Here is a 576,716-nt window from a genome sequence, read left to right on the forward strand (position 1 = left end):
ACTTTCCAGATATGTGTATTAGTGAATGTTGTATGAGTGTAAATGAGGTCGAATATTTGTGATTTAGTATGCATGAGTTTTTGTTTCACTTTTGCATTCAGGGTTCACTGATCTAAGAATATTTTGTATTTGAATTTTATGTAATAATTTTGTCTAATTGTTTGTACAAGTTTACAATAATGCTTCTACATAAAAAAGGGAAAAAAAAGAAAACATACTTTGATAGACAACAAAGAAGCTAAAAAAACAATGTTGCTGCCCTGATACAGTTGGTTAGCCCATGCTGAATTTATTTCCAGGTCTATGAAAGAAATATTGGTCATGAGGGAGTTACTTTATATTGCATACTTGTTTTCTCCTCTCCTCCCTGACCTCAAAGTTTCCTGTATAGAGAGGGTCCCCAATCTTTGCTTTAGCATAAGTACATTACTTCCTTGATGACTTCGCTGTGGTTCCCTTCACTATTCATGAGTGTGGTATGCTTTGCAGCTTTATGACACAATTTGTGTATCCAGCAGGCAATAGTAGAATAGTAGCACTTGCAGGGTGATGAGGAGAGCTTGCCTCCATCCCAGTACCAGATTGATGGTGATGTCAGCACTTGCTTGCCCCAAATCCATATCTTCAAGGGCAGACACTTTATGCATGCTTCTTCTCACATTTATCTTTTCTGGATCTAGAATCTGCAGATATTTGTTACAGTGGTCATGGTCACAGTAATCTGGACACATTGATGACTCCACACACTATACAAGATAACAGGTGCTACTGAATGCTTGACCTCTCCTTTAGTATCCATTACATCTGGTACACTAGCCCAGCCTGTCTCCTCTGGAATGCATATAACAGGCCTATCAAACAAGGGTAGTCAGATAATTGAATCTTTTATAGGGCTTCAATCATCCAAATTCATGCTAACATTAGCTATTGTGGCAATCCAACCATTATTATTAGCAAATAAATATTTTTCTGTGAGTCACTTACCAGTTATTCTGTTTTCCTACTGCGCAGTCTATTATCTTTCCAAGATGTTATCATCCGGTTGAGATCAATGATCTAATCAGCGTATACACTGAAAAGCTCATTTCCTATTCTTATGAGACACATTATTACCAACACATCATGCTTGAAGCTGGATACTTTTTAAATAAATGCAATATTCTTTATGCCCCTTCTACCCTGTGACCCAACTCAATTCATCAATGAAACTCCTTAATTCAAAGTGCTTCCGATACACACATAGCACTTCCTTGAGTTAGATCTCAGGGCATCTGTGAGGCATATATGATGCGCATTTAAAGAGTAATTTTGTTTAACTAATTTATCAATCTTATGTCTATTTCCTATGTTTCATCTATTGATGGTTCATTCAAATTGGTGGCCGCATCTGTTTTGGCATCTTCTTTAAAGATAAATATTTGGAGGCATCTTCCTGAAGAATCTTTAGTTTAGCTTCATGTTAGAGGGAAGCATTCACATGTGTTATTTATATTGCAATCCTGTATAATTACCAATGTTTTTAATGAGTTTTTTAGGGCAGGTCGAATTTAGATTTGAGCTCTCTGTACCTTAAATGACTTACATAACTAGGAGAGAATAAGGTCACAGTTGAGCAGTTTAAAGTAGAAATCTGGATTCTTGTGCTTTTTCCAATGATGGTTCTCGTTCTGGCAGCTTAGCTTATCTCCCTCTAAATCCTCAGGATATTGTTTACAAGATTCGGTTTATGGTTGCCCAGGAGTACTCATTCCTCAACAGTTTTACAGCAAAAGACTTGAAATGTGTATCATACTGATATTCAGGAATCCAGAGTATCCAAAAATGGTTTCTCTCCCTTCCAAAAAGTGTATTTGTGTTCATGACCTACTTATTGATTTGCCAGCCACAACTTTTCACACACAATATATTGCAGGTGGTTAAAGTTACTGTTCCTAACTCAGCAAAAGTCCAGATAATATTCGTCCCTATATATTTAATTTTATCTTTGTACCCACTTGTACTAGCACCCTAACATTTGTTAACCAGGTTATCTATAACGCCCCTTTGCTCTGGGTGCCAATTTTAAGGGTAATGTTGGTGCTTTTTTTAAGGCAAGGTATGGCTGATAAGGCCTTCAGGTGTTATCACCAACTTAAATTTAAAGTCCTTCAAATGTCCTTTTTATTAGGGCATGGGGCGAATCAATGGCAAAATAATAATGTCCCTGATGCACCAATAAACCTGCGTTTCATGATGCTAAGTCCTAAGGTCCTGAGCAGTACAACTCTGTCTTTCTCTCTTTGTAGCAGACTAATTTGGGAAAAAGGATGAGGGGAACATTAACACTGTTCTATCTCTGCAAGTAGTTCCAGGGTGTAGGACTTTTTAATTATGAGCTACTGTTGGAAGTGTCAACATGTGCCGCATCTGGGACCCTATCTGTACTCCATGAATACTTTTTGCAGCGCACAACATTGAAATTGTGAGATCCGCTCTGAACTGAATGGCTCGCCAGTCCTCGCTACTGCCTTGGTGATGGGCGCCTGGCTGTCAATCAATCAATCCATTTTTTTTACAGCAACTGTAGGACTTGGCCTTTTTGGCTAAAGTTCCCTAAACTTTTTGCTTCCCCCCTAGACCATTTTCCTGACATAGAGTTGCCAATTTAGAAGCTTTGGGTACTTTGCTACTGCTGATCAGTGTCAAAGTATAAGTGTTTCCTATGTAAAGTTTAATGGTAATTGGTTGGCCATGATTGGTATGTTTGCCTTACTAGAAAAGGCCCCAGTGATGTGCACTGTGTGTGCCAAGGCTAGTTATTCAAAGGCGCATGGAGAAGGGAAATCAGGCAGGCAGTGTAGGGCCTGCGCACAGTTAACTAAATTAGCAAGTTGTCCTGACAAGTGAAACCACTTGTCAGGCCTTACATTCCCTTTTGCATACTGTTAGAAATGGGATTTCTGGTTGGCTGAGGCTTGCGCCAAAGCCAGGCAGAAACCACCACTCTAGTCTGGGCAAGGGAGTTACACGGCAAGAATAACCCCTGCTCCCCCCTTTGGCAACGTGACACGAGCAGTAAGGCTTATCCCGGAGGCAATGTGTAAGGCATTTGCTCAAGCACCCACCAGCAACAACATCCCAGGCCCCCCACAAAAGGAACTCCACACAAGGTTATATCAAAAATAGCCTTTGTATTCTCAAAACACATCAGATAGTAATCACACAATATACATTGTGCCAACTGGCACGGGCAATATTGACAAGGGATTATTTACACATGACAGGGCCACGCGGGACACTGTCAGGATTAGCACTTGGTAAAGAAATAGTATCAGAATATAAATGAACTTAGAACGCAGCCAGTAATCAATGGCAGACACTATACTCAGCGTTAACTTGTAATATAACTCATAGCAGGCACAATATCCCACAAGTCTAAATACATTAGACCCTCACCCCCTAAGTAAAAATTACACTAGGGGCGGATTTCACACAGCGAAATATATTCTCCCTACCACAAACCTAAACAGGTAAAACAACCTCCAAAGTGTGCAAAACATACTACACACAATACATTTCCTAGCACCCAAAAACATTAGTACATAAAGCACATTAGGGCCTGGCGCCCTAGAAAAGTAACCATCCCCCTGGCCAACTGGCCATCTAAAAAGGGAGCTAGAATGCCCTATGTTGAGAGAGTCAGGGCTGCTGCATAGGCAGAAAAAGTCAAAGTTCGCCACTGTGCCAAAACCTAAACATTGCAGCTCCCTACTACTTGCTGGGCAGCTGAGAACAACAACATGGGGCCTAAATGCTGCAGCTGGCACTAAGTGCTGCGCAGCTGTGAAAGGCCAAGGTAGGGGCGAAGGAAGGCGCCCCACTCCTGAGTCCAAAAGCACATGTCCCCTGAAATAAAGAAGAACCTAAACTGTGCAGCTGTCCACTACTTGTTTGGCAGCTGTAAAAGTAAAGCTGTGGCATGGCTAAGCGTGGGCGCAAAATTCGTTCCGTTCGCGGAATTTGCGTATTTTTGGGAATTTTGCGGTCAGCGAATCACGCGAATTTGCCCAAAAATCCGCAAATTCGCAAGCTGGTGAAAAATACAATATCTCGCACGCGGCGTTGACTTACCGTGATTCTGTGTTCACCGAGTTGTTTTTCTCCCGGTTTCCGTGTGCTGCACCATTTTGGATCTTGCTGCGTGATCGCGCGAGAGTTTTTGGACCACGATTACTTCATTGCGGCCCGCCATCTTGCACAGCGAGAGTTTGACAACGCGAGTACGTCATAAGGGCCCGCGATCACGCATCGCAGGAGTAAACAATTGCTAACACGTAGATGCGCCGCGCAGCTGACTTCCGGCGGGAGATTTGAACAGCTCGCTTTCCTGAACTTGCAAAAATTGCAATTCTGCACAAGAAATCCACCGCAGGCATCATAAACCTTCTGAAAATGATGATGTTGATCAGAATAACTCCTCAGATTGACGTTTGGCTGCACTTTTTTGTGCAAGGAGGCCATTTTTATGGGGGGGAGGAAGTGCCCGAGAGTCTCCAACTTCCTGTTCCTGTCCAGCAGGCTCCTCCCAGTGCTTTGTCCATGTCCTGGTCACTTTTGATTTGGATCTGGAGCTGGAAGGATTACTTTTTGTGGCTGCTGCTGGATATTCGTATTTGAGGACTTTTTGGACTTTGGAGTTTGGATCACTTTTGGATTTTAGATTTTACAAGTAAGTTGGTGTTGTTTGTTTGGGGCATTGCAGTTGCTGCAACTAAAATTTTAAAACTTTTTCACAACTTTAAAAAATATATATTGTGGGTAGCCACAGTATCCAGTAGGCCCAGGGTTAGTCATGGGTGCATGATACAACTGTTTCTGTGAGTTTGTTTTTAACCTAAATCTCATTTAGGTCATGGAATTTTAGCTCACTGTTATATGTGTATTTTTTTTTTAATTTTGGGGTGCCTTTGAAGCCTCACTAGCCAGTAGGCCCAGGGGTATTGAGTGGTGCATGGACCAAGTATTTCTGGGGGGTGTCTTTAATTTAAACATCATTGAGGGCATGAAGGACATTGGATTGTGATGATTTGTGTGTGTTTTTTGACTTTTTGGGGTGTTCTTGGGGCCTGGCCATGTGGGTGTGGGCCATTTTGAGGCCTTGTCCAGGCAGGGCCTGGCCATGTGGCTGGGGGACAAGGGGCCATTTTGAAGCCAGGCAGTGTGCTCTGAGTCATAGGCCTGCACCCACCCTGCCCTGCTTTTACCCATTATGCCCAGGGGTAGTGAGTGGTGCATGGACCAAGGCTTTGTGTGGGGCCTCTTGAATTTAAACATCATTGAGGGCATGGATGGCATTGGATTGTGGTGATGATTTTTGTGTGTTTTTTTACTATTTGGGGTGTTCTTGGGGCGTGGCCATGTGGGTGGGGGCCATTTTGAGGCCATGTCCAGGCAGGGCCAGGCCATGTGGCTGGGGGACAAGGAGCCATTTTGAAGCCAGGCAGTGTGCTTTGAGCCATAGGCCTGCACCCAGCCTGCCCTGCTTTTACCCATTATGCCCAGGGGTAGTGAGTGGTGCATGGACCAAGGCTTTGTGTGGGGCCTCTTGAATTTAAACATCATTGAGGGCATGGATGGCATTGGATTGTGGTGTTTTTTTGTGTTTTTTGACTTTTTGGGGTGTTTAACTAATGTTCCTCTGGCTTCCTTTGCTTTTAGGTGCACATGAGAACCACCAGTGCCAGGAAGAAGTCCTGCAGTGGTGTGTGCAGCACAACATCACATGACGTCACGTGTGGCCACAGACAACTCTGCAACTCGTGCAACTGCAGCCTGCTGTTCTGACATCTGAAGAAGATGGACCAAAGAAAGGTGGCCGTAGCTCCTCTACAAATAAAGTTGCCAGTGCCACTGCCAGTAAAAAGGAGCAGAAGAAGCAAGTGGTGCCACTTACCAATGAGACTGGTATGCCCACAGACACATTTTTCAGGAAAAAAAAACAACGCCTGCAGCAGCAGGGTCGGCCGGGGACCAAGCTGGGAGCAGCACCTCTGCTTCATTAGGCTCAGTGCCTCCGCACAAGGTTAGGTCTAAGCCCATGAGTGCTGCAGAGGCAGCCACTGTCATTGCTCAATAACCATCGACCAGTGATGTTGGCTTATCGCAAGAAAGTAGCACCCAATCAACGCAGGGTGTAACTCAGCTGACAAGCGTTCAATTACCACAGCTACAATGACAACCACAGGTGCAACTAGTACAAGCACAAGTACATGGGCAAGGAGAGGCGCAAGTACATGTGCAAGGAGAGGCTCAAGTACATGCGCAAGGAGAGGCGCAAGTACTTGCGCAAGGAGAGGCGCAAGTATAGGTGCAAGTAGAGGCGCAAGAAGAGGCGCAAGGATAGGCACAGGGAGAGGCGCAAGGAGAGGCGCATGGAGAGGCGCATGGAGAGGCGCAACTAAAGGCGCATTGAGTGGCACAACTGCCCACAATGCTTGTTCCTCCAGAAGTAGGGGCACATCAGGCAATCGAGATTCAAGCGGAGGTATCATCCGAGGAAGCCACTCCTCCTGAGGATGATCCATTGTCTTCCAGATCACCAGCAAGAAAAAGGTCAAGGAGGGCTACTACAAGTTCTTCTTCAAGCCCCCTTCCTCCTGATGATCTTGATCTTGATTGGAACCCACAAATGCAGTCTGAGAGGGAGGCACGCCATGAGCCGACAAAGGTAGCTAAGCCTAAAAGGAAGGTTCCCGCAAGGCTTTCAGTTATGGGTGATGACGACGAACAAGAAGTGGTGTATGCTGCTGCTGATGAACAGTCTGACGATGACCCAGTCATCACAGTCATCACTCCAGCGGGCATGCAGCAGATAGACATTTTGACCCTATCCCGAATGGCTGCTGAGCGGGATGTTGGCGGCGTGGCACTGGTACCACCACCAACGCAGTTAACTACAACACCAACACGACCTACAGCTTCCATATTTTCTCATCAGAAGGGCCGGCAGGGACCTCCATCCAGCTCGACCTCCATTACCTCAAGTAGTGGTGCTGTAAGTGAACAACATAGTCGAATTCAGCCACGCCCATCCTCCACTTCATCTGGCATTGAAACTGAAAGTAGCACCTCCACCACCAGCAGACATCTCCAGTCCCCGGTTTGGGACTTTTTTAGTGTTAGCCAAAAGGTGGAAAACATGGTCGTTTGTTCCATTTGTAAAATATCAGTTAGTCGGGGTAAGCTTGGTACCAACTATGGTACCGGAGGCCAGAGAGGTCATCTCAAAAAACACCACACTATCCAGTGGGAGGCGCACCTAAGTAAAATCCAGGAAGCCAAAAGAAAAACAAACCCAAATGTATCCATTCATATTGCATCTGATGATAACGAGGGGCTGATAGTGCAGGGTGAAGTGAAGAAGCGACAGACATTTTTTCTGGTAAACCCAGTACACCTGGCAGCAGCACTGCAGTGGTAGCGCCCACACCCTCTACCCCTGCAACATGTATGAGGCACACTAAGAGTCTGGGAGCGATACCAATGGAAAAAAGTACATTAATGAGACTAACTAGTTTGAAGAAGTCTGCATCATCATCATCACGTAAAACGGTCCAGACCACCATTAGCAGAATGTTTTGGTCGGATGCGCCATTTGAACGCAACCACCCAACGGCACGTCTGTATAACGCAAAGCTGGCTAAAATGCTAGCGCTGTACCTTCTCCCTATTTCTTTTGTGGAAGGGGTAGTTTTTCTAGAATTTGTGGCAACATTCTGCCCTAAATGGAAGGTTCCTAGCCGGTCCTATTTTGCCAGAGTTGCTGTTTCAGCACTACATCAAGATGTGCTGGAGGTGATTGGCGCTGCTATTCAGAAGAGTGCTGTTCACACTATCCACCTGACAACAGACATGTGGACCAGTTGCCAAGCCCTTGATTACATGTGCATCACTACACACTGGGTCTCTTTGCAGGGGTTAAAGACAACTTAAAAGCAGGTGTTGACACAGACACAGTTTTTCAAGCTACTCGGAAACATGCAACAGTAGCCATGTTTGCCATGGAGAAAACTCATACGGCACCTTAACTTTTGGAGGAGTTTGATAGGAAGGCCTATAAATGGCTGCATCCAAGAAATCGCATGATTGGTTAAGTTTCCACGGATAATGGCAGTAATATAGTTAAGGCTATGCAGCAAGGTGGTTATTTCAGAGTGCTGTGTTTGGCGCACAGTATTAATATTGTTGTGCAAGATTTCTTGAAAAAAGAAACCACAGTCAGCAGGTTACTGACCACCTGCCGAAGAATCTGCACACATTTCAGCCATTCTTTTAAGGCCTGGAAGAAGCTGAGGAGCATGCAACATGAACGTAGACTGCCAGTCAAAGGACTCATCCAGGAGGTGGCAACACATTGGAACTCAACCTTTTACATGCTTGAACGCCTGTCTGAGCAGTGCGGGGTAATCAATGGGTATGTCTATAAACTGTTTTCTACTATGAAAGACATGAGGCTAGAGTTGGAGGAATGGAAGCTAGTTGCAAGCGTGACAGATATGCTTCGTCCTTTTGAGGTCTTCCCGCATGAAGTCAGCAGGGAGGACTGTTCTTTGGGCAAAGCTATCCCATTGCTGCGCATGCTAGAACACCAACTGAAGGCGGTGTCTTCAACGTTCCGAGCAGACGCATATCAGTTAGCTGAGAGGTTATTAAGCCGCCTAGTTGACAATGAAAGGCTTAAAAAAATACATGCAGGACATTACATTTGTGCCACTATTCTGGATCCACGGTACAAAAAGGCCGTGGCCAGCAAAGCATTCACTCCTTTTAATGAAGCAGATGTTTCAAAGTACAGACATTGGCTAGCTGTGTTAGCCACTCGGTTCGAAAAAGAGCGGCAGAAAATTGAAGGAGCCGGCAGAAGTCCAACTGAATCAGCAGGCCATCCGGCGTCAAGTTCCACTTCTGAATCTGTGGCCGAAGGGAGTCACTTTCCCTCACAGCCGTTAACGACACCAGCAACCATATCATCATCCTCACCTGCACCAGGCCCAGCCATAATATTGTCAGAAGCGTATTGGCTAACTCATCAAGGGTTTGCTCGTTCCAGTGATGCAAAGGCCACAGATGGTATGCAAAGTGGAGAAACCCTGGATAACCATGAGTCGATGGTGCAGGCCTATCTGGATGACCCAACAGAGGTCTTTGTTCACCAGAACCCATTGCATTGCTGTATTGGTATGGAAAAAGAACTCTATGGTGACTGATCACCAACCTGGCTCTAAATTATTTGTCTTGCCCACTGCTGATGCTATTGTAACTTCAAAAAGGACCCGCCTCTCGCCCAAAAATGTGGAGAGGTTAACACTGATCAAGATGAATCAGCACTTCATACCACCAGATTACAAAATACACGAATGCACCCAGGAAGAAGAGGACACCGACTTAGGTGACGGAAGTTCTTCTCTGTTAGCTGACCTACTCCCGTCTAAATTCATAGAGTTTGAGGACGAGCTCTACTTCCCTGACACCGAGGCCTGAAAATGACTTCCTTTTTTTTCGTCCTTATTCACTTTTATTCCGGTGTGTCTTTCTTTGCTTTGCAACTTTTACCACAACAAAACTCTAATCACCTAACCAAAACAAGTCCATTAGCAGCACTGTCTTCATCTTATTTCCTTATTGATTAGAAGGTGCCGCAGTCTGCATTCCTGAGGTTCACAAGTTCACAACTCAATCATGCTCCTCAAACCTCCTCCTCCAGTCTCCCCATATCCATTTCCCTTAAGGCAGATGGCTGGAGTACGCAGAATAAAGAAACTTTGTCTTCGTAGACGAGTCCCCTCAAGTGGGACTGTAATTACTGATTACATGCTTGCTGATTGCTGACAGTTACTTCTAAAATTGACAGGAGATGCTGCCCTGTGGGCCCTCACTTTCAGAAGAAGATGCGGAAAAAAAGTGGAACAGGTAATGAATAATGAGAAGAAGATGGCATGCAGTGGACAGCAACGGTTTTCTGGCTCTGATGAAAGCAATTGCTGTTTGTTTGTTGTGCATGAAATGAATCATATGTCTTCTGTTATTATTTAATCTTTTACACACTAAATGTAACTCAAGTCTACTCTGCTTTTTTTACCTTGTTTAATTCAAATTGTACTTCAACTTGCATTTTCCAATATGCAAAATGTCCTTGGACTTACTGTTTGCCAATATACCATGATGATTGATTAAATATTATATCTTTTTTCTTTACAGTCACTCACTGGGATGGATGGATCATCAGCGTCGTTTTACGGAAGAACTATGGCCGATTTGTGAGTGGCAAACGGATAAACCAGTCTACAACTACTACAGCAGAACTACATGTCTGTCAAGTCGTGGTATGGAGTGGTCGATGGCAGTGTAGTGTTATGCCAGGCAGAGTCCAGACAGCAGTTTATGTAAAATTGGGGCTATGTGGCTTGCTGCATACAATTAGATATGCTTTGTCAGTCTGTGACAAAGAGCCTAGGTATGCTACATCAGGTTGCTTCACTCAGTGGTGCCTGCCTTGACTGTCTGCATGGCCCTGCCGCAAGCATGGGCCAAAAATCCATTCCGCTTGCGAAAATTGCTGTTTTTCGGCTGCAAATTTGCAATCCGCGAATCTCGCGAAATTGCCGAACATTCGCAAATTCTTGAGCGTAACGGATTTTTGGCCCATGCTTGCGGCAGGGCCATGCAGATGGTCAAGGCAGGCACCACTGAGTGAAGAAGCCGTTCGGAACTGGAGACTTTGAGTGCGGAATTTCCTTTGCTTGCCTGCCATACCGGGACAATCTTCTTATCTGCCTTACTGGACCTTAAGCTGATTTGGGGCTAGCGTTGGAGTGCGGGACAGCGAGGACCAGTGGTCTTTGTGGCGAGTGACCTGCCGCACCTGGACCCTCTTACCGCCCCTTCTCCCAGCACTTTAAAACTATCTGCGGCTCCCGCCACTCGGGTGCCATTCGGAACTGGAGACTTTGAGTGCGGAATTTTCTTTGCCTGCCTGCCATACCGGAACAATCTCCTTATCTGCCTAGCTGGACCTTACGCCAATTTGGGGCTAGTGTCGGAGTGCGGGACTGCGCAGACCAGTGGTCTTTGCGGCGAGTGACCTGCTGCACCTGGGCCCTCTTCCCGCCCCTTCTCCCTGCACTTTAAAACTACCTGCGGCTCCCGCCTAGCGGGTGCTGTTTGGAACTGGAGACTTTGAGTGCGGAATTTCCTTTGCCTGCCTGCCATACTGGGACAATCTTCTTATCTGCCTTGCTGGACCTTACGCCGATTTGGGGCTAGCGTCGGAGTGCGGGACTGCGAGGACCAGTAGTCTTTGCGGCGAGTGACCTGTCGCACCTGGGCCCTCTTCCCGCCCCTCCTCCCTGCACTTTAAAACTACCTGCGGCTCCCGCTTCCCGGGTGCCGTTCGGAACTGGAGACTTTGAGTGCGGAATTTCCTTTGCCTGCCTGCCATACAGGGACAATCTTCTTATCTGCCTTGCTGGACCATACGCCGATTTGGGGCTGGCGTCGGAGTGTGGGACTGCGAGGACGAGTGGTCTTTGCGGCGAGTGACCTGCCGCACCTGGGCCCTCTTCCCGCCCTTCCTCCTTCTATTTAGGAACGCCCATATCCGCGCTCGCGGGATGCACTCGGGCGCACGCCGGGCAAAGACCAGGCCAAGGGCGAGCCCGTTTAAGCCTGTTCAAGGCCATTCCAGACTGGACCGGGCCCCCCCCCCTCTTTCTTTTGGTTGAGCGGAACTGTATGTACACTGTTATAATTGTTTAGTTTTTACTTTTTGATTTTTGGGTTTTTAATTTCCGTTTGCCAATATGTCCACACGAGAAAGTAGGAGCAAGGCTGCTGCGGGAGGGACACAGCTAACGGGTACTCTAGATCATTTTATAATAAGGGCCAACTCAGTAATAGACCAAGGCATTAGTCTAAAGGAACGTAGAGTTTCCCTGGATCTAGCTTTAGCAAAAAGATCATCTATGGGCCATTTCGCGACCGCTCGGACGCCCGAGCATATAAATAGAGTAAATACCTTAGAGATCCAAGCGGTTGTGCACAGTATACTTAGTGCGTTAGACCAGTCACACATGCCGCTTTTAGCTGACTCCCAAGCCTCCCCGGTATTAGAGAATACCCCAGAAATCATTGTGGTTGGTTCCCTGGAAGATACAAACACAAGGCAACTGTGGGAGCGACGTGAGGGGGCTGTACCGAAAAGAAAACGTTTGTACACAACCGTCTCAGGAGGAAGAAAATCTGAGGTAGCTAAAGCCCGAGGTACCAGTGATATATTGAGTAAACTAGGGGAGGAGCACGAGCAAGGAATACAGACTGGGACCGAACAATTGCAGCTAGATGTACTTAATGAGGGAACAGACCCTGGTAGTGCAGAAGACCCCGTAGGTATGAACACAGAGATTAATGAGGGTGCCGATAGTCAACTATTAAACAAAATGGGGAAGTTGATTAAAACTATTCTTTCACCCCTGGAAATTAGATTATCGCGAATTGAAAAGCAGCTCCTTGAACTGGATAAGTTTACTAGGAACCTGACCAACCCGAGGATAAATTAGCTACCATGTAATAAATCTATAAGCACTGGTTTGGATGGCCAAGTAAACAATAAGCCTCCGCCATCAGCCCAAAAACCAAATCCAAACCCAATATTAACATCAGGGAAGAAACTCCCAGAATGACCTCCTGGCCCTAACCAGCCCCCCAGGCGGGAACTCATTTCCCCTACTGCTTCAACCATGAACCCTAGCAAGAAACGGTCGGGGGTTTTATCTAGGGGTAGTTTTGCTCTTAACCTGCCACCAGAAGCCAGCCCGTTCGTAGTTGTATTAACCGGGATCCCGGAACTGGACGACCCTAGTGAGGAACAAGTTTGGTCCTTGAAGAATAAAGTATCTTATTGGCTCAACATCAATCGACCATTAACACCGCACTTGACGAGTAAAATCTTAATGGTTCGCAGGGCGTCTTGGGCAGTTCACAACAGAAAAACCTTACATGGGGACTGTGTGGTGGTTAATTTTGAGGACCGTCGCATGGTCGACTATATTTGTTCTTGGAGAACTCAAAGTAATAGGGAAGTTATTGAAACTAGACCAGTTTCAAATTTTTACCGCCCAGAGATCAGTTTGATTGTGGAGGGAACTGGTTTAAGGCTAGACACCAGGTGTGGGGAGAGATTGTAAATAGCTGTGAACATGTTGACAGCTGGAGAGGTGCTCCCACTGCCAACAAGTCCAGCTGCCTAGAAATGGTAGATTGACTGCACTATCGACCCATGATAATAACATCGGCTTTAACCCCTTGCATGCTGATGACGAACCCCAGCCGTCATGCACTACGGTGCTCGTGTGCTGATGACGGCTGTGGTTCGTCATGGCCCGCCCCTGTTTGTTTGTTTACCGCACGGGGCGGAAACGGGCCAGCAGTGAAGGGGTTAATGAGGAACAATGTAAACTATACCCCACTGACACACATGCCCCACAAAAAGGAAGTGAAGAAATGGGCAACTACGTTGCTGCTTATTCTATCATGTGTTGTCCATTATGCAAGGGAGGAGAAACTACCGTTGCTTCATCAGAGAGTAAGGATGGGGCAGCCCGTGCACAAGGAGGCACAGCAATTGAGATAGGCCAAGTCCAGGCCACTTGCGTAGATTCAGGGGAGTTTGATGATTGTTTAGTCCCTGCTCCTTGCGTTAATGACCTGGGCAAGGGAGGAGATACAATCTTTTTAACAGAGAGCAAAGATGTGGCCAACCGTGCGCAGGAAGGCACAGTAGTCGAGGTAGATCAAGCTCGGTCCACTTGTAATGTTTTAGGGGATTTTGTTGAGTGTCTAGTCCCTGTTCCTTGCGTAAGTGGCCCTGTTGCCCCTTCGCGGGAGAACGACAAGGAGAAAGGGCAGAACCTAGGGGAAAAGTTACCCTGCCATCCTGGAATATAGCGAGACTGTTGAATTAAATTAAGGACCCGGTATCCTTGACTTTTATAGACAAATTTTCTATAGTTTGTCTTCAGGAATGCTGGGAGCAGTTTGAGATCCATATTAATGGCTACCGCACCTTTTTCATACCAGCCAAGCAGTCAAGTAGGGGCAGAAACTCAGGAGGTCTTTGTACCTTTATATCCAATACCCTTAACATAACGGTTAAGACACTTAACACGGGGTGGAATTACTATCAGCTACTTTCATTAAAATTAGGAGGAAATCAACACGCTACTCTGATCAATTTTTATATTAACATCCCAAAGGCCGAATTAAACAAAGTCTTTGAGGAATTATTAAATACTATGCATAATACACCTGAAACTGGCCAGGTGGATAATTGTGTCTTATTAACGGGCGATTTAAATTGTCATTAATGTCCTCACAGCGATTCAGACATATGCGGGTTGGTTAACCTCAAGGGAGACTCTTGCACCCATTTCGAACACACAACGAGTGGGAGTCTATTTAATAACCTATTATTCCGGTGGGATTTGGGATTTGCAAATGAGCTTTGCAGCCCACAGGCTGTTTTAAAGCCCACTTTCAACGGCCGGGGACATCAGTCAGTGATTGATTTTACATTGGTCTCTAATAGCCGCCAATGCAACGTTCTCGGTTTTAGTACTGAGGACATTGCAATGAGTGACCATTTTCTGATTTCTACAACTTTCAACCTGGGCTGGAGCAGTAGCCAAAGTAGCAATGTAGTTGATAACTTATATCGCCACAGGATAGCCTTGGCTAGTGCGAATGGCTAATCCATTAAATGGAATAGGGTTGAGCCCAAAGATTTCTTAGACAGTTCAATAAAAGGTCAGTTCACAGACTTTATGATTTTGATTGCAAGTTGTTTGAAGAAAATCCATGGTGGAAAAGGAGGGTTTGGGCCTAGTTGCAGAGAGCGTTTTGGCATGATTTAAACTTTGGCCTAGTAGTATTGCATGTTTTTGGGGGGCTGCTTGGGGGTGTTCTAGATTTTTGGGGGTGGGTTGAGGGGTCTGACAGCACTGCTGGGAAGGTCTAATTTTGATTGCAAGTTGTTTGAGGAACATCCATGGTGGAAAAGGGGGGTTTGGGCCTAGTCGCAGAGAGCGTTTTGGCACGATTTAAACTTAGGCCTAATAGTATTTCATGTTTTTGGGGGGGCTGTTTGGGAATGTTCTAGATTGTTGGGGGTGGGTTGAGGAGTCTGAAAGCACTGCTGGGAAGGTCTAATTTTCATTGCAAGTGGTTTGAAGAAAATCCATGGTGGAAAAGGGGGGTTTTGGGCCTAATTTCAGGGTGCGTTTTGGCACGATTTTAAGTTGGAGCTCATGCCAGGTAGCAGTATTGCATGTTTTTGGGAGGGTACTGTGGGGTGTTCTCGATTTTTGGGAGTGGGTTGAGGGGTCTGGGACCACTGCTGGGAAGGTCTAATTTTGTTCTAAAATCGTAGTTTGCACCTAGCTTGAGGGGAAAGATCCACAAAATTCGCCCATACTTATTAATTACTATCCTTGAAAAGGAGACTTAGAGTACGCACTTTCGAAATGGTGCTTGTATGTAATACTGTCGACTCTGAAACTGAAAGTGTTATTTTTGCACTACACAGCGTACCTTATATCTTTTTCTCTGTGGTGTTTTAATATCACTTCCTGTTTTTCCATCAACTATTACAGGCCAGCTTTTATCCTGTGCAATGGGAAAAACAATGAACTCAGGCTTACCATTAGCGATCCGCAATCCCGCATCAGCCAGGCAGGTAGTGGACAAGGTATCTTCTGGTCACCAACATTGATCGAAGGAGCGTCGGATGGAATGGAGGAGTACCGCGATTAAGAGGAATGGCTGAATGCATGCAACTTCCCAAATTCAACCGGACAACTACTACATACAGTTACAGTATCCATCTTCATTTCTACTCATCTTTTAAGTAATGTTATTGCTGTGAACTTCTATGAGTGTGACTCTGTGCATTTGTTTGCTCTCTGCTTCAATTCATCCCTCCAGCCATTGTATACGTTTTTCTTTGCTATTTTTTAAACAGATTTATTGTACTAAGTGGTTCTTCTCTCTGAGGGCAGATAGGCAAGTGAAATTGCGTAATTACAGCAGCCCTGTACTGTCACATTGTTGCTTCATAGTTAGTACGTTGTAGAAAGTACTACTTACTTTTCAGTAACCTATCCTTTTAGCAAACAACTTCATGCATGCAGTAGTGCATACACTTCCTTTATGTCCCTTAAAAGATTTATGGATAGTTTTGTATCCAAAGATTTGTTTATCTTCATTTGTTGTTTGTCCATGCTGTGTTTTTTTTTCTCTCTCCACAAAATTTTCACCATAAACCCCAGTCCCATCCAATTTTCAAACCCTAACCCTCTTCCCCCGGGCTGTGTGGTTTTCATTGAGGTGTGACTAAATGACAACAATAATTCCACACACTTGCTGGGGAGGATAAGGTGCAAGCAACCTCCTCAAATCAATTTTAAGGCAGCTAGATGAATCCTAAGATATTGTAATTCTGCTTAAAATAACAACAATGAGTATTTTAAAATAAATTCTGAATTTCATGTCCACCATCGATTGGATCCCTCGTCAACATCATCCTCCTACATGTCAAGAAGACTTGTTACGCTGCTGTGTCACTGTTCTTGTTGTAGCCATAATCATCCATGCAATTTTTTTCCCCATACTTGTCTTCAGCATTGCTTAGGCTAAAAATTTACTGTGTCTTCTAATACTCCTCTCAGGCCACTCAATGTCTCATTTTTTATGTTGTTTTTTATATGGTGCTACTGCTAGTGTGGTACCACTCCTACTAACACCACAACAATGGAATTTCAGTCCTGGATGGATTTTATAGGCAACCGTAATCGCCATTTGCCATGCAGCCAGCGCTGTGTCTAGCTCTATTCTCAAACACAAATCACAGGTAAGATGGTAAGATAAGCATTTTGGGGAGGTAGAATAATGGGTTAGGACTTGGAGGAGAGACTGACAGTAGTACTAGTAAAGTACTAGTAGGCCAATTGAATTCACTAACTCTGTTGAACATTTTTGGACGTTTTACATAATTCATGCTGGTAAGTTTGAGGAAACCTAACGTGCAGTAACCCACGCCAAACACCCAAAAAAATAATATGAACATGTGAACTATGTTGAAGTATGTAAAATAAATATTTATATATTACCCTAACAAAAATAAACTAGTCCCAAAGACCCAAACCACCCCCGTCCCTAACCCATACAATTGTCCATTTAAAATGTCCTGAGAAAAGTCCCAAAGAATCCCCAACTCCCGATTCCCACCCCCCAACAATCTTTAAAAAAGGGGCAAGGGACAGTCACTTCCGGCGGTGTGTGGACAGGCGGTCCCCCTGCTCTTTTTTACGGAGGCCCCGGAGCTGTTGCTGCTGCTGCTCCACCTTGTGCTCCAGGTAGTCCACTCGGAGGCGTAGGCGGCGCAGGCGTGCCATCCAGGCTCGGGGGGGGGGCAGCTGCTGGTGATGTTGCAGCTGAGCAGTGGTGGCGGGAGGCTGTCTGACCACGGTGCCGTGCTGGAAGCTGCTGGCTGTTGGACCCGGGGGCACTGGAGGGCGGAAGCAGCTGTTGCTGCCTCCTCCTCCTGTTCCTGAGCCCACAGCCGGCAATATTCAACACAAATGGCCTCCAGCTTCCGGGCCCTGGCCCGGACAGCCATCTCCTGTCGGGTGGGCTTTTTTGGAGCATCTATATGAAGAAAGAAAGAAAAATACTGTAACCAATACTCTTTAACAATAACACACAATAATTCAACAGAAAGTTGTCTCACAGTAACAGTAGGAACTTGCAAGCACAGTATAACATTTTGGCATGTATCTTTCCGCCGTCTTTGTAGGCCTGTAACATTAGTCGGAGTTTCAGGAATTCTACTACCAGGCAGCACTATGGACTCAATACATAGTCAGAGAGTCAGAGTCTCTAGTTTTGCAAAAGAAATTCCTTGTACATGAACTTGTGGTAGCCGGCATAATGCCAGCTCAGTCAGCTTGCACCCAAGAAAAACAGACACAAGCCATGATGATGCAGACTCGCAATACTTGAAGCAGTACATGCAGGTGGGGATAGGGAAGCTCTTACTTTTCTATAGGGGTGGCACTGGTCATACTCAGTTACATCAAGCGCTACTGCTTAATGTAATTTATATTTCGCACTGCCCCCCCGGGCCTTCAGTACTACAAAAGGAAAATGAAGATTATTCATTTCTGATCTTGTATCCAGCCGATCACATAATCTCTTTGCTTATATGATGGATGACTTTAGGTGCTTTATTGTGATAGATTGAGTGAACAACAGCGATAGTCCACCCATGATTGACACAGCAGAAAGAAAATTATAAATATAGGGAGTGAGTGTGGTAACCACAATTGCTGGAGGAATGGACTTGACTTGATATATTTGTCAACTATACAATACATACACAATATATACTGTGCTTGCAAAGTAAACTACTGTACTGCTACTTTAGGCAAGGGAGAGTTTCTGAACAATCGCAACTTTTAGTATTTGGATTTCCTCTGGTTTGCTACTCTGGAACGGACATGCTGTTCAAACAAAGTAACACTCTTCATGAACTGAGCGTCTGATCTACATACACCTCTGCTATCTATGAGGAAGAAGATACCATCCAGGCTTCCAAAGTAAATTTCTATCATTCTTCTTAATGTCTCAGCTGTACCAACTTTACTTTTTCTCAGCAACCAAATAACACCCTTTTCATTTTATTTGGTAAACCACCGTCTTGACTTGCATTTGAGTTTCACCCAAATGATATATTGCAATGCACACCACACATGAATTTTCTGATTCACCCACACAGGTAGTCATCTTTTCTTTCTCCTCCAACCATCCTTGCTCAAGCAGCCATGCTTCTGATTCCTTCCTATCAGCCACCTCTGCCTGCATTCAAAAACACGTATCATTCTTTACAGTCATAAATGTTACGACTCACTCTTCCTTCCATTCACCCCCCTCAAGTTCATCTGATATGACTTGGCTTCACAATAAGTTTCCCAGCTGAGTTGAAGTCAAATAGAGGGGGCCATTGCTTACTCGAGAACTACCGCCGCTAATGCTATTGCTAATTCAAGGGTGACTGTCTTCTCCTTGATTGACAAAAGTGTAGTTCTAAATTAGTAACTGTTCTTAACAGTACAGTGTACTTGTAGATAAGTACTGTCTACGGTACAGTACATCATACACTCCTTTGTGAGCCTACTCTAAAATGTCAATAAGTAAGGAGTATAATACCTTACCACCGTCCACCACTGCTGAGCCATCGCCCTCAGCTCCTCCTGGTGGAACTTGTGGCGCCGCCGCATCTGCCCCTGGAGTGAAACCCTCCGCGCTGCTGGCACCGGCACTGGTGGTGGGAAGTGCTGCATCTGATGTTGTGACGTCTAGAAAAAAACATGTCATATTTTTGGATGCCAGACATCACCCCCTATTTCGTCTCGTAATGGAAGAGAAAATGTTAATACATATACCATTTTTAATTATTGGGACTGAAGAAAAGTCACGGTTTTGGGGGGGTGTTAACTTATATGCTTAGCCATAACATGCAACACTTTTTGGCACAACTGATGAATGCTTGCTTTTTAACATGCAAAAAACACAGTTGATGGACAGAATGTAGAACAATGTCATACATGTCCATCAACTGTGTTTTTTGTAATTTTCACCCCGAGTGTGCTGGGTATACTCAGAAGTGAGTCCCAGGCTCTCCACACCACTGGAGTCGAACTATCCAGGCTGATGAAGGCTGATAGCCAGAATCCGGTCCTTGGATGCTTGATTCCGGTCTGGGGAAGACATGGCTTAGTAGTTCAGACTGGACTGTTCCCATGAGGCACAGGGTCAGAGCTGATTTGCATATAGCCAGTGTTTAACCCAGGGTTGGTTTGGAGTGCAAAAAAACGATGGATTTAGGCCCAGATCCTTGTACTGGGGTGAATGTATGACATTGTTCTACATTCTGTCCATCAACTGTGTTTTTTGCTTTTTAACATGCAACATTTTTCTAATTACAGACAGAACCAACTGCTCCTCATCACCACCAGGAGGACTTGAAGTTCCAACAAGGTGAGGGCTCCCGAGTCCCGCACAGTTACTTCTGACTGAGGTATGTGTAAAGTCGAACTGCACCTATCCTCAACAATGTCCTATTTCTCTTGTCAATACTTCTGTATGTGCAGAATAGTCCCTGAAACACTAGCGGTATGATATGTGCTACTATCAAATAAAAAATCCAACTACAAGCTTATTCTTGGTGGACATTGACATTTTGTTGTTGGAAATTGTCAAAGCACTAACATTAAGAAGACTGGAATACACAGCAAGGGCAACCCAGAGGACTGCACTCAGTGCCTCTAGAGCTATTGCTGGATCAGAGTTTTGTTTAACACAGTTTGCCGACTGGGCAAGCTTAGGTACCTACACAGACCAACTAATAGTAAATAGTAGTAGCACAGAGAGTGATGGTAGAGAGGCAGGATATGAATGTAGAAACAGTCTACAAGAAGATCAAAGACTATTTTGTAAAAAATAGAATTAGGAAACAGTTTGGAATGAATAAAATGTCAATAAGTAAGGAGTATAATACCTCACCACCGTCCACCACGGCTGAGCCATCCCCCTCAGCTCCTCCTGGTGGAACCTGTGGCGCCGCCGCATCCGCCCCTGGAGTGAACCCCTCTGCGCCGCTGGCTCCGGCACTGGTGGTGGGAAGTGCTGCATCTGATGTTGTGACGTCTAGAAAAAACATGTCATATTTTTAGATGCCAGACATCACCCCCTATTTTGTCTCGTAATGGAAGAGAAAATGTTAATACATATACAATTTTTAATTATTGGGACTGAAGAAAAGTTACGGTTTTGGGGGGGTGTTAACTTATATGCTTACCCATAACATGCAACACTTTTTGGCACAACTGATGAATGCTTGCTTTTTAACATGCAACATTTTTCTAATTACAGACAGAACCAACTGCTCCTCATCACCAGGAGGACTTGAAGTTCCAACAAAGTGAGGGCTCCCGAGTTCCGCACAGTTACTTCTGACTGGGGTATGTGTAAAGTCGAACTGCACCTATCCTCAACAATGTCCTATTTCTCTTGTCCATACTTCTGTATGTGCAGAATAGTCCCAGTTAGGGAAGTATAATTATGTTAACAACAGAACAACTTACTGGGGCCAGCAGAAGAGCCTGCAGAGGACTGTTCCTGCCCACTTTCTTCTGCCGGAGTCCGGGGTGTCTTCTTGCCCCTGGGAGGTGCTGAATGTGAACATGAAATAAACACAAATATGGATGATTGTTTTTTTGAAATATTTGATTTCTTTGACCACAATCTAAAATTATCTTGGGAAACAAATTACCAACAATTGCACTACATGTATTGACCTATCTAATCTGGTCAACTAGAAGGAAACTAGTACAGTATTGCTGGATTCGCAGACTGTCTACTTGGAAAGTTATGTAAATCATTAACTAAACCAACAACAAAAAGGTTCTACTACCACTGCCAGCACTCAGCAGCAGGCGACGTGACAGACACAGTCCGTCATCATGACTGCAGAGCACTAAAAAATTTCCTACTACTAATAATAAGTCATAATATACTCAACCTATCAATCCACCACTATCTCTTCTTCTTAGTGTCAGCAGGAGTACAAAGGAAGGACTAGACTTGAGTCTCTAATCTCTCTAGCATTACGCAGTTCTGTAAATACTTCACTCATACATATTCAGGCCAAATAAGCACAAAGTTACAAACAAGTAAGCATAGTAGCAACGCCACTGAGGAGGTGAGCACCTGCAATCACAGAAGCTATTTAAACATTATTTTACCTGCAATGTAATAGAATCAGCAGGATTCTTGCTCTTCGTGAAAAACATATATTAGCAGTATAACATAATAGAACACAGAGCAGAAGAAAAAAGAGTAGTTATTAAATAGCTACTCACCAAGGCCAGGGATCTCCAAGCCTAGCAGGTGGACCAGGTCCTGCTCTCGGTCAAGAACGTATGCCCACTTGTGCGTCGCTTGGTCATAGGTGCACCGGACCCCCGACTTCATACGGCTGGGCCGGCACACCTTATCCCACAGCTGGCGACGCTCCAGTAGGCCATACCCTTGACCGGGCCTGTCCCCTGCTGCCACGGTCTTCGGGACGTGGCGCTGACCATAAAATATAAGTGCGGCCACCTCCACCATGCTCAAAATCTCCCTGGCCACTACATCCTCCCCCCTCAATCGCCTGCATGGGAGCCAGGTATGGAGTGCGGGACCCTTCCCCTTGCTCTTCCCGGCTCCCTTTGCCATGGTCCTGGACAGCTGAAAAAAAATAGGAACAAATAGGGAAAAAGTAAAGAAAAAAAGAGTTAAAAAAGTAGCTTTAAAGTAACCAAAAGTAGAAAAAAACACAAAATATAGATGTAGAAAAAGAGAGGGATAGATAATGAGTAAAAAAGATTCATAAAAAGTTCAAAGAAAAAAAGGATTGCAAAGATCAGGGTAGGATTGAAATAGCATGCCCAGAACCATAGCAATGACTGAAAAACAAGATGGCCGCGCCCATTGATGACCGCGTGGGTAAGTTTGCCCGATATCTCCTCCGCTAGCATGCAAAAATGCACGCAACCACGTAATCGTGCCCCGCGCACAACGCGAGTATGCAACTTGCGCCCGGAAACAGAAATATGCTACGCGAACAAGATGGCCGCGCCCATGTATGACCGCATGGGTAACTTCGCAGTTGATGCGCTGCAAGCGTCCCGCAAACATGCAAAAAGCCCCGTGAACACGTAAAAAAAATTCCGCAAAAACGCAGGAATTTGCGGATTTTGCGGATCGTGAATTTGCGCATTTGCCCATACTTACTCTCGCTGGCCCTCAGAACAGATTGCGCCAAAAGGTGGAAGCCCTCTAGGCTCTGGAACAAATCAGGTGCGCATTAGAGCCCTCTAGGCTCTGAAAACAACCATGTCCCCTGTCATGGGGCAGCCCTCTCACAAGCGGGGCTGCCCAGACGCTGACAATGCGCCTCGATATTGCCCTAGGCGTGGGGATCAGCAAGGGCCCCTCTGGGGCTCGGTAATTAAACTCTGCCCCCAGGCTGGAGCCACGCACAGGCTCTAGGAATAATGGGCTAAGTTTTGAAGCTGCCCGCTGCCATCCGGGGCCGTTCTGAAAAAGGGCACCTTTATGGTGCCTGGGAAGTAGGAGGGGGTATGGGCCCCTCGAGGCCCTTCAATGAGAACAGGTTCCCCCTCTGCGGCATCTGCCCTTAACTGCGGCGCAGATGGGTAGTACAGCACATGGTAGGGAGAAGAGGAACATCACGAGTGCTCCCAGTGCAGCCCCACTGACCGGTTTCTTCTCGAAGGCGTCCCGGCGGCGTCCTTCTCCTCCACTCGGGCGGTGGCTCGCGCCATTGCTGATTCACCCGGGCCCCCTCCTGGGACCCAGGGGTTTTCCCCATCAGGCGCCACCGCAGGGCTCTCCCCTTTGCATGGGAACCCCGCATCAGCGCTTCCCGGAGTAACATCTGCTTCCGTCAGGCGGCCCGCCCATAACCAGGCGGGCCGCGGACGGCTGGCGACCTCGGTTCTCGACCGCCATGTGGGGTAGGCTCCCTCGAGCAAGAGCAGAATAAAGGTGAAATGCGGGGTAGGCACCCGCTAGGATTCTAATAAGCGGGGTGGGCACCTGCAGCAACTATGAAACAAAACCAAAGATGTAGGGTGGCACCTGCGCATCAAATACCCACAGGCAAACACAATGCAGGGAGGGCACCTGCAAGAGACCATCAGGCGGGGGCAATCCCTCAAGGCATGAAAGGAGGGGGGAATCCCTATGAGGGGGATTCCCTCAGTTTGGGTTGCAGCTTAGCGCTGCTCAGCCCCCAGGCTCTCCCTCGCTGGGCCAAGGAATACATCAGAAATAAAGGGAGCAAGGTCCAGGAAATCCTGGGCATCAGGAGGGGCAATGTAGGGCCCAGGGGCCAGCACACAGGGCATTCCAGCAAGGAGACAGCCTCCATGGCGGTCCCTCCCGGGCCCCACCAGCAGCAATCCCCCTCCTGTTAGGATCCAAAAGTAGAAGGGCCCCTACGAAGTCCTCCAGGCATCCAGGGGCAGGGCAGGGCCCAGGGAGGCATTCCCCTGGGCCCCAGCAGCAGCAATCCCCTGGTAGATTCGAGTACAGGATAAGAACATTTTACATGGGATCACAGCCCTTTTTTATACACAGAAATCCTTTGTCTACAAAGGTGCAGGCAAGGGGGGAACCAGATGCGACTGGTTCTGGAACACTTTGTTTTGCTCAGCCTCTCTTCCTATTCACAAGACAGGCCAGGGACATCACACACACCACAGGGGGTGGAGCCAGCATTGTGGAGGGAAGGCCCAGCCCTATTCAGGTCCCAGGTGCAACTCCTCCCTGCAATCAACATGCAGATCTCCCCATTCATGACCAGGCAAACCCATCCTGACTCCTGGAGCTAGGCACACCAGCCAGCTCCAGCCAATCACAAGCCAGACAGTCAATTAATATTCACTGCACAGACATGCCAACTTCTAAAAGTGGCACTTCTCCACTAGAGACAATAAATCTGTGCACACTGTCGCACAGCATTTAATCTCACAATTTCGCACATACCCACACATCAGGAACTACCATGGACACACATATTCCCCATGCATTCCTATGGGTGGGCAGGCCAATCTCACCACACGCACTCAGAGAGCGCACACACTTTACACTGGGCCACAGTGCTAAAGTGCGCAGAAGCCAGAAATCACTGTCATTAAGTAATATTAAAAGGCAAAAAGTTCAGGGGTGAACCTGCCAAAAGGGCCAAGTCCAACACATACAAATTGGGCACCCCTGTGATAGGTCCCGGGTAATCCCTGGGCAGGGTGTAGTGTATGTAAAAGGCAGGACAGTGTGTGTTATGTCCTGACAGAGAAAAACACTCCATTTTGTTTTTCACTGCTGAAAGGCCATCTGCCCATATGACAGAACGGGGGAGGCTGGGTGTTGTGTGTGTTAGCTTAGTGACCTGAAAGGTTAAAATGGAGAGGTGAAGTTTAGTATGTATGAACTCAAGGTGACATAACACATCTTTCTGTGAAAGTGGTTTTGTCACTGTGTGTTCAGAAACCACTCTTTTACAAAGTGGCTGAGATTTGCTCTTTAAGCATTTCTGTCTGTCTGCTGAAATATGGATTGATTGTCTGGATCTGAAAGGTGAGAGGAGCTGGGAGAGGTCGTGACCCAGGGATTGGTTAAGAGGGCACCAGGCTGCCCAGCATGTGGGGAGTAGGGGGAGGGGAAGCCCAGGAGGTGAAAAGACCTGGGCTTGTGCTATAAACCAATTGACTCATCTCCTGCCGAGTGATTAAGAATCCAGAAACTCAGTATGAAAGGGAGAAAGATGACACTGGGAGGGAGACACCCAGAACTGATTTACGGAGAGGTCAGGGACCCCTGAGAACAGAGAAATTTCAAAGACATTAAGGGATATAAGTATGAGAGCTGAAACCCCTGAACATTGAATGAAACAGAGATGGATTGAGACTGAAAAGGCTTGGACCCATTCTTTGGTCAAGAGGAACCTCTGCTATAGAAGGAGCAACTGAAGAGATGCTGTGGAAAGACCAATCCTTGCTTCGTAATCTGGAGCTGGTCTGCAATTTGCTGTTCTGACCAAGGCAGAGTCAGTTGGGACTGTGCTTGGAGGCTCTGGGTGACCGTGCTTGAAGAAGACTGTGCTTTGTGCTGTGTCTTGTAACCCCAAGGGTCCGAGGTGAGCTGGCTCCCTGTTTGGAAACACAGGAACATAAAAGTTTCTGGAGAAGTCCCAAGCAACGCAATGTGCACATGCATTTGCAGCTTGAGACCATTAGATGTTATGCCTTGTGATCGTGGGCAGGCAGGAGTAAGCTGATTCTCGGACGTGCAGGGTGCGTGTCGTGGTGCAGGCCTTGGCATTGGTGAGGAGCAATGATTGACAAAAAAGGGGACTCAGTTGTTCCTGCGGGAAGAGTCAAAAGTAAAGGTAAGAAGGTCAAGGATGGAAGAAGATGGGTAGTGCTCAGTGGAGTGCTACCCTGGGCATCCCATTAGTTGGAATGAATGGCCTCACACACTCTTGCAAGTGTCATGCTTCATCATTGGCCGTTGCTCCTCGTTGGACAGGCGGTGCAATGTCCAACGGGCTCACCTCTAGGAGGGGCTCTTTATCGGAGATCTTTTTTCCAACAGCCTATGGGTGAAGTGCAAGTGAGGGGCCAAGTAAGGAGTGAATAGTGTAGGTGGGTGAGTTAAAATATAGCAAGGGATACCGGAGAGCAATTTATTCTGGTGGTTCCCGTACTATAGATAAAATCAGTGGGTGGCCTATGATCGTCAGAGGTTAGGTTCTGTATCACGATCTAGGACTACACAACGTTCAGTGAGGAGCGCCTGGTCGCTGTGTGCACGTGGAGACGAGGTGAGACTCGGACGTGCAGAGTGAGTGTTGTGGTGCAGGCCAAGGCGTTGGTGAAGAGCGCTTGGTTGTTGTGTGCATGGGGAGACGAGGTAAGATTTGGACGGGCAGAGTGCGTGTCGTGGTGCAGCCAGGGCGTTGGTTAGGAGTGCCTGGTCATCGTTTGCACCGGGAGAAGAGGTGAGACTCAGACGCGCAGGGTGCGTGTCGAGGTGCAAGCAGAGGCATTGGTGAAGAGCACCGAGTCATCGTGAGTACCAGTGAAGAGGTGAGTCTCGGATGCCCAGAGTGCATGACGAGGTGCAACCAGAGACGCTGGTGAGGAGTACCTGGGTAGTGTGTGCATCAAATTTGAAGTAAGTCTCCACAGTGCTGAGGGTGGGTCTCTATGTTCACTGAGACCACCGGAAGGAGGACCTGGTCATTGGGCCCTCGGAGTGAAACAGCAGCGGCACGGATGGCAGCCCCGGAGGAGGTGAGCCCCCAGCCTGAGCTTGCTGTACCCAATGATTGAGTTCTGGATCAAAGCCCAAGTTGCTGAAGGAGGAGAGGAGAGTGGGGTCACACCCCCCCAGGTAATGTGGATCACCCCCTGGGGTGGGGCGCAGGCCCAGAGGGACACTCTCTCAGCCTCTCGCTTCTGTCAGCTGTGTGAGCCTGTTGCTTCAGCTTGGATCTCGGCCCATGCTTGCCCAAGGAGGGGCACTACTGGGGCCAGAGAGAGAAGCAGTACTTTTGTGTCATCATTGATCCATATTGGGGCCACTGTTAACGGAGCACCTAAACTGTAATGTTACACTTTGCATTATTGCTGCTAACAAACTATCGAACTGTAGTATGACGCCAGACCTTATTTGTGCCTGACGAACTACATGCTTGGTGCACTACGCACTACATTATTTTTCCCTTGCAAAGTACATAATTGTAACGTGGCTCATTGTATTATTTCTTCATTGCACAGTATCTGATTATCACATGGCGAAGTGCATTATTTCTTTGTTGCACAGTACATGATTGTAGCGTGACGCATTGCTTTGTTTCTTCCTGGTACAGGGCATGATGGTAGTGATACGTATTGCATTATTCCTTATATTGAAAAGTATGTGACTGTGGCGCTACGTATGGCATTGTTCCTCTGTTGCACAGTACAACAGAATATTGTTACACATTGCAGTATTTCTTTTCTTTTGCAACATGTTTGATTCTAGCAATACAACTTGCCTAAACTTTTGGAAACGGTTAGAAGTGAGCTTACCTGTTGGTTAGACGTGGTGATTGGGATTAGAACCTACCAACCCACCTGAAGGAATACTACCCATTCTTATATGTTGGTTTTGTATCATGTTCATGTGGTCATATCGTATAACTTATTATATAAAGATTATACTCATTTTATAAAAACACATGTGGAGCCTATTTGTAGTGACATAATTGGGTTGCTGTGAGTGTGGTTGCACATATTTTACACTCGTGCCTTGGAGATTAGCCTGGCTGCTCGTGCCAAGCTACTAAGGGAGTGAGCAGGGCTATCTCAGATGGTGTACTTACTTAGCCTGACGTAGAAACGAGGGGTCAGGGCCTCCCACCTCCAGCATTTGGTGGGGGCGGTGAGGGTTAAGGACCCCCACTCCCAACAGCGACTACTCACCCATTTGGGTTTCAAGGTGCTGAGTGGAAGGTGGGGGGTGGGTCTGTGGTTCAATTGAAGAGCAAGGTCTTGAGGTCCTTCCTGATTTGCACCAGCTATTGTGATTGCCTGAGGTGCAGAGGCAAGGAATTCCAGGTCTTCGCAACGAGGTAGGAGAAGGATCTTCGTTCAGCCGTGGGATGGTGGCCAGGGCCAGTTTGGCAGAGGGTAAATGTCTGGTGGGAGTGTAGTAGGAGAGGCGTGATTGAGGTACACTTCTCTGGTGTTGTGGAGGGCTTTGTATGCTTGCGTGAGCAGCTTGAAGTTAATTCTGTTGTTTACAGAAATCCAGTGAAGTTTCTCAGGTGCCTGGTGATGTGGATGCAGCATGGTGTGTTCAGGATGAGTCTGGCAGAGACTGAATGTTCTGCAGTTTCTTTAGAAGTTTCTGGATGGTGCCGGCAGAGTGTGTTGCGATAGTCGAGTCTTGCGCTGATGAGTGAATGGTTGACCATTTTCCTGTCCCATCGATACGTGTACACTACACACTGGTTGCCCATTAGGCAAAGGTTGTCACAGCCTTGGTGATGGGCACCACCACGTCTCACTAATATTTGTAGGCTGCACAGAGGCATTGCTGGTGGGTCCTTTTGAGATGATCGCATCGAATATTTCTTTGAGAGTAAATACCAAACGTTAGTGCAGCACCTCCCAGTTAAATATGTCATGTTAATTTAGCATAGTATAAGGCGACTGTGGTTTGTTTATCCTATTAAATTATAACCAGGAATAAAAGCATATATTCTGTGTACGTGGTCTGCAAGTAAAAAATGCGTATTGCAAATAATATCTATTTATAGTCTCTTCCTGCTTTCACATTTAATTATAGGCATCATTAAATTAATAAACACATTTCATTGCAATGAGTGTGCCGGCGGGGTTATTTTTCTTGCTAAATTCATTTGTATCCAATTATAATGAACAAACACGCGTTCACCTCTTGGTTTTTCATTCAGCGTCATGCCTCAGGAACCCCATCCGATTGATAGTGCCATTCCAAAGCAAAGGTGAAACAATAGTGATCCAGCTGTGAATAGAATGAGGAGAACGTCGATGGAGTGATTTACTCCCCCGCCGTAGATGCCAGGAAGCAATAAAGACAGTCACTTGTGTTGCTTTGGTGATTTGTGGGCCTTGCTGACCTTAAACGCTTCCTGCTTTCCCGCCAGTTTGAATCTATGTCTGTGTTGTCTTTACTAGCTGTGTAGTTATTCTGACACTAACAGATTATATTATTGTATGTTGTAATTAAAGAAATTCAAAGGCTCTTTATAAGGATAGATTTTAAAACATGCACGACTGTTCGATAAAAAGCTTTCGTGCTGGAACATTCCACGATGCCAGCTAAATGTCAGGGAGAAGCCTCTACAAAAGAAGGGAAATGTTTGCAGCAGTTACAGGCCGCAAAAACGCAAACTACATACGCAAAACAAATGTAGATGACGCAGGGTCGTTTCAGAGGGTACTCTTCGGACATTTTGAAGACAAAAAGGGGCATATTATCAAGGAACGGCGTTAAAATTATCGCAGTTTTAGCGGCAGGAAACTACCGCTGAAACGGCTATATTGGGCTTGATAATATGACGTAGAGAATTCCAATAGAAGCCCATGTTAACACCACAACATGGGCTTCTATTGGAATTCTCAAGGGCATATTATCAAGCCCATTATCACCGCTTTAGCTGCACTTTCCTGCCGCTAAAGCGGCGATAATTTTAACGCTATTCCTTGATAATATGGCCAAATGTTTTACTGATAGTAGTCAACATACAAGTGCACCCAAAGCCTCCTAAAGTATTGGTGATATAAGTACAGTTTCGGAGCTTTATTGATTTTGAAACTCTCTTAACACATCACTACAATTCTTCCTTCTGAGCTCAGGACTTAATTAATGCATATATTATGGGGCATATTATCAAGAATGGGCGTTACATTTTCGCCGCTTTTATCGGCAGGAAACTGCCGATAAAGCGGCGATAAAGGGCTTGATAATATGCTCTATGAATTCCAATCGAAGCTCATGTTAGATGTGAAGACATTTAACATGGGCTTCGATTGGAGTTCAATAGAGCATATTATCAAGCCCATTATCGCCGCTTTATCGGCAGTTTCCTGCCGATAAAAGCGGCGATAATGTAACGCCCATTCTTGATAATATGCCCCCTATGTTCCCACAGTTTGAATTTCCTTTGGTGCTGCTATGAATCTATGAGTCTGACTGTGCCGGGTCACATCGCTGAACGTAGCTTGGCCTCTAGTAAATAGCACACCTACAGACCTGCCAACCTGTGAACCTGTTTTTCAGGTGTGTGGACAGGGTGGTACTTGCAGGGGCCGAGATTTGGGGCATATTATCAAGAACGGCGTTATAATTATCGCCGCTTTAGCGGCAAGAAAAATCAGCCAAAGCATCGATGATGAGCTTGATAATATGCCCTTGTGAATTCCCATAGAAGCCCAGGTTCACACCAGAACCTGGGCTTCTATGGGAATTCACAAGGGCGTATTATCAAGCCCATTATCGCTGCTTTAGCTGCAGTTTCCTGCTGCTAAAGCGGCGATAATGTTATCGCCGGCCTTGATAATATGGCTCTTTGTGTCCAGTAGAGCCTGAGTCAATTTGCCTGAGTGCCTGTCCTCTCCCAGACTCCCACACGAAAAGAAACAGAGCTTCTGAGGCTGCGTCGATTTCCTGAGGTTTTTCACCCCATAATGGACAGCAGCTGGACAGAGCATTCAAACAAATAGATTCCAACCTGCTCTCTGTCGGGGTATCCAGGTGATTGCACACAGTGAGAAATCAGCTCCTTACTGGGAGACCATACGAGCGGGCCTACATATTGTGTGACACATGGTGGCACCTTGTGAGTTGGAAGGTATGCACCTTTGCTCCATACTAGTCACGGAATTTGTCCTAAAGAATTGGCACGAGTCTATAAAGGTGAATAAATAGCTTGTGGGTTCCATGGCCTGACTCACAAACAAATGATGACCCTGAAAAAAGGGAACAACATTACTCTTCAAATCTGATTTTAAAAATCCCGCATTTAGCTTGCCTCCTCACTGCATTGAGGTGTGTGCATTTTCCTTGTTACATGGCGTTGTATAAACCGTTTCTTACTAAATAGCAATCACTATAGGCAAGTGTCTGATACTCGCCTCATAGCCTGCATTCTGACTAAGAGTGAGCATAAAATAAACATGTATCTTGGGTACTTAACAGTTGTTGGGTTAACCTCCAGTTATTACTGTCTCTCGCTCGGTGATCTATTTCTTTCGAATGTACAGAGAGTAAGATATAGAATGACTGGGTGAAGCCCGAATGCTATAAGGGAGGACAACATATAGCATGCATGAGTGATACAACAGTTGTTGCCACTTGAGCCTCCATAATATTGAGTTACAAATCAAGAGTAAAATGATTGTAAAGGCACACGATAAATTCACTCAGATATCGGTTCATAGTAACTTGGATTGGTTTCTCAGCTTGGAGAGAAAAACCCTTTGTTAAAAAGACCAAATGTACATTCCTGTGAATTCCAATGCACCAGTACATGATAATAATCTAACTAATGGTTCTTTTGAATTCAAGAACCTGGCAATAAATTTGTCTTGCACACCATACACACAGTCACCATGGTCTTAATGCTAGAGGTGTGCAAAGATTGTATTATGCTCTTGGCAAAGGGAAGATAAGTTAGAAAACTTCGGGAGATACTTACCACTATTTCACGAAACGTGGTGCAGCAAGGGGGCTTGCTGTGTTGTGTGATTTGGAGCAGAAATGCTTCACATTAATCTTCTTGCTCTTTTCTTGCGCTGGTACACTGTGTGTTGCCTAGAGCCAATGCGGGAACCCTTGCACCACAGAACAAGGGTGGCTGAGTTATGGGCAGGATTGTTTTTATGCAGGAAGGGACAATTCCTAGCCAGATGCAGGAAAGTTGCCTGATCTGAGTGGCATCTCCAGCATACCGCATTTGGCCTGAAACCCATACGGAAAAATTGCACCAGTGTTCTGTAGTATTGGTTTAGGTATTTGAAGTGGATTAACCTAAGTTTATAGTTTGGTGACAAAAGCTCAAGCTGTGTACAGCAGAACTTCCATTCACCCTCTGTTATGGACAGATGGAGTTCAGTATTCCATTGCTACCTATGGTACGGTGTTATTACTGGACAATGTGTTTGCATAGAGGAGTAGAGTCTGGTGATGAGCTTTTGTGCTGATGGAGGAGTGAGGACATTCTCTAAGGCCTGCAGAGTGGGTGGGGCATTTGGAAATGTGCTATGTAACTGTTGGCAGACTGCCAGTATGCCATGATAGAGCCATGATAGAGCAATATATCTGAAAAGGAGGGGGGTAGTGTGTCCATAGGAGCTGGCAGTGCAAGGAATCTCTTCTCTTGGTACAAGTTTGCATAGCTCCAAATGCCTAACCTCCGAGCCCTCGCTATGGCACCTTGATCTTCCAATGGGGGCATTTGTGGGTTTTTAACCAAAATTATCAAGGGGCAAATAGAATGTGTGCGTTATCTCCCCTGCGTAGATTGTCCCAGGCCCTTCGCAGTGTTTCTGTGGTGTCAATGGTATGAAATCAATGGTATGAAATATGCATTTATAAGGTCGGTACAGCGCCACCTCTAAAGGAGTAGGCACTGCTAAGTCACATTCAACCACCACGTGTGGTAGGAAGGGAATTAGGTGTATCCAAAAGTCTAAAAATTGCGCCTGAGTGCAAAATGCATATAGAGAAAAATCTCGTGTCCCCAATCCTCCCTGACTCTGCGGAAGTGTCAATATTTCCCAGGCGACTCTAGCCTGCCCCCCACCCACACCAAAGAAATCAACAATGAGCTCAATTTAGTAAAAAAGGCTTTATTGAGTATAAGAGGAACATTGAAAAATATATGAAGACATTTAGGAAGGACGACCATTTTAGCAATTGCCATTGTTCCCGCAAGGGATAGTGACAATGTGGACAAAAGCTTAATTTTCCCCTCCAGGCAGGCAATGGTGCGACCCATGTTCATATTCCATAATTCATGGGTATCGCTACTTAACCAGATTACTTAATACTTTACAGGGCCTTCTTCCCAACAAAGCGGGTAGTCAAGCACAAAGGGGGTAGTGTAGATTTCTTCCAGTTCATTTGCATGCCTGACAGGCCCCCAAAGTGTGTAATCTCGCAAAGTGCCCACTGTAAATTATTTTGGGGATTATTGATATACAAAGTAATGCCATCAGCATATTGTGATATTATTATCCCTCTGGATGAGAAGCCCAGTTCTTTTTGTGTGTGGTATTGCTGCAGGTGTGCTGCAAGCGGTTCCATCGCTTTCACGAAAAGCAGAGGTGAAAGGGGACATCCCTGTATCGTACCGCGAGTTATATGGAAAGCATCTGTAATTTGACCGTTAGCAAAGAGGCGCACAGTGGGGTTGGTATATAACAGACATATTTGCTTTATAAAGAGCAGACTAAATCCCAATCACTGAAGAACAGCAAACAAAATACCCCCCACTTGGAACCAAAGCTTTGTTGAAACCAAGGAAGCTAGTTGGTGAACATGCCACTCTCCAGAAGAGTTTCCTTGTTTCTTCATCCAAGCAATTAATTCAACCTTCCATTGTTCTAGTATTCACCCTTTGATACCTGCCATTTAAGCTTTACATTCTCTCATCCACGTTTTCACCATTCCAATTCATCAATGTATCCATATATCCATTGTTCCATGTAAGCCATCCCTCCAAGCATCTATCTATCCATTCAATTATTATAGTATATCCTTTCTTCTATCATTTCACCCATCCATCCAGGTGCCCACCCATGCATTCTATCACCCACCTCGGTATTCTTACAACCACCCACACATTCTTTCAATCAGCTACTATTTCACCACATTATCTTTTAAGTTTGCATTCTTCTTTCCCTTTTCCATCAACCCATCATTTGCAGGGTTCATTATGAGTTTTTTCTGCTGAGTTGTAGATAGCAGAGGTCATTGATAAGAACACAACCCTGCTATAGCCGCTAAAGCGGGGGGTTCATGACATCTGTGCAGTGAGTATGCTAGTAATTGTCAATAAGCAAGCAACGTTGCTTACCTCTGCCTGTCCCGGCCACCACTGAGAGTCCCCTGCCTTCAACCGCCACCACGTCTGCTGCACTACTGGCACTGCCGCTGGCCCTGGCACTGGTGGTCTGTGTGGCTAGAAAAACAATACAAATTTCAGATGCCATATACACTTCCCTTACCATTCCCTGCAGGTTGGTTAGTAGCATTCTCTATCGAAAATAATATTTTGAGCATTTTGTTGGTTAACAATGTTAGAAAAGCCATGCAGTCAAGCCAACCAAACACTTTTCATAATGAAGGGGGGGGGGGGAGCTATGGTGACTCTGAGTCATTGAATTGCAATAAAGGAGTGTAATAAATTGGTAAATGGAGGGCATATGATCTTTACTTAGCAAATGCAAAACTGCTGGTATACTGTATAAATGAATGAGAATACACACTACAAGACAACATTGGGGCGCCCACTATGATCATGGTCTCGCTTTCATTTTACTGTTTGAGCAAGAGAAAAAAATAGAAAGCCCTCTCAAAAACATGCGTAGAATAGCTTAATTGGGCCTGCAATCTTCACAGTAAATGACCTAAAATCTGTTATCTTAGTCTTACAGAAGCAGTCCATTGATGTATATGGGGGAGGGAAAGCTTACTAACAAAGCAGAAGAGAGCTACAGAAAAGTACAAGCAGGAGGAAGTAAGCTATAGAAACATGATACATAGAAAAAAGCAAAATGAAGGAACAACAAGAATTTTAAAAACTTCATATAGAATTTAGAGGAGTTGAAAAAAAGGAGACAGTCACAGTATAAAGAAAAACAAGGAAAATTGCTCTAAATGGGGAGAGGTAAAAGTTCAGGGAATAATCTATACTACTATTATAAAGAGAGAACTGTGTCCTTTGAGCCAGGTAAACTCGAAAAGTACACCATCAATCCAAACACCCAAGACATCTTTGAAAACCTCAGGGCAAGCAGAAGGACATAGGCTATATAAAAATAAAAAATATACGTTCTTTAAAAAATTTAGGAATAAAAAAAAAGTAGTCCCTTGCAAGTAGCGCCGGCCGTGATGTGCGTGATCACATCGGGAGCGCGGGGAGGAGCAGCGTTCAGGAGCAAGAGGAAGAGCGGCGGACATGAGCGAGGGGAGGAGCTGGGGACAGGCGGGGAGGAGCGGCGAGCGGCGGACAAGCGGTGAGGAGAGGTGAGATGCAGAGGAGCAGTGGAGCGGTAAACTCAGCAGCGCGGGGAGGAGCGGCAGCTGAGGTAAGTGAAGCAGCCGCGGGTGCGCACCGAGGGACGGACGGAGGGACGGGCGGGGGCCATGAGTGTTCGCAAGCTTTTTACTCAATGTCGGGACGTCGGGGGAAACAGCGGACAAGAGCCGCGGGTGCGCACCGAGGGACGGGCAGAGGGACGGGCGGGGGCCATAAGTGCTTGGAAGCATTTTCCTCAAAATCGGGACGTCGGGGGAAACAGCGGAAACGAGCGTGGGCAGAAGTGGCCAGGAGCAACAAAACCGGAGCAAGGAAACACTGTAAGTACGCTCTGCTGCTCCCGGCCGCTGTGCTGCGCCTCTCCTGCTGCGATGCTGCCCCCAGCCCCCTTCTGCCCCGGGCAACGCCGGGGCGGGCTGCTAGTGATATATTACAGGAGCCAGCTGATCTGCCAGCTGTGGTACTGGTGGTGGTGGTACAGTTAATCTCTAAAAAAAAAAATTGACAGGATAAAGGCAAACACAGTAACATTGTACTTTTCTACCTGTATCGAGTTGGCCTATTCCTAATTTCCTAAACCTAAGACCTACTATACATTTCCAAATCCTAAACTACATATGGAACTACTAATGCATTCGATTGAATATTCTTTGCTTTTCTTCTCATTCTCAACAACCTATGATTGACCAACTTAGTCTCCTTTTTTTTCAATGCATACTAGTACATACATACTACACATCACTTGGAGATTGCTTGTGACTGTACAATCTACTTAAAAAAAGGCACAGAGAATGCTAACTCACTGATATTACTTACAACTAGCCCTATCTTACTGGCAGGACAGAGGAGTCTGCATGGCTTCTTAAATATTCAGCCAAAGCGAGCACCAACAAGTACAATTAGGTAGTTCTGAGCACCCGGCTAGCTCAAACTGGATCAAATATTATTTGTAATCTTAACCTTACTTAACTTCCTCGGAGTCTCCACTAAGTCTGTGCACCGGTGTGCCACCTGCTGTTGGGTGTGCTGGACCCAGTGTGCCTGCACACACACCGCTGCACCCCGCCCCCCACCACCCCCTGCAGCCGATGCTCTCTTAGGGCATCCCCTTTCCCAGGCTCCTAGCCATGCCTTGCTCTGGCTTGGTGCTGGGTGGGGAAAAAAGAAGAAATAGGTGAAATGAAGAAATTTAGAAGAAGAAAGAAAGAACTATGGAAGTCACAGAAAAAGATAAAAAAAGGTATACACTTAAAATACACAAACACAAAGACACATACTAATAACATAAAGGTAAATGAGTGGTAGATGAATGCGATTGGGAAAGGATTGCAAAGATTTAGATTAGATGGACGATTCAATTTCGGACATGCACAGAACAGGAAATCAAGTATAAACAAAATGGCCCTGCCCATGCAATCCCCGAGGTTCAGTTGACACTGGTTTTGCAGTGTGGAAGCACGTATCATGCTCCCGGCATGTAAAAAAACAACATAAATAAGTGGACGTGCACTTACGCCCGCTCACGGAGTTCCACAGAATGCCACAGAGTTTTTTAGACACTCTGTGGAGTTTCGCGGAGCAGAACTCTGCGAGTTCCGCGTACTGCTATTTTTAAAGCAGCCAATAAATTCCAAAATTACAGCACTACTTAGCCAATACTATTTTGTTTCTCATTTTGTTGAAATAAAGTTCCTGTCTCACCCTCCCTCTCTTTAATCCAGCTAGTATATGCATTCTTCTAGCCATCACATAGAAACTGTGTTTAAATAACAAGGACAACACTTTTGGTCCATTTGGACTAGGATAGGAATGCATTAATATAACAATTGTCTTTTGGAGCTCATTCAAAAGTGATACCTTCTTATGTGTCTTAGAAGGAACCCAGAGCTACTCAGACTTACTCATCGGAGCAAAGTTAACTTGAAAGAAGACAATACTAATATAGTATGCATCTTGCACTAGTTGGACGCTAAATGGGTATAAAAACCAACAAAGTAAGTGATCATAGTGCAGCTGATGTAGTGCTTCAAGTGTGATTATATTTACAAAGAACATAGATAAAAGATACTACAATTCCCAATGGGTGAATGCATTGATTGATAAAATTCATAACAAGGTTTGCATATTAAGTATAGGAATCCCTTGATGTAAAAATAACATGTAATAATCACGAAGGATGGGTTGTTCCTCGTGTAACTGTTAGGATTGTATAGCAATCCTCTTCTTATCAAAAGCAGTGAATCTGGTCCTATACAGATCAAACCAGTACCAATATTGAGGCAAAATTGCCCTAATTGTGATTTAAATGTATTCTTCAACAAGAGTGTAGTTGACCTAATTGTTGTAAAAATAATGGTGTCAGAAGGTAGGATCTTTTTGTAACCATCTCCTCTTATACCATCAATTCTCTCTCTGATAAGATAGAATCTTTATAACATTCTATGTGGAACAACCCTTTCATAATACTATGATATCAAGGGCAGGTAAGGACAGTACCAAATAGGAATGAAGGGAATATATAGATATATAATTAACATATAAAGTAAGAAGAATTAAATTACAACACGTCTTCTCCAAATAAATTAAGACTAGAAAAGAGGCTGAGGAAAAGTAATTTTGTCATACTGTATTCTTTATATCAAACAGTTATTATTCTTAATTTGTTGTACAACTTGGCTGTTAGACCCAGAGCCTTCTTGTTAAAGTTCAAATCCTTAGTATCTTTTATTGTTCTGGTTGTTGGACTATTTTTGTAGCTCTTGTGGCTACATTGCATTTTACCTTGACAATACATGTAGGACCAGAGGATTTGGAGTCATGATCATTCCTACCCCATGGTTTTTTGACCTTTACCCGAATTTCACACCTTCCAATGTTGACATTTCTCTGCATATTTCAAATGGTAATAGTCTTGGTATTTGGTTTGTTGCAAAATTTTCTTTTTCATCCTTCTAGTTATATATTTCCCAACATCTTCTCCCCCACCCAACCAATTAGGAAATTACTTAGTACTTGTTTTTCTTCTTTTGAGAGAAGAGAATGGCGATATTCCTGTAATTAATTTGTGAGTTGTATGATAGGTCTATAACATGTCTTGTAGTGGTCTCTCGATTGGAAGATTGTTGATACAAGCCAATTGTATACACTCTTTTATCATTCTATTGGACATTTCAAATAGAGCATTGACATGGGCACAATACAATGCGGTTTTAAGTTGAGTACCGGATAGATAAATAAGGAATTCTTTCATGGAAAATGAAGTGATTTGTGTCCCATTGTCTGTAATGGGTGTAGCTGGAATGCCTATCGCCGAAAAGTATACGACAAAAAATCAATGGGTCTGTGTTAATTTGATTGACCATCTAGTGACCACCCATATGTATGTGAATCTATTAGGTCAAATTTGAAACGCTTCAATTCACCTTTATGTTGAAAGGGCACAATGATATTGAGTGCACATTTTTCACAAGGCTTGTCTGGAAAGGACACAGAATCTAGAGGAGTGTTACGAATTGTTTTTGATAGTCCACTGTTGGCACAAATAGTACTGACTTTAACTTTTAGTTTGAGCATTGAGTCCATGTTGCGGAACCAATTCACTGCTCTGATTCTAGATTTAATTAAGGTTCTTCCTAAGTGGTGCTCACGTGCCAAACCAATGATGTTGTTACTTATTTCCATGGGAGGTATGATTTTATCATTTCTTAGGATTAAATTGCGATTTATGTTGATTTCATGTCTGACTTTCCAATACCCCTTAATGATTTTATCTATTTCTTTGCACGTTTTTGGCCAACCTTATAGCATGCATGATCTGGTCTAAAACCTTACCTTTTTCAATACACTCATTCCAGTCTTCCAAAGAAATGGCAGAGGGCATATTTTCTAACATGAGATATCCAGGAGTCTCATACACTTTCTCTTTGTCTAATGGGGCTCTTGACAAGAAATCAGCAGCTTTCCTTAAAATATCTGGTACATATTCCACTCTGTAGCAAAAACCCTCCTAACCCAACATCCATTTTGTTTTGCATGGGATGCTGTAAGTGGCGCCTGTGGGATGTCCACATGTATATGAAAAAAATTTCATTGTAGCATTTCTAGAGCACATTAAATCAGAAGATATTCAAGTGCTAAACCAGAGGAAACTGTATGAAATTTGATGACCCATAGCATGGAAAACTTTAACTATCTGATGACTCTGAGGGCGAAATAGTTTGAAAATAACCACATTTTTACTTACTTACAAAAAATCAGGTATGAATTCAAACTACGGATGTGTTCTGGGAGGGAGATCTACAGCCTAGCAGTGCCACAGTAAGCGCCTGTTTCTCCCAGCTGGCCTTTCGACACCTTAGAACTACCACCCTGATCACATCACCAGCAGCATAACGAGATGGAATGCTCTCCCTCGCACCATGGCGGGACGCATCTCTCTCATTAAAATGGCTCTCCTTCCCAAGCTATCATATTTGTTATTAAATATCCTTTATGATCCGGGCAAGCATTTTCTTCCTGCACTCCTCTCAGAGTTGATCCGGTTAACATGGGGTGTCAAACAACCTCGCCTGCAATCGGAAACACTTACTCGACCATATTCCCAGGGTGGATTCGATGTTCCTAATTTCGAATTATATTATCTTTGTGCTCAAGCACACTATGCCCACTATTAGTTTCACCCCCTTAGATACATACCTCATGTGGTGACGGAACACTGGCTGGCAAATTCCGTTCCGTTGGAAGGGGCCATACTGACCATAATCACGCCTCGGGCGGTCAACCCGACATCAGTTGTCTGCACGTTGAAAGCATGGTACCATATTGCCAGGCGAGTACAAGCTCCCATGCGATACTCGCCCCTAATCTCCTTTGTTTATCACCTGAAGATGCCAGTTCTAAAGGAGAAACAAAAGGGGATGAAGGACGGGGCATTTGAGCAAATCAAACACTCAACCCCAGTCAACTGATCTGGGTTTAATCCATTACCATTCTTTAGCTCACTCAGCCACCCCTGTTCGGACATGGGAATATGCAAATCAGTCTGATCCTGTGCCTCATGGGAACAGTCCAGCCCGAACTGCCAAGCCATGTCTTCCCTGGACTGGAAACAAGCATCCTGGGACCGGTTTCGGATTCATAATCCTCATCAGCCAGGATATCTTGAATCCAGTGGCCAAGTGAGCAAGGGACTCACGTCTGAGCATACCCTGCCAACTTAGGCCGAACAAAGCGAAACAAAAGGGGATGATGGACGGAGCGTTTGAGCAAATCTAACGCTCACCCCCAGTCAACTGATCTGGGTTTAATCCATCACCATTCTTTAGCTCACTCAGCCACCCCAGTTCAAGACATGGCCATATGCAAATCAGTCTGACCCTGTGCCTCATGGGAACAGTCCAGCCCGAACTGCCAAGCCATGTCTTCCCTGGACCGGAAACAAGTATCCTGGGACCGGTTTCGGATTTATAATCCTCATCAACCAGGCTATCTTGAATCCAGTGGCCAAGTGAGCAAGGGACTCACGTCTGAGCATACCCTGCCAACTTAGGGCGAACAAAGCGAAACAAAAGGGGATGATGGACGGAACGTTTGAGCAAATCAAACTCTCACCCCCAGTCAACTGATCTGGGTTAAATCCATCACCATTCTTTAGCTCACTCAGCCACCCCAGTTCAGACATGGCCATATGCAAATCAGTCTGACCCTGTGCCTCATGGGAACAGTCCAGCCCGAACTGCCAAGCCATGTCTTCCCTGGACCGGAAAAAAGCATCCTGGGGCCGGTTTCGGATTCATAATCCTCATCAGCCAGGCTATCTTGAATTCAGTGGCCAAGTGAGCAAGGGACTCATGTCTGAGCATACCTTGCCAACTTAGGGCGAATAAAGCGAAACAAAAGGGGATGATGGACGGAGCGTTTGAGCAAATCAAACACTCACCCCCAGTCAACTGATCTGGGTTTAATCCATCACCATTCTTTAGCTCACTCAGCCGCCCCAGTTCAGACATGGCCATATGCAAATCAGTCTGACCCTGTGCCTCATGGGAACAGTCCAGCCCGAACTGCCAAGCCATGTCTTCCCTGGACCGGAAACAAGCACCCTGGAACCGGTTTCGGATTCATATTCCTCATCAGCCAGGCTATCTTGAATCCAGTGGCCAAGTGAGCAAGGGACTCACGTCTGAGCATACCCTGCCAACTTAGGGTGAACAAAGCGAAACAAAAGGGGATGATGGACGGAGCGCTTTCAAAAAGACTAAAGCTAAATACAACATCACTTGCTGGGGTGATCTTGATTTAAACTGTAAGTTTTGTACACTTCAGCAATTATTTTCACAGCCTACGCCTGTCAGACCAGTACCAGCTCAAAATCCTCCACAGAAACCTAATGGCTGAAGATCTCGCTGAGTATTTCCCAACTCCCCAATGCCTCTAAACCAGATTCTGTCTGATATTGGAAACAGGGGGGAAAGAGGAAGTGAAGAGAAAGAGAGACTTCCACACTGGCGTATTCACTGGATGTTCTCAAGCAAGAGATCAATATGCACCTTTAACAATAAGCACAACATTACTACAACTCTATACTCCCTAATGAACCCTCAATATATATTGATCAAAGTCATGGTTATTACTTTAACATGTGTGGAAATGTGCCTCTCTCTTATAATGTAATATCTAAATAATATATTGATAGGATTTTAACTAAAATGTCCTTGGCTTCAGGAGTTGAGTATTAATATTGGTATTTTCCTTCTTTTCTACTTTCTCTAGATATGATGCTCCAGTTGGAACTGATAAGATGTTGGTAAGTATGATATATATATATATATATATATATATATATATATATATATATATATATATATATATATATATATATATATATATATATATATATTCACAGAAAAAACCATAGGTTATAGTGGATATATAGTTAGGAATTTGCATTTACAAAACCTTGAAAATTCAATGAAAAAACCATAGGTTATAGGCCATATATAGTTAGGAATTAGCATTTAAAAAACCTTATTTTACTCGCATAAAACCATTGAAATTCCATATATAGTTAGAAGCGCTAACTATATATCGCGCACCCGCAATCCACTGCTGATGATGTCACATATTACATCATTCATGACATGGTCAGTGACATCACTGATGACATCACTGATGACATCTCAAATGACATCACTGATGACATCACTGATCACAACATCCAGTGATTGTATGTGTCTGTAAAGTTTAAATATGTTTCACATATTGAAGAATGAGTGGATGTATAAGTGTCTGGATGAAGAATTTAGTAGGTGCATGACTGACTGTATGAGTGAGTGATTAAATGTGTCTCACTGAGTGCATGGGTTAGTGACTAAACTGTCTTAATTTGTGCATCAGTATGTTTGTTGTTGTGTAAGCTGCTGCATGTGTTGATCAGTAGCTATAAGAGTGGCCATATGGGTTATTGATTGGTTGCCCAAGTATTTGAATGGGAGGCTGAGTGTGTGTGTGGGTGGCTGGGAGGTGCGTGACTCTTTGCATAGATGTGTAAGCAGTTGATTCACTAGGAGTATGAGTTCAAGAGTGCATGTGGAAACAGCTATATGGGCGGTTGACTGTGCATGGGTGTGTTGGTGAGTGAATGGATTTCTCATTGCTACATGTGCAAGTAAGTACGTATGTAAAACACAATACATGTGAGAGTTGAGATATATAAATAACTGAACATAAGAGCCAGTGAATGTGTGAGTGGCTGTATCGATCACTGTGAGCTTGTATCAGGGATTATATAAGAGAATAAATATGTGTTATTATATGTTTGAATAAGTAAGATGTGTATAACTTTATAGTTGAGGAAATGGAGGTGTGATTGATTCTTTGCATGACTGACTAGGTGTGTGAGTAACTCCATGGATGAGTGACAGTCTGTGAGTGTCTGTTTATACTGAGTGTATGTAAGGTTATATTAGAGTCTGAAGAGGTTCATTGTATTATCACATGAGTGATGTGATCAGTGATGACAAATGAGATGTCATCAGTGATGTCATTTGAGTTGTCATCAGTGATGTCATCAGTGATGTCATTTGAGATGTCATCATTGATATCATTTGAGTTGTCATCAGTGATGTCATTTGAGATGTCATCAGTGATGTCATCAGTGATGTCACTGACCATGTCATGAATGATGTAATATGTGACATCATCAGCAGTGGATTGCGGGTGCGCGATATATAGTTAGCGCTTCTAACTATATATGGAATTTCAATGGTTTTATGCGAGTAAAATAAGGTTTTGTAAATGCTAATTCCTAACTATATATGGCCTATAACCTATGGTTTTTTCATTGAATTTTCAAGGTTTTGTAAATGCAAATTCCTAACTATATATCCACTATAACCTATGGTTTTTTCTGTGAATTTCATTGGTTTTTTAATAGCAAATATGAAAAGCTTTAAAATGTCAAGTACGTGATAGATAAAAACATTTTCGTATTTATGCACGCTGATGTGCTTTGAACGCTGCACCCCCCCCCCCTCCCCTCTTTTGCCTTAGTAGTACTCTCTCTTTGCAGATACTGAAGGGTAGTTAACGCAGGCCTTTACCCCCGTTGTAATCCGTCGTGCCTCCTTGTCTCTCCATTTGATTGATTGTTGTCCAAGCATTTACTGTTTTAGAATTGGTTCTCTTTGGATCATTCTCTATTTACAAACAAGCACAAAGTCGCAATACTTTGCAGATAGTGAAAAATCGTGTAAAAAAATAAAAGTAATCGAGCAAAATCAGTAGGCCACTAATTGGATCTCTTTTTGACCTCGCTAAAATAGAAATATTAGGAACAACCCTTCTTGAGAAATACGAAAATAGTGAGATGAACTGAGCTCCACACCATGAGGGCTGCAAGACAGCTCGGCTCCATCACCCATCCCGCACAAAATAACGACAAACCCTATGCAAATATTAAAAATATAGACAACACACCAGCAAAGAAACAGGGTAAAACATTTTATTAAAAAACTATTTACATAACGTTGGTTTATAAGATGATGTCAGTAGTGGACCGATGTGTGAATAGATCGAAAACAGCACAAGGCTCCAAGATCCGGATAGCAAGCTCCTGGATGTTGGGTGCCATAGTTTAGAGTTCTGAATTTCAGCCTTTTTCAATGCCTGTGCTTTGTTGAATCAAAATGGCGGCTTGACACAAAGCTGACTCAAGCGTTGTTACTGATGCTATGCAAGAAGACGCTTGGCTCCGACACCCTCCCCAAGTCTTATAGCACTGGTGTAGCCTGAGATCGCCCCCGACATAGGCGGCCGGCTCCCGGGGTCCGGCGGAACTTTTTGCCTTTTGATGACTCTTCAATTCTGGACCTTGTCCCACAATCCGTTTGACCTGAAGACAAGCTGTAGTGGGGCGCCCCTTTATCGTTTTAGTTGCCATTCCGCCCGCTTTTGCTACACTGTGCCTCTTCCGCCATTCAGCTGTTTACCGCCCGCTCTTGCGACTACAGCGTCTCGCTCACCATGTAGTTCAGATGCGCCCGCTCTTGCGGTGCAGCGATAGGCGGCTGCCACAGGACTCTCAAAATGGCGGCCGGCTCTTCGGTTTTGGGCCTGGTCCACTAAAATGGCCCTGGGACACCTTGGAACTCGGACGCTTGTCTGCTAGGGCTTGGGTCCCATTCTCGAAAAGCGTCCCCTCAGCCGTGAAGATTCTACAAAAGTCTTGGGGGCCTCCGACTCCCGCAGGCTTCTGGTGGGGAGCGGCTGCCATGATTGCTCGTGGAATGGCCACGACGGAGCTACGAGATGGTAGTGGTCTCATGCTGACGCCAGCTTTAGTCTGAAACATCCAGAAACACTGTAGACTACCAATTCGATCAGTTCCGGTAGCGCCCCAACATGACCCGGAAGAGAAGAACTTGCCCTCCCCTCTTTGACTGATGGTTCTTGTTGCCTGTCCCCTCTGTTGTCATTTAACAGAACTTTTTGGACTGCTGAAAGGGGTTGTGTTCTGAACGCTGGTTGGTGGAGACATTTAGACTATATTCTTGACCTACGTTGTCGCGTAATGCGTTTTATGACACGCCGCGTTAGCGCACCCGGAAGTGATCCGAGGCGCGGCGCGCAGCGCGTAACGTAAGCATAACAGGTCATGTGACTTGTTAATAAAACTTTTCATTGGTTCATTTTACTTTTGTTAATTTAATGATGAAAAGCTTGGTCATATGACCTAAAAATTACGCTTTTTATTATTTTCGAACAATATTTTTTTTTCAAACATATGTTATAATATTCCAGGCTAATGTACTTTCCCGGAAAATTTACAACTGTCTTGCAAGTAAAATATATTCCTTTTTCGAGAAAAAGGGCGTTTCTTCCTTCCATGACGGAGCCGTTGAGTAAAAGAGATTCGGCCTGCTGTCTTAGTCGCCGATACGCCTGATTATCAGATTCTTATCGATCACTTTATGTTGCAGACATGAAAAACACAACTGCCCTTGACCATTTATCTTTACTGCGTTCCTACATATTATACCTTTTATCCGTCATGTAATTGGACTGCTTTATTTCACTTGCCTTTTACTGATTCGAAAACAGTCACTAAAAGTAAAAACTTTACAAATGAAAATACTACTACCGTGTTTTGTTTTAAAAACCTTTATTGTGAAAATGTCAGTATACAAATACGGGCCTATAACCACGTGGGCCGGCCACGGAGCAAACTGAAATCGTATATGATGAGGAGACATTTACACTGTAGAAGAACGTAACGAGCGGGCCATTAGGTGACAAGAACAAAGGTGTCTAACAGTTGCGGAATCGGTGGACGTACATTTTGTAATTAAAATACGACAGGGCCACTTACAATAACATTTTCTAGATATACATTTGCGGGCAAAGAGTTACGAGTCCCATTTATACCGGCGCCATTTTGGGCGAGGCCGGGCAGGTCCAAGATATAGTCAAAATGTCTCCACCAACCATCGGCCAGACCAGAACCCCTTTCGGCCCTTTATGCTACAAGATGGTGTCTTCCATTCAGAAAATATTGGTGGCAGCATTTTGAAAGGAAACAGAAACAGCCATTCTCCTAGTGAGTTTCACATTGTTACATTTAGGAAGAATGTTGAAGAGTAGTATGTGGAAAATCTGAAGCCATTTTTCTACAAACTCTCAATCAGACTTGGATGGAAAAAAAAACCTGAAGAATGTACAAACTGAAAACCAATTTTTGTCTGTATAGCACCAACAGTAACGCTTGAGTCAGCTTTGTGTCAAGCCGCCATTTTCATTCAATCAATAGCGTCCCCCTGCACACATTCAGGGACCTGGTCGTGTCTTCAGATGAAACGCATTGTAGGAAAAGAAGCAGAAAGGAAAAGGAAAAAAGTTCCGCCGGACCTAGTGAAGCTGCAGCAGGTGCAAATAAGCTTCAGACAGTCTTACAAGCACTGCTCAGAACTCTCAACTGAGGCACTCAACATCCAGGACTTGCCATTCGGATCTTGGCGCCTTGTATTTTTGTTTTGTTTTTGATGGAGGGGAAACAACAAAAAACAGGCATTGAAAAAGGCTCAACAGTGCAGGGCGCCTTGTGCTGGTTCCGACCTATTCACACATCGGTCCACTACTGACATCACCTCATAAACCAACGGGGCACCCCACGCCGACTTTCGGCGCAGCATTGTAGGATGGCCACACCAGTGCGGCAATTTGCTGGACACCACCTCGGTGCCATCCAGATCTCGGCGCGTTCATTCAATCAATAGCGTCCCCCTGCACACATTCAGGGACCTGGTCGTGTCTTCAGATGAAACGCATTGTAGGAAAAGAAGCAGAAAGGAAAAGGCAAAAAGTTCCGCCGGACCTAGTGAAGCTGCAGCAGGTGCAAATAAGCTTCAGACAGTCCTACAAGCACTGCTCAGAAATCTCAACTGAGGCACTCAACATCCAGGACTTGCCATTCGGATCTTGGCGCCTTGTGCTGGTTCCGACCTATTCACACATCAGTCCACTACTGACATCACCTCATAAGCCAACGGGGCACCCCACGCCGACTTTCGGCGCAGCATTGTAGGATGGCCACACCAGTGCAGCCACTTGCTGGACACCACCTCGGTGCCATCCGGATCTCAGCGCGTTCGAGTCACTGTGCCGGAAGAGTGACCGGAACTCAGCTGAACACGCCGTCTTTCGGCGCAGCATTGTAGGATGGCCACACCAGTACGGCAATTTGCTGGACACCACCTCGGCGCCATCCGGATCTCGGCGCGTTCGAGTCACTGTACCGCAACAGTGACCGCAATTCAGCTGGACACGCCGTCTTTCGGCGCAGCATTGTAGGATGGCCACACCAGTGCGGCAATTTGCTGGACACCACCTCGGTGCCATCCGGATCTCGGCGCGTTCGAGTCACTGTACCGCAACAGTGACCGCAATTCAGCTGGACACGCCGTCTTTCGGCGCAGCATTGTAGGATGGCCACACCAGTGCGGCAATTTGCTGGACACCACCTCGGTGCCATCCGGATCTCGGCGCGTTGTGCTGCCTTCGGCCTATTCGCACATCGGTCCGCTACTGACGCCGCCTCACGTGCCAACGGATTTTCTACGCTTTTTGTAGCCCTATGTCGCATAACAGGTCATGTGACTTGTTTATAAAACTTTTCATTGGTTCATTTTACTTTTGGTTTCCTAAAGATGGAAGGCTTGGTCATATGACCTAAAAATAACACTTTTCATTGGTTTAGAACATTTTTTTTTCCCAAACGATGAAAGCCCCACCTTGTTTCTGGATCATTCAGACTGAAGCTGGCGTCAGCATGAGAGCACCACCATCTCGTGGCTCCGTCGTGGTCATTCCGCGAGCAATCATGGCAGCCGCTCCCCACCGGAAGCCTGCGGGAGTCGGGGGCCCCCAAGACTTTTATACAATCTTCACGGCTGAGCGGACGCTTTTCGAGAATGGAGCCCAAGCCCTAGCAGGCAAGCGTCCGAGTTCCAAAGTGTCCCAGGGCCATTTCAGTGGACCAGGCCTAAAACCGAGGAGCTGTCCGCCATTTTAAGAGCCATGTGGCAGCCGCCTATCGCTGCACTGCAAGAGTGGGAGCAACTCAACAACATGGTGAGCGAGACGCTGTGGCCGCAAGAGCGAGCGCAACTCAGCTAGATGGCCGCCACCTGGGGAGGCCCGTTCACGCCGGCTCCCCCACGCCCCCCCCCCGAGCCGCCGCACGCCAATTTTCGGAGCAGCATTGTAGGATACCAAAACCAGTGCGGCAGTTTACTGGACATCACCTGGGTGCCTGTCGTACATGTTGTGTCAGCCATGTGACACTGGACACAGACCGCTACTGACGAGGCCTCCCCCCGCACCACCCGGGACGCCCCACGCTGTTTTTCTGTGCTGCATTGTAGGATCCCTAAACCAGTGCGGCACCCAGGCGACATCACCTGGGTGCCGTCCAGAACTCTGCACGTTGTGCTGCCTTGGGACTATTCGCACAAAAGACAGCTTCTAACCATTGTTGCTTTTTGTGTTGAGAAATGTTTAAATGTTTTTAGTTTTTGTTCCGTTTGTTAAAGTTAGTAGTTAATAAAGTTTTATAACCTTACTTTGTTGGAGTGTTATCTATTTTTTTTAAAACGGGTGAATGGGGCCTTGAATCGGGTTATTGTCATGTGTAGGCTTTGGAAGTGTGCTGCTGCAGGATCGGACATTTCAAACTCAAATGCACGTTCTTTTTCTTACCTTTCCGAAGCATGGAGCGCAATAGCAGGCAGAGAAAGGGTGATGCACGTGTTGAACACTACCTGACCTGGCAAGTTGCTGGCAGTGCCCCCCCGCCCGCTCCTGAAAGAGGGCACACACACACCGCCGCCCCGAGTACTTCACAAATCTTTAAAAGACCATGCGCTTGTTCATGAGGCTTAAATGGTTTATCACCTCTTCTAGAACCCCTGCATCGACCCTCTGACGTTTCATGGAAAAATTACCATGTAACACAATACCAAGCCCTGTCAGCTGAAACCCCCAAGGAATCGTGGGGCATATTATCAAGGGGGTTTATCTCCGCTTTTTTGGCTTTAAAAACCATGAAAGCGGAGATAAAATTATTTCCCTATTATCAAGCTGTCGCTAACACCAGTTAGTGACAGCTAAAAGGAGATAGCGACCATCTTGGGCCCCGCTTTGCATGTCAGTGATACTTATCACTAATGACATGCAAAGTGGCGTGCCAAGATGTTAGCGACTGGAAACAGTCCCTAACATCGCTACCTTCTATTACCAACTTTTGGAGATATTCGCGCTAAGCGCGAATATCTCCAAAATCTAACACCTGCCCTGAGCAGTTCTTAGCCATGTTATCCAATGGGAGGTGGATAACATGGCTAAGAGCATTAGGTCGATAATACATGAATATCGCTGACTTTTCTGCGATAATAGCAAGGTTTATCTGCGATAAAAATCGCCGATGTGCGGCGATAATTTTTGTCTCTAAACAAGTTAGAGACAAAAATTATCGCTAGTTGTTCGTAATATGCCCCCGGGTTTTTGCTTGCAGAAATCGGGAGGCGGGAGACTAGCACTGAAATCAGTACTCACACGCCTGAATCAGGAGGATTGGCATGTCTGAATTCTCTACAGCTGGGGCCATAAACTACATCCGCAGGGTTAGGTGATAGCCTGGAACCAGCCTGGCATCTAAAATGGCTGCCGTGCACGACAAAATTGTGGCATTCGAAAAAAGGCAAGATGGCGCAGCCGCTGGAAGAGATGTATCAACATATATCAGCCTCCTCAGCCACCCTCAGGAAACATAGGGGATTAGGATATGTCTCCCGCACCCCCTTATACCTAGTACTTTAATTAACGAAGCACAAAATGGGGAATTCCCGTTTCGCTACCAGTTTGCGGCCCAGTTCGCGGCCCGTGAAGCGCTTCTACCGTGAAAAATCATTTTATTTTTATTTTCCCCACGGGACCCTTTAATAACCCCAACAACATTCCTAGGGGGTCAAGAGGGGGATACCTTGCCCCCTTTCATTAAATTCCCCCTTAGTTTTTCACCTTTTCTTCTCTCTCGATCCTACCGAGAGACAAGATGGCGGCCGCTCCGGACTGTCACGCAGCAAAAAAAAAAAAAAAGCTCACGCACAGCCGCTGGAAGAGATGTATCAACATATATCAGCCTCCTCACCCACCCTCAGGAAACATAGGGGATTAGGATACGTCTCCCGCACCCACTTATAACTAGTAATTTAATTTACGAAGCACAAAATGGCGAATTCCCGTTTCGCTACCAGTTCGCGGCCGCGCTTCTACCGTGAAAAATCATTTTTTTTTTTATTTTCCCCACGGGACCCTTTAACCCCTTTACTGCTAAGGCTATTTTCCTTCTTTTATGTAATTTCCATTGAAATCAATGGAAAGTCCATGACGAGTTACCCTTGTCATTAGCGGCGAAGAGGTTAATAACCCCAACAACATTCCTAGGGGGTCAAGAGGGGGATACCTTGCCCCCTTTCATTAAATTCCCCCTTCGTTTTCCACCTCTTCTTCTCTCTCGATCCTACCGAGAGACAAGATGGCGTCCGCTCCGGACTGTTTAGAATGTTGACAGACACCGGAGAGCCAATCAGCTTTCTGCGCGCAAAGTTCCGATAAGCGAAAAGTAAGCGGACCGGATCGCTGCCCAGAGCGCTGTTACAGATATATATCTTGGTTTGAACGTTAATTTCTCAAAAACTACTGGAGCACATATATTGAGACCTAGCAAAGGCACATCGGGCTAACAGTCCCTACAATTTTGCCAAGTTTCGTGCAAATCCATTCAGCCGTTCGAGCTAAAAGTGAGTCCAACCGCCCTATGGAAAAATGAATGGGAAAAACGCGTTTTGGGACCCCCCTTTTTTCTCAGCCCCCCCTTGACGAAACCCCACCAAATTTTCAGGGGCTGCTCAGAAACAAAATGTGCCATTTTCCTGAAAATTTCAGCCGATTCCGTCCACAAACGCCAAAGTTATTAGACATAGAATTTTCAAAAGTCCCATAGGGAAAAAATTCTAACTATATATACCTACTGGCGATAGCCAGTAGGTAATATATATATATATATATATATATATATATATATATATATATATATATATATATATATATATATATATATATATAACCTACTGGCGGTCGCCAGTAGGTAGTTATAGTTAGGACCTAGTTTCCATAGGAAATCCTCAACATTCTATTTGAAATAACTTTGGCCCTGGTGGATGAGTCTTTGCGAATTTCTCAAAGAAGATGGCTCGGTCGGCTGCGCTCCTTCCCTGAAAGTTTGGGGGGGATTGGTCAAGTGGGGGCTGAGATATAAGGGGGGTCCCAAAACGTGTTTTCTCCATGTTATTTTCCATAGGACCTTTAGACTCGGCTACAGGTCGAACGGCTGAATGGATTTATAAGAAATTTGCCAAAACTGTAGAGTCTTGTTCGCAGATTACGCTTTTTTTTTTTTCCCCATGTCATAAAACCTTAGGATGTTCAATAACTGAAACAGATAATTAAGACACACAAGGAAATCCCTAACGCATCTGCATTCTCGGAAGAGGTTGACAAAGATGACATCTTAAGGAACAAAGAAAGACAAATTAAGGATGAGGAAGTTCTCACTTTAGATTTTTCATCAGCTAGCGACAGCAACAAACACATTGTAATGGAGATTAGAGAGGCTACGGATGGGTGAATAAATTATCAAAAGAAATAGCGACTCCCCCCTTTAGCAGATTAGCTAAATCTTTGCGTAATTTGGGCATAAAAGTTATATTATTGGAAGTAGATGGTTATAGTTCTGGTTAATTTCCATTCAGAGTGTCCTACACAGCACCACTCTAGGTAAACACTACTTTATGTAAAACATGGGACATAGCACTCATTGGAATGTTTGTGATCTTTCCTGTTAAGTTGCATCATAAGTTATTTTAACCATTCCATATGAAGTCATACATAAAAATGAATACACAGACACAAATAACATGTGTATCCAAAAACAAAATACAGATTTCGGCCTTATTTATTGCCTCTAGTTTTCAAAGGCAAATTTCTGTGGAAAACATGCACATTAAGGGTTGCCTTTTCTTAAACCTTTGTTTTTTAAAAAAATTTTGGACGAAACAAAAAGTCTTCCCTTCCATAAATAACCCAAGACTTTTATTTTGTTATGGCAAGGGAACGAAATAGAGAATAAACTATAGTTGGTCACCATGGGGTTTAAAGAAGGGATGGTTCTTCACCAGATTAGATATTTACCCAGACCCTCATTCTCCAATGTGATGAACTAGGCTAAAATTCTTCTGGTGCCTGCACCCTGTCCCAGAATATCACCCCAAAACATGGAAGCGCCCAAACACAAGATTGAGTTGAACCCCACAGTAAGCCTTATTTCTTCAGGGCCTCAGAATTTCTTTTGCTTTGCTCATGGAAATTATGGGATATAGGAAAGATAAGGTGTCACCATTAAAAAAAGGGTAGTATTTAAATTTGCATATCAATTATGTTTAACCTTTTAGACATATGATATGCTAGCTTGAACTTATGCTTTACATTTGAAGCCGAATTCAACAGCTTAAGTAAGTAGGTTTTCGTAGTTGTAACTTTAAAGGGTGATCTAGCAAGCTGTAAATATTTTCTAAAACATTGGAGCGTATTTAGTTTTTTAATGTACATGTTTATGAAACGATTACACGAATGAAACATTTGTGAGTTTTAAATTTCCGCAGAAGTATAATTCACCAATATTTTTCTCTGTAGATGTTTTTCCATTAACAATCCCAGTTCCATCACCTGCCCAGGATATCACTACTGTTCCCCATGTCATAAAACCTTAGGATGTTCAATAACTGAAACAGATAATTAAGAAACACAAGGAAATCCCTAATGCATCTGCATTCTCGGAAGAGGTTGACACAGATGACATCTTAAGGAACAAAGAAAGACAAATTAAGGATGAGGAAGTTGTCACTTTAGTTTTTTCATCAGCTAGCGACAGCAACAAACACATTGTAATGGAGATTAGAGAGGCTACGGATGGGTGAATAAATTATCAAAAGAAATAGCGACTCCCCCCTTTAGCAGATTAGCTAAATCTTTGAGTAATTTGGGCATAAAAGTTATATTATTGGAAGTAGATGGTTATAGTTCTGGTTCTGGTCCGCTACTGACGCCCCCTCATGGGCCAACGGATTTTCTTCGCTTTTTATAGCCCAAAGCCGCATAACAGGTCATGTGACTTGTTTATAAAACTTTTCATTGGTTCATTTTACTTTTGGTTTCCTAATGATGGAAGGCTTGATCATATGACCGAAAAATAACACTTTTCATTGGATTTAAACATTTTTTTTTCCCAATCGATGAAAGACCCCCCTTTTTTTTGCTCACTCGGCAATCAAAAAAGGTTCCGTTAGATGACAACAGAGGGGACAGGCAACAAGAACCATCACTCAAAAAAGGGGAGGGCAAGTTCTTCCCTACCGGGTCACGTTGGGGCTCCACTGGAACTCATCGAATTGATAGTCTACAGTGTTTCTGGATGTTTCAGACTGAAGCTGGCGTCAGCATGAGAGCACCACCATCTCGTAGCTCCGTCGTGGCCATTCCTCGAGCAATCATGGCAGCCGCTCCCCACCGGAAGCCTGCGGGAGTCGGGGGCCCCCAAGACTTTTGTAGAATCTTCAAGGCTGAGGGGACGCTTTCGAGAAGGGGGCCCAAGCCCTAGCAGACAATCGTCCGAGTTCCAAGGTGTCCCAGGGCCATTTTAGTGGACCACGCCCAAATCCAAATAGCCGGCCGCCATTTTAAGATTCCTGTGGCAGCCGCCTATCGCTGCACCGCAAGAGTGGGAGCAATTCAACTACATGGTGAGCGAGACGCTGTAGCCGCAAGAGCGGGCGGTAAACAGTTGAATGGCGGAAGAAGCACAGTGTAGCAAAAGCGGGCGGAATGGCAACTGAAACGGTAAAGGGGCGCCCCACTACAGCAGACGAGCCTCCACCTGGGGAGGCCCATTCACGCCGCCTCCCCCCCCCCCCCCCGGGGCGCCCCACACCGTTTTTTGGAGCAGCATTGTAGGATACCAAAACCAGTGTGGCAACTTACTGGACATCATCTGGGTGCCGTCCAGATCTCAGCGCGTTCTGCTGCCTTGGGACTACTCGCACAACAGACCGCTACTGACGAGGCACAGTGCAGCAAAAGCGGGCGGAAAACCGCTGAATGGCAAGTGAAACGCTAGAATAACGCTAAAATAACCTCTGGAATAATTGTCGCTCAGAAGAACAACACACACAACTCTGTAGTGTCTGAGGAAAGTAAAACAGAAGGGCACTGTAGTTTCAGACACACTTAACACTAATGACTTAACAAAGATATCGTCTGTCTATGAAGCAGCTGTCATGTTCACAGAATTGACAAAGAAGTGCGCAGACACCAATGCTATTAAGAAACACAAAGAAATCCCTAACGCATCTGCATTCTCGGAAGAGGTTGACACAGATGGCATCTTAAGGAACAAAGGAAGACAAATTAAGGATGAGGAAGTTGTCACTTTAGTTTTTTCATCAGCTAGCGACAGCAACAAACACATTGTAATGGAGATTAGAGAGGCTACGGATGGGTGAATAAATTATCAAAAGAAATGGCGACTCCCCCCTTTAGCAGATTAGCTAAATCATTGCGTAATTTGGGCATAAAAGTTATATTATTGGAAGTAGATGGTTATAGTTCTGCTTAATTTCCATTCAGAGTGTCCTACACAGCACCACTCTAGGTAAACACTACTTTATGTAAAACCTGGGACATAGCACTCATTGGAATGTTTGTGATCTTTCCTGTTAAGTTGCATCATAAGTTACTTTAACCATTCCATATAAAGTCATGCATAAAAATGAATACACAGACACAAGTAACACGTGTATCCAAAAACAAAATACAGATTTCGGCCTTATTTATTGCCTCTAGTTTTCAAAGGCAAATTTCTGTGGAAAACATGCACATTAAGGGTTGCCTTTCCTTAAACCTTTGTTTTTTAAAAAAAATTGGACAAAACAAAAAGTCTTCCCTTCCATAAATAACCCAAGACTTTTATTTTGTTATGGCAAGGGAACGAAATAGAGAATAAACTATAGTTGGTCACCATGGGGTTTAAAGAAGGGATGGTTCTTCACCAGATTAGATATTTACCCAGACCCTCATTTTCCAATGTGATGAACTAGGCTAAAATTCTTCTGGTGCCTGCACCCTGTCACAGAATATCACCCCAAAACATGGAAGCGCCCAAACACAAGATTGAGTTGAACCCCACAGTAAGCCTTATTTCTTCAGGGCCTCAGAATTTCTTTTGCTTTGCTCATGGAAATTATGGGATATAGGAAAGATAAGGTGTCACCATTAAGAAAGGGTAGTATTTAATTTTGCATATCAATTATGTTTAACCTTTTAGACATATGATATGCTAGCTTGAACTTATGCTTTACATTTGAAGCCGAATTCAACAGCTTAAGTAAGTAGGTTTTCGTAGTTGTAATTTTAAAGGGTGATCTAGCAAGCTGTAAAGATTTTCTAAAACAGTGGAGCGTATTTAGTTTTTTAATGTACATGTTTATGAAACGATTACACAAATGAAACATTTGTGAGTTTTAAATTTCCGGAGAAGTATAATTCACCAATAGTTTTCTCTGTAGATGTTTTTCCATTAACAATCCCAGTTCCATCACCCGCCCAGAATATCACTACTGTTCCCCATGTCATAAAACCTTAGGATGTTCAATAACTGAAACAGATAATTAAGACACACAAGGAAATCCCTAACGCCTCTGCATTCTCGGAAGAGGTTGACAAAGATGACATCTTAAGGAACAAAGAAAGACAAATTAAGGATGAGGAAGTTGTCACTTTAGATTTTTCATCAGCTAGCGACAGCAACAAACACATTGTAATGGAGATTAGAGAGGCTACGGATAGGTGAATACATTATCAAAAGAAATAGCGACTCCCCCCTTTAGCAGATTAGCTAAATCTTTGCGTAATTTGGGCATAAAAGTTATATTATTGGAAGTAGATGGTTATAGTTCTGGTTAATTTCCATTCAGAGTGTCCTACACAGCACCACTCTAGGTAAACACTACTTTATGTAAAACATGGGACATAGCACTCATTGGAATGTTTGTGATCTTTCCTGTTAAGTTGCATCATAAGTTATTTTAACCATTCCATATGAAGTCATACATAAAAATGAATACACAGACACAAATAACATGTGTATCCAAAAACAAAATACAGATTTCGGCCTTATTTATTGCCTCTAGTTTTCAAAGGCAAATTTCTGTGGAAAACATGCACATTAAGGGTTGCCTTTTCTTAAACCTTTGTTTTTAAAAAAAAAATTGGACGAAACAAAAAGTCTTCCCTTCCATAAATAACCCAAGACTTTTATTTTGTTATGGCAAGGGAACGAAATAGAGAATAAACTATAGTTGGTCACCATGGGGTTTAAAGAAGGGATGGTTCTTCACCAGATTAGATATTTACCCAGACCCTCATTCTCCAATGTGATGAACTAGGCTAAAATTCTTCTGGTGCCTGCACCCTGTCCCAGAATATCACCCCAAAACATGGAAGCGCCCAAACACAAGATTGAGTTGAACCCCACAGTAAGCCTTATTTCTTCAGGGCCTCAGAATTTCTTTTGCTTTGCTCATGGAAATTATGGGATATAGGAAAGATAAGGTGTCACCATTAAAAAAAGGGTAGTATTTAAATTTGCATATCAATTATGTTTAACCTTTTAGACATATGATGTGCTAGCTTGAACTTATGCTTTACATTTGAAGCCGAATTCAACAGCTTAAGTAAGTAGGTTTTCGTAGTTGTAACTTTAAAGGGTGATCTAGCAAGCTGTAAAGATTTTCTAAAACATTGGAGCGTATTTAGTTTTTTAATGTACATGTTTATGAAACGATTACACGAATTAAACATTTGTGAGTTTTACATTTCCGCAGAAGTATAATTCACCAATAGTTTTCTCTGTAGATGTTTTTCCATTAACAATCCCAGTTCCATCACCCGCCAAGGATATCACTACTGTTCCCCATGTCATAAAACCTTAGGATGTTCAATAACTGAAACAGATAATTAAGAAACACAAGGAAATCCCTAACGCATCTGCATTCTCGGAAGAGGTTGACACAGATGACATCTTAAGGAACAAAGAAAGACAAATTAAGGATGAGGAAGTTGTCACTTTAGTTTTTTCATCAGCTAGCGACAGCAACAAACACATTGTAATGGAGATTAGAGAGGCTACGGATGGGTGAATAAATTATCAAAAGAAATAGCGACTCCCCCCTTTAGCAGATTAGCTAAATCTTTGAGTAATTTGGGCATAAAAGTTATATTATTGGAAGTAGATGGTTATAGTTCTGGTTCTGGTCCGCTACTGACGCCCCCTCATGGGCCAACGGATTTTCTTCGCTTTTTATAGCCCAAAGCCGCATAACAGGTCATGTGACTTGTTTATAAAACTTTTCATTGGTTCATTTTACTTTTGGTTTCCTAATGATGGAAGGCTTGATCATATGACCGAAAAATAACACTTTTCATTGGATTTAAACATTTTTTGTTTCCCAATCGATGAAAGACCCACCTTTTTTTTTCTCACTCGGCAATCAAAAAAGGTTCCGTTAGATGACAACAGAGGGGACAGGCAACAAGAACCATCACTCAAAAACGGGGAGGGCAAGTTCTTCCCTACCGGGTCACGTTGGGGCTCCACTGGAACTCATCGAATTGATAGTCTACAGTGTTTCTGGATGTTTCAGACTGAAGCTGGCGTCAGCATTAGAGCACCACCTTTTCGTAGCTCCGTCGTGGCCATTCCTCAAGCAATCATGGCAGCCGCTCCCCACCGGAAGCCTGCGGGAGTCGGGAGCCCCCAAGACTTTTGTAGAATCTTCAAGGCTGAGGGGACGCTTTCGAGAATGGGGCCCAAGCCCTAGCAGACAAGCGTCCGAGTTCCAAGGTGTCCCAGGGCCATTTTAGTGGACCACGCCCAAATCCGAATAGCCGGCCGCCATTTTAAGATTCCTGTGGCAGCCGCCTATCGCTGCACCGCAAGAGTGGGAGCAATTCAACTACATGGGGAGCGAGACGCTGTAGCCGCAAGAGCGGGCGGTAAACAGTTGAATGGCGGAAGAAGCACAGTGTAGCAAAAGCGGGCGGAATGGCAACTGAAACGGTAAAGGGGCGACGAGCCTCCACCTGGGGAGGCCCATTCACGCCGCCTCTCCCCCCCCCCCCGGGGCGCCCCACACCGTTTTTCGGAGCAGCATTGTAGGATACCAAAACCAGTGCGGCAACTTACTGGACATCATCTGGGTGCCGTCCAGATCTCAGCGCGTTCTGCTGCCTTGGGACTATTCGCACAACAGACCGCTACTGACGAGGCACAGTGCAGCAAAAGCGGGCGGAAAACCGCTGAATGGCAAGTGAAACGCTAGAATAACGCTAAAATAACCTCTGGAATAATTGTCGCTCAGAAGAACAACACACACAACTCTGTAGTGTCTGAGGAAAGTAAAACAGAAGGGCACTGTAGTTTCAGACACACTTAACACTAATGACTTAACAAAGATATCGTCTGTTTATGAAGCAGTTATCATGTTCACAGAATTGACAAAGAAGTGTGCAGACACCAATGCTATTAAGAAACACAAAGAAATCCCTAACGCATCTGCATTCTCGGAAGAGGTTGACACAGATGGCATCTTAAGGAACAAAGAAAGACAAATTAAGGATGAGGAAGTTGTCACTTTAGTTTTTTCATCAGCTAGCGACAGCAACAAACACATTGTAATGGAGATTAGAGAGGCTACAGATGGGTGAATAAATTATCAAAAGAAATGGCGACTCCCCCCTTTAGCAGATTAGCTAAATCATTGCGTAATTTGGGAATAAAAGTTATATTATTGGAAGTAGATGGTTATAGTTCTGGTTAATTTCCATTCAGAGTGTCCTACACAGCACCAATCTAGGTAAACACTACTTTATGTAAAACCTGGGACATAGCACTCATTGGAATGTTTGTGATCTTTCCTGTTAAGTTGCATCATAAGTTATTTTAACCATTCCATATAAAGTCATGCATAAAAATGAATACACAGACACAAATAACATGTGTATCCAAAAAAAAAATACAGATTTCGGCCTTATTTATTGCATCTAGTTTTCAAAGGCAAATTTCTGTGGAAAACATGCACATTAAGGGTTGCCTTTCCTTAAACCTTTGTTTTTAAAAAAAATTGGAAGAAACAAAAAGTCTTCCCTTCCATAAATAACCCAAGACTTTTATTTTGTTATGGCAAGGGAACGAAATAGAGAATAAACTATAGTTGGTCACCATGGGGTTTAAAGAAGGGATGGTTCTTCACCAGATTAGATATTTACCCAGACCCTCATTCTCCAATGTGATGAACTAGGCTAAAATTCTTCTGGTTCCTGCACCCTGTCACAGAATATCACCCCAAAACATGGAAGCGTCCAAACACCAGATTGAGTTGAACCCCACAGTAAGCCTTATTTCTTCAGGGCCTCAGAATTTCTTTCGCTTTGCTCATGGAAATTGTGGGATATAGGAGAGATAAAGTGTCACCATTAAGAAAGGGTAGTATTTAAATTTGCATATCAATTATGTTTAACCTTTTAAACATATGATATGCTAGCTTGAACTTATGCTTTACATTTGAAGCCGAATTCAACAGCTTAAGTAAGTAGGTTTTCGTAGTTGTAACTTTAAAGGGTGATCTAGCAAGCTGTAAAGAATTTCTAAAACAGTGGAGCGTATTTAGTTTTTTAATGTACATGTTTATGAAACGATTACACAAATGAAACATTTGTGAGTTTTAAATTTCCGGAGAAGTATAATTCACCAACAGTTTTATCTGTAGATGTTTTTCCATTAACAATCCCAGTTCCATCACCCGCCCAGGATATTAAGGTGTTTACTGTTTTTGTTGCGATGTATATATTTATAAGTTATTAAAGTGTTATAATCCTACTACTTTTTGGAGTGCTATATATTTTTAATGTGACACATAATTGTGAAGACTTTGATGTACAAAAAGGCATCCCTGGAGTCTTCCGCTTCAGGCTCGGTCCCACACACCCTCACAGTGAGAATCCCCTCCCCAATCACAATACAGAAGGGTTATCAGATAGTAGGAACGCGTGTGGTGTGACGGATCTCATCGGGTGGGGGCCTTGATCTACTGTAACTCCTTTGAAGAGGGGTGATTCTTTACAGTTGAGGCCATAAACTACATCCGCAGGGCTACGTGGTAGCCTGGGACCGGCCTGGACAATCAGACACAAAGGAAGAGGAATGTCAGAGGGTGCGGTAGTGAATAGGGTGAAAGGGTGGTGTCGGGCGGGCACAGGGTGTGATTCTCAGGGAAGAGCAGCGCAGATGGGGGGAGGTTTATGGCCCATGCATAAGACAGAGAGCGGGGGTGACCAGTCCGTGGCGGAGATGCTTGCGAGGGTGGGGAGCCATGCTGGGGATCGGCAGCGTGCAGAGAGTGGGTCTGGTCAAGGCATCTAAAATGGCTGCCGTGCACGACAAAAGTGTGACATTGGAAAAAAAGCAAGATGGCGCAGACAATGTTTAGCAATACAAATTAATTTATAACAATTATTTTTAACAATATATTTACTCGCAGTGACAAAATGGCGGTCAACACTTCCTGATTTCCTTCGAATGGAACGTTAACAGACATCACAATCGGCGGCGTGCAGAGAGTGGGTCTGGTCAAGGCATCTAAAATGGCTGCCGTGCACGACAAAAGTGTGGCATTGGAAAAAAAGCAAGATGGCACAGACAATGTTTATCAATATGGATTAATTTATAACAATTATTTTTAACAATATATTTACTCGCAGTGTCAAAATGGCGGTCAACACTTCCTGATTTCCTTCGAATCGAACGTTAACAGACGTCACGCAGCAAAAAAAAAAAACGCTCACACGCAGCCGCTGGAAGACAAGTATCAACATATATGAGCCTCCTCAGCCACCCTCAAAAACATAGGGGGTCAGGATACGTCTCCCGTACCCCCTTATACCCATTTCACACATAGTTTTTCCTCCATCTTGTAATTTAATTAAAACGAAACACAGGGAAGAGCAGCGCAGATGGGGGGAGGTTTATGGCCCATGCATAAGACAGAGAGCGGGGGTGACCAGTGCGTGGGAGAGATGCTTGCGAGGGTGGGGAGCCATGCTGAGGATCGGCAGCGTGCAGAGAGTGGGTCTGGTCAAGGCATCTAAAGTGGCTGCCGTGCACGACAAAAGTGTGACATTGAAAAAAAAGCAAGATGGCGCAGACAATGTTTATCAATACGAATTAATTTATAACAATTATTTTTATCAATATATTTACTCGCAGTGACAAAATGGCGGTCAACACTTCCTGATTTCCTTCGAATCGAACCTTAACAGACATCACGATCGGCGGCGTGCAGAGAGTGGGTCTGGTCAAGGCATCTAAAATGGCTGCCGTGCACGACAAAAGTGTGGCATTGGAAAGAAAGCAAGATGGCGCAGACAATGTTTATCAATACGGATTAATTTTTAACAATTATTTTTAACAATATATTTACTCGCAGTGTCAAAATGACGGTCAACACTTCCTGATTTCCTTCGACTCGAACGTTAACAGACGTCACGCAGCAAAAAAAAAAAAAAACGCTCACACGCAGCCGCTGGAAGACAAGTATCAACATATATGAGCCTCCTCAGCCACCCTCAAAAACATAGGGGGTCAGGATACGTCTCCCGTACCACCTTATACCCATTTCACACATAGTTTTTCCTCCATCTTGTAATTTAATTAAAACGAAACACAAAATGGCTAATTCCCGTTTCGCGACCCGGTTCGCGAACCGGAAAGCGCTTCTACCGCAAAAAAATCAATATTTTTTTATTTGCCCCACGGGACCCTTAATAACCCCAACATCATTCCTAGGGGGTCAAGAAGGGTCTACCTTGCCCCCTTTCATTAAATTCCCCCTTCGTTTTTCTCCTCCTCTTGTCTCTCGATCCTACCGAGAGACAAGATGGCGGCCGCTCCGGACTGTTTAGAATGTTGACAGACACCAGAGAGCCAATCAGCTTTGCTACGCAAAGTTCCGTAACGCGAAAAGTACGCGAACCGGATCCCTACCCGGGACGCTGTCACAGATATATAAATTTTTTAAAACGTTAATTTCTCAAAAACCACTGGAGCACATATATTGAGACCCAGCAACGGCACATCAGACTAACAGTCCCTACAATTTTGCCAAGTTTTGTGCAAATCCATTCAGCCGTTCGAGCTAAAAGTGAGGCCAAACGCCCTATGGAAAACTCAATGTTAAAAACGCGTTTTCGGACCCCCCTTTTTTCTTGGCCCCCCTTTGACGAAACAACCCCAAATTTTCAGGGGCTGCTCAGAAACAAAATGTGCCATTCCCCTGAAAATTTCAGCCGATTCCGTCCACAAACGCCAAAGTTATTAGACATAGAATTTTCAAAAGTTACATAGAGAAAAAATCCTAACTATATATACCTACTGGCGATATATATATTCACTGAAAAAACCATAGGTTTAACACCAGTTATAGTTAGGAATTAGCATTTAAAAAACCTCTTCAATTCACTGAAAAAAACATAGGTTTCACACCAGTTATAGTTAGCTGGAAATTTTACTGACATAAAACCATAGACACTCCAACGTTATAGTTAATTGGACTCACTATAACATGCGCGCCTGCAATGCACTGCTGATGGCGTCACATATTACAACACTCATGACATCGTCAGTGACATCACTCATGACATCACTTATGACACCATCCTTGTGACAGAGTGACAGACCTCCTTTTAGTGTAATGTAACCCTTGAAATAGATATTAAAAAATAGAAACTAACATTTTCAATTTTTTCATTCTTTTTTCCCCATTGTACGCTCCCCGGTACGCTCCGCGGTGCGCGTACCGGCCGCTCCCTCTGCACAAATAAAAAAAAAACATTTTTTTTTTGTCCCGTGGGGCCCATTTATAGCCCCCACAACAAACCTAGGGAGTCAAGGGGCGTCTACTCTGCCCCCTTATGGTCATTTCCCCCTTTATTTTTGCCACCTCTTGAGTCTCGATCCTACCGAGACACAAGATGGCGGCCGCTCCGGACTGTTTGGAATATTGACAGACACCCGAGAGCCAATCAGCTTTTCGCGCGCGTACCGGGGACCGCTTATAGATATATATATTTTTTTTAACCTAAATTACTCAAAATCCACTGGAGCACATATCTTGAGACATAGCAAAGGCACATCGGGCTACCAGTCCCTACAACTTTCCCAAGTTTGGTGGAAATCCATTAAGCCGTTCGGGCTAAAAGTGAGGTTGACCGCCCTATGGAAATTAACATGGGGAAAACACGTTTTGGGACCCCCCTTTTATCTCGGCCCCCACTTGACAAATCCCCCTCAAACTTTCCGGGGCGCTGTGAGGCAAATTTGAGGTAATTTTCAGGCAGATTCCTCAATCGGCGCCAAAGTTATTCACAATAGAATGTTGAGATTTTGTATTGAAAATAATCCTAACTATAACTACCTACTGACGACCGCCAGTAGGTAATATATATATATATATATAGATAACCTACTGGGGTCACCAGTAGGTATATATAGTTAGGATTTTTTTCCTATGGGATTTCTGAAAATTCTATGTTGAATAACTTTGGCGTTTGTTTACAGAATTGGCTGAAATTTTCAGGAAAATGGCACATTTTGTTTCTGAGAAGCCCCTCAAAATGTGGGGGGGTTTCATCAAGGGGGGGCTGAGAAAATAGGGGGGTCCCAAAACATGTTTTTCATATTCATTTTTCCATAGGGCGGTTGGAATCACTTTTAGCTCGAACGGCTGAATGGATTTACACGAAACTTGGCAGAATTGTAGATATGGTTTGCCCAACGTGCCTTTGCTATGTCTCAATATATGTGCTCCAGTGGATTTTGAGAAATTAACATTTTAAAAAACAGATATATCTGTGACAGCGCTCCGGTTAGCGCTTCGGTTCGCGTACCTGACGCGTAACGGAACTTCGCGAAGCGAAGCTGATTGGCTCTCCGTTGTCTGTCAACATTCTAAACAGTCCGGGCCGGCCGCCATCTTGTCTCTCGGTAGGATCGAGAGACAAGATGTGGTGAAAAACAAAGGGGGGAAAGAAGGAAAGGGGGGCAAGATAGACCCCTCCTGACCCCTTAGGATTGATGAGGGGGATATTAAAGTGCCCCGTGGGGCAAAAAATAAAAAAAAAAAATGTTTGCGATTTTTCATAGTAGAGGCGCGTCCCGGTACTTGAACAGGGTAGCTTACCGGTAGCGTAACGGGAGTTCGCCATTTTGTGTTTTGGACAAATTTTATCACAAGATGGAGAAATAACAATGTGGGAAATGGGTATAAGGGGGCATGGGAGAAGTATCTTGACCCCCTATGTTTTCTGAGGGTAGCTGAGGAGGCTCATATATGTCGTAAGAAAAAAAAATAAGATTTTTTCGTGCGGTTAGCTGCCGGTACGTGAACCGGGTAGCGAACCGGGACGCGAACATAAGTGAAAATTAGTGAAAAAAGGTACATTCAAAATTTTAAAAGAGTCATTATAGTTAAGGCAGCTCTGAAAAGAGCTTTTGGTTTCTGTGTAAGTTCTAAGTAGGTATCAATACACAGTCTTAAATTTTGTATGAAAACTCTGTTTCCCTCATCTGAGAAGTGCACACCATCTCCTCTGTAGATATCTTGCATGTAGTAACGCAAGTTATTGTTGTAGATGGAGCCCATTCCATGGTTTGTTATGTAAGCTGAAATAGACTTATTTACATGCTTCCTCGCTTTCTCAATTTGTGGATAAAATTGATTGGACCACTTCCATTTCTGTCTTTGGCATATTTTGGAATATACCAAGGCAGTTTGAGGAAAAAGTGCCATCAATTGCTCAAAGGTGTCCTTTAAAAAGCATTTCCAGACCTACCCCAGAGAAGGAAAAAATGGTGTCTGCTTCTTTAAACAAATATTTCACTTGCCCAATGATTCAGGGAGAATAATTTGCTTACTTGATGTGTATAAAAACGTTTCTTGAAGTCATTTAGGTTTCTAGATATGTACTGCTACAGTTTTATAGCCAGCATGGAGCATATTTACAAGGCCTTTGAGCCACTTTCAAGTTATTTTTCCCATGTTAAAAGTGATGCAAAAGTGGTGCAAGGGCCTTGTAAATACGCCCTCATGTGCGTTAGGGCATTTTAAGTAAATTCCCCATGAATGGGGGAGAATAATTTGCTTACTTGATGTGTTTAAAAACGTTTATTGAAGTCATTTAGTTTTCTTGATATATACTGCTAGAGATTCATAGTCAGCATGGGGCATATTTACAAAGCCTTTGAGCCATTTTAAGTCAAAAAACACATTTTTAAAACACATCAAGTAAGTAAATTATTCTCCTAGATTCATGGGAAAGTAGAAACAGATCCTTTGAGCACTCCCTGAGCACATAGTAATATAAAAATGTTGTACTCTTTACCATTAGTCTGACTTTTTTTTATAATTACTCTACTATTATATCTTACATTTTGAAAAAAATGAATAATGTCTTAAACAATTTTTAATTTATAAATAAAATTTTATTGATATTAATTTTAAAAATCTATGGAAATTTCAAGTAGTACTTCATCTGAAATTTCATGATCTTTATTTTCATAAATTGTCTCTTGTTTATCAAAATTGTCCATAAATTCCAACAGTTGTTCGTCTACTGTCACATTCAAAAAATCGTCATTATTGTCCTGTATTTCAGGTTGTACTTTGGGTTCCTGTGCTTCTTTATCCATAATTGCTGTTAAGGTAGAATAAACATGTACATCATAGTTCTGAGTTTTTGAGAGTGAATTTATGTTTGGGCAGTGTATTCTACAAGGCAGGAAGTAGAAATATAAAGTACTGCATGCGATCAAGTCTAACTCAATCTATGACTACAACAGAGAAGCCTTACTCAATTTATAACTATAACTGAGGGACAGTAAATATCTAACAGGAAACGTTTTTATAAAAATAACTTTAGGTGCACAACATATTTCTCCTTCAAAACTATTAACTTACCTTTGGAAAAGTGTCTTAGGTTTCTCAGGAAATGCTCTGTAAATGTGCCTCAGGGAGTTACAGTCAAAATGGCTGTCTTTCCCTCTTATTTTTCATATCTATTCATGTAGCAAACCAATCAAATGTCAGCACATAAAAATACAACTTGAAAGTAATGTTATCGTTGGTTGAAAATGTCAACGCTTTCTAATGTGTTTTTGCCATGTAATTTACCTCAGGTTATTTAGACAGGGCTTCAACTTGAATGGCTCTATGGAATTCCATCAAATTTTGGAAATTGGTAGGGACTGGTATGTAGTAGGGACTATTCCAAATTTGGTGAAAGTGTCTGTAGTAGTTTTTCTGTAAATTAATTTCCCACCTTTTTTTATCGAGCGCTTACCGGTGCGCTCCCCGGTACGCGAACCGGCAGCGTTACGGGAGTCCTCCATTTTGTGTATCGGTAGAATTGATACATAAGATGGAGGACAAACAATGTACGGAATGGGTAGAAGGGGGCACGGTAGACAGTTTATGACCCTCTAGGTTTTCTGAGGGGGGATTAGGACGCTGATATATGGAAAAATACAAAAATAAAAATTTTGAAAATTTCGTGGGGGAGCGCCCGGTACGCGCAACGGTAAGCGAACCGGGGAGCGTACTTTGGTGAAGAAAAAAAAATTAGAAAAATATAAACGTTTTGAATGATCAGAGGTAGGGTAGCTCTGAAAAGAGCTATTGTGTTCTGTGGCTAATTTAGGTACCTACAAGTAGGTTCCAATGCACACTTTTAAATAAAGGACGAATATTCTATTCCCTTCATCAGAGAAGTGCACACCATCTCTTCTGTAGATGTGTTGAATGTTGGAACGCAAGTTATTGTTGTATATTAAACCCATTCCATAGTCTCTCATGTAAGCAGAAACAGATTTATTCACATGTTTCTGTGCTTCCTCAAATTGTGGAAAAAATTTATTGGACCACTTACATTTTTGCCTCTGACATATATTGGAATATACCAAGGCAGTTTGGGGGAAAAGTGTCATTTAAAAGAAGAATACATTTTACAGCTTTTGATATTTGCTATTAAAAAACCATTGAAATTCACTGAAAAAACCATAGGTTATAGACCATTTATAGTTAGGAATTAGCATTTACAAAACCTTGTAAATCCAGTGAAAAAACCATAGGTTATAGACCATATATAGTTAGGGATTAGCATTTACAAAACCTTATTTTACTCGCACAAAACCATTGAAATTCCCATATATAGTTAGTTGCACTAACTATATATCGCGCACCCGCAATCCACTGCTGATGATGTCACATATTACATCATTCATGACATGGTCAGTGACATCACTGATGACATCTCAAATGACATCACTGATGACATCTCATTTGACATCACTGATTACATCACTGATGACATCACTCATGTGATAATACGTTGAACCTCTTCAGACTCTAATATAACCTTACATACACTCAGTGTAAACAGACACTCAAAGACTGTCACTCATCCATGGAGTTACTCACACACCTAGTCAGTCATGCAAAGAATCAATCACACCTCCATTTCCTCAACTATACAGTTATACACACCTTACTTATTCAAACATATTCTAACACATATTTACTCTCTTATACAATCCCTGATACAAGCTCACAATGATCCATACAGCCACTCACACATTCACTGGCTCTTATCCACAGTTATTTATATATGTCAACTTTCACATGTACTGTGTTTACATATGTACTTACTTGCACATGTAGCACTGAGATATCCATTCACTCACCAACACACCCATTCACAGTCAACCGCCCATATAGCTGTTTCCACACGCACTCTTGAACTCATACACCTAGTGAATCAACTGCTTACACATCTATGCACAGAGACACACACCTCCCAGCCACCCACACACACACTCAGCCTCCCATTCAAATACTTGGGCAACCAATCAATAACCCATATAGCCACTCATATAGCTACTGATCAACACATGCAGCAGCTTACACAACAACAGACATACTGATGCACACATTCAGACAGTTTAGTCACTAACCCATGAATTTAGCAAGACACATTTAATAACTCACTCATACAGTCAGTCACGCACCTACTAAATCCTTCATCCAGACACTTATACATCCACTCATTCTTCAATATGTAAAACATATTTAAACTTTACAGAAACACAGTCACTGGATGATGTCATCAGTGATGTCATCAGTGATGTCAAATGAGATGTCATCAGTGATGTCATCAGTGATGTCATTTGAGATGTCATCAGTGATGTCATCAGTGATGTCACTGACCATGTCATGAATGATGTAATATGTGGCATCATCAGCAGTGGATTGCGGGTGTGCGATATATAGTTAGTGCAACTAACTATATATGGGAATTTCAATGGTTTTGTGCAAGTAAAATAAGGTTTTGTAAATGCTAATCCCTAACTATATATGGTCTATAACCTATGGTTTTATCAGTGAATATATATATATATACATATATATATATATATATATATATATATATATATATATATATATATATATATATATATATATATATATATATATATATATATATATAACATACTTACCAACATCTTATCAGTTCAGTATTGCCAACTGGAGCATCATATCTACAGAAAGTAGAAGAGAAGGAAAATACCAATATTAATACTCAACTCCTGAATATATATATAATGCATAATTACTGATGGTATTTACTGGTGCCTGCAGCTTGCCGTCAGGTTGCATGTGCTGCCACTGAAGAGGGTGTTGGCCGTAAACGCGTCTGGCAGGAAAGGGACTCTGTTCGCAGCTTGCACCCTTGCGTTGGCATCAATTCCTACCTGTAAGTGCATCCCCACCTAGCGACAACTTTTTCTTTCCACTACCGCTTACAACTGCGGGTCCACAGCTGCCTTACTTGGGCAGCTCCCTGTGGTACCGGAGGTGCTTTTACTTGCGGGGTGCTTGCGGGGACATTGGCAATCCCTTTAATACTTTTTTTTTTATGCGAATGGCGGTGGAGACCCACTTGGGTTTTACCGAACCACCAGTCCCAGAGCGCATTGCTTCGGGTTTTACACCTGTGCATAATTACTGAGGGTATTTACTGGTGCCTGCAGCTTGCCGTCAGGTCACATGTGCTGCCACTGAAGAGGGCGTTGGCCCGAAACGCGTCTGGCAGGAAAGAGACTCTGTTCGCAGCTCGCGCCCTTGTGCTGGCATCAAGTCCTACCTGTAAGTGCATCCCCACTTAATGGCAACTCTTTCTTTACATTTTTTGCGGCCTGCCCGGTCGCGGGGTTGCACTACCGCTTACAACTGCGGGTCCACAGCTGCCTTACTTTGGCGGCTTTGTGTGGTACAGGAGGTGCCTTTACTTGCGGGGTGCTTGCGGGGACATTGGCATTCCCCTTAATACTTTTTTTGCACTCAAATGGCGGCGGCGACCCACTTGGGTTTTACGGAACCACCAGTCCCAGAGAGCATTGCTTCAGGTTTTACACCTGTGCATAATTACTGAGGGTATTTACTGGTGCCTGCAGATTGCCGTCATGTCACATGTGCTGCCACTGAAGAGGGCGTTGGCCCGAAACGCGTCTGGCAGGAAAGGGACTCTGTTCGCAGCTCGCGCCCTTGCGCTGGCATCAATTCCTACCTGTAAGTGCATCCCCACCTAGTGGCAACTCTTTCTTTCCATATATATATATATATATATATATATATATATATATATATATATATATATATATATATATATATATATATATATATATATATTACCTACTGGCGGTCGCCAGTCGGTATATATAGTTAAGACCTAGTTTCCATAGGAAATCCGCAACATTCTATTGGGAATAACTTTGACGCCGATTAATGAATGTCAACGATTTCCTCAAAGAAGATGGCCTGCTATGCTCCGCTCCTTCCCTGAAAGTTTCGGGCGGATTCGTGTAGCGGGGGCCGAGAAAGAAGCGTTTTCCCCATGCAATTTTCCATAGGACATCTAGACTAGGCTACAGCCCGAACCGATGAACGGAATTACACCAAACTTGGCAAAATCGTAGGGCTTTGTATGCAGTACGCCCTTTTGGTGAAATGGTGTAAATCCCTCCAGTAGTTGTTGAGAGAATCGGATTTTAAAAATATATACATCTATAGGCATTATACCGTGCGTGCACTGTAAGCTTACTGTACTCTGTACCTTCCTGAGTATGAGCTGCATGCTGATTGGCTGCCACTGTCTGTCAACACTTCAAAATAGAAATTGTTGGTAGCCATCTTGTGCCTTGGTAGACTGATGCACAGGAAAGCAGAAAAACAAACGTGTAGAACTCAAAAAGGGGGCAGGGTAGAAGTACCTTGACCTTCTAGGCCTGCTCATGGGGTCCCACAAGGAACCCCCAGGCCCCAAAAAAATGTATTATTTTTTTAAAAATCGTGGAGGTGCACGCACGGTATGCGTACAGTGCGCGGACCCCGCAATTTAAAAAAAAAAACGTCAAATAATTTTTGGCCTGGAGGGTCCTAGTGGGACCCCCTGAGCAGGCCTAGGGGTCAGGGTACTTCTACCCTGCCCCCTTTGCGTGGTTTGCACCTTTGTTTCACTGCTTTTTTGTGCATTGGTTCGACCAAGTTTAAAAAAAAAAGGAGTGATTACCTACAAGGGATTTTGTTTATCAGAATATTTGATATTGTTTGAGAAACTATTTGAAATCACACCCTCTGAAGTGGCGGACAGCAGAGTCAATCAATAAAATAATTAAATGCAATCACAATTATCAATAAAAAATTAACAGTGAATCATACACGGGGCAACAAAATATCTTTCAAATTTAATTTATATTTAATATATATGTATTTTAAAATTTATCACGGAAAAAGCAACAAAACATAGTATGTAAGGTGACGTCAAATAACCTATACAATGTACTATGTTGACATCTTCTCTATGTCATTTAAAACAATCAATTTTATCCAGAGAAAGATGCTCTAGTCAAAATCCCTGGTAGGTAAAACCTCCTTTTTTTTAAAAACTTCATTGCCCAAACCTGCAAGGGTATATTGGGTTCCCACTCTTTTGAATATTGGTTCTACAAAGGCACAAGATGGCTGCCAACACTTCCTGGTATGGAGTTTTGACAGACACTGGCAGCCAATCAGCATGCCTTTCACAGGAAAGCAGCATGCTCATTGGCGGTCAACACTTCTAACCAGGAAGTGTTGACATTCATCTTGTGCTAGGTAGACTGAGGCACAAGAAAGCAGAAAAACAAACATGTAGAAAAAAATGGGGCAGGTTAGAAGCACCCTGACCCCCTAGGCCTGCTCAGGGGGTCCCACAAGGAACCCCAAGGCCAAAAATGTTTTTTTTTAAAAATCCAGTTATGTTTATTTAAAAATCGTGGGGGCATAGTGAATAAGAAGTATGGGGGGTGCCCAATACCCCCACAAAGCCCCGGGGACCGCCGCCCTCCGGGGCAAAGCAAAGCAGCCTCCTGGTGCATACTGGAGGCTCCTGGTGGGTTAGTTGCCCCCCAGGGACCCTCAGTATGCAAGGGGAATTAGTTCCCCCTCTGCAATCATGCCCGGGGGCTGTGTTGCTGAGAGGTGTAAAAAAGGGTGTGGCCTCATTACACCTCTCTGCAATGCAGCCCACTGGCTTTTACCGGAGGCTCCTGGTGGGCTGGTTGCCCCCCAGGGACCCCCAGTATGCAAGGGGAATTAGTTCCTCCTCTGCAAATGTGCCAGGGGTTGTGCTGCAGAATGTTGTGAAAAGGGGGCGTGCCCTCTGAACACCTGCCTGCAAAAATGTAGTAAATCAATATAAAATAAATAACAATTAATACATTTAAAAATTGTCATTTAAAAAACAATCGAAATTAAATGAAAAAACCATATTTTTTAGGCCTGATATAATTAGGAATTAGCATTTTAAAAACCATTGAAATTCATTAAAAAATCATAGGTTTCAGGCCTTATATAGTTAGGAATTAGCATTAAAAAAACCTTTGAAATTCACTGAAAAAACCATAGGTTTCAGGCCTTATATAGTTATAAATTAGCATTTAAAAAACCTTACAAATTCACTTTAAAAACCATAGGTTTCAGGCCTTATATTGTTAGGAATTAGCATTTAAAAAACCTTGCAAATTCAATGAAAAAAAACATAGGTTTCAGGCCTTATATAGTTAGGAATTAGCATTTGATAAAACCTTGCAAATTCACCTATGGTTTTTTCAGTGAATTTGCAAGGTTTCTAAAATGGTAATTCCTAACTATATAAGGCGACCTTTACATATACATATACATATACATATACATATATAAAACATAATTATTTTTCAGAAAGACACACATTCACTGGATGGTGTCATCAGTGATGTCATGAGTGATGTCACTGACCATGTCATGAGTGATGTAATATGTGACGTCATCAGCAGTGCATTGCAGGCGCGCAAGTTATAGTGAGTCCAACTAACTATAACGTGGGAATTTCAATGGTTTTATGTCAGTAAAATTTCCAGCTAACTATAACTGGTGTCAAACCTATGGTTTTTTCAGTGAATTTAATAGGTTTTTTAAATGCTAATTCCTAACTATAACTGGTGTGAAACCTATGTTTTTTTTCAGTGAATTTCAAAGGTTTTTTAATAGCAAATTTGTATAGCTATGAAATATAATATTTTTTATAATGAATCCTATATTGTATATTTATGTAATACTTTTTTTTATGTATATTGTTCATGTTTTTATTTTTGTTTTGTTTTTTTTGCCCTGGAGCGCTTCCGGTGCGCATACCGGTGTGCGCACCGGAAAGCGCAGTCTTGCGGCGCGCCCCAGTGCGCGTACCGGTGAGCGTCCCGTTAGCGCACCCAAAAAAAATACAATAAAATAATGAAGGAGTGAGCATGAGGGAAGGGGACAGAGAGAGTGATGTTAAGAGAAAGAGAGCTAGAGGGATGAACACAGAGGGACTGTGTAATAGATAGTAAGACAGAGAAAAGGTGTAAGAGGGTGTAACTGAGAAAAGGAAAATGAATAAGGGTGCGAAAGAAGAGAAGAGAGAGGAAGAAGAATAAAGCAGATGGACTGGGAGAATGTGAGTGGGTGTTGAAAGTACAGGGAAGGAGAGTAAAGGATGGGGAATGAGGGGTAGTGACGGAACCGGAGTAAAGGAACAGCGGTGAGGGAGGGTAAGAAAAGAGCAGTGAGTGTAAGTAAAGAGGGGTGAAAGAGGATGGATAAAAGTGAATAAGGGAAAGACATGGGGAGTGACAGAGAGAAAAGACAGAGAGAGTAAAGGACGGAGTGACAGAAAGGGACTGAGTGAAGCAGAAAAGAAAGGTAAGTGAGGGAGTGTGGGTGAGTTTTTGGGAGTGAGCATGACGAAAGAGTAGTGACAGAGTGAGAGGACAGAGACAGTGAGGGTAAGAGAGACTGAGTGAGGGAACGGGAGTGAGGAACTGTGAGGACAGAGGGACTGAGAGAAGAAGTGAGAGGAGTGGAGAAAGTGAGTAAGGGAAAGGGAATGAGTAAGGGAGTGAACGAAGGGAACAGAGGGTAAGGGAAGTAAAGCAGGGGGACTGAAAGAAGATGAATGTGGTAGGAAAGTAAGGTAAAGAGAAGTAAACATGGAGGATAAGAATAAGTGAGGGAAGCAGAGTAAGGCAACAGGGGTGAGGTAGGGTGAGAGAATAGTAGTGAGGTTAAAGCAAAGGTTGATGACAAAGTACATTTTTTTAGTCACACTTACCATATAATTAATGGAAACTTAATTACATGTTTTTACTGCACTTTATATCTGTGAAAGAGCGAAGAAAAAATAAGTTATAATTAGTAAAATATATATTTTAAAATAGAAGAGACAGGTCAAGAGGTTAAAAATCATAAAAGTGTACTAAGAAATAAAGTAAGAGTGAAGGACACAGAAAGGGAAATAAAGTAATGTAGAAGGACACAAAGAGGGATAAAGAAATAGAAGGAGAGCAATTTACTAAAAGTAAGGCAGATACATTCAGTGACAGAGAGGAAGAGAAGAAGAGAGAAATGAACCGAAGGTAAGTAAGATACTAAAAGAATGTGAGTTAGCAAAACTAGATCAGGAAAGAGGAGTAAATAAAAGGGGAATGAGTGAGAGAGAAAGGAGTCTGATTGAGGATGCATTTACAAGAATGAGGAATGGAAGATGACTGAGAGTGAGTGAAGGGGAGTCACAGAGCGAAGGGATGAAGGGAGTGAGGATAATATAGAAGGATGGAGGGAAAAGGAGTGAACTATAGAATAAATTGTACAACATGTTAGATAGTTTATTTTTGCTGTTCTCAGAATATATTGAATTTCACTAAAAACAGTGAGTTCAAACTATTCATCATATGACAGCGGGAAAAAAACCCACAATCTAAAAGATTGTGTTTAAAAAAAACATATAAACTTAAAAATCACATATGTACACTAATTTTTGATTCACTTACTTTTCCTTTAAGCCAAAGAGTACATCATGAAGGTCCTTTTCGTTGGAAAATACTCTGCTGTTCTCTAAAACTTCCATTTCATCGACTTTCTATAAAAAAAGCTCCAAGAACATCTGAAATATGTTTCAATGTTTTCATTTCCTCCTTGTGTTCAGTAATGACTCTTTGCTCATTCCTTCACCTTTCCTTAAGTCCAAATAATATCAGATGTATCAGTATGTTTTCATATTACTCAAAACAAACTCTGAAATTACCGTTTTCCCGACGTTCTGAAAGAAAAGCTCATACAACATTTTCACGTTTAAATATTCATATTTCCATCTCTGGTTCACTCATGTTCAACATTTCCTATAATACTGATATCACTTACTATGAGATCCACTTGCATTACCTATATGAGAACTAGAATTTTTATATTATCTTGATCAATTTTACTCACAATATAATTTTAAACAGCAGACTAACTTTTATTAACTGCTCCCGTCTTCATAGGCCAATTACCTTTACTTAAATTTTGGTTCTAAAAACACTAGGTAAGAATTTAAGTAAAAAGGCAAACATTGTTTGAAAGTCAAATGAGTATCATTACAGTAAGTCCAGCCTTTTCGACATTTTAAATAAGCTGTATAATTCCCTGATGTTGTCGAAAGACCGTCATGATAAACAATAGCTACAGTTGCCAAGGTTCTTCTTGAAATTGATAACTGAGAAGCCACAACATTTTTAATAGATGTTGTCAATTTAGTTCCATCAGGTCTACATCGTTGGAACCTTAAAATGACATACTGACCATAAGTTTGTATAAATAATGTGGCCAGCATTGGACACTTACATTGGGAACACACCATATTATGATCAGCTGCTTTAACTAGATTATAAAAAGACACTGATTTGCAGTCTGGTAAAGTCAAATATATAAATCTTTCAGTGTCTATTCTAGTACTACTCGATAAACTACAATTGTCGCAGTCATGCTGCCATTGATTAGAAAGGCTAAAAAGATTTTCTACATCTACACCATCATCTTCCAATACACCAAACATATACATTAAAAATTCCTGACAATCCTGCTGAATATTCTGTGAAACTTTTTTTTGACCAGAACATATGTCTAAAAGATTTCGAATTTCTGAAACACTTTCTATTTTTGCTCTATCACTGCTACATTTCTCAAACACAGAATTCAATAAACAGCAGAATATTTGATCCCGATTTTCAACAATCTGTTCTTGTAAAGTTTGAAGAAAAAAAACGCATTGACCACTACATTAGCATAGCAGTTGACACCAGAACTGTTTTCAAACTGAAATCCAACAACATCTTCAACAGAAAAGAATCCTTTTTCTTTATGCTTACAATTACAGTTTTATCTACTTTTTGTCTTTTTGCTACTACCTCACTGCAATTATTCTCATTTCTTCTTTTTCGGCCTACCACACGTTTTTCAAACAGAGGATATTGAGGCAAATGTGGAGCATACTCTCTTCTTAACCTATTGTATTCTTTAACACAATCTAGATCTGCACAAATCTTTGCCTCATCACACTTAATCAAGTACAATCCTGATAAAGTTCTGACTCGTGATAATTCCACATATGCCATACCCTCTTTAAACACAGAACTTCCAATGTTCACCAAAGCACTATTTACACTTGAACCTTGAGATTTATGAATTGTCACCGCATATGCCAAACAAACGGGAAACTGTTTACGGCGAACATATAAGTCTTTTACAAGCAAAAATCTAGCAGAACAACGACTGATTTGTTGTACTTGCTCAATGCCATCAAATTTAATTTTTAAAAATTCAATTCAATCTTTATTTCTATAATTCACAAAATTAACAACATGACCCATTGCTCCATTTACCAGACCTCTTTCAACATTTAAATTCCTTCTCAAAATGATATGACAATTTAAACACACATTCAGGCCTCACCTCATCAGCACAATCTACTTCCTAATGTGACGAAACACAGGTGACATGATTGTGAAATGTTCAAATATATTTATTTAATCTTGCAGACACTATTTATTCCTTCTCAAAAATCTAAAAGCCATTCATTTGCCCCAAAATCGTTTTTTAAATAACATTTAAGAAACAGTGCGCAGGTCCTATGTACAAAATTTCAATTTCACTACTGAAACCTCACTGTTTCACAAAATACAATTCCTCTCTCTTGCACACATTGATACCAAGCATTATCAAAAAACATGACACAAACCAACAAGAAAGAAGCTCAATCTGCTTCCTAATCTGAGGTAACGCAGGTGACATCGTTGTGAAAGGTTCAAATATATTTATTTAATCATGCAGACACTATTTATTCCTTCTCAAAAATGTAAAATCCATTCATTTACCCCAAAATCGATTTTTAAATAACATTTTAGAAACAGAGTGCAGGTCCAATGTACAAGCATTCAATTTCACTACTGAAACCTCACTATTTCACAAAATACAATTCCTCTATCTTGAATATGTTGATATCAAGCATTATCAAAAAACATGACACAAACCAACAAGAAAGAAGCTCAATCTGCTTCCTAATCTGAGGTAACGCAGGTGACATCATTGTGAAAGGTTCAAATATATTTATATAATCATGCAGACACTATTTAGTCCTTCTCAAAAATATAAAAGCCATTCATTTACCCAAAATCGTTTTTTAAATAACATTTTAGAAACAGAGCGCAGGTCCTATGGACAAGCATTTAATTTCACTACTGAAACCTCACTATTTCACAAAATACAATTCATCTATCTTGCATATGTTGATATCAAGCATTATCAAAAAACATGACACAAACCAACAAGAAAGAAGCTCAATATGCTTCCTAATCTGAGGTAACACAGGTGACATCATTGTGAAAGGTTCAAATATATTTATTTAATCATACAGACACTATTTATTCCTTCTCAAAAATGTAAAGGCCATTCATTTACCCCAAAATCGTTTTTTAAATAACATTTTAGAAACAGAGCGCAGGTCCTATGTACAAGCATTCAATTTCACTACTGAAACCTCACTATTTCACAAAATACAATTTCTCTATCTTACTAATGTTGATATCAAGCATTATAAAAAAACATGACACAAACCAACAAGAAAGAGGCTCAATCTGCTTCCTAATCTAAGGTAACACAGGTGACATCATTGTGAAAGATTAAAATATATTTCTTTAATCATGCAGACACTATTTATTCCTTCTCAAAAATGTAAAAGCCATTCATTTTCCCCAAAATCGTTTTTCACATCACATTTAAGAAACACAGCACAGGTCCTATGTACAAGCATTCCATGTCACTACTGAAACTTCTCAATTTTACAAAATACAATTCCTCTATGCAGCAAAATCTTTTTACCAAGTATTATCAAAAAACATGACACAAAGCAACATTAAAAAAACACAATCTGCTTCCAAATCTTCTCCATGGAGCATACAAGTCTCTATCTATATTAAATGAATCATTACTTACCTTAACACATGCTTTGGGAGATTGAGAACAGTGTCAGACACACAACCAATTTTTCTTTAGCAGAGCAGAAGGTATGCACTCCAGACACTGCAACCATGACTGGCACAGAAAACCTCTAATTCTACACACATATGCCTCATGTCAACCAATTAAAACTCTTCCCTCACTATTTTCAAACCAACACTCTTCCCCCCTCAGCCCTTTCAACCTGTTACCATAGCAACTCCCTCCTCACTGAACTCTCAGGTTTAAAAGTTTATTCTACAATGTTGTAAATGAACTCAGCAAGGATGTTTGACCTCTCAATACACCAGCTTATCCAGTGCAATGTTTCTTTAAATGACTTTTTCCTAACCATTCAAATTACTTCTTTCACAGAACAGAACCATGCATCCTAACTTTCAGTTTTCAACTATCTGAATCCACCAATCATTGCTTGTGATTCAAGAGCAGTGAAACTCCACAGTTATTTTTTTGTAAACTCCTAATGTTCCAACTGCCATTTCATTCCCACACTTCATCTGACTGCACCAGAACCTCCTCTCACCATGTATTCTGTCTGGATTATTGGACATAGCTACATCAACTGGGCTCGAAGGTACACAGCTATCAGAAATTTTCACAACCTTGATTTACCAAATGTGGATATCAAGTGGATTGGCCAGAGAGGATTGAGATGTCACCAGTTGATACCATTGGTGAAAACCTTTTTGCATCTGCCACACCCTGACCTCATAATTGTGCACTGTGGTGGAAATGACTTGGGCACTTTGACTGGGGTAGGTCTGGAAATGCTTTTAAAGGACACCTTTGGGCAATTGATGGCACTTTTTCCACAAACTGCCTTGGTATATTCCAATATATGTAAAAGACAGAAATGGAAGTGGTCCAACCAATTTTGCCCACAATTTGAGAAAGCACGGAAACATGTGAATACATCTGTTTCTGCTTACATGAGAGACTATGGAATGGGTTCAATATACAACAATAACTTGCGTTACAACATGCAAGATATCTACAGAGGAGATGGTGTGCACTTCTCAGATGAGGGGAATAGAATATTCCTCCTGAATTTAAAACTGTGCATTGGAACCTACTTGTAGGTACCTAGATCAGCCACAGAACCCAAAAGCTCTTTTCAGGGCTACCCTACCTCTGATCACTGAAAATGATTATCTTACTCTAACTTTTTTCACTATTTTTCACCAAAGTACGCTCCCCGGTGCGCGTACCAGGCGCTCCCCCCGCGAATTAAAAAAAAAATGATAATAATTTTTGGGCCTATATGGGCCTCCTAAACCCCCCTCAGAAAACCTAGAGGGTCAGGGGGTGTCTAACGTGCACCCTTTTACCCATTCCCAATGTTGTTTGTCCTCCATCTTGTGTCTCAATTCTACCGAAACACAAAATGGCGGACTCCCGTAGCGCTACCGGTGCGCGTACCGGAGCGCGCACAGGAAAGCGCTTCCCAAAAATGTTGGAAGTTAATTTACATAAAAACCACTGGGGACACTTTCACCAAATATAGAATAGGCCCTACTACATACCAGTCCCTACCATTTTCCCAAATTTGGTGGAATTCCATTGAGCCATTTGGGCTGTAGCCCTGTCTAAATATCCTGAGGTAAATTACATGACAAAAACACATATGAAAGTGTTAGAATTTACAACTAATTAAAATGTTACTTTCGTTTTGTAATTTTATGTGCTGACATTTGATTGGTTATGTACATGAATATATATGAAAAATGAGAGGGAAACACAGCCATTTTGACTAGTACTACCTGAGTTATATTTGTAAAGGATTTTCACTCAAAACTTCAACTGCTTTCAGAAAGGTAAGTTGTTAATTTGTAAGGGGAACTATGTTGTGCACTTTAAGTTAATTTGGAAAAACGTTTTCTGATAGTTATTTACTGTCCCACTGTTATAGTTATAGATTGAGTTAGGCTTCTCTCTTATAGTTATGGATTGAGTTAGGCTCCTCTGGTATAATTATGAATGTACTTCATCACATGCACTTTTTAATATTTCCACTTCCTGCCTGAAACCATACACTGCCCAAAGATAACTTCACTGTTAAAAACTCAGAAGTACCTGTCTGAACTTAAACCCAACAGTACCCTAACTCTACTGATATAGTTATTTGTTATGCAAGTTACAGCAAGAAAATGGAAGGGAAAGAAGAGTCCAATAATATTTCATTTGAAATTATGGTTGAGAACAATCCTTTTTTTTTTTTTTTTTTTAATTTATTGTTGGCAAATTCAAATCATAGAACAAAAATATACAAGATAAGTAATATGAAATGATGTAGTATACATGGGTTACAAGGTACATTTATAAATAAATATAATCAAAGCACTATTACAAAGAAAGATAAAACCATGAAGAAATAGAATACTAGAAAGAGAGAGAGAATGGGATCAAAATCACTTAGAGGCCCTATATCTAATTTCTCCTTTCTTGATTATACCACCTAGTAATAGGTTCCCAAATCTGTGTTCCTATTGCTCTCATTTTTCTACCTCTTGTGGCATATATTGAATTTTCTTGTTTATATATTGCTATAAAGCGACTAAGCCACATATTAAAGGTAGGGGGCTCTGTATCTTTCCACCTAGCTGCTAGGATTATCCGTAACACGGCATATCCCAGAAATAGTACAGCTTGTTCTTCTCTATTGTGTTTCAAAGAGTCATCATGACCCAATAAGAGCAATGATATAGAATCATGTATTCGATGGCCAAAAATTTGGGTCCAAAATTCCAACATCATAGTTTTAATTGTGACCAGCGTGGGGCACTCAGCAAACATGTGTAGGAGATTTGCTGATGGTTGTTTGCATCTAGGACAGTTATCGTCATTCCTAAGCCCCCATGCGAACAATTTAGCTGGCGTATAATACAAATTATAAATGATTTTATAATATTGAGCCTTTAAGTTGGAGGCTATAAAAAATCTTGTTGAGAGAGCTAAAGAAAAATCTATGTCCACATTAGGATTAGCTCATTTTAAGGCCCAAGATTGTTCCGTGCGCTCCAGATCATCCGGGGTATTTGCCAAGAGTAGCTGATATAGGGCCCCAATTCTGGTAGATTTTTTCCCTAAAATGTCAAATAATGGGATATTATCTGGGGGAATTTTTGGTTTGGTATTGTGGATAATAGCTGATATTTGATAGAATTTTAAAAAGTCGTTTGCGGGGACATTATATCTCGTTTGAAAAAGCTCAAAAGAAAGTGGGAGATTATTTCCGAAAAAGTCTCCAATTGTTTTAATGCCTAGGAGCTCCCACCTATGAGATCCACTATCATTAAGGATATTAGAAAAAATTTTACATTGCCATAGCGGTGTATATTTTGTATATGTAGAAAGGCCTAGATGTTTACCAATGGCTTTCCAAACTGAAAGAGCGTCTAAAACAGTCTTAAATTTAATTTTTTTGTAATAAGATGTTTCAACCTGCCTTAAAAAAAGTCCCTTATGTTTTCTACCTAAGCTGAGCTCATATATTGATGGTATGTAAGGAATTGTAGAGGTTGGGCCTCCTGATTTTGCAGTCAAAAGAGGATCCATATATTGCAATAGTGATGACCAAAAATATAATCTTAAATTAGGTAAAGCTAAGCCGCCTCTACATTGGGGATGTGATAGAAGGGGAAGGGCCCGCCTTATTTTTCCATAACTCCACATAAACTTTACTATAAGGGAGTCTATAATCTTTATAGAGTGTGCTGTAGGTAATAGAGGGATTGCTCTAAACAAGTATAGAACGCGCGGGAATACGTTCATTTTAATGTAGTTGGCCCTACCTATGATGGAGAGGTGTAGACTGTCTACCCTTCTTAGATCGCTTTTGATTTTATCAATAAGGGGAGAATAATTAATATCACAAATATTACTAATCTCTGTTGAAAGTATTACACCTAAATAAGTGGCCTGATTAACCCTAAGAGTACTTTCATACTGAGTGTTACTAGTAGCCAATACCATAGTCTTATCTCTATTCAAAGAGTACCCTGAATACTTCCCAAAAGCTTGGGTAATTGCCTCAATTTCATAGATTGCTTCAGACGGTTTAGTGGTTATTACGGCAATGTCATCCGCATATGCCATAACTTTGGTAGAAAAAGACCCTGTAAGTAATGGATGTATGGATTTTGAGGTTAGTAATTTATGAATAAGAGGATCTATATAGAGTGCAAAAAGAACCGGAGAGCATGGGCAGCCCTGCCTTGTACCCCTCTGAATCGTAATAGCCTCCGACTCATTTCCTGCTATACAAATTTTTGCGGTGGGGTTGGCATAGATAGCTTTAATGGCACTGATAAAAGCATTTCCGAAATTTTTACTTTCCAGGATGTTCCAGAGAAATTGCCAAGATACTCGGTCGAATGCCTTTTCGGCGTCGAGGAAGATCATCGACATCTCGCCCCCCGTAGCACCCATGATGTCAAGTAGGGTTATGGCTCTACGAGTGTGGTCTGTAGTGCCTTTACCGGGTATAAAGCCGTGTTGCCACGGGGATACAAGCCGTTCGATGACTCCGCTCAGACGATTAGCAAGTATTTTGGCGTAAAGCTTTGAGTCGGAGTTGATCAGAGATATAGGCCTATATGAGGAAGGCAGATGGAGTGGTTTACCCTTCTTATGGAAAATTATTATATTTGTTTGTTTCCAAGAATCGGGAGGAATTGCGTGATATTGAACTCCTAGAAACAAATCAAGCAGAAAGGGAGTTATCTGGTTACCAAGGATTTTATATAAATCAAGTGGGATTTTATCTGGTCCAGCCGCCTTACCGTTGGCCATCTCAGCTAATGCAATCTCCAGCTCAATGATCGTAATCTCTCTGTCCAAATGAGTCTTATTTTCTTCATCGATATTTTGATTATTAATATGGTCTGGGAGCCAATTATTTAGGAATGTAATAATCTCACTATCAGGATGTGAGATATCACTGCTATAGAGTTTTTGATAGTATTTATGAAATGCTTTAACAATATCTTTGGGGGTAGTATACTCATTTCCCTCGAATTCAATCTTTTTAATATTACTCAATGATTGCTTTTGTCGTGTGCGTAATGCTAACTGCTTCCCCACGTTCTCCCCTGATTCATATAGTCTATCCTTATTGGCTTGATAGGTTTCCGCGGCTTTTTGAATTAACTTACTATTAATCTCATTTTTCAAAATCATTATTTTTTTTAAGATTTTCCCAGGATCAGCGGTAGGATCGACTTGGCCCCCGCGAGACAAATTTAACAGGGAAGCATGATGGGCCTCAAGATTGGACAACTCCTGCATCATTTCCAAATTGGACTGTTTTTCTAGCTTTCGCTTATTAGCAACAAATGAAATGGTCTCTCCTCTCAATGGCTTTAAAACAGTCCCATACTATAATACGGGGAGCACTGAACTGATTATAATCAAAGAAAGACTGGGTCCATAGTTTAATATACGCTATGTATTCTGGATTAACCAATAGCCTCCTATCAAAGGTCCATTGTGTTATTGGTTTAACTAAATTAGATGTATCAAAAATAAAGGTCAATGCATTGTGATCAGATAAAGTTTTCGGTGATTTAACTACTTCTATTATATCCTTACGGTTAATGTTTGACATGATATAGTCGATTCTAACATATTTGTTATGGGGGAAAGAGAAATATGTATAGCCAGCCAAATCTGGCCCCCGGAGTAGGCCCCAGACGTCAACCAGGTTGTGACTTTTCATCATCTGATCCAATGCTGTATATACCTTTGGCTTGCGCCCTTTATAGTTTCGAGATAGAGAGTTCCCAGAGGATAACCCTATGTCGATGTTAAAATCTCCACAAAAAATCAGGGAACCAGACCAAGAGGCCAGCTCAATTTCGAGCTCTCGAAAAACGGCAGGGTCATCCAGATTTGGGCCATAGATTGCACAGATGGTGATATCCAGCTGAAGCTGAATTATAACCCATCTGCCGTATTTATCTGCTGATATACGAGTTGGGGGGCCTATTATAGGTTTAGCGAAGATAGCTACCCCTCTAGTTTTGGATGTTTGAGATGTAGCTGCCATTAGGTTATAACCAGGTAATTTAAGTAGGTTCCTATCAGAATGTGCAATATGTGTTTCTTGGAGACATAATATATCAACAGGATTTTGTTGTATTGATTGAAATAACTGAGCCCTTTTATCTTTATGATTGAGGCCTGCCACATTCCATGTACAAAGACTTATTCTCCCCATAAATTGATTTGAAAGGCTAACCCGACAAGCTTTAAACACCCATTCTCCTTAGAATATATAATACGGTTTTGGTTTTCTTTAACATTTCTGTAGTTTTTACTCTTAATACAACAACGTCTATGACCGAATTTGCCAATTTTTCTTTTTTGGTTCCCCCCCTTCCCTCCCCCCTCCTCAACCCCCTCCCCAAGGTCTTCCCCGAGACCTTACCCCCCCACCTCCCCACGAACTCCACCCTATGAGGCATAACAGACTCTCACTAGAGTCTATAGTGATGGAGAGACACCCTGTGACCCTGCCTTATCATTAATTCTGAATATTTCAAATAACACATGTGTAGGCTAGTGAGAAGGGTATGTAAGAGAAAAAAAAAGGAAAGCGAAAAACATGCAAAGCTATGAAAATATAAACATCCTAGAGCCATGCAGTTCCCAACAAGCCATGCGATGGAACCCTTGAATACTAGGAGAAAGATACATTATGCCAAAATAGATAATACAGCATATTGTAGTCCTACTCTAAGCGAATTATCCGAAAAGCATTAAAGTTGGTGTTAATTTAGGAACTTGGGAACTGTAAAACAAGGCACACCATCCGGTGTCGTAACTAAAGTCAAGATGACCGATGCATTTTAGGGCTCCTAAGGAAGAAACTAGGTCAGGCTATCTAAAAAAGCCTTTGCTTTGATCTCGGAGGAAAAGAATTTTACCTGACCATTATACAACACCTTGAGTATGGCGGGATTATTCAAATAGACCTTAGCTTTTTTGTCCAAAAAAGGTTTGATTAGCTGACGGAGGCGCCATCTCCGCTCCACAGTTGTGTGGCAGAAGTCCGGTCTGACAAAGTATGAGATGTCGCCTCGGATCCGATGAGCCTCAGGTCTCGCTTTCTCTGCAATGATTTGGCGTAGCAAAAAGTTACCGAAGTAGACGAGGATCGCCCTAGGGTATTTGCTTTGCGAGTTGGTAGGCCGTAATGTAGAAGGGGTTCTGTGGACCCGTTGAACTTCCAGATCCCAGTTCCATGAAGATAACTCAGGAAAAGTGTCTTTAAAGAGTTGAATCATAAAGGTGCGTGTATCATCCCCTTCACTTTTTTCCGGTATTCCCAGTACTCGAAGATTATTACGGCGCATCCGGTTTTCCATCTGTTCAAGCTTCCACCTTACGTCAGTCATCTCGGCGTCGTGAGCATCAACCTGCTCTTTCACCACAGCTGCTTCCGCCTCAATACCCACAATTCGATCTTCCATGTCCGACATTCTTGTATTGGATGCTGCAACTGTTTTTGAAAGTTTGCGTACCACTCCTTGTACCTTTTGTAGAGCTTGCTGTGCTTTCCGTCCATCCTTAGATGTTTGCTCTCTGTGTGACGCGATTGCCTGCAACACAGTGTCCATTACCGCAGTTAAGGTTGTGTTTTGTTCCTTTGAAGAAGAAGAGGCCCCATAAGAGCTGGAAGCTAGTGCGGGGGTGCCTTCCCGGTGAGGACCTGCTGGGATATGGTGGCTTCTTTTTTTTTTGATCACTGTGTGCTTTCCGGCTGAGGCTTCTCCCAAAAGCTCATCCACATCGCTATCTTGAGTGCTGGAGCTGGAGCCGGTATGCAGGTCAGATAGAGAGTCTAATTCAGAGTCTAAGTCATGGTGCCACCCTGGGTCCTCACGGCCTTCAGATATAGTGTAAAATTCAAGAGGTTCCACATCTGTATCAGACGCGATTCCTGCCCCACCTTCGTGGTTGGGCCCAGGCAGTGTTAGGTCATCAACGTTTCCTTCCCCAGCTGACGCAGAGACGCCTTGGGTCTCAGCAAATGTCTGCGTTGATGAGGGTGATATTAACTTGTCTTCCTCATTATTTAACAAAGTCAATTGAATTTCAGGCTGAGGAGTAGTGGATGTATTTGTTGCGCCGCTTACATCACTTATAGCAGTAACAGATGCTGCTGTGTTAGAGGTAGAGGTAGTTGCTGTGGGCACAGAGCGTATTGTTTCTGGCGCTTCAGGTGCTTGAGGTTGTGTTTGCTCAATTGTGGTTTTTTCCGTTGTGGCTACCTCTATCATGGCACCCGCTGGCGTTTCTGCTGTAACAAATGAGCACTGCTGTGAAAGTGACGGTGCAGGCGGTGAAAACGGGTCAGCTATAGCTACGGGAGTAGCTAATTGTGTAGAGCTTGCTAGAGAATCCAAATCCGCTGGTAATTCAGAGGCTGCTACCTCAGACACTATTGCCGCCGTTGGCGAATCCGAGCCGAGGAGCACTGTTGGAGTTACTGGCGGAGCTGCAATCAGCGCTCCGCTTGTTGCGTGTTGTTTGGAAGGGGAGGGAGCAGCCCCGGCCGGCGTTTTGCGGAACAAGTCTACAACTGAAGGACCTGGCCCTGGAGTGTTGATATTCTTAGCAGATCTCTGCTGTTTTGGGTGAAGTTGAAGCTGGGCCTGCCCTCCATCTGATCCGGCAGCTTCATCTGTTTGTGACCCGGCACGTCTGGCAGCAAGTTTCTGGTCTCGTAGCGCTTGTTTGGCTGCACGGGTCTTCGAGGCAGCAGAGGCCGCCGCCGCTGCATTTTTTGGAGCCATCAGCGTTTTTGTATGGAAATGATCGGTGCCAGAAGTGCAGCAGGACTGTCGGTGGAGCCGAAAATAAAGTCTGAGCACCGTGAGGCCGATTGCAGACGCGATGAAATGAATTTGAGAGCGCGGCTGCTGAGGTAAGCGCAAAGGGTGCTCGGGTGGTTTAAAACAGGCGCCGCTCATTATTCATCTTGCAGGGTGAGAAAATATTGCAGGTTTTGTCCTCTTCTGCTCCAGTTATTCACAGCAGTTCTTCACAGTTGTACACAGTTGTACATCGCATTTTCACTCGGTAAATTCATAGGTATCGCATGGGTATCACGGGGTTCTACCCCTCCACAAGCCCATTCACTGACTCAGGCACGGGAGAGTGTCTCACAGCGGACTAGTGAGCCGCCGCCATCTTGCCTCGACCCACCCCAGAAGTACCTGTCTGAACTTAAACCCAACAGTACCCTAACTCTACTGATATAGTTATTTGTTATGCAAGTTACAGCAAGAAAATGGAAGGGAAAGAAGAGTCCAATAATATTTCAATACTGAAGAAAATATAGTTGACTTGGATTTCATGGATGAGTCTCTTGACCAAGAATTAATTGACTGTTTGGAAACAATAGAATCATGCAATCAAAATTATGAGGAGATTCCAGACAATCTGATGTTGGAAGTTCTATTAATTTTTGAAAATTCTGAAGAATAAATTTATATTTAATAATTAAAAATTGTTTGAGACATTATTCATTTTTATATGTAATTCATTAAGTAGTACCAAATGATTATAATATAAAGTGAGACTTATAGTATACTGTGCACTTTTTTGTGTTACATAGTAAGTTTGCTCATAGTTACTTCCTTTCTCCTACTATATTATCTCCAATGTGTATTTGACATCTCTTTTTCATCACCTGCCTCCTTTCTCTCACTGTCTGTCTCTAATGCACCATATCACCGCCAATTTTGTGTAGATTCAGAAGAGAGTAAAATGTAATACTTGAAAACATCATAAGGGAGCAGAGTAGACTACCCTAGGCCTTCTCAGGGAGTGCTTAAAGGATCTGTTTCTGCTTTCCTGACAGACTATGGTATGGATTCCATATACCACAATAACTTCTGTAACAACATGCAAGATATCTACAGAGGAGACGGTGTACATTGAATTTAAGACTCTGCATTGGTACCTACATGTTGGTACTTAAATCACCCACACAACACAACAACTACATGCAGTCTATCACCGTCCAGATTTATATTCAAGCAACTTGACATCGTCATACATGGGTGAGAGAGACCTGCATATAGGTGGTATTTTGGACATAGGTCAGTGATGTAGCAGTAGGCCTAATCCAGGAAAACAGTGAGCGATAACCAGTAATTTCGCTGAACCTGTAGCAGTAAGATACCAGGCGTTAGAAAAGGATACATAGTAAAAGGCAGTGAAGGCAACAGTCAATCATCAATGGCAGACGTCTGAGTGGGCGATCGTCGGTTCCTACGCTGCAGCTTGACGTGGTCAATGGCCAGCTTCGGGTTCGAAAAGATCTTAGCTTTATGATCGTACCTATGTGGAGCCGGGCAGGATATAACATGGCATATGGGATCTGCTCTTTCATGAGGAGTTTTTGGACACCTTGAAATTCCTTCTGTGCTGCCTGTACCGTGGCTGTGAAATCCGGGAAAAAGGATAGGACGTTGCCCTGATGATTGATGGTGCCCTTCTGTCGAGTGATACGTCGTATAGTGTCATGGTCCCTAAAATTTAAGAGTCAGACAGTAAAGGGCCAAGGTGGAGCACCGGGCTTTGGGCGCCGTGCCAGGGATCTGTGGGCGCTTTCGATGGCGAACATGGTGGACAGACTCTAGACCCCGCTGATCTCCCTGATCAGAAACTCTATGTAGCCTTCCAGTCACCCCACGTTTGTGGACTCCGGTAAACCTAAAATACGCACATTATTGTGCCTCAACCACGCTTCAATGTCGTCGTTTTTTTTCGGATTACCGCAAGGAGTTGCATGATGTCATTATTTTTGGCGGCGACTTGTTGTAGTCGGTCTTGGGCATCTGAAATGCGTTGTTCAGCTTCGCCAATACATACCGCTTGTTTGTCTACTTTTGATGACGTGATCCATTCTACCATTAAGAGCTTCTATTTTTCCATCTATGGATTGCAAGCTGGCCTGGATGGCGAAAAGTGTTTTTACAATGGCGGACGGGGCTTGCGCGGCAGAATCCAGTTCAGAGTCAGATGCTTAATTTTGTGATGTTTTGCCCCCTTTGCCCAGCTCAAAGGTGAGCCTTGGTTGATTTTTCTCTGGTTTGCCCATTGCCCTGGGAGTGCTTGTGCAGATTTGCCACCAGAGTCAATAGTCAGAAACTTCCAGAGCGGCAAAGTTCGTGAATTGACACTATTGTCCAGCTAGGGGTCTGTCTTCGAGGGCAGATTATGTGCTGCCTCGCAAGTGTATAGGGTCAGCAGGCGGTAAGAATGCGCCCAGTTCCCCTGATATATTCAGGGTCGTGGACAGCACGCTCTAGTCAACTCGCCAAGTCAGCTGTGCCACTGTAAAATGGTGTTGTGTTCAGAGAATGTTCATGAGCCGGTGTATGGCCGCAGCTTGAGTGGGCTTGAAAAACCTCCAATTTGTAGTAGGGCACATCAGGTATGGTCAGTCTCTAGTTTCCGATGCAAAGCTTTTATGCAGAGCCAGTCCCTGAGCAAGGTGGGAGCAGGCGTAAGTGGACCTTTGAAAGAGCTAGGTCGCCCTGATATGGAAAAATGGGCCCAGCCTGTTTTCCTCCACCCTATTTTATGTTGTTAGGGTCCAGAACCAACAGGCAATTTTAGTATATAATCAAGGCTTCAGTTGCGATCACCCTCTGCCGTTCAGTTAATCTCCGTGTCCGGGCTGTGCAGGGAGACTCGTGCAGCGGCCTGCAGAGGCCTACAATTCCAGCTCAGGCCCGCGGCTCACGCAGTTGCAGCGCACTGCTACTTCCGTGTCCGCTGCGGGCACTCACCTCCGGGGACTGTCGGCTTCCACACTGAAAAAAACGGGAGCCTCAGCGCCGGCACAGTACGCCGCTCGGCTCCCTCTCGGCGTTATTCTTCAGTCCGTGTTCCATCCGCAAGTGCAGTGCACCATGGGCCACCCGGACTGCAAGCATCTAGCCACTAGTAACTGTCCGGGAGAAAGTTCCTACACACGATGCAGGACCCAGGAATCTCCTTTCTCAGCACCGATGACAGATTTCGATAGCGCGTCGCAGTGGCAGCAATATTCTCTCTGCGGACATCAACAGTGGGCGTTCATGGAACAGGATGATGAAGGATGTTAAAGGCGGCCGGCCCAGCAACACTAAAGTGTGGCCATCTTGCCATGCTCCAGACCACGCCCCACACACATTCTATAGTTACCTATATATGCTTGTTAAACATGAAAATGATGTTTTATTTTTCATTTTGACTGCAACATGATTTCTTTTTAGTTAGTGCTTTATTATTTGTCATGTAGCCTATTGTCTTTTACGTGGCTATAGGTAATTCCAAAATGTCTAAACCTCGAATGAGTGGCCCTCTACATTGCATCTTAGGATCCCATACATTCAGCCACTGGACTGCTGACACTTTTCAGCATGGCCAGCATCTTGCCACCAGGCTGCTACTTCATCGTGTCACTCCAAGATAGAAAGCACAAGGTTTGGATTTCGTGAGACTGCGTAAGGTTATCTAGATTTCAGCAAATCAGCAGACCCTTTATGCTGCTGTACTGCTGGTATGTTTTCACATGCCTGGAAGCTTATTGTCATCTCGCCACTAAGCAGGTGCTGCAGCTATTCAGCTCCCCGTCCCACCCCAAGGCCCCAACTCCCCTCCTGTTGGAGGCTGCTGATCCTGCCTCTGGGTACACTGAGAAAAAAAAAACATTTGTAAAGCCATTGGGGCTGCCTTTTAACTCAAAGTTCAAACCAGACCTATTAGCGTTGGCAATTCTTGTGATTATTCCAGAAGGTTGGGGGTCTTACTTGTTAAAGCTCTTTCTATTAGTCGAGATATTCAAGAATTGCCAAGGAGCACTATTGTTAGGATTAGGTCTGAAAACTGTGGATATCGCTAACTAGAAAGTGTTGTCTGTTTGGTAAGACATATTATTTTTTATTTATTTATTTATTTATTTTATATGCTTATAAAGCGCCAGACTATAACTGCAGATGGAAGTAAGAGTAAAAGTGTGTCCAGGGGTAAAATGACATTAATAGCTGGGAAACAGGTAGGTTTTTAGATTTTTTCTAAACATCATATGGTTGGTGATGGACCTCAGTTCAAGCGGCAGTGAGTTCCATAGTGTGGGTTCGGTGTGAGCCAGTGCACGGCCACCTTGTCTGGTTTTCTTAATTCTGGGTATTTTAAGTAGTTGCTGATTACTGGAACGCAAGGAGCGTCCTGGGATGTAGGGCTGAAAGATGTCAATGAAATACTTAGGGCCCATCCCCGTTAGGCTCTTGTGTATGGTACACAGGGTCTTGAACTGAACTCGCTTCTTCACAGGAAGCCAGTGAAGCTGAGTCAGTAGGGGGCAGGATGGTGTCCTGGGTGGGACATTCATGACAATCCTTGCGGCAGTGTTTTGAATAACCTGCAATTTCTTGAGTTGCTCCTCGTTGGCTCCATGGAGCAATCCATTGCAGTAGTCAACCCTACTGATAACAAGAGCCTGCACCAGAGTTTTTCTGTGGTGATCCGGAAGATAGGGGAAGACACGTCTTAGCATCCCTATAGCCCGGAAACAGGTGCCGGCTACTTGCTTGACGTGGTACTTGAAAGTGAGTTGTTGGTCAAATAATACTCCCAAGTTTCTGACCTTACTTTTGGGGGTGGGGACAGGACCCAGTTCTTGAGGCCACCAGTCCGATGACCAGTGTGTCATCGCTTGACCGAACAACATAACTTCGGTTTTCCCGACATTACACTGCAGACAGTTAGATGACATCCAGTCTGCAATGGCTCTCATGCCATCTGCAAAAGATCTTTTAATTGCAGGTGTAAGATTTTTAAAGGAGTTGAGTGTCGTCAGCTTACGACACGGGGGTGAACCCGAAAGATCTTGCTAGGTTGGCAAGGGGGGCCACATATATGTTGAAGAGTGTGGGGCTCAGACAGGAGCCCTGTGGCACTCCCTTATTGAGCTCCCTGTGGGTGGATATATGGGAGCCCAGCCTAACCTCTTGGGAACGCCCGGACAGGAAACTCTCCAACCATGCCAAAGCCTCTCCCTCTATCCCCACCTCCTTTAGGCGATGGAGAAGCACCTTGTGAGACACCGTATCAAAAGCGGCGGAGAGATCCAGCAGCACCAGAATCATAGAGCAACCATCATCCAGTGCCATTTTGATGTTATTGGTCACTGTTTGAAGTGCTGATTCTGTGCTGTGGTTCGGCCTGAACCCAGATTGAGAATGGTCCAGGCCTTCCGTCGCTTCAAGATGTTGGGAGAGGTAGGTGTTCATGTGCTTCTCCGTGATCTTGCCCAAGTAAGGTAGGAGAGAGATGGGACGTAGGTTGGATAGGTCTGTCCAGGGAGAAGATGCCTTCTTTCTTATCGGGTTCACCACTGCCTTTTTCCAATCTGCCGGGACCTGGCCTGTCCTAAGGGAGATGTTGACCATTTCAAGTATACGGGGACCTAATAAAGGGATCAAAGGACCAACCATTTTAGCTGGAACGAGATCATTGGGGGATCCTGTTTTTATATGGTTGCAGAGAGTAAGAAGCTCTGTGTGAGTAATGAAAGGGAAAGACGTCAAAGAGGGTTTATTGTCTATGGTAGGAATTGTGGTGGGGCAGATTTTAGTTTTATTTTTGCTGATATTGTTGGTTGCTACTGTTTTTTCATAGATGATGTTGATTTTATCCTCAAAAAACAACGAGACTTTGTCGCACAAATCCTGTGCGAAGTCATCAGAGCTTTCACACGCCGTAGGCTTTATGAAGTTTTGCAGAATATTAAAGAGTTCCTTAGGGCTATTGCCTGCTTCTGCTATTTGTTGTGTTAATTGTTGTTTTCTCGCCAACTTTATATTTTTGTAGTATTCTGATTGAGCCTTTAGAAAAATTATTCGTCTATTTTCGGATTCAGTTTTCCTCCAGGCTTTCTCAGCACGTCTGCATTTTTGTTTTTCTGCTCTCAATTCCTTTGTATACCATTTTTCTTGTTTTGACACTGGATGTTGTTTATGTCTTTTTAGGGGAGCTATAATGTCGATGGCTTTTTTAATAGATTCATTCAGCTTGGCTAAAGCTATGTCTGCTGTATCAGATTCCAAAAAGTTGGGATCTGTCCATGCTTCTTGAGCTGTGTTGGCATTAACTTTGTGCCATTGACGTCTCCAGGAGGGGGGGGAGGGGGCATTCTTTGTGGGTCTCGCAGAGGTTGGTAGCGTGAATTCCAACAAAGAGTGATCTGTCCACGATATACTTGTAGCCAGGGAACAATTTATTTTGGTGGAATTGGAGAAAATTAGATCAAGCGTATGTCCTCCTATATGAGTAGGTCCATGATTTTTTAATTCCAAACCCAGATTCGATAGATCTGTGATTAGAGCCGTGGATTCGGTCAACATTGGCTGATCTACGTGTATATTAAAATCACCTAGAAGCAAAAAATCTTCTTTAGATTTTATATGTGGGGCTAAAATTTCTTGAAGAGTGAGTGCAAAATTAGGATTAGCTCCCGGGGGTCGATAAACCAAGGCACCTTTCCAGGTGAAATGATTAGTTAAGTGAATTTTAAAAAGCAGAGTTTCTAGTTGTGAGTTTGAGTGTTGTTCAATGATAGTACATTGTATATGGTCCCTATATATAATTGCCAAACCGCCTCCGGTTTTAATATCTATGTCTAGGTGTTTAATCTTATATCCAGAGGGAATCCCCATTGCAATGGCTGTAATTGTATGGGGTTTTAGCCAGGTTTCCACAAGGAAACATATGTCTGATTGGATGGAGTGTATTAAGTCCCAGACCTGATGTTGGTGTTTAGGTAAGGAACGTACATTTAAGAGAAAGCTTTTCAAACCCTTAATAGAAGTATTGGGATCTGGGGGGGGCGCATTGATGTAGGATAGGCGTCGACACTGAAGACAGGAGTAGGCACCCTCAATGCGGTGCCAGGGTATGACTGTACTACAGCATGTAGATGGTCTAAGACTACGTAAAGTGAGGGCAGAGTAGGAGAGGGATTGGTTGCCCTTACCAGTGAAAGTTTGTGGAGAGTGACCAGGGTCCATCGCCCCTCGCCCCGTCCTGTCGCGGACAGGCGCAGACGGGCTTTTCTTCGGCGCTTCTTAGGCGCGCTCGAAGGCGCCCCCTGCACGCAACCGCTGCGCGCTTGTAGGAAGGGCGTGGCTAAATAGCCCAGAGTGAGGTAGCCACTAGAGCGCTAACCTCAGCTCCGGCTAAACCGGAAGTGCAGCCTGGCTCTTGCCTGTCCACCCTCCGCACAACGGCACTGCTTGCCGAGTCGGACCGGGGCGGGCAGGCTGCAATATCGAGGCCAGGCGAGCGAGTTGAATGGGAGAGAATGCTAGATTTAAGGACACGTTAAGCTGTCAAGGTAAATTAAAACGAGCGACTATTAAAATCTGTCCGCTATGGTTAAAATGCTTCTCGCAGCCCAAACAATGTCGCTAGAAACACTCTAGTGCTGGTAATACTCACAAGTGCAGCAGCGGGTCCGGGAGACACTGCCACCGTCTCCCTACCGCGTGTACCTGAGAGTCAGGGCGGCCTAAATAGCCCGGAGTGAGGTAGCCACTAGAGCGCTAACCTCAGCTCCGGCTAAACCGGAAGTGCAGCCTGGCTCTTGCCTGTCCGCCCTCCGCACAACGGCACTGCTTGCCGAGTCGGACCGGGGTGGGCAGGCTGCAATATCGAGCCCAGGCGAGCGAGTTGAATGGGAGAGAATGCTAGATTTAAGGACACGTTAAGCTGTCAAGGTAAATTAAAACGAGCGACTATTAAAATCTGTCCGCTATGGTTAAAATGCTTCTCGCAGCCCAAACAATGTCGCTAGAAACACTCTAGTGCTGGTAATACCCACAAGTGCAGCAGCGGGTCCGGGAGACACTGCCACCGTCTCCCTACCGCGTGTACCTGAGAGTCAGGGCGGCCTAAATAGCCCGGAGTGAGGTAGCCACTAGAGCGCTAACCTCAGCTCCGGCTAAACCGGAAGTGCAGCCTGGCTCTTGCCTGTCCGCCCTCCGCACAACGGCACTGCTTGCCGAGTCGGACCGGGGCGGGCAGGCTGCAATATCGAGCCCAGGCGAGCGAGTTGAATGGGAGAGAATGCTAGATTTAAGGACACGTTAAGCTGTCAAGGTAAATTAAAACGAGCGACTATTAAAATCTGTCCGCTATGGTTAAAATGCTTCTCGCAGCCCAAACAATGTCGCTAGAAACACTCTAGTGCTGGTAATACTCACAAGTGCAGCAGTGGGTCCGGGAGACACTGCCACCGTCTCCCTACCGCGTGTACCTGAGAGTCAGGGCGGCCTAAATAGCCCGGAGTGAGGTAGCCACTAGAGCGCTAACCTCAGCTCCGGCTAAACCGGAAGTGCAGCCTGGCTCTTGCCTGTCCGCCCTCCGCACAACGGCACTGCTTGCCGAGTCGGACCGGGGCGGGCAAGCTGCAATATCGAGCCCAGGCGAGCGAGTTGAATGGGAGAGAATGCTAGATTTAAGGACACGTTAAGCTGTCAAGGTAAATTAAAACGAGCGACTATTAAAATCTGTCCGCTATGGTTAAAATGCTTCTCGCAGCCCAAACAATGTCGCTAGATACACTCTAGTGCTGGTAATACTCACAAGTGCAGCAGTGGGTCCGGGAGACACTGCCACCGTCTCCCTACTAGCCTTTTGGACACACACTCACATTGAAAGACCTAACTTCCTTGTTAAATATTCTTTCTCTTCGACTGAATCACCTGCATAAATTTCCTCTGTGTCCTGTAAATGAAGTAACATTTTCTTTCACATGATAGCTTTTTGTGTTGACAAATTTGCTGCAACAATGAAAGCTCTTCATGCCCTTTTCTATGTGTCCTTCTACCTCAAGAGCACTTTTGTACTTCTGTATTCTGCCTTACCAAGTTCAATTCTAACCTGTTCTCTCGAATGGTGCTGTGAGTTAGGAAATGTGAAGGCAATTAGTTATATGAGAAATACATATCATTAGAAGAGCTGCTAAGAATGGTAACTTTCGGTTTAATATGAAATTAATGACGGTGATTGCTCTTTACCTCACCATATATGCACTCAGCTGTAAACTCATACGCCTTTTTCGTCAAACTAATGTATTAGGTATACACATTTTTCAAATAAAATAATAAATACATCTTTATTCGGACGTAGTCACAGCCATAAAAGATTAAAAACGTACTATAGAAAGAACATCATTACAGTTATAATTCATTACAAATATTATGCAAAGTCGCAAGGCCCAAACGGCTGCCTGTTGCATCTGGAGCTTCTTGATCTAAAAGCAGCCCTGAAGAAATTTTTGACAACAAAAAGGGTATGGTCGTTGGGCAAAAAATGCAAATAGTGTTTTTTAGTTTCGAAATGTTAATCTGCTCGTCCTCAATGACAAGTGGATCCTCCAACATAGTTAAGCATGAGTTTACAGCATTTGGACCCTGGTACTAGAATAGATACATTTGGTTTAACACATTTATCATACAGTAAAAACACCTGAAAAAGAGCGTTCAGCATCCGTCTATCACTTTTGCATCGTTTTTATTCTATACTTAAATTCTCTTTTATTTGTTTTCTCCTGATCTTCATCCTCCATGAGCTCAAATGAACGCCGATTTGTCTGTTCCTTCTATAATACCCAGTATATGTTTCCGAATATCGTGTGAGGATTTAGGAGAACATGAGCCTGGTTCAGATGTGGGCTCACCTGTGTGTGGAGTATGACGGTAATCACAATGGCAAGGTCACTGCAGTCTGTGCCTCCAAAAAGACCATTAGCAGTCATGGCGCCAGTTGTACGGTTAGATTGGCCACATAATTCTTTCAGGGCAATTTATTCATCATCTTTTCTGACTCTACCAACGTTTAGCAAAATCTCAAGAATAATGGAACTCTTGTCCAGAAATGCCTTTAAATGCCACTATGGACATGACATTCTTGACATGTCCCCCATCTACTGACCTACCAACTGAATCCACCTCAATCTAGGGAATTGCAAATATACTAAGCTGTACTCTGCCAGCAGATACTTTGGTTGAGTACCAACTCAACATATCCATATAATTTAGTAATGGGGAAGACCCCATAACTTTCAGAAGAAGTGCCAGTTTGTTGGTGTAACCATCAGCTGTACTTCCGCCACATGCATGGGTAGCACATTACTATGGTTGATTCTGCTCCTAATGTTTTATCATTCTAAGCAATTGTTACCATTCCAAGCAATTGTAAATGATCATTAATTACCTTTTCTCTTCTCTCAGTTGGGCACCGTTGAATTACACAGTATGCAGCTATTGCATGGATCACTTGGTGGTTGCCCAAAGCTGTCTTTTGAACTCATGAGCGTGTAAGTCTATTCATGCGCCAGTTTACAATCATGCAACTTCTAACGATGATCCAATACACTCAAGTGAAATCTAGCCTGAATAGAACGCCAGGAAAGAGACAGAGAAAGCAAAGACATTCTATGCTACTGGACTTTCTTAAAAAGATTAATTGAAGGGTTTCTCCAGATTAAAAACTCTAAAGACAAACCTCGTTAACGACAGTTTGCAGACCCAAGTCTGTTAGACTAGGACCCATACGTTTGAGGGTGCTCAACAGGCAGCACTTATTCGAACGCCTCATTGGACAATCAGATTATTTTAGAGTGGCAAATATAATCCACTACAGAAATTAATTCAGATTTCCAGATAACGCCATACCAAAGGGACCAAAGGAATTAATTGTTCCCTCTTATATTGTAGTTTAATATACATACAAAACATACATTCCAGAGTTCATACAGAAAAAATTCACGTCTAAAAGAACAGGTGTGCAAAAAAATTGATTGCGTTCTACACCATAAAGCTTAACCACATAAACAACTTCAATTAACAATCCTGTAAAATCATGATCTGCAATTCAACCTGTAGTACCCCTCCACATACCTCAGCATTCTTGGGCAAAACGAAGTCACTTACAAAATGTATCAAGCTACTCCTCAAATTAAACTCTTACGCACACACTACATCATATTAGAGGTTCCCCTCAACCCTGAGTATTGCCTAACACCTCACTGTAGATGATCCTGGGCAAGAGGGCCATAATTTGGTCAAGTGGTACATGCCCCATCTCGCCACAACTTGCAGGGCCTAGATGAAATATTTTCTGTTGGGCCTGTGTAAACACTCCCCAGTTCCATGGTACTGAGACCCCTGCAAACCCCACACCACTAATACTCGGTAGTTCTTACATGTTGACCATCCCAGGAGACCTATATTTTACATGTTCCTGAAGGTGCACAAAAGCATGGAGACTCCTCTCTTCTGAACAACAGTATCAGGATGTGATTCCATCTTCACACCGGCAGGACAATAAGTTGATCACTTTTTACAGAAATCTGTACAACAGTGGACAATTTACATTGAAGACACTATAGATATTTTACCATCACTACGTACGGTGGGTGAAAACTGTGTATTTTCCTGGCTTCTGTGTACCATAGATGTTACTGCGCTGTATACTTCAATTCCCTTGGAGGAGGGAATGGACGTGTGTGAATGGGCCTTGTTGCAGCTGCCAGAATTAAGTGCCAACAAAATCTTCATCATGGAATTGCTGATTTTTGTTTACAACACAGCTACCTACAATGGAAGGATGAGTTTTATCTTCAGATAAGCTGTACCTCTATGGGTTTTTCTGGTGCGCCGGCATACACCATCACGTTTATAGTGAAATTTGAACAGGACAATATTAACAATCCTGTAAAATCATGATCTGCAATTCAACCTGTAGTACCCCTCCACATACCTCAGCATTCTTGGGCAAAACGAAGTCACTTACAAAATGTATCAAGCTACTCCTCAAATTAAACTCTTACGCACACACTACATCATATTAGAGGTTCCCCTCAACCCTGAGTATTGCCTAACACCTCACTGTAGATGATCCTGGGCAAGAGGGCCATAATTTGGTCAAGTGGTACATGCCCCATCTCGCCACAACTTGCAGGGCCTAGATGAAATATTTTCTGTTGGGCCTGTGTAAACACTCCCCAGTTCCATGGTACTGAGACCCCTGCAAACCCCACACCACTAATACTCGGTAGTTCTTACATGTTGACCATCCCAGGAGACCTATATTTTACATGTTCCTGAAGGTGCACAAAAGCATGGAGACTCCTCTCTTCTGAACAACAGTATCAGGATGTGATTCCATCTTCACACCGGCAGGACAATAAGTTGATCACTTTTTACAGAAATCTGTACAACAGTGGACAATTTACATTGAAGACACTATAGATATTTTACCATCACTACGTACGGTGGGTGAAAACTGTGTATTTTCCTGGCTTCTGTGTACCATAGATGTTACTGCGCTGTATACTTCAATTCCCTTGGAGGAGGGAATGGACGTGTGTGAATGGGCCTTGTTGCAGCTGCCAGAATTAAGTGCCAACAAAATCTTCATCATGGAATTGCTGATTTTTGTTTACAACACAGCTACCTACAATGGAAGGATGAGTTTTATCTTCAGATAAGCTGTACCTCTATGGGTTTTTCTGGTGCGCCGGCATACACCATCACGTTTATAGTGAAATTTGAACAGGACAATATCTTCACAGATGCTCTTTGGAGTTCGAACTTGGTTATCTACGTCAGGTTCATCTACGACATTTTTTTAATTTGGAACAATTCAGTATCTCTATTAGAACTCCGAATTCAAGAATGAAACCTAAACAATTCTCAGATCAAATTCACTCACAACATCAGTGGGAAAAGTTTGTCTTTCTTAGATGTATTGATCACGAAGGAGAACAATCAATTGCACACATCAATATACAAAAAGCCTACAGATACAAATATTTTGTTATTGTTCTCCAGATTCCATCCACCATCCTTGTTGCAAAACTTGCCATACTCTCACATGCTGAGGATCAAGAGAATCATGTCAAATGAGGAAGCATTGGGAGCAACTCTCAGGGAACAGTGTGAGGACTTTAAATAACTAGGTTATCCCAACTCTACATTCACCCAAGTGGTAGCAAAAATAGAACCAATGAAACGTGAGAACCTACTTAAATCAAAACCCAGGATAACCGAACAATGTTTAGTTTTTGTTTCTAAATATTCAAAGAAAACCTGTACCATTAGGAAGATTATCAAATTGAGATGGGATTTACTTAAATGTTAATCAGATTTCAATCAATTATTTGCTCGAGAACCTTTGTTTGCCTATACGAGAAGTAGGAACCTCTAAGAATTGTTGACCCATTGAACCGAATCCACAAAATCGACATACACTGGTATACGCAAATGCTACAACTGGGTGTTAATTGTAATAAGGCAATCATGGGAGACACAATCTACCATCCACTCTCGGGTAAAACAATTAAGTTGAGATTCAATGGAGACTCCAACTCCGCAAGTGTTATTTATTGTATCAAGTGTCCTTGTGGCCTTCTATACATTGGCAAAACCACACGCAAAATCAAGGTGCACTTTTCAGAACGTAAGTGTACAATCCGAACACGTAACGTCAAATCACATTTGGTGTCTCCCTGATTAGAACACAAACACTTGATTGCGCAATTAAGACTCACAATTCTAGAATTGTTACCTAGTAAAGTAGGTTGTGATAATGCTCTTTTTCTATCTCAACTGGAAGTGTGGTGGATGAGGACAATGCAGACAATGATACCAGGTGGTTTCAATGATAAACTGGAAATGCTGTGTTTTCATTAAGACACCATGTTAAGGTGTGTAATATGTTCTTCAGACATTGGTAATCTTTATAACCACTATCCATATTCAGATTGTGATATATGACTTACACATGGCAACTTGAATTGAAATCTAATTCCCTTCAATTTACTTCACAAGTTTAATATTATTATCAACACAGGTGTTTTCCTTTGTTGTTGTGAGTATTATTCAGAGGCAATTCACCTTGATTATTGTTTTTTTCTTTTGCATGTAGCTGCTTTAGCAATCCATCTCTGATCGCTCTTACGTATCATCACCTATTGACAGGAGAACCGCATTAGCATTGTTTTAAGCTACTGTTTAGCACTTAGACCCATTCACACTTTCACTCGTTTGGGACATCGGTATGAAATCCCAGCAGTACTGTGTTGTGTTAATGATTTGTATTAAATGCTTTTAAAGGCCACTATTTGATTACTAGTGGCAGTCCTGTTTCCACATCAGTGAGTCATTGTGAGTGAGGGGCAGGTGTTCATTTATTATAGCTGTCACCAGAAGAATTCACATCAGTCATAGATGGTGCTTTCCACCCCTGGGCAACATTAATTGTGATTATATTGTATTCCTTAATTTTTCATTTCTTTGTTTCATAGTGTGCACTCCGTGATCATTGAATCAACACAGTTATAGTTTTGAGGCTTGTACATGTTGCACTGAGTGAAAACTTGTCAGATGTCATAGGTTCGATCAGCAGTGAGCTCATAAGCAGCATTCTGACTAGTCAAAGATGGTGCTCATCAATATGGACCTCTGTTTGTTTCTAAACACGTTCTGCACGTCGGTGATGATCGCGCGAGTTTAAATAGTTACTGCTACAGGGCTAAGTTTGGAACGTTTTGACTCAGGCTCGGAACCTGTTACAGAGGATTACGCGGTGTGGAGAATTGAAGTTCGACATTTGGCAAGTGGTTAGTTGCGCAGTTTATAACGTGTTGTTTAACCACTGACAGTGTACTAGACATGCAGTATCGTTTGGGTGGAAGGGTAGTGACATTGTTTTTAAGGGAGTAGTGTATGGTTCTGGGGTAACCTTGTAACGTGGAGTCTTTAGATGACATTTTTTAGACAGAGCGAGCTGGAAGAAGGGAGTGTACAAGAGCAGATCGGATCGTAGTTTCTGCACTTCCATTACATTGCCAGGCATTTAGGGTAATACAGGAACTTTTTTTTAACTGATAAGGGATTTTTTAGGATTGAAAGGACTATGAACATAACGGTGTATATTGCCTTGTAACACTCTTGTCACTTGTTGGCGACAGTTGGTGGTTCCTGTGACAAATTTGTCATTCTCCTTTATTGGGTTGAATTTACTTCAGTTGGAGGTAACCAAGATTATATTTAGGTGTCTACACCACAGTGAAGAGTTCTTATTACTAAGCACTACGTATGTCAATTTTCCTACAGATCCGGAGTTCAAGTCGCTGTAGTACAGCAGCATATTGTGGTTGTCGGCTGTTTCAGTAACCAGAAAGTGGTTGTTTTTGGACATGGGGCTTTATGCACCATTATGGTTCTTTTGTTGCACGCAGACTCATCTTATTTAAAATCACAGGGTTGTCTTAAGGTATAACTTGAGTATACTTTCATCATTTTGGTTGTTTCCCTTTACTAATCCACAAGCACTGGATGGTCTGTTCTTTTGATTTCATCACGCGTTGCATGACTATGTCTTCACAATCTTTGCAGTGCATTCTAGTTCCTTGCCATGTGCAAATTTATACAGGTTATTCAGGTCTTTTTGGGCCTTTTCTGAACGCGTTCTTGTCTGTAAATATTCTGTTAGTGCTATAATAGTATTGTAATGTGAGTATTTGTTTATCATTTTTTACAGGGGCCCCTGAAGAAGGGATGCAACATAACCCGAAATGCATTGGGCTGCGCCGGTTATTTTCGCCCAAATTGTATTAGATTATTGCGTATTAGCAATACAACCCTAATTACATGTTTATTTTTCATGATTGACTTTCAGTTGTTTTATACTAGATCATTCATATTGAACATGAAAATTGATACTGTTATTGAATGATTAAACAGTGATCGGTAAAAATAATACTTATACATGTTTAAAACAATTGAGTATAAGTATGCTTTTTGTATGCAAATTGGTGTAGCTTGATTCTTGATCCATGCCTGTGCACCCAGTATACTGGTGAACATTCATCAGCAGAGTCATATGTTCTAGAGGTTGGCTGTCTCTCACTGGGTAGCACGCAACTTTGATTCAAATAGATTAAGTTATTTTTTTGATACAATAGGAGTGCACTGACAATCTATTCATATTTACATGCCCCATCTCGTCATAACCCGCAGGGCACAGATGGAATATTTTCTGTTGGGCCTGTGTAAACACTCCTCAGTTCCATGGTACTGAGACCCCTGCAAACCCCACACCTGGGGTGAGAAAACCAACCATGAAATATGGTGTATTTCTGAGGTATATGAATAGTGTTCATCCATATGTATGCAAATTTTGAACCCAAACTACCTATCTATACTACCATATAATGGAGACTTGACCAATGAATGCCATAAAACTTAACAGAAATCCATGTAAATGGATAATAAACCATGTTTGTACAGCACAAACATATCACCACCTAAGTTGTCAAGGTGCTGGTGGCCATCGTGGAGATCAAGTGAGCTATTGCCTGGAGTCACATAATGCCGAGCTAAGCTGCTGCTGGTGATCGATCAGCCATCCACGTGCTCCAGAATCAGCCACTCTGGCTGCTGTGCCGCACCTGTGACGGTTGCAGGGTTAGTGTGCAACAGAAAGCAGGAACAGCCAGAGCCAAGGAAAGTTGCAAGAGCAGATACAAATAGGTCACATGAACTAGGCATTAGACCTTTTAGCCCCCTGTACCTCAGAACCACCCCCAGTGTAATAAACTTGGTCATTGATTTAGAGATGTGGAAGCCCAACTCAGGCAACAATCACAATCTTTGTCAGGATAAACCACAATAGTCAATAAATTAACTTATGCTTAACCCTCTGGGAACTTGACACAAAAGCCAGCCTTAATTTAGAAGCAATGTTTAAAGTAATAATTCAGTATAACAAAAAACAACAGGAGTAAACCCATAGACCAGGTTGAGATCTTGGTATGGGAGTGTAGAGAAACAACAATGTCTCAACCGGTATTATTGAGAGAGCTAATTAACAAGTATGTACAAGACATTACTGTGAAAGAGAAATAGGGAGACTCGTAGTTTGTTACGAAAGTGCACAAGACATCATATATTTTGAAAAAGAAATCACGCAAGTGCTTGTAACACTCAAAAGTGAACGACGCAGGTGACAAGTGAAAAAACAGTGAGGGCACAATGTGACAAAGGTGACTGATATGTACAAAGATTTTATGGTTCACGAAAGGTTATTTACAAAGATGAATCATATTCTTTAGACATTTTTAATGAACCATAGATGAAAAAGGCACCGCAAATCGCGCTGGTATGTCGACGGAGTTTCGATCCTAGTCAGTTGGGGTCATCATCAGGACCAGGTTGTTATTTTAAAGTGCTGAGGAGATGGCTTAGGCCCTCACTGTTTTTTTCACTTGTCACCTGAGCCCTTCACCTTTGAGTGTCACAAGCACTTGTGTGCATAAAGTCTTCAGGTTGCCCCTGCAATTATTTCTTACAGTGCTGATACAACTGTTCCCAATTGTTTCTGCAACTACTGTTTTCTTTTTCAAAATATATGATGCCTTGGGCACTTTCGAATAAACTATGAGTCTCCCTATTTCTCTTTCTCTGTAATGTACTTAAAAAGCGCACAGCTGCCCATTACCGGGGCGTCCCGGCGCTGTATAACGCTGTGGAACCCTTCCTGGCTCTCCCTGTGAGATGCCCCTCTTGGGCACCCCCAAGGTGAAGCCAGGCATCCCAGCGTTGTAGGGGCCATTGTGGAGATTAAGCAAGCTACGTACAAACTTGTTAATTAGATCTCTCAATATTACCGGTTGAGACATTGTTGTTTCTCTAAAGTGATAATTCAGCACACAAATAGTAATAAAATAAAAACACAACACATGAAAAACTCCAATTCAATTTAGAGGATTTGAGTAAAGTTTATTAAAGGATACCAGAACAACAAAATTCAATCAGTAGAATTTGAGCTTTTCATTGTAATTCTTTTTGTTTGAAAATAGCATTTATTAGGTCAAAGACCTCCTCACAGTAATGTGTGTGTCCTAGATTGGGGGAAAGTCACAAATGTAGGCCATCTGTGATGGATCTTCGGTTGGATACAGGGACCAGGTTAGTCCTTCAGAAAAGTTACCTGCTCAAGTCCAGTGCAAAGACTTCCATCCGCCTTGGAGTTAGACGTTAGTAGGAGGCTTCTGGAGCAAAAAGCACATTGACCTTCACTTTGGCACTTCTTTGCAGGTTCTTACTGCTGTAGCGAGAAGTGCAGGTTTCGTGATGTCGGCTTTGAGGGGGTAGTTGTCGGTGCGAAGACGAAGTCTCATTGTAGGTTTTGCATTGGCGGTTCTCACATGGTGACAGATTTGCAATGTAAACCGGCCCATTGCCAGTCACGAGGAATCCAAACTTCAGAATTTTCACCTTTTTCTTCTTGAAAGGAGCTTCCACTGATTTCAGCTAAGGGTCCAAAACCCAAGGGCACCTCTTAGGGATCAGCACTCTCTCCACCAGTGTCCCTGTTGATCACACAGAGTCTAGCCTACGAGCTCTTAGAGTCACTCCTGTGGTCATCATGCCAAAGAAGTCGGTCCAGTTCTACTTTCACAGGCCGCAGGGCAGCAAGGCAGTCCTTCCAGAAGCTGGACATTTCGTTTGGCTGCAGAGGAGCAAGACAATCACTCTTCTGAATCTTCCACAGATCCATGGTGTACTGAAGAGTTACTCTGGAAGTCCAATATTTATACCTGGTATAAGACGTGTTTGGAGACTCCCTCTTTTACCCCCAATACTAGTTCTGGAAAGTATTTTACCTTCCCCAGGACAAAGCTCTAAGCCGTTTGCGGTGACTAACAGCAGTGAGGGCAGGTCTGTTGTCAGATTCCTGTGTGTGTGTGTGTGTGTGTGTGTGTGTGTGTGTGTGTGTGTGTGTTAACAAAGCCCTCTGCAGTGTAAGTGAGCCTGAGCACAGTTCCTCTCCAGTCATCCTGTTAGCCCATCTTATCAACACCTAAAGCCCTTTTGTATTACTGCCTGGAAATAATGTACAAAACACAATAGGGTAGTGATTCACAGTTATGTGACCCAAGACACTGGCTAAAAGGCATAGTTGGTTAAATACCAACATTCTAAAAGTGGCATTTTCCGAATTGGTACTTAATATCTTATCTATTGCTCCCAATCTAAACAAGGGTGTGTATCCTGTCCTACTCTTCAAATACAATGCTAGGTAAAAATGGCAGTTTAAAACTGCACTACAAGGTAAAGTGCAGGCCTGAGACATGCTACTAATGTACTACTTTAGTTTGATGGCGCAATGGGTGCTGCAGGCCCACTAGTAGCATTTAATTTACAGGCTCTGGGTATAGGTAGTACAATTTACTATCGTCTTACAAAAAACAAAATGTGCCAATTAGGTGTAGGCCAATTTTACCATATTTGAAGGAGGGAGTACACACTTTAGCACTGGTTAGCAGTAGTAAAGTGCACAGAGTTCTAAAGCAAGCAAAAATAAATTCAGCAAACAAGATGGGAGAAGACAAAAAAATTGGGGGAATACTATACCAAAGAATATCAGGTCTAACACCCGCCCTGCAGACCCAACATCCATCCCACAGTTCTTATTCTGCAGGAAGACGTTGCCCCCGTCATAAATGTGCTTTATTTGACAGCTGTTGCCTTACCACTTGCAGGTCCACCTGAATCCACGCCTACTGTCACCGCCGCCCCACCTCCCCATACAGGCAACAGTTCTTAATAATCTCACGGCAGGGAAAGCTATTAAACAAAGTAATTTCATAACGCAGCAAGTCTAGGTGAACGCCATCTGTTGAATCTCAGTCTGAATAAAAAAATGGCCTCATTGTCCCCCCTAATAACACGCGGTGGTCAATAATAAACATCAAATAATTGCATGAACTATATATATTATTATTTTTTACGGAGTTTTATATAGCGCAAACTTGACCTGGTATCAGAGCGCTTCACATAACACCAGTTGCGTTACATAAGCTCACATTCATTTTTGTTAGGAATGGGGAGATGAAGTGATTTACCCAGAATCACAAGATGTTCAGTGTCATTGCCGAGACTACAACCTGGTTCCCCAGATTCGAGATCGACTGCCCTAGCCGTTAGGTCAACTCCTCTCCCCAGTACAAGTTTATATTGCCTTTCTCGCGCAACATAGACGTCGTGTTACCTAAGCTGCATTGCCAAAGAATTATGCCAGATAGCTGCAGAGGTCGTGCTGATGGCAGCAGAGTTCAATCATTTTCTGAAGGAATAGCCGTGCATCATTAACAGACGTGAAGTTCTCATCAGGGATTTGGAAACTGCGGATCACTCTCATTAAAGTGTGCATTAAAGTGACTTCACGTCAGAGTGTGCAAGCGCAACGTTTCGAAGATTATGAGTTTTATGGGTCACAGTTTCCTGAAATCAGAAATGTAGGATGGTTAGAACTAGTCCATATTTCTGCAGTTCCTTGGGAAGCATGCTTTTCTTCTTTAGGAGAGCCGTACATAAAATAAAATAATAGCCGCGCTTAACAGAAAATGAAGGGTTTGTGTTTGGAGACTGACTTTGTGGGTTAGTACAGCAGTAATTTAAGGAGTTGGCTGAAAAGCTGGGATCTAGCCATAAACCTTCACTCAAACCCTATAACTAGTGGGCGGATGGTCTATTAATGCCAACGTTTATGTACAGCCTTTTTTTCTAAAGTGACCGTGACATTCAATTTTTTCACAAGATAAGTCAATTTTATAATGTAGATTGCAGCTGTTTATAAAAGTATAAACATCAATCAAACTGAATCCATCAATTGAACTGGAGTTCACAAAAAACACCAAACTTTAAAATTATGAAATACTCTTTTATTAAAGTAAGGCAAGATGAAAACCTGAACGTGGCATTAAATCCAAGTTTATTGGAGTGTATTAAATCATTGACTTCTGCATCTTTTTATTGAATAGCAGACATTCTTTCACAGTACAGGCAGCAATTGTGGTTTAAAATATTTATGCTTCTTTTGCAAAAAATAGAACTTTAGTGTGCTTCATTTGAATCATGAGAGATTAACAATCTTCAAAAGGAAAAATAATACCAGAATAATAACAATAAATAAATATTCCAAATCCCAAATAATTTCACCAAACCTAATAAGTGTTATATTTTAAAAAAATTTAAAAGTGTCATAATTGTATCTTTTGTACTTTGCAAAGGTTTCCTTTTAAATCATGCAATACATTACTTATTAACTATCTTTGTAATATGAGAAGTCAATTAAACATTACAAAACAGTGTGCACATCATCAGTGTATTTCAATGATGTGAGTTTTTTGGCAGTCTCCCTTGCACTCTGTTTCTTTTCTGACAATTGCCAGTCAGAGACGCAGCATACACCACACGAGAGCAATTTATATTCTGATTACATCTTCCCGTTAAAAAGCGTGCACCTAACGCGACGAGATGCAAACATTTTAACCTCTATCAAAAAGAATGCATTAAAGGTAACTATTTTATCACCTATTTCAGGCTGTAGGCCGAATGCACAAAAATACTGTTTGCCAAACGTGGTTACTAGTTGCACAGCAGCGTTTTGGGATCAATCTTTAATTCTATGATGCGACATTTGTACTAATAGGCCCAAAAACAAAATGTCCAATAGCAGAGTATCTGCAGAATGGCCTAATTAATATTTGATATTTATTACCTGCTGTCGTTGGCCCCAAACAAAGGGATTGTGTTTCACGAGGTGCATTCCCAAGCAGTATTTTTTAAAGCAGTTTGTGTTCCTTAAAAAAACCATTGCTGATTAAAAATCACCCTTGTGAACACATCGGCTGAGCAGGCAGGCAGGTGTCCTCTGGGCCCCGAGGCACTGCCCTGCCCCCAATAGGTTTCCAGAAGTAGAAAAGCGCCAGTTACCACTTTTTAGAAGTAACTGTTCAATGGTTTGTGATTGCAGTTGCACACCATTGACACATACCATTCCAAATTGCAATTAGGAGGGACTGCCTCTTGCCCACCCATACCTTGCAATTCGGAAATACTTTTTGATTTAGAAACTTTTACGGAGCTTTCTCTACAGGGAACCCTCACTGCTCTTCACCAGGCCGGTTTCGGAGAGGGTTCACCAGGTTGGGTTTCCGCCTACTCCCGGTCACACTGTAAAAGTCAGACCTCTGGAGCTTTTCAACAGGACGAAACTGGACGGCAGGCTGGCTCGCGGTTGAGGGTCGCTGGTTTGACTGGCGAGGTCAAGTCGGTCCACCTATGGAGGTTTTTTTTTCAAAGTTGCTCCAAACATCTCCAGACTTCTGGTACTTCTTCCTGAAGTTCTCCAAAGGGTCCCAAAGTGTCAAAAACGTATTCCAAGGGCCAGGAAGCCCCAAGATGGTCCATAAAAGTTTGGGACATCAGTTCCCACAATCCACTTGGACAAAACCCTTACAAATCCACTGGTAGTACTCCAGGCTGGGAATGTTTGGTGGTGATGTTCCAGGTGAACTCTGTTAACCTGTAGCTTGCTGGGAGTCCACCCTTTAGTCCTTTTAAATAAAAGTAGTCCACAGGACTGTAGGTCTAGATGATGCAGAAGGCACAATCTTCAGAGTGCAGGGCCTGGTTGATGCATATCAAACTCCTCCAGTATGGACCCTTTTGCTCTTTTAGGTTTCAAGCAGCAGATCCAAGAGTCTCTGTCCTTCTCAGATATGTATTTCAAGTTCTCTGGGTCAAGCAGTAGCTCACCTCTGTCCAATGAGGTGTAGGGCAACATCTCAGGGTATGACCACATCTTTTAAAGTATGACATGATTTTCTCTGAGAGAGCTCCATTTCTCCAATGGCTGATTTTTCAGCAGAGGGAACCGAACGAACTCCTGTAATTTCTGAGCATTTCTTCCTAATCCCCCCATCTGGCTGTGGGGAGAGGTGTAAATGAAACTTGTTTCTCCAGATTCTCTCCTCCTTCTCTTGAAGATCATTGTTTACTACCCCTCCCCCTGGATATGCCCCGTAATCTCTCCTCCCAGAAACGCTTCCTAACCCCAGGGGTTATTTATCACCTCTTCATAGCAGCCCGACTAATCCACCTGTCTCTGACCAATCAAGGCAGAGCACTAGAGGGCTGAATTTAGGTTTACAGACACGAAAGTCTCATAACTTCTTGTCTATACATTTGAAAATAAATTCATCAATGCCATGTGGTTGGATTTATCACTATACTAAATTCTTTAATCCTAGTTTTATGGCTTTCCTTTCTCTGATTTTTTATTAATAATTTTGTGCAATGTTAACCTATGGTCTCGGGATCTGCAAAGGAAAAATGAACTGGGCAATTTGTCCAGTACCATGCCTATAAAACATGTTTTATGAGGATCCTTCGTATACCTACAGGACACCACGACCCTGAAACACCTAGGAAAGACTTTAGGGGTTCTGAATATATACAAATATTGCAGCTCCTCACTTCACAGTGCTCCCAGCACAAAAGTCGATTTTGGGAAGCACTTTACTACAATGTGGGGAGTGATATGTGAAACCTTAACCCCAGGCCCAAGGGCATATGAAAACCTTTGTATAAGGACTCTCTTTATATGTACCTGATAAACAAACCCTGGAACAGCTAGGGGAGACCCTGGGGGTACCTAAAAAACCCAAACATTGTAGTTTATCAATTTCTAAATGCCCTAAACACAAAAGTCGAGTTTGGGCACATTTTGTATTTTAAAAGCAGTCCTGCAACACAGGGATGCTTTTAAACTGACCTCATGCTTCGACAGTTCACACAGGCAAGTGCAGAATGGCTGCTGGCCATTAAACTGCCATGGCCAATTATATACTAGGGACTTAAAGGTAGTTCCAATCCCCCTTCCCTATTATGTACTAGGGTTGTATAGGGGAGGCCATGCCAATCATTGGGGTACCCTGACCCATAGTGTACCCTAGAGTATGTAGGTTTTTCACTGTATTGTAAATGTCTCTTTCAGCAATACACTGGCCACGGGCCTGGTTAGGGAGAGCCCAAGGTCAGTCAGAGTCAGTTACCACCAGTGTCAGTCAGCAAAAAAAGCAGGCGTGGGGGTAGTTCATAGAGTTTTGCTAAGTGAATCTCTGCGAGGTTACAAAAAACTCAGTAAAGTTCAGCGGGTGGCGGAATGCAGTGCGAACTGCAGTTTGTGCTGGTATGCCTGCTGCTCGGGTGGAAATTCTACCTGAGCGGCAACTCATGCTCGCGAATTTACCGTTCGGGATCGCAAACTTACCGTTTGCGATCATGAGCAGGGTAAAAACTCCACTGCACATCACAAAGAGGAGTTTTCTGCACTCCATGAAGTCTGAGGAGTGCGAAGAGCAGAAAACTCCACAAACTGCACGGACAGAGCAAAGTTTACCTTTCAGGTCTAAAAAAAAGTTGGGGGTGCCCAGGGCACAGGATGACTTTGCAACCATCTTCCACCAAATAACCAATCAAAAGACAGCATTCTCAGGCAGCAAGTAGGCTCCCTAATTTCCCAGCTCCAAACAAAAAATTGGATGACCTGGGATGTTACATTAGTTTGGTTTGTATGGTACACCTACCGTCTCAGTCTCCATTCGCAAAGCCAAATTTTATTAAAAAGAACAGTCTTCCCTGGTCTAACAAACAAAATAATAAGTCTATTTTAACTTAACAAGGACATTGATAAAACACCTGCAGAGGGAAGAAAACAAGAAACTTGCACAACGTTTTATAAAACAGCGTGTGCAGTAAGGCCTGTGTACCTGTCAGGCCAATATTAGATTCAAACAGATTCTCAATGAGTACATTCAAAATAAACAATTATATCAAATGAAATGTACAAAAAAAGCATACATTTTGCACTCAAGCACACATGAACACCTTCAATGCTACGGTGATTCATCTTGGATGTTTCACTCCCTTGAATCCTGAGCACACGAGCAGTGTACTGCATGACGAGCTGAGCTCGTCATGAGCATGGAAGGTGTTAAGAGCATTATTACTAGTACAGTACTAGCAGTGGCGGTCTAATCACTGCCACACTGTGGGTTCGCCTGCCGTAATTCTAGTGTGGCAGTCAGACCACCGCGTACCATGGGATCCATGATCTCATGGTGGTGGCACAGAGGAAAGGGTCAGGAATATGCTGATGGTGCCACTGTGGCACCGCCGAGCATATTTTGCTTTGCATTTCCACCGCCCATTTAATGGTGGTGAGCCCGCCATGCAAAGGGTGACAGAGATGCAACTAAAGGGATGCTAGCAGGGAAGCCTGCTGCTTCTGAGCCTAGGGGTGCATGCAGGGAGCAATTACACCCCCATTCATGCACTATGTGGCATGCACAACATAGTGCATTCTACACCGTGCACAAATGTGCTGCAGGTCCTGACAGAGCAGCGGTTTGCTGTTAGGGCTCAGCTATGAGCCTAAAACAGCAGCAGCAGTAAAACTGCAGCAGCACCCTCCACAGCACACAATTCAACACAGGCTTGGGAGTCCTCTTGCCAGCACAGCGATGGCGGTGCTGCAGGAGGAATGCCAATCTCATAATAAGGCCCTAAGTATTGCATGTTGCATACAAAGGGGTAGGAGCTGCATTAAGGTGTTCCAATTCCCCCATGATGGCTAGAACAGGCATCAGACAAATCAAATGAACCTTCTCAGACCACTGAAAAATCTTGTTGTCTTCAACATCTTACACCTTACCTTCCCCAACTCCTTCCTCTTGTCAAAGGAGTTACACTGTTTCTCTTTCAACTCCACTTCATCTCAATTCCTTTTAACTCTCTTTACCTCAATCACCATTTTCTTTGAACTCATGTATTTAAATCCCTTGAACATAACAAATAAACTAATCAAGCAAATGGCAGTAATCAAAATAGGCCTCAGTATAGCACCTAAAGGTCCACTACAAAGGTTGCCAAGCCAACTATCTACAGCTGAAATCTCTTTCTAATGGATTCCCAGGTGCCATTTGCTTCTAATTCCTATTTGATATTCTTCACAAATCTTCTTATCTCCTTACTCCTATCATGGATAAAGGTGCCGCATTTTTTAACTTTCAGCATCTTACAGAACCCTGAGCCATTCACCAGCAAAATGTTTCATGTAAGCCTGTTCTGCAGAACCATAGACCTATTAGCCACTAACTCTGTATCTGACGCTAGTAGTGCACCAGTTGTACTTTTACCCTCATGGAAGAAGGTAGCTGAGAACAAAGTATTACATGGGCCTGGAGTCAGGAGCTATCTTTACCCTACAGAGCAACAAGTATATGCAGACAAAAAATAGCTCACATTTTGTATTTAAAACAAGGCCATTCAAAAGGCCTTAACATGATTAAACAAATGGATATAACACAGCAGCAGTGAGAATATATAAAATATATTAAAAATACATCCAAGGTGTCTGCAGGGCATACAAAGCCCCAAACAGCAAGAAAAGTCACAGTAAACTAATTAAAGAGCCAGTAACAAACTTCACAAAAAAACACAGGGAAACCGAGAAAAAATATTTATGACCCCAGGCCTCCACCATCCCTAAGCTGTGCAAACATTTTCTTTCAAAACAACTTAATCCACCAAAGGCTCCTACTCCTAACTTTGAGCTATGCAACTACAAACAAGCTAAGAAAAAATAAATAAAAGGAGTAGAAATAGTTAAGCATACCCTCCTTCAAGGAACAAACAATTTGCAAAGTAGTGCATCGGGTGTGGATGCAGCAGAGACAAAGAGAGAGAGAGATGTTTTACATCCAAAATACGAATCCAAAATGATCAAAGGCTAAACAAAGATGATGGTGGATTCTTCGGTATGATTAGAGTAAGTTACTACTATATGTTTATTAGACTTCCAATCTTTATGGCACTTTCTTCCGGTTAAATTTCAGGTTGGTTTCAGATCACTCACATTGAAAGAACTGCCACTCACATTCAGAATTGTTGTACAGTACTCAAATATTATGTGAATATTCTTCTCAGTTGAAAAATCAACTTGAAAGGATTGTTTGACTGCTCTAAAGGGATTATGTGCTGATGGCTTTGTTTACGTGCATCTCATGTTATGATTTTTCCATGAATGAAATTTTTGTTACACGATGTGGTGTAATCGCATATTTTTGGTAATAATGCATACATTTTGTTTTGCAAAATTACCCAAATAATGGCAATGACATAGGCGTAAATAAACATTCGCCTAGGCTTACATGTAGCCACAAGGTATGTTCCCTGGGGGGAACATCCTTTACAATGCGGATGTTACCCCGCAGTGCAGTTACGACGCGTCTTTTACAACGCAAGTCGTAACCACGACTTGTGCTGGAGGGCGCTCTAAGCTAAGGAATAGTAGATTTACTATTCCAACACCTTCCCTACTGTTAGTAGGCTGGTGTTGGAATAGTAAATTTAACTATTCCGAAGTCCAGCACCCCTACAGCGCAAGTCATGGTAACGACTTGCATTGTAAAAGACGCGTTGTAAAGTACCGCGATGTAATACATCGCGTGGTAACAACGTACATCCGTTCCCTGGTACATAAAAGTGGAGCATGTACAAAATTATAGCAGGCATGTTCCTCCAGTGACTAACCCTCAAAATCAATTTTAACTGGCAGGGCTGTAGCCGAATCCTAAAAAGTGTCAAAGCACTGATTCTGAACTTTAATCTGTAACTTTTGACAGGAACCAGCTACAAATGTAATTCAAATATGTTTTTCAATTTGTTTGTGAAGCTAGGCTTTTAGTGACCAGTTAGGAAGAGTCATATTTATATATCTACATTTTCCATACATGAAACTCCTGAAGGCTAATTTGCATTAGTTCTGCTGTGGCTGCTCAAATAGAACCTGGCCAAATTGAGGTATGAAAACTACCTCAGGAACAGGAACAATGGCCTAGATGTGGGGGGAGGTTGTTTCTTCCCCTTGTAGGGTTTCAAGTATGGTGGATCCAGAAACTTCATTAACTTGTAAAGGGACCTACCTATTCATAGGTAAATATGAGAAGAGGACTGGTGAAGGCAATCCTTTGCCCCCTTGCCAGACTGACACTAAACCCAGTCGGAGGGGAGATACTCCCAGAACTTGTTTGCATTGGGAATAGGAGAAGGGACCACTCATTTTCCCTGGCAACGCTTCTGGGTGGACAGAAGGGCTCTTACAAAGTATTTTCCCCATTTTGGATTTCATGGCTGAGGGGATACTGTGGATTGTTTGCAGTAAGGGAGAAAAAACTGCTGAAGGTGTTGCCTAAGGGATCATTTCTCACATTCCTTAAGGAGTGTTCAGGAGTCACTTTGACTCATTGGCGAGTGCCAACAAAATATGTCAGACAAGGAAACCGTCCTCAGAACCTCCTGTTTAGCTACAAGAGCAAAAAAAAGTTGCAAGAGGCTTTTTCCCTGAAGTGACCAGTTTACCAGTGGACCTGAACTGGGCCTTGCTTGTGGCCTCTGCTTGAGAGAGGCCACTAAGTGCAGTCTCTGAAGTCCTTGAAACCTAAGAAGTGGCCATGGGGAGCTGCTCCAAAAATCCTGAAAAGTTGGGGACTTGGAAACCTTTGGGACTTTCAAGACATCTGGAGCTGCCATTGTGATCTTACGGCAAAGGCATCTGATTTTGATGCACCTTCTCAGAAAAAAGCTCCAGGCTTGCTCTACTGAAGGATTTTGAACTCCATAAAAAAGGCTAAGTCAGAAGGTAAACTTGTTGACCAGGATGAATGTTCTTGTTGTATCCAACTCATGCTCTGTCGCAGTCAGACTAAAATCGCACATAGCTCTTAACCAATGCATCATTGGACTATAAGTGGTGCATAGTGATCTTTGGTGCTATTATTACTTAAAACCTAAACAAATCATATCTCCAATTCCCCTTATTTGATCTTCTCATTTTGGTGTCATGTGGTGATTAATGTTTACTTGATTGTACGAACTAAGGTTGGGATTGTTATTGTTTTTTTGGCTTTATTACTAATTTGATCCCACATAAACACTTTGCATATTGACCTAGGTTATACCTATCTGCTCTGTGCCATAGCTACCAGAGAGTTGAGCTCAGGGTAATTGAGGGGCATATTATCAAGGGGGTTTGTCTCCGCTTTTTTGGCTTTAAAAGCCAAGAAAGCGGAGATAAAATTATCTCCCTATTACCTAGCTGTCGCTAACACCAGTTAGCGACAGCTAGTAGGAGATAGCGACCATCTTGGGCCCCACTTTGCATGTCAGTGATATTTATCACTAATGACATGCAAAGTGGGCGTGCCAAGATGTTAGCGACTGAAAACTGTCGCTAACATCGCTATCTCCTATTACTAACTTTTGGAGATATTCGCGCAAAGCGCGAATATCTCTAAAAGCTAACACCTGCCCTGAGCAATTCTTAGCCATGTTATCCAATGGGAGGTGGATAACATGGCTAAGAGCATTAGCTCGGCAATGCATGAATATTGCTGACTTTTCAGCGATATTCATGCTTTGCGGCGATTTTTATCGCATTTGCGTTAAACCTTGGTAATACCAAGGTTTATTTGCGGTAAAAATCGCAGCAGCTCGGCGGTAAATTTTAGTCTCTAACCAAGCAATAGCGATAATTATCGCTATTGCTTGGTAATATGCCCCTTAATGATTTTAGGGTTCACTCTGACAGGTTAGTATTATTACTATTCCTTGAGGTGGGTGACCACCCAATCCAAATAGTAATCATTTTTCCTACACTGACATAGGCCACTGATACATCTTTTGCATCCTGAAACTAATTTGTGATAAAATATGTCTTACTTTCAGAAAGGCTAATGAGATACATTAAGAAATGTTGAAAATACTGTTGTGGTGAAGCAGGATGGAGTTAGCGTGAACTCACGCCACTCAGACGCTCACACCAGGCATATCGATCCTCGGCTATGCTCCCTGCGATGCTAATGCTGATGCTGACTCAGACTCAGAAAGCGAGTGGATTGCTGGTGACCGGTCTATACCTTCAGCCGACAACAGTTGAACTATATACCGAGGATGCCGAAAACATCAAAGACGCATACGTGGTGCCGATAACTGCAAGAGTGTTCTGGGGGCTACGGACACTGTTTTTCTGCTGGCTGGTGCTAAATAGTGTCACTTGTATCCGCTTCAGCCTCCCTCAACCTGGTGATACGGCTGCGCAAAAGAACTTAGCGGTGCCGGCGCCGGATTCGGATCATGACGACCAGGGGTGCTCAAATAGGCAAAAACAACAATATAGGTACAGCCCAAGCCAGCTGCGACCCTGGAGATGTTGGACCGGCGTAGAACCTGTCCAAAAGCAAAGGGGAGGTTAGTGCCAACAAGAAGTTGACAGGGAGGTTTAGGGGGGTGGAGCACAAAAGGAAGCAGTGGGATCTCAGTCCTCTGTAGCCATGTTATTTTTCTGGTATTAAGGCACCACTATCTGCAACAGATTCCACGGTCAACCCCACACCCCTCATATTTCCCCCTGAAAGTGAGCCCAAAGGCTCGTCGCTGGTGGAACTAATTGACCCGGCTTCCCAGCAAGGAATAACTGCATTTAAGTGAACTCATGCAGGGATGCAATTAGCAGAGATGAGGACTTTAAGTGGACAACATGAAGCCATGGTTGATCTGGTAGTGCCTTCTTGCCCACACAAAGAAGGAGATACCGGGGGCCCAGCCGTACAGGAAAACTCGGCATCTTCGGCTCTCGTGTTCCAAACCCGAACATGATCCTGACCCCACATCTGGTTTCCCGGAAGAAGCTCTCAAACCCCCTGCAGCTAGCATCGATAATTAAATCCAGGGCCTGGAAGCCACCTATGGCCCTCAAGTCTCATGGACACCAGAGCTACGGGTTGAAAAGTTTTACTCGGTGTCGGATGGTTCTGCGACCCCACAGAGGAGGGTGGGTCTAACACAAACAAAGATAACAGTGAGGAATCACCTACAGACACAGGAACAGTGCAACGCCCCAGGAAGTCAATAAGGAATGCTAAAAGACGTAGCCAGCTTAAATGGGACTCTTCAGACTCATAGATGTCCTACCCCCTCGATGAGGAGGATTCTCATGTGCCACTTTGGGAAAGCCCAAAAAATGCTCCAGAAGACACTGCTGAACCCTTTTTAGCTACATCTTAGCCTCTATATAAGAATTCCAAGAGGAGGTTCGTGCGGACAACCATTCAGCTAAAGGGGCTGCAAAAAACTAAAAGGGGCATGAGAAAATTGAAGAAAATCTGCATTGACATAAGCGACCGTGTCACCATGGTCGAAGGTTGTACTGAGAGTTTGGAAACAGAGATCTCCTCTGTAACAAACCAAAGATCCTCTAATGCTGCTTGCCTGTTCGATCTAATGATAAAAATGTAGGAACAGGAAAATTGGCAACTCAGGAATAACCTCAGTTTACTTGGAATTCCAGACGGGACGGAGGGAGAAGACCCAAGATGCTACAATGTGAAGCTCCTACAAGAATCCTTTCCTGATCAATCAAGCTGGAACTGCGATCGCGAAGAGCAGAGGGCACATCGTTTCCCTTTTAATTTAAAGCAACAACATGATGGCAGCAGTTTTTCCAGAGGAAAACCAAGGGTGTTCCTTGTGTACTTTGGAAATTTTCTCCTCAGGCAGTTGGTTTCTAATCAAGCCCGTCCTAACTCTCAGAAGGGGTCCAACTGTGTGACTTTTTTTGCAAAACCTGACTTTTTACCATCAGACAGTAGAGCGAAGATGGCACCTGCGTCAGTTAATCCCCCCTTTCCAACAGATTGGAGCTCAAATATACTTAATGATTCCTGCCAGACTGAAAATTATCTTTAATGGGGCTTACCTGGGAGAAATAAAGTCAAAAAAGGGTTTGAGATAAACTGAAGGTGATTTCCCCCCTGTCTTTCGGGGAGTGCATGGAAAAGAGAAAAAAAATCTAAAATCTCAGCTCATTCACCTTGTTCTTTCTTTTTTTCTTTTCTTTTCTAAATATTCGTTCTCTCAAGAACCCATTGCGCAGCTATTGTCTGGTCCACTGGGCACTTTTTCAGTAGGCTTGGGTAGAAAGGTATCTGAAGAGTATGTTCTTGGATTTATATTTCTCTTTTTTTCCTGTATATGTTTCTTTTTTTTTCTTTTCTTCTTTAAATTTATTTTTTGCATGGTATGAACAGATATAGCCGAAACTCCACACACCGTTCTAAGGCGTGGTTTAGTGGCGGAGACTCACTTCTGACTACCATCACTCAGGGTTTTCCTGATTGCTTTACAATAGGGGTGGAGTGTTGGGGAGGGGAGGGAGGGAAACTGCTTTGAGATTGATGAACTGAGGACACCTTTTTTGTGTAGTCACTTGCTAAAGCACTTGGTAAAGTAAATATTCACAAAAGTTGAGCGCCTTGAAAGGATTAAAAAACGTCGAAAAAAGGAAAAAAATGCACAAAAAAAGTTTACTAGTTTGAGGATAATTTCAAAGTTTTTTTCTTTTTTTTTTGTAAAACTGTTATGTGGACAATACAACCAGGGTCCTTGTCTACAATGGTCCAAATGCCTAAAAATGCCCATATGACTAAGATAAACACCTTCAGAATTATTTCAGTCAACATATGTGGACTGAATGAAGCTACAACCAGACAAAAAGTAGCACAGGGCTTGCGCTCTCTGGGGGCTGATATTGTTAGCCTCCGAGAAACGCATATAGAAGGCTCACAAAAACACTTATTGAACTCACTGGGATATAAAATCATAGGGGGGACTACACAGGGTGCTAAACTAAAAGGCGGAGGGGTCTTGGCTGAAAACACACATCTACCCGTGTGAAATCTGACTCTCAGGGCAGATGGGTAATAGCAGAGTGCTACTTGCTTCCAAAATTTCTTTTACCTTATGCTCCATTTATGGGAGCAACACAGATGACCCTGGGATTATAAACTGGATTACAGGAGAACTTGCCAACAGGCCCTCCCCAATTGTTATCTGTGGCGACCTCAATATCAACCTACCTTGCAACTGTAAAGCGGACGATAAATGGACTTATGTTGGTAGGAAGCCCAGAGTATACCAAGGATTATTAAACCTAAATCAAACCCATGGACTCAGTGATGCTTGGGTTAGCCTAAATTCTACTCTGCCAGGCTATCCGTATTTCTCTGCTCCACAACGTTCATTAGTTAGGCTGGATAATTTTTTGATTTCATCCTCTATACTCCACGACTGTGCCATGGATATTACCCCGTGTTTTATGTCCAACCACAACCCGCTTATTTTAAGCATTGGGGGACTCAGACATTGGAGGGAGGTCCCGAAATGTAGCTTTGAGAAAGCTTTATTACAAGATGTAGGGTATAGAACATACATGCATGCATCGGTCCAAGAATTTCTTGACTTAAACGTGGGGTCAGCCTCAAATATGACAGAATGGGGACACATTAAAGGCGGGCATCCGGGCAGAGACCCTCAGGTTTTAAATTAGGAAAAACAAGAAAGAAAAAGCATTGATCTCTGAACTCCAGGAAAAGCTAAAAACGGCAGAGGAAAAACTAATTTAAACAGTTCAAACAGGGGTGGAAACAGAACATGCCCAAATTGAAGTGAAAATCATTAAAGCTGAAATTGGGTCTGTGTTCACAGAGAAGGTTGCAGCTAAGTGGGCCTCCACACGAGAAAAAAAACTATGAGTGTAGTGAACTCATCGGCCATATTTTGGCTCTTATAACCAGACAACAGGCCACAGCTAGTGAAATACTGTCGATCCAACTTGTAACTGGAGAGGAGACTCATGGTTCGAGCAAAATCCAAAAGAGATTCCGAGAGTTTTACTCAAATCTTTACTCAGAGGCGAACAGTAGTCCAGCAGACGTAAGAGAGGAAGAGATTACTAAATACCTAGAAGAAGTTACTTTATCTCAACTTAGCCCGGAAAATCGTGAACAGCTTGAGGATCCCCCAACCTGGGAGGATATCGCCGAAGCCTTAGCCAGCCTATCGGATAGAAAGGCCGCAGGAGTTGATTGTATCCCTGTCGAGTTTAATAAAATATTTGCCCCTCTAAAAAAGACTATTTTTACCTCTTTGGTAAGATCCATCTTCGACTGGGCTTCCCTGCCTGCTTCCTGGTCCAATGCTAGAATCTCTATATTCCCCCAAAAAGATAAATCACCATTAGAAATCGGATTGTACTGGCCAATTACTCTCATTAATTGAGACTCGAAGATATTTTCTAAAATCTTCCTAATTAGACTATCCTTAGCAATTGAACCTCTGGTGTCAGAATGGCAACACGGGTTCATCCCCAAGTAAGGCACCACCAAACATATTCGGCAGACCATTACCTTATTTGATGCAGCCCATTTAACAGGAGACCAGATGACGCTAATTTTACTAGATGCTGAAAAAGCATTCGACTGGGTCTCCTGGCAGTTTCTCTGGGGCGTTAAGAGAAGAATGGGATTCGGACCGAAGATAACTCAAGCTATTCAAGCCCTTTACCTCAGTCAGTGAATCAATAAATGGGAGGCTAACTGAACAATTCGAAATTTCACTTGGGGGCATATGTAGGTAATTTCCATTCTGCGATTCCCAAATAGCGATTTTTAAGGAATCACTATTTGAGAATAGCAAAATGGAATGTAGGTAAAAATTTGCAATTGTTTTGCGAATCTCTAACATTTCTGAATTGCGATTAGCAAATTGCGAATAGCAATTAAGGAATGAGTGTCCAATTCATTCCTATGGGCTAAGTGGCCTATAGGAATGAATGGGGATACATCCTCAAATTGCGATTTTCTATTAGAAAATCGCAATTTGAGAATCACAATTCCAAGGGTGCCAGGGTGTCCAAAGGAAACCTGTTGCAACCCTGGAATGTGCCTGTATGTACATGTGGCGCACAGACATGCCCTAAGGGCATGTCTGTGCGCCACATGGCACTTTGAATTTGTAAAAAAATTAATTTTTCAAGGAATTCGCAAAATACCATCTACTTGAAGTAGGTGGTATTTTGCGATTCCTTATGCAAAAATCACAATTTTTAAAGCACCCCTACATAGCATTTAAGGAATCGCAAAATTACGATTCCTTAAATGCTATAAACAAAATAAGGAATCGCAATTTTTGCAATTCCTTATTTTGCTAAGTGGCACCTACATATCAAACGCTTGGCGCTTTAAGATCTCTGCCTTTGCCAGTGCCATAGCTACATAATTGTGCCTTTCGCAACCAACGCTTCTGGGGTATTGTTGACACGGCGCTTTATCTCTCACCCTGACATCAATAGCGCGATCAAGTAGGAAGCATCGGCGATTGCTTGTGCCCCAGCCTACCTCCAGTTTCGTTTTTCATATGCTGCCGCCATTTTCATTTGTTGTTGTTGGTGCCTCTGAGCCCGACCCCCACAGCCCGCCCCGCCTCCCAGCTGACCCTCCCTCTCACGGACTGCATAGCCTGCTCTGACCCCCGCTAGCTCTTTGACCGTCCTGACGAGTTCAGAAGCGGTCGCTCCCTTCGCCCTGCTCCAGTTTGGTATCGTAACCTGCATTATTGTCCTTGATCTGCCTAACTGCTGCTTCATACTTAGCTTAGCGCTGCAGCGCGAGTACCTTTGCTATACAGTTGTGCCTTATTTTTCAACACTTCTGGGGTATAGTTGGCGCTTTAAGATCTCTGCCTTTGCTAGTGCCATAGCTACATAATTGTGCCTTTCGCAACCAACGCTTCTGGGGTATTATTGACACTGCGCTTTATCTCTCACCCTGACATCAATAGCGCGATCAAGTAGGAAGCATCGGCGATTGCCTGTGCCCCAGCCTACCTCCAGTTTCGTTTTTCATACGCTGCCGCCATTTTCATTGGTTGTTGTTGGTGCCTCTGAGCCCGACCCCCAGAGCCCGCCCGCTTCCCAGCTGACCCACCCTCGCCCCTCCCCCTCCTCTATCCATATATGACAAATGCAACCTCACGCAGCGTTCACGCGCAGCGTTTGCGCCCCATGCGCGCTGAAGGTGCGCCAAAGGTAAGCCCGTCTACGCTCGTCCGCCCATGGACCGTGCCCAGCGCCAGACCCCCTGGTCTCCTCCGTCCCCGGCCCACTAGAATCACATATGATGCCGCAACTCTTCTCGCGCTCAACCCCGGACGCACTCCACAATGCTGCGAAGCCAGCCCAGGACGTACCCACGGCCCGTTCGCCTGCCTCTCTTGCAAGTTCAACTGTTCCAGGACCCTCACCAAACCCACTTCCTCCATACACAGCCCCGATTCTAACCACCCGAAGTGCATCCTGCTCAATACCCGATCGGTACACAGACACGCAACTGAACTCTGGGACCTACTCGACACTGCGTCACCGGACATCGCCTTCCTTACAGAAACATGGATGAACACATCATCAGCACCCGACATCGCCATAGCCATACCAGACGCTTACAAGATTACCCGCAAAGACCGCTCCAACCAAACAGGAGGAGGCATCGCCATCATCCATAAGAACACCATCAAAATCACGATCAGCTCTGTTGATAATCTTGCAACCGCCGAACATCTCCACTTTCAGATCCACACCGACCCTAGGACCACACTTAGAGGCACCCTCATCTACAGGCCTCCAGGCACCCGCACTCAATTTAGCGAAGACATCACAGACTTCGTCAGCCCACATGCCCTCGCCTTCGAGAACTACATTCTTCTAGGAGACTTCAATTACCACCTAGAAAACAAACACGACAGCAACACCACCACCCTTCTGGACAACCTGACCAATCTCGGACTCAAACAACTTGTTGACACCCCCACCATTGTAGCCGGACACACGCTCGACCCTATCTTCACCTCCAGCAAGCACATCTCCTTCGATCGCACCACAGCCCTCCACTGGACGGACCACAGCTGTGTTCACTTCAACTACAAAACCACCATGACCCACAACCGTCCACAACATATTCCTCGAAGAAACTGGAACAAAATCACTTCCGACCAACTCCTCACATCACTCAACCAAAACCCTCCCACCCTCTCTTTGGACCCAAACCAAGCGGCCACCAATCTCAAGCAATGGATCACCCACAGTGCTGACGAATTAGCACCCCTGAAAAAGCACCAGATCAAATCAGCCAGCAAAAAAGCTCCCTGGTTCAACGATGACCTTAAAAAATCCAAGAAGTTATGCCGCACCCTGGAGAAAATATGGAGAAAAAACCCGACCGCAGACAACATGTCCACCCTCAAGGCGGCCACCCACAAACACCACCAACTGATTCGTTCCGCCAAGAAATCAGCACTCAAGGATTGTCTCGACAACAACACTCACAACAGCAAGGAACTTTTCAACATCGTCAGAGAATTCACAAACCCCACCGCAGCATCCAACGACATCACTCCCTCCCAAGACCTCTGCGATGCGCTATCCTCCTACTTCTACAACAAAATTGCCGACATCCACAAAAGCTTCGAGAACACTCCCAACGCTCAACCCTCCCCACCCCCCTCAGATCCTACTCCGCCAACTAACATCCTTAGCGCCTGGAACCCAATCACCACTGAAGACACCATCCGCCTAATGAACTCAATCCACTCTGGCTCCCCAACCGACCCCTGCCCCCACCACATCTTCAACAAAGCGGACTCTATCATCGCACCAGATCTCCGCGATACCATCAACTGCTCGTTCAACTCTGCCATCTTTCCAGAAAGCTGGAAACACGCGGAACTCAGCGCTCTTTTGAAGAAACCCACAGCAGACCCCTCTGAACTGAAAAATTACCGACCCATATCCCTCCTCCCATTTCCGGCCAAAGTCATAGAGAAAGCCGTCAACAACCAGCTCGCCGCCTTCCTTGAATCCAACAACTCACTCGATCCATCTCAATCCAGATTTCGAGCCAAACACAGCCCCAAAACTGCCCTCATTGCAGCTACTGACGACATCCGAACACTATTAGACAACGGTGAAATAGTGGCCCTCATTCTACTCGACCTCTCCGCCGCTTTCGACACAGTCTGCCACAGTACCCTTATACAACGCCTCAGCAACATCGGCATACAAGGAAAAGCCTTGGACTGGATCTCCTCATTCCTCGCTGGGAGAACTCAAAGAGTCCGTCTTCCCCCATTCAACTCTGAGGCCACTGAAGTCATCTGTGGCGTACCACAGATGCTTCTAAGCCTGGATGTGGAGAGTCTCTACACGAGTCTCCCACATGATGAGACCCTACAAATTACTGAGGAAGTACTCCATTCCACCAACTGGATATACCACACCCCTCGCAATGTAGTGATGGAGTGTATCTCACTAGCGCTCACAAAAAACTTTTTCGAGTACGAGGGCACACTTTTCTGGCAAAGCCATGGGACCAGCATGGGCAGCACTTTTGCCCCGAGCCTGGCGGGACTCTATGTCCATCACCTGGAGTCTTCCAAAATCCTACACCCAAGCAATCCCTATAGGGGTAGGATCCATACATGGCGAAGATATATCGACAACATTTTGGTGATATGGGAAGGCGATGAGAACTCGATTTCTGAGTTCATGCTCTGGCTTAACGACCAAAACGCATTCCTCAAATTCATTCACCAAATGTCGAACAATACCATGATTTTCTTGGACCTGAACATTTACCACGAGGCTGGTTTTTTGAAGACAGAGACTCATTTTAAACCGACGGCCAGGAACTGTCTCCTCAGGTTTGACAGTTTTCATCCACGTCACCTGAGGGAGAACCTACCGTATGGGCAGTTCCTTCGCCTACGTCGGAACTGCAGTGATATTGCGAAATACAAAAGTCAAGCTATGGATCTCAGCCAAAAACTGAGACAGAGAAAATACCCTGATCGGGTGATCCAGAATGCCATGAAGAGAGCAAGGAACAACAACCGTGAGGCTCTTTTGGAAGACAATCCTGATAAAGACAACCAAGCTGAAAGAACAGTTTGTGTAACTACATACAGCCCTGTAACCAACCAAGTTACCAAACTAGTCAATAGACATTGGCGTATACTTACAAGTGGCACCTTAGCACTGGAAAAACCCCTGTTTGCGCACAGACGAGGTAGGAACTTGAAAGACATGCTTGTCCATACAAGACCACCTCCAGCAAGAGAAAAACAGCCAAGACTACAAGGGGTTCAGGGTCATCACCCTTGTGGTAATTGTAACAGTTGTCACCTTACAAGAAAAAGCAATACTCTCACTTTTTCAAATGCCACTAACTGGGAATACCGTGCATTCACAAATTGCAACAGCAAAAATGTTGTATATTTGATCACATGTCCATGTGCAAAAGAATATGTGGGCATGACAACAAGACCAGTAAAAGTAAGAATCAATGAGCACAAAAGCAACATCAGGTGCAAGAAGTCAACAACAAAGATGTCAACCCACTTTCTTGAACATCAACACTGTGTCAATGAGCTACATTGGACGGTGATCGAACAGTTACCTTCGGAGGTAGGACTCTTAGAAAAAGAGCAACGGTGGGTGTTCCGCCTCGGGACTGACACCAGCGGCCTCAATGATTCTATTCCATGGAACCTTTTAAGATTAATAGACATCATACCACCTTTCATTTTCTCTGACTGTTTTCGAGAACAGCGTCTGAGATCAGCGCTATAGCTTCACACATGCGCGTTCACATCTTGTGACACGCATGCGCAAAAACTACTGTTACTGTTGCCACTAAAACATGTGCGGCTAACACTGAGCTGGTCGCGCAACTCCGGATCTCGAGGCCAAAAAACTCCTTATTTGTGCAGGTTTCCTCATTCCATTAGTCATCTCCCTCACTAATTAGCAATCAGCAAAGTATAAATAAGACAACGCCACCCACAACCGCTCAGTTCATCGGAGCAGCGTTGAGGGGAAGGCAGGCAAATAGCTATGCAGTAACCGTGAGTAAAAGCTGGAACTGCTAGTAGTATCTAAGTGCTTTGCATTGGCTGATGTTCATATAAACAACTGAATCTTACTTTTGAACACCTTCTAGGTTGCTTTACTGAGCATTATGGAAGGACCCCCCCAATACTACGCATAGGCTCATGAGGTTATCGGACTGAGACCAATAAGTAAGCCCTGAACTTGTCATCCTCTCCCTCGGTTCTCTTTCCATTGAATCAGGGAGAGTTTCGACATTGTGACTGTATGTTTGTGTATATCTGTGTATGTCCTTTTTATACTTTCGCAGTTGGAATATTTTTTCTTACAGGTTTTTTGAACCTCATTTTTGGGTTCTATTATACAACTGTTTGTACTAGTTTTTGAACTATTGTGTTTCTTATGTTTTCTCCACAGGTTCTCATCAACGCCTATTGGGCGCAACTGAACTGACCTATAACATTGTTAGGTACATTACACATTTTGTAATTCTTTTTAAACACTTTAACATTTCTCATGTGAGTAAGGTGAGGATACGTGCTTATCCTTGTCCTGAAGAAGGAGCCCTTGCGCTCCGAAACATGTTGACACTTTGAAGTGGTTGTAATACCTTAATTCGTATACCTACAATCCCACTTTGCATATTTTTAACAATACCAGCCGAGGACGTAATAAATTATTTTTTCCTACGTGCCAGGTATTTTTTAATTTTCTCACTTTTTCACCTCATTTCACTCACTTAGAAAACACACCCCCTCACATAGTTCACTACTCCTACGTAGCCGTGAGTCGTAGCACGCCGCAACCCGCAGAGGGGTGCGAAGGCCCCGATGATGAAGCATGACACCAAGGGGCCTGTTGGTGGTGAGGGGCATTTAAACAACACTGTATGTTCCCCATCACTTTTGGGACCACCACCACTCCTTGAGTGGATTCCATTTTGTTTGTTCGCATTACCAAGGGAGACCGAATCCACTGACTCTCTCTCTCCCCCCTCTGGTTATATCTTAGTACCACAAGGATCTTCACTCAGTCCCACCCTCTTCAACGTCTACATGAGTCCACTTGCCTCCATCGCACGTCAACACAACGTCAACATCATATCTTACGCCGACGACACACAGTTAATCCTTTCCCTCACCAAAGACCCTAACACCGCCAAAACCAATCTTCACAACGGCATGAAAGAAGTAGCCAAATGGATGAAACACAGCCGCCTAAAACAAAACTCAGACAAAACGGAAGTGCTCATCCTAGGATCTTCCCCCTCTGCCTGGGACGACTCTTGGTGGCCTTCCGCTCTAGGCACAGCACCCACACCCACAGACCATGCTCGTAACCTTGGCTTCATCCTAGACTCCTCCCTCTCAATGTCCAGACAAGTCAACGCAGTCTCTTCCTCTTGCTTCAACGTACTTCGCATTCTCAAAAAGATCTTCCGTTGGATCTCCCTCGAGACAAGAAAGACTGTCACCCACGCACTGGTCACGAGTCGACTGGATTATGGTAACACACTATACGCCGGAATCACAGCAAAATTACAGAAAAAACTCCAACGCATCCAGAATGCATCAGCGAGACTCATACTAGACCTCCCTCGCCAAGATCACATCACCGAACACCTAAGAGACCTCCACTGGCTTCCCGTCAACAAAAGAATTACATTCCGTCTTCTCACCCACGCACACAAGGCCCTCTACAATCTAGGACCCGAATGCCTCAACATTCGCCTGTCCTTCTACAAACCCACCCGCCAACTAAGATCATCCATTCAAGCCCTTGCCGCTGTCCCGCGCATACGAAAATCCACCATGGATGGCAGATCCTTCTCCTTCCTTGCCGCCAAGACCTGGAACTCACTCCCCTCTCACCTCCGCCTTACTCAAAACCACATCTCCTTCAGAAAAGATCTCAAAACTTGGCTATTCGACAAATTATGAACCCCTTCCCCAAGCGCCTTGAGACCCTCTGGGTGAGCAGTGCGCTATACAAATACCTAAACTTGAACTTGAACTTGAAACGCCGTTTGCGATTCGCAAATGCCGAAATTCGCCAAATTTCAGCGTTTGAGAATCGTAAACGGCTACCTACACATGCCCATTGGTACCAGGCAGGAGTGCCCTTGCTCCCTCTTGCTTTTTCGCCCTATATGTAAACCCACTGATTAAAAAAATGGAGAACAATACAGATATCCAGGCAGTAAGTATATTTGGGTGCCAAAATCATGGCTTATGCCGATGACCAGGCTGTAGGCACCCCAGAGCCCAAGAGAAATAAAACACAGATTATTCTTAACAAAGAAATTAACTGGATAGACAGATGAGTTGTTACGAAGAGCAAATACTTGGGGGTGACCATGACTGCAAACACGGATGAAATTGTGGCAGAAAACCTAATTCCATTGGCTGCTGATACCAAGAGAGCGCTCAATCGTATTAATAATCTGCATCTGACTATAGTGGGTAGATGCAACGTCAATAAGAGGACTTACTTTCCTAAGCTACTTTACTTCTTCCAGTGTATCCCACCAGAGTTCAATAAAACCATGCTACAGAAATTTCAGCAACTCTTCACACAATTTGTATGGGCATACGCCAAGCCCAGACGGGTGCTCAAACCACTTTCTCTTCCCAGGGAGAGTGGGGGGTTGGGCTTTTCCTAACATAACACTTTATTATCGGGCTTCAGTCCTACAGTATAGCACGGAATTACTGGGGGAACATTACTTTACTCCAACCATTGTGCTCCCTTTGCCCTTCCAACTATTATTAGGAGAGGAGTCTCGTGGCTGTCTCTTGAGACAAATGTCCTTTGGGTACTACAAGCGCATCAGATTTGAGACTCTGATTAGCATTTTTAAAGTTTTTTCCAACGTGCGTAGGACTTATGGGATAGGAATACTGAACTACTACTCCCTTATTACAAGAATTCTAATTTGCCTGCTATTTTTGGGAGGTCTTATCTCCAAGACTGGTATAAAATGCTGGTATACTGTAACTAGGTGATTTAATCACCATTGAAGAAACTAAGCCATTGGCCAATCTTAAAAACAAATATAGACTGCGAGACCAAGATCCTTTTAAACATATCACCATCAGCGATTTTTTGTCTTGAAAGGCTGGTGGTTCTGCAGTGTTTGGAAACTAGATCTTATTGATAAATTAAGGGCCCCAGCTCCACCTCTGATTGGTCCTATCTATTCTGCATTGAATAACCAAACTCCCGATGACCTGCCCAGAATAGCAGACAAATGGCAAATCAAAGTTGGAGCTCCCACACAGGACGTTCTATAATGCTTTTAAATCTGCCCAGAACGATCTGCTGTCGGATAAATTACAGGCGCAATTTTTCTAAAACTGTTTTCTTGTTATATATAACTCCCAGCAGAATCGCCAAATGGGGAACAGGCAAGGGGACGTTGTGTCCTAGATGTTCGGAGTTTCGTGTAGACTCAGTACACATGTTTGCCAACTGTCCGAAACTCTCTCCACTCCTTGTCAAAATGCAGGATTTTCTTGGCAGGGTTATCTCTCAGGTAATTGATTTGACCCCCCACAACTGTCCCGTTAGGGACCCAAGACGAGGTTAGCAGAAAGAAGGATGGGGCACTTATTTTTGTAGCAATGACGGTTTGGAGGATCTGTATAGCCTCGGCATGGGTAGATGCAAATCCTCCTGTGTATTCCCGATGGCTGGCTCGATTAGTCGGGAATCGATTAGTCGCGTCTTGTCACCTTGAGAAGGCTATTTACTCCAAAAAAGGTCACAAGGGGCAAAGGAAGGGCCTAGCTATTTGGGAACCTTTAATTGTTTGGCTTGATCAGACAGGGCCCCAGGGTTAATTCAAGTTAGGTTTCTTATCCTCTTCTCCTCTTTCTACAAATCTTCTTTTTCTGGTCCAAATACACATGAATGTTTTTAGCATCAGAGGCAGGATCCACAAGCCGTTGTCCAACTCAAGGGTCCTTTTTTTTCTTTTCTTCTAGATTACGCTTATTCCATCAAGGTTGCTAAAGAATTTGTTATCTTGATTGAGTTTTTTGTTTTATGTTATCTTTTTTCTTTATTCTCTCTGTTGAACAGGGGGGTGGGGAGGGAGGAGGGTCCATGGTGGTTTGATATTGCCTTACCTCTGTATTATTTTACCTCTCGGGTGTGTAAAAAAATAAAAATCTGAAAATATTGAACCAAAGCACTGTTGTATAAGCTTATGGATTCTGCATTGGAATCCACTTGAGTCCAGTTTCCAGCTTCATAGCAGGCAACCCTGTTTACCTCTTAAACATGTTTGAAGGACATTTCCTCTCAAAAGCATAAAGAAATCCCAGGAAACTGGTCATTGGTATTTCTGAATTTCCAAGAGTGTTGGCTGCAATGGCTTAATAAATCCCCAAACCCAAAGCTGAGGCAGCCACTGGGACTGATTGCCTGGTAGACTGGTTCTCACCAAATTGTTAATCACTTGTTTATGGGTCTCTTCTATTCCAGGCCTCATTTAAAAGCCATTGATCTACTGATGCATCGCTTTTTTTGACGCACCAGTGGTGCAGTGTGCCTGTCCTTATTTACAAGGCCATGTAAAGTCAACCTGCGTGGCTTTTCAGAGGCTTGTAAACATGGGACCCTTTTACGCATTACTCTACAGGAAAGGGGCTTTCTATGGGTGTTGCTGTGGGTGTTCCAATGCAACATCCATGGAACCTTACACATTCCCAGATTTACACAGTTTTGTAAAGGTGGGAATGCATCAGAATCCTACGGCTCCCCAGGGGAGGCGCAGGAGTAGCGCAACGAGGAAAAATACTTTTATTTCTCCTCATTTTTTCCTCTTTCTATGCGTGCTGTATTCTGCAGCATCCATAGAAAGAGGAAAATGACATCAACGCAGGCACCCTTCCAACAGGATGCGAGGTTGACTGCACTGGCGCATGGCAGCCAATTGTGCTGGGTCCAAACTGGGAAATGCATGGTGAGTAAAGAATGATGGATTAAACCCAGATCTTTGTGACTGCTACCTTTTGCTTTTGTTGCCCTAAGTGGGAAGGGCCTTCCCAGACATGGGTCCCGTACTCACTGAACGACTGGTTTCAAGCAAGCCTGGCTGATGAAAGATGATGCCCCAAAACCGTTCCAAGGATGCCTGTTTCCAGTCCAGGGAGGACCTGGCTTGGCAGTTCGGGTGGACTGTTCTCATGAGGCATAGGGTCTAGACTGATTTGCATATGGCTGAGTCCAAACTAGGGTGGTGTGGTGAGCAAACATTTCTAAAGTGCACTACTCACCTGTGAGGGTCTCAGGGTGTTGGGGGGTATGGGGTAGGGTGCTGCTACTGCTCGAACATCCAGGTCTTGAGTAACCTCCTGAAGGTAAGTAGATCCTGGGTCTGCCGCCGGTGGATGGGTAGGGTGTTCCAGGTCTTTGCTGTGAGGTAGGAGAATAATATACTGCCGGTGGTCCCTCTTTGGATGCGGGGGACGGTGGCGAGTGCAAGGACTGCTGAGCGGAGTTGACATTTCGGGGTGTAGGAGGTGAGTTGTCTGTTGAGGTATGCCGGTCTATTGTTGTGGAGTGCCTTGTGTGGGTGGGTGGGTGAGGTGCTTGAAGGTAATCCTTTTGTTGATGGGGAGCCAGTATAGGTTTCGTAGGTGGGGTGAGATGTGGCTGTGGCGAGGGATGTCGAGGATCAGGAGTGCAAAGGCGTTCTGTATGCGTTGTAGTCGTTTCAGGAGTTTGGCTGAGGTTCCTGCATAGAGCGCATTTCCGTAGTCCAGTCTGCTGCTGATGAGGGCTTTGGTAACCATTCTTCTTGTTTTAGTGGGGATCCCTCTGTAGATTTTGCGGAGCATGCGGAGGGTGTTGCAACTTGCTTGGTCATGGAGAGAGTGGAGTTGAGGGTGAGCCCCAGTTTGCACGCGTGGTCAGTGGGTGTCAGTGCTGCTCCCAGAGAGGTCGGCCACCAGGAGTCGTCGCAGGCTGAGGAGGTGGATCCAAAGGATGAGGACCTCCGTCTTGTCAGACTTCAGCTTCAAACAGCTGTTCTTCATCCATTCGGTGACGGCCTTCATTCCTTCGTGGAGGTTGATTCTGGTGGTAACAGGGTCCTTGGTGAGGGAGTGGATGAGCTGGGTATCGTCGGCATCGAAGATGATGTTGAGATTGTGCAGTCGGGCTTCGTGGGCCAGAGGTGCCATGTAGATGTTAAATAGAGTCCAGCTGAGTGAAGATCCTTGGGGTACGCCACAGATGATCTCTGAGGCTTTGGATCGGAAAGGCAGAAGGTGGGAACACACTGGGTTCTGTCTCAGTGGAAAGAGGTGGTCCACTCCAGGACCTTGTTTCGGATCCCTACATTGTGGAGGCATGTGCGTAGGGTGCAGTGGCAAACTGTCAGAGGTGGCTGAGAGGTCCAGGAGGATGAGGGCTGCGGTTTCACCATTGTCCAACAGGGCCCTGATGTCATCGGTGGCGGCGATGAGGGCAGTTTCAGTACTGTGGTTGCTGCGTAATCCGGACTGGGATGGGTCCAGGATGTTGTTCTCCTCGAGGTTGCGGGTCAGTTGTCCGTTGACGATCTTCTTGATGACCTTCGCCGGGAATGGGAGCTGGGCGATAGGCCGGAAGTTTTTGAGGTCTCTTGGATACGCTTTGGGTTTTCCTGAGTAGGGCGTTGATCTCGGCGTGCTTCCAGCTCCCTGGAAAGGTTGCAGTCTCAAAGGAGGTGTTGATGACCTTGCGGCAATGGGGTGCGATGGAGGCGCTGGCTTTGTTGAAGATGTGGTGCGGTCAAGGATCTGGCGGGGAGCCGGGGGGTGGACTGTGCTCATGATTCTGATGGTGGCATCGTTGTTCACGTTGGTCAGGGTGAGCTGGGCATTGATGTGGGTGGTGGCTGGAGGGTCTGAGGTGTCAGTGGCTGTCAGGGCCGTTTCGTTGTTGAAGCTGTTGTGGATGTCTGGGATCTTGCAGTGAAAGAAGGTGGCTAGGGAGTAGCACAGGTCTTGCGATGGTGGGATGTTGTTGCTGTTGGAGCTAGGGTTGGAGAGCTCTTTCACGATGTTGAAGAGCTCTTTGCTGTTGTGTGCATTGTTGTTGAGGCGGTCTTTGAAGGAGGCTCTTTTGGCGGATCGGATGAGGTGATAATTTCTGCGGATGGCGTTCTTGTGGGTTGCATGGCTCTCCGGTGTTTGTTTGTGGTGTCATTCCTTCTCAAGTTTTTAGCAGTTTCGCTTGGAGGCCTGGAGGTCAGAGGTGAACCAGCTGGCTTTTATGCCTGTGCGTCTGTTGGAGGGTTTCTTGATCGCGGCGAAGGTATTGGCACAGTCGTCGATCCATTGGGTGAGGTTGCGGGAGGCTGTTTTGGAGTCGGTGTGGTCGGCAGGTAGCCTTTGGGCGAGGGTGATTGTGAGCTGGTCTTTAGGGACTTTGATCCAGCTGCAGTGGGGGATCTGTTGAGTGTGGTGGTGAGTGATAGGTTTACGGAAGGTGAAGTGGATGCAGCAATGTTTGGTCCAGTGGAGTTTGGTGGTGTGGCTGAAGGTGACGTGGGAGCTTGCAGAGAAGATCGGATCGAGCGTGTGGCCGGCAGAGTAGGTGGGTGTAGTGACAAGCTGTCTGAGTCTGAGGTTGGCTAGCTTGACGATAAGGGCGATGGAGTTGCTGTTGTTGTTGTTCTCGAGGTGTAAATTCAGGTCTCCGAGGAGAATGTGGTCTGTGGAGGGGATTACGGGCGTGCTGATGAAGTTGGCGAAGGAGTCACTGTACTGTGGCTGGGGTCCGGGGGGTCTGTAGACGAGCGTCCTTCTGTTGTGGTGTTGGGGTCAGTGTGGATCTGGAAGTGCAGGTGTTTGGCGGTGCTGAGGGTGTCATTGGCGCTGGTCGAAACCCTGAGGGTGTTCCTGTGGATGAGGGCGATTCCTCTTCCCACTCTATTGACGCGGTCCCTGCGGGTGATCTTGTAGCCGTCCGGGGTGGCTATGGTGATGTCTGGTCACGAGGAGGCGATCATCCAGGTCTCTGTCAGGAAGGCAACGTCCAGGGAGAATGAGTCGAGCAGGTCCCAGAGTTTGACGCCTTGTTTGCTTGCGGAGCGGGTGTTGAGTAGTAGGCATCTGAGGTGGTTGCGTCCTGTCTCAGTGGGCAGTTTGGAGGCTGCTGAATCTGCAGCTCCGGCAGGAGTAGGGTCCCTGGGTGCGCTTTGGAGTGGCCTTGAAGCAGGTGTGGGACTGTACGATGTTGAGAGCGTAGAGGGTGGTGGCGTCGTAGTGGTGTTGGTTGTCGTTGTGGCGATCGCGGGGACAAGGGTGTCTTGGGATGAGCGCGGTCCATGCGCGAACAGGCGCAGACGCGCTTGTCTTAGGTGCGCCTATGGCACACCAGCGGCGTGGCCGTGCAGTGGCCACCGTGGGAACGAGGAGCAGCTGGTAGGTGGGAGTGGGCAACAAATGGGCATGCAGGGTGCGGGGCTGCAGGTGGCGCAGCAGCAGGAAAATGGGCGATGGCAAGGGCACCGGGGTCCTAGAGGCTAAAACAAGACGCACAGAGTGATACAGAGAAAAAAAACAAAGGAGAGAAAAATTACATAACAAGCAGCAATACAAATAAAATGGAGCAGTACTGGACTACCAAGGCAGAGGGGCCTCGAAGCTGCAGCTGGGGCGATGTCGGGCAGCAGAGGCACACAGTCTCACTGGTGAAGCTGTGCAGCGTGGCGGAGTGAGCTGCCTGAAACAATGGATTCAACCCAGATCTTGGTGAGTGGGGTTGAATGTTTGCATTGCTCAGCATTCCGTCCATAATTTTTTTTTTTTTTTGCTTTTTTTTGCCCTAAGCGGAAAGGGTATGCCCAGACATGGGTCCTGTGCTCACTGCACCACTGGATTCAAGCTAGCCTGTCTGATAAAGAGTGGTGCCCCGAAATCAGCCCCAGGATGCTTGTTTCCAGTCCAGGGAGGAAACGGCTTGGCAGTTTAGGCTGGACTGTTTCCATGAGGCACAGTGTCAAGATTATTTCTCATATGACCGGGTCCAAACTTGGGTGGTGTGGTAAGTAAAAGAACAATGGTTTAAACCCAGACATTTGTGACTGGGGTGAATGTTTGCATTGCTCAGCATTAGGTCCATCATGTGTTCCTTTAGAACAGGGTAAAGCACAAAGATGTGTCATAGTGTTGTTAACATGATGTATCCCAGTGCTTTTAAAATGACATTTTTATAAATGAGGACCAAAGTTCTCACCAATTATACCGTTGGGAAATACTGGACAGAGGGATGTGGGAGGTTGGCTGATATGAACAGCAAAAGAAACAAACCATAAGAAAAGATTTCATAGTGAAAATAAGGCGAAAAACTGAAGAAAAAAAGAACTTGTGAGCATGACATAAATGTAAAAAATAAAAAATAAGGGTGAGAGACAAAGGACTGGTAGAGAAGCAGAGGAAAGAAAGAGCAGGATGAGAATGGAGGGTGAAAGGAAGGAAGGAATTGTGAAATGGAAAAAGGAAGAAAAGGAGAAAGGTAGAATGAAGGGTGAAGGAAGGACGAAAGAATGATAGAATGGAAGGGTGAAAGGATGGAGAGGCAGACCAATGAAAAGTTGGGTGGAAGAGGGAAAGCATAGATAGATGAAAGGTGAATGGATGGCAGACTGAAGAATAGACAGATGGGGTAGAGTCAAAGAATGTTTTTTTTTTATTTATAAAGTTTTATATAGCGCAAACATGATCCCGAGGGATATCAGAGTACTTCACAATTGGAGGGAATGGAAGGTAACTATTACAGTACCTGCATCAAATAATAATACCAAACAAAACAGTTACAAACAAAAGGGGACAACAGAGAATGAGACAATAACTGATACATAGCGAACTAGGAGTGGAGAAAATGATTAGTAAAAATGTAGAAGCACCAAGCTCAGAGCTTAAAGGTGTAAGTCCAATACATTAGAGCCGACGATCCAAGCCCTTTTAAGGTAAGACCTTGTTCTTAAGGAATCATATTTGAAAGCAACCTTGGAGGAGATTCTACGTACTTCTGGTGGGAGATCTTCAGGACTGCTCGGTGACACGTTCTCTTTTTGCGAAAGATCTGTGGTTTCAGGATGAGAAAGTTAGCACTTCTTGAAGGTCTACTCCCTTGATGGTCTAACTTTTGCACTTTGTAACTAAGGGTTTCGAAATGGAGGGCTTTGTGAGACAGGCAGGCAATCTTTAGCTGTATTCTTGCTTCATATGGCAACCAATTTAGGGATTTTAGGACAGGGGAAATGTGCACATTTCTTTTGGTACCAGTAACCAATCTGGCAGCAGCATTCAATAAAGCCCTTAGTGGGGCCAAGGTATAATTGGGGAGGCCACAGAGCCTAGCACTGCCATAGTCTAGCCTCGGCAAAACAAGCGCTTGGACCATCTGCTTGAAGTCAGCTTGTGGAAGGATTGGTTTGAGTTTCCTGAGTATCCTCATCAGGGAATTAGCTCCCGTGCACATATTGCTAATATGATTCTTCATGTTCAGATGCTTGTCCAGGGTGATTCCGAGAGATTTGGCTGAGTCAATAATGAGTGGTGATCAGGTGAAGGCAGTGAGGTGGTTCATCCAAAGGTCTAACTTGGAGGTGTGATTCTGAGGAGAAATGAGAAGGAACTCTGTTTTGGAGGTGTTGAGCAGGAGGTGGATCTCAGATAACCAGTTTTGAGTATTTGTTAGGGTAGTGTTGATTTATGTGAAGTTTTCCGGGGAGGAGATTTTCAGATAAAGATGTGTGTCATCCGCATACATATGGAAGACAATGTTCGTGTAATTTAGTGCATTAGCTATTGGTTCCAAGAACAAGTTGAAGTGTATGGGAGATAGGGCGGACCCTTGGGGGACCCCATGGCTACTGGTGAGGGCTGGGAGAGAGAGTGGTTCGCCTTGACTTTTTGGGATCTGTGGTGGAGGTGTTGGTCCAGGAGATGAACATTCTCGATGTGCCCACAGTGTTATGTTTGGATGCATTTTTCTAGGAGTTTGCCTAGAGTTGGGATGTTGGAGATAGGGTGGAAGTTGTTAAGGTCAGCACTATATGCGTTATTTTTTTTAATATAGGTGATACCTGAGCTGCTTTAGGCAATCCAGGATTGTGCCTTTTGACAGTGACGCGTTGGCAATCTTTGTCCAGATGGGGGAAACAACATCCTTGATTTCTTTGAAAATGGAAGGTGGTAAAGGGTCGCTGAAGTGATTAGATGGGTTGATACTCTGAAGAATCTCGTTGATGTTTCTTTCACTGAAGGGAATAAAGGTGCCCCATGAGCCATTGTTCTTGGTGCTCAGGCTAATTGGATCAATCTTCTCTAAGAGGGCCAGGGGCCATAGGATGGCATGGAGCCTTCTTGGAAAAAAGTTCAATATTGATGAGACTTGATTTCTCAGTAAAGAAAGCATCAAGTTTGTCACATGAGGGTGGGCTGACTTCAGAGTCAGAGCAGATTGGTTCTTCCACCGATTGCTGTTTAACTAGTTCAAAAAGTTTTATGGTTTGATTAGTGGCTTGATTAAGTTGGGATCTGAAGTAGTCGGCCTTAACGCTTTTTTTGGTATAGTAGCTCCTTGCCGATCTAAGGATTTTTAGCTGATCCGAGGATTGTTTGGATTTCCAAGATCGTTCAATTGCCCTAAGGTTGCGGCGTTCTGAGTTTAAGTTGAACCACAGTTTGGATATCTTTGTTGAGGATTTTTTTTGTTGGAGTGCTGCAATGGAATCCATGATGCTAGAGATAGCAGAGTTATAAAAGTCAGTGAGTGCATGAACATCAGATATGTCAAATTGGGAGGAGAGAGCATATTTACAGTAGGTTGCTAGTTCAGCTGTATTGATTTATGTCTGAGGTTGATTTTGTTGGGTGAGCCTTCCTCAGAGACACCTCCCTTTCAAAATAAAAGAAGTTGCTGTGTTGGTTGGACCAATTGCAAGGGATAATGGTATCCGGTGTGATGGTGTGTCCCTTGGTGATGATGAGGGCCAGAATTTCTCCTTTATTATAAGTTGGCCATTCACAATGTTGAATCAACTCATGATCACTTAAGAATGATTTAAGGCATGTTACAGCTTGGTCATTGGGGTTAGACCAGTGAAGGTTGAAATCACCAAGGAAGATTTGGGTCATTACAGAATCAACATTGCCAGAGATGATTTCCATGAATTGTTTGATGAATGGGAAATTGTCCCCCCCGGGGTACTAAAATGTGTATAGTTTGCATACCGAAAGGTTGTTACTTGAGTTGTTGAGACAAAGGTATTCACAGGAGGATGGCGTAGAGGACTCCTAGAGGGAAACCAAGAGTGTGCGCCGATGTATAAAAGGTAGGCCACAACCTAGCTTCATAGCTCTGTCAAGGCAAATTATGTCATGGGTAGGAGGCACTAAGAGGTCTAGGATATGAGTGGAAGAGGGATTGAGCCAAGTTTCCGTGAGGATGATGATGTCTATCTCATTGTGTTCTATGAGGTCGAAGATATCAGAGGCGTGTATACTGGCTGACCTGTAGTTGAGAAGTACGCTTTTAAGTCATACCAGTGTATGGGGGGAGGAGTTTGGATGATGTACACTCTCATGAGGTTGTCATTATTTATGACTCTAAGGTTGTGTGGGGGTACTCTGTTCGGGTTAGAGTGAATGGCTTCAATTTGCACCAGAGGAATCTTGTTGGTGTCTAAGATAAGTGAGTAAGAGTTGAATAGGTCATCAATATAATTAGACCCAAGATAGGCATTCGTTCTTCTGGGGTGGGAGGGTGCTTTAGGTAGGTGTACTGTTTTAGTAATAGAGAGGGGGGAAGCTAGACAAGGCAAACTATATCGCTAGCGGGGGCACTGGGCAAAGTCGCAAACGAGCGAAGGGAGCTGATCAAGGGGAGATGTTCAATTGAAAGGGCTTTCAAATCATGAAGTTTGACTATGAGAAGGTGCAACTGGAGAGATATATCGTCCATGCGTGCCATCAGGTCTGAGTGCTGGGTGAGGAGTAGAGGTTGTGTGGCGAGATCTGGCTGCGAGGAGGGGCCTCGATGTGCCCCGGAGAGTTCTAAGGCGGTATTGTGAAGTCCCTGAGTGGGGGGGGGCTGGTCATAGGGGACTTGCGGTGTTCCAGGATGCTTGGATAGGGAGGTTGGTAAAAATTAGAGGGTGGCAGGACCCTTGACCTGTGAGTCAGGGGTGGATAAGTAAGGGTTGAGTGGGTTTGGCTGGTCATGGTTTGTGAAGGGCAAGTGCCAGGTCTCCTGACTAGCCTGTGGTATAGAAGGAGGGAAGCAGGATCGGGGATCTTTTGGTTAGAGTATTGACGGTCGGACAAGAGGGAAATTCTGGGCTTAAGAATCAGCCTGTATCAGACTAGAGAATGGCAAGGAGAGCAAGCTTGTAGGCCCGCCCGCCTTCTGAGTCAAAGGTCTAGTGGATTGGGCCAGTCTGAAAGGGGACTTTGAGGCACTGAGATCATCTAAGGAGGGAGAATGGTTTAAACAGAGTGAGGACCTTCTATCTGTGGTGAAGGGAGGACTGGTTATGTCCAGAGTAGTGGTAGGGTGAGGGTAGGGGTAATTATATATTGACCATCTTAGCTAGATTGACATTAGAGGCCTGGATTAGGATGATACCAATGTTGTAGAGGGTGACAGTGGCATTAGGGTTGAAGGTGAACGAGGGCAACATCATTAATTTTAAACCATGAGATGTTTTCCTAGTGCCTGATATTGTAATGATCCAGACGTCATTTCCACAGGAGTGCCAGGAACTGCCGACAAGCCCAACCCTTCCCCCCTGCAACTATTGCATCTATCAAGCACTAGAACGCAATGGTGGTATGGAGGGAAAGGAGGGAACAAAACAAGGAAAGGCTGGTATCCCTCAATGTGTAGACTGACGCTAAAAGGAATTGGTTAGGTTAATGCAATGTGACAATAATCAGATAACAAAACATGAACCTCTATGCTGTGTCTTACCTATAAAATAGTGATCCTTTTATATTTCAGTAAATTGTATACGTCGCAAAACTGATTCAGCTGGTGGGAATGTGATGTAATCTACAACAATACATTACTGTTACCTCTTGATAGCTATAGGCAGTTTATATTGACAATAAACAGTATTCTCTTACCAAGCTGTACTACTAGTAGGGACCAAGGCTGTCCAGATGTAGGGCAATGTGAATGATATATGTCTCATCTAAAATATAACAATTCTCATATAAGACCTCAATATCTAAATATAGGGTAAGAATAAAAGGGTGCTAATAGCGCTTTACCCGTTCTTCTTGCCCATGCTCTGTGACGGTTGCCAGTCTTCGATAATCACCCGTGAGTCCAAAAGAAATAAATAACAAAAATGGAAAAGGATAACAGTCCTGATGGACCACAACTCACACAATGGCTCAGGACGGTCCCAGGCCAGTGCTCCGCAAGTCCGGGCGGCCGGCAGAACAAAGAAATGTCCGGCCGACGGGCGGAACCGCAAATACTCAAGCCCAGGACCCCCCTGGTTATGGTAAGAAGTTACCCGACTCAGGAGGGAGGAAGTCTTTGAACCTGGTTTCGTCCGCAATGCAGGGGATAAACAGACGAGCCACTAGGACTCAAAACAGCGTAGGGATTCAGAGGCTGTGAAGGGTGTGAAGAAGATGGGCTACTGAATATGCACCCGAGGAACCTGTAAACGGCGGCCGGCTAATATATCAGGATCAGGAACGGGCTTCCTCAAACTAAAAGAGTCTGAACGGGAACGGCTCCGAAACAACCGGAAACAGCTTCAAAGGACGTGACTTGACTGCACGGAAACACAGAAACGCTAGAACGCGAAGCAAAGCACTGGAAGGAGATCAGGCTTTTGACTCTAGCCCGTTGCCCTCGTGCATGCGTGTCTAAATGGACAGCGCAATCCGATCGGAGGACTGGCAGGCATGACAGATATTCGTATCATGGAGTAGAGAACATTCCGCCAGCATGCTCGTTTTCTGGTATAGAAGATGACGTCATTAACTATACTGCCGTTGTTTGCACAGAAGTAGACATCTGAGAATAAGGTTTTGGGACTGGTTGTGAGTATGCGATGTTTGTGTTTTTTGGCTGCATTTTTGGTGAGGTTAGACGGGTAATTGATAATGTAGGCAATAGGTCCAGTGGGGTCGGGACTTATCTCCATCCTGATAGTGTGTCCTAGGGAGGAAGGGGCCTGAATTCGGAGTTTATGTAAGTGAAGAACATTTTATTTATAGAATAAAGCATAAATAGGCAGATAGTTGACCTAGTGGGCAGGCAGAATTAGTTGGGAACGGAGAGTTAAGGTGCCATCATTTTACCTTTCTGAATAGATTAATTGGCGGAGGGAGACTACAGATTGGTTTGATGGATGCCCGGGCGCGAGTCTTGCTCAGCGCCCTGTGGTTGCGTGAGGACAAGATGAGATGAGATGGAGATTCTCCGGTCAAAGCAGGTCACTCATAAGACTGTGAAGCTCCCAGAGCTGAGGAGGCGTTTCAGACCTAGCTGGGACTCCCTGCGGTGCTGAGGGTAGGTGGACAGCACCTCAGCCCGATAGGGAGGCAGTTACAGAAAAAAGGAGATCACCCATCTTGAGGCCAGCAAGTCGAGGTACTGGCTTCACGTAGGAGCTGTTGTAAGTTAATTGACAAAGTTTAGGCACTTTTCAGCCTTTCACCAATCTGTATAGCAATATTAGGAGTGAGAGGGGTTAGATTTGATGCAATGTGCTGGGTAATGCAGGGATTTGAGCAGATCGCAATCCCAAACCCAGGGAGCCTCCGGATATCACCCCTACTCCGTCGGCCATCTTGCAGCTATATGATGGATGGATGGATGGGTGAAAAGATGGATTCATGAGCACATGGAGATAGTGATGGGTGGATCCATGAATTGATGGATGTATATACTGAATAGAGAAAGGAGGGGTGGGTGAAGGGACAGACAGATGAGTAGATGGAGGAGTAAAATTATTGATAGGTAGATGGATGTAAACAGGATGACAGGGTGGAGGGTCAGATTTGCTTTCTTCACATACTCACTGCGATTACCATAATGATTCATGTGGGATTTATTTTAATATGCTGGCTACACTCTTGGCTGACTGTATTGCAAATTGTGAGCTTTATTTATGAAGGGCTATGGACTGCACTATTAGTGAAAAACTGAATGCCCAGCATTTTTCAAGAGAGTGTGGCAGAAATGAGGAATTGTCATAATCTGATACAATCATGTACAACGAGTACAATCTAGTTAGTAAAGAGCAGAAAGACATACTTGTACACATCATGCCTTTTACCTCTAACCTTCTCATGGGTTTGTTATTTCAAAGATTGTTTTCAGTTATTTTTATCTTAGCTTTTTAAGCCTTCACTATTTGCATGCAGAGCAATAATATGTTTCTGTTGTACATAGACAATGTCTGGTTAGTCTGCAAAAGATAGGGTTCAATACAAGGGAGGAACAAGCAGCAGGATTAATTCACTCTGGTCCAGAAACAAGTTTGTGTGGCTTAACGTTTGTAACTGTCAACTGCAGTCCTTCCAGTAATAGAAGCTAAAGTGTCCCAGGTTGTTCTTGGCAATTTGGAAGTTTATCGGAGAATGAACAAGCATTTGCAATGCAATAGGACTCGCATTTGCGAGAGTTTGAGCTATTGGTATTGTAAATTACAACACCTTTTATTTATGTTTTATAAAGCAACATGTAAATAAAAGGCATTGCCATTTACAATGCCAATAGCTCAAACTCTCACAACTGCGAGACCTATTGCATTGCAAATGTTTGTAATTTTTGTGGCATAAAATAAAATAAAAAATATATAAAGAAAACTGACATGCATGCCAAAGCCAGCCCTATTAGCTTTGCCAAATCTTACTTTGCATAGTTTCCAAGACCATGTTTCAGTAAGGTTAGCTCAGTTCTCAATGCTTATTAAACCACTCCCATGGTAAGTTTTGCAAGTATTGGACCTTTGAGGCTACGTGGACGTGTAACACAAAAAGTTGGAAAGGTGGAATCACGTTCTCTTCCCAGATGGCCAGGCAAGCCCTGTCAAGAACGCAGGGAGGTCTGGGACATTTACCTGGAAGGCAGAATATGCCCCTCCTCTCCCATCGATAAATGAGAACTAACTGTGACCGCCAGTCATACCGTGACCTCCGACCCATGAGCAAACATCTCCGTCAGTGGATCGAAGCGCGAGGAAGGGGTGTCGGAGTCTGACCCGAATCTTGGCACTTGTGGGGCAGCCTTGGGCTCTGAACTCAAGTCTGAACATTCACGTTTAAGGACAACAAACGCACCTCTTCAAAGAACTGAAAACAGCAGAGTCGGGCCCTCAGTATTTAATCTCTCATTTAACAAGCTTTCTCGGTGGAGCCGATCGGGGGAGGTGGGAGGGAGTGAAAGTGCGCAATGCACGCTTGCAAATCTCCTGTCCTGCGTACGCACAGACAGGGAGGGAGGGGGAAAGAGGAATCGAGCTGAGCCCTATGCACGTGAACGTGAAGTTGATTTCTCCAATCTATATTTTCACATTTTCCGGCTAGGCCCGCTATGTTCCAGGACATAATATTCAGCTTTCCTCCTTGCTCCTCCCCTTCTTTTGTGCCCCGCTCACTTAGCTTAGATTTAGCTCTCTTCTCTACCCTCCCTCTCTCTTGTTCTTTATCTTGGTTGGCTGGATATTCTACAGGTTCCTTCCTTCGTTCACTCCCTTGGACTAGTGGCTGACTCTGAGCCATTTTCCCCCTACTGTCCATCTCCTCTCTTTCTTTCCCTTCCTCCAGTAGTCATTCGTTCTCATCCAGGGTCTGTAAGGTGCTAAATCTATTTGTCTACTGTAATCCACCTTGGTATGATAGAGACTGAACACCATACTCATTAGGCCTTACCCAGTGACTGTCTATGACTCTGCCCCTTCTAACCTGTTGGAAGTTTTGCGGATATGTGACGGGTTTCCTGGGATAAAAGCAGCCTAGTGGCATAGTCCTTATTGTACTGGTTGTATTTCTATTGTAATTGTCCAATATGTACTCCACTAGGTTCGGGTTCCTGAAATTAGCAACGATGCAGTTCCCTTCTATATCTTTCCTTCTACTGCCAACCGAATTTGCCCTCCTTACGTGTAAGATTCCCCCCCCCCGTTTCCCCCCCTGCAATGGCCTGTGAATATTTAACCAATTGATGATCTTGTTTTTAAGTTGCATGTGTGATTCTCTCTGCCCCCGTCTGAGCTCAGGTACCCCAGCAAAGATGACAACAAAGGGACTCGCATCTGGGGGTAGATTTACACATGGCAGGGGACCATGAGATCTATCATTTTGTTCTGTGCTTAGTAGGGAGGTGTCTGTTTGTTTCGGGATAGCGGTTGTCTCTGGCTGCATTTGTCTTGCATGTCCCTGTCCTTTGTCAGAAGGTACCTGAAGATTCTGAATCCGCTGGAGTATCAGACCGAAGAAGAAGCTAGCTCCCAATTCCCCTTCACCACTGTGCCGGATTTCTCTTGCAACAGTGATAACAGGGAAAGGGGAAGTGGATAGACAGACTGAGAGACTGCTCACACATTCATCTACTCCCGCTCAAGGAATGGTGAAGAGTTATTCTGTAAAACATAAGGACAACATTACTAAGTTCCGACCTCCCAAAATCACTAGTCTCCTTAAACTATCACTCTGGAACCTAACCCCAATTACCTGTGTGAGTGTGAGCCTTAGCTGCTCTCTAGTAGGTCTAATATACAGCTGCGTAGAAGATGGTAGCTGAGCTGACGTAATGAGCAGGAGATATTGGTGGTACACAAGAATATATATATATATATTTTTATCTACATGAGGTCACAGTCTTTTTGAGTAGAAATGCAGTTCCAGAAATTAACAACAAGTTCCAACTGGTAAGTTCCAATGAGGTCTTGCTAATAGTCTATTGCTGCCAAGCGAATAACCAGAGTTCCAATAGTCTCAACGCAAACTGAGGAGGAGCAATACCCAGTTCAGAAATGATGAGAAATCGGTTCGAGCTCACCGGCTAAATGCTGCTTGCCGCCGAGGGAACCTCTCCGTGATTCAAGTCTCAAGTGCCTTCGCTGCGCACGAGATACAGCTGCCTGAATGACGAGGAAGCCGCTGCTGCCGACCCAGGCTGAAGAATAGGAAGACTTGACAGAGGGTGAAGGGGAATTTGCTGGAAGCGTGTCAAGGGGTCAGACGGGAGCCAAACTAATGTCTGTGAGGCAAATGGGCAGCAACGGGAAGATAGACGCAGCTGGAAAGCCGCCGACTCCGGGGAATTAAAATGGCAAGTGACAAGAAAGGAGGGTAAACCTGACCAGACTGAACTAACCAAACTATGACAGGAATTATACTCTGAGAGAGAGCGCGAATGAAAAAACGTTCGCCTCTCGGGGAATTTCAGTTGAAGTGCGACGTTTACCGAACGCTCGCGCTCCAAGTACCAGAGCCAGCGTTCCAAGCAAACACTAGAACGCTAACTGGCCCCACTACACTGGCAACAGGGAAATGACTGATCCAAGGCGAAACGATACTTCGCCACAAGCTGAGTCCAATTGAAAGAAGGGGGTGAGGGTTTAGTGATGGAGGAAACCTGCAATGTATTGTCTGCAATTGGTCCAATCCTGACAGTACCCCCCACCAAAACCCCCTTCCTAGGCTTGTGTGGATAAGTCTTGTGAAACTCTCTCACTAATCTGGCTGCGTGAACATTAGAGCTGGGTTCCCAGGATTGTTCTTCAGGCCCAAACCCCTTCCAATCCACTAAATAGAAAAGTTGTCCCTTCCTGATCTTAGAGTCTAGTATTCTCTTAACTTCATATTCCTCCACTGAGTCTACCTGTACTGAAACGGGTGGGAGAACCTTACGAAGATTAGGTGGGCTTTTCCGAATCAACGATACATGGAATGTTGGATGAATTTTCAATGTTTTGGGCAATTGGAGTCTCACACAAACTGGATTTATCATTCTGTCCACAGAGTAGGGCCCCACAAACCTAGGTTGAAACTTTCGATTTCCCCGCAAACGCATATGGCGCGTGGAAACCCAAACCTGAACCCCAGGAAGATAAACTGGATTAGCCTTGCGACCCTTATCTGCTTGCTGCTTAAAAGCTGACTTCGCCTTGACCAGGTTTGCAGTTGCTGACTGCAAGGCAGTCTGTAACTTATGAATGACTTCTTCAGCAGCTGGGACTTCTCCTACAACCTTGCCCACCAACATATTGGGGTGTCTACCTGAATTCAAGTAGAAAGGAGAAAATCCAGTGGCGGTGTGCACTGAATTATTATAGGCAAATTCAGCTGGAGCTAGTAAAGATGGCCAATCTCCCTCCTGATCCAGTAGATACAAACGCAAGTACTGTTCCAAATCTTGATTTACTCTCTCAGTCTGTCCATCGGTCTCGGGATGATAACCGGTGGACAAACGAGAGTCCACCCCCAGGCCACTTAGTAAGGATCTCCAAAATCGGGACACAAATTGAGACCCCCTATCCGAAATAACTACCTTCGGAATTCCATGCAGTTTGACTATGTGTTGAACAAACAAAGAGGCCAAATCGGTGGCAGTAGGAAGACCCTTGAGAGGAATAAAATGACTCATTTTAGAAAATTGATCTACCACCACCCAAATGACTGACATCCCTTGGCTAGATGGTAACTCAACAATAAAGTCCATGGAGACTGTGTGCCAAGGATAAGGTGGTACGGGTAAAGGCATAAGTAGACCTTGTGGGGATTGCCTGAGACTTTTCCCTTTTAAACATAGTTCACAAGTGGCAACATACTGTCGAACCTGAGCTTCCATGCCTGGCCAAAGGAAATTTCGCTTTATCAGTTCCAACGTCTTCAAGACTCCCTTGTGGCCAGCCAAAGGCTGATCATGGAAACTTCGAATGATCTCCTCTTGTAGTTTCTCTCCAGGGACAAACATCTTTCCTTGTAAATAAGGTTTCCCATCTTCCACCATTCGATCTGGACCCTTATTCTCCCAATCCGAGTAGTCATCTTTTTTGAACTCCAAGACAATCTTCTCTTGTAGCTCATCCACTACTGCAACTGCTAAGATCTTTTCTGCGGGGATGAGGAATTCCTCTGTCTTTTCCTTCGCATTCTCCCCCACATTTAATCGAGATAGAGCATCTGCTTTTCCATTGGTTACTCCCGGCTTGTATGTGAGAACAAAATCATAGTCAGCAAAAAATAAGGACCACCGAAGCTGTCTCGGGGTCAAGGTTCGCGCAGACTTTAGAAATTGCAAATTGCTATGATCGGTGAACACAGTCACCACGTGCCTGGCTCCGAGCAAATAATGTCGCCATTCAAGAAACGCCACCTTTACTGCCAGCAACTCCTTGTCGGCGATGGCGTAATTTATTTCTGCTGTGGTAAGTTTTCGGGAGTAAAAGGCTACTGGATGAAGTTGCCCAGTCTTCTTATTGCGCTGAGACAGAACTCCCCCAATAGCAAGATTGGAAGCGTCTGCCTCCACAAAAAATGGTTCCAGCGGATCCGGGTGTTGCAAGATGGGTGCAGTAACAAAGGATTCTTTGAGGAATTGAAAAGCGCCTTCTGCCTCTGTTCCCCATATAAACTTTTCGTTCTTCCGCAACAAACGAGTAATGGGACTCACCTTTTCAGAAAAATTCTGAATGAATCGCCGATAAAAATTGGCGAACCCTAAGAAACTTTGGATTTCCTTCACTGAACCTGGAGCTGGCCAATCTCGGATTGCCTTGAGTTTGGAGTCATCCATGGAAACGCCCTCGGGAGAGAGTATGAACCCCAAGAACTCCACTTTGGTTGTATGAAATACACATTTCTCCAATTTCACAAAAAGTTGATTCTGCAACAGACACTCCAAGATGGTTCGAACATGCTGGATATGCTCCTCGGTATTCTTGGAAAAGATAAGAATATCATCTATATACACCACTGCGAAGCGGTCCAGAAATTCACGAAGTATATCATTTACAAAATGTTGAAATGCCGCAGGCGCATTGCACAACCCAAAGGGCATGACCTGGTATTCAAAAAGCCCATAACGAGTTCGGAAAGCCGTTTTCCACTCGTCTCCTTCAGCCATCCGGACCAAATGGTAAGCCCCCCTGAAATCCAATTTTGTATAGATCTGGGCCTCCTTCACCTGATCCAACAGTTCAGAGATAAGTGGCAACGGGTATCGGTTCTTTCGAGTCACCAGGTTCAAGGCCCGATAGTCAATACAGGTCCTCAGGCTCTTGTCTTTCTTCGGAATAAAAAAAAGAGGGGAGGAAACTGGGGATTGTGAGGGCCTGATGAATCCATTAGCCAAATTCTTGTCAAGGTATTCCTTCAAATGCAAATTTTCTGATTCCGAAAGAGCATAGATGCGACTACAAGGTAGCGAGGCTCCTGGTTCCAACTCAATTGTGCAGTCATATTCACGATGGGGAGGAAGTTTTTGTGCTTCTCGCTCATCAAAAACGGATTTTAAATCTTGATACTGTGCAGGAATCTTGGGGAGTTCCACCAAGCAAATTACTTGCGGTTGATTGGCCAAACAGTAAGTTTCACTAGACTCCGTCTTCACAATATGAGGATGAAAGCAGTGTTCCAGACAGAAGTCTGAGGTCAAATCCACAGTTCTCCTAGCCCAGTCAATCTTCGGGTTATGTTCTGTTAACCAAGGCAATCCCAAAATCAATTGAAACTGAGGAGCATCAATTAAACTGAATCGAAGGTAACTTTTATGTTCTCCAGGTCCAATCACTGAGATTGTTTCTGTATCAAAAGCTATCGGACCGGAAGATAAAGGGGTTCCATCAACAGCACGCACAGGTTCTGGCTTGTCCTTCCCCACAAAGTTAATGCCCAACCTCTTAGCAAACAGAATATCACAAAAGTTTCCTGTAGCTCCTGAATCAATCATGATTGCTACATTTGCACCTTGTTCTTTTCCAAAAATTATTTGACAAGATAGGATGAGATGAGGCGCCGAAAACTGCATGGTGTTAGACAATGACTGAATTAGAGGAGTTGACTTAGATTCAGCTTCCACCAGGGCAACCCCTTCTACTGGTGAAGCTTGTCTTTTACCCATGTCGATGTCTTGGGTCTGCGTGGACACTCCTTGACAAAATGTCCAGAACCTCCACAGTACATACATAACTTGCCTTGTCTTCTCTTTTCCCGTTCCTCAGAACTAAGCGGTCCCCGAACCGTTCCAATTTGCATTGGTTCTTCTACCGTGACTTCTTCCTTGGGTTTTACACTCTCTGGACGCATGCGATCAAATATCGGAGGAAAAGTTCGAGTTTCCTTTCGCCGCTCCTGACGCCTCTCTGATTGCCTCTGGTCAATTTGAAGAACTAAGTCTATAAGTTCTGAGACGTCGGTGGGTCTCTTGGGAATCTGGGAGAGTCCATCCTTCAGTTCGTCACGCAGACCTCTGTAGAAGATCGCTGCTCTTTTTTCTGTTGGCCAATTTGTCTCAACTATAAGCTTGTTGTACTGCGCTAAATACGCCACCAACTCTCGATTTCCTTGTTTTAGATCCAGAAGCTCATTGTCGGTGGTTTGAGAGATTGCTCTCCGATCAAATATGCGTAAAAATTCTGTCTTGAATTCCTGGAAATTGTACAGCACGGGGTCATTGGTAGACACCAATGGCAATGACCAAGAAGCGGCATCTCCACTCAGGTACGACAGCATGAACGCCACTTTGGATTGATCTTCTTTAAATATTATTGGTTTACAGAGATAATGCAATGAACACTGAGTGACAAAAATCTGGGCCTTATTTGGGTCCCCCAGAAATCTTTCGGGAGGGGCTAGCGGGATTGTGGGAGACATGGCATGTACTACCTGTGTGGAAAACTCACTAGTGGCTGGTGAAGGATTAAAGGTTTGGGACTTAGCACCCCCAAAATCAGGACTTGGACTAGTGGTGACTTCATTTATCTTTTGACGAAGAAAGTTTGTTTCCTGATTAGATTTCCTAACTTCCTCTCTGGTTTCTATCAATTGCTTTTGTAAATCTTCCAAAATGGATCCCAGGGCTTTGAGGTCTAGTCCTTCGGCCATGACACCCAAGCGGATAATACAGCGGGCACTTCAATCTGTCAGAAGGTACCTGAAGATTCTGAATCCGCTGGAGTATCAGACCGAAGAAGAAGCTAGCTCCCAATTCCCCTTCACCACTGTGCCGGATTTCTCTTGCAACAGTGATAACAGGGAAAGGGGAAGTGGATAGACAGACTGAGAGACTGCTCACACATTCATCTACTCCCGCTCAAGGAATGGTGAAGAGTTATTCTGTAAAACATAAGGACAACATTACTAAGTTCCGACCTCCCAAAATCACTAGTCTCCTTAAACTATCACTCTGGAACCTAACCCCAATTACCTGTGTGAGTGTGAGCCTTAGCTGCTCTCTAGTAGGTCTAATATACAGCTGCGTAGAAGATGGTAGCTGAGCTGACGTAATGAGCAGGAGATATTGGTGGTACACAAGAATATATATATATATTTTTATCTACATGAGGTCACAGTCTTTTTGAGTAGAAATGCAGTTCCAGAAATTAACAACAAGTTCCAACTGGTAAGTTCCAATGAGGTCTTGCTAATAGTCTATTGCTGCCAAGCGAATAACCAGAGTTCCAATAGTCTCAACGCAAACTGAGGAGGAGCAATACCCAGTTCAGAAATGAAGAGAAATCGGTTCGAGCTCACCGGCTAAATGCTGCTTGCCGCCGAGGGAACCTCTCCGTGATTCAAGTCTCCAGTGCCTTCGCTGCGCACGAGATACAGCTGCCTGAATGACGAGGAAGCCGCTGCTGCCGACCCAGGCTGAAGAATAGGAAGACTTGACAGAGGGTGAAGGGGAATTTGCTGGAAGCGTGTCAAGGGGTCAGACGGGAGCCAAACTAATGTCTGTGAGGCAAATGGGCAGCAACGGGAAGATAGACGCAGCTGGCAAGCCGCCGACTCCGGGGAATTAAAATGGCAAGTGACAAGAAAGGAGGGTAAACCTGACCAGACTGAACTAACCAAACTATGACAGGAATTATACTCTGAGAGAGAGCGCGAATGAAAAAACGTTCGCCTCTCGGGGAATTTCAGTTGAAGTGCGACGTTTACCGAACGCTCGCGCTCCAAGTACCAGAGCCAGCGTTCCAAGCAAACACTAGAACGCTAACTGGCCCCACTACACTGGCAACAGGGAAATGACTGATCCAAGGCGAAACGATACTTCGCCACAAGCTGAGTCCAATTGAAAGAAGGGGGTGAGGGTTTAGTGATGGAGGAAACCTGCAATGTATTGTCTGCAATTGGTCCAATCCTGACATCCTTCTGATTTGTCTCTGTCCGAGTTCTCAAGTGATTGGTTTCTTGTATCCCTCGCCTCTCTTATCCCTTTGGGGGCTGTGTGCACCTGTGCGATGATACATTACTCATTGCTTACACAGTTGTTAGATACTGGGAGTTGTTGAACTAGTAGATTAACTGCTGGAAGCGCCTTGTCTTGGTGGTTTCTTGGTAACATTTCTTTAGCCTTGCCCTGTCTCTGCAGTTCATTGGCAATTTTATCTAGTTTACTGACTAGCGGTTTGATTTGACTCGCTATAAAAGCCTCCAAGTGCTTTTGAAGATCTAGAATTATAGGGTCAAGCCACCCCAGGGGTATTGAGGGAAGTTTAGTTTCTAGTATTGAAACCTCATTCTCTATATCTTTTGGCCTGTTTCACTTGGTAAGCTTTTTCCAGGACTTTGTTTGTGTTACCTTAGTACCACGCTTTTTACTTCTCTTCCTAGGTGTTCTAATTCCCCCTCTATTTGTTAGTTCCTCATCCTCTATTACTAGTTGGGCACAGGGGACAGCATTGAGTGAGTTATCCTGGCTGACTTTGTCTGGTGTGTCGCTAGGGTTCAACTCCGCAGTTTGTGTGGGAGTCAGAGGCAAAGTTGTTAAGGTCATGGATATGCACCTCTCCCCGCGCTCTATGTCCCCGGCAACCTTCCTTAGCATTAAATCAATTACTGTTGGAGTGGCTTTATGAACTACTACATCATTAGTCTCTATCCCAGGGGTTTTTGCTACAAGGGGAGTTCCTGATTTGCCCTTAGTAGAGCGAGTTTTGGGTTTGGTAGCCAAAATGTACAGACCGCGGGTAGCACTGTTTCCCCCTTCTCCTAGAGAACTGATCTGATGGTGGTATGATTAACCTAGATGGCTGTGTCAAGTTCCACTGATGTTTCCAGTCTTAGGACCTCGAGTTATTTAGATCGCTTGCTTCACTATAGTGAAATGCCCAATTCCTCCTACAAGCATATATTGCATTTCAAATATGAAAATGTCACTGGAATACCTTGAGTTGAGTCCAAGGGGGGTGGCCCGTCCCGTCCCTGGTCGTCCCCGGATGGCCACAGGCGGCCCGCCCTCTGCCCGGGCTCAGCCCCGCGCGCGTCCCGCGACGAGGAAGGAAGGGCTGTCTCAAAGGAGCCTCCGGACGGAAGCCCCAGCAGTCCGACGGCGTCCCCGCGAAGTAGGGTACGCCGGGAGTTGTAGTGTGTGCTTACTGTATAATGTATAGTGTTTTTTTACAGCCGATGTACAACATCAGCAAAGGTTGTTTTTCACTTTTTCAAACACATTAAGATTTGAAGGTTATAAGATCAACAAGTCAAAAACTGAGATTTTATTGCGCACAAGACACTTTATCACATAAATTTTGTCCATCAATCAATTCCAGACCCAATCGATATTTGGGGGAATATTTTTGGGAGAATGTAAATACCCTGTTTCAATTGAAAGATATCCACCTTGTCAGCAAGTTCAAGGCATTAGTCGCTAGATAGACAATATTGCTTCAATCCCAATGTCTGTTTTACCTTTGTGTAACTTCTTGTTTGCTGCTAATCCTTTGGTTCTCCAGATGAAGTTGTTCTAAGGAAATGGAGGGCTTGTTTAAAGCCTTTATTTGGGCATATAAAGCTCCTTATTTAGCACTAGACACTTTATGTAGGCCTCTAAAACAAGGTGAATTAGCTCTTCCTAATTTAAAAGTGTATTATTTTGCAAATAGCACTTTTAGATTAATCAAGAACGCAAGTATTAAGTACTGTATACACTGAAACAGAACACGTCAGCCTCGGAATTGCACCAAGCACTATGGGAAGAAATTAGATCTGACACTAAATCCCCATACAACCAGTATCTTGAAAACTCCATAACTGAGACTGGAACAAGAAAACTCTGGGAACTTAACCTGCCTTACCCTGCGTTCAAACAGGCTATAAACAAGTCGACAAAATTCCACTCTCTCTTACTTGATAAAGCCACGTTTACCAACAGAAAACACGCATGGATGGTAATATCAAATTACAAAACACTTGTGGCAGCCCCATACTTAACAATTACATTTCCAGCTCACAGAAAACAGAAATTAATGGGACTCCGTTTGGGGAAATTTCCATCGATTATGGACCAACCAATCTGGGTGCATAATGGACCAAAAACCTGCAGACTATGCGGGAGGAACAACGAGGACTTTATTCATCTTGTCTGCATCTGCCCGAATCTAGCTCAAGCTTGAAGCTCTCTGTTAAGAAAGTCTATGAACGAGCGGGGTATAAGAACGTGCAGATCTGCAATTATGGCAACCTAGAACCCAGCAGACACGCGATTGAACTGCCTATTACTAAAGTTCCTTGCAGCCCACTCCCATGCGCTAAACACACCATGGCATCCTGTCAACAAAAGGATAACACAACTGTAGTAGCTCGGGCAGAGAGCTCTCCGGAACATAAAAGAGGAAAAAATCAAGAACTTCAGAACTAAGCTAGACAGACTGCATTTTTATTACACTTCATTCGATTTTAAATAACAAACTCGGTTTTAGACGGAGAGTGTTATAGAATATACTAACAGAGATTGTACATATATATTAAGAAATTTTAAACACATTAGTCGATTCCTGTAAAATGTATTGTTGTGGTTTTAATTAACTGAAACAATAAAAATCTTTCATTTCATTTCATTTCAAACTCTTCCAATAAAAATTATATATCAAAAAAAAGAATTAGTTGGTATATCAACCATTCACGAGAGACACCTAGATCTCAGATCAAAAGTATATCCAAAGCCACCAATGAACTTAACATTATGGTAAGAATAGAATAAGATAAGCTTCAATAGCAAGCACTCCTAATTTATATTTGGCATTTTAGACCAATGTACAAACAAATTGAAACTGGTATCTAAATATGGTATAATATTAAAATATTTAGTAACAGACTTCCTAGTTTAATTACACTATATTTGAATTACCTGTAAATAAAGCTCTATGTTAAAGGTAGCTGAATACACCAATCTCCTTTAATCAAAAATTAAATGTGCTATACTTACCACAAGTCAAAGAGATTGCATTTCCTTCACCTCCAAATCACCAAGGCATTCTCAGCTGTCTGAGGTTATGCAACGTATATAAGTGTCTGAACTAACAAGCCTTGAAGACAATCACATCTAAATTTTTTTGAATTTTGTAGAGGGAATGTCAACTATTAGTTGGACCATAAGCTCTCTTTTGTATTCTTCCCACAATAAATGTGTCTGTTTCACAGCACATTTACCACATGTACCATAATCACCTTCAATAGTCTTTGTAAGCTTTTATTCTAGCTTAATTATTCACATTGACAACCTCTGCTTTATTTGTATTGCTTTATGGGGTTATTAACCAGTTAATGGCACTTGTACTGTGATGTTACATATTATTTTCTTTCTCCTGTACAATTGAGCTCAGAAGATTGTCGCTGTATCATACAAAGACCTCATAGAGGGGTCACTCAGTAAATGTTCATGCGACTATTGCGATAGTCTCGCAGGATCATATGAGACCCCCACAGCAAGCTTCACCTGCAGCAGCTTGTCAATGACTCTGGCGAGACTCTCGTTGAATCATAGCAAAAGTTGAAAATCATCCAATAGAATAGCTCATACTGTTTATCAAGTAACTGTGCATCATACAAACAGCTGTTCGTCACAACCTAGGATATTTTTTAACTGCCAAAAATCTAACAACTGCATCTATATTTTTGCCAACCTCCCATTTTTTTTCTTCTCATGTAACTCTATATTCCTTCTGAAGCTTACTCATTCTGCTATTCTGCTGAGAATTCCTTTTGTGACTGACATCTCCATACTGCACCAGGGTTCACCTCTGGCGTTTGGGACACAGCTTCATCCACTGGGCTAGAAAATATGCCATTTAATTGTGGAACTGACAAAAATTATGGATTTTTAAACTGAGGAATATCTTGGATTGGTCATAGAGATCTGAAATGTTACCAATGGTTCAGAGTATTTTGAATTGTGAGGACCCAGATACTGTACTGTGGAGGAAATGATCCAGGCACAATCACAGGGGTTGCACATGGTATCAAAATGAAGGAGACCTTTTCACAAGTGATGTCTCACTTTCCTCACACAGTCTTTGCTTATTCTAATGTAAATCAAAGGCAAAAATAACAGTGTTCCAAATAGTTGTGTCCTAAGATTGAGTAGTCCCGGACGCATGTTAATAAAACAATATCTGCATTTCTTTGTGACCATAGCATGGGCTCTATGTATCATAACAATATCCAATCTGATATGACAGGTGTCTATAGGCAAGATGGAGTGCACTTCACAGCAAAACAGAACAGGATCTTGCTTTTACACATTAGGAAATACATCTATTTCTATGTGTAACTAACATAATAGATTGTAAACACAAAGGGCCCCATTAGGATGGCAGGCGGATTGCCCCGCTGGGCCAGCGGTAGCCACTGCCGGCCCGGCAGGGGCGATCTGCCCGCCATCCATGCAGAAATGACCCACCGCCATATTATAATGGCTGGGGGGCCGCGGCAGATGAAAAAAACGTCCACTGCTTTTCCGCCTGATCGACAGGTTGACTGGGCGGAAAAGGATTCTATATGGTGGGGGTGTCTGAAAGACACCTCGAGCCATATTAGAAAGTGGGTTTACAGATGCCTTTCCGGGGTGGCATTGCCGCCATGGAAAGGCATGCAGAGTCTTGTTGGGGGGCCGTTGCGGGCCCCCCTGGGACTCCGGGAGGGTGGGGGGTGCACATGTGTTTTTATTCACAACATGGCAGGCACCGCTCAGTGCCTGCCATGTTGTGCACAGTTGGGCACAACATGCCTCCCTGGCATTGTGGCGGGTGGTGCTGAGTGCACCGCCCACCACAATGTTAGGGATGCAGGATGCGCTTGCCACTGTGGTAGGCGCATCCTAATGGCACACACGGACCCCCGCCCTTATGGCAGGCGGTCCCTTTTTACAACGGGATGGTGGTTGGGCAACGTCCGCCCGCCATCCTTTTTCTTTTTTTAAATTTGTTTAAAATGTATTTATTTAAAACTTTGCAGCAACATTGTGACAATTAGTCAAATTTCCCATCGAATTTCATATGTACAAAAAAACACAAAAAACACAGCAAAATTAGGTAATACAGGAGAGTCTACAAAATATGATAGGGCCGGGCTACAAATTTAGAAAACAAAGGAAAACAAAAAAAGAAAAGGAAAAGCAGAGGAACATGCAAAAGAAAACATGTCAAAACACCAAAGAAACACCATTACTATTTTATCCATTCTTCAACCGGAGTCCAGATCTTAGTAGCCATCCTTCGCCTTTGTGAGGATATGCAGAGCTGGATAATAGACATGACTATAAACAAGAATGCGGAGACATACCTCGAGTTTAAGTTTGCCCCTGAGCTCTCAAAACCAATTATCACCATCTCTGGGGTCAGATTACATGGAAAATTAAGCTTAGAATTAATAAACCGCTCCACATCAGATAAAAAGTCAGACAGGCAAGGGCAAGAATGAAACATATGATTAGCATCAGCTGCCTACAGCCCACTCCTCTCACACTGGTCACCCTTTCTACGACCCCACTTCGCTATTCTGGCGGGCGTGTAATAAAGATCAAAAGCGGCCATGTAACTTTGGGTCCGGAGACTAGCAGAGACCAGAACCTCACTAGCTAATTCCAATATCATCCTTAAATCCACCCCAGTCTTCCTGAGTTTCCCTTCCTACTTAAGATTTTGCACCTCCAAATCATCCGGAAACCTTGGCAGGCGATGCTGGTACATAGTCCCTATTCTAGCTTTCTTCTGAATTAAATCTAGTATGACTAGTTTATCTAACATTGAAGGAGTCTCGCTAAAACGTTTATGGATAAAGCTTCTAAGCTGAAGATATTTTAAAAAGTTATGAGTGTTCAAATGAAACTTATCCCACAAAAACACAAAAGAAGATATTTGTCCGTCCTCTACTAAGTCTCCTATTAAGTATAAACCAAGTTCCTGCCATCTAAATGTTGTCTGATCCTGAAAGATAGAGGGTAGGAGATGGGCAGCTTTGAATGGAGTATATATATGAACATTGGGAATACTTAATTTCAGCAGAATTTTCTGCCATATTAAGAACATAGCCATAATCACCATAATCACCTTGAATCTTGTTCTCTTGAAATAACTCGGCTCCAAAACCTCCAACAAAATGCCCTTAGCAGCCGTACCCAAACCAATCTCAAACATAGTAGGTCTATTACATAGCGGCACATCCACACTATCCCCCAACAGTGGCACTCCCAAGGATTGCACCATCACAGACCAGTAATATAATAACAGGTTGGATACTGCCCAGCCACCCCGATCCCGGGGAAGAAATATCCACTTAGAGGCTCCGCACGGGCAGCGATACCCCCAAAGAAACCCATGGCAGATCATATCCGCCTTTACCAGGCTGCTTTGTGACAGTTCCAAAGGGATCGTCCTAAAAAGATATAATAACATTGGAAGCACCAGCATTTTGAGGACGCTGCAATGACCATAAAGGGAAAGATGTAAATGACCTAATCGTTCTAACTTGGTTATAACTGCATCAAATACGGAAGGATATTCAAATCCGGAATGGTTTCAACCGCCGCCGAGATCTTGACTCCCAGATAAGTCGCTTCGCTAACACCCGGGGCATCAGAGTGTAACATATTTGATGTTTAGACAACTTGAGTTTTAGCCACATTTAACTTGTATCCAGATACTGAGCCAAAATGTTCAGCCGAGGACTTATGTGCCTGGAATGCAGAAGAAACTTCTGATGTTAGCACGACAATATCATTCGCATAGGCCAGGGCCCGATACTCAATATCATTGACCCTTATTGGCACAATACTCAAATGCCCCTTGATTTTATTCAAATATGGGTCAATGTATAGAGGAAAAAGCAAGGGTGAATAAGGACACCCTTGCCTAGAGCCCCTACTGATTTTGAAATACCAAGTCTCCTGACCTGAAATGCGCAGTGCTGCTTCTGGAGAGATATACAGTGTCTGAATTGCCTGGATATATTCAGTGCTAAACCCCTTCCACCGGAGCACGGCCCACAAGAACCCCCAGGAGACCCTGTTGAACGCCTTCTCAGCGTCCAACAGGATCACCCCAAAGAGAGAGGCCATGACCTGTGCCCAATCCAATAAGGCAATTACATGCCGGACATGATCCGCCATGTCCCCGCCTGGGATAAACCCATGTTGGCGCAGGGAGACCAATGGAGAAATCATGTCCTCCAACCTAGTTGCCAACATTTTGAAAAAAATGTTGGAATCGCTATTAAAAAGGGTAATTGGTCGAAAAGATGACGGGCTCAGATCCGGCTTTCCCTTCTTTTTAAACAAAACAATTGTGGTCTGGCGCCATGAATCAGGAACAATACCTCTCTGAGCAGCCCTAAGAACAATTAGAACATCCTGTCTAATCTCCCCTATAAATATCTTATAAAACTCCAGTGGCATAGCATCCGGGCCAGTAGCCTTCCCATTAGCTAAGGTTTTAAAGGCTGGCTCAACCTTCTTCCACATGATAGGGGCCGAAAGTAATTAATTCTGCTCGCATGAGACCTTAGAGGTACCCAAGCCCATTGGGAAAGCCGCCCTCACTCTCTGTGTTCCATTGAGTGTTCCTATAGTATACAATGCGATATATTACCTTTGAAACACATCATTCACTCCCTCCTGTGTGTCTTGGACTGTCCCATTTTCATCCTGAATTTTAGTGATACGACTCTGCACATTTCTCTGTTTGAGCCTCTTCGCCAGTACACTTCCTGAGTTTTCCCCGAATTCAAACATCATTGTGCGATATTGAAGGTACATAATAGCAAGATCATGCCCAAAAGACTACAAAAGTTTGGCCTTTATTATGGCAACGGCCTTCTGAGATTCCTCTATATTGCAGCCATCCTTAATTTTAAAAGTTAAATCTAACTCTGCGAGCCTAGTTTGCTCAATCTGACCCTTTTACCAACGCTTGACCTGCCTTCCAGCAAAAAGAAGAAAAACTCTTGGTCTCTCCATGGACTGCAGCCTTTAGAGCATCCCAGACAACATAATCAGATACCGTTCCCCTATTAAAATCTAAGAATTCTACGAAACATTTTTTCATATGTATTTGATAATCCTCCTCCTACACAAGCTTCCTCTCAAAAGTCCACCCTCTTGGAGCTCTTCTAAGCGAGACCAGGAGCATTCTACAATCAGTGGATTATGATCTGATAGAATCCTAGGAGGAGCAGAAATGGAGGATGTTTCAGCCACCTGCTCTGAGATGAAAAAATAGTCAAGCCGGACAAATTTATTGTGGGGAGCAGAATAATATGTGTACCCATCGTCTACTTGATTATGCCGAAACCACAAATCCATCACTCCATGTTCTTGCACTAAGGTTCGAAGCGCCCTAAACACTCTAGGTTTCCTACCACAATAATTGTGTTCCCCTGCCAAGTTAAAATGACTAGATAAGTTGGTGTGCATATCCCCACAAACAAACAGTGGATAGGACCAGGTAGCTAATTCTACATTCAAGTATTTAAAAACTTCCGGGTCATCTGTATTTGGCCCACAGATAGGGCATATATTTAACGGGTCTTTTCAACTAATATTTCTGCAATGATCCATCTGCCCATTCTATCCTCTCGTACCTTTGTACAGAGGCTTCAGTAAGATTGCCACACCTCTAATCATGGAGGTCTGCCTTGAGCAAGCTGTTAAATCATACCCGGGCAGCTTCAAACACTGACGCTTTCCCCACGGTATATGCGTCTCCTGTATGCATAATACATCTAATTGCATTGAATGTACAATTTTAGAAAATAATGCCCGCTTTTTTAGCGTCAATAAGCCCACAGATGTTCCATGAGCTTAAAACACGTTTACCCTTCCCTATTAAGACCAATAACATTTTTTAATCTCTGCTGTACATCCTCAACATTTTTAAACATGAAAACTGATAAATACCAAAACTGGTCAAATTTTTATGTCACAACTGCTGCAAGTGTCCAAAACCAACATCAACGTGACCCCTCCCCTACCACCCCACCAATCCCCTGTCCCCCCAAGGAACTCCCACCTTCCGCCACCCTTCCCTTACAACAACCTTATGTGTCAACAGGACCTGGGTCCTTGTGATGGGATGAGCTGGGTGCTCACTCTCGCCTGGAACACCTCACCCCCTCCTAACTAATAATTAGGGGCTAAAGACGATTGCCTTTCAGAAAACTCTACCAAGGGGAAGGAAAAAAAAGAATACTCTATGCAATCAAACTTTGCCCAATCTCTAGCCATCGGACCCCCCCTAAGGCTAGTGGCAAAAACAAATGAAAGACACTAAGAGAAGCCACCACCTCCTTGACTATATAGTACCCAAGTACTCCTTGGCCTGAATCTCGGAAGAGAAAAATCTGATCTGCCCCTGAAAAATAATGTTCAATTTAGAGGGAAAGAATAAAAAAGCCTGTGCCACCTTTGCCTGAAAAGGGGCTATCAGCTGGCGGAGCTGCCACCTTCGCTCCACTGTGGCTGGGCAGAAGTGCGGACAGACAAAAAATTCACAATCCTTGCCCCACCTCTTTCTCTCCGGTATTGCCAGATCATGAATCCTCTCTCTCCTCTCCACTCTATCTTCCTGCACCCTTTCTCTGAACTTAATCTCGTTGATTTCCTTATGATTGTCTATTACAGACTCCCACAGCTTTTTTGTCTCTGCCTCTAACACTTCTGTGCGTGAGCTTAACTCATTGAATTTAGCCTCTAGCAAACTGCAGGACGCGCAAATACTTTCTTGATTAGCCTTCGATACCTCAAATCCCTCATGCATGTCTCTATCTAATTTCTGTAGCAAGGCAATTATCTGCAAATCTGTATTAGCCTGATCAAGTTCATCTGCTGCAACTTTTTCCCCCTCGGGGGTGTAACTGCTGGAATTCCCCTCCGTATTCCCTACACCACTCCCGTCTTTCTTTGCTGTTTCCCCTGAGCTACCTGAAGGTAAACAAGGCGCAGATGTTAAAAAAATATGTGGTGCACCTTTTGAAATCTGAGCTAGATCTGGTAGAGGACGAGAAGTTGATGTTTGCAGACATACAGAGGGTACACCGCGATCCCTTCAGGCTGAATCCAAACAGAACAAAGGCGAGGAAAATATTAGTCAATTTTTTGACGTACAACTTAAAGGAAAAATGTTGTCAGCTGCTCTAAAAAAGAAAAGTATAACAGTTGATGGAGCCAAGGTAGAAGTAATATCTGATTTGTCCCCAGTAACGGCGCATAGACAGTTGGAGCTAGGCAAACGGATAGAGCCTCTTAGAGATTTGGGTGCCACTGTTCAACTCAAGTTTCCGGCGTTTCTGAAAGTAAGGTGGCGAAATAAGATGTATTCGTTCCGTGTTGTCGAAGGAGTAGACACCTTTATTGAGCAGTGTAGAGAGATGGCTCATGAGGCAAACATTTAATTTAGTGTCTGGCTCTGAATTGTCTTTTTTTTTGCTGGTAGGTTAGCCTGTACAAAATGTATGTATTGAGTAGCACTAAGAAGGTTAGCACCACCACCAAAGGCACTCGAAGGGCCGAGGCCATGGGCAGGTTGGTTGGGTTTTCCAAGGGTGGAGGGGTGGGAGAGATGTGAGAGGGGGGGCTGGAGTGGGGTTTGGGGGAGGGAAGAGGTGGGGAAAAAAGTATAAAAATAGTCCTCAGAAGCTTATTTGTCACTAGGTTGGCTCTTGAATTTTGTTTGGTATCTGATGAGCGGGGTTAGCGCGATGGATTTGAAAATGTTGTCATGGAATGTTAATAGCCTACGTGTAAAGTCCAGGAGACTGTTAATTTTAAAATATTTAGAGGACTCATAGGCCCACATTATTATTTTACAAGAAACGCATCTAACTGCCACCGAGTGTAAGGATATTTTTGGAACTCAAAGGTGGGACGCACATTTGTTTAACACACCTCAAACTATAGTTACAAAAGGGGTGGCGATTCTGGTCAGGCAAGGAGTGAAATTTTGTTTTGAATCTATGGTGGCAGATGCTAGAGGGAGATGGCTGATTTTGCAGGTAAAAGTGGCAGGGGAAATGTTAAATATCCTAGGATACTATGGGCCAAATCAAGATGATGTGGGACCCCTGGACACTTTGGCCAGCGAATTACTAAGTTTTTCAGGAAAAATTATTATGGCGGGAGACTTCAACACGGTTATGGATAACATTCTAGATCGCTCAGGAAAAAGGGGACAAGGTAATGTGAAAATGTCAAACAGAGTTAGGCTGCTGCTGACCCAGTATGGTTTATGTGATATATGGCGGGTAAAATCAGGCCAGCAGGTTGGATACACATATTATAACCAAAAGTACAAAGATAAATCACAAATAGATTATTTTTTGCTGGATTTGAGATTAATGGATTATGTAACAGATACTAGCCATGTAGGCGTTCATATTTCAGATCACTCCGCTATAACACTGAATTTGAGGTTTAAGATAAGCAGATCGGATTCAGCCTGGAGGTTAGACTGCACTCTCCTCCTAGACCAGGAATATTTAAAAGTAGTAACGGAGGAATTAGGAGTTTTCTTAGAGAAGAATCTGGGTTCGGCTAAGGTTGAGACGGTCTGGGAAACATGTAAGGCGTTCTTGAGAGGTAGGCGGGAGCTTTGGGCGCCAAGAAGCGCAGAGACTATTATAGAGCTGTTTCAGAACTGGAAGAGAAAATCTGCTTAAATGAAGGTAAGATTATTAACGAGAGAGACTCTAAAATAGTGGAGCAGGCTACACACGATATAGCAGAGTTGAAATTAGATCTTATGGCAGTTCTCACGCATAGAAATAAGGAAAAATGGGAAGCTAGCAATTTGGCACATTTTAGTTATGGGGAAGGCTGCAGCAAACTTTTAGCATGAAAGGCGAAGAAAGACTAGTTGCGGAACTTTATTAAGGAAGTGAAAACTGTTGACTCAGACACAGCAATTACAGATAGTAGAGGAATTGCAAAGGCTTTTGTCGAGTATTTTTCTAAAGTATATAAAGAGGATTTAGAGCCGGAGCCTCCGGCCATTAGGGAGTGGGTGCAGCTTGTAAATCCACTTCCAACCTGATTTAAACAAATCCTAAATGTTGAAATATCTTTAATGGAGGTAGAAAGGGCTATAAATTGGGTAAGAATGGCAAAGCCCCCGGGCCGGATGGTTATTCAATAGTATTTTTCAAGGGCAGGCAGCAATGCCTGAATCTTGGAATGAGGCGGTTATTGTTTTAATTCCTAAACCAGGAAAATCACCCAAATATCTTGATTCATACAGGCCAATATCACTACTAAATTGTGACCATAAACTTTTTGCAAAGATCATGGCTGACAGGTTAAGCTTGGTTATTTCAAAATTAGTACAGGAGGACCAAAAAGGATTCGATAGGGGTAGATTTTTAAAGGAGCTCACTTTCTCAATGATAGGTGCTATAGATTTGGCCACAGCTTATAAACTTCCATTGGCAGTAATTGCACTCGATGCCGCCAAGGCTTTTGATCGAGTTAACTGGTCCTTTTTGAAGTCCCTAATAGGTCATCTCGAGTTAGGGACGTTTTTCACCAATACACTGTTATCTTTATATTGCTCTCCCACCTCTAAGGTACTGATTAATGGTATGCTAACACAATCCGTTAAGATGATGCGCGGCACAAGCCAGGGATGCTCCCTGTCCCCATTAAAATTTAATTTGTATATAGAACCACTTTCCTGCAGGATCAGGAATGCAGAAAATATATCACCTTTTGTCGTAGAAGGATGGGTAAAAAAAACAGGTCTTTACGCAGACGATATTATCATCTACACCCCCAATTTGCATCAATCAATGCGTAGTTTGTTGGAGCTCACCAAAGAGTTTGGCCGGGTTTCTGGCTATGAAATTAATGAGGATAAGACCGAAATCATGTCGTGGAAATTGGACTCAGAAGATATCCCGTGCAAAAAGGAGATGAGATACTTGGAGGTAAGGATCACGCACAACATCGGTGAACTAACTAAAATCAACTTGTTGAAGATTAAAAAAGAAATAGGTTCTATACTGCGAGGCTGGGGGCATCTACCACTTACTCTGTATGGCCGCACGAATCTGGGTAAGATGGTGATCCTGCCAAAAATGACCTTTCTGTTTGAAACAATTCCTCTGGCATTTAACAAGGACTGGCTTAAGAAGTTACAGAGCGAGATTTGTTCTTTTATATGGGCCTCGAAAGGGTCCCGTTTGTCGTGGAAAAAACTTAGGAGAAGATGGTCTAAAGGTTGATTGGCGGCCCAGACTTTTTGTTGTATTTATGGGCTTTTCAGTTAAAGAACTTTAGGGTATTATTGGGCGTTCCGATGGCCACAGTTATTGGGCGCATGTTTTTGGCTATGCTTAAGAAGAGTAACTATAACGAGGACGGTTTTTTGTGCAAATTTTCGGATTCAAAGTATTTCAAGAAAGTAAGGGTAAAAATTTAGCGTGAAGAGCAGAACTCTGGTACAAAATCAGGAGAGTTATAAAAATTCCCTATTATGGATATAGGGCTTCAATATGGAATGCCCCAGGTTCACCTCTTTGGTCCCAAGATGTGCTGGCTATGCCGCTGAGAGCAGCGGGTCTAGAATGTTGGGGAGATCTATTTCCGGATGGAAAATTGATAGATTGGGGGCAAGGGGAAGTGACTTGGGGGAGGGGTTTTTCAAAATGTAAGTATCTACAGATACAAAGTTGGGCGAGCAAAACGGATATTGTTATTGGATTCAGAATGATCTGGAAGATAAACTTTTTTCAAATCAAGTTTATAAAAAAGAAGTGGCTATGTGGTATTGGTCAATGTTGGATACGGAGGATGGTCCGTTTCTACTTCCAGTGGTCCTGTGGGGTGAACGCTTGCCGGACATGGCTAGGGAGAATGAATGGCAAGTAACGATGACTATGCTATATAAAATAGTCAAGTCTGCAAATTTAAGGCGAAATCTTTTGTTTACTATCCACAGAGCGTATTGGTCTCCCCGTAGACTCTCTAAACTTAAGGGTGGTGGTTTGGTGGAATGTCCCAAATGTAGAAGTGACAATGTGGACGACTTGCACATGTTTGTGGAGTGCCCAAACATCAGGGAGTTCTGGGAGGCCGTAAGTAATTGCTTGTCTCGGTCTGTAGACCTGAAAATTGAGTTAAGCGCTGAATTTATTATTACTGGAAGATATGACCTGCAGAGTAAGATCATTAATGATAAAGCTAAATTGGTGTTTTATGGTGTCCTGCTTGCTCGAAGGGAGATCTGTAAATTATGGGTTTTGGCCATACCCCCGACTCTACTGAATTGGGTGGAAGCTATGAGATATTTTGCTAAATTAGACTTTATGGATCAGAAAAGGAAAAAGCACGGATTTTGGTTATCTTTCTTACAGTATTTTGGTTAAGGGGGGATAATGGGGCTGGGAGTTAGGTATGTTAAAAATAATAGTCCAATGATTGAGGTGTTGGCCTACCTTGCCGACTGTTTTTCCTCCCTTCATTAGGGGATATACAGATAAGGTAGCAGCCGGCAGGGGGTTTTGGCCTCGTAGTCCCCGGATAGTACGAAATGAGAGGCTCATCATCCGCTGTCGTATCGCGCAAGCCTAGGTCTGTAAAGTTGGCTAATGAGATACAAAGCCCATGGGCGGTGCTGTGTCGTTTTTTGAAGTTGGGTGGCAAAAAGGCTAATGAGGAGAACAAAATAAATAAATAAATAAATAAATCCTCTCCCTCGCTGAAAAATTATTAAGGCAGATCGAAATAGCCTGAGGTTTGTCCCCCGAGAGCAGGAGACTCTATGGGCCTAATTTTATTGGATGCTGAAAAAGCATTCGACAGGGTCTCATGGCAATATCTATGGTCGGTCATGGCAAAGAGTGGGATCCGGGATCATTTTATTCAAGCAGTACAGAAAATGTATATTGCTCCCGAAGCAGTCGTTATGATCAATGGGGTCACATCGGACATCATCAAAGTGACTAGAGGTACAAGACAAGGGTGTCCTTGTTCTCCGCTACTATTTGCCATCTACATCGATCCCTTAATCGCAAAGCTAGAAATGAATCCGTCCATACTACCCATTAAGACATCGAATGATGGAACTAAAACTCTAGCCTTCGCAGATGATATTGCGATTGTTACATCTGATCCAATTACAACAGCAAGGATAATGGAGGAAGAAGCAAAAAAGTTCAGGGAGATTTCGGGATACAAACTAAATCAAACTAAAACCCAGATTGTAATACATAATACCATCAGTGTGGACGATGCAAGAGTTACTGATAATGCATTATATCTCGGCATTAATATCACATCCAATCTGAATAAACTAGTGGCCCGGAACCTAGACCCTTTAGTGAAACAGACAAATAAAACCTTATTGAGACTTCACAACCTGCATTTAACAATAATCGGAAGATGCAATCTCATTAAAATGGTTTTTCTGCCCAAATTCTTGTACTTCTTCCGGGCAATCTGTCTTAACTTTGACCTATCACTCTTTAATGAAATGAAATAGACAATATGCTATCTCGTTTCGTTTGGGGCTATGGAAAAACACGAAGAGCCTATAAACATATCACACACTCAAGGGATAGAGGTGGCCTAGCCCTCCCTAATTTCCAATTCTATTGGTGGGCTACAACCATCAAATACAGTCGTTTACTGTTAATCCCCAAACAAGACTCAACGCCCATTTGTTCAACTCCAACTCCACAGGAACTAATTTTGGGTAATAACGCCAATAACCACCTTTGGAAACTACCCTATGAATGCCATCTAAAAAAAGAACGATTTAAAACACCCAAGGGTATCTATACAGTTTGGAACATGGTTCGGAAACATCTGGCGATAGGCAGGTTTTCATTTTATACTCCAATAGAAAACAATACCAATCTGCCTGAAATTTTTTTGGATTCCTGTATGTGTCGATGGGTTAGTTTAGGAATCTCGCAACTCGGCTCATTTTGCGATTCAACGTGTTTTTGTTCATTTGAATCGCTAAAAAATAAATATGGGCTGAATACGCATGATTTTTTTAAGTATTTACATTCAAGAGATTTTATTCTCAAAAAGGGGGGACCCAATGATTGCTTTAAGAAAATCCCCACAATTAACACTGTGGTCAGCTCAGCCAGGGTAAGAATTGGAGACATTTATAAGACCTAATTGCTGTACTACCAGACGATGTTGATAAACATGCAAATATCTGGCAAAATAGGATCAATATCACAGAGGATCTAGCCCACAAAGCACTCGAACTATCCAGCTCTATTCTAATGTCCACCAAGCTACAAGCTCAGTTCTACAAAACTTTTTTTGACCTTTATTATACACCCGAAAAGATTTCAAAATGGGGGGAGGGGAAGGGGACTCTCTGCCCCAGATGCAATAGACCTAAAACTAAGCATGGGCGAATTTTGCGAATCTGGCGTTCGCGAATTTTGCCAATTTGCGAACTCGCAATCCGCAAAATCCGCGAATTCTCACGAATTTGCGGATTTTTTTTTTGTGTTCGCAAGGATTTCTGCAAGTTCGCAAGGATTTCTGCCAGTTCGCGAGGGTTTTGTACCAGTTCACAATTGCGAACTTACATGTCGGCTCGCAACGGTCACGATTATGTTGTTTCTACATCTGGTTCATCATCACAGGTTTCCAGCACCCTCTGTTTCACCCCTGCCACCCTCTGTTTCACCCATGCCACCCTCTGGTACATCAATGCCACCCTCTGGTTCATCATCACTGTAGATTATGGGGGGGGGAAAGCAAGCACACCTGCCTGCTTCAACTGACATGAATTAATTTGGGGTTGATTTAATAATGTGTCACTGTTTTAAAATTCCAGTCTGGCACCTGCTTCCTTATCTGTAATTTGCTTTCTGTTGCAGTGCAATTTTTTTTTCCAGGACCTTTCTGGCCTACTTGTAGCTATTCTATGAGCCTGCTGTGAAAGTTGATTTCTAATCCAAAAGTGATCCAAAGAAAGTCAAAAGGCCTCAAATCCAAAAAAGTGCGGGCAAATGTCAACCTGAGGAGTTATTCTGATAAAAATCATCATTTTCAGAAGGTCTATGCTGCTTGCTAGTAGATTTCTTGTGCAGAATTGCAATTTTTGTAATTTCGCGAGTGCGAGATTGTTGCTGCCCGCCGCACCTACATGTTCGCAATTGCGAACTTACACCGCACGCCGCAAAATTGTATCACCAAGAAAAAAAAATCCGCTGCGTGCGAATTTGCGGATTTGCGGTAAATTTGCGATTATTCGCGGATTGCGAATTTACCGAAAATCCGCAAAATCCGCGAGCGGAACGGATTTTTCACCCATGCTTACCTAAAGCCGATCTGATACATATGTTGGCTACATGTCATACTTTAGATAATATTAAACGAGAAGTCTCTAACTTCCTATCTGAAATATTCGAAGTCTATATAGAGATCAGCAAATCATGATAGGGGTAGATAAAGTTACCAGACCTATTGCCATGCAGGGACTCATATATATTGCTATGGCAGTCTTAAGAATCTGTTTGACCTCCGCATGGCTGGATCAATATCCACCCACATTTCAACAGTGGCGGATGCACTTCTTAGCTACATATAATCTTGAAATTGCCATTTATAGCCGGAAAGGTATCAGGAAAAAGAAAAGGGATTAAAAATTTGGGACCCAGTTAGATTATGGCTATTGAACCCAGCATAGATCAATTAGGCCGAGATGTATCGAGTGCCTTAGGAATGAAACGATGTATTTCTTTTTGTTTTTTCTTCTTATTCTTCGAAGCCTGTATTTTCCTATTTTTCTTTATATTTTTTTATTCTTTTACTGCTTATTTTCAAATTTCAAAGTGTTACCAGTACCGGGAGGAGGGGCTACAGGGGGGGGGCGGGGTAACAGTGATGTACATTTTTTTTAAAATCTCAATAAAGATTTGTTTTAAAAAAAAGAGGTTTGTCCCCCAAGGTTCCAGCATTTTGCTTCTACTTAAAGGGAAATCGATGCGCTCGCAGCACCTCGACCCGCCATCCTAATGTGCTCTTAGACTCTTGTCAGAGCCACTCTACTCTTACATTATATGGTTGTTTCATGTTATAACTCCCTTTGGAATACTGACACCTGCGAGATTCTTGCAAGATTGGAAGTACCCAAAAAGCCTGCATCCACTTGTGTATTTGATTGACAATTGCAACCTCAAACCATTTAGCACATATATGATGGATAGCAGTCCTGTACTCTTAGGTCACTGAGACCTCTCCCTTTGGAAAGATTTTGTCTACAGGTCTCTACTATTTAATAATTCAGTGAGAGTCTCACAAGATCATAAAATGTTTTTGGAGAAATAATGTGCACTCTCTTTATTTACAGTGTTATTTTATAGTTTCCACTAGTGTGGTATGGGATGAAAGTGGCCTCTCTATTCCCAGCTTTCAATAGTATAACAGGAGTGTATAGTAGGGTAATAGAGACTGGGCTCTTCATGGACACCTCTCACCACGGCAACAACTGTGTATAGTAGGGTGTGGGGAGAGATTGGCCTCTCTGCTGGGACCTCTTTTCAAGTTGACCAGTGTCCAGAGTATAGTGTAAAGAGAGACTGGCCTCTCTGTTGACACCTCTTCGCAGGATGATCAGTATGCATAGTAAGGTGATAGAGGGACTATCTGTCAGCTGACACCTCTCCCCAGGGCACCAACCATGCGACTAGGGTATGGGAAGTGATTCATCTGTCCACTGACCCTTCTTTTTGGGATGAGAAACATTTGCAGTAGGGTATAAGTAAATGTTGTCCTCTCTGCTGAGACCTCTCCACAGGGTGACAAAGATGGGCAATAGGATGTGGGTAAGGAGTGGCCTTTTCAAGGACACCATTCTCTAAGCCAACCGATATATATTCAGTAGAATGTGGGGAGAGAGTGGCCTCTCCGCTGACAAATTTCTTCAGAGTGATGGGCATGTATAGTAAGCTATGGTGAGACAGAGACATCTATATTCATATCTCTCTTCACAGTGACAGGTATGCAGGATAGAGTGTGGAGAGGAACTGGCCTCAGGCTGACACCATTGTCTTGGATAAGGGCTGTGTGCAGTCGGATGTGTGGAAGAACTGGCCTCTATGCTCAGACCTCTGTTGGATCATGAAAGTGAATATCAGGGTGTGAGGAGGCGCTTGCCTTTTGCTCACACCTCTCTCCAGGATGACAGATGTACAACTTGGGTTCTGGGAGGAAATTGCTTCTATACTAAGGAGTCTGTATTTGATAACAAGTATAGAGACTAGAGTATAGAGAGAGACTACCCTGTCATCTCAGACCTCTCTCCAGAGTAACACATGTGTGTAGTAGACTGTGTATAGAGACTACTCTCTCTGCTTCTACCTATATTCATGGGGATGAATGTGCATATTAGGGTATAGAAATAGAGCATCTTTTCTGCTGAAAACTGTGCCTTGGTCGACTGGTGTGGTTAGTTAAATGTAGGGACACACTCACCTCTCCCATGGAGACAGGCACGCACAATAGAGTGTCAAAGGGACAGACCGCTCTTCTGAAACTTCTTGCCAGAGTGACAAGCATATATAGCAACATGTGCAAAAGAACTGTCCTCTCCTCTACCACATCTCCACCAGCTGAAATCGGTACATTGTAGAGTATGGGGATGCATTAGCCTCTTTACCAAAACCTGCCTCTTTTATGAGAGCTCTCTATTCTACAGTGTGGACAAGGACGGATCTCTACTAGGACCTCACTCTTGCATGACATATTAGCATAGTATGGTATTTAAATAATTGATCTCTCCTTTGACAAGTCTCTCTGGCAGAACATATGTGCATAGTACAGTATAGCTACATTTACATGCAGGAGCACTTCTGCAGTCCAACATTATAGAACGGACAGTTATAGTCAACGTTTCAATACTGTAATAATATTGAAATCTAAAATAACTAGTAAGTAAAACAATCACTTTTAACCTTTAAGCATTTTTATTACAATAAAATAATTTACCAACATGGCAAAGCTAAAGCAACTATATTAACAACAACTGTACAACAAATAATACAACTTCACTCATTTAAAATGTCTTCTTCTGACTCTGATGAGCAAGCAACTGAAACCACTCAACTTGCAAAAGAATCTCTTGTTTGACATTTTTTACATTTTAGAACAGGGTGAAAAAAGAGTCTGCTAAGTTTGCAACATGCAAACTTTGATATAAAAAGTTCAGCAGACTGACAAAGCACCTTCATAGAAACATATTACTTGTCCAAGTAATAGTTTTTTGCTAATTTTCCCTAGTTATTTTCTCCAGTTTCTTCAAAAGTGAAAGAGTCTCGTTTTTCTCCTCCTTACATTTTATCACATGGTAGTTTCCTACTCAACAATCTCTGTTTTCCATTTCCCTCCTACAAAAAGAGAAGATAGCCAAAAAATTAAGGTAAATACTGCTCAATAATCATCACTATATTGTCTAAACGTTTTTACATATTTCACCCACAATAACATATTTATTTATTGTATACCACTAGCTTGCGATTTTGTCTTCTGAAAGAATCAACAGCCTCACCCAGTGTATCTTTCCTTTTTATTTACAAATAAAGTGAAGGAAGGCTTCAAATCTGTGATTGAGGTGCCTACAAACATTTGCAAGATCAATACAGCACAACTAATTTGTATCATTAATACTTGCAATCTTTAAACTATGCAAAGCTCAAAGTGACAAAGCAGGTAGATGCACCTACATTGCATAACATATTCTTTAACTATTGACCCAGCTGTGGAAGGTAAAAGCTGGTCCCATGAAGATTTACTTATAAAACAGCAATCATGCCACTAAAATCTCTAAATAGGTTAAAGGATGTGTATACTAGGGCTCCAGAAAAGACTAAGCCTTGCATTCATACACTCCAGATTCTTTGCTTTATAATGCGGGAAACACTACCTTCTTTAATTGCAACAATATAGGGGGTGAAAACTTCATTTTCTAACACATCAAGAAATCCCTGCTCATGTTTCTCTACATTCTAATCTTGTCTTTCAAAAACCTACTTCTCAACAAAGTTAATAAGTAGATTATTAATTACCTGAACTTGGAGCTATTTCTTAAAAGCGGATGAGAACACCAGTCTCTTCCAATACCAAGTTAAATCACATTTGCTGAGCACAAGTCAAAGAGACTTCCTTCTCCTCCAAAACACCAAAGCACAATCTGAGCTTTCTCTGGTTGTGCAGCCAATCACAGCACCACATTTCCTAAACCATGTAATGACAATGGTAACTTTTGGTTCAGATTAATATCACCTGCCTCTTTTCATCTACTTCTTACTATACGATCTCGCGGGATTGTGAAACACCACATGGCACGCTCAGTAATTTTACATATGGGCCTCGCGGGCCCGATTGCACATGACTCATGTGGAAATCTTCACTTCCTAAAGCCTGCAAGCTACTCTAACAGAATAACAGCAGAATTGCAAACTCTCTATCAGATGACAGGTGTTGAGAGTAGTATCTGTGAAGGTGTGCGTAGTAAGGTGTGTGTAGGGCCTGTCCTCTCCATTGAGACCCCACTCTTAGATGACAAATGTGTGGTATAGTGTTGTGGAGGGACTAGCCTCCCTACTGAGACCGCCCTCTCAGATGACAGTTGTGCATAGTAGGGTGTGAGGAGTGACTCGCCTCCCCCCTGAGATGTCCATCTCAGATGTGTATAGTAGACTAGTCTCTGCTTAGACCTCTCTTTGGGATGATAGGTGTGTGTAGTGGGGTGTGTGGAGGGACTAATCTCTCCTCTCTCTCCAGTGAGACCTGTCTTTGGGATGATGGGAGAGCATAGTAAGGGGTAAAGAGGTACTAACTTCTCCCCTATGAACTTTCTTTAGAAACTGGGATATGTATAGTAGTGTGTGTGGGAGGAACTGGTGTATCTACTTACAGCTTACCCTGGAGCATTGAGCAGACATAGTAGGGAATAGGGAGGGAATAACCTTTCCACTAACACTCCTGAACAGTGTGATAAGCATTCATAGTATTGCATAGGAGGGATAACCCTCTCTGCTCAGACCTCTCTCTTGGATGACTGGTCTGTATATTAAGGTGTGAGGAGGGACTGGCCTCTCCTTTGAAACCTCTCTCTCCGATGATGGTTATTAAGCATAGGCGAATTTTGCGAATCTGGCGTTCACGAATTTTGCGAATTTGCGAACTCGCAATCCGCAAAATCCGCGAATTCTCGCGGATTTTTTTTGTTGTGTGTTCGCAAGGATTTCTGCCAGTTCGGGAGGGTTTTGTACCAGTTCGCAATTGCATATTACATGTCGGCTCGCAACGGTCGCAATTATGTTGTTTCTACGTCTGGTTCATCATCACAGGTTCCCAGCACCCTCTGTTTCACCCCTGCCACCCTCTGTTTCACCCATGCCACCCTCTGGTACATCAATGCCACCCTCTGGTTCATCATCACTGTAGATTATGGGGGGAAAAAGCAAGCACACCTGCCCTGCTTCAACTGACATGAATTAATTTGGGGTTGATTTATTAATGTGTCACTGTTTTAAAATTCCAGTCTGGCACCTGCTTCCTTATCTGTAATTTGCTTTCTGTTGCAGTGCAATTTTTTTTTCCAGGACCTTTGTGGCCTACTTGTAGCTATTCTATGAGCCTGCTGTGAAAGTTGATTTCTAATCCAAAAGTGATCCAAAGAAAGTCAAAAGGCCTCAAATCCAAAAAAGTGCAGGCAAATGTCAACCTGAGGAGTTATTCTGATACAAATCATCATTTTCAGAAGGTCTATGCTGCTTGCTAGTGGATTTCTTGTGCAGAATTGCAATTTTTGTAATTTCGCCAGTGCGAGATTGTTGCTGCCCGCCGCATCTACATGTTCGCAATTGCGAACTTACACCGCACGCCGCAAAATTGTATCATCAAGAAAAAAAATCCGCTGCGTGCGAATTCGCGGATTTTCGGTAAATTCATGAGCGTTCGCGGATTGCAAATTTACAGAAAATCCGCAAAATCCGCGAGCGTAACGGATTTTCCGCCCATGCTTAATGGTTATGCATAGTAGGATGTGTTGAGAAACTAGTCTCTCCACTGATGCCTCTCTCTTGGATGACATGTGTGGATAGTAGGATTTGGAGAGGAAGTGGCCTTTCCTTTGAGATCTCTCTCCCGTATGACAGATGTGTGTAGTAGTGTATGTGGATGGACAACCTCTCCACTAAGACCCCTCTCTTGGATGAGTGGTCTGCATAATAGGATGTAGGTAGGGACTGACCTCTTCAATGATACCTCTTTGTCAGATGATGAATATGCACAGTAGACTGGCCTCTCCACAGAGATATCTCTCTGCAATGATAGGTGTGCTTAGTAGGTTGAGGGAAACAACTAGCCACTCCACTAAGACCCCTCTCTTGAATGATGAGTGTGTACAGTATTGTGTGGGTAGGGACTGGAATCTCTGCTGAAATATCTATATTTGCATAGTAGGGTGTATGGAAGCACTGGCATCTCTGTTGAGACTTATCTCTGGAATGACAGGTGTGCATAGTTGGGTGAGGGAGAGACTACCTCTCTGCTGAGACATCTCCCTGGGCTGACAGGTGTGCATAGTAGGGTGTAGAGAGGTACTGACCTCTTCCAATAAGACCTTTTACTAGGAATACAGATGTGCATAGTAGGGTGTGTGGAAAACTGGCCTTTCTGCTAAAAGCTTTCCCCAGGGCATCAGGTAAATATAATAGGGTATAGGGAGAAATTAACCTCTCCACCCACACCCCTCCACAGTGTGATAATCATGAGTAGTAGTATGGGGGGAGGGACTAATCTATCTACTGAGACACTTCTCTTGGATAACAGATGTGCATATATGGATGTGAGGAGAGACTGACCTCACCTTTGACACCTCAGATGGTGGGTGTGCATATTAGGGTGTTTAGGGACTGGTCTCTCATCTAAGATCCCTCGCTTGTATGACATGTGGATAGTAGGGTGTGGGGAGGGAATGCCTTCTCGTTGAGTTCTCTCTCTTAGATGATGGGTGCGTACAGTAGTATGTGCAGATGGACTGGACTCCTAACTGAGACCCCTCTCTAGGATGAGGGGTGTGCAGAGTAGGATGTGGGGAGGGGCTAGCCACTCCTTTCACTCCTCTCTCCTGGATAACAGCTGTGTGTAGTAGTGTATATGGAGGAACTGGCCCACCCACTGAGACCTCACACTGAGATTATGGGTGTTCATAATAGGGTGTGCAGAGAGACTTGCCTCTCCACTGAGTCACCACTATTGTATGGCAGCTCTGCATAGAAGGGTGTGAAGAGAGTCTTAACTCTCTACTCAGAACTCTTCCAAAGTCAATGGACATAAATAGTAGACTCTGATAAACACCATCTCCAGTAAGAATCCTTCCTATGGTAACAAGTGTGCATACCAGAGTGTATTCAAACATCACCTACTCTTTTCTATGTGTCATGATCCCATGATAGTATGGCATGATGTAACACTACTCATCACGACACTTATGTCTTACACACTTCCTCTTAATAATAAGGGGCCTAATGAGCATTTCTCCTAGTATAGTGTATTGAGAACTCGCCTATTCCTTTTTAAACCTCACAATCCCATGAGAGTCCTGCAAGAACGCTATTCTTTTTAGAACAATACACATTTACTTTCATAGCAGTACCTTAAAGACCTCTTGACAATCTAGGGTCACAGCACTGCTGCCCTCTTCTATACCTTTTTTTTCTCATTCCCACAATAACTAATTTTTTTTGCAAAATACAGAAATGGCGGCCATTTAATTTCTTTACCTCCAACAGCCGGCCAATCAGAGCTCACGCTCTTGAAGGACTCCGTGGAGATTCTCTGTCCTGTGAGAGCATGAACACTCACAGTTAAAATGGGCCTCTCAAGCAATCAGAGAACTCAATTTTTTTAGATGAGCACTTGAGACCTTTTTATATAATTTTAAATATACTTATATGTGTATGTGGTTGTGGTTTCTGGAGACCCACCCTAGGACTTGTCTGCTTCTGCTTACGGTGAACAAAGCAAACACAAGGAGATGATAGACAGAGTGCTGAAACTTTTCAGACACTCGCCTCCAGTCACAGATCTGGGTTGAATCCATAATTGTTCTTTAGCTCACTTCAGCACCCCAGTTCAGATACAGCTATATGCAAATCAGGCGTGACCCTGTGCCTTATGGGAACTGTCCAAACCGAACTGCTAAGCCATGTCTTCCCTGGACCGGAAACAAGCATCCTGGGACCAAAGAAGGCCCTGATTTTATATTAAAAACAGAGCTTTGGACTATAACATTTCCTGCTGAAAGACAATATTTCTCTCCATGTCTTCCCATACCTGGCATGTCATGCAGTTTTGTGCTTACTTTCCCTCCATGTTAAAGAACAGTAGATGTTTCAACACCCAGGCTAATGTGCTGCATATCTAAATGCATATAAGGTGCCGAAGACGAGACCGATTGCATTGCAAATGCTTGATAAATTTGCGCTCTCGAAACACACTTGCAGATCCAATCCTCCAGATATTCAATTATTTTTGAATTTTAATTTCTAAAAAAATAATGAACAGATTTACACCAAATCAAAAACCTCAATCTGTGTATCAAAATCTAGTTTTCAGCTAAATTTGGTGTCATCTGTGCAGCAGTTTTTACTGTAGCCTTGTTTAAAGAAGTCAATGGAAAATGCATGGGGAAATTATGTTTTGGCACCCCTTTTTTCTTGGCCTCCCCTTGACTGATCACACCGCACAAACTAGTCAAAAAGTAGCACCATTACGGAAAATTTCATGAAGATTCGTCAAATGGTGGCAAAGTTATTGGCAACACAAAAAACGTTTCTCCTATGAAACAGTTGACCTAACTTTAACTATCTAGTGGCAACCGCCACTGGGTGATATATATGTTTATATTTTAATCATAAGTAATGAATACATTTGTTAAGCAGACATATAAGAATATCTATGTATTTTTAACCCAGAAGTAGTATGTTTATTTGCACAAAGAAATGGACATATGTAAATAAATATAAATGATCTGATCACGCATTTTTACATACATAGACATATGCTGTACATTTGTATTTGGAGTATGGTGGTCATGTAGCAAAGACTCAAATCTTGAGCAGTCTTTTGACAATAAGCTAGTTATCCATGGATCTTATGTTTGGTGGGGTATGAATTCCATACTTTGACTACTTAAACAAAGAAAGATGTCCCGCCTATGGTTTGTTTAATGTATTATGGGGTTTTAAAGCAAAGCGTTGCACATCTCTCAGAATAAGCTTACTTTCATGCTTCTTTAGGATGCATATCAGTAGAGCACAGGAAACAATGTCCATTCAGTAAAAGCTGGCTTTTCCTTTTTTCCATAAAAATTGATGTTGACAATATTGCTAATCGGTATTAAAGTATGATTTTACTTTTCAAATAGTGGTCTACATAGTGCAAATTATATTTCCCCTCCGTATTGATTTCTCAGATGCTTAAAAATATGGTGTAAGTAAACAATCAGTTTTTGCAAATGTTAATTACCTTATCTTTACTTTAATATGGTAATTTACCACAAGCTTCAGTTCTTCGTAATACCTTGCTAAAATGAGAATAAACACAAATAGCACTAAGCTCGGGATAGGCTCTGCCACAAAAATGGGTGCACAAATCTTTGACTCTACTTTTGTCATTGAGGTGAGGATCACAATGAGCCTGCAGGTTACCGAAAGGCGGAGATTTTTTTGGTCACTTACCTACCATGACAGAGTAGAACATTGCTAAGACGTTTGTAGCTGGCCCTTCAATAATGCCTTCGCATTCTCACAAGGAGAATGCCACACCGTACTAAGTTAAAAACCAATGTGAATAAGGATGACACGCTTGTTAGTTGAAAATGTTCATAACTTCTAATTACCCTATACTTTCTCGACTGATTTGCCTCTATAATAACCATTTCATCAAGAGATTGAAAATTCAAAAATGCATTTTCCATGGAGGCTTTTGTATCTACTAAAACCTAATGAATGTAAATTACTGTCAGGAATTGCCAGGCTTAGAACGAGCTTAATTTTATGATAATTAATGTTGGGCAGCTTAGAAAACCAAATTGTTCTGCTCAGTTATATATGAAGATGTTTAATCCTGGTAATTGCTTTGAATGTGCACCAAGTTCATGTTGCAACATAAATAGAGACAAATCTGAAATTTCAGACATCTTTCAGTGGTAGGTAGACATATTTATGTTCACTCTTTCAGTTGCATTTTATCTGGCATACACATATGATCAGCCTATTTGGTCACTGTCATGAAAATAACAGTGTATAATTATTAGGGGTGGGCAAAATATTCTGTTCCGCCTGTGGAATTTGGGTGAGAAACACAGAGTTCCAGCCAAATTCCACCAATTGCTGCAAATTTCTTTTTTTCACATGACTCCAAAACAATGCGTTGGTGAGAGCGAGTGAGATTTGGCATCCCCTAGCACTATTTCCGGTCACTAGGAGGACATCCGGCAAGATATTTCTAATGCAGGTGGTCGCATGGCTGCCTCTTGAGTAAAAATTCTACTCAGGTACTGTAGTGTCCTGCAGGACACGGTCTAGTTGTTCTACTGATGTAATCTACACTTTGCACCCACCCACCACTGGTGTCACGAGTCAGGTGACCCAGTCAATAAAGGAGGCGGAGCGCACGTGCTCTTGGCCCATTTACCAGCCCAATCTCCTGGTGTCCATGTGTCCCTCATTACCCTAATGCGGGCCTAGGTCCCAACATACACTGGCGACGAAGTGGCTGCACCCTAGCGTACTACAGCCCAAGAAGAAAGGGGAGAGAATGATGCCTACCTAAAGGCAACCCCCCCTGCGACGATCGGCGTTTGAGCCCCCACAACGTGGAGACCGCCCGGAGCCCACCCACGTCAGCCGCGATGGTGTGACACCTGACGGAATGGTAAGAACCACACAGGGCAGGAGTGGCCCGTCGGCCGAAGGTGAGCCTAGGCGCTCAGGGTGAGGCCCCACGTAAAATAAGGTCAGCGGAGCCCACCCGCAGCAGCCAGGGACGGTGATCGACTGCGTAGCGCCCGCAGTGTATGGGGATACTGCAGGGCACTCAGAGATCAATGTGGAGCCTACCCGCTATAACAAGAAACTGAGCTCCACTTGTAAAGGCGAGGCGCCTCCACCCCGCAAGCTCCCTTTAAAAAGAGCAGAAAGCAAGGCCCGCAGCGTGTGGTGAGCTCCTGGGCGGTGATGTACCATGCGGAGCCCATCCACATCAAGATTGCCCAACGGGAGCCCCAGCAACAGCCCAGTCCCCGCCGCGCAGCGTGTGACACTGAAGCTGCGGCGGCGGTAGGATGACTGAACCTCAAGCAAAGCGACCGGCAGCGTGTCAAGAGCTGCCGGGTGCTAACATTACAAAATGGAGTCCCCGCACGAGCGGAGACCGCCCCGTCTGAAACGGGAACAGCAATGCTATGCAGCAGCAAGTAAGGCTGCAGGGCTGATACGGAGGGGACTGCCTTCCCCCCTCCTCTTTCCCCACGAAGCCCCGACACAACAATAGAGGAACTTACTAGGCATCCAAGAAGCCTGCAAGCAGGATGCAGCACCTCCCGCAGGTCGTCCGCTGCCTCAAAGAACACATCATTGAAGTCAGAGTAGCTGCAGCGCCACTTGCCCCCACGCAGCACACAGCCCAGTACAGGCAGCTCCATCAGAAGGAACGGAGGAAAGCTCCAGAAAAGCACAAAACGACGTGGACGGCCAACAAAGCTATCCAACACTGCCACCTAGTGGTAAGTTCCCAGAACTGCAGGCTAAAAGGGACAAACAAGTCTTTAACAACCCAGGAAACACTGCAGCTAAGCCAAGCAGACTCCCAGCAGAGGACAGCACGGCACTGCGCAGGAACACACCAGGAGTGAACGAACTCCATGCACAAAGACGTGCAATGAAAGCGTGACGCAAGGTCACTACGCAACCAGAGGGGGCGAACAAACCAGACCCGGTTAACAACCCAAGAAGATAAGAGCCCCACCGTCAGCGCGCAATTGAGCATACCCAAAAGAGAAAGTCCAAGGAGCGGTGACGTAACCCTCCTGAGACAGCGAAGCACATGAAGAGCACTGACAAAAGCACGCCAACACAAAAGCACTGAAAATGGCAGAGTGACCCGCCTGGTACTGGGACTGTCACTACTGAACCAGAATGGTGGCAGAGGCCATCCTGAAAACCCGGAAGGCCCCTGCGCCCGCAATCCTGCTACACCATTGTTCCTCTGACGGGATTTTCACTTGTACAAGACCGCCGCAGCGCGGATACGAGGTGCCTCCACAGTCCTTACACTACAGCAGCAGTTCCACCTATGACTGGTAACCTGCACAGACAGAAAAGGAACTCTCAGGCACGGCCCTATCTCGCCACCACAAGTGTCTCCACGCCCAAGCAGTCACGCATGACCTGTGTGGCCCGCCCAGGAATAAAGATGTCTGCAATGCTCAGCACGACAGGATACTCACGCAGGAGCAGTTCCAGCACTTCTACCCCTCAGGACCCTGGAAGTAGTAGAAGAGGTACTGCCTGACACCCCTTGCAAAACACAGGGAGAGACCGGCCGAACGACAACGTCTCGAGGTAGCTATCCCCATCTAAAACACAAGGAAGATTGGTGCGGAGCGCGCACCACAAGTGGCTGCCCAACGCCACAGCCAGAGGGGCACCACTTGCTCCTCGAGTATACAGCCACACGACATACCAGAGGAAGCATCCAAGAAGAATACTGAGCACGCAAAGCCGGAAGCGTGCAGAAAGCAGCGCCAGTGAACCTGACTGCACAGTCAGCAACCAAGAAACCTCTTCACACAGAAGCCCTGCTGACCAATGGTCGGAGAGCACACACATCTCCACCGCCATAGCGAAGCACTGCAGTAGGTCGAAGACCACCCACGGTGTCCTCCCTCACCCTTCCTCAAGATAGAGTCGGCCGCGACCCAGATCGGCGATAAAGGAGTCGTACACCCCACGTGGAAGGCCGCCACAGCACCATGCGCTCCAACAGAGAGCGTCACAAGGCTGGACGTCACATCGCCCAGCAAGCAAGGAGCACCTCACCAAGTGACTAGTCCAGACAAGCATGCCAGAGGAAAGGAAGAAGCCGGCGCAATGACAGCACCGCCTCGAGGTTCAAACGCAACACCCTCGAGGAAAAGAAGAAGCGTGACAGCCCTGTCACCCCGAAGACCGGTTGAGCACAGGTGGGCTGAACAAGCCAACAAAGGGAGAAGACTGAGGACTCACAGCCAGCTAAGAAGCACACCCTGACACAAAAGACAGCTACCAAGGCGGACCAATGTACCTGGATACAGCCTCAAGGACGAACCGAGCGTAAGCCGCAGCAAGCACCAACCGCATCTCATCCTAACGCTTCCCCAGGCGACTGCCCGTCCCTGAGCGTCGGCAGTCTAACTCAAGTGCATCCCTGATCCTGTCCGCAGATGCCACAGGTGAAGATCAACACTGAGTGCCCACCCTCACACCGCCTCAAGATGGAGCCGGCAGTGGTCCCACAACAGGCAAGAGAGGATCCCCACACTCTACATGTCAAGCCGCCACAGAAACTCCACCCCAGTTAGGCGGAGGTACATGGCTGCCAAGTCTCTCTGGACATCCAACACTCCCAGCAAGTCACCAACACCTGTCATCCTGAGTCACTACTTGGCTGGCAAACACCATCACCCCAGCCATCAGCACCTGCGCCAAACAACACCAGTGCCAGAGATTGGCAGAGTGGACTGGCAAGAGGTCCGAGAAGTTCAAATAAGATGTGGTCCGCGAACAGGGACCGACGAACTTTCGACATCATCAAAAACCAGAAGTAAAACTATCAACAGGAGAAGGTCGCAGCGACCGGTCCAGTCAAAGAGTGAAAAAGAAGACAGTGTCCTAGAGCCAGGACAAGACCAGAGGGAAACGGGCGGAGTGCACGCCGCTCGGAGAAACCTGGTCAGGAGGATAGACCAGCAAGATGACCGGACCGCGTTGCGAGGAAGAAAAGATGGAGAACGAGTGGCATGACGCCACGAAGGAAAGAAAGGAGAAAAGGAATCGAAGGGCATGGTGCCACCAGAAACAACAACATCCAGGAAAAAATGAAGAGGTGTGGCAAGCCAACACACACCAGAAGAGAAGGTGACATGTGCCACAACATCGAGTACATTGACAGACATGTCCAGGAGAACATCGGTGGCACAAGGAGAAGAACAGGCATCTACTAACAAGTCCTCTGACAACCTGTCGACTGCAGGAATGAACAGGCTGGACCATTGGCAACACCCACCTTTAGGATTGAGCTGATGTCTGGATGGGAGAGCGCTCAGACGTCCGGCAGAAGGAGAACTGGCCCCTCCACACCAGCCCGTGGATATCCAAGGGGCAAAGGCCTCAGGGACACCGGTGGCAGAGGGTCCTGACAAGAGAAATGGATCCACCGCCGTCCATCCTGAACGTCGCAGGTAGAAGAGGAACTTGTGCGCAAAGGCAAGAGTCAACAGCCACCCTCCAGGTGGAGCTATGGACTGCGAGGGAATAATCTCATCACCTCCTCCATTTACACCCAGACTGTGGAGTTGGAGCAACGCTGCAGAGAACACCTAGCCCAGTGGAAACCTGAAGAAGAGGGCCTCCGGGACATCTCGTGGCAGGAGAACACCCGCGAGAGTGGTGTCCCAGTGAGAGGGATGTCCTTCAACCACTCCCTCCTTTGTAATGTGAAGCCAAGCTGCCTACACTAAGGAAACCAGGACTGATTGGTAGAAAACAACATCCATCCAATTTACTATCTTGTCATCTGTTTGTCGCCACAACAAGAGCGAGGCTTCAAGACCCGAAGAGCAAGCCCACCGAGAATCAGGACGTCGAGCCCAAGAAAACTAACATTTCAGCGTCAAGTTCCACCGGTGTCATCTAGCAAGCAGCTGAAGAGACTCCTTCTAAAGTTATGAGATTGCATATTTGTGTTTTCCCTCCCACAGGTTCGGACTTTGTTTTGTCTCAACTTTTATTAAAGTTTGGGAGGAATGTAGTGTCCTACAGGACATGGTCTAGTTGTTCTACTGATGTAATCTACACTTTTCACCCACCCACCATTGGTGTCACGAGTCAGGTGACCCAGTCAATAAAGGAGGCGGAGCGCACATGCTCTTGGCCGATTTACCAGCCCGATCTCCAGGTCTCCGTGTGTCCCTCATTACCCTAATGCGGGCCTCGGGCCCAACATTACAGGTACCTTGCTCCCTCTGGTGCGCTGTGTGGTGCTGTTTGCAATGATTTTTCATGTCGGAACGTGCTTCTGGCACTAAATCACAGGGCAAGTAGTACAACGTGCCTATTTCTGCTCGTTGGGGGAATTCCATGGAATCTCACTGAGTTCCACCCACCCCTGATAATTCTTTTCAGAGCAGCAGTGAATAATGAGTGGTCGGCTGAATGATTTTTTTGTGATTTGCTAGAATTCTTCTGTTTCTAAAAAAAACATTTAGGGCCTGATTTGCAAAGGTAACTTACAATGTTGAGTTATATACATTAATTGAGCCAGGCTGTGAAGTCTCTTGGACCAGAGAACTCCACACATAAGCATAGGTTGCAAGGGATCATATTCTTCCTTATGAGTTTGAAAATTCCTAGAAGTAAACTTACTAACAAGTATACATTTAACTTTGCGAATCAGGCCCTAACTGAGGGCCTTCTTTATATATTGGTGGTATATATACTGTTATAAAGGCAACAGAGTGTACATATTCTGCCAACATAATGGTTTGCCCACCAAATGTATATGAGGTGGATCTTAGGTTTTTCTCCCTCACCACCACAGTCAAACCACTCTGATGGCCCGACAGAGTGAGCGCTGTCCAAAAAATGACTGCATGTCTACTCACCCAATCAGGATGGGCAGACATATGGACATTTTCTTTACTGTCTTTCGCCAGCAGGCAAACCCTGGTTTTGAGGGACAGTAAAATGTTAATGATAACTCCCTGCAATGGGATATTACTGCCATGACGTGGGAAGCATTACATTATTTTATTTCTAAAAAGAAAATCCCATTTTGAGATTGTCTAGTTGTAAATGAAAAAAGGTAAACTATTTGGTGCAGGGCTGCGTCATGCTGGCGCAGCCTAGTACCAATTAGCCATATCTATTGACCGGAACGGTTCCTGCCAGTGCATTATAAATGACCGCCTGCATGGTGGTCATTAACAAATTTGGCAGGTTGTCCCTCTGCCATGGGGACAGAGTAATTTACTTCAGCCTGTAGGAGAGTACGGTCTGCTTCCTATGGTCACCACCCCCACTTTTTGCTGTGATTCTCTGGTTTTTCGACTTTAGTGTTGCTGTGGGCCTGCTAATCAGACCCACAGCCCAGCTGTTCTCTCTCTAAATTGATACCATGTACTTTAGGTACCTACCTAATTGGGAATTGGGTCACCTTTGTGAGCCCCTGTATAGTGTACCTTAGATACCCAGGGCATAGGTGCATCCAAGGTCTACCAGGGGATGCAGCATGTATTATGCCACCCCTGGCTGGCCATCCAAACTGACACCACAGGCTGATCACTCAGCTTGGGCAAGGGGGTGTAATCACCCCTTGCTTAGATATAGTAAACCTATATCTACCCTTATATATAGACACATATATACCTATAAGTAACTCCCATGGCAGGCCTTGACAATCCTGAAGGCAGAATGTTTTGTTATATGTGAGAGGGTGCTCTAGCAAGAGCTGAGCCCTTCTGCAGCTTTCGCAACCATGTCCATATAGCTGTTTTATGATATAGCCATGCCATATACTCTTAAGTGCATTATAATCCTTGCAGTTAATGCTAACTTTGGTTTGGCTTTATCAAAACTAGGTATGGGCGGAAAATCCGTTCCGCTCGCGGATTTTGCGGATTTTCGGGAAATCCGCAATCCGCGAGATTCGCGAATCTCCCGCAAAATCCGCAAATCCGCGAGCAGCGGATTTTGCTCGCACTGCTCGCACTGTTCGCGTGAGTTCGCGGCTTCCCAGTACAACTTCGCGCCCCGCGAATAAGTGCTAAATTGCAGAAATACGATCTTAGCAAAACTGAAACTACTTGCCAGGTTCAAAAGTTCAGGCTCATCATTAGTAGCCATTTCCTGTAGTGCTTCCTGAGGGGCCCCTCCAGAGTTCAGTTGCCATTTGCAACTATTATGTGACCCTGCTCTGAACCTCAGAATAGTTACACATATGCCACAAAGGTCCTGAATTACAGCTAAGGGAGACAAGCAGGAGCCAGGCTGGAAGTTAAAATCCATTAATCAGCCCCTAATTCATTATTGTCAGTTGGGGCAGGGCAGGTGTTGTAACTAATTTTGCAACAATGAAAGCACTTAGCAAGTGCAAAAGATCACTAATCAGGGCGCACTAAGGAAGCAGGTGCCAGCTAAAAAAATATTCTGTGACACATTAATCAGCCCCAAATTAATTCAGGTCACTTGAGGCAGGGAAGGTGTGCTTTGCTTTGCCGAAAATAATGTACACTGGACAACCAGAGGGTGTGGTGATGAAACAGAGGGTGGCATGGGTGGGCCAGAGGGTGGCATGAGTAGTCAGAGAGTGGCAGTGGTGACAGAGAGTGGCAGTGATGAAGAAGAGTGTCCCAAACAGGCTGGACACGTAGAAACAACAAGTTCGCAAAACTTGCGACCCGACAGGTAAGTTCGCAAATTGCGAAATTGTAAAAACCCTCGCGAACTGGCAGAAACACGGGCGAACACAAAAAAAAAAAATCCGCAAATTCGCGGGAATTCGCGGATTTTGCGGATTGCGAGTTCGCAAATCCGCAAAATTCGCGAACGCGAGATCCGCAAAATTCGCCCATGCTTAATCAAAACATGTCGTGTAAGGTGTCAAACACTTTGGAATACTACCCCCTGCCAGTTCTGGTGGCGGGGGTAGCATTACGCCCTTCTAGAGGGAGAAGATATGCAGTTACTGCTTTACCCGGTTAAAGTTAAACAGAGCCTCAGCCTCACAAAATGGATGCTGCTGCCACAGACACAAGTCTGACCACCTGCAGCTGGACGAAACTCTGGTAAGGGAGGCCTGGACAATAGGTTTACTGTCGAGGGAGGTGCTAACACCTCCCCAGACAGCCTGTAGTGTATTGGGGCAGGGTGGGTTGAATGGAAAGATGCTTTTCCAGACACTGCCTGGGGCACACAAGGTGCTCCATGCATAGCCCGGTTCAAACCAGTTGCTGGGGCACTCCAGCCCTGCTCTGGCGTGAAACTGGACAAAGAGAAAGGGGTGTAACCACCCCCTTCTCAAGGTCCACCCATAGGAGGGACCTAGCCGGTAATCCAGCCCCTTAAATCAGTATAGAGACATTAGATTATCCTGGACTGAAACTCTGAAACTAAACTCTTGGACCTTCGACATTCTATACCAACTAGAAGACTGAAGACATCTCCCTTGTGGTCAAGGAGTGACCACTCTGTGCAAACAGGCACCACCAGTAACTTACCGGTTTGCTTTGTCGATGCTCCTGTCGGAACCTGAAGACTCAACAACTCAGGAACTGGACTACAAGACTTCTCTGACTCCGATCCACATCCACAGTAAAGCTGAGAGCCGTGGCGGACACGAGAGATGTGGGACCGGACACCCTGGTCTACCTGTTCTTTGCTAACAATGCAGCTTCTGAGGCATTGTCAAAGTTGTGCATTGGGGTTTGGGAAGCCCCAGACCCAAGCACCATTTGCACTGAAGTTCAGCCCTCCACACTCCATGAGTGCTGTGTGGGGCCTGCTCTTGCATTTCAGCTTCACACGTCTTTCTGGTTGCTAGCATGTTGGCTAGTTAGCCCTCCAAAGACTTTCTTTTAAAACTACACCATTTGCATGGGTGCTCCAGGCTTGCCTCAGCTTCCCTGTGAAGGAGAAGCTCCCCAGACCTTGGTGGTCTGAACTGAAGCCAATCTTTTCTTCCTGTGTAGATTGCGTTTGCCACGGCTTGTTGGGTCTAATCCGGATACCGACACCGCAGTCAACTAGATCCTTTGTGGGACAGCTAGAATTTAGCTCCTGGTTGTTGTCAACACCTCCTGGTCCTCGTGGCTGCAGAGACAAGCTGTACCTTCTTCCCCTGGTTCCTTCCAGGTTCCTTCCTGGTTCCTTCCTGGTCACTGGCTAGTGACCCAGACTCTGTACCCTCTGCTTTCAAGTTCTTCACATCTTCAATCCACCATTGGATCCACCGGACACTTTTCTCCTGAATGCCTGCAGCACTTCTTTGCAGCTCTCCATAGGAAACAGCGAAGAAACCCGACACGAAAAGACACCTATGCACCCGGCTTCCCTGGGTGAGGTAACTCGAGTGCTCCCATGGGTGTTGACTCTAGAAGTGTCCCAGTTCAAAGGGGTTTTACAGTAGTCCATCCGGAAGTGTCCTTAATCCACTACTTTGTAACTTTTGCGTTCCCATTATAACTCCATGGTAACTCGTGACTGTGTTTAGACACTGCACGCTTCTCCCGTGGGCCTCCTACTTCTAATCCCTTGGTAGTTCAGTGTAGCCCCATTGGTTCCCTAGGCCCTAAGCCTATTCACTATTCCTGAAGTGGTTCTTATACCACTTACTTGTTATATGGTTCATGAGGTCCCAAGGGCAGAATTGTATTTGTGCAACTTATAGTATGATTAATGAGTAACTTGTAATGTATCTCGATCTCTGACCTCATAAAAAGTGCAGAGGGGTTGTGTTAGTAATAAATACATATATATTTGATATATACCTTGTGTGGTGTCCTTTCATTTGGTATTCAAGGGATTATAATTGGTAAAACAGCTTGCTTTACATGCTCTCTGAAGTTTTAGCATTTAATTACCGGTTGCATTTAGAATAAACCATAAGCATTTCTGAATACAAACGTTGAAAGCAGTAAAGAAGACTTACTTATCTCGAACCAGTTATTTATATGCACAAACTTTAGAAACATAGTACTGACTTAGGATACTTTACAGATCCTTTTAGTCGCCTTGGCTTACATGTTTACATTTATCTGTTTGTGCATAGAGCGGGGCCTCAATCTCCGAGCCGTTGCCGGGTGAGGTGAGGCTTGACTCCCACATATTGCTGGGTAAGTCTTCTTTACTGCTTTCAACGTTTGTATTCAGAAATGCTTATGGTTTATTCTAAATGCAACCGGTAATTAAATTTAGTGGCTGTTCTAATAGGGACTGGCCTTGCTATGCTCTATATTGGTCCTCATAACATATTAACACAACCCCTCTTATTGGGGTCAACTGCTCCTGTAAGTGTGTTATGTTTGAAGAACACAAAGTAGTTTTTGTCTTTCTGCTTTTGTTTACAGGACTAGTTCCTCTATCAAAAAATGATTCAAGAGGATATGGTAGGACGGTCCTAGTGACCACCCCATTTTGTTTGACAGTCCTTTACTTTTGGTTTGTCACATTCACTTTTTATAATATCATTAGAGTGTACCTTTGCAGTAGCAACATCTCATATAAGTGGCCCTGAAGAATGCTGGTGTAGTTTCACCTGTTGGCAGAAACATGTTGGCCTATTTAACAACATAGCAAAGTAGACAGTGATTTTGTCACACTGTCCAACATCTCTTTTTAATCTGGCGTCCGGGTGAATATCAATAAAAAGTTTTTCTTTTGCCTTGACCGTCATTTTAGCATCACTTTCACTTCTTCTGTTTGCACTGCACTTTACCAGCACCGCCCAGTGGCAGGGACACTTCCACTGTATGAACCATAATTGTGTGTTGTCTAGCCAATGCATCTAGGCTTGGACGCACCAACCTGGTTCTAGACGTCCTACATGACGAGGCTCTGCCAAGTGGGTGGGCTGATAGGATATCTATAATACACTAAGTGTCTTGTGACCACCTTGGTCTGGTTCAGTGTAATCCAAAAAATGTAGTTTCTTAATGAGGACCTTATAGACTCGGCAGTTTGGTTCACAGACCCTCCAACTCTTCTTGTTCTTTTCTAGTTCCATTAGGGGTATTTGAGTTGGGATGGTCTATAAATATATTCCCCTTGACCCTCCTTAAATAGTTGTTTTTCATGACTGACCCTCCATCAAAATATAAATCAGGCCTTAGCCTCAAACATCTACTACTCAAATCCGAATGCATGGAATATAAAAAAACACATCAAGAATGAAAAAGCTCATTCTTCTGCAATGCACTAACCAATGCCAAAAATCGACCCAAATAACTCTTTAATATCATTAGACAACAAACTTCTAAGCCCCCTCTTCCTCAGTGACGGCCACCGAAGAACTATGTAACAACTTTGCCAATTTCTTTAATGAGATGAACACCAAGATTGAGCTCTCCTTGGACGTCAACCGCAGATTGTCCAACAGAATCCCGCCACCCAGCAAAGAAGACCACAACCTACCCAGGCACCCTCCCATCAACTGGAAATCTTTCACTCCCATCTCTGAAGCAGAGATCATCAAATTTATTACAAGTGCCAAACCCTCATCACACTTCTCGGACCCATCCTGTGAGACTGGTTAAGCAGCTCAAACTCACGATAGCCCTGCTCTGGACCAAGATTATAAATAGCTCCCAAAGAACCTGAAACATGCTAGACTTAAAATTGGTCAGGTAATGCGACTACTGATATAAAAGGGCTCTGACCCCAACGATCTCAACAACTTCAGGCCTGTCTCCAATCTTCCATTTTTAGCAAAAATCTTGGAAAGATGTGTCCTACTGCAACTAACCCAACACAAAGACAGCAACAACATCCTAGACCTGCATCAATCAGGTTTCAGAAAAGGTTGCAGCACTGAGACAGCGATCTGGAATGTCATAGATGATGTTCATAAATCACTATATACTGATTGATGCTGTCTACACATTCTCCTGGACTTATCGGCAACCTTTGACATGGTGGACCACAAACTGCTCATCAATGTACTGCGAGGAAGGGGACAGAGCAGACGAGGTGGCCCTACAGTGGTTTTCCTCCTTCCTGCAAAACCGCACCCAGAGAATAAAAATTAAAAACTGCACATCAGATCTACGCCCCATAAACAGGGGTGGCCAGCAAAGGCTCAGTTCTCTCCCCATCACTATTCAACATTTACATGGAGCCACTCTTGGTGATACTCAAAAAGCTAACATCCCCTTCCACCTACATGCGGACGGCACACAGATCTACCTAGAAACTTCCTCCATTGACAACATACAGAGACTAAACATCACCCTAAAAGAAATCCAATACTGGCTATACCTCAACCACCTGAAACTCAACCAGAACAAGACGGAAATCCACATCATAGCCAGCAAAGACCAGATCCCCTAAGTCACAGAATGGTCTAAAACCGTTGACGCTCTCAATTGTACTCTCACCCCGGCAGAGTCCATAAAATCATTGGGAATCACTCTGGCCCCAAACTTAGACATGGTCAAACACATCAAGAACACCTCTAAGAGCGCTTTTATTAACCTAAAACTGCTCAACAAAATAAAACCATTAATCCCTCCCAATGACCTCAAACAAGCAACTCAATCCCTGGTACTATCTAAATTAGACTACGGGACCGCAACCCTCAAAGGCACAGCAAAATCCTACCTCGCTCCCCTCAGAACAACCCTAAATGCATCAGCCAGGATGGTCACTGGAATAAACAAATATGATCACATCTCTCCTGCTCTCAGAGAGCTAAAATAGATGCCTACAGAAATGTGCGCCAGCCTCTCTCACACACAAAGCCCTGCATACCGGTAAACCTGCATACCTGGCTTCTAAACTTAACAAAACCAGTCAGACGAGAAACCTCAAGAGTACTAACACTCTACTTCTCATTCCTCCTAAAACTCTCAAACAAAAGGCGTCCATCCCAGTCCATATCAGGACTAACCCCTCCTTTCCAAAATTCAACCTTTTTCTCAACTGATCTCTCCGGAATGGATAGCTGATGCTCTACGTTGTATCTTGCCCAGGGCAGCACATAATCACATTGTTAAGAGAATCTATATGTCACCTAACCCTTGTCTCATTCCTTTGTCCCCCCTCCCCGAACTGGATTTGTCAAGAACTCAATGTGTTTATTTGTTACTCTTTATGTCTAAACTGAACTTGTCACAAATTAATATGTTCTATTATTGTCACATGGCATTCTGATAAATTGTTGTAAAGCGCTCTGATACCTTCAGGTCTGGCTAGCGCTATATAAAACTCTCTAAATAAAATAAAAAATAAAAATAAGTTTGCAGAGCCTATTCCCACTCATGTGGTTGCTGCTGTGCATATCATGGATAAATTCCTCTCCTAATCTTTTCACCTCCTGCATTCCATTCCACACCATTAAAAACTTTGAGAGAGGGCCTCTTTGATATCTTACATCTTATCTTAGGCCTTCTTCTTTTAGACCTTCCTTCACCCCTCCCAAGGACTACAGAGTGTAGGATTCTTGGGTAAGATATAAGAGAGACTCAAAGGTTTTAATGGCATGCGCACATATGAATGACACGTGTCATGCACTTTTTTATCACGCACGCTATGCAGTGTGGTGTTGGATCAATTCACTTAAGTGACCAAGGAACACCTGCAATTCCTGTTTGTGCTTTTTCTCATTTCTCCCACAAGCTAAACTTGGAGTCCCCCAATAGTGCAGAGTGATTAGCCACACCCCACCAAGTGATTATTCTTTACTATTAGGTGGTAAAGACGGAGCTCATATTAAAACAGGTCCCGATGAATGCCATGTACTCCTATGGGACACCAGGCAGACATATGTTGACCCTATACATCACAGTGATGGGATAGTTAATTCCCAAGGTCACTGCACACCTTTTTAATAGCATACAGTTGCACACCAAATTAAAATTGATTTGAAAACTTTAATGTTTTTTATATCACACATACTGTTCAAGAGCCTGCACTTTGTTTAGAAGTGCATCCCTGTCGTCAGGTATATGCCCGCCCTATATCAAACCAAGTTTTAGAGGGCGAGGATGGCCAATGATGAAGAATGACACCAGGTGGTGTGTGAGGCCAGTCCTTAACTTTTTGTGAGATGTCTACATTGACTAATCAGTTTTAAGCACCTGTAGGTCACTTTACTCGGAGCAGCCCCACTTGTGTTTAACATGATGTGTTGGAGGCTGGCAAGCTCCTAGCACCCTGTGCCTCTAGTTCCCTCCCACAGGTATATAGTGGGGCTAGTGTGGTTAATATGTTGTTTAGCTTACGGCTGTGGGAACAAATTAAGGGCGATAATAATAAATTATGAGAGGGGGACCGACCAACCCAAGATTGGCCCCCACAACCAGTAGTGCTAAACAAGGACACTAGAATAAATAGTTGTTTATGTATAACACTCACCTCTTACCCAAGAACCAGACATGGATACCAAACTCACGTTCGATGAAAATTCATACGCAGAAATCCTTGGAACTCCGTCACTGTTAGCAGAAACGGTTGTACCTCAAACTATAAAAAACTCTGACAAATGGGAGGCACTCCCAGCGAAGAAGAAAGAACAGATCCGGACGGCCCTACATGGAGCCTTTATGATGGAATACCTGAGGAAAAATACAGCTATCCGGGGTCTTGTGGTTACCAACGAACCAAGACTCTTTCTTAATAACAAAGAGTTCTGCATCAACTGGTCTAGCATCGCCTGGAAATGTACCAAATACTGGCTAGTGCTGATCATATAATGTAAACAACAAGGACCCCATGATCGGAATTATCAGTTCCTATAACAGGGACATAAGATGTGTGTAAATAATAGCACAATTCTAGCAAGCTAACCCTAACGGCCATGGGACGCCAGCAGCTATCCTTTGCAGCGCCGCGGACTTGCTTGCTTGCAGTTTTTATCTTCTTTCACACGAAACCCGCCACAGACACGAAGGTGTATTAAACAGAGGCGACTCGTGTCCGAAATTAAGGGAAAGTGGCTTCCCGGCGATCTTTACCCGGGAAAAAGCGTACGCGGTTCTCCTCGATACGAACAATCCTGGTTCAGTGGTCTGCTGAGAAGTAATGATTATTTACATTTAAATTGCAGAGAACACGTCGTAATTTACCGGCAGTGCAGAGAACAAGACGTAATACAGAATATGTCACATGTTTAAGTTTATACCTACCCTGTCGCGGACTTTTTCACGTTATCAATAGTCATTACATGGCACATTCTCTTCATCATTAGAGTTTGAATTGCTAAGAAAACGCGATCCTTTTTCTAGCCATTGTGCTGAGATTCTGAATAATATAATCTGTGGCTCCTGAAGAAGGCGTTTTCTGAAACGCCGAAACGCGCGTCGAGAAAGTATTGTTTGCCACTCATTGCTTCTTTCAAATATTATGTGATTATATTTTTTATGATAACTGTATAAATTGTTTTTTTGATCCCTGTTATTTTTTATGTAACATTAATGTATGTAATGTATGTATTTTTTTACATGAATACCTATTAAATGGAATTGAGTTTTTATATCTGAATAAATGTGTTAGTATCTTTTATGCCAATAGCCTTCCCTCTTGCTTGGTGCTGATCATAAACACAGCCGGAATCTTGCAGATGCACTTCTGGTGGAGATACAACAAAGCGAGAGTGAGCTCAAGAACACTGTATACGTCACTGTCTTCAAGAAAAAACTGGAGGAAATAAATAACGATCAAGCAGCATACAGAGAATATCTTACCCAGTCAAACATTACAAAATTACACAAAGATGTACAGAAGTTCAGTCGTGAAACAGTATATCTATATACAACTGACAAATACTATGAGAGACTATCACAACCCCAAATGAATAGGAAACAACAACGCTTCAGACCTACCCCTCAAAACTGGACCTACAGCTCAGGGGATGAGAAGAGGGACAGCAGCAGCGATTAAAGCCATGGAGGACAATATTCAAGAATAAATCAGAAGCCTCAACAACCAATGTTTGCACCACCTATGCACCCTTTTGGTTTTTGCCCAACAGTACTACTCGTCTGGATTCTGATTCCAACAAGGCCTGCAGCCTTTTTTATACAGTGGCTGGGGCAGGCAATGAGGCAGACAAAAATAAAGACAAAACACCAGAGTGCAATGGGAGGATAAAACTAATAACACAGGGGAAGCAGTGACATGGAGCACGGGGAGGGGCATGGCCCATCAACGAGCAAAGACTAACAAATATTGTGAATCTCAGCGACTACACAATCTGTAATGATGAGGAATCTGTCCTCTCCAAAGGACTTGGCTTTGTCCCTACTCTAAATAATGACCCCTTTATCCTTAATGCAGTACTAGCACAGTTCTTTAGGAAAATCAAACTGAGGGCCTACTTTGGCGATTCTCAGAAGGACCACGAGTGAAATCCCAACACGGGCCTCCGGAAAAAGTCTACCTTCTCAACACCAACACAGAATATCTCATGCAATGTACTATCCTTTGAACAGTCAGTCCTTAAAGAAGTTGAGAAGATTGACTTTAATAACTCCAAGGGATACCAGAAACCAACTAAGGGAGAAAGAACAGCACTCCAGAAACTCATGAACAACACTGAGCTAATCATCAAGCCAGCAGACAAAGGTAGGGCCATCATCCTTATGAGCCAGACAATGTATAATAAAGAATACATTCGATTATTGTGAGACACAACCAGCAATGAGGTGCCACGGAGGGACCCTACCGCACGGATCATGAATAAGATTAAGAGCATGGTCAATGAGGGACTTCCGAACAACTGGATTACCAAACATGAGGCAGAATTTCTCTCAAACAACAATCCCAGTACACAGAGGTTTTACATCTTACCCAAAATACACTAAAAGAAGGTGCCCCCTCTAGGTAGCCCGATAGTCTTCGGTATCGGATCCATTTTGGAACCTCTTTCGCAATTCTGAGACTGGTTCCTGAGACCAATTGTACAGAGATCACTGTCATATGTAAGAGAGACGAAGGGCTTCCTGTGCCATCTACGAGCCATGGAAGTTAATTCCAATGACAATCTTTTTGTAACAATGGACATTGAGGCGCTCTACACGAGTATCCCTCAGAGGCGCACCCTGGCTGTTGTCGAGCAGATCCTTCTTGACGGGGACTGGGAGTTCATAACTCCTAGACATTTTAATATAGATTGCGCTGAGGTGGTGTTGACCGAAAATTACTTCGAATTTGAGGAGGTCATATACCACCAGGTCAAAGGCACGTCTATGGGCAACACCTTTGCCCCAAGCATGGCGTGCCTGTATGTACACCAATTCGAAGAGGATTACATTTTCAACCCAAAACAACCCTTATGAGCTGCAACATAAGTCCTAGAAACACTACATAGATGATATTTTCCTTGTGTGGCATGGGACGCCAGAAGACGCAATAACATTCATCCAGTGGATCAATACAAAACATGAACATCTTAACTTCACCCACTCTATCGAAAAAAATCACGCTATCTTCCTGAACCTTAATACTACAGTGACCAATGAAGGGATGTGCACTAAAGCACATAAGAAACCAACTGATAAAAACATTTTACTCCTGTACTAAAGTTACCATCCGAGGGCCCTGCGACAAACCTTACCAGTGGAACAATTCCTCAGAGTACGGAGAAACTTCTCTGACATAGAAGCATTTAGGAAACAAGCAGAGCAACTTGAAGGTAAACTCCTGGAACAACACTACCCAAAGAGAATGATCAGGAAAGCCAAGAAAAGGGTTAGACACAACAATCGGGAAGCCTTATTGGAATCTTCACCCAAAGAGAAAACCTGAGAGAATGGTATGTGTAATGACATACACCCCAGTATCGAATAAAGTGCAAAGCATTAAAAAGAAAAAATGGCAGATTCTGAACAGTGGACAGAAACAATGGGAACAACCTCTCTTCGTGTTCAAGAGAAGTAGAAACATGAGCGATGACTTGGTCCATTCTGAAACACAGATCACGGAAGAATAGATACAGACAACCCTATAGAACCAACAAAGATCTACCTGACATTTCCCATGTGGAAGCTGCCTGGTCTGCGCACTCACATACACCATCAAAGAAATAAACAAAGGTACAAATAACCTGTGGAAGCTGAAGGACCTCAGCAACTGTAACACAGGACACGTGGTCTACCTAATAAAATGTCAGTGCAACCTCATGTACGTGTGAATGACGACGAGGAAAGTAAAGACCAGTATTAATGAACACCGTAGCACTATCTGTTGTAAGAATTCTAACACCGAACTTACGAAACACTTTTTGGACCATAACCACAGAGATTCCGTATTACAATGGGTTGTCCTAGAGGTGATGAGGAAACAAAAGACGGATATCAGAAGAAACTTACATATTCGGGTGTTCCACTTAGGCAAATGGGATACTGGCTTGAACGATGAAATCCCATGGCTGCAGATGTGACGTTAATGCATACCGTATAGCCCATCCAGTACCACAGGGTTTATAATCACTGTGATGCCCACAATGCGTAAAAACACCGGTGATTAATTCAATGATCAAAAATCTTCCCGTACATCATTTATAAACTTAACTGATTAAATTGCATATATATAATTGGCTTTTACATTGTCTCCCATATGTTGAGTCTACCCTAGTAAAATAGGGAGAGCAGTATGAGACTAAGATAGCAATACGTCCCCGCTTACAAACATCACCTTTAAGCATGCCTTTAAATGCAGCTTTGCGGCCTATATGTCCCCCGCAAGAGCCAGATCATTTGTTTTAATTCTGTCACATCCACTCTTCAAAATAGCAAAACACATGATTCTGACATGGTGTTGCCTCACAGTTTACAAACATAGACACCAAAAACAACTCAAAACAGAATTATGGCTGTTCGCTTAAACCGGTTTTCCTTCCTTTTCCCCAAGGTTATAACACCACACTTTTAATTTTGTGGGCATATTATGCCAGCAAAAATCCTTTTTTTTTTACTTAGGACTACTTTGCTGACGTAACACCACTCACCAATCCCTATGGATGACCTGGACCAGGCAATGCCTGACCCCTAAGGGCGGAACTACTTGCACGACATGAATACCATGTCCGGTCACATGACCGTGGCCCCCTCTCAAGCCACGCCTTAGAATAGAACATTGCCCGCTCTACGACCAGGCATGCTTGGGAGTGCGAGGTAGAGGCGGGATCTCCTACTTCCTATTAAGGTCAGGCGGTCAGGCAGAATTCTGCGATAGGACCTGCAAGGACACCGGATAACACAAAGGGGAAAATAATCCCTTCTGAATTATTGCCAATTATCCACTTAAGAAACACTATTTAAACCTGCACACTCAGTGACGATTCACCGATGGGGAGGAGAGATGGACGCAGCTAGGTGCTACAGCGGAAGGCGTACTTTGACACGCTAAGAGTATGATTAAATGAATGTGTGGCACGTCGGCAAGTATGCTAAACATATCTAATAAGAGCTCCCTTTTTGTTAAAAATTAATATGACTCCCACCCTGACAAACTCATTGTGGTTTTTGTCCTCTACCCTTTAGAGTGTGACTCGAGGTGGTGATTGAGGCCAGTCCTTTTTGTGAGATGTCCACATTGACTATTCAGTTTTAAGCACCTGTAGGTCACTTTACCAAGAGCAGCCCCACTTGTGTTTAACAAAATACTTTTGCCAGGCCCGAACCTTCCTTTTTAATACATCTGAGTCACCACTAAGGAAGGCTCTAGACAGGCCAAGGGCAGGGTACATTGTTTGTAAAAAGTTGACATGTACTTTTAAGTTTAACATGTCCTTGTAGTGAAAACCTCTTAACCTCTGTCTTTCACTACTGCAAGTCCTACCTCTCCCAAAGATTACATTATTGTTGTCTTATTACATTTTATAAGCGTAATTTCCAAATGGGATGAGATCACAAGCTCATGTTTGGTGTCTCTAATTCTCTAATTCAAAATCCTAACATATGGCTTTGTGTATTCCTCCATGACAGTCACACACAATGAGAGTTTTGGTATGACTGGATGGGCCATCACTGGTGCTGTAGCGTTTTTCCGACCCTTTTACAATTTACTCTCTTACCAACAATTGTTCCTCCAATGGATCTTGGTCTGTGCTGAAAGAGGTTGTATGTTTGGGGAATGAACAGTTACCCAATGGGGACTAATGAGCACCAGGATAAGGATTAGGATAACTGTATCTACAAACCTGAATTTAAATTTATATAAACTAATTTTCAACAAATGCTGTAAATATAAAATATGAACATCACAAACCCAAATCTCCTAAAGAAAAGTAGACGAGCGAGGATCATACAAACCAAGAATTTTGTTATAGTTAAGAGAAATAATAGTATCAGAATTTAACTAATTAGAATTCCCCTTTGTCATTGGTCTGTAGTGATAGGGTAACCCAGAAAAAATAACCACTCTCAAGTAATGATTAGTAAAAAACAGCAAAGTCAGATTAAATACCTAATTTTAGTTTATCACGAAAGGATGGGAGCATTTACATTTGAATAAATTTAGCATTCAAATTAAAATTCAGATAGCAACAAATGTAATGAAATATATCAAAGCTTTGGGATTCAGGGAATATTGATGAGTAAGTGGGGCGATCTCCCTCAGCCGAGGTAGAGTCCCAAACCCATACATTGCATGCGTTGGAGTGGAAAGACAGCCAGGTGAATCCTCCACAAGGACTCTTAGGAGAGTTTAGCAACGTTCCAAATAGCCAGTCCCGTCTACCAAATTAGTATCTGTATTATGCTTTACAAATGAAGGCAGGGTAAATGGTGCACACTCAAAACTGGTTCAGAATAGTCAGAAAAGCAATCCATCTAGCACTTATAGGTATCTGAAAATGACCATTATACATTGAATTTACTGATACCATTCATGTCGCTAGAATATTGTTTATTACCAAGCGATGTCGACTCTTACTCACCACAGAATTGGCCTCAGTCCAAATGAATATGAGTATTAAGTGTCATATTAGGATTAGGGCTGGGCGTAGTTTGCGTTGCGCCACTATGCACACTACGCAGAATTTTGGAAAAGAAAAGTGGAAAACGGGGGCATGTCCTGAGGGTCCGTGTGCCCGGGACAGGGGTCCCTCGTGCCTGGGCTGACTCCCTGATCTCCTCTGGCCGGTTGGAGCCCGGGAGCCCTGCAGCCCCGGAGCCCTGCAGTCCCGGAGTCACGGAGCCCTGCAGTCCCCAAGCCCTGGAGCCCGGGGGCCCTGCAGCCCTCGGAGCCCTGCAGTCCCCGATCCCTGGAGCCCTGCAGCCCTGCAGCCCCGGAGCCCTGCAGTCCCCGAGCCCTGGAGCCCCCAGAGCTCCCAGAGCCCTGTAGCCCCGGAGCCCCGGAGCCCTGTAGCCCCGGAGCCCTGCAATCCCCAAGCCAGGGAGCCATGGAGCACTGCAGCCCCGGAGCCCTGCAAGGGCAGGCAGGAGCCCTCCCGCGGAGGCTCCGGGCAAGCAGATTGGCGTCATTTCGGTCCCGGCCATCTGGTCGCCCCTCTCGCCATGGCAATGCTTTCCTATGGGGCGATGAGTTGCCATTCGCCTCCCGAATCCCTGGCAGGGCTCCAGGAGGTCGGGCACGTTTGCGCCCTGGGTCTCCTCTGTCACCTCGAATGCAGGTGCAAGAAAGGGGGGACATTTTCCTCCGGATTACTAGGGGCAAGGGTATGCCCGGAAACCCTCCCGGGTGGGCGGTTCCCCACTGGGGACCAGATGGGCTGTGTTCCCGGGCAACACCTCCCAGGCATCCGGGGCTCCATCCTCAGTCCCGCGGCATGGCAAAGTACCCGGGACAGGCTCCATGGGTCCCGGGCCCTGCAAGCCCGGAGCCCTGCAGCCCTGCAGCCCCGGAGCCCTGCAGTCCCCAAGCCCTGGAGCCCCGGAGCCCCGGAGCCCCGGAGACCTGCAGTACCCGAGCCCTGCAGCCCCGGAGCCCTGCAGCCCCGGAGCCCTGCAGCCCCCAGAGCCCTGCAGCACTGGAGCCCTGGAGCCCCGGAGCCCTGCAGTCCCCGAGCCCTGAAGCCCCTGAGCCCCGGAGCCCTGCAGTCCCTGAGCCCTGCAGCCCCGGAGCCCTGCAGCCCGAGAGCCCTGGAGCCCCGGAGCCCAGGAGCCCTGCAGCCCCCAGAGCCCCCGGAGCCCTGCAGCCCTGGATCCCTGGAGCCCTACAGTCCTCGAGCCCTGCAGCCCCGGAGCCCTGCAGTCCCCGAGCCCTGAAGCCCCTGAGCCCCGGAGCCCTGCAGTCCCTGAGCCCTGCAGCCCCGGATCCCTGCAGCCCGAGAGCCCTGGAGCCCTGGAGCCCAGGAGTCCTGCAGCCCCCAGAGCCCCCGAAGCCCTGCAGCACTGGAGCCCTGGAGCCCCGGAGCCCTGCAGTCCCGGAGCCCTGGAGCCCTGCAGCCCTGGAGCCCTGCAGTCCCGGAACCCTGGAGCCCCGGAGCCCCGGAGCCTCAGAGCCATGCGGCCCGGAGCCCTGGAAGGGCAGGCAGGAGCCCTTCCGCGGAGGCTCGGGGCAAGCAGATTGGCGTCATGTCGGTCACGGCCATCTGGTCGCATCTTTCCACTCGGCCATCTGGTCGTGCCCAATGCTTCCCAAAGGGGTGACCAGATGGCCGGGCTTCCCTGGAAGTCCCGATGAGGTGACATTTGCCTCCCGGATCCCAGCAGGTCTCCAGGAGGTCGGGCACATTGGCGCCCTGGGTACCTTCTGTCACTCGGCACGCACGAGTTCCCAGAAAGAGCGGTAGCCTTCCTCCGGATTACTAGGGGCAAGGGTTTGCCCGGACACCCTTCCGGGGCTGACGGTTCCCTGCCGGGGACCAGATGAGCGATGAGCGGGCAACATCTCCCAGGCATCCGGGGCTCCCTCCTCCAGCCTGCGGCGTGGCAAAGTACCTGGAACGGGCTCCATAGGTCCCGGGCCGTCCTCCCCATGCCTGAGGCCCAGAGTGGGGCTTCAGAGCCCAACTGAGCCCTGCAGCCATGGAGCCCGTGAGCCCTAGAGCCTGTGAGCCCTGGAGCCCTGGAGCCCCTGAGCCATGCAGCCTCCAAGCCCTGCAGCCCCGGAGCCCTGCAGCTCCGGAGCCCTGCAGCCCGGGAGCCCTGCAGCCCCGGAGCCCTGCAGCCCCACAGCCCCACAGCCCCGGAGCCCTGCAGCCCAGGAGCCCTTCAGCCCTGCAGCCCCGGAGCCCTGCAGTCCCCGAGCCCCGGATCCCTGGAGCCCTGCAGCCCCGAGCCCTGAGTCTCGGGGCAGGCAGATTGGCGGCATTACGGTCCTGGCCATCTGGTCGCCCCTCTCGCCTCGGCCATCTGGTCATGCCAAATGCTTTCCTATGGGGCGACCAGATGGCCGGGCTTCCCTGGAAGTCCAGATGAGGTGCCATTTCCCTCCCGGATCCCAGGTAGGGCTCAAGGAAGTAGGGCACGTTTGCGCCCTGGGTCCCGTCTGTCACCTCGACTGCACGGATTACAAGAAAGGGGAGTCATTTTCCTCCAGATTACTAGGGGCAAGGGTATGCCCAGACACCCTCCTGGGGCTGGTGGTTCCCTGCCGGGGATCAGATGGGCTGTGTTCCGGGGCAACACCTCCCAGGTGTCCGTGGCTCCCCTCTCCGGCCCGCAGCATTGCAAAGTACCCAGGAACGGGCTCCATGGGTCCCGGGCCCTGCAACCCTGGAGCCCCGGAGCCCCGCAGACCCGGGGCCCTGCAGCCCCAGAGCCCTGCAGCCCGGAGCCCTGCAGTCCCCGGAGCCCCGGAGCTCTGCAGCTCTGCAGCCCAAGAGCCCCGGAGCCCTGCAGCCCTCTAGCCCTGGAGCCCCGGAGCCCCGGCGCCCCTGAGCCCCGGAGCCCCGGAGCCCCGGAGCCCCGGAGCGTGGGCAGGCGGGAGCCCTACCGCGAAGGCCTCGGGATGGGCAGATGGGGAGTCCTTTCGGTCCCGGCAATCTGGTCGCCCCTCTCCCCTCGGCCATCTGGTCGCCCGCAATGCTTTCTTATGGGGTGACCAGATAACCGAGCTTCCCTGGAAGTCCCGATGAGGTGCCATTCACCTCCCGGATCCCAGCCAGGGCTCCAGGAGGTCGGGCACGTTCGCACCTAGGGTCCCCTGAGCCTCGCAGTGCGCAGTTGTTCCCAGAAAGAGGGGTAGCCTTCCTCCGGATTACTAGGGACAAGGTACTCTGGGACCCCTCTCGGCCTAACGGTCCTCAGCCGGCAGCTGGAAGGGCCAGGATGCCGCCCCAGCCCCGGGTCCGTCCCTGGGCCTGCCGTGTGGCAGGAAGCCCTGGATGGGGTCCAGGAGTGCCTGGGGAGGCGTCCCCCGCCCTTCTGGCCTTCCCATCCGGGGCTCCGTCCTGGGTCCTGCCACGGAAGCAGGGTGCCTGGGATGGGGTCCGGAGGGCCTGGGGTAGGCTTCCCCTGCGACTCCGGGCCTGGGAGTCCCGGCTGGGTCCAAGGGCCCCGCTGGGCCCCGGGTCAGTTGCTCGGGCCCTGTCCCCCAGGCCCGCTGCAATGCCAACGGCCCGAGTCGGGGTACTGTTGCACCCGGGCAGGCCTCCCCTGCTCATCAAGGTGTCCGGGGGCCCTGGGTCGGACTGGGGCGGACTGTTGTCAGTGTGCTCCGACCGCATCGTGCCACCGGGTGGGGAGGCCCACGCCGGGCGCCAGGGGTCTGCGGTGATGTCGGTTACCCACCCGACCAATCTTGAAACACTGACCAAGGAGTCTAACACGTGCACGAGTCGAAGGGCCGAGCGAAACCCTGTGGCTCAATGAAGGTGAGGGCCGGCGCGCCCGGCTGCGGTAGGATCCCGCCGCGCTTCCAGCGGCGGGCGCCCCACCGGCCCGTCTAGCCCACTCCGTCGGGGAGGTGGAGCATGAGCTTGTGTGATAGGACCCGAAAGATTGTGAACTATGCCTGGGCAGGGCGAAGCCAGAGGAAACTCTGGTGGAGGTCCGTTACGGTCCTGACGTGCAAATCAGTCGTCCGACCTGGGTATAGGAGCGAAAGACTAATTGAACCATCTAGTAGCAGGTTCCCTCCGAAGTTTCCCTCAGGATAGCTGGCGCTCGGAACCCCCAGTCTTATCTGGTAAAGCGAATGATTAGAGGTCTTGGGGCCGAAACAATCTCAACCTATTCTCAAAATGTAAATGGGTAAGAAGCCCGGCTCGCTGGAGTGGAGCCGGGCATGGAATGCGAGTGCCTAATGGGCCACTTTTGGTAAGCAGAACTGGCGCTGCGGGATGAACCAAACGCCGGGTTGAGGCGCCCGATGCCGACACTCATCAGACCCCAGATAAGGTGTTGGTTGATATAGACAGCAGGACGGTGGCCATGGAAGTCGAAATCCGCTAAGGAGTGTGTAACAACTCACCTGTCGAATCAACTAGCCCTGAAAATGGTTGGCGGTGGAGCGTCGGGCCCATACCCGGCAGTCGCCGGCGCTGAGAGCCGCGGGGGGCTAAGCCGCGACGAGTAGGAGGGCCGCTGTGGTGAGCACGGAAACTCGGGCGAGGGCCCGGGTGGAGCCGCCACAGGTGGAGATCTTGGTGGTAGTAGCAAATATTCAAACGAGAACTTTGAAGGCCGAAGTGGAGAAAGGTTCCATGTGAACAGCAGTTGAACATGGGTCAGTCGGTCCTAAAAGATGGGCGAGGGCCGTTCGGAAGGGATGGGCGATGGCCTCCGTTGCCCTCGGCCGATCGAAAGGGAGTCGGGTTCAGATCCCCGAACCCAGAGTGGCAGAGACGGGCGCCCTTGCGGCGTCCAATGCGGTAACGCAAACGATTCTGGAGAAGCCGGCGGGAGCCCCGGGGAAAGTTCTCTTTCCTTTGTGAAGGACAGGGAGCCCTGGAATGGGTTTGTCCCGAGAGAGGGGCCCGATCCTTGGAAAGCGTGGCGGTTCCGGCGGCGTCCGGTGAGCTCTCGCTGGTCCTTGAAAATCCGGGGGAGATGGTGTAAATCTCATGCCGGGCCGTACCCATATCCGCAGCAGGTCTCAAAGGTGAACAGCCTCTGGCATGTTGGAACAATGTAGGTAAGGGAAGTTGGCAAGTCAGGTATGTAACTTCGGGATAAGGATTGGCTCTAAGGGCTGGGTCGGTCGGGCGCGTGCCGCATCTGGACCAGACGCCTCCCTCCGGGGCGGCAGCGCCTCTGGACGCGAGCCGGGCCCTTCCTGTGGATCGCCCCAGCTACGGTGGTCGCATCTCCCCGTGCCACTGGCAGCTTTGATAAGATCCTTTGGTCTGCAACTCACATCCTATGCAGATGACACACAAGTTGTGTTATTCTTACAGCAAGGATCCCAGATGCATATGGGCTCGAGGAGCCATGACTGTCTGACAGTCTGACAGTCTGACTGTATGACAGTCTCAGCCCTCATCTTGTCACGCTTGGACTACTGTAACAGTTTGTACCGGAATCTGAAAAAAAACATCTGTACATATTAAAGTTGGTAAAACGCAGAGGCGAGACTGCTAACAGGGACCCCAAGGTTCGCCTCTGTCCGAGAGGGACTCCGGCAACTGCACTATCTGCCAGTAACAAGACAAGCACAATTTAAAGCTTTGTGCACTGTCTTGAAAGTACTGAGGGACACTGGCCCAGAGTTTTTTAGTAGGTGCTTTGAATGGTATATGCCTGGGAGAGCGCTGCGCTCCTCCAGAGGTAGACTAGTTGCGGTGGCCCAAATAAAAAAAGTTGGGGAGGAAGCAGCTTTTCCTACTGTGCAGCGAAAGCCTGGAACAGCCTGCCGGCACATCTCAGGAATGCCTTGGAGCTCCTCACTTTTAGAAAGGGGCTGAAGACATGGTTATTCAGGGAATAGGCCCCTATTTGCTCTCCTAGGAGTCAGAGTGTTGCACCAGGACGCCCTTGGGTATAAGTGAGCTTTATAAGCTCCTAATAATAATAATTAAAGTATAGTTGAAATAATACATGTAAGACTAGGGTACTTATACATTTTGTAGCATCAATGTGTATATATAACTAATAGTTTGTCTAAACATATTTGTTTACATGCTATTCTACTAATACTAATGCATATGTCAAATACATGCTACAGAAGTTTCATGAAGTCGCAGTTGAGTATGATTGTGTAACACCTACTTTCCGTTTATCATTTTTGGAGCACACATTATTACATGAAATTACAATTTCATTAATTTTCACATGAAAATCCAAGCTACTTCATATTGTTTCCATTTTAGTCTATTAGTGTTCACACTCATATATAAATATCAAATTGATTAGTAATACATTTCAGAAAGTGAGAATTTTCCTTCCAGCATATTTCTAACACGTACTAATGAATAGGATAAGATTTCATTATGAAATATCACAGCTATATTAGTTGAACGAAGAACATGTCTCAAATCTAGCTTTCTTCTGCATGCTTTTATGATGCAGTACCTATACTTCATATATCTGTGTCACTTTTATGACGTGTAACTTGCATATGTTTGGTGTTGTTTTCCATAGAAGTTGGAAATTAGGACATTGATTGATTTGATAATCGCCTAAACACTTCCTTTCACTTTATCCTCACCTCCCCGGTCCACCACGAGCTTGCTCGATTGTTGTGGAGGGAGGCGGCTTGCTACTTTTCACTTTCCCACACTTCCGCCTGGGACACGGGTGAGCGGTCTAGTGCCAACACGCTCCTCCTCCCATAAAACGGATGTGCTGGCCGTCGCGCAGCGGACGTGCGCAGCGGGCGCGCCGATGGCGCGCCGAAGGTGCGCCTAAGGCAAGCCCGTCTGCGCCCGTCCGCGCCAGGCCGGGTCAGGGGGCAGGTCATTATGCTCGAACCTTATCATATACACCCAACCAACTGTTAGCGCTTCGCAGCAACTACGAGCTAAGCACCACCCGGCAACACCTACTTGAACACCTCGGGCTTTTGACCCCGGTGCACACCTTAGCTGCCCCTGATATCTCCCACCAAAGGAGGATATCACCTGCCCTCACTGCCCAGACTTGCGAAATCGCCCCAGACCCGACCTCTACTACCCCCAACAATAAAAGTGACGCTTTAACAATATATTATCTCAATACCCGCTCCCTCGCCAAACACCAGCTAGAGATACTCTCCCTGATAGAGCTGACTGAGCCGGACATTTTATTCCTGTCTGAAACCTGGCTGCATGATGCTTCCTCTCCAGACATCCTAGCAGCCATTCCCGCCCCCTACTACATCCTCCATGCAGATAGAGACACAGACAAAAAGGGTGGCGGCGTGGCAGCAATCATCCACAAAAAACACCAGTTCACAGCACTCTCAACCATTCAAATTACCCAGACGGAAACACTTATCATCAAAATGGAAACTCACCTTTCCTCGCTGGCGTGCGTCGTTGCATATCGCCCCCCACTGCATATGCCATCTTACCCATTGGAGTTTGCTGACTTAATTGGCCATCTGGTCATCAATCACACCAGAGTGCTGATCGTAGGTGATTTTAACTACTGGCCAGGCGACACAAATGAAACCCCCCTCTCCCGAGACTTCACGGATCTTTTGACCAATCTTAATTGCACTCAACATATTCACACCCCCACGCATGATAAAGGTCATATCCTAGACCAAGTCTGGTCTTTTAACCTAGACATCACCCAACTTGATGTCCTCCCCTGCACCTGGTCAGACCACTGTCTAATTAGATGCACACTTGCTGGGTTGGCTGTACCCCCCACGACTAGACCAAGCAGCATGAAGGCGAGGAATTGGGGCCAAGCCAGCATCGAGTCCTTCAAAACTATCCTCATCACCACTGCCCCGCCAATCCAAGACACCTCTCTCACTACTCAGGCGGAAAACCTAGCCATCTGGCTTGAACAAGCTAGTAACAAGGTTGCCCCTCAAAAACACATAAAAGCACGCAGGCCTCACGATGCTCAAAAATGGTTCTCCCCCGCTCTGAAGCTTCAAAAACGTAACCTCAGACAGGCTGAACGAAAGTGGCGTAGGAAATACGACCCGAACTAAAAACCAGTTTTCTGTCTCTCTTCAAAGATTATAAAGCCGCGGTATTAAAATGTAAAACCGAGTTCATTACAAGTAAAATCTTAAACTCGGCTAACAAAACCAGAGAGCTTTTTTCGATAGTCGACGAACTGACAGGGATGGAGAGAGTGTCAGCACAACCTGTGCACTCTCAAGATCTATGCGACAGGCTAAATAAGTACTTTTTCGAAAAAATTGATACTATAAAATCCAGTATCCCCTTGTCCAGCACCCCCAATCCTTCTGCCTCAGCTGGCGTAATTCATCCCCCTTTACTGGATCATTTCCCCTCTATAAATTCGGACTCATTCTCCAAACTGACGAACAGGGTCAAATCTGGCTCCCCTCTCGACAGTGGTCCCCCCCACATACTTCGCGAAGCCTTCAGCGCGTGCCCTGATCCCCCCATATCCCTGCTCAACACCTCCCTCGGCAGTGGAACAGTCCCTGACTCATTTAAAAGTGCTGAGATCCTCCCCATCCTCAAGAAACCTGGGGCGGACCCTCAAGTGCTTAGCAACTATTGTCCTATATCTCTCCTACCCTATCTCAGTAAAGTACTGGAAACACATGTGACGGAATGTTTGAGTTCTTTCATCAAGGAGTCTCATTATCTCGACCCTCACCAAGCTGGCTTTAGGCCTGCCCACTCGACTGAGGCAGTCCTTGTAACGGTCATGGATGAGCTACGCAAGGGGGCGGACCTTAACTCCCCCCAGGACCTGATCCTCCTTGATCTTTCAGCTGCGTTTGACACGGTCGATCATAACATCCTGATCGACCGTGTCCACAGCGCTGGGGTCGGAGGACAGGCCCTGAGGTGGATACAATCCTTCCTGACAAACAGATTCCAATCTGTCAGACTGGGCAATTTCTGCTCAAAAAAAGGGCGGCTCTCCTGCGGAGTCCCACAGGGCTCCTCATTATCCCCCCTTTTATTCAACCTATACATGCAACCTCTAATATCATCCCTGAGGGAAATGGAAGTCCAGGTCTATAACTACGCAGATGACCTGCAACTCTTATTAAACATTCAACCCACAAGACTCTCTGAAATCAATCTACAGTCGACTATGACTTACATCAGCTCTTGGATTAACACCAACCAATTGAAGCTTAACCCTGACAAGACAGAGTTGGTCTTGACACTTATGCCCTCTAACCCCTGGAATCCCAGCTTCTGGCCTCCCGCTCTGGGCCCCCCGCCCACCCCAGTTCCCTCCGCAAAAAGCCTAGGCGTAAAAATCAGCAGTGATCTCTCAATGACTCCACAGATTAGTTCTGTGGTATCAGCCTGCTTTCTTATGTTACGGAAAATAAAAAAAATAAAAAGATTCTTGTCCACTGAAGCCCTCACTCTGGTCGTTCTTGCACTCATTGTCTCTCGGCTGTATTATGCCAACGCACTGTATGCTGGCATTCCAGCCTACCAGACACACAGACTGCAATTGATACAGAATCAGGCGGCCAGACTGATCTTCCAACTCCCGGCCCGCCACCATACTAAACCTTTGTTAAAAAAATTGCATTGGCTCCCCGTGGAACAGCGAAGCATTTTCAAGATCTTCTGTATCACACACAGAGCCCTCTCTGACAAAGGCCCTAGGTTCCTCTCAAATCGGATCACAAAAAAAATACACCCCCTCTCGTACCCTCCGCTCCGCTGGACAACACCTACTTACCACTCCCAGATTTAAGCGCCTAAAATATGGCGGCACTCGCTTCTCTACGCTTTCCCCTCAAATATGGAATTCCCTCCCTCTTTCAATCCTTTCTACTGCTTCGCATCTCCATTTCAGAAAGTTGCTTAAAACGTGGCTATTCCAGCCAGCCTACTCCTCCTGAGCCTCCATCCCATAGAGCCCCATCCCAGAAGCGCCAAGAAACCAATCCGGTGTACGTTGCGCTATATAAATATTTTAACATTAACATTTTAACATCAGTTGTCATTATTCATTTCTTTAACATAACATCCTTTCGAATTAATCTATGCTCTATCACTGGCAAGATGGGAGGGAGAAGCTGGGTCTCAGCCTCACTTACACCAGAATAGACTGTGTCCTGTCTCCACATAAAGGGCTGCATACCCCATGTAGTTAGTCTGAAGCCACAGCAGGGAAGGCAGGGTGTCTGTGCACTTGAAAGGCATGCATCTAGAAGGAATACCAACCTGCTGAACTGCACTTTGCTGGACTCCTGCTTTTCTGTTATGTCCTGCTGCCTGCTTTCCTCTTGTCTGGGTGAGAAGGAATGGATCAGAATCTCTAGAACCCAGAGCCCAGAGTGACTCCAAGGGTTAACTGACTGGCCTCCTCATTAGAAGCCTTAGGAACATAATAGACATACAACCACCTCGCACCTGCACTTGGACTCTGCCATCTGCGAGTCTACCCTGTCAAGTGGTGCCACCACTTTTTGGAACTTTTGTTGATCTAAGGTACTTCTCACTGCAACCGATGCATCTACTCTGCTGAGCGACACATCTTGGGGCAGAACTGATGCATCTCCTCTGCTGATATGCGCATCTCTGAGCAGAAACAACACAGCGCTGTTGTTGTGTGGATTGCATCTGGCACAAAGACCCACCTTATTCCAGCAGTCCTCAGAATAAACACATTATCCAGGCGGTGTAGCACACCCACAGCCCAGGTGTTTGCATCTCTTTTTAAGGGCAGGCTCAACAACGATACCGGACTCTTTACCACCACTAAGCAGCAGTTCAGAACCGCTGCATCACCCGCCATGCGCTAAAAGCCCCTTTCCCAGTATCCTTGATGATAATGCCATAGGACGTTGCACCACAGTATCGACGTATTACCGATCCAATGCATCACTTCAGCTGTGCAGTGCACCTTCAAAGAGAATCCACGCAATGCTCTGCAACCAGGATTTAAGGTATTCTGTTCAGCAAGCCCAACTGGGTCCCTGTAGCCCGCACTCCATCGCGATCACCCTGAGCTTGTCAGTTTGTCCTAGTTCGGCGTTGATCACGCATCCACAATTGACGCTTTGCTCTTTTTGGCACCATTTTTACTAAAACCTACAAAATTCAATATCTCCAGTTCTTCTAATTGGATTTTTGTAATTTTGATCTATGTTGTATTCATTACAAATTGTTCTATTGTTCTACATCTGTTCTGGAATACTTTTGTGGTGTATTTTCACTGTTTTACTGCATGAAGTATTGTACAAATACTTTATACATTGCATCTGAGTTAAGCCTGACAACTCTGTGCCAAGCTACCAAGGGGGTGAGCACAGGATAATTTGGGGTTTGCTTGTACCTTACCATGATAAGGATCCTGGAAGATGCTTGACCAGAATTTATACCCCACTCAAACAACAGCCCCATTTCTTCAGAGTTACACCAGAATATCAGTTATCTGATCATCATCTGACAAGCATATTGTGCCATAATTATGATATATAGATGCATCAATCCATCACAGTAAATATTAGAAAATCTACACAATAATTAGTATACAATATTTATGTCAGGCAATGCCTCTCCATACAACAATATCTTGATATGCAATTCAGCGGATACATATTGTTCAAATTGCGTGTACTTTTATTTCGGACATTGGGGAAATATTTGGGTTGAAAGAACTACGTTGGAGAAGGTTAGCATTATATGTAGTTTAATTGTGGGTAATACAGGGCAAGTAGAAGGTATGTTCTGCTAAATGAGGTACCTGGACGTAAAAGGCGTCCAAAGTAAACAGTTGGCTAAATATTCCCTCTTGCACTGCTAGATTACATGGGCAGAAGCAAACACCAATTATATTCAAATAAGAGTGACACATAAAATATCCAAAGTTGATACTTTGTGTACTGAGACCTCCATGAATTGTTTGTTCTCTACAGCAGGTATGGCTCAGTCGCCTGCCTCTCGCTCAGCACCACCGCTTTTGCAGAATTCTAAGATGTAGGCAACCCCCACGGCTAACAAGCACCTCAAACAAGATCCACATTCCCCCATGAAATTCCTACTTATGTAGCTATAGATACTCTTCTGGAAGAGATACGCGCTTTGCGCCCATTTATTGATGAGACTAACACTCGCATACAAGTGATGGATAACAAGAGGTCCTCTATGGATTCCTGACTCTCCTTAGTGGAACAACGTGTTGGCAATATCCATGGTCCTGCTGTGAAGACAGAAACATAGGAGAAAGATATTTCACTCCTTAAAAAATCTGCTGGAGATTTTGAAAACAGGAACAGATGTAATAATCTACATTTGTATGGTCTTCCATAGGGCCTTGAAGGAAGTGATCCGGTAGCTTTGTTCACATCCTTCTTTCCAAATGGTTTCATTACAGTATACCACTCCTTCTGCTTCTACTATAGTTAATGGTCTTGTCTCAAATCGTTTTTCTCTTCATCGCGAAGTCCGATAAGGTTGCCCTTTATTTATTCTTCTTTATATTTTATCCCTTGAACTCTTTCTATCTAACATTCATCGTAACGGTTCCATTTCTAGGTTTCTATATGGAGATCACCACTTGTAGCTATCTGCTTATGCAGATGATATCTTACTTTTTATATCCAATCCAGAACCATCTATCCCCTCGGTATTACAAGAAATTTCAGATTTTTGGGCGGTATCGGGTTATAAAATGTATTCTGACAAAAGAGAAACCCTTCCCATAACCAAATTTTGCTCTAAACATCATTTTGACCTAACTGGATTCCTATGGAATAGCTATAGAATTAAATACCTAGGCTCATGATTTACCAACTCCATTTCAGACTCGGTCATAATAAATATGAAAGAAATCCTTGATTGGGTTTCTAAACTACTTTCCTCCTGGAACCCTCTTTTTCTCGGATGTACGACAGTACAACGCGATCATTTGTATCGCGGTACTTTACATCGCAGTTTTCACATCGCAAGTCTTTACAATGACCTGCATTGGAGGGCGCTGGATTGATGATTAATATGCTTTTATATTCCAACTCCAGCCCACGTAACAGTAGGGAATGGGTTGGATTAGAAAATCACACTATTCCTTAACCAAGAGCGCCATCCAGCGCAAGTCGTAATAATGACTTGCGTTGTAATGGCTGCGTGGTAAAGGTCGTGTGGTGTAAATACTGCGTTGTAAACGATGTATCCCCTCTTTCTCTCCTGGTGGGGACACCAGGATTCTATTAAGATGATGGTCACTCCTATCTTGCTATATGTTTTTCCATGATCTCAGTTCATATTCCTTCTTTTTATTTAAAAAAAATTGGACTCCCTTCTTTCTAAATGTTTATGGAATAGTAAAAAATCCAGAATCTCTTTATCTCATCTCAGAAATTAAAATCTACTGGTGGTGTGAATTTCCCAAATTTTAGATTGATCATAAAGCATTTTGTCTTAAGCTGGCCTCTTATTGGGTCCATACTGTCATCTCTTCTCTCACCCCTTGATAGGTTAATATTAAACACAGCTTACTTTCCCCTTTATTTTTCCCAGAGATCCTAACTTTTATAGCCAAAACTAGTCTCACGTCTCTTCCAGTTTTTAAACACACTTGCTCATTTTTAAGACCTCACTGTCAACCAAAGATAATCTCTAGAGGCACATTTTTATGTTCTCCTCTTTGGCACAATCGCCTTCTCATTATCAACAACAGGCCCTTGTTTTGGAGTTCTTGGAGAGCTAAGGGTATGATCTGGGTTCAGGACATGCTTGATGGCCTTTCTCCTTGATCTTGTCCCCAGTTCCAAGCCATTTTCAGTCTCCTCGCTCGCTTTTGCACAAAGTCTTTTTTTAAAAATAACTTTTTATTGCTTTATACAACAGAAAAACAAAACCAACACAAAAAACAATCTGCAAAAGTACGGTCATAGTGTGATAACACAGTGGTGACAGCTAATAGTTATAATGGGGTGTACCCGTAACCCTCAGAAACTGGGTCCTAAATTGATACAAGAGAAGTGGTTCTGTCGGGAGTGAGGCTATTTCTTAGAACATATATAAATATATATAGTCTGTTACTTCATACAGTATATGGAAACATTCATTAAAAAAATAAAATAGGACACAACACCTTTCTTTAGTATTCAAGAGTTATTTCTTATTTTGCAAATATTGACACAATTTATGTAGTAGCTGTCCAAAAGCGAGGAGATAAAGAGTCATACATACAGTACATGAGTATTTAGTGACTAGAAGTGACATCTGATATATATAGGGATCAAAGCACATGACATAAACAATATTGAAAAGTTTAAATAATCATCAGTCCATATGAGTTACATTGGTCACAACAAAATGTATTCTTTTGATTTGCGTGTTGTAACTTTTCACTGACGGATTGATGTAATAATGTTGACGTTTCGACCCTGAAGCGTGGTGCACACTTAATTGCATCCAGGGCGCGTCTTCATCAGGACAGAAAAGGGGGGGGGGCGGACAGCCTGAAAGTATAAGGTAAGGTATTAAAAATGCGTATGTGTCTCTTGTGCGGTAAAAAGGTGAAAACCAACCGAAGGTCTGGTTCACCTGGAGGAGATCGTTATAGCGTATCCATTGCGCTATCAAGGTAAAAGGTGTCAGCCGACACCGGTCAGTAATTTCTTTTTAGTTCGTTGGGAATCTAAGAAGGAAGGTGGGGAGTTATCAAAAATCTAGCGGTATTGATTAACCGTATCTAATGATGAATTGGGAGGTAAGATACATAATGTTTAGTGGGTAAGTATGATGCACTTCACCAGCCGGGGAAGAATTGGGGGAGTGGCTGTGGTTCTGGCGTAAAGGGTATTTCCATAATCCAGTCGGCTAGTTACCAGTGCGTGGGTGACTGTCTTTCTTGTTTCGGTGGGGATCCAACTGAAGATTTTTTTGAGCATGCGTAGGATGTTGAAGCATGAAGATGAGACGGCGTTGACTTGCTGCACGCACTGGAGTGGGAATAGTACATTTTACCCCTACACTATCCAACACTTACCCTACTGTTGTACTCACTGGAGTGGGAATAATAATTTTTACCCCTACACTATCCAGCACTTCCCCTACTGTGGCACGCATTGGAGTTGGAAAAGTAATTTTTATTCCAACATTCTCCAACGCTTACCCTACTGTTGCCCTAAAAGTTCTATGCGTTGTAATTATATGCGTTGTAAATGTGTGCATTGTAATGGAATGCGTTGTAAATGTAGTTTTAAAAAATGCGATGTGATGGCATGCAATATAAAATCCTGCGTTTTAATGGATGTTGCGATGTACAATCTGTGTTGTAAAGGTATGTGTTGTAATTGTTTGCATTGTAATATCATACAATTATATTAGACACACCACCCTTGGAAAAACCCCACAAGAAAAGGTAGTCCACAATCGGTGAAGCTGAGAGATGAATCAGATCTCCCCCTAGTTTACTTCTCAAGCAATGTTGCACTTGCAAATGCTTTCAGGGCTGTGACTGGGGATAGGAAAGTTCCAATTTTAATGACTGAAAGGAACAAAACGAGTCTCCATCAGGAAGATCTCCAATTGAGTTAACTTCCTATTCTTTCCATAGAAACCAACTGATCTGCTGTTGATCTAGAGTAATTTCTAAAGTGTCCCAAAGTGGCAAATCTTTATGAACGGTGCTATCCTATCTCAAAAGACAGTGCAAATCTCTCCAAGTGGCCCACATAACCCTTAGGGTCGAAATACTTATGCAAAAAACCAATAGCAATAAAGTGAAAACACAACACTAGAAAAATGCCACACCAATTTCAGAAAAATAGAGTAAATTTCAATTAATACATTGATACCAGAATGACAAAAATCCAACCAGTAGACGTTGGACATGACACTCTCTGCAGGGTCAACCACGACCTTTTCAAGACACAACTTTTGTCAACACAGTCAAAGTTTCTCCCTCCTCCAATGTTTCTACTTCCTCAACCCACAATATTTCTATTTTTGAAGAATTCATTTTAGTTGGCCTTAAAACTCTGTGCACTTTACCCCTGCTAACCAGTGCTAAAGTTCTTGTGCTCTATTCTTAAAACATGGCAACATAGTCGTATGCTCAATTGATATATTTAATTTACTTGCAAGTCCCTAATAAAGTGGTGCTACATGTACCCAGTGCCTGTAAATTAAATTCTATTCGTAGGTCTGCAGCACTTATTGTGCCACCTACTTAAGTAGCCCTTTAAACATGCCTTAGGACTACCACTGCAACCTGTGTGTGCAGTTTGTAAACTGCCAAGTCAACCTTACTAAATCCAGGTCCAAAACCCTCTTTTTTAAATAGATAGGTCAGCCATAGTGTAGGCCTTGGACAGCGCAGAGGTCAGGGTGCAGTGTATTTACTAAGTAGGACATTACGTTTTATATATACTGGTAGTGAAAATTAATAAATTAATTTTTCACTACTGCAAGGCTTACCCCACCCCTAGGATAACATTGCATTTAGAAGCTTTTTCTTGTAGTATTTTTTATATTGTGCAAACTCGATCTGTAGGTATTAGAGTACTTTACTTGAGCTCCAGTTAAGTTACACAAGGATACATTAATTTTTTAGTAGGCACGGGGAGATTAAATGATATTCCCAGAATCACAGGATGTTGAGCCAATGCCGAGACTCGGACCTGGTTTCCCAGTTCCAAAGTCAGCAGATCTGACTGTTACGCCATTCAATAGGCTGTACTTTCAAAATGTGAGCAGGTAATCAGTTCATGTTTGATGTGAAGTTGGATTTTAAATTACAATTTTGAAAAGTTGGTATTTTCGAGCCTTAGCCATCTGGTGCCTGTAGCCTGTCTCTGGGTCACATGTCTAGGTGTACCTGATAGTTGGGCTTTGTGTATTCCTCCTAGATAGCCACACACGATAGAGAGCTTAGGTGTGCCTAGATGGGCTATCAGTGACAGGATAGGAGGGCAGAGCTGAGCACATCCATACTTACTCTGTGTGCTGCCTCCACTTAAAAGGCACAACTGGGTATAAATATTGGATCTCACACCCCAATGTGTCAGCACACTTCTGGACCTGTGGAAACTCTGTCAGGAAGAAGGATTGCTGTACGACTGAAAGGACAGCCATTCTGCTGAACTTCTGCTCTGAAGGACTGCTGCCTTGCAGTGCTGACCTGCTGCCTGCTGCCTTTTTTCCTGTGAGGGAAGTACTGGACCTGCATCTGTTGAACCCAGGACCCCAAAGCAACTCCAAGGGAACAAAGGCTGCCCTGGTCTGATGCCACTATATATCAATAGTTGTCGCTTTGTGCTTTCTGGCACTCTTGTTGTTAAAAGCTTTAGATCTGCAAATCTACAGTTCCACTAATTGGGTTTGTGTTATTTTGGTCTTGTGTTACTTAATAAACATTACACTATTATTCTAGACCTGTAGTGGGATCCTTTTGTGGTGTGTTTTCATTGTGTTACACTTTGAAAATTTGTACAAAAACTTTACACATTGCCTCTGAGTTAAGCCTGGCTGCTATGTAACATGCTACTCGATGGTTGAGCACCTGTTAATTTAGGGTTTGCCTGGGACTTCACCCTAAGTGCAATTGTGGTTGCTCCTTGAGGGGAGATTCACCACCAGTAACCCAAATTCTTTCTTACCATAATAATACAGGAGGATATGAGTAGAAGTAATTGTAACTGGTTTGCCTTTTTATTCTTTTAAAGTTTACTTTACGAGGTGTAAGGTTTGAAAATCAATTTGATATTTTGAGAAGTATGACCACTTGCAGCATTAGGGGATAACAGCGCTGCTGCTTTTTTCTTGGCTGATGACAATGTTTGCACCGTCAGTCTTTAAATGTGTGCAGTGCTCTTGCATTCTTTAGTCTTGGGCACTTTCATCATGATGGCTCCTTTATAGAAATCCCAGAAGCAGTATAGTAATGTTACTATTATTAGTATTTGTGTGTGTCTTTATTTTCTGTGACAGTGTTTCGCTGTATCAATGGATGTTCTTCATGCACCTATATGTGCTTTATATCTTAGCTCATAACAGCTGCTTACATTTGTGTAGTCTCTGTAAAGATTTGTACCATTTACCATTGATCTTTTATTGGGCAAATGAATAATGAAAGACAAACTAGTAGATACGAGTTGACAATATCTGAGTAAACACATCTTTGTTTTATATTGACCCACCTCTTGAGAAGAATAAATACCAAACCTTTCGATGTGTGTGTAGGGAGAGGAATGGATGAATGAAGTAATCGGTTTAGCAAAATTAGAGTCTTATATGCAGAGCCATTTTACAGTTGCAAAGACTGCATTTCAAAAAACACATGATTGCAATCTCAAAATGGCATTTTGTAGTGTGTATGAAACCTATTTCAAGAGACAGAGCAACTTTTGATATTTGCAGAAAGGGGTTACTGACTAATACAGAATCGCAAATAGGAAGGGACGTGCAAGGAGCATTCCTCCCTATTTGGCTTTGGTATTGTATTTAACAATGGATTGAAATTGCTATTATAGTAACTCATCATTGATCATTTTCTGACACCTTTAAGGAGATGTGATTGATTTGCAAAGGGAAAGATACCCATTTAAGGTACCTTTCCAAATTTGAAACGTGTTAGTCGCCCAGGAGGAGTAGGCATTGGCATGCTCCAACCAAAGTTTTCCCAAATAGGAAACTAGTTTTTTTTTTTTTTTTAAAGCAGCTCCTGTTTCTTTGATGAACATGGGCTTCTTTAAAAGGTTCCCATTTGGAATTGCAAATGCAAGAATCATGCAGATCAACAAACATTTAGAATAGTGATTTTCAAATAGCAATTGTTTCTTATTTGCTATTTGATAATCGCTATTTTTATTGTATAAACATTGTATTTTTTAAATTGGTGAATCCTAGTGTGTTGCCACTCGACCTACATCATGAATATTAATAAAGTAGGTTGCAATATACAACCCATTAGGAATAACAACCATCACAATGATGGTGGGCTACTGGGGTCAGCAATTGTTTAAGACGACACAATGGTTCTGTGGAGCACTGCCTCCTCTCAATCAAACTTTTTACAGTCCCAAAGGGGAAGGGATATCAAAGAAACCCCTTCCATTTGCAAATGCATTACCACTACAGTTCTGTAGTCAAAAAAGTATTAATGTTTTGTGACCAAATTCCAGTCGCAAAATATTAATTCATCCCACTCAGGTTCGGTATTTGGAAGAGACGCCCTTCCAAGTACTGAATTGGAATCGGTTGGCAAACCCAAATTGCAATCCGGTAACTTGTTTCCAATTCACAATTTAGTGTTTGTACATATGAAGAATCTTTTTTGTGGTCACATAGGCCCGATTCTGTAAATCAATGCATTTGCGACGACAAAAATATTTTATACATGTGGTCACTGGTCAGCGGTTCCTTTACTACCAAACGTAGGCAATGGCAAATAACAGCATGCCTAATTATTTTTCATGAGCCAGAGCAGGTTGCGACTCTCTGCAGCTAGAGGTTTGTGACTCAACCTATTAGCATACAGGTTACATCACAATATTAGGACAGGTTGCAAATAGTCTTCGTGCAGTTTGCAACAGCTATTAATAATCATTCTCTTTCTACATCCGACCCTTGACCGCCTCGCAGTTCTTCGCTGTAGGAAGTGTGCGTTTGCGGACTGTGCAGAAAATATAATGCTTGAGTTTTTCAGTATGAAGAGTGTAAATAAAAGTAAATAACCGTAAACGAGAAATATTCTAAAGTCTGAAGAACAAATGCATAGTAATAACAGACAAATACCAGTAGAATGTACTATATAAAATGTTAAACTTCTATTGACGCGCGTGTTTCTAGTTCTCCTGCGTGTTTTTTCAAAGAACATGCACTTTAAAGGTGAAAGGGCTCCTCGTCGTTGGTTCATTTGCAGATTATACCTTCTGTGGGTTTTAATGACACTGATTTAAAATCCTTTGAGGGCTGCATAACACAATGGAGCTTCTGGATGCTATATTTGTAACATATTTTGAGTTGTGTGCTAAATCTCTTGATCTGAGAATCCTCCAACACTAGATAACCGTAGCTTAGAAGAAGGAGGTCTGGCTGCTTCACTTTGAAGGTGTATGCTCAATCCGGTCTGTCAATAACTGCAATTTGAACATTTTCCAGGGCACTATTATGGCATTTCTTGATGCAGTTGCAGCGTGGGTTCTTTCTTGAATTGTTTCTTTGTTACAGCCGCCCCTTTTACAGTACGAGCACATTGGTTACGATGTTTTTTGTCAGTTCTGATTTATCCTCCTAAATTACAAATGCTATTTTAGTGTGATCTATTGTTTTTAGATTATACACCTAAAAAATAAGATTACTTAAATCAAAGCTCTTTCTTCTCTTTCTTTTTTGGTTTCTCTTTGTACTTCTCCCGTAACTGCTGTAATATTAATGTGCAGCCAGATGTTAAATAATCCTATTTATATGCACCAACGCTCACAAATCCCAGGTAGGCTCTGTTTTTATGATGTTGAAATTGAGAGTTATGGCCAGAGCACCTCGGGATGGCATTATACACGGCAGTGATGAAATCTGATTTTCCATTATCTGTCTGAGAAGACAAACTCTCTGAATAATTGTGTCTAATGACACCAACTAATAGATACAAATAATGGAAAGTCACCTCACTTTCCACATGAGGATTTTATAGTTAATGTTCACGCAACCAGAAGGAAGGAACTGTTAGCTTAAGTATAAATATGGTATGGCAGCCACATGCATTCCAGAATAAGAATATAGATTTGAGGAGCGGTATCCGTGAAACACTATCTCAGATGACCACTGTAATCATTTTTTACTCAAATACCAATTAAGTGCTGCAGTACTTGAATTCTAAGCGAAATAAACACTGAAAACAAGAAAGACAAGAGCCCTACCCATATATGTATATATGTATGTGAAATTTGACAGGCTCAAAGCAAACATACCGTCATCGAGTAAGAGAAGACATAGCTGTGTATTGGATTGTTATTACCCTGTGATGTAGTGCTCTTTAATGTGGTGTGTCTTCAACACTTTTCTAAACTTGAGCAGTGATGCTGAAACAATTTTCAGAGTGGGAGTGCTGCATTCAATGATACATCACTGAAGTCACAGTGATTGTGGAAGATCCAAGCATCACACAAAGAACAAGTATAAACAAGCATTTGCAATGCAATAGGTCTCATGTTTGTGAGAGTTTAAGCTATTGACATTGTAAATGACACTTGCTTGCCGATTGCAGAGGAAGGACTTGTGTCGTTTCTTATTCTGCCCCTGGGCTTCTTGCTGTTGTTTTGCCCCATTGCCTGGTTCTCCGTGTGCTGCCTGCTGTCTCCCCCGCCGCCGGTGCCTACAAACACCCTAGACGCGGCCGCTGTGCGGGGAGACTACCTGGCCCAGAAGCCCCTGCACAAACATCGTGGGACACGCCCCCTTCGCGCCGGGTGGCGCTTAAAAATCAGGCTGACCTTCGGCTGAGTGGGACACTTACTTGCCGATTGCAGAGAAAGGACCCGTGCCATTGCTTGTTCTGCCCCTTGGCTGCTTGCTGTTGTTTTGCCCCGTTTGCCTGGTGCTCCTTTTGCTGGCTGCTGTCTCCCCCGCCCCCGTCGCCTACAAACACCCTAGGCGCGGCCGCTGTGCAGGGAGACTACCTGGCCCAGAAGCCCCTGCACAAACATCAGGGACACGCCCCCTTCGCGCCCGGTGGCGCTTAAAAATCAGGCTGACCTTCGGCTGAGTGGGACACTTACTTGCCGATTGCAGAGAAATGACCCGTGCCGTTGCTTGTTCTGCCCCTGGGCTGCTTGCTGTTGTTTTGCCCCATTGCCTGGTGCTCCGTTTGCTGGCTGCTGTCTCCCCCGCTGCCGTCGCCTACAAACACCCTAGGCGCGGCCGCTGTGCGGTGAGACTACCTGGCCCAGAAGCCCCTGCACAAACATCGTGGGACACGCCCCCTTTGCGCCCGGTGGTGCTTAAAAATCAGGCTGACCTTCGGCTGAGTGGGACACTTACTTGCCGATTGCAGAGGAAGGACCTGTGCCGTTTCTTGTTCTGCCTCTGGGCTGCTTGCTGTTGTTTTGCCCCATTGCTTGGTGCTCCGTGTGCTGCCTGCTGTCTCCCCCGCCACCGTCGCCTACAAACACCTTAGGCGCGGCCGCTGTGCGGGGAGACTACCTGGCCCAGAAGCCCCTGCACAAACATCGTGGGACACGCCCCCTTCACGCCCAGTGGCGCTTAAAAATCAGGCTTCCCTCCGGCCTTGTGGGACGCGCGCGGGCGGCGCCGGGACAAGCCCGGGACAAGGCCGGGACCGTTTTTGGCCCTTAGTGGCCGTGTGAGGCCGGGCTGGGCCACCCCTTTTGGTTCTATGTATTCGTACTTTGGGTATTTACTATCTGTTATTCCTAATTAGGGTTCTTGCTTGTGTAATGTCAGCAGTCAAAGGCTATAAAAGCTACATATTTATTGTCTATAGTGTTATGTGCAGTCTGATATCATAAGGATAAAGAATGGGGAGGCGCAACCCTGTAATACCTGTGCCTGCTCCAGTCCCAAAGCAAAAAGAAGCTACAAAACCTCAGCTCCCTAGTTTAACTGCTACAGATCGCATGCTCCAAAAAACTATAGGGGTGGTGGTCAATGTCATAGAAAGCACTGAGCGTCGTCTCTCGGTTCCTGTTGACTCTGTGCCCCCCTTACTCTCTGCAAATGTATCGCTGTTTTCTACCAATTCCCAGGATTCGTTATTGGCACCGTCCTTTGTTGCTCTTTCATTTGGTGGTTATCCCTCGTTGCTACAGTATTTAATCCCCATGGCGGTCAACTCATCCCCAGAGACTACCCCTTCCTTTGCAAGATTATCATTGACCCTCCCATTTTTCAAATCCAGGCTACTGTTGATTCTTCATCTCAGGATGGGGTTCTTATCGATAATGGGATTTGTAATACGCCTGTTACCACTAGTCCAGTTTCTGACTCGCAGTCAAGTGTAAGCAGTGATAGTTCTAGTGTATGAACTAGAGGGCAGATGGCTAGGCGCAAGTCCAAATACGCTGCTAAAGATTGCCCAACTGTAAAAAGCTGTAAGGGGCTAGCAGAGGGAACTAAGAAAAAGAAAGCGCCCATTAGAAATTGTGCAATAAGGGGCAGATTACTGAGAACAATGCAGCTAGGGATGCTCTGGTTGTTACTGAGCGCCAAGGTCTATTTCTTGATGCATGCCCACAGGAAAGAATAGAGACTCCCTTGGATAAATCCCCTGATATCCAGGATTGCAGCAATCCTGCTAGTGGCAATAACTTCTTGCCGTGCCCCCTCAATTCTGAGAGGGTTATGTCCCCGATTGCTTGTATTGAGCATATTCTGAAGTCTTTTATTATGCCTTTGACTGAGAGGTTGAAAGAGCTAACAGCAAGACTTGATTGCTTTGAGCAGGGAACTTTGGATAACGTTTTTTCCATAAAGGCCCTAATCAAGCTACATTCTAAAAATAGCCCAGGAGTAGATGCTCAGAAACAATCTTCACTGGTACCCCCTTCTGAAGCGGCCAAATGCTCATCTATAAAGCTGCATGGCGCCTTAGAGACCCCGAGAGGAACTATTCCCATGGAGAGAATGGCGCCAACAAGCAAAGGTCCAGTGACAGCCACACAACCAAATAAGGCTAGTAATTCAACGCACCAATTACCAACTAAAGGGGATAAGGTGACCGGTGATAGTACACCTACCCAGGTACAGAAGTGCACACAGAATTGTGGTAACATAGAGAGACAAAGCAATGATCCATCTTCAAATCCTGACATAGCTCATAGCAGAGAAATTAACCCTCCATGTATTAATTTGCCTCCAGCTTGTATGCCCTATATAGCTGTATTGGCAGGAGTCCCTTGTCTAAAGCAGGGAAAAACGGAATCATACACTGAACTTAAAAATAAAGCTACATTTTGGCTAAACAATAACAGGCCACTGCCGAGGGGCTTAGATGGTAGGATTATTCTTGTTAGACGAATTAGCTGGGTGGGAAGAAGGACCAAGGACATCCAAGGGGATTGCATCCTAGTTAATTTTAAAGACAGCAGAGTTGCAAGGACTATCTGTAGCCAGCAGAACATGCATGGTGAAGGTGGAATCAGCACTCGTGACCTGGGGTACTTTTACCCGCGGCCAGTAAGTTGGCACCAGAGACAGAGCAATGGCAACCAACTGTGGGGAGGGCAAGTTGATAACTTTGGATTCTACCCTGCTTTTGTTAGGTTAGAGGAGATATTCATCTCGGAAACAATATCAGGTATTTTTTAACATCTTCATGACTCCACTGGCGGTACTTGCAGAGTCCATGGGTGCCCAGATCATATCATACGCTGACGACACCCAGCTTCTCTTCACCTGCAAGAAGGGCATGGAGTTTGACGGGGAGAGCATCCGTGGTTGCCTGGGGGCTGTCTTCGACTGGTTTCAGCGAAGCAGCCTCAAATGCAACCCTGATAAATCTGAGGTGCTTTTCTTCGGCTGTCAAGCAGATCCACCGTGGCAGGAATGGTGGCCGGTGTGTATGTCACCCCCTTCCTCCTCCTCTGTGGTTGCAAAAAACTTGGGTTTTAAAATTGACAACACCCTTTCGCTGAAAACACAGATCACAAGTCTCTCCAACACCTGTTTTGGTCTGATAAAAATGCTGCGAAAATGTCTTCCTCGGTACAGGCTTTGATTTGCTCCAGGATTGATTACTCAAATGTTCTCTACCTGGGTTTACCGGACTACCTCCTGCACCAACTTCAGGTAGTTCAAAACTCCGCAGCAAGGGCTATCTTTGGCCTACCTCGACAAGCTCGGGCTTCAGAGCTGCTTTCTTCCCTTCATTGGCTCCCAGTTAAGAAGCGGATTACTTTCAAGGCTCTCACTTTAGCCCACAAGGCACTGCATTTGGTTGGGGCCTCGTACATTCAGAAACGGCTTCTTTTCTATAAACCCACCAGATCTCTCCGATCTGAATGTCTTGGCCTGGCAATGGTTCCTCCCATTAGAAGGGTCAGGATAGGTGGTCGTTCCTTTACACATCTTGCCCCAAAACTATGGAACTCCTTGCCTGTGGATCTACGCCATACTTCTAATCTGCTTGCCTTCAGAAAGGCCCTGAAAACCTGGCTTTACAAGCAGTAACTTGTTATGTTTGTGTTTTTTTCCATCTTCTTTCTCAGTTTGGGGTCAGAAAGCGTCGGGACACTCCCTGGAGTAGCCGTGCGCTATATAAGCAACCCCAATAACATAACATAACATAACATATTGACGTAGAGACTACTTGCCTTTGGATTCCTTGTCAGGCCCAGATGATAGCAGAAGGCCCAAAGGGTGCAGGTCCCCATTTACTTCTCCTGGGATTTCTCCTAAACCCCCGATTTTAGCCCAACCTGAGGCAATTTATAGGTGGGATAGACTTGAGTTAGTATCTCGAGTGGAGGTAACCAGTAATTGCTTAGCAATTGTGGGGGAGTGTGTTAATAACTCTCCCTCCGGATTTGGTTTATCACACTGCAAAAATATATCTGTTACCCCCCTAGGGACTCTCATCTTTCCAGCAGCGACTTCTGTCCGGAAGAGCAAGGCTTCTCCATCGCATGCTCTCCCGCCATTATATATGGCAATTGATTCTGGAGGTGAACCATCAACACCACTTAGTGATCACTTTACCTGTCTGCAGGGTAAGGTGGAGGCTGTTGGGCCTAATCTGAGGATCATGAGCTGGAATATAGCAGGAATCACCAGGAAAATAGCTCTTCCAGACTGGAATACCCAGGTGGAGTCTTACACTATATGTATTTTCCAGGAAACATGGAGCCTTGAACCTAACCATAAGGTCGGCTATTCAACGTATTTTTTACCTGCAGTTTTGCCACCATCGGGGAGGGGTCGGCCATCGGGGGGCTTCCTTATATGGGTGAGCATTTCCCTGGGCTGCAGCATTATTCAAAAACATAGTAACTCACCTGATATCCTTAGGATTTCATTGAGAGGATCAGACAGCGGGAGGTCTCTTGACATATTTAATGTATATGCCAGTGGTACCAAAGGTAGCTCTTCATCCCCCACAGTAGCGCTGCTGGAAAAAGTTCTTGGTGATACCTGTGATGGCATACAAGCACTGATCGCGGGGGACTTTAACTGTACGTTTGAGCGCCTTGCGGCTGAAGACATTCTAGATGTCACTGAGGATGATTCCAGGAGGGGTATACCCCTATTAGCGATTCAACCAATTAAAAGATGGACACAGAGGGCGATTCAGTTGAATGCTATGACCCTGGAGTATGGCTTGCGAGCATTAAATGGCAGAACTACTTCAGATCCCTTGGGCACCCATACATACAATAGGGTGAATCACACGTCTAGGATTGACTATATTCTCCTTGACTTATCTCTTTGGCAATTTGTCCTAGATATGGTAGTAATACCTACTGTAGACAGCGATCACAACTTGCTGTCTTTAACCCTAAAGCATCTATGGGTAAAACATAATAGCTTAGCTTCACCGTGCAATCTAAAGTCCACATCTATGATCATCCCATCCAATTGCTGAAGGCGCCTTAAATGGCGAAAAGTTGCCCTAGATGAGGCAAAAGTTCAGGCTATAGGACAACTTGTGGATGCCTCGCTAAGTGAGATGGAGATGTACTCTTTAGAACATTCTGACCTCTCCAGAGTTACGTCACTGTTCCAGGAGACCCTAAAATCGGTAGGAAACCTATTCGTGGCGCAAACACATGGGGGTAGGGCAACAGGGCGCCAGAGGCCCAATGTGAAACAGGGATGGTACACACTCAAATGTAGACAGAATAAATCTGCTCTAATTGAGGCCGTCAAGGCGAACTTACAACCCCTGATCCAGCAAGCCAGGAAAGAATATAATTGGATGGTTGCAAATGCCAAAAAAGAGTGGGAGGATACATATTGGCAAACACTTAGAGAGGCCAGTGCTGGGTGGGATGCAGGTCATTTCTGGAGAACTATAAGGGCAAGGAACAGGCCCGATAGCGAACTTATTACTTGCAATATCACTGGGCAGACCTGTTTTGACCACTTTCAAGCCTGTATACTTGCCAGTTAGAAATCGCTATTACTTCCGCTCCTTGTAGCTCCCTAATTTTACCAGGAGAAATTACTGTACTCCCATTTACAGTTAAGGAGGTTGAATAGGTGATTAGCTGCATTGTGCCCCAAAAGGCAGCTGGTCCTGATGGCATCCCTGGGTACCTGCTTCGGTCTAATCTGCCGCAATGGGGGAAGCTTATTCATACCCTACTCACTGCAATTGATAAAGGTGCCGCTATCCCCGAATCTTGGAAGGGGGCTGAGGTCGTTCCCATTTTTAAAAAGGGCCAGAGGGAGGACCAAGCCAATTATAGCCAAATAAGCTTATTAGATTTGACCCAAAAGGTTGTGGGGAAGATGCTGCTCGAGAGAATCCTTCAATGGGCTAAAGATAATGAGGTTCTCTTTAAATATCAAGCGGGTTTTAGGGCTGGCACCGGCACTATAGAGCAGGCCTTCAGGCTATTGTTGATTTATTGGAAAGTGGTTGTCATAGGCAAAGGCAGTCTTTATCTTGCATTCATAGACTTAAAGACTGCCTTTGACCTTGTGCCCAGAGCACAACTATGGAGAGTGTTGGCAGATATGGGGATTCCCCCTAATATCTCGTCTATTCTAGTGAGGCTACATGAAGGTAACTTCGCGCAAGTGAGGTGGGGCACCGAGGGACAGAAAACTAATAGGATACCGGTGGGGAGAGGGGTCCGCCAGGGATGTGTTCTTGCTCCAACCCTTTTCTCACTATATGTGAATGGGGTTGTTGAGCATCTACTTGAAAAACCATCAGATGCACCATCCCTGGTGGGGGAGCGAATCCCTAACCTCTTATTCTCCAACGACACGCTCCTAATATCAAAGACCCCGGTGGGCATTCAAGGCCTCCTAGATAATTTTCAGGCCTTGTGCGACCAACGTGGCCTAGTTATAAACACAGACAAGACCAAGTATTTAGTGTTAAATACCCCGAAAAAACTTGGGCAACCCCCCGTACTTAACAACGTATCCCTGGAGAGGGTCACTGTATTTGATAATTTAGGTATCCGTCTCTCAGATACCATGCAGTGGACCCCATATCTCCATAAAATGCTGCTAAATCATAAGAGGATTACAGGGGCACTGTATAAGGAGCAGCGATCTGTCACAACTCGACCTACTGCACCTGTTATTGACATTTATAAGGCAAAGGGTGTTAGTTCTGCCCTCTACGGTGCAGAGCTTTGGGGCACGTCCAACATAGATTTACTGTCTGAGAATACATTTTTGAGGGGCATTATGTCACTTCCGCAGAGTACCCCAATGATACCCCTGTTGCTTGACCTAGGTTGCCAACCCATCAATGATCTGGCAAAACTCCGGCCGTTGATCCTATGGGCCAGACTGTGGCGAGTCCCAGAACTTGCTAAGTATGCGAAGGGCCTAGTGGAAGTAATGTCAATGGTGGGATGGCAAAAAATAAAATAGCTTTAAGATGTTAAACATCTCCTTGGTAAGCTAGGTCTAAGCGAAGCCTGGGATAGTCGGTCCTCTCCCCGTAAAGCGACTATAAAGACCCTCTACTGGAATTGGGTTACCAATAGAGTTAGTACTGACCCAACCCTTGGCAGGCTAACGGAAGAGTTCCTAAGACATAAGGGTGTACCATCTCGGGAACTCTACCTAGATCTGGTATGGAAATCTCATGATAGGCCCCTGTATTTTAGGTTTAGGGTAGGGTCTCTTCCAGTGCGCGCCCTAACTGCCCATTGGAAGCCCCCGTCCCAGACAACTCCTTTTTACCCCTTTTGTTATGTTATGTTATGTTACATACATTTGTATTGCGCACAGCTGCCCCAGCTAAGGGGCGTCCTGGCGCATGGCAGGTAATATGCAACACCTACAGAGAACACAACAGAAAGAAAGAACAGAGGCGATTTATTAAAAAAGAAAAGTTTTTAAAGCTTTGCGAAAGACTAAAAGATCATCTAGCAACCGCATCTCTACTGGGAGAGAGTTCCAGAGCTCGGCCGCTCTGAACCAAAAAGATCGGCCACCGACCCGACACAGCCTGTATCGGGGGATCACGGTAAGTGCTTGGCCCAAAGATCTCAGGGGCCGGGTAGGCACATACCAGGACAGAAGGTCTACAAGAATTTGAGGACCCCCACCCCTCAAAATCTTGAACGCCAAACACAGCACTTTAAACTGGATTCTTGCCCTGATCGGCAACGAATGCAGTGATCTCAATGTGCCGGAGACAGAACATGTTCGGGGTAAGCCAACAATGGCTCTCGCCGCGGCATTCTGAACGTGTTGAAGGCGGGTAACCTCTGCCAGATTGGTCCCTACCAAAAGAGAGCTGGCATAGTCCAGGCGTGATAGCACTGTAGCCTGGACTATCAGCTGCCTGGTGTGATGTCAAAAAACTTCAGGACGGGACGCAGCGACCGTAGGATACCGAAGCAACAGGCCGCGGTTTTCTTCGTATGGCCCACAAAACTGATGGAGGGATCCATCCATACTCCTAGGTTCTTTAATTCTGTGACCGGAAGGGGGCCGGCCCCAGCTCCGACGGCCACCACCTGTCCCCCCATAATTCCGACCTCCTACCGACGATCATGATCTCCGTTTTCTTTGCGTTGAGCTGGAGACAGTTGCTCTTCATCCTGCTCGCCACCGCCCTAAGTCCACTCTGAAACCTGGACTAGTGTAGAGACTGTACCGCATATTTTGTTTGTCTGTCCAGCCTACATGGGTCCAAGGCAAGCGTGGCTCAAGCCTATATGTCAGACTTTAATTTTTAACTTTGTTTTTATTCTTCTTGATATTTAAAAACTTTTAAGAAAAAAAAAATTAAAATGTTTTGGAAAAAATGTTTAAAACTAATGGTTAACTTAAATTTGTCTTTATGTAAATGTCTTTTTATAATAATGTGATGCTTTTATGATTTGATTTATCGAAATAAAGCCTTTGAACTGACAATGCCTTTTATTAATGTTTTGAAAACCAACACATATATAAAAGGCATAGTCATTTATAATAGGACCTAAAAAGGGGGGTCAAATATTTTTTTAAAGGGAGGGTGGTGGGGGGTCTCCCAAATAAATTAAAAAAATCTGAATGCATAATAATGTAAAAAAGGAGATAGGGGGTTCTCGCCCCTAAAAAAGAAAGAAAGAAATAACATTAGGTTAAAATTGCTAATATAAATGTAAACATTTATTTATTCCGATGTTTTTATATATATTTAAGTATGTAAGGATTTAACTTACCCTTAATAAACTTGCCTTGCGTAGTAAATGATACGCGGCAAAGGCATGCATGGTAAATGCATGCTGTTTGCACTAATCATGTGCTCAGCCAGTACCTGTACTGTTTCAATCCTGAAAGGTAGTACAGGGAGTAATCATTACGTGAACAAATTGTATGCCACTGAAACAAGCCATTTCCCTCACTGATGCAGTGGTGGGTGGGTGTCCCAACTAGAACAGTGGCTAGGACACTCTGGTGATTCGGCACCTTCAGTAACTGATCAGAAATATTTTCATAAGATTTTTGTTTGACGTGTCTGTTCCAGGTCTGTGTTTACACTGACCTCGGGGAGAACATAGCTATAGTCCATACTGGCGCCTTCTCTTGGAAGGGGCTAACATTTCAGTGCCTTTGCGAGCTGAAGTCCTGGTTCGTTTTGGACCAAGTTACACTCAAATACTGGAATACTGCACCTCACATACAATACAAAAACAGGGTGGGGGGAAACATGGTGGCCAGCAAGTAGTAGGTTGCGGGAGTAACCACGGTGCAAGTGTAGGATGGAGTGAGAAATGAAGAAAAAAACTTTCTTTAGCCCCGAAGATCTAAGCAAGCTAAGCAATTAGGAACTCTTATCCATCTCAATTTATGTTAGCCTCTTGCATTGAAAATGTCTACTTTTGCAAAGGCTGCATCAAGGTAGTATCAAGCGCAACAAAGCGGCAAAACGGCTGCAGAGCAGATGTGGAACTGAGCACCCTGGAGCTCCATAGAGGGAGATTGGTGGCTACAAGGATCCCCTTCCAGGGGAAAAGAGGTGGAGGCAGTAGTAGAACTGGATCTGTGACCGGGAAGTCTTTCAGGTAGGAGGAGCAGCTAGACAAGACCAAGCTGGAAAGAAACAACCCAGCAGACAGGCAAAGTCCTGCTTTGTGCCCGGGGGGGCGAGGAGTGCTTAGACAAGCTGATTGCCACATCTCTAAGCAAGCTGAAGGCAGGAAGTAGTTGGTATATGGGAGTACTTTGGCAGACGAAATTTTGAGGTATGCATTAAGGAGCCAGGAGAGAAGTAAAAATAGGGTGGATTTGGTTTCTTTAGCCCAATGGGAATGCACCTCAAAGGAAGGGAAGGAGGATGGTAGCGAGGGTAAGTTTACTGATATATCCCCAGAAAATGTAAGAGCTACAGTGAGACATCCCGGCCCAGATAATCATTGTGCAGGAAACGCGCTTAACGGAGAAGGAGGGCTTAGAGCTTTTTTAAAGCCAAGAAATGGATCACCCTAGTAGCATGTACAGTGCAATTAGTTGTAACAAAGGGGGTGGCGGTCCTAATAAAGAAGGGGGCACAAGTCGGCATTGAGAGCCATGACTCAGATAAAGCTGGGAGATGGCTTGTGGCCAAATTAAAGATTTTAGGTTGTGATTTTACTCTAGCAGGATATTACGGTTTAAACCAGGACAATATTTTCTCCCCCTTAGGGGAATTAGGGCCAGATGTAGGTAAATTAGATTTACCGATTTTTAATTACCGAATTTTACCGATTCGGTAATTAAAAATCGGTAAATCTAAAGTGTGGATATGTAGGTATATCCAGATGTTGAAACACCGAATCTTTAACAATCGGTATTTACCGATTCTGTAAATACAGAATCGGTAATGCCCATTCATTCCTATGGGCTTCAAATGAATGGGCATAACCGATTCGGTTTTTACCGAATCGGTAAATACCAATTCACACAAGGGTGCAGGGGGTGTCACTTTGACACCCTCTGGCACCCCCAAAACAGGCACGGGTGCCATGTAGCAGGTATACCTGCCCTAAGGGCAGGTCTGCCTGTCACATGGCATAGGTGTGCATGCACACATGTGCATGCACATCTGAATCGGTATTTTACCATCAAATTGGATTTGATGGTAAAATACCGATTCATTAAGGCTCCTGGGACTCTGAAGAGTCCCACCTACATCGGAGAATTACCGAATCGGTTAAAATACCGATTCGGTATTTTACAGAATCGGTAAATTTACCGAATCTTTAAATTTACCGATTCTGTAAAATTGAGCCCCTACATACCATTTCAGGTATACCGGTCGGTAACGGCCCAAAATACCGATTATTGGCTGTTACCGACCGACCTACATCGGGCCCTTAATGGCCAAATTACTTCTTTCTACAGACCAAATTATAATGGCAGGGGATTTCAATGTTGTTCTAGACAGCTCCCTAGATAGATCTTCCCACAGTAGGGTATTGGTAAATCCCAAAATGTCAGGTTTTATCAAACAAATGATAGGCTTGTGCAACATATGGCGGCAGAGGGCAGGGTCACAAAAAGGTTTTACATTTTATAATAAACAATACAGACACCAGTCGAGTATTGATTACTTCCTAATCAACAGTAGTATAAAGGAATGGGTACAGCAAATTGATAATGATGGGGTTCACCTGTAGGATCATTCAGCAGTAATACTAAGGCTGTAGATAAGTGAGGGAGGTACCCAATCTAGATGGACCCTGGACTGCACAATTCTGCGGAAAGACGGAGTAATGGAGGTCTTAAGTAGGGAAACAGAAGAGTTTTTCTAGTTTAACCAGGGATCGGCGGTGATTGGAGTGATTTGGGAAGCATACAAAGCTTTTGCAAGGGAAAGACTTGGTGCACTTGCAGCAGAAAAAAGGCGCCCATACTATAAAGATGTGTCAGCATTGGAAGAGTTGGGTTGTTCTCTAGAAAGGAACCTGAATAACCCCATGGTTGATGAAGAGGCACAGGAATGATTGCTTCAGAGAATAACAGAAGTAAAAACCAAATTGACCATAATCTTCCAAAATAGGGTAAGGAAAAGGTGGGAGGTCAGCCGGTGGGCCCATTTTGAATACAGGGAGGGTTCTAGCAAGCTGTTGGCCTAGAAAGCCATGAAAGAGCAGGTGAGAAACAGGACAAACCTGGTAAAATGTGATCAGACAGGAGACCTAATAGGTGACAATAAGGGGATTGAGCAAGCCTTCCACAGGTACTATACGAAAGTTTAACATGAAGAACTAAAAACCAGTGAGGAAGAGGCCAGGTTATGGCTGAGACAAGGTTGGGCTGAACCCCTTTTGTCTGAGAAGAGGAAACAGTTGAATAGGAAGATTAATTTGAGGGAAGTAGAATAGGCAGTAGGACAGGGTGAGACGGGGAAGGCTCCCGGGCCAGATGGCCTGCCACATGAAGTCTATAAAGCTTTGGCGAATGTATTAATCCCTATCTTGGTAAAAATGTTAATGACCTTTTTGTTGAAGGGTCGAAAACGCCAGCTTCATGGAATAACTGAAATATTACGTTAATTTTGAAACCAGGACAGTGTCCAAAAAATTATCCTATCGGCCAATATTGCTTTTGAATTGCGATTATAAGATTTATGCAAAAATGGATCAATAGCGGGACTGATACATTAAGACCAAAAAGGTTTTATACGAGGATGATTGTTAAAAGAGTTGACTCATTCATTAATTGGCTCTATGGATCTGGCAACTGCCTTTGAGCTCCCGCTTGCGGTGGTGGCATTGGATGCCACCAAGGCATTTGATCGGGTTAACTGGTCTTACCTACAATATGTGGTGAAATCTTTAAATCTTGGGACATATTTTTGCTGTGCCCTGGTGGGATTTTATGCAGCCCCAGAAGCTAGAATTTTGATCAATGGCTCCTTGACCGACCCTGCTCGTTTTACAAGGGAAACCAGGCAGGGCTGCCCTTTATCACCCCTTTTATTCAACCTTTTTGCTGGGAAAACTAAGGGAAGATCCAGATAATGCACTATTTCAATATGACAGCTGGTGCAAGAAACTCAGTCTATATGTGGACTACATACTCATTTATACAACCCACCTACAAAATACTTTCAGTCGTATCATGACCCTGACGGAAGATTTTAGGAGGTTATCAGGATACGGCATTAACAGGGAAAAGACAGAGATTATGACCTGGAATATTGGGGCAGGAGTTGAGGTTAGTAGAGACAAAATGAGATACTTGGGAGTAATGATACCACAGGATATCAAACAATTGACCAATGTTAACTTTGAAAAAGTTAAAAAAGAGGTTTGTGGACTTCTGAAAATCTGGTCCCAACTCCCGCTTACCTTGTTCGAACGTGTAAACTTAATAAAAATTATGTTGTACGTTGATCCTTATTTTAATTCCAAATTTCAAAGTTCAATCCAAATTTTCAAGTCCTTTGTTCAATCAAACCGTATTTTAATCCAGATTTCAAAGTTCATTCCAGATTCTCAAAGTCAAATTCCAGACTTCACAAGTTTCAAAAGAACATTCACTGCAGCCAACACGTGTTTCGTTGGGCATTTATCTCATGCCAACCAACTTCCTCAGGGCTAGATCACAATAAGATATCCATCAGTATGAAATTCCTTCCAGCGGGCGTTTATCAAAAAGTCAACAGTATCTCTCCACTTCTTCACTCCCACGTTTATATGTTATACAACAGCGATGAATATGTTTCTCAATGGATCTATATCTCGGTGCATTAGCGTCAAACGCTCCGCTCCCGTAATGTCAATTTCGTTCGGTTATTAAATTACAGGGTCTATATCCCAATTCAAAGTTTCAATGTATATCTCCTCCAAATATCGGCTGTCGGCCGACAGCCGATATTTGGAGGAGATATACATTGGAAGGAATTTGATACTGATGGATATCTTATTGTGATAAAAAGTTTAGGCTAAAGATCTTGGCAGTGCTTGCTGAGACCTGGCATAAAATAAAAAAATCTCTCAAAATACCATCCTACAGATTATTCACCCCTATCTGGGACTCTTGTGGTTCTCCGGAATGGACAAAAGATGCTCTGGCAGTTCCATTACTTGATGCGGGCATTACACGATGGGAACATATAATACAGGACATGCATTTGTTTTCATGGGATACGTGCAAACAAAAATCGGATTATTTTTGGCAAGTATCTATGTCTATGTTGCACAAAACAGTTAAACCAGTATATTTTAGGAGAAATCATCTCTTCACTCTCCACAGAGCCCACTGGACTCTGCAGAGATTGCGAAGTTTGGGAATGGAGGCGAATTAGCTTGTCCAAAATGCGGCAGTTAGATGGCAGACAATGTACATATGTTTGTGAATTGTCCAGATATCCAGATTTTTTGTAAAGGTGTGAGTAAGGCTCTGTCTAGTATTTTTCGAGATCAGCATCCAGGTAAGCATCCTGCTTGCAATTAATTTTTGGATGTTTAGTTTCACCGGCTAGAACTACAAAGGAACGGGCTAGGTTGATTTTCTCCTCCATTTTATGGGCCCGTAGAGAGATATATAAACATTGGGTGATGTGGTCCCCCCATATTTGTTGATTGAATACTTTCATACATTCATTTTTTTTAACTGAAAACCATGAAGGTTTATTACAAGTTTAAAGGTATTACACAAAGAAAAATAAATTGCAAGGAGGCGGTCAGTTAATCATTTGTCATACAAAGCATGAAGCTCAGAATAAAATGCAAATCATGAAATAGCAGAATAGAGTATAAGACAGCTCAGTAAAAAGGTAATAAATTAGAGTTCAATCTAACAGAATGCCGCATGTAGGGGAAAGAGAACCCAAAACCCTGTGGGTAAAGCTTATTTTTTTAGTCAAACACAATAGAACTCATACATTTGGCATGAATGTGCGCAGACTCATAAATCCCACCACATTATATTAAAGAAATATCAACGCAGCTTGAAATCACATTTCTCAGCACTGCCCCAAAGGCCTTTGGAATACAGATCCCATCCCCGGTGCTCCTGTGCCACCATATGGGTAGAACAAACTCTGTTACAATCAAGGTTAAGTTGTCATGATAATTACATTGTGATGCCAACAAGAGAGACCTTGAGAAAGCATTCACTTTGCTAACACCGCCTGAAACGAAGCAACATATTGCATCATGAGAGAATGACATTCTGATTCAAACATCATTTAGATACTAACAATTGTGTACTGAATGCATAGGTGAGGGAAAGAACAGAGCCTTGACTGTGTGGAAATTAGATGGTGACATACAGGCACCACTAAAACTGAGGTCTATGTATCATGTTAAAATAAACACAGTTTCTCAGTACAATACCTCGAGTTCATTATGTTAATTACTGAGTGTCAATACAAATACACATATTCAATAAATCTGCTATACCAATATTCACATTTTAAGGGAATTATTTATTCAATACTTTGTTCTGATCCACTTTACGTAGTAATATATCTCATGGAAACATTATTAAAATTTACTTGTGGTCTGATTCATGCATACTCACACAAACTGTTGAAATTGAATCTCTACACTCTCACTTGGTTAAATTGTGTGATCTTAAGCACATTACTATTTCTCTCACTTAAATGTTCTATATCTTGAACGTGTCTATTCTGCAAACATAGAAAAGTTACATTTTAACCTCCAAAGTTGACATACGTGAACAGTTTTTTGTGCTACCCAAATACGTTTAGTACGTGCCATCCGAATGGTACATTTCAGGAATGGTGGGGCAAACACTGTGTGTGCAAGTGAAGCAGTGTTGCTGTAATAATAATTTCTTCTACACAAGACCCCCGCCGGCACAGATGGAAGTTAGCTAAGTGGAGTGATTAAGTCCTTTCGAAAGAGAGGAAATTAAATGCCATGTGGAGAAACTCCTACACGCCAGGCCATTGGACAACTAGCAAATACTTTCATACTTTCTGTTAAGTACGTGGACAGTTTGGCCATGCTAGGGCCAAGAATGTGTGATTTCTAGCTCCCCATGCTTAGGTGGTGTGAGTAATAGGATTGAGGAGAATGAGGGGTCCAGTGATTAACCCTTCTCTGCCTTGGCTGGCACTTTTGTGTCTTCCACCTTCTTTCTCCAATCTGTTAGGAGAGAGTGGAAGTATAAGGTGTAAATCTGAGGACGAAGGAGATAACAATTAAGTGTGGCAAAGAGAGATAACTCCCCAAACCTTTTCTTCTTGTCTCTTTCTGGCAAAGAAGGGCAGAATACCCCATTTAAAGGTGCACATGATATGGTGTTAAGAAGCATATGAGGACATACAGAAAATGAAAAAAAATAAAAAAACAGGGTTTAGGACCACAAGAATGTAATATGCTAAGTGAAAAACTTATTTTACAGGTTGGAAAAATATTTTGAATTCCAACCTTGATGCGTACGACACATGATGAATGCTGAAGTTTGCGAGGTATGAAAGGGGCACTCCTACCTCACTGAAAATTAGTGTTGAATTGATGGTGATGATCTGCTGTCCTGCACAGGCCTTGATCTGTGCATTTGTAGCCATTCAGGAATGGTTACAAAAAGTAACTTGCCTCATTAATTGTCATTCACCATCAGGACGGACCACAAGCCTCTCACCTCAATCTTTACAGTGAAAGGAATGGCGAACTGTACTCAGCGCATACGTAGATGGATACTGGGGATGGAGAATATCTATTTCAGGGTGGAGTACTTACCAGGAGAAGAAAACAAAATTACTGACTACTTATCCAGGTCGCCTCTGCATATAGAGGTGCAAGAAGAAATACTGGATAACCCGGTCATGGTGGTAGATGACCCGGCCATCTCTGAAGGCGAATGGTACAAGGCAATGGAAGAAGATAAGGAGCTACAGAGACTCAGAAGCACCATAGTAAAGGGATGGTCAGGAAAGAAGAAGGAGCTCGAGGAGGAGCTCAAGGAATTCTGGGGAATTAGAAACGAGATGAGCATCATGGGGAACAGAGTGTACCGCCAAGGCAGAGTGATACCACCAGCAGGGATCCGCAAAAGGATCATAAAATTGGCGCACGAAGGACACTTGGGGTGCAGCAACACAAAGAAGAGAGTCAGGGCAACGTTTTGGTTCCCCAAGTTGGACACCATGACAGAACAGGTTGTTAAGGACTGTGTAAGTCCAAGAAAGTGCACAAAGCACCATTATCCCCAGTCAGAGTACCAACAGAACCATGCAACAAACTAGCCATGGACATCATTGGACCCATGGACAACCTGGGAATCCAGAGGCGGTTCATGTTGGTCCTAATTGACTACACCTCACATTGGATCACCCTGAAGTTCGTGCATCGGGTCGACACAAATACAGTGTTAGAACTCCTGAGAGATGCATTCATTAAGGAGGGCATACCTTCAACTCTTATCACGTACAACGGGGTACAGTTCACCTCACTAGCCATGAAGGAGTTTTTAGACAACTTGAACATAAAACATGAATTGACAGCACTCTATTGCCCAAAAGCCAATGACCTTGTGGAACGAGCTAACAGACTGATAAAAGAACACATTCAATTAACTGTGGCCAATAGCCACAATGTAAAACACCACTTACGGAATTGCTTGTGGGCCTACCACTCCTCCCCTAACCCAGTGTCAGGTGTTTCCCCTTTTGACTCACTCCGAACAAGAGAACCATGCACCAAGCTTAACCCGGGGTGGCAGGAGTGGGGCAGGGAGCCAGTGTTTGACCAGGAAGAATTCAGCAGGAAGGTAGAACTGCACCAAACAAAATGCAAAATGTGGTATGATCAGAAGCATGGGGTAAAAACACCAAGGATGAAAGCTGGTGATGTGGTACAGGTTAAAAGAGACACAAAGGACCGTCACATCCAGAGTAAGTTCTATCCCCCGTGCCACATCGTCAAAGCTTTTAACAATGTTGTACAACTCGAGAATGGGCAGTGGTGGAGCTGTGATAAGATTGTAAGATCTGAATTGTGACTGTAAAGTTTTTCACATATTCCCTGATGAATATGTCACTTGTATCCACATGTTCCGTTACCTCCTGTTTCCCCTGCCTACTTTAATATGCTACACTTATGCACTCCCCAATTAGATAGGAAGGGAGGTGTGTTGCAGTTATGTTTCTAATTGGTACGTTCCGACCACTCCCCGCTTTCCCCTCCCTGTTGGTATCACCTGTGAGAGCTCACCTTAGAACGTTGTGAGTAAAGCTGTTGTTGGAGACCAGGATGGTGAATAAAGTCACATCATAAATACTCCGCCTTTGTCGTTCTTGAAGCTTTCAACACTTAAATAAATGGAAAATTATAGATGTGGGTGGGTATAACCAACACAGTGACCACAGCCAACGAAATATGAATTGGATATAATTATCGTAGCATAATAGCCTAAATTAGTTACACGTGCATAACATCTCCATTACAGAAAGCATTCTCATATTTCTTAACTTTCAGGGCCAAAAATGATCATTTAAAATATCTAGCCACTCACTACAGGATTCTTGTAAAATAAAGAAGCAGAAAGTGAGCAACAGGAAATCAGGCGCCGTGCTCAAACATTTAGCATGGCACCCATGCATATAGCTGTATGTTCGTGTTATTGCGCATAGTGCCCTGGTTCCCGGGCAGACCAGGGCAAGAAACACTGGCTCTCTGAAGGGGTGCAAGAGAAAATTGGGCGCCATTGGGCTCCATCGGGTATCGTGCTGAAACTTAAAGTACGGCGCCCATGCATATAGCTGTGTGTTCCTGCACGACGCTCCCTGGCATGAAATGAATAATCACAACACCAATGGATGTCGGTGTTCCGTGAAGGAGATCGGCAGAAAAGAATTATTAAAAAGGAGTTCTCTAAAGGTTGGACAAGGTTGCATGCACAACAGACCCATGCTTGGCCCGTACTCCTCAACCTTAAACGGAGGTGAGGAATCGGATGAGCCAAAAAGTTTGGAGATGGCAAGAAAAGCGACAGTGGCCTGAACCTTTGGCAGCAGGACATGGGAATAACGTGGTTTGTATTGAAGACAAAAGGTCTTGCAGACAGCGCATGCTAATGTTACAACATGGCCAGTCCCAATTACGTTCTATTGTACAGTTAGGCTGGACGTTATAAAATCTACATTCAGGCCACATGCCTTGGCATCTAATCAACACAACGTCATTATTTTCTATCTTTAACCTTACTAATAAACAAATCTCTTTGGCACAAAAAGGAGCAATCTATACGGTGATGAGCATTGAAAAACTAGAAAGATTACCATTAACAGTTTCCGACAAACCTGTAATTGAATGGATAATACATGGTACCATAACAATACCAATAACGAGATTCCAGTTTCAATACTGCCTACAGCATATACCAGCAGGCCTGTATGAAAGGTTGGGTAAAGGATACATTAAGTCGACCTGGAATTTACCTTACACACATAGATGTTGGAGTGGGGGTAACAAAGAGGTATTTCTTAGTGAAAAAAATTGTGAAAAATCACTAAGTGGTACACTTCTACGTCAAGAAATTAATTTACATGGAGCCTGTGAGGGTTCATCTAATGATCTTTCTTGCCACTTGCACGGCACTCCAGCAACACAAATAGAACCTGTTTTCAGGCAGCTTTCCAACGATAGCTATGTTACATTTAGTGACCACAGCTGTTGTGGCATGTTGCCCGGAACGCCCTATATCCTCAGTGTTACATCCAGGGTCACTTGTTGTATGCAAGTATTGTATCCAAACAGTAAACCAGACAAGGAGGCAACTATTTGGCCTTCATTGAATATCTCTTCTATTCGAATTGATACATTAGGCAGAATGAAAGCCATTCTTTTACAAAAAACTGTGCCTTTGACCTTGTCTAGATAAACGTATGATTTGCAAGTTGCAAGGACCTCGGCAGAGATACATACATTATTATCAACAAATTGCCCAGTACATTTCGTAGAAATGTTAGGTCAAATTTTTATCCTTTTTCATACACAGGAAGGATACATGCCTTTAACCCCAAACGATTTCGAACTGTCCTGAAGAAGGTGTGCCAATATCCAAGGGCGATACACCGAAACGCGTCGACGCATTTCTTGTTTTTTAGAATTCAAGCCCAGGGAATCCTTGATATCAGGCATATTGGAATATAGGATATATATTAGAAACATTGATAGGGCATTTGAATCTTAAAATCCGCAACAGAAATAGGTGTCTTTGTTGCATAGGGGTTTTGTTTTTGAACATAGGAACTATGTTTTGCCTTAGATAAATGTGTTGATTAACTTTGATAGGATTATGTTGACACTTTAGAAGGTGTATTCTTTGTCTCTGCTTTACCTGTGTATATTAATGAACACTTTTTTACATTGTTTTTATTTCTTGCACAAAGTGATATGTTTTTGATTTTATATGTATTATAAAACGAAATATGTAATGAATTCTTTTTTATGTATATGTTTTTAAATAAAAAGTCTGTGAACGGTATAAATTAGTTTGTGACCAGTGATTATAAAGATTACCCAGAATAGTGAGTGTGAGTGAGTGAATCACCTTTTCCAGGGATATTTTCTAGACTTTACAAATTTTAAACATGTCAGATACCAGTGGCATCGCACATGTATTTAAGACACTTTTTTCGGGACTGTTAGCACCCTTTGAAGCAGTCTTTAGCATTTTCGTGCACTCTGTTCGGCGGCCTGCCTCTCATTTTGGGACTCATAGCAGAAATTGTATTTTTATTTTTTCTGCTCCGATATGGCAAGTCCAGTCACCAGCAATACCCAGGTTACCATGGAACAAGTGATCCAGGCACTGCGGCACCGAAATAGGATAACACAGGTTCTCGGCTTAGCTCGTCTAAGAGATCTGAATACCACATGGTTTCTATCATTCAGACCAATCCGGCAAGATTGCATCTTACCTGTTCTACGATGCCTGCTCTGCGGAGAAGAATGCATTTTAGACATCTGTCTCTCACTTCCATCAGCAGTACCTATGGATGTCGATACTTTGCTTGGCTCGGTAACGGCTCATGCAACATGTTGTTCCCAGCGGCTACCAATTCTGATGACAGCATTCGTTGAGACCTCACCATTACGACTAGGTGGCGGTGAGGTACGAGATGAAAGCGGCACACAGGTACAACCTTCTGTGAACATTGCTGATCCAGGTAACGCTGACGGTAATGCATCTCACATATGCACTATTTCCACTTTTTCGGAAATGGCCCAACTTTCACCTACTGTGGTAGACAAATTTTTTGCCAGCCTATCTGAGTTAATGTTTTCTCCTAACAATGAGAATAACTCTTGAGAAACAAGCACACAGCGTTCCCTGAACTTTGATTTCGGCCTTCAGTTTTGATAAACAGAACTTCTAAAATTTGGAACTATTTTTTACTACAAAGAAATTATTTTTTCTCAATACCAAAATATTTACTTTTTTTGGCACAGAGTAATCTGCTTAATGTAGAACTATTCTTAGAGAACAAGATTTCTATTTTTTTATACATAGAGACAATATCTAAACTTAGCCTCTAGCACATGTACAGTATTATATAAATCTGTGATGAAATGGTCTCGACCTTCTCTTCTGTATTAAGAGCCATTTCATAAAGGTAAATTTTAGTGAATCATTCAGCCAGCATTTCAAATGTAAAAACTATATGCATTATTTGAATGATACCACTGCTTTGAAAACGTACTGTACAATACTCATTTTTCTGGTGCAAACCATTTCAAATGCATTTTATGGTATTTTTGGGGTGTGATTGTAAACACATGCTTAGAAATGTTATGACTGCTTAGTATTTAGTAAAGATGGACATTCTACGTGGAGTGGGTGTTGTTCAGTATCTAGGGCTCTAGTGTATTTTTCCCGATTCATGCCCTTATATAGGTATAACTTATCATATCCTTATATAGGCATAAGAATCATAACCATATTTAGACACAGCCAATGCAGTCCAAATACGCCATGGCTACTTCCACTAAGCTCCCAGAGTACAACGAGTTCTTGAAGACAACCAGCCTTCAGCAGCCCGGGAATTCCCCCTGCTTCAGTAATGATTTGTACCAGAACTCCTGGAGTGTATAAAGAACTTTGATTTCTTAGTGACGTTATTATGTCCACCCTTACGTCAAACTCGGCACCTTCCAGGTATAAATATTCCCACATCTGCCCTAACAAACACACAGTGGTTTTGGAGCAGATCGACTAACTACTTGCCCGACGCCCTGCTGTATTCGAGTGCCGAAGTAAGCCGACCCTCCCTGCTGACGCACTGAGTGAGACGCTGTCTTTTCTCCTGCCGAGAAATCCAGCTCCAGTGTTTCCCTGCTGCCCTTGTGGGTTACTGGGAGATCGAGTCCTGAGAGAGAGATACAAGATCTCCTTCATTCTATAACCAAGGTACAGAGCTGATTAGACCCTTAGAGAATTCTTGGGTAGATTATTGGCAGAAACTATTTACCTCAAGCTACACCTCACTTACTTCTTCCCTTGTACTAGACTTAGGTTAGGTACACCGGGGTAGGCGTATTTTAGATGCACCAGTTGAGTACTTTTAGTCATTATTCATCATTGTATGTATTTCATCTTTTTTAAGTATCTTATGGCTTAGAAACCATTAAAATGCTTTTACAATAATATTTCATAATACTCTTTTTACTGTACGCACTTTACTTCATAGCAAGTATTACGATTGTAGCAATTCACTTCTTCTGCATGAGAAAGAAGACTACTCAAGAAATAACCTTTTTATTGAAAAAACCCGTCTCTCTATTTCTCTGCACTTCTGGTGAAACTAAGCATGCATGATTGACTGAGTGAAATAGCCATCTATTGTTTCCGCAACTCTGGAGATATATTCCTTATTCTTGTGGAACAAAGTTGCCATGTGATATGGTTGTCAGAATCTAATCCCTTCTTGTGCATTCGAGAAGGTTTCTAGTGACCTCTGAGCTAGCTGGCATTGACAATTAAGTCTAACATATTCAATAGAGACCTAGTCGACTTCAGTGCTATGTCTTAACTATCGTTTATGTTATTCCAATGCGCAGAGCCTATTGGGAATATAGGAACTACACTACAGACTATTGCAATAGTGTATTGCTCTCAGCTAATGAAGCATCAATTAATACACTACAGATGATTCAGAACACTGCGGCACGTCTGGTTCTGAATATGCCACCTAGATCTGCCTCCCGTCCTCTTCTCCTAAAACTCCACTGGGTACCAATATGCGAGGGGAATTTTTTAAAATCTGCTGTGTCATTCACAAAGCGCTATTCAATCTTGGCCCCGGATATTTGGCAGAAAAATGTATTCCCTATCAACCCTCGAGATCTTTGAGGTCCAGCACTCATCATCTTCTGACAATCCCTATAATTAAAAGAGTGAGATTAGGAGGAAAATCTCTATCATACCTTGCACCGAAATACTGGGATGAACTTCCCCTCTCTTTAAGAGAATGCCCTAATCATTTGGCTTTTAGGAAATTGTTTAAAGCTATTTTGTTTTGTTTTTAATAAATATTCTATACTCTCCGCTGTACTGTTGTAACGCTTTCACAAAAGTACAGAGATACTCCCCAGAGTCGATTCCGGCGCTTTATAAACCCTTAAATAAATAAATAAATATTTAAACATATCTAAAGCGAAATGTGTAAAAAATCCCTCCCAAAATACATAGAATGCATTTGAAATGGTTGTACACAAAAGATGAGCATTAGTGCTGTACGCATTTGAAAAAGCAATATTTTCATTCAAAGCATGTACTTTGAAACTAGAAAAATGCTTATCAGAATGAGTCAAGAAATAACGTTTATGAAATGGCTCTTAATACAGAAGAAAGTTCGAGACCATTCCATGACAGAATATATAAACTGTTTAGGTTGTGTACAAGGTCAAATATTGTCACTTGGAAGTGTTCAAAGAATTCTTGTTCTTTAAGAATAATTCTATTTTAAGCAGATTACTTTGGGCCAAAAAAAAGTTAAATTTTTTGGAAAATCTCAAAGCGGAGAAAAATAGAGTTCTAAAGTTGAAAGTTTTGTTATGAAAAATGATGGTCGAATACAGAGTCCCATAGAACGCTGTGTGCTAACTTCAAAAGTCATTCTTGTTGGTAGGAGAAAACATCAAATCCTCTAAGCTGGCAAAAAAATTGTCTACTACAGTAGGTGAAAGTTGGACCACTTCATTAAGTAAACCAATAGCACAAAAATGTGAAGCATCGCCGTCAACGTTAGTCGCATTAGCAATGTTCGTCAGTGTGCCTGTCGATCCACGAATCTCACTCTCAGCAGATTGCGTCTGTGAGATCTCAATAAATGCCGTCATCAGGATTGGTAGCCGCTGGGGACAACATGATGCATGGGCCGATACCGAACCAAGCAGGGTATCAACATCCGTTGGCAGTGCTGATGGAAATATTAGACACATATCCAACATGCATTCTTCTCCACATAGCAGGCATCGTAGAACAGGTAAGATGCAATCTTGCCAGATTGGCCGGAATGATAGGAACCACATGGTATTCAGGTCTCTTAGAGGAGCCAGGCCCAGGATCTGTATCATGCGCTCACAACACTTCATTGGAAGGAGAGTGTTCTCGATGGTAATCTGGGTGCCGTTGCTGACGGGACTTGCCATATCGAAGCAGAAGGAACAAGAATAGTATTCCTGCTACGAGTCCCAAAATGAGAGGCAGGCCGCCAAACACAGAGTTCAGAAAGTTTGGAAAAATTCCAAGGACTGCTTCAAAAGGTGCTAACAGTGCCGAAAAAATGTCTTAAATACATGTACAATACCACTGGTATCAAACATGTTTAAGATACGACCTAACATTCCTACGAAATGTATTGGACAGTTTGTGGATAAAAGGGCATGTATCTCGGCAGAGGAACTTGCAACTTGTAGTTCATATGTCTCTTTGGACGAGGTCAGTGGCACCGTTTTTTGTAAAAGAATGGCTTTCATTCTGCTTAAAGTATCAATTTGAATAGAAGAGATGTTCAGAGAAGGCCATAGCGGCGACTCCCTGTCTGTCTTAGCGTTAGGAAGCAATACTTGCATACACCAAGTGACCCTGGCTGACACTGTTACGAGATAGGCTATTCCTTGCATCATTCCACAACAGCTGTGATCATTCAACATTTTATAGCTCCTGTTAGAAAGCTGCCTAAAAATTGGATCTATCACTGCTGCTGGAGAACCTCGCAGGTGGCAGGATACATTGTTCGAAGAACCTTCACAGGCCCATGTAAATTAATACCCCGGCATAAGAGTGTACCACTTAGTGCACTAAGAAATACCTCTTTTCCCCCACTCCAACATCTGTGTGTGTATCAGAATTTCCAGGTTGACTTTATGTATTCCTTATCCAACCTTTCATACACAGCAACTGGTATAGGTTTCAAACAGTATTGAAAATTGAAAATTGTGACAGGCAGAGTGATTATCCCATGTATTATCCATTCTGTTGCAGGCTTTTCTGAAACAGTTAATAGTAATCGTTCCAGTTTTTCAATGCTCAGCACCATATAATCTGCTCCTTTCTGTGCCAAACTGATTTGTTTATCTGTAAGGTTAAATACAGTAAACAATGATGTGGTGTTGATTAGACGCCATGGTACATATCAAGAACAAAGATTTGACAACGTCCAAGCCTAATAGCATTATAAAACGTCATTTTGACTGTCCATGCTGTAGCATGTGCAAGTCCTGTACCATTACGTCAATGGCAAAGTATACTACGCTGTCCAAAGAATAAATTCTGGATGACAGGGTCGTTAACCCATTGTCAACTACAGAGAGTGCTTTCTCTAAATTAATAAAATCAATTTATCGTATTCTTTCTGCAGTTTCTGCCTGTGTCTCTTTCCATACTTCATTATAAATGGCATATATACCTGCGTATATGAAACGCTTATGACGTCGTTTCACTGGACCTAGTAAGAAGTCCCTTAAATCAATGCCATCTATAAGTACAGATAAGTGTTGTTTAACCTCTGTGAGTGTAGATTTTTGTAGCCCTCAAGGCATAGTTTTCCTACACTGTATGTTGTTACTATCCCTGGATGTTGTGTCTGGACATATCTTGGATCTGACCTAGTTAATGTAAACCTATGTGTCTTGTTCAGGAATCTATCTTGACAGTTATTCGTGTCTGTGGGCCAGATTAACCATTTTTTCCAATGAGGATCAGTTCTGTTTTTAAGTAAAATAGTTTTTACGTCGCCCCCTCCCTCTGAAGTGTTTTTACTATCAGGTGTAGGTGTAGGTGTAGGTATAGACGGTTTGTTTAAGTCTTTTATCTTGGCTAGGCCAAGGCAGGATGTCTGTTGAATAGTGTCATTCAAAAACATTATTTGCTCAGGAATAATGCAGGGTCGAAATAAAGCTTCTATTTCCTGCACTTGCCATTCTTTGGATCCCCAGACAGTTTTTGTTTCTATGTTGTCACTCCAGAAGTCAAAACCTAATGAGGACAGCTGGGCATAAAAGGCTGCTGAATAAATTTGCTTTGTATTGGTCAACATACTCTTCATTCCTGTCTTATTAACATTTGTAAAGTAAAATGTTTCCGGATTTGTGGTATTAAAACCTGAGAAGTATGGAAATTTTTCATAAAATGTTTTTCAGCTAACTTTTGGTGGTGTTGGACAATGTTCCCAGTGATTGAAAGTATAAACATTTCTAGGGCCTGCAGATTTGTGCAAGTAATGATGACCATAGTGCTTATAACAATACATTTGTGCATGATCTGATGAACCTTCTAAGTATTCATATTTTGTAAATTTAGCAGACATCTCTAAATCTGACATCATATTTTTAACAGTCTCAAAGTCCCAATCATCAGAAAACGTGCTTTGTGAAACAAAGTCACTCAAGGAAACCTTAAATTGATGTGAAATCTTCAGAAGCTCTGCCGGACCATAGATATGATAATCAGTCCTATCCCATGCTATACCACCAGGTATAGGGATGACTGTGATGTTTACTGATGTCAAGTCTGTTTGTTCACAATGAGATGATTTGTGTGGCTTCAGGAGCAAGTTGATGTTTTTACTTGCTGTGTCCATTTTACTATATTTTCCATTTATCTGCATTCCCAAAGTTAATACCATGATTAGCCAAAGTAGGAGAAAAAGTACGCCAAGCACAATCCAAAGTTTAACCCATGGTGAAACCAGATAAGTTTCTTCAAGTTGCTTAAAGAGTTCTGTTACTTGATCTTTAAAAGTTGTATTTGCTGGCGTCATTTCAGGCTCACTGGGATCCTCAGAAAACGTATCAAAGTTAATGAAATAGCCATAGGCAGTTTTGTCAATTGTTGGAATTGCATTAGTATTATTTGATATCGTTGGGGCTACCAGATCCTTTGACATATTAGTATAGTCCGATGCTACATCAGTGTAGACGGGAGTGTCTTGACGAACTGTAATTTGGGTCTCAAGTGGCACAAGTTCCATTGCTTTATTGCTTAGTCCTTTGTTTTGTGCTGTAGAGTCTTCAAATGTTATTAGTCTCTCAGTCTGAACCTCTTAGATAGTAGCAGAATTTGGTCTTCTGCTACATCTTTGTAGTCCACTGGGCCTACTACTTATTATCTGCCACAGGATGTGGTTTGACCAGGTCGATGGATACGAACCTGTTCTCTTTTCTTCCAGCAAGAGGCGGCAGTAACACTGTTCTTGATCCGTGGATTGCTAGTACAGATACTGGTTTGCTGTAAAAATGCCCAAATTCCTTCTTATCCGCAGTCTTTTCTCTGACTAGATCCCCCAATCTTTGGAATCCAGACAGGGACGGGTGATCGTTGGCTTCTGCAATGTGTTGCTTTGACTTCTTCATTTCTCATTTAAGTCCTGTAAAACAGCCAAACGGTCTTTGATATCAAAGGGTTTTTGTTCCACCACTGAAGTGTGATGATCAAGGTCCTGGACAAGCATTCTAGTACCAAAAAGCATTTCATATAGAGTGATTCCACCCAGAGAATTTCTTCGCAGATTTTTAAGACTACGTTGGACACTTATTAGATGTTTGACCCACCCATCACCCGAGCCTAGTACCCTAGCTGTGATAGATTGCTTTATGTCACGGTTTTTTCTTACCACAATCGAATTTCCCTCAGGATGGAATGGACTTGAATACTGCAATGCAAAGCCCAGATTGGCCATGCCCTTTTTGTAAGCTCGACAGCTAAACGCAGGACCCTGGTCAGAATGTAGCGTGCTGATTGCGTATGTGCCGGTAAAGACTAGCAAATCTTTTATAACAGTTTGGGCATCAGCCAAGTGCTGCGGCCACATCCAAATGAATCTTGAGCATGAATCCATTGCAACCATGATATATTTATAGTTGCCATCCCTTTGTAAGAGACCACCATGGTCCAGGTAAACACACGCTAGTGGTTTATATGAAATCAGAAGGGGTGTCTGCGCCGGGCGTTTCACTGTTGAAACTTTCATTTTCTGGCAGATTTCGCATTCCAAAACATAGTTTCTGGGTTGTTTCCTCATGCGTGGCCACCAGTATCGCTGTTTTAATAATGAAACTGTGGCAGAAACACCAGTGTGTGCACAGGCAAATCCTTCATGTGCTCTCAAGATTAGTCCTAACCTGTGTTCCATGTTTGGGATTGCTCTATCCCCCACTCCAGGGATTCGAGCAAACAGAACATTATTTGCATTAGTTATATAAGAGTACTTGAGTGGATAGACTTTTGGTAGTGTTTTACCACTGTCTTTTGTTGAAGCAGTGACTGCTTGCAATTTTTCGCTGTGTATTTTTGTTTTCGTACGAGTAATTGCAGCTACGGAAGCCGTTTGTACAGCTGCCTTCGCGGCTTCATCAGCCAATGAATTACCTGCAACGTGAACGCCATCACGCTGATGACTCAGTGTATGGATCACGTGAGTCTTTTGTAGTTCTTTCTGTAAGTGAACTACTTGTTCCCAAAGCAATTTATGCTTGATTGTGCCACCTTTTGCATCTTTGAAACCGTTTTGAACCCAGTTCTGCAAGTATTCATTGTAAGACTGGGCGCAGTAAAACGAATCGCACACTATGAGGGTGGGGAATTCGCGATCGGTATTTTCAAGCACCATCTTGAAAGCCTGTAGTTCAGCTCACTAAGCTGTACAGTCTCTGAGAGATGGAGTTGTTGTGACCATAGGTCGGAATTTACCATCGCGCCAGCGACCTTTAACAATTGCGCAAACCGCACTGTAGGCTTGTTTACGCCCAATTGCGGGTTGTGCTGATCCGTCTGTATAAATTATACATTCGTACTGTTCCAGAGACAGAATCAAAGTCAACAGAGGACATTCATGTTCGTATTGTAAAAATTCTCGAGGTTTCAAGTAGGGGTCAAAAAGGTATTCAACGTCTGTTGCAGCAAGAAAGTTAACCCATTGTATCCATCTTGGATGTAAAGCCTTTGCATTAGGAATGCTGGCTTTTGTCACTGCTTCTAAGGCAGGTACAGGAGTAACGACCATTATGCGTTTACCCTGTGCGAGAGCTCTCTCTTTTGCTACTGCAGTTTGAACCGCTGTCAGAATTTTTTCTGTTGAAGTTAATTTCATTTCAGCTTTTGTGTACAAGTGTTATTTGTAAGCAATTGGTACTTTTTCACCTTCACTCAAGGTTAAGTACATAAATTCGCATCCTCCTGGGATTATTCTGATAACAAGGTTGCATACGTTTACGCGTGTGTGTAAATGTGTTGTTGCTAACATATCTGTTTGCACTGAACGCAACATTTTTGTGTGTTTTTGAGTTCAATTAGTAGTTTTGAAATCTGGTTTGATTAATTCGTATAGAGGTTTAACCCTTTCTTCATAGTTTAGAATGTAAGTTCTTCCGAAATTCAGGAAACCTAGAACTGACTAAGTTTTTCAGCGTTTTTGGAGGTTGGAGCAGCGCACACTTTTCTAAAAAGTTGGCTGCCAGGCTTTTGCCTTTACTTGATAACACGTATCCCGAGAATAGGACTTTGAGGTGGGAAATTCTTGATTTTTTAAAGTTGAATTTGTACCCTTCAGAGGGGAATCCAAGTATAATGGTATTCACTCTGTTCAAGTGCCTGTCCAAATCATCATCTGTTAGATAGATGTCATCGATATAATATAATGCCTCATCACCATACGTTTGTGGAAACTCTGTTACCCTGGCTGAAATTAACCCTGTACTATTCTTGAATCCTTGGGGGAGACTACAGAAGTGATGTTGTGTCCCCATAATTGAGAAAGCGGTCAAGTTCCTGCTTTCAGGTACAATGTTTTGACGGAAGAAACCGTTAGAAATATCTAATGTGGTTTTATATTTTTTGCGCACAATGTTATTCATCAATGCTGCACTGTGTGCATTTTGTACTGCAAAGGTTTAGCAACAAGAGTTTAAATGTCTGTAGTCCAAAACGAGACAATACGTATTGTCTGGTTTGGAGACAGGAAACAAAGGATTGTTCATTGACAAGATGCATGTTTCAATCACCCCTTGGTATTCAAGTTGATCTTATATCTCCTTGACCTGTTTTTTAGCTTCTTGCTTAAATGGATACTGCCTCTGTGCAGTTGGTTGAGTTTTTAACTGGATTTTGTGGTGAGGAGAATCCTCATCCCATCCTACATGATTTTTATATAATGCAGGAGCCTGGGCTACTGCCCATTTTCTGGCATATGTGTATTTTAAATTAATTGGAATATTATTCGACAAGGCTGGTATAATGATGTCTTCGCCGTGTGGGCACTCCCTGACAAATTTTGGTGGACAGTCTTTTTCAGCTAGAAGAATGTCATAACCCTTGAAGAGCTTCTCCCAAAAGATTGCTCTAATTATCCTAGTTATGTCTCCCTCCATCCGAAGCATTACTTCATATAACTTATGGGGTACACTATCCCTGGTTTCAGCTGTTTCAACTTGAATGTACTCATTCAAGTCCACTGTCTCAAGATGATCCTTCAAGATCTTGTGAGCTATGGTGACCTCTGCTGCGCTGTCCAGCATTGTCTGGGCCTACTCCCTTTTTCTTAAGTTGTGTCCTCAAGATCCTCGGCATGTCTGATTTTTAGACCTGCTACCTTCTTTTTGGTGAATTGGGTTTTCTTACTTTTTGGAACGTGTTGATCTTCTTTGGACTTCACGCGTTCTTCCTTGTGTTCTAACAGTCCTCTTCTTTCCAATTTCTGTGAGCAAGTCTGAAAGGTACGAGAGGAACGAGTATCAGTATCTTGATATCTATCAGGTTTTCTCATATTATCCCTATTCCTGAGGTTATACCTCTTGTCAGAGGGCTCCTTTTGAGGAGACCTACCTCAGGACTGAGAAAGCTTCTCATTAGAAGTTTGTTTAGTATTTTCCCACTTTTTTTAGGAGTAGTGAGAGTGTTTTTAGTAAAGACCTTTTCAGGATTTTCTGTTAGTTGGGGTTTAACTGGTTTCCCACCCAAACTATCTCTTCCTAGTTCTTCATAGGATTTTTCAATTATTCTGGCCAGGTCTATTTAACATAATGTGGGGGATAACCCAAGGCTCCGTGCAATCAATTGACAACTGTTTAAAACATGTTAATTATTCTTTTATTAAGATTTTTCTAAAAAAATGTGGCATATGAATATTCAAAAGACATTTATGCATCAGTTCTTATACATCAGTTACAGTGTATTGAAGCAGCAACCGCCGCAATGTTAAAAATGCAATCAGTGCATTTGCATGCACAAAGCGGCAGGCACCGCGTGGTGCCTGCCGCTTTGTGCATGCAAATGCAGGGGGGTACCATAGGTACCCCCCATGTGCACCCCCACCCCCCCTTCACCCGGGGGGCCCGCAACGGGCCCCCAGAACAAAGTCTGTATGCCTTTTCGTGGCGGCATTGCCGCCGCAGAAAGGCATTACAAAATTCAAATCCTAATATGGCTGGCGGTGTCCGATAGACACCGCCAGCCATGTTAGAGCTTTTCCGCCACGGTCGGAAGGCGACCGCGGTGGAAAAGCGGCGGACGTAAAAATGGCCCCCCAGCCATCCTAATCTGGCTGGGGGTCATTTGCGTGTCCGCCGTGGTGAATCTGCATACTACGGGCCAGCAGTGGCTTCCGCCGGCCCTGAGTATGCGGATTCACCGCAATCATATTGAGGCCCTTAATACATGTACAACATAGTAGAGCACAATTCAAGTAAACATATGATGTATGTTGACGTCAGGTACAGAGTTTCAAAAAGTTGATATATGGTGGCTGGAGGTGACAAAAATTTCTACGCGCGTTTTGGCACAGGGTGTGCCTTCGTCAGGAGTGCAACGACAAAATATCCTGTAAGTGTGTCAAAGAACCATGATTGTAACAATTGGTAAATTCAATATATAAACACATACATTTGTTGCATGGAGCCTAACAATTTGATAAAATGATAATAGTTTCCTCAGAGTGTTGCCAAGAAGAAACATAAAGATAAATTAAATAGTTAAGCTAACAGTACATCAGTACCAAAGAATGACACTCAAGATGGAAGATAAAAGAAGATTGAGAATCAAACACCCGAGTCAGTGCAAGGTGAAGGAGAGATATCGAAGATAACTGTGAAGATATAAGTGATAGTTTGTACTGATACCCTGGAAGAAACCAAGACTACAAAACAGCGACTCACAAAAAGAAGGTAGGGTTAAACTAATCCTGCGGGATCCAGCTGGGATAGCCAAAAGCGAGGGTACAGCTATGCAGTCTGTGACCTGCAGTGCACATAATATAGACCTCAGTTCAAATACTGTAAGATGGCATCATGAATATTTAAATATGTTCTAACTGATCGACGTTCCTTAAACCTTTTGAGAGAACATGGTATTTACCTACTTATACTTGATATTAAACATTTGATAATAAATCTTCGTGTTCCTGTTAATAATAACATAGTTGTCTAGATAGTCTCCGGTTGGGAACATTTCCTCAAACGAGACATTGTTGTATGACATGAGATGGCACGTGTTAATTGTGGGATACAACACGGCCCTCCCGACTAATCTGATTTACACTAAGACATAGCCTGCTTCATTTCTAACCCGCCCCCTTTGACACAGATGTTATTTAAATCAGATTAGTCGGGAGGGCCGTGATGTTATTATTAACAGGAACAGGAAGGTTTAATATCAAATGTTTCATATCAAGCATAAGTAGGTAAATACCATGTTCTCTCAAATTAAGTATGAGCAAACCCTATCCCTACATAGTTATCAAAGGTTTAACACTGGAGCTGGATTCTCAGCAAGAGAAAGGCAGCCTCTCTGTCAGTGCGTCAGCTGGAGGGTCGGCTTCCTTCGGCACTTGCAGTAGCGAGCTGGGTCCGGCAAGTAGATAGTCGAGCTGCTCCGAACCACTGTGTGTTTGCTAGGGCAAATGTAGGCATATTTATACCTTGAAGGTGTCTAGTTTGACGTAATGTCGGACATAATAACGACACCAAAGAACCCCAAGGGAATGGTAGTTCTTTGAAAACGCTATGAGTTCCAGGACAAATCAATATTCAAGTAAGGTGATGTCCCTGACTGCTGAAGCCAAGTTTTCCAAGAAATCGTTGTGGCTTTTTGGAACTAGTGGAATTAGCCATGCCTGTATTTGGACTGAATGGGTTATGTCTAAATAGGGGCAGGATTTCTATGCCTATATAAGGGCAATGCAAATTGTACCTATTTAAAGGCATGAATCAGTAAATTACGCTTGATTCTAAAATGCTTCACAACAGCACGACCCCTATGTCAGCTGGGTGAACCCTCCTACACAGGCGTGTTGAGTAGAACTGGGTTGGTAAGGTTGGGTAACTATGGAGGGTTTTGTCTCACCACTTGCGGGAGGTAGTATTTCAAGAGGTTAGAATGGCTTGGATAGGGAAGATGCTACTCCAAGATGTCAATAAACTTCCTATCCTTTACTTGCATGCCCTGTGTTGGACATGCAAGGAACATAAAATGGTGATAGATGGGTGTTTTAGTGGCAACAGGAGAAGTAGGCCTGAAGCACAAACAGCCCATGGAGAACGGAATACTAAGAGAGCACAAACAGAGGCAACAATTGAGGCTGCTTGGGAAAGAAAGTAAGTAATCTTCTAATGCTTTTACAAATACAAAATGCAAACAAATCAAACAGCTTTATGCAGGTGGATTTGGATATATTTACCATATTTGGTTACTTCACCCTGATGGAGTCTTGCACACTACCTAAAAACATCATAGGTTGTTCATGTGAGAGGGAGCAGGAGTTGTCTCACAAGAAAGGTCAGTGAATTGGGTCACCACTCATAATCCACGGCCCAAACATTGAGTTCAAGATGGCTGGTTCCTCGAAGTGTGTGTGAGGTAAACCTCAGTGTCTCTCAGGGATGGGTTATGTGACTATGGCTGGGTCATCTGGTCGGGATAGGAGGATCAAAAGGAAGGAAGGACATGCAATGTTTTGTTGGCTTCCAAGGGCCTCAGTAGTGGAGTCTTATATTTGTACGATCATGAAAACACACAAAAGTGCAAATTGTGAGGCTTCTGGGAAAAAAGACCTAAAAATGACTAATCACATTTAAAGATGAGGATTCTCCACTACCCAAACACAAGCCAATGCTTCTTTTATCAATAGTGCTATGATGTAGTTTTTGCTCCTCTTAACACTCTGGATGGAAAAGTGATTGATCATCTTTCTCTGCCATCTACAAACTGACTAAATACTGCCCTCAAGAAGTTATCACAGTATCCAATAATTTGTCATGTTCCTCATAGGACTTTGTAAAGATGAGAATATCATCTTGAAAAGCCTGTACCTCCATGAGGTCCTGAAATAACACATCCCACCCTCATCGCCGTTGTAAAGATGATGAAGATGCCGATATGTCGAAGAAATAGGTTTTATTTACAAATACAATAGAAAAGCCACTGGTGAGAAAAAACAGAGCACGTCCTCCTCCAGCCAGCTCCACACCGTTAACCTCAAACACTCGACATTTCAATAACGCATCACATAGTAACAAAATGAAAAAAATACTTCACATAGTAACACAATGATTATCTAACTATATAGTTCCAAAAAGTGACAAACAACGGCATACTTACCATTCCATAATACATCACAGCGTTATAACAGCTAAGAAATATAAACAAATGAGCATCCAATACAAGTAGATCAATACAGTATAAGCCAGTATTTCTTACCCAGTCTCAAGGGTACGAGGAATCAGCAGCAGGTTTTTAAAGTGAGAGGGACTGTGGTAGTTCCATGCCGGTTGTATTCTAATCAGTCTGTTAGCTCTTCGCCGATTCTGTGGCCTTAGTGCCACTGCAAGCTGGTTGCCTCCTCAGTGTGCAGGTTGGGTGACGGGAACAATATGATGAATTTGTTTATACATTTTTCTTTTTTGGCAAAATTTCAATAAATATTCATGAGATATTGCTGTTTTGAAAGACTTAGGGCTAATGGTAAAGAAACAGTTTTATACTATTTTGCACTGTTTATTGTTATCAAGCATTACTATACATTGCTAATGAGGTTGTCAAGGGGCAAATGTTTGGAATATGCGGTGAGAAACCGCCTCGAGTTCTCAAAATATATTCCTCATATTGCTGAATCTCTTTAGTTTTCCCTCTTTTTAAGCCCCCGATCTCCAACCCTCTCCCATGAGATACCCCCATATCCAGAAACCCATCTTCTGGCAGCACCAACTCGGCTCTTAGCAATAAGAGAGGTTGGGAGGAGCGAGAAGAGTGAAAGGGAAATAGGAAGGGCACGGCAAGCAGAGTGTTCTGGAATGAGAGGCTCTTTGTGTGAAAGCTGGGTTTCCTGTTATTAATGACCATACATCATGCTATATAACAGTAAGAACATTACAGGCATCAAAGATCCATGGAACCTGCATGTCTACGATTAACGCAACAGCTCACAAACTCAATGCTGTTTTGTCATTTATCTTTGACTAAACTAGAAAAGACAAAAGCACATCGGTTACTAAGAAATGTCTTTCAGAAGAAAAATTGCCTAAACTTTTCTTAAAGTGTGCTTTAATCAAAGCTGCTTTATAAGAAAGAGCCTTTAATCAGACTTCCAGTGTTTCAAACAGTGCTACAGAGCTCTTGGTACTGAAGCTAGGAAAGTGATTAAACATTCTCGGTATCATGTTCATAAAAGCGCTCTGATACTGAGTCAATGAAATTGATTCAGCACTCTTGCTACAATGTTCACGGAAATTCGAAAGTGCTCTTCTCAACAATGTTCATAAAAGCACGTTTTTGATCCTAAATATTTAAATGGATAGGGATTTCTTCCGCACTGTTGTCAGGTACCAAGGGGCAGATTTAGAAGCCCCTTGCTCCTCTTTTACGCCGCCGTTGCGTCCCTTTTGTGACGCAGCGGCGGCGCAAAATATGCGACATCGTGCAAGGTATTTACAACGTGACGCATCTCCCAGATGCGTCACGTTGTAAAGTCCTGCACCAGAAGGAGGCGTTCCATCGCAGGGGGGGCGTTCCGGCGCAGGAACGCCTCCCAAAAGTGGCTAAGTGAAATCTACAAGATTTCACTCAGTCACTTTTGGGCCCATGCTGCGTCAAAGCCCTGCGGCTGCTTGAAGCAGGCGTAAGGATTGACGCAGCATTGTTGAGATAGTGCCCCCAAGCCTTGCTGGAGCTGCATCACGCTTGCGACGCAACTCCAGCAATGCTCCGCTTTTACGGCACAGATGCGAGACGCATCTGTGCCATTTTTGCCCCATGATGCGCAGCATTGTAAATGCGGCGCATCCAGTGAGGCGGAGTTGCGGCGCACAATTACTGGCACATCCCTGTATGTCAGCAGGGATGTGCCAGTAATTGTAAATCTGTCCCCAAATCCATATGAACCACGTAATGAATATAAGATGAATGACACAACCTACCTGCTTGCTGCAGGAATGATCCAAAGCAGATGCAGCAGGTGTTCAATCTCCTGTCCTGTAGAACAAAGCTGGCTGTGCAGCAACCAAAAACAGCCTCGTACTCAAGGAAAACTGGAACACAGAATCACTTCAAGCTCCCACACTACGGAGCGAGCCGGTTAGGACATGGTCCATGGTAATAGAACTGTAGCCAACATGGATGCCGAGAATACGTGGTGTCCAGGACTTTATGTATTTCATCCTATGAGACCGACTTGAGAAGCAAAGGTACCCCCTTCTGTTTCTGACAGTACCTCCACCCCAAGTGCGATGTTTAACATCTCACCAGGCATATTTAGTCCCATACGTTCAAACACAGATGTGCAGAGTCACATCTGGATTGTTACAACAGCAACTGTTTCTTCTCTCTGGCCCCCTCGTTCCAATGGTTAGTAGGCATATTGTCTTTCTATACATTGATCTGCATTACCTCACTACTGTTGTTCTCCGAAAGACATTCCACCCCTGCTAGCACATAATACAATTTCTACGGCTTTCAAACAACTATTTTAATTTAGCTAGGCCCTTTAAGAACCTTGACATTTTGGGAAAATGATTTCAATACATTTTTAATAGTCTGCCTAGTGGTTCCATGCAGGATGAGTGGAAAGGTAATGTTAGACTCGGGATCCCTGGTTGGCTGAGGTAGGTCCTTAGGCCAAGTAGGGACCCGCATTCCAACGTTAGGGAAAGGAAGGTTACCTTCTTAGATAGCCCCGCTCACCCCTTATGTAGTTGGGCACGAGCAGCCAGGCTTATCTTCAAGGCAAATGTGTAAAGTATTCACAAAGACGCTTACAATAATCCAATGATGACACCAAAAATAGACACCTCACAAGTTTAATAAACAATCAGCCATTTTGCAAGGTAAAATAATGCAATGCGTAATACAGCCACCAGATATGTCGTTCAGTGAAAACAGGGCAATGCGTATACACTAATAAGGTAATTTGTTATGCAGGAATAATGCAAGGTGCCGTATGCTAATAAGGTAGTTTGTTATTGCAGAAACAAGGCAATGAGTCATGCAACAATCAAGTAGCTTGTAATACAGAAATGATGCAATGTTTAATACGTCATTCAGGTACTCCGTTCTGCAGAAATGGAATACTATGTAGTACACTCAGGCCCCAATCACCATGCCTTAGGCGATCTCTCCGACCTCTTCCTCTGACCTGCAGTCAGCCTCTCACAGTTGCCCCCAATACACTACCATCGAAGTGCAGCTTCACACTCCGGCCCCTGTACCATCACTCCTTTGGCAATACGGGCCGTGATACGAGCCGAAGCAGAGGCTTGCGCTGCCAACATGAGAAAGAGGCTGAGAATGTCGCCCTCTGAGCCTGCGCTCCACCCCAGGAGTCGACAAACATTACCTGGGGGTGCGAACCAACTCTCCTCTTCTAGCCAGCGGCTTGGCCTCCAATGCAGCTTTGTGAAATGACAACAGCGGCTCGGGCTGGTAACTTAGCTCCTCCGGGACTGCCGGTCCGGGCCATTTCACTTACGAAGATCTCAGACTGCCACAAAGCACACGCACACAGCACCGCTGAGTTTTTCTTCACTCAGCAGTAGATGAGCCAATTGTTTAAGAGCAGCAACCCAGGCCTCTTCACCTCCAGGGGCTTCTTCTCCCTCTACACTCCAGATGCAGGTCAGCCCATTGCTGTCTAACCTCCTGCCCAGGTCAAGACATTCCCCAGATCCTATCACTTTCAAATTCAGACAGTCAATCCACAGTCAGGCAGAAACACACAGAAATGTTAAAGTACAGAAATTCAGCCACTTCTAAAAGAGTGGCTTTCGAACACACAATGCAAAACCCAACTTCATAAAAAGATGTGTTATTACATTGTGAGATCAGGCATACTAAACGTCACTTTCCATCTTAAGCCTTTGGGAAGATAAGCTGGAAAACATATTGCACGGCCTTCCCATTCAATCCTACGGGCAGCATGTCCTTTCAACAGTGAAAAAAGAAAATGGAGAATATTTACTTTCAGGACATAACACACACCTTAGTACATGTCCTACCTTTCACATGCACTACACCCTGTCCAGGGGGTACCCTAGACCTACCATAGGGGTGTCCTATGTGAATAGAAAGGTGAGGGTAAGGTCTGGCAAGTGAGTGCACTTGACAGAACAACATGGCAGTTTAACAAACTGCACGCAGGCCCTGCAGTGGCAGGCCTGAGTTCTCTTTTGAAGGCTTCTTGTGTGGGTGGCACAATCAGTGCTGCAGGCTCACTAGTAATAGTTGCATTACCAGCCCAGGCACACATAGTGCACTTTGCTAGGGACTTTTCTTATTAAGGCAAACATACCAATCATGGACAACCAATTGCCATTTTACTTTTTACTGGGAACACTTGCACTTTGACACTGTTTAGTGTACAAAGTCTCTAAGTTGGCAACACCATGTCGGAACAAAGGTCTAGGGTGAAAGGAAAAAAGTTTAGGGACTTTAGCCAAAAAGGGCCAAGTCCTACAGGCACCCACAACAACATGCGCCTGGTGCACACCAGAAAATATAAGTATATGAATGACTGGAGTAGGGTACATGTGGCAACATATATAAGCAGCACACAGCAATTTGGCATCCACAAATTGGGAGTTGGAAGTCAAATTGGGAGTTGGAAGTTGGATGGATCTGGTCTTGCACAATAGGAGACGTTGTCATAAAGTGACATGTAATATATCAAAACTAGAGAAATGAGCACTCTCACAACGGGGGACGGATGGCATTTGCAACATTTATTGGGGATGTGTTAGACCTGATATATTTTGACATGATGTCCCCTGTATTTTTTCCTTCTGACCTCTTGTTTTTGACTGTGTGCTGCATTTCGTTTTTGCTGGATTTAGGACTCTGGGCACTTTACAACTGCTGACCAGTGCTAAAGTGCAAGTGCTACCTGAGTAAAATATATTGGTGATTGGTTTATCCATGGTTGACATATTTGATGTACTAGTAAGCCCCTAGTAAAGTGCACCAGGTATGCCCAGGGCCTGCAGCACTGATTGTACCATCTACGTGAGTAGCCCTGAAAGCATATTTCGGACCTGCCACTGCAGTGTCTGTATATGCAGTTTTAAACTACCTTTTCGACTTGGCAAATGCACCGACTTGCCAGGCCCAAACCTTCCATTTTACTACAAGTAAGTCACCTCTAACTAGGCCCAAGGCAGCCCCATGGGCAATTTGCAGTGTATTTAAAAGGTAGGCCATGTACTGGTGTGTTTAACATGTCCTAATATTGAAATGCTGCTAATTTTGTTTTTCACTTTCGCAAAGACTCTCTCTCCCACAGGGTATCATGGGGGTTGCCTATAAATATCTTTTAATTGTAATTTCTTGTTGGGAGCAGATAGAGATTTGGAGTTTGGGGTCTCTGAACTCACAACATCATTTAAAAACACATCTTTTGATGAAGTTTGTTTTTAAATTGTGTTGTTTGAAAATGGCACTTTTAGAAAATAGGCATTTTCTTGCTTAACCATTCTGTGCCTCTGCCTGTCTGTAGAGTACACATCTGGGTTGGCTCACAGTTGGGCTCCTGTACATTCAATCTAGACAGTCATGTAAAGGGAGCTGAGATGTGCCTGCATATCCTGATGGGCCATCACCAGGCTGAGGGGACTTCCTGAGCTAGAGTGGTGGAAGGAGTTATCACTGGCACCTAAATAGAGGTGTGCCTGTCCTCACACAAAGCTGTCTCCACCCACCTGCAGTGTGTCTGGAGCCAGGTCAGGGAAAGGTAGGACTGTGTGCACTGCAAAGACTTTCCTTTGAAGTTGGCCAACTTCAAAGGCAGTACGGGTTATAAGTGCTGGACCTCTGACACCCCAAAATAAGAATATTTCTGGATAGAGGACATTCTTCGAGCAACAGGGGCCTGATTGCTGTAGGAGGGACTGCTACTCTGCCTGTTGCTTTATTGGGCTGGCCTGTTGCTTGCTGCTTCTGTCCTAGAGATAAAGGACTGGAGTTTGCTTTCTAAAGCATGCTTCCAATTTTCTCCAAGGGCTTCTGTGTGTTTGCCTCAAGCTAAGAAGTCTCAGGGACATGAAAGACTTCACCTATCAGTGCCTAGGCTCTTCTGCGGAAAATACTGACTTGCCAAGTGGTCCCAAATCCAGTTCCTGGGGAGTTGGAAGTGTAACTGGTGATCTTAAAGAGAAAATCCTTTCATTGACTCTTAGCGCCTGTTTTCGTGATGTATCGCTGCAAAATGTCGATACATCACTGCTGCCTGCACCATGTGGTTCCCACTGGAAGCATCTATCACAGCTTTCATCAAAGGCCTCAGCTCACTATCGCAGTGAGTCAGAATATTCACTGCAGCGTGAGTCCAAGCACCCTGTCACTAATGTCCATGGCACCCGCCCCGATTCAGCACCTGCTCATGGCTGAAGAATCGACACAGTGCCTGCCCACGGCTGTGAAATTGACCCAGCACCTGCATCAGTACTGCCCATTGACACAGTGCATATCGATTTTTTGTTCATCGTCCCACAATGCCAACTCTTCCTTGACACTGCAGTAAGGAATCGAGGCCACGTGTCTGTAAACCAGCATATCACCTCCCCTGCCAGTAAGGAACCGATGCATCACCTCCCCAATGTAGAATTGAAAACCACAGACAAAGTACTCCAAGGTCCCATTCACATGTTAGTGGTACATAGAATTAAGTTAATACAGTAAGGAGTATAGGGAAGAAAAACACTGTTCATCCAATGCTCTGTGTGGTTCCAGGATTTATTGACCTTGTTGTGCGTTGCTTGGTACAGAGTCCTTAGCCTAGCCAAAGCGTGTTTCGTCGCTACCATGAAGTACACAGCCACTTCTTCAGGGCTAAATTCCTATGATTACTGTCCTTATTGTCAGTTGTACTTCCGTCCCGAAGGTATGTAGTAGTAGATGGTCTCATGAGTGACAGAGACCAGAATTCCATTTAATTAATGTTTCATCATGAAGCAGATTCTATATTCTGTGATGCAGATGTGTATTCAGAATATGCAGCTACTTATTACTGTGAGACCCTAATCGTAGGGTAATGGCTGTCAACCAGCTTTGATTGTGTTGCAGCTGGTCACCCAATCTGGTGTAGCAGCTGGTGAAGTCTCCCGTGTGTGTGATATAGAATAAAGAGGTGTTCTCTTGTCGCCAATCTTTTAACCATACCACACAGACCCCTAAATAAAGTTTTCTTAGGGTACCAGTGCAGCATTTTTTCGTCAATCACGTCACTCCCCACATACCCGCCCTCCCCACTGCAATGTTTCAGTAAAGGGTCTCAGATAAAGAGCCCTCTCGCAGGGCCTGTGGGAGACTGCATCATCACCACCACTAGGAGCAATGCCAGATGATGAAGCATAGCGAAACAAAAGGGGATGATGGATGGAGCGTTTGAGCAAATTAAACACCCACCCCCAGTGAACTGATCTGGGTTTAATCCATCACCATCTTTTAGCTCACTCAGCCACCCCAGTTCATATATGGCCATATGCAAATCAGTCTGACTCTGTGCCTCATGGGAACAGTCCAGCCCAAACTGCCAAGCCATGTCTTCCCTGGACCAGAAACAAGCATCCTGGGACTGGTTTCAGATTCATAATCCTCATCAGCCAAGCTATCTTGAATCAAGTGGCCAAGTGAGCAAGGGACTCACGTTGGAGCATACCCTGACAACTTAGGGCGAACAAAGCGAAACAAATGGGGATGATGGACGGAGCGTTTGAGCAAATCAAACACTCACCCCCAGTCAACTGATCTGGGTTTAATCCATCACCATTCTTTAGCTCACTCAGCCACCCAAGTTCATACATGGCCATATGCAAATCAGTCTGACCCTGTGCCTCATGGGAACAGTCCAGCCTGAACTGCCAAGCCATGTCTTCCCTGGGCCGGAAACAAGCATTCTGGGACAGGTTTCGGATTCATTATCCTCATCAGCCAGGCTATCTTGAATCCATTGGCCAAGTGAGCAAGGGACTCACGTCTGAGCATATCCTGCCAACTTAGGGCGAACAAAGCGAAACAAAAGGGGATGATGGACGGAGCGTTTGAGCAAATCAAACACTCACTCCCAGTCAACTCATCTGGGTTTAATACATCACCATTCTTTAGCTCACTCAGCCACCCCAGTTCATACATGGCCATATGCAAATCAGTCTGACCTTGTGCCTCATGGGAATAGTCCAGCCCGAACTGCCAAGCCATGTCTTCCCTAGACCGGAAACAAGCATCCTGGGACCGGTTTCGGATTCATAATCCTCACCAGCCATGCTATCTTGAATCCAGTGGCCAAGTGAGCAAGGGACTCACGTCTGAGCATACCCTGCCAACTTAGGGCGAACAAAGCAGGACAAAAGGGGATGATGGACGGAGCGTTTGAGCAAATCAAAGACTCACCCCCAGCCAACTGATCTGGGTTTAATCCATCACCATTCTTTAGCTCACTCAGCCACCCAAGTTCATACATGGCCATATGCAAATCAGTCTGACCCTGTGCCTCATGGGAACAGTCCAGCCTGAACTGCCAAGCCATGTCTTCCCTGGGCCGGAAACAAGCATTCTGAGACAGGTTTCGGATTCATTATCCTCATCAGCCAGGCTATCTTGAATCCATTGGCCAAGTGAGCAAGGGACTCACGTCTGAGCATATCCTGCCAACTTAGGGCGAACAAAGCGAAACAAAAGGGGATGATGGACGGAGCGTTTGAGCAAATCAAACACTCACTCCCAGTCAACTCATCTGGGTTTAATACATCACCATTCTTTAGCTCACTCAGCCACCCCAGTTCATACATGGCCATATGCAAATCAGTCTGACCTTGTGCCTCATGGGAATAGTCCAGCCCGAACTGCCAAGCCATGTCTTCCCTAGACAGGAAACAAGCATCCTGGGACCGGTTTCGGATTCATAATCCTCACCAGCCATGCTATCTTGAATCCAGTGGCCAAGTGAGCAAGGGACTCACGTCTGAGCATACCCTGCCAACTTAGGGCGAACAAAGCAGGACAAAAGGGGATGATGGACGGAGCGTTTGAGCAAATCAAAGACTCACCCCCAGCCAAATGATCTGGGTTTAATTCATCACCATTCTTTAGCTCACTCAGCCACCCCAGTTCATAATGGCCAAATGCAAATCAGTCTGACCCTGTGCCTCATGGGAACAGTCCAACCCGAACTGCCAAGCAATGTCTTCCCTTGACCGGAAACAAGCATCCTGGGACCGGTTTCGGATTCATAATCCTCATCAGCCAGGCTATCTTGAATCCAGTGGCAAAGTGAGGAAGGGACTCACGTCTGAGCATACCCTGCCAACTTAGGGCGAGCAAAGTGAAACAAAAGGGGATGATGGACGGAGCGTTTGAGCAAATCAAACACTCACCCCCAGTCAACTGATCTAGGTTTAATCCATCACCATTCTTTAGCTAACTCAGCCACCCCAGTTCATACATGGCCATATGCAAATCAGTCTGACCCTGTGCCTCACGGGAACAGTCCAGCCCGAACTGCCAAGCAATGCTTGGTCCGGTAGGATTAAGTTGCAGAGGAGTGGTTGTATCCTGTTCGTTATTATTTTTGCCAAAATCTTTGCATCTATGTTAATTAAGGATAAAGGTCTATATGAGTCACACAGTTGGGGATCTTTACCCGGCTTTGATAGTGCTATCAGTAACGCTTCAGTGAGAGTGGTTTGCAGTGTACCTTCCTCATACTTTTCCTCAAGCATTTCTGCAAAGTGTGGCACAAGTATATCTCGGTATTCTTCGTAAAACTCTCCCTGGAGCCCATCTAGGCCAGGAGCCTTATTATTGGGAAGGTAGTTAAAGGCCTCTATTATTTGATCCTTGGAGATTGGAAGACAGAAATATTGTCTATGAGTATCAGACAGCCATGCAAGTCCTATATCATCCAGGTATTGCCATATATCCCGAGTGGGGGGTGTGACGCGGGCAGTAAAGAATTGAGTATAGAATTCAGTAAAGCAGTTTAGTATGGTTGGCGTGTCGTACACAGAAACATTCTGAGCGTTTTTTATTTCGGTAATATGTGTCATGGAGTGTGCAGGTCTGACTTTGTATGACAGTGCCCTACCAGGTCTACCTCCCTCACCATAGTTCCGCGCTACATATTTGCGTGACATGTATTTGACTTCGTTATCTGCATATTCGTCATATGTGTCAATGTGATTCCTTATTTCAGCCAGCAAGGAGTTGGATGGGTTCTCCTCATACCTGCGTTCTAGTGTCAGAATGCCTTTTTCAGTTTTCGCATATTGTTCCTGTATGTCCCGCAATATACCAGCATGTGTGCCTATACAGTGTCCACGTATAGTAACCTTAAATGCCTCCCAGAGGGTTCTTGTACTCTGGAGATAGCCAGTATTGTGTTAAAAAAAGGTTAAAATGGCCTGACGCAGTCCCTCTCTGAACACCTGATCCCTTAATGCTGTTTGTCTCAGTCTCCATGTGAATTGTCGGGGAGTATGCGTTGGTATTTCTAGTCTGAGTTTGACCAGTGCATGATCAGACAATGTCTTAGGCATGTGTGATATCTCTGTAGCCCATGTACTTACATCTTGTGTTACCATTACCAACCAGTAATCAAATCTGGACCATGTGAGGTGTGTTGACGAAAAGCACGTTATATATATCCACTAAGTTCCAATCAGAAAAACATTCCCGCAGGACTATGGCCGAACGTTTGCCATACCTATCCAGCCCGGTTGATCTATCCATCACGGGGTCAAAACATGTGTTAAAGTCCCCCCCACAAATTATGGTGCCTGGTTGCATATCCCTCAGTGTTGATCATATTTTGGCATAAAATGAAGAGTCATCTGAATTCAGGCCATAGACGTTTACTATAGTTAAGATGGAACCCCCAACGTTACCTTGCAGTAGCACAACGCGTCCCTGGTAGTCCTGCACTGATTTAAGGTGAGTGAAGGGTACAGTGCGCCTTACCCATATTAGGACACCTCTAGCATAGGACGAGAAAGAGGACGTCAATCAAAAGGATGCCCAACGTGTTCCAATATGTTATGCCCTAAGATCAGAAAAATGTGTTTCTTGTAGGCAGACTACATCAATGTTGTGTCTGCATAAGTACGCCACCACCTTGCATATTTTCTGTGGGTTGTTTAGACCTTGTACATTCCAGGAGAGGAGAGTCAATGGTCTTTGATCTGTAAGGCAATCACTCATAGTGTGTGTTGAAGTCAGGTATCACCCCCATATGCACTTGCGTTCGAAGAGTGTCAGTCTCTAGTGTTTCAGTCATCAAGCTGCTGGTCAGATTTTTCAAATTACCCAGAACCACCCCCACCCACTCCACTACCCTAAACCAAGTGGAGACATCATGACCCCCAATAAACAACATAACAAAGAACAAAGAAAAAGCATAATGCAATAAACGGTGCGATTCACGCGTGGCGGTCGGAGCTGCCTACCCTTTACCTGCAACCTAAATTACATAAGTTTGAGCCCCCTGCAACATAGTTTCATCATACCCACAGCCATTTTGTCCTTTACCATATATGAGGCCTTTTGGGTAGCATCCTTTAACATCTCTATGGGCCTGGTGCCAGCCATGTCATATCCTCACATAACAAACATGACTCATAAAATACTTTAGCATTTGTCCACTTACCTGGGGTTGCGGTCTGCGGCAAGCATATGCATAGATCGCCAGTGTGCATCACCCTATAGTCCCCGGGTCACACCCCCATTCTCAGCACTCGAGCAGACAGCATGTAGTCCTGCAACCAGATCATTCCACATCCGATATTGTGGGCTGTTAGCCTTGTTTGCTTTGTGGTGATCTTCTCAGCACTCCGGGTTTCCATTTTTGTTTTAAGAATTTCTGCACTTCTGCTGAGTCTTGCCGGATATAGCATTGCGTAAGGTTTGGTAAGCTCCCACTATTTCTGCTTGGCATCTATGAATTTCTTCTGTGTTTCTTGAACCGCTGATGTAAAAAGGGGTATATGGAGATGTCCATCCCTTCATGGGTTAGCTTTCCCAGTTCTCGGCTGTTTGCAGTACCGCTTCGCGATCCCTGTAATTTAATAGTTTTGCTATGATGGGCCTCGGTCTGGACACGGTAGTTGGTTTCGGAGCCAGTGACCTATGTGCTCTTTCGACAATGAACACTTCTAAAAAAGTGCCTTATCCTAGCATGGAGATCAGCAATTTCTCGACATAGTGTTCCATCAGGCCTGTATTTGTTGTTTCCGAAACGCCCATCAGACAGAGGTTACTTCTCCAGGATCTGGCTTCTAAATCTTCCGTCTTCGACGCCATCGCCGCCAGCTGTTGTTCTACCTTCGTTTGCTTCGCTTCCATTTGTACCTGAGAGTCTTCGGCCTCCAAGAGACGCCGTTCCGCCATATCCAAAAGTTTGGTGTGCTTATCGAAGCGTTCTGACATACGTCCACCCTGTAAGTTAGGGAATCAATCTTTCCGTCTATGTTCGTAAGCAAAGTTTGTATGGTGTTGAACATGGATTGTATGGCGTCATTCGTAATTGATCCAGCATCCGTGGGTGTAAGCGGAGCGGATTCTGTGTCTCCGTGGTGTTGTCCTGTTGTTTCTTGGCCTGGTCAAAGATTATCTTCGGTTGATTACGATCTGGCTTCCCCATCTTGTGGCAGTTATTTGTTATAAAAGTCTGGTTCAGGCGGTCGAAATATAGGAAGGGACTCACGTCTGAGCATTCAGGCCTGGCACCGCACAGCTGAGGGTCTGCAGTAGATACAGGCGAATGCAGCAGTATTGCACGCCAGCAGCGTTAGTAGCAGTTAGGCAGGGCAGCCCGGGGGCTTGCTGCTACACACAGTATATTGCCGCCACGTTCCAACCCACTGGTGGTTAAACAGTAAGTCGCGGGGTGTCTCATGCGCACCACTTGCCCAGCATCAGGTATCCACTCCTCTGTGCTGTGGAGGCAGGCTGCCTCGCCTCACTCTCCACCAGTCAGCCTTGAAGTCTTGTATACAGGCCACAGCTCACTATATAGGCCCCGGGGGTGGAGCCCAACCGTGGCCCCAATTCGCCTCGGGGTCCGCCTCAAGCTCTCGTCTACCCAGGTGTTTATCGGGCGGGGGCCGCCGCATCATCCGCAAGTCGCTCCCGGTCCACCACCTACGTCTGATCCCTCAGGCCTCTGCAATGTTGTCACCCTCTCGGGTCCTATACGTAGCCCACTCTCTCCCTGGGCTCGCAGCCGCTGGCAGTCCCCCAGGCAGCAGGCGGGACTCGGCGTCAGTTGCAGCCGCCGTGCGTGACACGCGTCACCACTGCACTCGAGGTCGAGGCATCCCTCGCACTTTGGCGCTCCTCGGCCCCCGGCTTCCGACCAGCGTCACAGGGCTCCAAGGGCACACTCGTCCTCCAGCAGCCAGTCGCTCGATGCCTCAGCACTCCCAACGGCCCGCGGTATGCAACAGTGCAGATTTAGATGGATATAAAGGATGTTTTTGTAGGATTACATAGGCTCAGGCGAGGAGCTTGTTTAAGCAGCGGCCATCTCGCTTCCCGGCTTGCCCCGCCCACTACTAGACTTAGGTTAGGTACACCGGGGTAGGCGTATTTTAGAAGCAACAGTTGAGTACGTTTAGTCATTATTCATTGCTGTATGTATTTTATACATTTTAGGCAATTTATGGCTTAGAAACCATATCATGCTTTTACAGTACTACTTTATAATAGTTTCGTATTATATGCCGTGTATTTTATAACAAGTATTACGATTGTAGCAGTACATTTCTTATGCTTGAGAAAGAAGACTGTTCAATAAATACTTTTTATTGGAAAACGCCCGTCTCTCTATTTTTCTCAGCACCTCTGGTGAAACGAAGCATGCATGATTGACTGAGTAAAATAGTTATCTTTTGTTTCCGTGACTCTAAAAATTGATTTCTTATTCTTGGGAAACAAAGTTGTCATGTTTATGCGTTGTCAGAAACGAATCCCTTCTTGTTTATTCGAGAACGTTTCTAATGACCTCTGAGCTAGGTGGCACTACAATAAATATATACGATAGAGACCTAGTCGACTTCAGTCCTACATCTAAACTATAATATATGTTATTCCAATGTGCAGAGCCTATTGGGAATATAGGAACTACACTACATGGCACCCAATGTTTGGTAAGGCGATAATTTAATGCTAGATGCTAGAGGAACTCAGTCGTGCTCTTCACACAGACCCCTTTTTCCCGTAAAATACTCCAATAGACATCTGGAGTGGGTAAAAGGATAATATCCGCCAGAACTGAGTAGGACAAAAATCCTATATATTAGTTTTTTGTTTATTCAACGTTGAAGGATACAGTGTTCCAAAATATTGTGCAGCTAATCTTTGTTTCCTTGAAAATTTGCTCTGCAAAAACTTTCAGTCGACCAAATGTCGGAGAGCGACGACGAAAGGGAGAGAGCTAGAGCAGCAGCTCAAGCAGTCTTAGATGACACAAATCTCCAACAAAATAACGCGGATGCAATAATCATCCCGGTAAATGTAAGGAAAACCATAACTATAAAACGTATTTTTGTCTCGCATTATGATGCGTACTGTGCATAAACAATGAAAACCAATAAAAGATATTCAAACAAAATAACTATAAAACGTATAGAAAATGGGGTATCATCAAGAGGTGGTAAAGTAATCTTTGTTATAGAGGCACATGAATATCGGCAAACAGAGGCATTCCATTCATGGATTCTATTTCCTGCAGCAAATGCAGTAACACACAAGTCCACTACAACAAAGTAGAGGAACCTCCAGCGGAATACGTTTCATTTCGAGGACTTTGAAATTCCACTAACTTACCAGGAGCATCAGCTCTGGATTAAAGGCGCCCTACAGCATCAAAAACACATTACCAGGCTCGGTCCACTAGGTAGACCAGGAGCAAAATTGCCGGTACTGGCCAGCTACACACCACATCATGACATTAACAGAATGACAGGTCCAGAACTGTTAGCTCAGCTGAAACAGTTAATTAAAATACATAGACAATTGGTTCAATATGTCATGCAGACTTTAACAGTCCAACCAGCTGTAAGGATTCCACAGCACACCCCTCACCACGGGAAACACAAACAAAATTACACCACAGACTATGCAATCAGTCATTGGTAAATTACCCCCAAAGAGGGAACAAATTCCGTTCTGGTTAGCTAAAAATATTACTCAGATAGAGGCAGTATTCCCTGACAGTACACCTCATGAAAAAGACAGAATTCTGACAATCTGTTTAAAATGGGGATAGCACCACATGTGGAGGACTGTAAAACTTAGGGTACCGTCTTTGCTTCAAGCTACACAAAAACACATGGTGTACCGTCCATGGCGGGAATACCAGATGTTCTGAGGCAGATTCAAAATGAATACGGTCCACAACCGGCCTTAAATCTAGGTATAAAATTACTGAAGGATTTCAAACAGGTGGCAGCTATATTATTAGCAAACATTAGAGGTGAAGCAGCATCTGTGGCAATCCGCCAAAAGGTAAAAGAAACAGATATAACAGACCAACCATATGAGCTTGCTAGAATTATTGAAAAATCTTATGAAGAATTAGGAAGAGATAGTTTGGGTGGGAAACCAGTAAAACCCGAATTAACAGAAAATCCTGAAAAAGTGTTTATTAAAAAGAATCTCACTACTCCTAAAAAGAAGTGGGAAAATACTAAACAGACACTTCCTAAAGAGAAACGTTCTCAATCCAGAGGAAGATCTCCCCAACGGGGAGGTAGGTCTCCCCAACGGGAGCCCTGTGAAAAAAAGTATAACCTTAGGAATAGGGATAATTTAAAAAAACCTGACAGATATCAAGATAATGATACACGTCCCTCTCGATCTTTTCAGATTTCCTCGCAGAAATCGGAAAGAAGAGGACGGTCAGAACACAAGGAAGAACGCGTCAAGTCCAAGTTCACCATAGTAAAAAAGCTCAATTTTCCAAAAAGAAGGTAGCAATCAGATCAGAAATGCCAAGGATCTTGAGGACACAACTCAAGAACGGGGAGTGGGCTCAGACAATGCTAGACAGCACAGCGGAAGTCACCATAGTTCGCAGGATCCTGATGGATCATCTGGAGACAGTGGACTTGAATGAATGTATTCAAGTTGAAACTGCAGACACGAGGGTTAGTGTACCCCACAAGTTATATGATGTAACACTCCGGATGGAGGGGGACATAACTAGAAAAATAAGAGCACTCTTTTGGGAGAAGCTCTCTAAGGATTATGACATTCTTCTAGCTGAACGAGACTGGCCGCCTGAATTTGTCAGAGAGTGCCCACATGGCTAAGAGATAATTATGCCAGCCTTCTCAAATCACATTCCAATTCATAAAAAATACACATATGTCAGAAAATGGGCTGTGGCCCAGGCTCCAGAATTATATAAAAATCATGTAGGATGGGATGAGGACTCTCCTCACCTAAAATCCAGTTGAAAAATCAGCCTACTGCACAAAGGCAGTATCCAATTAAGCAAGAAGCTAAGAAACAAGTCAGGGAGATTTTAAATCAACTTGAATACCAAGGGGTGATTGAAACATGCACGTCATCAATGAACAATCCTTTGTTTCCTGTCTCCAAACCAGACAATTCATATCGTCTAGTATTGGATTAAAGACACTTAAACGCTTGTTGCAAAACTTTTGCAGTACAAAATGCACACAGTGCAGGACTGATGAATAACATTGTGCGCAATAATTATGAAACCACATTAGATATTTCAAATGTGTTTTTCTGTCAAAACATTGCACCTGAAAGCAGGCATCTGACCGCTTTCTCAATTATTGGGACACAACGACAATTTTGCCGTCTCCCCCAAGGATTCAAGAATAGTCCAGGGTTATTTTCAGCCAGGGTAACAGAGTTACTACAAACGTACGATGATGAGGCATTATCCTATGTCGATGACATCTATCTTACAGACGATGATTTGGACATACACTTGAAAACACCATAATATTTGGGTTCGCATCTGAAGGGTATGAATTCAATTTTAAGAAATCACGAATTGCCCACCTCAACGTCCTATTCTTGGGGTACGAGTTATCAAGTGAAGGCAAAAGCCTGGCAGAAAACTTCCTAGAGAAATGTGCGCTGCTCCAACCTCCAAAAATGCTGAAAAACTTGCAGTCAACTCTAGGTTTCCTGAATTTTGGAAGAACTGATGTTCTGAATTACGCAGAAAGGGTTAAACCTCTCTACGAATTAATCAAACCTGATTTCAAACCAACTAATTGGACTCAAACACACACAGAAATTCTGCGTTCAGTCCAAACAGACATGTTAGCAAAAACACAATTACAGACACGCGAAAACGTGCGCAACTTTGTGATCCAAATCATCCCAGGGAGATGCGGATTCACGTACCTGACCTTTAATGAAGGAGAAACTGTACCAATAGCATACAAATCACACTTGTACACAAAAGCTGAAATGAAATTCACTTCTACTGAGAAAATTCTGACAGCGGTTCAAACTGCAGTAGCAAAGGAGAGAGCCCTTGCACAGGGTAAACGCATAATGATCATTACACCTGTACCTGCCTTAGAGGCAGTGACAAAAGCAAGCATTCCGAATGCAAAAGCTTTACATCCAAGATGGATACAATGGGTTAACTTTCTTGCTACAACAGACGTTGAATACGTGTTTGACCCATACACACAAGAATTTCTCCAATACAAACATGAATGTCCTCTGCAGACCGAGATTCTGCCTCTAGAACATTACGGATGTATAATATATACAGACGGATCAGCACAGCCCGCAATTGGGAGTAAGCAAGCCTATAGTGCTGTATGCGCGATTGTTAAAGGTCGCTGGCACGAAGGCAAATTTAGACCTATGGTCACAAAAACTCAATCACTCGGAGACTGTACAGCTCAGCGAGCTGAACTACAGGCGTTCAAGATGACGCTTGAGAATACCGATCGCGAATTTCCCACACTCATAGTGTGCAATTCGTATTTCTGCGCTGAATCTTACAACGAAAATTTGCAGAACTGGGTTAAAAACGGGTTAAAAAATTCAAAAGGTGGCACAATCAAGCATAACATGCTTTGGGAACAAGTAGTTCTTTTACAGAAAGAACTACAAAAGACTCACGTGATTCATACACTGAGTCATCAGCGTGATGGCGTTCACGTTGCAGGGAATTCATTGGCTGATGAAGCCGCAAAGGCAGTTGTGCAAACGGCTTCCGTACCTACAATCGCTCGCTCAAAAAGAGTAATAGACGGTGAAACGTTACTAGCAGTAAAAGCCTCTATGGAAGGCAATCATGCAGCGTTACCTATAAACTATCCCTTCACGTATACATACATAATTGATGCAAACTCCGTTCCTTTTGCTCAAATCCCTGGAGTGGGGGACAGAGTAATTCCAAACAGGAAGCCGAGAGCTAACTTGGTTCAAGAAGCACATATGGGAGAGGGTCTGACATATCAAGGGATCTCGAAATCTCTAATAGAATTAGAAGAGATGTACTGGTGGCCAGGAATGAGCATTCAAGTTTACGAATTTTGAATAAACTGTGATACCTATTACAGACATCATAGGTTTGACAACCACCAGATACTTGACTACAGAGTAGCCAGCCCCGTACTGATAACTTTGTTAGACAGCATTAGACTATCTAAACGCAGACGTCACCACAGACAGATGCGATCCCACAACGACTAGGGCAAGATTTATTTGGATATGGCCCCAGCGCTCGGCTGGCGACAGAACTGTTATAAACGATTTGCGGGTCTTTATCGGCATATACGCAATCGGCACGCTACCTTCTGACCAGGGTCCTGCGTTTCGCTCTCAAGCTTACAATGAGGCAATGGAAAGTTTGGGCGTTGCATTGCGGTATTCTAGTCCCTTCCATCCTGAGGGCAATGCGGTAGTGGAAAGAAAAAACTGTGACATAAAGCAATCCATAACAGCTAAGGTATTAGGTTCGGGTGATGGGTGGGTCAAACATCTAATAAGTGTCCAACGTAGTCGTAACAATCTGCCAAGAAATTCTCTGGGGGGAATCACTCCATATGAACTACTGTTTGGTACTAGAATGATAATCAAAGACCTCGATTGTCAAACTTCAGTGGTGGAACAAAAACCCTTTCATGTCAAAGATCGTTTGGCTGTTTTACAGGGCTTACATGAAACAGGAAGAAGTCTAAGCAATACATTACAGAAGCCGACGACCACTGAAGAAAAAACACCTGTCCCAGCAAGGACTGTCTGGATTCCAAAGATTGGGGATCTAGTCAGAAAAAAGATCGCGGACAAGAAGGAATTTGGGCCTTCTTACAGAAAACCAGTACCTGTGTTAGCAATCCACGTATCAAGAACAGTGTTACTGCCGCCACTTGCTGGAAGAAAGGAGAACCGGTTTGTCAGGAAAAAGATAGCGGTAAAGAAGGAATTTGGGCCTTCTTACAGAAAAGCAGTAACTTTCTTGGCAATCCAAGGAACAAGATCAGTAGTACTACCGCCCCTTGCTGGTAAAAGGGAGAACAGAGTTGTATCGATCGACCTGGTCAAACCACAACATGTGGCCAATAATAAGTAGTAGGCCAAATGGACTCTCAAGATTTAGCAGAAGACCAAATATTGCTACTATCCAATAGGTTCAGACTGAAAGACTTATCACGTTTGATAAACCTACAGTAAGAAAAGAAGGACAATGCAACAAAGCAATGGAACTTGTGCCTCTTGAGAGATTTTGGATTGGTTTAGGTGTATTTTTTCTCCTTCTTCGGCTGATTTTAGTTTTAAGCTTGGGACAAATGATAGATGGAAAATACAGTACAATGGACACAGCAAGTCAGAAAATCAACTTGGTCCTAAAACCTCACAAATCATCCCATCGTGAAAAGAGAGACCTGTCATCAGTAAACATGACAGCCATTCCTATACATGGTGGTATAGCATGGGACAGAACTGATTATGACATCTATGGCCCGGTGGAGCTGCTGAAGATTCCACACCAGTTCAAGGTCACTTTAAGGGACTTTGTATCACCCAGCACATTTTCTGATGATTGGGACTTTGAGACTATTAATAATATGATGTCAGATTTAGAAATGTCTGCAAAATTTACTGAACATGACTATTTAGAAGGGTCATCAGATTATAAACAAATTTATTGTTTTAATCATTATGGTCACCATTATTTTCATAAATCTGCAAGTCCTAGGAATGTTTTTATATACACTTAATGGGAACATTGTCCCACGCCACCAAAAGGCAGCTCAAAAACATTTCATGAAAATTATTCGTACTTCTCAGAGTTTAATGTTACAAATCCAGAAACGTTTTATTTCAAAAATGTAAATAGGACAGGAATGAAAACAATGTTGACCAATTCTGAACAAATGTATTCTGCAAACTTTTATGCTCAGCTGTCTACATTAGGTTTCGACTTTTGGAAGGACAACATTGAGACAAAAACTGTCTGGGGCACAAAACACTGGCAGGTACAAGGTTTAGAAGCCTCGTTCAGAGCCTGCATTATACCAGAACAAATAATGTTTTTAAATGGCTCTGCTCAACTAATTTCTTGTCTTGGCATAGCTAAGATAAAAGATTAAAATAAACCGTCTTTACCTAAACCCACTTCTAGAGAGTAATGATACTACAGAAAAGGAGATAGACGTACCATATATTTTAACACAAAACAGAACTAATCCTGATTGGAAAAAGTGGTTAATCTGGCCCACAGACACCAATAACTGTCATGACAGATTCCTGAAAAAAACACAGGGGTTAAAACTGAACAGGCCAGATCCAAGATACTCCCAGAGACAACATCCAGGTATAGTAAGAACATACAGTGTAGGAAAACTGTGCCTTGAGTGGCTAAAGACATCCACACTTCCGGAAATCAAACAACACTTATCTTTACTTAAAGAAAGCAATGATTTGCGAGATTTCTTAATGGGGCCTCGCAAACCACGGCAAAAACTTTCATATACGCCGGTATGTACGCTGCGTACAACGAAGCTTGGAAAATAACGCACATGGAAACTGCGGAAAGAATACGGGAAATTGATCATATTGATTTAGAGAAAGCTCTCTCTGTAGTGGACAATGTGTTAACAACTCTGTTCTCCAGAATATATTATTTGGACAGCATTGTATACTCTGCAATTAACATAATGCAACAGGACTTGCTAATGTTACAACATGGCCAGTCTCAATTACGTTCTATAATGCAGTTAGGCTGGACATTGCAAAATCTTCGTTCAGGCTATGTGCCATGGCGTCTAAACAACACAACATCATTGTTTGCTGTATTTAACCTTACAGATAAACAAATCTCTTTGGCACAAAGAAGAGCAGACTATATTATGACCCCTATTTCTTTTCTATGGCCCGCCAATAATAGGAAACTGAAACTGATACTATTGGTACCACTTGTTTTTTAGAGATTGCATTGTTTTATATGTCAATGACTCTTTTATGGTTTGTATAACCAAAATAAAGATTTGAATTGAATTGGAGCAGACTATACGGTGCTGAGCATTGAAAAACTGGAAAGATTACAATTGACAGTTTCTGAGAAGCCTGTCATTGAATGGATATTTCATGGCACCATCATGAAACCAGTGACGATTTTCTGATTCCAGTATTGTCAACAGCATATACCAGCGGGCCTGTGTGAAAGGTTGGGTAAAGAATACATTAAGTCGACCTGGACTTTACCTTACACATAAAAATGTTAGAATAAGGGAAAAGAGGGATTCCTTAGTGGTAAAAATTGTAAGAACTCACTAAGTGGTACACTTTTGTGCAAAATGTACACAGATCCTGCGACGGTTCTGCAAATAACCTCTCTTGCCACCTGCATGGTACACCCTCCCCAGTGAGTGAATGGCTTTATTACGATATAAAAATATCATAAAATTAGATACAACAATTTTAAGATCATATAAAAACAAATGCATTCTATTTACACCGATAAAATCGTATTAGCCTAAACAGATAAAACAAGCATTAAATAGTCACAGAAAGCCTATTCAGACGATTTAACCATGCCCATCTTAGAAACTTGCAAACACAACATGCAAACAGGGTACAGGTGTCTGATTTTAAAATACGCAGCGCCTCTCTGCCCTGCCGGGTACCTAGCTGTCTGCATAGGGGTTTAAGCCATCTCCGCCTTGGCCATGCATATGCGGGACATTCAAAGAAAATGTGAGCAACCGTCTCAATACGTGATGGGCAGGACACACAGGAGGAGGAGCTGGGGTGAGAAAGATTCCAACGAGAGGTAAAATCACCTACAGGTAGCGTCCCTACTCTAAATTTAAAATACAAAGCTCTCTCAATAGGATTAGAGATAGTGTCAAGATAGGGTTCGTAGGCCACCACTTCCTTCATCTTCAGAAATTCCTCCGTGGATTTACAATGTTTTACGTCAAGGTAATTGTTACAGAGTACCCAGCTCCAGTAAAGCTTCTTCAGGACTGCCTTGGGGGGGCGGTCCTTGCTTCCCAAGCATCCCCGAGCCCAAAGTTCCTAGCTGCCGTTTCACATCCCTCAGCCACTTAATCTTGGACCACCCCTCCAGAGCCATGACCTCTGATAAGGCCTCTGCGTATGGGGCCAGCTCGGGCACTCGCCACAGTCGTGCCCAGAGCAGCAGGGGGCGATTTGGGCTTGATCCTTGATCGATCTACAACCCACGTCCATTAGTACGGGTACTGAAGGGGTGCTCTGGGGGAGAGCCATCAGGTCTTTCAAAAATTTGGTTTCTGATCTGGCTAACACTTCGAGATTACAAGTGCCCCACAGTTCCACCCCATACAAAGCAGCACTAACCCCGCTAGCTTGGTAGATCTCGAGGACTGGGGCAATGGGCTTGGTTGTGGAGGAGCGTTGCTCCTTCAGTAGGGCTCCGCCAACCCTTTTGTGGGTTAAAAGCATCTTTTGGATGTGCAAGTTCCAATGCATTGAGTCTGAGAGATGGATGCCTAAATAATCAAATTCAGACACCCTCTCCAGAGTCAGGGAATTCAGCACCAGGGGGCGGCCCATTTTTTTGGGTGGGTTTAGAACTAGGAACTTTGTTTTGTTGGTGTTTATTAGCAGGCCCCTTTGCGTGCAGAACTCCTGGTAACTGTTAAGGAGACTGTGCAGGCCCACAGGAGTCTTCGAGATGAGGAGGGTGTCGTCGGCAAAAAGCAAAGTGGGGATTCGCTTGCCAGCCAGAGAAGGTGCATCCACAGTGATAGAACCCATTTTCAGGCAGCTATCCAATGACAATTACGTTATGTTGAATGATCACATGCTGTGGCATGTTGCCAGGAAAACTTTATCTCGTTAGTGTGTCATCCATGGTCACTTGTTGTATGCAAGTATTGTATCCAACGCACAAGACAGACAGTGGGACGGCATTATGGCCTTCTCTGAATATCTCTTCTATACGAATTGATACTTTAAGCAGAATGAAAGTAATTCTTTTGCAAAAATCTGTGCCACTGACCTCGTCTAAAGAAACGTATGATCTGCAAGTTGCGAGGCCATCTGCAGAGATACATGCATTATTATCAACAAACGTCCCAGTACATTTCGCAGAATTGTTAAGTCAAATCTTAAACATGTCTGATACCAGTGGCATCGCACATGTATTTAAGACGAATTTTTGGGGACTGTTAACACTATTTGAAGCAGTCCTCTGCATTTTTCCAAATTTCATGCACTCATACTACAATAGAAGGAACCCTCCTTGCCATGAGGTATCGTGAAAGAATTACACAGATTCTTGGCTTTGCTCATTTAAGAGATCTGAACACAAGCTGGTTTCTATGGTTCAGACCAATCTGGAAAGATTGCATCTTAACTGTTCTACGATGCCTGCTTTGCTGAGAAGAATGCATGTTGGACATTTGTCTTACACTTCCATCAGTCCTGCCATCGGATGTCGATGCCTTGCTAGGTCCGGTAATGACTCATGCATTGTGTTGTCCCCAATGGCTACCAATGTTGATAACGGCATTCATTGAGGTCTCACCAGTAAGTCTAACTGAGGGTGAGATACGAGGAACAACAGGCACACAGGTACCATCTGATACGAACACAGCTAATGCGGCACCTGGCGCTGACGGCAATGCTTCTCATCTGTGCACATTTGATCTGCTTGATCAAGTAGTTCCACTTTCACCTACTGTGGTAGATGATTTCATTGCCAGCCTAGATGATCTGATGTTTTCTCCTGACACCGAGAATAACTTTTGATTCATGCACACAGCGTTCCCTGAACTCTGAAGTTCGGCCTTCACTTTTTCAAAACAAAGACTTCTAACTTTGGAACTCTACTTTTTTTCACAACCAATTGAATTTTTCTTTTCAAAACATTGAACTTTTTGGCACAGACTAATCTGCTTAAAGTAGAAATATTCTTAGAGAACAAGACATTCTTTTCCTTTTTGAACACTGCCTAGAGAAAATATTTGGCCTTGTCCTCATATAACCTTTGACATGATATGTTATGTTATGAAATGGTCTCGACCTTTCTTTCTGTATTTAAGAGCCATTTTAATAAATGTAATTTTATGATTCATTCAGTTTCCATATTTAGATACCATACTCTATGCTTAGAATGACATCACTTCCCTAAAATGCGTACTGTAGAAATGCTCAATATTTTTTTCATATGTACAACCATTTCAAATGCATTTTATGTATTTTGGGGTGGGATTGTAAACACTAGCTTTAGATATGTTCAGTGCTTATTCGTTTAGCTTTATTGAACTTCAGATCGTGGAGTGGGTGTTATAATTGACTATAAAGGAGAAGGGGACGGGATAGCCTGGGCAGCGTTACACTTTGTAAAAACCATAAGATATACATTCATTGAAGTACTTAAAAAGCTATGAGCATGACAGTGAATTATTGTGACAATTGATTTATATTGGCCCTGTTAGTGAAACAGGAACTGGGGTGTCAAATAGATACATCGCATCATAAGCTTTAAAATCCACATCAACTCTACACTAATAGCAAGTAAGCTAAATTAAATGGTATATTCATATCATATCACCAGTCCTGTCCCTATCCACTTTAATACCACTGGTCCATGGGTATACAAAAACATTTCCTCAACTTGACACATGTCACCTGTACTCAATGTCTTATATTTCGAAGCTGTAAGCCGAAACAAAGACACATTTCAAAAGTGCAGATTTGTCAACAGAATCGTGTGAGTTAACACAAACATAGTGAATGTAGTGAGGGTTGTTAAATAGCACAAGCAGTCCCAATTTAGTTGAGAAGTCAATTGAGTTACAAAAGCAAATCTTTTTAAAGATGCATTATAACAATTGGATATTGAGAGACAATTACAACCCTACCTAAGGGCTGGTGAGAGACCTCATGCAGATGCAGAAATCAGAAGTAAACATGTATGGCTTCATGGTTCCTATTGGGATCCTGGAGCCCACCAGGACATCCTTGGTTTACTGGCAAATATTCTTGAGGCACTGTCAGTGGTTTAAAAGCACCACAAAGGAGACCCCCTTGTAGAGGGTTATCTGGCTTCCTCAAGTCTCAAATTTGGCTGGGTTTGGTTCTGAAACATGATTTGCTTTCCAAAGGTTGGTGAAGTTTGGGAAGAGGGGACTATCAGAACATTTGCTCAATTAACAGAAGAGTGCACATTGCATCACTCCCAATTTTGCCGAAACCTATAACATTATCATGCATACTTCTCATAAGCCCCTATTCCTGGCAATCCCTGAGTTCAACCATCTAGAGCCTAGGATTGTGATGAAGCCACTGGCCAAGAGCAAAAAATCTCATATATACACATCTCTGGTGCTAAATTCTCCAGTCCCTATCATGCACTTAAAGATCAAATGGCAGGTGGATGTAGGTCCTATGGAAAATGATTGTTAGACCTGTCATCCTTAGATTAGTCATCCAGCGACGTTTTGCCTCGTTATCTCCACTTTTTACTTTTTATTTTTGTGGGTCCTATGACTCAAAGTACTTTACCACTGCTAACCAGTGGTAAAGTGCATGTGCTTCTCCCCTAAAACAAGATAACATTGGTGTATACTTGATTGCCATATTTAATATATTTATAAGTCCCTTGTAAAGTGGTGTACCATATACTCTGGGCCTGGAATCTAAATGCTACTGGTGGGCCTGCAGCATTGACTGTGGCACCCACACAAGTAGCCGTTCAAACCTGCCGCAGGCCTGTCATTGCAGGACCTGTGTGGGCAGTTTACTGCCACTTCTACTTGGCAGTTTAAACAAATTGCCAAGCCTTATATCCCCACATACACATGTAGATAGTGCTGCAGTGCATGTAGACAGGCAAAGGTGCGAAGATCGCTGTCATCCAAGTTGCTCCTGAAGGACAGAGTAAGGTTAAATAATTAAACTAGTGCTCAGGACCCGATACAGCACAAACACACATATCTGTCCCAGGATCCAGACATCAAGCCTATCTTTCAAGCTGGCTACGGCTTGATGTAATGTTTTCATTTACATCCATTCTGCTTGTTCCCACGTGGGAATGCAATTTGTGATGCAACCTATGTACAAATAGGTCACATCTCAAATCATACATTCATAGCGGATTGGAAAACAAATTCTCAATTGAATATTAGGCAAGTAACCTTTTGTAGCCCCCCCCCCGTGATTGATGGCAAAAGCAGGGATGGACGCTAGAAAGGCACAGCAGACCTCAAAATCTGCATCACCCTATGGGAAATATAATTTTTAGTGAAACCAGTATCCAATAAAGAGACTGGTAGTGCTTTTAAAAAGAAAGAAAATAGTTTCCCATTTGGAAAGACATCCAGGTGAGCAGGCAGCAATTCTCTGGATTAGTGCCTACTCCTTCTGTGGCCGCCATCTAAATTCCAAAATGTGAAGATATTTCACTGGGTGGCCCTTATTTTCTGACTTGTATACCTTCCCTTTTGGTGTGAAGTATCTTATCAATGAACTGTAACCACAATAACAGTCGCAAACTGTTGATACCTACAATACATGCATACCATACATGCGTACATACAGACATACATACATACAGGTTGCAATTAGGAATGGATACACCTTTTCAGTCCCCTTCCTATCTGTGATTTAATATGGATTGGTAAACACATTTTGTGAGTTGGAAATAATTTTCTTGCTCCTAAATAAGATTCATATATATTAAAAACTATTAGAGTTGCAAACCCTGTGATTTTGTGAAAATCATAGTTTGTGACCAAAAGGGTTTGCTTTGCACATCATAGCATCAAAAAACAATGTGATGTATGGAATGCCTGTATTAATTTCAGACAATGGCAGTTGCTTGGGCCACATCCCAAGCCATCGTTTTTCACCCACCATGTCACCTCAGCCATATGAAAATCTGCCTTGACCCTGTGCCAATGGGAACAGTTCAGATCAAACTAACAGGTCAATTCCTCAGTGAAGTGGAACACAAGCAACCCAGGACTGTTCTCTCCCTTATTTTAGGCTCATCTGCCAGGGGTTTAATCAACTGCCCTTATTGTACTGGGTTGAGGCCTTCAGCTCACTCGGAACATCCCTGATAGTCATTAACAGTGGGTAGGGACAAATGGCCGAGGCAGTACAGTCTCAAAAAAAATGTATCATTACACAATGTGTTCAGCCTGGAGACACTTCAGGCATACCATGACCTGCCTACGAGGACACCTGATCAAGGGCCCACGGCTGCAGAACTCCTGCTGGCAATTCAGGGCTCCCGAGTCGCTTTGGAAGGGAGGATTGACTCTATGGCTATCGACATTAACCTAGGGCTGTGCGTAGTTTGTGAAGTTGCGCTTCGCGAAGCTACGCGAAGTGCACTTCGCACTATGCAAGCTATGCGTATTACTACACGAACAGCGTAGTAGCATGTTCGCACTGTGCAAGATGCCGTTTTCAATGATTGCGCAGTGCAATAATTGAAAACGGCATCTTGCACAGTGCGAGCTGTAGTTTTCTGCCACTCGAGGAGATTTTTACTCGAGCAGCAGCTTTCTCAAAGCGGACTGGTAGTTTCTCATCGCGAGCGGTTGCGAGCATACGTGACCACTCGCAATGAGAAACCAGACCTCCCCGCAATGAGAATCTTGCAGGGAGGTTTATTTTCCAGTCTCGCGATCAGCAACTTGATGTTGCTGATCGCGAACGAGGAAAAAGTCTCACCAGGATGCCATTTTGCTTGCTCGCGGTCGCCAAGTTGACGTTGAGGACTGCAAGTATCCAAAAAATGACTGCTTCATTACGCTACGCGTGTTCGAACTGTGCTACGTGCAGTTCGCATAGTGCGAAGCTGCGCAAACTTCGCAAACTATACGAGCGTTGTGTAGTGCTTCATCCAGGCCTACATTAACCACCTGAAGCTGAATTGCAGAACGTTGCGGAACACACCACAGCAGTTGAAGACAAGGTAGATGCTCTGACATGAGAGGTCAAATCCCTTACACCCATGGTAGAGGGATTAAAACACAGTGCCACACATACAGAGGAACAGCTTGAGGACGCTGAGGGACGATCCAATGAAATACCATACCCCTGGTGGGTTTTCCAGAATGAGGGATGGGCCCCTCAGTGGAACGCTTTCTGTTAGACTAGATTGGGAAAACCTTCAGAACGCCACAGCTGTGTAACTTCTTCATGGTGTAGCGGTCTCATGGAGCATTAGCAGGGATGCCGCAGAGAGGGGTGCCCCCCGTGCCATAATAGCCCAACTTTTTAATAACTGCGGCCATGATGCTATCTTTCAACATGTGTGCACACGCAGCCTCCCAAGACATGAAGATAATCAGATATTAATTTATTCTGATTACACCCGTAGGGTTAAAAACTTGCCAAAATAACATTTTATATGTAAAACTGAAATTGGTAGACCACAATATCATATATAGCCTGTTGTTCCCTCCCAAGCTATGCATTCAATCCGATGGCCTAGTACGTTTTTATGAATCCGTGCAGGAGGTCCTCGACTGGTTCAACACCTTAGAGCAGAGGGGCTAGACTGATGCTTCTGGTAGATGAAGATTTCATCCTGACCAGGTGTGCCGCTCTGGCCAGAACAGGAAAACACCATCGGAGAGCCAGGACTGCATTCTTATTTTCCTTGATGGCATTGAGGTCATAGGTGCCAGATTTAGTGGGTGCTTTTTCTCAGATCAGAATGGTGCCGAACAAGTTGAGTGAAGGTACAGATGTTGGTTAAACTGTGTTGGGGTTAGGAGGTTCTTAATCACTATGGGCCAGATGTATCAAAGGTTTTTATCATGTTAGTACATCGCTGCTTGGGGAGGCGTGGAGGCCCGGGGAGGTCTGGAGGAGCATGATGGTCTAATTTACCGACTGAACTATACCCTTAAATCACTGCTTGCAGGACTGTGCTTCACCATTAATGTTTCATGTAATAATGTATAATTGCTGCTTCTTGGGGTTCAGCAGGTTACACATAGGAACCGACCATGCTGAAGATTTTTTGCGAAATTTGATGGGTTTGTAACTTTATTGTACTGTGGTGGGGGCTGGCAGAGGGCCAGTTCTGTGCTGAGTACCCACTTTGGTCTCATGGCTCAGGAGGGACACTGCTCTTCTGCTTGTATCACACTTAGGACCTGATTTAAATCTAGGCACACTGGTTACTCTGTCACAACAGTGAGGGATATTCCGTCTGCCGAAATATAATTCCCATTGTATTCTTTGAGATCTATATTAGGCTCTTGGTTACTGTTTCTAGGTGGGAGAGGAGGGTGGAGGGTGGAGGGAGGGAGCTGAGGGTGGAGGGAGGGAGTTGGGGCAATGGTTGGTACCCTCCTCTGTCCGTTAGCTGTGCTGGAGGGTGTTCTGTATATTCTGCCTGGGGATGGGTGATTAGCGGGGCAAAGAGGTTATGTTGACTATTTTTGAAGTTGGAGTTAAAGTGTGAAGGACTATGCTCGTGTTGGTTGTGCGCCTTGTGATATGCTACTATAGAAGTCACAACCCAGTGGGAGGGCTTTGAAGCTTGGTGTGTTTGGTCAATCAGGAATCCAGTAGATGAATGGAATACACATTTCTCAAGAGGAGCTTCAGAGGATTCAATAGGCCAGAGAAGCATCATAGAATATTCACTTATCTTAAACGCTGTCACATATCCAATGCGTTCCTACAGGAAACACACTTATGGGTTAACTTTATAGCCACATTGAGACAAAAGTGGTGAGGGCAGGTTTATGCCACCTCTTATTCTAGTTTTGCTTGAAGGACCCTAGTGTGGGTGACCCCAGGAGTGCCTTTCCAGAAAATGCAAGTGTCTGAAGACCTAGGTGGGTGGAATGTTTTCCTATATGGCACTCTCGAAGCTCATAAACTCTGCCTGGCTAATGCATAGACTGAGTTGATTGTGGCTGGGGACTGCAACTGTGTGCTGGACGGACTGGTAGACAGTCCTCCATGGCAGGGTACTAAACCTAACATGATCAAAACCTTTAAGCAGATGATATAGGGAGTGAGGTTACCAGATACTTGGAGGGCTCAACACCCACAGACACATGCATACTCCTATTTCACACCAGCTGCAGAAAGGCAGAGTCTGCCCAATTACGTCTTTAAACAGGAGGAAGCAACATAAAGGGTAAAAGACACAACCTACTTGACCAGGGACATATCAGACCATTAGCCCCTGCTTTTGGCATATACTTGTATTGTCAACGCTGTGTCCATCATTTCCTTTGTTTTTTCTTTGTTCGCCATAAGTTGGCAGGGTATGCTTAGACGTGAGTCCCTTGCTCACTTTGCCAGTGGATTCAAGCAAGCCGGGCTGAAGACGGCTGAAATGCCAGAAACCTGTCCTCGGTAGCTTGTTTCCGGTCCAGGGAAGGCATGGCTTGGCAGTTCTGGCTGGACTGTTCCCATGAGGCACAGGGTAATACTGATTTGCATATGGCCATGTCTGAACTGGGGTGGCAGAGTGGGCTAAAGAACGTGATGGATTAAACCCAGATCAGTTGACTGGGGGTTAGTGCTTGTATTGTCAAAGCTCCGTCCATCATTTCCTTTGGTTTTTCTTTGTTCGCCATAAGTTGGCAGGGTATGCTCAGACCTGGGTCCCTTGCTCCCTTTGCCACTGGATTCAAGCAAGCCGGGCTGAAGACGGCTGAAATGCCAGAAACCGGTCCTCGGTAGCTTGTTTCTGGTCCAGGGAAGGCATGGCTTGGCAGTCCGGGCTGGACTGTTCCCATGAGGCACAGGGTCATACTGATTTGCATATGGCCATGTCTGAACTGGGGTGGCAGGGTGGGCTAAATAACTGTGATGGATTAAACCCAGATCACTTGACTGGGGGGTGAGTGCTTGTATTGTCAACGCTCCATCCATCATTTCCTTAGTTTTTTCTTTGTTCGCCATAAGTTGGCAAGGTATGCTCAGACGTGAGTCCCTTGTTCACCTTGCCACTGGATTCAAGCAAGCCGGGCTGAAGATGGCTGAAATGGCAGAAACCGGTCCTCGGTAGCTTGTTTCCGGTCCAGGGAAGGCATGGCTTGGCAGTTTGGGCTGGAATGTTCCATGAGGCACAGGGTCAGACTGATTTCCATATGGCCATGTCTGAACTGGGGTGGCAGGGTGGGCTAAATAACTGTGATGGATTAAACCCAGATCACTTGACTGGGGGGTGAGTGCTTGTATTGTCAACGCTCCATCCATCATTTCCTTAGTTTTTTCTTTGTTCGCCATAAGTTGGCAAGGTATGCTCAGACGTGAGTCCCTTGTTCACCTTGCCACTGGATTCAAGCAAGCCGGGCTGAAGATGGCTGAAATGGCAGAAACCGGTCCTCGGTAGCTTGTTTCCGGTCCAGGGAAGGCATGGCTTGGCAGTTTGGGCTGGAATGTTCCATGAGGCACAGGGTCAGACTGATTTCCATATGGCCATGTCTGAACTGGGGTGGCAGAGTGGGTAAAAGTACAGTGATTGATTAAAACCAGATCAGTTGACTGGGGGTGAGTGCTTGTATTGTCAATGCTCCGTCCATCATTTCCTTTGGTTTTTCTTTGTTCGCCATAAGTTGGCAGGGTATGCTCAGAGGTGAGTCCCTTGCTCACTTTGCCACTGGATTCGAGCAAGCCGGGCTGAAGATGGCTGAAATGCCAGAAACCGGTCCTCGGTAGCTTGTTTCCGGTCCAGGGAAGGCATGGCTTGGCAGTTTGGGCTGGACTGTTCCCATGAGGCAGAGGGTCAGACTGATTTGCATATGGCCATGTCTGAACTGGGGTTGCAGAGTGGGCTATAGAACGGTGATGGATTAAACCCAGATCAGTTGACTGGGGGTGAGTGCTTGTATTGTATTGCACGTCTCTAATAGCGTTTTTTTACAACTCGAAATCAGGGCCTCACAAAACGAAACATACTAATGTGTCTCAGACACATTTAGCGATTCCCAGTGGGGTCGTAAATGACTTACATCATCAATATTCATGAGCTAGGTTCTAATTTGCAACAAATAGGGAATCTCTTGCAATCACAGGGATGGTGGCCTGCTAGTTTCAGCAGACCCCCATGTCTGTGATTGCTTTTTAAATAAATCTAAGTGTTTTATTGAAATGGGGCACATTTTTCTGAAAGTAAAACAGGATGCATTTCAAACATAAAAATGAAAAACTACCATTTCATTTTTCAAGATCAGGCAGTGGTCTGTGACACTGTTTGTAAAAGTGTTTCCACATCCTCCTCAGAGTTGTTAAAATATGAAAACATTCATACAAGCTCCTGCGACGCACTATTAGGATGGGTTGACATTGGCACACCCCTTCCGAATATCAACTCACAAGCCCTATTTTGTGAGTCGGTAATAGGTAACCAACTTAGAAAATAGTGTTGGTGCATGCCAACAGTTATTTTAGCAGTTGCAACCAGCCCAATTCACTTTTTTGTGACTGCTAAAAATGGGTGGTACATCTGACCCTAAAATCCAAAAGGAGAAGTTGCAGGATATCTTACCTCACATGCTTCTCTTCTACTTTGCCTTATGCATATGTCTGATTACAGGTTATCTTTGTGTCTGGAAAGAAATCTCAGGAACTTTAATATTGATGAAGGAGTGAAAGATAGGGTTTTGTGGTCCATTTGATTAACCGCCAGTTCAGAATTGACACCGACTCCCACATGAGCTGTGGCTGTTCTGACAAACCTAGACGGCCCCATAAATACTGCACGCTGTGGTACTTTGTACTCCACAGCAACTACTGAAAGCATGGGGATGGGATTGAAGTACATTTTTAGAGTAACAGAAATAATTTTCAAAAACTATTTTCTGCAATGTTGTGTGTATATTTATGAAGCTTAATATGACTGCATGATATAAACTGCCAACCAAAAACCAATTATAATATGTCAGTATAGCCACTATGAGAAAAATCAGTTTAAGAGTACTATGTCTAATCTATTGATAGCAGTGGTGGGATAACAAATATTTATTTTATGTGAGGTAGAGGGATAATGTAATGGTGCCTTAAACACTAAAGTGTTGTGATACAGTTCAATACCTTTTCAATATATGTATACATTTGACTTGCATCTATAGTTTTATGTTGCTTCGGTCTGGACTCTTCTTTTTGCTTTCTTGACATTGGAAGCATCTACACATAGCGTGGAAAAGCATGAACACCTAGGGTTCTATGAGAGTGAGTATCCTGTAAGAGGGGAGTGAGCATTCCAGGGCAAAAATGCTCGGGAAGTGAGTGACTATCCAGAAGACTTTCCATATTCACAAAGGGCATTTACTACACGTAAATGCCCTTTGTGAATACTGGAAGTGGAACTTTATGACTTTCAGTATTCACAAAGGACGTTTACGAGTAGTAGTAAATCCCCTTCGTGAGTACCGAAAGTCGTAAAGTTAGACGTTCGCCTAACTTTACATTTTGTGAATAGGGCCCTATATGTTCTCCATTCTCACTGAGCCCTCTCACCATGAAAATGCTCAGACTAAGCAGGCCCTTTCTAGGGCAAGTAGTGAACCGAAACACATGCAAACTGATTAGGATTAAAGGAATGGTTTTCCATGGGTACATATGTTGCCATACAGATAAAAAGTTAGCAAGTTTCCTTACTAATTTTTTCCTCATACAAAATATATGCAAAACATTTCAAGAATTAGGCCCAGAGAGCTAAAATTGGTGCTAGTTTAAAAAAAATTAAAAACATTAGAGAATTAAAAAAGTTGAAGTCTAGAACTTTGGGGCAGGTGATAAAATTATCGCAGTTTTAGTGGCAGAAAACTGCAGCTAAAACAGCAATAATGGGCTTGATAATATGATCTATGGAATTCCAATTGAAGCCCATGTTAAAGGTGAAGGACATCTAACATGGGCTTCAAGTGGAATTCCATTGAGCATATTATCAAGACAATTATCACTGTTTTAGTGGAAGTTTTCTGCCGCTAAAACTGCAATAATTTTATCGCCTGTCTTGATAATATACCCCTGTGGGTGGTATTAAACCTGTGGGATATGAATTAAAGACTTAAAATCAAACCCATAGAGTTTTACAAATAAACTTGAAATTCTTCAAGTTTGAGCCCAAAACCATTTTCGCCTTCTTTGAATAATCCATCATTCACGGTACGAACAATATCAAAATGAGCTTTTCTAGATATGCTCCTAAACATTTTTCCTTTTAATGTGCATTTTACTTTGAAGAGTTCTATTAAATTGGAATCAATTTAGACTTTGGGGGGCAGAGTACAGTTTGTTAGCATGTCAGAGGACACTACAGGGCGTATTATCATGATAAATGTGAAGGACATCTAATGGGCTTCAATTGGAATTCCATAGAGTATATTATCAAGCCCTTTATCACCGTTTTAGCTGCAGTTTTCTGCCGCTAAAACGGCGATAATTTTTTTGCCTGTCTTGATAATATGCCCCTACCTGCCATCATGAGGGATTACATTCTGCAAAATTTAGAGATGAGTTCCGCCAGCCCAGAGGTAATTTCTCTGTGTTGAAAAGAAGTGTTGTCACGGCTGTTCCATTCAGATACGAAAACTTTGGTGGGCATCTGCAATTGGTTATGAGCCCTCCCAATAAACATTTAACAATGTGCACATTTGTAAAAAAAAAAATTAATAACAAAGAATAATGCCGCCCACACTCTAAGAGTCTCTCTGAGGATTTGAGGGTCATTATTTGTTTGTCCCTCATCTTCAAGTTTTTCCTGACCGTGACAGATAGAAATATGGGACAACATGTTGTTCAACTTAAACAGGGGTGAGGGTATGATGATATAACATGTAACATCCTTCCTCTTACTACCCAGACCATTCTATGCTTGACACTCTATAGGGGTCCCCACAAATGCTGGTATGAATTAGACTATACCTCAATTGCTTCTGGACTCCCTGACTCTTCCCTCTCATACCTTTCAGACTTGGGCCCCAACTGTAATTCTTACCTTACGTGTTGATTGGACCACGTTTCCCTTAGCGACTTTGGGCCTTTGGAATTATCGTTTACATACCTGTGAGGCCAGGCTTGGCTCCAGGTTAAGGTCAGTAGATGGAACATTACTGGACCTCTTTTGGTGTACCACACACACACCTGCGCTTATTTTAAAATCCTTATTCTTACTCTTAGGTTGCTAAATTCTTGGTCCTGAAGAAGACTCGCAGCTAAGGTGAAAAACTCCAGATAGCACAGTCAAGTCGAAACGTAGACGCCCACCCACCAATACAGACCTGTACCTACAATCCCATGCCCATGCTGTTGAAAAAGCATTGAGTGCAGAACTTTAATTTACAGAGTACTTTTAAATTTTACTTTGGACAGCCTGGCTCAGACTGGTCTTTGTTACTAGTTTTTGTGAAAATATCCGAAATACTCCTTTATTCTGTGATTACAGCTTTCACTTCCCACCACAACCACTCCCTATTCCCCTCTTTCTTTCCTTCATGTGCAACCTCTTAAAAAGTAATGTTTGATTGATGCAAATAAATACCTGTGATTTAAGGACATATATGTTTTGGCGCTGTTCAATTGTGTGGTAAAATGTAAACTGTATTTATTACATACAGATCTAAAACCTTGGTAATACAACTTTATTGTAGTTATTGTACACAATCTCAATTGATGAATCTCTAGAAAACTGGTCATGGACCGTTGTTCCTATAAATTAGACCTGGCGGCAAGCTAGATGGATGTCCCCTCCCTCAAAGCATACTTTCACTGACCTGCCTGCATGTTCTTATCCCCTTTTCCCTCAGGGACGGTTTTAGAATGAGTCTTTGTTCCTTGTTTAGTCACCTGCATATTTGCATTGAGTGCAGCACTTTCTCTTTTGATTCCCCACATATTCGGAACTAAGTTGTTGACTGTGGTTGTTTCCATGGGGGCAAATTCAGCAAGATGGCAGGATTACCAGCCCTATGTGCAGGTATCTTTCCTTTATTGCTCTTGTGAAGCCTGCACCCAAGTATTGTTGTGGGGAATATCTGGAGTAACTCTGTATGACAAATCAGCTGTATTCACTTTTTAGGTCGAGCCTAAGTCACCGGGTATGCGCTGCTCTGCCAGACTTGTTGTGGTGGACTATGTAGTTGAAGCCCTGCACACTGTCCGCCTATATTTTTGATTGGCTTGTGTCATTGTCATTCCTAAATACTGGCTTCTGATTCTTTAATAGGCTTGTTAGTCTCTCCTTAGTACCGCTTTGTCATCTTTTGTACCCTCCCCTGATGACTGGACCATTTACTTATGTCCTTTCGATATTGCCTACATTAACCCTTCTGGCAAACTCTTTGCCTAATTAAATTTAAAGACCACTGATGGGACACCAGCTTTAGCAATGCTGGGTGTTTCTTTTTATTGGTATTTGCAGTGCACTGTGTGCGCTCTTAATTTTGCTTATTGGCGTTGGATTTTAAATATCACCCGTAGCCCCTCCCCCGCACTGACTCTGCGATGCGTACCCTGTGTTGATTAAAGAAATCTCTGGATGCCTCCTCAATTGTTCTCTCCTCCCTCTCTCCCCCATCCATGCCCTTTGTGTACCTTGTGTTTATTTTGTATGTAAGATCAATGATAGTTAACATGTATCACCACTATGGCTGATGAAATAACCGTACCAGAATATTTCATGCTTGTACCATTGATTGTTTCTATAGAGATATTGTTCATTATTAGTTATTATCTTAATTTTCTTATTATTTTTAGTGTTATTCCCTGATGAAGGGCTGAAATATATGTCCGAAATGCATTGGATATACAATTAACAATGTCAAATGTGTTACACATGAAAATTTTGATGAAATAATGAATAATTGAACTACAAAAAGTGTGAAGAATAAAAACAATAAAGAACTGCATCAGTAAAATTTGTTGGAACCCTTTCTTTGCATTAAGGGAAGATGGTGTGCCCACAGGGATGTATCTAGTGACTCACTAGGAACACAAAGTGCTTGTATGTTGTTGACGTCCCGGGACGTTGGGCGTTACCTGTGTGGCACCTAAAAACTTTAAAAAAAACTATCCAAAAACTACTGAAACTTATCAAGCTGTGCATTTGCCTTAAATTTCTATTGTCAATAAAACTAGAAAGTACACACTGAAGACTTTTGCATGCATAGCAGGTATTTTTAATTATTTATATTTAGTTAAATAAAATGGTTCAAAAATATTTCTTTACTTTGCGCCTGTTTTAATGAATAGGCCCCCTCCCCTTTGCAAGGATGCTGCAGGAAGCGGGCGCTTTGTTAATGAGGGAAATCTCCTTTGATGCTTCCTCAATTGACCAACCTTACGTGTGTCTGTTTGTGACAGTGGTTTCTAGGCCTCATAGCCGAAATCCTACAGACTGAGAAATGGAAGTGAGGCCGCCAGTTCGTTTGATAAGTACTCTCTGCTGCCACACACCAGTCATCGGTGTGCTTCGGATGTAAACCTTCAGGATGATGCAGGGTTTGCCTTATCTCTTGACCTCGCACTTGGTAGCCATGACTGGCTGCAGGGCCAGTCTGGCGGCGGGGAAGGGGTTAAACTTTTGTGCTGTGTCACATGTGTCTGGCCGCGCGCATTGCTCCCTGACCTGAATGATCTCCTGATCTACTTAAGGCGGGCTGTCCTGGGAGACCAGCCTTGACCAGGTAATGAGTGCAACTTTGTAAGCAGCGCTTTTGCTAGATTGCGCTTTCTTAGGCTGTCATAACTTTGGCAAAATTGTAAAATTGAATTGTGCTCATTTTTAAATATCCCGGTTTACTATTTTGTTTAAATCAATTTGCATTTTTCCCTGGTTTTAATTCCACTTACTTGCACAATAATAGTTTGCCCGCCGCGTTTTTGTGGGTCCTTTCCCCTCACGTTCACCTTTGCCAGCGGCCATCTTGGGGGTAATTCGGCACGCACGGCGGCGCCATTTTGGTTAGCGTGCTAGTGGACAACATAGAGATCATAGAGATCTACTTAATGCGGGCTGTCCTGGGAGACCAGCCTTGACCAGGTAATGCGCGCAACTTTGTAAGCAGCGCTTTTGCTAGATTGCGCTTTCTTAGGCTGTCATAACTTTGGCAAAATTGTAAAATTGAATTGTGCTCATTTTTAAATACCACGGTTTACTATTTCATTTAAATTAATTTGCATTTTCCCTTGGTTTTAATTCCACTTACTTGCACAATAATAGTTTGCTCACCGCGTTTTTGCGGGTCCTTTCCCCTCGCGTTCACCTTTGCCACCGGCCATCTTGGGGGTAATTCGGCACGCACGGCTGCGCCATTTTGGTTAGCGTGCTAGTGGACAACTTAGAGATCATAGAGATCTACTTAAAGCGGCCATGTTAACGTGCAGCGTTCGCACGCAGCGTGAGCATGCCGGAGTCACGCCAGAGTCCAGCCCGTCTGCGCCCGTCCGCGCACGGACGGGCCTAGGAGCCCGGACTCTTGGTCGGCGGCGCGAATATTCTTTTAGAGACTTAGATCTTCTAGATACCAATAAGCAGACGCTAGATACCACCATCATGGCTAAGCTAAAGGATATGAATATCCTACGATCTCTTAATGAGAAGACTAGGTCTCACCAGTCCTTTCTGAAGCTAGCCAGCTTGAATACAAGGTCACTTCATAAGCATCACCTCGAAATTTTCACTCTTCTCCAGGAGGAGGATATTGATATTTTAACTCTGACTGAGAAATGGCTGGATGAAAATTCGCTGCCGTATATTATAGCGGCCCTCCCCTCTGAATATGATGCGGTTTGGCATAATCGTGCTAATAACTCTCGAGGTGGGGGGTTGCAATCCTGTTTAAAAAGTATCTTACAGTAGCTAAAAAAGCAGCGGAAACAGTGGACCTAGCAGATCTACTTGGGATAAAAATCACTGTGAATAACTCATGTTTTGCGATCCTTACAGTCTACCGCCCTCCTAATTCCACTCCAGTATTTAATGATCTATTTGCCCCCATTATATCTGACATTTGTACAAGATACCAAAAAGTGGTGGTAACCGGGGATTTTAATAGGCATTGGAATAAGGCCCACAAAGACCCGGCATCTCGACTTTTGGAAACTCTTATGTCTTCATTTGGCATGAAGCAGCTCGTAGAAGCTCCTACACATAACAAGGGGCACACTCTTGATTTCATTTGGACCTCGGATCCAAAGGTGTCCCTTATGGATATCCTACCCTGTATCTGGTCGGACCATTATTTGATTAACTGCGATATTCCCACTCGCTGTATCTTGGTCAAACAACCTCCCAAAATGAAGAAAATCTGTCAATGGAGGAGAGTTGATTTACAGACTCTGACTGATACCCTTCCACAATATGTCCAACCTCTGGCGCTTAGTGGAGACCTTGACCAGGACTATAGGAATCTAACCCGGAATTTGAGCCAGGCGATTGATCAGATAGCACCTGAGAGGTTACAAAAAGCAAAGGAGCTAGGAAAAGGGTCACCATGGTTTACTCCGCCTTTGAGGGAACATAAAAAAGAGCTGCGTCGTCTCGAGAGGAATTGGAGGAAAACTAAAGATGGAATAGATCGAGAACAGTATAAAATCTCACTAAACTCATATAAGAAGCTTATTCTGGTAGTAAAAGTAGAATACTATGAAACCCGCATAAATCAGGTGGAGAACGTCCAGAAAGAAACGTTTAAAATCTTAACTGAGTTGAGCAAAAAAACAGAAAATATCGACACTATGATTGATTGTAATACCTTTCAACATATTTTCCTTGAGAAGGTGGAAATCATTCTTTCTGAGATCAAGAAAAACACTGTAAAGGGATTTGCTACGTAACAGGATGATCAAATCTCCTCGGATTGTTTCATCTCAAGGTTCCCAGAGATAGACTCTATAAGTCTCGAGCAACTTATGAGTACAACTAAGTCAGGTTCTCCGGCGGACCCTTGTCCCCCTAGTGTCTTTTGATTGGCACGTCCTATCTTAGAAGACCACTAAATTTCTCTTCGCAATAGTTCAATGGAGACTGGTCACCTCCCATCTAGTCTCAAGGAGGCACGTGTAAAGCCCCTGATAAAGAAACCTGGAGCCGATCCGGCTACTTTAAAGAACTATCGGCCGATATCCCAATTGCCTTTCTTGTCCAAAATTTTGGAACAACATGTGCTGAAGGCCCTTTCCTCTTTCCTGGAGTTACACAATCTTCTCCAGGAGCGGCAGGCAGGGTTTCGGGCACACCACAGCACCGAGTTGGTGATGCTCTCGGTGCTGGATGAACTTAGAGGCATGGCTGACAGTAAGAAATCGAGCGCCCTGATACTTTTAGACCTATCAGAGGCGTTTGATACTGTCAGCCATGACCTGCTTTTGGACAGACTGGCTAATTTTGGGATAAGGGAGGTGGCCCATAAATGGCTTAAATCCTTTCTGACAGGAAGGACACAGAGGATTCAGCAGGGAGATGATATTTCCGATTTGGGTATTTTGGAGTGCGGAGTCCCGCATGGCTCCGCGTTATCCCCACTATTGTTCAATCTGTACCTACAACCGCTGATTGTCTCTCTAGTAAACATGGGTTGCCGAGTGTTTAATTACGCCGACGACACCCAGTTGTTATTTAGTATTGACAACTCAGTCTTGGTGCAGACTCAGGCTCAGAACATCCTTAGATTCACGGTTGGTTGGATGACCGCCAATCTGTTGAAAATAAACCCAGAGAAAATGGAGGTTCTGGTGGTGTCAACTGGTGCCTCACCCTGGGGTGATTTGTACTGGCCCCAGGAATTAGGTCCCACTCCGATACCAGTTGATAAAGTAAAAAGTCATGGTATTAAGATTGACCTTGAACTATCAATGGCCACTCAGATTTCCTCCGTTGTAGGAACTTGTGTCGGTTTAATCAGGCAGCTGCGCAAGCTTGCTTCCCTCCTCTCACAGTCCATGCTTCGTACTGTTGTCTCGGCTACAATTATTTCGAGACTGGACTATGGGAATGCCCTCTATTTAGGCCTTCCCAAAATTCTGACCAATAGATTACAGGTGGTCTTGAATGATGCGGCGAGATTCATTTTCAGGCTCCCCAGAAGAACCCATGCCTCTCCTCTGCTACTTAAGCCCCACTGGCTTCCTATAGAACAGAGGACGAAGTTTAAAAGCATATGTACAGCGCACTAGGCAATATATGGGTGGGCTCCTGCCTATATAAAGGAATGCTTGGAGGTTTACAACCCCAAGCGATCGCTTAGGTCCTCTGATGCCCAGCTGCTGGCCTGCCCCCATTTTAAGCTAGCAACCAAGGGAGGAAGATCTTTTTCTGTACAGGTTCCACAGTTGTGGAACAAGCTGCCTGCCCCCCTCCGCAAAGAGGTAAACCTTTTACGTTTCAGGAAGTCGCTTAAAACACTCTTGTTTAGGGAAGGCCTAGGCTTCATTTAAATTTAAATATTATGATACTGGCCTCCTCTCAATTATGGAGTCGTTGCGGTTTCCTCGGTCTAGAGCGCCTTGAGACCTGCCGGTGAGTTTGACGTAAATAATTAATTTACTCTCTTAATTTCTATGCAGGTAAGTACTTAATCAATAATAACTCAGATCGGAAAGAAAAAAACAGAGTCCGTGGTGTTAGAGTTCTTAGGGGTTTTATTCCTTTAAAAAGGAATGGTCATGACCAGGATATCTGATTCTGACCACCACAGGGGTGTCAGAAGGGATAGAGCGCGCGCCACATTTTATTGACAATACATAGCTTATATACTTAATTCATATCATAAGCAACAGTGCAGGAGGCGTAACAGTTGAGAGAAGACAAGATAACAGTATACACGTGGTACTAGTACGTAATCAAGAGGCGTGAACTGGAGGTGTGTGCTAGAAACGTCACTGATAGGTGACGCAGGTGGGTGGCACCAAGCAGAAATGTGGCAATGTCAGCAGAAATCGGAAGCTTGGATGCGCGCGCAGCTGCATGATGTGTGATTGGAGGGGTGCAGGGGACTTGACATTTACACTGACGGAAAGAGACAGAAGTCTGGCATGTCAGATCAACTTGTACTTCTATCATATCTGATATCTGATGTTTAGGAACCATATTATCTGGGCGGAAAGGTCTCTAGGGCAGAAGCTATTCTATGCTAACTGTGGATGCGTGTATAAGCGCCTAAGTGTCTGCATGAGAAGCGTGGGGGCACGGGGCCTTCCATGGAAGCATGGTAACAGAAGCTATGAATTACTTGCACTGAGACGGGTCGGCCCTTTGGCTCTGCAGCTGGGGAGGATGTTTACTGAAGCTGGTAGGCAGGAATGCATTTTCGAGGAGCGGAACAGATAACTCGAAGGTTATAGTCAGTCTTGGCAGAAAGCAGGCTGAGCTGAGCGCGAGGGGCCGCGCTGGAAGTAAGTCAGAGTTCACGGGTACAGAGGCAGCCTGGGCAGAGGCTGTCAGAGTCAAAAGCCAGAAAATAGGCTCGATGGCAGAAATTCAGGGCCTACTTTGCCAGAGCAGAAAAACATATAAAGTACACTTCAAAAAGACGGTGGCATAGCATACTTAGGAATGGACCATTTAATCCATTCAGGGTGGATCTGAAAGAGGACAAGTTAACGTTGGACGCAAATGTATTTGCGTCTTCATGGCTGACACAGGAGGGAAATTACATGCACTTTAAGCTGGTACATGGAGTCGGTGGGGTACGCGCTAGGGAACATAACATGACCAAAAATTTATATTTCCTCATTCCCTCCTTGTTCCCTACGGACCCTTCATGAAATCTCGATCCTCATGAATCGATCAGTTTGTTCTTGTAACATCATTTGTTCTTCTTTCTTTCGTTTACGTTTTGAGAAAAAACTGGAATGTTCAATACAAGAGGTGGCACATAGTCCACAAATCGCTGGCCCACACTGCAGGCACAGGCAGCAACTGAATACTAGGACTAGGCCAATGCCTAAGAAGGATAGGATCTTCCATCCCCAAGCGGTTAACGTCGTCCAGAACCAACCGGACCAAGTCCAGGTGCCTGGATCCTGATGTATCTGATTTGCAATTTTATGGAGACGTGTAATAGCTTGATATACAGATGGTTCGTTTTGTGGTATGAAAACACAGCAACTTGACCCGATGACCTTACAAGCTCCACCTCTATCTGCCAAGATGACGTCAATAACAAGACGGTTCTGAAGGACAACAACCCGCATGGCGGACTGTTCTTCTGTTAGGTTACCTAAGGCGGAGGCAGTTTCATTCACTACTGCTTCAAGTGTTCTAGTTAATCTACGTATTAATTTACTATTCTGAACAGGTCCTAAAAAGAAAAAGAATCCTTTATTAAAATCGGTGTACTGTTCCCATGCCGTTTCTGTGTAGTCGACAAGTGGGATATCTCTTCTGGGTCTATTCTTTACTAGATTGGTATTTCTATGGTAATCAGGGGGAGCTAGGAAAACAGGTGGCAGAAGGAATGCAATGTAACAGGTACCATCCCAATCTGGAGGTAGACGTATGTATGCGGTATGACCACAAACAAAGTAAGAATGACTAATAGCTTTAAAGGACGATTTTCCATGATCGCTGAATTCGACCACAGTAGTGCATTTACTACGACCTAAGTGTACTGAACCTTTCTTCCTGATACATAATTCGCCAGTAACTGGCAATACTGACATAGTAGGTATAACAGGTGCGGCTTCGGATTCAACAGTAAGAATCATAAGGCTAATTGTATAGTTACCTAATCCATACACTTCATTTTCTAGATCAGTTCCTATTCTTGTGGGGAGTCCCTCCTTATCAGGGTAACAGACGTCGAGCAGGACTAAGTTCAGGTTTCCCCAAACCCAGCCCCCATCGAAAACAGCAATATCAGGATCTAAGGAATTAATTATTTTAAACCATGCACCGCAAGAGCCATTGTGAGTGAATGGGTACGGAAAGAGGGGCAGAGCTCCCTTGTAATTCTGATAGGGAGGGAGTCGGCCACATATCCAGCAATCTGTAGCATTGTTAGTTTGATGAGAATGGTGTAGCATACTAATAAAAGTGTTGTTGCGCAGCGCAAGTCTGTAGGAGAGTTCGTGTGGAGGTAACTCACTAAAAGTGTGTTCAGCAGATACATTGTAGGCAGATTGTTCACGCTTGAAAATAGGGTAGTAGATAGGTAGTAAGATGCTAGCAACAATAGTTAAAATACTCAGAATAAACATGATTAATAGTGTCACTATACAGTGACTACGAAGTGATTTATAATATGTACGTTTCTTATATTCTCTCTCTCTATCTCGATCTAGGGGATACATGTCAGAAACTATTTAACCGATTCACCTAGGGGAGGACTTAAACAATTAAACTGTCTGACTTGCTAGATCGGAGTTTCATACGGTACTCTTCTTGGGGAGTTTTTTCTCGTTCAGATTCTGTAAAGTCTTTTGGCTCAACACAGTCTTTGGTGGGGGTGGTTAGTCTCGATCAGGTTTCAGTTCAAAACATTTTTTCACATGACTCGTGTGAACCCACCCCTTTCTCCCTTCGATCTTCACGGCGGTCCTCGTGGTGAGAAGGACGGTCTTCGGCGATTTCCAGCGGGGCTCCAACGGACTCTTTCTATCAAAGTTGCGCACTAATACGAGGTCCCCAGGACGGACATCATGTGGCTTTACATCAGTGATGTCAGGGAAGGCTGCGGCAACCTGTGAACGACATGATTGGAGTGCAGACATCAAGGAGGCAAGGTAATCTGTCAACATGTTACAATCAACATCAGTAATCTTTTTCGGAATGGGCGTCCCCCACATATTCGGTGGTCTGCCAAAGACCACCTCGTACGGGGATAGCCCTGATCTCGAATGGGCAACCATTCTCATGTAGAATAGTGCCACTGGCAGGGCGACTATCCAGTCGACCCCTTTCTCCTGACATATTTTTGCAAGGCGTATCTTTAGTGTCTGGTTATGCCTTTCTACCAGGCCTGCGGCTTCAGGATGTCGGACACAATGGAATTTCCACTGGTATCCCAGTAATAAAGAAACTTCTTTCATTAATGCAGATGAGAATGGCTGACCGTTATCTGAATACACGACACGAGGCAAGCCGTATCGTGGGAAGAATTCACGAACCAGCTGCTTGGCAGTGGTCGGAGCAGTGTAATCTGGGACTGGGTATGCTTCGGTCCAGCGGGACAGAGCACAGACAACTACGAGAACATATTTAAATCCTCGACAACGGTCCATCTGGATATAATCCATCTGGAGGACTTCAAAAGGGTGATCGGGAGGATGAAATCCACCGTGCTCTACAGGGACGCTTTTACCTGGATTGAACTGACAACAGATCATGCAAGTACGCACTTTCTGTGTCGCTGCTGCTCGTAAGTGTTTATTGTTCCAAAGATTTTGTAAACTGTCTAACATCGCTTTCTCTCCTAGGTGTGCTGGGCTATGTGCTGTATTTATCATGACTTGAACCATAGAGTCAGGGAGAAACCATGTAGATTTTCCCTTTGTCACCCAACCTTGATCTGTTTGGATCCCTCCTTGTTCAATCCATTTCTTTATTTCTTCTGGAGTAGCATGTGTCTGAATGTCGATAACATCTAGTGTGGGATCCCTGACTGTCATGCAGTGTGTCGGTCCTGTTGTCTTTGTCGTATCAATTGTCTGAGTGTGAGTCGATGCTGTATGTTTTGCTGTCTGGTCTGCCAGGTCGTTACCCTGGGAAACAGAATCTGTGACTTTAGTATGTGCTTTACACTTCATGACCGATATTCCTGAAGGCAGATGTATTGCTTCTAACAGTGCTTGAATGAGGGGACCATGTTGGATCTTGGCACCGTGAGAGGTCAGGAAACCTCGTTCTTGCCATAACATGCCGAAGTCGTGTACAACTCCGAACGCATAACGGGAATCAGTGTATATGTTGACATTTCTGTTCTTGGCTAGAATACAGGCTCGGGTCAGAGCGATGAGCTCTGCCGCTTGAGCAGACAGTGTATCAATACGATGTGTTTCTTTAACTTCAGTTTCAGTGGTCACTGCATACGCGGCCACTAACTCTCCTGTACTTGTTCTCATACATGAACCATCCACATAAAGTGTCAGGTCAGGATTTGTCAATGCAACATCTGTTAAGTCTCGTCGGGGCTTTGTTACTGCATTAATGATCTCTATGCAATCATGCGGAGCTGGATCTGTCATAATGGTAGGTAACAGTGTTGCTGGGTTCAGGATGCTGCAGCGTCTGATTTCTATGTGTGGCTGGAATAGTGTTAATTCGTAACCTGTCAGTCGTGCTATAGTCAGGTGCTGAGTTTGGGTCCTGTTTAAAAGAACCTCTACAGAGTGTGGTACTTGTACTGTTAACTGATGTCCTAAAACAATTGAATCACTTTGTCTTATTGCTAACGCTGTTGCAGCTACTGATTTTAAGCATGCAGGGAGTGCCTGGGCTACGGAATCCAATGTACTTGAAAAATAAGCGCAAGGCTTATGTGAACCTGCCTGATCTTGAGTGAGGACAGACAATGCTGTACCGTCACGTTCTGTAACAAAAAGTGTAAACGGTTTGTTGTAACATGGTGTCGCTAAAACTGGTGCTTGACATAGTGCTTTCTTTAATTCCTCAAAGGCTTGTGTGTGTTCCTGAGTCCAAGGGAGGGCAGTCGAAGTTGCTGCCTCCTGCGTTGTTAACTGGATGAGTGGTTTAGCTAGAAATGCATATTGAGGAATCCATTGTCTGCAGTACGAGGTGAGGCCTATGAAGGCCCGCACTTCCTTTTGTGTCTGGGGTCGTGGTATGTTTACAATTAACTGAATGCGATCGGGAGTGAGCAGTCTCCCCACTTTGGACAGCAAGTGACCCAAGTATACAACTTGCTGAACACAGAATTGTAGCTTCGAAGGAGACACCTTGTGTCCCTTGTCGGCCAGGAAATGTAAAACTGTCAGTGATGCTTGTTCACATTCGGGCTCACTTCGTGCGGTGATCAGTAGATCATCGACGTATTGCAGTAAAGCGGTGTTAACTGGCATTTGAATACAATCTAGTTGTCTTTTCAGTGCTTGACTATAGATGCTGGGGCTTTCTGTGAATCCTTGAGGTGCGCGGGAAAATTTGAAACTTCGTCCATTTAAACTGAATCCGAAGAGATATTGGCTCTCCGGATCAATAGGTACACTGAAGAAAGCGTTCTTGAGATCAATTACAGTAAAGAACGTTGCTTCTGAATCAATAGCAGTCAATAGGGAAGAGATATCGGGGACCACAGGGTACTGTGGTACAATGCATTTGTTCAATTCTCGAAGATCAATCACCAGCCTATATACTGGCGGTGCATTGGGGTCAGTACGTTTAAGAATTGGGATGATAGGTGAATTACAGATATTGGAGTCGGTCTCTACGACCACTCCCTGGGCAATAAGCTCTTCAACAATTTTCAGTAAAGCCACTACAGCATCGGGTGGTAACTTGTATTGTCTGATTCTGGGTAGAACAACTCCTGTCTTGAGTGAAACACGGTATGGAGTGATATGCATACAACCTACGTCAGCTGGGCCTTTTGCCCATAGGTGATCTGGTACATTTTTCAATCTGACATCAAATTCTCGTAAAACATAATGACCCTTGAAATCCCGTAGAAAGAGTCTAACTCCCTCCGGGGAACAGCATATTATAGCTCCTAGAGCCTTCAGAGTTTTAATTCCTAACAGGTTTTCTGGGCATGAGTTCGTAAGTAACAAATCTGTAACTCGTGATAATGGACCCACAGCCAAGGGTACTGGTTCCGATACTTCATTTACAATAGGCTGTCCTGAAAATCCAAGGGAAACATTCTGTGAGCCTGAGAGGGGTGCCCCTGGGACTTCATTATGACTGATTGTGGTGCGGCTTGCCCCTGTGTCAATTAAAAACTTTCTGTCTTTTCCCAATACGTGACTGTGTACATAAAGACCTTCTTGATCTACAGGAATTTCAATAAGAGGCAAACCACCTTCCCTCTCTAGGCTGTTTCATGTATATCGGGGGTAATCTGGATATGCAGATTGGGCATACTGGTACATCTGTTGCGAAACTTGCTGAGTCGCGGCAATGGGCTGTGGTCCTGCTACTGTCTGTGCTATATGAGATGGAGCATGCATAGGCTGTGTATTCTGCATTGGCTGTACATTTTGTGAGGTCTGTTGCTGGACCTGGTCTTGTCTAGGCGGATGCGGTCTTTCTTTAGTTTTACCTGTTGCTATGTTATGTTTCAGGACTGGGCATTCATGTACGTAATGACCTGGCTGTTTACAGTAATTACATGTCCCTTTAACGGGAGCTGTAGTGTGACTTGTCTGGGTCCCACCTTTTCTCTGACCGTCGGCTGGGACCGTCTGAGCTACTAACATTTTCATCTTGGTGTCTTTCATACGTTTCTGTTCCTGATCTTGTTCTTCTCTAATTCTGTTCTGATGATATTGTAACATTTGTAACATCTGGGATGGCGTATTTGCCTGCCAAGTACTTTCAACTTTGTACACTCTATTTTTAACTAATGGTAGGGAGTTCTCGACTAGTTTTGATACAAAAAGGTGTGGATATGATTCGCTGCTTGGTTGTAGGCCACTATTTATAATGAAACATTTCTCGAATCTTGAATAGAAGTCACTAGTATCTTCATCATGTTTCTGTTTACAGGACGAGATGGCGTCCCAATCTTCCTTTCTAGTTGTCAATAATCTTGGCAGAACCTGTACTATTAATCCGGGTAATGCTTTAGTCTTGTCCCCAAGGCCTACCCCTGGGACCCGTTTGCTTTCTTCGTCTTCTATTTCTGCCCATGCAATCTTTGTGTCCCCCACCTCCCATTCTTTTTCCTTTAATTTCTCGTAAATGCCCGTGGGCAACAGCACCTTCAACATTTTCATGATATCATCATACGTGTAATCCCCCATTAGTAACATGTCTTTAAGCTCTCTGTGAAAACCTGCAGGGTCTTTATCATGACACGGAACTAGTTTCTTCATTTCTAACAGTTCTAACTTAGTCAGTGGCGTGTGCACATATACACGTTTCAAGGCGTGATCTGCACCCATAACTGGGTGTACTTCTCGTAAGGGGTTCTGACTTTCAATGCCACTCCCGCATTGCATGTGGTACGTTTTCCTTTCTGGAGGTGGGGCGGGAACATATTCAGAGCTTATGAAGGTGTTATATTTATGTCGTTGTTCTAGAATTATTTGTATTAACTTGGTACTGAAACCTCTCCATCTATCCATGAGTAGTGCTTCTAATGTTTCGTGTAAGGGACCTGGATCGGAATGTTTATTTCTGTATTTCGTGAGGAGGTGCTGAATCATGTATACACCTGCTAATTTCTGTTCGTCTGGGGAAAGGTTTAGAAACGTCTGTGCTAAGGTATCATCATTATATATGTCCGGATTTTCGGCCCATAAGATGGCTGACCGGGCTAGTTCTTGTTCATCCATCGAATTGAGTACATGGTACCCCATTCTTTCTCGTAGTCTTTTATCAGTCTCCTGGAACTAGTGTTCAGAAGAATTTGGGTTTGTTAAAGCAGAGAGAAAAACTCTCTTGTTTTCCGGATGGATGCCCTTCCTAAGGTAAGTTCCCTTACCTACATATGCTATAGTATCTGTAGCTCGTTCTGGTTCTTCAAGTTCTTCTTCCTCCTCGGAGGAAGCTTTGTCTTTCCCTTTCTGGTGTACCGTTATCACTGCTTTTCTAATTTTCTTATACATACTGGCTATGCAAGTCCCCTTGTCATGTTTTCCATCGGCTATATTTTGACCCCACTTGTTTAGTGCATCTAATTCACTCTGATCTGTCCCAGGCCTGTCTCGTTCTCTTATTAGACAATTTATGAAAAATCGTAGTATCTGTGCTTGAATGTCAACCTTCTGTTTCTCCATGGCATCCTTGATACTGTCAGGGTCTTTCCCTGTCTGGACAAATTCATATATTCTATCTAGACGGTCCTTCATTCCTACATAGCATAGCAAGATATCAGTAGCAGATCTCAACCGTAGTGATGCCAATATCATTAGATCGTCTTTACCGGGTACTGGATCATATCTACAAACGGAAATGTTTTCTCTGAGTGCGTCAAGATGAGGAGACTTGAACGTGAGAGGACTCTGCGTATCCCTGATATTGAATCTGCGTGTTAATGGCGGGGTCCGAAGACCCGCGGTCGCACCTCCTGAAGCGGATGCTTGGGCATTATCTCCCTGCGGAGTCTGGATCTGAACTTGAATTTGTCGTTTAGTAGGATCAGGTAGGCCTTGCTTCGGTAGGTCAATTTTGGGTGCGGGAAGTGGCGGAGCTGGCGGAGCGGGGGAGGTCTGTCGCGGTACCGGCGGAACATGATCTGGGGGCGGAGTGCCACCCCCGTCCCTGTCAGGAGGCAGGGCACGAACAGGCAAATTGGTGTAAGCTGGTGCTACATCCTCTAGATAAGAATTTAGGAATATGTCTTTAGTAGTTTTGTGCATTACTTTAGTTGGAACTAATGGTGGCGGTAAGTTTTTCGGTATTTCTGATAGGGCCTCAGATGTGCCTTCGGCCGCGAGATACATACCGTTTACGAGATTGTTTCGGGCACGGTCTATTTGTTCTGTTTTTACTCGGATCCCTTCAATAACTAATTCGTTTTCTTGGGCTTTTTCTGATTCTTTAAGTCTGTCTTCTCTACGGAGTGCTTTCTCAGTACGCTTATGGGATTCCTTACGCCAAAATTCTATGGCGTCTTTCTGAGATTGTCTAGCTTTCTTTTTCCATAGTGCTTCTTCTACCTTCATAATGCACTCGGCATCCCATGTTCCGGTAGTGGGCCATCTGTGTCTTTCGTCTAGATGCTTGGTATAGTCGGCCCATATGTCTAGATACAATATGGCATCTATGCCATGTTTATGATACATAAAGTTACCTGGAGTGTCCCTAGGGGGAATAGGAATTTCTTCCTCCAGTATCCCTTTCCTAGTTCCTATCTGCTTTAACTTGTTGAAAAACGGCATCTTGTTTACTTATTACTGAATACTCAATCCTTACTCCTTAATACTGGTTACAGCTAGTTTATACGAGAAACACAATAATGCACATTAAACGGTCACATTCATACCACGACATTAATCACATAAGAAAACATTTGAGACATAGATGACTACCCCCTATACTGGATGTACTGCTCAACAGTACAGATACACTGGTGTAACAGTGCAGAAATTCAGAATACTAGATATACTACTAAACAGTACAGATACACTGCCTAAAAACAGTGCAGACCGGACTTGTGTACCCAAACCCGTCTAGATACGTCCCAGCAATGGTACTCACCGGGAAGCACGGAAACAGAAGGCCTCGGAAAACTCGACTGGACTCGACTCGGTACTTCGGAAAACTTCGGAAAACTTCGGAAAACCTCGGAAACCTGGTGGGCCTCTTGACACCTCGGACCTTGCTTCTTTCGGCTAGGCTCTGGTCGGGATCCTCCGCACTCCTCACCGCCTCGTCTGGGCACTGATCGCAGTCTTCGTCACCTCCGTGGGTCAGAGGGAGATGCAGGAAATCCTGCCGGTACGCGTAGGTTCCATCTAACTGATGGCAGGGGACAGAGCTTGCAATGCGCCAACCGGCGCGTGAGGTGGGGGAGGGGTCCCTGTTCGGGCGCCAAAATGACGTAAATAATTAATTTACTCTCTTAATTTCTATGCAGGTAAGTACTTAATCAATAATAACTCAGATCGGAAAGAAAAAACCAGAGTCCGTGGTGTTAGAGTTCTTAGGGGTTTTATTCCTTTAAAAAGGAATGGTCATGACCAGGATATCTGATTCTGACCACCACAGGGGTGTCAGAAGGGATAGAGCGCGCGCCACATTTTATTGACAATACATAGCTTATATACTTAATTCATATCATAAGCAACAGTGCAGGAGGCGTAACAGTTGAGAGAAGACAAGATACAGTATACACGTGGTACTAGTACGTAATCAAGAGGCGTGAACTGGAGGTGTGTGCTAGAAACGTCACTGATAGGTGACGCAGGTGGGTGGCACCAAGCAGAAATGTGGCAATGTCAGCAGAAATCGGAAGCTTGGATGCGCGCGCAGCTGCATGATGTGTGATTGGAGGGGTGCAGGGGACTTGACATTTACACTGACGGAAAGAGACAGAAGTCTGGCATGTCAGATCAACTTGTACTTCTATCATATATGATATCTGATGTTTAGGAACCATATTATCTGGGCGGAAAGGTCTCTAGGGCAGAAGCTATTCTATGCTAACTGTGGATGCGTGTATAAGCGCCTAAGTGTCTGCATGAGAAGCGTGGGGGCACGGGGCCTTCCATGGAAGCATGGTAACAGAAGCTATGAATTACTTGCACTGAGACGGGTCGGCCCTTTGGCTCTGCAGCTGGGGAGGATGTTTACTGAAGCTGGTAGGCAGGAATGCATTTTCGAGGAGCGGAACAGATAACTCGAAGGTTATAGTCAGTCTTGGCAGAAAGCAGGCTGAGCTGAGCGCGAGGGGCCGCGCTGGAAGTAAGTCAGAGTTCACGGGTACAGAGGCAGCCTGGGCAGAGGCTGTCAGAGTCAAAAGCCAGAAAATAGGCTTGATGGCAGAAATTCAGGGCCTACTTTGCCAGAGCAGAAAAACATATAAAGTACACTTCAAAAAGACGGTGGCATAGCATACTTAGGAATGGACCATTTAATCCATTCAGGGTGGATCTGAAAGAGGACAAGTTAACGTTGGACGCAAATGTATTTGCGTCTTCATGGCTGACACAGGAGGGAAATTACATGCACTTTAAGCTGGTACATGGAGTCGGTGGGGTACGCGCTAGGGAACATAACATGACCAAAAATGTATATTTCCTCAAGTTGGCGCTATATAAACCGAAGTTAACAATAACAATAACAATAACAACCTGGGAAATAGGTCCTCCCTTCCAGTTAACTGGACTAATCCGTTCCGTTTTCTGCAATGAATCGCAAACTCAGTTTAATGCTGTAAGCAGATCTTGTAACACAAGCATGTAGATAAACTTGGCAGTCCCCGAAACCTGAGACTAACCGTGGGTTGGGATTCTCCACACTGTGCATTATTGACAAGGACGCATACGGGGCCCTGCCTACATTGGGAGTGGCCAATGGAGCAAAGTCTCTAATAACAAGGAGTGTAATGGACAAGGAGGGAAGAAATATGTGCTGATAGGTGGGTGTACTTCCATAGACAGGAGAGCAATGCCAATGGTGGTGGTTATTTTATAGATGCTAGGACAGTGCCATGTGTGTAAGGAGGGCTTTGCTTGTGATGATAAAGCGGCAGTGCCAAAACTGGTGAGGCTGCAGTACTTTTTATAGATATTAGGGTTCGTTTCTGGAGTAGAATTGTAGTGTAGTTCCTTTATTTCCAATAGGTTCTGCGCATTGGAATATTATACACTATAAATTTGATATAGGACTGCGGTCAGTATGTCTCTATCGAGTATATTAAACTTAATTGTGTATGCTGACTAACTCCGAGGTTACTAGAAACTTTCACAAATAAACAAGAGGGGATTAGTTTCTGACAACCGCATAAACATGACAACTTTGTTTCCCTAGGACTGGAACAAATATCGTCAGAGTTGTGGAAACGATAAATAACTATTTTACTCAGTCAATCGTGCATGCTTTGTTTCTACAGAGTTGCACAGAAATAGAGAGACAGGCATTTCAATAAAAGGGATTTATTGAACAGTCATATTCATCATGCAAGAGAAATGAACTGCTACAATTGTTAGGCAGAATGCAAAGTACAATGCATATAGCAAGAACAGTAATATCAAAAAATACTGTAATAGCATTGTCTGACATGTAAAATTACATATATAAATAAAACAGGCTAAAATACTCCACTGGTGCTTCTAAAATACGCCTACCCCAATGTACCTAACCTAGGTCTAGTACCAGGGAAGAAGTAGGTGCTGTTTAGCATAAGTTTTAGTTAAGCCAAGAATTGCCAAAGATTTCTCTAGGTTCTAATCAGCTCCATACCTTTAGCATGAAAGAGGTTGGTATCTCTGTCTCTGGACTCGATTTCCCAACACCGCGCAAGGCGAGTCAGAAACACGGGAGCTGGATTCTCGGCAGAAATATGACAGCTTTTTTGTCAGTTCGTCAGCTGGAGAGTCGGCTTCCTTCGGCACTTGCTGTAGCGAGCTGCGTCGGGCAAGTATGTAGTCGAACTGCACCGAACCACACCGTGCTTTGCTAGAGCAAGTGAAGGTATATTTAAACCTTGAAGATGTTTAGGAATGCTAGCTTTGACTTAGAGTCGGGCATATGAAAGTCATGGATGAACCCCTAAGTAATAGTTGTTCATGCATAATAATGAGTTTCTTGGAGAAATCAATATCCAGGCTAGGGGAAGTTTCTTCTGCTTAAGCGTCTGGTTTTCCAAGAAATCGTGGTGATGTAGATGAACAGATGGAAGTAGCCATGCTGTATTTGGGTAGCATGGGCTATGCCTAAATAAGGACTGGATTTTTATGCCTATATAAGGGCAACGCGAATTGTAGCTATATGAGGGCATGAATCTGGAAATTTATTCGTAATCTATAATCGAACACTACAGCATTGTCAGGGTGCATTTGTAGCTGCGGTGGCAGTGCCTATTGTTCTGGTACTTGGCATTTTTTAGCTACTGGGCTTGGCTAAGGGGTTGTGATATTGGAGTATTAACATTGATATAGGGGAGTGCCACTTGTTGTGAGGCCATGAAACTGGCATGGATGTATTTCTATTTTTTCTTTTTACTATAAGCTTGAAAACATAAAGAGGCAACACAAAAAAAAACCTGGCAAACTTGATCATGGCAGTATAGTACATATTAATTTATATGTGAGACCAGAGGGACTCTGGTGTCATCCCTTATCGGCACACACTTGTGTTGTGTCTCCTTGGTTTAAGAAAACACTTTCATACCATATTCATTATGTTCATCATTTATTTCATGGTTTTCATTTCTGTTTGTATCATTTCATATCACATCTCTTCATGATTATCAACATTCGTAAATCAGGCTATATCAAGGCGTGCCCAATGCATTTCGGGCATTAAAGTAGCATGCCCTATTCAGGGAATTGACACTGTAGGTTTAACGGGACTGGCGTCTTGTCCGGTGCTCGTCTCTTAGGTTCGCCGGACGAGCACCGGGCAAGACGACAGAAATGAAAACCATGAAATAAATGATGAACATAATGAATATGGTATGAAAGTGTTTTCTTAAACCAAGGAGACACAACACAAGTGTGTGCCGATAAGGGATGACACCAGAGTCCCTCTGGTCTCACATATAAATTAGTTTCCTTGACGTCGTAGGGTTCTCGACGCCTCCTCATTGAGCACCACCAAACTAGAACTAACTACAACAAAACAGAGAGAAATCTAATCAACAAAGCTGTGCATCTTCCCAATACTTTACCAGTATAGTACATATGACACATATCATATCATGTAAATTAAAATAAATAATATCAAACAATAATTTGACGCAAGTCGGAAAGTACAAAAAACTAATTATTCAACCAATACCTAAATGGTGCCCATATTTTCAAGCCCCTCTCACGTCTCCTCCTGCCACTTCTCAAAAACACAGCTGATTCCAAGTAATGAATAGCCAGGATCCTTGCTCTCCAGTTCAAAAAGGTGGGAGGGGCCGGATTAATCCATTCAGAGATATGCATAACTGCAATAGTGCCATTGCAATAGAAAGAAAGGCAGATTCATGAGCTGATCTAACAATTTGAGTTTCAGAACCCATTATTACCAGCTCCGCTCAAAGTACAACCGAGATTTTTAGAGAGTTGTTGATGAATGATTGTATGTCTTGAATAAATACACCCAAATTGGTGCATGAAAAGAACATATGTACATCATTACCTGCCAGCAGGGCACATCTTGGGCAGCACTGGGCCCCACCATCTCCCCATTTTGATATTTTAATGTTGGTATAATACAAGTCGAATAGTGCCATATAGCTTTGGGAGCGAAGGCTCCCTGAAATTAAAGCTGAATTTGAGAGCTACAAAGCAGAAGCAATGTCTGTACCAACTGTTCCTAATTTGAGATCCAGTTTCGAGTTCTGAGAAGAAAGATCGTCAGGGAGGCCCACCAACCAATTTTGATAAAGGGCCCCAATATAGGCCTTCCTCAAGATCAAATCCATGAGTGTATTTTTCGAAAGTCCGGTAGGAAAATTTTGAAGGAGATTGCCTATATAACTGCGTAGCTGAAAATATTTTTAAAAAGTGTGCGTACCCAAACCAAACTTGTCTCTCAAGAATATAAAAGTAGCCATATTACCATCATAGGTTAAATCCCCCAATGTAAAAATACCATGGAATCTCCACCTAATTGTAACTAAATGCTGAAAAATAGAGGGCTACTGCCTAGCGGCTGCCAAATGTGTATACAAATTAATTTTAGGGATCAGCCATTTCCGTCGCACCTTCCTCCAGACTGAGTACATTGCTTTAACCACCTTGAACTTAGTCTTTTTGTAGTAACTGGGCTCTAGGACAGGAGATAGGATCAAAGAGATACAAAAGGGGAAGATGGACGGAGCGTTTGAGCCAATCAAACACTCACCCCCAGTCAACTGATATGGGTTTAATCCATCACCATTCTTTAGCTCACTCAGCCACCCCAGTTCAGACATGGCCATATTCAAATCAGTCTGACACTGTGCCTCATGGGAACAGTCCAGCCCGTACTGCCAAGCCATGTCTTCCCTGGACTGGAAACAAGCATCCTGGTACCGTTTTCGGGTTCATAATCCTCATCAGCCAGGCTATCCTGAATCCAGTGGCCAAGTGAGCAAGGGACTCACGTCTGAGCATACCCTGCCAACTTAGGGCGAACAAAGCGATACAAAAGAGGATGATGGACGGAGCGTTTGAGCCAATCAAACACTCACCCCCAGTCAACTGATCTGGGTTTAATCCATCACCATTCTTTAGTTCACTCAGCCACCCCAGTTCAGACATGGCAATATGCAAATCATTCTGACCCTGTGCCTCATGGGAACAGTCCAGCCCGAACTGCCAAGCCATGTCTTCCCTGGACCAGAAACAAGCATCCTGGGACTGGTTTCGGATTCATAATCCCCATCAGCCAGGCTATCTTGAATCCAGTGGCCAAGTGAGCAAGGGACTCACGTCTGAGCATACCCTGCCAATTTAGGGCGAACAAAGCGATACAAAAGGGGATGATGGACGGAGCGTTTGAGCCAATCAAACACTCACCCCCAGTCAGATGCTTCAGCTTCATTAACCACAATACCTCTCTCCGCCTCAACAGTAATTGCCTATTCCCTCCTCTGCGGTCTCGTTTTATGTGGTGAATCCCATGGAAGCTAAACACATGTCGTTCTTTTTCATCAAAGTTTTTTTACCATATAAGAGGCTATAGGGTAACGTGTATCCCCTATACACATTACCCTTTAGCCTCTCATATGGTAAAAAACTTTGATGACTATTGAGATGGAGAGAAGTATTGTGGTTAATAAAGCTGAAGGCCGTAGAGCGGGGATTGAACGTAGATCACAAATTCGAATTCTATCTAGGTCAAGATTGAAGTAATGCGGGGGGCGTGGCCAATGGCATGGCTGACTAGACGTGCCTCGCCGGAGCTCCGGCCGAGTTGCCCCAGAATCCGACTTTAATCCTTGCCATCGAGCCTGAAAACCACACCACCCTGCAGGAAAACCTCTCCGTTCCACAATGTACTGGTGACCCGGGTGGTTGTGTGGGCTTTTTCGGTTTTTTGAGTGCGGAGAGGCTACGCTGCGGAGCGGGTGTCCAAGATGGCGGCGGCGAGATGCGGAGGACGGCGAGATCGCTGACCCACCGCTCGACTGACGGTGGCCAGACCGAGGGACAGACCATGCTGTGCCACCCCTTGACCGGTCCGCACCTGGAACGCTGAACCGGGGAGACATTCCGGACCCGCGTTGGACATTTGGCCGGGAGAGCCGTTGGGCCAAGATGGCGGCGGGCGGTGAGTGCTACGGCGGGATCCCGCCCAGCCGGGACACAGTGGAGAGCTAAAGGTCGAACGGGAGAGGCACGTCGAGAGAGCGGCCAGACATCCGGACACGTCCAGACCACCCTGACCGGAGCACCTCCCCGATCTACACCCACCGGTGCGACGCACCCACGGACGACGCAGGCTGAGAGCGGGGCGAGCCGCCCAACCTTTGCTCCCCATCTGACCCACGGTTCGGGTCTCGCTGCTTTTCCCCCCCCTGTCCACGGGGGGCCCATGGGGAAGAAGGAAATGGCCTCCAGGGCGCTGAAGCAGGGGCCCATGGACAACTTTGCAGCCCCGAGGGCGATGGCCGAGCCACCGGGCTCCCGCCCCGACATGACTGTACTGCTGGAGGCCATCCAGGCGTCCAGGACGGACATACAAGCGTCGCGCTCGGTGCTGGAGACCAAGATCGGCGAGGTTGGTGCGGAGGTGACTCTGCTCCGCCAGGACTTCCGAAACCTATCTGAGAGGGTGACGACCGCAGAGGAAAGGCTGAAGGAAGATGGCGAGGCGATCACCGCACTCAGGAGAGACGTGGCGGAACTCCAGGCTTCCCACCGTAACCTTCAATGGAAGGTGGACGATGCGGAAAACAGGTCCAGGCGCAACAACCTCCGTTTTGTGGGGTTCAGGGAAGGAATCGAGGGCAAGGACATGGCGGCCTTCTTGATGAACTGGCTCAAGACCACCTTCCCGGCGGCGCCATTTTCTCCCTGCTTCATTATCGAACGGGCGCACAGGGCGCTCTTGGCTAAACCTCCGGAGGGGGCCCGACCCCGGCCAGTCATCGCCCGTTTTTTGAACTTTGCAGATAGAGACCTGATCCTGCGAGAAGCCAGAGTTCTGGGGGAGATCCGCCTGAAGAATGCTACGATTATGATCTTCCCTGACTATAGCCAAGAGGTATCGAAGCAACGCCGCTCGTACGACGCGGTCAAGGCAAAGTTGAGATCCCTCCAAATCAGGTATATGCTCCTATTCCCCGCCAAGCTGAAAGTGATCTACAAAGACAAGGCACTCTTTTTCGCTCATCCGGAGGAAGCATGGCAGTGGCTGGAGGAGCGCCCCATCCTGAACAGTAGGGAGGTGGCCAGCCGAGAGGCCATGGACAAAACCGCCCGCAGCCAGCCGCGGTGGGAACTACCCAGGCCCCAGAGACTGCGCTCCCGGCGGACCCAAAACAAGACCGCGGCGACTCCGTATAGAACCAGGGGAGCGGAGAACAGAAGGACTGGTGGGTCGGAGTCCCCCGACCCGGCAACAGGTGCGAGAGCTAGCGCACCCCGGAGGAGCGCTAGATCGGAAGGGGACGACATGGAGGAGTCGGAGGGCCCTTCATCCGGAGCTGAGGACATGGAACTTTTGCAAGAATCCTTACATCCGCTGGTCAAGGAGATCCGACACATGGAACTGGAACTGTCGGGGCAAGGCCCATCAACGGACACGCAGGACTCCCACTCGTGAACATTGTTAATGTGGGACTCGATGGAGATGGCAACTCGGCGCATTAGGAGCACGCAAGTTGGCACGAAACCCCTCAAGTACTTTACTCTTTTTTCCTCAGAGTTCGCTCTGACTGTTGTTTGAGTTGGGGAGGGATGTGCGGGAGGGCGACTGACCTGCTCCCATTGATAGTATGGCCCCATGTTGGGGCGCAGCTGGAAGGGGAGGGAGGTGGGGTGGGGGTGGGGGGGTGCATTGGAACTGTTATTACCTCATGTTGGGGTGTTGGTTTGTTGAAGGGGGGGGGGGACAGCACTACACCAAGCAGCGGAGTCGGGGAGAGCCACACTTACTACCATCCGGGCCCCGGGGCCCGGCCTTTGATGATCACCGAGCAACACAATGGCAGGTACACTAACTGACCCGACCCGGGACGGACCCGGGGTGAAGGCGCTCACGTGGAACGTGAACGGCCTGGGCTCCAAAATTAAGAGGGGTCTGGTCACGGCCTACATTAAACGAGCAGCGCCAGACATTATCTTCTTGCAGGAAACACATTTGAGAGAGAACAGTTGCGCTTTTATGGCTCGAGGCCAATACGTAGTTCTAGCACATGCGGGGTACACCATGGACTCACGGGGCACGGCCATACTCATTAGAAAAACGACCCCTTTCACTGTCACGCGCACATGGTTAGATCCACAGGGGACATTTGCAGGGGTGCAGGGGACTTGGAGGAGGCGCGGATACACGCTACTGTCGGTTTATGCCCCACCCAAGCTTCAGGCACGCACAATGCAGGAGGTCACCAACATACTATTGGACACGGCTGATACGGTGCAAATCATAGGGGGGGATTTCAATGATGTGATGTGTACGGCACGAGATAGGTCCAGCAACACCCACACAGTAACAACAGACACGGCACTTGCACGTCAGATGAACACACTTGGCCTAACTGATGTCTGGAGATGGCTACACCCCGCACAGACCGAATATTCTTTCTTCTCCGGGGCACACAAAGTCTTTTCAAGATTAGATTACATCTTCACCTCGAGGCAGGAACTATCATTGGAGGACCAGGCCGAGTATAGGGCGAGGGGCATATCAGATCACTCCCCACTGTTTGCACACATAGGACGAGGTGGGGGGAGGGGACGGCCCCACTGGCACATGTCCGCATGGGACATACAGACTCCTGAGATTCTGGGGGGTATCAGGCAGACATTCGAGTGTTTGTGGCGGAGAATGAGGGCTCGGTACAGTCCAGGGTTACACTGTGGGAGGCCATGAAAACAGTCCTGAGGGATCGATTCCAATCCAGGGTGGGTGAGACTAGGAGGAAACGTGATGAGGCTGTAGCAACTGCGGAGGCGAACATACTGACTCTAGAGGCCGAATACCACAGATCAAAGAGGGAGATAGACCTTAGGAAACTGCTAGACGCCCAAAAACTTTACAAGGAATTGACCACGAATGAGGCACGCACGCAGGCACTGGCCACCCTCCACCGCCTCTACGATGTGGGCGACAAATCAGGGAAACTTATGGCCTGGCTGAGTAGGCGGGAGAGAGCGGCCACGTGGGTGGACGGGATCGGACTCCCCGGGGGCGCGCGGGCGTCCACGGATGACTCAATAGCGGAGGCCTTTGCGGCCTACTTCGAAGACTTTTATCGGGCTAGAGACCTCGGGGACGCGGAGGTGGTGCAGGCGTTCCTGGGAGATATGGAGGTCCCACAGTTGACCCCCGAAGATAGTGAGGCCCTGGAGGCCGACTTATCCCTCGACGAAATCACGGAGGCGTTAGCACTTTTGAAGCCCGGAAAGGCGCCGGGCCCCAACGGTTTCCCGGCGGAGTTTTTCAAATGGACGGGGGACCTCCTCTCTCGCCACCTGAAGGGATTGTTCGTCGAGGCATTTGACGCCGGGCGGCTCCCGCCAGATTTGACCCTAGCCACCATAGTCCCGATTTACAAGGAGGATAAACCCAGGGAGGAGTGCTCCTCCTATCGCCCAATCTCTCTCCTTAATATCGAGACCAAACTGTTGGCCACCATTTTGGCGCGACGCTTACGACAGGTCATCCCAGACCTAGTGCACCCGGACCAATCTGGGTTTCTCCCGGACAGGGCCACCAAACTCAACCTACGGCGTACCCACAATTGGCTCCAGGAAGTTTGTGACAGGGATGAACCCCACTGGTTCCTCTCCCTGGACGCAGAGAAAGCGTTCGACGCGGTGCATTGGCCATTCCTGATGGGCACACTCGAACGCTTTGGGATAGGGCCCAAGTTTTTAGGCTGGGTAAAGCTGCTATATTCGAACCCCAGGGCGAAGGTGCGGGTCAATGGAAGGCTCTCCAGAGGGTTTGCGATAGAGCGGGGGACACGGCAGGGGTGCCCGCTCTCCCCACTCCTTTTCACCCTCACGATTGAAATCCTGGCGATCCGCATTCGGCACAACCGGGATGTGGTGGGGTTTCACTGGGGGGAGTCGGCCGCGGAACAGGAGAAGATCTCCCTTTACGCTGACGACGTTCTATTGTACATCACGGACCCGGCTAGGACTATCCCTGCGCTATTTAAGGAGTTGGGGGACTTCGGGTCAGTGGCTGGACATACCATTAACTGGCACAAATCGGTCATGTATGACCCGCAAGGGGCCCCTAGGGGGGAGTGCCTACCCGAACACCTCCTACACACCACAGAAGGCTTCCGGTATCTGGGGGTCTTTATCACCCGGGACGCACGTCGATCATATACTGCTAACATAGACAGGATCCTTGTGGCAGCGAAGTCGGTGATGGATGGGTGGAGACAGCTTCCACTCACCATCCTGGGCAGGGCCGCCCTGTATAAAATGAACCTCTTGCCGAAGTTCTTATACGCCCTCCAAAACGAATATTACCCTCTGCCAACTACAACTATACCGAAAATACACGCTGACCTCCGCTCCTTCTTGTGGCTGGGGAAACAACCACGGGTGGCACTCACGACCCTACAGCGGCACCAGTACAGCGGGGGGATCTCGCTACCTAACTTGGAGGCGTACTACTGGGCTGAACACCTGGCCCCGATTAACGAGTGGATACATGCCCCTGCAGCTCACCCGACCTATGCACTGGAAAAATCCAAATGGGGCGCCAAGATGGTGCTCCACTTCCTCTATGGAGGGAAGGGAGGACGTAGGCTTCTCCCGGCGACTAGAATCACCCTGACAGCGTGGCGTAGAGCGACGGTAAAAATGGGATGGCAGGAAAGACCCACCCGTCAAACCCCCCTGTGGTCGTGTAGCTGGCTGGCCGAACTGCACAAACTACGGGGATTTAAAAGGTGGGATGACATCGGCATCTCTACGATCGGGGATGTCGTGGTGAGGGGGGAACTAAAGACCTTCCAGGCGCTACAGCAGGACTTTGGCCTTCATAACACACAATACTTCAGATACTTGCAACTACGGCATGCGTGGGGGGCACAAAACATCTCCCTTACTGACATTCCCCAGTATGCACCACTTGAGGGACGCCTGCTCCAGGAGCAGATACACAGGGGGGCAGTGTCCATGACATATAAAACACTGACAAACAATATGTTGGGAGACCTACAGGCTCTGAGGGAGAGATGGGAGGGTGATGTAGGCACATTTGAAAACCTAGATTGGGAACTCATCCTCATGCACCCTCGAGAAGTAGCCATAAAATCGCGGCTTCGCCTCATCCAGTTCAAGGTTCTACACCGGGCCTACTTTGACAGGGCAAGACTCTTCCGGATGGGGAGGGCTACTAATGCCTCCTGCCTACGGTGCCAACATCCACTGGGCGATTTTTTCCACATTATTTGGGGTTGTTCCGTGGTTCAGGAATACTGGAATGAGGTCTTCACTGAATTGTCAGCGGTAATGGAGGTGGACATTCCCAGGGACCCTAGGCTGGCACTCCTGGGCATGTCAACTGAGGTGGATGTTACACGGCACTCACTTATCTTCCTGTTGTTGGCGTTGGTAGTAGCCAAAAGAGATATAGCTAGAATGTGGGGGGTGCCAGGAAGGCCCAATCTGGATGACTGGAGGCGAGGCCTGGACATGTACATGGCAGCTGAAAGGGTTACGTATAAAGCGAGGGGGTGCCCGAGAAAATTTCGCAAAATCTGGGCCAATTGGCGGCACTACCACGGACTCGAGTAGGGGGGTGAACCGTAGAGGGAGAGGGAATGCGGGGGGCGATATTGACCACGGAGGTGGTCTCATGTGTGAGTGATCTGAACCTGTTGAACCTGGAGGGACTAGGATGGTGAGACGACGTATGTTTACGGCTCATGCCTTGAGGAGTGAGGAGGATACGGGGATTCGGTGGTAGAGTGGAGGTAAAGGGGACGAGCTGCTCAGGGGGAGGGGGGGTGGAGGGCGGGAAGGGGGGCCTCAAATAGAGGTCTCTCAGTTGCCCGGGGGTGTTTACGTGGAAGTTGGGAGGGAGGGGTTCGGGGTGAAAAGACAAAACACGAAATGATTATGTCATGATAACTACCGTGTACTGATGTGTTCAAAAAGTTGCGTATAAACGGGGGGGTGCGGAATGTTGACGCTCCCCCCGGGATGCCGTACTGCTTTTATTGATGATCCGTATGATGCAACAATAAAAAGAAATTTTCAAAAAAAAAAGATTGAAGTAATGCATTGTGATCTAATGTATTGGACTGTGTAAATATAATGTGTGTATGCGTGTAATTAAGATGTAAATAGTGGACTTTGGAGATGAACCTGAATGACATGTCGCTATTAATGTGAGTAACAACAATTGATAATGATGAATAATGTTACATGACTGTGTTTTGCCTCACAAACTCTACCCTCTCCAGTCTGTATCTCCAACCTTTTCTTGGTCTAAGTTATGAATTTCTGACTTTCTACTTTTAATAAAGAGGCACAACAGTTGCTTGGCTACTCTAGAAGGAACTTGAAACATCCATATCATAGATAGAGCAGATCTCCATACTATTGTGATTAGTGCGAAAAACATTAAGATGAGTTGATTCAATTAAGCCTACCGATGAACGGTGAACATAGCCTTTGACATGCAGATATGGAAGTTAATAACATATTGGACTAGGGGATCGAACTCTGTCCATCGTTAGCTACTCAGTGATATATAGAATGAAGGAGTTAACTACTATCCTAATATGAGTGAAATATATATTTAATTGTGCATGGCAGATGAGTAGTAGCAGGTCGGACGAGAAGATCGAACCCTGCCCGTCAACTCTTACCGGAGCGCAACCATGATATATTGTTAGGAACTATTTACATAATTTCATTAGATTAAGAGGGAATGAACACGGCAAATTTAGAAATTGCATGATAACTGTAACACGTATTACGAGATGGTACATTTATGTAATAATAAGATTCGGATACTTATACTACGACTGTTAAAGAGTTTAAGATTTTTAGACTGGAATAGTGAAACCACTACAAGATGGCGCTTATACTATTTGGCTACAAATAGGTTTATTTAATATGGCGCCCACGCAGAACGACAGGATTTTGATGGAAGAAGTTGGACGCTGAGGTGAGCGGCCGGTACTGGGGAAACGATGCGGGGAATTAGATTAGAAGGGACATCTGCTTATTGAGCTCTTTACCCTTTGCTTTACAGAACACGTACACGTGTTTTACTTTAAGGAGGACTACGATAGCAGAGAAGGGCGGTATTTGGGAGATCAACCCTAAATGTAAGAATTACCGCGTTAAGGTAATTGACTACCAATATCCAGGATGTAGTTGTTCTAGGTATTATTTTTTATTTTAAAATTACTTTCAGATACCGCGACGCCCGATTACACCGATCTGCAAGTTTACACCATATTCAACCTTACTGAGGAGAAATATGGTGAGTGACCTTTATAGGAGGAGAAGCTGTGAAGTGGGTAGATTTGCTGTATAGATGTGGGTGATGTGATATTATTTTGAGACTGAGGAGCTATTGTTCGCTTGAGTTAAAGTATGCAGACCATTAGTATTTGTACCACAGCTGATAAGGAGTTCGTATTTACATTGTAGATCTAAGGACAGTGGTGGTAATACTCTGGAGTACTTTGATTGGATATTAAACCCCCTATTGGACTTAGGAAGAGGGTAGGTAGTTGTTGCCTCATTATCTCACAATAATTAGATTTTTCTCACAAGATAGAGCCTTAATCTGTTAGCACTATTGCCATAATGGCACGCACGCACACTCTTAATACATCTTGGGTATGGACTCTGTTACTTTATATACTCTATCACAGAGACACATGGTGAAGAAAGGGTGTATCCCTTTAACCTTATCTGACTGTAAGAAGCTGTTGCAAGATGGAAAGGGCAACTCAATGTAAGGAAAATTGTATTATTGTTACTTGCAGCCCTGAAGAAGTCTTATGTCATTGTACAGACCAGACGAAACACGTGTTAGCTGCGTGGTGTGGAATCGCTAACTTGAGAAGAAGTATTAAATTGGAACACTTCATAAGGATATTCGAACTGGAGGACTGTGATTATTTATATTGGGAGTGCTTGGAAGAATTCCAGAACTTTTGTGTTGAACCATTTTGTGGTTTGATTTGTGAAGTCGTGGTAACCGGCTCATATTCTCCTTGGAGCATCAATCTGGACTGAACATATTACCTGCCTTATACTTGCAGTGCGCTCTTTCATAACTGTTACCCCTTCTTTTGTGTATGATTAGAAAATGAGAAGTCCGAAGCGAGAGAGCCCGCAGCTACCGCAGGGTCCTGAGGTGCCTTGCGGATTGTGAAAATAACGTTAGACATAGTAATGGAATTCAATGCGTCTTTGGTGCGCCAATCACCAAAATCACTACCCTCATCATCGTCAGTCCATTCTTTGTCCAGCCCGTTATCTTCCGTTGATTACCCCGTGTGTTCCAACAGAGAAAAAAGTTATCACCATATATGTCTCCATCAGCACTTACGGAGGGTGCTGGAATCTGTAGTAAAGCATTATGCGAGCCAACGTTCTGTGGTTAAAGCATTGGGCCCTGTGGAGCTACATCTCCCAGAATCCCCTTTGAAAGTGCCTCCAAGCCCAAAACAGAGTCAATACATGAGGGAACCCCCGGAGAATTATCCTCAGACTGTGTATCGTAACTTTGCACAGTTAGAGTTACAAGCTTACCCCCGACATCTTTTCCACGCGCTGCTGTGGAAGAAGGAAACAAAGTAACGGTGTCCGTCTTACCGGTCTCAGCTGCCACTGCGGGTTCTGCTGTAACTGTGAGGGAGACTGGAGGGCTCTGAGCGCCATTCCCTGCAGAACTCCCCCACGGTTTGAACATGGCTGGAACCGGAATTGCCCCCAGCTTAGTAGTTTTGCTGGCTCCTGTCTGGACCTTTTGCAAGTTGTCCGGGACCGCTAGAGCTGTTTGCGGGATAGACCGGGCTGACACTGCGGCTGGAGTAGACACCGATTTTCCTGCTACTCCTGCAGCAGACTTCGCTACAGCCCACAAGAGGCTCTTCAATTGATTCTTCAGAGGCATCCTGCTGATGCGGGGCTGGGTGGACTGTCCCGGCTGGATGTATTGAGCCCAGCGATGCACGAACAGAGTGCCACCTGAAAGGCAGCACGCCAAAATCCACCTCGGGGGTCACGACGAGAAGCGAAAAACTGCCAAAGCATCCTCCGCCACCATGAAACAAGGTAAGGGTCCAGCACCAATTAAGCGATATAATGCAAACATGAGAGCAGCTCCTGGAGAGGGGAGCGACGCAAGTACCACCTCAGTCGACCAGTTGACTGGCCGCCATCTTGCCTGCCACTTATCATTGGCGTGGATGTATTTCTAACAACAAAAATATAATGGGTGGAGGGTCTAAGGGAATGTTTTAAGACCACTGCCTGTACATATTCCCTAAGCATAACCTAGCAAACAACAACATGTCCAAGGGTCTATTCAAGCCTATAAATCACTCCTAAAGCAAATGGCACACAGAAAAAAGAAAAGAAAAGACCTTCGGTATGAACCTTGGAAATCCTTTTAAAAGGACGGAATCCCATCACTCACCGTGGTGACAAGCTTCAGCATCTGGGATCTCCTCTTGGTTGCAAACCAGTGCAACCAAGGGCTACAACCCCTTCTCTGAGAGGGACGAGCTCAGGTATGTTTTCAAAAGAGAAATGTCTATAGGATTTGCTACAATCCAACAATGTGAAGAGTCAAGAATCCAAAAGTGATGAGCGCAGTGCAAAAGTGTGAATGGTGATGTGCAAATTAAAATTGGTTAACAATAGAGAACACCTTTATTCTATTGAGCACCAGATTAAACACAGTGCAACTGCAGTTTAAAATAGTAACTGCATGAGTTCAAATCAAGGTCTACTGGTTTCAGCCATCTAGATTAAATGTAATCTTGGCCTTCCTTAGGACCTAAATGTGATAATGTCACTGCATATGTAATTCAAAAGTAAAAAAACATCAAGGTAGGTTGGACTAATTACAACCTACCGACCTGACGTAGGTTCTCTGTGAATTAAGTTGTAATGATGACATCTAAACAAAAGAAAAGAAGCAAACGACAACAAGAAGGTCAGATGTGCATGCCAAATGCTCAATGAGGGTCCAAATGACCCTTCAATGCTTATTATCAGAGTAAAATGCTCATTAAAGTGTAGATCATCTCATGCTTACCTATAATGCACAAGAGTACTGCCTCGCCTCCCCTGGCTATAACTGAGGAAATGGGGCCTGCTCTAAAAAGCAAAAAGGAAAAGAAAAAGAAAACCTAGATGAAACTAGAGCATAGGGCTGGCCACAGGGTCTCTGAAACCTATGCCACCTCTATGAGTTTAAAACCGGACAAAGATCTATAACAGGAAATAGCAATATTCTAATATGGAAGTTTATGACATGGCAAAAGGCTTACATGAACGTTACTTAAAATGTCAATATTGATCAAGCAGATCTGAAGGAACTGCTTCGTCTGTGGGGCATGCATGCTTTCATGGTACAATCTTTTGATAAACAAAGCACCCATCTCAAAAACAGAACTTTGTCCTTGAGGAATAGATGTACAATGCGGAGCAAGTCAATGACATTAATCAGTGCAAAGTCATTAAGCATCTCAAAGTGTGAAGTTATTAAATGCTACTATATGACTCCATTATGCACTCATTTGATAAACAAATCACCCATCTCGAAGACAGACAGTGCTAAGTCCATTAAGGGGAGCTGTACTGTAAGGAGCAAGTGAACAACATTCAACTTTGTGGAGTCATTTAAACAGGTTTAAAAATGCACAATGGAGGGAGGAGCCAAGCCAGCGACCGAGATGGCCGCATAGACGCTCGTCTCCGTGAGCCCTCTCACCCCGCGCATACATCCTGGCAATTACCTGAGCCGTAACGGCATATTTCAGTAGGCGAAGGAGAACTATCACTTACCGTCTGCTCCTGAGGCCTCTACGTGCGGCAGACCCAGAGAAATGTCCCCGACTGTTCTGAGGCCCTCGCGGTTCCGGGACCGGGGTGTCGATTGAGAGGAGCAGCCGGCCGCGACTGCATCAACAGCGGCCACTGATGGCGGTGAGGAGTCGGTCGGAGGGCGCCGGTGAATTGATGGGCCAATGGCGGCAGTGACGACCCAGTCCACTTAACGGAGTGCCTTGTGGGGCTGCGTGGCAAAGCAGGGTCGAGGGGGGTGCACGATATCTGGCCCCCCTCCCCAGTTCTGTGTCCGGGCATAATCAAGGATTACTCCCGGAATCGGCGGGCGGCTCCCGGGGGACGGCAGAGATTTTGTTTAGCCCTTTGGTGACTCTTCTCCGGGGAGCCTGCATTGCATTTTTAAGTTCCGGTTGTGAATCCTGTAGCGCCCTGGTTTGGGGCCCGGTCCCTGAGGTGAGGTGAAGAAGGACGAGGCCGGATCGGCCAAGATGGCGGCCGGCCCCCTCTTCTGCGGACCACATCCAGGTCGAACAGCTGCTGTGCGGATGAGATCAGGGGACTGGCTGCGCGAGAAAGAGCCCACGTCCAAGGATGTATTGGCTGCTCTAACGACCATGCACGAAACCCTGATTTGTAATGCCCGGGACATGGGAAGAAGGATGGCCGCCATTGTTGTCCCGCCGTTCCACACGGGCACAGTTCGATCTCAACCGAGTGCCGACGTGCCCGCCTCTGTGTCCATGCGGAGTGCTCCAGCTACGCCTAGGTTCCTGGAGCCGTTGAAAGACCCGCCTCCTGTGATCGCCCTGGACAGCTTGGTGGTGCAAGCGAGTGTCTCTTCGGGGCACATGTCTACTCGGCGGCTGGGGAAACAACGCTGATCTATTTTTTGGACTGCCCCGGCGATGTCTCGGCGCTTGCCGGGTTGTGTGACTCTCCCTCCTTGGATGGTGAGACTGTGTTCGGCCTTGGGTATGTTCTCGGGGTCAATGTCGACGCAAACGGATTTCCGCCATACATGTTCGGATGGGTTTGGGTTGCTGAAGTCCTATGAAGCAGTATTTCGACCTGGCCCGCCCGGATCACTTGGACCCCCCACGCCGCTCTGTGTACTGATTGATAAGTGGACGTATGTTGGTTCCATTGCTAGACAAGGCCAGGGATGATACCGTCCAGAGTCCAGTGGACTTATTGTTGGCTGACGGTGCTTGGGGGATATTCGGCAGGGATTATATTGCTGGTGTGGTTGGTGATTGATGTTCTCCATGGATATTCTGATCTTGCTTTTGGGATGTCTCCTGGGCGCAGAGGTGGGGGTCGGGGCCGGGTGGCAAGATCGAGGGCCCTCCTCCACTTTTTTCTTCTCTTCTTCTTTCTCCTCTTTTTCTATATTTCGGGTCTCCATTAGGGCTACAGGCACGCTGCTGGGGGGGTAGGCCGTGGCCTTCTGCAGGGGTGCAGGGTGGGGGGTAGGGGGATGGGGTTTGTCAATTGTCCGTTATTTGTTTCTATGGCCCTTTAGTCTTTCCCCTTCTTTAGTGTCGTTGTTCTTCATGTCTCCTACAATATGTTTCGTTTTGAGGGGTGGGGTTCAGCTTTGCTCCGGAACGGGTTTGTGCCTACATTTATCCTGATTTGCATACCTTACCCCCAATACCTCATTTGTATTTGTACTATTTGCGGATATCCTGATTCATGCTCATTATTGCAGGACCATGTATGACCGTATGGCACTTACTTTTAGTTTTTCCTTTAGTGTAAAATGAACCTTCATAATCCTGAATTCAGACCTGTATGCCTGAATACAAGTTGTGTCCTGGACATTTGTAGGACCCCGGTTTTCGAACTGCTATATCTTTCCACATTGCTCTGCTGTACTTTTGCTTTGACTAGCGGCCGGCCGGGGTGGTTGTAGGCCCATACTTGTAATTGCTTGAAGTATTAATAAAGGTTCTCCATAAAAAAAAAAAAAAATGCACAATGAACCGTGTCTTCTAGAAAATATATGCGCGTCTGTATATATATTTTAAGTTACCGATGTCATAAGCACTGAACGCGCAGGTTAACAAACTTGATGTAATGAAGCTGAAATGCGGCAATGCAGTACAGCAAAGATTAAAGAATGAATGACAAAGCAATGATGTCAAAATGTGGCAAAGCAGCACAGCAAAGCTAGAAAAATAAGTAAATATTAAATGATGAGAGAGCCTACCTCTCCATCTGTACCTCGGGATGCGTCTGAGCCGTTTTTAGGTCTCGCCTATGCAGCGCACATGCGCTACTTAGGAAAGAGACCTCGAGATCGCGCCAGCTTTCCAGGCAAAAACGTGCATGTGCTGCATTGATTTCTATACAGCGCATGCACGTTTTGGTGATTTACTTGCGGGAGCGCAAAGTTCCATTTGGTCACATGCTCCCACAAGGGAAACGCTGCCTGCTCTCGCCCTCACCCTCCCTCGCGTGCGCCTGCGCACAATGCTTGTTTTTTAAAGCATTGGCCGAGATTGCACACAAGTCCCGCTTCTACCCCTGGGGGATATTGCAGACATCCACTGGCAACTTCAAAAGGAACCAAGCCGATAACTCACCATTCTGAGGAAAAAAAAACTGATAACAGTGAGCACTTGCAAGCTATGAGCACCTTTATACATTGATCGACATTTATTGGAAGTTCAAACACCATAGGTGCGTTAGAATTGAAGTGCTTATGCGTGTACTGGTGCTCTCATCACTCGGGATTAAACATCCTGACAAATAAACTTTGTTTTTACGAACGATCAGTGTGTTTTTGCTGCGCATATCTGGATACAAACTACCCAGTTAAATGTTGAGATTGTAGCGTTCCAGGGCGCGTAGACAACGGTCTAGATGACCCGCGCCTCCGGAGCGTCCCTGCGCTGACGCGTGACATCAGACGCCGGGGGCTATAAATAAAGAGGCGTGGCTACGGCGAGGCAGTCGGAGCCACGTGTAGATAGTAACCTCGGCTCCTGTGATCATTAGCGTAACGTGGCCGTTTCCCAAGCACTAGCCCAAGCACAAACGCTACAGAGATGTCCAGGGAGTCTTATGTTTTTAGTGTCCGCAACCGGTTCATTGCTCATTAACCGGTACATGACCGCCCCTCGGTACACCAGCTTGTGCGGAAAATGTGTATGTTAACGATTGGGCTCAGCCCCATGTGAAAGGGCCTGAGTCAGTCTTACGCCTGCTGTGAGCCAGGCGTAAGATATTGACGCATTTGCATCCTAGAAGTGGAGCAGTATAGATTTCACTGCGTCACTTCTTCGACCCTTTCCTGTGTCAATACCCCCCCTTGCATACATTATACCTGGCGCAGATATAATGTGGCGCAGGGGTTTACAAAGTGACGTATCTACCTAGATGCGTCACTTTGTAAATATGACGCTACAAGGCGCATTTTTTTACGCCATTGGTGCATCACAAAAAGTGATGCACAGGCGGCGTAAAATTGATGCACAGGCTCATAAATGAGGCCCGTGTTTTTGCGCCACTGATCACCAACCTGGCTCTAAATTATTTGTCTTGCCCACTCGCAAGCGTGTCTTCTGAACGTGTTTTCAGTGCTGGTGCCATTATAACTTCAAAAAGGACCCGCTTTTCGCCCAAAAATGTGGCGAGGTTAACACTGATCAAGATGAATCAGCACTTCATAACACCAGATTACAAAATACGTGAATGCACGCATGAAGAAGAGGACACCGACTTAGGTGACGGAAGTTCTTCTCTGTTAGCTGACCTACTCCCGTCTCAATTCATAGAGTTTGAGGATTAGCTCTACTTCACTGACACCCAGGCCTGAAAATGACTTCCTTTTTTTTGTCCTTATTCACTTTTATTACTGTGTGTCTTTCTTTATTTTGCAACTTTTACCACAACAAAACTCTCACAACAAGTCCATCAGCAGCACTGTCTTCATCTTATTTCTTATCTTATTTTCCTTATTGATTTGAAGGTGACGCAGGCTGCATTCTTGAGGTTCACAAGTTCACAATTCAATCATGCTCCTCTATCCTCCTCCTCCAGACTCCACCTATCCATTTCCCTCAAGGCAGATAGATTATGAAGAAAAAAAATAAAAAAACTTTGTTTTCATAGATGAGTCCCCTCAAGTGGGACAGAAATTACTGACTGACTACATGCTTGCTGATTGCTGACAGAGTTACTTCTGAAATTGACAGGAGAGGCTGCCCTGTGGGCCCTCACTTTCCGAAGAAGATACGGACAAAAAGTAGAACAGGTAATGAATAATTGAGAAGATGGCATGCAGTGGACAGCAATGGCTGTCTGGCTCTGATGAAACCAATTACTATTTACTTTTTGTGCATGAAATGAATCATATGTCTTGTCTTAGTTATTATTTAATCTTTTTACACAGTAATTGTAACTCATGTCAACTACTCTGTTTTTTTTACCTTGTTTAATTAAAATTGTACTTCAAATTCAGGGGCCACTATGTTGCATTTTACAATTTGCAAAATGTCCTTGGAGTGGACTCACTTGCCAATATATCATGATAATTGATTAAGTAATATATATTTTTTCTTTACAGTCACTCACTGGGATGAATGGATCATCAGCGTCGGTTTACGGAAGAACTATGGCCAATTATTGAGTGGCAAACAGGTAAACCAGTCTAAAACAACTACTACAGCAGAACTACATGTCTGTCTATTCGTGGTATGTAGTGGTCGAGGGCGAGGCAGTGTACTGTTGTTGTTATGCCAGGCAGAGCCCACTCCAGACAGCATTTCATGTAAAATTGGGGCTATGTGGCTTGCTGCATACAATTAGATATGCTATGTATGTTTGACAAAGAGCCTAGGTATGCTACATCAGGTTGTTTCACTCAGTGGTGCCTGCCTTGACCGTCTGCATGGCACTGCCTCAGGGCTTGGGCCAAACATCCGTTATGTTTGCGAAATTTTCTGTTTTCCGTTTTTTCGCGAAATTACCGAAAAATCGCTCTTGGGCAGAACGGATTTTTGGCCCATGCTTGCGGCAGGGCCATGCAGACGGTCAAGGCAGGCACCACTGAGTGAAGCATCCTGATGTAGCATACCTAGGCTCTTAGACACAGACGGACAAAGCATATCTAGGGTTTAGGGTTCAGTGTGATTTACTAGAGTTTTTGGGTTTCAGTTGGTAGGGTTCCCGCTGAATCTAGAGCTCAAGGTCCGATGCAGGCTTCTTCATAATGATGTTGGCAAGATTTTAGGGGGGTTTGGCGTTCTTTGGTCCCGAATTGGCAGAATTTTGGCCTTTTTTGGTGTTTTGCAGGCATGTGTTTGGGTGAAAACTAAGTGAAAACTAGTCATAGGCTTTCTTCTTCTTCTTCTTCAAAGAGCGCAGTGGTTCGATTTTGTTCTGCCTTGCTGAGATTCTTGGGGATCACTGGAACAAGTGTCCAGGTAAGTTTCAAGAGGATCGAAGTAGTGGGGGTGCTGAAAAGTTGAACAGCAATTTTTGGTGAACAGCGCAAATTCTCATGTTTTGAATATACCAGTATTGGATGTTTTTGGGGTGCTGTTTGGGGGTGTTCTAGATTAGTGGGGGTGAGTTGGGGGTCTTGGAGCACTGCTGGGAAGGTCTAATTGTGATTGCAAGTGGTTTGAAGAAAATCCATGGTGGAAAAGGGGGGTTTGGGCCTAGTTGCAGACAGCGTTTTGGCACAATTTAAACTGAGGACTAGCAGTATTGCGTGTTTTTGGGGGGCTGTTTGGGGTGTTCTAGATTTGTGGGGGTGGGTTGAGGGGTCTGGGGACATTGCTGGGAAGGTCTAATATCGGGCACAAGTGTTTTGGATAAAATCCACTGTGAAAAAGTGTTTGCGTTTTTGCTCACTGGCCTGTTTTTGGGGGGCTGTTTGGGGGCTTCTAGGTTTTGGGGGTGGATTTTGTGGTCTAGGAGCACTGCTGGTGCAGTCTAATTTTGATTGCATTTGTTTTTAAGAAAATACATGGTGGAAAAAGGAAGTTAGTGCCTAGCTGCAGAGCGTGTTTGGACTGAATTGAAGGTAGGCCCTAAATTTTCTAAGTGTGAGTTTTTGCATTTTTGCTTTTGGCCTGTTTGGGGGTTTTCTACTTTTTTTGAGGGTGGGTTAAGGGGTCTGGGGGCATTTCTGGGAAGGTCTAATATCGGGTGCAAATGTTTTGGATAAAATCCATGGTGAAAATGTTTTTGCTCACTGCTTGTTTTTAGGGGGCCGTTTTGGTGGGTTCTAGGTTTTTGTGGGGTTCTGGGGGTCTGGGAGCCTTGCTGGGATAGTCTAATTTTGATTGCACGTGGTTTGAAGAAAATCCATGGTGGAAAAGGGGAGTTAGAGCCTAGCTGCGGAGTGCATTTGGAGTGATGTTGACTGGTAGGCCGAAGATTTTCTAATTGTCACATTTTCCATTTTTGCTTTTTGCCTGTTTGGGGGTGTTCTACTTTTTTGGGGATGGGTTGAGGGGTCTGGGGGCATTGATGGGAAGGTCTAATATTGGGCGCAAGTGTTTTAGATATAATCCATGGTGAAAAAGTTGTTGCGTTTTTGCTCACTTGCCTGTTTTTGGTGGGCCATTTGGGGGGCTTCTAGGTTTTGGGGTGGTCTGGGGGTCTGGGAGCACTGTTGGGATAGTCTAATTTTGATTGCAAGTGGGTTGAAGAAAATCCATGGTGGGAAAGGGGAGTTAGGGTCTAGCCGCAGAGTGCGTTTGGAGTGATGTTGACTGGTAGGCCAAACATCTTCTGTCACATTTTCCATTTTTGCTTTTGGCCTGTTTGGGGGTGCTCTACTTTTTTGCGAGTGGGTTGATGGGTCTGGGGACATTGCTGGTAAGGTCTAATATGGGGCGCAAGTGTTTTGTATAAAATCCATGGTGAAAACGTTTTTGCGTCTTTGCTCACTCGCTTGTTTTTGGGGGGCCGTTTGGGTGGGTTCTAGGTTTTTGGGGTATCTTGCAGCACTGCTGGGATAGTCTAATTTTGATTGCAAGTGGTTTGAAGAAAATCCATGGTGGGAAAGGGGAGCTAGGGCCAAGCTGCAGAGTGTGTTTGAAGTGATGTTGACTGGTAGGCCGAAAATTTTTTAAGTGTCACATTTTCCATTTTTGCTTTTTGCCTGTTTGGGGGTGTTCTACTTTTTTGGGGATGGGTTGAGGGGTCTGGGGGCATTGATGGGAAGGTCTAATATTGGGCGCAAGTGTTTTAGATAAAATCCATGGTGAAAAAGTTTTTGCGTTTTTGCTCACTTGCCTGTTTTTGGTGGGCCATTTGGGGGGCTTCTAGGTGTTTGGGGGGGTCTGGGAGTACTGCTGTGATAGTCTAATTTTGACTGCAAGTGGTTTGAAGAAAATCCATGGTGGGAAAGGGGAGATAGAGGCTAGCTGCAGAGTGCGTTTGGAATGATGTTGACTGGTAAGCCAAAAATTTTCAGTGTCACATTTTCCATTTTTGCTTTTGGCCTGTTTGGGGGTGTTCTACTTTTTTCGGGTGGGTTGAGGGGTCTGGGGGCATTGCAAGGAAGGTCTAATATCGGGTGCAAGTCTTTTGGATAAAAACTATTGTGAAAAAGTTTTTGCATTTTTGCTCACTTGCCTATTTTTGGGGGGCTGTTTGGGGGGCTTCTAGGTTTTGGGGTGGTCTGGGTGTCTGGGAGCACCGAAGGGATAGTCTAATTTTGATTGCAAGTGGGTTGAAAAAATCCATGGTGGGAAATGGGAGTTAGGGCCTAACCGCAGAGTGCGTTTGGAGTGATGTTGACTGGTAGGCCAAACATCTTCTGTCACATTTTCCATTTTTGCCTTTGGCCTGATTGGGGGTGTTCTACTTTTTTGCGGGTGGGTTGATGGGTCTGGGGACATTGCTGGTAAAGTCTAATATCGGGCGCAAGTGTTTTGGATAAAATCCATGGTGAAAACATTTTTGCGTCTTTGCTCACTCGCTTGTTTTTGGGGGGCCGTTTGGGTGGGTTCTAGGTATTTGGGGGAGGGTCTGGCAGCACTGCTGGGAGAGTCTAATTTTGATTGCAAGTGGTTTGAAGAAAATCCATGGTGGGAAAGGGTAATTAGGGCCAAGCTGCACAGTGCGTTTGGAGTGATATTGACTGGTAGGCCGAAAAAATTTTAAGTGTCACATTTTCCATTTTTGGCTTTTGGCCTGTTTGGAGGTGTTATACTTTTTTACGGGTGGATTGAGGGGTCTGGGGGCATTGCTGGGAAGGTCTAATTTCGGGCGCAAGTGCTTTGGATAAAATCCATGGTTATAAAGTTTTTTAGTTTTTGCTCGCTTGCCTGTTTTTGGGGGGCCGTTTGGGGGGCTTCTAGGTTTTTGGGGGGCCTGGGGGTCTGTGAGCACTGCTGGGATAGTCTAATTTTGATTGCAAGTGGTTTGAAGAAAATCCATGGTGGGAAAGGGGAGTTAGGGCCTAGCTGCAGAGTGCGTTTGGAGTGATGTTGACTGGTAGGCCGAAAATGTTCTAAGTGTCACATTTTCCATTTTTGCTTTTGGACTGTTTGGTGGTGTTCTAATTTTTTGCGGGTGGGTTGAGGGGTCTGGGGGCAGTGCTGGGAAGGTCTAATATTGGGCGCAAGTGTTTTGGATAAAATCCATGGTGAAAAAGTTTTTTAGTTTTTGCTCGCTTGCCTGTTTTTGGGGGGCCGTTTGAGGGGCTTCTAGGTTTTTGGGGGGGTCTGGGAGCACTGCTGGGATAGTCTAATTTTGATTGCAAGTGGTTTGAAGAAAATCCATGGTGTGAAAGGGTAGTTAGGGCCTAGCTGCAGAGTGCGTTTGGAGTGACGTTGACTGGTAGGCTGAAACTTTTCTGTCACATTTTCCATTTTTGATTTTGGCCTGTTTGGGGGAGTTCTACTTTTTTTGTGGGTGGGTTGAGTGGTCTGGGGGCATTGCTGGGAAGGTCTAATATTGGGCACAAGTGTTTTGGATAAAATCCATGGTGAAAAAGTTTTTGCGTTTTTACTCACTTGCCTCTTTTTGGGGGGCCGTTTGGGGGGCTTCTAGGTTTTTGGGGGGTCTAGGGGGCTGGGAGCACTGCTGGGATAGTCTTATTTTGATTGCAAGTGGTTTGAAGAAAATCCATGGTGGGAAAGGGGAGTTAGGGCCTAGCTGCAGAGTGCGTTTGGAGAGATGTTGACTGGTAGGCTGAAAATTTTCTAAGTGTTGTTTTTTTCCATTTTTGCTTTTGGCCTGTTTGGGGGTGTTCTACTTTTTTGCGGGTAAGTTGAGGGGTTTTGGGGCATTGCTGGGAAGGTCTAATATCGGGCGCAAGTGGTTTGGAGAAAATCCATGGTGAAAAAGGGGGTTAGGGCCTAGGGTTAGGGTTAGGGTTCTAAAATCGCAGTTTAAACTTTACACCTAGCTTGAGGGGAAAGATCCTCGAATTTCACCCACACTTATTTATCCTTGAAAGGGAGACTCAGAGTATGCACTTTCGAAATGATGCTTGTATGTTTTATAATACTGTTGACTCTGAAACTGAAAGTGTTATTTTTGCACTACACAGTGTACCTTATATTTTTTTCTCCGTAGTGTTTTAATATCTTTTCCTGTTTTTCCATCAACAATTACAGGCCGGCTTTTACCCTTTGCAATGGCAAAAAGGATGACCTTAGGCTTAGCGACCTGCAATTCAGCATCTACCAGGCAGGCAGTGGACAAGGTGTCTTCTGGTCCCCAACATTGATCAGCCGAGCGTCAGATGGAATGGAGGAGTACCGCGAAAAAGAGGAATGGCTGGATGCATACAACTTCCCAAATTTAACCGGACAACTACAACAACATACAGTTACAGTATCCAGTTTCATTTCTACTCATCTTTTAAGTAATGATATTGCTGTGAACTTCTGTGAGTGTGACTCTGTGCATTTGTTTACTCTCTGCTTCAATTCATCCCTCCAGCCATTGTATACTTTTTTATTTGCTATTTTTTAAACTAATTTAATGTACTAAGTGGTTCTTCTCTCTGAGGGCAGATAGGCAAGTAAAATTGCATAATTACAGCAGCCCTGTACTGTCACATTGTTTCTTCATAGTTAGTACATTGTAGAAAGTACTACTTACTTAGTAACCTATCCATTTGGCAAACAACTTCATGCATGCAGAAGTGCATTGGAGTTCTGGACTTTTTGGTTCCGTCCAGAGGTGTCAGGGTACAACACCCAAAGACCCCGGAGTCCCACCTGCCTTGGTGCACAAATGAACAGAAACACGGGCTTCTCGATGGTGGCGTCAAAGACCAAAGGTTTATTACTGCAGGGACACAGAAGTCACAGAATCTACACACGGGCAGAATCTAGGAGACTGTTCGATTTGTACAAAGTGGGTTGCTCCTTATATACTAAAAATTGTGCTCTAGGCAAATAATTCACATGTCGGTACATTCCCAAACCTTTGTGTCTCTAAACAATAAATATTTGGCGTTACACAGGAACTGTCGATAATATCTGATACCAAACATCACGAAGAGGGGTTCCCACCAGTCCATCACAATCCCTTGTCAATATTGCATTCAAGACCCGGACCGCCTCATCGTAAAGTTCGTTACCTCCCCCTAATAAAGGCCCAGAAGGAAAGGAGCAGAGCCAGGTGCAGAAGATAGAAAAGCGGGATAAGAGATGTTTGTGGGTTGTAAATGGGCAAGGCTACCGGCTTCGGCCGCCTAATCATGATCAGGTACAATGGACAGGAAAACCAGTTCAGGTGGGCTGGCCTCGGGCAGAGGAGACAGCCTTTGTCGAGTCATGCAGCTTCAGCGTGATCTGGTTTAAGGTGCACGTGTCATGTAAGAGGTGAATCTCCGGCTACGGCTACGTGTCCTTAATCAAAGTGAAGTGAATGAAATGATCAGAGGCTATTGCATATGTGAGGGCAAGGAACCACAAAATGGCGGCCATGATCTAAGATGGATGCCGTGTGTATATCAGAAATGTGTCAGTGGAAGGAGTGCTCTTGCTCGTAGCGTAGCGAAAACACTAGGATATACTAAATGGATCATTTGCGGTTCGCTGATACTAATTTTATGTATTTCCGACAAACTTGAAAACACGGGTTCAAGTCGTCACGGAACCGTCACGGAACCTCAGACCCTCCTTTTGCCCTTACATAGGCAATTACTCAATCTATGTCTGAATCTAGTTCTATGCTCATCAGGTCAGTGACATGCTGTTGTATCATCATCCTTTCTCGTGTCTTTTCTCCAAATGCAGGTGGTTTCCTAAAACAGGTTGTAGCACAAAGACTACACAGAGCAGGACCACACTGGATAATCAGACAACATGAGAATAGTAATATTAAGATGACACCAATGACCATTAGAACCTTCCATCCCCACGCTGAGATCAGAGTCCAAACCCACTCCATAAAGGACCAGTTTCCCTCATCTACATGTATGGAGTCCGAAATCTTGTGCAACTTAGAGATCGCCTCGTAAACTGTTGGAGCATTATTAGGAATAAAGACACAGCAGCTCGATTGGATCATTCTGCATACCCCACCTCGATCTGCAAGTATAACATCTAGAACCATACGGTTCTGCAATGTCATGAGCCTATCCGCCTGAAGCTCAGCTGTCAGATTGCTAAGGGCACCAGCAGTTTCGGTAATAGTAGATTCAACTACCCGTGTTAGCTGACGTATGTTTCTACTATTGGCCATAGGCCCCCAGAACGGAAGGAAGCCTTTGAAGAAGTCTCCAGCTTCCTGACCAGCTGTATCTTCCTTGCTGAAGACACCTCTCGCTACTCTTGTTCTGTGGTAATCAGGTGAAGCAGTGTATGTCGGAGGCAATAATCGAGCAATATAACATGAACCTGAGAAGTCGGCAGGCAACCATGTATAAGCTCTGTCTCGACAAATGAAGTAGGTACCCCTAGCAGTAAGGAAGGCAGGGGAAGAGTTAGCCGGAAACACATAAGTCTCTACGCACTCACTCCTCCCTAGCTGAGCTCTCGGATTTCTCCCATTACCTTGCAAACAGACCTGACCTCGGTGAGGTACGACCCAGATTGGAGTTGAGCTTTTACGCTTGCTTTCTCCTAAACTAAGGCGATACTCTGAAGTATTCCAACTTAAATATACTCGCAATTCGTCTCTAGGGTATGATGGAGTATTATTGACGTCTTTGACCATGTCAATAATTCCCTGGACTAAAGCTTTGTTGGCAGAGTTATATTTAGTGGAACGTGGTGGACGTGGAGGATAGGTCTCAAGAGCATAAGCAAAGATGGTTTGAAGGGCCTGAAATGATCCATTGTAGCTGAAAGGCAAAACCAGATAGGGAATACCTTTATCCATAGTGTGGGGTATCAAGCCACACACCCAACAGTCTGTCGTGTTAACTACCAGTTGGTGTTGGTGCAAGAGCTGTACAAAAGTATTATTAATGAATTCTGAGCGTCGAGCTTGCTCATGTTCCGGAAACGAGTGAAAAGAGTGTATAGAAGAAACAGTAGAAATAGCAGGATCAAGGGGAGGTACTGTAGATACTGGCACAAAAATCAAATTTATGCTAAAGACAATTCCACCCACCAGTGTTGCTAAAACAATCAAAAATGTAATGGCACATTGCATCAAGAAACATTTGCTATGAAGAATTCTATTTAGTCTGTTTCTGCGAACGTAAATCACATTTTCTCGTTGCAGCGCAGGAAGTTCCATCTTCTACAATCCGCTCGCGACCACTGATGATGTGTACGTAGATGAAAATGCCTCTGTCAGTCCTGGGAGTTCCCAGTACTAACAGAAAGATCGACCTTGTGTCAGACCCCTGCAAATTCAAACTAGGCACACAGCCACGACCCTACGGCTACCCAGACGGCAAGGCAATTTTAAAAACAATAAACAATAACAAACTTCCTGGCTGAAGGCAAAAGTTCAAAATATATATATATATATCAAAATCACAGTATGCAGTTGCCTGCTTTATTAGTCCTTTTTATGGCTTCTAAGGTGGTATCTTTTCTTCGCTGGTACTGTTTGATCGGAAAATAGTGTATCACTAGCAGCTGTTGCAGAGTTTACGTTCGCAGATGGCAAAGTTTCTTCTGATGCTGGAGACAAATTTTCAATGTTCAAAGCAGTCTTTTCAAGAGGAGAGTCACGTTTCAAAGTGTCAGAAATCAAATCGGCATCGCTGAAAGGGACAAATTTTGGAGTTATTTCAGATTCGGAGGCACCAATTCCCTTCTTCACCCAGTCGTCGTAGGGCAGCGGCAGTGGAACACGCTTTACGTGAGAAGCGTGGATCCAGTGCTTGCGACCAGCAACACGTACAGCTGTCCTCGTTGCCAGCAGGATTTGGAAGGGGCCGATGTAGCGAGGCTGAAGATTCTTTGTCCTCGCAAAATTTCTGACCACCACGTGGTCGCCGGGTTTCAGCTGATGCCCTGGACTCTCCGGAGGTTTTGGCAAAGCATCAAAGACCTGTTGATGAATAAGACTTAATTTAGCAGTCAAGTCGTAAAGATAGTCTATCAACATAGGATATTCAATGGAGCAGAATTGTTTAGGCCTTGGCACACCCCAGACATTTGCCGGGCGGCCAAATACAATCTCATATGGAGAAAGCCCTATTCTAGAATGCACTGTTGCTCTCGTTGATAACAAGGCCAAAGGAAGTGCGTCTGGCCAAGCCAAACCTGTGGATGCTTGAATTTTGGCTATTTTAAGCTTGAGGGTGCCATTGTAACCCTCGACTAAACCAGCAGACTGGGGATGGTTCGCACTATGAAATTTTTGTTTCAATCCTAGACCAGCACACACACTCTGCATAACTTTCCCTATAAACTCACTTCCGTTATCTGACCATACAATCCGTGGCATTCCAAACCTAGGGAAAAATTCTTTGAGAAGAATTTTGGCAGTTGATAAAGCAGTGTTGTCCTTTAGTGGGTATGCTTCTATCCACCTGGAAAAAGCACAAACCACCACCAGGACGTATTTTAAATTGTTGCAGCGTTCCATGTGAATGAAGTCTAACTGTATTACTTCAAAGGGACAGGAAGGAGGAGCAAAATGACCAGCTGGAGTTGGAGTTCCCTTGCCAGGATTATGCATCAAGCACACCATACAATTTTTCACCACTCTCTCTGCACACTTACTGATTCCCTCATTCTTCCAAACCGGAGCTAACATCTTACATATCCCTTTAGAACTTATGTGCGCCACTCCATGCGCCATCGTCACTACTGCAAGCACATACGCATCAGGCAACATCCAACGCTGCTGTTCTGTCAAATCGATCCAACATCCATTCGAGTCCAATTTGCCCGTACTTTCTCTCCATACGCGTTTCTCTTCCTCAGTCGCTTCTTTCTGAATCTCTTTCACACTTTCCATTGTGTCCTCACACATTCCAGACTCAGCAATCCATCTTGCAGACGTAGCAACATACATTCTACTCATCATGTCTCTAGCTGTCTGTTTAGCGGTTTCATCAGCAAAGGCATTTCCCCGACCAACATCATCCGTGATTGCTTTATGAGCACTGCACTTCACAATCGCAACTTCAGTCGGTAAGGTTAGAGATTCTAACAAGTCGTTAACTAGCTGACCATGTTGAATCTTAGTCCCATGGGACGTAATGAAACCCCTTTCTCTCCACAACCGGCCAAAACTATGGGCCACGCCAAATGCGTACTGACTATCTGTAAACACATTCACTCTCTTTCCCTCAGCTAAAACACACGCTCTCGTAAGAGCTATTAACTCTGCAGCTTGGGCAGAATTCTGACTCACTCTTGCAGTCTCCACAATCGTCTTCAAAGTCGTTACCGCGTAGGCAGCAGTCACATCACCATTCTCCAATTTAAAACATGACCCGTCCACATACAGCGTACCATCTGGGTCGGATAGAGGAGTATCTCTCAAGTCGATACGACCTTTTGTCTCTTCCTCCGTTTTGAAATAACAGTCATGTGGCTCAGAATCACTCGACTCTTGATCAGTCGGCAACAATGTTGCTGGGTTCAATACATTGCATCTTTTGATCTGAATATGACTCGCTAATAACGTCAGCTCGTAACCAGATAATCTCGCACTAGTAAGGTGTTGTGTCTTCGTTCGGTTCATGAGTGTGTCCACTGCATGAGGAACCATGACCACTAGCATATTGTTCATCACCAAACCAGCAGATTGTCGAATGGAAGCTGCAGCTGCCGCTGTAGCCCTCAAACAACTAGGCAATGCTCTAGCTACCGGATCTAATGTTGATGAGAAATACGCACAAGGGCGTTGTTTATCACCAAACTTCTGTGTCAAGACACTCAACGCGCAACCTTCTCTTTCGTGAACGTAGAGCGTGAATGGCTTACTGTAATCAGGTGTGCCCAATACAGGAGCTGAACACAAAGCTTTTCGTAATTCAGCAAAACTCTCTTGACATTCATCAGACCATGGCACCGGACTCGGAACATTTTTCCCAGTCAAAGCTACCAATGGCTTTGCTAAAAGTGAAAAATTTGGGATCCATTGCCTACAGTAAGAGGTAATACCTAGAAAGGCACGTACTTCCCTCTGTGTGCGTGGAACACTCATCTGCGTAATTGCTTTTATTCTCTCTGGGGTCAACTTCCTTCCCTCCTTTGATAAGAGGTGACCTAAGTAGGTTACTTCTTGGCAGCAATATTGCATCTTGGAAGGAGACACCTTATGATTCAAATTAGACAAATGATGCAATAGTGAAATTGTAGCTGCTTTGCAAGTCTCCTTGTCATCGGCAGCCACCAAAAGATCGTCTACGTACTGTACTAGGGCAGAACCTGGAGGAAGGACAAAAGAATCTAACTGACTTTTTAAAGCTTGACTATAAATGGATGGACTTTCACAATAGCCTTGTGGAGCGCGTTTAAATCTGAAACTGCGACCTCCTAAACAGAAGCCGAAAATATCCCTACTTTCCTCGGCTATCGGAATGCTGAAAAAGGCATTCTTCAAGTCGATGACTGAGAACCATGTAGCTGTAGCAGGAATCAATGTTAACAAAGCAGTAATGTCTGGCACTACAGGAAACTGCGGAATTACAATCTTATTAACTTCTCTAAGGTCTATGACAAACCTATAGACTGGAGGCTTTGTAGGATCTGTTCGTTTCAAAATCGGCAATACAGGACTATTACAAACATTTCCTCGCGTTTCTTCAACCACACCTTTTTTAATCAAATCTTGCACAATCAATAAAAGTGCACGTTCTCCTTCACTTGAGATTTTATATTGAGGAATTCTTGGAAATTTTACATTCGCTTTCAAAGTTACTACATACGGTGGAATCTCTAGTAGACCTACATCATTGGGACCAGTCGCCCAAAGAGAATCAGGGAGTGAACGTAGCTCCGGCGGGAGTTTGTCCATTGACAAGTACATCGGAGAGGTGAGTCTTTTACCCAAAGTAAGCTGTACTCCTTCCGGAGAACAGTACAATGTCGCATATAGTCGTTTTAACAAATCTAAACCAAGCAGATTTTCATTACAACCTGTCGTCAAAATTAAGGGTGCTTTCAATTGACACGGTCCAACAGAAATAGACAAAGGACCAGATATCGGGTTGTACACAGGGGCGCCTGAAAAACCTACGGAAACATTTGTTGAGCCAGACAAAGGTGCGCCAGGGAGTTTCGCATGCATGATAGAACTTTTTGCGGCACCAGTATCCAACAGAAACGGTTCGACTACACCTGATGTTGCTACTGCGACATAAGGCCCACTCTGATCCACTGGAACTGATACTACTCCCTCTCTCTGTCTATGGCTGTCCTAGTACCCATTTTGTTGAAATCCCTCTTCAACTTCACAATAATCCTCAACAAGATATTGCTGAGATCTATTCTGTTGAGCTGACTGTACATTTCGCTGATCAAAGTGATTAGAAGGACGATCATTAGTTTGTGGAGGCATAGCACCTCGTCCCCGACCTCTAGAATTCTGTGCAAAACCACCACGACCTCTCTGAGCTGCTGCCGCATTATTTTGCGCTAAAATCTGACAATCATTTTTATAGTGACCCTCTTTCTTACAGTACGCACACTGATTCCACTGGTATTGAGGCCTGGTCGAATTATAATCTGTCTTTTGATACGAATTCTGTTGCATATTAGTCTGATTCGTGCGAGGCGGATACGCCTGCTGTAAAAGAACTTTAGTCTTTAAATCTTTCGTTTTCTTCTCTGATTTCTCCTTTTCCTCTTTATCCCTATTTTCATAGTACTGTGCAGTCGCAAGTATTTGCGCTGTCGTAGATACAGCCCACGCACTTTCTGAGTCTTTCAATTTATTGCATAATTCGGGTAACAAATTATGCACAAATTTATCGACAAACAATCTCTGTCCTCCTTCAGTGCTCATATCCTGACCACTATGGTCTACAAAAGTCTCTTCGAACCTCGTGAAGAAGTCGGAGACACTTTCGTCTTTCTTCTGCTTGCATGCGGATAATTTATCCCAATTAACACGCAATGCTGGCATCAGAGTCTTCATTAAATCTATTATTCTGCCAGGAAGATTAGCAATTAGGGGTTCGGGTTTCGCACCACCTATTTGTTGAGCATCTGCTGCAGTGATAGCTGCCCAATCACCACCTAAAGCAGCCTGATGATCCTCTCTACGAATTTTAGCCCACACTGGTTGTGGAACTACATTACCAAACAACATATCAATGTCGGCTAAGTTCATTATACAAGCCTCAACTGTCTGTGTCAATTCCTTGTAATATCCGGCTGGATTCTTACGTGGATCTGGCAAGGCCTGTTTCACTGCTAACACTTCTGCTCGCTTCCACGGAATATGTATCCATACTCTTTGGAACTGTGCTGGAGCAGCTGCAATACCCGCATTATCATCACGTTGTACTGCTTCGCGCCAAATTGGAGGAACTTCCCTCATAGGATATTGGCGACTTAGCTTCATTCTACCTTTCTCTAAATCTCTCGGCGAACGAAGAGATGGATCATTCCTAAAACTCAAAATGAGTTCCATCGCTTCCTTTATATTATCGCCCACTATCATTCCAGCAGCAAACTCTTTTTGAATCTTAATTAAATCTTCCAAATCTGATTCGACATCGTCTTCTTCTATTTCCTCACGCAACAACGAGCACATCTCGTCGAAGACGTATCGCTGTGTTGGCTCTCCCCATTGCATAAATGTCTCTAACACATCTTTCGTACTATATCTTCTAACTTTTGTAATCCATCTGAGAGCCGTGGAGTCTAAAACTCCCCGTTCCTCAGTACTTGGAAGCTGACTCCGTCTCTGAACAGAGTCAGGAGTAGGAGTCTTAATCAAGGTTTTATATATAGGAGACAGCATATTAGTAACAGAATCAGTAATTCTTCGACGAACAGAAAGTGGAGTTAGTACACTCGCAGACATAGAGAACGCAGTAGAGGTAGGAATAGATGACGAAACAGTAGGAGTATCGAGGAAAATAGTTTGAGGACCAATAGGTACAGTGGTAGGTATAGGAGCGGGCAGTGCAGGAAGAGGAGGAGCTGTAGGAACATTTACATTCACCACAGGAGGTATAGGAACTTGATTCTGAGGAACAAGAACACCAGGTTGTCCAGCAACCGGCAATTGAACATCCGGTATAAGTGGAGCCGCAGCACCTTGTGCATACGGTGGAGGCGACCGTAACAGATAAGATAGCAGAGGATCGTTTTCGGAATCCTCCAGTATCTTAGCCATTTTCGATGGCAAGGCAGGATAGCACTTGTCAATCGCTAAGTTACGCTCTCTAATGGCTACATCTATGGCTTTCTCACACTCGTCAGCCTGCAACTGCTTAGTCGCTTGCTCTAGAGTTAACTCTTCTAGTTCTTTTTGCTCTTTTTTCAACCTTTTCATTTCTCTCTGTTTGGATTCTTTCCGCCAATAACGAAAAGAGTCAAACATTGCCGGCCGGGCTTTCTTCCTAAACAATTTCGCTTCTAAATTGTCGAGAATCTCTTGTTCAAAACTACCATGCAGTGGCCAACTAAGGACACCATCCTTCTTACAATAACGGACCCATATCTCATTATAAGTTATAGGACCCACACCATACTTACAATATAGGTCATATAGGGGAGTCCCAATCGGAGGAACCAGACAGGAATCCTCTAATCGTGAGTCACTGTTGCAACTAAAACAAGACAACATTTTCCGACTTACCATTCTCAGTCCGGAACACAAAACAAACAAAACACGAAACAAATTGTGCACTTGAACCAAGAACTTAGGCCTACCAAAACGAACTGATGTATCGATACCCAAAACTGAACCAAATAGATTATCGTAACCAGAACAACTAGTGATAATCTTACAAAACCAAACCAAACCAAGAACCGATCAAGGATTTTTAACAATCCTCACAAAAGTAACCAGCTAGCTATCACTAAATACTTAACTGAGGCACTGAAGACGTCACCAAGGAGAAACCCGTCACGTTTCGCCGTACTAAGGACTGCACCACTTCGGGTCCAAGACAGGGCGACGGTCAAGGCAACGGCCCACTGCAGCCGTCCTGAACGGGAACCCTCGTGGAAGAGAACTTCAGGGCCACTTTTGCGATATGCCGGGATCGATGAAGTGGGGCGCCTCCCTCAGGAATCTTCACACGAAGCTTCTCGAACTCTTCAGGCTTTTGGACCGGTACCGAATGACGTCGCCCCACGTTGGGCGCCAATTGGAGTTCTGGACTTTTTGGTTCCGTCCAGAGGTGTCAGGGTACAACACCCAAAGACCCCGGAGTCCCACCTGCCTTGGTGCACAAATGAACAGAAACACGGGCTTCTCGATGGTGGCGTCAAAGACCAAAGGTTTATTACTGCAGGGACACAGAAGTCACAGAATCTACACACGGGCAGAATCTAGGAGACTGTTCGATTTGTACAAAGTGGGTTGCTCCTTATATACTAAAAATTGTGCTCTAGGCAAATAATTCACATGTCGGTACATTCCCAAACCTTTGTGTCTCTAAACAATAAATATTTGGCGTTACACAGGAACTGTCGATAATATCTGATACCAAACATCACGAAGAGGGGTTCCCACCAGTCCATCACAATCCCTTGTCAATATTGCATTCAAGACCCGGACCGCCTCATCGTAAAGTTCGTTACCTCCCCCTAATAAAGGCCCAGAAGGAAAGGAGCAGAGCCAGGTGCAGAAGATAGAAAAGCGGGATAAGAGATGTTTGTGGGTTGTAAATGGGCAAGGCTACCGGCTTCGGCCGCCTAATCATGATCAGGTACAATGGACAGGAAAACCAGTTCAGGTGGGCTGGCCTCGGGCAGAGGAGACAGCCTTTGTCGAGTCATGCAGCTTCAGCGTGATCTGGTTTAAGGTGCACGTGTCATGTAAGAGGTGAATCTCCGGCTACGGCTACGTGTCCTTAATCAAAGTGAAGTGAATGAAATGATCAGAGGCTATTGCATATGTGAGGGCAAGGAACCACAAAATGGCGGCCATGATCTAAGATGGATGCCGTGTGTATATCAGAAATGTGTCAGTGGAAGGAGTGCTCTTGCTCGTAGCGTAGCGAAAACACTAGGATATACTAAATGGATCATTTGCGGTTCGCTGATACTAATTTTATGTATTTCCGACAAACTTGAAAACACGGGTTCAAGTCGTCACGGAACCGTCACGGAACCTCAGCATGCACTACCTTTATGTCCCTTAAAAGATTTATGGATAGCTTTGCATCCAAAGATTTGTTTATCTTCATTTGTTGTTTGTCCATGCCGTGTTTTTTTTCCTCTCTCCACAAAGCTTTCCCCACAAACCCCATTCCCATCCAAGTTTCAAACCCTAACCCTCTTCCCCCGGGCTGTGTGGTTTTCATTGAGGTTTGAGTAAATTACAACAATAATTCCACACACTTGCTGGGGAGGATAAGGTCAAAGCAACAGAAAACCTCCTCCTCCTACACGTGGCGAATGATTACGCTGCTGTGCCCTTCATTACTATTTCTTGTAGTAGCCAAAGACAAACTTCACGCAACTTTATACTTTGGAAATTTTAGCATTTGTTAGGCTAAATTATGGCACTGTTCTTGTGTACTATGCTATCTATCGTATTGTTGTAATGATCCGCTCAGGTCACTCAAGGTTTCATTTTCTTTTTTTTCATATGCTGCTACTGTCACTGTGTACCACCACTACCACCACAACAATACCATTTCATCCGCCCAGGATTGCCAACCTTCATCGCCAGTTGCCATGCAGCCAGCCTTGTGCCTAGCCCTAGGCCTATTCTCAACACAAATCACAGGTAAGATAAGCGTTTGGGGAAAGGAAGAATAATGGAGTAGGAGGAGAGAGGAGAGACTGATGGTAGTACTACTAAAGAAGTAGGACAATTGAATTCACTAGCTCTGTGAGTGGCACTTACTTTTGTAAACATTTGGGCGATTACTTAGACAATTTGAATCAAGCAACCAGTTGAACCAAAGGATATATTGCGCACACATACAGTTTCTGTTTCACCCACCCAGGCAGTCCTCTTCCCATTCTCCTTCCACCCATCCTTGCTTCATCCTTCAACCGGCCATGCATCATATTCCCAGCCACCTCGGGCAGCATTCAAAAACACTTATCATTCTTTGCCATTCATCATTACTTTTAACTCGCTCGTCCTTCCTCACTTACTTACACCCTTCTTTCCCTTTTCATTCATCCCATCCATCAAGTTAATCTCTGATCTGACTTGGCTTCTCGATAAAACTTTCGCAGCTGAGTTGAAGTTAATTTAGAGGAGGCTACAACCTGGTTGATAAAAACTTAGTCCTAAATTTGTAAGTCTTCTTAACAGTAAAGTATACTTGTACTGTACAACATATACACCCGTGCAGAGAGCACACTCTGCAGTCTGCAAACTCAATAAGTAAGGAATATAATAGCTTACCTCTGCCCGCCACTCCCGTGGCATCCCCCACAGCAGTTCCCGCTGGCTGTTGCATTGCCTCTGCCCCAGGAGTGCCCACCTCCGCTCTGGCCCCCGCACCGGTGGATAGCTGTGCCGATGTTCCGCCTAGAAAATACATTTCAGATTCTTAGATGCTATATACACCACTCTCTAGTATTTTGTCTAGGAATGAAACAATTTTACTACCACTACACAAACAGATTTAATAATTTGTGACTCGCTAGTCTAAACTACAAATTGCCCTTTTTTCATGGAAGGGTGTTTTTTAGTTATGCTTAGCCGTAACATGTCTTTGTACACTTTTTGGCACAACTGATGCATGCTTGCTTTTTAACACGCACCATTTCTCTCATAACAGAGATAAACTTCCCTTCTAAGAACAATAGCAAGATCAGATTATCATCACTTCGACGGAGTCAGCAACGATTCAGCACCACAGAAAAGACTTGAAGTTCCAACCTGGTGAGGGCTCGCCCACAATTAATGTGTGAAAACAATAAGCACTTTTCAATTTTCAATCCACCGTTTATGTTGTATGCTGAACTTGATTTTAATAAATGTTTTTATTTTTACTAAAGCTTTAAAACTTATGTAGACTCTGTGGCTTTTGGTCATGACTGAGTGAGCAAAAGGATTTGCAATTTGCAAGCATGAGTCCGTGGATCTGACAGGTCGGGACTCAGACTCCGTAGGCTTATGTCCTGGGTTGTATAATCATTGGGGATCAATCATCGATGAATTTGGGAGCTAAATGACTCTGACACACTAGCTAGTCAGTAAGGAGATTTGGGGTTTAAATTCTGTTATGACTGAGGTATGTGGAAAGTCTAACTGCGCCTTTTATAATTGATAAACAATGCACTATTTCGTGTCCATAGTTCTGTTTGTGCAGAATAGTCCCTGCAACAGTACTAGTATGGATTGTCCTCATATCCAATCAAAAAGTAAACTAGTATCTTATTCTTTCTTTGTGGCCATTGACATTTTATTGTTGGGAATTGTCAAAGCATAAACATTTAGAAGACTTCCAAAGACATTATGGACAACCCAGAGAAGTGCATAGAGCTATCGCTGAATAGAATGGGAGTTTTTTTCAAACACCTTTTGCCAACTGTGCAAGCTTAGTTAGCTACACAGACAGACCAATAATAATCTAATAGTACCACAGGGAGTCATAGTAGAGGCAGGATAAGAATTTAGAAACAGTCTACAAGAAGATCAAAGACGATTTAGAAAAAATCGAATGAGGAACGTTAGGAAAAAATAGGTGCTGTAAAAGATAGGGAAGTATCATTATTACTATTAACTGGAAAACTTACTGGGGCCAGCAGAGGAGCCCTCGCCGATCCTCCTGGCCTTCCCGATCTTGTCCCTTCTCCGCCGGCACCGCTACCTCCTCCTGTGTACCTTGCCCCTTGGGGGTGCTGATGTACAACATGAATGAAAGAAAGACACAAACATGGATGATTGTTGTCAACCAAATCAAACATTTAAAAAAACAATAACAAATTATATCGGGGAAATAGACAAAAATTGCACTAAATTTATTGACCATTAGATGTGGTCTACTCGGATATTAGTATTGCTGGATTCGCGGACCATCTACTTGGAAAGTGATGTAACTCACTAAACCAACTACAAAAAAGTTCGACTAGGACTGGCAGGCAGCACACCGCAGCACGCAAATTGACAGACACAGTCCATCATGATTGCAGACCAGTGAGAAGTTGAACACTAAAAAGTTTCCTACTAAATAACCAGTCATAATATACTCAAACTATCACTCCACCACCACTATCTCTTCTTAGAGGCAGGAGTACAAAGGAAGGACTGGACGTGAGTCTCTAGGGGCAGATTTACAAGCCCCTTGCAGCTCTTTTGCTCCGTTGTTGAATGACTTTAGTGACGCAGCGGCAGCGCAAAAGAGGCGCCATGGTGCGGGGTATATTAACAACGTTACGCTTCTGGGAGATGCATCACGTTGTAAAGCCCTGCGCCATCCGGCACAAGGGAGGATGTTCCTGCGCAGCAACGCCTCCTAAAAGTGGCTGAGTGAAATCTTCAAGATTTAACTCATTCACTTTTAGGCCAATGCTGCGTCAAAAGCCTGCGCCTGCTTGAAGCATACGTACTGCTTGACGCAGCATTGGGGAGATAGGGCACCCCAGAGCATTACTGGAGCTGCGTCGCGTTTGCGATGCAACTCCAGCAATGCGCCGCCTTTACGACACAGATGCGTGACGCATCTGTGTTGTTTTTGCCCCATGGTGAGCTGCGTTGTAAATGCCGCGCACCATGGGTGGTGGAGGCATGGCGCACAATTACTGGCGCATCCCTGCTAATTTGCAGGGATGCGCCAGTAATTGTAAATCTGCCCCTTAGTGTCTAGCATTGCACAGTTCTGTAAAGTACACTCATACATAATCAATCAGGCCAATGAAATGAGCACAAAATCGAAAACAAGTAAGCGTAGTAGCACCGCCACTGAGCAGGCGAGCAGTGCACCTGCAATGCAATCACAGAACATTTTGAAACATAATTTACCTACAATGTAATCGGCAGCATTATTGCTCTTTGGAAAAAACAAACACTTGCAATATGATTACATAGAGCAGGAGAAAACAGAGCAGTGATTAAATAGTTACTACTACTCACCAAGCCTAGGGATCTCGACGTCTAGCAGGTCGAGCAGGTCGTTTTCACGGTCCAGGATATCGGACCACTGGTGCTTGGCCTGGCTGTAGGTGTGCCGGACCCGATACTGCCAAAACATGGCCCGGCACACCTTCCCCCACAGCTGCCGACGCTCCCGGAGCCTGTACCCTCCAGCGATCCTGCCGCCAGCCGCGATGGTCTTGGGGAGGCGGCGCTGGTGATAAAAAATCAGTGGGGCCACCTCCTCAGCGCTAAAGATCTCCCGGGCTATGACTTGCTACCCCCTCAATCGCCCGCATGGGAGCCGTGTACGGGGTGCGGGACCCTTCCCCTTGTCCTTCCCTTAGCCATGGTCCTAGACAGGAATGGAAATAATAAATAGGAAAGAGAATAGGGAAATTGTAAATAAAAGAAGAGGTAAAAAAAAGTAGTTTTAAAGTAACCAAAAGTAGAAGAAAACACAAAATATAGATCTAGAAAAATAAAGGGATAGATAATAAGTAAAAAAGATCAAAAAAACTTCAAACAAAGGATGGCAAAGATTGAAGCTGGATAGAAAAAGCATGCCCAGAACCATAGCAATGAATGAAAAACAAGATGGCCGCGCCCATTGAGGACCGCGTGGGTAAGTTTGCGTGATATTTCCACCGCGAGTATGCAAAAACACACGCAAACTCGTAATAGCGCGCCGCACACAACGCGAGATTGCCAATAGCGCACGGAAACGGAAATACGCAACGCGCACAGGATGGCCGCACTCATGTACGAACGCATGGGTAATTTTGCGGTCAGTGCGCTTCAAGCAGCCTGCGAATACGCAAAAAACCCTGCGAACATGCAAAAAAAAAAGAATCCGCAAATTCGCACGATTTCGCAAATTTTGCGGATCGCAAATTCGATTTTGCGTGAATTAGCAGACCGGGAATTTGCAAATTTTGCCCATACTTAGTTTAGGGTAGTACAATGTTATTTGTGTAAGGTAGAGGATCATGCTGGGGGTAGTGTTGTAGGGTTTAGGGTAGAGGAGTGGTGTTTGTGTAGTGTAGGAGGTGACGCTGAGGGTAGTGTTTTAGGGTTTAGGGTAGTGCAGTGGTGTTTGGGTGGTGTAGGGAGTCGTGGTGGGGGTAGTGTTTTAGGGTTTAGGGTAGTGCAGTGGTGTTAGTGTAGTGTAGTCGGTCATGCTGGGATTAGTATTTTAGGGTTTAGGGTACTGCAGTGGTGTTTGGGCAGTGTAGGGAGTGGTGCTGGGTGTAGTGTGTTAGAGTTTAGGGTAGTGCAGTGGTGTTTGTGTGGGGTGTCGTGCTGGAGGTAGTGCTTTAGGGTTTAAAGTAGTGCAGTGGTGTTTGGGTGGTGTAGGGAGTCGAGCTGGGGGTAGTTTTTTAGTGTTTAGGGTAGTGTAGTTGTGTTTGTGTAGTGTAGGGGGTAGTGTTTTAGGGTTTAGGGTAGTGCAGTGGTGTTTGTGTTGTGTAGCCGGTTATGCTGGGATTAGTGTTTTAGGGTTTAGGTTAGTGCAGTTGTGTTTGGGTAGTGTCGAGGGTCGTGCTGGGGGTAGTGTTTTATGGTTCAAGGTAGTGCAGTGGTGTTTGTGTAGTGTAGGGGGTAGTGTTTTAGGGTTAAGGGTAGTACAGTGGTGTTTGTGTAGTATAGGGGGTCGAACTGGGGGTAGTGTTTTGGGGTTAGGGTAGTGCAGTGGTATTTGTCTAGTGTAGGGGGAGGTGCATGGGATATTGTTTGAGAGTTTGGGGTAGTGCAGTGGTGTTTGCTTAGTATAGGGGGTTATGTTGTAGGGTTTAGGGTAGAGTTTTGGTGTTTGGGAAGTGTAGGGGTCGTGTTGGGGAGGTGTTTTGGGGTTTAGGGTAGTGCAGTGGTGTTTGGTTAGTGTAAGGGGTCTTCCTGGGGTGGTGTATTAGGGTTCATAGCAGTGCAGTGGTGTTTGTGTATTGTAGGGGGTCGTGTTCTAGGGTTTAGGATAGTGCAGTGTTTGGGTAGTTTAGGAGGTTGTGCTAGTGATAGATTTAGGGTTTAGGGTAGTGCAGTGGAGTTTGGGTAGTGTAGGGAGTAATGCTTGGGGTAGGGGTTTAGGGTTTATGGTAGTGCAGTGGTGTTTGTGTAGTGTTGGGGGTCGTGCTGGGGGTAGTCTTTTAGTGCTTTGGGTAGCACAGTGGTGTTTGGGTAGTGTAGGGGTTAGTGCTGACATAGTTTTTTAGGGTTTAGGGTAGTGAAGTGGAGTTTGGGTGGTGTAGGGGGGCATGCTGGGAGTATTGTTTTAGGGTTTAGGGTAGTTCAGTAGTGTGTGTAGTGTAGGGGGTCATGCTGGCGGTAGTGTTTTAGGGATTAGAATAGTGCAGTGTAGTGTTGGGGGTCGTGCTGGGGGTAGTCTTTTAGTGCTTTGGATAGCACAGTGGTCTTTAGGTAGTGTAGGGGTTAGTGCTGGGGTAGTGTTTTAGGGTTTAGGGTAACGAAGGGGAGTTTGGGTGGTCTAGGGGGTTGTGCTGGGTGTAGTGTTTTAGAGTTTAGGGTAGTTCAGTAGTGTGTGTAGTGTAGGGGGTCATGCTGGCGGTAGTGTTTTAGGGATTAGAATAGTGCAGTGGTGATTGTGCAGTATAGGTGGCTATGTTTTAGGGTTTGGGTAGTACAGTTGTGTTTGTGTAGTATAGGGGTGCGCGGGTGGTAGTGCTGTAGGATATAGAGTAGTGTAGTGGTGTTTCTGTAGTGTAGTGAGTAGTGTTTTAGGCTTTAGTGTAGTGCAGTGGTGTCCTTGAAGACCACAATTTGACTTCAAGAACATTTTCCATGTGGAAATTGCAGCGCTGCCATCTCACACAAAAAAGCAATACTTTGACATTCAGCAATGGGACAACATGGGAACAACGGCAATTCACTAATTGCAATACGAAGAATGTTGTATATATGATAACATGCCCATGTGGCTTAGAGTATGGTGGCATGACCACCAGACCTGCAAAAACTAGAGTGGGAGAACATAAAAGCAACATATGCTGCAAAAAGTCAACCACGAAAATGGCATCCCATTTTCTAGAAAAGCAACACTGTGTGAATGATCTGCGTTGGACGACAATTGAACATTTGCCATCCAAAACTGGCCTTTTTCAGAAAGAGCAACGATGGGTGTTCCGTTTGAGTACCCATATCCATGATCTCAACGATGATGTTCCCTGGGGCCAACTGTCAAGTCTAAATTAATCTAGGCCTTAAATCTGATAATCTCTACTCACTCACAACCAACGTGTTACCAACAGAACCCGAGTGACCTATGGCCACTCACATTGTGGAATCACATAGGAGTGTTATGAAAACGACATATGGACACCTCATTTGAACTACCAACCATTTCTGTAGAAAATACCCATAACATTTCACAGGTGTTTTTAGAAACTGCTCCAGGCCTTATTATTCCAAGCACAAGGCACCACCATACAAAACTATGATTAGCGTTAATGTAATAAGAAAAAGAACACATGCGCAATAGCGAGCGATCTCGCTAGTACCTGAATAACAAAATGGAAACACTGCACATGCGCAGAGGCTAGCGTCAACGTGATGCATCTGCACGCATGCGCTCTGCAAAGCCGACGGAGACTTGACAGAACGCATGCGCACAGCGATTGGCTTTTACATATGTCATACAAATACCACATAAGGCGACGATTCTAACTGGTGCAGAATCAGATTACCCATGTATGGGCTTAGACATACATCCGATAATTAACGTATGACAGGTAAACCAATCAGTGGAATCGGACCTATATAAGACAAGGGCTCTGTCTCATAACCATTACCAGCGGAGCAGCGTAAGGGGTAACACAGAGGTAATCTCGTCCAGATTCTGTGAGTATTGAGTAGACAAACAAAAATCACCAATTACGACCAAAACAGTGAGTAAAGGATACTGAAACCACCTCTTTGTCCATATAGATTACGAATCCAACAACCAACCCCGACGTTCTGGAAATGCTCATGAAGCCAGACAACATTGCATAATGAGTATGTTCACAGGGCTATCTTGACCTAATGTGTGTCATGTATGTTGTGTGTAGTGTCTTTCTTTTTCCCTACAGGATCAATGCATCTTTTGGGGCTCCATGTGACTGCACCTGTCTGAGCCAGCCCATTGGGGCAACCAGATTTACTCTTTATTTTTTCATCCTTTTAGGTCATGCAACTGCATAGACTTATACCGCTGTAGGCACACTATAGCCTTAGTTTATCACTGTAAATACATTTTTCACTTTTAGTTATTTACATTTTTTCATAGAGATACGTGAGTAAGGTGGGGAAGTTGTGCCCCCATCCTGAAGAAGGAACACAAGTTCCGAAACATGTTGACGCACACCAGAGGTAATGTCCTTAATTATGACAATTAACCTCACACTGCACTTCTTTTACTAGTACCAGCCCGAGGTTGTGAATAAAGTTTTTTCCTGAAACCTACGTGCCAGGTACTTTTTAAACCTTCACCATACCTCACCACTCACATCCATAATACCCTATCACTTTCATCACACGCACCACACATAGTCTACCCTTTCAGTGCTCCCGCGTAGTCGCAGGTCGCAGCACGCCGCATCCCGCTAGAGGGGTGCGAATACCCCGATGATGAAGCATGATACCAAGGGGCCTGTTGGTGTGTGAGGGGTATTTTACAAAACACTGAGTGTCCCCCACTTCTGTGGTCTACACTCTCCCTGTCCACTATGAGTAGGATTCTTTTTGTTTGTGTAACAGTGCCCGTGGAGTGAGAATCCTATCTCTATACTCTACCTCCCCCCTATTGTTATTATATGTGGTGACAGTGCTGAACCAGAGGATGGCAGGGGTGAACCATAGGTGCTGTGATGAACCAGAGGGTGGCAGTTGTGAACCAGAGGGTGGCAGTGGTGAACCAGAGGGTGACAGTGCTGAACCAGAGGGTGGCAGGGTTGAACCAGAGAGTGGCAGTGCTGAACCAGAGTGTGGCAGTGGAGAACCAGAGGGTGGCAGGGGTGAACCAGAGGGTGACAGGGGTGAACCAGAGGGTGGCAGTGGTGAACCAGAGGGTGGCAGTGATGAACCAGAGGGTGGCAGTGGTGAACCAGAGGTTGCTCTGGCCATACACGGCCACATGGGTAACTTCTCCATGCTAGCGGCCTGCGAACACGCAAAAAACCCCGCAAACACACAAAAAACAAAAATCCGCAAATTCGCACGAATTCGCAGATTTTGCGGAACGCGAATTCGCAAATTTTGCACATACTTAATTTCCACAACTGAATTGATTGGTAGAAGGGATTAGAATCTTTGAGTACATGTTCTTGTTCAAACAAATGAACATAAAGGGTCACCAGGCTTGGCGCAAAAACACTTCCCATGCTGGTCGTGGATACTTGAAGATAAATGGTGTCCTCAAACCTGACATTTTTTTCTTTCATGGCTATTCTGGCACAGTCCATGTTAAAGTGAACGGTAGAGATACTATCTTTATCTCTCTCATCCAGGAGCAATCTAATTGCATCTAATGTCTTGTCTCAAGGGATGCAAGTGTAGAAGGACTGGACATCAAACGAGACTAAATAGTCTGAATATATGTCGAAGTCCACTTTACATAGCAGCCTCAAAATATCCTTCATATCTTTTAGATAGGTGTAATCTCCTTGACCATTGGTCTCAAAAAATGGTCAACAAAAGTAGGTAAGGGTTTAAGAAGGGAACCAATCCTGATATAATCGGGCGACCCGGAGGAGGTCTTTGGGGTTTATGCACTTTGGGAAGTACGTAGAAATATGGCATTATGGGATGTGCACTTGTCAAGAATGCGGCCTCTTGAGTAGAAATCCAATTTTTATTAGTGCCCTCTTCCACAAGAAAGGTGATCTCTTGTTTTAACCTGTAGGTTGGGTCAGTTTTCAGGGGTCGGTAAAATCTCTTGTCCTGTAACTGCCGGAAACATTCTGCACTGTAGGTACTGGTGTCCAAGATGACAATGGCACCTCCTTTATCCGCCAGTTTGATGGTTATATTTACATCCGAAGTGAGCGTCTGTAATGCTTGTTGCTCTTTTTGGGTAAATTCTGGAAATGTCTATGTTCCTTCGAACAGAGAATAGTCACCTCATCCGTCACTGCCTTCTCAAAAGTCAGAACTTGACCTGGGACAGTATGAGAAGGTGTATTGAATACAAAGCGTTTTTTAAGGACCGTATTAATTGACTCTTCTTCTTTATTGATGTTCTCATGGTCTTTGTCTTTGAAAAAGAAATGCAGCCATATCTTCCAGAAGAATCTCGCCAATTCACATTGGATCTGGAAAGGATCACCTTTGAAGGTAGGTATGAACCCTGGACCTCTGTTTAGTACGATTTCTAAGATTTTCCACTAAGTCATTTCTGTGCTGGTCCCTAGTTGCTGCGGAACCTTCTTGCTGCTGCTTAGGCTCCTCAGCGAGGGTGGGGGGCTCCAATGTACCTGGGCCAACTGGTTCCCTCTCCTACCTTGGGCAGCAACCACGACCACATGCTAAAAAAGGGTGATTGCTAACAAATTGAGGGGGAAGTTGAAAGTGAATTTGAAAGGGTCCCATCTGAGGTGGAAAAGGTGGTTGGGATAGCCCCACGGGGTTGGGGGCCACCACTGAGGATGTTGTGGAGCTGATGTCCTATTTCTCCAATTTGACTGATTATATCTCCCTCGTCCTCTTTCCTGTAGAGCATCTGGTGTTGAGGAGTCAGAGTCACTTGACCATTCGTCACTGCCTGAGGACGAGTAGTTGGAACCATACCTTTCTGGTTGAATTCAGGCAGAGTGTACTTATCACTAGTATAAGAATATTCTCTTTCAAATGAAAAACGTGCCAGATCCGTTTTGAATTTCTTAATCTTAGTCAAAATATTAAAATCTTTATTCTTTATTGGTCTTATTTGGTTACTCTGTATTCTTTTAAAATAGAGTTGCAGTGATGGTACTTCTGATCTGGCATTCGAGGACTCATATTTCTACCAGGATTATATTGGCTACGAGATTGGCATTGCTTATGATCAATATAAGCCAATCGCATGTACACCGTCACGTGAATAGTTACCAGTTTTTCAAAAATAGCTTGTCTTGAATAAATAACCATTGTGCATTCGTGACAGTTAGCCCCATGGGGACACAATTGCAATAGAGATATTCTGTCATAATGGCACCATGGATCACTGTTCGTGAATGAGATTTCTTCAATCTTTATAGTTTGGCCCAATCATCACCATTATTGGCCCGTGGGTTGGATATAGTATATAGAATACTGGGAGTGTTCAGTATAGACGGTAGTATGGAATTGTCAAATGGTAAACCTGTAACTGACCGGAACAGACTATGTCTAGTATGGAAAGATCAAATAGCCCCAAACTGAAATGTTGAGCGTGTTGAGGAATCAGACTTGTATACTAAAATAGACCCGCAGCTGTGGCTGCACTAGAACAACAACAACATTATAATGGGTGGAGGGTGTAAAGGAATGTTTTAACCTCTTAAGCGCTGCTGACGGCCAATGGTCGTCACGAGCGCTACCTCCCCAGTGCTGCGCACGACCATTGGGCGTCCATTCAGCACTAGTTCCAATGGACAGCGCAGCACTGGGGAGGGATATTTGCAAAGCAGCTAAGGTGTTAAGACCACTGCATGGACAAATTCTCCAAGCATAACCTAGCAAACAACAAAATGTCCATGGGTCTATTCGAGTCTATAAATCACTCTCAAAGCAACTGGCACAAAGAAAAAAAGAAAAGAAAAAACCTCTAAAACAACCTGGTGCATACTAGACCTAAAAGTAAACCAGCCCGGACACATGAGACCCTTTCGGTCATGCACTGCTTGTCAACACTCTGAGTACACAATCCCACAGATATAGGCACAGCAAGACCATTGGTGCTGTGTAAACATACCAACTGTAACAGTGATAAGTTAATTTATCTGATCAACTGTCCTTGTCAGCATCGTTATGTTGGCCTGACCACACGGAATGTTAAACTGAGGATCATGGAGCACGAGAGTACGATAAGGTGTAAAAAACAGGCCAATAGGCTTACATAGCATTTTTTAGACCTGAATCATAGTGCTGATGAACTGAAATGGACTGTGTTAGAACAACCGTTCATTCCTGAACACATTACGAATGTGTCCAAATTCCTTTTTTGTAAAGAACAAAGATGGGTGTTCAAACTCCAGACTAATAACATTGGTCTGAATGATGAAATTCCTTGGACCACATTGTAGTAGGTCTAAAAGGTTGATACCCTCTGTACACTCTTTTTGCAGTTAAAACGATTCTCCGGCTCACACTAAGTTTTCACCCGTCCTGCGAAAACATATATTTACATATAGTCAACTAAGGTCAATTTTGCAATGCCAGTAAGAATGACCATGTTTAAGAACTTGCATAATATGATGTAATCCACATTTCTGGCTGCAATCCAATTAAGGATAACAAATGATGTAATTTAACTAGGCTACCATTAGTTTTCATGTGGAAATAGTCCATTCTTTTAAATGCACCATACAACTGAGTAATTACCCTTTGTAGGCCCTTTTCCACGGCCTATTGCGAATGGAGCAGTTTTACTTTACCTCTGTTGACACACTATTAAGAGGCACAGTAGGCTGTGTCATTCACACATCATTTTACAAATATCATTCAGGTATTACAGATGGTGTCAGCATTGACAATATTCTCTCAAACTCTTCAGTTTTAAGAGAATAAGCAATATACCAGCGTTTTACAACTTTAATTTATGTGTGGAAATCCGTGTAGCCTGAAGAATGCATATGGAGACTACCTTTCCCATGATGCTAGCAGCTTTTTGGTAGTTTGTTCCGAGTCTCTGTTTACTGACGTCATCTTTAGGAGACAGCTGACCGCTAATGAGTTACACCCGGGGTTTTTCACACACATAAATAGAACGCCTCTTCCCTCCGCTAGTTATCTCCTAAAGAACAGCTCAGACACGGCCCGAAGTACCGACGGAGAGGTAGGCTCTCTCACCATTTAATAATTACTTGCTGTGATGCTTTGCCACATTTCGGCATCATTGCTTTGTCATTCATTCTTTAATCTTTGCTGTACTGCATTGCCGCATTTCAGCTTCATTACATCAAGTTTGTTAACATGCACGTTCAGTGCTTATGACATTGGGGACTTAATTTGTCGACAGACACGCATATGTGTTGCATCCAAGAATGACAAGAAAGGTATTTATAAAAAAATTAAGATTTAATTATGGAATAAGTACAGCACTCAAATACAAGCAGAGTGTTTCTCAGTCTCCATCTGAACTCTTGAAGCCGAACATTCCAAAACTGCTAAGCAACACATAAACTTGAAAGATACATTCCTATCTATTGTGCATTGAATATCTGAAACATATAACAAAGAAAAACATATAATCATAGAATGCAACACACCTTTCCTCCTATATTTAACAAACTAAAAAACAAAATTAAATAAAAACTAAACTAAGTAATATAATCCTCAAGATATTTAGGTTTAAACTTTAACCTAGAACTGGACTTGATACATGAATTAGACAAATTAGAAGACGAAGACTCATCATCAACAAATTCATTAAAATTCTCAATGAAATTTTCATCATCTTTATCTGATCCCAAAACATCATTTTGTAAAGTGTCTACTTGGAAAGCAATTTCACCATCTTGTAAAGAAAAGTAATTTATAGAAGTAAACAAATCATCTTTAGTGGCAAAAACATCAGCAGACTCAGAAGAACAAAGCAAACTTTGGGAATTATTATACTTTGTGTCTAGGTTTCTCACTTTAGCAACATTTCTTTTACTCCATTATTTTCCCCCTGAAACTCTGACAGCATGATTACTTACTTTGACTATTGTTGTCTCAGGATAATATTTTGACCCTCTCACTTTAAATGGTCTTTTATTCAGAACTTTATCACCAATGTTGAACAATTCATCCTTTACATGTTTTTCTTCATCATATCTGATTTTTGACTTAATTTGAGAATTTTCAACGTTTCTTTAAATTTGATCAAAACAGGGAATGCTTCTATCAGATTTGGCGTTGGTGACAACCCACTCTGGAGACAATTCATTGAAAGATTGCCTCCATCTCAGCATGGAAAATGAAGTGACACCTGTAGTTGAGTGAGGTGTATTATTATATGACAATATTCTATCACCCACTACCTCTTGAACCTGTAAACCCGAAGACGAAGCCAACTGGATGGAATCTTTTGAAATATGGTTCACTCTTTCCACTAAACCATTGCCCTGTGGAATAAACAATGTAGTAATGAAATGTTTGATACCAAAATTACTTAAAAAACCTTTCATATATGATGTGAAACAAATTGCACTCCATTATCCAACACAAGAAAAGCAGGTATTCCTTCTGATCTAAAGAGATGTTTCAAAAATGTCATTGCATTTTCAGTGTTAGGATCCCTCATAAATTTAAATGACACCCACTTGGAATAGTAATCAACCACTGTTAAAATAAACCTATAACCTTGGTTCAATCCTCCTATGGGTCCCAAAAAATCAATGCCTAATTTTTAGGAAAACTAACAAGACCTAATGGAGAATTGACAGTGTGCAGGGATTTTTCAGCATGTGCACACTCAATAAAGTTGTTTAATAAAGTGTCAACACAAATATCCATGCTAGGCCACCAGTAATGTAACCTTAACCTTTTCTTCGTACTGGTAATTCCACCATGACCTTTGTGACCCAAACAAATAATTTTGTTTCTATTAGAGGCTGGAGGAATGAGAAGAGACCTCTCATTATAAAATTGCTTTTAACATTAAATTCCTCCTTGACTTTGGAAAAAGGAAGCAATTCTTTGTCAACTTGACTTTCTCTGGGTCATCCATTCAAAATACATTTTTTAAGAATCACTTGACAATTATCTAATTTGAGGCTTGTAACCAAAAAGATTGTGAAATGGTTTCTTCAGCTAATTTCAAACCTTCAATCAAACTAACCACCATTTCTTTATCATCAATGACAGTTTCAAAGTCAAAATCATTTGAAGGCCATCTCGACAAAAAATCAGCTTTGAAGTTTTTACCACCTGGAATATGTCTCATTACGAAATTGTAATCATACAGTTTTGAAAATGGACAAACTTACCTGGGGATGGCATTTCTTAATACTTTGTCATTCCAAATAAAGATTAAAGGTTTATGATATGAAACAAGTACAAATTCTCTTACCCAAACATAAGTAGAAAAGTGTTCAACACCCCATACGCAAGTCAGTGCCTCTTTTTCTATAGTGCTATAATTCTTCTCTGAAGAAGACAGTTTGCCCGATGCAAAAGCAATGACATTTTCAGCACCTTCAACCATTTGGCTGAATACAGCACCTAAACCAGCATTACTGGCATCTACAGTAATGTAAGAAGTGGCGTTTTCATTAAATGGTTTGAGAGCAGGAGCACTTAATATTAAATTCTTTAGGTTTTCAAATGAGTTCTTTTGTTCATCTCCCCACATGAACTTGACTTTGTTTCTTGTCAACAGTCCTAAAGGTTCACTAATAAGTGCAAAGTTTTGAACGAATCTGGAATAAAATTCTCTCAGACCCAAAAATCTCAACTGATCTTTGTTGGAAGGTTTTGCACATTCACGGATAGCTTTCAAGAGGTCTTGTTTAGGGCTAATACCACTTTCTGCGATAACATGACCTAAATATTCCACATGATTCAACAAGAATTTGCACTTCTGCTTTTTAACCGTCATACCATGTTTATTCAAAAAGCCTAAGACTTGATCCAATTTACTGAGATGTTCTTGAACAGTATTAGTAGATATCAGTATGTCATCTTGGTATGCTAAAACATCTTTCGCATCACCAAAAAGTTGAGACATCAGTTTTTGAAAGACTGCGGTCGCTGATGCTAGACCAAAAGGTAGTCTCAAAAATCTGAAAGGACCAAAAGGCGTGTTAAAAGCTGTTAGGTCTTTAGAATCATTTTGTAACTTGGCTTTTTCAGCAGTGATTTGTAGTTCCCTTTCAGTAAAGTCAGCATGCAAGTTTTTTCTTCTTTAGTCTGTCCCTGAGCGTCAGAAAACCCATTGTGGGTAGCTGCGCGCTTTAGAAGTTTAAATAAATAAAATAAATAAATAAATAACTCAATTTGATAGTACGCCGCTCTTCAATCTATTGTGGAAAAAATCTTAGTGCCTTTTAGTTGAGCTAGCATGTCTTGAATGCGTGGCAGGGGAAAATAATCAACTTCTATATTCTTATTTAACAATCTTAAATAGATACACAATCTGAGTTCATCACAGTTTTTTTTAAGAGTGACAACTATGGAAGAAATCCATAAGTATGAATCAATTTGTTCAATTACCCCATCTGCACATAGTTGATTAAGATGAACTTTGAGCTTGCCCCTAATACTTAAAGGGACGTGCCTAACTTTGTGAATTACCGGAATAGCATCAGGTTTTAAAATAATTTTGTGTTGGAATTCCTTAACTGAACCTAATTTATCTGAAAATACAGCATGATGCTTATTGATAATTGTTTCTAACAAAAAGCTTTCAGCGATCTAAAGAAATGGGATTGTCAGTGCCAGATCTCAAAACCATACCAAATTTGCCTTGGTCCTTCCACCCAAGAATATTATATACCTTTTTGGCTACATAAACTTTGGAAACTATAGTTCTGTCTTTAAAATTAAGACTATCGTTAAAGTATCCCATCATATCAATTTCTTGTCCATCAAAAGCCACTGTGCGTTGTCTGGAGGCAATAACTCAAATCCTTGCCATTCCTTTAAAAAGAAGGTATGAGAAAGAATTGTGACAGGGGAACTAGAATCTACAGTAACGTTTGTAAAGACATTACCTATTTTTATATCACAAATTGGATCACTACTGTTAGATTCTTCATTTGAATCCACCATGTCTACAGACAATAGGATTTTCTTGATTGTGGTATCAACCTCCTGACACCTTAAAGAGTCGGTGTCAATAGACTCCAAATACATTGTTTTAGACTTAAATATACATACAGAAGTAAAATGTCCTATTTTCTTGCAATTAGTGCATTGTTTTTTTAATGCTGGCTAAGTAGGTGAATTAGCTAAATGCGATTTTGAACCACATCTAAAACATTGAAACGGTGTTTCAGCTTTTTTCCAATAATTTTTTGTGGAAGATTTAACTCGTTGAGTAACAGGTTGTGGAATCTGTTGTGAAACTTTATATACCGGTTCAGTAACAGGGGATTTGGTATTGCTAAGTTCTCTAGAAGTGAAAACAGATCTCTCTATACCCCTTGCTATTTCCAGTACGCCGCTCTTAAATCTATTGTGGAAAAAATCTTAGTGCCTTTTAGTTGAGCTAGCATGTCTTGAATGCGTGGCAGGGGAAAATAATCAACTTCTATATTCTTATTTAACCCCTTCGACGCTGATGACGAGCTGGGCTCATCATGGCGTAGCCTCCTCGCACGCTGATGACGAGCCCAGCTCGTCACGTAACATGCGTTTCCGCAAAACCCAGCGTGCGAGGGGAATTCCGCTAGCGCGCATGGTGTTAACAATCTTAAATAGATACACAATCTGAGTTCATCACAGTTTTTTTTAAGAGTGACAACTATGGAAGAAATCCATAAGGACGAATCAATTTGTTCAATTACCCCATCTGCACATAGTTGATTAGGATGAACTTTGAGCTTGCCCCTAATACTTAAAGGGACGTGCCTAACTTTGTGAATTACCGGACTAGCATCAGGTTTTAAAATAATTTTGTGTTGGAATTCCTTAACTGAACCTAATTTATCTGAAAATACAGCATGATGCTTATTGATAATTGTTTCTAAGAAAAAGCTTTCAGCGATCTAAAGAAATGGGATTGTCAGTGCCAGATCTCAAAACCATACCAAATTTGCCTTGGTCCTTCCACCCAAGAATATTATATACCTTTTTGGCTACATAAACTTTGGAAACTATAGTTCTGTCTTTAAAATTAAGACTATCGTTAAAGTATCCCATCATATCAATTTCTTTTCCATCAAAAGCCACTGTGCATATGTCTGGAGGCAATAACTCAACTCCTTGCCATTCCTTTATAAATAAGGTATGAGAAAGAATTGTGACAGGGGAACTAGAATCTACAGTAACGTTTGTAAAGACATTACCTATTTTTATATCACAAATTGGATCACTACTGTTAGATTCTTCATTTGAATCCACCATGTCTACAGACAATAGGATTTTCTTGATTGTGGTATCAACCTCCTGACACCTTAAAGAGTCGGTGTCAATAGACTCCAAATACATTGTTTTAGACTTAAATATACATACAGAAGTAAAATGTCCTATTTTCTTGCAATTAGTGCATTGTTTTTTTAATGCTGGCCAAGTAGGTGAATTATCTAAATGCGATTTTGAACCACATCTAAAACATTGAAACGGTGTTTCAGCTTTTTTCCAATAATTTTTTGTGGAAGATTTAACTCATTGAGTAACAGGTTGTGGAATCTGTTGTGAAACTTTATATACCGGTTCAGTAACCGGGGATTTGGTATTGCTAAGTTCTCTAGAAGTGAAAACAGATCTCTCTATACCCCTTGCTGTTTCCAGGGTTTCAATAAGTGAAGGATTCCTACAGCATAATATTCTTTCCTGAACCTTATTGCTAAAACAATTCACAACAATTTGATTCTTTAGGTTTTGTTCAATAGGACCCTCAAAGTCACAAGAAGCAGCAAGAACTCTTAATCCTGCTAAAAAATTATCAACACTCTCATGTTCACGTTATTTACGTGTGTAAAATGTATGTCTTTCTACTATTATACTTGGCTCATCTTTAAAATGTTTTTCCAACCTCACAACTGCTTCAGTGAATTTGTTCCAGTCATCAGAGGGAGGACAAATTATTGGAGGCTGATGATCAAAAATTCTCAGTCCTTCAGAACCTAGAGCATTATATAGCATAGCATTTTTTCTGACAGGAGGAATTACTACTCTATCTATGGCTATTATATAACTGTTAAACGACTTATTCCACTGAGTCCATTTAATTTTAGGAGTACTAGGCTCTGGGAGAAAAGAGTGAGGAAGAACTGCAGTTTGAACAGCCATAATATAATTCTATGCAAAGTACGATAAGTATAAAGAAAAAAGAAAAGATAAAATTAAGTGCATACGTCACTGCGCTAAATAATGGTCATAAATATGAGACAATATTTTAAAAGGTGTGCGCATCAACGCACTAGGTTACTTGCCAAAAGGTCATGCAGATGTAGAAGGTGTGCAGTTGAAGGTGTGCGCATCACAGCGCTAAAAAGTACTTGAAACAGTGAGAAAACAAATTTAAAAATACAATTGAATTTGAGACAATATTTTAAAAGGTGTGCGCATCACCGCGCTAGCTTACTTGCCAAAGGTTGTGCCGATGTTAAAGGGGTGCAGGTGAAGGTGTGCATGTCACCGCGCTAAAAAATAACAATGAGAAAACAAATAGAAGGAGACAGCTGAATAATAAAAATGTTAAAAATAATGTCTGTTACAAGAATTAAGGTGTGCCCGTCACCGCGCTTCATGCCGATTGAAGATTAAAGTCTAACAGTGTTGCTAGGAAAACGACGCGTAGACGCTAGAGGCGGAAGTCGTATCTGGCGTGATGATGTAATGTGTTGCTGCGTCATGATGCAAGGCGTTAAGAAGAAACACGTCAACTCAGGAACTCCACAAGGAATCTCCAGCATTTAGTGAAGAAAGCATCACATAAATGCAAATGAAGGTTCCGGTAGGTCGAATTGATAAAAAATTAAACAGTTTGTAGCGCAGTATCTTTTAAAAATAAGCAAACATGAGAAATTAGCTTGAAGAGTAAACCGTTATGAAATAACTTCATGTTGAATTATAACATATCACTGGAAATCAATCTTCAGCAAGGAGAATGAATAAAATGAGTCATGAATTGTAAAGGAATCGTCTGTGACATTAAACGGTTCTCTCCAAAGTATTCTCAAATATTTAACGATAAAATGAAGTTGTTTTGTTAAAAATAATCAACTTAGCAATACTAGCTTGACGTAAAATTCACTATAAAATAGCTTCTTGTTGAACTATAAACATGTCAATCTTCAGCGAGGTTAATAAATAAAAATCGCTAGATTGTGAATATATCATCAGTGACAAGGTTCAAGAAAGCAAGTAGCTTGTAAATTCCACAGGATGTCTGTTAATAAAAGTTCACAATAACTTATCTTGAAGTAGTCAGCAAGAAATCAGTCTTCATCCATAAAGCTGTATTCGGAATCAGAATAAATATGAGTTGAATTGAGTTGTAAGAAGTTCATTAATGAAATCAAAGTCAGGAACCACTGAAGAATTCGGAGAGGATCTTCTTAAGATTTAAAAATTCAAATATTAGGTGATGGGTCCATGGAGTGTTGTCTTGACCACCTTGTCGCCAAATTTATGTTACATCCAAGGATGACAAGAAAGGTAGTTATAAAAAATGAAGGTTTAATCATGGAATAAGTACAGCACTCTGATCCAAGCAGAGTGCTTCCCAGTCCAGCTCCAGTCTCCAACTGAACTTTGAAGCCCAACATTCCAAAATTGCTGAGCAACACATAAACTTGAAAGATACATTCCTATCTATCATGCATTGAATATCTAAAACATATAACAAAGAAATACATATAATCATAAAATGCAACAATATGTGTTCCAGAATACATGGTTCATTGTGTATTTTTAAGCCTGTTTAAATGACTCCGCACTGTTAAATGTCGTTCACTTGCTCCTTACAGTAAAGCCCCCCCTAATGGACTAAGCGCTGTCTGTCTTCAAGATGGGTGATTTGTTTATCAAATAAGTGTTTCATGGAGTCATCTAGTAGCATTTGTTAACTTCATGCTTTGTGATGCTTAATGACTTTGCACTGATTAATGTCGTTGACTTGCTCCACCTTGTACATCTCTCCCTCAGGGACTGAGCTCTGTTTCTGAGAAGGATGTTTTGTTTATCAAATGATTGTATCATGGAGGCATGCAGGCCCCATAGACGAAGCAGTTCCTTCAGATCTGCTTGATCAATATCGACATTTTAAGTAACGTTCATGTAAGCCTTTTGCCATGTCATAAAAATCCATAGTGAATATTGCTATGTCCAGTTATGCACCTATGGCTGAGTTTCAACTCATACAGGCGGAATAGGTTTCAGAGACCCTGTGGCTTGCCCTATGCTCTGGTATTACCTAGTTTTTCTTTTTTTTTTCCTTTTTGCTTTTTAGTTCGGGCCTCATTACCTAAGTTGTATCCAGGGGAGGTGAGGCAGTTCTCTTGTGCATTATAGGTAAGCATGAGATGATCTACACTTTAATGAGCATTCTACTCTGATAATAGGCATTAAAGGGTCATGAACTTCCTGTTGTTGTTTGTTTCTTTTCTTTTTTTTAGGTGTCATCATTACACCATAATTCACAGAGAACCTACCTCTGGTCGGTAGGTTGTATTTGGTCCAACCAACCTTGATGTTTTTCCACTTTTATATCACATACACAGCTTTTTTTTAAAAACTTGTATGTTGAGCGTGGCATCTGCTTTAGGGACACTGCAATCAATTGAATTTTATTTTTTACCTGTAATGGTGAGCGCGGTACCCGCTTTAGGGACACTGAGTTCTGCAATACAGTTGGTTTTGCTTTTGCCATTGGTTTGACCTATTGAATTGTAAATGACAATGCTTTTTAATATGAAAGCATTGCCATTTACAATGCCAATAGCTCAAAATCTCACAATTGCAAGACTTATTGCATTGCAAATGCTTGTTTCTAATAGTCTTGTATTGGTGTACGACATTATACCCCTGATATGTGTGGACCATTTTCTCATCTGCTTAATGGGAGATTTTCTATGGCCCTTATGGATGCAGGACCAGCTCCCGCCTATGCTCCAGAAACTGGGCCGTCTTTCCCCACATATGAGTGGATAAATCAACATAGAAGTTGCCTCGGTCAATGCCTATCTTACACAGATGGCTGGCACCATTGCACTTATCAAATTACAAGTAGGCACCTCATGATCAAACGACAATGGGCACCATGAATTTAAGGGGAGCTCAACGATCTCAATGACTTGAAAGAGGCTGGAGGCACCTGTATCTCCCCAAAGATAAATACATTTATAAGAAGGCTTTAAATCATTACCATCATACAATTAGGAAAGTACAATCAGACTTCTCCCCAGCTCAGATTGACACCTCCAAAAACAAACCAGGCGACTTATTTAAAATTGTCAAACAATTTACTCTACCTGACACTCTACTTCGGCTGCCCTCTCTTAATCTACGTACCCAATTAAGAAACAATTTTAACTCACTAAAAACAGTCATTGCCTAACTAAACTCTATGCAACTGAACGGTGGGTCTATCCGGGGACCCATGGTGCAGCCACAGTCTCTGTCTATATCGAGTCACTATTTTTTAGAGGTGTCTATCCCTATCTCTTTAGAGGACTCTGCCCTTGCTCTCAGCATATGCTCATCAGGGTCCCCAGATGATCTATTCCCCCTCACATCTTTGTTTCCAACAGAGAAGCAATCAAACCCCCCAAACCAGCTGCTACACCTGTTTATTCTAACGGCCACAGTTCCCAGCTGTTGGAAACAAGCCAAAGGAATTCCCCTGTTAAAAGAGCCATCAGCCAACAAATCAAATTTGTCAAACTTATGACTAATCAATTTGCTGCAGACTTTTGCAAAGATATTAGAGAAATCTATAAACAGACAACTCCCGCGTTATATAGAGCAGCATAAGCTTCATCACGGCTTAACTCTACGTATGGGCAAATTTTGCGAATTCGCGGTATGCTAATTCGTGCGAAAGCGTACTTGCGGTCCGCAAAATCCGCAAACTTTTGTGAGATTGGGATTTTTTTATTTTTGCGTGTTTGCTGGATTTTTTTCAGCGCGGCTGACACGAACTTACCCATGCCGTCGTACATGGGCGCGGCCATCTTGTTTTCAGTTTCCACGTTGCGTATTTCCTTTTCCGGGCGCTAATTGCATGCTCGCGTTGTGCATTTCCGACTTGCGGGGCGCGATTGAGTGTTTGTGTCCGTTTTTGCATGCTCGCTTGGGAAATATTGTGCGCACTTACCCACAAGGTTGCAATGGGCGCCGCCATCTTGTTTTTCATTCATTGCTATGGGTCTGGGCATGCTTTTTCTAGTCAGCTTTAACCTTTGTAGTCCTTTGTTTGTTTGAACTTTTTTTTAATCTTTTTGACTCATTGTCTATGTCTCTATTTATCTACATCTATATTTTGTGTTGTTTTCAACTTTTTGTTACTTTAATAACTACTTTTTATTTATCTCTCTTTTCTTTACTTTTTTTGTCCCCTATTCTTTCCTATTTTTCCTTTCTTTGACTCAGGACCATGGCAAACGGAGGCGGCACGTCGAAGGGGAAGAGTTCTGCACCCCGTAGCCGGCTCCCTTGCAGGCGGTTAAGGGGGGAGTCAGTAAGTCCTAAAGAGATCTGTAGCACGGTGGAGGTGACTGCACTGGTCTTCTTTGTACAGCCCCACCTCCCCAAGACCATCGCGGCAGGCCCGGTACCGGGTATGGCCTCCGGGAGCGTCACCAGCTATGGGGTAAGGTGTGCCGGGCCATGAATCGTAGTCTGGAGTTCGGCGCACCTACAACCAGGTGACGCACCTGTGGTCCGACATCCTGGACCGGAAACAAGACCTGTTCGACCTGCTTGGCGTCGAGATCCCTGGGCTTGGTGAGTACTAGTAGCTAAATAACTACTTTGTTTTCTTGTGCTCTGTGTTATATTGCAAATATAAGTGTTTTCCAAAGAGCAAGAATGCTGCCAATTACATTGCAGCTAAATTATGTTTCAAAAGTTTCTGTGATTGCAGGTGCACGCCTGCTCAGTCAGTGGCCGTGCTACTATGCTTACTTGTTTTCAATTTTGTGCTCATTTGGCTTGAGTGATTATGTAAGAGTGTACTTAACAGAACTGCGTAATGCTAGAGATACTAGAGACCTAAGTCCAGTCCTTCCTTTGTACTCCTGCCACTAAGAAGAGATAGTGGTGGTGGATTGATAGGTTGGGTATATTATGACTTGTTATTTAGTAGGAAATAATTTTTTAGTGGTCTGCAATCAACACGGACTGTGTCTGTCACTTCGAGTGCTGCCAGTCCTAGTAGAACCTTTTTGTAGTTGGTTTAGTGAGTTAGATAACTTTCCAAGTAGACAGTCCGCAAATCCAGCAATACTAATATCCTAGTAGACCACATCAGATAGGTCAATAAATTTAGTGCAATTGTTGTTTATTTCCCCGAAATAATTTGTTATTGTTTTTTTTAAATGTTTGATTTCGTTGACAACAATCATCCATGTTTGTGTCTTTCTTTTATGTACATCAGCTCCTCCCAGGGGCAAGAGGACAGAGGTGGTAGTGGTGGCGTTGGCGGAGCATGAAGGCGAGGACTAGTCTGCCGAGGACTCTTCTGCTGGCCCCAGTAAGTTTTCCTGTCAATATTAATAAATATACTTCCCTAACTTTTACGGCAACTATTTAATCCAAATGCTCATCATAATTCTATTTTTTCCTAAATCATCTTTGATCTTCTTGTAGACTGTTTCTAAATTCTTATCCTGCCTCTACTATGACTCTCTGTGCTACTACTATTTTATTAGTCTGCCTGTGTAGCTGGCTAATGATTCAGAAAAGGGGGTGGTGGTGATGAACAGAGTGTCTGAATTAAGCAGACCACTCTTACCCAGTCCAAAGATCAGGGCTTGATCCATCACCGTTTTTTAGCTCACTGCACCATCCCAGCTCAGAACTTGGCTATATGCAAATTAGTCTGACCCTGGCCCAGTGCATCATGGGAACAGGGCAGACCAAACTACCAAGCCAATTCTTATACTGGGAAGGAAACAAGCTTCCGGGGACCGGTTTCTGGCATTTCAGCCGTCTTCGGCCCGGCTTGCTTGAATCCTGATGGTGCAATGAGCAAGTGACTCACATCTGAGTATACCCTTCCACGCTTATGGTGGACAAAAATGATTCAGAAAAGGGGGTGGTGATGAACAGAGTGTCTGAATTAAGCAGACCACTCTTACCCAGTCCAAAGATCAGGGCTTGATCCATCACGTTTTTTAGCTCACTGCACCATCCCAGCTCAGAACTTGGCTATATGCAAATTAGTCTGACCCTGGCCCAGTGCATCATGGGAACAGGGCAGACCAAACTACCAAGCCAATTCTTATACTGGGAAGGAAACAAGCTTCCGGGGACCGGTTTCTGGCATTTCAGCCGTCTTCGGCCCGGCTTGCTTGAATCCTGATGGAGCAATGAGCAAGGGACTCACAACTGAGTATAGCCTTCCACGCTTATGGTGGACAAAAATGATTCAGAAAAGGGGGTGGTGATGAACAGAGTGTCTGAATTAAGCAGACCACTCTTACCCAGTCCAAAGATCAGGGCTTGATCCATCACCGTTTTTTAGCTTACTGCACCATCCCAGCTCAGAACCTGGCTATATGCAAATTAGTCTGACCCTGGCCCAGTGCATCATGGGAACAGGGCAGACCAAACTACCAAGCCAATTCTTATACTGGGAAGGAAACAAGCTTCCGGGGACCGGTTTCTGTCATTTCAGCCGTCTTCGGCCCGGCTTGCTTGAATCCTGATGGTGCAATGAGCAAGGGACTCACATCTGAGTATACCCTTCCACGCTTATGGTGGACAAAAATGATTCAGAAAAGGGGTGGTGATGAACAGAGTGTCTGAATTAAGCAGACCACTCTTACCCTAGCTAAGCTTGCACAATTGGCAAAAGGTGTTAAACAAAACTCCTATTCAGCAATAGCTCTAGGCACTGAGTGCAGTCCTCTGGGTTGTCCATAATGTCTATTGAAGTCTTCTTAATGTTTATGCTTTGACAATTCCCAACAATAAAATGTCAATGGCCACCAATATTAAGATACTAGTTTACCTTTTGATTGGATAGGGGGACATACTACTACTGTCGCAGGGGCTATTCTGCACATACAGAACTATGGGCAAGACATAGGGCATTGGTGATAGTAGGCTCAGTTAAACTTAAGACATACCTCAGTCATAACAGAAGTTAAACCTCCAATCTCCTTACTGACTAGTTAGTGTTTCAGAGTCATTATTTAGCTTCCGAATGCAGCGATGATCCCCAATGATTATACAACCCAGAACATAAGACTACGGAGTGTGAGTCCCGACCTCTCAGAGTCACGGAGTCATGTTTGCAAATTGCAAACCCATTCGCTCACTAACTCATGACCAAAAACCACAGAGTCTATGTAAGTTTTAAAGCTTTATTAAAAGTAAAACTAGCTCTGTGTGTACTCGGTACATTAAATTTCAATTGTGCATTACATAAAAATATTTATTAAAATCAACTTCATATAAGATAAACGATGAACTCTTGAAAACTCAACAGTGGCTGATTTTACACATTAATTTTGAGAGAGCCCTCACCTGGTTGGAACTTAAAGTCTTGGTGGTGATGACAACTCCGAGTAACATATTGCTTCTGTCTGTTATGAGAAAAATGGTGTGTGTTAAAAAGCAAGCATTCAGTTGTGCCAAAAAGTGTAGCATGTTATGGCTAAGCATAAATAAAAAATACCCTCCCCTTACGAAAGGGGAATTTTTAGTTTAGACTACAGAATCACAAATAATTAAATTTGTTTAAGGATTAACATATTTTTTCATTACTAGACAAAATAGGGAGTGGTGTATATGGCACCTAAAAATATTAAATGTATTTTCTAGGCGTAACACCATTGGCACAGCCCACCACCAGTGCCAAGGCCAGAGCGGAGGTGGTCACTCCAGGGGCGGATGCGGTGCCAGCAGGAACTGTTGTGGGGGATGCCACAGTAGTGGCGGGCAGTGGTAAGCTATTATATTCCTTTCTCATTGAGATTGCAAAGTAGGCTCGCTGCAGGGGTCTATATGTTGTACAGTACAACTACACTTGTTAAGAAGACTTACAAATTTTTGTCAACCAGGTACAAGACAGTCACCCTTGACTTCTCATTAGCAATAGCATTAGCGGCGGGAGTTGATGAGTAACCAATGGCCTCCTCTAAATTTGAATTCAACTCAGCTGTGAAAGTTTTATCGAGAATCCAAGTCAGATCAGAGATGAACTTGATGGATGGGATGAACGAAAAGGGAAAGAACGGTGTAAGGAAGGACGAGAAAGATAACTTAATGACTGGCAAAGAATGATACGTGTTTTTGAATGCAGGCACAGGTGGCTGGAAATCTGATGCATGGACGGTTGAAGGCTGAAGCAAGGATGGATGGAAGCAGAAAGAAAAGAGGACTGCCTGGGTGGGTGAAACAGAAACTGAATGTGTGCACAATATATCCTTTGGTTCAAATTCAAATGCAAGTCAAGCACGGATGCATGGCTGGCGGTTTACAAAATAAAATAAAACGGGTGTTTTTCGGTGACAAAAAGTAAGGTTTGTCCAGTTGAGACATTAAGAACAATGATTGACATTTACTTTGAATGGATGGATGCCTGGGTGGTATCTTCCTCATAGATAGCATAGGTGTATGTAGAGTAGACAGAGTAGATGGTCACTGGATGAAGAGTGTTACTTTGAAGAGCATGTAACACCACACGTCCGTGCCAGAGTAGCAAAGCCGAGGAAAGTTGTCATTTTTCAGAATACTCCCTTGACTAACAGTAGTTTGCAAGCACAGCATATAGTGTGTATCTATATTGTATAGTTCACATTATCAAGTCAAGTCACAAGTGCCTTCCTCCATTGATTACGGAGACCACTCACTACATCTGTTGATAATTTTTTTTCAACTCTGTCATTCTTGTGTGGCCTATCGGTGTTCACTCAATCAATAAAAATAAAGCACCTAAAGTCATCCCTTGTATAGGCAAATATCCTGTGAAGGGATAGATGAAAATATTATTTATCTTCTTCAGTTTCCTTTTGTAGTAGTCAGGGGCAGGGCACTGTGAAAGTTAAATTAATTGAGCAGTAGCCCTTGTAACAGAGTATGGCCTGTGCCACCTGTAATAAAAAAGTAAGAGCTTCGCCACCTGCATGTACTGGACTGGTAACAGTAACGCAAGTCGGCGTCATCATGGCTTGCGTCTGTTTTTCTTGGGTGCAAGCTTACTGCGCTGGCATTATGCCAGCTTCCACAAGTTTACGTACTAATTTCACTAAACAAGATAGAAGAAGAAGACTTTTGTACTGTCTGAGTCTAATGTAGTGAGTCCATATAGTGTTAGTAGAATTCCTGAAACTCCCACTAATGTTAGAGCAGAGGCCGACGAAGTGGGAGGGTAGATAGATACATGCCACACATGTTATGTACTGTTCTTGCAAGTTGCTAGTGCTCCTTTGACACAACTTTCTGTTGAATTATTTTGTGTTAATCTTAAAGAGTATTGGTTACAATATGTTTTTCTTTCTTCATATAGATACTCCTTCTAAACTAACAAGGAAGGAGTTGGCTATTCGGGCCCGGCAACGGACGCTGGAGGCAATTGTTGCCAAATATCGGTGACTGGTGGCTCAGGAGGAGGAGGATGACTGTAGACGTGGGAGGGGGGCTGGGGACGCTCTCGGTGGTGACAACAGGCGGCTCAACAGACACTTGACCAGTATATCTTTTCAAACTCGGTTTTATTTTTAAGGTACGTTTTGTACGGAACGTTAGTCTCTCCCTCGCAAACTCGATTTTATCCGTGGTGGTGGTCTTCGGGGCACGCAGGGTTACAGTTATTGAAAGTCCCCCGGTTTCCAGGGGGGGCGCAGGATGAGTGGTATCTTCTTTAGAAGCAGCGTCGTGCATACCCCAGGCAAGGTACGGTCTCAGGCGTTACTTACCCCCCGTGCAGCAACATGGAAGAAAGAAGATGGACAGAGGGAGGCCGTTAGTCGCTATATCCGACAAGCGTTTGCACCCAAGGGTTTCCCGTGGTTGTGAGGGACACCGGTGTAGTTTACAAGCACGCTAGTGAGTAGGTGATCGTACGGGAGGGAAGAGTGAGGGAATGAGGGGGTAGGTACGATAAGGGGATAGGGTAGCGGGAAAAAGGAGGGAAACGGGAAACACAGAGGTTCAGTACACACAGGGAGCTTTTTACACTATTCACACGGGGCACTCTTTCTCCCCACCCAAGCCGCCCAACGCCGCCGTACCTGGCTAAGCCACACTCCTCCCTCGGGAGCGTGGCACGGCGGAGCACAGGGTCTTTGGCCTCCTGGCTTTCCCTCTTCTTCTCGTCTTCCGTTTTCTCCTTCGTCTTTTTCCTCCGTTCGGTGTTCCTCGCGTCCTCTGTCCCTCGGCTCGCCAATGGCGTCACACGCTGCGTACAGGGCTTCCCCTGTTTTCAACCATCCAGGATTGTCGACGTCAGTGGTAGGCGGGTCCTCGTGGAAGTCATCATATGCCCACTTAAAGGGGGCTGTGGACGTTTCTTCGGTTTGATCCACGTCCCAATCATCCCTCGGAGTTGCAGTCTGTAGAGTAGAAGGGGCACAATCAGGGATCCACCAGTCCTCCCGACAACCCGACCCGACCCCGTTACAATGACTCACAGCCAACATCCACAACAGCTGCATCCTCCTCTGCTGCCCCTGGGTCATACAGCCAGTGCAATACTCCAGCGCTACAGTGCCGTTGTACGGCAGCCACCCGCCACTGCCGAACAGCGAAAACAGCAGCTGCCCTCCACAGTACCTTTAAGGCTCGTATGCACCGATTGACCCTGCGAGTGGCCTACCTTGAGCAGGAGGTGGTGAGGCAGAAAGCTCTGCTCAAGGACCTGCGGAGAGAGCTGGGTGACCACCTGGCCACAAGACACTGCCGGCGAAAGTAGCGAGAGAGAGAGAGACTGTCCCTTGCCCTTTTTTTAAAGACTTTTGGGGGGGTGGGAATTGGGCATTGTGGTTTTTGGACTTTTGAGGACATGATTTCATGGACATTGGTTGGGGTTAGGGAGGGGGGTGGGTCGGGTCTTGTGGGATAGTTTATTTTTGTTAGGGTCAAAATAATTATTTATTTTCAACTTAAACATAGCATACGCATTTTTACTGTTTTGTGGAGGAGGCGGTGGGTGTTACTGTTCGTTTGTTTTCCTGAAACTTAACTGGTTGTTGATTCAAATTGTCTAATCACCCAAATTTGTACAAAATTGCCACTGACAGAGGTAGTGAATTCAATTGTCCTACTACTTTACTAGTACTACCGTCAGTCTCTCCTCTCCTTCTACTTCATTTTTCTTCCTCCCCCAAATTGCTTATTTTACCTGTGATTCGTGTTTGAGAATAGGGCCAGGCACAGGGCTGGCTGCATGGCAAATGGCGATTAAGGTTGGCTATGGATTTCTGGACGGATGAAATGTCATTGTTGTGGTGGTAGTAGTAGTGGTACATACTGGCAGTAGCATCATATGAAAAAAAAGGAAATGTAACATTGAGTGACCTGAGAGGAGCATTTGAACAGTACGATAGATAGTACAGTACACAAGAACAGTGCCATAAATTGTAGCCTAAGCAATGGTAAAGTATTCCATCAAAAGTTAAATACTAGAGGGAGGAGCTACGACAGCAAGCAAGATGGCCGCATAGTCTCCCGGCTCCGTCTTTCGCTTGAAGATCCTGTCATCTATCCTGATATTCCGCCCCATATCCGTGTCTATGAACTAATCTGCAGTCCAAAGGAGCAATCCTGAGACTTTTCCGACATTGTGGAGTGGAGTAATGTTGAGGTTTGACTTGAGGCCTAACCCAGTCTGGAAGCCGGGGTCTTGAGTGCTGGTCCAGCTGGGTCCTAGTTGAACAACAGCAGACCGGTGAGGGCGGCAGGGTCCGGTCCATGGAACTTTCGACATCTTTTGGATTGCTTAGCTGCCGATCTGCTGCCTGGTCTTGTATCGAAGGTGAGGAGACGAGTGACGCCCGAGGCGGTGTGGCGGGGGACCTTGACCCGGAGGCCTAGCGTTTGCATCGCCGGTGCCTTAGGGTTGGAGACTTGTCGCGCACGAACGCATGTTGACGATCTGTCCCTCACGGTTCATTCCTGCTCCGACTAATCTACCCCCGGGGAGGGCGACTCTCCGAGGGGATCACTATGCCTGATGTTATGCGAAACCCGGCGGAGCGGGCTAAGTGCGGCCCGTCATTGCGGTTAGTGCTGGCAGCCCTCGAGGCACTTCAAGTGACTATGGAGGCCCGGGTCTGGAAACTGATGTCGGCAGCGGTTGGAATTAGAAGATCGGGACCGGACCCTGACTCGTTGCCCGGGACCCGGCGGCCAGTTCTACTCCTGATAGACACCCCAGCGGTGCATTCAGACCCGGTGCATGGAGTTGTGCCTGCCCCTACAGAAGTGGAACTGATTGAACATGATTTTTTTGTTTTGCCTTTATTGTTTCTATGGCCTTTTTTCTCTTTTGTATCTTTCCTTTTGCCTTTTCTTTCCTTTCTTCCTTTTTTTGGGTCAGCGTAGTGGGTCCACTCTTCTGTCAATTATTGATTTTTTCTTATCTGTGCCTATACTTTTCACGGTATTTCAGTATCATTGGGCGGGCGCTTAACTGGTGCGAACTATGATTGTATGCTTGTTTATCCTGAATTGTATGCCTTAGCGCCACTGTCCTAAATGAGATCGATCTAACTGTGGAAATCCTACTATTTTGCCCGCCCTTTATGCGACTCTGTGATATTGTATGGCACCTGATCCTTCTATTTTTATATTGTAAAATGGAGCCTTTAGAATCCTGTCATTCGCATGGTATGCTTAATAGCCAGTTTTATCCGAATTTGGGGTACTTTCGCTTCCCGGGCTGCAGAGCCGTGTCCTAACTGACTTGCTGTGATGAAACTGATTAGCGGCTGGCCCTGGTGGTTTTAGGCCCATATTTGTAACTGGTTAAAGTAACAATAAAGGTTTTCCCCCCCCAAAAAAAGTTCAATACTAGTTGCGTGGAGTATGGCAACTACACGATATAGTACTGAAGGACACAGCAGCATAAGCATTCGTCACGTGTAGGATGTTGTTGATGAATAATCCACTCGATGGCGCACATGAACTTCTGATTTGATTTGCAAATACTCATGGGTGTGTGTCAAGCAGAATAAGAATATATCCTCGGATTCCTTGACCTGCCTTGAAATTGATTTTCTGTTGCTTTTGACCTTATCCTCCCCAGCAAGTGTGTGAAATTATTAGAACAGTCCTCCCTGCTGACTACGCGTGAACACCTCAAAAGGACGAAGCATGTCTGTCAGGCTTTTAACTAGATCCCATTCATCCACCTCTAGCCTCATGTCTTTGATAGAAGCACCCAGTACGTTAAAGACATACTCATTGATTACCAAGTACTGCTCAAACAGACCATCAAGCATATTGAAGGTTGAGTTCCAACGTGTTGCCACCTCCTGGATGAGTCCTCCGACTTGCACTCTACGGCCACGTTGAATGATCCTCAGCTGCTTCTGGACCTTAAAAGAATGGCTAAAATGTGTGCAGATTCTTCGGCAGGTGGCCAGTAACTTGCTGACTGTGTTTTTTTTTTTCAGGAAATCTTGAACAACAATGTTAATACTGTGCGCCAAACACCGCACTCTGAAATAGCCACCATCAGAAATGGCCTTAACTATATTACTGCCATTATCCGTGGAAACATAACAAATCATGCGCTTTCTTGGATGCAGCCATTCAAAGACTTCTCCATAGCAAATATGGCTACTGTTGCATGTTTCCGAGTAGCTTGAAAAATTGTGACACTGTCAATACCTGCATATATCTTCTCTCTAACCCCCGCAAATGGGACCCAGTGTGCAGTGATGCATATGTAATCAACGGCTTGGCAACCGGTCCACATGTCTGTTGTCAGGTGGATAGTGTGACAACACTCTTCTGCAAAGCTGCCCCAATCACGTCCAGCACATCGTGATGTAGTGCTGGAACTGCAAAATAGGACCAGCTAGGAAAATTCTAGAAAAATCACCCCTTCCATGAAAAAAAAAGGGAGAAGGTCCAGCGCTAACATTTTAGCCAGCATTGCATAATACAGACGTGCCATTGTGTGGTTGCGTTCAAATGGCGCCTCCGACCAAAACATGCTATTAATGGTGGTCTGGACCGTATTCATATGTGATGAGGATCCAGACTTCTTCAACCCTGTTAGGCTCAAATTTGATATACTTTTTCGCATTGGTGTCTCTACCAGACTACTGTGCCTCCTAGATGTTGCTGGGGTAGAGGAGGGCGTGGGCCCTACCACTGCAGTGCTGCTGCCAGGGGTCCTCCGTGTACCAGCAAAAATGTCTCTTGGTTCTTCACCCCCCCCTGCACGATCAGCTCCTCGTCATCAGATGCAATATCAATGGATACATTTGGATTTGTACTTTTGACTTTCCGGATGTTACTTAAGTGTGCCTCCCACTGGATGATGTGGTGTTTTTGGAGATGACCTCTCTGGCCTCCGGTACCATAGTTGGTACCAAGCTTACCCCAACTAACTCCTTATTTACAAATCAAACAAATGCCTAGTTTTCCACCTTTTTGCTAATACTAAAGAAGTCCCAAACTGGGGAGTTGAGATTTCTGGTGGTGGTGGAGGTGCTACTTTCAATGCCAGATGATGTGGATGATGGGCGTGGCGGAATTTGACTCTGTTGTGCACTTACAGCACCACTACTTGAGGTAATGGAGGTTGAGCTGGATTGAGGTCCCTGCCGGCCCTACTGGCGAGAAAACATGGAAGCTGTATGTCGTGATGGTGTATTAGTTACCTGTGTTGGTGGTGGTACCTGTGGTGCCATGCCGCACACATCCTGCACCGCAGCATTTTTGGATAGGGTAAAAATGTCTGTCTGCTGCATGCCTGCTGGGACTGGAGTAACAACTGTGATGACTGGGTCGTCATCTTCAGACTGTTTATCAGCAGCAGAATACACCACTTCTACTTCTTCTTCGCCATCACCCATAACTGAGACCCTTGCGGGAACCTTTCCTTTACCTAGCTTTGTCGGCTCATGGCGTGCCTCCATCTCAGACTGCATTGGTGGGTGCCAATCAAGATCTAGATCATCAGAAGGAAGGGGGATTGAAGAAGAACTTGTACATGCCCTCCTTGACCTTTTCCTTGCTGGGGATCTTGAATACAATGGATCATCAAGGAGTGGATTGCTCGGCTAATACCACCGCATGAATCTCGATATCCTGATGTGCCCCTGCTTCTGCAGGAACAAGCATTGTGGACAGTTGTGCCTCTCTCCATGCGCCTCTCCATGCGCTTCTCCAAGCTCCTCTACTTGTGCCTCTCCATGCGCCTCTACATGCTCCTCTCCTTGTGCCTCTCCTTGCGCCTCTCCTCGTTGCAGCAGTGGTTGTTGTTGCACCTGTGGTTGAACACTCGTCAGATGAGTTACACTCTGCGTTGATGGGATGCTACTTTGCGATGAGTCAACGCCAACATCACTGGTCGATGGTGAAAGAGCAATTCAAGTGGCTGCTTCTGCGGCACTCGTGGGCTTGGGCCTAACTTGGCGTGGTGGCACTGAGACCAATGAAGCGGAGGTGCTGCTCTCAGCTTTGTCCCCAGCAAACACCGCTGCTGCAGGTGTAGTGTTTTTTCCCAAAAATAGTGTCTGTCGGCACGACAGTCTCCTTGGTAAGTGGCGCCACTTGCTTCTTCTGCTCCTTCTTACTGGCAGTGGCAGTGGCATTGGCAACTTTCTTGGTAGAGGAGCTATGGCCACCTTTCTTTGGGCCCATCTTCTTCAGATGTCAGAACAGCAGGACGCAGTTGCACGAGTTGCAGAGTTGTCTGTGGCCACACGTGACATCACGTGACGTTGTGCACACACCGCAACAGGACTTCTTCCTGGCACTACAACAAGTGATGATGATGAGGATTATTCCTGGTTCTCAGTCTTTGTGCACCTAAAAGCAAAGGAAGCCAGAGGAACATCAGTTAAATAAATGTTGCGTATGTTGCTCTTCAATTAATATCTGCAACTAGGCATTTATTATTATTAACACAACACACCCAAACCCAAAATAAAAATTGCAATTCTAATCCAAAATGGATGTTTAAATTAGTAGAAGAGAGACCACACAGAGAGAGTTGTTTCATGCACCACTGACTTCCCCTGGGCATAATGGATGAAAGCAAGGTGGACTGGGTGCAGACCTATGGCACAAAACACACTGCCTGGCTTCAAAATGACCCCTAGACCCCCACCCACATGGCCAGGCCCTGGACCAGGCCCCAACAACACCCAAAAAATCTAAATACACACACAAATCACCCTAATCCAATGGCATCCATACCCTAAAGGATGTTTAAATTCCCGAGACCCCACAGAAAGACGTGGCCCATGCACCACTGAGTACCCCTGGGCATAATGGATGAAAGCAAGGCAGACTGGGTGCAGGCCTATGTCCCTTGCTCATTGCACCATCAGGATTCCAGCAAGCCGGGCCGAAGACGGCTGAAATGCCAGAAACCGGTCCCGGGTAGCTTGTTTCCCTCCCAGTGAAAGAATTGGCTTGGTAGTTTGGTTGCCCTGTTCCCATGATACACTGGGCCAGGGACAGACTAATTTGCATATAGCCAGGTTCTGAGCTGGGATGGTGCAGTGAGCTAAAAAAACGGTGTTGGATTAACCCCTGATCTCTTGACTAGGTGAGAGTATTCTGCTTAATTCAGAAACTCTGTCCATCACCACCCCCTGTTTTTTAATTACAAAGCACACTGCCTGGCTTCAAAATGGCCCAGAGACCCCCACCCAAATGACCAGCCCTCAAAATGGCCCCATCCACATGACCAGGCCCCAACAACACCCAAAAAATCAAAATACACACAAACATCACCCCAATCCAATGGTATCCATGCCCTAAATTATGTTTAAATTCAAGAGAGCCCACAGAAATACTTGGCCCACACACCACTGAGTACCCCTGGGCCTAATGGAAGAAAGCAAGGCATACTGGGTGCAGGCTTATGGCACAAAGCACACTGCATGGCTTCAAAATGGCGCCTAGACCCCCACCCATATGGCCAGGCCCTGGACCAGGCATCAAAATGGCCCCCACCCACATGGCCAGGCCCTGGACCAGGCCCCAACAACACCCAAAAATTCAAAATACACACAAAAATCACCCCAATCCAATGGCATCCATGCCCTAAATGATGTTTAAATTCAAGAGACCCCACAGAAACCTCTGGGCATAATGGATGAAAGCAAGGCAGGTTGAGTGCAGGCCTATGGCACAAAGCACACTTCCTGGCTTCAAAATGGCCCCTAGACCCCAATCCACATGGCCAGGCCCTGGACCAGGCATCAAAATGGCCCCCACCCACATGGCCAGGCCCTGGACCAGGCCCCAACATCACCCAAAAAATCGAAATACACACAAAAATCACCCCAATCCAATGCCATCCATGCACTAAATGATTTTTAAATTCAAGAGACCCCCGCAGAAAGACTTGGCCCATGCACCACTGACTACCCCTGGGCCTATTGGCTAGTGTGGCTTTAACACGCACCCCAAAATTACAAAAAACTTCCACATAGATATAACAGTGAGCTATTCAATTCCATGCCATCCATGCCGTAAATTATATTTAAGTTCAACAAAACTCACAGAAACAGTTGTATCATGCACCCATGACTAACCCTGAGCCTACTGGATACTGTGGCTACCCACAGTATATTTTGTTTAAAGTTGTGAAAAAGTTTATAAATTGTAGTTGCAGCAACTGCAATGCCCCAAACAAACAACACCAACTTACTTGTAAAATCTCGACTCCAAAAGTGATCCAAACAAAACGTCCTCAAATTCAAATACCCAGCAGCAGCCACAAAGAGTAATCTTTCCAGCTCCAGATCCAAATGAAAAGTGACCAGGACATGGACAAAACACAGGGAGGAGCCTGCTGGACAGGAACAGGAAGTTGGAGACTCTGGGGCACTTCTTTTCTCCCAACCCCCCAAAAATGCACTTCTTGCACAAAAAAGTGCAGCCAAATGTCAATCTGATCAGTTATTCTGCTCAAAATCATCAATTTCAGAAGGTTTATGCTGCCAGTGATAGATTTCTTGTGCAGAATTGCAATTTTTGCGATTTTGGGAAAGCGAGATGTTCAAATCTCCCGCCGAATGTCAGCTGTGCGGCGCATCTACATATTCCCTATTGTTCACTCTCGCGATACGTGATGGGGGGACCTTATGACGTATTCGCATTCTGAAAGTCTTGCATTGCAAGATGGCAGGAATCCATGATGTACTCGCGGTTGAATAGTCTCACACGATCACGCCATGACGTACTCGCGGTCAAAAAGTCTCGCGCGATCACGCAGCAAGATCTAAAATGGCTAACTCATAATCAGGGTAAGTCAACGTTGTGCGCGCGAGAATGTATTTTTGCAGCGGACCAAGCAAAAAAAATCTGCTAACTCGCGGATTGCGAATTCTTTGACAATTTTGCGCGATTCGCGGACCGTGAGATTGCCAAACATTCGCAAATTACACGAGCGGAACGGATTTTCAGCCGATGCTTATTTAGCACTGAAACTACTTTAGTGGAGGTTGCTGACTCTATTAAGCTAGTGGTTGATTTGGGGAACTAGGTGGCCCTGCTTCTGATTGAGCTTGCTGAGGCTTTTGACACTGTCTCTCACACGATTATTTTGCAACGTTTGGGCGACAGGTGTCGAAGGTCCTGCACTGGCAGGGTTCTGCTCTTTCCTGACAGGCAGAGATCAATCTGTTGAGACAGCTGCATTGTCCCCCCCCCAAAAAAAAACAACTGGACTTTGGGGTGCCACCAGGGTCAGCCTTGATCCCCACACTATTCAATATTTTTAATTTATATGACTCCACTGGCGACCCTTGTAGAGTCATTCACCCTAGATAAGGTTGTTCCTAATGCATTGAGCAATTTCAAAGCTTGCATCTCGGCATGCCAACAACCTTCAAAGTATCGCCGGTAACATGAAAAATCAGCTTTTTGGGATCCCTACTCCTAATAGGGACAATGCCTCCCACCAACCCCTGTTACAGTGGCACCCAGTCTCAGGGTGATAATCGATAGAATCCCCTCCTCCCGGTAGTCAGTGTGATGGGCTCTTGTTTCAGACTACTAAGAAGCATTAACAAGTTTCTCTACCTGCTTCCTCTCCCACAACAGAAAACAGTGATTCAGGCCCTGATCACCTCAAGGTTGGATTATGCCAACTCAATCTATCGGAGCCTGTCAGCTTTCCTCCTGAAGAGAGTGCAGCTTGTTCAAAATGCTGCAGCATGACTCATTTGCTCCCCTTTCTGAAAGAAATTAATTGGCTGCCAATCAATCAGTGGGTGAGGTTTAAAGGTCTAGTCCTTACACATAGAACTTTTTATCAATCTTGCCCTCAAAACCTATCAAAAGGAACTGTCCATTACCATGCAACCAGATGACTTCATTCCTCTAGTTCTCTGTTGGAGGTGGTTCTCAAAAAGGAAAATTTTGGAAGTAGCTCCTACTTTTACCTTGCAGCTAGTGATTGGAATGTCCTACAGCAGTAGTTTCAGGCCACAGGGATATTCAGACCTTTGAGCACCTTCTAAAAAAACCTGCCTCTTTGGACTAATCCCAGACCAGCCAAGATCTGATTTTGATTTTAGCGTTGGAACACTCATTGAGCAGCTGTTGCACTTCATAAATCCGAGAGATAGAGAGATACATTGTTGAGATAGAAATGTAAGTTGTGATTTTACACAGATTAAATCATACCCCTTACATATATCATTAATGCCCCAAAGAAAGAGAATGTGCATAGTACAAAAGAACAGCTACTTCTAGCACTAATTACAACATCAGTGATGACAAGTCTAGTTCTCAGTGAGTAAAGGTGATTTATACCATTGCATGTTTATAGATATTGGGTTTTTGTTTCAGTGGATAAGAAAAGTCACTAAATAAACTTGCTCTTAACCGTCTGGTAGCTTTGTACAAAATCAGTCAGTCTTGACAATGTGACAATGTTTAAAGTACTTTTGCAGCACTCAAATAGCAATATAGTGAAAACACAACACAGGAAAAAGAAGTCTCTAATTTAGTAAAATAGAGTAAAACGTAATAAACTATTTGACACAAATTTACAAAAATACAATCAATTGAACATGAGTTATGACTTTTTAAATTGTTTAGTAAAAACTAGTGCCTAAATTGGCAAAGCACCAACTGCAGACATCTAGTCATGCGAAACAGGGGCAAAGTCACGTTATAGCAGACTGCCATAGAGTGTTTGAGGTACATGAGGTAGATTGGGCCAAATCTCCACTTATCTTTGGACTTAGAATAAGAAAAATCTGTAGAAAAATGTTTGTCATGGTAAAGTTCAATGGGGGTAGAGGTCGGCAATGTCTAAATGAGAAGGCGTCATCATTGGGGAGCTACTGGATATAGTCAAGGTGAAAAATTCTACTTTTGTAGAATGTATTGGGAGCGACCACAAAGTCAGGCTAATGGGTGATGTACCGTGGGTGGACACACAAGAAGGTAGGTCCCAGTACATGTATTTATATAGCGCAAATCACTGACCGAGGTCGGTATCTAAGCGCTTTCTTAGGGAACCCGTCCTGGTATTCCCCTGTGAGATAACCCCGGCAGGGTATCCACAAGGTGAAAGCCAGGCATCCCGCCGCGAGGGGCAGTTGTGGAGATTAAGCAAGCTATTGCCCAGAGTCGCAGAGTGTGAACCCGTGAGTCGAGAAGGCACCGGAGCGAGAATTATTGAGTCCGTGGAATTTTTTAGCCCAAGACCCGCTGAGGCGGGGAATTGAACCCTGGTCCAGGGCCGATCTCAGCTTCCGGGTCCGCCGGCTCTAACCCCTGAGCCACACTTCTCCTCTAGGTTCTCAGGGCACTTTTTGCCTGAACATTTTGAAGTCCCAGGTTTTGGATTCAGGCAGTTTGGCCACCTTTAGCACCACCTCGAAGGGTTCAGGACTGGGGGGGACTACTTGGTGGGCAGAACTCACTTCAAGAAGGGTCCAGGTTTAGAGTTCGAAATTGCTGGTTCAAGTTGTTGTTGTTATTATAGCTCAGAACAGAAGGCAAGCCATCTAGTCCTTTGTGTCACACTGGAGGCACTGAGTTAAAGCCACAATCCATTCCTCTGAGGGTTCGAGACAGGCTTCCAGCAGCACCAAAGTCCTCTGAAGTACAAAGCACGCCTTAAGCATTAGAGCTACCCTCGGAAGTGCAGGGCAGGTCTTCTGAGTGTCCTCCCCAGGTCCCGAGTGAACTGAAGCCTGGGTCTGAAGGCCCACATTTGATACCTAGTGCCAGTTTAGAAGTAGAAGAAACATCTGAGCATTTCCCCACACAGATGGTTCTGGGAATTTTCTTCCTTCCTGTTGTCTGGGGAGATAAAGGACTAGTGTGATGTCCTTTGCCTGTATGCTGAAGGAGCTCCTTTGAGATGTAAGTTAAGCTGTGCACAAATCTCCCACTCTCATCCTGGCAGGATGGATCATCCTGCCAACACCTTTTTTGTACACTAAGGCCAAATGCCATGATAATCATAGTCATGTGACCCAGGATACAGTTTGCCGGGACCTAATGGTTAGAATGAGAAATTTCCAACTTTGTAAAAGTGGCAATTTCAGAATTGTCTCTTTAAATCTGACTTTACCAATAAAGGTGATTTTTTTATACCAAACATGAACTTTAACTTGTTTGGAAACACAAGTTATCACTTACTAAATATAATAAAGTGACCCCAATGTTATCATATGGGAGAGGTAGGCCCTTCAGTAGTGAACATCAAATGTATGAGTTTTTTGCACCAGGTCATGTAAAACTTAAAAGTACATGTCCAACATTTTAAATACTATGCACCATGCTCTGTTGGCTGATTAAGGCCTATCGTAGGAGTGACATATGAATTAAAAGAAGAGTTTTGGGCCTGGCAAAAAAATACGTTTTCAGATCGAATTGCCAGTTTAAAACTGCACGCAGGATGTAATGGCTGGCCTGAGGCTTGTTTTGAAAGGCTACTTAAGTGAATTGCACAATGAATGCTGCAGGCCCCAATAGTAGCATTTACTGTATAGACCTTGGGCACAAGTTGTACCACTTTACTAGAGACTTATAAGTAAATGAAATGTGCCAATTAGGTGCATGCCAAATTTACCATGCTTTCAGGAGAAAGCCCTAGCAATTTAGCACTGGTTAGTTGTCCTTATGCCAATAAAAACGAAATCCAGAAACAGGAGGGGTAAAGGCAAAAAAGCTTGAGGGTGATCCAGCAGAGAGGGTCACAATGAACAAATTTCATATTAGGCAATAAATGAAGTTGTGTTGAGCATTAATTTGACGGTGTGCATGAACAGTAAGATGAGTTAGGTAAATTCCTAGGAAGAACATTATAGCGTGATGAGTGCACTTCACGACTTTCTCGCTTGACTGAATACATAAACTGCATGAATGCATACAATCAAACGTTAGAGGTTGCAGCTAATCCTGGAGGGAGCTTATTTACATAATGAGGGCAAAGTAAACATCATTTTCTCAATTATAATCTTCTTTGTTCAGTTATTTGCTTGTTATTTGCATAGTCGAAATTAGTTATTTATGAAAGTGGATCATATTGCCAATATGCCTTTCTGGAAAATTGTATCTTCAATTTATGTCTCATGAAGCATTGCTGCCCTTATAACTTCATTATCAGCCTAAATTGCATTGTTCTGCCATACATTATTTATTGCTGGTGCAATCTACTATACTTGCTGTTTTCTAATAGGAAAGAAAAGGGCGACAAGCAAAGCAGAGTGCAGGAAACCCAGAGTGGAGTTAAAGAAAGGACACTGTGAAGGTCAGCCGAGCTCTATCTTAAGTGAAATAGTAATTGATTGTTTTGTACTGTCAGTTTTCAGCAGAACATTTTCAACTTAATGGTAGGATAAATCTAGTAGGTTATGTAAGAAAGAGTCTTCAGTCTTGATGTGAGTTGCAACTTAGCACCCATAAGGAGGTTTTCCCCGAATTGAACATTGGCTTACCGTTGATAGGTTGGTCCTTAGCCACAATGCAAACTTTTGAGAAAATAGGAGAGATGTTGAGTATTACAAATCCTCCAAATACCAATACAGGCAAAGAAAGAAATAACGTAAAGGTCTACACTAGCAGTATTGAGAAAGAAACAGTTGAAGAAATAAACTACAACATGAAAAACCTATTAGAGGGAAAGTAAAGTTATACAAAAGCAAAACATTTTGTCTTTTCGGGGTTTAACCACAGGATGTAGTTAAGAATTAGACCCGACAGGACACCCCGGATGCGAATGTGCAAAAGCCAGGGAATCCATCAATATTTTGGTTGATCGACAATTGCTACGTCTTATTGAGCATATTGCAGTTATTAGTATCGACCTGCCAATGTAGCAACTGCCGGGTGAAGGCATTTGCATTTTACCTAGCTGTAACCAAGTTCAATTGATGATGGGAATAATATTACCATGCTGCTTATAAATATTAATGTGAAAATTGTATGCACAATGATGATCTACGTTTATCATTTACAATATGTATCTCTGCAGTTCCTGTTAACTTCCTCAGGTAGTGGCTCACCACTAGATTTAACACATTATCAAACAAGATGTGTGTGTGTGTGAGTCTGTCAAGAAACACCACAATGATATATTGATTACATGTTTAAGGAGACCTGGTTCCCAGGATGACATAGTATTTCTCTCATTGTTCAATCTTTCAGAGTAGTTCATAAGGTGAGAGTCAGGCCGCCAGACTGTTGGCTCCAATAATATCAGAGGCAGTGTTACCAAATGATGTATTGCCCAATGATGTCACCGGATCAAACACAAACTAACATCACATTACTTTTGATTCACTGACATCACAGAAGTGGCATGTAGAAGTGCTCACATTTTTCAGCATGCATTATGAAACAAGTTAAGGAGATCATTGAGTAACTCATTTAAAGATCTAAAATTTAAAGTAACCGTCAATGTGGGTACAGCCATGATGCCCTGCTATAGCCCCCCTACTGTTCCTGTTCCTGGTTTTGTCTGAATGTATGACTTTGGCTCTGTCCATAACCCATGGGAACTGCAAAGCCATTCAAATAGAGGTGAGCCATGCCTCCCACCACTACCCTTTCTCATCCTTAACATCTGATACTTGTATGTATTAGAAATGGTGTAGAAGTTTTAGTCTTGAATTAATTAAACCCTGACCATTATCCTCTGGTGAGGCAATTCCAAAGGAATACATTTAAAGTTGCGTGCTATAGATGACCTCTCAAGTTTCAAGTCAAAGATATGTTTATTATTACTTAATAGTCTTTAAACAGGTGCAATAGGCAGTTTCACAAGTTTAAAATATTCACATAAAAGGCAATAAAACATTGTAAAAAATAATCCGATATCGGTTAAGACTCTTACACACCCTTATACGTTTACCAATGCCAATAAAATTACATTTAAAATAAAACTTATTATTACATTAAAACACATTCATTTCCTTTAGTTCAAGTATATTTTCATTAATTTAAAATTCATACAGTCCTACAGATTATTCCTGGTTTCTTAGTACACTCAGTACCACCTTTATATATTTTCCAAGGGCAATTGCAATGTCAATAGTGGGGATTTCAGTTAATAGGTTGGCCGCCTGCGCCCTTGTTCTTATATCGCGTTTTAAGAACACAGGACGCAGCCACAATTTCCGCTGTTCCAGTAATGTCAAACAATCAAGTAGGATATGTACCAGGTCTCCTTTGCAATCCACACTACACCTACAGCACCCTTTCTGGTCTAGCATTGGGCTCATCGGTCTTCAGCCCCCCCCCCGTCGCCTCCTCTGCCCGGGCTAAGATGACACGCACTGAAATGATGCAAGAAGGCTGCGCATCCGATCCGAGAATGTGATTTTTGTAATGCTTTCTGAAAGGCCCAGCAGCCTGAGCCAGACAGCCAGCCTCTGAACAATTTCAGCGAGTGAACCCCCCTGCCCTGACCTCTTGTTTTCCTTTAGAGTGGCACAGAGTTGAAATCCTTGCCTGAAGGCAGGGATTTCACCTAAGGCACTTGATGGGTTGTGAGCATGGGGTGTGAAGATGTGCCAGCAGGGGGAAGGCATGGCCAGTTAAGGTGATGCTTTTCCTTTGTTTAGGAATTTCTGCTGGCATCTTAGCCCAGGGTGTGCTGTCTGTGCACTTGTATAGATGTGTATTCCATACAAGTGCACAGACAGCAAACCCTGGGCTATGACGCCAGCAGGAATTAATTTACAAAGGAAAAGCTTCACCTGCACAGGCCATCCCTTTCCCCCTGCTGTCTGTGCATTTGACCCAAATTGATCTACACAGTGAGACCTTCGGGAGGGGCTGGATGTGAGGACACAGTGCTGCTGATCAGCCAGACTCCACAGTATAGTATCAGAAGAGCAGGCAGCAGTTTTTTGTGTAAGTTCCAGTAACTTTAATGCATTTTTCAGCACAGCATTACCTACTGCCTGCATATCTAGGTTACTGGGAATGTTGTTCTTGACTTAGATACATAGAAACGTCAAAGAGGACAGTCCCCTCCAGATATGCAAATGTAGTGTAAGTTTGTAGTGTTCATTTTTTTTTGGGGTGCTAGTTCAGGGTGGGTGTGGGTTTTAGGGTGCCAGTGAGTAATTTTATGGTTCAGGGTGGGTTACGGATTGGGGTGCCAGGGGGTAATTTTAGCGTTCTGAGCGGGTATGCGTTTTGAGGTTCCAGGGGGAAATTTTAGGGTTCAGGGTAGGTATGGGTTTTGGGGAGCCAGGGGACATTTTAGGGTTCAGCGTGGGTATATGTTTTGGTGTGCCGATGGGTAAATTTAGGGTTCAGGGCAGGTGTGGGTTTTGGGGTGTCAGGGGGCAATTATAGGGTTCAGGGTAGGTATGGGTTATGGGGTGCCAGGGGGGAATTTTTGGTTCAGGGTGGGTGTGGGTTATGGGTGCCGGGGGGAATTTATGGTTCAGCATGGGTATGTGTTTTGGTGTGCCAGGGGTAATTTTAGGGTTTAGGGCAGGTGTGGGTTTTGGGGTGTCAGGGGGAAATTTTAGGGTTCAGGGTGGGTATGGGTTATGGGGTGCCAGCGGGGAATTTATGGTTCTGCATGGGTATGGGTTTTGGGGTGCCTTGGGTAATTTTAAGGTTCAGTGTGGGTTTGGGTTTTGGGGGGCAAGGGGAGAATTTATGGTTCAGCATGGGTATGGTTTCTGGGGTGCCAGGGGTAATTTAAGGTTCAGGGATGGTATGGGTTTTGGGGCTCCAGGGGGGTGATTTTAGGGTACAGGGTGGTATTGGATTTTGGGGTGCCAGGGGGTAATTTGAGGGTGTGGGGTGGGTATGGGTTTTGGGGTGCCGGGGAGGGATAATTTTAGGGATAGGATGGGTATGGGTTTTGGGGTGCCAGGGGTAATTATAGATTTCAGGGCGGGTATGGGTTTTAGGGTGTGAGGGGGTTAATTTTAGGGTTCAGCGTGGGTATGTGTTTTGGTGTGCCAGGGGTAATTTTAAGGTTCAGGGTGAGTATGGGTTTTGGGAGGCAATGCATCAAACTAACAAAAAGGTGTGCTTTAATTGTTGTCCAGTTTCAAATGTAAAATTCACCACATTTTTTCTCAGCTTGACCTGAGCATTAACCGATCCTAATTATCTGCCATTTTAGCTCCGCCCCATTGATTTACATTAGCCACGCCCTTTCATCTGCCATGTAAGCCTCCCCCGAAATTAAGACCTCATTGCGCCCCTGAAACCAATTATCGTTTGACCAAGAGTTCATCATGTGTGCTACTGATTTTTTCTTCACTTGGGGCCAGATGTAGGTAATTCCGATTTACCGACTCTTAAATACCGACTCATACTGAATTGGTATTTGAGTCGGTAAATTGGAAGGAGGCAGATGTAGGTACAAAATTACCGATTATGTAAGAGTCAGTATTTACCGATTCTGTAAATACCGAATCTGTATTTCCCATTGATTCCTATGGGCCTTGAAACCCATAGGAATCAATGTGAAATACAGATTCGGTATTTACCGAATCGGTAAATACCGAATCCTGGCAGGGGGAACGGGGTGTCACTTTGACACCCTGTAGCACCCTAAATGCAGGCTTGTGATCCATGTGGCACACATACATGCCCTAAGGGCATGTCTGTGTGTCACATGGCATAGGTGTACATGCACAGATGTGCATGTACACTGGAATTCGGTATTTTACCACCCAATAGGATTGGGTGGTAAATAAGGAGTCCTAAGGCCTGTGGCACTGCAAACTGTGCCACCTACATATGGATTTACAGAATCGGTATATTTATCGATTCGGTAAAATACCGAAGTGGTAAATTTACCGATTCAGTAAATATACCGATTCCGTAAATTCTGACCCACCTACATCTCAAAAGCCGAAAGCTAAATCGGCCGTTACCGACCGGTATTTGGCTACCTACATCTGGCCCTAAGTAACCCATATCAAACTTTCTGGATACTTCCTTCCCATTAAATTTCAACTCACTCTTAGTACAAACTAATTGATGCGTTTCCGGGTTCACCTCTACCTTTAGCCTTTTGCAAACTTGCATCAATCTTTCTCTACATGCTTTTGCCCATTTTAGGTCACTATTTTGGGTTTCATTCCTGCACCATTGTGCCACTTTTTGCCCATCTGTATCTTCAAAACGTTTCCAAAGTCTGATTATTGCCATTTGTGTTTGTATCTCCCAAGACTGTGTGCCTATTTCTGTTCTTATAGCTTGGACCATAGATGATTGTGGGCTTTTAAGGCATTTCCCTTCCACCAAGTCCCAGGCTCCCTTACTGCTCAAATAAAGGATTTCTGCTCCATACAGGACTTGGGGGGGCAGGGGGGGGGGGGGGTTCATTGCCTCAAAAGCTCTTAGCATTGGTCGGTGTGACATATCACCATAATCCCTATTAAACATTTTTAGGCCACATATTGAAGTGTGTGCTTTTGCTTTTTGTGTTTCCAAATGAGTGCACCAGTTTAGTGTTTTATCAAACCATACACCTAGGTAGCGATACTCATTAACCGTCTCCAGTTTAAGCTCACCTAGATACCAATTAAACCTGCTTGCCTTTTTACCAAAGCATAGGATTTTTGTTTTATCTAGGAGAACTGTTAGATATTTGCTAGCACAATATGCATTGAAAGCGTTAAGCTTTCTTTGGAGGCCTCTCTCGGTCTGGTCTGCTATTACCAGATAGTCTGCATAGAGTAAGCAGGGCACCTTGTTTCTGTCCATTCTGGGACTTTCACTGCCCTCAACCTCTAAATAGGCCGGGAGGTCTGTCAGGAATATGGAGAATAGCTGTGGGGCCAAAACGCAACCCTGTCTTAGGCCGTTGGCAATGGGTATTTTTTGTGTCAGTGATCCCACGGTATCCCTGATGACTTGCGCCCAGTTTCCTCTGTGTAATTCCTTAATTATAGTCAGTAGGTCTTTGGGAATGTTTACCTTCATTAGAGTTTCCCATAGGCAGATCCGATCTACTGAATCGAAGGCTGCTCGGAAGTCAACGAAACAACAGCATAGCTTGCCATTTTGTTCCGTTGACTTCTTTGCCATAGCCCACAATGCAAATCCATGATCTATCGTGGAGTGCCCCTCCCTAAATCTTCCCTGTTCTATGGGTACCATTTGAGACTCCTTTACCATGCGTTAAGTTGGTTCAGTACAATTTTTGAAAAAACTTTCTCTCCTATGTCTAGGAGGTTAATCAGTCTGTAGTTTTGAGGTGCCTCCCTGCTTCCTTTCTTATGGATTGGCCTGATTATTGCGCCCTTCAAATTAGGTGGCATTATGCCTTCTGTTAGTATTATATGGAACATATGTGCAAAAAATCTTGCCCACCACTTTACTTCTGACTTCAGTATTATTGTAGGAAGATTGTCGGGTCCTGCCGCACGAGTTAGCTTCAGTTCTCTTATTGTGTGCTCTAGCTTTTCATTAAACTTAGATTTAAGATCTTCTGATATTTCCTGCCATTTTTGGATCTCTACATGATCTCAAGGAGCTCTTATCCTGTACAATTCCCTTATGTACTCCTCCCATGCTGCCTCACTAACTACACATTTTATTTCTCCATATATTGGGCCCATTGCTGCCTTTACCATTTTCCAAAATTGTCTTAGGTTTTTTTCTTCAATTGCTTCTAACAGGTTTGACCAGCATTTCTCTTTATATGACCTTTTTGCATCATTTACCATTTTTTTAAATTCTCTTTTCAACTTGTTTATGTGTTCCTGTCTCTCCTGGGTGAAGTTCTTTTTTGCCTTCTTTGTGCTGCCCGTATCTCCCTTCTTTTAGATTGGCACTCGACAGAAAACCATTTTACTCGGCTGGGAGGTTTTATACTATTATATTTATCCCTTTTTAATTCTATTCTTAGACACTGGACCCCTTCGTCTAACTTATCTATGAACCATTCCAAATTTTTATTCTCTAAATTTTCAGGTTCAACTGTAATTTGCATAGCCTTCAGTTTTTCCTGGTATTCCTTCGTAAGAAGGTCATCACACGTTTAGGGTACTCTACCTCCTGGGGGATTACTTTGTCTCTAGGCATTTTTCTTCCCCCAAATACTGTTAGGTACAGTAAATTATGGTCGCTAACCTCTTTTTGTCGATTGGGCAGTTCTGTGAGCCAATTTTAAAGGTTTTCCCTGCTCGGAAATCTGTCTTCATTCTACCATTCAGACATTGGAGACCCCTACCTCCTAGAAAGTGTACTAATTCCGATTCCGGTTTCGAGATCTTACCTACTGGAAAGCTAGCATGATTTATTCCATACACCTCTGACAGTTCTCTATTCCAGAGGTCAGCCTTCTTTGGGTTCAATTTGTGGTTAAAATCCCCCATAATTATCAGTGTATCCGATGCATGTTTTTCTAGTAAGATGTCAACGTCTTCTTTAAAAAACCTCATCTCATTCTCATACTCTGCTCCATTATCCCACTGCATGTATACATTCATCACAGTCAACATTTTGTATTTCGTTTCCACAGTCAACAGTTCTAGTCTACAGGCTTGAACCCATTTACATTTCATTTTCACCGGTGTTACTTCTCTCAGTACTTTTGTTGAAACCAGTGTCATTAATCCCCCCGAAGGGCGTCCAAACCTTTTTTTTGTGGCCGGGCGACTTAATTGTAGATATCCCTCGATGATTGCGGTTTCGTCGCATGTCCTGGTCTCTTGTAGAAGTGCTCACATTTTTCAGCATGCATTATGAAACAAGCTAAAGGAGAGCATTGAGTAACTCATTAAAAGATCTAAAATTTAAAGTAACTGTCAACGTGGGTACAGCCATGATGCCCTGCTATAGCCCCCCTACTGTTCCTGTTCCTGGTTTTGTCTGAATGTATGACTTTGGCTCTGTCCATAACCCATGGGATTTGCAAAGCCATTCAAATAGAGGTGAGTCATGACTCCCACCACTACCCTTTCTCATCCTTAACATCTGATACTTGTATGTATTAGAAATGGTGTAGAAGTTTTAGTCTTGCATTAATTAAACCCTGACCCTTATCCTCTGGTGAGGCAATTCCAAAGGAATACATTTAAAGTTGCGTGCTATAGATGACATCTCATTTATGGTTCAATAGGCAATAATGTTGTTTTTCATACAATAACAGTATTTGCCATACATGCAGCGCACTTGACAAACTGATGTGTCTTGTCTCACACCAGTTATTTTTTTTTAAAGAATTGCAGCTGTTGCTTGCACTAAAAATACACCTCTTTGTTACTTATCAAAAGAAATACACCAGTGTTTAAATCTACTGCAAAAAAAATGGTGTCTTCATTCACAACTGTTAGACCTGTCAGTCTTAGAGTGGTCAACCTCAAAATCTTTTGCCATCCTCCTCTATTTTTCTGACCTCATTTTTGCTGACCTTACGATTAAACACTTTATCACTGCTAACCAATTCTAAAGTGCATGTGCTCCATCCTCTAAACATGTTAATATTGGCTTATCCCCAATTGGCATATTTAATTTACTTATAATCCCCTGGTATATGTTTATTACATGAACACAGGGCCTGTAAATAAAATGCTAATTGTGGGCCTCCAGCATTAATTGTTCCACCCACTGAAATATCCCTTTATACTTGTCTCAGGTTTGACATTGGAGTGTGCAGTGTAAACTACCATGTTGGCCTGGCAAAATACACCTTTTCCAGGCCCAAACATTCCTTTTACATAATATATCACCCCTCGGGTATGCCTAGGACAGCAGCCTAGAGGGCAGGGTGGGGTGCATTTAAAAAGTAGGACATTTTCTTTGAAGTTTTCCATGCCAAGGTAGCTGAAAAACTATTACATTTGTTTTTCACTACTGCAAGGCTTACCTCTCCCATAGGATAACAATGAAGTTACCTTATTAAAGTTGATATGTGTAGTGTAATTAACAGACGGGAAGAGATTATCAGTTCATGTTTGGTGTCTTTGGAATTGTGGTGAAGAGCCCTGTTTTATAGTAAAGTCGGGTTTTTGATCACAGTTATAAAAACGCCACATTTAGAAGTTGGCATTTTTCTGTTTAGAGCCCTTTTGTGCCTATAGCCTGGCATGGATCACATGACTGGGTGTAACTGACAGTTAGACTTTGTAAATTCCCCCAAGACAGTCACACAATAGAGGATTAGGTATATCTGGATGGACCATCTGCAGGATGAGGGGTAAAGCTGAGTACCGCTCCACTTACACCTGAATAGGCTGTGTCCTGTCCCCACACAAAGGGCCTAGCGACCCTGTATTGTCACTCCAGCCAGCTTGGCACCAGAGCTGCGATAGCAGGAAATTCCATGCGGTGTTTTCACTGTTTTACTGTTTGGAGAGTTGCAAAAATACTTTACACACTGCCTCTAAGTTAAGGTGGACCACTCTGTGCCAAGCTACCGGGTGGTTGACCACAGGTTAATTTGGGGTTTGTTTGTGCCTTACCCTGACAAAGATTGTGGTGCTGCTGGATCAGGGCTCACACCCAAGTCAAACAACAACCACATGTTGTACATCTATTCACACAATTGAGTACTTCCGATGTTCAAATGTAGAACGGGATAACCAAGATACCAATAACCAGACAAACAAAAAGAGAGAATGAGTTTTTGCGTGCATTCTGTGTTTTTTTATTAGAAGGAGTATCACATGTTCCTCACTGCTTCCTCTGTATCTTCTCTGTGATTGTTTGTAAAAAGGAGTATCACATGTTCCTCACTGCCTCCTCTGTATCTTCTCTGCATTAAGTGAGGCTCAGTGCTTATTACCGCTCAGAGATGCTTCCCACTGCTCTTTGAATGCCTTCATCAAGAGGGAAAGGAATGAAAAGAGAAGTTAAGAGCTAACCAGTGACTCTCATGTTGGAAAAACAAAGCAAACACAAGGAGATGATGACAGAGAACTAAAACTTTTCAAACATTCTGCCCCAGTACCAGACCCTGGTTGAATCCACCATTGTTCTTTAGCTTATTTCTCTACCCCAGTTCAGACCCATCTATATGCAAATCAGTCTTGACCTTGTGTGTCATGTAAATGTAAATGTATGTAAATGTAAATGTATAGGCATTTATATAGCGCACTACTTACCCGGAGGGTCCCAAGGCGCTTCGACCGCTGCGAAACCCTTCCTGGCTTCCCTGAGAGATGGTCCCTTAATGGGTATCTCCAGGGTGAGACCAGGCATCCCCGGCGGTCTGGTGGGGCCGTTAGCGAAGATGAGGCAAGCTAATGCCCAGAGTTGCCGAGTGTGATCGCTGATCAGAGTGGGCACCGAGGCGAGAGAATTATCGAGTCCGCTGACCCTGGTCCAGAAACCTGCCGCGCCGGGAATCGAACCCTGGTCCCAGGCCGTCCTCTGCTCTCGGGTCTGCCACCTCTAACCAGTGAGCCACACTACTTCACAAATGAGTCATGGGAACAGTCCAGCCCGAACTGCCAAGCCGGATCTTTCCTGGACTGGAAACAAGCTTCCTTGGACCGGTTTTGGGTTAACATCAGCCAGGATAGCTTGAATCCAGTGGCAAAGTGAGCCACGGACCTACGTCTTGGCATAACAAGCAAACATATGGGGAACAAAACTAACACAAGGAGATGATGGACGGAGCGCTGAAAAGTTTAAGACACTCACACCAGTCACAGATCTGGGTTGAAACCATCATTGTTCTTTAGCTCGCTTTGCCACCCCAGTTCAGACCAGCTTTATGCAAATCAGTCTTGACTCTGTGCCTCATGGGTACAGTCCAGCCTGAACTGCCAAGCCAGGTCTTCCCTGGACTCAAAACAAGCATTCTGGGACTGGCTTATGGGTAACATCCAACATTTGCTAGGCTAGATTTAATCCAATGGCAAAGTGAGCAAGGGACGCACATCTGGGCATACCCTGCCATCTTAGGGCAACAAAGCAAACACAAGGAGATGATGGACAGAGCGCTAAACCTTTTCAGACACTCACCCACAGACTCAGATCAGGGTTGAATCCACCACCGTTCTTTAGCTCACTTCGCCAACCAAGTTCAGACCAAGCTAAGTGCAAATCAGTCTTGACTCTGTGCCTCATGGAAACAGTCCAGCCTGAACTGCCAAGCCAGGTCTTTCCTGAACTGAAAACAAGCATCCTGGGACTGGTTTAGGGGTAACACCCCTCATCAGCTATGCTAGATTTAATCTAGTGGCAAAGTGAGCAAGGGACCCACATCTGGGCATACCCTGCCAACTTAGGGTGAGCAAAGCAAACACAAGGAGGTGATGGACAGAGGGCTGAACCTTTTCAGACACTCACCCACAATCACAGACCTGGTTTAATCCATCATCTGACTTGTGGGACTAATCGAAAAGTCAGCCCTTCAGCTTCTTCCAAAATTCAAGAAGTGATGAGGATTCTCCTATGTGTAGTAGGAGGTTGTTTGATGCTTTTGGAGCAATGTAGGAGAAGGCCTGATTATTGTGAACCATTTTAGGATACTGTTGTACATTTCCCGATTAATGCCCTTATATAGGTATAAATCACCATATCCTTATATAGGCATAGAAATCATAACCATATTTAGGCATAGCTCATGCAGTCCAAATACGGCAGGGCTATTTCCACTAGTTCCAAAAATCTACAACGATTTCTTGGAAAACTCTGCTTCAGCAGCTAGGAATTTTCCCTTGCTCGAGAACGGACTATTCCAAGAACTCATGGAGTTTTCAAAGAACTGAGAGTCTTTAATGACGTTATTATGTCCATCTTTACGTCAAACTCAGCAACTTCAAGGTATAAATATGCCCACACTTGCCTTAGCAAACACACAGTGGTTTGGAGCAGTTAGACTATCTACTTGCTCGACGTGCCCTGCTACTGCAAGTTCCGAAGGAAGCCGACCCTCCAGCAGACGCACTGAGAGAGACGCTGTCTTTTCTCCTGCTGAGAAATCCAGCTCCAGTGTTTCCAAGCTACCCTTGCGGGTTGTTGGGAAATCGAGTCCTGAGCCTGACCTTCAATCCAAACTAAAGTACGGAGCTGATTAGACCCTAAGAGAAATCTTGGACAGATTCTTGGCAAAAAGAATACTACATTTATGCTACACCTCACTTACTTCTTTAATCATACCAAGCTTAGGTTAGGTACATCGGGGTAGGCATATTTTAGAAGCACCAGTTGAGTACTTTTAGCCTCTGTTATTTATGTATGTATTTATCTATAGTTTAGGCACCATACAATGCTCTTACAGTATTATTTTATTCTACTCTTTATGCTATATGCATTATATTTTGCAAACAGTTTTACGATTGTAGCAGTTCATTTCTTATGCTTGAGAAAGAAGACTGTTCAATAAAACCTTTTTATTGAAAACACCTGTCTATTTCTCTACACTTCTGGTGAAACGAAGCATGCACGATTGACTGAGTGAAATATCTATCTATTGTTTCCACGACTCTGATGATCAGTTTTATTTTGGGGAAACAAAGTTGTCATGTTTATGCGGTTGTCAGAAACTAATCCCTTCTTGTGAATTCGAGAAAGTTTCTAGTGACCTCTGAACTAGCTGGCACGCACAATTAAGTCTAAAATATTTGATAAGACCTAGTAGACCTCAGTCCTACGTAAGCATGGGCGTAAAATCCGTTCCGCTCGCGGAATTTGCGGATTTTCGGCAAATTCGCAATCTGCGAACTCTCGTGAATTTGCTGAAAATTCGAAAATTCACACGCAGCGGATTTTTTTGCTTGGTGATACAATATTGCGGCACGCGGCGTTCAATTACCGTCATTCGGCGTTTGCAGAGTTGTTTTTCTCCATATTTTGCGTGTACTGCGCCATTTTGGATCTTGCTGCGGGATCCCGTAGGAGTTTGGCGACCGCGATTACGTCATCGCGGCTTGCCACCTTCCACGGCCCGCATCGCGAGAGCTCGCATTTGCGAACACATAGATGCGGCGGGCAGCAACAATCTCGCACTCGCGAATTTGAAAAATTTGCAATTCTGCACAAGAAATTCACAGCAAGCAGCATAAACCTTCTGAAAATGATGATTTTTATCAGAATAACTCCTCAGGTTGACATTTGCCTGCACTTTTATTTGCAAGGAGTCCATTTTGGGGGGGAGTGGGAGGAAGGAAGTGCCCCACAGTCTCCAACTTCCTGTTCCTGTCCAGCAGGCTCCTCCCAGTTCTTTCTTCATGTGATGGTCACTTTCATTTGGATCTTGACCCTGGAAGGATTACTTTTTGTGAATGCTGCTGGATATTTGGATTTGAGGCCTTTTTGACTTTCTTTGGATCACTTTTGGATAAGAAATTTCACATGTAAGTTTTTTTGGGGCATTACAGTTGCTGCAACTACAATTTTGGAATTTTCGATTTTTGGGCTGTGGTTGGGGCCTTTTGCCCAGGGGTACTCAGTGGTGGATGGACTAAGTCTTTCTTTGGGGTCTCTTTAATGTAAACATCATGGAGGGCATGGATGGCATGGGATTGTGCTGATTTTTGTGTGTTTTTCGATTTTTTTGGCTACTGTTGGGGCCTTTTGCCCAGGGGTACTCAGTGGTGGATGGACTGAGTCTTTCTGTGGGGTCTCTTTAATATAAACATCATGGAGGGCAAGGATGGCATGGGATTGTGCTGATTTTTGTGTGTTTTTCGATTTTTTGGGGTGTTGATGGGGACTGGCCATGTGGGTGGGGTCCATTTTGAATGCAGGCAGTGTTCTCAGGCCTGCACCCATTTTGCCTAGCTTTCAACCATTATGCCCAGGGGTAGTGAGTGGTGCTTGGGCCTGGTCTTTCTGTGGGGTGTCTTGAATTGAAACGTCATGGAGGGCATGGATGGCATGGGATTGTGCTGATTTTTGTGTGTTTTTCGATTTTTCTGGCTGCTATTGGGGCCTTTTGCCCAGGGGTAGTGAGGGGTGCATGGGCCTAGTCGTTCTGTGGTGGTCTCTTGAATGTAAACATCATGGAGGGCATGGATGGCATGGGATTGTGCTGATTTTTCTGTGCTTTTTGATTTTTTGGGGTGTTGATGGGGTGGGGGCCATTTTGAATGCAGGCAGTGTTCTCAGGCCTGCACCCATTTTGCCTAGCTTTCATCCATTATGCCCAGGGGTAGTGAGTGGTGCATGGGCCTAGTCTTTCTGTGGGGTGTCTTGAATTTAAACATCATGGAGGGCATGGATGGCATGGGATTGTGCTGATTTTTGTGTGTTTTTCGATTTCTTTGTCTGCTATTGGGGCCTTTTGCCCAGGGGTAGTGAGTGGTGCATGGGCCTAGTCTTTCTGTGGGGTCTCTTAAATGTAAACATCATGGAGGGCATGGATGGCCTGGGATCGAGCTGATTTTTGTGTGTTTTTTAATTTTTCGTGGTGTTGATGGGGACTGGCCATGTGGGTGGGGGCCATTTTGAATGCAGGCAGTATTCTCAGGCCTGCAGCCATTTTGCCTAACTTTCATCCATTATGCCCAGGGGTAGTGAGTGGTGCATGGGCCTAGTCTTTCTGTGGGAATTTAAACATCATGGAGGGCATGGATGGCATGGGATTGTGCTGATTTTTGTGTGTTTTTCAATTTCTTTGGCTGCTATTGTGGACTTTTGCCCAGGGGTAGTGAGTGGTGCATGGGCCTTGTGTTTCTGTGGGGTCTCTTGAATGTAAACATCATGTAGGGCATGGATGGCATGGGATTGTGCTGATTTCTGTGTGTTTTTCGATTTTTGGGGGTGTTGATGGGGACTGGCCATGTGGGTGGGGCCATTTTGAGTGCTGGTACAGGCAGGCCCTGCCCATGTGCTGGGGGGCAAGGGGCCATTTTCAATGCAGGCAGTGTTCTCAGGCCTGCACCCATTTTGCCTAGCTTTCATCCATTATGCCTAGGGGTGGTGAGTGGTGCATGGGCCTAGTCTTTCTGTGGGGTGTCTTGAATTGAAACATCATGGAGGGCATGGATGGCATGGGATTGTGCTGATTTTTGTGTGTTTTTTTATTTTTTTGGCTGCATAACTGATGTTTCTCTGTCTTCCATTGCTTTTAGGTTCACAAGAGAAACACCAGTGCAAGGAAGAAGTCCTTCAGCGGTGTGTGCAGCATAACGTCACGCGACGTCATGTGTGGCCACAGACAAGACAACTCTGCAAATCGTGCAACTGCGGCCTGCTGTTCTGACATCTGAAGAAGATGGCCCCAAAAAAAGTTCCCCGTAGCTCCTCTAGCAAGAAAGTTGCCAGTAAGGAGTAGAAGAAGCAAGTGGCGCCACTTACCAAGGAGACTGGTGTGCTGGCCACCACATTTTTTGGGGGAAAAAAAAGTACGCCTGCAGAAGCAGCAGGATTTGCTGAGGACCAAGCTGGGAGCAGCACCCCCGCTCCATTGGGCTCAGTGCCACCACCACCATGCCAACTTAAGTCCAAGACCTTGAGTGCTTTCGAGGCCGCCAGTATAGTTGTTCAATCGCCATCGACCAGTGATGTTGGCTCATCGCAAGAATGTAGCAGCAATGTCCCTCAATCAACACAGGTTGTTGTAACTGATATGACGAGTGTTCAACAACCACAGCCGCAACAACAACCACATGTGCAAGTACAAGCCCAAGTACACGTGGAAGGAGAGGCAGCCCAAGGAGATGCGCAAGCAGAGGTGCATGGAGCGGCACAAGTGCCCACAATAGTTGTTCCTCCCGAAGTAGGGGCACATCAGGAAATCGACATTCAAGCCGAGGTATCATTTGAGGAAGCCAATCCTCCTGATCATTAATTGTCCTCCACATCCCTAGGAAGGAAAAGATCAAGGATGGTGTCTACATCTTCTTCAACCCCCCTTCCTTCTGATGATATGGATCCAACTTGAGAACCACCACTGCCGTCTGAGAGTGAGGCAGACCATGATCTGACAAAGGTAGCTAAGCGTAAAAGGAAGGTCCCCGAAACTCTCGTACTTATGGAGTGTGATCATGACGCTAAAGAAGAAGTGGCGTATACTACTCCTGCTGATGAAGACTCTCACGACGACGACGCAGTCATCATAAACGTCACTCCAGGCTCAGCGGGCATGCAGCAAACAGACATTTTTACCCTATCCTGAAAAGCTGCTGAGCGTGATGTTGTCGAAGAGGCAATGGGAGGACCACCACTATTGCAGTTAACTAGTACACCACCACCTACCGCTTCCATATTTTCTCACCACAAGGGACCTCCATCCACCTCGACCTCCATTTCCTCAATTAGTGGTGCTGCAAGTGCACAACGTAGTAAAGTTCGGCAACACACAACCTCCACTTCATCTGGCATTAGCAGCATGACCAGTATCGCCTCCTCCGCCCCCCACAGACATTTGAAGTCCGCAGTTTGGGACTTCTTAGTGTTTGCGCGAGAAGGGAAAACATAGCCATTTGTAGCATTTGTAAGCTTGCAGTTAGTCGTGGTAAGCTTGGTACCAACTATGGTACCGGAGGCCAGAGAGGTCATCTTGAGAGACAAGACACTGTCCAATGGCATGCGCACCTAAAGGAGATCAAGGAAGCCGGAATTGGAAGTCAACAAACTGTATCCGTTGATGTTTCATCTGATGATGACGAGAAAGAAGAAGCGTCAAACATTTCTTCACCTACACCCAGTACCCCTGTCAGCAGCACACCCCTGTGAGCCACACTAAGAGTGTGGGAGAGAGTGAGACACCAATGCGAAAAAGTTCATAATCACCGAGCGTAACTGGGTCGAAGAAATCATCATCATCATCCCGTAAAATCATGATCCAGCCCACCATTAGAAGCATGTTGTTTTCAGAAGAGCCATTTGAACCCAACCGCCCAATGACACGTCTGTATAACACTAATCTGGCTAAAATGCTAGCTCTGGACCTTCTCCCTTTTTCTTTTGTGGAAGGGGTTGGTTTTCTTGAATTAGTGGCAACGCTCTGCCCTAAATGGAAGGTTCCTAGCCGGTTCTATTTTGCCAGAGTTGCGGTTCCAGCACTACATGAAGATGTGCTGAAGGTGATTAGGGCAGCTTTGCAGAAGAGTGCTGTTCAGACTATACATCTGACAACAGACATGTGGACCAGTGGCGCAGGCACCGATTATATGTGCATCACTGCACACTGGGTCTCTTTTTCAGGAGTTGCAGCAAAGCTATGGGCAGGTGTTGACCCGGACAACGTTTTTAAAGCTGCTCGGAAACATGCAACACTAGCCATGTTTGGCATGGAGTCAAGTCATACAGCAGAAAACATTTTGCAGCAGTTTAACACAAAGGTCTTTCAATGGCTGTCCCCAATAAAACGCAAGAATGGTTATGTTTCCACGGATAATGGTGCCAATGTAGTTAAGGCCATGGATCTGGGTCACTATTTCAGAGTGCCGTGTTTGGCGCACTGTATAAACCTGGTTGTTAAAAAATTCTTGAGTGAAGAAAGTCCAGTGTGCGAGTTACTGGCCACCTGCCGAAGAATGTGCACACATTTCAGCCCTTCTTTTAAGGCCCGAAAGCATCTGAGGGGCCTGCTACATGAACGTCGACTGCCAGTGAAAGCACTCATCCAGGAGGTGGCAACAAGTTGGAACTCAACCTTCTACATGCTTGAGCGTCTGTATGAGCAGTTTACGGTAGCCGATCAGTATTTCCTTACACTGGGTACAGCTGTGAAGGACCTGAGGTTACATGCGGAGCAATGAGAGCTAGTTAAAAGCCTGACAGACATGCTTCGTCCTTTTGAGGTCTTCACGCGTGCAGTCAGCAGGGAGGACTGTAATTTGGGAAAAGCTATTCCATTGTTGCGCATGCTAGAGCACCAACAGAAGGCGGTGTCTTCTACGTTTCAAAAAGATGAAAAAAAGCAAGAAGCTTTTGATTTGGCGGAGAAATTATTACAGCGCCTACTTTGCGTTGAACGTCTTCAAAAGATCCACACAGAACAGCATTACATTTGTGCTACTATTTTGGATCCATGCTACAAAAAGGCACTGGCAGGCAGAGCATTCTTTCCTTTTGGTGACGCAGAAGTTTTAAAATACAAACGTTGGCTAGCTGTGTCAGCCGTGAGGTTTGAAAGAGAACAGCAGGAAATTGAAGGAAAAGGCAGTACATCAGCATCAGCAGGCCATCCGGAGTCAAAAGAATCCACTTCTGCACCTGTGGCTGTGGCAGAAGTGACCTCTCAGCCGTTAAAGACACCAGCAACCGGATCATCTGCACCAGACACAACAGTAACATTGTGTGAAGAAGAGGATTGGCTAACTCAGCTTGGGTTTGCTTCTCAAAAGGTCCCAGCAAAAAGTAAGCAAAGTGGAGGAACCGTGGAGAACCATGAGTGGATGGTGCAGGACTATCTGAATGACTCAACAGAGGTCTATGTTCATGATGACCCATTGTCGTATTGGCATAGGAACAAAGAATTGTGGCCAGAGATCTCCAACCTGGCTATAAACTACTTGTAATGCCCACTAGCAAGCGTGTCTTCTGAACGTCTTTTCAGTGCTGCTGGTGGCATTGTAACTTGCAAAAGGACCCGACTTTCGCCCAAAAATGTGGAGAGGTTAACAATGATCAAGATGAATCAGCACCTCATACCACCAGATTACAAAGTACGAGAATACATGCCGGAAGAAGACGAGGAGGACACCAACTTAGATGAAGAAATTTCTTCTCTGTTAGGTGACCTACTCCCGCCTGAATTCGCAGAGTATGAGGACGAACTCTGCTTCCCTGACACCGAGCCCTGAAAATGAGCCAATGAATCAATAACTTTCTTTTTCGTCCTTATTCACTTTTATTCCTGTGTGTCTATCTTTCTTTGTTTTGCAAAGTCAATATAAATAAAAACTTTAATCACCTAATCACAAAAACAAGCCCATCAGCAGAACTGTCTTCACTTATTTGCTTATTGATTTGAAGGTGCCGCAGTCTGCATTCCTCAGGTTCACAAGCTCACAAGAACATGCTCCTCTATCCTCCTCCTCCAGACTCCTATTTCCCTCAAAGCAGAGGGCTGGATTACCCCCAATGAAGAAAGACTATGCACTTGTGGGGGTGTTCTACTTCTTTGTGGGTGAGTTGACAGTTCTGGGGCCATTGCTGGGAAGGTCTAATACCTGATAAAAGTAGTTTGGCGAAAATCAGACTTGAAAACGTTTTTGCCTTTTTGCTCACTATCATGTTTTCGGGGGCCTGTTTGGGGGGCTTCCTGGTGTTTGTGGGTGGGTTTCGGGGTCTGGGAGCACTGCTGGCACTGTCTAATGTTGATTTCATTTGTTTTCTAGGACATCCATGGTGGAAAAGTGGAGTCATGACCTAGCTGCACAGCGCGTTTGGACAGAAGGGCGAAAAATATTGTAAGTATGAGATTTTCCATTTTTGATGTTTGCCTGTTTGGGGGTGTTGTGCTTCTTTGTGGGTTAGTTGGCGGGTCTTGGGGCATTGCTGGGAAGGTCTAATACTGGATAAAAGTGGTTTGGACAAAATCCATGCGGAAAAGGTGTTTGCTTTTTCTGACATTTTGCTCAATTTAGCGTTTTCGGGGGCCTGTTTGAGGGGCTTCCTGATGTTTGTGGGTGGGTTTCGGGGTCTGGGAGCACTGCTGGGTATGGATACTTTTGATTGCAAGAGGTTTGAAGCAAATCCGTGGTGGCAGAGGGGAGTTAGGGCCTAGCTGCAGAGCGCGCGCGGAGTGATTTTGAAAATTGGGCTGAAAATGACTTAGTCCCCATTTTTGTAGTTTTGCTTTTTGGCTGTTTGGGGATCTTCTACTTGTTTTCGACTGGGTTGACGGCTCTGGGGCCATTGCTGGGAAGGTCTAATACCGGATAAAAGTGGTTTGGACAAAATCGGAGGCGAATATTTTTTTTGCATTTTTGCTGACTTGCTTGTCTTTGAGGTGCTGTTTGGGGGGGGTTCCGGGTGTTTGTGGGTGAATTTTGGGGTCTGGGAGCACTGCTGTCACAGTCTAATTTTGATTGCATTTGTTTTTCAGGAAATCCATGGTGGAAAAGGGGAGTTATGGCCTAGCTGCACAGCGCGTTTGGACAGAAGGCCGAAAAATATTGTAAGTATGAGATTTTCCATTTTTGCTTTTTGCCTGTTTGGGGGTGTTGTGCCTTTTTGCGGGTGGGTTGGCGGGTCTTGGGGCATTTCTGGGAAGGTCTAATACCGGATAAAAGTGATTTGGAGAAAACTATGCTGAAAAGCCTTTTGGCACTTTTTATAACTTAGGGTTCGTTAGGGTTAGCACTAGCAGCAGGATTGCATGTGTTTCGGGGTGTTCTAGATTTTTGCAACTGAGTTTTGTGGTCTTAGAGCACTCGTGGGAATGTGTAATTTTCGTTGCAAGTGATTTTAAGAAAATCCATGGTGGGAAAGTGGGGATTTGGCCTAGTTAAAGAAAGCGTGACCCACTATTCTTAACTTAGGGCTCGTTAGGGTTAGCGGTATTGTATTGCATGTGTTTGGGCGGGGGGCTGTTTGTGGGGGGGGTTTGGGAGTCTTGGAGCGATGCTGGGTATGGATACTTTTGCTTGCTTGCAAGTGGTTTGAATACAATCCACGGTGGGTAAGGGGGGATTTTGACCTACTTTACTTTCAAAGTACTTTTTGTCACCATTTTTCTACTAGGCCTCGTTTTTTGAGATCTGATTGGGGGTCTTCTACATTTTTGCGACTGGGTTTAGCAAGGGTCTGGGAGCACTGCTGGGAAGGTCTAATTTTGTGCTAAAACACAGTTTACAGTACACCTAGCTTGAGGGGAAAGATCCGCTAAATTAATTCCCCCATACTTATTTATCCTTCAAAAGGAGACTCAGACAGAGTATGCACTTTCAAAAATATTAAGCTCAAATTGTGACTTTTTGCACTACACAGCGTACATACCTTATATTTATTTGTCAGTGGTGGTCTAATATCACTTCCTGTTTTTCCATCAATAATTACAGGCCGGGTTTCAGTCTGCGCAATGGGAAAAAAAGGATGAAGTCAGGCTTCACATTAGCGAGCCGCAATTCAGCATCCGCCAGGCAGGCAGTGGACAGGGTGTCTTCTGGTCACCAACATTGATGGCCGGAGCGTCAGCTGGAATGGAGGAGTCTTGCTAATAAGAGGAATGGTTTGATGCATGCAACTTACCAAATTCAACAGGACAACTACAACAACATACAGATACAGTATCCGTTATTTTCTAATTATCTTTTAAGTAATGGTATTGCTGTGAACTTCTATGAGTGTGACTCTGCATTTCTTTGATATCTGCTTCTAAATTCATCCCTATAGCCATTCTATCGGATTTACTTCTGCTATTTTTCAAACCTAATTTAATGTAAGAAGTGTTTCTCTGAGTGCAGAGATAGGCAAGTGAAAAAGCTGCAGCCCTGTACTGTCACATTCTTTCAGTCACGGTTGTCGAAAGTACTACTTACTTTTCAGTAACCATGCATGCGGTAGTGCATGCACTTCCTTTATGTCACTTAAAAGATTCATGGTTAGCTTTGTACCCAAAGATTTCTTTATCTTCAATTATTGTTTGTCCATGCTGTGCTTTTCTTTCCATCTCTCAACAAAACTTTGACAAAATCCCCCATTCCCATCCATTTTCCAAACCCTAACCCTCTTCCCCTAGGCTGTGTGGTTTTGATTGATGTGTGAGTAAATGTCAGCAATAATTCCACACACTTGCAGGGGAGGATAAGGTCATAGCAACAGGCTGGTGAATGAATCCGAGGATATATTCTATTCTTACTCAGCTTGACACTCAGTCACTATTGGCAAATGAAAGCAGATTTTTATGTGCGCCATCAACTTGATGGGTCATCAAGAACATCCTCCTCCTAGACGTGGCAAATTATTACGCTGCTGTGTCCTTCACCTTCGGTACTATTTCTTGTAGTAGTAGCCAATGTCAAAGAAATTCAACGCAAGTACTAGTTATACTTTCAATACTTTACCATTTGTTAGGCTACATTGTGGCACTGTCCTAGTGTACTGTCAGCTGCTATATTCTCTATTGTACCGTTCTAATGCTACGGTAAGGACAAACAAGGTTTCATTTTCTTTTTTTTCAGATGCTGCAACTGCCACTGTGTAACACCACTAGTACCACCGCCATGATGACATTTCATCCGCCCAGGATTGCCAACCTTAATCGCCATTTGCCGTGCAGCCAGCCCTGTGCCTAGCCCTATTTCCAAACACAAATTACAGGTAAGATAAGCGTTTGGGGGGAGGAAGTATAATGGAATATTAGGAGAGATGAGAGACTGACGCTAGTACTAGTAAAGTCCTAGGACTATTGATTGAATTCACTTACTCTGTGAGAGGCACTTAGTTTTGAAAACATTTGGGCAATTAATTACACAACTTGAATCAAGATGCCACTTAAGTTTCAGGAAAACAAACTTACTGTTAAACCCCCATCCAGCAGCCTCAAAAGCAGTAAAAAAAAACACGTATGCTAAGATAAAGTTTAAAGTATATTTATATCCCTAACAAAAATAATCTCCCGCAAGACCCAACCTACCCCTACTCCCTAACCCCAACGAATGTCCGTGAAAAGTCCAAAACACCCAACTCCCAATTCCCACCCCCCAGAAGTCTTTAAAAAAGGGGCAAGGGACAGTCTCCTCCTACTGCTGGCTGCTGCTGTTGACTTTCCAGGCCAGGTCGGCATGCTCCTTGCAGAGGGTCTCGAGCAGGATTTTGGTGTTGAGGAGCTACGGCTCGAGGTAGGAGACCGTCAGGGAAAGGCGGTGCATACTTTTTTTGTAACTGCTGTGGGGGCAGCTGATTTCTTTGTTGCTCGGCGGTGGCGGGTGGCTGCGGTACCCCGGCTCTGTACCGCTGGAGACCTGCTGCGCTGACTGGCTGACCCGGGGAGCACAGAGGAGGATGCAGGTGTCGCCGTAGATGTTGTAGACGTACTCTGCGTGTCCTCCTCCTCCTGGGCCACCAGCCACCGATATTCGTCGACAGTGGCCTCCAGCCTCCGTTGCCGGGCCCGTCTAGCCAGCTCCTTCCGTGTTGGTTTGGAAGGATCATCTATATGAAGAAAGAAAAAGACATAGTCTGTAACCAATGCTCTTTAAGATTAACACAAAATGATTCAGCAGAAAGTTGTGTCACAGTAGAACTAGCAACTTGCAAGCGCAGTACATAACTATTGTGGCCAGTATCTATCTAACCTCCCACTTCTTCATCCTTGCTCTAACATTAGTGGGAGTTTAAGGAATCAATTCTACGAGCACTATGGACTCACTCCTTTAGAGTCGACTATGACAGTACACCAGCCTTATTCTTCTTCTTCTCTCTCGTTTAGCAAAATTGGTACATTAACTTCTGCAAGCCTGCATAGTGCCAGCGCAGTCAACTTGCACCCGAGAAAAACAGACGCCCGCCATGATGAGTGAGATACATGCATGTGGTGATGCTCTTTTCTAATATGGATGGCACTGAGAATACTCTGTTACAAGGGTCACTGCTTAATTAATGTAACTTTCACCCTACAGTGCCAATTAATACTAGAAAAGGAAAATGAAGAAGATAAATAATCTGATTATCTATCACTGCACATGGTATGTATTTGCTTACATATGGGATGACTTTAGGTGCTTAGCTTTTTATTGAGTGAACAGTGATACATCCACACATGAATGACCAAGTTCTACTAAACTTATTAACAGAGGTAGTGAGTGGCCATCGTAATAGCCGGATATATGCTGTGCTTGCAATACAAACTAAGGCTACTATTCATGGTAGTATTTGGACAAAATTAGTATTACACAACTTCTTTTCCCTGCCTTTCCTACACTGGGACAGACGTGCGGGTGCGGTGTTACATGCTCTTCAAAGTAACACTTAGTTCATCCAGTGACCGTCTACTCTCTCTAGATACACATATGCTATCTAAGAGTCAGATCGTACCATGATCCAGGCATCCATCCATTGAAACCATATATCAATCATTCTTCTGCATGTCTCTCATCTGGACAAACCTTATGTTTTCTCATGGGGAGCACACTATGCAGTCTGCAATTTCAATAAGTAAGGAATATAAGAGAATATAAGAGCTTACCACTGCCCGCCACTACCGTGGCAACCCGCACAGCAATTTGGTCCGGCACTTGCACCGCCTCCTCCCCAAAACTTTCCTCCTCCACCGCCGTGCTGGGCCCAGCACCAGATGTTCCACCTACAAAGTACATTTAAGAATGTTAGATGTCATAGACATACACCACTCACTAGTATTTTGTCTAGGAATGAAGAAATGTGAATACAGAAACCAATCTAATAATTTGTGACTGTCTACTCTAAAGTAAAAATGTCCCTTTTTCCAGGGAAGGGTGTTGTCTTGCTGCACTTTTTGGCACAACTGATGAATGCTTGCTTTTTAACACACACCATTTTTCTCATAACAGACAGAAACTTCACTTCTAAGAAGAAATCATCATCATCACCACTAGGACAGAGGGACCAACGATTTAGCACCAAAAAGAAGTTCAAACCAGGTAAGGGCTTGGCTCGCCCACAATAAATGTGTGAAATAAATAAGCACTTTTCCATTTTTAATCAACCGTACTTTATCCTTTATGACAAGCTTGATTTTAATAAATATTTTTACTTTTAATAAAGCTTTAAAACTTAAATAGACTCTGTGGTTTTTGGTCAAGAGTGAATGGACAAAAGGTTTTGCAATTTGCAAGCATGAGTCCGTGCCTCTGACACTTCTGGACTATGACTCCGTACTCTTGTCCTGCGTTGGATAATCATCATTGGGGATCAATCATCGATGAATTTGGGAGCTAAATTACTCTTCCAGACTATCTAGTCAGTAAGGAGATTGGGGGTTCTTCAAAGACTGATATCACTGAGGTATGTGAAAAGTCTTCCTGCGCCTATTATAATTGATAAACAATGCACTATTTAGTGTCCATAGTTCTGTTTGTGCAGATTTGTCCCTGCAACAGTAGTAGTATGGATTGTCCTCCTATCCAAACCAAAAGTAAAGTACTAGTATCTTATTCTTTCTTGGTGGTCATTCACCTTTTTATTGTTGGTAATTGTCAAAGAAGCATAAACATTTAGAAGACTTGAAAAAACATTATAGACAATCCCAGAGGACTCCACTCAGTGCCTAGAGCTATTGCTGACTAGAATGGGAGTTTCGTTTTACACCTTTTGCCAAATGTGCAATCTTAGTTAGCTACACACACAGACTATTCCACAGGATATATTGACCTATCTCATGTGGTCTACTACGATATTAGTATTGCTTGATTTGCGGACCGTCGACTAGGAAAGTTACGTAACTCACTAAACAAACTACTAAGAAGGTTCGCCTAGGACTGGCAGGCAGCAGTCCGCAGCACGCGAAGTGACAGACAAAGTCCATCGTGATTGCAGATCAGCGACAACACTAAAAAAAAAAGTTTCCTACTACATTAACCAGTCATTAAAATACTCAAACTACCAATCCTTCACCACTATTTCTTCTTATTGCCAGGTGTACAAAGGAAGGACTGGACTGGAGACTGTAGGGGCAGATTTAGAAGCCCCTTGCGGCTCTTTTGCTCCATTGTTGCGTGACTTTTGTGACGCAGCGGCAGAACAAAAGAGGCGCCATGGTGCGGCGTATATTAACAACGTGACGCATATGGGAGATGCATCACGTTGTAAAGCCCTGCTCCATCAGGGGCCGGAGAAAGGGAGGGAGTTCCTGCGCAGGAACACATACTAAAAGTGGCTGAGGGAAATCTACAAGATTTCAATCAGTCACTTTTAGGACAATGATGCGTGACTCAAACCCTGCGCATGCTTGAAGCAGACGTACGGCTTGACGCAGCATTGGGGAGATAGGGCACCACAGAGCATTGCTGGAGCTGCGCCATCGTTGCGACACAACTCCAGCAATGCGCCGCCTTTATGGCACAGATGCGTAACGCTTCGGTGACGTTTAGTGTCTTGCATTATGCAGTTCTTTAAACTACACTCATACATATTTCTCAGGCCAATGAAATGAACACAAAATCGAAAACAAATAAGCATAGTAGCAACGCTACTGAAAAGGAGAGCAGTGCACCTGAAATGCGCAGAAGATTTTGAAATATATTTTACCTACAATGTAATCAGCAGCAGTATTGCTCTTGGTAAAAAACTAAAATTTGCAATATAATAACACACAGAGCAGGAGAAAACAGAGTAGTGCAGAAATAGCTACTACTACTCACCAAGCCCGGGGATCTCGAGGCCGAGCAGGTCGATCAAGTCGTGTTACCGGTCCAGGAGATCCGTCCAACGGTGGGTGGCCTGGTTGTAGGTGCGCCGGACCCCAGAGTGTTGATACATGGCCCGGCACACCTTTTCCCACCGCTACCGGCGCTCCCGGATCCCGTACCCGCTAGCGATCTTGCCGCCTGCCATGATGGTCCTGGGGAGGCGGCGCTGAACATAAAAAACTAGTGCGGCCACCTCCTCCGCGCTGAATATCTCCCGGGCTGTGACTGTCTCCCCCCTCATACGCCCGCACGGGAGCCCGGCACGGGGTGCGGGACCCTTCCCCTTCTCAGGATGCTTCCTGGCTCCCTTTAACATGGTCTGGGCAGAAAGGAAGTTAAATAATAAATAAGAAATAGAATAGGGAAGAAGGAAAGAGTTAAAAAAGTAGTTTAAAATGAACCAAAAGTAGCAGAAAACACAAAAATATAGAGCTAGAAAAATAGAGGGTTAGATAATAAGTAAAATAGATTAAAAAAAACTTCAAACAAGCAAAGGATGGCAGAGATTCAGAGAGGATACAGAAAGCATGCCCAGAACCATAGCAATGAATGAGAAACAAGATGGGCGCACCCGTTCACGACAGCGTGGGTAAGTTCACGTGAGACTTCCCTCGCGATCACACGTGAACTTGTACTAGCGAGCCGCACACTTTGCGAGATTACACATAGCCACCGGAAACGGAAATACGTCATGCAAACAAGATGTCCGCGCCCGTGAACCACCGTAAGGGTAACTTCGCGCCGTTGCGCTACAAGCGACTCGCTAAAATGCATGAAACCTTGCGAACTAACACGCCGCAAAAAACAAATCGCATATTCGCACGAATTCGCGGCTTCCGAATTCGATCTCGCGCAAATTCGCGCCCCGCGAATCCCGCGAAATTGCAGAAAAACGAGTTTTGCAAAACTGAAAGCACTCAGCAGGTGCAAAAGTTCTAACTCATCATTAGTAACCATTCCCTGTAGTGCTTCCTGAGGGGCCCCTCCAGAGTTCAGTTGCCTACTTGCAACTATTCTATGACCCTGCTCTGACCCTCACAGCAGGCTCATAGAATAGCTACAAGTAGGCCACAAAAGTCCTGTGAAAAAAAATTGCACTGCAACAGAAAGCAAATTACAGATAAGGAAGCAGGTGCCAGACTGGAAGTTTAAATTCAGTGACACATTAATCATCCCCAAATTGATTCATGTCAGTTGAAGCAGGCCAGGTATGCTTGCTTTCCCCCCCTCATAATCTACAGTGATGAACCAGAGGGTGGCAGTGATGTACCAGAGGGTGGCATAGGTAAACCAGAGGGTGGCAGTGGTAAAACAGAGGGTGCTGTGAAACTGTGATGATGAACCAGATGTAGAAACAACATAGTCGCGAACGTTGCGAGCCGACAAGTAAGTTTGCAATTGCGAACTGGTACAAAACCCTTGCAAACTGGCAGAAACCCTTGCGAAAACATAAAAAGGAATAAATCCGCAAAATTCGCCCATACTTAGTCCTACGTCACATCTATAGGATATGTTATTCCAATGCGCAGAGCCTATTGGGAATATAGGAACTATACAACATGATGGCTGGATATGGTTTTATGTATGTATGGGATGTTTGCAAATAGGAGTTCTGATGAACGAAGGTGTGTGGTAGATGTATGAAAGCAGATCCAATTGGTTAGGTATGCTGTGATAGTGTTATGTAGTGCCTTGAAAGTGTTGGTAAGGAGTCTGAATTGTGTTTGTTTGTATATGGAAAACCAGTCAAACTCCTTCAGGTGTGACGCTTAATTTCTTTGTTGCTGCAATCACCAGTGAAGCTGCCATCGCCACTTATTGCCGCCACTGCCCGGGGGGCTTGGAACTGGGGACCATACACCAGCCTTGACTTCCTCGACTCGCGGACCAACGCCTGCCTTGACTGCATCATCCAGAGGGCAGCGCGGTCCCGCGAGAGGTGAGGCAGGAAGTCTATATAAGATGCTGGGAGCCCGCGCGGGACGCTTAATTTCTTTGTTGCTGCAATCACCAGTGAAGCTGCCATCACCACTTTTTGCCGCCACTGCCCGGGGAGCTTGAAACTTGGGAACATACACCAGCCTTGACTGCCTCTACTCGCGGACTGACGCCTGCCTGGACTGCATCATTCAGAGGGCAGAGCGGCCCCGCGAGAGGTGGGGCAGGAAGCCTATTAAAGGCTTACTGCTGGTAAGAAGAGGCTGTAATAGTCTCGTGTGCGACTGGAGAATCTAGACCTTGTTTTTAAACGTTATTTCTACATTTGTAGTAGCGCTTTTCAGCGCTTTGCCCTCCTTGTATCTGGTGATATTTTAAATATGCACATTTACCTTACCTGATCGCCGCTCTCGGCGCAACGTGTCTAATTGATCGCCACCTTTGGCGCTTCGTGTGTGTTTTAATCGCCACCTTTGGCGCAACGCTTTTTTACTGTTCCTGTTGATTTTTCTGCTCCTCGCTCCCGGCACCGATCCTCCACGGCTTGTGCCGTTTGCAGCGGCGGTGGCCTCACGAGCGCACTCATTTCTGCCCTCCATCCCCACTTCCGCCCTGCTGTCCAATTGGCAGGTCAGCGGTCTAGTGGCTGGAATAGGAAGGCTGTACTTAAACCCAGCACACTCGGCAATTCAGGGCTTACTGCTGGTAAGAAGAGGCTGTAATAGTCTCGTGTGCGACTGGAGAATCTAGACCTTGTTTTTAAACGTTATTTCTACATTTGTAGTAGCGCTTTTCAGCGCTTTGCCCTCCTTGTATCTGGTGATATTTTAAATATGCACATTTACCTTACCTGATCGCCGCTCTCGGCGCAACGTGTCTAATTGATCACCACCTTTGGCGCTTCGTGTGTGTTTTAATCGCCACCTTTGGCGCAACGCTTTTTTACTGTTCCTGTTGATTTTTCTGCTCCTCGCTCCCGGCACCGATCCGCCACGGCTTGTGCCGTTTGCAGCGGCGGTGGCCTCACGAGCGCACTCATTTCCGCCCTCCATCCCCACTTCCGCCCTGCTGTCCAATTGGCATGTCAGCGGTCTAGTGGATTTCTCCCCCAGTGTATTTAATGACACAATGGCGGAAGCGCAGCGGACGAGCGCAGCGGGAGCGCCGACTTCGCGCCGAAGTCGTGCCAAAGTCCTGCCCGTCTGCGCCCGTCCGCGCCAGCACGGGCCCAGGGCCCTACCCCCCTGTCCATACTCCTACTTCCTATTCACGTACTGCTCTACTGCATTTGCGGGGGTCTTTTTGCCCCTCGCACTCTGTCTTGAACTGCCAAAATGCGCCCATTTCCTGCCCTCACTGCTCTCTCACTCTGGACTCCCTCAAATCATGCACAGATAGCAGGTCATCCACGTTTTGGAATCTTTCCGTCCCTAAGTGTCCCCCCACTCCCCCTCTCCACAATTCCTCCCCTGCCTTGAGCTTCATCAGTATCAACTGCCGGTCTCTCTCAAAGCATAAGAGAGACATCTTTGACCTCTTGGAGACTGCTAGCCCTGCTGCCATGTTTATCACCGAAACTTGGTTAAATGATAGCTCTGGCCCTGATATAGCCATGGCTCTCCCCAATAATTACACCTATGTTGGGCGAAACCGAGTACTCAAAGATGGTGGGGGAATTGCTATCATCTTCAAGAGAGAATTCTCCTGCAAGTGGGAAGATCTCGACTTTCCTAATTGCGAAGCTGGTCTGTTCAAACTCACTCTCTCTCCTCAATTCACATTAACGGGCACCCTGATTTACCGCCCGCCAGGCTCTGCTAGCAGCTGGGCTGCTGCATTTCCTGATCTTGTTGCCCCGCTCTTAGTACAGTCTACCAACTTCACGATTCTCGGTGATCTAAATATTCACTTCAACTCGTCCTCTTGTGCTATTGCTAAACGCCTCTTACAGGATCTTGAAGCACTAGACTTACATCTTCACAACTCCGACCCTACTCATAAGGCCAGCAATCTTTTAGATCCCATCTTTTCTAACCTGACTGGCATTTCCTATCACTCTTCTACTCCTGTCATCTGGTCTGATCATTTTATTGTTAATTTTACTATTAAAACGTCTGTGGCTGACTCCTCTAGGTTCGGCCTTCCTCAGAGAGCTAGTAGAAACTGGAAACGCCTTGATTTAAATAAATTAAACTCTCTTCTCGTTAACTCCAAACCCACGGTCCCCAAGATTACTATCAAAGAGCTCCCTGCTGTTACATCATGGTTAACCACCGCCCTGGATTCCTGTCTTCCGACCCAAAATAACAAATCTCAAATTCATCACCCCCCTGCTCCCTGGTTTAACGACTCCCTCCGGGCTGAAAAATCCAACTGTAAAAAATTGGAGCGCATATGGCGTTCCAACTATGACCCTACCCATAAAATTGAATACAAGTCCGCCCTCAAAACTTATCATGCGGCCTGTGATACGGCCAGAGCTGATTTTGCGAATAACACCATTCTCACAGCTCAAAATAGACCTAAAGCCCTGTTCAAAATAGTCAAGGAGCTCTCGGGTGCTTCCTCGGTTCCTGAGGAGCCTTGTCTAGACACTGCTCAGTGTAATGCCTTAGCCAATTTTTTTCTTGCAAAAATTGATAAGATTTATGCCATTTTTAATTCTACTCCTGCCTCCCCCACTCATTCCGTTCAAGACCTACGTAACTCTCCGCCTGATATCACTCCCGGCCCTTTGCCCACTTCTTCCCAACTTCTTGCTTGGGATCCTATTTCTCCCGCGCTTCTAAATAAATATCTTCAAGAAATCAAATCTGGCTCCCCCCTGGTCCCATGCCCCCGCAGGTTCTGCGCTCTCTAGACCCAGCATCCCTCCACATTATTCTAGATGTCTTGAACGCCTCTCTGACAGAAGCGATTGTTCCAAACGAATGGAAACACACAAGGGTGGTCCCACTATTAAAAAAGGTGAACGCAGACCCAAACAACCCCTCCAATTTTCGCCCTATTTCTTTGCTCTCATGCTTTTCCAAGATTTTGGAGAAACATGTTAATTCTTTGCTCAATTCCTTTGTTGAATCTTCCAATTTTCTTCATGGCTCACAATCCGGGTTCAGGGCTGGCTTTTCCACGGAAACCACCCTCCTTGGCGTGTCAGAGACCATCAGACGCCAAGTGGATAACGGGGAGACTGTGGCACTCATTCTGCTTGACTTGAGTGCCGCTTTCGACACCGTCTCCCATTCCATCTTATTATCCACGTTGGAGGCGGTTGGTGTCGGTGGTCCTGCCTTGGCCTGGATTGCCAATTTTCTTTCTGATCGCACGTTTCAAGTCTTTTCCTCTACCTCTGCTTCTTCTATTCTCCCCTCCACTCACGGTGTTCCCCAAGGGTCCATCCTTAGTCCCCTTTTCTTTAACCTGTATGTGAGGCCGCTTGCTTTTTTAGCGGAACAGGTGGGCCTCACAATTTACTCGTACGCTGATGACACTCAAGTCATCTACATCCTCTCCACCAATAAAAATCTCCCCTCTTCCTCTCTTCAATCCGGGCTGAAACAAATATCGGATTGGATGCTGAAGCACAAGCTAAAATTAAATGGGGACAATACAGAACTTCTCCTGTTTGGCCCAGACACTTCACTCTGGGGCCCACACCATTGGCCATCGGAGATGGGTCCGCTACCCATTCCATCAGAGTCTGCTCGCAAACTTGGGGTTCTTTTTGACAACCAGCTAACCTTCAAGAAACACGCTGTGAAAGTCTCCGCCACCTGTACCACCATCATCAGGTGGCTGAGAAAAATCACGTGGATGCTGCCTGCGGACATCTTGAGGACCGTAGTCCAGGCTCTTGTCATCTCCCGCCTGGACTATGGGAACATCCTTCTCTTGGGCGCCGCCAAGGAGGTTACCAGGAAGTACCAGGTGGTGCAGAATATGGCAGTTCGCCTTATCTGTCACCTTCCTGCTAGATCCTCGGTTACTCCCCATATGCGGAAATTGCACTGGTTGCGTATTGAGAACAGAGTTAAGTTTAAAGCACTCTGCTATATGCATAAAATCATGACTAGTAGGGCCCCTCACTATCTGTCTGCCCTAGTGCAGCAATATATTCCCCCCCGGACACTCAGGTCTTCCACGCAGAACAAGTTCATGGTTCCACGCATCAACAGAGCCAAAATGGGTGGACGCTCGTTTTCCCTGCTGGCCCCTTCTTTATGGAACGCCTTACCTCAACTGTTGCGCTCTGAATTCTGCTTCCTCACTTTCCGTAAGGGAATTAAAACCTGGCTTTTCAACACCTAATTCTATGGTCCATTACCTCTCCCTCCTTTTTTTACCGTTTAGTCTGCCTTAGCGCCGGGAAACCTCCGGGTAGCTGTGCGCTTAACAAATGTAATTATAAATAAATAAAGACGCCGGGAGCTCACGCGGCGTGGGGAGCTGAATTTCTTTGTTGCTGCAATCACCAGTGAAGCTGCCATCTCCACTTATTGCCGCTGCTGCTGGGTGGGCTTGGAACTTGGGACCATACACCAGCCTTGACTGCCTCGACTCGCGGACCGGCGCCTGCCTGGACTGCATCATCCAGAGGTCAGCGGGGTCCCGTGAGAGGTGAGGCAGGAAGCCTATTAAAGATGCCGGGAGCTCACGCAGCGCTGGACGCTTAATTTCTTTGTTGCTGCAAACACCAGTGAAGCTGCCATCTCCACTTATTGCTGCTGCTGGGGGGTTTGGAACTTGGGACCATACACCAGCCTTGACTGCCTCGACTCGGGGACCGGTGCCTGCCTGGACTGCATCATCCAGAGGGCAGCGAGGTCCCGCGAGAGGTGAGGCAGAAACCCAATTAAAGGGGCCGGGAGCTCACGCGGCGCGGGACGCTTAATTTCTTTGATGCTGCAATCACCAGTCAAGCTGCCATTGCCACTTATTGCCGCCGCTGCCCGGTGGGCTTGGAACTTCGGACCATACACCAGTCTTGACTGGCTCTATTCGCGGCCAGACTCCTGCCTGAACTGCATCATCCAGAGGGCAGCGCGGTCCCGTGAGAGGTGAGGCAGGAAGCCTATTAAAGAGGCCAAGAGCTCACGTGGCGCGGTACGCGCGCGGGCAAAGCCCGGGCCAAGGGCGGGCCCACCTGTGCCTGTCAGGGCCAGGAAGAGGCAGGGCAGGGCCACCCCCCTTGGTTGAATTTTCCCCGGGCCCCATGTAATTTTGACCTGTGAGTAAGAACTCCATTGACTTTTCAAATTCAATTGAATCATATAAGAACGTCCGGCTTTCTTACCTATATGTAAAGTGTGTTTTCTTTAAGTTCCCATATTCTTGATATTTAAGGGAGTATTTTGAGCTGTACAAAGTTGTAACATCTCTCTTTATGATCGATCACCAGGAATTTAAGTATAATAAATGGTAACACATTTTGACTACTAAATAGGAGGCATTTAAGGGAATATTACAGTGAGCATCGTGCATGTTTTTTGACCTCTGGTTCCCCTAATCATACCCTGATTGAATGGTCATTTGTTCCATATTAATTTAAGTATTTCGGATCATCTAGTGAGTGTTTGTTATTTGGGGGAACTATTTCTACTAAAGAATTTGGAGAAACATAAGAGCACAGCAGGCACTTTAAATGCCTCTCAGATCAGAGCTGAGTCGCTCTTAACCCATGAGATCCAGTTAACGGAACGACAGCTCTCACTTGACCCTACTCTGTTCCCACTGACTAGGGAAGAAGGATCTAATATTCCCCTAACACCCGAAATTATCATCCACTCTAAAGAGAGTAATCCTTCGATGGGCAAACAACGTCTAAATCAATGAATCAACCGAGGGACACTGATAGAAGCTCACCATCAGGGACAAAGCCGCAAACCTGGAAACAAACCAGGCTGTTAAAGGGCAACACAGCTAAAACTTGCAAGAAAGGTGCAAAGGGGGGTACAGATTGCAGCAACATGGGAGCTGCCGCCTCTAGCCCCCGAGTACTTGTTCTAGCAGAAACATAAACTGACGTAACTTTAAAATCCATGGGTACCCAGGTAGAAGTAACTATCCCTAATTTAACAGAGTATCCCTTAGGTACCCAGGAAACCCATGAAGCCCTTGAAGACATGGTTAGAGGACTCTTAGAATCTAAGATTATTTCAATTATGCTACAGCTAAGCACTCCTATGGAAGAAAGATTTGGGCGCTTGGAGGAAAAAATTGAGCAGCTGACAGGAGTTGTAGGTTTAATTTGAAATAATCTAGAAAATGTTGTTCCTCGCCCTGGCCCAAAGGGATCCAATCTCCCTCAAACGGAGGAACCAAAGACCCCCATTTAGGAAAAAATCTGTGGTAAACCAAAAGAACCACAAATAGTCACCTCAACATTATGTATGACTAAGAACACTGAATCGAAGAACCTCATTAGGGAGGGAGATGGAACCACAATGGGTCAGGATAGACAAAATATCCCTCAAAAAACTTCTGAGTACTCGAGTCCTGGAATATCAGATCTACCACCCGCTTCCTGTCTGTACGTAATAATACTAACCGGGGTCCAGGAAATAAAACAGGGGCAGCAGGAATCTTGGATGACTTCACGCAATAAAGCAGCAAACTGGTTGATTAAATTTAAGAACTTTAGCCCCCTCCACATTAATGAAATCTTGATGGTCCGTAGAGTGGGATGGGTGGGTGCCTCTGCAAAAACCATTTCTGGTGACTGTATTGTTATAAATATTCGACGTCCCAGAATGGTTCGATCTTTATTGACACATAACAATGGATTCTCCCATCAAAGCTCAAACATTATGGTCCTCCCTTTGGGTTTCTTTTATAAATCTACCTTTCGGCCCATAGGAGCAGGGGCTGTTTCTATTCTTACACCAAATATGTTTGAGGCTCTATCCCCTTTGAATGCAGTGGACTGACAATCAACTGACCCCCTTAGACAAGTGAATGCATTGTACCAATAACTACCTTGATCCCCAAAATGGTCTTGGTTGAGATGGAGCCTGTATCTTCTCCAGTTACTTCAGACACTAGATATGTGGCAATGGTCGCAGGATCTACACATATTATTCCCTTAAATCTGGTTTCTAGTGTCGATTCTATTCCTGTAGCCCACACAGGAGATCCTGCCATATTTATCCCCCAAGAAGAAAAAACCTTGAGAGGGTCACCATTTTGTGTTCTTTTTTGGAATATTGCCGCCTACGATCTAAGGTCAACTACGATGAGTGGTTGACCTTTTCGCTGACTTATTCCATTCTTTCATTTGAAGAAACGTGAGCGGTATTACCCATCCATCTAAATGGTTATAAAACCTACCATTTGCCTGCTATTCCGTCCGCATCTGGACGAGCAATAGGAGGACTGTCGACTTATATTTCAAACTTAATTACAGCACGGGAAATCATTGCTCTAAAACTCGAGGTTAACTTGCAAATAATCATTCTTGAAATTCATAAATCTGCCATCTTTACTATAGTTAACTTTTATATTAATATATCACAATCCCAGCTGATTAATACTCTTAAAGAGATACGTGACCCCTTCCTGGAACTTAAAAATAAATATCAAAACAAAAGACTTTAACCTTTCACTGCGCGCCCACAATGATAATATAATTTGCGGTTTACAAAAAGAGGAAGATGACAATTTGACTCACTTTATACATAACCAGAGTGGGGCATGTTTAAATGAGACCTTAATTATTCTTCATTTGGCCTTGGCAAATGAATTAACAACACCTACAGTCCCCCTTATTCCTACTTTTAATGGCAGAGGTTTCTCTAGTTGTATAGACTTTATCTTTTTGTCTAGTATGGCGGCACCTCTTATTCTGAATTTTAAAACACATGGTTGTGCTTTTAGTGACCATTTTCTGAATTCGGTTACTCTCTCTCTCCCGAGGGGGAGGGATAAGACTTGCCAAATGAGATCATATGGTGAGGAAAATCTGGTCCTGAATAGATTAAACGGTTACTCACTTAAGTTTGAACATGCTGACCCAGTTAAGATTACGGAGAAGGTTGTTGTGAATTCTCAGTGTGCCATTAATACTTGTTTAGATGAGGTTTCTACTCCTCAGGAGATTATAGACAACATTATGGTCGTGACCACATCAGTAAGGGAAGCCCTAGGTGCCAAACCCAAAGGGAACAAGACAAACAAGGCAGGCTGGTTTAATAATGCATGCACCAAAGCATATTCGAACCTGAAAACAGCTCTCCATAACCCAGCTAGAAACAAGCAGGAAATAATTTGCCATCGAAAAATTTAATATTCCACAATTTGATCTAGGAAAAATGAACTTAAACAGTGATTATGGGCTGAACTCCATAAGAGTTGTTTAATGAAAGACAGCACTGCTTTCTCGAAAGTAATTAACGCCTGTTTTCTTTCTAGTAAATTGAAATGGCAATTGATGAGACATCTTGGGTGGAACACTTTTCACAGATTTTTGGACATAATGTTAGTGCGTCGACAGCCCAGAACCAAGTAGGAACAAATGTTGTGAACCTTATATCTCCATTTGTTCCTTTGGTTCTAGATTTCACCATGGCAGAAGTTGAATTAGCCCTAATAGCTTGTAGCGGAGGAAAGGCGCCAGGGCCAGACTGGGTCCCAGTTGACCACTATAAATTTAATAAGGACCTCTGGGCCCCGATCCTGCTTAGAGTTCTGGAGGCAATGTGTAAAGTTGGACTGTTAGACTCATGGTCACTCTCCATCCTTGTACCCATTTTTAAAAAGGGAGATCAACAGAGTCCATCTTGTTACAGCCCTATTTCGTTATTAGACTCTCTGGGAAAGGTTGTAGGGCCCATTTTATTAGAACGCCTCCAACACTGGGCAACAACATTTTATCGGATCTCCAATATGGATTCAGGGAAGCCATGGGCACCATTGAGCAAGTCCTAAAATTAACCTCAATCATGGGCAAATATGTAAAGCAAAAGGAGGGAAGCTCCATATGGTTAACGTAGATTTAACATCTGCCTTTGACTGGGTAAGCAATTCAAAAGTGTGGTGCATTTTAACAGAAATGGGGGTTGACCTACCTTTAATTAATTTTCTTCGTGAAATGTATACCAACGCAATGGCTAGAGTGAGATTTGGAACAGGAGGAGAGCTGACAGAGCCGTTTAGGGTTGAGCGGGGGGGCTCAGGCAGGGTTGCGTCCTGGCCCCCTTTCTTTTCACCCTTTATACCAACGGTTTAGAAAAAGCCATGCTGGAGGGGTGGCAGGCCCTACCTTTACTTCATAATCACCCAATTCCCGCTCTTCTCTACGCGGACGACGCTGTGATTGTAGCCCGCAGTCCTCTGAAACTCCAACGCTCACTAAATAGATACACCGCCTTTATGTCTAATCTCGATTTAAAAATCAACATTAAAAAAACTTTTATAATGAGCTCAGGAGTTAAAAGTAAAAAAAAGGAGAGACATTTTTATCGATAATTACAGGGTGGAGAACACAATTACATACGCCTATCTCAGAATCTTAATAGATTAAAAAGGCTCATGGAGAAAAGCTATAGAAGCTAGAAAGCTCTTGTTCTTAAGGTCAACTATGGCGTTAGTGAATTTTACACAGAGACTAGGAAAAAGACCTCCGGTAGAGATGATTTCCATATATCAGGCAGAATGTATTAGAACTGCCATGTATGGAGCAGGGGTGTGGGGCTATGCACAGGTGGAAGTTCTTCAAAAAGTGGAGAACAGCTTTTTAAGTTTTCTCCTTGCTGTTCCGCAAAGCACTACAACTTTCGGTTGCCATATAGAATTAGGCTTACCTTATATTTCTGACACCATCAAGATACAGCCAATTCTGTTATGGCACCTTATTTGGTCATCATCTAAACTAATTTTTACCCAAAGCCTGTTGAAGGATTGCCTTGCACTTGAAAATTCCAACAAGGTTGACTGGATTCGCTATGTTAAGAACTTTCTGTATGATCTGGGTTTGGAAAAATACTATCACAATCCCCCCCAAATAGCAGAAGTGCCAAGAAAAGCTTTGAAAACGTTATGCTTGAGTCATCTAGCTGATTTGGGTCGGGCATCCGAAGCCAATACATCCTCGGCTCAACAATCTTTGTTGATTCAGTCGACAATGGCCATTCAGCCCTAATTAACATGGAATTTGTCTGGTTATGACAGGTTTCTGATGACCCGTTTCAGGTTTAACCTTTTCCATCGACTGGTTACCTTTCCAAAAACCAATGACTGGTCGAATCTTTTATCCCCTTGCCCCTGTGATGACATTTCAACCCAATCCTTAATACACTTAACCCTCTTCTGTAAATTCTATGTAGAACCAAGAAAACGTTGGTTAGTTCCAATCTTAAAAAGTCCAGGCTTACGCCAATGTCGGCCCACCTTAATAGTTCTGCAACTTATTTAATCTGATTGTATGGCACTGAATATTGTAAAATTTTTAACATTTTGTATCCATCACAGGAGTAATCTTTAACTGACGTAGTTTTAATTATGACCTGTGGATTATTTACCTCAGGCCTTTTTAGAACAAAATTAGTATTTTATGTCATTTAAAAATCCTGGTATACATAATTTTCGATTTGATTTTGACTGCGGCATGGTAGGTGTATATGTATGCAGTAGAATTGCTCACACTGCTAAACTAAGTAATTGCAGTGGTGGTGTCATGGACATAGTAGCAGTATTATTGACACCTTCAGCAGCATGCACATGCATTTGCTCCACCAGTGTAAAATATCTTCCAGGAGTGACAGTAGCAATAAAAACTCTCATTTCTCTAAACACAGCCAAGCATATATAAATATAAAGATGTATTGAACCACACTGACAGTTACACAAATGTGGCTTAGCTGGTGAAAAAAGTGGCTTATTCCTGATTGACAACGAATATTGAGGGTAGAACACACTATCCTCGAGGCTGAGCACTCTTTTTACAAAGAAAACAAGTTTCTACTCCAAGTTTTTCTTTTCAAGTTCATCTGTTTTATTTTCGTAATTCAAATTATGGTCCTTGATACGTTGTATAATTATAAGCAAAAATTCATAGCGAACATAATTCCATTCTTATGTCGGTATAAACTGATTTTCAAAGATGTTTCCATTCACCCAATGCATTTCGGGTCCACAACAACATGACCCTTCGTCAGGGGTCTGAAAATTTAGCGCAAACAGGACCAAATTAGTCACTCTTACGGTATAATACAACACTAGACATTAGACTTTGTCACAACGTGATATCGAGAAATCATCAAGTGATAAATCCATGAAAATTAAGCCATACATAACAAACTTTTTAAGTTAACTGGCGGCTACATTAAACTCTAACCACTGGAACTAAAAATTGCATATTGAAAACTCTAAATGAAACTCATTATCACTTACGAGTAACGGGACGCGGCAGCGTCTTCACGGTTGGGATTCAAATTCCGCGTGTGTGAACGGAAGTTCTGGTCACGAGATTTAAATCACCTGATCGGGCCCGCGGCCAATGGCAGCCCAGTGACACCGATCATGTGAGAAACCTTTTCCGTTTTCTGAGCCATAAGTTAATCAAAGGTTCAGAATTTGAATCTCAAACTTTATGTATATCACATGTGGATGACAATGTATTATGCTAAACAGTAACTGAAGTACTTGCTGTAATAAACAGACAATTCAACCATCGAAATACTGGGAAAATGTACGGGGATCAGAAAATGTCAAAAGTCAACGCTAAAGTTTCGGATCATAAAAAACATGCATGTTCAATCCGATCATTTAGCCCGAAGGGCTGGGTTGAATTCAGTTTTTTTATCCAATATAATTCTGCCCTTAGTCTCTGTTTCACAGGATCCATGTCTGGGCGTTGCTGGATGCTCTCGATAACCATGAATTTTAATTGAGAAATTTGGTGACCCATTTCTTTCCAATGGCTTGCCAAAGTTGATTTCACGTTGCTCAATCTGATATTGCTTTTGTGCTCCGTGATGCGGACCTTGATCTTGCGCTCTGTTTGGCCAATGTAAATTTTACAGCATGGGCATTTGATTAGATAGATGCAGTTGGCGGTATCACATGTACTGGAATGATGCAAATCGATTGGAAACCCCTTTGTCGGATGACTGATTGTCCTTCCAGTGAAAACATTATTGCAATGAATGCAATTGAAACATTTAGACATGCCTTTCCAAGCTATCTTGGGTTTGGTCGGAGTGTTCAACAGTTCTTTAAGGTTTTTAGACCTTTGAAAAGCAAACGTGATTTTCTTGTCGAGCAAGTTATTAAGATCCGGTTCAGTTTGGATCAAATGCCAATGTTTGTTTAGAATGTTTTGAATTTTATGAGAATCTAAAGAATATTTTAAAACGCAAATAGTTTTCCGTTGTTGTTATTTGGTCTTGGTAACCAGTAAATCACTTCTCTTCATTTTCTCAACTTTAGTTGATGCTTTTTCCAAAATATCAACAGGATAACCTCTCAACTTGTACTTTTCTGTTTGTTTCTGTATTGCCATCTTTGATTCCTGTTCATCTGAATTGATTATTTTCAATCTGATGTATTGGGAGGTAGGCAGGTGTTTCTTTAAAGGTTCAGGATGAAAGCTCGTGAATAGTAGACTAGTGTTTCTATCTGTAGATTTGTGAAAGACTTTGGTACTGATGACATTGTTGTTTAAAGTGATTTGAACATCCAAAAATGCTATGGTTTGCGTTTGAAATTGTGTGGGTGAACTTGATCCTTTCATTGTGAGTGTTGAGTTTGATGATGTTTGACTCGAGAGATTCTTTGGACCCATGCCATATCAAAAAGATATCGTCGATGAAGCGCTTGAATAAAATCAAGCCATCTGTCCATGTTTGATTGCTCAGAATGTGATATTTTTCAAATTTTTGCATGAAAATGTTTGCATAGGAGGGTGCTCCCCCAAAACCCATCGAGGTTCCGTTTGATTGATTGAAAAATTGACCATTCCACTCGAACTAGCTGTGATATAATGCAAATTGCATCAATTGCAAGATCAAAATTTGTTGGTGCTCTTCTAGATCGCTATTGAGCAAACTCCATTCCAACGCTTCAATGCCTTCTTTATGTGGGATAGAGGTGTATAATGCAACCACGTCTATGGTGCATAACAGATAAGATTCTTCGAGGTTCAGTTTAACTTGATTGAGCATATTTAAGAAAGCCTTTGTGTCTTTGATGTATGTCTCACCCTGTTGAACTAAAGATTGCAGAAATTTGTCTACAAATTTCCCTAAAGGTTCCGAGATTGACCCGCAGGCCGAGACAATGGGTCTAAATGGCGGTTTAACAGGATCCTTATGTATCTTGGGCAACATATAGAGTTGTGGCCTTCTAGGGTGTTTCAATTGGAAAAACGCATATGTTTTTTGACTGATCCATTTCATGGTAAGTGCATGTTCCAAGATTTGTTGTAACACTTTTTGATACTCTTGAGTTGGATCTCCAGCTAGTGGTAAATAAATGTCTTGATTGTGAACATGGTTGTCAACACTCGTTTGGTAAAATTCTCTGTCCATCACAATAAGGGCGCCACCCTTATCAGCTTTTTGAAAAATGAGGCTTTTATCTTGATTGAGATTCTTCAGTGTGTTCCATTCTTTGGTGGTCAGATTGTTTTTCTTAGGTTTGGCAAAAGCTAGTTTCTGTATGTCGGATGATACAGCCCTTTCGAATGCTTCAATAGTTTTGTGAGTTGTCGGCGCGCAAAATACACTGGGCGGTTTGAACTCATGATCCCATGGTTCTGATGTTTGACTCGGTTCAGTGTCCTTGAAAAAATACCGCAGTTTCAGGTTGCGAAAAAATTTGAAAAGTGATATTTCTGTTTCACCTGCGTTTGTTCTATATGTTGGTACGAACGTGGTTCCTTTGTTCAACACTGATATTTGCGTCTTGGTTAACTGTTTCGATGATATGTTGATTACTAGGTTGCTTTCTGTAATTGACTCTGTGTCCTCCTGGCCACTTCCTTCTCTGTTTCTTTTGACCTTCTTGTGCGTGGCTTGTCGTCGGAGGCGCATTTGCTGCCGGACTTGTGTCTAAAAAAGACTGCTGTTGAACGTTAGTTGAACTGGTGGAAGGTTTGGCTGCTTGTTTAGCTGCTTTGGTGATTGGTGGTCGATTTTGTGAAATGTCTGAATCAGAAACAACACTTTCTTGAGACGATGCCGTGTCGGACTTTTTTTTTTTTTGAGGTTGAGACTGCCATTTCTTTTGGTTATATATTTCGGCCCATGTGTACACTTCCTCGAGCTTGTAATCCAAAGTGTCGCTTCCGTTCACACACGCGGAATTTGAATCCCAACCGTGAAGACGCTGCCGCATCCCGTTACTCGTGAGTAATAATGAGTTTGACGGAGTCAATTACAGAAAGCAACCTAGTAATCAACATATCATCGAAACAGTTAACCAAGACGCAAATATCAGTGTTGAACAAAGGAACCACGTTCGTACCAACATATAGAACAAACGCAGGTGAAACAGAAATATCACTTTTCAAATATTTTCGCAACCTGAAACTGCAGTATTTTTTCAAGGACACTGAACCGAGTCAAACATCAGAACCATGGGATCATGAGTTCAAACCGACCAGTGTATTTTGCGCGCCGACAACTCACAAAATTATTGAAGCATTCGAAAGGGCTGTATCATCCGACATACAGAAACTAGCTTTTGCCAAACCTAAGAAAAACAATCTGACCACCAAAGAATGGAACACACTGAAGAATCTCACTCAAGATAAAAGCCTCGTTTTTCAAAAAGCTGATAAGGGTGGCGCCCTTATCGTGATGGACAGAGAATTTTACCAAACGAGTGTTGACAACCATGTTCACAATCAAGACATTTATTTACCACTAGCTGGAGATCCAACTCAAGAGTATCAAAAAGTGTTACAACAAATCTTGGAACATGCACTTACCATGAAATGGATCAGTCAAAAAACATATGCGTTTTTCCAATTGAAACACCCTAGAAGGCCACAACTCTATATGTTGCCCAAGATACATAAGGATCCTGCTAAGCCGCCATGTAGACCCATTGTCTCGGCCTGCGGGTCAATCTCGGAACCTTTAGGGAAATTTGTAGACAAATTTCTGCAATCTTTAGTTCAACAGGGTGAGACATACATCAAAGACACAACGGCTTTCTTAAATATGCTCAATCAAGTTAAACTGAACCTCGAAGAATCTTATCTGTTATACACCATAGGCGTGGTTGCATTATACACCTCTATCCCACATAAAGAAGGCATTGAAGCGTTGGAATGGAGTTTGCTCAATAGCGATCTAGAAGAGCACCAACAAATGTTGATCTTGCAATTGATGCAATTTGCATTATATCACAGCTATTTCGAGTGGAATGGTCAATTTTTCAATCAATCAAACGGAACCTCGATGGGTTTTGGGGGAGCACCCTCCTATGCAAACATTTTCATGCAAAAATTTGAGAAAGATCACATTCTGAGCAATCAAACATGGACAGATGGCTTGATTTTATTCAAGCGCTTCATCGACGTTATCTTTTTGATATGGCATGGGTCCAAAGAATCTCTCGAGTCAAACATCATCAAACTCAACACTCACAATGAAAAGATCAAGTTCACCCACACAATTTCAAACGCAACCATAGCATTTTTGGATGTTCAAATCACTTTAAACAACAATGTCATCAGTACCAAAGTCTTTCACAAATCTACAGATAGAAACGTTAGTCTGCTATTCACGAGCTTTCATCTTGAACCTTTAAAGAAACACCTGCCTACTTCCCAATACATCAGATTGAAAAGAATCAATTCAGATGAACAGGAATCAAAGATGGCAATACAGAAACAAACAGAAAAGTACAAGTTGAGAGGTTATCCTGTTGATATTTTGGAAAAAGCATCAACTAAAGCTGAGAAAATGAAGAGAGGTGATTTACTGGTTACCAAGACCAAACAACAACAACGGAAAACTATTTGCGTTTTAAAATATTCTTCAGATTCTCATAAAATTCAAAACATTCTAAACAAACATTGGCATTTGATCCAAACTGAACCGGATCTTAATAACTTGTTCGACAAGAAAATCACGTTTGCCTTTCAAAGGTCTAAAAACCTTAAAGAACTGTTGAACACTCCAACCAAACCCAAGATAGCTTGGAAAGGCATGTCTAAATGTTTCAATTGCATTCATTGCAATAATGTTATCACTGGAAGGACAATCAGTCATCCGACAAAGGGTTTTCCAATCGATTTGCATCATTCCAGTACATGTGATACCGCCAACTGCATCTATCTAATCAAATGCCCATGCGGTAAAATTTACATTGGCCAAACAGAGTGCAAGATCAAGGTCCGCATCACGGAGCACAAAAGCAATATCAGATTGAGCTACGTGAAATCAACTTTGGCAAGCCATTGGAAAGAAATGGGTCACCAAATTTCTCAATTAAAATTCATGGTTATCGAGAGCATCCAGCAACGCCCAGACATGGATCCTGTGAAACAGAGACTAAGGGCAGAATTTTATTGGATAAAAAAACGGAATTCAACCCAGCCCTTCGGGCTAAATGATCGGATTGAACATGCATGTTTTTTATGATCCGAAACTTTAGCGTTGACTTTTGACATTTTCTGATCCCCGTACATTTTCCCAGTATTTCGATGGTTGAATTGTCTGTTTATTACAGCAAGTACTTCAGTTACTGTTTAGCATAATACATTGTCATCCACATGTGATATACATAAAGTTTGAGATTCAAATTCTGAACCTTCGCTTAACTTATGGCTCGGAAAACGGAAAAGGTTTCTCACATGATCGGTGTCACTAGGCTGTCATTGGCCGCGGGCCCGATCAGGTGATTTAAATCTTGTGACCAGAACTTCCGTTCACACGCGCGGAATTTGAATCTCAACCATGAAGACGCTGCCGCGTCCCGTTACACGTAAGTGATAATGAGTTTCATTTAGAGTTTTCAATATGCAATTTTTAGTTCCAATTGGTTAGAGTTTAATGTAGCCGCCAGTTAATTTAAAAAGATTGTTATGTATGGCTTAATTTTCATGGATTTATCACTTGATGATTTCTCGATATCACGTTGTGACAAAGTGTAATATCTAGTGTTGTATTATACCGTAAGAGTGACTAATTTGTTCCTGTTTGCGCTTAATTTTCAGACCCCTGACAAAGGGTCATGTTGTTGTGGACCCGAAATGCATTGGGTGAATGGAAACATCTTTGAAAATCAGTTTATAACGACATAAGAATGGAATTATGTTCGCTATGAATTTTTGCTTATAAGTATACAACGTATCAACGACCATAATTTGAATTACGAAAATAAAACAGATGAACTTGAAAAGAAAAACTTGGAGTAGAAACTTGTTTTCTTTGTAAAAAGAGTGCTCAGCCTCAAGGCTAGTGTGTTCTACCCTCAATATTCGTTGACATTTGAAAGGCACGTTCAGACTATATGTGACGACTTGAGCACCGCCTTAAGAGTTAATTAACTGTGTTGAAAAATATCAAAAAACGAGTGCACCGGGATAATTCTCTTTTTTATTCCTGATTGACACATATAATTTGCAGATATGTCCATAGTATCTGGTGTAGAAAGGGCATTCAGGGCCATTTACTATAGTGGAAGTGAAAATGGTTACAGGCCTACCTTGTATAAACCTACTGCTACAGTATAATCCCTGCTAAACGGCCTGTCAAACTATCCCTTTTTGATAGGAGAACACCTTCCTCTAACCATTTATATATAAACCCTTTGAAGACTTTGCATCCACAAGGCAGGCTATAATGATTGACTGGCTTCATAATCTAGGCTCTGCTCCAGCTCTTCTTAAATCCTTTTTCCCAGAGAGAGAACAATTTGTGGCCTTGGATGACTTCTTTTCAAGCACTTTTACATTACCAGGTGGGGTTCCGCCGGGCTCATCTCAGAGCCCTATCCTCTTTACCCTCAATGTTACCCCCTTGCCGTACTGGTTAGGAAGCGCGGCTTCTGGGTCATCAGCTATGCAGATGACACCCAGACTGCTGTATCTGCCTGTGGCCAGCAACCCAGAGGACACAGCAAGCAGATTTCACAGCTATATGTTGAAGATTAGCTATTGGATGTCCATCAATTGTTAAGAACTACACTACTCCTGCTGAGCAACAATTTATCTTTCTGGTCTCCAACTTGATGGCCACAAGAACTGTTAACTCTACTGATTCCAGTCTCCGAAGCCAACAAACCTGGGCAACATCTTTGTTGATAAATTACCATTTGATAAGCAAATGTGACAATGACCTTGCTAAGTTATCTCACGGGGCAGTAGGCGTTATAGAAAAGCAGATTTCTTGTGTGGAAGAATCTTTAAATATAGACTCACAGGCGCTAGCAAGTAATGGCACAGAATCATCTTTTCCTGAGACAGGGACAGATGTAGTCCCCATTCCAGGAATTTCAAACCCAAAGCTACTAAACAAAGGTTGTATTTAGGTAATTAAAACATTAACTCCGCAAAAAGACCATGTAATCCAAGATCAACGGAGAATTTTGATAGATCCCCTCGAGTAATACACCAGACCCCCTCTAAACTAAGACCATCTAAAAATAACCCAAAAAAATATCAAGGGAAAAAAGGTAACCCTCAGTCTCAAAAGGGTAAAGTAAATTAACCAGATCAAAAAATAAAGGTAATAGTCCCTCTACTGAAAGCAAGAAAATGTCTAATTTGATTATGGATTTAACAGAGTATGTTAAACAGTGCATCAGTACCCTGGAAGCTAGATTGGAGAAAATTGAAGCAGGTATGGAGAATGTTACTGGAATCCAGCGCCTAATTATGTAAAAGGGAAATATCTGTAAATAGGATTCATTAGGCGCCTCAAAAATACCTCAAGGTGTACATCCTACTAATACCCAGTAGCATTTGATAAACAGAATAGTGAAAAGGGTAAGGTCAAAGGGGTAGGGACAGCAATCATGCACAGTAGTCTAATAACAAACAGAAGGGTGGTTCAGAATTAAATATGGGGGCGAGACATGAACACAAGCCTCTAACAAAAATCGGATCTACTAATTTTGATACATATGATAGATTAGGTAGTGCACATAGCTTAAATGTATCCCCGGCAGCTACCCCCGTCACTTTCATTTTAGCTAATGTTCCATCCCCTCGCCAAGGGGAAGACGAGACATGGACATCATTGAGGAATAAAGCCATTCCTTGTCTAGGGCACAGCTTTCCAAACTGTGTGGCGCCACACGTTACTTTGTCGCGCCCCATATGTAGGTGTGTCTCGCGATGCGATTATCTGACGTCTGCCGACAATTGGCAGAGTCGAGCTGTAGGGGCTCTTAGAAGGGGTGAAACAACAACAAAGCCCTATTAACACGGACAAGGTCTTTAAAGACGTGTGAAGTGCTCGGGTGCGGCTGTGAGCGGTCCCGGGATGCCACACACGACGGGGGGGGAGGCAGCTCTAAAGGACACAGCTTTAAAGGACAAGGCATTATGGTCAAAAAACGCAAATGCATGCAGATGCCTCCCTATTTACATTGGTGATTCTATCTGGAGAGAATCACTGATGTAAACTTTATCACATTTAACAGTAATAATGGAGCCCTTCATATCATACGTGAAATTGAAGACATTGTTAGAGAGTACCTTTACGTGAAAGTAGTCAATGAGGAGCAATTATGTATATAAGATAATATGTGCATACATACATTACTCATATTGTTGATTTCCTGCACCTGCTGGACCACAAAAAGTTATTTTCGGGGAGGCAGGCCACTAGTTTGACCAATCACGAAAGACATTTCAGGCTGCATTCTTCAAACAGGTAGCATAAGGCTATCTGGCAATTGATAAATCCAGGACTTGTTTCTTTGGCAGCTGAACTGTACAGGATCCTGCCAAATAGTTCTGGATCTGAAGGGTGTTTTTACTGTACTGTTCACACCCCGACATCCCATGATACTTAGAGATAGCTACTGAAAAATGAAACAGAGGCACAGTGTTCTAGACAGAGGATGCACTCCTGCTTGACAAAGGTGCCATACAAATCCAGATGAGGGCTGGATTAAGGGAGCACTCTTATTACAAAATCCAGATTTGCATGAACAGCACAAGATGAATGACGGTGAATGAATAGTGCTATGCAATAGCTTTTGGGCCTACAAATGAGTGAATAGAGCTGCACCCTTCTCTCTTATGAGCTACTCTAATGATGTACAAGGAAAATCATGGCTGAACTTATTGCTGAATCAAGATCGAACAGTGCCAAAAAAGAGCAGCGAAAAGCTTTCTCCACTGCAGCGACGCTAGGCTTTGCATATTTTACCTGCTATTGTAGTTTCTTTTTGACAGGTGCAAATATTATCTTAGCCTCCTGGATTACCAATGTAAAATCTGGTTACATGGAGATGTTCAGATCTTGAGGCGTCAGTGCTCCATTTTCTCTGGTCATATGCAGGGTGGCATCTTTATCTCTTTAATTCTGGCAGTCCGCAAGTATTGGTTGTTGCTTTACCTGGGCACAGGAGTTTGTGCTAACATTCTGTGGACTTTTTCAATAATGAAAATAACGGATAAATTCCTTCCAAACAAGTCCAGTAGGAGAATTTCAACACGTTTCAACCTCCCACATATTAGTAGACTCTTGCAGGCATAAAATGGGAATATATTTCACCTGGAGCATAACCACCATAGGGAATATAGTAATCCGAGTGCTAGGGTGTGTGTGTGGGATGTGTGTGTGTGTGGGGGGTGTGTGTGGGGGGTTGTGTGTGCATGTGCGGTGGGTGGGTGTGTGCGTGGGGTGTGTGTGTGTGTGTGGGGCTGTGTGTGTGGGGGGGTTGTGTGTGCGTGTGGGGTGGGTGTGTGTGTGTGTGTGAGGTGGTGTGTCTGTGGGGTGGTGTGTCTGTGTGGTGGTGTGCCTATGGGGTGGTGTGTCTGTGGGGTGGTGTGTGTAGGGTTGTGTGTGAGGCCGGAACCCACCATAGGTGGTTCGGGCTCGCTCGCTGCGCTTCCTCGCGTTACCGTGTCCATGAATTTTTTTTCACAAAAAGGTGTGTCGCCAACATGAAGAGTTTGGAAAGCTGTGGTCCAGGGAATAGAACAGGACTGACTCGGGAAATGTTTAGAGAATTTAAAAGGGTCAGACATGTGCCCTGGGTTGGAAATAGTATGAAAAGTTTTACGGGAGACTGTGTTATTCTTTCTTTTGGCATTCCATCCCTGGTAAGGGAAATTTTATTTAGAGCCATGGGCAGAAACTTCACTGATTCAGGTATTAATGTTCTACCTCTGGGCTATTTTTATCAGCCGAAATATTATGTCCGGCAAGAAGGTAACCAGCCCTCTATCCAGCCCACCGACTATCTCTCCTATAATCTGGAGGTGTCATATAGATTTGGGCCTCTTCAATCCTTGGACATGAATGATTGACTACCCAGACAAAAGGATCAGAATGTTATAGCCAAGGATTTGGACAATAAGACAACTTACGTATCTCGCTATGATTTTCCGAGTACATATCTGATGGATAAAATGATTAATAAAGGCGAAGTCCCTGGGTTGAACCCTACGATTAGGGACGTTTTAGAACAAGTATGCCTAGTAATCCAAGTCGGGCTGAGCAACTTAGGTCTGAACTAAGCCACCAGATAAAATCCGTTTGTGGATCAAATTCCCTTAAAAATTTCAGTGCTCTTTTTTGGAACATAGCAGGACTACGAAATAAAGTGAATAATTTCGTTTGGATTAAGTTTATTGATAAATTTGATATCCTGTGTTTACAGGAGACTTGGGTGATAGATTAAGTCCACCTAAATGGATTTAAGACCGATTATACCCCTGCAATCCTCTCATTACACGGGTGGCCAAAAGAGGAGATTTGTGTTTACATCTCTCATTTGCTGAATGTACAGAAGATTGCACTGATATAATCTGAAAATTATTACCAAATAGTATTGATTCACCTAGATTCTAGTTACACCCGGGCCGTCGTAAATTTTTATAATATTGTAGAAAAGGGACAGTTGGGGCTTATTTTAAAACAGCTAAGCAATGACCTTGGAAAACTAAGGGCAACTAATCGTACAGAAATGTGTACTGTCTGGGGAGTGGATTCTAATGTCAATGTATGCCTGCAAGCTGGGCTTGGGTTCTGTGGGATGGAGGTAGAGGACGATGTATTTCCCATTCACTTGGAGCACACTGTCAGGGGGGGGATGCTCAATGAAATCTTGTTATCACATGATCTTGGTTTCGCCATCTGTCTGTGCTCCCCGAATATTGAGTTTGACTGTACTTTTATTGGCAGGGGATTACGATCTGAAATAGATTTTATAATTGCTCCTAATCGGTATGCTAACTTTATTGCAAATTATAAAATCCATTTAAATGTATTGAGGGACCACTTGCCCTTGAATATTAACATTTGTCTCCCCACTGCTGTCAATCAACGAACAAAAAAATAATTGGCATGGACCAAAAATATCTCCCTTGCCCGCTTAAGTGCATATGCTCTAGGCTGGTCTAGCCATAATCCTGTTGAGCCGAACAAGCAAATTATAACAGTGGCCTATGATCTAATTTTAATGTCTTTGGGGGAAACTAATACCCATGAAATTATATTGAGGGCATTTTAGGAAATCACTCCGATTATTTAAAACATGCTCAAAGTAGAAATGAAGGGTACATGAACCTTTCCCATTGGGTGGTTTGCTTCACAGTGTACAAAAACATACATATAACTAAAAGAGGCCTTACACAGGACTGTGAGAGACCAGGAGGAAATTCGAGAATGTAGAAGGACGTGTAACTTGGTTAGAAAATCCAGAAAGAAAGAGTTAAAAGACCTTGCTTGGGTTGCCCTCCACGAAGCATCTTTGAGTAAAGACAGTTCTTCATTCTGGTCAGACGTTGTGACATTAGCGGTCACAATTGATGAGAACATTTGGATAGATTTTTCTCAAGCGTGTATAAATTACAGGATAATAAAGATAGTACTACAGACTCTTTGAACAACCAGGGGGGAGATCCTTCAATCTTTTTGCCAATTGAACTTTATTTTACTCATGACGAGGTTATTTGGGCTTGTAAATGCAAGCAAGGGCGGTAAGGCCCCTGGCCCTGACGGGATCCCAATTGCTTTGTTTAAGTTAACATCTCTACTATGGTCTTCACTTATTACACGGGTCCTCCAAACCTGCTGCGAGAAGGGTTTTATTAAAACTTGTTCTGAGTCTGTAATAGGACCAATTTTTACAAAAAGGGAACGGGAAAATCCAGCATGTTATCGCCCGATATCCCTACTAGACTCTTTGATGAAGGTAGCAGACAGGATAGTTTTAGATAGATTGCATACTTGGACAGAAGAGAATAATATGTTAAGTGACGTCCAATATGGTTTTAGAGAGGGCGTTGGAACAAAGGAGTAGGTTTTAAATTTTAGTATTTTAATTGGAAAGTATACCCAGGCAAAGGCAGGGAAATTTTATGTAACTTTTGTAGACCTCACAGCCACCTTTGACTGTGTCATACACAGCAAATTATGGGACATTATGGTTGACTTTGGTCGACCGGGTTTTGGTCCAGTGCTTAAGACAACTGTAATCACGGGCCACCACCAAGGTGCAGTATGGAATCAAAGGGGATTGTACTGTGTTGTTTAAAGTGGAGAGGTGAGTGAGACAAGGCTGTGTTTTGGTACTGTTCCTGTTCACTTTATATACTCACTCTCTGGAACAGGAACTGGCAGGTAAGGCTTGAGACACGCCATATGTTAATAAACAACAAATCGTCTCCCTTCTCTACGCAGACAACGCAGTACTCATGGCCCATACGCAGCTAGGTCTGCAGAAAGCACTTGCTTCTTACACTAGTTTCATGGACGATCTGGGCCTAAAACTAAATGCCCCAAAAACATTTATGGAGAAAAAAATGCAGAAGTCTCCCACTGGAAGATAACAGGGTTGTCTCCACCAATACTTTTACATATCTTGGCGTCCTGTTTGAGCATTCAGGTTCATGTGGGCCGGCAGTCAAGGCTAGGGATCTTCTCTTTATAAAGTTGACTGCGGCCATGGGAAATTTCTCAAAGAAAATGGGCTAAAGACCTCTGGGGATCCTCCTAAAGGATTATCAATCAAAATGTGTGAGCATTGCGGCATTTGGGGCGAGAGTCTGGGGTTTTATTGATGTATCTCCCATACAACGTGTGGAAAATGCCTTTTTAATGTATATTTTAGCAGTACAGTACATGTGAGTTCCCCAGTTTTTAATTGCCAGAGCGAGCTGGGTATTCCTTACATTTCAGATGTGATTAAAGTACAATCGATGTTACTCTGGCAAAGAGTCTGGGCCTCCAGTTATACTGGCCTAAATAGGGAAATCATTAAGGACTCAATGAATTTGGATCATGCAAGTAAGATTATGTAGCTAAAATATGTAAAAAAAATTGGGGCATCAAGAATATTAAAATTCCCCAAAGTCAATGAATTCAATTCCAAGGAAGGAATTTAAAACAATCTGCATGTCACATCTTGAGTTGCTTAGAGTGGCCGTGGATATGAATAAAAGTATGGTAGTTCCATACCTTTTAGGCTGTACAGGGTGGAATTGATAGATATCTTTTAACACACTTCAGGTTTGGTACCTTTCACTGATTACTTAGCTATCCGAAGACGAATGATTAGTCTAGTGATCTCTGCCATTGCCCATGTGACAATATGCCTCCTCAAACTACTATCCATGTGATTTTATTTTGCAAATTCTAAGGTAAGGAAAGATCAAGATGGATCATGCCTCTATTAAAGGTTGGGGCAATGCCGTCCTACCTTTTTATATTTGCAGCTGCTGGATAGTGTTTATTGTATCAGTGTATTGGCCGGCTTCCTAAAGAACATCCAGAAGTAAGGAAAAGAATAAATAGTTACATTTATTATATATTTATAGATCTGTCTGTACCAAGAGCTGTAGGATTACCCTGTTCTTAAATGTACTAATATGTTCAATAAGTGTATATTTGTTTTCATCTGTCTACTTTTGTGATTTTTAATGGCTAAAATCCAATAAAGCATATTTTGATTTGATTTGATAAGCAAATCAATTCTGTGAACTATCATCTTTTTTTGCTCTTAAAATCCTTTGGGAGACTTTTCCATTCATTCTGCAAGATACTCAGAAGCTGGTGGTCACCGCAATAGAGATCTTGCAATTGGATTAAGGTAATGCATTATATATATGAACCTGCAGCAGAGACTGGCAGATAGCTACAAGTCCTGCAAAATGCTGCAACGTGTATGCTACTCAGGATCCCCGAGCATTACTCAGGCTGTCAAGGTTTTGATTAGGTGTATTAGCTACCCATTAGGAGTGTATAGATTTTAAGGCACTTTGCATTGCTTTTAAAGCCTTGAACTACTTAGGTCCAGATGATTTGAAACAGAACTACAACTGGTACCACCCGCCTCTAACCCTTTAGCCCCCTTCGGCCTATATTGTGATTAGTCCCAAGGATGAGAGAGCTAACTGGGAAGGCAGAAGTTTCATTCAGTGTACAGCCAATGATAGAACTACCTCTCTCTCTCCACTTGAAGAAATGTACTAGCCGTCTCCCTTTCAGGAAACCCTTACAAACGTTTTAATCTTTAGTTTCCCTTCTAGGATCTCTTTTCACTCTTTCCTTAACCCTGTTTTTCTCTTCTTCTGTTGCAGGCAGCTGCCTTCGGGCAGTGGCACGCTATATAAAAAGTATTTTTATTTCAGGGTGCATGGTATTATAAGTGGGACAGGTAGGAAAATAATATTATCATGTGTTTACAGTGACAAGGCCCAAAAACAGTTTTCACTGTGACAAGCTTTCCTATCTTATGTAGAAAGTCAAAGTACAGATAAAAATACTAATATTGCATCTAAGGAATGAGAACAGCTAGAAAAATACAACTATTTTTAATAGTTAATACAAATCCAATTTAATGGTAAATTGAATGTTTTAAATATATTAAGTATTAGTAACTTTTAGAAAGTTACACTTTATATCCTGAAACCACCAGAAGGCTCTGCAAGCTTGAATAGGTGTGAAAGAGGTGGCAAAGGCCTTCCATTAGAAAACAATAGCCTGACCCGAAATGGCAGAAATTACTCCTTCAAACTCCACAAAATATTTAGACTGGGAGCTGTGGACATCATATGATATCACACTGTAAAATCCTGAAGGAGATTTGTTGAGCCACATGTAACACGTAAGGCACTCTTGAAAAGGTGACAACAAGATGCCATGCCAATTCTTGCTGAATGACTGTGCCTCTAGGTCTGTTGTGGGTAGATAAAGTGGGTGGGAATGCATTGCTTGCATGTAACAGCTTCGTTACCCTATAGCATCTTGGTAGTTGTAGTTCAGCTTTTCACAGAAAGTTTGTATATTTCTTCAGCTACTGCGGTCATGCGAAATTGTATCTCTAGACACCAGTGTTTTGGCATTCCTCCCTCATCAGTAGAGAATATTTTTGAGTTGCTGGACATGCTGCCAATTTTCTCAGGTATAATCCCACTCATAGTATGCAGGCGTTTCAAGGCTCAACAGCTTTGGAGCTGCTCAGGAGAGCCTTTTAACAGTGAAAGTGGGGTTGAACGCATTGCGTGCATGTAACAGAGCCATTAACCCATAGCATCTTGGTAGCTGTAGTTCAGCTCTTCACAGAAAGTTTGTTTAATTTTTTATTGTAACCTGTGTGCTTTTCAAACAGCTATAGTATTAGAAGAAATTTGGAGCCAGCATACTCATGTTAATGCTGGCTCAGAATTTCTTCATGTTACGTTAAAGAACAACTGGAATAGAGGCAAATCATGATAAGGTAATGAGCAACTGGAATAAACACAAATTCTGAAGAATACTACATACAATATGTGCCCCACCTTATTTGTAGGCTAATGTAAAATATGAATACTTGGGTATTTTCAGGGAGTTCTAGTTCTACCAATTTTTTTAAGTTTCGCAAGATTAACTTATTCTGAATAATGTCAAAAGCAGCAAATATGTCATTTTCACTACTGCTTCTGGTGTGCTGTTTTTCAAGAAAGAAAAGCATAATGTCTGTGGAAAAGCAGATTGCAATTTTTTTCCTCCAACTCTATATCAATCCATGTAGCTTGTCATTAAGTTCACCATGTGACCAATCTAATTCTATGCGTTAATTTAGTACATGTGTCTCTATGATATCACTTTTGAAGGGAAGATTCAAAATACATGCATAATTTGCTTGTTCAAGAGGATCAGCTGTAATTCTTTTAGCAAAGGAGTAGTACTTATCAATCATTTGTAGAGCTCAGCAAATTGCCCTTGAAGGACTTAAGGCACTAACATTAGGCTTTTCACTCCTGCGTGGCAGTGGTTAGTCAAACAAACAGGTCTTTAGCTCTCTTCCGAACTGCTGGAGTGATGGTGTGGTCTTTGAGGTGCAGGGGGTAGTCGTTTCAATACTTGGCTGCCAGGTGCAAGAAGGGGCGTCCTCCGCTGTTGGCTCGTTGGCTCTGTGGGTCGTCTTTGTTGGAGTGGGAGTCTGAACTGGTGTGTTTGGAGGTTTGGTGAAAGGTTAGGCGTCTGTTGATGCATGGTGGTCTCATTTTTCAGGTTTTGAAGGCAAGGGTCAGCATCTTGAACTGGCATCTCTTCAGTGTAGCTTCTTCAGATGGGGTGTGATGTGTGTTCTTCTGGGGAGGTCAAGTATGAGTCTCACCATTGAATTCTGTATTGTTTGGAGTCTCTTCATTAGGTGTTCGAGGATTCCTATGTGGAGTGTGTTTCCATAGTCCAGTCTTCTGGTGATGAGGGCCTACAGAGACAGTCCTTCTGGTGTTGACCGCGAGCCATATGAAGATCTTGCGGATCATGCGAAGGGTGTGAAAATCGGACAAAAGAGACTGCTTTGACTTGTTTCTGCATGAACAACTTGTTTTCCAGGATGATGCCAAGGTTGTAGGTATGGTCTGTTGGGTTTGGGGGAGTACTGAGCCCCACGGACAACCATGAGCAATTACAAGTGTGGTGTTGTTCCCAAAAATGAGGACTTCTGTTTTTTCCGATTTGAGTTTTCAACCGTTATCCTTCATCCAGTCTGCAATTTTTCTCATGCATCTAGTCCTCTATGATGGTAAACCAGTTTATATAAAGTTAATTACAAACAATGGGAGGTATAATTACAGTTTTCAGATTTATACGTTCCCTGAATATTTTAATCAGTTTATTCAGCTGGTTATTTGCTTGGTTGATATACATACATGTTGGCTTGTGTTAGATTCACATGTGTTTAAAAACAAAATCTATGTCTGCTACTACCATTTTTTTCTCCAACAATCAAATAACTTTGCCTTTTAACAGAGGCCAGGTTTGATTCAACCCACCTTATGTTAGGCGTATCAGCCTTAGGGTCATCTTCCCCCAAACTTGTTGCCTTAAACCTCCTATTTTGCAGAATTAATTTTTGTGGGCCTTATGGCTATGTACAATTTACTAAATACAAATATAGGACACCTTAAGTCTAGAACATGTGTATATGAGCCAATGTTTTAGTGCCTCTCTCAAACGCAATGCTACAAATGTAAATTAACTGGGGGAGACATCCCTTAAGTGAGGAAATATAAATTTTATGGTCAAGTTGTGTTCCCTAGCGTGTACCCCACCGTCTCCATGTACCAGCTTAAAGTGCATGTAACTTCCCTCCTGTGCCAGCTATGAAGACGCAAATACATTTGCGTCCAACGTTAACATGTCCTCTTTCAGACCCACCCTGAATGGGTTGAATAGTCCGTTCCTAAGTATGCTATGCCAACGTCTTTTTGTGGTGTACTTTACACGTTTTTCAGCTCTGGCAAAGCAGGCCCTGAATTCTGCCATCGAGCCTTTTTTTTCCTGCCTTCTGACTCTGAAAGCCTCAGCCCAGGCTGTCTCTGTACCCGTGACCTCTGACTTACTTTCTGTGCGGCTCCCGGCGCTTGGCACAGCCTGCTGCCTGCCAAGACTGACTTCAACCTTCGAATTATCTGTTCCGCTCCTCGAAAATGCATTCCTGCCTACTAGCTTAAGTAAACATCCCCCCAGCTGCAGAGCAGAAGGGCCGGCCTCATTGTCTCCGTGCAAGTAATTCATAGCCTCTGTTACCATGCTCCCATGGAAGGCCCATGCCCCCACGCTTCTCATGCAGACACTTAGGCGCTTATACACGCACTCACAGTCAGTATAGAATAGCTTCTGCCCCAGAGACCTTTTCCGTTTAGATAATATGGTTCCCAAACATCAGATATCAGATATGATAGAAGTACGAGTTGATCTGACATGCCAGACTTCTGTCTCTTTCCGCCAGTGTAAATGTCAAGTCCCCCTGCACCCTCTGGTTTCACGTTAATCACACGTCATGCAGCTGCGCGCGCATCCAAGCCTCGGATTTCTGCTGACATTGCAACATTTCTGCTTTGTGCCACCCACTTGTGACACCTACCTATGACGTTTCTAGCACACACCTCTAGTTCACGCCTAGTTCACGCCTTCTGATTACGTATTACTAACACGTGGATGCTGTTATCTTGTCTTCTCTCAGCTGTTACGCCTACTATATTGGTTTCTATGATGTGATTTAAGTATATAAGCTATGTATTGTCAATAAAATATTGCTCTATCCCTTCCTGAACCCTCGTGGTGTCAGGAACATGATATCCAGTTCTAGAACGATTCCTTTTTGAGGAATAAAACCCCTAAGAACTCTAACACCACGGACTCTGCCTTTTTCTTTCCGATTGAGTTATTATTGATTAAGTACTTACCTGCATAGAAATTAAGACGGTAAATCAAATATTTACCACAATATTTTGGCGCCCGAACAGTGACCCCTCCCCCACCCCACGCGCCGGTTGGTGCGTTGCAAACTCTGTCCCCTGCCATCAGTTAGACGGAAACTACGCGTACCGGCAGGATTTCCTGTATCTCCCTCTGGCCCACGGAGGTGACGAAGACTGCAATCAGCACCCAGACGAGGCGGTGAGGAGTGCGGAGGATCCCGACCAGAGCCTAGCCGAAAGAAGCAAGGTCCGAGGTGTCAAGAGGCCCACCAGTTTCCGAAGTATCCACGTGTCGAGTCGAGTCGAGTCCGGTCCAGTCCAGTCGAGTTTTCCGAGGCCTTCTGTTTTCCGTGCTTCCCGGTGAGTACCATTGCTGGGACGTATCTAGACGGGTTTGGGTACACAAGTCCGGTCTGCACTGTTTTAGACAGTGTATCTGTACTGTTTAGCAGTATATCAGTTATTTCAAGTTTTTGCACTGTTCTTAGCAGTATATCTGTGCTGTTTAGCAGTACATCCGGTATAGGGGGTAGTTATATATGTTTCAAATGTCTTTCATGTGATTAATGTCGTGGTATGAGTGTGACTGTTTTTAATGTGCATTATTGTGTTCTTGTGTAACTAGCTATATTCAGTATTAAGTAGCAAGGATTGAGCATTCAGTATTAAGTAAACAAGATGCCGTTTTTCAACAAGTTAAAGCAGATTGGAACTAGGAAAGGGATACTAGAGGAAGAAATTCCTATCCCCCCTAGGGACACTCCTGGAAATTTTATGTACCACAAGCATGGCTTAGATGCCATATTGTATCTAGATTTATGGGCCGATTATACTAAGCATCTAGACGAGAGACACAGATGGCCTGTTACCGGAACATGGGATGCCGAGTGCATCATGAAGGTAGAGGAAGCACTATGGAAAAAGAAAGCCAGACAATCTCAGAAAGACGCCATAGAGTTTTGGCGTAAGGAATCACATAAGCGTGCTGAAAAAGCACTACGTAGAGAAGACAGACTTAAAGAATCAGATAAAGCCCAAGAAAACGAATTAGTTACTGAAGGGATCCGAGTAAAATCAGAGCAAATAGACCGCGCACGAAACAATCTCGTAAATGGCATGTATTTAGTGGCCGAGGGTTCACCTGAGGCCACTTCAGAAATACCGAAAAATCTGCCGCCACCATTGGTTCCAACTAAAGTAAATCACAGGACTACTAAAGACATATTTCTGAATTCCTATCTAGAGGATGTAGCACCCGCTTACACTAATCTGCCTGTCCGCGTCCCGCCTACTGACGGTGACGGAGGTGGCAACCCGCCTCCAGACCATAACCCGCCACAACTGCAACCAGGTTTCCCCATTCGACAGCCCATCATTCCTCCACCTCCACCACTTCCCGCACCTAAAATTGATATACCGAAACCGCTTCGACCTGATCCTACTAAAAGACAAGTTCAAGTACAGATACAGACTCCGCAGAGAAGCTGCCATCTCCACTTATTGCCGCTGCTGCTGGGTGGGCTTGGAACTTGGGACCATACACCAGCCTTGACTGCCTCGACTCGCGGACCGGCGCCTGCCTGGACTGCATCATCCAGAGGTCAGCGGGGTCCCGTGAGAGGTGAGGCAGGAAGCCTATTAAAGATGCCGGGAGCTCACGCAGCGCTGGACGCTTAATTTCTTTGTTGCTGCAAACACCAGTGAAGCTGCCATCTCCACTTATTGCTGCTGCTGGGGGGTTTGGAACTTGGGACCATACACCAGCCTTGACTGCCTCGACTCGGGGACCGGTGCCTGCCTGGACTGCATCATCCAGAGGGCAGCGAGGTCCCGCGAGAGGTGAGGCAGAAACCCAATTAAAGGGGCCGGGAGCTCACGCGGCGCGGGACGCTTAATTTCTTTGATGCTGCAATCACCAGTCAAGCTGCCATTGCCACTTATTGCCGCCGCTGCCCGGTGGGCTTGGAACTTCGGACCATACACCAGTCTTGACTGGCTCTATTCGCGGCCAGACTCCTGCCTGAACTGCATCATCCAGAGGGCAGCGCGGTCCCGTGAGAGGTGAGGCAGGAAGCCTATTAAAGAGGCCAAGAGCTCACGTGGCGCGGTACGCGCGCGGGCAAAGCCCGGGCCAAGGGCGGGCCCACCTGTGCCTGTCAGGGCCAGGAAGAGGCAGGGCAGGGCCACCCCCCTTGGTTGAATTTTCCCCGGGCCCCATGTAATTTTGACCTGTGAGTAAGAACTCCATTGACTTTTCAAATTCAATTGAATCATATAAGAACGTCCGGCTTTCTTACCTATATGTAAAGTGTGTTTTCTTTAAGTTCCCATATTCTTGATATTTAAGGGAGTATTTTGAGCTGTACAAAGTTGTAACATCTCTCTTTATGATCGATCACCAGGAATTTAAGTATAATAAATGGTAACACATTTTGACTACTAAATAGGAGGCATTTAAGGGAATATTACAGTGAGCATCGTGCATGTTTTTTGACCTCTGGTTCCCCTAATCATACCCTGATTGAATGGTCATTTGTTCCATATTAATTTAAGTATTTCGGATCATCTAGTGAGTGTTTGTTATTTGGGGGAACTATTTCTACTAAAGAATTTGGAGAAACATAAGAGCACAGCAGGCACTTTAAATGCCTCTCAGATCAGAGCTGAGTCGCTCTTAACCCATGAGATCCAGTTAACGGAACGACAGCTCTCACTTGACCCTACTCTGTTCCCACTGACTAGGGAAGAAGGATCTAATATTCCCCTAACACCCGAAATTATCATCCACTCTAAAGAGAGTAATCCTTCGATGGGCAAACAACGTCTAAATCAATGAATCAACCGAGGGACACTGATAGAAGCTCACCATCAGGGACAAAGCCGCAAACCTGGAAACAAACCAGGCTGTTAAAGGGCAACACAGCTAAAACTTGCAAGAAAGGTGCAAAGGGGGGTACAGATTGCAGCAACATGGGAGCTGCCGCCTCTAGCCCCCGAGTACTTGTTCTAGCAGAAACATAAACTGACGTAACTTTAAAATCCATGGGTACCCAGGTAGAAGTAACTATCCCTAATTTAACAGAGTATCCCTTAGGTACCCAGGAAACCCATGAAGCCCTTGAAGACATGGTTAGAGGACTCTTAGAATCTAAGATTATTTCAATTATGCTACAGCTAAGCACTCCTATGGAAGAAAGATTTGGGCGCTTGGAGGAAAAAATTGAGCAGCTGACAGGAGTTGTAGGTTTAATTTGAAATAATCTAGAAAATGTTGTTCCTCGCCCTGGCCCAAAGGGATCCAATCTCCCTCAAACGGAGGAACCAAAGACCCCCATTTAGGAAAAAATCTGTGGTAAACCAAAAGAACCACAAATAGTCACCTCAACATTATGTATGACTAAGAACACTGAATCGAAGAACCTCATTAGGGAGGGAGATGGAACCACAATGGGTCAGGATAGACAAAATATCCCTCAAAAAACTTCTGAGTACTCGAGTCCTGGAATATTAGATCTACCACCCGCTTCCTGTCTGTACGTAATAATACTAACCGGGGTCCAGGAAATAAAACAGGGGCAGCAGGAATCTTGGATGACTTCACGCAATAAAGCAGCAAACTGGTTGATTAAATTTAAGAACTTTAGCCCCCTCCACATTAATGAAATCTTGATGGTCCGTAGAGTGGGATGGGTGGGTGCCTCTGCAAAAACCATTTCTGGTGACTGTATTGTTATAAATATTCGACGTCCCAGAATGGTTCGATCTTTATTGACACATAACAATGGATTCTCCCATCAAAGCTCAAACATTATGGTCCTCCCTTTGGGTTTCTTTTATAAATCTACCTTTCGGCCCATAGGAGCAGGGGCTGTTTCTATTCTTACACCAAATATGTTTGAGGCTCTATCCCCTTTGAATGCAGTGGACTGACAATCAACTGACCCCCTTAGACAAGTGAATGCATTGTACCAATAACTACCTTGATCCCCAAAATGGTCTTGGTTGAGATGGAGCCTGTATCTTCTCCAGTTACTTCAGACACTAGATATGTGGCAATGGTCGCAGGATCTACACATATTATTCCCTTAAATCTGGTTTCTAGTGTCGATTCTATTCCTGTAGCCCACACAGGAGATCCTGCCATATTTATCCCCCAAGAAGAAAAAACCTTGAGAGGGTCACCATTTTGTGTTCTTTTTTGGAATATTGCCGCCTACGATCTAAGGTCAACTACGATGAGTGGTTGACCTTTTCGCTGACTTATTCCATTCTTTCATTTGAAGAAACGTGAGCGGTATTACCCATCCATCTAAATGGTTATAAAACCTACCATTTGCCTGCTATTCCGTCCGCATCTGGACGAGCAATAGGAGGACTGTCGACTTATATTTCAAACTTAATTACAGCACGGGAAATCATTGCTCTAAAACTCGAGGTTAACTTGCAAATAATCATTCTTGAAATTCATAAATCTGCCATCTTTACTATAGTTAACTTTTATATTAATATATCACAATCCCAGCTGATTAATACTCTTAAAGAGATACGTGACCCCTTCCTGGAACTTAAAAATAAATATCAAAACAAAAGACTTTAACCTTTCACTGCGCGCCCACAATGATAATATAATTTGCGGTTTACAAAAAGAGGAAGATGACAATTTGACTCACTTTATACATAACCAGAGTGGGGCATGTTTAAATGAGACCTTAATTATTCTTCATTTGGCCTTGGCAAATGAATTAACAACACCTACAGTCCCCCTTATTCCTACTTTTAATGGCAGAGGTTTCTCTAGTTGTATAGACTTTATCTTTTTGTCTAGTATGGCGGCACCTCTTATTCTGAATTTTAAAACACATGGTTGTGCTTTTAGTGACCATTTTCTGAATTCGGTTACTCTCTCTCTCCCGAGGGGGAGGGATAAGACTTGCCAAATGAGATCATATGGTGAGGAAAATCTGGTCCTGAATAGATTAAACGGTTACTCACTTAAGTTTGAACATGCTGACCCAGTTAAGATTACGGAGAAGGTTGTTGTGAATTCTCAGTGTGCCATTAATACTTGTTTAGATGAGGTTTCTACTCCTCAGGAGATTATAGACAACATTATGGTCGTGACCACATCAGTAAGGGAAGCCCTAGGTGCCAAACCCAAAGGGAACAAGACAAACAAGGCAGGCTGGTTTAATAATGCATGCACCAAAGCATATTCGAACCTGAAAACAGCTCTCCATAACCCAGCTAGAAACAAGCAGGAAATAATTTGCCATCGAAAAATTTAATATTCCACAATTTGATCTAGGAAAAATGAACTTAAACAGTGATTATGGGCTGAACTCCATAAGAGTTGTTTAATGAAAGACAGCACTGCTTTCTCGAAAGTAATTAACGCCTGTTTTCTTTCTAGTAAATTGAAATGGCAATTGATGAGACATCTTGGGTGGAACACTTTTCACAGATTTTTGGACATAATGTTAGTGCGTCGACAGCCCAGAACCAAGTAGGAACAAATGTTGTGAACCTTATATCTCCATTTGTTCCTTTGGTTCTAGATTTCACCATGGCAGAAGTTGAATTAGCCCTAATAGCTTGTAGCGGAGGAAAGGCGCCAGGGCCAGACTGGGTCCCAGTTGACCACTATAAATTTAATAAGGACCTCTGGGCCCCGATCCTGCTTAGAGTTCTGGAGGCAATGTGTAAAGTTGGACTGTTAGACTCATGGTCACTCTCCATCCTTGTACCCATTTTTAAAAAGGGAGATCAACAGAGTCCATCTTGTTACAGCCCTATTTCGTTATTAGACTCTCTGGGAAAGGTTGTAGGGCCCATTTTATTAGAACGCCTCCAACACTGGGCAACAACATTTTATCGGATCTCCAATATGGATTCAGGGAAGCCATGGGCACCATTGAGCAAGTCCTAAAATTAACCTCAATCATGGGCAAATATGTAAAGCAAAAGGAGGGAAGCTCCATATGGTTAACGTAGATTTAACATCTGCCTTTGACTGGGTAAGCAATTCAAAAGTGTGGTGCATTTTAACAGAAATGGGGGTTGACCTACCTTTAATTAATTTTCTTCGTGAAATGTATACCAACGCAATGGCTAGAGTGAGATTTGGAACAGGAGGAGAGCTGACAGAGCCGTTTAGGGTTGAGCGGGGGGGCTCAGGCAGGGTTGCGTCCTGGCCCCCTTTCTTTTCACCCTTTATACCAACGGTTTAGAAAAAGCCATGCTGGAGGGGTGGCAGGCCCTACCTTTACTTCATAATCACCCAATTCCCGCTCTTCTCTACGCGGACGACGCTGTGATTGTAGCCCGCAGTCCTCTGAAACTCCAACGCTCACTAAATAGATACACCGCCTTTATGTCTAATCTCGATTTAAAAATCAACATTAAAAAAACTTTTATAATGAGCTCAGGAGTTAAAAGTAAAAAAAAGGAGAGACATTTTTATCGATAATTACAGGGTGGAGAACACAATTACATACGCCTATCTCAGAATCTTAATAGATTAAAAAGGCTCATGGAGAAAAGCTATAGAAGCTAGAAAGCTCTTGTTCTTAAGGTCAACTATGGCGTTAGTGAATTTTACACAGAGACTAGGAAAAAGACCTCCGGTAGAGATGATTTCCATATATCAGGCAGAATGTATTAGAACTGCCATGTATGGAGCAGGGGTGTGGGGCTATGCACAGGTGGAAGTTCTTCAAAAAGTGGAGAACAGCTTTTTAAGTTTTCTCCTTGCTGTTCCGCAAAGCACTACAACTTTCGGTTGCCATATAGAATTAGGCTTACCTTATATTTCTGACACCATCAAGATACAGCCAATTCTGTTATGGCACCTTATTTGGTCATCATCTAAACTAATTTTTACCCAAAGCCTGTTGAAGGATTGCCTTGCACTTGAAAATTCCAACAAGGTTGACTGGATTCGCTATGTTAAGAACTTTCTGTATGATCTGGGTTTGGAAAAATACTATCACAATCCCCCCCAAATAGCAGAAGTGCCAAGAAAAGCTTTGAAAACGTTATGCTTGAGTCATCTAGCTGATTTGGGTCGGGCATCCGAAGCCAATACAACCTCGGCTCAACAATCTTTGTTGATTCAGTCGACAATGGCCATTCAGCCCTAATTAACATGGAATTTGTCTGGTTATGACAGGTTTCTGATGACCCGTTTCAGGTTTAACCTTTTCCATCGACTGGTTACCTTTCCAAAAACCAATGACTGGTCGAATCTTTTATCCCCTTGCCCCTGTGATGACATTTCAACCCAATCCTTAATACACTTAACCCTCTTCTGTAAATTCTATGTAGAACCAAGAAAACGTTGGTTAGTTCCAATCTTAAAAAGTCCAGGCTTACGCCAATGTCGGCCCACCTTAATAGTTCTGCAACTTATTTAATCTGATTGTATGGCACTGAATATTGTAAAATTTTTAACATTTTGTATCCATCACAGGAGTAATCTTTAACTGACGTAGTTTTAATTATGACCTGTGGATTATTTACCTCAGGCCTTTTTAGAACAAAATTAGTATTTTATGTCATTTAAAAATCCTGGTATACATAATTTTCGATTTGATTTTGACTGCGGCATGGTAGGTGTATATGTATGCAGTAGAATTGCTCACACTGCTAAACTAAGTAATTGCAGTGGTGGTGTCATGGACATAGTAGCAGTATTATTGACACCTTCAGCAGCATGCACATGCATTTGCTCCACCAGTGTAAAATATCTTCCAGGAGTGACAGTAGCAATAAAAACTCTCATTTCTCTAAACACAGCCAAGCATATATAAATATAAAGATGTATTGAACCACACTGACAGTTACACAAATGTGGCTTAGCTGGTGAAAAAAGTGGCTTATTCCTGATTGACAACGAATATTGAGGGTAGAACACACTATCCTCGAGGCTGAGCACTCTTTTTACAAAGAAAACAAGTTTCTACTCCAAGTTTTTCTTTTCAAGTTCATCTGTTTTATTTTCGTAATTCAAATTATGGTCCTTGATACGTTGTATAATTATAAGCAAAAATTCATAGCGAACATAATTCCATTCTTATGTCGGTATAAACTGATTTTCAAAGATGTTTCCATTCACCCAATGCATTTCGGGTCCACAACAACATGACCCTTCGTCAGGGGTCTGAAAATTTAGCGCAAACAGGACCAAATTAGTCACTCTTACGGTATAATACAACACTAGACATTAGACTTTGTCACAACGTGATATCGAGAAATCATCAAGTGATAAATCCATGAAAATTAAGCCATACATAACAAACTTTTTAAGTTAACTGGCGGCTACATTAAACTCTAACCACTGGAACTAAAAATTGCATATTGAAAACTCTAAATGAAACTCATTATCACTTACGAGTAACGGGACGCGGCAGCGTCTTCACGGTTGGGATTCAAATTCCGCGTGTGTGAACGGAAGTTCTGGTCACGAGATTTAAATCACCTGATCGGGCCCGCGGCCAATGGCAGCCCAGTGACACCGATCATGTGAGAAACCTTTTCCGTTTTCTGAGCCATAAGTTAATCAAAGGTTCAGAATTTGAATCTCAAACTTTATGTATATCACATGTGGATGACAATGTATTATGCTAAACAGTAACTGAAGTACTTGCTGTAATAAACAGACAATTCAACCATCGAAATACTGGGAAAATGTACGGGGATCAGAAAATGTCAAAAGTCAACGCTAAAGTTTCGGATCATAAAAAACATGCATGTTCAATCCGATCATTTAGCCCGAAGGGCTGGGTTGAATTCAGTTTTTTTATCCAATATAATTCTGCCCTTAGTCTCTGTTTCACAGGATCCATGTCTGGGCGTTGCTGGATGCTCTCGATAACCATGAATTTTAATTGAGAAATTTGGTGACCCATTTCTTTCCAATGGCTTGCCAAAGTTGATTTCACGTTGCTCAATCTGATATTGCTTTTGTGCTCCGTGATGCGGACCTTGATCTTGCGCTCTGTTTGGCCAATGTAAATTTTACAGCATGGGCATTTGATTAGATAGATGCAGTTGGCGGTATCACATGTACTGGAATGATGCAAATCGATTGGAAACCCCTTTGTCGGATGACTGATTGTCCTTCCAGTGAAAACATTATTGCAATGAATGCAATTGAAACATTTAGACATGCCTTTCCAAGCTATCTTGGGTTTGGTCGGAGTGTTCAACAGTTCTTTAAGGTTTTTAGACCTTTGAAAAGCAAACGTGATTTTCTTGTCGAACAAGTTATTAAGATCCGGTTCAGTTTGGATCAAATGCCAATGTTTGTTTAGAATGTTTTGAATTTTATGAGAATCTAAAGAATATTTTAAAACGCAAATAGTTTTCCGTTGTTGTTATTTGGTCTTGGTAACCAGTAAATCACTTCTCTTCATTTTCTCAACTTTAGTTGATGCTTTTTCCAAAATATCAACAGGATAACCTCTCAACTTGTACTTTTCTGTTTGTTTCTGTATTGCCATCTTTGATTCCTGTTCATCTGAATTGATTATTTTCAATCTGATGTATTGGGAGGTAGGCAGGTGTTTCTTTAAAGGTTCAGGATGAAAGCTCGTGAATAGTAGACTAGTGTTTCTATCTGTAGATTTGTGAAAGACTTTGGTACTGATGACATTGTTGTTTAAAGTGATTTGAACATCCAAAAATGCTATGGTTTGCGTTTGAAATTGTGTGGGTGAACTTGATCCTTTCATTGTGAGTGTTGAGTTTGATGATGTTTGACTCGAGAGATTCTTTGGACCCATGCCATATCAAAAAGATATCGTCGATGAAGCGCTTGAATAAAATCAAGCCATCTGTCCATGTTTGATTGCTCAGAATGTGATATTTTTCAAATTTTTGCATGAAAATGTTTGCATAGGAGGGTGCTCCCCCAAAACCCATCGAGGTTCCGTTTGATTGATTGAAAAATTGACCATTCCACTCGAACTAGCTGTGATATAATGCAAATTGCATCAATTGCAAGATCAAAATTTGTTGGTGCTCTTCTAGATCGCTATTGAGCAAACTCCATTCCAACGCTTCAATGCCTTCTTTATGTGGGATAGAGGTGTATAATGCAACCACGTCTATGGTGCATAACAGATAAGATTCTTCGAGGTTCAGTTTAACTTGATTGAGCATATTTAAGAAAGCCTTTGTGTCTTTGATGTATGTCTCACCCTGTTGAACTAAAGATTGCAGAAATTTGTCTACAAATTTCCCTAAAGGTTCCGAGATTGACCCGCAGGCCGAGACAATGGGTCTAAATGGCGGTTTAACAGGATCCTTATGTATCTTGGGCAACATATAGAGTTGTGGCCTTCTAGGGTGTTTCAATTGGAAAAACGCATATGTTTTTTGACTGATCCATTTCATGGTAAGTGCATGTTCCAAGATTTGTTGTAACACTTTTTGATACTCTTGAGTTGGATCTCCAGCTAGTGGTAAATAAATGTCTTGATTGTGAACATGGTTGTCAACACTCGTTTGGTAAAATTCTCTGTCCATCACAATAAGGGCGCCACCCTTATCAGCTTTTTGAAAAATGAGGCTTTTATCTTGATTGAGATTCTTCAGTGTGTTCCATTCTTTGGTGGTCAGATTGTTTTTCTTAGGTTTGGCAAAAGCTAGTTTCTGTATGTCGGATGATACAGCCCTTTCGAATGCTTCAATAGTTTTGTGAGTTGTCGGCGCGCAAAATACACTGGGCGGTTTGAACTCATGATCCCATGGTTCTGATGTTTGACTCGGTTCAGTGTCCTTGAAAAAATACCGCAGTTTCAGGTTGCGAAAAAATTTGAAAAGTGATATTTCTGTTTCACCTGCGTTTGTTCTATATGTTGGTACGAACGTGGTTCCTTTGTTCAACACTGATATTTGCGTCTTGGTTAACTGTTTCGATGATATGTTGATTACTAGGTTGCTTTCTGTAATTGACTCTGTGTCCTCCTGGCCACTTCCTTCTCTGTTTCTTTTGACCTTCTTGTGCGTGGCTTGTCGTCGGAGGCGCATTTGCTGCCGGACTTGTGTCTAAAAAAGACTGCTGTTGAACGTTAGTTGAACTGGTGGAAGGTTTGGCTGCTTGTTTAGCTGCTTTGGTGATTGGTGGTCGATTTTGTGAAATGTCTGAATCAGAAACAACACTTTCTTGAGACGATGCCGTGTCGGACTTTTTTTTTTTTTGAGGTTGAGACTGCCATTTCTTTTGGTTATATATTTCGGCCCATGTGTACACTTCCTCGAGCTTGTAATCCAAAGTGTCGCTTCCGTTCACACACGCGGAATTTGAATCCCAACCGTGAAGACGCTGCCGCATCCCGTTACTCGTGAGTAATAATGAGTTTGACGGAGTCAATTACAGAAAGCAACCTAGTAATCAACATATCATCGAAACAGTTAACCAAGACGCAAATATCAGTGTTGAACAAAGGAACCACGTTCGTACCAACATATAGAACAAACGCAGGTGAAACAGAAATATCACTTTTCAAATATTTTCGCAACCTGAAACTGCAGTATTTTTTCAAGGACACTGAACCGAGTCAAACATCAGAACCATGGGATCATGAGTTCAAACCGACCAGTGTATTTTGCGCGCCGACAACTCACAAAATTATTGAAGCATTCGAAAGGGCTGTATCATCCGACATACAGAAACTAGCTTTTGCCAAACCTAAGAAAAACAATCTGACCACCAAAGAATGGAACACACTGAAGAATCTCACTCAAGATAAAAGCCTCGTTTTTCAAAAAGCTGATAAGGGTGGCGCCCTTATCGTGATGGACAGAGAATTTTACCAAACGAGTGTTGACAACCATGTTCACAATCAAGACATTTATTTACCACTAGCTGGAGATCCAACTCAAGAGTATCAAAAAGTGTTACAACAAATCTTGGAACATGCACTTACCATGAAATGGATCAGTCAAAAAACATATGCGTTTTTCCAATTGAAACACCCTAGAAGGCCACAACTCTATATGTTGCCCAAGATACATAAGGATCCTGCTAAGCCGCCATGTAGACCCATTGTCTCGGCCTGCGGGTCAATCTCGGAACCTTTAGGGAAATTTGTAGACAAATTTCTGCAATCTTTAGTTCAACAGGGTGAGACATACATCAAAGACACAACGGCTTTCTTAAATATGCTCAATCAAGTTAAACTGAACCTCGAAGAATCTTATCTGTTATACACCATAGGCGTGGTTGCATTATACACCTCTATCCCACATAAAGAAGGCATTGAAGCGTTGGAATGGAGTTTGCTCAATAGCGATCTAGAAGAGCACCAACAAATGTTGATCTTGCAATTGATGCAATTTGCATTATATCACAGCTATTTCGAGTGGAATGGTCAATTTTTCAATCAATCAAACGGAACCTCGATGGGTTTTGGGGGAGCACCCTCCTATGCAAACATTTTCATGCAAAAATTTGAGAAAGATCACATTCTGAGCAATCAAACATGGACAGATGGCTTGATTTTATTCAAGCGCTTCATCGACGTTATCTTTTTGATATGGCATGGGTCCAAAGAATCTCTCGAGTCAAACATCATCAAACTCAACACTCACAATGAAAAGATCAAGTTCACCCACACAATTTCAAACGCAACCATAGCATTTTTGGATGTTCAAATCACTTTAAACAACAATGTCATCAGTACCAAAGTCTTTCACAAATCTACAGATAGAAACGTTAGTCTGCTATTCACGAGCTTTCATCTTGAACCTTTAAAGAAACACCTGCCTACTTCCCAATACATCAGATTGAAAAGAATCAATTCAGATGAACAGGAATCAAAGATGGCAATACAGAAACAAACAGAAAAGTACAAGTTGAGAGGTTATCCTGTTGATATTTTGGAAAAAGCATCAACTAAAGCTGAGAAAATGAAGAGAGGTGATTTACTGGTTACCAAGACCAAACAACAACAACGGAAAACTATTTGCGTTTTAAAATATTCTTCAGATTCTCATAAAATTCAAAACATTCTAAACAAACATTGGCATTTGATCCAAACTGAACCGGATCTTAATAACTTGTTCGACAAGAAAATCACGTTTGCCTTTCAAAGGTCTAAAAACCTTAAAGAACTGTTGAACACTCCAACCAAACCCAAGATAGCTTGGAAAGGCATGTCTAAATGTTTCAATTGCATTCATTGCAATAATGTTATCACTGGAAGGACAATCAGTCATCCGACAAAGGGTTTTCCAATCGATTTGCATCATTCCAGTACATGTGATACCGCCAACTGCATCTATCTAATCAAATGCCCATGCGGTAAAATTTACATTGGCCAAACAGAGTGCAAGATCAAGGTCCGCATCACGGAGCACAAAAGCAATATCAGATTGAGCTACGTGAAATCAACTTTGGCAAGCCATTGGAAAGAAATGGGTCACCAAATTTCTCAATTAAAATTCATGGTTATCGAGAGCATCCAGCAACGCCCAGACATGGATCCTGTGAAACAGAGACTAAGGGCAGAATTTTATTGGATAAAAAAACGGAATTCAACCCAGCCCTTCGGGCTAAATGATCGGATTGAACATGCATGTTTTTTATGATCCGAAACTTTAGCGTTGACTTTTGACATTTTCTGATCCCCGTACATTTTCCCAGTATTTCGATGGTTGAATTGTCTGTTTATTACAGCAAGTACTTCAGTTACTGTTTAGCATAATACATTGTCATCCACATGTGATATACATAAAGTTTGAGATTCAAATTCTGAACCTTCGCTTAACTTATGGCTCGGAAAACGGAAAAGGTTTCTCACATGATCGGTGTCACTAGGCTGTCATTGGCCGCGGGCCCGATCAGGTGATTTAAATCTTGTGACCAGAACTTCCGTTCACACGCGCGGAATTTGAATCTCAACCATGAAGACGCTGCCGCGTCCCGTTACACGTAAGTGATAATGAGTTTCATTTAGAGTTTTCAATATGCAATTTTTAGTTCCAATTGGTTAGAGTTTAATGTAGCCGCCAGTTAATTTAAAAAGATTGTTATGTATGGCTTAATTTTCATGGATTTATCACTTGATGATTTCTCGATATCACGTTGTGACAAAGTGTAATATCTAGTGTTGTATTATACCGTAAGAGTGACTAATTTGTTCCTGTTTGCGCTTAATTTTCAGACCCCTGACAAAGGGTCATGTTGTTGTGGACCCGAAATGCATTGGGTGAATGGAAACATCTTTGAAAATCAGTTTATAACGACATAAGAATGGAATTATGTTCGCTATGAATTTTTGCTTATAAGTATACAACGTATCAACGACCATAATTTGAATTACGAAAATAAAACAGATGAACTTGAAAAGAAAAACTTGGAGTAGAAACTTGTTTTCTTTGTAAAAAGAGTGCTCAGCCTCAAGGCTAGTGTGTTCTACCCTCAATATTCGTTGACATTTGAAAGGCACGTTCAGACTATATGTGACGACTTGAGCACCGCCTTAAGAGTTAATTAACTGTGTTGAAAAATATCAAAAAACGAGTGCACCGGGATAATTCTCTTTTTTATTCCTGATTGACACATATAATTTGCAGATATGTCCATAGTATCTGGTGTAGAAAGGGCATTCAGGGCCATTTACTATAGTGGAAGTGAAAATGGTTACAGGCCTACCTTGTATAAACCTACTGCTACAGTATAATCCCTGCTAAACGGCCTGTCAAACTATCCCTTTTTGATAGGAGAACACCTTCCTCTAACCATTTATATATAAACCCTTTGAAGACTTTGCATCCACAAGGCAGGCTATAATGATTGACTGGCTTCATAATCTAGGCTCTGCTCCAGCTCTTCTTAAATCCTTTTTCCCAGAGAGAGAACAATTTGTGGCCTTGGATGACTTCTTTTCAAGCACTTTTACATTACCAGGTGGGGTTCCGCCGGGCTCATCTCAGAGCCCTATCCTCTTTACCCTCAATGTTACCCCCTTGCCGTACTGGTTAGGAAGCGCGGCTTCTGGGTCATCAGCTATGCAGATGACACCCAGACTGCTGTATCTGCCTGTGGCCAGCAACCCAGAGGACACAGCAAGCAGATTTCACAGCTATATGTTGAAGATTAGCTATTGGATGTCCATCAATTGTTAAGAACTACACTACTCCTGCTGAGCAACAATTTATCTTTCTGGTCTCCAACTTGATGGCCACAAGAACTGTTAACTCTACTGATTCCAGTCTCCGAAGCCAACAAACCTGGGCAACATCTTTGTTGATAAATTACCATTTGATAAGCAAATGTGACAATGACCTTGCTAAGTTATCTCACGGGGCAGTAGGCGTTATAGAAAAGCAGATTTCTTGTGTGGAAGAATCTTTAAATATAGACTCACAGGCGCTAGCAAGTAATGGCACAGAATCATCTTTTCCTGAGACAGGGACAGATGTAGTCCCCATTCCAGGAATTTCAAACCCAAAGCTACTAAACAAAGGTTGTATTTAGGTAATTAAAACATTAACTCCGCAAAAAGACCATGTAATCCAAGATCAACGGAGAATTTTGATAGATCCCCTCGAGTAATACACCAGACCCCCTCTAAACTAAGACCATCTAAAAATAACCCAAAAAAATATCAAGGGAAAAAAGGTAACCCTCAGTCTCAAAAGGGTAAAGTAAATTAACCAGATCAAAAAATAAAGGTAATAGTCCCTCTACTGAAAGCAAGAAAATGTCTAATTTGATTATGGATTTAACAGAGTATGTTAAACAGTGCATCAGTACCCTGGAAGCTAGATTGGAGAAAATTGAAGCAGGTATGGAGAATGTTACTGGAATCCAGCGCCTAATTATGTAAAAGGGAAATATCTGTAAATAGGATTCATTAGGCGCCTCAAAAATACCTCAAGGTGTACATCCTACTAATACCCAGTAGCATTTGATAAACAGAATAGTGAAAAGGGTAAGGTCAAAGGGGTAGGGACAGCAATCATGCACAGTAGTCTAATAACAAACAGAAGGGTGGTTCAGAATTAAATATGGGGGCGAGACATGAACACAAGCCTCTAACAAAAATCGGATCTACTAATTTTGATACATATGATAGATTAGGTAGTGCACATAGCTTAAATGTATCCCCGGCAGCTACCCCCGTCACTTTCATTTTAGCTAATGTTCCATCCCCTCGCCAAGGGGAAGACGAGACATGGACATCATTGAGGAATAAAGCCATTCCTTGTCTAGGGCACAGCTTTCCAAACTGTGTGGCGCCACACGTTACTTTGTCGCGCCCCATATGTAGGTGTGTCTCGCGATGCGATTATCTGACGTCTGCCGACAATTGGCAGAGTCGAGCTGTAGGGGCTCTTAGAAGGGGTGAAACAACAACAAAGCCCTATTAACACGGACAAGGTCTTTAAAGACGTGTGAAGTGCTCGGGTGCGGCTGTGAGCGGTCCCGGGATGCCACACACGACGGGGGGGGAGGCAGCTCTAAAGGACACAGCTTTAAAGGACAAGGCATTATGGTCAAAAAACGCAAATGCATGCAGATGCCTCCCTATTTACATTGGTGATTCTATCTGGAGAGAATCACTGATGTAAACTTTATCACATTTAACAGTAATAATGGAGCCCTTCATATCATACGTGAAATTGAAGACATTGTTAGAGAGTACCTTTACGTGAAAGTAGTCAATGAGGAGCAATTATGTATATAAGATAATATGTGCATACATACATTACTCATATTGTTGATTTCCTGCACCTGCTGGACCACAAAAAGTTATTTTCGGGGAGGCAGGCCACTAGTTTGACCAATCACGAAAGACATTTCAGGCTGCATTCTTCAAACAGGTAGCATAAGGCTATCTGGCAATTGATAAATCCAGGACTTGTTTCTTTGGCAGCTGAACTGTACAGGATCCTGCCAAATAGTTCTGGATCTGAAGGGTGTTTTTACTGTACTGTTCACACCCCGACATCCCATGATACTTAGAGATAGCTACTGAAAAATGAAACAGAGGCACAGTGTTCTAGACAGAGGATGCACTCCTGCTTGACAAAGGTGCCATACAAATCCAGATGAGGGCTGGATTAAGGGAGCACTCTTATTACAAAATCCAGATTTGCATGAACAGCACAAGATGAATGACGGTGAATGAATAGTGCTATGCAATAGCTTTTGGGCCTACAAATGAGTGAATAGAGCTGCACCCTTCTCTCTTATGAGCTACTCTAATGATGTACAAGGAAAATCATGGCTGAACTTATTGCTGAATCAAGATCGAACAGTGCCAAAAAAGAGCAGCGAAAAGCTTTCTCCACTGCAGCGACGCTAGGCTTTGCATATTTTACCTGCTATTGTAGTTTCTTTTTGACAGGTGCAAATATTATCTTAGCCTCCTGGATTACCAATGTAAAATCTGGTTACATGGAGATGTTCAGATCTTGAGGCGTCAGTGCTCCATTTTCTCTGGTCATATGCAGGGTGGCATCTTTATCTCTTTAATTCTGGCAGTCCGCAAGTATTGGTTGTTGCTTTACCTGGGCACAGGAGTTTGTGCTAACATTCTGTGGACTTTTTCAATAATGAAAATAACGGATAAATTCCTTCCAAACAAGTCCAGTAGGAGAATTTCAACACGTTTCAACCTCCCACATATTAGTAGACTCTTGCAGGCATAAAATGGGAATATATTTCACCTGGAGCATAACCACCATAGGGAATATAGTAATCCGAGTGCTAGGGTGTGTGTGTGGGATGTGTGTGTGTGTGGGGGGTGTGTGTGGGGGGTTGTGTGTGCATGTGCGGTGGGTGGGTGTGTGCGTGGGGTGTGTGTGTGTGTGTGGGGCTGTGTGTGTGGGGGGGTTGTGTGTGCGTGTGGGGTGGGTGTGTGTGTGTGTGTGAGGTGGTGTGTCTGTGGGGTGGTGTGTCTGTGTGGTGGTGTGCCTATGGGGTGGTGTGTCTGTGGGGTGGTGTGTGTAGGGTTGTGTGTGAGGCCGGAACCCACCATAGGTGGTTCGGGCTCGCTCGCTGCGCTTCCTCGCGTTACCGTGTCCATGAATTTTTTTTCACAAAAAGGTGTGTCGCCAACATGAAGAGTTTGGAAAGCTGTGGTCCAGGGAATAGAACAGGACTGACTCGGGAAATGTTTAGAGAATTTAAAAGGGTCAGACATGTGCCCTGGGTTGGAAATAGTATGAAAAGTTTTACGGGAGACTGTGTTATTCTTTCTTTTGGCATTCCATCCCTGGTAAGGGAAATTTTATTTAGAGCCATGGGCAGAAACTTCACTGATTCAGGTATTAATGTTCTACCTCTGGGCTATTTTTATCAGCCGAAATATTATGTCCGGCAAGAAGGTAACCAGCCCTCTATCCAGCCCACCGACTATCTCTCCTATAATCTGGAGGTGTCATATAGATTTGGGCCTCTTCAATCCTTGGACATGAATGATTGACTACCCAGACAAAAGGATCAGAATGTTATAGCCAAGGATTTGGACAATAAGACAACTTACGTATCTCGCTATGATTTTCCGAGTACATATCTGATGGATAAAATGATTAATAAAGGCGAAGTCCCTGGGTTGAACCCTACGATTAGGGACGTTTTAGAACAAGTATGCCTAGTAATCCAAGTCGGGCTGAGCAACTTAGGTCTGAACTAAGCCACCAGATAAAATCCGTTTGTGGATCAAATTCCCTTAAAAATTTCAGTGCTCTTTTTTGGAACATAGCAGGACTACGAAATAAAGTGAATAATTTCGTTTGGATTAAGTTTATTGATAAATTTGATATCCTGTGTTTACAGGAGACTTGGGTGATAGATTAAGTCCACCTAAATGGATTTAAGACCGATTATACCCCTGCAATCCTCTCATTACACGGGTGGCCAAAAGAGGAGATTTGTGTTTACATCTCTCATTTGCTGAATGTACAGAAGATTGCACTGATATAATCTGAAAATTATTACCAAATAGTATTGATTCACCTAGATTCTAGTTACACCCGGGCCGTCGTAAATTTTTATAATATTGTAGAAAAGGGACAGTTGGGGCTTATTTTAAAACAGCTAAGCAATGACCTTGGAAAACTAAGGGCAACTAATCGTACAGAAATGTGTACTGTCTGGGGAGTGGATTCTAATGTCAATTTATGCCTGCAAGCTGGGCTTGGGTTCTGTGGGATGGAGGTAGAGGACGATGTATTTCCCATTCACTTGGAGCACACTGTCAGGGGGGGGATGCTCAATGAAATCTTGTTATCACATGATCTTGGTTTCGCCATCTGTCTGTGCTCCCCGAATATTGAGTTTGACTGTACTTTTATTGGCAGGGGATTACGATCTGAAATAGATTTTATAATTGCTCCTAATCGGTATGCTAACTTTATTGCAAATTATAAAATCCATTTAAATGTATTGAGGGACCACTTGCCCTTGAATATTAACATTTGTCTCCCCACTGCTGTCAATCAACGAACAAAAAAATAATTGGCATGGACCAAAAATATCTCCCTTGCCCGCTTAAGTGCATATGCTCTAGGCTGGTCTAGCCATAATCCTGTTGAGCCGAACAAGCAAATTATAACAGTGGCCTATGATCTAATTTTAATGTCTTTGGGGGAAACTAATACCCATGAAATTATATTGAGGGCATTTTAGGAAATCACTCCGATTATTTAAAACATGCTCAAAGTAGAAATGAAGGGTACATGAACCTTTCCCATTGGGTGGTTTGCTTCACAGTGTACAAAAACATACATATAACTAAAAGAGGCCTTACACAGGACTGTGAGAGACCAGGAGGAAATTCGAGAATGTAGAAGGACGTGTAACTTGGTTAGAAAATCCAGAAAGAAAGAGTTAAAAGACCTTGCTTGGGTTGCCCTCCACGAAGCATCTTTGAGTAAAGACAGTTCTTCATTCTGGTCAGACGTTGTGACATTAGCGGTCACAATTGATGAGAACATTTGGATAGATTTTTCTCAAGCGTGTATAAATTACAGGATAATAAAGATAGTACTACAGACTCTTTGAACAACCAGGGGGGAGATCCTTCAATCTTTTTGCCAATTGAACTTTATTTTACTCATGACGAGGTTATTTGGGCTTGTAAATGCAAGCAAGGGCGGTAAGGCCCCTGGCCCTGACGGGATCCCAATTGCTTTGTTTAAGTTAACATCTCTACTATGGTCTTCACTTATTACACGGGTCCTCCAAACCTGCTGCGAGAAGGGTTTTATTAAAACTTGTTCTGAGTCTGTAATAGGACCAATTTTTACAAAAAGGGAACGGGAAAATCCAGCATGTTATCGCCCGATATCCCTACTAGACTCTTTGATGAAGGTAGCAGACAGGATAGTTTTAGATAGATTGCATACTTGGACAGAAGAGAATAATATGTTAAGTGACGTCCAATATGGTTTTAGAGAGGGCGTTGGAACAAAGGAGTAGGTTTTAAATTTTAGTATTTTAATTGGAAAGTATACCCAGGCAAAGGCAGGGAAATTTTATGTAACTTTTGTAGACCTCACAGCCACCTTTGACTGTGTCATACACAGCAAATTATGGGACATTATGGTTGACTTTGGTCGACCGGGTTTTGGTCCAGTGCTTAAGACAACTGTAATCACGGGCCACCACCAAGGTGCAGTATGGAATCAAAGGGGATTGTACTGTGTTGTTTAAAGTGGAGAGGTGAGTGAGACAAGGCTGTGTTTTGGTACTGTTCCTGTTCACTTTATATACTCACTCTCTGGAACAGGAACTGGCAGGTAAGGCTTGAGACACGCCATATGTTAATAAACAACAAATCGTCTCCCTTCTCTACGCAGACAACGCAGTACTCATGGCCCATACGCAGCTAGGTCTGCAGAAAGCACTTGCTTCTTACACTAGTTTCATGGACGATCTGGGCCTAAAACTAAATGCCCCAAAAACATTTATGGAGAAAAAAATGCAGAAGTCTCCCACTGGAAGATAACAGGGTTGTCTCCACCAATACTTTTACATATCTTGGCGTCCTGTTTGAGCATTCAGGTTCATGTGGGCCGGCAGTCAAGGCTAGGGATCTTCTCTTTATAAAGTTGACTGCGGCCATGGGAAATTTCTCAAAGAAAATGGGCTAAAGACCTCTGGGGATCCTCCTAAAGGATTATCAATCAAAATGTGTGAGCATTGCGGCATTTGGGGCGAGAGTCTGGGGTTTTATTGATGTATCTCCCATACAACGTGTGGAAAATGCCTTTTTAATGTATATTTTAGCAGTACAGTACATGTGAGTTCCCCAGTTTTTAATTGCCAGAGCGAGCTGGGTATTCCTTACATTTCAGATGTGATTAAAGTACAATCGATGTTACTCTGGCAAAGAGTCTGGGCCTCCAGTTATACTGGCCTAAATAGGGAAATCATTAAGGACTCAATGAATTTGGATCATGCAAGTAAGATTATGTAGCTAAAATATGTAAAAAAAATTGGGGCATCAAGAATATTAAAATTCCCCAAAGTCAATGAATTCAATTCCAAGGAAGGAATTTAAAACAATCTGCATGTCACATCTTGAGTTGCTTAGAGTGGCCGTGGATATGAATAAAAGTATGGTAGTTCCATACCTTTTAGGCTGTACAGGGTGGAATTGATAGATATCTTTTAACACACTTCAGGTTTGGTACCTTTCACTGATTACTTAGCTATCCGAAGACGAATGATTAGTCTAGTGATCTCTGCCATTGCCCATGTGACAATATGCCTCCTCAAACTACTATCCATGTGATTTTATTTTGCAAATTCTAAGGTAAGGAAAGATCAAGATGGATCATGCCTCTATTAAAGGTTGGGGCAATGCCGTCCTACCTTTTTATATTTGCAGCTGCTGGATAGTGTTTATTGTATCAGTGTATTGGCCGGCTTCCTAAAGAACATCCAGAAGTAAGGAAAAGAATAAATAGTTACATTTATTATATATTTATAGATCTGTCTGTACCAAGAGCTGTAGGATTACCCTGTTCTTAAATGTACTAATATGTTCAATAAGTGTATATTTGTTTTCATCTGTCTACTTTTGTGATTTTTAATGGCTAAAATCCAATAAAGCATATTTTGATTTGATTTGATAAGCAAATCAATTCTGTGAACTATCATCTTTTTTTGCTCTTAAAATCCTTTGGGAGACTTTTCCATTCATTCTGCAAGATACTCAGAAGCTGGTGGTCACCGCAATAGAGATCTTGCAATTGGATTAAGGTAATGCATTATATATATGAACCTGCAGCAGAGACTGGCAGATAGCTACAAGTCCTGCAAAATGCTGCAACGTGTATGCTACTCAGGATCCCCGAGCATTACTCAGGCTGTCAAGGTTTTGATTAGGTGTATTAGCTACCCATTAGGAGTGTATAGATTTTAAGGCACTTTGCATTGCTTTTAAAGCCTTGAACTACTTAGGTCCAGATGATTTGAAACAGAACTACAACTGGTACCACCCGCCTCTAACCCTTTAGCCCCCTTCGGCCTATATTGTGATTAGTCCCAAGGATGAGAGAGCTAACTGGGAAGGCAGAAGTTTCATTCAGTGTACAGCCAATGATAGAACTACCTCTCTCTCTCCACTTGAAGAAATGTACTAGCCGTCTCCCTTTCAGGAAACCCTTACAAACGTTTTAATCTTTAGTTTCCCTTCTAGGATCTCTTTTCACTCTTTCCTTAACCCTGTTTTTCTCTTCTTCTGTTGCAGGCAGCTGCCTTCGGGCAGTGGCACGCTATATAAAAAGTATTTTTATTTCAGGGTGCATGGTATTATAAGTGGGACAGGTAGGAAAATAATATTATCATGTGTTTACAGTGACAAGGCCCAAAAACAGTTTTCACTGTGACAAGCTTTCCTATCTTATGTAGAAAGTCAAAGTACAGATAAAAATACTAATATTGCATCTAAGGAATGAGAACAGCTAGAAAAATACAACTATTTTTAATAGTTAATACAAATCCAATTTAATGGTAAATTGAATGTTTTAAATATATTAAGTATTAGTAACTTTTAGAAAGTTACACTTTATATCCTGAAACCACCAGAAGGCTCTGCAAGCTTGAATAGGTGTGAAAGAGGTGGCAAAGGCCTTCCATTAGAAAACAATAGCCTGACCCGAAATGGCAGAAATTACTCCTTCAAACTCCACAAAATATTTAGACTGGGAGCTGTGGACATCATATGATATCACACTGTAAAATCCTGAAGGAGATTTGTTGAGCCACATGTAACACGTAAGGCACTCTTGAAAAGGTGACAACAAGATGCCATGCCAATTCTTGCTGAATGACTGTGCCTCTAGGTCTGTTGTGGGTAGATAAAGTGGGTGGGAATGCATTGCTTGCATGTAACAGCTTCGTTACCCTATAGCATCTTGGTAGTTGTAGTTCAGCTTTTCACAGAAAGTTTGTATATTTCTTCAGCTACTGCGGTCATGCGAAATTGTATCTCTAGACACCAGTGTTTTGGCATTCCTCCCTCATCAGTAGAGAATATTTTTGAGTTGCTGGACATGCTGCCAATTTTCTCAGGTATAATCCCACTCATAGTATGCAGGCGTTTCAAGGCTCAACAGCTTTGGAGCTGCTCAGGAGAGCCTTTTAACAGTGAAAGTGGGGTTGAACGCATTGCGTGCATGTAACAGAGCCATTAACCCATAGCATCTTGGTAGCTGTAGTTCAGCTCTTCACAGAAAGTTTGTTTAATTTTTTATTGTAACCTGTGTGCTTTTCAAACAGCTATAGTATTAGAAGAAATTTGGAGCCAGCATACTCATGTTAATGCTGGCTCAGAATTTCTTCATGTTACGTTAAAGAACAACTGGAATAGAGGCAAATCATGATAAGGTAATGAGCAACTGGAATAAACACAAATTCTGAAGAATACTACATACAATATGTGCCCCACCTTATTTGTAGGCTAATGTAAAATATGAATACTTGGGTATTTTCAGGGAGTTCTAGTTCTACCAATTTTTTTAAGTTTCGCAAGATTAACTTATTCTGAATAATGTCAAAAGCAGCAAATATGTCATTTTCACTACTGCTTCTGGTGTGCTGTTTTTCAAGAAAGAAAAGCATAATGTCTGTGGAAAAGCAGATTGCAATTTTTTTCCTCCAACTCTATATCAATCCATGTAGCTTGTCATTAAGTTCACCATGTGACCAATCTAATTCTATGCGTTAATTTAGTACATGTGTCTCTATGATATCACTTTTGAAGGGAAGATTCAAAATACATGCATAATTTGCTTGTTCAAGAGGATCAGCTGTAATTCTTTTAGCAAAGGAGTAGTACTTATCAATCATTTGTAGAGCTCAGCAAATTGCCCTTGAAGGACTTAAGGCACTAACATTAGGCTTTTCACTCCTGCGTGGCAGTGGTTAGTCAAACAAACAGGTCTTTAGCTCTCTTCCGAACTGCTGGAGTGATGGTGTGGTCTTTGAGGTGCAGGGGGTAGTCGTTTCAATACTTGGCTGCCAGGTGCAAGAAGGGGCGTCCTCCGCTGTTGGCTCGTTGGCTCTGTGGGTCGTCTTTGTTGGAGTGGGAGTCTGAACTGGTGTGTTTGGAGGTTTGGTGAAAGGTTAGGCGTCTGTTGATGCATGGTGGTCTCATTTTTCAGGTTTTGAAGGCAAGGGTCAGCATCTTGAACTGGCATCTCTTCAGTGTAGCTTCTTCAGATGGGGTGTGATGTGTGTTCTTCTGGGGAGGTCAAGTATGAGTCTCACCATTGAATTCTGTATTGTTTGGAGTCTCTTCATTAGGTGTTCGAGGATTCCTATGTGGAGTGTGTTTCCATAGTCCAGTCTTCTGGTGATGAGGGCCTACAGAGACAGTCCTTCTGGTGTTGACCGCGAGCCATATGAAGATCTTGCGGATCATGCGAAGGGTGTGAAAATCGGACAAAAGAGACTGCTTTGACTTGTTTCTGCATGAACAACTTGTTTTCCAGGATGATGCCAAGGTTGTAGGTATGGTCTGTTGGGTTTGGGGGAGTACTGAGCCCCACGGACAACCATGAGCAATTACAAGTGTGGTGTTGTTCCCAAAAATGAGGACTTCTGTTTTTTCCGATTTGAGTTTTCAACCGTTATCCTTCATCCAGTCTGCAATTTTTCTCATGCATCTAGTCCTCTATGATGGTAAACCAGTTTATATAAAGTTAATTACAAACAATGGGAGGTATAATTACAGTTTTCAGATTTATACGTTCCCTGAATATTTTAATCAGTTTATTCAGCTGGTTATTTGCTTGGTTGATATACATACATGTTGGCTTGTGTTAGATTCACATGTGTTTAAAAACAAAATCTATGTCTGCTACTACCATTTTTTTCTCCAACAATCAAATAACTTTGCCTTTTAACAGAGGCCAGGTTTGATTCAACCCACCTTATGTTAGGCGTATCAGCCTTAGGGTCATCTTCCCCCAAACTTGTTGCCTTAAACCTCCTATTTTGCAGAATTAATTTTTGTGGGCCTTATGGCTATGTACAATTTACTAAATACAAATATAGGACACCTTAAGTCTAGAACATGTGTATATGAGCCAATGTTTTAGTGCCTCTCTCAAACGCAATGCTACAAATGTAAATTAACTGGGGGAGACATCCCTTAAGTGAGGAAATATAAATTTTATGGTCAAGTTGTGTTCCCTAGCGTGTACCCCACCGTCTCCATGTACCAGCTTAAAGTGCATGTAACTTCCCTCCTGTGCCAGCTATGAAGACGCAAATACATTTGCGTCCAACGTTAACATGTCCTCTTTCAGACCCACCCTGAATGGGTTGAATAGTCCGTTCCTAAGTATGCTATGCCAACGTCTTTTTGTGGTGTACTTTACACGTTTTTCAGCTCTGGCAAAGCAGGCCCTGAATTCTGCCATCGAGCCTTTTTTTTCCTGCCTTCTGACTCTGAAAGCCTCAGCCCAGGCTGTCTCTGTACCCGTGACCTCTGACTTACTTTGTGTGCGGCTACCGGCGCTTGGCACAGCCTGCTGCCTGCCAAGACTGACTTCAACCTTCGAATTATCTGTTCCGCTCCTCGAAAATGCATTCCTGCCTACTAGCTTAAGTAAACATCCCCCCAGCTGCAGAGCAGAAGGGCCGGCCTCATTGTCTCCGTGCAAGTAATTCATAGCCTCTGTTACCATGCTCCCATGGAAGGCCCATGCCCCCACGCTTCTCATGCAGACACTTAGGCGCTTATACACGCACTCACAGTCAGTATAGAATAGCTTCTGCCCCAGAGACCTTTTCCGTTTAGATAATATGGTTCCCAAACATCAGATATCAGATATGATAGAAGTACGAGTTGATCTGACATGCCAGACTTCTGTCTCTTTCCGCCAGTGTAAATGTCAAGTCCCCCTGCACCCTCTGGTTTCACGTTAATCACACGTCATGCAGCTGCGCGCGCATCCAAGCCTCGGATTTCTGCTGACATTGCAACATTTCTGCTTTGTGCCACCCACTTGTGACACCTACCTATGACGTTTCTAGCACACACCTCTAGTTCACGCCTAGTTCACGCCTTCTGATTACGTATTACTAACACGTGGATGCTGTTATCTTGTCTTCTCTCAGCTGTTACGCCTACTATATTGGTTTCTATGATGTGATTTAAGTATATAAGCTATGTATTGTCAATAAAATATTGCTCTATCCCTTCCTGAACCCTCGTGGTGTCAGGAACATGATATCCAGTTCTAGAACGATTCCTTTTTGAGGAATAAAACCCCTAAGAACTCTAACACCACGGACTCTGCCTTTTTCTTTCCGATTGAGTTATTATTGATTAAGTACTTACCTGCATAGAAATTAAGACGGTAAATCAAATATTTACCACAATATTTTGGCGCCCGAACAGTGACCCCTCCCCCACCCCACGCGCCGGTTGGTGCGTTGCAAACTCTGTCCCCTGCCATCAGTTAGACGGAAACTACGCGTACCGGCAGGATTTCCTGTATCTCCCTCTGGCCCACGGAGGTGACGAAGACTGCAATCAGCACCCAGACGAGGCGGTGAGGAGTGCGGAGGATCCCGACCAGAGCCTAGCCGAAAGAAGCAAGGTCCGAGGTGTCAAGAGGCCCACCAGTTTCCGAAGTATCCACGTGTCGAGTCGAGTCGAGTCCGGTCCAGTCCAGTCGAGTTTTCCGAGGCCTTCTGTTTTCCGTGCTTCCCGGTGAGTACCATTGCTGGGACGTATCTAGACGGGTTTGGGTACACAAGTCCGGTCTGCACTGTTTTAGACAGTGTATCTGTACTGTTTAGCAGTATATCAGTTATTTCAAGTTTTTGCACTGTTCTTAGCAGTATATCTGTGCTGTTTAGCAGTACATCCGGTATAGGGGGTAGTTATATATGTTTCAAATGTCTTTCATGTGATTAATGTCGTGGTATGAGTGTGACTGTTTTTAATGTGCATTATTGTGTTCTTGTGTAACTAGCTATATTCAGTATTAAGTAGCAAGGATTGAGCATTCAGTATTAAGTAAACAAGATGCCGTTTTTCAACAAGTTAAAGCAGATTGGAACTAGGAAAGGGATACTAGAGGAAGAAATTCCTATCCCCCCTAGGGACACTCCTGGAAATTTTATGTACCACAAGCATGGCTTAGATGCCATATTGTATCTAGATTTATGGGCCGATTATACTAAGCATCTAGACGAGAGACACAGATGGCCTGTTACCGGAACATGGGATGCCGAGTGCATCATGAAGGTAGAGGAAGCACTATGGAAAAAGAAAGCCAGACAATCTCAGAAAGACGCCATAGAGTTTTGGCGTAAGGAATCACATAAGCGTGCTGAAAAAGCACTACGTAGAGAAGACAGACTTAAAGAATCAGATAAAGCCCAAGAAAACGAATTAGTTACTGAAGGGATCCGAGTAAAATCAGAGCAAATAGACCGCGCACGAAACAATCTCGTAAATGGCATGTATTTAGTGGCCGAGGGTTCACCTGAGGCCACTTCAGAAATACCGAAAAATCTGCCGCCACCATTGGTTCCAACTAAAGTAAATCACAGGACTACTAAAGACATATTTCTGAATTCCTATCTAGAGGATGTAGCACCCGCTTACACTAATCTGCCTGTCCGCGTCCCGCCTACTGACGGTGACGGAGGTGGCAACCCGCCTCCAGACCATAACCCGCCACAACTGCAACCAGGTTTCCCCATTCGACAGCCCATCATTCCTCCACCTCCACCACTTCCCGCACCTAAAATTGATATACCGAAACCGCTTCGACCTGATCCTACTAAAAGACAAGTTCAAGTACAGATACAGACTCCGCAGAGAAATAATGTCCAAGCTTCCGCTTCAGGAGGTGCGACCGGGGGTCACCAGACCCCGCCCCCAACACACAGATTACACCTTAGGGATATGCAGAATCCTTTTATACTCCAATCACCCCGTCTCGACATACTCAAAGAACCGCTCCAAGTTTGCAGATACGATCCAGTACCCGGTAAAGATGATAGGATGTTTTTAGCATCACTACGCTTACGACATGCTGCAGATTACCTATTGTTATTATCAGGAATGAAAGAGCACCTAGATAGAATATATCGCTTTGTCCAGACTGGGCAAGACCCTGAAAGTATTAAGGATGCCATGGCGCATCAGAAAGTTGACATTCAAGCATATATATTACGTTTTTTTATAAATTGCCTAATCAGAGAACGAGACAGGCCTGGGACAGAACAGGATGAATTAGATGCACTCAACAAATGGGGTCAAAATATATCTGAAGGAAAGCATGATAAAGGGAGTTGCATAGCCAGTATGTACAAGAGAATAAGAAAAGCAGTGATAGAAATACACGAAAAAGAGAAGGAAAAAGCTTCCTCCGAGGAGGAAGAAGAACCTGAAGAACCAGAAAAGACTACAGATACGATAGCGTATGTAGGTAAGGGAACTTACCTTAGGAAAGGCATTCGTCCAGAAAGCAAGAGAGTTTTTCTCTCTGGCATAACTAAACCGAATTCTCCTGAACATCAGTTTCAGGAGACTGATAAAAGGCTTCGAGAACGAATAGGGTACCATGTACTAAATTCTATGGATGAACAAGAACTAGCCCGGTCAGCAGTATTATGGGCTGACAATCCGAACATATACAATGATGACACAGTAGCGCAGACATTTCTGAACCTTTCCCCAGACGAGCAGAAATTAGCAGGTGTATACATGATTCAGCACCTCCTCACGTTATACAGAAACCAACATTCTGATCCCGGTCCCTTACACGATACATTAGAAGCACTACTCATGGATAGATGGAGAGGTCTAAGTACCAAGTTAATACAAATAATTCTAGAACAACGACATAGATATAACACCTTCGTAAGCTCCGAATACGTTCCCGCTCCGCCCCCAGAAAGAAAAATGTATCATATGGAACGTCTGCATGGCATTGAAAGTCAGAACCCCTTACGAGAAGTACATCCAGTTATGGGTGCCGATCATAACTTGAAACGTGTGTATGTACACACGCCTCTGACCAAGTTAGAGCTGTTAGAAATGAAGAAACTAGTACCGTGTCATGATAAAGACCCTGCAGGTTTTCACAGAGAACTTAAAGACATGTTACTGATGGGGGATTACACATATGAAGATATCATGAAAATGTTAAAGGTACTGCTGCCTACCGGCATCTACGAGAAACTCAAGGAAAAAGAATGGGAGGTGGGAGAGAAAAAGATTGTATGGGCAGAAATAGAAGACGAGGAGGAAAAACGTATCCCAGGGCTAGGCCTTGGGGAGAAAACTAAAGCATTACCAGGTTTGATAGTACAGGTTCTGCCAAGATTACTGACAACTAGAAAGGAAGATTGGGACGCAATTTCGGCCTGTAAACAGAAACCAGATGAAGATACTAGTGACTTCTATTCAAGATTCGAGAAATGTTTCATTATTAATAGTGGTCTTAAACCAAGTAGCGAGTCGTACCCGCATCTTTTTGTATCAAAATTAGTGGAGAATTCCCTGTTGGCAGTTAAAAACCGTGTATACAAAGTTGAGAGTACATGGCAAGCAAACACGCCATCACAGATGTTACAGATGTTACAATACCATCAGAACAGAATTAGAGAAGAACAGGATCATGAACAGAAACGTATGAAAGACACGAAAATGAAAATGTTAGTGGCCCAATCGGTTCCAGCCGACGGCCAGAGAAAGGGTACGACCCAGACAGGTCACGCCGCAGCTCCCGTTAAAGGGACATGCAACTATTGCAAGCAGCCAGGTCACTGTGTACATGAATGTCCCGTTCTGAAACATAACATAGCAACAGGTAAAACTAAAGAGAGACCGCATCCATCAAGACAAGATCAGGCCCAGCAACAGACTTCACAGAATACACAGCCTATGCATGCTTCATCACATGCAGCACAGACAGTAGCGGTATCACAGCCACAGCCCATTGCCGCGACTCAGCAAGTTTCTCAACAGATGTACCAGTATGCCCAATCCGCTTACCCCGATTATCCACGATACACATGAAACAGCCTAGAGAGGGAGGTTGGTTTGCCTCTTATTGAAATTCCTGTAGATCAAGAGGGTCGTTATGTACACAGTCAAGTATTGGGAAAAGACAGAAAGTTTTTAATTGACACAGGGGCAAGCCGCACAACAATAAGCCATGACGAAGTCCCAGGGGCACCCCTCTCAGGCTCACAGAATGTTTCCCTTGGTTTTTCAGGACAGCCTATTGTAAATGAGGTATCAGAACCCGTTCCCCTGGCTGTGGGTCCATTATCACGAGTTACAGACCTGTTACTGACGAAATCATGTCCAGAAAATCTGTTAGGAATAAAGACATTGAAGGCTTTAGGAGCTGTTATATGTTGTTCCCCGGAGGGAGTTAGACTCTTTCAGCGGGATTTCAAGGGTCACTATGTATTACGAGAGTTTGATGTCAGATTGAAAAATGTACCAGATCACCTGTGGGCACAAGGCCCAACTGAAGTAGGTTGCATGCATATCACACCATACCGTGTTACACTCAAGACAGGAGTTGTTTTACCCCGAATCAGACAATACAAGTTACCACCCGATGCTGTAGTGGCTTTACTGGAAATCATTGAAGAGCTCATTGCCCAAGGAGTGGTCGTAGAGACTGACTCCAATATCTGTAATTCACCCATCATTCCGATTCTTAAACGTACTGATCCCAATGCACCGCCAGTATATCGGCTGGTGATTGATTTAAGAGAACTGAATAAATGCATTGTTCCACAGTACCCTGTGGTCCCCGACATCTCTTCCCTATTGACTGCTATTGATTCTGAAGCAACGTTCTTTACTGTAATTGACCTCAAGAACGCCTTCTTTAGTGTACCTATTGACCCAGAGAGCCAATACCTTTTCGGATTCAGTTTAAATGGACGAAGTTTCAAATTTTCCCGCGCACCTCAAGGATTCACAGAAAGCCCCAGCATCTATAGTCAAGCACTGAAAAGACAACTAGATTGTATCCAAATGCCGGTTAACACCGCTTTACTGCAATACGTCGATGATCTGCTGATCACCGCACGAAGTGAGCCCGAATGTGAACAAGCATCACTGACAGTTTTACATTTTCTGGCCGACAAGGGACACAAGGTGTCTCCTTCGAAGCTACAATTCTGTGTTCAGCAAGTTGTGTACTTGGGTCACTTGCTGTCCAAAGTGGGGAGACAGCTCACTTCCGATCGCATTCAGTTAATTGTAAATATGCCACAACCCCAGACACAAAAGGAAGTGCGGGCCTTTATAGGCCTCACCTCGTACTGCAGACAATGGATTCCTCAGTATGCATTTCTAGCTAAACCACTCATCCAGTTAACAACACAGGAGGCAGCGACTTCGACTGCCCTCCCTTGGACTCAGGAACACACGCAAGCCTTTGAAGAATTAAAGAAAGCTTTATGCCAAGCACCAGTTTTAGCGACACCATGTTACAGCAAACCTTTTACACTTTTTGTTACAGAACGTGATGGTACAGCGTTGTCTGTCCTCACTCAAGACCAAGCAGGTTCACATAAGCCTTGCGCTTATTTTTCAAGTACATTGGATTCAGTAGCCCAGGCACTCCCTGCGTGCTTAAAGTCAGTAGCGGCAACAGCTTTAGCAATTAGACAGAGCGACTCAATTGTTTTAGGACATCAGTTAACAGTACAAGTTCCACATTCTGTAGAGGTTCTTTTAAATAGAACCCAGACTCAGCACTTGACTATAGCAAGACTGACAGGTTATGAGTTGACGCTATTCCAGCCACACATAGAAATCAGACGCTGTAGCATTCTGAACCCCGCAACATTGTTACCTACAATTATGACAGATCCAGCCCCGCATGATTGTATAGAGATCATTAATGCAGTAACAAAGCCTCGACGAGACTTAACAGATGTCCCACTGACAAATCCAGACCTGACACTTTATGTGGATGGTTCATGCATGAGAACAAGTACAGGAGAATTAGTGGCCGCATATGCAGTGACCACTGAAACCGAAGTCAAAGAAACATATCGTATTGACACACTGTCCGCTCAAGCAGCAGAGCTCATCGCTCTGACCCGAGCCTGTATACTAGCCAAGAACAGAAATGTTAACATATACACTGATTCCCGTTATGCGTTCGGAGTCGTACACGACTTCGGCATGTTATGGCAAGAAAGAGGTTTCTTGACCTCTCACGGTGCCAAGATTCAACACGGTCCCCTCATTCAAGCACTGTTAGAAGCAATACATCTGCCTTCAGGCATTTCCGTCATGAAGTGTAAAGCACATACTAAAGTTACAGATTCTGTTTCCCAGGGTAACGACCTGGCAGACCAGACAGCAAAACATACAGCACTGACTCACACCCAGACAACTGACGTGACAAAGATAATAGTACCGACACATTGTATGACAGTCAGGGATCCCGCACTAGATGTAATCGATATTCAGACACATGCTACTACAGATGAAATAAAGAAATGGACTGAACTAGGAGGGATCCAGACAGATCAAGGTTGGATGACGAAGGGAAAATCTACATGGTTTCTCCCCGACTCAATGGTTCAAGTCATAATCAATACAGCACATAGTCCTGCGCATCTAGGAGAAAAAGCGATGTTAGACAGTTTACAGAATCTCTGGCACAACAAACACTTACGAGCAGCAGCAAAACAGAAAGTGCGTACTTGCATGATCTGTTGTCAGTTCAATCCAGGTAAAAGCGTTCCTGTAGAGCAAGGTGGATTCCATCCTCCCGATCACCCTTTTGAAGTCCTCCAGATGGATTATATCCAGATGGATCGTTGTCGAGGATTCAAATATGTCCTCGTAATTGTTTGTGCACTCTCCCGTTGGACCGAAGCATATCCAGTCCCAGATTACACTGCTCCGACCACTGCCAGACAGCTGGTTCGAGAATTCTTCCCACGGTACGGCTTGCCTCGTGTCGTGTACTCAGATAACGGACAGCCATTCTCATCCGAATTAATGAAACAAGTTTCCTTGCTGCTAGGATATCAGTGGAGATTCCATTGTGTCCGACATCCCGAAGCCGCAGGCCTTGTAGAGAGGCATAATCAGACACTAAAGACCCGCCTTGCTAAAATATGTAAAGAGAAAGGGGTCGACTGGATAGTCGCCCTGCCAGTTGCATTGTTCTATATGAGGATGGTCGCCCACTTGAGATCAGGACTATCCCCGTACGAAGTGGTTTTTGGCAGACCACCGAATATGTGGGGGACGCCCATACCTAAGAAAATTACCGATGTCGATTGTAATATGTTGACAGATTACCTTGCCTCCTTGATGTCTGCACTCCAATCATGTCGTTCACAGGTTGCCGCAGCCTTCCCTGACAACACTGATGTAAAGCCGCATGATGTCCGTCCAGGAGATCTGGTCCTGATTAGGAACTTCGACAGGAAAAGTCCGCTGGAGCCCCGCTGGAAAGAGCCGAAGACCGTCCTTCTTACTACGAGGACAGCAGTAAAGGTGGAAGGCAGAAAGGGGTGGATACATACGAGTCATATTAAAAAGTGCAACGAACTGAAACCAGACCCAGACTCGTCCACCCCCTCCAAAGACTGTATTGAGCCTAGTGACTTTAAAGTTCCCGAACGAGAGAAAACTCCCCAAGAGGAGTATAAACTGAAACTCCGATCTAGTAAGTCAGACAGTTTAATTGTTTAAGTCCTCCCCTAGGTGAATCGGTTAAATAGTTTCTGACATGTATCCCCTAGATCGAGATAGAGAGAGAGAGAGACAACTCAAGAAACGTACATATTGCAAATCACTCCGTAGTCACTGTATAGTGACATTATTGATTATGTTTTTTCTAAGTCTTCTGATTATTGTTGCCAGTATACTGCTTCCTATCTATTACCCTATTTTCAAGCGTGAACAATCTGCTTACAATGTTTCTGCTGAACATTCTTTCAGTGAATTACCTCCACACGAACTTTCTTACAGACTTGCGCTGCGCAACAACACATTCATTAGTATGTTACATCATTCCCATCAGACTAACAATGCTACAAACTGCTGGATATGCGGCCAACTCCCTCCCTACCAGAAATACAAGGGAGCTCTGCCCCTCTTTCCGTACCCGTTCACTCACAATGGCTCCTGTGGTGCATGGTTTAGAATAATTAATTCCTTAGATCCTGATATTGCTGTTTTCAAAGGGAGCTGGGTTTGGGGAAACTTGAACTTAGTTCTGCTTAATGTCTGTTACCCTGATAAGAAGGGACTCCCCACTAGAATAGGAACTGATCTAGAAAATGAAGTATATGGATTAGGTAATTACACTATTAACCTTATGATTCTTACTGTTGAATCCGAAGCTGCACCAGTTCTCCCCGCTATGTCAGTATTACCAGTCACTGGTGAATTATGTGTCAGTAAGAAAGGTTCAGTACACTTAGGTCATAGTAAATGTACTACTGTGGTCGAATTCAGTGATCAAGGTAAATCTTCCTTTAGAGCTACCCGTCATTCCTATTTTGTTTGTGGTCATACCGCATACATACGCTTACCTCCAGATTGGGATGGTACCTGTTATATTGCATTCCTTCTGCCACCTGTTTTTCTAGCCCCTCCTGATTATCACAGAAATACAAATCTAGTAAAGAATAGACTGCGAAGAGATCTCCCGATTGTCGACTACACTGAAACGGCATGGGAACAGTACACAGATTTCAATAAAGGACTCTTTTTCTTCTTAGGCCCCGTCCAAAATAGTAAACTCATACGCAGATTAACTAGAACACTTGAAGCAGTAGTAAATGAAACTGCCTCCGCCCTAGGTAACTTAACAGAAGAGCAGTCCGCCATGCGGGTTGTTGTTCTTCAGAATCGTCTTGTTATTGACGTCATCTTGGCAGATAGAGGCGGAGCTTGTAAGGTCATCGGGTCAAGTTGCTGTGTTTTCATCCCAGAAAACGCGCCATCTGTATACAAAGCTATTACACGTCTTCATAAGATTGCAAGTCAGATACATCAGAATCCAGGCACCTGGACTTGGTCCGGTTGGTTCTGGACAACGTTAACCGCTTGGGGATGGAAGATCCTATCCTTCCTAGGCATTGGCCTAGTCCTAGTATTCAGTTGTTGCCTGTGCCTACAGTGTGGGCCAGCGATTTGTGGACTGTGCGCCACATCATGCATTGAACATTCCAGTTTTCTTTCAACACGTGAAAGAAAGAAAGAAGAACAAATGATGTTACAAGAACAAACTGATCGATTCATGAGGATCGATATATCATGAAGGGTCCGTAGGGAACAAGGAGGGAATGAGGAAATTTTATGGTCAAGTTGTGTTCCCTAGCGTGTACCCCACCGTCTCCATGTACCAGCTTAAAGTGCATGTAACTTCCCTCCTGTGCCAGCTATGAAGACGCAAATACATTTGCGTCCAACGTTAACATGTCCTCTTTCAGACCCACCCTGAATGGGTTGAATAGTCCGTTCCTAAGTATGCTATGCCAACGTCTTTTTGTGGTGTACTTTACACGTTTTTCAGCTCTGGCAAAGCAGGCCCTGAATTCTGCCATCGAGCCTTTTTTTTCCTGCCTTCTGACTCTGAAAGCCTCAGCCCAGGCTGTCTCTGTACCCGTGACCTCTGACTTACTTTCTGTGCGGCTCCCGGCGCTTGGCACAGCCTGCTGCCTGCCAAGACTGACTTCAACCTTCGAATTATCTGTTCCGCTCCTCGAAAATGCATTCCTGCCTACTAGCTTAAGTAAACATCCCCCCAGCTGCAGAGCAGAAGGGCCGGCCTCATTGTCTCCGTGCAAGTAATTCATAGCCTCTGTTACCATGCTCCCATGGAAGGCCCATGCCCCCACGCTTCTCATGCAGACACTTAGGCGCTTATACACGCACTCACAGTCAGTATAGAATAGCTTCTGCCCCAGAGACCTTTTCCGTTTAGATAATATGGTTCCCAAACATCAGATATCAGATATGATAGAAGTACGAGTTGATCTGACATGCCAGACTTCTGTCTCTTTCCGCCAGAGTAAATGTCAAGTCCCCCTGCACCCTCTGGTTTCACGTTAATCACACGTCATGCAGCTGCGCGCGCATCCAAGCCTCGGATTTCTGCTGACATTGCAACATTTCTGCTTTGTGCCACCCACTTGTGACACCTACCTATGACGTTTCTAGCACACACCTCTAGTTCACGCCTAGTTCACGCCTTCTGATTACGTATTACTAACACGTGGATGCTGTTATCTTGTCTTCTCTCAGCTGTTACGCCTACTATATTGGTTTCTATGATGTGATTTAAGTATATAAGCTATGTATTGTCAATAAAATATTGCTCTATCCCTTCCTGAACCCTCGTGGTGTCAGGAACATGATATCCAGTTCTAGAACGATTCCTTTTTGAGGAATAAAACCCCTAAGAACTCTAACACCACGGACTCTGCCTTTTTCTTTCCGATTGAGTTATTATTGATTAAGTACTTACCTGCATAGAAATTAAGACGGTAAATCAAATATTTACCACAATATTTTGGCGCCCGAACAGTGACCCCTCCCCCACCCCACGCGCCGGTTGGTGCGTTGCAAACTCTGTCCCCTGCCATCAGTTAGACGGAAACTACGCGTACCGGCAGGATTTCCTGTATCTCCCTCTGGCCCACGGAGGTGACGAAGACTGCAATCAGCACCCAGACAAGGCGGTGAGGAGTGCGGAGGATCCCGACCAGAGCCTAGCCGAAAGAAGCAAGGTCCGAGGTGTCAAGAGGCCCACCAGTTTCCGAAGTATCCACGTGTCGAGTCGAGTCGAGTCCGGTCCAGTCCAGTCGAGTTTTCCGAGGCCTTCTGTTTTCCGTGCTTCCCGGTGAGTACCATTGCTGGGACGTATCTAGACGGGTTTGGGTACACAAGTCCGGTCTGCACTGTTTTAGACAGTGTATCTGTACTGTTTAGCAGTATATCAGTTATTTCAAGTTTTTGCACTGTTCTTAGCAGTATATCTGTGCTGTTTAGCAGTACATCCGGTATAGGGGGTAGTTATATATGTTTCAAATGTCTTTCATGTGATTAATGTCGTGGTATGAGTGTGACTGTTTTTAATGTGCATTATTGTGTTCTTGTGTAACTAGCTATATTCAGTATTAAGTAGCAAGGATTGAGCATTCAGTATTAAGTAAACAAGATGCCGTTTTTCAACAAGTTAAAGCAGATTGGAACTAGGAAAGGGATACTAGAGGAAGAAATTCCTATCCCCCCTAGGGACACTCCTGGAAATTTTATGTACCACAAGCATGGCTTAGATGCCATATTGTATCTATATTTATGGGCCGATTATACTAAGCATCTAGACGAGAGACACAGATGGCCTGTTACCGGAACATGGGATGCCGAGTGCATCATGAAGGTAGAGGAAGCACTATGGAAAAAGAAAGCCAGACAATCTCAGAAAGACGCCATAGAGTTTTGGCGGAAGGAATCACATAAGCGTGCTGAAAAAGCACTACGTAGAGAAGACAGACTTAAAGAATCAGATAAAGCCCAAGAAAACGAATTAGTTACTGAAGGGATCCGAGTAAAATCAGAGCAAATAGACCGCGCACGAAACAATCTCGTAAATGGCATGTATTTAGTGGCCGAGGGTTCACCTGAGGCCACTTCAGAAATACCGAAAAATCTGCCGCCACCATTGGTTCCAACTAAAGTAAATCACAGGACTACTAAAGACATATTTCTGAATTCCTATCTAGAGGATGTAGCACCCGCTTACACTAATCTGCCTGTCCGCGTCCCGCCTACTGACGGTGACGGAGGTGGCAACCCGCCTCCAGACCATAACCCGCCACAACTGCAACCAGGTTTCCCCATTCGACAGCCCATCATTCCTCCACCTCCACCACTTCCCGCACCTAAAATTGATATACCGAAACCGCTTCGACCTGATCCTACTAAAAGACAAGTTCAAGTACAGATACAGACTCCGCAGAGAAATAATGTCCAAGCTTCCGCTTCAGGAGGTGCGACCGGGGGTCACCAGACCCCGCCCCCAACACACAGATTACACCTTAGGGATATGCAGAATCCTTTTATACTCCAATCACCCCGTCTCGACATACTCAAAGAACCGCTCCAAGTTTGCAGATACGATCCAGTACCCGGTAAAGATGATAGGATGTTTTTAGCATCACTACGCTTACGACATGCTGCAGATTACCTATTGTTATTATCAGGAATGAAAGAGCACCTAGATAGAATATATCGCTTTGTCCAGACTGGGCAAGACCCTGAAAGTATTAAGGATGCCATGGCGCATCAGAAAGTTGACATTCAAGCATATATATTACGTTTTTTTATAAATTGCCTAATCAGAGAACGAGACAGGCCTGGGACAGAACAGGATGAATTAGATGCACTCAACAAATGGGGTCAAAATATATCTGAAGGAAAGCATGATAAAGGGAGTTGCATAGCCAGTATGTACAAGAGAATAAGAAAAGCAGTGATAGAAATACACGAAAAAGAGAAGGAAAAAGCTTCCTCCGAGGAGGAAGAAGAACCTGAAGAACCAGAAAAGACTACAGATACGATAGCGTATGTAGGTAAGGGAACTTACCTTAGGAAAGGCATTCGTCCAGAAAGCAAGAGAGTTTTTCTCTCTGGCATAACTAAACCGAATTCTCCTGAACATCAGTTTCAGGAGACTGATAAAAGGCTTCGAGAACGAATAGGGTACCATGTACTAAATTCTATGGATGAACAAGAACTAGCCCGGTCAGCAGTATTATGGGCTGACAATCCGAACATATACAATGATGACACAGTAGCGCAGACATTTCTGAACCTTTCCCCAGACGAGCAGAAATTAGCAGGTGTATACATGATTCAGCACCTCCTCACGTTATACAGAAACCAACATTCTGATCCCGGTCCCTTACACGATACATTAGAAGCACTACTCATGGATAGATGGAGAGGTCTAAGTACCAAGTTAATACAAATAATTCTAGAACAACGACATAGATATAACACCTTCGTAAGCTCCGAATATGTTCCCGCTCCGCCCCCAGAAAGAAAAATGTATCATATGGAACGTCTGCATGGCATTGAAAGTCAGAACCCCTTACGAGAAGTACATCCAGTTATGGGTGCCGATCATAACTTGAAACGTGTGTATGTACACACGCCTCTGACCAAGTTAGAGCTGTTAGAAATTAAGAAACTAGTACAGTGTCATGATAAAGACCCTGCAGGTTTTCACAGAGAACTTAAAGACATGTTACTGATGGCGGATTACACATATGAAGATATCATGAAAATGTTAAAGGTACTGCTGCCTACCAGCATCTACGAGAAACTCAAGGAAAAAGAATGGGAGGTGGGAGAGAAAAAGATTGTATGGGCAGAAATAGAAGACGAGGAGGAAAAACGTATCCCAGGGCTAGGCCTTGGGGAGAAAACTAAAGCATTACCAGGTTTGATAGTACAGGTTCTGCCAAGATTACTGACAACTAGAAAGGAAGATTGGGACGCAATTTCGGCCTGTAAACAGAAACCAGATGAAGATACTAGTGACTTCTATTCAAGATTCGAGAAATGTTTCATTATTAATAGTGGTCTTAAACCAAGTAGCGAGTCGTACCCGCATCTTTTTGTATCAAAATTAGTGGAGAATTCCCTGTTGGCAGTTAAAAACCGTGTATACAAAGTTGAGAGTACATGGCAAGCAAACACGCCATCACAGATGTTACAGATGTTACAATACCATCAGAACAGAATTAGAGAAGAACAGGATCATGAACAGAAACGTTTGAAAGACACGAAAATGAAAATGTTAGTGGCCCAATCGGTTCCAGCCGATGGCCAGAGAAAGGGTACGACCCAGACAGGTCACGCCGCAGCTCCCGTTAAAGGGACATGCAACTATTGCAAGCAGCCAGGTCACTATGTACATGAATGTCCCGTTCTGAAACATAACATAGCAACAGGTAAAACTAAAGAGAGACCGCATCCATCAAGACAAGATCAGGCCCAGCAACAGACTTCACAGAATACACAGCCTATGCATGCTTCATCACATGCAGCACAGACAGTAGCGGTATCACAGCCACAGCCCATTGCCGCGACTCAGCAAGTTTCTCAACAGATGTACCAGTATGCCCAATCCGCTTACCCCGATTATCCACGATACACATGAAACAGCCTAGAGAGGGAGGTTGGTTTGCCTCTTATTGAAATTCCTGTAGATCAAGAGGGTCCTTATGTACACAGTCAAGTATTGGGAAAAGACAGAAAGTTTTTAATTGACACAGGGGCAAGCCGCACAACAATAAGCCATGACGAAGTCCCAGGGGCACCCCTCTCAGGCTCACAGAATGTTTCCCTTGGTTTTTCAGGACAACCTATTGTAAATGAGGTATCAGAACCCGTTCCCCTGGCTGTGGGTCCATTATCACGAGTTACAGACCTGTTACTGACGAAATCATGTCCAGAAAATCTGTTAGGAATAAAGACATTGAAGGCTTTAGGAGCTGTTATATGTTGTTCCCCGGAGGGAGTTAGACTCTTTCTGCGGGATTTCGAGGGTCACTATGTATTACGAGAGTTTGATGTCAGATTGAAAAATGTACCAGATCACCTGTGGGCACAAGGCCCAACTGATGTAGGTTGCATGCATATCACACCATACCGTGTTACACTCAAGACAGGAGTTGTTTTACCCCGAATCAGACAATACAAGTTACCACCCGATGCTGTAGTGGCTTTACTGGAAATCATTGAAGAGCTCATTGCCCAAGGAGTGGTCGTAGAGACCGACTCCAATATCTGTAATTCACCCATCATTCCGATTCTTAAACGTACTGATCCCAATGCACCGCCAGTATATCGGCTGGTGATTGATTTAAGAGAACTGAATAAATGCATTGTTCCACAGTACCCTGTGGTCCCCGACATCTCTTCCCTATTGACTGCTATTGATTCTGAAGCAACGTTCTTTACTGTAATTGACCTCAAGAACGCCTTCTTTAGTGTACCTATTGACCCAGAGAGCCAATACCTTTTCGGATTCAGTTTAAATGGACGAAGTTTCAAATTTTCCCGCGCACCTCAAGGATTCACAGAAAGCCCCAGCATCTATAGTCAAGCACTGAAAAGACAACTAGATTGTATCCAAATGCCGGTTAACACCGCTTTACTGCAATACGTCGATGATCTGCTGATCACCGCACGAAGTGAGCCTGAATGTGAACAAGCATCACTGACAGTTTTACATTTTCTGGCCGACAAGGGACACAAGGTGTCTCCTTCGAAGCTACAATTCTGTGTTCAGCAAGTTGTGTACTTGGGTCACTTGCTGTCCAAAGTGGGGAGACAGCTCACTTCCGATCGCATTCAGTTAATTGTAAATATGCCAGAACCCCAGACACAAAAGGAAGTGCGGGCCTTTATAGGCCTCACCTCGTACTGCAGACAATGGATTCCTCAGTATGCATTTCTAGCTAAACCACTCATCCAGTTAACAACACAGGAGGCAGCGACTTCGACTGCCCTCCCTTGGACTCAGGAACACACGCAAGCCTTTGAAGAATTAAAGAAAGCTTTATGCCAAGCACCAGTTTTAGCGACACCATGTTACAGCAAACCTTTTACACTTTTTGTTACAGAACGTGATGGTACAGCGTTGTCTGTCCTCACTCAAGACCAAGCAGGTTCACATAAGCCTTGCGCTTATTTTTCAAGTACATTGGATTCAGTAGCCCAGGCACTCCCTGCGTGCTTAAAGTCAGTAGCGGCAACAGCTTTAGCAATTAGACAGAGCGACTCAATTGTTTTAGGACATCAGTTAACAGTACAAGTTCCACATTCTGTAGAGGTTCTTTTAAATAGAACCCAGACTCAGCACTTGACTATAGCAAGACTGACAGGTTATGAGTTGACGCTATTCCAGCCACACATAGAAATCAGACGCTGTAGCATTCTGAACCCCGCAACATTGTTACCTACAATTATGACAGATCCAGCCCCGCATGATTGTATAGAGATCATTAATGCAGTAACAAAGCCTCGACGAGACTTAACAGATGTCCCACTGACAAATCCAGACCTGACACTTTATGTGGATGGTTCATGCATGAGAACAAGTACAGGAGAATTAGTGGCCGCATATGCAGTGACCACTGAAACCGAAGTCAAAGAAACATATCGTATTGACACACTGTCCGCTCAAGCAGCAGAGCTCATCGCTCTGACCCGAGCCTGTATACTAGCCAAGAACAGAAATGTTAACATATACACTGATTCCCGTTATGCGTTCGGAGTCGTACACGACTTCGGCATGTTATGGCAAGAAAGAGGTTTCTTGACCTCTCACGGTGCCAAGATTCAACACGGTCCCCTCATTCAAGCACTGTTAGAAGCAATACATCTGCCTTCAGGCATTTCCGTCATGAAGTGTAAAGCACATACTAAAGTTACAGATTCTGTTTCCCAGGGTAACGACCTGGCAGACCAGACAGCAAAACATACAGCACTGACTCACACCCAGACAACTGACGTGACAAAGATAATAGTACCGACACATTGTATGACAGTCAGGGATCCCGCACTAGATGTAATCGATATTCAGACACATGCTACTACAGATGAAATAAAGAAATGGACTGAACTAGGAGGGATCCAGACAGATCAAGGTTGGATGACGAAGGGAAAATCTACATGGTTTCTCCCCGACTCAATGGTTCAAGTCATAATCAATACAGCACATAGTCCTGCGCATCTAGGAGAAAAAGCGATGTTAGACAGTTTACAGAATCTCTGGCACAACAAACACTTACGAGCAGCAGCAAAACAGAAAGTGCGTACTTGCATGATCTGTTGTCAGTTCAATCCAGGTAAAAGCGTTCCTGTAGAGCAAGGTGGATTCCATCCTCCCGATCACCCTTTTGAAGTCCTCCAGATGGATTATATCCAGATGGATCGTTGTCGAGGATTCAAATATGTCCTCGTAATTGTTTGTGCACTCTCCCGTTGGACCGAAGCATATCCAGTCCCAGATTACACTGCTCCGACCACTGCCAGACAGCTGGTTCGAGAATTCTTCCCACGGTACGGCTTGCCTCGTGTCGTGTACTCAGATAACGGACAGCCATTCTCATCCGAATTAATGAAACAAGTTTCCTTGCTGCTAGGATATCAGTGGAGATTCCATTGTGTCCGACATCCCGAAGCCGCAGGCCTTGTAGAGAGGCATAATCAGACACTAAAGACCCGCCTTGCTAAAATATGTAAAGAGAAAGGGGTCGACTGGATAGTCGCCCTGCCAGTTGCATTGTTCTATATGAGGATGGTCGCCCACTCGAGATCAGGACTATCCCCGTACGAAGTGGTTTTTGGCAGACCACCGAATATGTGGGGGACGCCCATACCTAAGAAAATTACCGATGTCGATTGTAATATGTTGACAGATTACCTTGCCTCCTTGATGTCTGCACTCCAATCATGTCGTTCACAGGTTGCCCAGCCTTCCCTGACAACACTGATGTAAAGCCGCATGATGTCCGTCCAGGAGATCTGGTCCTGATTAGGAACTTCGACAGGAAAAGTCAGCTGGAGCCCCGCTGGAAAGAGCCGAAGACCGTCCTTCTTACTACCAGGACAGCAGTAAAGGTGGAAGGCAGAAAGGGGTGGATACATACGAGTCATATTAAAAAGTGCAACGAACTGAAACCAGACCCAGACTCGTCCACCCCCTCCAAAGACTGTATTGAGCCTAGTGACTTTAAAGTTCCCGAACGAGAGAAAACTCCCCAAGAGGAGTATAAACTGAAACTCTGATCTAGTAAGTCAGACAGTTTAATTGTTTAAGTCCTCCCCTAGGTGAATCGGTTAAATAGTTTCTGACATGTATCCCCTAGATCGAGATAGAGAGAGAGAGAGACAACTCAAGAAACGTACATATTGCAAATCACTCCGTAGTCACTGTATAGTGACATTATTGATTATGTTTTTTCTAAGTCTTCTGATTATTGTTGCCAGTATACTGCTTCCTATCTATTACCCTATTTTCAAGCGTGAACAATCTGCTTACAATGTTTCTGCTGAACATTCTTTCAGTGAATTACCTCCACACGAACTTTCTTACAGACTTGCGCTGCGCAACAACACATTCATTAGTATGTTACATCATTCCCATCAGACTAACAATGCTACGAACTGCTGGATATGCGGCCGACTCCCTCCCTACCAGAAATACAAGGGAGCTCTGCCCCTCTTTCCGTACCCGTTCACTCACAATGGCTCCTGTGGTGCATGGTTTAGAATAATTATTTCCTTAGATCCTGATATTGCTGTTTTCAAAGGGAGCTGGGTTTGGGGAAACTTGAACTTAGTTCTGCTTAATGTCTGTTACCCTGATAAGAAGGGACTCCCCACTAGAATAGGAACTGATCTAGAAAATGAAGTATATGGATTAGGTAATTACACTATTAACCTTATGATTCTTACTGTTGAATCCGAAGCTGCACCAGTTCTCCCCGCTATGTCAGTATTACCAGTCACTGGTGAATTATGTGTCAGTAAGAAAGGTTCAGTACACTTAGGTCATAGTAAATGTACTACTGTGGTCGAATTCAGTGATCAAGGTAAATCTTCCCGTCATTCCTATTTTGTTTGTGGTCATACCGCATACATACGCTTACCTCCAGATTGGGATGGTACCTGTTATATTGCATTCCTTCTGCCACCTGTTTTTCTAGCCCCTCCTGATTATCACAGAAATACAAATCTAGTAAAGAATAGACTGCGAAGAGATCTCCCGATTGTCGACTACACTGAAACGGCATGGGAACAGTACACAGATTTCAATAAAGGACTCTTTTTCTTCTTAGGCCCCGTCCAAAATAGTAAACTCATACGCAGATTAACTAGAACACTTGAAGCAGTAGTAAATGAAACTGCCTCCGCCCTAGGTAACTTAACAGAAGAGCAGTCCGCCATGCGGGTTGTTGTTCTTCAGAATCGTCTTGTTATTGACGTCATCTTGGCAGATAGAGGCGGAGCTTGTAAGGTCATCGGGTCAAGTTGCTGTGTTTTCATCCCAGAAAACGCGCCATCTGTATACAAAGCTATTACACGTCTTCATAAGATTGCAAGTCAGATACATCAGAATCCAGGCACCTGGACTTGGTCCGGTTGGTTCTGGACAACGTTAACCGCTTGGGGATGGAAGATCCTATCCTTCCTAGGCATTGGCCTAGTCCTAGTATTCAGTTGTTGCCTGTGCCTACAGTGTGGGCCAGCGATTTGTGGACTGTGCGCCACATCATGCATTGAACATTCCAGTTTTCTTTCAACATGTGAAAGAAAGAAAGAAGAACAAATGATGTTACAAGAACAAACTGATCGATTCATAAGGATCGATATATCATGAAGGGTCCGTAGGGAACAAGGAGGGAATGAGGAAATATAAATTTTATGGTCAAGTTGTGTTCCCTAGCGTGTACCCCACCGTCTCCATGTACCAGCTTAAAGTGCATGTAACTTCCCTCCTGTGCCAGCTATGAAGACGCAAATACATTTGCGTCCAACGTTAACATGTCCTCTTTCAGACCCACCCTGAATGGGTTGAATAGTCCGTTCCTAAGTATGCTATGCCAACGTCTTTTTGTGGTGTACTTTACACGTTTTTCAGCTGTGGCAAAGCAGGCCCTGAATTTTGCCATCGAGCCTTTTTTTTCCTGCCTTCTGACTCTGAAAGCCTCAGCCCAGGCTGTCTCTGTACCCGTGACCTCTGACTTACTTTCTGTGCGGCTCCCGGCGCTTGGCACAGCCTGCTGCCTGCCAAGACTGACTTCAACCTTCGAATTATCTGTTCCGCTCCTGGAAAATGCATTCCTGCCTACTAGCTTAAGTAAACATCCCCCCAGCTGCAGAGCAGAAGGGCCGGCCTCACTGTCTCCGTGCAAGTAATTCATAGCCTCTGTTACCATGCTCCCATGGAAGGCCCATGCCCCCACGCTTCTCATGCAGACACTTAGGCGCTTATATACGCACTCACAGTCAGTATAGAATAGCTTCTGCCCCAGAGACCTTTTCCGTTTAGATAATATGGTTCCCAAACATCAGATATCAGATATGATAGAAGTACGAGTTGATCTGACATGCCAGACTTCTGTCTCTTTCCGCCAGTGTAAATGTCAAGTCCCCCTGCACCCTCTGGTTTCACGTTAATCACACGTCATGCAGCTGCGCGCGCATCCAAGCCTCGGATTTCTGCTGACATTGCAACATTTCTGCTTTGTGCCACCCACTTGTGACACCTACCTATGACGTTTCTAGCACACACCTCTAGTTCACGCCTAGTTCACGCCTTCTGATTACGTATTACTAACACGTGGATGCTGTTATCTTGTCTTCTCTCAGCTGTTACGCCTACTATATTGGTTTCTATGATGTGATTTAAGTATATAAGCTATGTATTGTCAATAAAATATTGCTCTATCCCTTCCTGAACCCTCGTGGTTGCAGGAACATGATATCCAGTTCTAGAACGATTCCTTTTTGAGGAATAAAACCCCTAAGAACTCTAACACCACGGACTCTGCCTTTTTCTTTCCGATTGAGTTATTATTGATTAAGTACTTACCTGCATAGAAATTAAGACGGTAAATCAAATATTTACCACATAAGGATAAGAACCCTCACTCACCCGAGGGTGACATGCTTCATCAAATGGGTCCTCCTTACCAGTGTGGAAGGAAGTACAATTTACCACTGCTAGCCAGTGCCGGAGTGCTGGCGCTCACTAACTATGGTAGAATTGGGTTACACTTGATTGACATATTTAATTTACTAATACATACCTTGTAATGTGGTTGACCATATACCCAGGGCCTGCTAATCAAAAGCGACTCTTGGGCCTCCCGCCCTTATTTTGCCAACCACTTAAGTAGCCCCTTAACCCCTTCGATGCTGATGACGAGCTAAGCTCGTCATCACCCACGGGGGTCGTGTGCTGATGACGAGCTGAGCTCGTCATGGTGCCACTAAAATGGCATTTTCCAGCACAGGGGGGGAAAACGCCTAGCAGCCAAGTGGTTAAAACATGTCCCAGGTCTGCCATTGCAGCTTGTATGCAGTTTTAAACTGCTAATTTGACTTACCTATATTACCCCCTTGCCAAGCCTGGAACACCCTTTATTCAAAATAGGTAACCCCTAAGGTAGGTCGAAGACAGACCATTAGGCAGGATGCATTGTAATTAGAAATTGGAACATGTGCTTTTAAGTCTTATGTGTCCTGGTATTGAAAAACTCTCTATGTGCTAATGTTTTATTGGGAGCAGGTAGGAAATGCATGTTTCGTATCTGAGGAATTGTGATTTAAAATCCTCTTTAATAGTATAGTTGGATTATAAATCACAATTATGAAAATACTACTTTTCGACAGTTGGCATTTTATTATCCCAATAGTTTGGTGTCTGCAGCCTGTATCCTGGATCACATGACTAGGTGTCGCTGGCACTTGGTCTTAGTGAATTAATCCCAGATAGAGAGACAAAGGTGAAATAGGAAGGGTAATCCCTGACTTAATAAGGGAGCGGAGATAGCACCTGCCACACTTGCACATTTATAGGCACTGACTAAGCTCACAAATAAGGGACTTCACACTAGCCTATTGCGTCCCCCGTCAGACTGTGACTAGAGCAGGGAGTCAAGAAAATACAGACACCTCTGTTGGGGGAAACTCCAAAAGCTTCTCCCAGCTGTGAAGGCTGCCCTTCTGCCCAAGCTCTGCTTTGGTGACCAATGACTGCCTTGCTGCCCAAGGCCTGCTGTTGTAACACTAGCACTCTTCCCCTGCTATGTGCTGTCCTGCAGAATCCAGGCTGCCTGTGTGAATCCTAGACTTGTGATTATTTCCAATGGGTAATTCGCTGAAACCCTATTCGAAGCCACAGGGACATAACAAACTTCTTTCATGTCAACACAACGCCAAACATATTTTAATGCAACATGACACTGCTCACCACCAATACTCGCCCAGCACAAGTCATTATTGCGCCTTGATGCTCCTTGGGGCTAAGTTTTGCGCAGTATAAACATGCCTTTCATTCATTCATTCATTCATTCATTCATTCATTCATTCATTCATTCATTCATTCATTCATTCATTCATTCATTCATTCGTTCATTCATTCATTCATCTTGTCTTCAGCACCCATGCATTATAGCGCAAGTCCTCACAAGCTCTAGCCAACGGCTTCCTCAACAGCCATGCAGGGACTCGCATTGCAAGCTCCCGCCGACTGCTTCAGCAAGTCCACTGCTGTGTGATGCAGCTCAATGCCAAAACTCACAGCTCCTTGTCAGTGACTCTTCAACTCTGTCCCGTGCACCACAACGCACGAATTCTGCTTCTCAACACCAAGGACAGGAGGTACTCTGTCAGTGGACTGAGCTCAGGCCTGTATCCATCCCATACTCCATGATGGTCGGCATGAACTTGAAACATGGGCGTCTATCTCCCATAACCAAATAGCCGCTTTTGGCGCTTTTTTCTTCTTAGCACTTGATTTCTACAAAATTGTATATATCCAGTTCTACTGATTGGATTTTTGTCAGTATCAAATAATTTATTAAAATTCACTCTACTTTTCTAAATTGGTTTGAACCTTTTTATGTGTTGCATTTTCACTTTATCAATGATTGTGCTGCATAAATAGTAAAGCCTAACTGCATTTGTGCCTAGCTACCACATGGATAAGCACAGGGTAATTTAGTGACTGTAGTGGTTCAGCCTAATCAGAATTGGGGCTGATGCTTGATGACAGTCCACACCCTTACAACCAACAACCCAGTTTCTCACACTTGATAAATGCCTTGGTCGCTTTCTAATTCTGTTTGCCCCCCTAATCAACCAGCATTGTCAAGGGATTTGGTGGTATGAGTATATTACGAAGCCGGTTGCGCACTGAATCCAAAGTTTTGGAAAGAAAATGAAATACGTGCTAAATTTAATCCCTCAATTAGGAACATTTGTTTGCAGTTAGGTTTCACAGCTATATTGTCTAATGAGTGATATAACCAAGATTCGAATTTATTGACAATATCTGAAGTTAGCTGGCAAAACAGGAATACCACCTCCGAATTTTGCTCAATCCTTATCCCTTGATTTGCAGCTTGTTTGCTTCTCTTCACAGGTAACATTTTCCACTTTGTTGGCCTATGCATACATGTAAAACATATTGCCAGTCGTGAGTGAAGTTCCAGTGAGAAATATTGCTTTTTAGGATGAAAAATGGCATGAATGATTAAAATAGTTCTGTACCTCAGTGTGAGGTCTGACATCCCTGTATATCCTCTGGACCATCTCTTACCTGCATGGCTCTAAAAAGATTTAAAATGCTACTTAGTTTACCAGACTTTCACTTTCTCGGAAGGCTTCCAAAGTTTTAGAAATATCAAGTGTAATAGGAGCTGCACATGTCATCTTCTATGATTCATGTTAAGACGTTTGACAAAAAAATTATCATTAGTTACCCCATATCCGCGAGGTCAACCTGGAAACATTTGCCACTTAACTATTGGGATTTTAAGTTCAATTTTGAGCTGCTCCAAACTAGCGCTGGTCGTAACTCATAATTGACACTGGCATGTGTATTGCTGCTTGGCTTTTTAATTGTTTTCAAATTGTTTTTGCAAAATCAGAATGTGGGATGCGTACTTCGTAAATAAGGAGGGCCTGACCTAGAAGCAGATTTATTAATAATCTGAATGTCGCTCGTGCAAATAGGCCAGCTCCAGAATTGTTGCTCATGACAATTGTGATTTTCCAATTTACCTACGAGGTAAATATTTCCTTTTTGAGTTCTTCTCATTATTTTCTCGTGGTATCTCTTTATACAATCTGTCTAGCAGATGTCAACAGTAATGCCGTTGAACAGAAACATAACAACAGGGCTTTTTTTTATAATTAAGAGTGGACGGCTGCACGAGTTTGAACTCCTAATGTTCAGAGTAATGTAATACCAGCTGTTTTTTTCTAGAAAGCCTTCTAAATTTCCCACAAATCCAAATTCAATTACCTCAGATGGAACTAATCAGCAGCTGCACAAGTGTTTTGTTACTACCTGGTCATCTGCTCAAAGTAGAAAATCCGAGTCTCTTTTAAACAATTTAATCGAAGCAAAAGGCCAAAGTACCTCTCCAGCCCCCCCATTCACGAGCTAATAATGGAAAGAGACAGAGCCATGAAGCTGAGGAACACAGACAAAGGTTTCAAATCAGAACTAAGAAATAAGAAAAAAGCATGTGAATCTGCAAGGCCTGCTTGAAAGCTGTGCCCAGTAACATATATTGAGAATCTACTTGCTTTCGTTGAATGTTATCTTTTTCTGTAGTGTATGTTAGTGTGACTGCTTAAGCTATCTGTCGGGCTCATTTAATCAGTGCCAACACCATGGACAGACTGTCAGGCGTGTAATGCGAGCAACTGCTATGCAGGAGGGCCCCCTTTATTCAGGGGGCCTCATTCAGTCCTTAGCCTACAAACAGTGACGAGCCCCTCCTGACCTACTGCAGGCAGGGTCGTACTTGGTCGGTAAGATGGGGGCGGGGAGCGGTGAACTTCAAATTTCCCCAAAATCACTTGAGAAAATACATTATATTAGAAGCCACGTGTGTGTGGGGGAGGGATTAAGGAGCAGTGCATACCATTAGGAGTACTTAAAGCACCATATTTTTCAAATTAACCAATATTTTTTTAAGGCCTTCAAAACAGAGGTGAGAGAGTGAGTGTGCATGTGTTTTTCTCAGTGTATCTATAAAACTTCTAGTTGAAATCCGACAGACACTTTGCCATACACGAGTGAAAGCACTTGTACCCAACTGTTTACTACAGAATAAAGTTTTTTAGGGCTCTGGAACTCACCAAACACCACTTCAATATGGACTTTGGGCTAACCCACTTCAGACTCTGGTTCCTTTAATTCAGTCCCCATCAGTCATTATGTGAATAAAATTTCAGTTAAGGTTTTAGCACAGATCAGAGTTTCCGTTGCAGCGTATCGATAGTGCATAGAGAGTCCATGCATGGAAATGGAGGTGGATTTATGCTCCTAAAAAGTGTTTATGATGGATAGATCTGCCAGGGGATTCCTCACCTTGTGAATATCCCCTGCGTCAGCAACATTTGGAAATTCTTTCGTACCTCCTCACGCGACGTGGACGACATCACAGAAGCACGGTATCACGCGCGGCTCCGCTGATATCACTGAATCCATAATAGGACCCCGTCGGCATGATGACAGCAGTTCTCTTTTTTCTGCGTCGTCGACGCTAATGGTTTTTCTTGGGATCCACAGTAGCTTGTTTGGTTACTTTGTTATTGATACTTGTTTCATGTTAAATCTTGTTTCCTGACGACATGTCATCAAGGAAATCTGGTTTCAAGCCCTGTGGAGCATGCGGAAAGTTAATGTCAATAACGGATCCGCACGAGGACTGCGTTTGGTTCCTGTCATCTGACCACAACGTCCAAGGATGCTCCAACTGTGATAAGATGAACTCGAAGGCGCTGCGAGAGCGAGAGGCGAAGCTGCTCGTAGCAAAATTGAAGGAGAAGAGAGGAAAAAGGTGTTTGAGGTCCCGCTCGAAGTCGAGGTCGGCTTTGAAGTCGTCTTCGGGTCATGCTTCTCGATCTAAGAAGAAGCACAAGAAGAAGAAGCATGGGTCATGGCGTCACTCTGGAAGAGAGTCGGATCAGAAGTCGAAGTCTCCAAAACATCAACATCAGAAGGACTATGTCTCTCCTTCGCCTGTTGCATCGAATCCGGAGTCGCACGGTGAGCCTTCTCCTGTGGCTTCTTCGAACCATTCGACGGCTCCAGCTTCGAATCCTTCCCGGCGCTGACACACTCTCCATCTCGGGAGGAATAGGAGGCTCCACTGCCTGAAGGGTCTTCGACTCCGATGGATCCTCCCTCGGGTCCGGTTGGCCCGACTCGGATTGCCACAACAGAAGCAGTGTCTGGGACCATACCCACCCTTTCCAGGCCCGGGTCAAGACCCAACGCATTATTTAAATGCACTGTACAGGGTCTGTTCGAGAGCCATGTACCCCTCAGGAGTACCATCTGGTCCCATGAGTCCAATGGCCTATAATCTGGGTGTTCCGCAGACTTCTGCACAGGCACCGTTCATGCCTTTTCTGCTGGCGACGCCGTCCTGGCATTTCCCGGCTCTGAGGTCTTCGACGTCGATACCATCTTCACCGGCTCCGACCTCGTACGTTTCAGGATGTACCTCCAGATCCGAGTACGACGCTGGTGCCGGTGGCGGCTCCGCCGGAGTCGGTTGTGGCTCCATTGACGCTGATCCAGAGGATGAGGTCTAGGCGGGAGGCTTAAAGGCTACTGGAGGAGCAAAGGTATCGAGCATAGGAGATGGAGGAGGGAGAACTGCAGGAGTCTGAGGACTTGTTTTAAGAGCTTAAAGAGGCAAGTTGCCTGGAGTTATCTCCGGAGTGGGAGCTTTCTTCTACTCCTGATGTCCCATCAAAGGATGTCGCACTGCATCACACGGTCATTAAAAAGGCGGCTGAGCTCTTGGATTTGAGTTTGCCTTCTGCAGAGTTTAAATCTAATATATTAACGGAGGTGCTTCATTCTCCCTCTTCAGTTGTGGAACCCATGCTGCCATCTAATGAAGCTATTACAGAGCCAGTAATGGAGGTGTGGCGTAAGCTCTTTTCATCTCCTGCGGTATCAAAGGCTGTAGCAAAAAGGTATAGGGTTGCTCTTGGAGTGCCAGACTTTTTGTCATCTCATCCGTCTTCTGAGAGTCTGGTAGTTCAGGCAGCCTGCTCCAAGAAGTCTACCGGAGCCTTCCTTCAAGTACCAAATGATAGGAAGTCAAGGAGATTGGACCAATCGGCAAAAAAGGTTTTCTCATCGGCCAGCATGGCCTTAAACTCTACGAATGTGACATGCCTTCTGGGCGTTATATTCACGCACATATGGACTTCGCGAAGCAGTTGGTACCAAAGATACCTGAAGAGGACAGGCAGAACTTCAGTGAGGTTCTAGCGGATATGCAGGCTGCCGCTCGCCAGGTAATTCAGAGCGGTTTAGATATGGCTGACTCCGTGGCAAGGGTCATGGGATCATCTGTTGCCACCAGGAGGGCTGCTTGGCTGAAGACTTCTGAGTTTTCTCCTGATGTGCAGGTGACTTTGATAGATCTTCCTTTTGATGGTTCGGGTCTGTTTAGAAAGAAGGCAGACACGGCCTTGGAAAGGTTCAAGGACAGTAATGCAACGGCTAGGTCTCTAGGTCTGCAAACCAGAGTTTCTTCGAATAAGAGGTTCAGAGTATTTGGAATGTCTTCCTTTCACTCATACAGCAGCAGCAGCAGCATTCCCTGTACAAAGCCTACAGGGGCAGAAACAGGGTCCATGCTCGAGGTCGTCAAGTCTCCTCTTTCTCCTCCTCCTCCTCTACCTCATCCCACCCCCTCCTGCCACAGCAAAGCAGCCCAAGATCCACCATTCTGGATCATGTTGGTCCTGTGGGGGGTCGGCTTACTCATTTTCAACAAGATTGGGAATTGGTCACATCAGACCTTTGGGTTCTCCATCTTGTAGAGAATGGGTATGCTCTTATCTTTTGGGAATTTCCCCCAAATGACCCTCCTTGTCAAGGATTTTTCACGTAGGACCACCTACTTCCCCTGCAGGAAGAAGTTCTGCAGTACTGAGAAAAGCTGTGATAGAGGTGGTTCCGGAGCAGGAAAGGGGTCAGGGATGCTACTCCCGGTATTTCTTGATACCCTAGAAAGATGGCAGGCTTCGTCCAATCCTGGACCTCAGGATCTTGAATCTCTTTTTGAAGCAAGAGAAATTCAAGAGGCTAACCCTTGCGCAGGTTCTTCAAGCACTGCAGCAAGAGGACTGGATGGTGTTGATCGACTTACAGGATGCATATTTCCACATTCCAATCCTAAAGTTGCACAGGAAGTATCTCCTGTTTTACGGTAGGATAACAACCTTACCAGTTTGTGGTTCTTCCGTTTGGTCTTACTACTGCACCTCGAGTCTTCATCAAGGGAATGGCGGTAGTGGCAGCCCATCTCAGAAGGTTGGGGATATCAGTATTCCCTTATCTGGAAGACTGGCTGATCAAAGCAGAGTCACCAGAGAAGGTGCTCCATCATCTGCGAATGACAACTCAGTTGTTGTACAGGTTGGGTTCCTTGATAAGCATGCCCAAATCTCACCTGGTGCCCTCTCAGCGCAACCTGTTCATAAGTGTGGTACTGGATACCACTGTGTGTCAGGCATTCCCTCCTCCACAAAGGATTCTAGACATACAGGAAATGATTTATTTATTTTACAATGGAGCGGTAGTTCCAGTCCTGAAGGTCCTTTGTCTGTTCGGTCAGATGGCTTCCTGTATTCTGTTGATCAACCATGCACGCTGGCACATGAGGGCACTCCAGTGATGTCTCCGCAGGCAGTGGTATCAGCACAACAGCGATCTTAGGGAGTCTGTGAGGATCTCCAGAAAAGCTGCAGCGGATCTGTCTTGGTGGAGTGTGGAGGGAAATCTCTCTCAAGGAAAGCCCTTCCATCTTCCTCCATCAGAGTCCACAGTGATAATGGATGTATCCACTCTAGGGTGGGGTGCTCATCTGGGGGACCTAGAGATCAAGGGTCTTTGGTCTCCAGGAGAAAGGTTGCTTCACATCAACCATCTAGAATTGCGGGTGATACGTTTGGCACTCAAGGCCTTCCTCCCTTCCCGGTCAGTCGAGGCAAGTCCTGACGGACAATACTACTGCACTGTGGTATGTCAACAAGCAGGGAGGAGTGGGGTCGCATTGCCTTTGCAGAGAGGCTCTGCCTCTCTGGTCCTGGGTTCAGGACCATCAGATTTGTCTAATGACAAATCATCTGGCCGGATTTCTGAACGCACGTGCAGACAGTCTCAGTCAGCAGTTCTCAGCCGATCACTAGTGGAGGCTTCATCTGGAGGTGGTTCGTCACGTCTTCCGGACGTGGGGAACTCCTCGGTGGACCAGTTTGCCACTCACGAGAACGCTCACAGCCCGTCATTCTGCAGTCTCCAGTTTCCGATGCAGGGAGCTTTGGAGGATGGGTTTCAGTTGAGTTGGGACTCTCAACTCATTTACACATTTCCTCCCATATCCTTGTTTCCTCGGGTTCTGAGGAAGATTCGCCAAGAGCGGGCCCAAGTCATATTGATTGCCCCGGATAGGCCAAGAAGGGTGTGGTATACTGATCTGCTCCATCTCTCCTCGTGCCCTCCGCTCTGTCTCCCTCTCAGGGCACAACTCCTCTCGCAGTCGCAGAGACAGGTTCTAGACCCACACCTCAAGAGCTTATCCTTCATGCCTGGAGATTGAACAACCTGAATTCTTTTTCTCTCCTATCTGACGTGGTGGATGTTATTTTATCAGCCAGGTGGCACTCCACCAAGTCTATATATTCTTATAGGTTGTCCAAGTTTGTCTCATGGTGTGGAGAGAAGTCCATTGACCGCTTGAAGGCTTGCTTGTCCGACATTCTTCAGTTTGCACTCTCTTTGGCTCAGCAAGGGTTTGCTGTAGCGACAGTGAAAGGTTATCTTTCGGCTTTGTCGGCATTCCTTTGCCTGCCGGACCAGCCGTAGTATTCAAGCCACCTATTGTTTTAAGACTCTTAAAGGGTCCTACGAATAAGTTTCCTCGCACTCATGTTATTGTGCGTCAATGGGACTTGAATCTTGTCCTTACTTTCTTAATGCGTTCACCCTTTGAGCCTTGCACAGGTGTCCCTTGAGGTTTTTATCATTAAAACAGTCTTTCTGATTGTGATTACCTTGGCAAGGAGAGTAAATGAGCTTCAAGCTCGAAGTTCAAAGCCCCCATTCTTGACTATTCATGCTGAAAGAATGGTACTCAGGACCAGGGCTGCTTTTCTGCCTAAGGTGGTAACTCCCTTCCATCTGGGGAAGTCCATTATCCTTCCTACCTTCTATCGTCCCCCTCCCTCTTCCAAGGAGGAGGAGAGACTTCACAGTCTGGACCCTAAGAGGGCGGTGAGCTTCTACCTTGACAGAACCAGGGAGTTCCGAATTGATGACCAACTCTTCGTGGGTTTAGTTGGCTGCAGGAAAGGCAGAGCGGTGCACAAGAGCACACTGTCTAAATGGCTGGCCGATGGTAGCTGGCGGGTGGGTGTGTAGAAAGTGAGGCGAGGCCGCGGTTGGCCGATGGTAGCTGGCGGGTGGGTGTGTAGAAAGTGAGGTGACTGTTGAGGTACTTCGGGCCCATGTCGTGAAGAGCCTTGTGTTCGTGGGTGAGGAGTCTGAACGTGATCCTCTTGTTGACGGGGAGCCAGTGCAAGTCTCTCAGGTGGGCAGAGATGTGGCAGTGGCGAGGGATGTCCAGGATGAGTCGTGCGGAGGCGTTCAGTATGTGCTGGAGTCTTTTCTGTAGTTTGGCTGTGGTTATCGCGTAGAGGGTGTTCCCTTAGTCCAGTCGGCTGGTGACGAGTGCCTGGGTGACTGTCTTCCTGGTTACGATGGGGATCCATTGGAAGGTCTTACGGAGCATGCGCAGGGTGTTGAAGCACGATGACGATACAGCGTTGACTTGTCTGGTCATCGAGAGGGAGGAGTCCAGGATGAAGCCCAGGTTTCCTGCATGGTCCGTTGGCTTGGGGGTGGTGCCCAGGGCAGGGGGCCACCAGGAGTCGTCCCAGGCGGAGGGTCTTGTCTGAGTTCAATTTCAGGTGGTTGTTCTTCATCCACTCGCCGACATCTTTCATTCCTTCATGTAGGCTGATTCTGGCGGTGGTGGGGTCGTTGGTGAGGGAGAGGATCAGCTGGGTGTCATTGGCGTAGGAGATGATGTTAAGGTTGTGTTGGCGTGCGATGGCTGCAAGGGGCTCATATAGACATTGAAGAGGGTGGGGCTGAGTGAGGATCCTTGTGGTACGCCGCAGATGACTTCGGTGGCCTTGGATCTGAACGGGGGGAGGCGGACTCTCTGGGTTCTTCCGGCGAGGAAATAGATGACCCACTCCAGTGCCTTCTCTTGGATTCCGATGTTCCTGAGGCGCTGTACTAGGGTGCGGTGGCAGACAGTGTTGAATGCTGCAGCGAAGTCCAGGAGGATGAGGGCCGCTGTTTCCCCGTTGTCGAGCAGGGACCTGATGTCGTCGGTGGCTGCGATGAGGGCGGTCTCAGTGCTGTGGTTGGCTCGAAAGCCAAACTGTGAGGGGTCGAGGGATCCGTTTGTCTCGAGAAAGGCGGCGAGCTGTTTGTTGACGGTCTTCTCGATGACTTTGGTAGGAAAAGGGAGGAGCGAGATGGGGAGGAAGTTCTTGAGGTCGGTGGGGTCCGCTGTTGGTTTCTTCAGGAGGGCACTGAGTTCAGCTTGTTTCCAGCTCTACGGGAAGGTGGTGGTGATAAAGGAGAGGTTGATGATGTCCCGGAGTTGGGGTGCGATGATGGAGTCGGCCTTGTTGAAGACGTGGTGGGGGCAGGGGTCGGTTGGAGATCCGGAGTGGATGGTGTTCATCGTGCGGGTGGTGTCTTCGGTGCTGACCGGGGTCCAGTTGCAGAGGGTGGTGGTGGGGGGCGTTGGTTCGGTGGTTGGGTTTGTGGTCTGTGCGCCGAAGCTGTTGTGTATGTCGGCAATCTTGCGGTGGAAGAAGGTGGCGAGTGAGTCGCAGAGGTCTTGCGAGGGTGTGATGTCGTAGGTTCCTGGCGTTGGGGTTGGAGAACTCTTTGACGATGCTGAAGAGTTCCTTGCTGTTGTGGGTGTTGTTGTTCAGTCATTCTTGAATGTTGTCCTTTTGGTGGTGCGGACTAGCTGGTGGTGTTTGCGGGTGGCGTTCTTGAGGGCAGTCATGTTTTCTGTGGTCTGGTCGTGGCGCCAGGCTTTTTCAAGGGTGCAGCAGTTTTTCTTGGATGTTTTGAGTTCGTCGGTGAACCAGGAAGCTTTCTTGCTGCCGGGTCTGCTGGGAGGGTTCTTCAGTGGTGCGAGGTTGTCGGCGCAGTTGGTGAGCCACTTTGTGAAGGTGAGGGATGCTTCGTTGGGGTCCGTTGCGCTGGCGGGAGGGTTCTGGCTGAGGGAGGTGGTGAGCTGGTCGGCGGTGATCTTGTTCCAGCTTCTGCGAGGAACCTGTTGCGGGTAGTGGTGGGTCGTGGTTCTTTTGAAGCTGAAGTGGACACAGCTGTGATCCATCCAATGAAGTTCGGAGGAGTGGCTGAAGGAGATGTGCTTGCTGGAGGAGAAGACGGGGTCAAGCGTGTGGCCGGCGTAGTGGGTGGGGGTGTCCACCAGTTGCTTGACTCCGAGGTTGGGGAGGTTATCCAGCAGGGCGGTGGAGTTGCAGTCCTTGTTATTCTCCAGGTGGAAGTGGAGGTCCCCTAGGAGGATGTAGTCAGCGGAGGGGAGGGCGTGCGGGCTGATGAAGTCTGCGATGTCTTCGCTGAATTGTGTGCATGGTCCTGAGGGGTCTGTAGATGAGAGTGCCTCTGAGGGTGGTCTTGGGGTCGGTGGGTATCTGGATGTGGAAGTGCTTGGCGGCGGTAAAGGTGTCGTCGGAGTTGGTTGTGATGCGGATGGTGTTCCTGTGGATGATGGCGATGCCTCCTCCGGTCTGGTTGACGCAGTCCCTCCGGGTGATATTGTATCCGTTCGGGATGGCTATAGCGATGTCGGCCACTGAGGAGGCGTTCATCCAGGTTTCCGTGAGGAAGGCAACGTCTGGTGATGTTGTGTCGAGGAGGTTCCAGAGTTCGACGGCGTGTCTGTGGACAGAGTGGGTGTTGAGCAGGATGCACTTGAGGTGGTTGTTGCTGGTGTCTGGCCTTTTGGGTGCGGTGCAGGTCCAGAGGCAGATGAACTTGCAGGCTTGGCAGGTGAAAGGTCCGTGGGTGCGTTTAGGGGTGGCTCAATAGCAGGCGGGGTTCCACTCGGGTTTGAGTGCGTGGAGGGTTACGGCGTCGTAAGTCCGTCGTGGTGGCTGGCTTCGTTTGGGGCCAGGGGTTCAGGCGCTGGGCGCGGGCCCGGGGCGGACGGGAGCAGACGGGCTTGCTTTTGGCGCGCCTTCTGCGCACATTCGGCTCGCCTGCAGCGCGTGTCTGCTGCGCGTTCGCCGTGCGGCCTCCATATGAGGGGCTGAGGGAGGGAGGAGCAGCTGGGAGGTGAGAGCGGGGTGGCGAATGGAAACGGGGGGGGGCGGGCTGCAGGGAGCAGCGGCGGGAGCAGAGAGCGAGGTGGGGAGGGCACAGCAGGCACTGGGGGAGCGAGGGGAAACAAAATAAGAATACAGTAGGCAAGGGGAATGAGGGGAAAAAACTGCAGAAATGCAGGCACAAGGAAACAAAACAATACAGACCTAAAGTACCAGAAAACAGAAGGCAAGGGGAACGAGGGGAAAACGGCGGGATACAGGCACAAGGAAACGAAAGGCAGAGCCAACGGTGGTCGCAGCACACAGCACGGGGAGGACCACGCGGTGGCTAGAGGGGGGACCTACCTGGCAAGAGTCGAAGAACAAGTTACTTGCCTTTGGTAATGATTTTTCTGTTGGATACAGTATCTGCCTGTGGATTCCTCACTAACCCACCCGCCTCCCTGTTGTCCACCCTTGTATACCTATACTAGTTGCTATTGCTTTTGTGCATGTTGTTTTTAAGGCAATGTCTTGTTTCTTTTTGCTCTAATGCATTGTCTTCACACTTTGTGTGTTACCTTGAATACTTTGTACTGTGTACGCTGTGTATATATATACTGTTGTCGGTCCGTCTGTGTGCCTCGAGGGCATGGAAAAAAGGGTGGAACTGATGTCATCACGCCGACGGGGTCCTATTATGGATTCAGTGATGTCAGCGGAGCCGACCACAATGCCGTGCTTCTGTGACATTGTCCACGTCGGCGTGAGGACCTGGAGTTTTGGACTTTTTGGTTCCGTCCAGAGGTGTCAGGGAACAACACCCGAAGACCCCGGAGTTCCACCTGCCTTGGTGCACAAATGAACAGAAACACGGGCTTCTCGATGGTGGCGTCAAAGACCAAAGGTTTATTACTGCAGGGACACAGAAGTCACAGATACTACACACGGGCAGAATCTAGGAGCCTGTTCGATTTGTACAAAGAGGGTTGCTCCTTATATACTGAATTTTAAGCTGGGGGCAAATTCTTTACATGTAATACATTCCCAAAACCTTTGTGTCTAAAACAATAAATATTTGGCGTTACACAGGAACCGTCGATAATATCTGAGGCCAAACATTACGAAGAGGGGTTCCCACTAGTTCATCACAATCCCTTGTCAATATTGCATTCAAGAGCCGGACCGCCTCATCGTAAATTTCGTTACCTCCCCCTAATAAAGATTCAGAAAGAAAGGAACGGAGCCAGGTGTGGAAGATAGAAAAGTGGGATAAGAGATGTTTGTGGGTTGTAAATGGGCAAGGCTACCGGCTTCGGCCGCCTAATCATGATCGAGACAATGGACACGAGAACCAGTTCGGTAGGGCTGGCCTCGGGCAGAGGAGACAGCTTTTGTCGAGTCATGCAGCTACAACGTGTTCTGTTTCAAGGTGTACGTGTCATGGAAGAGGTGAATCTCCGGCTAAGGCTACGTGTCCTTAATTGAAATGAAGTGATTAGAGGTTATTGCGTATGTGAGGGCAAGAAACACAAAATGGCCGCCATGATCTAAGATGGATGCCATGGGTAGATCAGAAATGTGTTGGTTACAAGAGTACTCTTGCTCGTAGCATAGCGAAAACACCAGGATATGCTAAATGGATCATTTGCGGTTCGCTGATACCAATATTATGTATTTCCGACAATATTGAAAACACGGGTTCAAATCGTCACGGAACCTCAGACCCTCCTTTTGCCCTTACATAGGCAATTACTCAGTCTATGTCAGAGTCTAATTCTATGCTCATCAGGTCAGTGACATGCTGTTGTATCATCATCCTTTCTCGCGCCTTTTCTCCAAACGCAGGTGGTTTCCTAAAACAGGTTGCAGCACAAAGACTACACAGAGCAGGACCACACTGGATAATCAGGCAGCATGAGAAGAGGAATACTAAGATGACACCAATGACCATTAGAACCTTCCATCCCCATGCTGAGATCAGAGTCCAAAACCACTCCATGAAGGACCAGTTTCCCTTGTCTACATGAATAGAGTCGGAAATCTTGTGTAGCTTCGAGATCGCCTCGTAGACTGTTGGAGCATTATTAGGAATAAAGACACAGCAGCTCGATTGGATCATTCTGCATACCCCACCTCGATCTGCAAGTATTACGTCTAGAACCATACGGTTCTGCAACGTCATGAGTCTATCCGCCTGAAGCTCAGCTGTCAAATTGCTAAGGGCACCAGCAGTTTCGGTAATAGTAGATTCAACTACCCGTGTTAGCTGACGTATGTTTCTACTATTGGCCATAGGCCCCCAGAACGGAAGGAAGCCTTTGAAGAAGTCTCCAGCTTCCTGACCAGCAGTATCTTCCTTGCTGAAGACACCTCTCGCTACTCTGGTCCTGTGGTAGTCAGATGAAGCAGTGTATGTTGGAGGCAACAATCGAGCAATATAGCATGATCCTGAAAAGTCGGCAGGCAACCATGTATAAGCTCTGTCTCGACAGATGAAGTAGGTACCCCTAGCAGTAAGAAAGGCAGGGGAAGAGTTAGCCGGAAACACGTAAGTCTCTACGCACTCACTCCTCCCTAGCTGAGCTCTCGGATTTCTCCCATTACCTTGCAAACAGACCTGACCTCGGTGAGGTACGACCCAGATTGGAGTTGAGCTTTTACGCTTGCTTTCTCCCAAACTAAGGCGATACTCTGAAGAATTCCAACTTAAATATACTCGCAATTCGTCTCTAGGGTAAGATGGAGTATTATTGACGTCCTTGATCATGTCAATAATTCCCTGGACTAAAGCTTTGTTGGCAGAGTTATATTTAGTGGAACGTGGTGGACGCGGAGGATAGGTTTCAAGGGCATAAGCAAAGATGGTTTGAAGGGCCTGAAATGATCCATTATAGCTAAAAGGCAAAACCAGATAGGGAATGCCTTTATCCATAGTGTGGGGTATCAAGCCACACACCCAGCAGTCTGTAGTGTTAACTACCAGTTGGTGTTGGTGCAAGAGCTGTACAAAAGTGTTATTAATGAATTCTGAGCGTCGAGCTTGCTCATGTTCAGGAAACGAATGAAAAGAGTGTATAGAAGAAACAGTAGAAGTAGCAGGATCAAGGGGAGGTACTGTGGTTACTGGCACAAAAATTAAACTCATACCGAAGACGATTCCACCCACCAACGTTATCAAAACAATCAAAAATGTAATGGCACATTGTATTAAAAAGCATTTGCTGTGAAGAATTCTGTATAGTCTGTTTCTGCGAACATAAATCACATTTTCTCGTTGCAGCGCAGGAAGCTCCATCTTCTACAATCCGCTCGCGACCCCTGATGATGTGTACGTAGATGAAAATGCCTCTATCAGCCCTGGGAGTTCCCAGAACCAACAGAAAGATCGACCTTGTGTCAGACCCCCGCAGATTCAACTAGGCACACAGCCACGACCCTACGGCTACCCAGACGGCAAGGCAATTTTAAAAACAATAAAACAATAGCAAACTTCCTGGCTGGAGGCAAAAGTTCAAAATTTCAAAATATCACAATGGGCAGTTGCCTGCTTTATTTGTCCATATTACGAGGTCGTAAATTGTATCTTTGCTTTGCAGGAACTGTTTGATCGGCAAATAGCATATCACTAGTAGTTGTTGCAGTGTTCAAGTTCGCAGATGACAGAGTTTTTTCTGATGCAGGGGACAAATGTTCAGAGTTCAAAGGAGTCTTTTCAGGAGGAGAGTCAGATTTCGGAGTGTCGGTAATCAATTCGGCATCGCTGAAAGGGATGAACTTTGGCGTTTTTTCAAATTCGGAGGCACCAATTCCCTTCTTCACCCAGTCGTCGTAAGGAAGTGGCAAAGGTACACGCTTGACATGAGACGCGTGCACCCAGTGCTTGTGACCAGCTACGCGAACTGCTGTTCTCATTGCAAGCAGGACCTGGAAGGGGCCGACGTATCTGGGCTGAAGGTTCTTCGTCCTCGCGAAGTTTCTGATCACGACTTGATCGCCGGGTTTCAGCTGATGCCCTGGACTCTCCGGAGGCTTTGGCAATGCATCGAAAACCTGTTGGTGAATAAGACTCAATTTAGCAGTCAAGTCGTAAAGGTAGTCGATCAACATAGGATATTCTAGAGAACAAAACTCTTTTGGCCTAGGCACACCCCACACATTTGCTGGGCGGCCAAAGACTATCTCATAGGGACTAAGCCCTACTCTAGAATGTACAGTTGCTCTCGTTGATAACAAAGCCAAGGGAAGTGCGTCTGGCCAGGACAAACCCGTGGATGCTTGTATTTTGGCTAGTTTTAGTTTGAGGGTGCCATTGTAACCCTCAACTAAACCAGCAGACTGGGGATGGTTCGCACTGTGGAACTTCTGTTTTATGCTCAGACCGGCACACACACTCTGCATAACTTTCCCTATAAACTCACTTCCGTTATCTGACCATACAATCCGTGGCATTCCATATCTAGGGAAATATTCTTTGAGAAGAATTTTGGCAGTTGATAGGGCAGTATTGTCTTTTAGTGGGTATGCTTCGATCCATCTGGAAAAAGCACAGACTACCACCAGGACGTATTTCAGATTATTACAGTGATCCATGTGAATGAAGTCTAACTGATTCACTTCAAAGGGGCAGGAAGGAGGAGCGAAGTGACCAGCAGGAGTTGGAGTTCCCTTACCAGGATTATGCATCAGGCATACCATACAATTTTTCACCACTCTCTATGCACATTTACTGATCCCATCATTCTTCCAGACTGGAGCCAACATCTTACAGATTCCTTTAGAACTTATATGCGCTACTCCATGCGCCATTGTCACCACTGCAAGCACATACGCATCAGGCAACATCCAACATTGTTGTTCTGACAAATCAATCCAACACCCACTCGAATCCAACTTGCCCGTACTTTCTCTCCATACACGTTTTTCCTCCTCAGTTGCCTCTTTCTGAATCTCTTTCACACTTTCCATTGTATCCTCACACATTCCAGACTCAGCAATCCATCTTGCAGATGTAGCAACATACATTCTGCTCATCATGTCTCTAGCTGTCTTTTTAGCGGTTTCATCAGCAAAAGCATTCCCTCGGCCAACATCATCCATGATTGCTTTATGAGCACTGCACTTTACAATCGCAACTTCAGTCGGCAAGGTTAGAGATTCCAACAGATCGTTAACTAGCTGACCATGTTGGATCTTAGTCCCATGGGACATAATGAAACCTCTTTCTTTCCACAAACGGCCAAAACTATGGGCCACGCCGAACGCGTACTGACTATCTGTGAACACATTCACTCTCTTTCCCTTAGCTAAAACACATGCTCTTGTTAGAGCTATTCATTCTGCAGCTTGGGCAGAATTCTGACTCACTCTTGCAGTCTCCACAATCGTCTTCAAGGTCGTTACCGCATAGGCAGCAGTTACATCACCATTCTCCAATTTAAAACATGACCCATCCACATACAACGTGCCATCTGGATCTGATAATGGAGTATCTTTTAGATCAATACGTCCTTTTGTCTCTTCCTCCGTTCTAAAACAACAATCATGGGGCTCGGAATCACTCGACTCTTGATTAGCCGGCAACAGTGTTGCTGGATTCAATACATTACATCTTTTGATCTGAATATGACTCGCTAATAACGTCAGCTCATAACCAGATAATCTCGCACTGGTAAGGTGTTGTGTCTTAGTTCGATTCATGAGTGTGTCAACAGCATGAGGAACCATGACCACTAGCATGTTGTTCATCACCAAACCAGCAGATTGCCGAATGGAAGCCGCAGCTGCCGCTGTAGCTCTCAAACAACTAGGTAACGCTCTAGCTACCGGATCTAATGTTGATGAAAAATACGCACAAGGGCGTTGTTTATCACCAAATGTCTGTGTCAGAACACTCAACGCGCAACCTTCTCTCTCGTGAACATAGAGCGTGAATGGCTTACTGTAATCAGGTGTACCTAATACAGGAGCTGAACATAATGCATTTCGTAACTCAGAAAAGCTCTCCTGACATTCATCAGACCATGGCACCGGACTCGGAACATTTTTCCCAGTCAAAGCTACCAACGGTTTTGCTAAAAGAGAAAAATTTGGGATCCACTGCCTACAGTAAGAGGTAATACCTAGAAAGGCACGTACTTCTCTCTGCGTGCGAGGAACACTCATCTGCGTAATTGCTTTTATTCTCTCTGTGGTCAACTTCCTTCCCTCCTTTGACAAGAGATGACCTAGGTAGGTCACTTCTTGGCAGCAGTATTGCATTTTCGAAGGTGACACCTTATGATTTAAATTAGACAAATGATGCAATAACGAAATCGTAGCTGTTTTGCAAGTTTCCTTGTCATCGGCAGCCACTAGAAGATCATCTACATACTGTACTAGAGCAGAACCTGGAGGAAGGACAAAGGAATCTAACTGACTTTTTAATGCTTGACTGTAAATAGATGGGCTCTCACAATAGCCTTGTGGAGCGCGTTTAAATCTGAAACTTCGACCTCCTAGACAGAAGCCGAAAATATCCCTGCTTTCTTTGGCTATCGGAATGCTGAAAAAGGCATTCTTCAAGTCGATGACTGAAAACCAAGTAGCTGTAGAAGGAATCAATGTTAACAAGGCAGTAATGTCTGGAACCACGGGAAACTGCGGGACCACAATCTTATTAACTTCTCTGAGGTCGATGACAAACCTATACACTGGAGGCTTTGTAGAATCAGTTCTTTTCAAAATCGGTAATACAGGGCTGTTACAGACATTTCCTCTAGTTTCTTCAACCACACCTTTCTTAATCAAATCTTGTACAATCAATAGAAGTGCACGCTCACCTTCACTAGATATTTTATACTGAGGAATTCGGGGAAATTTTACATTTGCTTTCAAAGTGACTACATATGGTGGTATTTCTAAAAGGCCTACATCGTTAGGACCAGTCGCCCAAAGAGAATCAGGGAGTGAACGCAGCTCTGGCGGGAGTGCATCCATTGACAAGTACATCGGAGAGGTGATTCTTTTACCCAATGTAAGCTGTACTCCTTCCGGAGAACAGTACAATGTCGCATATAGTCGTTTTAACAAGTCTAAACCAAGCAGATTTTCATTACAACCCGTCGTCAAAATCAGGGGTGCTTTCAATTGACACGGTCCAACAGAAATAGACAAAGGACCAGATATGGGGTTGTAAACAGGGGCGCCTGAAAAACCTACAGAAACATTTGTTAAGCCGGACAAAGGTGCGCCAGGGAGTTTCGCATGAATGATAGAACTTTTTGCTGCACCAGTATCCAACAGAAACGGTTCGACTACACCTGATGTTGCTACTGCGACATAAGGCCCACTCTGATCCACTGGAACTGATACTACTCCCTCTCTCTGTCCATGGCTGTCCTAGTACCCATTTTGCTGAAATCCCTCATCCACTTCACAATAGTCTTCAACAAGATACTGTTGAGATCTATTTTGCTGGGCAGACTGTCCATTTCGTTGATCAAAGTGATTGGAAGGACGATCATTCGTCTGTGGAGGCATAGCACCTCGCCCTCGACCTCTAGAATTTTGCACAAAACCACCACGACCTCTCTGAGCTGCTGCTGCATTATTTTGCGCTAAGATCGGACACTCATTCTTGTAGTGACCCTCTTTCTTACAGTACGCACACTGATTCCACTGATATTGAGGCCTAGGTGAGCTATAGTCTGTCCTTTGATACGAACCCTGTTGCGTATTATTCTGATTCATGCGAGGCGGATACGCCTGTTGCAAGAGAACTTTAGTCTTTAAATCTTTCGTTTTCTTATCTGATTTCTCTTTCTCCTCTTTATCCCTATTTTCATTATACTGTGCAGTTGCAAGTATTTGCGCAGTTGTAGAGACAGCCCACGCACTCTCGGAATCTTTTAATTTATTGCATAACTCAGGTAACAAATTATGTACGAATTTATCCACAAACAGTCTCTGTCCTCCTTCTGTGCTCATATCCTGACCACTATGATCTACGAAAGTCTCTTCGAACCTCGTGAAAAAGTCGGAGACACTTTCGTCTTTCTTTTGCCTGCATGCGGACAACTTGTCCCAATTAACACGCAATGCGGGCATCAGAGTCTTCATTAAGTCGATTATCCTACCTGGAAGATTAGCAATTAGGGGTTCGGGTTTTGCACCACCTATTTGCTGACCATCCGCTGCAATGATAGCTGCCCAATCACCACCTAGGGCAACTGGATGATTCTCTTTACGAATTTTAGCCCAAATTGGTTGCGGAACCACATTACCAAATAACATATCGATGTCCGCTAAGTTCATTATACAAGCCTCAACTGTCTGCGTTAATTCCTTATAGTATCCGGCAGGATTCTTACGCGGGTCTGGCAAGGCCTGCTTCACTGCTAGTACTTCGGCTCGTTTCCATGGAATGTGTATCCACACTCTTTGGAATTGGGCCGGAGCAGCAAGAACACCATTCGGTACATCAGCTTGCACAGCTTCGCGCCAAATTGGAGGAACCTCCCTCATTGGATATTGGCGATTCAGCTTCGTCTTACTTTTCTCTAAATCTCTTGGTGAACGAAGTGATGGATCACTCCTATAACTTAAAATCAGTTCCATCGCTTCTTCTATATTTTGACCTACTATCATTCCTGCAGCAAACTCTTTCTGAACCTTAATTAAGTCTTCTAGATTCGATTCAACATCATCTTCTTCTATTTCCTCACGTAACAGCGAGCACATCTCATCAAAGACATACCGTTGCGTTGGTTCCTTCCACTGCATAAATGTATCTAGCACATCTTTCGTACTATATCTCCTACTCTTCGAAATCCATCTGAGAGCCGTGGAATCTAAAATTCCCCGTTCTTCAGTACTCGGAAGCTGGCTACGTCTTTGAACAGAGTCAGAAGTAGGAGTCTTGATTAAAGTTTTATAGAAAGGAGTCAGAATGCTAGAAACAGAATCAGTGATTCTTCGACGAACAGAAAGTGGAGTCAACACACTAGCAGACGCAGAGAATACAGTAGAGGTAGGAACAGATAGCGGGACAGTAGGAGTATCGAGGAAGATAGTTTGTGGAACAGTAGGTGTAAGCGAAACAGATACAGGTATAGAAGTCGGCAATCCAGGAGGAGGAGGAGCCGTAGGAACATTCACATTGACCACAGGAGGTACAGGAGCTTGATTCTGAGGGGCAGGAGCAGGAATACCAGGTTGTCCAGCAACCGGCAATTGAACATTCGGTACAAGTGGAGCCGTAGCACCTTGTGCATATGGTGGAGGTGACCTTAACAGATAAGACAACAGAGGATCGTTTTCGGGGTCCTCCAGTATCTTAGCTGTTTTCGATGGCAAGGCAGGATAGCACTTGTCGATCGCTAAATTATGCTCTCTAATGGCCACATCTATGGCCTTCTCAGACTCGTTAACTTGTAGCTGTTTAGCCGCTTGTTCTAGAGTCAACTCTTCTTGCTCTTTCTGTTCCTTCTTTAATCTCTTCATTTCTCTCTGTTTAGATTCCTTTCGCCAGTAACGGAAAGAATCAAACATTGCCGGCCGGGCTTTCTTCCTAAACAATTTCGCTTCTAAATTATCAAGGATTTCGGGTTCAAAACTACCATGCAGTGGCCAACTAAGGACACCATCTTTTTCCGTATACCGGACCCACACCTCATTATGAGATATAGGACCCACACCATGTTTACAGTATAAGTCATATAGGGGAGTCCCAATCGGAGGAACCAGACATGAGTCCTCCAATCGTGAATCACTGTTGCAACCAAAACAAGACAACATACAATTTCTCCGACTTACCATTTTGCAATCCGGAACACAGAACAAACAAAACACGAAACAGATATGTGCACCTGAACCAAGAACTTAGGCCCACCAAAAACGAACTGATGTATCGATACCCAAACTAAACCAAATAGATTATCGTAACCAGAACAACCAGTGATAATCTTACGAAACCAAACCAAACCAAGAACCAAAAAGGATTTTAACAACCCTCACGAAGTAACCAACTAGCAATCACTAAATACTTAACTGAGGCACTGAAGACGTCACCAAGGAGAAACCCGTCACGTTTCGCTGTACTAAGGACTGCACCTCGGGTCCAAGACAGGGCGACGGTCAAGGCAACGGCCCACTGCAGCCGTCCTGAACGGGAACCCTCGTGGAAGAGAACTTCGGGCCACTTTTGCGATATGCCGGGATCGATGAAGTGGGGCGCCTCCCTCAGGAATCTTCACACGAAGCTTCTCGAACTCTTCAGGCTTTTGGACCGGTACCGAATGACGTCGCCCCACATGGGGCGCCAATTGGAGTTCTGGACTTTTTGGTTCCGTCCAAAGGTGTCAGGGAACAGCACCCTAAGACCCCGGAGTTCCACCTGCCTTGGTGCACAAATGAACAGAAACACGGGCTTCTCGATGGTGGCGTCAAAGACCAAAGGTTTATTACTGCAGGGACACAGAAGTCACAGATACTACACACGGGCAGAATCTAGGAGCCTGTTCGATTTGTACAAAGAGGGTTGCTCCTTATATACTGAATTTTAAGCTGGGGGCAAATTCTTTACATGTAATACATTCCCAAAACCTTTGTGTCTAAAACAATAAATATTTGGCGTTACACAGGAACCGTCGATAACATCTGAGGCCAAACATTACGAAGAGGGGTTCCCACTAGTTCATCACAATCCCTTGTCAATATTGCATTCAAGAGCCGGACCGCCTCATCGTAAATTTCGTTACCTCCCCCTAATAAAGATTCAGAAAGAAAGGAACGGAGCCAGGTGTGGAAGATAGAAAAGTGGGATAAGGGATGTTTGTGGGTTGTAAATGGGCAAGGCTACCGGCTTCGGCCGCCTAATCATGATCGAGACAATGGACACGAGAACCAGTTCGGTAGGGCTGGCCTCGGGCAGAGGAGACAGCTTTTGTCGAGTCATGCAGCTACAACGTGTTCTGTTCCAAGGTGTACGTGTCATGGAAGAGGTGAATCTCCGGCTAAGGCTACGTGTTCTTTATTGAAATGAAGTGATTAGAGGTTATTGCGTATGTGAGGGCAAGAAACACAAAATGGCCGCCATGATCTAAGATGGATGCCATGGGTAGATCAGAAATGTGTTGGTTACAAGAGTACTCTTGCTCGTAGCATAGCGAAAACACCAGGATATGCTAAATGGATCATTTGCGGTTCGCTGATACCAATATTATGTATTTCCGACAATATTGAAAACACGGGTTCAAATCGTCACGGAACCTCAGACCTACGAAAAAATTTCCAAATGCTACTGACGCAAGGTGAGGAATCCACAGGCATATACTATATCCACCAGAAAAAGCATTACTGAAGGTAAGTAAATTGTTCTTCCACATTTTTGCTGATGTTTAATTATAATCAGATTTTGGACCTTATTGTGACTTTGCTCCTAAATGTAATTTGAATTCCCAACAGTTTTCTTTGCGCATGCTGATGTGGCATCAAAAGTATATTGTACCTCAAAATGGCATCATGAAAATTTTATGTCATGCTGATGCACACTTTTTACACCTAATAAAATATCTTTAGAGCAACAGCTTAAGTCTGTACTTGTTGCATTTGTTTGGCAGGGCATACACCTAATTAATTAGTACTGTGCTATTTATCACAATTGTGCCTTTATATATATTTTTTGCCTAAAAGTGTTGCACACTTCTTGATTTTGAACCTAAGTGTTTGCACCTAAATATGAGTTTTGCTCTTTAACCCTTTCGCTGCGGGGGCTATACCGCCGTAGTGCTAGGGGGCGGGGGGGGCGCGCGGTGCTGGTGAAGGAACCGCTCCGTCACGCCCCTCGGGTAAGCTGTGCTTGTGATGGAGCGGTTCCGTCATGGCCCCGCCCGCTCAATAGAACGCGCCGCGCAAGCGCGAAATCAGCGCCACACTGGCGCGGCGAGCGGGCCGTCACGGAACCGTTCTGTCACCAGCACAGCCCACCCGAGGGGCGTGATGAAACGGTTCCGTCACCAGCGTGGGAGGGGTTAAAATGTTTTTCCACTTTTAATGAAGTTGCACCAAATGCAATTTTGCACTAACAATTATTTTCCTCTTAAAGGTAATTTGTGTTGCTGAAAGTGTTTCTACACTCCTTACTCATGTTGCATTCTACATGTGATTTTACATATCAATGTAAATATAGATGTTGATATTGCAATAAAAGTAGCAGAAAGTTCTGTTAAGCAAATATAATGACAAAGTGATCTTTCTGTCACATTTTCTATATGCAGAGTGTGATTTTGCGTGTACAAATACTATCCCACTAGTGCAAACCATGGACTGAGGTCAAGTTTACACATAACTGTGTTCATCCAATTAATGTGTTTTTACACATGTATGTATTTTAACACCTTAAACTCTCCATGTTGCCCCCTAATATGATTTGAGTTAAATGGTGTTTTGCATCTGAAATTTTGTTTTCAACTACAAGTGTTTCAAGACTTCTGCTGATGCTGTGCTAAGGGTGTCATGTCCTTTAGGATAGCCCTGTCATGTATACTCCCTTTTACATACAACATCCAGATGTCTATAATGATTCTAAACAGGTGATATTTTACGTAATAGCTTGCTCCTGTCTCTTCCACCCCAGGTTTCTAGTTCTCTATCAGAATCCCTATACCTGACGTATATAAACATGTCCCCAGGCACAGCAGATTGGTTCTCCATAAGGGTCACCACTTTTGTTCATTCTTGGCCAACAGGCAGCAGTGCATGATAGTACTTGTTTAGAAAAGCATTGGTGATTGTTTTCAAAACATTTATGATTGTTTTCAAAACATCCATTGTTGTTTTAAAAACATGTTTATTCTAGAAAAATACTGGAGTGGCCGCTTTAGTATAAAAGACCATCACTCCCCCCTACAAATTAGAAGATAATTGCTTCTAAGCTGAGACTGGGGTCCTTCATGCCGAATCTCTGACAAGCAGCAGTCTGACATCCCTTGCAGGTTATCATCCTCGATGCAGAGACAGGGTCCTCAGTTCTAAAACATCAGGTGAGGGGCTGGTTCATCCCTGAGAGTTTCTTGGCTACAGATTCACATATATTTATATACGCATATTCACCTACACATCCAGGTTTGGCTAGGTACATTTCAGCAAATTACTTAAGGCGCGCATTTTAGAAGTATGCAAGTGCTACCGTTTTTATCTGAACTGTTTCTTTTGATCTCATTACTACTATGTTAGAAATGTATCTTGCAATCTCTTGCATGCTTCTGTCTCCTGATTGTCCTAGCACATATGTTTTACACAAGGCTGTCACTGCACCAATAAATTCTTATTGAAAAGTCCTATTCGCCATCCTGTGTGTTTTCTGAGAGAAAGCAAGCTCAGGTGGCTGAGAGAAACGTACTGTACTGTTTTCCATGATCCTCGAGGAATCAGGGTTGTCATGTTTAGTGGTTGCCATAGACTACCTACACCACTGTAGAATGCAGAGGGGTGGTAGTGGCACTGTTGCACTAGCTGTTATAATAGCTGACATATCTGGTGGGGGTGTTCAGAAGCTGTTGGGTTTAGATCATCCAAAATGTGCAGGTCCTGGGGGACTCCTAGGAACTAAACGACTAGGGTAATGTTACACCCAAAAGTAATTTTGCACATGAAAGTGGTCTTTGCATCTAAATGTAATTTTGCACATACATGTCACTTATGCTGTAAAACATGTTCCCTACTCATGTTGATGTTGCATCAGGATGAATCTGGCATCTGAATGTGCTGTCAACCAAATGTGAAGTCATAGAGATACACATCTTTTACACTTAATGAGACATCTTGCTACCACTTTTTCTTTCTGTACTGAGTGATACAGAAAGTGAAAGAGAGTAATAAGAAGTGCTTAACAATAGATCACTATAAGAGGCATAGAGGAGCATTTAATTCTCCCCAAAGCATAATTGCTGCCACCAAAAGAATAAAATAGAGGGAGAAAAGTCCTGTTTCTGTATTTGAAAATGGCGACAGCATCTGCAATACACTTTCCTTCCAGAGGGTTCCAAGATAAAGTGAACGCCCTTCCAAAACCACCAGACTGTCAGCGATACTAACTTCTCACTCCCTTGTATGGCCAGCCCCTTAGGACACGAGAAGCGGTTTTCAATGTCTGTGGCGTGAGACTGAGATCCCATGCAGAAAGTTTTAACCATTATTCTGCCAATAGGCTACTTAACCCGGAAGGGGTGGAAGGTAAAGTGAAAGGGTAGGGCTCAGGGGTGTGGCCCCTGTGAGACTCAGATATTTTTTAGCCAACATGGAATAAACTGTTGAGATTGGGGTCTATTCGTCCAAGCCTTTCCTCCTCCTTTGAGGCATTCCACAAGGATGTTCTTTTTTCCCACAATGTTTAATATCTATTTTAGTCCTCTAGTCACTTATTCAGTCATACGGCTTTACTGGTATATCCTACTCTGATGACATGCAATTTGAATACCAATAAAACTGAGGTGATCCTCTTCGTTAACAATATTTTATTTTGGAATGATTCATGGTGGCCTCTAAACCTCGGGTCACTTCCTTCCCCTGTCCGGGAGGTAAAAAACCTGGGGGTCCTATTTGGTGAGCAATTGAGATTCTCAGATCAGATCAATCATATCACATCATCTTCTTTCTATCTGATTAAGTTGTTAAAAAAAGATCTTTCTTTTTATCCGCTTTGAGTTGCAGAAAATGATGGCAGTAGAACTTATCACAGTTGGATTATTGTAATGCCCTACACTTGGGCATTAACAAAACGCCTTGAATCTAAGCTCCAATCCCTGCATAACGCGGTTGCTCGCGTTCTTCTGTCCTGAAGATTCCTAATATTGGGCCATCATCAAGGAAATTTGCAATCTTCACAGGCTCCCCCGTCAGAAAAAAAATATTTAAGGCTCTCTATATATAACAAAAAGTCCTGCAAGGCACTGTCCCTCTCTATTTTCAAAAGATCTTCAAGGGGTATCATCCATGTCATGAGTTACGATATTCCTCGACCTAATTGGTGCTACCCCAAAAATAAAGAGGACTAGATGGGAAGGTCGAAGTTTTTCATTTTTTGCCTGTAAACTTTGGAACTCTGTTCCTCTGTCCATTAGATCAGATTAAAAGCTTCTCCCTTTCAGGAAATTACTAAAAATCATCACTTACTCAAAGTTGGACTAATAGCAGGAAAAGTTGTTTAAGTTAGTCAAGACAACCTATTCCTCTGACCCAGCTTTGAGACATCCCGGTGACTAATTGCCATTTCTAGTGGAGACTGAAGCCTACTCTCTTGCCATCAGAGGTACACTATCAAAAAGGGATTCCGAAATTGATGAACTCATTCCAGTACCATTCTACTCATGAGCATTAATGGACTCTGAAAGAACTACACTATGTATGATTGTAAGTTCCTAGTGGTCAAAGGGGCTTTTTTTATTTATTGGAGTCATCATCTGTAAGGAAATCAGAATAAAATTTTGCTCAGGAATTATCATAATAATTTTATTTACAACTGAAGTGAAATGTGTGAATTCTCGCCATGCCAAAATGGACCTTTTCTTTTATCATTTGGGTTATGACCTCATGAATTGACCAGACAAATGGCATGAAGAGCTGACAACCGGTTCCATGAAAAAAATTCAGCATTTAAAACCAGAGGAGACTCTTATATTTTAGCACTTTCTGCCTCATCTACCACTGACTGCCACAGTCTTCAGACTGACACTGAAGGATTCTCACCCCTCAATGGATCAAAAAAGAGCCTTTATAATTAAAAGTTCACAATGGTTTGTGATGATGAACTGCAGCCCTGTACCGTCCCAGAAAGATAATGCAGTCCAAGGGGGTCATTAGGATGGTGGTCAGATTTTATCCACACGCCATTCCGACGTGAAGAGGGACCCCTCGCCATAGGGTCTGGGGTCCCGTGGGGGCAATTAGGAAGCGCACGCCACAGTGGCAGGCGTATCCCGCATATTTAACATTGCGGCAGGCGGTGCTGAAAGCACTGCCCATCGCAATGCTAAAAATGCATGTTGCGCATTCCAATGCACAACTTGACAGGCACCGCATGGTGCCTGCCACATTGTCTATGAAATACAAGGGGGTACCATAGGTACCCCCATGTGCACCCCCCAGGAGTCCTGGGGGCCCGCAAAGGACACCCACAAGCAATTCCCTCATGCCTTTCCATGGTGGCAATGCCGCCACGGAAAGGCATGTTTCGGCCTCCATAGTAATATGGCTGGCGGTGTCTAACAGACACTGCCACCATATTAAACTCTTTTTTGCCCGATCGACTTGTTTACCGGGTGGAAAAGCGGCGGACGGTCTTTCCGTATGCAGCGGTCCCCCCTCCTTAGTAATATGGCAGGGGAATGGGTGACGGGCGGAGACAGATTTTGGGCGGATCACCACCGTCATGTGGGCGGTGACGATCCGCCCGGGATCCAAATGACCCCCTTAGTATCTGAGATGGTACAATGACCCTCTGGCAGCAGGGCACCCTGGTAAGAAAATAATTATCAAACTCATCACTCGAGACCTTTGGTGGCCTGTAATTGGTAAAACCATCCAGAACTCCAATGCCAGGACATAGGGCAGTGCATTTGATAGCCCATATGTCTGTCTACATTTTCTGCATCTGCCCACCGCAAATGAAAAGAAAAGTGAAAACTCGCATTGTCTGACAGCTTAAATGGTTGGGAATTTTACTATCTGTAATCTTAAGGCTCTACCCATTCATGCTTTGGAAATGTAAAAATGATTGCAAAACATTTGTGCATACAATTGTGATTTTCAAACGGGGAGGAATGCTTCTTGTCAGTCCCCTATTTCTTGAGAATCACATTTGTTTGAAGTGCTTGATATTTAAAATCGTATTTGAAATCCACAAAGAAATTCGAGTGGAACCAGATTTTGGCGTATTGCATTTATGCCCACCATAATTAGAGTTCTCCACCTGCTTGGCAGCTATCCCTCTGCCTACTGTGCCTTCATCAGTGACTATCTGAAAGTTTGACATGGAGTCAAAATACAAATTCCTGAAGTGGAGCTAGAATGTACAGCTTGCTACAAATGAATAAAATATAGTATATTATACCTCATCCAGTTTCATATGCTATACACATAAGAAATCGATTTGACTTAGTTGAAAGGGTACATTTTCTGCCTAATTTAAGTTGACAACACTATCACTACATAACTTCTGCAGAGTCTGTTATCTTTATTCTGATTATATAAAGAGAAAATGTATTAGAAATTGCATATATTTTTTTCAGAACACTTTTACTTTCTTTCTCTATGTGTTGATTTCCAATTGCTACTTTTCAACTGCAGGTACAATCCTTATAAAAAATATTAAACCTGATCGAATTTTCTGAATTTAAGATATTTTATGGATTCATAATATTTTGGGGTGAGGGAAACTACCCACTTTTCATGTATATTTATAGATACAAATCAGTCACGTTATGTACTATGTATAAGGCAAAAATAAATATGGCTGCTTGCCTGAATTTGAATTTACCCCCTAGTTGTGAGCTTACAGCAGATGTTAGGGTACTCTTAAGAACAGCTACTATCCACATTTTCCAATCTGAACTTTCACGCACGGGAAATAAATGTTGTTTATAGTAACCTAAATCTACACATCACATTAGAGCTGGCCACGGACGCTGAAGCTTATGATGAATGCATGATGCTTGTAATTATGTCTAATGCATCCCTGAAAACAGCAGAGGTGGGAAAGGGCGAGGGGTAAACACAAGGGTACGAGCGCAGTAAGGGAGAGAAATCAGTAGGGGTGGGCGTCAAATTCCGTTCCCCTTTTGGAACATGCAATATTTCGGCATTTTTGTGTTTCACGTGGAACGGAAGCATCTTCGTTCATAATTGGCAGGGCAGGATTCTTTCTGGCACAGTGCTCCTGTCACAAAAATTAAAGCTCAACAGGAACCACTTACAGATATAAAAAAAACAGGTGCTCAAGTTTAAGTTCAATTTCAGTAAGTCATTAATCATCCCCAAAAAATCGTGAGCTTTGTCGAGGCTGGGCAGGTGTGCTATCTCCCCATATCTACCCTCGAAAATTAGCTGTGATGCTTGATGGAGGTTTTTGGATCCTTGATTTTCACAAGAACAATCCCAGTGCAGTTCCTGTGACCAGGAGCTTCTTTTCCTCATCTGCTGCTCTGATCGGTCTCTGACCTTTTATAAACACGAGAGGCAGGTGAACTCGCATAGAAGCCCTGCCCTTTGGCCGTGTCACACACACTAGCAGTGTGCACCATCTTCCTGCCCTTTACCCACTATGATTGACAGCTCACTCAAGGGACCCTGGCACCCTTAGACGCGATGGCAAAGTTACACACACATTGTCACAGGAGACAACTCTTTGGCCCTTTACGCAGCTGAAGTGTAGGAAAAGCACTATACATTTACCCAACGAAGTAACACTTACTGATTAGCCCGTAGAAAGTACTCCAATTGAGTAGATGTATCGCACAAAACGGTGGCGTCTTCTTGGATAAATGCAGGGCAGAATTCGTTCTGGCATGATTCTCCTGTCACAAAAAATAAACCTGAACAGGAAGCACTTACAGATATAAATAAAGCAGGTGCCCGAGTTCAAGCTCAAATTCAGTAACTGATTAATCAGCCCAAAAAATCATGAGCTTCGTCGGGGCTGGGCAGTTGTGCTTTCTCCCCATATCAACCCTGGAAAATTAGCTGTGATGTTTGATGGAGGCATTTGTATCCTTGATTTTCACGAGCACAATCCCCATGCAGTTCCTGTGACCAGGTGCTTCTTCTCCTCATCTGCTGCTCTGATCAGTCTCTGACCTTTTATAAACACAAGAGAGGCATGTGAACTCACACAGAAGGCAGCCCACCCATTTGGCCCCGCCACACGCACTAGCTGTGTGCATCGTCTTCCCGCTCTTTACCCACTATGATGGACAGCTCACTCAAGGGACCCTGGCGTCCTTCTGCGTGATGGCAAAGTTACACACACATGGTCACTGGAGACAACTCTTCTGGCCATTTAAGTTGCTGTAGTGTAGGAAAAGCACTATACATTTACCCAACGAGGTAGCACTCACTGATTAGCCAGTAGAAAGTACTCCAGTTGAGTAGAGGTATCGCACAAAACTGTGTTTTCTTCTTGGATAAATGCAGAGCGGGATTCATTCTGGCACAATGCTCCTGTCACAAAAATTAAACCTGAACAGAAAGCACTTACATATATAAATAAAGCAGGTGCCCGAGTTTAAGCTCAAATTCAGTAACTCATTCCTCAGCTCCAAAAAATTGAGCTTTGTCGAGGCTGGGCAAGTGTGCTTTCTCCCCATATCTACCCTCGAAAATTAGCTGTGATGCTTAATGGGGGCCTTTGGATCCTTGACTTTCAAGGGTGCAATCCCTGTGTAGTTCCTTTGACCAGGAGATTCTTTCTCCTAATCTGCTGCTCTGATCAGTCTCTGACCTTTAAAAAACACAAAAGAGGCATGTGAACTCGCAAAGAAGCCCCTCCCCCGAAATCTCTGTGAGCTCTCAAAATTCCACGTGTTCGCGTACATTTTTTGCCATTTCGCAATATTTTGCGAAAGGCAATTTTGCAAATTCCGCCCACCCCTAGAAATCAGGCGACAGTAAAGAAATACAAAAGTAATGTGGCAACACAAAACACCATTAACAAAATAAAAACACAGGGCAGGGGGCCCAGCAGCAGCAACAGAGAGCAGGAGCTGTTGGGAAGAGTGCAGACCTAAGACCAGAGTCAAAGTCTAAAGAGCGCTCCCCTGCAGCGGTCTGCATTAAGTAGGGGAGGAGAGGGAGGCTCAGGTGGGAGGCGGGAAGAAGATTGCGGGTAGAGGGGAGATGCCGGGAACAGCAGAGGCGGGAAAGGGCAATGGGGAAAGCACGCAAGCACATTAAGGGGGAGAAATCAGGTGCAGGCGACAGGAAAGAAATACAAAAGTAATGTGACAATTAAAAACACCATTAACAAAATAAAAACACAGAAGAGCAAGAAAAAACACATTAGCCAGAATAACAACTTCAGAGGCAGCAGCCTCGAACACCCTGGGCAGGGGGTCGGCAGCAGCGATGAAGAGCAAGAGCTGGGGGGAGAGTGCAGGTCTATGACCAGAGTCAAGGTCATAAGAGCTCTCCCCACAGCTGTCTGCATTAAGTAGGGGAGGGGAGGGGAGGGAAGCTCAGATGGGAGGCGGGAAGACCATCACTGTAGAGGGGAGGGACGGGGAACAGCAAAGGCAGGAAAGGGCGAGGGGTAAAGCACGAGGGCGAGAGCACAGTAAGGGGGAGAAATCAGGTGCCGGCACCAGGAAAGAAATACTAAAGTAATGTGGTGACACAAAACACTGTTAAGAAAATAAAAACACAGATGAGCAAGAAAAAACATAATTAGCCAGAATCACAACCTCAGAGGCAGCAGCTTCGAACACCCAGGGCAGGGGGCTCAGCGGCAGTGACGAAAAGCAGGAGCTGTCGGGGAGAGTGTAGGCCTATGACCAGAGTCAAGGTCTTAAGATTGCACTTCCTGAGAGGACAGAAACTGCATATCCTGTAATAAATGTTGAACCTGAATGACCCCTTTATCCGACCATTCTTTCCAAAAAAAAGGTATGATTGGAGAGTGTAATGGACCTATCATGCCAAATAGGGGAATCCAGAAATGTTTGCAAAAGCGGAAGGGATTTTTTAAGGATGGGGTTAAAGGTCAATATAAATTGTGAAATGGCATTTAAATGAACAAGGGGAATGAGTAAAATTGGCTAATGAGGAAAAGGAAATGGGTGAACAACAGATTCCTCCAATTTATACCATTCCGGTACGGAGAATGCATCCAAAGAAGACAGATATGGTCAAACCTGACGGATTAAAAAGGAGGGGTGGTAGTGACGAATGTTGGAAAAATTGACACCTCTCCTATTTCTAGGAGGAGACAAGGGAGATAAAGATATACGAGCTTCCTGACCATTCCATGGAAATTTACTTAAAACACCCTTAAGAGTTTTAAAAAATATCAAGAGAAGCCTCACAGGTAGCATGGACGAGAAAAAAATATTAAGAGGTAGCATCATCATTTTAGAAGTGTCCAGCCTGCCCCACCATGACAAAAATAGGGGAGGCCATTTATCTGCCATACCAGATAGCTCCTCAGCTTTAAAATGATTAACACCTTTATCATCAATAATATTAATTATTTTTGATCTTTGAGATTTGACCTTCAAGTAATTTGCGAGCAATTTGCCAGCTATATTAAAACCACCGTAAAATGTAAAGTTAATTTTAAGTACACCCCAGAGGCTTCTTTGTGGATTTCCTGTTAAAATTAAATTTAGCTCGGACTAACCTCTTGAAAATATCATCATTTTTAGAAGTGAAATATGTATGCTTAAGCTGAGGATAGTAGAGAAGCTGATTCCTTGAGAAGTTGTTTCTTTTTAGCGGCAACATAGCCACTGATAAAACCTCTGGCTGTCGCCTTAAAAGCGTCCCAAAGGGTGTGGAAGGGGATGTCAGGACTAGCATTAATGAGAAAAAAGTCTGACAAAAACTCTCTGATGCTCCCAATAAAAGTGGGATCTTTGAGTAAGTAATTAATGAAGCACCATCTAAGGGGTTTGGAGGAATCCGAAGGGAGATCTAAATTGATAAAAACCGGGGCATTGTCGGGAATAAGAATGGACCCAATTTCAACGTGAATTAAGTTAGGGTTGAGATGAGGACTCAAACAAAATTGAATTAATTCTGGATGTAGAATTATGAGTGGGAGAATAAAAAGTACATTGAAACTGTCTGGATTATATAGTCTTCTGGCTTCTACCAGACCTCTTAAGTGAATAGTATCAGTAAAGGTTGTTTGCATTTTATTGGGAATGTACTTTGCAGTGGATTTTCTGTCAGTGAAGGGATCCATGACCTGATTGCAGTCCCACTCACCAGGAGGTTAGTGTCAGGGCAGGAGTCAAGAGTATGGGACATGGATAGTCAAAATTCTGAGTCAACACCATTAAGACCATAGATATTAAGAAGAAAAATAGTGGAACCATTAATGGTAAGATGTAAAAGAAGCGATCTGCCATCAGCATCCTTCTCGTCCTTCTCTATAGTTATAGAGAGGGACTAATGAAATAGTGTCACCACTTCATTCTTTTTTTTCCTCAGCTGGGGAGCAATATTAATAAATACAAAAAAATCCTTGGGCCTAAATTGCCTACACATAGAATGACAAAAACACAAGAAAACTGAACAAATCACAACAGACCTAGCTGAGAGAAAAATCCTCTGGTCGCATACTCTCCCCCACCAGGGTATCGACAGAGAGAGAGGTGCCCCCTCCCCTGAGCTGTCACCAGGTTGAGGTGAAATGACATACCTAGTTGTTACGGGTCTCAACACTTTTGCACACAACAGGAACCATAAGTATATTTTGCTTCTTGTTTTTCATTGTTTCTGTATATCCATATTACACTTTTCCATGTAGCAGCAGCATCTTTGAGGTCCTGAGGAAAGCCTTGCCAGACATAGGGGCTTGACGGCTGTAACATGTCGACCATGACATTTCACCTCACACATGTGGTTTAAACACATACCACAGGTGCACTGTTTTTAATCCTAGCAGAGAGATCTTCAAAATAAAGAGAAGGAGAGCCGGCTGTTGAGGTAGGCTGGGCCGGTCTTGTGGAGTGCTTTGTGTGCATGGATGAGGAGCTTTAAGAATATCCTCTTGTTGACAGGGAGTCAGTGCTAGTTTCTCAAGTGGGGGGTGATGTGGCCGTGTCGTGGTATGTTGAGAAAAAGTCGTACGAGTTGTTGGATGCGTTGTAGTCGTTTGATGAACTTTGTCGGGGCTCCCGTGTAGAGGGCATTTCCGTAGTCAAGTCTACTGCTGACGAGGGCCTGGGTGACTGTCTTTCTGGTATCTGTCGGGATCCATCTGTAGATCTTGCGGAGCAGGCAGAGGGTGTTGAAGCAGGAGGAGGAGACAACGTTGACTTGCTTGGTCATTGAGAGCTATGAGTCAATGATGATTCCCAGGTTGCATGCGTGTTCGGTGGGTGCCGAGGTGGCCACCAGGAGTCGTCCCAGGCTGAAGGGTTGGAGCCGAGGATGAGTAACCTCTGTCTTGTCCGAGTTCAGCTTCAGGCTGTTGATCTTCATCCAGTCGGCGACGGCCTTCATTCCTTCGTGGAGGTTGGATTTGGTGGTGATGGGGTCCTTGGTGAGGGAGAGGATCAGTTGAGTGTCGTCGGCGTAGGAGATTATGTTGAGGTCGTGCTGTTGGGCGACGTGTGCGAGTGGGGCCATGTAAATGTTGAACAGTGTCGGGCTGAGGTAGGATCCCTGGGATACACCTCAGATGATCTCGGAGGCTTTGGAACAAAATGGGAGGAGGCGGACGCCCTCGGTTCTGCTGAAGAGGAAAGAGGTGATCCATTCCAGAGCCTTGTCTTGAATCCTTGCAGCTTGGAGGCGTGCGCATAGAGTGCGGTGGCAGTCGGTGTCGAAGGCGGCGGACATGACTAGGAGGATGAGTGCTGCGGTCTCACTATTGTCCAGCAGGGTCCTGATGTCATGGGTGGCGGCAATGAGGGCAGTCTTGGTGCTGTGATTGCAGCAGAACCCTGACTGGGAAGGGCCCAGGATTCTATTTTCTTCGAGGTATCTGGTTTGCTGTCAGTTGACGATTTTCTCGATGACCTTGGCCGGGAAGGGGAGCTGAGAGATGGGCTGGAAGTTCTTGAGGTCTCTTGGGTCAGTCTTAGGCTTTTTGAGGAGGGCGTTGATCTTGGCGTGTTTCCAGCTCTCTGGGAAGGTCGAGGTCTCGAGGGAGAGATTGATGACGTTGTGCAGGTGGGGTGCGATGGAGCTGCTTGCTTTGTTGAAGATGCGGTGTGGGATTGGGTCTGATGGAGTACCTGAGTGGATTGTGCTCATGGTCTTGATGGTGTCATCGCCGCTCATGCTGGCCCAGGCTAGCAGGGGGTTGTGGTCGATGGTGTGCGGAGGGTCTGTTGTGAACTTGTCTGGTGGGGCTGTCTGGGTGTTGAAGCTGTCGTAGATACCTGCTATCTTGCAGTGTAGGAAGCTGGTGAGGGAGTCGCACAGGGTTTGCAATGGCGGGATGTCGTTGGTGTTGGAGAGTTCCTTCATGATGTTGAAGAGCTCCTAGCTATTGTGTGCGTTGTTGCCGAGGCGGTTTTTGAAGGAGGTGCTCTTGCTGCCCTGATGAGGTGGTGGTGGTTGTGGATGGCGTCCTTGTGTGCTGGGTGGCTGTCCGGAGTTTGTTTACTATGCCATTACTTCTCTAGTTTCCGGCAGGCTTGCTTGGAGGCAAGGAGTACTGAGGTAAACCAGCTGGCCCTCTTGCTGGTGTCTCTGTGGGGGGTTTCTTCAGCGGTCGAGTGTGTTGGCGCAGTCCTCGATCTAGCGTCTGAGGCTGTGGGCAGCGTCGTCGGTGTTCGAGGGTTCAGTGGGTGGGCTGAGAGCGAGGTTTGCATGTGGTTGGTCTTCGGTGATATTGCTCCAGCAGCGGCGGGGGATCTATTGGGTGCGGTGGTGTGTGGTGGGTTTCTGGAAGGCTAAGTGGATGCAGCGGTGGTCGGTCCAGAGGAGTTCAGTGGTGTGGCTGACGGAGACGTGGGGGCTTGAAGAGAAGACCGGGTCAAGCGTGTGGCCGGTGGAGTGGGTGGGCTTTGTGACGAGTTGCTTCAGTCCGAGGTTGGCGAGGTTATCGATCAGGGTTGTGGAGTTGTTGTCGTTGTTGTTCTCAAGGTGAAAGTTCAGGTCTTCGAGGAGGATGTAGTCAGTGGAGGTCAGGGCGTGCGTGCTGTTGAAGTCGACGATGGAGTCACTGAACTGGGGACGACGTCTAGGGTCGGTAGACGAGGGTTCCTCTGAAGGTGGAGTTATGGTCTGTGTGGATCTGGAAGTGCAGGTGTTCGGCAGTGCTGAGTGCGTCGCCTTGCTAGTCGAGACCCTGATGCTGTTATTGTGGATGATGGCAATTTCTCCTCCGTCTCCTTTGGTGCGGTCTTTGCAGGTGATCTTGTAGCCGTCTGTGATGGCTATGGTGATGTTGGGTGCAGAGAAGTCATTTAACCAGGTTTCTGTCTGGAAGGTGACGTCCGGGGATGTTGTGTTGAGCAGGTCCCAGAGCTTGATGGCTTGTTTGCGTGCGGAGCGGGTGTTCAGTAGTTTGCATCAGAGGAGTTTGAGGTCTTTCTTGGCGGGTGGTTCGTCCGCTCTGAGGCTGGTGTAGCTACAGTTCTGGCAGGTGAATGGACCGTGTGTGCGTTTTGGGTGGCCTTGAAGCAGGTGTGGGTCCATCCGAAGTTGAAAGCGTGCAGAGTGCTGGCGTCGTAGCATAAGGAAGGACAAGGAATCAAAGAGGCAAGAGGCAGACAGAGCCCCCCCTACTCCTACCCTGGTCCAATCACTATCTGATCAGTTTTAAGCTACCTAAAGTGACAAAGTATGCACAGGCCCAAGTTAAGCAGCCATCTTCCATCTCCAGATATTTTTATAAGATCACCCCATAGGCTCTTAAATGCAAAATAGATCTTCATCCGCCGACGCTCACTGGTGATATAGATTTGGATGCTGAAGCTTTGGTAAAATGGATTGCACAAGGCACTTTGTCCTTGGCCCCTCCTATCCCATGCCCCATAAGAATAATTAGATCCTCAGTTCCTTGGTTCACTGACACGTTACGTCAGTGCAGAAAAGACTGTAAATGTCAGGAAAGAGTCTAGAGGAAGGATTTTAAAGCGGAAAATAAAAAGAACTATAAAGAGGCTTTACGAGGCTACCATAAAAAGATGCAGGCAGCTAAGAAGAGTTTCTTTACTTTCTTTACTTTAAGAATTGATTCTGCAGGAAACAAAAGCAGAAAGATCTTTGACATTGTTAAAAGCTTCTCTACACCTAAGGCTGCAATCAGGCTTGCCTCTCCCTTGGATGAGTGGATTTGGAACCTTGCCAATTTCTTTTACACTAAGATAGTGTCTATACAATCTTCGTTCAATGATCCAGACTTGACAGATGTGTGGACCTCTTTACGGGCTGTCCCCCAGTGCCAGAAGGATGGGCGCTCCCTCTCCATCTTTCCGCCTATGCCTTTAGAGACATCTCTAGCAATAATGAAGGGTTTGAAATGAGAATTGCCCATAGATCCTTGTCCGACCAAATTTTTAGCTTCTATGGCAGAGATTTTGAATCCTACTTCTCTCCTTAATAGACAGGTCCCAGTCGGATGGAAGTGCGCGAAAATAATTCCATTCTTCAATTAATATACAGCAGATCCCGTGGTCTGTACTAACTATAGACCTATTTCTCTTCTGAATTTTTTTGCGAAAACAGTTGAAAAATACGTCCACACAGTGATCAGCAATTTTGCAGAGGTTAACAATCTGTTTCATCCTAGCCAGTCGGTTTCAGGCAGAATCTCAGTACTGAAACTGCATTATTGGAGGTATCTGAATCCATCAAGGAGACCCTGGACGTAGGTGGCAAAGCCGTTTCGGTAATTTTGGACCTATCTGCGGCATTCAACACCGTGCCCTACGACCACCTCCTGCAGAGATTGAGGGAGTGCGGGCTCGAGGGCACAGTGCTGAAGTGGTTTGCTTCCTTCTTAGAGGGTTGAAACCAGGAGGTTTGGTCACCCCCCTTTTCTGCCAGGAGGCCGACTTTGAGTGTGCGTGTTCCACAGGGCTCTATTTTAAGCCCTGTACTCTTTAACCTATACATTACCCCACTAGCATCATTGGCGGAAGATAATGAGGTCACAATAATATCATACACCGATGACACTCAATTGCTGTTCACATGCAGGAAAGGTGAGGAATTCAATAGGGAGAAGATGAATAAGTGCCTAAAAGAAACTTTTGCCTGTTTCAAATATAATCATCTGAAATGTAACACAAACAAATCTGAAATCATTTTCTTTGGCATGTCTCCTCCCCAGTCCGCGGTCAGGACTGTAAAGAATTTGGGTGTAAAAATGGATGATGCCCGCTCCATGGCACCTCAGGTTCAGTCGTCAATCGGAACCTGTTTTGGTCTTCTGAAGATGCTCCAGAGGTTTTTATTTTTCTACAGACCGAATACAGAAAAATCGTTATTCAGGCCCTTATTATCTCAAGGCTGGACTATGCCAAAGTCCTCTATCTGGGCCTCCCAGAGTTCTTACCTAATAAACTGCAAATAGTGCAGAACGCAGCTGCCAGGGCTGTCTTGGGCCTAGGGCCTAGAGACCAGATCTCTCGCCATCTTAATAATCTGCATTGGTTACTGGTACGCAGCAGAATTCCCTTTAAAGCTCTGGCCTTCGCTTTCAAGGCCCTGCATGGTATAGGAGCACAATATATCTCTAGAAGAGTTTCTTTTTATTTACCTGGCAGATCTCTCACATCCGCCCATCAACATCTTATGGTCATCCCTAAACATCTTAGAGCCCGCAAAGGCGGTCGCTCCTTTCATGTGCAAGTGGCAGGACTGTGAAATAAGCTGCCTCTCTCACTTAGACAAGTCACCAACCTGCTTGCTTTTCGGAAACAACTGAAAAACTGGCTGTTTCAACAAACAAACTAATATTTATATTGTCTATCTGGTCTTCTTTTTTCTCTTCCTTGTCTCCTCCTGCTCTGAGTCTTCTCTGTCTTAAGCACCGGGACACTCTTATAAGTAGCTTCGCGCTTTAGAAATCCATTTTAACATAATATAACAGAGGCAAGAGGCAACCAACAGGGGAGCCTTGCCAGAGGGGAAATGAGTTCTCTTCCAGGGGATCCTCATCAATAGTCATAAGCATTAGAATATTCCCGCCCATGCGCGGGACCCCGGAAACACAATTGTATATGTGTCCCACATATATATATATATATATTCAGGTCCACATCCTTCGCAACGCCAGGACACCAAGACAGCGGTGCAGTTCAGGGGCAAAGGTAACCCTGTGTAAATATTTTGGGTCCACACTGCGTAGCAGCGCTACGCTTCTGCACTCTCCTCGAGAAACCAGGGATCACAATTCAATCCAAAATGCGCTTTTCCAAATTCATTCATTCATTCAAATGCAGCATCGTGATGAAACACGGAAAACAACCCAACGCGTTTCGGCGAGGAAACTCGCCTTGGTCACGGGTGGTTTCAAAAGCATTGAGCAAACAATAAATAAAGTTTTACGTGATTAAGTGACAAAATAAACAACAGACTCATTGCTTAGCTCTCCCGGCCATCTTAGAGTGGAGTACGCTTACATAACACAAATGGCCAAAAGTGTCCATAAATGCATTCCAACATATTTTTTTACATATTTTATACTTTCATTATATTTTTTAGATTTTTTTTGCATTCACCCATTGTGTCAAAGAAACTGTAACCACAATTGACGCTGATCTAGCGTTTCATATTCAAATAGCATTATAGCTAAGTTAAATACTCGGAACAAATTTCAACAAGTTACCCCCTCAAGTGAGTTGTCATTTCTTATTGCCAGAAATTGACATTTATATCTAAACCCCAGTGAGAATATATACATTGCTATTGTCTCATGTCATATGTTACTTGTTCCCATCTCAAATGAGTAAGGTTACATGAACTAAAACATTTGAGTAAATAAAGTCTTTCAGTAAATAAAGTCTTAAGGTATAAAGTCCCAAGTGAGATTATGAAAGAGTGCATATTCTCGAGCCAATCCAAGTATCAATGCCTCAGTAGGATTTCTCTTCCTGTGCACCTTTACAATACCTACAGTTGAAACACAGAAAAGAAGAATAGGCCCATCAAAATATTGATAGATTTAAGCATACCAAGAGGCTTGCAAAAAATGGCTATGAGTCGACAACTAGTGAATTAAATAGTGAAACAAAATTAAACAATTTATACAAGTTACTTTAAAAGCAGCAGTAGGCACAGTATAGACTTTGACCTCACAACATAATAAAATACTGAATAAACAGAATCAAATCTTGAACAGAATCCTCGAACTAAACGAGGGATACAACCTGTATACTAATCCCCTAGGTGCCATTTCATTTCTTCCTCAGAGTTCAAGCCTCTGGGCATCCGGGTGTCTAGCTCAAGAATGTACCGGTTCTCCATTTGTCTTAACTTGCGGATTTTGTCACCACCTCTTTTCATGGCAGGAAGTTTGTCAATTACGAAGAACTTCAACAAATTTTTGTTGCTTTTGTGTAGTTCTTCGAAGTGACGTGCAATTGGTGAATTCTGGTCTTTGTTATCAATGGATCTCATGTGTTCCAGGACACGTTTTTTCACTGGAAACATGGTGCTCCCTACATACTTCCTGGCACATGGACACGTCAAGACATACACGCAGTACTCAGAAAGGCATGTCGGATGTTTATTGATTGTTTTTTCGACTGCCTCAACAGGGAAGAAGACTCTTTTGACATTCTGACTATACCTGCAAGCCTTGCATTTCATGCAGGTATAGAAGCCTTTAATGTCATTTGCTTTAGCTGTGTTCATGCTCACTTCATTCTTGCTTAGCTTATCCTTCAAGGACTGAGCTTTTCTGTAGGTCATCATGGGGTTCTCACACAAAACATCATTCAGAGTAGATTCCGTCCTCAGGACGTTCCAATGGCGTTTAAAAGTATTATGTACTTGCCATGATCTAGAGTGGTAAGTGGAGATAAATCTGATTACCTTTTTAGTTTTAGCAGATTTGGAATCTTTATCAGAAACTAAGAGAGACTGATGACTAATTTCACTGGCTTTTTTCAGTGCAGCATTTATGATGGAAGGTTGGTACCCTCTTTCAACAAATCGCTCTCTCATGCATACACTTTCACTCAAGAAATCCTCTTCGGTGCTACAATTTCTCCGAGCCCGGAGAAATTCACCAAAGGGGATACTTTTAATCAAGGCTTTCGGGTGTCCACTCTCTGCATGCAATAATGTATTCCCCGCAGTTTCTTTGCGGTATAAACTAGTTGTTAGATTTTTATCAGACACTTTTAGATGAAGATCCAGGAACACCATACTCTGTGGGTTCATGTGGCCTTCCAATTTGATGTTTTGATCATTCCTGTTAAGGTCCACAACAAAACTTTCGGCTTCACTCTGTGTACCCTCCCATATGATGAACAAATCATCGATGTAGCGCAGCCATATTTTCACATGGCTGCGGTACATCTGGTGAGTCTTCTCAATTTGTTGCTCCCAACTTGCCATGAATAGATTAGCAAAGCTGGGAGCAAAACAAGTTCCCATCGCCGTCCCTTCTCGTTGTCTATAATGGACATCATTGAAAACAAAGAAATTGTGTTCCAGGCAAAACCTCATCATCTGAATGATCATCTCAGAGTGGTTCAGATACGAAATAGATCTGGAGCTCAGAAATTTCTGACAAGCTCTAATGCCGTCCTCATGTCTAATTGAATTATAAAGACTACATACGTCTAAAGTGATGAGTAGATACCCTTCCTGCCACTCAAAGTCGGTGAGTTTATTGATAAAATCTCTGCTGTCTTTGAGATACGGGGGACATTTTCAACAAAGGGTCTCAAAAAGAAGTCAATGTATCTTGACGTGCTCTCCAAAAGAGAGCCAATCGAAGACACTATTGGCCTGCCTGGAGGAGTGTTAGGGTCTTTATGCAACTTAGACAGTAAATATAAAACTGCTATTTTAGGATTCCGATTTAGCAAGAAAGAGTATTTATCCCATTCGATGATACCACTCGAGCGCCAATTTTTTACCATCTCATAGTAGGTATGGTTGCTCTGTTCAATCATCTGTAAGGAAGAGACTTCGTAACATTCTTTTACATTCAATTGTCTCATACCCTCTGTTGGACCCTGCCCTTTGGGCAGGTTCACCCCTAGACTTTTTGCTTTTTCCTAGCCTGTTTCTGGAACCTGGTGTTGGTGATTCTAGGCCTCTGCGCACTTTTTTCACTGTGGTACAGTGTAAAGTGCTGGAGCTCTCTGTATGAAGGGTGAGTGACCTGCCCTCCCATAGGAATGAATGGGGAATATGTATGCCCATGGTAGTTCCTGTTGTGTGGGGAGTGCAGGGGTCGAGTTTGGTATGTATAAACTCGTGAAAATGAATGCTGCAAAATGATGTATGCGGCATGACTGTGCCTAGTCTGGAAGTACTACTTTTGGAAGTTGGTATATTTGTGTAAGTTGGTTCTGGCATGTGATTGGCTGGTGAGTCTGCCCAGGAGTGCCTGGATCTGCTGGTGGATGGACTGTCCGGTTTGAGTAGGACAGGGTCTGCATGGTCTGCAAGGCCCCAGAGGAGGGGTCTGAGTCAGCCGTGGATGAAAGGCCCCTCTGCTGTCAGGGATGGGAGGAAAGAGCGTCTGGTGGTGCTGGGCCGTGCCTGTCGCCCACCCTGCTGGCTCTCCATCCTGACGTCCCACTGTCACCTCTGGCCCTGAAGCTGTCAGGAAGACGAAAGCCAGAAACATTCCAGTACTCGGGGCCCCTTGCACGAAGTACTTCAAAGGCATTCCTGTGTATAAGAAGGGGCTGTGTCTCCTTCCAACTTGTTCTTGTCTTCAACTTGAATCTGCCAGGGGCTGTTGCTGCTTGAGCTCAGGGGAATCCCTGGCTCTGCCCAGCCCCTGGGCACCTGATGGATCTTTCCCTGGGTGCCTGGAAGACTTCTGGGGGGACCCCTCTGCCATGCCTGGGCTGAGGGGGGACTTTGCTGGACTCTCTGCCCCCCTAAGCACGTGGAAGTGCTTTGTCTTTGCCATAGTGCTTGGGAGCGCTGGATCTGTCCTCCTAAGCGCTTGGGAGCGCTTTTTGCTTTATGGAAGCGCTTTATCCTGCTGGGAGCGCTCTATTTTCACTTATAGCGCTGGAGCGCTTCATGTGCCTCTATAGCGCTTGGGAGCGCGTTGCTGCGGGAGGCCGGCGGCGGATCGGCGCGGGAGCCCACTCCGCTTATTGTGCCGCCTTGGATTTGCCCAGTTATCTCTTTAACTAGCGAGTGTCCACCTCGCGATCTCTGCCCGCCTGCCTACCTAAGGAGAAGGGCCGCTGCGCTGCCCGCAGCAACCCGGAAGTACCTGGCCGGCCGGCCAATCCCAGCGCGGCCGGCCGGAAGTCCCGCCCCGCAGCCTGGGAGGCGGAGAGAGGAGGAAGAAGACGCGCGGGAGATGGCAGCTGGTGGTGCCGGTGCAGGGCTCCCATGCTGAGGAAGCCCTGGAGGAGCGGAGTGGTAGCGGAGGGGGCGGGAGGCACAGTGTCGGTGCCTGCCCCCACCGCGAGCGAGGAAGAGCCGCCGCCCGGAGGAGCCCCGCCCCGGAGACAGCCCGGTGAGTTGGAAGGGCTAGGGGGGGGCTCGACGCGGCGGTTGTTGGTGCCGGAGAGTGGCACCGGGAGCGAGAGCACTAGGGCGGCCCCAGATGGCAGTGGGCCGCCCCAACGTCGCGCAGAGCCTGTAGAGGCTCCCACAACCCGGGGGCAGTATTTGAGCCAGAGTCCCCCATGGGGGACTCCAACGGAGCGCGGATGCTTTGGGCGGTCCCGCTTGGCAGAGGACCGCCCCAACGCGATGTACAGCTGAGAGGCTCGTGGGGGCCATGTCGCGAGGGGCTCTTGAGGGCCCGCATTGCTTCGTGGTGGTTCCGGGTTAGAGGCACTTCTTCAGGGCGGGTCCGGATGGCAGCGGGCCGCCCCAACGGTGTGTAGAGCCTGTTGAGGCTCTTGGGGGCCATGTTAGTTAAGCGGGGGCGTCGGGGCATATTGTCGGTGCTCGTCCCCTCCTGCCTGGGAGAAGCTTGTGTCCAGAGTCCGGCGAGGCTCATGGGGGCACCAGTGTTTTAAGAGCCTCTGTGGCTCCAACGTCTGGGGCATGGGCTATGCCCAGAGCCTGTGTGGCTCCAGCAGTGGCGCAGTTGGCGCCTAAGGGCCAGTGAGGGCCCTGGCGCAGTTTTATTGTTCTCCAGGTGCCCAGCACTTAGTGGGCACCTGCTACGTTTAGGCTTTTTGGTACTTTGAGACTGGCGCTGCATGGCAGCGCACCCTGACACTGAGACTCAGGGCGTCTGAGCCCCAACAAGGCCGTTGGCCTAGGGACTGCCACAGGTAGTGGCTTATGTGAGTCTTTGCGCAATTATATGGTGATTGCACCTCTGAATGTGTTCTCTTGCATCATGTGTTATTCCTGCACCTCTGAATGTTTTTAGACATCATGTGATTTTTGCGCTATTGTATGGCTCTGGCACCTCTGAATGTTTTAGTCATCATGTGTCTTCTTGCGCTGCACCCCTGAATGTATTTTATTGCATCATGTGCTTTACTCTTGACACCTCTGGATGTTTTATGCATTATGTGTCTTCCTTTTCCTGCGCTGCACCTCTGAATGGTTTAGTCATCATGTGTCTTCTTGCGCTGCACCCCTGAATGTATTGTGATTACAACATGTGCTCTGTCCTTAACACCGCTGAATGTGTAGGTCTATACATCATGTGTTTTCTTTCTTTGCTACTCCTCTGAATGTATATTCATGCATCATGGGTAATGTGTTCTGATTTATACCCCTAAGTGGATTTTATCCTTAGGTGGTTGTCCTTTTTAATACAGGGGGTCCTAGTGAGGTCCTGGTTACCTGCGTGACATGCTCCTAAGGTGATTAGGGTTGCGTAGTGTGTACTTACCTGTTCCCAGTAGTTACTGGATGTGATTCATAACTGTTACTTTGTGCTACAGTGATTTTATATTCTTTTATTCTAAGTTCTAACAGTATGCCATTTCTACTAAGTGCTGATTATGACAGTGGCCCATGTGGCCCTGTCTTGTGAATAATCCCATGTGAATATTGCCCGTGCCCGTTGGCACCATGTATATGTGTGATTTTATCTGATGTGCTTTTACAATACAAAAGGTATTTTTATAATAACCTTGTGTGGAGTCTCTTTTGTGGTGTGCCTAGTATGTTGTTGCTGTTGTGCACTGACGCAAATGCTTTACACATTGCCTCTGAGTTTAGCCTAGACTGCTCGTGCCAAGCTACCAAGGGGGTGAGCAGGGGTTATCTTGGCGTGTGACTTCCTTGCCCTGACTAGATTGGTGGTTTCTGCCTGGCTTTGGCGTCAGCCTTAGCCTACCAGAAATAGCCAGTTCTAACATTGGTGGGTCAGCGGTGCGGATTTTGGACTTGTGTTTGCGCAGTGCAATAGCGACAACTGGCTACATTACAAAACTCTGCAATTGTTTTTGTCAGATAGTCACATGTATGGGATTATTGTTTTTGATTTTTTTCCTCAAGAGTGTCATTTTCAAATGTGTTTCTGCGCTTTATGTTTAGTGGCAGATGAGAGAAAGTGACAGGGCAGGACGCCAGTAGAGGGGGAGGTTCCCATAGATTAGGAATCCCTTGTTGGGTCCAGTGTCCAATCCCAAATCCTATCCCCATGTGTGTGTGTGGGTAGATAGGAGAGAGAGGGAGTGTGAGGAGAAAAGACTAGCTCAGGGGGTGGTTGTTCCCTGAGTGTAGTGGGTGTGTCTGGATTCCCCAGTGTGGTGGGATCCAGTGGTGGCAGCTTTAATGTGTCCAGTGTGTTAATTCCCTTTCCCCGCTCCCAGAGTTTGGTACCTGTGTCACGTGTGGTCAGGTTGAGTGATCAGGGGTGGTAAAAACTGCCTTACCAGTCCGAGGGGGGGAGTGTGCGAATGAGTGTTGTGCTGAACTGGAGGAGCTGGTGTGAGTTTTTTTAAAGGAGCTTGCACGTGAGGTGTACCTCTGGTGGTGTGCAGGAGGTCCTGCAGAGGAACTGGACAAGAAGGTGGATGTCTGGCGGTGTGCTAGATGTCTGGCTGAGGCATTAGGAAGTGATTTTAAAAGGAGTGGCTTGTGTATCTGATGATCCTGTGGAGGAGAAGAGGTTACTGTGTAGCCCAGCTAGATCCCAGTAGCATGGTAGGGGTGTAGGGGCTCACGTCCTGTCTCAGTGGAGGAGGAGTGAGTGTGGGACGGTGTGTCCCACGTTGGCCTGAAACCCTATCTCAGGGCCCGGAGGGTTCCCTAAGGGAGCGCCAGGTCATGGGCCTAGGCTGTACATACAGGTCATTTGAGGAGGATCTTCCTGTGTCTAGAGGACGGGGAGTGTCTGTAACCAGAACTCCGGCGGTCCTAGTGTTGGGCAGTACCGCTCCTAAGTGGAGGGTGCAGAAGTCCTGGCTCGCTGAGCATTTGACCGTCCAGAGTGCTTGACCATTTGTGGGGCCTCTGGAGGTCGTTCCCCGAGGAGGGGGGAAAGCCGGGTTGGGGTTGTGGCCTGACCTGGGAGGAGTACTGGAGGAAAGTGTGTCACTGATACGCCGCTGGCGTGTGCTCTGTCTAGCCTTGGACATACTGAGAATCACCCTGTGATAGGGAGTACTGAAGGAAAGTGTGTCACTGATACGCCGCTGGCATGTGCTCTGTCTAGCCTGGGACATACTGAGAATCACCCTGTGATAGGGAGTACTGGAGGAGGGTGTGTCGCTAATACGCCGCTGGCGTGTGCTCTGTCTAGCCTGAGACATACTGGGCCTGTAGTAATGGAACTGGAAGGGGGCGCAGAGGGACGGTGTCCTTACTTCTGACCCCGGTGCAACCTGAGAGTTTAGATCTTAGGTTGGGAGATTAGGAAACTTCTAGGTCAAGAGGAATCTCTGCCCAAGTGGATCAGCTGAGGAGACTGAGGGGGCTGCCCTTGCTGTGTGTTCTGGGGCTCACCTGCAGTTTGTTGTTTCCACTAAGGTAGAGGAAAGGGGGCTTTGCGGTGTGCTGTGTCCCCCCACCTGCTTGAAGAGGAACCGTGCTGTGTGCTTTGTACCTCAGAAGTGAAATAGTTTCCAGGTGGTAGACCAGTGATGGAGTGAGGTCCTGATCTTGTAGGAGACTTGTGTTCTGGTGAATGCTTCTCTGTGAAGGTGCGGAAACCCAGAAGTAGAGGTAGGGTGGGGCATTCTTGCCCGAGACCTCTGGTCAGCTTGGGGGTGTGGACCCTAGGTTGTTGGATCAGTGGTAGTTGTAGCTACACTGAGAGAGAGAGTGGAGAATGGCTATTGTGTGCCAGGGGTTATTGCCCCCCGCTCTGTGGATTGGTTAGGACCTGTGATTTGGATGGTCTTGGCTGTGGATGACTAGGGAGTACCAGTGGGGTGTCCTAGTTGTGTCAGAGAGTTATTGTGTAGAGGTAACCAGGTAGGTTCAGAGTGGCGAAAAAACGGAGGTTGTCCCTGCCGTGCAGGGCCGGGTCCGTGTTTTTGTCGCCCAAAGCAGTGAAGCCCATCAGTGGAGTGATTGGTCTACCCTGCGTTTTGGCTGGAAGGGGGCTGTGTTGGACCCGGCCCTTTGGGCAGGTTCACCCCTAGACTTTTTGCTTTTTCCTAGCCTGTTTCTGGAACCTGGTGTTGGTGATTCTAGGCCTCTGTGCACTTTTTTCACTGTGGTACAGTGTAAAGTGCTGGAGCTCTCTGTATGAAGGGTGAGTGACCTGCCCTCCCATAGGAATGAATGGGGAATATGTATGCCCATGGTAGTTCCTGTTGTGTGGGGAGTGCAGGGGTCGAGTTTGGTATGTATAAACTCGTGAGAATGAATGCTGCAAAATGATGTATGCGGCATGACTGTGCCTAGTCTGGAAGTACTACTTTTGGAAGTTGGTATATTTGTGTAAGTTGGTTCTGGCGTGTGATTGGCTGGTGAGTCTGCCCAGGAGTGCCTGGATCTGCTGGTGGATGGACTGTCCGGTTTGAGTAGGACAGGGTCTGCAGGGTCTGCAAGGCCCCAGAGGAGGGGTCTGAGTCAGCCGTGGATGAAAGGCCCCTCTGCTGTCAGGGATGGGAGGAAAGAGCGTCTGGTGGTGCTGGGCCGTGCCTGTCGCCCACCCTGCTGGCTCTCCATCCTGACGGCCCACTGTCACCTCTGGCCCTGAAGCTGTCAGGAAGACGAAAGCCAGAAACATTCCAGTACTCGGGGCCCCTTGCACGAAGTACTTCAAAGGCATTCCTGTGTATAAGAAGGGGCTGTGTCTCCTTCCAACTTGTTCTTGTCTTCAACTTGAATCTGCCAGGGGCTGTTGCTGCTTGAGCTCAGGGGAATCCCTGGCTCTGCCCAGCCCCTGGGCACCTGATGGACCTTTCCCTGGGTGCCTGGAAGACTTCTGGGGGGACCCCTCTGCCATGCCTGCGCTGAGGGGGGACTTTGCTGGACTCTCTGCCCCCCTAAACACGTGGAAGTGCTTTGTCTTTGCCATAGCGCTTGGGAGCGCTGGATCTGTCCTCCTAAGCGCTTGGGAGCGCTTTTTGCTTTATGGAAGTGCTTTATCCTGCTGGGAGCGCTCTATTTTCACTTATAGCGCTGGAGCGCTTCATGTGCCTCTATAGCGCTTGGGAGCGCGTTGCTGCGGGAGGCCGGCGGCGGATCGGCGCGGGAGCCCACTCCGCTTATTGTGCCGCCTTGGATTTGCCCAGTTATCTCTTTAACTAGCGAGTGTCCACCTCGCGATCTCTGCCCGCCTGCCTACCTAAGGAGAAGGGCCGCTGCGCTACCCGCAGCGACCCGGAAGTACCTGGCCGGCCGGCCAATCCCAGCGCGGCCGGCAGGAAGTCCCGCCCCGCAGCCTGGGAGGCGGAGAGAGGAGGAAGAAGACGCGCGGGAGATGGCGGCTGGTGGTGCCGGTGCAGGGCTCCCATGCTGAGGGAGCCCTGGAGGAGCGGAGCGGTAGCGGAGGGGGCGGGAGGCACAGTGTCGGTGCCTGCCCCCACCGCGAGCGAGGAAGAGCCGCCGCCCGGAGGAGCCCCGCCCCAGAGACAGCCCGGTGAGTTGGAAGGGCTAGGGGGGGGCTCGACGCGGCGGTTGTTGGTGCCGGAGAGTGGCACCAGGAGCGAGAGCACTAGGGCGGCCCCAGATGGCAGTGGGCCGCCCCAACGTCGCGCAGAGCCTGTAGAGGCTCCCACAACCCGGGGGCAGTATTTGAGCCAGAGTCCCCCGTGGGGGACTCCAACGGAGCGCGGATGCTTTGGGCGGTCCCGCTTGGCAGAGGACCGCCCCAACGCGATGTACAGCTGAGAGGCTCGTGGGGGCCATGTCGCGAGGGGCTCTTGAGGGCCCGCATTGCTTTGTGTTGGTGCCGGGTTAGAGGCACTGCTTCAGGGTGGCCCCGGATGGCAGCGGGCCGCCCCAACGGTGTGTAAAGCCTGTTGAGGCTCTTGGGGGCCATGTTAGTTAAGCGGGGGCGTCGGGGCATATTGTCGGTGCTCGTCCCCTCCTGCCTGGGAGAAGCTCGTGTCCAGAGTCCGGCGAGGCTCATGGGGGCACCAGTGTTTTAAGAGCCTCTGTGGCTCCAAAGTCTGGGGCATGTGCTATGCCCAGAGCCTGTGTGGCTCCAGCAGTGGCGCAGTTGGCGCCTAAGGGCCAGTGAGGGCCCTTTTATTGTTCTCCAGGTGCCCAGCACTTAGTGGGCACCTGCTACGTTTAGGCTTTTTGGTACTTTGAGACTGGCGCTGCATGGCAGCGCACCCTGACACTGAGACTCAGGGCGTCTGAGCCCCAACAAGGCCGTTGGCCTAGGGACTGCCACAGGTAGTGGCTTATGTGAGTCTTTGCGCAATTATATGGTGATTGCACCTCCGAATGTGTTCTCTTGCATCATGTGTTATTCCTGCACCTCTGAATGTTTTTAGACATCATGTGATTTTTGCGCTATTGTATGGCTCTGGCACCTCTGAATGTTTTAGTCATCATGTGTCTTCTTGCGCTGCACCCCTGAATGTATTTTATTGCATCATGTGCTTTACTCTTGACACCTCTGGATGTTTTATGCATTATGTGTCTTCCTTTTCCTGCGCTGCACCTCTGAATGGTTTAGTCATCATGTGTCTTCTTGCGCTGCACCCCTGAATGTATTGTGATTACATCATGTGCTCTGTCCTTAACACCGCTGAATGTGTAGGTCTATACATCATGTGTTTTCTTTCTTTGCTACTCCTCTGAATGTATATTCATGCATCATGGGTAATGTGTTCTGATTTATACCCCTAAGTGGATTTTATCCTTAGGTGGTTGTCCTTTTTAATACAGGGGGTCCTAGTGAGGTCCTGGTTACCTGCGTGACATGCTCCTAAGGTGCTTAGGGTTGCGTAGTGTGTACTTACCTGTTCCCAGTAGTTACTGGATGTGATTCATAACTGTTACTTTGTGCTACAGTGATTTTATATTCTTTTATTCTAAGTTCTGACAGTATGCCATTTCTACTAAGTGCTGATTATGACAGTGGCCCATGTGGCCCTGTCTTGTGAATAATCCCATGTGAATATTGCCCGTGCCCGTTGGCACCATGTATATGTGTGATTTTATCTGATGTGCTTTTACAATACAAAAGGTATTTTTATAATAACCTTGTGTGGAGTCTCTTTTGTGGTGTGCCTAGTATGTTGTTGCTGTTGTGCGCTGACGCAAATGCTTTACACATTGCCTCTGAGTTTAGCCTAGACTGCTCGTGCCAAGCTACCAAGGGGGTGAGCAGGGGTTATCATGGCGTGTGACTTCCTTGCCCTGACTAGATTGGTGGTTTCTGCCTGGCTTTGGCGTCAGCCTTAGCCTACCAGAAATAGCCAGTTCTAACACCCTCATTGATATAGTTTTCAACATCCATTACCACCACATTCCCCCCTTTGTCAGATTGACGAATGACAATAGAGGGGTCATCTTCTAATGACTTAATGGCTATTCTTTCTGCTTTACTTAGGTTGTCATTAGACCAACACTTCTTTTTAGCAAGCTCCTTGAAGTCATTTATAACCAAAGACTCGAATGTATCAATGCTGCAAGCAGGCAATGTCAGGTTAAACGTAGACCTAGGTTTAAAATGATTTGGACAATTCAAATCTGTTCTATAACCCAAAGAGGTTGCATCATTAGGAGTGTTGTCAGGTGTACCAAACTCTAAATCTTTCATCGCAATTAAGGTTTCCACCTCCTCAATGGTCTCAATTGCTGGTTCAACATTGAAAACAGCCATTGCTGCATTTTTTTAAACATAAGCAACTGCAGCCTAAGAAACACCAGAGCTGAATCATGCTGTAAGGAATTTCCACCATCACATGAAAACATGCATTTGAAACATGAAAAAACAACCCAAAAAATTGTTTAGAATCTGTTTTGATGCTCAGCAAACAGTAGAAATTCTCATAAATAACTGAAAGCAAAGAAAACTCCCAGGCTGCATTGCAAATACCCAGTCTAAAAAGACTGAAACGCTAACCTGTAGCTGCATAGCAATACACTGACACCGTGCCTTTAAGGCACTCTTGACCCCAGCTTCCCATCATGCCTCAGGGGTGACAGTTAGGTCAGTTGTTCTTTCTGGCTCCTTCAGGAAGGATCCTGGCAACACAGCTCCACTTTTTTCTCACTTTTGTCAGAAAATCTCTTCACTTTTCACAACCTTTATTCCTTACTTTGATGTTTTTCATCTTTTGAAGCAGGAGGCTGTGTTTTTCTGACAGGTTTGAGCATTTTGAACAACTTAAAATGCCATCTCTTTTTGACTCTTGCCCTTCTTGTGGTAAAAAGAAGGCCAAGACAGACTCTCATGAGGTCTGTATTCTTTGTTTTCCTGAGGATCATGTCCTAAGACCTGCCCTCACTGCCAAAACCTGTCCAGAAGAACCTTGAAGGACAGGCAAATAATTCGCCTCTATGGCCTGGCAGATAAGTCATCTAGAGGAAGGTCTCCGGTGAGAAAGGGCTCCAAGAGGTCTAGAACACCATCTAGAAGCAAGACCTCGCGTCCTTCTACTTCAGTGTTGGGCTTGGCGCTGAGACAAGATCTACCGAAGGGTCATTTATCCAAGAAAAGACCTTCGACAGTGGGCTCGCCGTCGAGAAAAGGTACGTCGTCGACGTCAAAGATTCAGGATCCTCCGCCGTCATCAACCCGGCGACGATCGGCGTCGAGGAACAAGACCCCTCCGCCATGTTCAACCCGGCGATGATCGGTGTCGAGGAACAGAGACCCTCCGCCCTCGTCAACCCGGCGACGATCGGCGTCGAGGAGTGCCACCCCTCTGCTGTCGTCAACCTGGCGACGATCGGCGTCGAGGAGCAAAACCCCTCCGCCATCGTCAACTTGGAGACGATCGGCATCGAGGAGCGAAGACCCTCCGCTGTCGTTGGCATGACTTTTGGCATCGAGGGCAGGCTCATTTCTATCATCGCAGTCCCATCAGCGATCGACGTCGAGAGCTAAGAGTCCTCCGCCGTCGTCAACTCGGTGCCGATCGGCGTCGAGGATGAGGGCTCCGTCGTCGTCTCCCCGGCGTTCGGCGTCGAGGGCAAAAAATACCCCTCCGCCGTAGTCTCGCAGACCTTCTACATCGAGATTAGACACTGCTCCGCCGTTGTCTAGATGACGCTCGGCGTCTCGAGAGAGAGACCCTCCATCGTCGGCTTCACACCGCTGATCGACGTCCAGGTAGCATTCTTCATCTGCTTCTCATCGGCACTGGTCGCCGTCGAAACGGTGTTCGACGTCGAGCAGACGGGAGGTCCAACTAGCGAGAAGTCAGGAGCCAAGATCGACATCTGGAATGCGTGCTGGTTCGACGTCCAAAGCACGCTCGACGTCGAGGCAGGCCTCAGTGAGGTCTGGAGATGGATCGGTGGTCCTGGTGACGGAGTCAGCCTCACGCCATTCGTCCTCTCACTCTTCCAGGCGGGCTTCTTCGAGATCAGCCTCTCCGGAAGCTGCAAGGCATGTACACAAGTCTCCTTGAAGTTAAAAGGAGGCTCCTCCAGCTGTTCAGTTGTCCCCAAGATGGCAGCTGCCCTTACGTCACTGGCGGGATTCAAGGGCGACAAGGCGAATGCATGAGTATGCCAGTCCGGTTCATAGATCTCCTCTTCAGAGACTGGTGGATGAGGTGGACAGAGTGAGCTCCCCCAGGCATAGGCATGAGAGGTCTCCTGAGTGGAGGCAGTATAGATGGCATTCCCCTAGGCGAGATCACCAGAAAGGAGGCGCAGTGGTCATCGTCGAAGTAGAAGAACACCATCTACTTCTTGACTTCCTCTACCCATTCCTCCAAGAGGGATTATTCCCCCACGCTGTCAGACATACCTATTTCCAGGGTCTCTCCAATGATTACATTAATACATATCATTAGGTCCTGCAGAGAGATGCTCAGAAACTCGACATTGAGATGTATGTTCCACAAGTCCCAACAGCAGTGATTTTTGAGACACTTCATCAGAAGTCTGCATCTCGACCATTGCTTCCATTGGTTCCTGGGATCCTTGACCTGGTCATGGACACGTTCCTATCTCCAGCGACCATTAAAGCGGTACTGGCTCAAATCCAAAAGAAATACAAGCCGGCTACCTCGGATCCGGTCTTCGTTAAGACCGACCCTCCTGCAGACTCAGTCATCGTAGCGGCAGCACGGATGACGCATGCTGTAACGGCTACTTTTTCTGTTCCACCGGATAAAGAGAGCAGGTCCCAGGACTCGTGGGGTTGCAGGGCCTGCACTTCTGCTGCTGCCACCCTTAAGGTCTCCAGCGCGGCTGCGTTGTTAGGCCGTTATGACAGAGCTTTATGGGACTCTTTGTAGTGCTTCAAGACCAAGCTCCCAAAGGAAGACCAAAAAGACTTTGACGAAATAGAAACCGAGGGATCTTTGGTGGCGAATCAAATGATTAGCACAGCGGCAGATGGTACGGTGCCATCAGCGCACTCTTACGTGCATGGAATATGCACCAGGAGATCATCCTGGTTGAGATTGACAGGACTAAATACAGATGCGCAGCAGAGGATCTTCAACCTCCCATTCTCTGGCTCTTCACTCTTTGGCACACACGCAGAGGAAGAGATGAATAGAATGAAGAAAGAGTTGGACACCCTCGAAGAGGTTGGGTTGGAGAAACAGAACGAATTTAAACGCCGCTACAAATCCAACCAGTGCAAGGGGCATCAACAGAGGGTTCAAACCCCTCAGTGGTCCCAGAACAAGAATCAGGGCAAGTCCCAGTTTCAGGGAAGAAAGTCCAACAAAGCTAGAGGTGGTCACCAACAGCAGTCCTCTACCACAGCGAGAGCGGGAGGGAAGTCATGAGCAGTGGCTTCCTCTGCTGCCGTTGCCCACTCCAGTGGGAGGAAGTGCTTCACAACATCTGGCAGAGTGGGACAGCATCACAAAAGATCGTTGGGTGCTGAATATACTGCGCAATTGATACACACTACGTTTCCGTGCGCTTCCAAAGGACATACCATCAAAAACGTCTCGTCCTCACCAGTTGAAGCTGCTTCGAAAAAAGGTGCAACCTCTTCTTCAAAAGCAAGTTATAAAAGAGGTTCCGCCCTCTCAGAGAGGAAGAGGGGTTTACTCCAGGTACTTTCTTGTACCCAAAAAATATCAGGAGCACAAGTTTCGACCTATCCTGGACCTTCGACCTCTGAACAAGGTCATAGTGAAGGAGAAGTTTCGCATGTTGGCCCTTCGCCACATATGTCCACATCTGCAAATAGGAGATTGGATGTGTTCGGTGGACCTCCAAGATGCGTACTTCCATATTCCTACTGGAAAACGTCATCGCAAGTACCTACGGTTTGTGGTCGGCCACAAGCATTACCAGTACAAAGTCCTGCCCTTTGGACTCAAGTCAGCTCCTCGAGTCTTCACCACATGCATGGCAGTGGTGGCAGCTTTTCTACACAGAAAGGGTCTTTTCATCTATCCATACTTGGACGACTGGCTGCTAAAAGGTCCATCCCTTTCTGCAAGTGAGACGCGACTTCCAGATCTGTCTACAACAGTTACACAATCTCGGCCTCCATGTCAACATGGAGAAGTCAGTGCAGGAACCCACCCAGACCATCCACTACCTCGCCTACGTTTTGGACACAAGCTTGGGAAGAGCGTTTCCTTCGTAGGAGAGACTGTCTTCAATGAGACAGAAGTGCAAATTTCTACTCCAGGTGCAGAATCCGACAGTCCGACAGGTGGCATCCCTGCTAGGATCCATGGCATCCTGGATCTTTCTCATTCCCAACGCCGGGCTGAGATGCGCCCCTTGCAGCAGACTCTGGAGGACCAGTGGGATCAGTCAACAGGTCACTGAGAAGATCAGATAGGTCTCTCCCAAGCAGCGAGATCCTACCTCAAATGGTGGAATCAGCTTCGGAATCTGATGGTGGGAGTCCCTTTTCACCAGCCACTTCCAGTGCGTCTCTGCAAGGCTGAGGGGGCACACATGGGGTACCTTCAGATACAAGGACAGTGGTTGGCAAGGGAACAAACCTACCACATCAATATGCTGGAGCTGCGAGCAGTTCACCTTGCTCTGAAAGCTTTCCTACCTGCAATCGAATCCAATTCGGTCCTGGTCCAGACAGACAACACAACCACCATGTTCTACCTAAACAAACAGGGTGGAACTCGGTCACGTCCTCTCTCCCTGGAGTCGCAGGCAATCTGGCACTGGCTTCTCGCCCGGAACCTCTCGTGGTGGCAGTGCATCTTCCAGGAGAGCTAAAAGTCAAGGCAGAAGTACTCAGCAGGCACTTCGACGATCAGCCAGACTGGGTGCTAAACGACGTTGTGGTTGCGGACCTTTTCCATCGTTGGGGTTGTCCGAAAATAGATTTATTAGCAGATGAAGAAAACAAAAAATGCCACGCCTTCGCATCCAGATTCCATCGTCCAGGGACAAGGGGGAATGGTTGAGATTGACAGGACTAAATGGTGGTTTGGTCAGAGACATTTGCCTATGCCTTTCCTCCTCTGCTCCTGATCCCAAAGGTGGTGTCCAAGCTCATCAGATCCAACATGAAGATGATTCTGATAGCTCCAGACTGGCCACGGCAGTGGTGGTCCCCGGACCTTCTTCATCTATCGGTACTTCCACATAGACTACCTTGCAGACCGGACCTGCTGACCAAGATGGGCGGAAGGATTCTTCATCCCAACCTTCCCTCACTGAACTTGACAGCATGGCTCCTGGGATCCTGCAATACGGACATTTGAAACTGCCTCCTGATTGCATTCACATTTTAAAAGAAGCTAAAAAACCCTTCACAAGAGCGTCATATGCTTTTAAGTGGAAGAGGTTTTTTCTTTGGTGTAGAGAACATCACCTTAATCCTACGAAGGGGCAGGAGGATGTGATTCTCCCTTACCTTCTGTACTTCTGTACTTAGCAAGATCTGGGTTAAAGTATGCTTCTATCAGGGTGCATTTGTTATGTTATATTATGTTACGGAATCTTGTATAGCGCATGGCTATCCCAGCAACGGGGCGTCCCAGCGCTTGCAGACAGGCCTGAAACTAGTGCGACAGAGGATGTGCTAGATGGACGCAAACAACCAAGTTTTTATGAGTTTTCGGAATAGCAGATGGTTAGAAGTGGCTCGAGTTTTTAGGGGGATGGAGTTCCAAAGCTTAGGGGCAAAGTACCTAAAGGAGCGGCCGCCGGCTCTGCTCCGCCGAATCTTGATGGTGCGTGCTAAGGAAAGATCTGCTGAGTGGAGTGCGTGCGTAGGGATATAAAAGGAGCATAGTCCTTGAAGAGTTTGGGGGCCAGCGCTATACAAGATTTTGTGGGTGAGGCAGAGGGTCTTGAATTGTATGCGTTGCTTTATAGGTAGCCAATGTAGTTGCCGGAGAAAGGGGGATGTATGACAGGTTTTGGGTTGAGCAAACAGAACACGGGCAGCAGCATTTTGTGCTCTTTGCATCCTGTTTATTGTAGTCGTGTTAGAGCCTAACATGAGGGAGTTGCAATAGTCCAGGTGAGAAAGGACTGATGCCTGAACTATGAGCTGGCGGTTGGGGGGCTAAAAAAAAACCAGAATTGGTCTGAGAGAGCGCAGATGCCCGTAGCAGGTGCCCGCCACTTTTTTGGCATGGGATTCCAGATTGAGCGAGTTGTCAAGCAACACTCCTAGGTTTTTTACTAACTCCTTAGGTATAGGAGCTAATCCCAGCGCAGGAGGCTACTAGTGCTCCTCCCATGTCTGCGTGCCATTGCCAATCAGGAGTACCTCTGTTTTGGAGGAGTTTAATTGAAGACAGTTGTTAGATAGCCACCTAGATATGGCCAGAATGTCTTCTTGGAACTTCAGTTGGTCTACCACATTGTTATTAGAGAAATTAAAGATGAGTTGTGTATCGTCCGCATATGATATAGGTTGGATCTTGCGTTCCCGGGCCATCAAGGCCATGAGGCGGACGTACACATTAAACAATGTGGGACTGAGCGCAGACCCCTGGGGCACCCCACATTCAAGGGGGAGCCTGCTGCATGAGTACGGAGGGGCGTGCACCTGGAAGGAACGGTCAGATAGAAATGACACGAACCAATCCAGGGCCGTTTCCCTGACTCCAATCTCCCACAGTCTCTCAAGCAGTATCTTGTGGGAGACCGTGTCAAAAGCCGCACTCAAGTCCAGCAGAATCAAAATAGAGGTTGCGCCCATATCCAATGAAGCTCTTAGATGTTCTGTAACTGTTAGCAAGGCAGACTCCATGCTCTGGTTCGCACGGAAACCATTTTGGGATTCATCTAGGATCCCATTGGACTCTAAGTAGGCAGTCAGAGTGAGATTGACATGCGCTTCTGCTATTTTTGCGAGGTAGGGAAGTAGTGAAATGGGCCGGAATCTATCAGGCCGAGAGGGATCGAGTGATGGTTTCTTCAAAAGGGGCACTACTTTGGCATGCTTCCACGATTTAGGGATGGAGGCTAGCTGAAGTGACTTATTAATCAGCACCCGGCCTTCCTGCAAGGCGGAATCACGAAGAGATCTAAACAGTTCGGGTTTAATAGGGTCATCTGGGGATCCTGACTTTATTCTTGATGTAAGGTATTCCATCCCAGTCCACTCTAAAGATGAAATAGTTAAGAGGGAATACGGGAGAATAGCTTGATCTCTAGTAAGATTGGGGAGCCCCAAGAGGCCGTCTGGTTGTAATAGGTCGTATATCCCTTTGACCTTATTAATGAAGAAGCAGGATAGTTCGTCACACTGTGCATCTGACACTATCGGGTTGCCTATACCCACCGGTGCCTTGGTCATTTCTTTTACTAAGGAGAAGATAGTTTTGGAACGGTTGGTGCTAGAGGTGATCAGGTCAGTATAGTATGTGGCTTTATTTTTTTTAATAAGTTTATGATATGCTTTGATGGCCAGCCTAAACTCACTTTTGGCGAAAGGGTCGTACGAGCGTCTCCAAATACGCTCTAGCCGTTTGCATTGGTTTTTGGTGTCAGCAAGAGTCTCCGAGTACCAAGGGTGAGAATGATCTTGCTTAGGCCTAGAACATTTTTTAGGAATGAGGTGGTCCAGTGAAGTGTTTATCCACTCTCTGCATATAAAGTCTGCTTCCTCCATATTGTTTGACCAAACAGGGCATGATTGGATCAGTTTAGCTTCAAATATGGCATTATCTAGGCTATTCCAGGGGCGCCTCCATAGAAGGGGTGGAGGATTCTCCTTGCCACTGGCTAGGATCTTGACTGAAACAGAGACCAGAAAGTGATCAGTCCAGCTGAGAGGACTAGGGGGTTCAGCTGTGACTTCCTCTATGTTGGTGAAGACAGGGTCCAGAAGGTGGCCTGCCTGATGGGAGGGACCCACAATCAACTGGTGGAGCTGACAAGCCTCCAAGTCGCCAAGGAACTTCAATATGGCTGGGGAGTCTTGGCATTCAAGATGGAGGTTGAGGTCTCTGAATACGCTGAAATTAGCTGATTGGAGCGCTAATGATGAAATCATTGATAACAGCGACTCTTGGAATGCGCTCGCTGGTCCTGGGGGATGGTAGACAAGAAGCCCTGAGAGGGTATAAGTGTCAGAGGCCTTTATCTTGAATAGTGCACATTCACTGTGTGCTACGTTAGTGGGTTTGAAAGTGCAAGTGAATTTGGATTTATAAATCACCGCTATTCCACCTCCCCTGCCTATGAGTCTGTTCTGAACACAGAAAAAGTAGCCTGGGGGAAGGGCCAGGGCTAAGATAGATGAGGAATCTTCGGTTAGCCAGGTTTCTGTTAGAAACAGAACATCAGGGCTCTTATCAAAGAGGAGCTCATAGATGTCCTCGTGGTGTTTCACAAGGGACCTACAATTCAGGCTCAGTATGTGTAGTTTAGAAGAACCGGTAGTCACTAAGGCAGAAGAAGGTAGCAGTAAACAGGCCGCAGCGATTTTAAAGCCACACTGGTTGCATTGAGTGGTGGGGGAACTAGGGTTCCATGTGTGAGCCTTAGAGTCGGCCCGATATCTGAGAGCAAATAGCTCCTCCCGGGCGTAGGGCGCCATCGCTTGTCAAGCGACCAGGGGTTTGGGCGACGGGCAACGGACTAGCGCGGACAGGCGCAGACGGGCTCACCTTTGGTGAGCCTTTGGCAACCCGCCGGCTACGCCATTACGGCGTACAGGAAGTCACCTAGCCAGCCCTCCTTTTTCCAAATACAGGTGGTCAAGGACTTCTTACAGGGGTTAAATAAGGTTTATCCCACTGTTCGAAACCCTTCTCCTCTGTGGGAGTTGAATCTGGTGTTATCTAAATTGATGGGCCCACCTTTTGAGCCAATCCACAGAGCTTCCTTGCAGCATTTGTCTTGGAAGGTTGCTTTTCTGGTAGCCATTACATCAGCACGCAGAGTAAGCAAGATCCAAGCGCTGTGTACTAAACAGCCTTACACTGTTTTCCACCATAACAGAGTAGTCTTCAGGGCGCATCCGTCATTTCTCCCTAAGGTGGTATCTGATTTTTATATTAATCAGTCCATTTCCCTTCCATCTAATTTCCCAAACCCAGCGACCCCAGCTGAGCGGTCGCTGCATTCCTTGGACCTCAAGAGAGTGCTTAAATTCTGCTTAGAGAGTACCAAGGGCATTAGGAAGACTGATCAGTTATTTGTCAATTATGGAGCCATGAGAACAGGCTTCCCAGCCGCTAAGAGATCCATTTCGAGCTGGATTGTATCCTGCATTACCTTAGCTTACCAGCTGGCGAAAAGACCCTTACTGCTGCCTCCTAAAGCGTATTCCACTAGGGGGAAAGCGGCCACAGTTGCTTTCTTACATGACGTGACAATGTCAGAGATTTGCAAGGCTGCAACCTGGAAATCGGTTCATACCTTTAAAAGGCAATACTGCCTTGAATCCGATTCCAGAGCGGATACTCAAGTAGGCCAAGCCTCCTTGAGGAATCTGTTTGGATAGCTTTTGCTCTATCCTAGCTTGGTTTTCTAAGCTTATTGATTACATTACTGTTTTTCTCCTTTGCCCGCAGGGAGATGAGGTGATGCTTGCTATTCTATTCTAATGCTTATGACTATTGATGAGGATCCCCTGGAAGAGAAGGATTAGTTACTTACCTGTAATCCTAGTTCTCTTCCAGGGGTATCCTCATCAAAGTCATAAGCAACCGTCCCGCCTACCCGGGCAAAGGACTGTTATATTTTGGAGATATTGTTAACCTCTTTGTACCATGGTTTGTTCAGTCTCCGCAAAGGACAAATTACCTAACTGTCACCTCTGAGGCATGATGGGAAACTGGGGTCAGGAGTGCCTTAAAGGCACAGTGTCAGTTTATTGCTATGCAGCTACAGGTTAGCTTTTCAGTCTTTTTAGACTGGGTATTTGCAATGCAGCATGGGAGCTTTCTATGCTTTCAGTTAGTTATGAGAATTTCTACTGTTTGCTGAGCATTAACAGTTTCTAAAAATGTTTGTGGTTGTTTTTCCTGTTTCTAATGCATGTTTTCATGTGAGGGTGGAAATTCCTTGCAGCATGATTCAGCTCTGGTGTTTATTAGGCTGCAGTTGCTGCGGTGCGCTCAGACCTTGAACTTCAATTGTGCTCGATAGGAGAGTGTCCCCCGCATTTTTTAGCAGCTGGAATTTTGTGTAAATCTTAAGCTGTGTCAGTAGAGGAAAGCTCTGGAGGGATCTTCCCGCAGATTGTTTGTCCCCCGTGACGGGGCCCATACCTGGAATAATGTTGCCGCGTTGGTTCCTGGATGGTTCTCAGCCATGCAGCCCTTTGGAGACAAGGACCCTCCTTTGCATTTGTTTGTTTTTGTCTTGGGCAGGCACCCTCTCAACCTGCCAGATGGATTAGTTACTTACCTGCAATCTTAGTTCTCTTCCAGGGGTATCCTCATCAAAGTCATAAGCATTAGAATATTCCCACCAATGAGCGGGACCCTGGAAACACTATTATATATGTGCAGGGGTGTGGGAGGAGCTACTTACAACCCACACACAACAATTATCAGTGAAGCTCATGACGGACTCTCAAAATCTATCTGCACTGAAGCACTCGGAGTCGGACAGGAACCAGGTAACAGAGGACTTTCCATCAGGGTCTGATTTGGAAAACCCAGCCAAGCATCAGCAAAAATTGAACTCTGAAAGCGCCTGGGCCAGTTTACACAAAACGGGTGCAACTCCTGGTGGAAGCCCACCAGTATCAATCAGATAAAATGGATACTCAGCTGACCTTACTAAACAAGCTGGCAGTGTATGTGGTAGCAATTGATGGGAAACTAGGAGCCCTAAACCCTCTCTTCCAGAGCACACAGGGCATATTATAAGACAGGGAACCAAGCTGGTGCAACCCTTGACCCCTCCAGGTAGGTCGCTCCCCCTCTGCACAGGACTGCCTGTGTCTCCCTGCCCCAGCTGCTGCTGCTGAGGAAGTTTGAGGCCCTCCACCACCCACAGGCTACCCACAGGCTACCACCTGCGCCTCATCCCTGGTGGCCAGTGGTAGGCTCTAGGTTGGTTTGTTCATCGTCCGCTTTATTGCATTTATTGTATTGGCTGTATTTTCATTGTTGTGTCTGTGACTGCTGTTGTCTGTCTTCCCCCACAGCCTGTACATGGTCCATGCCCCTTTTTCTTCCATCTGTTCTCCTCGCTGTCCCGTGCTCTCTCTGCCCGGTCTTTCCTTCTGTACCCCTCGCTACCCCCGTGTCCCTTCCCGGTTTTCCCTTCTGTTCCCCTCGCTGACCCCGTGCCTACCTGCCCATTCTGCCCTCGGTTCCGCTCATTTTTCCCTAATTTTTTGTGCCTTTCTTCCCTCTGTTCCACTCGTTTTTCCCTAGATTTTTGTTGCCTTTCTGCCCTCTGTTCCACTCATTTTTCCCTCATTTTTTGTGCCCTTCTGCCCTCTGTTCAACTCCTTTTTTCATAATTTTTCGCACCCTTCTGCCCTCTGTTCCACTCATTTTTCCCTTATTTTTTGTGCCCTTCTGCCCTCTGTTCCACTTGTTTTTTTGTTCCCTTCTGCCCTCTGTACCACTAGTTTTTCCCTCGTTTCTGTGCCCCTTTTGCCTTCTGTTCCACTGGTTTGTTTGTGCCATTTTGCCTTCTGTGCCACTCTTTTTACCCTCGATTTTTGTGCCCCTTTTCCTTCTGTTACCTTCATTGTCCCTCACCTCCCTAGCCGCTGCGTCCCTTGCGGCCCTGCCTCCCTTACTGCCCACTGCTCATTTGCTGCTCCGGCCTCCCGCCTCCCAGCTGCTCCTCCCCATATATGCCAGACGCTTTACGGCCGTGCCGCAGCCGCGCAAAAGGCAGGCCTAAGGTCTGCCCATCTGCGCCGTCCAGGCGCCAGAACCCCTGGCCCCCGCACCCACCACGACAACCGCCACCACTACAACACCAGCACTCTGCATGCTCTCAACTCCGGACAGAGCGGAACCTGCTTCAAGGCCACCCTGAAACGCACACACGGCCCCTTCAACTGCCGGAACTGCAGCTGCACCAGCCTCAGATCTGACGAACCACCCACCAAGAAAGACCCCAACCACCTCCGATGCATACTACTGAACACCCACTCCGCACGCAAGCATACCGTCGAGCTCTGGGACCTGCTCGACACAACATCCCTGTACGTCGCCTTCCTGACAGAGACCTGGTTTAACGACTCCTCCGCAACCGACATCGCCATAGCCAATGCAGCATTAGGGTCTCGACTAGCACCGACGACGTGCTCAGCACCGCTGAACACATGCATTTCCAGATCCACACGGACCCTAATTCCACCCTCAGAGGCACCCTCGTCTACTGACTACCCGGACACCTCCCCCAGTTCAGCGACTCCATCGCCGAGTTGATCAGTACGCACGCCCGGACCTCGACCAACTTCATCCTCCTGGTAGACCTGAACTTTCACCTTGAGAACAACAATGAAAACAACTCCACAACCCTGATCGATAACCTCGCCAACCTCAGTCTGAAGCAACTCATCACAATGCCCAGCCACTCCGCCGGTCACACGCTCGACCCAGTCTTCTCCTCAAACCTGCATGTCTCCATCAGCCACACCACTGTACTCCTATGGACAGACCCCCGCTGCATCCACTTCGCCTTCCAGAAACCCAACACACACCACCGCACCCAACAGATCACTCGCCGCTGCAGGAGCAAAATCGCCGGAGACCAACTACACGCAAACCTCGCTCTCAGCCCACCCACCGAACCCTCCTACACTGACAACGCTGCCCACAGCCTCAGACACTGGATCGAGGACTGCGCCAACACCCTTGACCCGCTGAAGAAACCCCCCCACAGAGACACCAGCAAGAGTACCAGCTGGTTCACCCCAGAGCTCTTAGCCTCCAAGTAAGCCTACCAGAAACTAGAGTAGAAATGGCACAGTGAACAAACTTCGGACAGCCACGCAGCACACAAGGACGCCATCCGCAACCACCACCATCTCATCAAGGTGGCCAAGACCGCCTCGACAATAACGCACACAATAGCAAGGAACTCTTCAACATCGTGAAGGAACTCTCCAACCCCAGCTCCAACACCAACGACATCCTGCCGTCGCAAGCCCTGTGTGACTCCTTTGACACTTACTTCCATCGCAAGATAGCAGACATCCACGACAGCTTCAACACCCAGACAGCCCCAACACACAGCAGCACAACTGACCCTCTGCTAGCCTGGGCCAGCGTGAGCCTCGAAGACACTATCAAGACCATGCACTCAATCCACTCTGGCTCTCTGTTGGACCCATTCCTGCACCACGTCTTCAACAGAGCAAGCAGCACCATCGCACCCTACCTGCGCAACGTCATCAATCTCTCCCTTGAGACCACGACCTTCCCAGAGATCTGAGAACACGCCGAGATCAATGCCCTACTAAAAAACCTAAGGCAGACCCAAGAGACCTCAAGAACTTCCGGCCCATCTCTCTGCTCTGCTTCCCGGCCAAGGTCATCTAGAAAACCATCAACAGACAGCTAACCCGATACCTTGAAGAAAACAGAATCCTGGACCCTTCTCAGTCAGGGTTTCGCAGCAACCACGCCGCGGCCACATCACCCTCCACCTGAGAAACTGGCTCCCTGTCAAAAAGAGGATATCCTTCAAGCTCCTCACCCACGCACACAAGGCACTCCACAAGACTGACCCAGCCTACCTCCACCTACGGCTCTTCTTCTACATCCCCAACCACCGGCTACCCTCTGCCGACCTCTCACTCGCCACCGTCCCGCGCATCCGAAGAACAACCACTGGTGGGAGATCCTACTCCCACATTGCCGCCAAGACATGGAACACCCTCCCATTGAGCCTACAACAGACGCAAGACCTGCTGACCTTCAGGAGGATACTCAAGACCTGACTGTTCAATCAGTAGCGCCCCCCCAGCACCTTGAGACTCTCGTGGGTATGTAGTGCGCTTTACAAATGATTGATTGATTGATTGAGCTGTGGATGTGGGCCAGTGGTCGATAAACTAGCCTCCCTCCGCTCAATGTTGACAATCAGTGTGCACAAATAAAAGACTCGATTTACAAAAGGGGGTGGTGATGAACAGAGTGTCTGAATTGAGCAGACCACTCTTACCCAGTCCAAAGATCAGGGCCTGATCCATCACCGTTATTTATCTCACTGCCCCATCCCAGCTCAGAACCTGGCTATATGCAAATCAGTCTGTCCCTGGCCCAGTGCATCATGGGAACAGGGCAGACTAAACTACCAAGCCAATTCTTTACCAGAAAGGAGACAAGCTACCAGGGACCGGTTTCTGGCATTTCAGCCTCTTCGGCCCAGCTTGCTTGAATCCTGATGGAGCAGTGAGAAAGGGACTCATGTCTGAGTATACCCTGCCACACCTATAGTGGCCAAAATCGATTTACAAAAGGGGGTGGTGATGAACAGAGTGTCTGAATTGAGCAGACCACTCTTACCCAGTCCAAAGATCAGGGCCTGATCCATCACCGTTATTTATCTCACTGCCCCATCCCAGCTCAGAACCTGGCTATATGCAAATCAGTCTGTCCCTGGCCCAGTGCATCATGGGAACAGGGCAGACTAAACTACCAAGCCAATTCTTTACCAGAAAGGAGACAAGCTACCGGGGACCGGTTTCTGGCATTTCAGCCTCTTCGGCCCGGCTTGCTTGAATCCTGATGGAGCAGTGAGAAAGGGACTCATGTCTGAGTATACCCTGCCACACCTATAGTGGCCAAAATCGATTTACAAAAGGGGGTGGTGATGAACAGAGTGTCTGAATTGAGCAGACCACTCTTACCCAGTCCAAAGATCAGGGCCTGATCCATCACCGTTATTTATCTCACTGCCCCATCCCAGCTCAGAACCTGGCTATATGCAAATCAGTCTGTCCCTGGCCCAGTGCATCATGGGAACAGGGCAGACTAAACTACCAAGCCAATTCTTTACCAGAAAGGAGACAAGCTACCGGGGACCGGTTTCTGGCATTTCAGCCTCTTCGGCCCGGCTTGCTTGAATCCTGATGGAGCAGTGAGAAAGGGACTCATGTCTGAGTATACCCTGCCACACCTATAGTGGCCAAAATCGATTTACAAAAGGGGGTGGTGATGAACAGAGTGTCTGAATTGAGCAGACCACTCTTACCCAGTCCAAAGATCAGGGCCTGATCCATCACCGTTATTTATCTCACTGCCCCATCCCAGCTCAGAACCTGGCTATATGCAAATCAGTCTGTCCCTGGCCCAGTGCATCATGGGAACAGGGCAGACTAAACTACCAAGCCAATTCTTTACCAGAAAGGAGACAAGCTACCGGGGACCGGTTTCTGGCATTTCAGCCTCTTCGGCCCGGCTTGCTTGAATCCTGATGGAGCAGTGAGAAAGGGACTCATGTCTGAGTATACCCTGCCACACCTATAGTGGCCAAAATCGATTTACAAAAGGGGGTGGTGATGAACAGAGTGTCTGAATTGAGCAGACCACTCTTACCCAGTCCAAAGATCAGGGCCTGATCCATCACCGTTATTTATCTCACTGCCCCATCCCAGCTCAGAACCTGGCTATATGCAAATCAGTCTGTCCCTGGCCCAGTGCATCATGGGAACAGGGCAGACTAAACTACCAAGCCAATTCTTTACCAGAAAGGAGACAAGCTACCGGGGACCGGTTTCTGGCATTTCAGCCTCTTCGGCCCGGCTTGCTTGAATCCTGATGGAGCAGTGAGAAAGGGACTCATGTCTGAGTATACCCTGCCACACCTATAGTGGCCAAAATCGATTTACAAAAGGGGGTGGTGATGAACAGAGTGTCTGAATTGAGCAGACCACTCTTACCCAGTCCAAAGATCAGGGCCTGATCCATCACCGTTATTTATCTCACTGCCCCATCCCAGCTCAGAACCTGGCTATATGCAAATCAGTCTGTCCCTGGCCCAGTGCATCATGGGAACAGGGCAGACTAAACTACCAAGCCAATTCTTTACCAGAAAGGAGACAAGCTACCGGGGACCGGTTTCTGGCATTTCAGCCTCTTCGGCCCGGCTTGCTTGAATCCTGATGGAGCAGTGAGAAAGGGACTCATGTCTGAGTATACCCTGCCACACCTATAGTGGCCAAAATCGATTTACAAAAGGGGGTGGTGATGAACAGAGTGTCTGAATTGAGCAGACCACTCTTACCCAGTCCAAAGATCAGGGCCTGATCCATCACCGTTATTTATCTCACTGCCCCATCCCAGCTCAGAACCTGGCTATATGCAAATCAGTCTGTCCCTGGCCCAGTGCATCATGGGAACAGGGCAGACTAAACTACCAAGCCAATTCTTTACCAGAAAGGAGACAAGCTACCGGGGACCGGTTTCTGGCATTTCAGCCTCTTCGGCCCGGCTTGCTTGAATCCTGATGGAGCAGTGAGAAAGGGACTCATGTCTGAGTATACCCTGCCACACCTATAGTGGCCAAAATCGATTTACAAAAGGGGGTGGTGATGAACAGAGTGTCTGAATTGAGCAGACCACTCTTACCCAGTCCAAAGATCAGGGCCTGATCCATCACCGTTATTTATCTCACTGCCCCATCCCAGCTCAGAACCTGGCTATATGCAAATCAGTCTGTCCCTGTCCCAGTGCATCATGGGAACAGGGCAGACTAAACTACCAAGCCAATTCTTTACCAGAAAGGAGACAAGCTACCGGGGACCGGTTTCTGGCATTTCAGCCTCTTCGGCCCGGCTTGCTTGAATCCTGATGGAGCAGTGAGAAAGGGACTCATGTCTGAGTATACCCTGCCACACCTATAGTGGCCAAAATCGATTTACAAAAGGGGGTGGTGATGAACAGAGTGTCTGAATTGAGCAGACCACTCTTACCCAGTCCAAAGATCAGGGCCTGATCCATCACCGTTATTTATCTCACTGCCCCATCCCAGCTCAGAACCTGGCTATATGCAAATCAGTCTGTCCCTGGCCCAGTGCATCATGGGAACAGGGCAGACTAAACTACCAAGCCAATTCTTTACCAGAAAGGAGACAAGCTACCGGGGACCGGTTTCTGGCATTTCAGCCTCTTCGGCCCGGCTTGCTTGAATCCTGATGGAGCAGTGAGAAAGGGACTCATGTCTGAGTATACCCTGCCACACCTATAGTGGCCAAAATCGATTTACAAAAGGGGGTGGTGATGAACAGAGTGTCTGAATTGAGCAGACCACTCTTACCCAGTCCAAAGATCAGGGCCTGATCCATCACCGTTATTTATCTCACTGCCCCATCCCAGCTCAGAACCTGGCTATATGCAAATCAGTCTGTCCCTGGCCCAGTGCATCATGGGAACAGGGCAGACTAAACTACCAAGCCAATTCTTTACCAGAAAGGAGACAAGCTACCGGGGACCGGTTTCTGGCATTTCAGCCTCTTAGGCCCGGCTTGCTTGAATCCTGATGGAGCAGTGAGAAAGGGACATGCACTGGGACAGGAACAGACTAATTTGCATACAGCCAGGTTCTGAAACTGGGATGGTGCAGTGAGCTAAAAAACGGTGTTGGATCTAGCCCTGATCTCTTGACTGGGTAAGAGTATTCTGTTTAATTCAGAGACTCTGTCCCTCACCACCCCTTGTTGTAAATATTTTTGTCCACCCTAAGCGTGGAAGGGTATACTCAGATGTGAGTCCCTTGCTCATTGCACCATCAGGATTCAAGCAAGCCGGGCCGAAGAGGCTGAAATGCCAGAAACCGGTCCCCGGTAGCTTGTTTCCTTCCCAGTGTAAGAATTGGCTTTTGTAGTTTGGTTTGCCCTGTTCCCATCATGCACTGGGACAGGAACAGACTAATTTGCATACAGCCAGGTTCTGAAACTGGGATGGTGCAGTGAGCTAAAAAACGGTGTTGGATCTAGCCCTGATCTCTTGACTGGGTGAGAGTATTCTGTTTAATTCAGAGACTCTGTCCCTCACCACCCCTTGTTGTAAATATTTTTGTCCACCCTAAGAGTGGAAGGGTATACTCAGATGTGAGTCCCTTGCTCATTGCACCATCAGGATTCAAGCAAGCCGGGCCGAAGAGGCTGAAATGCCAGAAACCGGTCCCCGGTAGCTTGTTTCCTTCCCAGTGTAAGAATTGGCTTTTGTAGTTTGGTTTGCCCTGTTCCCATCATGCACTGGGACAGGAACAGACTAATTTGCATACAGCCAGGTTCTGAAACTGGGATGGTGCAGTGAGCTAAAAAACGGTGTTGGATCTAGCCCTGATCTCTTGACTGGGTGAGAGTATTCTGTTTAATTCAGAGACTCTGTCCCTCACCACCCCTTGTTGTAAATACAAATAAAAGACTCAGCATGGAGCTTCACTATTCTCGAGTCAAAGGGCTCTCCCACTATTGAGAACCAAACCGGAACAAGGGCATATGGCATGGAAAGATTGGCTCATAGCATAGGCCCTTCATCCTCAAACCATCAATAAGAGGCAAAGCCAAAAATGACAGATGCAACAAGACTCAGGTACCAACACCCAAACCCGCCTGGGAGTCAGAGTAGGTTGACCAAGGGACAAAAATAAATGACAACCTGAATGCAAAACAACAACGTGCCCAAAGGAGTAACAGCCGAAACCAAAAGTCTGTTTCTAAACAGGAAGACTTTACCTGCCTATTCAGACTGATGCTGCCTGAAACGCCTGAACTCCCAATTCAACCACCTCCAGTGGAAATGGGCGTACGTCACACAACTTCCATGTCTGTCGAAAAGGGGGCGGTCCCTAAAAACGACAAACCACCCACCACCACAGGGTCTTCGTGGCAACTAATGCAGGCTGAAGACGAAGAAAAACACCCCCCATCTATAACAACCTCGGAATGGAGGCGGACACACACCATCAACTGCCATGAAGCATGAAGTCTGAAGCAATAATATCACATTGCCGCCCTTCCATTCCAACAACTGCATTGCTAGCCGATAAAGGTGATAGAATTCCCCAGGCCGTCTTGGTCATTTCTATCAGCCAGCCCATATTCCAGTCATAAAGGGAACGTCAATACCCATCTAATTCAGTTTGAGCTACAACAGAGGACGAGTGACCAGTAAACTTAATTGCATCAAAACATGGTGGGGCAAGTACTAAGGCGGCCTCTGCGGAACACCTGGAGCACCTGCACCGCACTGGGTTAGCTGCAAATAAAATTCATAGCAACCGGTGCTGGGCTGAAGGATAATCAACATTAGCTATATTTGGAACCAATAACTAGGGGTGGGCAGAATTTGCGTAGTCGGGCTACACAAGGCTCCGCGAAATGGTAAAAAATCTTCGAGAGCATGCAGAGTTCCATGAACACGGTGAATTGCTTGTTCCGCCCAATCGCGATGCTTTTTTCCTGTTTGCAAATGCTGTTTGCATGCTCGGGGGTAATATCTCTCAAACATGCATTTTGAAAGCGCAAACAAGCAAAAAAGTTCCACAGAGCCGCGGATCGCAGAATTTTTGGCAATTCCGCGTTCTCCGTGGAACGCAAAATCAGCCAAATTCCGCAAATTCCACGAGCAGAATGGAATTTACTGCCCAGGCCTACCAATAACTACCTGCCCACTAACAGACATGAATTAGCCAACCAAGCGGGTAACGCTCACGGCAAACAACATACTAAATCGAGGAAACTTTCTCTGCCTATTGTCACATATACCATCACTAACAGATGTAACCACAACAGACTTGGACTCAGTAGAGTTTGTTAATCATAATGACCCGGAAGGGGGAGAGGTCACATTGACCACTTGGAGACAGGCAACTATCACACAAAAAATATTGCTGGAAAACTCAATCTTTAAAAGCTGGGGCATAGAGATAAAACCTATCAGCATACCTGGCTATCCTGCTCCGCTGGCCAAGTTGCATGCAGATAGGACATCAACAGCCTGGAAAAACACCTCAAGGTATGTACTGAGAGGGGCAAGAAGGCATTCTACACCCACAAAGAGGCAGCCATGGGAAACAAGGACAAATTGACAAAACAGCAGGTAACAATCACCAGCAGGTGAAATCCACCTGCTTTCGATATACTCATGGAACATCAACGGGCTGTCCAGCAAGATAACAAACCTGGAGTTTATCAACTATCAAAGGACATTTCATACCATTGCAATTCAGGAGAGCTGGCTGATCTACCCACCACACTTTCAAGGATATTTATGGTTCTTCACACCAGCAAAGGGGTAAAATACGGGCATCTGCAGGGAGGCCTTGTAATCTATGTGAACAACACAAGCACAACTTCAGCTCACCCAGTTAGCTCAATAACACCGGAATCCATTGCAATAAAAATATCTACACCCAGGGGGCCACCAGGGAACAGGCGTAAGGACATTGCAATATTAAATACCTATATAAATCCGAATAGGAAAATCAAGGCTGCAAAACAACTGACTAATTTTGTAAAGCTATGTATAAGTGAGGTCAATACACCAGACATGATACTCACAGGGGACTTTAGCTTACATCTAATTGGCTGATCGACTGTGGAGGAAGTATGTATACAAAACTGGTCATGGAACATCCCACCTCAGGGTAAGAGCCTATCGGAACTGCCTACAAAACTAGCCAGCATCTCATAGAGTATCTCGAACATCTCAATCTCAGAGCAGTGAACAGCATAAGTAGAGGTGACAATCCTCCGGCACTCACTCACTACTAATCAAATCAAAACTCAACATTAGATTAAACTTTTGTGTCCCTAACCCTGTTCAATGAAATTATCACATTCAGCATGGGCAACATCAGCCCCAGGAACTCACACTTAGCACAAACATGCCAAAGATTAGAAATGGAAAGTCCAACTAGGAACGACTGCTACAATTAATTACAGGAAAATAAAATGTGTGCAAGCAACGCAAGGCAAATTTCTACAAACTGCAACACTCTTATTCGAAACATTGGAAGGGGGCAATGAAAAACAGAAATGGGTGAACTATATCAATCAATCAGTCAATTGCATCAACTGCACACTGCAGCACTTTTGGCGGAATCCAAATAATACCAAAAACTTAGCAGCACTACGACAGCAGAATAGACAGTTGAAGCAAGTACTATGTGCGGCCAAGAAAGACTCTGAGGATTCATTATGGGTGAATTTGCTTGTTGATAATAAGCAGAATGACACTGAAAGATTTGGGGGGACAATAAACCAACCTATTTGCCCCACAAATGAGGGACTGTAGTCTAACATATCTGAGGAGGACTGGGCGACCTACCTTGGAAATCATTGCCATCAAAAAGAAATCTCATTGCCTACAGTAACTAGGTCAGAAACAATCTCGAGGACTACCACTATCGTATACCGACCCATCGAGTAAAGTGTAACAGCACCGTAAGGGGACAAAGTGGAAATGCTGGAAGTTATACTCCAAAGCGACCACCTCAAAGCTATTAAATGCCATATAAATAAGGGAAGAAGAGAAGGGGCCCGGGCCCCAATGGAATCCCGGCTGTGCTCTACAAACAAGATGCAGATTATTGGTCAAAATCGCTCAGCCCTCTCTTCCCCGAAATGAGGCAGACAGGCCTACTTCCTCCATCTTGGCGGGCTTCAATAATCCCGCCAATCAGTAAAGCAGGAGACAATACTCTGCCAAAGAATTACCGCTTGGTTGGTCTTCTGGACAACGAAGCAAACATTTTTGCGGGTACAATTCTGGGCAAATTACAACAATGGGCCGAAGATAACTCGATAATTCTTCTGAATCAGACTGGCTTCTCTAAATCCATTGGAACAGTAACAAATATAACAACCATGGCTATAAACCGTAATAGACTATGAACAAAACTGGCCAGCTGGGGCATACCCCAGGCATTGCTCAGTAGGCTAATCGATCTGCACACCGAAACCTGGATTCAAGTAAAACTGAGGGATGGGTCAACCCTTTTGAGACGGATAACAGCAACAAAAGGACTCAAGCAAGGCTGCGTGCTGGCCCAACCCTATTTAACCTGTTCCTTGCAGACCTAATTCCACTAATAAATGATAGCAATTCACACTCTCCAAGGTTAGGGAACCTAGCACTACCATGTCTACTCTATGCATATGACTTGGGGCCATATGTAGGAAGCCTAATTGTGCTCGCAAATGCTGAAATTCGCAGAATTTCAGCAGTTGTGATCGCAATTTGGGCAGTGTGCTATGTAGCACACAAAAACCCACATGCCAAATAAGAAATCTCAAAATTTGCATTTCCTTTTTTTGCTATTGCATTTAAGGAATCGCAAATTGCGATTCCTTAAATGCAATGTAGGAAGCACCCAAGTTGTGTGACTTTTGGCTTAAGGAATCGCAAAATACCACCAACTTCAGGTTGGTGGTATTTTGCGATTTCTTTGAAAATGCGCTTTGTGGGTCACATACATTCCCTTAGGGCATGTGTGTGGGCCACAGGTGCACACAAGTCAATTTCAGAGGTGCAAAAGCGTGTCCTATTGACACCCTTACAACCCTGAAATTGCATTCTCAATTTGCGATTCTCTAATTGAGAACCGCAAATTGAGAATGTCTTCCCACTCATTCCTATGGGCCTTCTAGCCCATAGGAATGAATGAGAAGGTATTCCTTATTTGCGAATCGCAAGTTGAGATTCGCAAATAAGGAATAAGTGGGATTCGCAATTAAATTTGCTAATTCTACCTGCATTTCGTTTTGCGATTCTCTAATTGCGATTCCCTAAATATCGCAATTTGAGAATCGCAAAATGAAAATTACCTAAATATGCCCCTTAGTTCTAATTAGCCAAACGAAGTTGGGTTTACAGCATATCCTTAATACCACATTCAAATACTTTGAGGCAAATAACCTGAACATCCATTTGGAGAAAACCAAAACCATGACAATCAGAAAGAACTCCAAGAAAAAATCTGCCTGGTTCTGAGGTCATACACACATGGACTCAGCAACAGAAAATAAATATTTAGGAGTGATCATCGATAAAGGTGGGCATTTCACAGCTCGACAGGACTCAATCAGGAGGAAGGGAAAAGCCCTGTCAGTCTCAATAAGAAATCTCAATTCTAACCTGAGTGGCCCTTCACTAGCCCCGCTAGTCGAAGTAATAGGGGCAAAACTCCTACCCACAATAGCTTATGGGAGTGAGGCATAGAGGGGCAGGGACTCCAAAATCCTAGCCGGCATGGTTGCAAAGGTGTATAGAATAATCTTTGCTTTACCAAAAAGTGTCTCTCAAGTACAGATCAGGCTCGAGTTTGGTGTCCAAAAACATACCTTTGCAAGACAAGGCGCAATAGCCATTTTTTGGGACAAGGTACAGAAATCAAAACCAGGAATTCTCAATTGGTGCTTGTGGTTAGAACTACAATATAAAATGTCATCACCTGCTGCAAAATATCTACAAGCAATGTCTGACCACCCTGGGGCTTATTGAGCTATGGGAAGCACGTACCAGTCACTGTCTTTTAAAAACAATAGTAAAGAAAACAGTAAATTGTCTATCCTGGATTGAGGACAAAGCAGCCCTATCCAGGAGGGCGCATGGCTGGATGACTTTGAGCACCTCCTCCACCCGCTGCCCAAAAATACCACTGAGGTTTTCTAGATCCACTAAAATCCAATTTCTAAAGTACTGTCTTGGATTGCTACCAAGCATAAAGCACTTTCCGCACTGGTTGAAAAGCTAATCCAACTCCACCTGCCGTTTGTGCACCACAGCGCAGGAGACATGCTGTCCTTTCTCTGCATTTCCAAAGAACTAACACATGAACGAAAACAGCTTTTAAAACCACGTTTTAATTATGAAGGCATCCGCACATGAAGACAAGCAGTACTGGCTTGTTTTGCACCTGAGGACTCGCAGCTGAACTGCCGCCTGGTAAAGTTTTTGAGGTAGGTGGAGAAGACAATGCCACAATTGTGACAGGAACATCTCAACACTAACATCTGGAAGAGCGATATCACTGCCTAAATGCAAAGAAGTCAAAAGCAGCTAAGTCAATGAATCAATTACTACAAATCGCATTTAAAATTGACAGATTAAATTATTTTAATAAATATTTACTAAACCCCTTTTCACTTTTCTCTTAAAATTGCAATTTATAACGGAAATTCTTACAATATATTCTGTAGCACTGGTTTTAAGTAACTACGCTAATAAAATAAACTTGAATTTGGACCTGACCTACAAGTCAAGTCAAGTCAGAGAATTTATATAGCGCACTACATACCCAGAGGGTCTCAAGGCGCTAAGGGAGGGGAGGAGGATTACTTGTCAAATATCCACGTTTTAAGTTGCTTTCTAAATGCTAGGTGGTTCTGGGTAAGGCGAAGGTAGGTGGGGAGTGAGTTCCATGTTTTAGCTGCCAGGTATGAGAAGGATCTGCCTCCCATGGTGGTCTTGTTGATGCGGGGTACAGTGGCGAGGGCTTGGCTGGAAGAGCGTAGTTGGCGGGAGGGGGTGTAGAAGGACAGTCGTGAGTTGAGGCATTCTGGTCCGATGTCGTAGAGTGATTTGTGTGCATGGGTTAGCAGTCGGAAAGTGATCCTCTTATTGACGGGTAGCCAGTGGAGGTCTTTCAGGTGGCCAGAGATGTGTTCGTTACGCGGGATGTCTAATATGATCCTGGCTGAGGCGTTTTGGATTCGTTGGAGTTTCTTCTGGAGTTTAGCGGTAGTACCTGCGTAGAGGGTGTTTCCGTAGTCCAGTCGGCTCGTGACCAGAGCATGGGTGACTGTTTTTCTGGTTTCGGTGGGGATCCAGCGAAATGTTTTTTTGAGCATGCGAAGAATGTTGAAGCAGGATGAGGATACGGCGTTGACTTGTTTATTCATTGAAAGTGAAGAGTCCAGGATAACGCCTAGGTTCCGTGCGTGGTCTGTCGGGATGGGTGCTTTTCCAAGGGCTTCCGGCCACCAAGAGTCGTCCCATGCAGAGGGGGGTCAGAAGTATGTGTAGAGGAAGCAGGCTGGCAAGCACCAGTCAGGCACACACTAGAAAGTTGATCTGTTATCAGGGGGTACATCTGAAGAGCCCTCTGGTGCATGTTTTAATAAATCCAACACTGGCATCAGTGTGGATTTATTAAGCTCAGATGTTTGGTACCAGTGAAGACATCAGGGGACTGTGGAACCCATAATGGCAAGCTTCCAGCCCATGTACAAAGTGTGGCTTCACTGTGCACTTATAATGTCTAAGAATGGACTTAGACACAATATAAGGGCATATCCACTCATGCAGGTATGCCCTCACAAGAGGTATGGCACACCCTGCTATAGGGCTGTAAGGTCTGCTGTAGAAGTTAATTAACTATGCCTCTTGCAGTGCTGCCAGGCATGGCACACAGGGATGTGCACCATGTCGACTCTTCACTTTCTCTGCAACAAAACATGCAGGGTGGAGTGGCGCCATGTCTGTGTTTGGGGAAGGGTCTCTTAGGGTGGCACAATACATGCTTCAGCCCTTAAAGACCATCTCTGGTCACAAGGCCCTTGGTACCACTGGTACCTTTGATGGAGCAAGGATTCGCACGTAATGCGGCTTGCTTGTGTTCAGTCCTCTCGACATAACATTAATGTACTAATCAACATGTTTTGTCCTATTAATATTGCATTACATGACATCTAAGGGAGGCTTGCACATGTGCTTTTACTAACGATAATTTGCTTGCATTAATATGGCTGCTGCGACGCGGGATTTCTTACTGCGCATGCGTCTGTCACACTCACGTGACATGACGTACTTTCTGCTTTGGAGGGAATCTTTTGCTTCTGCGCACTAGAACTAAGATGGCTGCCTGTGTCCTAAAGCATGCATGAAGCTTGCACTGCTGCTTATGTTAAGCTGTTCGTTCTGCCTAAGTTCTAAAGCAGTAGTTAAAATAAAGTAATCGGAATAGAGTAGGGATAAGTGGTATAAAGTACATTCAGTTATTCTTTGTTCTAAAACTGTTTCTTTTCTATTTCTCATATGTTTCGAACTTTGGGCCTGACATGGATTTCTGAACTCCATCTTTGGAGGAACTGCGACTGCGCAGAAAAGCTCAAGTCCATGAAGCACTGACCTTTGAAACTCGGCCAATTCTTGACTTGCTAGAAGATGTTCATGGGAACGTCAACTACTGACCCCTGTGAAGGAAGCTGAACTAAAATATGGACTACATTGTAATCATTATTGATACATTCACTGCCGGGTGGAATAAAAGTGCATGGGAAAATAAAATTGATGGGTGGGAACGCAAACATTAATATTCATTCTAAAAGTTTCATTTTGGTAAGGTGTGATGACCTCTCCTCATCCTTTTGTCCAATCGAAATTGGGGATCATTACACTTGAAACATTGGGGGGTGGTACACTGACCGTAAAAAATTAGTATACCTAGGGTAGGCTTAGCTAGTTAATTTTTCCGACTTGTCTGAATAGCTGACCTGTCACTGACCCAACGCACTTAATAGATGATTGGTAGCCGAGGTGCTGGCGACCCCTCTGTCAGAAGGTTTGAAACCCAGATCGGGGTTTGACAACTGAAGTGCTGGCGAAGCACTTTGTCAGAGAGATCAATAACTTTTACCGGGTTCTGGCTGTTAACTGCAGAGAGGGAGTAAGCAGGTGTTACAACTTTAACTGCGGGTGCCGGTCTTAGCCTGTGGTGGTCCTATCCTGATCCAATTTGGCTTTACCTGTCCTGATTCTGATCTGCACCTGCTTGCCTTTATGGTGCCTGTACTTTCGGGGTTCTGTCCTTTAAACTGACCCATCGCCAGGGTTAGTTCTTCACACCATTTTAGGTAAATATTCAATGTGGGTACGTCATTGTACTGTTTCCTTCTCTCTTTCCACCCTTATGCCAAATGTGTAAAGACTGCTATATAAAATCTATGCATATTTTCATTCGAATCATTATTTTCTTAATTGAAAGATATTTAATGTTTAATATTTGGATTAAGATATTTAAGAAATGTAGGTAAAGAGTTTAAACATTTCCCGAGTTTGTGGTTTTTATATGAGTGCAATGGTCATTATTCTACCTATTATTCTAACTCCTTTGACCCCTTAGGACTTTAGCTACCGATGACGAGGATTGGTAAGTCAATGGTAGAGGTCCTAAATATAATTTATAAATCACTGATTAGAGTAAGTGCACAGGTTACCTGAATAAATCTCATCATATGTTGTTTATGGGCCCCGGTGAGTATGGTAATCTGAGCCAGGTCAGTATTTCTTTTGGTAGCAGCAGTATGGTTTGGGTTTAGTTAATATAGGTAGTTAGTTAGGGCTAGATGTAGGTAGCCCAATACCGGTCGGAAATGGCCGAAAATACCGATTTTCGGCCTTTTCCGACCGGTATTGGGCTATGGAGATGTAGGGGCTTAAAAACACATACAGAATCGGTAATTTTACCGAATCGGTAAATTTACCAACCGGAAAAATTACTGATTCTAAATTTTCAGATGTAGGTAGCACTTTGAACATTGCTACAGGCCTGTCAGGATTCGGTATTTACCATGTAATACAATTGCATGGTAAATAACGAATCCCTGTGTACATGCACATCAGTGCATGTACACCTGTGCCATGTGGCACACAGACATGCCCTAAGGGCATGTCTGTGTGCCACATGGCGCACAAGCCAGTTACAAGGGTGCAACAGGGTGTCAAAGTGACACCCTGTCCCCCTTTGCAATTCGGTATTTTTACCGATTCGGTCAATACCGAATCAGTATTTGCTATTAAATCCTATGGGCTTCAAGGCCCATAGGATTCAATAGCAAATACTGATTTGGTATTTACCGAATCGGTAAATACTGAATCTTACCAATTCGGTAAAAAATACCGATTTTTTTCCTACATCTCGTTCACCGATTCATAAAAACCGAATCGGTAAAATTCTGTATTTATGAATCGGTAAATGAGATTTACCTACATCTGGCCCTAAGTTATGTAATGATAATGAAAAGATCAAATCTGATTTTACATTGATTACATTGATGCTGTATTAAATGTATGTATTAACCAAAAAAATGTGTTCGTACCCGTTTAATGTTTGTCTGGAATCCCCGGGGGCATTATAGCGGGTGGTAAATGGAAGCCACGCTGCAGTGAGTTCACTTACCTGTAGGAAATAAGTGCATGGTTAGGTAAAACCGGAAGCACTATTTAGGGATTTTCTGTATGAATGTGTGAATAAATGACAGCAAAGAGTTCACCAGCAAAACTTTTTGATTGATATCACCAAGAAAGGGTCACATGGAAGGAGTAGCAGGTTCGTCTGAGCTTGATTGATAGCAAAGGGGTTTCGTGGTGAAAGAAACTTGGCCTTAGTATATCCCAGAAGGGATAAGTCTGAAGGAGTAGCAGGTTCTCCAATGCATGCGTGAAGGGTAGACGGAAGGGATCTACTCGTAGTTTATGAAGAGTAAGCGGAAGGGATTTACTCGTAATGAGTGAAATGTATCTTTCCTTTAAATTTGTCACTCGGGCACTGTGGAAAATGTTTTTACGTTGTTGAATAATAAAATCTGTATTAAAAGTGAAAAGAATTAAGTTTTTGTATTACCTTGCAAAGGAGGAAGTCAGTCGCGGAGCTGCGCTGACGTCACTCAGAGCAGCGCTGGTATTGGTTGAGACAGTGGGTGTGTAGCTGAGATAGTAATTGTAAAGGAGGGGTGAGAACAGGATCGTCAGAAATAGTCTCATGAGAAAAGCCGCGCAACTATTGGTTGGATTTATTTTTAATTCAAAATTTTGATTGGTCACTGAAAAATAAAAGACGCGCTGGTATTGGAAGTAATTTTGTAAACAAGGTAAGAGTTATCCTAAAGATGTGTGTTTAAAATATATGTGGCATATAGGTCCTATTGTAGGAGGTAGACCTGATAGGAAATATCTAGGGTTTGCGCAAGAACAGTATATAAGAAGAAGACCTTATATCATGTATGGAGGAAAAAGAAAAAAGTAATTCATTAAAAGAATTAAGAATTATTTCAAGAAAGATAAAGCAATTAAAACAAGAGAAGGGATTATTATTCCCCCATCAATTATGCCTGCATCATACCTGATGGTCGAAAAGGGCTATCACACTTGTGTGTGGTTAGAAAAGTGAATGGAGTACACAAAAGATGATGGTGTTTTAGCATTTCCAGAAAATGGTACGATTAATAGCAGAGCTTTGTACAATTTGAGAACTCGCATGAATGAATTGATCCCAGACCTAGATTAACGCAGTATGAGGCATTGGAGGAATGGGAAACTGAGGCTTTTGAGTGAGATAGACCCAGAAGTAAAATGAATTGGAGTAAGTTTTATCCCCGATTTCCAAAAGAGACAAGAGACAACCAAATGAAACTTTAGAAGAACCCGCTGGAAGTAAAAGGACTGAGAAAATTAAACATTTAACGACTAATGGGGAATTGGATGATGATTATATGGAGGATTTATGAATGAAAAATCCACTACCTCACAATGAGGAGCCAAGCACAGTTAATCCAAATGCTCCGTTCCTGAAACCACCTCTGATTCCGCAAGGCGTACATGATACTTCGTTAGAAAATGTACTACAAGACAGGGAAAGAGAAGCATTAAATAAACAAAGAAGCCAGTTGATTCAGAAAATTTCTCAATTAAATACGAGTCCTGAAGCCCTAACAATTCTGGTAACTACTGGCCCAGTTGTTCCTTTGTACGGAGATAAGCAGGCTAGTCCTAAATCTCCCATTCTGACTACACCAGTAGTTCAGCCAAGAAAAGAACCTTTAATAATTGATGATCAAGCAAGTGAATGTGAGTCAGTGATTTCCCTGATGGATTTGCCAATAAGAGAACCAGTGAGTGACTCGGTCAGGAAAACCACTCCTATAAATTCTAGGGAATTACAAATGGAGACATCCTCAGGTACAAGAAGTGCCACAGTAGTAACCCCAGAAGAAATAGAGAGATGGACACGAGAAATAGAGAAACCAAAGTCACAGCCAAAAGTATTGGATATATTTAAATTAAGAGTCGAATTGGAAGAAATGATGGCTGGAAATGTATGATTGGACAGATTAAATACATTCAGTGAAGATGAATTGTTGTTCATACACAAAAGTATTACTAGAAATACAAGAAAAGTTAATGGATATGGCCGCTAATATGGGAATTGACATTGCCAAATCTAAAGTGTTACAGAAACCATATCGAACTGAATTTTCTGACAAAGATTTGGAAAATATGAATGTGTCAGGTAGAAAAGTACTAATTAGGGAATTTATGGCATTATTGCAGAAATGGGGTGACATAGAAAAATGAAAAACTAGGTGGGCAAAGAAAAAAGAACAAGCCTGATCAAAACAAACTGAATCCGAATGTGTATTAATAGAAGCAGAAAAGGTGGAACGGTTATGTCCCATGAGAGAGGTACCAGGTTAAGGTTATGTACATGTCCCATGGTCCCGACAGAATATTTTGTCATTTACAAATGATTTCCCAAAACTTCCAGAAAAACCTGTAGAATGGTTCAGACAAGTCAAGAGATTTGTGAAGGTTTCAAAATGTCTTTTGAAAGATTTAGATGGATTATTTGACATTGTTGTTCCTGTAGATTTGTGGACAGAATGTAAAATTGCTATTGATTGGCCTAGTGATGAGTACCCTAGAGACCCAAAGAAAGGAGTATCTTCTGATGAAGTCATGATAAAATACAACCAGGTAATACTCTACCTCAAAGTGAAGGTGCCTGCAAAAGAAACTGATTGGACTAGAATAGATAGAACCACTCAGAATAAAATGAATGAATCTGTGCATGCATATTATGAATGCCTGTTACAAGCATTCAAACAGTATAGTGGTTTGCATAATATCAATATGAAAGACATGACACATTTCATCTATCGGTTTGTGTCAGGATTAAGACCAG

The 576,716-nt window shown here is 44.4% G+C and overlaps 1 pseudogene; it reads left to right on the forward strand.

Annotated features, from left to right (window-relative positions):
• The first annotated feature begins 204,634 nt into the window (after positions 1 to 204,634).
• LOC147733726 (28S ribosomal RNA) lies at positions 204,635 to 205,942 on the forward strand (annotated as a pseudogene).
• The last annotated feature ends 370,774 nt before the right edge of the window (positions 205,943 to 576,716 follow it).

This window comes from Lissotriton vulgaris, chromosome 2_1 (genome assembly GCF_964263255.1).
Source record: "Lissotriton vulgaris chromosome 2_1, aLisVul1.2, whole genome shotgun sequence".
In the NCBI taxonomy this organism is placed as follows: domain Eukaryota; kingdom Metazoa; phylum Chordata; class Amphibia; order Caudata; family Salamandridae; genus Lissotriton; species Lissotriton vulgaris.